Here is a 576716-nt window from a genome sequence, read left to right as displayed (position 1 = left end):
GTAGACCGTGAAGACGAACGAAGGACTCTAGCGAGCGAATGAATATGCAGGAAGATGTTTAAGGATCGTGACAGGATCGTTAAGCATTCGCAGCTCGTGTATGCATTGAATCTCTAGTTCGACGCGTCTATATATATATATATACTGGTACACACACTCGCACTTTGACGAGTTAGGATTTCACGTACTGATTCGGCTCCTCGTTCTGCTCTCCGTCTTACGTAATCGATTTGCGGAAGCGTCGATAAGTGAAGCGTTATCGTTACTGTCCACTCTCTCACTCTCTTTCCTTTAAAAGATAAAAGATCAAACATCTTGCCTTTCTCCACGATAATACCTTGAAAAGACTCTCAAGAGAGCAGCATTATATAAATTATAATCGAACGTTTCGGAAAACTCGTGAAAAGGACGTTTGAGGTGCTTTTAGCGAGCAAGTCTGAGCCACTGATTGGTGGAGAAGACGCGCGAGATATTCTGAATCGAGCGTAAACGAAGAGAAGGAGGGGGGATCCTCGATAACGTCTGGTCCATATCGAAAGTAAACAATTGGCCTAACAACGTTACACGTTCGACCGATGAAATATCTTTTTTCCTTTTCAAATGGATTTATTTGGAAAAAGTCACTGTGTGTTATAGCGCAGAAAAGAGACCCGTCCATTCGTGGTTTCACGGAATCCAAACTGCTCGATTATAATAGAATGCATAAAAATTTATGAATAAAGAGAAAAATCACTTGACGCAACGTTGAGCAATTATCGACTGAAAGCTCGCACGTAAAAGCTTTATCCGCGCTATATATATATATATATATTGGTTCTTTAGGTATTATCTTATGCACACACGTATACTCGTTTACTCTTGGAATCCACAATCTTGCTGCCTTTATACCTGCAAACTCGGCAAATATTCCTTGGCCAAGCAGACTTCCAATCCCGCAGCTTTCATTCTTTCTTAAAAACGCGTTCTTATGCATTGCATCGAAGTAAGCCGCCGATGATATTGGAAGAACTTTCTTTCCCTCGAGAGACACTTTAATATTATTGTATTAGGTACATCGAGAGACTAGAATCCACTTTCTCCTAAAAATCCAGGATTATCCAATTATATTCTGCACTGGTATTGAAAAAAGAGAGGATTATTTGGTCAGTAAAGTCAATCTGTTTTCGATGAATCGCACATTGGCTTTTTCTCATAGTCACGAATATACATTTCTTCTCAATTATACCGAGTAAAATAAAAAGTAGGGGGACTTTTAATAAAAACCAATTGAGCCCCTTTATTACGTTATACCGTGGTAATAACGATTGGATCGAAATGAGAGAGCGAGAGCGAGAGAGAGAGAGAGAGAGAGAGAGAGAGAGAGAGAGAGAGAGAGAGAGAGAGAGAGAGAGAGCTGAGTCTTCATTATCCTCGCAGAGCTTCCAAAGAAGACTTGATAAATTTTATTATAATAAAAGATCGCTTTCTCATAGGAAGAGGACCCTCTTGCCGCAAGACTTTATAACAAGCTTCTCATTATCGTGAAGGACCAAGAGCAAGGGGTATTATTATGACAGATATCACGATGGTGATGGATAAAGTGAGACTGGTATAACGCGTAAATTTGCCCTTTGACGGAAATGAGGGAAATCGGTAGATATCACACGAGAGCATTAGTGCTGCTATCATTATATCATCTGTTGCCGCAGTGAGACGTTTCAGCATTACCAACCATGCTATATACACAGCGTGCACCTATATAGATATAGATAGTTGAGTCCTTTGACGCAGAGCATCGGGGGTCACGCTATTTTTCCAAAGAACGAGTAATCCAAGAGATTACACCGATGTGAAAGAGACTGGCTTTTATATAACAGCTTTTCTATATAGCAAGGTATAGCGTAGGATGTAGTTTTGCAGCTAATAACATCCAATTCGGATATTCCAAGAGGCTGTATTTATCTCGATCCTTAAATCCTGTTTTCATCCATTGTATCGAGGCCAACTGGCCAGCTATTTCTCCTTTCAAAACACACCGGGATGAGAGGGTAAGCTCTCTCTTTGGAGTTTCTCGAGTACGTATGGTCCAGTAGGGTCGTGCGAGGAAAAGGGTCTTCAAATTCGCCCACTCGACGAGATTCTCTCTCGTGCAAAAACACACCTGCTGCCTTCTGCAATATCAACGACCAAAGTTAAAGTATCGACAGTGTTTGGAAGGAAAAAGTAGAGAGGTAGAGAGCAACCTTACCAACGCCACTGGTGATTACCGACAGTTGCTATATACTGGGGTGGTGCTAGTGGTTCCCCGAAGGTCATCGAGAGGACGAACAATTTTTCTCCTGCTCGTACAGTGCAGATTGGTAAATCTTATACTCGATCGCTGTGTCTTTTAGCACTCTTCTCATCGAATACAATTTATTCAGCAACCAAAAGATAATTATCATCTGTAACAGAGAGACAAAATAAATTCCTCTTCTTGCATATACGCGAGTCAGTTTATCGATCAGTACCCACGTACCTTGGGTACGTAGACTTCTGGTTTTTATTGCGAGATGGCCGCACCACGCAAGAACGCGCATCGCAAAAAACCTTATTTTGAGCATCTATGATGAACAACGGTACAATGTATACAATAGATACACAGGAAACGTTGAATTTCTCACATGAAAGCACCGAATTTCTTTCCATTAGCTGTCGTAACGTAAATATACTTGTTGGCTTTCGAGGGTTGAAATTATAAAAGGAAGGACAATAGCAGTGAACAACGATAAGAAAGATATTTGGGAAAAGAGAAAACGACGAGCACAGAGTTTTTGTTGATTTGTGTTTGCGTGTAGAAACTGGGCTGTGAGGAGTGCAATCTCGTTGCAACTGTGAAAGAGAGGATGGGAGGGGGTTGCCTTTATGGACATCTTGCCGAAATTGATTTATGTCCCTGACAGCTAACGTAGCCATTGTGTCGTCAGGCTGTTATTGTCCATTCAAACAAATTGACCACCGGCGACCGTCGTGCATTGTCGCTCCATTGAACAATCTCCGGAGAGAAAAGGAAGAAAAATGGCGAACGTGCTCGGCTGCGTCCAGATGTAGAAAAACTCGTCGATATAAATTCTCGCATGCTCCAATGAATATACGCTGCTGCTTGCGGACGCTCTTACGCTCTTCCACTCCAACTGTACCATGAGACTCAGTTTTTAGGATGATGAACAATCAAGATATACCTCGTTTGCCTGTAAATCACGACAAAATAACAGGAGGTTGTATTAATAATTCTAAATACAGCGATATTACCTCGAATCGAAGAGTTCTGCCGAAGAGCATTTTCCTTCTGAGAAGAAACATCCAGAGAACGCACTTACATTATTGTTACATCTCCATACACATGGAGGAAGAAGGATGTTGGGGATGAAGAGGCTAACGCTGGACGAAAAGCATAGAAACTCGTGGGTCCAAAAGTGTGGAAGAGACCAAGTTTGCGAATATTTCCGTGAGTCCTGAAGGAGTACTTGGGCCATCTTGCAAGGGATGCAGGAGGGTGCTTTTTCGATGTTGCTCTTTGGTCCTGTGCGATCGCATTCTCAGTCTATCGTGTTTTTTCTCGGCATAAAAATCGAGAGGGACCCACGAGAACGGCAAGAAAGAGGAAGAAAGTTCGGGAGGAGGTTCTTCGTTCTCCGGAGAAAGCGTGGCGTCGAAGGAGCTATCCTGCTCGCGCTGGCTTTCTTTGATGTCCTCGACGACGAGCTCTCACCCCTTGTTTCTTTTCTCGATTATTTTCTCCTCTGGCTTCACCTTCTCCCTCGGCAGCTCCACCTCTTTCTCTGCTACTGCAGGTTCTCCTCGCTTCCTCCTCTTCTTTTCCCTCCTAACACAGTATATATATATATATATATATATACATAGGAAGAATATCGAGGCGAGTACCACCCCCCCCCCTCTTTTTCTTGGCCAGCGTGGCACGGCCCGAGCTGCTGCTGAGGGCTGAGGCTGCTTTATAAGGCGACAAAAGAACATCGGAGTGCGCGGAGTCAAGATGGCGGGCAGGCAGATCCCGTGGTAGTAGACGACGGCGGGGCGCGGTGGTGGTAGGAAGAACGGCGCTACGACGACGATGGTGGTGTTGTTCTCCCTTTGGATAGAATCCACCCACCCCATTGTTGCCACGAGCAGGAGAGACAAAATGAACCCGATTGTTAGTCCGGGAGGCATTATAATGAACGGCCATTCAGCAAGAGACACCAAATGAGCCCCCGTGTCTTGTCTCGCGGCTTTGTTCGCGATACTTTTAATTCTCTAGTCTCTCCCCCACCCCCTCCTCCTCTCTTTCTCCCGCTGCAGCCTTTGTAAGTTTCTTTTTATATATATACACACATAATACATATATATAAAAGGAGAGCATAGGCCCCTCGACCAGCGTCATCGGAAACTCGTCGATGGTGTAAAGTTGAGGGAATCGAGGGTGTAGGTGTGTGCGAGGGGGAAAGCACCTTTTGGCATTAGCGCGGAGCGCACGAGGAGAAGGAAAATATTATTGCTCGATCTCGCGAGCGCTCGTCATGCATAAATGCATCGATGGCCTCCTCTGGCTCCGGTCGCTGTCACCTCGCGCTCCTCTGCTCTGCTCTGCTCCGCGTGCCTCGGTCTGCGCCGGCTGAACAAACAACGATATCCATATAATATAAAGTCACAAGCGTAAGGCTTATTACGGTTACCTCCAGAGCGCGGGCGTTCCGTTCCCGGACTTCTTCCCTTTTTCCTCTCCTAGTCTGGCTAGTCTCTCTCTCTCTCTCTCTCTCTCTCTCTCTCTCTCTCTCTCTCTCTCTCTCTCGTTTTTTTTGCATACACGGAAAAAAATGTTCAACCCCAGTGAACAATTTTTCCTTAGAATGGTGAACAAAATTCACTCATACAACGATGTAATGAATTATTCGTTTCATCAATGAATTTTCTTCACTGTTCCAACGAAAAATTGTTCACTAGTTGAAGCTTTTTTCTCAGTATAGAACGCCTGTTCTGGTTCGAACCTTGTTTCTCGATAAAGCGCGAAAAATTAGTCGACTCTCTTTAATTTCCGTATCGGAGGCGGGATCAACGAATTTTCTTTGGCCGTTCCGATAATTTCAATGCCTGACCTATAATGGATCGAAATAAGCTTCTGTTACGAGGGAGGTGTTTACACCAATATTATATACATATACATGCGCGGTATATATATATATATATATATATATATATATATATATATATATAGGAGTATACTATATAGCATCACACAACAGAGAGAGAGAGAGAGAGAGAGAAAAGCGAAGCTAATCGCGTAAAATCGAAGGGAAAGTGATCGATACCGATGTGGCGTAGCGACGTGGTCGATGCTCTTCCATTCTCTCTCTCTCTCTCTCTCTCTCTCTCTCTCTCTCTCTCTCACACCTCCCCTCGTTCCTCCGTAGTAATCCGAAGCAAGCGAAGAGAAAATAGAAGAAAGCTCTATGGTGCAGGAGTCACCTCAACAAATTGATATTGTTCCAACAATGGCTAATAAATTGTTTTCTAGCGAGTAGCCCCATTCAGCTTCCCTTAAAAGCTGTCGATCTATTCATAGAGCATCGCCTCTCCCCCTTTTCATGCTACGACAAAAGGAGATAAAGGACATTGATGCGCCTTGCAGCAAAATTCTCCTAACGTATATATATATATATATATATATGATACTTACGTGCGTTTGCAACGCGTGCGAAAAAAACTCAGCCAATACACTCGTATATATATGTGTATACAAACGTATGATTTTCCAGGCTCGCGCGACTGCGTAGTTTTAAAATAGTCGTGAGACGAGAGGGAATTAGCGGAGAAAAGGCCAATGAAGCGTTGCGTCCAAGTGAAAGCTCGAGTATTCCTTCGTTGGAGGATTTAACGCGATTGAAAGAGATGGGAATGCTATTGGTGAAAATGTGTAGTCATCTTGTTATATTGGCTGGGGCAGAGAGAGAGAGAGAGAGAGAGAGAGAGAGAAGCAATCAGCTTCGATCGAACTTGCCGGCTGACTCGCTCTCTTCGTACATGTATGCGTTTCCTTCTATACAGCGTGATTAATTCTATTTACCTGCTGCCGGTGCACCGTGGATACACCCGGTATAATTTATCAGTTTGTCGGGCCTCATTGTCACTTGTACAGTTCGCTGCTAATAGTCAACCATTCAAGAATCGAGGGAAGTCATCCATTCTTATTACGACCACCGTTGTCCGAGTCTCCGAGAGGCCCACTGTCTTCTGCGTCCCTTCTTCCTATATATATATATATATATATATATACATTAATAAGAGAGAGTGAGAGAGAGATTTCACAAGTGGTACCTCGAGCAATTATTCTAATATCGCTCTCTCATCTCCGGAACTCCTTCTAGCTTCTGGTATACATATATATATATATATAATACACGACTCTTCGGGCTCCGAGAGCCTCGGACGTGGCGAATGAGACCGGAAGTGAGCGGGAAAAGCAAAGAACGACCTCGGTACGGTGGCTGATAGGAAAGTAGGGTGTCCATACGGCTGATAATCGATCAGGTTAAGCAGCAGGCTGAGCCATGGGAAGATTCAACGATCCAAACAGATGGAAGCCCTTTGCCTTGTCTCCGGTAGTCATTAGCCCATTGTACACGGGTTACATCGCGTTATAGGCACTATACATATATAGTACACAGAAGACTGGAGCTGGATAGGCATCGATGTACATCGATCCGCAGCCAGAATCGATTTAACTCGTCGACTTCTGCCAAAGTAACATATCCGGCTGCACGGCTCACACAGCGATTCAACCAGCACGATATGCGTGATGCACGCTTCTCCTCGCCTTATATCATTCCTTCTCACAATCATTGCTCGTCCATTCGCATTCTATACCTTTCAATTTTGTCACTTTTAATTGTTTTTACAGCATTGATTTGGAAGAATAAAATGATATTTTTTCTGCATTTTCCAACGTTTTAAAGTTTGAATTTTTTAATTGTTTATGAGGATGATCCGAAGAAATCTCGTCTTTTATAGCATTCTTTCTCGTTAACGTTATACAAAGTTTGAAGTTTTTAATTGTTTATTGGTGCAACGAGAATGATCGGAAGAGAGCTTGAAACTCCTTTGACTTAATTGTCCTTGAAAATGGACATTTTCAAACGTATTTGGATTCTGTTAGGGTTTGCTCAAAGAGCCACTGTACCACTGTACAGCGACTACGCGTACGAATATTTCGCGTTTCGATACGGAGGAGTAAGAGTTGCTCGTGAAAAATGACGAAAACTCGCGGAGAGCGGACATTTGCGGATACACGTGGGGATAGTATAAGAGATTCCACAATATAGCTATTTCCGCGCTACTTATAATGGAATCCACTCACCCCCTCCCCCCTCCTCTCTTACTCCCGTTACATGCGCTATATAGGTGTACCGTCGTCACTGTAATATATCACCGCTCGTAACAAGGAGCCACAAGTTTCTACATACACAAATATAATGTATATATCAGTCTGGTAATTCTGGTGCTGGAGCAACCCCCGTCGCGGAATTCAATGCTTCGTCTCTGTCGTTGGAAAGCCGGTCATCGCCGGCTGAGAGGGGAGAGGGTGGTTGTAAAATTGTGAGAGAACGTGTATATATATGCGCAAAGGAGTGGAATAGAGGAAATACAATGGAAAGGAGAAAGAAGAGAAATCTGGCAGGAATATATCAAGAGGGAAAAGTTGGCACAAGAGGGCGGTACTCGACGAGTGCTCGTAGGATGAAGATAGATAGATTTATAGAGAGAGAGAGAGAGAGAGAGAGAGAGAGAAAGGTTATTATTTATACGAAGCATTATTATACGCAAAGAATATTGTCGAGGTAGTCGCGCATATATTAGCCACGCTACGCTACGCGACACGGGGTAGTTCGTACTGGCTTTTATTATCGCGACTACTTATTTGTTGACATAATATACACATTAGGAGAGGGGGAGGAGGGGGGGGGGATAGGAAATGGCTGCACGCGCCTGACGCGTCGCGTCTCGCTATTAGTGGTCGGGAAGTTCGGGGACGCCGAGCTTGGCAAAATCCTCCTCTCCTCCTGCTCCTGCCTGCCAGTCGTTCGGTCCTGCCGCCGGGAGAAAAGTAAAGGGGATATGATAGCTTTTAGACACGGTGGACGACTTTTCGCCAACTCATTCCTCTATCCCCCTCCCCCCTTCTACTCCACCCACGTGACTCGGTTCACTGCAGCAGTCACCATAAACGAATCACGCTAAACAGCCACTTTGGACACCGATCCGGAAACTTTTGCTTACACACACGCGTATAGAGATATAGCAGTATCATTATCTCTCCAGCTTTCACAAAACTTTCCGCGTTTGTCCTCTCAGAGTTTTATTCGCGTGCATCTACCCGTACAATCATATCCGGCCCTTCGAGAAATCGTTATTGGCCATCGAGTGCTATTTGCAAAAACCACGTCAGATATTCTTACTTACTTGCTTGGTTAGACTTTTTATCCTCTATATTGAATATGTGAAACGTGAAATTCACAAAGGACCAAGCGGGACGAACAAGTGGACGTTAAGTATGGCTTTGTGCAGGTTTCAGCCAAGTAAAAACCGACCGAGCAACCACCTCCTGACGTTTATAAATATCAAACTTGTGGGGAATATGTAGATATATATAGCTGCGCAAATGCAAAAGTTTTATTTTTCTCTACAAACTTTTAGTCACTCTTTGTACACATTGTTATGTGTGTTGTTTCTATTGTTCATTTGCCCGAGTGTAACATGTTACAAAGTGTGTTTGGATAGAAGAATAAAATTCTTTGACAATAACGCATTGCAATTATACAAATTTATAATGGGAACAGCATCTCGTAATTTGTGTAAAGCAATTACAAGTTTTTGTGTGGAAATGAAACTTTTTGATTTACAGCAGAGTCATAATTGGGATATTGTGCAATTTTTAAGAAAATATATTTTACAATACAAGAAATATACATTTTGACTGGTTTAATTGTTTTTTAACCATTATTGCCTTGGTTCTTTAAAATTCTTAGTCAAAGAAAAGTTTTCTGTCTGTAACTATATTTCTTTAGGATAAAGTAGCTAATTTTCTTCAAATTCAGTATGTTATAAAAATTAGTGTTGATTCTTAATAGAAAGAAGTATTAACTAATAATTATATTAATCAAGAAGTTTGTGATAATATTATGGATGAAATGTATATTCTTTTAGAAATTTCTCATAGTAATTAATGGATATATTGTTCATTTTTATTTACTCTGAAATAAAGGAAAAATAGTTGAAAGACAAAAGTCCTAAAAGAATTCAGTCTTACACATTGATAAAAAATTCCAATTTGTAATAATTATTCAACTGTCCTTATACAAGAGCTTGACAGCAATTTTCCAAATTAATAACTCACTTATTTCAGATCAACCAGACTTCTCTGCTACTTTAAACCACCTTGATTAAAAGAATATAAAGATTAACACTTACCTGTCACTGTGGAGCTTCCTTGAATTTGAAGTTGAATTCCTATGATACTCGCAAAGTGGTAAAATTATAACAATGCTATTTAGCATAGGCAAATGTTATTGATACAGATTTAGAAAGTTTTGCTTAAAATACATTCTCTCAAACAATATTATGTACCCTCCTTTCAAGATACATGCATACTATTTTATTTTTTTCTTCAACTAACATCAGAAAGATCTTTGGCTAAATTTTTACTTTGTCAGCTAAAATTAAAACATCAATGTTTCGCTGAATATATTAGGTTTACCAGAACATCTCTTTTCAATATTGTTATATGTTTTTCTAAGTTTCTTGAAAAATGTTCAAATATTTGTATCTGAACAACTTTAAACTCTTATAATCTATTCGTAATAAATGAGTTTATTTTACAGAATTCTTTTTCTTTTATTTTTATCTTTGATTTCTTCCATTTCATATTCATAAATTCTAACAAACTCTAACATTTAACGATCCTTATTAAGTATACATTGATAATAATTAAAAACTTATACCTCAATTCTGTGTAGTTTTTATAAAGGCAGATCTTTATGAATCATTAATAAACATTAAGTTGACCAGTGAGCTGCAGTTATAATGATGCCTGAATGATTTTGTCCCTTTCCAAAAGTTTCATTCAGTATTGACATGCCTGAAAAAGATAATGTTAATAGAATTTATATATGTGCATACATTTGTGCATAAATATTGATAAGCTTACTGCGAAAGATTTGTAGCTAAAAAAAAAGAGATCCTTTCAACCATCCTAGCTAATGATATTTCACAAAAAGTTTAGTGATATTACTGCTTGTTCATTTACAACTTTTACCAACAGAATTATTAACAAAAAAAAGAGAATATAAAGAACTTGACCAATATAAATAAAGTTTTCAACAAATTTGTTTCAAGATACTAATGAGATGAAAACACAGTTAGGAAAAATAACAGTAGCCAAAAAGAAAATAATTCCAAACTAGATGTCTCTTAAACGAAGTTCAAAACACTAAAATTAGTAAATCTTCTATTTAGTAAAAAAGTTTGAGAAATCTGAGAAGAGTAAAATTCAAAATAAATCAGGGCAATGGTCAAAATCGCATAAACTTTGAGTAAACTTCGCGAATATATTCGTTGACTGAAATACTTTCCCGATAATACAAGAAAAACTTACACCGAAAAACAAGCTACATCCTGTTGCATTCTGATACTATGAAAGCGGGGGGGATGCTTAAGGAATGCTTTCATTCATTAGGTGGATGAACCACCATTGCACGAATATTTTGCAAACGTAATACCGGTTATACAAAGCACTATTCGAGGGAAAAAACGATTACAATTATACCGTAGGCACCCTACGCCTCATAACTAAAAAACATTAAAGTATGCAGAATGTTTTATTAATACGTCATAGTCGGGTTAACTTTTTATTTAGTACGTCGATCACACAACCAGTTTGTTGAACAAACTTACTCAAAGTGACGAGAAACCGGAAGTGAAAGGTGGGGGATGGTAGGTGGCAGGGATAGAGAAATACTCAAATAAAAACAGATGTCGCGACTCGCGCGATATCGCCGAGTTGTTCGCGCTTTTGGTCAACCAGTAGGAAGGCAGAAAAATGGTAAAATTAATACCGAATTCTTACACTATTGAGAATTAAATTACGTAAATTAAATATATTGTAATTAATTTGTGATTTATAGTTTGTGACAGTAAACCTACATTTTTAAAATAAACTTTTGTTAACTACGTACTAGTAAAATGGTGTCGGAATGTGGGATATTAATTTAACAATTTTCCTTGCTTCCTATTGGCTGACAAAAAGGACGCGGTAAAAGCGCGCCAAAACCGCGATAAAACCGCGACACCTCGCCACCTACCACCTCCCACTACCCATTTTCGGCGTCATTTGGCTGGACCCTGTTGAACGGAGTGGAACTCTAATCAAAGTGTTAAATAAAATAAAAAGTTAAATCGGTTCAAGTTACTACGAAACGTTTTAAGCGCTTAGTATATCTTAATTGGAAGTCATCAGGTGCCTACGGTATAATTGTAATTGTTTTTTCCGTCGAATAGTCTTTTGTATAACCGGTATAAAGTTTGTAAAAATTTCGCGCCATAACGGTTAACCCACCCAACGAATGAATTAGCATTCCTTACGCGTCTTCCCTCCTTTCATGGTATTCAGAGTACAGCGGATTGTAGCCTATTTTTGCGATTCTTTTCAGTTTTTCGTGTTTTACCGAGAAAGTATTTCGATCAACGAATATTCGAGACATTGGTCCAACGTTTTCGCGGGACCGCGAAGGTAACTCTTAGTTCGGGAAAGAGAACGCGACCAGTTGATTTTGAATCGATAAAACCTCTGTTAGGTCGGTAGAGTGGATCGAGGTAATTGAATTGTACGTGAAAACCCTACGAGAGAACGAGTAACGGAAAAACTATAGTGCGCAATCTCTGTGATTGTAGTGTACGATCGTTTGGCGGACAATTTATAAAGAATCTTTTAGAGCCAGAATGAGAGGTATCTCTTTTGACCATTGCTCTTATTTTATTTTAATTTTGTTCTTTTTAGCTTTTTCAAACTTTTCTCGACAAATCGGAGATTTACTAATTTTTGTGTTTTGAACTTCTGTTAAGAAGCATTTTGTATTGAGTTGATAGTTTCTTTTTGGTTACAATTATTTTTATTAACTGTAAGCTTTCATTTCACATCTGTATCTTAAAACAAATTTCTTGAAAACTTTATTCGTATAAATTAAGTTTCTTACATTCTTTTTTCTTCGTCAGTAATTCTGATTGTAGAAGTTAAAAATGCAAAAGGAGTAATATCACTACATTTCTTGTGAAAGTTTATTAGCTAAACTTGTCGAAACGATTTCTTTGTTCTTTTTAGCTAATTCCTCTTTTGCAATAGGTGAATTAATATTATTGCTTGAGTATTTATCGAATATAGATTCTACAAATATTTTATCTTTTTATAGGCACATTGCAATGAAAGCTATATCAGTTACATAGATATGATTGCATATTTTTAATTGAAACTGAAAGATTTGGAAATGGACACAATAATTGAGAATAATTATAATTGTTGAGCTGCCATGTTATTTCAATACATGAGGATTTACTTTTTTAAAAAGAGGAGTTGACTTAAGGTAAATTTTTAATTAAAATCAATTTGTACATAAGGAGAGTCATTGAACGTTAGGCTTGCTAGAAGAGAGAAAATCAAAGATAAAAGTAAAATAGGAAGAGACCAAATCAAATAGGAAAATGAAACGAAAAGAATTTTTCTGAAATAAACATATTTATTCTAAAAAAGTGATAAAAATTTAAATTTTTTCAGTTATCAATAATTGAATATTTTTGCAGTAAATTATATAAAGATATGTAACAATATATAAAATAAATGTTCTGGGAGGCCTAACTGACCTAGCAAAATATTACTATGTTAACCTTAGCTAGAGCAAGCTTTATCAGAACGCTATAATCAACATATTGGAATATTTTTTATGAGTCCAATCCTAGAACAATTTCTATATCAGATTTCAATAATTCTTGAGGATAAATTATATTTTGTGGATTTTCTAGAATTAATGAGATCTTTATATTTAATTGAGAGCTGAATTCTTATTCATCCTTACAAACATAACAAACATTCTAGCACTAAATCCAGCATACTGTGCTATAGGTCATTTTAATATTATTTAATATAGGTTTTCAGTAAAGAAAGATAGGGATGATTTTTAGAAATTAAATGTGAGAAATTTTTCTTAAGAAAGTTATGTTTCATTTTTCTCATTGAATTTTAAAAATTTATCCAAAGATCTTTTGAATTGTTTTGTCTTCTAAGAAAAAAAATAATGCATACTTGTTATAAAAATAGGTTATATATTTCCTATATGAGAGAATGTATTTTAAATAAAAATTTGTAAATTTGTTTCTGTAATATTTATTTATGCCAAAGAACATTGTATGTAATGTTACAACAATGTATATCGTAGAAAATTTAATTTCAATTTCAAATGGACCCTGAAATGCCAATTAAGTGTTAAAGTTTATTTTCTTATAATTGCGATGGTCTTCAAAATGTTGAAGAAAAATCTTCAGCTTATTTATTATAAATTACTTGATTAATCTTCTAAGGTTTGGCAACCATTTTAGTAAACAAGAGTGAATAATGCTAACAAATTAGTAGCTAATTAATAATGAACTAGATTCTCTGATTTTGTTCAGGATTTGTCTTCCAACCTTTTTTTCTTGCTTCTGAATAAATGAAATTTTACAATATTTGCATATACTGTTATAAGAAATTTCTAAAAAATTGTTTATACTTTATTCATGGTTTTATCACACACTTTTCAGAACTTGTTACCTATTATAATTATCATCTTATCTTTTATACAAGTAATTCATTTGTTCTCTCATGAATGAACAGTTATTTTAATTACAGTGAATCCTGGGAAAGTAATTTATATTAATTTACAAGTTAAGGTGCTACGAGCAAGACATTTTTCTTTTAATAAGAATTTTAAGCAGTTTAGGCAGTGATAGTTAAAAAAATCAGTTAAACAAATTAAAATATATTTCTTAATTTATAAGATCAGCATTTAATTAAAATTTCATTTGTTTTAGAAACAAGAGGAGTATGAGGTTTATTAAAAATAGAACAATATTCTAATGAAGACTGCATTGTTCATAAAGTTTTATTATTTAACGCAAAAATTTGTAGTTATTTGGATAAACACATGATAAAATGCATTGCTTCCATTTAAGAATTTTTTCAATCATAATTAATTTTTTTGATAGTTTTATTCCTTTAGCTGAATACGCTTTGTAATGTATTTTACACTTTCACAAATTTATAATGAAAACAATCTGATGCCATAAACGTAAATTAATTACCAACACGTTTCTCTGTTGAATAAAACTTTAAGGTTTGCAATGTATATGTTTGGTAAAGGAGAATCGAATGTCTCTAGAACCTAAACGAATTTAATAATTTTTATAAAAGTTAAATGCTGGAACAACCAAGACATGTAAACATGTCTGCATTTAACATATTATTTTTACACATTCTTAAATATGATTTTATTATTAATATACACAAGCAACAAAATAATTAAAGCTATCACTTTCTCCCATATAACTTCCATAAATAACACGTTATCCATGGACTTTGTAGAAAAAAAGTGGCGTCCTTAATTATATATAGTCGCCACAGTTTATATCAACATTCATTTATATTATGTTAACACCGTGACTGTTATTATTTTAAACATCCACACGTTTCAAAATGTGTAATTGAAAAGAAAATATTGAGAAGAGACTCGTTAGACGTCAGAATCTATTCCTTTCCCCCACTGGTTTTGAAGCAAAAGATATAGTTTACCATTTGGTGTGAATAACGAGAATAAGAGTTGCAGGGGCCGCAGGACGGGAATCTTATCCTCCGAATCAATTTCACGAGCACACAACTGAAATTGACGATCCTTTAAGCATATTTAAAGAACGCGAGATTTCTCCTTCTACTCGACTCCTTTTTCGTCTACGTGTACGAGTGTCCCTCTACAATACATATACATATATTTATACCTATAGCATAGAAGACGTGAAAATGTAAGCGATCGGTGCTGGGCTCTCGGAGTCCAAAGTGCAAGAGTCGTGTACGGGTATAGTAAGCCTCTTTGTAGCGTTGTAAGAGGATAAAGGTATATTAGGGCTGATGCAAGAGGGATGAATGGTGGTCAGTGCGAGAAACAGCCGTTACGGAAAAGTGCGAGATGGGAAATTCGTCTGGCACGAACTTGCTAAATAATAATAAAATAATCGATGGACCTGTGCGTGCCCCACGACGCGATTTTAGCTTGGCTTTAAAAAAATGATAATGTTTTTAGATTTTTAGAGAAGCTCTGTATATGCATACATAACTGCTTCGTATATTATATTTGTAAAAGTATATAGGGCTGATACGAGAGAAACGAGTGGTGGTCAGTGCGAGATGGAAAGTTCATCTGCCACCGTCTCGGTAAATAATAATAAAATAATGGATGGACCCCCGTGCGCGCCCCACGACGAGACTTTAACCAAGCTTTAAAAAAATGATAATAGCTTTAGACCTTTGGCGAAGCTCCATAGGTATAATACGATAGCTGCTTCATATACTATATATTTGTAGAAGGTAGAACGAGTTGCGTGTGCGATGGTGCATAGGATTCTTGGGCTTAGAGGGGCTGCATTGGCTATAAATTTAGATCGTAAAGATGTCCGTAGTGTTGTTGAAAACGGGGTGAAAATGGGCCAAATCTGACTCGATCCGTTCCTCTCTGTTTTGTCCGTCGACCGATTTACGACTTTTGACCTGTGCCTCGGGCAATAATAATGCAAACGTACGTGTCTCTCATATGTATTACCTATATATGGGCTACCCTGCTCCTTCTTTCGATATTAAGATCTATTTCCGTTTATTCGACCTGCCTCTCCAGGAGCTTCCATAAATCGATGTAGAGCGTCCTTGGAAACAGTCTTGGAGTGCAAAGGGCGCCGAGAGAATCTGTATCGATAGCTCGATCAATATTTATTTAACAAAAAGGTTTCTTGGTGCTCTCGAAAAGTGTGACGAGGGGAGTTTGGGGGGGAGGGGGATGAAATATGAAAAGGGAAAAAATGGAAGGGCTGCATTTGTATGAATATGATGGACGATAAGGGGGGGAGGGGGGGGAGGGGGGAGGGGAAAAAGGACCCTGTGGAAACTAGTGCAGTTTAGTCGTTTTAAACTGGGAGACGGGACAGGGTAAGACTCGTTTTGATATATTTATTCGTCGTTTGCTTCGAGTACCATAAGTCGACTCTTGCGAAAAGTCTTAGAGTTATATACTATATATATGTAAACGGATGATTAATAAAATGGAGCGTCGATGCACGTACATCTCTCTCTCTCTCTCTCTCTCTCTCTCTCTCTCTCTCTCTCTCTCTCTCTCTCTCTCTCTCTCTCTCTCTCTCTCTCTCTCTCTCTCTCTCTCTCTCTCTCACGGGTTATTTCTCTTTTACAACGTGTACGTGCAAAACGATATACCATAAACGAGTAGAGTACTACAAAAATACACGCACACACATATACACAACCATATATATATACATATATACACCTGTGACAATAAGAGAGCCCGTTTGCAGAGTGCATTGACCTCCAAGTGACTCGCTGCCAATGTGAGCAGGTGAAGGATAGGAAAACAGAAAACGGATTGGTAGGAGATGGCTGATGCAGAGTACGAGAGAGAGAGAGAGAGAGAGAGAGAGAGAGAGAGAGGACGAACAAAGAGGTTAGGGGGTGGGAGGATAAAAAAGCAGGCAGTGGAAAAAGTTTTCCACGGATAAAGAGGTAGGAGTCGCGGGTCGGCACTTGTGTCAATTGCCGCGCTGTTAGTTTAACGTTTTCATTGTTCGTGAAAGGAGCGTGGGTCGAGTGCTATTTGCTTTCAGATGAGGACGGGCGCACTTCTAATTTCGGTGAACAGCGTCCCGTGTGTCCTACAGTCGCAAGCATCCCAATCTTCTCCTCCTTTTCCACTACTACTATAACTCTACCCACTTCACCACAATCACTTTTCTTTAGCATCGATTCCATTGTTTATCCCACCCCCCCCCCCCCCCCCCTCTCCATCAAACTGGCGCGCTCACGATAACGATAATACGAGCCGTTTGTACTTTTTCCAGAAAGAAAACAACTCGCGCTACATAGTTATGAAGCATACATATATATATGTATAGTAGAGTATAGCATATAAGAGAGGCGGAATCGCGTGTCTGAATCGCAAATGGTGCGAGGCAGGTCCGGGATATCGCGCGTGACTTTCGCTATTCAAATAAGTTTTCAATCAACTATATAGCGACTCTTACGCGGCGAAACACGTTTTCCTCCTCCTCCTCCTCCTCCTCCTTCCTCTTCTCCTCGTTTTTTCTTGCTTTCTGTACGTTCGACTAGAATTTGTGTTTTTCGTGCGTTTCGCGGAAGGAGGAGAGAGATGGATGTTGTGCTTGGCTCCGGATGGAAAGCAAAACACTGAAATTAATCACGGAGCGAGATACGAGCGTCGTGGGGTGATAGAGTGACCTATTGGAAAGTACACACACACACACAGACACGTATAATATTTAAGAGTACAGGAAAAATAACAGTATGATTCGCACCCCTGTTGAGACACAATGTGTGCTGTAGGAGAAAAATGAAAGCTACCGTTTGGAGCGTTTCGTCGAATCCTTGGGATTCCGGTGACAAGAGATACATATACGTATACTAATATAGACTATATATGGGTACACGGGTTCGTACGTAGAGGAGAGCGCTCTGGAGAAAAAGTACGCGCGTTACGCGTCTCCGTTTTCAACTTGTATTTGCCGTACGAGCCTGAACAAATACTGGCCTTGTCACATGCCACGCTACGCGTGTATGTATATATATATATGTATGTACGCTCGCGTCTCTCTCGGGGCTACATGCAAAATACAAACATTGATTTTATTATATCAATCGAATTAAAGAGCTCTCGCAGCAGTAAAACTCTCAACCCCCCCCCCTTCCTCTCGTCGTCTTAGATATTCCCCCTGACACACGTATAATATACATATATATCTTTTCTAAGAATGAAACTTCAGGTATATCCTTGAATTGCTAATACGACGCGTGCGTTTTACAATGATTCAATTGGTCTTTCTCTCTCTCTCTCTCTCTCTTTTCTATATATATACATAAGAACATTTCAATAATCCAGCGGCGCAGCGGATTAAGAGACTAATCCCCGAGTGCCAATTATGAGTTTAAAGGGTCCACCCCGAGCCAAGCGTTGTCAAATCGACGAACGAGCTGGAAATCGCGCAGTTACCTTGACGATACCTTATTCGAGAGGCATTAGGGGTGTATTCTCATGCAGAAAATACGGGAATAACGCGCAGTGAGCTTAATACGCTGTGTTTGCTGCAGTAACGAACGTCGACGATAATTATCTCACCTTACAAGCGGATGTAACGCCAATGGGTGTAGAAATCCTATTAATAATTATTATATATAGTATATTAATTACTGTACGGTCATGTGCTTCTATATATATATATATGCATATATACATGGTTGCAAGTATTATGGAAGGAAGTATAAAATTGAAGCGTAGGCTGAGCGATACTCTCCCTTCTACATATGTGTGTGTGTGTGTGTGTGTGTGTGTGTGTGTGTGTGTGTGGGGCAAATTGCAACATTGAGAAACGTATTGATGGTGCGATTGGTGGTCGATGGTACAGTGTACACGGTAACGGCGAATTAGTGCCCTCCCCTAAGCTCCAGAGTTTATATATATATATATATATATATATGATAAATGGCGGACAGTAGGCAGATAATGCCATTACGTCCCCGTTAACAGGCATAATATCGAGCGACAAGTAGGACGATGGCAGCGGCGAATGATAAATGTCGCCGTTGAAGTGGAACTCTGGTATAGGGGTAGAGAGAGAGAGAGAGAGAGAGAGAGTAAAGGGCGAGCGTGGAATCCGGGGTTAAGAGAATGGAGGGGAGAGAGCCCATTATCCAGCGTGAAAAAGAGACGAAAGGGAAACGGAAGATCGCTGAAGCATCCAAAGCCCGGAGATTTTCCTAGATTTTTCATTAATCTCAAAATACACCAAGTGGAATATATACCGTTTATTGCTAAAGTCGACGACGCTTTCTCAGGGGTTAGGGCTTACGTGTATGTGTGTGTATGTGTAGTAGCGTTGGTAAGGGGGGTGTGGCCGAGGAGAGAGAAAAATAAATAAATACGAGTCAGTGGAGCGAAGTAAATGCCACTAAACGAGGGAAACTGGGGTAAAACATACGTTTCCGCTTTTCTCCCATAATACATCATAAACGTGCGCGAAAACCAGTCCCATTGTGCGGGCCATTGTCAGCCGAATAACCAATGGTTTATACGCGCGATTCGCTGCTGAACGCCACGTCGACCGATGCACACGTGGGTCGAGTCGTCACTATCCACTCTGTTTTCGTTCTATGATTTATTTTTTTAACGTCTCCTACCACTCGACACACTCTTTTTTTTTTCCTTTTTTTTTCGAGGAAACGCGACGAGACTCGAGGTAAGAGACGGTTGAATGGGCTACTGAACGCCCTGACGAGCCTGTTATTGTGCTTTATTATGCTTATGCCGAAGGAGAACCAGGCAAAAATCAATGATCGGTTTATTCTCGCGTCCTTCGCCAATGTCAGCAATCGGAGGAGCATTCGAACTTCCTTAACGCGATTTTTACCATGTCTCTGCGATGAGCGTTTAGTTGGGAAATACTCGAAATTCTGGGGTTTGCAATTTTTTTTAGGGTGTCCTTCCGTCGTTCGTGTCGCGTGCAGAGAGAAATATGCGACTGTCACTGGGATAAGAATCGCGTTTTTTGTTATGTGTCCATCGCGATACGCGTTATATTCTCTATGGAAATTGACGCTGGATTCGCGATATTTGTAACGGTCGAAGACGGTTTTAATGAGGGGATGAAAAGATTATTTATATAAAAAAAACCTATTATTATATTTATTAAAAAAAAAATTGCGAATTATTCAACGGATTTTCTGATTGGATGTTGATGAGGAGGAAGAGGGGTGCGAGTTTCGTGAATATTTCTAATAATCGTTCGCATATGCATCAACGTACGGTTAGAGATTCGTATTACACGAATTAGTTATTCGAACGGGGAGTGACGGAGAGGGGTAGGAATAATTATCAATTAAAAGGGTATATATGATAGTGGAGAGAGAGAGAGAGAGAGAGAAAGAGATGCCATGGGACAGTTTTTGTTTGTCTTTTTCGAGGCGAGTCAGCGCGAGATCCAAGTCAGAACGGAGAAAAGACGGAGAACAATGGACGGAGCCAGGGACAGGCAACTAATTATAAATCCATTGTATCGCCCATTTTTTGTCCAACGTCCTTCCTGCCTCCTGGATACACGTCGGAGTCTGGTATTCTCGGCAGAGAGCGCGCGCGCGTACCGTGCTGCTGTAATGTTGCCTTTGTCTCGCATTGTGGCGACATTGTCGCGCGATAAAACGCCAAGACAAAGACCCCCATGCGAGCTCCTGTCTCGCATAACGGCCTATCTTTCTCGCCACCCCCCCCCCCCCCCCCTCTCCCCTTAGCGACGACGAGATCCACCACTGAATCTCCATCCCGGCGAATACATTGGCTGTGGCAGTAGCGAGTGACACAATGGGAGATAAATAGAAAGAAAATAAAGGACGTGGAGCAGTCAAGGTCGAATATTATATATATACACGTATAGAATATTTGGAAAGGAATTGCTTGAAGAAGAAGAAGAGTGGGGGAGAAGGAGGAACGTCGATGAACGCGTTTATATGATAGTTGTTTGACGCGTGTGATATAGCGTCGAGTGTCGGGGTGTTAAGGGTGTAGACGCGGAGTAATAGGAGGGGAAAGGGGGGGGGAGGCCTATGTTGGTATCAAACCGATAACGTAGTGTGTACGCTTGGTTTCAATGTGGCTCGACAATGTAGGCAACGTTTGGCCATTCATCGTTAGACAATGCCGCGAACATAATGTCATAATGGAGGGAGGTTTTCTCTCTCTCTCTCTCTCTCTCTCTGGTTAACAGGATCTCGACAGAGCAGGGGGAAAACGAGCCGCGCGCTAGCCCAGCGAGAATCGTGCTGTATACATATATATGTATATATAGATTGGCGAGTAAAAGCGAGCGCAGGAACTCGACGGGGCTAAGCGAGAATCGGAATGGTGGAAGGAAGTTTAACTTGCGTGGAATAATGGAAATGGCGGAGTATGGTCCGCGAGAGAGGCGAATGGGGGGGGGGGGAGTTTTATTAAGGCAAATCCATGATTAAAAAAACAGTCGTTCCGTGGAATAGGGGGAAGGAACGGGGTGGTGGTGGTCGCGCGGAGTCCACGACTCTGCTGATGCTATATATATATGTATATCGGTGGGGCGAGAGAAGGAGTGTGGATTCGACAACGACGAAGACTCGTTCATCCGGAGTGGTCGTTTCGAGGCACGAAAACGCACGGGACGCCTCGTTTCAGTGCTCGGATTATACCGATGCTTAATGTATTAAAGCATTAAACCACAACTATGATCGTTACGGTGCTTTCTCCCTAATTGCCATTTATACCGCTCGCACGCTTGGTCAATGAAATAAAATTACTCCCGTTGGATTTCTGTGTACGTACATATATATATATATATATATAGAGAGAGAGAGAGAGAGAGAGAGACAAGGGAGGATCTCGAAGATCGATTATAACGCGCGGAAGTTGTAGTTATCCTGCTGTCGCTCCTATTTAGCGTGTACGTGGCGCGAGTAAAAAGATGAAGAGGGGGAAGAGGAAGAGGGAAAAGAAGTAGTGCGCGCGTTTTGAATAGGAAATCAGAAGATTGCGTCTTGGATAAACCGCAAGGTTTTGAATGGCCATGTCTCGGTATAATAGTCGGTGTCAAGTTATAGATACCTATCAGAACGGAACCGATAAGAGGGGTGCCACTGAATGGCAGCCGATACTAATGATCAGCGCATGATTCGTCCAAGAAATCTGCAGCTATTATATCAAGCATAAAATGGGCCATGCTTCCAAAGAATATATAGTGGAACGAGGCAATATTCTCAAGTTTATGGGAGTGATTAATCGAGCCTCCGCTCTTCCCCCCCCCCCCCCCCCTGCTGTCCCGTTCCTCCGTCGTGCGCGGCAAATCGAATTGTCTATTAAAAACATCGGAGGAACGTTGCGAAAACGCGTATATACGTGGCGGATGAGACTTTGTACTACGGAGAGAAGGGATATTCGCCCTAGAGTGTTGGAGCAACGCGCTCTTTCCCCCATTAATTATTCACTCGGATAAATGTCTCGCTGTGCTGTATGCACGTACGTTAATTAATCCACCGGCGGAGGTTTTAACGCGGACCAATTAGAGCGTCCTTGAGGCGTCTCGCGGTGCGATCGGGATGACAAAATATTTCTGCAATTAGTAATTATCGACGATCTTGCCAGAGGGTGCGGTGTCGTAAATCTCGCGCGTGTGTGTAGATTCGTTAATTAGCGAGGGGAGGAGCGATTGGATCCTTGGAAGGTGTCGGAGTTGTTTATTGTCCGAAGAATCGTCGAGTTTTCTTTCCCATCGAAACTCGCGAGCATTCGCACAGTGTGTTCGCACATGTGTATATATATAGTGTATCGTATAAAAAGGTCGGAGAGGTCAAGTCGACGAACGGATCTCGTTAGGATTAGTGCATCCGAGCGGAGGGTGCTCTGTGTTGGTTGAGGAGTAGGAGGAGGAGGAGGGGGGGGGGGGGAGTAGGAGTTTGGTCGCGTTGACGTTGCACTCTGGGTTTTGAGAGAATAATGGAGGAACGAGACGTAACCTACGTAACCGACGCTGGGCCAACGGAGAAAAGGTAGAGATCTGGTGGAGTAAGAGGTGGAGGAGGGGGTGGATGCATGCGGAGAAAGAGGAGAATGAGATGGGGTGGGGTCGAAGCGGTGCGGGGAAATAATTTAAAAGCTGAATTGAATTTTTCGTCCTCGGAGTCTTTGGTTCGGGCATTGGGAGGCGGACAATGGCTCAATGGCGATATATCAAGGAAAGTCGACTCGCGGGAGAGGTTGCTATTGTATCGAGCTTTCCTCCTACCCCTCGCGCGCCACCCCCCTCCCCTTGTCGCCGCCGCCCGAGACTCAAACCCCAAACGCCTCCTTCATACGCATACGTTATATCGCATAAAACGTACATACAACGCGCTATAGTAAACATTGTGTATACATACGTATAGACTGGTGTGTACAGAGAACGCGCTAGCTGTTATATATATATATATATATATAGAGCGGAGAAGAAGAAGAGCGTTTTGCTGAAAAGTCGGTAGAGCACTAATCCCTTCTCCGATTCACATTATTCGCTTTATATATCCAGCATAGAGTAATTTATCGAGGGAAGCATCGGCTAATAGGCCAGCCATCCGGATAAATGGTCGAGGAGTACGCGTTTATGCTGGTGCACGTCGTCGGTGGCGATCGAACGTGGGAGTGGAGGGAAGATTAGCATATCGCCAGATAGCCCGATCGTCCATTGTCAGGATCCGGCGTAAGATTTGCATGAAATTCGCATTCGGCCACCAAACTATATCGCCCCAGATTTTGTTCTACGAAGACGGATGACCGTTTCCTTTTCTCTTTCCTTTGCTTTCCCGCGGCTCGGAACACACACACATACCCTCCTCCCCAAACGGAAGGCCCGCGCGCCTTCCTGCTCTCTTCTCGAAAGAAATTTTTGTCGGCGCCTCCAGGAACATCCTCTACAACTATATCTATATATATACATACATGAGGTAACGGAAATCTAATCTAAAAGATGAAGGGAAGAATGCTCGAGTATCATATATATATATATATATATATATATATATATATATATATAGCTATACGCGCAGCAGCAATTAAATCGTAACTTTCAATTAAAAGTATTATTTCTTTGCCTTTCTCCGTCATTCTCTCCTCTTTCAAATTAACGAAGAAAGTTTTCATGGAGCATTATCGCCGGAAGAATAGGAACGAAGGGATTGAACTCGAGGGGTGAAAGGGAAGAAGAAGGGGGATCGAAACGACAAGAGCATAATGTTCCATCCAATTCGAAACGAGTGTGTCTTCGTTCTCTCTCTCTCTCTCTCTCTCTCCCTCTCCCTTCTCTTTTCAATCGGACTTTCAGCGTTTCGGTCGAGCTTTCTCCCTCTTTCTCTCCTTCCCCCCCCCCCCCCTCTCACCCTCTCCGTTTACTCCACGAACGCGCCAGCGCGTACGTATATGTATACATATATATATATATATATATATATAGTGTACGGGCGAGAGATCCGGCCACGGAAAGGTACAAAGGGTGGAGACAATGGGAAGCACCGCCCTCGAGATACTAGAACAATGGAGGTCCAACAATGGGCAGCTACTGAAAATTTAACTCGACGTACAAAAGTGCCCATAGGGCCAACCGATTTTTGCTCCCTTATAATCCCTCTTTCTCTATATATATATATTACTGCCTGCACACTGCGTTCAAAAAACATCGCGTTGCATCGTTCGAAATCTCTTATCATATATATATATATATATATATATATAGCGTCCTCCGATACGAGTTATGGAAAAGGACGAGCAGTGACGAAATTGTCGCTTCGATATCGCGAGAGTGAAAGAGGAGGAAGAGAGGTAAAGGGGGGGGGGGGTGGCGCTCCCACTCTCCTCTTCTAGCCGATAAAAACTGTGCGGAGCTCTATAAAGAAGGGCCAGATCGATCGAAGCATGCAGCAGTAGTCGCACGCGCGCGACAGTCTTTTTTCTAGCCTCTCCCTTGCCACATCCCCTGCATTATTATTCCACCCTGTCGTCCTCCTGGCTCTCCGTATATTCATCGAGGTCAAGTGGTCGAGAGAAGAGAAAAGGGAGCGAAAGGGAAAAAAGTGCAAACGGCATGGATCCTCGCGCGCTTAATACAATTATTATACGCCGCGATTATACTTTGTACTGCGGAGCCGACGACGTTTGTAGAAAGGCGTAGGAGGGGGGGGGGGGGGGGACACGCGAAATCGATTTAAAGCAAATAATCGGATATACCGGGCTCTCCCTCTCTCTCTCTCTCCGAGGGGCGAGCGACTACCGCATCGACTGGTAGCGTTGCTGCTGTTTGAGAAGAGAGGGGGAGGTTGTAGAAGACGCGAAGGAGTAGGAGGAGGAGGAGCGTAGTCGCATAATTCAGATTCGACAAAGCGGCAGATTATGGAAATAGAGTCCCCAAGTTGGAGCCAGACTCCCTCTGTCCCCTTTATCCCACTTCACCTCTAGCAGCACACACACAGAAGCAGCAACCCCGTCCCTTTTCTTTCCCTCATCGCGAACCATCCTCCCGCGCGCGCGTCCACCTCCTCCATTCGCTCTTTCTTCGCTCCTCCTTCCAATTCGCTATCCCACTGTTTTCTCTCTCCTCTTCCTTTCCTCTCTCCTATTTTCTTCCGATTTTTTCCCTCTTTCGATCCCCCCCCCCTCCCCCTCTCTCCCACTCTACCTAACAGTCACACAGCCCTCTTCCCAGGTACCACCACCACCACCAGCACTCTCCTCCTTTCTCCACCACCTGTATCTCCAGCTCGCTCCAGCTCGCAATCGTTCGCGACGTTGCCATGCCGACCATTGTCATACCCCTCCCCCTCCGCCCCTACCTTCCTCCCAGCCCTCTTTCTGCTCCTCCTGCTACCACCTCCACACCTTCCACTATCCCCCTACCACCCTCTCTCTATACAAGGGTCCACCTATATACTCCATACATCTATATAATATGTCACATGTACTTGCATGCACTCTCTGTTACGAAGCGCACCTACCTCTCTCTCTCCCCCCCCCCTCTCTCTCTCTCTCTTTCGATATATGTATATCGCGTCGCAGCAAACCTTCCACCGAAAATTCACTCGCCCTTTTAATTCATTTCGCACAGCTATTATTATTATTATGTACGTGTACAGAGTCCACCACGGATGTAAATTCTTTTTAACTTTATATATATATGAGAGATATCAATTTTTGGCACACGAGACCTTTCCCGAGCATCTTTCCATTTGCATTCGGAAGGTTCTTGTACCAAAAATTCATATCGCTGCTATAGTTGCGAAAATAAATAGAATTTCATGTCCATGAATTGGACCGTTTTACCCGTTAAACCCTATATAGCTAAATGGTTTACGCATCAGGAACGTGATTTTTGTAATCGTGCAATCTTTGCTTTTTGGAACTTTCTAATTATAAGTCAAATGTAATTTAAATTAATTACCCAAGACGTTTAACATTATATAAACCGAGACTCGGTAGCCCAACTATTCTTTCAAAACAGTCTCGCAGCTCTTTTTCCGAAACAAAACAAGTACATGTGATTTTCTCCGGAACTCTATCGAAGAATTCCAAAGACTTTTTCCGATAGGATGAGAGCACAGAAGAAAAAGTGACTTTTTGCCCGAGCAAACGTAAAACTCCAAAACGAGCATCCGTTACTTTCGGAAAAGTACGACCCTGCGTGACGAAACACGCAAGAAGCCTCTTCAGGGTTAGAGACTGCATAGTATGGTGGAACGTAAACAGCGCGTGGCCAGCGAGAGAGCCAAGTACGGTGGAAAATACTCGCGGTTGATCGAGCCGAATCATCCGGATAGAGGAGGACTGTTATTCAGCAGCCAACTTTAAAGAGGGTAATCGAGACAGTGTTGTATACATATATATATATATAGGATGCAGCGAAGCGATTGCACGAAAGTTGGAAAGTGCGCTTAAAACCCGTGTGTGCAGCGCCGCTGCCATTGGCTCCTGGGTCACGCGCTTTAATGTATCGGTACATGTATATATATATATATATATATATATATATATATACAGAATAGAATAGAAGGTCCCGGGGACCCATCTATGAAATATTTATAATCATCAAAGGAGACCAGTTTCTTTTGGAAGAATACCCTCGGCTCCCGTAAGCGCGCGTATAGCTGATAAAAAGTTTAGCAATGAGAAAGTTGCCTGTGTAAAGCGCCGGCACAATCAAAGAAAGCATACGAAGGAGTAAACAGGACTCGTTAAAAGTTGAGAAATAAAGTTGGACTGGAAAGATAGCGATTCTCCGTATTGTGCCTTTATCACTGAAGAACCTGTCATTCCGGCGAATACTGTAATTTCTCCTTCTGAGCTGCGACGTCGATATTTCGCTCTCTTCCAAAGGCACGCCTTTGTAAATAAATGCCTGTATAATGAGATTTTAGTGGTGGGGGGGGGGGGAGGGGGGATGAGAGATAAGTATATGTATGTATAATAAGCATAATTACATGCATCCCCGAACGAGAAAAGGGATAGGATTCGCTGCGACTGGCTGGCACGTGCCAGTTTTCGGCAGTGGTGCTACTTCGATTCAGAAAATATGTAAATCTGTCGTTTATAAACTCGTACGTCAAGCTCCCCCCTCTCCTTTACACCCGACGGAAAAGGCGGAAGGAAACGTGCTCGATTCGTTTTATCTTCGTATATTGCAACAAAGTTACAATGTAAAGTATATATATAGCGTGCCATTGATCTTAATTAAATGGCTGAAGGATGTTGTTTCGTGGCATACTCGATGGTCGTAATAAAAGACACGTCGAATCGGGGGATGGTGCGCACCTTGCGGAGGGGGGGGGGGGGGGTCCTGAGGAACGCGAGGAGGAGGGAAGAGGGAATGCGGAGGGGGGCAGGGATAGAAAAGTCAAGTGAAGCGTAGATCGAATCTGCATACCAAAGGCATTTCTTTCGGTGGAGCAGCCACCCACGGTATACCCCGAGCCGATCGACAATCCTCTCTCCCCCTCTTTCTCTTTAGAAATGGCATTTCTTTTCTAGACGATAATCTTTAGCGACCAAGGCAAATTGGTAAAGTGGATCTTTATGATATCCAAAGTTGGCGCATTCTCGGAGTAAAATCCCAGCTGGGTTTATGAAGTTTGTAAATTGCTCTCTCTCTCTCTCTCTCTCTCTCTCTCTCTCTCGTGGTTGATGCTTTTCTTAGGCAAGCACCAGGACACTGCGCGACACGGCGAGGCAAGGCAAGGCACGGCACGGCACGGAACGGCAGCCTTATCGTCGTCGCTCCGCTTTCAATTTATTACCACTTGGCAAATAATTACCGACAAGAGTTACGACGCTACCAAACTCCCTCCGAATTTAACGGTGCGCATCTTATTGGGCACAAAACGTATTCAGCAGCGACGGAATTGTGAGAAAGAGAAAGGAGGCAACGATGGCGGATGAGAGGACGTCGACGACGAAGCTGCTGGCTGCTGCTCTGCGGTGGCGGAAAAGGGAAAGGAGGTAAAAGTGATTCAGGTGCGAGTTAATAAAAAGCCATTGGGGATGGTAGAGAGGCAGCCAAGTGGCCCGAAACCACTTCTCTCTCTCTCTATATATATATGTACTATAACCATAAAGATGTTATATCTTACCTTATTCTCCATTAAAAATTTTATACACATATATACAGGATATAAACAAGTATAGAAACCCGGACGATTAAACAGCATTTTCGAGAAACTCCGATTAATTGAAAAAGCAATTAAACGAGCGTTTCAAAAGACTCGCTATTTTCTATGCAATCTATATATACATATATACCTTGTACTTGAGAATTGAATTTTTCGAGGCGAATAATCCTTCGTCAAAGTATCTCTCGTACGTTATACGCAGTGTACTCGTGATCATTATCGTCGGTTAATTAAAATGCAGTAATTAACAATATACGAATTGGTCGTTGATCGACTCCAGGGGACCGCGGACGACGCGAACGGCTTTGCCGAGTGTTTTATGGATTTAAAAGTTGCGCGAAAGGGCGAAAAATGGAGCAACCGAAAGCACGTACGGTACACGCTCGCGACTCGTGTATACCGTATGTATATGTGTGGATGGTAGTACTAGGGGGAGGGGGGGGGGGGGGAGAATGCACAAATCCAGAGAGAAGAAATTCTCGTTGTGGTGGAAAAATGCGCATTGTACGGGTACACGCGCGGGGCTCCTCGTCTCTATCCTGGTAGCAACCGAGCGTGTCGCACCACTACAACTCGACTCTTGGAGAGGCTGAAATTCGGAATTTCCCTCGCAGAGAGCGCGACTACAAAGGAGAGGGTGGTCCTCTCTCCGCGCGCCGCTCGTGCCGACGCGACGTCTACCACCGCGAAATGCGGATATTTTCCGACGCATTCTGCATCGATATTTCCCTTGGAAAAGTGCAGCCATTCGAAATTGCTCGAAATCGGGCAATATCGAGCTGCGCCGAACAGAGCCGAGCCGCGCGCCCTGGACAAAACGGAGGCCACTTTTAATCCAGCCATTAATAAGCCGACGAAAAGAGATTAAAAGATACGAGTGAGATTTTCTACGCGTACGTTTTAAGCCGCGAGCACTGTTCGACTCGATGCTAATTTATCGATATAAAGCTAAATTATGGCGCGTCCCGTGGACACCGAGAACCCCGTTACCTCTCTCCGCTTCCAGGAATTCTCCGAATCTATCGCTCCAGACTCCCCGGACCATTTGTGTATGTATATATATATATATATATATGTATAAAAAGATGCGGAATGAAGCTCGAATCAATTTCGCTAAAAATTCCTTGATTTACTGCTCACCCGTAGAGCTTGTATATATATATATATATATATATATTGCAGGAATGCCCGCGAGGCGTTCTTCATGGTGGACGTAGCATCGAGCGACCCGCGAATAACAAAACTGATTTTCCAGGATTTTCGCGAACGCGACGCGCGCTTTGGTTTTTTCGCGAACGACAGTGAAACACGCGTGTTTATATATATAAAAAGGAACGTGATTGACGCGCGAGTCTTTCCTTTAATTTAGTGTCCGAGTGCACGCGGCCTCTTGCTATAAATATTCTTATTTATCCCGCGTGACGCACGGGGCCCGCGTCTGCGGAAATAAGCCGGTAATTTACGTCGAGGGGGCAGCCGGTGCCCCTGGTGGGAATTTTCGGCCGATTTATGAGATTCCGCGCGCGCAGTTGGTCCCTGCAAGATGCTCTTCAGGGTCTCGAGGGGGGAGGAAGTATACTCGCTTATCAAATTGTATCTCTCTAAATATGTGTGTGTATTAGGAAGATTTCGGAGTTTCTCGATTATAGGTGTGTGTTGCGCCTCCTATACGAAATGAAACGATCGTTTCCTCGTTGTTCGTCCTCTCGCGTACCCTCCGCAGCGTGACGCAATCGCTCGAGCGAGTGAGCGAGGCTGCGAAAGAGTATTCGACTCGATGCCCTGCACCGTCTTTCAGCTTTGAAGCTTCGACGCGCTCGGAGCTCGCGTAGAAATTGTTGTGTACCACCCCCGTTCTCCACTCTTATATATATGTAGCTTGGCAGTGGGGAACGCGCGGAATGAAAAAGCCGGCAAAATAAATTTGCCCCGACTGGGAGTGCAAAGGTGTCGACTCTGGCCATTCGACTTTAACCAAGCGAATCGAGAGATAGAAAGGGGGAGGGGGGAACCAGACCGTTCATGTATACGTATCGCTTTAATCCTGCCCGCGTCTCTCCGTGCTTCTCTCAATTTTCGAGTTGCAAATTAGGCAATTGTGACGCAACCTCGACTGCATCGACCGTGACTGAACGTGCGCGTCGCGGCCCTTTTCTAACGTCCGTCCCCGAGAACGTCAGTGTTATTGCAAAGTAACGCGAATGGAGGCAGAGAGAATCGAGCAGCAATTACATTTTTCAAACGTTTCGTCGTTCTTTCGCCGAAAATCCTCTAACGAGAGAGGAAGCCGAGCTGCTGCGCCTAGCTAAGCCACTGTGTCGTTGTATCTATATATGTATATAAATAGTAGCAAGGTAGCTTAAGCCGCATTTATATTGCTGCATAAATCCCAGTCCTGTCGCAGGTTACCACTATATGCTTTTGGGACTAGGGGGGTAACTATTTCAACAATTGCCGGCTAATTCGTCGACCTTGCGATCCCGAATGAAAGGATCGGGAGGCAGTCGAAGGACAAACTCCAGGTAAGAATTAATTCGAGCCTTAAAAAAAGAGGACGGAGGAAAAAAAAATACAAAAATAGCCATAACGACGATATTCGAGCGAAAAAGAGTCAGCATTAATCATCATTGCCATATCGCGAGAGGAATCTCCGGATGATGATGCGCGTGGATAATTGTCATTGAAAGAATATATCGTCGCGCATTGTGTTATTATTATCGTTACACTATTTTGGTATAGAAAAATAATTTTAGTCTATCTATATATATATGTGTGTGTATTTATACGTATGTGAGAGAGAGAGAGAGAGAGCGCGAGTTTGGAGAAAGAGCTACCTGCTTGCTTTTCCGCGGAGCTTTTGTCAATGAAACTCATTGTGTCGCGAAGAAATGTTCGCCGATGATTCCGTTTCGATCAATGACATATCGCCAGGGGAACGGGACCCTCCCCCCTTCCCTGCCCGACGATCGATCGAGTTCCTTTTTTTCTTATTCATCGCGTACGTCAATCCTGAATACTACCAGTGTATATCGAGGAGAGAGGGTGCAGGCTGTACAAGAGCCCCGAATCCAGAGAGTATTCTTCTCTCCCTTCTTCTCCTTCAGCTTCTTCTTCGGCTTTTTGTCAGGCCCCTTTCTGGAAAAGAGAAAAGAAACGGAGGGTTACCTCGATCCCTCTATAAACAATTCTCTATACTGTACCGAATGCCATGGGAGCGATTATTAGAAATATTTAGATACATCGAAGCTTCCACGTATTACATATATATATATATATACAAGATACTCCATCAGATATATAATCTCTCTCTCTCTCTCTCTCTATATATATATATATACATATATATATATAGGTATTCTCAAAAAGTCCGATATCATGGCTCGATAATTAAGAACCGAGTTTTCGCATAATTCAGGGGAAATGAGAAAACAGAGAGAGAGAGGCTCGCGTACGAAGGGTTGGCTGACTGTCGCGTTCATTAATCAGGAAGGGCCCTTTGCATCCGGCACTGCCATAGGAATATCGATTGGCTTCGAGTTTGCTGCAGCTCCACGCAGCTACTTACTTTGCCCAGAAGCACCTTCGCCGTCGACCAACTACCGAGCGTCGTCGCGCGCCACGGATTTTCAATGAACGTCATTAATACTCGTAAAATTGCTCACCGTACCATTATACACCTACGCTGTATACACGATGAATAACAAAGATATTATGCCAACACCAATAATATTCGCTAATCATGCTAAAACTTCAACGTGCTCTCTCTGCACACATAAATGTGTATTAATTGTTACGTTAGTGTTTTAACGCGTTCTCTCAAAAATCACTGCTACTCTCGTTCAGTGAATATCGGAGAATTATCGCGAATAATTACGATTAATTGATCTGTGTCTCGTACACCCCCCCCCCCCTCTCCCTTCTTTCGACCACGAAGCAATCGTGACTCGACGCTACGATTGTTCGATCGAGCTTCGCAGTTTCGCACTCCCAGGTAGACATTCCAGATCGGCCACTTTGCAACGGACTGCTACCAACGGGGTCCAGTATTCTTCATGAATTCTTATTCCTTCCCTTTGATATAAATTTCCTCCTTTCCCATGCAAAAATATTCCAATCGTATCTAAACCACGTCGCAACTCCTAAATTATTTGTTTAGAACAGAAATTTCGCGGATATTCCATTACAGCTTCCGCGAGTGCATTAATAATTAATCTATATATAGTAAAATGTATATAGACTACAGTGTATCACATGTAAATGGATGACGAGGCATCCAGCATTGTCGATGCGTCTTGATGGAGCGTTTGATAATGAGTCTCGGTGGGTGTCTACGCCGCAAGTTTCTCGTGTTATTCGGGCAGCGGTCAGTCGCACAATGCTACATATAAAAGTGTGAAATAAAAGGAGAGAGACGAGACGAATGGTTCCCACCGCGATACACCGAGCGAAAGAGGCAACGATCATCGCGCGTCTAATTTATTTTCGATCGAAACTAACCGATGCGTAACCGAGCCTTTGCACTCTTGCACGAGTCTCATTATTGAAAAGGAGAGCGGGCCACACGTGAGAAAATTGTCTCGCTTCGTTTCGATAAACGGTGATAATTGGAAGAAGTTGGCTCGCTTTGTGGATAAATCTGATAATAATTTATGTCCCGTTCTCTATAGAGTACCGAATCTCTCTCTCCACACCCACCCCCCCCCCCCCCTCCCCCTTCTTTTTAAAGGACCCAGTGATCTCGCGTCGTCTCGGCAAAGCTCGGATGGCATATTATATTGGGTCGATGGGGTATGGCCTGGCGTCGTTTGTCATCCGGCTCGCTCTCTTACAGGGCTATTCGTATTTCGAGCGCAAAAAGAGAAGGAAGAGCTCGCGACCAGCCATTGTCGTCCCGCACAAAGATGACAAAAGCGAACGTGTGAATCAGCAGTAATAGGGATAATGCAAAACTACGGGCTATATAGTCGGTGTACACATGCACAAACTCTTGCGAATACGTAAGAAAAGGGACACTGCCTCTGTATCGAAGCGTCGGATTATCGAAACGATTCAAGTTGAAGGTGAAGTGCAGGAAACATTAAATAATCATATATATATATATATATAGTCTGTTGACCGAGAGTTGGACAATTTTCCTCTCTATATATCTATTTAAGGTGCTCTCTGCGTTGTTATACACGTTTAACGATAAAGTTGTAATACGTGTGTATGTGTGTGTGTATGTGTGTAGGATGGAAGAAGGGACTGGCCGGGCGAATTGAATAAAATAAGAGAGCTCGGGGATATACATATAGAGGTGGGTGTGCGAGTATAAGCGCGTTATCTGGATGCCACAGATTGGGGTGTCCCGACGAGCGCATCGCGGCGGCGATCTGGCAGATACGTGTGTGTACAGTGGCTGCTGGCTTTTAACGAGATCTGCCTTCTACTTATAGCACACACCGCGCGCGGCTATTTCCAAACGAGACAAAAGTAGCGACCGGTGGACCGAGCGCGCGCCTTCCATAGGCCAAGTTTGCTTGCCACGTGCGATAAAACCTAACCCGACGAGGACCCTCCTATTCATTTTCACTCGTTCAACCCTGCTCCTCCATTCGCCATCGTCGGCTTCTCCCAGAAGACACCATTCGATAATTGCCATTTTCACTGCTCTAAGTACCAGCCTCTGCGCATTTTACTATATATATATATATATATATATATATATATACATCAGGTGCAAACAGTTTTCATTTACAAGGATATTTAACCCAGAAATAAAGCCACGACTACCAATGCACCAGTCCGAATATGGCCCATTCAATTTTAATTGCTTAATTAGTTAATGCTGCTGACTTTGATGATTCAATTAAGCCTGCCACGCCTACTCGAGCCTCGCGCAATGAAAATCTAAAGCACATTTGCAGAAATATGCAACAGTGCGTGCACTTGGTATTAATTATATTATTCAAAGCGTGGTAATTACTGCCTGTAGGGGGGGGGGAGCTTCAAAGTATTCCTCGTGAAATAAGAAGTGTAGGAGGAGGTGGGGGGGGGGGGGTGGGAGGGGGTTGAAGAGCGTAGAAGCGAGAGGAAGGGTACGAGCGAGCGAGAATTGAGATTGCGGAGCTAGACAGTAGCCCCGCGCGTTAATTAAGCGAGAGCGACGATTGAGAGAAGCGAAGCACCACGTACACACACACATACAAGAGGACAATATTTTTCCGTTGGGTGTGCTGTTTATTAGCGCACGCGTGCGAGCGAGTGCGGATAGCGATCTTTGCAAAGGGATACCGTAGTTAGAAACATTGGAGTAGTTTCCGCTGGCGTTGTTCGAAATTGGGCTCTCTCTCTCTCTATATATATGTGTGTGTGTGTGTGTGTGTGTGTGTGTGTGTGTGTGTGTGTGTGTGTACTCGGGAGCCGAGGAGCCGACTATAGTCACGTGCGTGCGCTGCGCAGCCAACCCTCTTCTCTTCCTCTCTTCGCCCGCACATTGCACAAGTGCGGAGTACTCGCTCTCGCGACACTTCACTCTCCCGAAACTCCCGAGTAATGCTGCTGTGCGAAGGTGGGAAGAGGGGAGGAGGAGCCAACTCGATGCTCCAGCCGATGAGTCAGCCAACGAGGAGTGAGCTCCGAGACGTTCCACCAGGATCACTCCTGGACGTAGAACCACATCAGGACTGGTGATGCCACTATTCTACCATTTTCTCAATTTTATATTATATTGGGGTTAACGCTGTTATCTCGAACGTGAAATTTCACAAAGACTCTTCGTGTCTTCTTTAGTGGGAACGCAAAGTTATTAAATATTGCAAGTATTTTTAATATATTGTTGCTTATTATAATACAGAAGCGAGGGCAGTAGACGAAGAAGGACTCAGGAGCTCGATCGATTCTTTTCGCAATTAAGTCATTGAACCGTGTAACTATATGCGATACGTGAAAATTGTTCTCCATTTTAATCTGAGAGTAACTCTGTTCTTATTTAATTTCTCCTCGAAATCGCGTTATTCTTCTTTCTCGTTGTAAATTTTGCATTTGCATTCCATGGAGCATAAAAAATGAAGAATCGCGAGATGTTCACGGTAGGTTTTCAAGGAGAAAAGGAGGCATCGACGCATGATTTCTGGATCGAAGCGACGGGGCAGCGAGAAGCGTTGGTTCACGGTATACGTACCAGGTGTATCGGCGTGAATAGACCACCGAGACTAATTTACATACTCGAAGAAAAAACCTCGTAGCCCTCTGCTCGCCAGAGAGTCCAGGCAATAAAACTACTCCGTGTTATCCATTGGCCCTATCTCCTCATCTTATCCAACCAAACGAATCCGATGCTTCTTCCTCCTCCTCTTCCCTAACTTCTCCTTCAACCAGTATAATCAACCGGAAGTACCTCGAGATTTCTCGATATCCTCAGAGACATCGAATAAAGAACACTGTTGGACGAATATAATTACCTATGAAAAATCGTATCGTTTGAATGTACGAACAATCCAATTGAATTGATAAGATTCTCGAGTGTTTGTATCATATATATACTAGAGACACGAGTACAGGAACGTTAGGCACTCGAAGTTTCGTTCCGTTGGCCACTTGGAAACTGCACAAAAGCGTAATTGACACTTTTTTGACACGCTTTGTAATTTGAGTCGCGAGGCACGTGTTCGGCCTCACTGCTAATACATTCCAGTGAATAGCGTGTGTGTGTGAGAGAGATAGAGAGTTGGAACGAGTGGCGCGATTGGTCCGTGCATTCGGCTCGTAAGCGTGCTGCAATAAGGTGGAGAGTGAGTGGGTGGTAAACGGAGCGATGCTGTGCGGCGTATACGGCAGCATAAGGCCCGTGTTTGCGCAGCACCCGTGCGGTTGCTGCCACGGCTAAGGATTGACTTGTATAAACAACCGAGACACCGATTGCAAACGCCGACATTGAGCACCTGTTCCACTCAAAATAATTACACCGCAAACACAGAACGCTACGGAATAACCCCTACCAAGATTAGACCCACCAGAAACTCGCATTTGCGTACACCGGCGCAGCCTTATCGGTCATTCACCCCGGACAGATTTGTCAGCATCGAAAATGCTGGAAGAAACGTTGCTGGAGTCTTGGTGGTGCGATGTCGAACGGAAGGGATGAGCTCGTGCGCTTGACAATTGCTCATAAGATTCTCGCGAAATTAACACTGGCAAATTATTCAATTAGTTGTACCAACGTTGAATTCCTCGTTAAAATGGCCAATAAGAGGAAATATACTATATATGGTTTATTTAATAATAATAATAAATCTCAGTTCGAAACTGTTATATATATATATATATATCAAGTTCTCTCTCGGTGCGAGGAAGAGAGCGTGGGTGGGAAATTAGTTTGGATGGCCATCGGTGGTATGCGGCCCAGGAGCAACTGGGAAGTTAGTGGGATATGGGTCAAACGCGGGACACGGGACACGGGGGCGTCGAGAGGCCATTCCAAAGTCAGCAGGTACTAATGAAGTTGTGCGAGGGTCTCGGGGAGAGTGCGGCTGTGAGGAAATGAGCGAGCGGCACTGCGGTTCGGAACGTACCCGAGAATAGAGAGCGAAGGATCATTTAGATTCCAGCTAAACGATCTGTCCAGACCTTCTCATCGCAGTGGCCAACAGAGACGTGGCTTTGCCTGGACAAAATTACTCGCTCGCTCGCTCGTTAATCGACCTTAAACGACTCGAATAGTCTCTGTAAATTAATTAAATTATAATCATGGCTATACGTTGATGACCCAATCCACTCGACTCTCGTTGTAACGATCCTGACTAAACTTTGTTAATTTTTTCAAGAAATTCTGTATTTTCTCTTCACGATCTACTTTTCCATTTCACGATATGTAAAAGCTATATATATAAATTAAGGATTCGACGAGTTTTCGACTCGAGTCGATCGCTTCTCTTCATACAACGAGCCTAACTAAAATATTCTCTCTCTCTCTCTCTCTCTCTATATATATATATATATATATATATATAGGAACGCCTCATTTTGCAACGTTGAAAAAACATGTTTTATCGATTATAGTGGGAAGATTCGAACGTGCAACGTGCGTCGGTCTATAATTTTGTCTTTGACGAGGCTCGATTGTACCTTATTAATGAATTGTTTGGCAGCTAGAGGTAGCAGGTTCTTTCATCGTTATCAAACGCCCCTCATTGTCCTTATGATTTGCACAAGCCGTGCAAGCTCATAGTCATGGCTCTCTCGACGCCATGGCACGCAAGAGCAGAGCAGCAGCAGGCCATAATGGCCCTTGACGGATGAGAAACAATGGCGCGCCTCTCCACTGGATAATGACGCTGAAAATTGTCAGTTTGTCGCGTCAAGGGCCGTACATAAGTCTGTAAATCACCATTCTCACGACTGCGCCACTTTATTATCGTCGAACGCGATGATGCCTTGCTCATTTTTTGTCCTTTTAAAGGACCCTTCTCTCCAGTCACTCTCCTCTCCGCGCGACAACACAATATAAGCCTCGTTGTGCTCTTTTAGTCACTCCCACTCTTTACGATCATTAAACAGTATTGCTTTGAAGCTAAATTGTAAATCCTCCGATAATGCGCGATTATAACCTTGGAGGAATCTCGTTATAATTGATTGCTTGGACGTTCCATCGTTGCTACGCGAAAAACCCAGTGATTTCGACATCTCTCGGTCTTTATAGCGGACGACAGGCGATGATTTAGCTGTGACAGCGAGAACGTAATTTGCCAAAGTAAATCTGGCGTTGTCCGGTCGCTTGGCAGGTCTAGTCGCTCGTTAGCTCGGTCGCTTCACCGCCTCTGAAACTCCAACGTCACGCGTGCGTTAATATATTACCGTGCGGTGTATCTCCAGCAGGTTCCTCTTCTCTTCATCTTCAAAACAAATAATAGCTTTGATTCGATTCTCCACTTATCATTATTCGCGTTTTATTCTCTCGAGCCTCCCTTCGTTTCGACCGAAATTGCACGAAGGGCGATTTTAGTCGAGGAACATTCATCTCTTTCTCGTTCGCGTGAAATGCGACTCGTTACCTATATATATATGTATGTATACGATTAAGGACGCGCGAGGAAACTTGCCTATCCCGGGGAATTTCAGTCGAGTCGCGTGAGTTGATCGATCGCGCTGTCCGTTTCTCCAGGAGTGTGTAACGCGTTCTGCACTATATATATATATATATATATATATATATATATATATAGTTGGAGGAGATGTTTACCAATGCGGGAAAAGAAAATCTATCCGGGGTAGCGCTCTCGCGTGGAGCCTTTGAAAGGTCGAGGTGCGAATCGATGAATAGGTCCGATCTCAAAGTGGTTCGAGCGATCGCATCTGTTGCTTTTACACTTTCGACAAAGGTCGTCATTTTCGTCATCTTCGTCGAGGGTGACGGGCGCGGACCTTACGGTTTTTCGGACGTTTCTCCTGTTTCCAATCGTTTCCTAACTGCAAATCCTCGTTCCACGATGTTGTTCCCTTCCCCCTCCCCACCAATCGCTCGGTTGTAAACCTTGAAGAGACTGAAATAAAAAACTACAAGATACATGGACTCGAATGTTGATAAAATTCAAACGTCTTTTGTTTTAATGTATAGGATAATACTTAACGTTTATTTTCCTTTTCTTTTACTTACAGTTTAGAATATTTATATATAGAATACTTCTGCTCCTCGTCATATAATACTCCAATAGTCGGTATATATATTTTTTAAATTTATCGTAACAATACAAATACAAAGAGATTACGCTTCGTACAACAACATCTCTCTATCTCTCTCTCTCTCTCTCTCTTCCCGAAACCAATTGGTACTTTCCTACAATTGGAAGCAACTGAAAAGAATGCGGGTCAATAATAAGAAAAAACAGTGTTTCTTGACGAATAAAAGTTTATGGATATAGCAGTATACACTAGGTAACGTGTAATTAAATTAAATTCCTCAGGAATATATTATTTTTCATTATACAGGGCTAAGATGTTCCAGCGAAGTAAAGAATTCGTAGAAATTTTCAAAGGTTCTCCAGAGAATTTTCCTCTATGGCGTTTTATCCAACAGATTCGCTCCTCCTTTCTCTCCTTTCGAGAAGCTCGCGAAGAGACGCGTGACGCAAGGTGACAGAGAGCTTACCAACCAAGTTTCGCCTCTGTTGCAAAAATGTGCGACGAACATCCTTAATGGACGTATCTATTTACAGTGATTATCGTCGCGCGCGCTTCGAACGATCACCGGAATCTACCGACACGCGTATCCCTCCCCCCCCCCCCCTTCTCCCTCAACATTGCTACAATCGACCCTGATGAATCCATCACCAAGATCGGAAAAACAAAGCAACGAGAAAAATATATTCAAAGCTTCCCAACGAAAATGATGGAGAATCGCTCGAAAGAATACAATAGCCTTGAAGAGGAAGCACCGAATTCAGCGCGAATTGATCAGAGAATCCGTAAATGCACGGCCACGCTCGTCGAAAAGTTTCTTCCCGCGCGACAAAACGTACCTCGATATACACTCGAGACCCCCAACGTTGGACATTTCCTTCTCCGCCATTGCTACACGGAAGAAAAATCTTACACTATTTACACGAAACATATTTACAAAGTTAAATAACTCCGGATGTATCGGATCTCGACGAGTGGTCGTTACTCCTCGGTATCGACGTGGCTCTTGCCCACTCCCACCACCGGTACCGATCCCACGCGAGACTATAAGCTGCTTCGTCAGGAATCCAACAGTTTTCCGCTACCATCCACACACACACACACACCCACACACACACACACACATGCGCACAAAGTCCTTGTTCCGGAACTCCCGAGGCCGGCTTAGTTTTGATGGAAAAATTACAAGATGGCGACGGTGCAGCGTTCTCCAGCTCCGAAAAACCCCAGCAGTGGCGAACGTTCGATTAGGAGGATCTTTGCTCCGCGATGATGTATCAAAGCTAGGCTCTGTCGGAGGGTCAGGGCATGACGGACAACGGACGTCGAAACGATTCATTTGATGGGGTCGGCGCGATTTGGTAAGCGGCGGCGCCGTACTGGCTGATCTGCGGGGCCAGGAGGCCGGCGCCGAAGAGGCCACCGGTAGCCTGCACGGCCCCCGGGTAGTAGGTGGAGAGGCTGGCGCCGGGACTCGCGGCCGAGGACGTCGAAGTGGAGCTGGCGCTGGAGGAGCCCTGCTCCGTCCTCTCCTGCTGTTTGTTTACGTCTGGCGAATCCGCGGCGGGCGACCTGGTGGCCCCCCCACCACCGCCTCCACCACCACTGCCCACCACGCTGCCTGGACTCGATTCCTCGTACAGTTTGTTCGGCTCGTAACTCGTTCTATTGTAGTCCGACATTACCGGTTTCTGGTCCATGTAGAACTTGGACTGCTCGAAATACGCCTTCGCCGAGTCCAAGTACGATCGGTCCAGATAGGACTTGGGGCTACTGTCCAGGTACTTCGGGTCCGAGTACATGCTCATGGCTAGAGTACTGGGCGGCATGTAGGCTGCTCGGTACTTGTCAGCCTCCATCGAGTACTTCATCGCGTCCATGGAACTCACCACCTGGAACACACGGAGAGAAATTGGATTGGTTGCTTTGTGTTATTCGAGTTGCGAGATCGCGCGCTTTTTTTTTTTCTTCTTTTAGTGGTTTTGCCGAAGTGTAAGATGGGGACCTTACCGGTTTGTTCTATCGTCAGGAGAGGCTCTTATACCGATGGAGGATATAAATTTCATTAGGAGAGTGTGACGCTGCCGAGGCCATTAAAGATTCCACGTTAAGCGTGAAAAAGAGATGAGTGGGAGAGGGCGCGCGCGCGCGCGCGTCTCTGTATGAGAGACAGAGAGAGAGAGAGAGAGCATATTCTCGATTCTATAATTCGTGAACGAGCTGACTCTGCGCGGGATCCTTTGTCGGATCGTTAAGCGGCTTTGTCCGAATGATTTACATCCCAGCAGTCTTAGGCCTTAGCCTCGCTCGTCTCTCTCCTACCGCTACGTCCAATTGATTACACCTCGGTTCCTTGCCTCGAAATCTCTCTCCTCTCTCCTCTCTCCTCTCTCCTCCTCCTCCTCCTCCTCCTCCTCCTCTTCGGAGCCACACTCGCGAATCCCACCCGTTAAGGATCGCTCGAGAGAGACTTGCATTCTCGCACCGTCGACTCTCAGGAATTTTACCCATTTTTATATTCGACCTTTGATATAATTTGCCAATATTCGCTCCTTATTACCACCGAGTGTCCAGAGAATTCCAAAGACAGTCGAGCTGATTTTTGTAAAAATAGGATATATTCTTTTCACACACACATATATATATATATAGATCTCTGTGTACATTGTCTTTGGATTTCTCTTTTCGCCACTCGAAGTACACACGTGGTACTAAAAGAATAGCTCTTTTGCCGATGGGAATGGGAGAGATTGGTGGGTTAGGGTATAGTACATTGTCCGTTTCGAACGAACCTCGTATGCGCAACGCTATATATATATATATATATATATCTTTCGAAGGTACGCGATAATTAAAAGTCTATGCGAGGGAGAATATATTGGGCTGGGGTGTTCAAGTTCACAGAAATCCGAACAGTGAAGAGTCAACTGCAGCAGCTTGTTCCACCCTGCGATTGATTCTTCGATGCAGAATTAAGTATATATATATATATATATAAACATCTGCTTCTGTCTGCTCGAAGAAATCAGCCGGAGTTTCATTGTTGCCCCAGCCAATGAAATCCAATCGTCCGAAGTATTCTAATCCAGGAAGCACGTTTTTATCATATATATAGATATAGAAGGTTTTTCGATAATAGATGCCAAAGCATCTCTCTCCCTCTCGTGGATGAGATCATTGCAGAGGCGATAAGGTGTGCAATTTGGTTCGCCCGGAGAAAGGAAAAACACACTTTGCTTCGACAATTTCGAGCGAAATTTCTGCATCCTGGGAGCTGGACGGTGAATGCCATGTGGGAGGTGGGTTCCTTTGGCGGATAATGGGGTTTTGTGCGTGCGTCGAAAACATTCTAGGGCGGGACAAATCGGGGTGGCTCTGTCACTCGTTCAATCGGCTTCGTTCGATAATTGAACTCAGCATTGTGTACCAGAGCAACATAGAGCAGGCACTAACCTACCGCGTCTCTCTCCCGTACGTTTCTGTGTTGGTGCACCAGCAGCCACGTTCTACCATCGTACATCAGCACTATATATTTATATATATATATATATATACAACCAAATATTTAACAAAGCTCTAAAATAGTGGGAGACGACCATTAAATGCTTCTCTTAAGATTCTATATATACTTGTGTCGACTTTGATAATTTGTACTTGTGAATAAATTAACGTAGCATTCATATATATATATATATATATATATATATATAGAGAGAGAGAGAGAGAGAGAGAGAGAGGGTTCTCTCTTCAACGTCGTTTAAAAGCGTGATTCCTCGAATAATGATTGGATAATAGTGTTAATTCCGCTTGTATACACATACCAATAGGTTTGTTTGGACATTTTTTTTTTCGTGGAGGGAACGAGGTTTCGAGGAGCGTTGTTTTGTTAGAGGGGGAGGGAGGATTTTTCTTACCTGCGCAGGTGCCGCTAGACCGGCCGACATCGCCGCCGCCGACTGCTGAGCCGCTGCGGCCGCTGCAGCAGCCATGCTAGCCGCGGACAGTGATCCGTAGGCCGCTGCCGGATTGTAGTAAGATCCCATACCAGCTTGACTCATGCTACCAGCCATTCCTGAAACAGCACACAGATATTTCTTTCTCCTTCGTATAAACCTTTTCTCGCACTAAATCAGCCAATAAGCTATTATGGCATACACAACGGACGGACAGAGGGTTGGGCTTAACTTAACGACGTCTCGAGAGACTCCTTCGTGCGGTAGTGCCGCGCGATGATCGATCAAAGAGATTTGCCTATTGTAGCGAATTTTCTTTTCAACCTAACAAATGCTGAAAAAGGCTTATCGATCGTGGACATGGAGAGAAGAGAATCGTCGTACGGACGTGTGTGGGAAGAACGAGCCAAGGAAATTCTGTGGACAGCGGGATATAAACACGTGTGTATATATATATATATATATAGATTGGACGGAAGGTGGGGGTAAAAAAGAAGACGATTGGCACCGAGTTTCTCGAGATTTATGATTCTTCTTGGTCAAAAGAGCGTCGTAAGCGATAATTGTATGGTTTTTCCTGGGAACAAATACAGGTCTATTTTTAATGTTTTTTTGTTTCTCTTCAGGAACTTGGTTATTCTTTGTACAGGAGACTAAGCGTCGAGAATTGACGAAATTGCACGCAGACGCGCGCAGTGTTTGTTGACTCGACGCAACGCGAATGCACTTTTAATTACGTGGCATCTGTCGATTTTAATCGATGCACGACTTATATCTATCGGGGAAAGGGAGAGAGAGAAGTAGTTTCTCTCCCTGCGCGGGAGATTACAGGAACAGATGTCGAAGTGAATTCGAGTCGCGTGTATGGCCGCGAACCCCTCGGTTTACACAGATTTGTTTGACATTCCGAATCCCCGCGCTCTCTTCTCATTGTTTTCGCAGCTCCTACCGGATTACGTAATTTTGAATATTTCTGCCACGTTTGCGCTACACGGAGCACGGACAGAGAGAAGGCCAGAGCGCGATTTTCATTGTATTTGGTATAAATGTACAGGGTCCGTCAGTCGAAACGCCCCGAAGCACAGATGCAAGAAGATGCGTATCTCTCTCTCTCTCTCTCTCTCTCCAACTGTTGGAAAATTGTGAAAATTTCGTTTCGAACCTTTTGAAACGCTGATATATAGCGCAACGTTTCGAAAAAGTGTCCTGCTGAAATTTTGCAAGTTTATCCTATGTCCTAAGCCACGCCCCTTTGCATCCGCGCTTTAGGCGTTTCGACCGTTGGACCCTGTATACCTTGCGAGGTTTGAGCGAAGAATAACGAGGTCGAAATATTCAAGGAAATGTTGAAATAATTGCCTGGGGCGCGGGAGGAATGGTCGGGTTGCTTCGCAAGCTGTTCGTTTGACGGTAAGGCAAGAATTCATTGGCAGTGTGCACGCGAGAGCATAAACATGTCGCTGCCTCATTTATTTATCGAATTGTCTTTTGGTTAGCCCGTGGCATTAAACACGGTATAACTCTGCTGCTGGCTCAACGAGGTCTGGTTACGCCCGAGGTCTTTTACCGGAAACACGTAAGTTCACGAGCTAATCGCATTTGGGAATGAAATTCATCATTGAGCACGAGACTTACGCTCGCCTTAAAAAAAAGACGCAGTCGCCTCGCAATATTTCAGCTCGCAACATGGGCAAGGTAAATCCGAGAGTCTTGCTTAATCTGCCTTGGAGCGTACATTTCTCACGTGCGTGTCTTCGTGAAATATACCGGGACTCTACGATCACCGTTTTATATACGTATATACATATATCTAGGTAATAAACTGTGCTTTGCAACATTTTTTCCAAAATACTTGTACTTTTACAGCGATTAATTAATTTATCGTCTTTCGCTTGCCGAAGTATCGAAACAACTGGAGCGAGACGAACGTTTATATATACTTAGTACGCTCGCTTCAGATTATTCGGCAAAATCCGTTTAACGATTTCCGGTTTGGTTTGCGAGCAGCGATCTTGCAAGATCCGGGGGCACCGGAATGTACAATGGATTCTGAAGTGGGGAAGGAGAGGGGGAGGGGGGGGGAGCACACGTTTCAGTTTTAAGCCGATAATTTATCCTTACCACCCACGCGCTGGTCCGATACGCGTGCCGCTACACCGTGCGTACTGCATGGCCGCGGACGAATAAAGAGCTATTCGGGATCCTATTTTCAAAACCACTGCGCACATGGGCGTGGCTACAGGAATATTTTATATATATATATATATATATTTATAGAGTTAGTTTATTGGGAACACCGTTTCTCGGCCATAAATTGCAGCCAAACGCCTAATTAATTAGTCGCTTGGATTCGTCGAGCAGAAGCGTCTATAACGCAAACCGAAACTACGTCTATCCCGGTGGAGGAGTATGGCAGCAGCCGGTGCACATTTTCCAGAGGAATTCTCGTCGAAACTCGAGTACGATTGGCACGAATATTTGGATTCAAACTGCAACGTCTCGAAAGCCACCGGAGCGATTTTAACGAGACTTTTAGAGATTTCAGAAAGAGGAACAAGACTGAAAATTTCGACCCTCGAGGTGCGGTCGTTTCTCTGTAAAACCCGCGTATATATATATATATACGTTCGGCGGAAGGCCGTGCACAGATGCGACGAACGCATCTTCGTTAAAATGCAACTCGAATTTTTAACGCAAGTGTTTCGACCGACTGTTTGTACAAGTGTGCATAACTACACTATTATCAAGCAACGCGGTGTCTGGATGCACAATAAAAAAGAAATAGACACGTAGCACCGTTTGTTTCGCTTCGACAAAGAGTTGGCTCGTCGCTGAATGACGGAAGGGAGGGGGGGAGGGGGGGGGGGGTAGTGGTGCTGGCGGTGTCGGTGGACGAAAGAAAATAGCGGAAAAGACAAATGGCAAAAGGCAGGAGAAGAAACTGACAAAAGGAGAGAGAAAAAAATCAACTGACCCGTTGAGTCTACAGCAGGACTCGCACACGTATATACAAATATATGCCATTGTACGTGCTCGTTTCAGACGAGGAGATAAGGATTGTTGAAAATACCATAAAATGGATGGTTTATCCGTCGCGATCCTTACCCGCTCTGAGCGCGTCCATTGGTACGCTAGGATACGGGATGCTGTAAGGATAGCCTTCCTTTCGCAAGGTTTTCGGTTTTCTTCTGGGTCTGTATTTGTAGTCCGGATGCTCCTTCATATGCAGGGCCCTCAGTCTCTTAGCCTCGTCGATGAACGGTCTTTTCGCGTCTTCCGTCAAAAGTTTCCATTCTGCTCCTGTAATAAGGCAGGAAAAATGACTAATTAGATTCGTGTTGCAGTGAAGAGCGTGTGTGCGATCGGGGGGGGGGGGTGTAAATTATAGAGAGAAATTAAGTTTGCGCTTCGTAACCTGTCGGAGCGTTGTCTGGCGCTGGTTACTGTTCGGGACTTTGTAAAGCAGCGTTAGGCACTTGGATAACGCGTCGCGTCGGATCAATGAGTATAAAAGGTATTGAGCGTCCTCTCTGTTTACTCGTTGAACGGCCGGGTGCGCCAGCGGTGCTGGTGCGCCGGCGGTGTTATAGTTGATTTATCGACAAGAGCCAGTGTCACGCATTGTTTCAATGGACATTGATCATTATTTCTCCCCTCCCCTCCCCTCTTTCTGTCCAAATCTTTTTTTCCGTCAACCAAATCATCCCCGAAATGCTGCGTTTTGGAAGAGTCTCTGGGCGTAGCGAAGATTTCTATCAATTTTGCTGAAGAAAAGCTTCGTGATTCCTGTAGTGAAGCAAGATTCCAATCTTGATGAAATTGTTTTGATAAACTTTGTTGATCGTTGCACGAAAATAGTTATCGTTCTCGTAAGTGCAGATGTATAATACTTGGTAAGGAGAATTGACTATAGTTTTTATATAAAGATAATTTACTTCCAAGAAAATACTCGGTTTGGATTGTTTACATCGATCAACATTTGTTCCATTTTGTCTCGGAGCCAAACGAGCCTCTGCAGTATTGTTAGAAGAGGCTCTTGAACCTTATTGGGAAATTTATAAAGTTTTCTCGAATCTACAGAATCCTTGCAATTAAACAAAACTACAAAATAAGACAATTTAACTCGAAAGATAAATAGAATCGATGCATATAAAACGAAAAAATACGAGAACATATCAATAAACTATTTTCTGTAAATTACAGCAACGTCACAAATGAAATAAAATTGCCCAAAGGTACAAGGCTGACACTAATAACACAACTCGTAATAATAGATTCCTCGAAAAAAAAAAAGAATGTGAAAATTGAGGAAGAAGGTTGACGGTACTCTGGAGCGATAATAAATACTTTTTTCACCTCTCCATTCTGTTTGGTGCTTTTGGCAAGCAGCTGGTACCGTACGTCGACCGATCTTAAAGCACAATGGCGCCTGCTTTTCAGTCCTTTCGTCCTTGGACAATGGCGTTTATTTAACATCGTTTAAAAGTACAAAGCCTGTTAATTAATGGACGAAGGCGGAGAGAGGTAGCGGCGCTCGGAAGAAGCAATGGGCTAGCGAGCTTGTGCTGCTCTACCAGCCATTTCAAAGAACTCGCTCGCTCGCTCGCTCGCCCGTTGCTGGTTACTGCGCGATATCGCAAGCTCGACACCTACAACTTTTCTTCATCTTCCTCTTCGTCATCTTATTTTCCATTTATTTGCCCTTATCCCGCCATTATTTCTATTTTCCTCCGAGATCGTCCACGAAAGAATAAAAGTGTAGCGAGTATATATATATATATATATATATATATATATAAGAGTGTGTGCGTGTGCCAAAATCATCGATCGCGGATCTTCCATCGAAATTTGCCATTTACCATTGTTACCGAAGGAGAGGGACTTTGTAGAGTTGGGAGGGTAAAAGCTACCGAGTCTCGTGTATACATATATATATATATATAAGAGAAAATAAAAGAGTGATACGAGAGAAAACTGAAGAAAGCTTTCGAGTCTCGCAGCACTTTACAATACGTCGGTATGGGGACGATCATTTTTAATCACGCATGTTAGAAAAAAGGGAAGGAGACCGAGTGAGGGGTTAGGAGAGGTAGTGCGCCTCTCTTTGCTACACACACACCAACACCGGAGCATTTTACACCCCACCGGGGCCCGGCCAACCCTTTGTCGCGATGAAACTATTGTTTCTCCTCTGCTATGATATCTCTCAGTGTTAGAATCATCCTCGATTGTTTTCCTTGACGAATCTTAAATACCACTGTCATCGCGCGATTCAGATTTTATTTCAGCGCGCGAATAAGGGGCAAACACGGTTCCACTCTTGCAGAATTTTCCTCGACCGTACCGTAGGTTTTCTCATTATCGGGAAACTCGCTGGCGAGGGAGTTAATTCGTGGAGAACGTTTTGATGGGTTTTCAGAGGAGAGTTGGAGATGGGGGTAGAAGGATAAAAGATCGGGAGGAAGGATTAAAGAGGCGAAGGCAGCGCGCGCGCGAGGTCTCTTTGGTCTTGGAAGGACGCGTTTCGGCTTTTCGTTCTTCTTTGGACGAGCGCGTGTCAGAGTCTCTTCTTTGCTCGCGCGAAAGAAGCTGGAAGAGAGCTGCTTTTGGCAAGCGGCAGAAATACTTCATCACGATGAAAGCTTTGCTCGCTGTCTTCTCTCTCTCTCTCTCTCACTCTACTCCTTCCGAGCCCTCGCTCATACGCACCACATATTTGCCCGTTAATCTCCTACCCCTTGGAAACCCCCTTCTTCTTTACTGCTTCGTTTCCACCCCCCTCCTCCTGCCCGTCGACTCTCTTCTTCTCCTACTGCTCCTCCTCACAGACCTCTTTGTAAACCACCTCTCTCACTCTACTCTTCTTTCACTCCTGTCTCACGCGACTATACGCGTTCCACGACAATTTCACAGAGTATTCGCGCATGCATTTTTACGAGAAGGGACAATGCGCGACCGAGGTATTTCAGATGATGGGCGAGAAAATACGAACAGAGCGCACTATTCTCCTGGAAAAAGGAGAAAGAAGAAAATTGCAAGAATCGATGCAAAAACTGTGGCTTCACCGGGACACTTTCCTCTCTCTCTCTCTCTCTCTCTTTCTCTCTGCTGTACACAACGTCAAATCCAAAGTGTTTTTGCCTTCTTTGCAGACTTTTTAAAGAGATTGCATTCAAAGCTTTTCTCTCGGGCAATGCAGCTTCTTACTGCGCGCACTATTTACTGCTTAGGGTTTCGTGTTTCACGCACACACCGGGATAATTGATTGGTTTCCGGAGGAGGAGGAAGGTGTGCAGCGGACGGAGAACGATGGTATCATCGCGATGACGTATGTGGTAGATGAAGAGTCTTGTACAGCAGAGGATAATTGTTTCGCGTCGAGACACTGTCCTCCGTCTCTCGAGGCAGAGGAGAAAAAAAAATATTGAATAAAAACATTCAAACCACGCGCGTGTGTTATTTTTATCCACGAGAGTCCGAAGATGGCACACCGCAACCTCTGGTGCGTTTCCCGCGTTGAAGGTCGTCGCGGAAGTACGGATAGGAGGAAAACAGAGGAAAAACAATCCCTGGCCCCGATCCTCGGCAATTTTCCTCTTGAAAATATTCAATGGAAATTCTCCACCGAATTATCACGATCCTCCAATCGCTCTTTCCTTCCACTCGTTCTCCAGGAAGCAAATGAAAGAACCGAACGGTGAAATATCGAAAGTTTGTCCTCGGGATGAAAAGTGGGAGCACTCTTTAAATATAATAAGAGTTCCTGTACACCGAACTCGATATAAAGCGTTGTTTTTCTTAACGATCCTTGTTCTATCGGAATTCGAAAGAATATATACTGTAGATAGAAATGAGTAAAGAATAATTGAAACTTACCGAGTCTCTTAGAGATTTCACTGTTGTGCATTTTTGGATTTTCCTGGGCAATCTTCCGTCGTTGCATTCGGGACCAAACCATGAAAGCGTTCATTGGTCGTTTGATATGGTCCACTTGCATCTTCTTGCCAGCGGAACCTAGAGGACTGCCGAGGCTAACCCCCATGGGACCAACCCCGGCGCTGCCCGGCGGCGACGTACCCGACATACCCTGCATGCCGCGCAAGGTCTCCGTAAAGGCGCCGTCGCACATGTTGCCGCCGGCTCTGTAATTAAGCGCACACTAACCAATTAGCCAAACTCGCTCTTACAATCGTATCCCGCGCTCAATGATACGCCCGAGTACCGTAATTCTATCACCTACCCGTGGCCCTAGGCTTCTTTAAGCGGAAACGGTAACAAGAGCTTTTACCAAACACATTATATATATATATATATATATATATATATATGTCCCGTGTGTGAGCAGACTGGAAATTGTTAAATTCCACGAGCAAATTAATCTTATCCTTTTCTCCCGTTCCGAGCCATATCATCCAATCCGAGAACACGTTTTGCACGAGAGAGTGAGAGAGAGAGAGGGGGAGAGTTGGGCTCTCAGCTACCATCCACCCTAAATGTCACCCCAGAGCCGAGGGTGCGTATAACGACTAACTTTCCACCCCACGCCACCTCTTAATATTTTCGCCTATTCTATCTTTACTCTCGAACTAACACAATTACCGCGCGGATCTCCTTGAGCATTCATTAAAAAAGGAACCTGTAGTGGTCGAGGGAGCAATGCGGGGTGGTAGTTACGATTTTGTAGGGTTAGAATCAGCCCCGCAAAGAAACCCACCCTCGAGTGTCATTCAGAGAGGATTAATAGATACGTCGTTGGTTTGCAGTGGATGTTAAAGAGAGAGAGAGAGAGAGAGAGAGAGAGAGAGTGGCATAACCACACACAGCATATAGTCGGCAAGAAGGGGAGGGGGGAGTCGAGAAGGATGCTCGTGGTTGGGGAAATCTCTCGACGGAGAGAAAATGCTGGAAGTAATGACTGTTGACAAGGAGGGTGGGATTAGGAAGTGCTAATTGATTGTTTGGATCTCGTAGCAATCTCTACACAGCCCCAATACCGTACACGATACGCATTCACGCACCCACCCATTAATCCGAATCTACCAGAATACTTCAATTACTATATAAGCTTCGATCGATCTCATAAATACGCTCCTCCTCCTCCTCCCAATTTCCAACAATTCACCACGAACCTCATAAAGTGACCGGCGGCCCGTTGGTGCAAATCCAGCTCAATTTTGTCAGTTTGATGGAGACTTTCGTCTCTCCGCCTGGTTATCGAGATAAAACGATTGGTAGCAATGATAAGAACTACGATGATGAGTCACTGCACTTGGAAAGGTCGTTGACAATATTCGGTCCGTTTAGTCCGGCACTTTCACAACGCGTAAGAAAACACCTGGGGATTCGTAATTTAGCTCGAACGTCGAGACGGGAAGGTGAAACGCGCGTTCCCTGAAGAGAGAACTCTGATCAACGACACACACACACAGCGATTTCTTCGTCCTTGGCAGAAAATGTTGTGGCAATGCGCGCGTAGAAACGAGAACGGATTGGAGGAGCACGGACTCTCTCGAAGAGAGTCGAGAGTCGAGCTACGAACCGAGCAGGCAGCAGCTCTCTAACTGTAGTAGAGGGAAACCAGAAAGATTCCCCTACCACCTTCCAGAACGTCGAGCTGTAACCCCCAGGCGCTCTCTCGGAGGTAGAGGGAAACTCGTCGAGTCTCCCGGTACCAATAGCCACGCATCGGGGGCGGTACCTTGGCTGCGATAGGGGGAACCTCTTCACTTCCGATTGGCCCAACTCGCTCGCTCGTCGATACCGAGGCTGGCCAAAAATTTTAACCTCTCTTCCTTCTGCGTGCCCGTCGCGTGCTTCCCCGATATCCCTCTGTATTTGCGCACAACACACACACACACACACACACACACACACACATACGTGCAACCATTCCCTTTTTCCTCATCATGCTGCAGCAACTCCTCCTTCTTCCGCCTCTTCTTCCATTTCCATCCATACAAATCCCAGATTCTGGTACACCAATGTTTCTGACACTTCCAAGCCTATTCCTTCGTCGAATTAATATAATTTCAAGGTGACCTTCCAGTCGAACGTCTTCGGCTCTTGTATCGCGATAATCTCTCGGGGATGTAACATCGGGCAGAGTTTCCGTCTATACATATATGTATATAAAAGTAGAAAAGAGTGTAGAGAGGGATGGGTGGAATCGCGAGTGTGAGAATAGAAGGAAGGCTCCGTACTCCCACTTTCCAGGAGCATCGTCACCATTACACCACCTGTACCAACAGTTACGGCCCAAAAGTAGTGGGGACGGGTATGGAGAAGGAGGGATGGGAGGGGGAGGGGGGATCAAGATGGTATTACCGAGTCGAATTCGAGCGAGCGTTGTCGAGGATGGAAATATATAAGAAAGCGACTTCCCTCGGACTCTATCCCTACCCCGTTGCTGGTCACAGTGGTCACTGGTCATCGCTTTACAAGCAACATCTTGCAGTCTCTTTCTCCATTCTCGCTCTTCTAGCATCAGTAGCATCTCTTCCTCATCTTTGTACCCTTCCCTGTATACCTTTAATACGACCCACCCACTAACCACGACGCAGTACATGCCTCCCGTCGGCGTCTTTGTACCTTCGACACATACGTGTTTTATGTATATATATATATATATATATATGTACACCAGCTAGGATCGTAGTGTGCACTGTACACGCTATAACTAATAGTTGCGAGAGTCGGTAGCACAGAGAGAGAGAGAGAGAGAGAGAGCATTGTAGTACTCGCGCTCTACAGGATCGCTGCGATGCAGCCTATTCTCCCTGTACAAAATGGTACAGACCGCCCCCTCCCACTTTTACTCCTCCCCCTACAGGGTCCAGCAACGTTTCGTGCTCTTGTCCACCTAGCATCACCTGTAACGCGATTCTTTTCATCCAGCACCTACGTAATTCCTGGAAATCGCTTCGCAGTGGATTTTGCTGTACTTGTACATTACAATAACTGTATATATGTTACATTGTGTAATATATAGTACACGCACCACTTGGGGACATAGAAATAATAATTAGTGAAATCTCTCTAGTGATTACCTACTCCGAGAGAGACTCTGGGGAATATTGATGGTAATGGCGTTAGGCAGTGGCACCAGTTACAAAAGAATGAAGAGCGCGTTAGTGTTTATGGAATACTCGAATCTATCCCCCTTTGACTCATCGATCGCCTCTTGTTTATTCCCCAGGGCCAATGAGGAGGGTGCATAGCAAAAAGGGACGAGATGCTCCATTCGATATATATATATATATATATATATATAGCACTATTATCAACGCGCGTAATTTTTACAATGATGCGTATAGTTGCTGCTCTTGTTTTTCCACCTTTATGTTTGAAATCGGACGAAAGTTTTTAATGAGCTCCATCGCTGCGTATTATAAATGGATAGAAGGTTGATATACTGCTGTTGTGTGTACACGGACGTGTAGTATGCATGTATATGTAATACGTGTAACGCGCGATGCGGTCTTACAGAATTATCCCTTTCTGCTCACGTATACTGTTACAACCGCTATATACACGCATACTACAAAGCATATGCACCGGGAACACGTGCTACGAGTCTCGTGTCAGTTGAAAGGCAGTGCTTCGACATTGTTACACGCGTCCTCTGTGTATGTGTGTGTGTGTGTGTGTGTGTATGAATATCTAATGCAGCAGTAGCCCATCGACAATTAAATTCGGTCAATATGTTTTGTTTCGAGGGCCGAGCGGTGCTGTATAGGGCTTCGTCCCGACGCATCCAAAGGGATAAAATCACCCTCTTACTACAGACACTCTCTCGTTATTCAATAACGCCCCAAGTGTAAATCTTTTTACTGCGTGTGTTTGTCGTATTGTATACATGCTGCGGATACATTATATATCACACAGGCATCGACATACAAATTCTTATTTCCTCGCTTACAATTATTTAATCCCAGTAAAAATTCGTGTAAAAAGTTGTTTTTACAAAAATTACGACCGTAGTTGTAGAAATTCAATTCTTTACTTTTTACAATAAAATTGCAATGTTATTTTAACAAAAATGATTTTACAGCGTTTCGGAATCTATCTTTTTCGCTAATAAATTCCTCAACGTCGATCACTTAAATTGAGACCAATTAAATGTTAATAATTTGTTTAAAAAAAGTTTATTATTTGCAAGATCAACCATCGAAGAGATCCATCGAAATTAAAATATTCTGTATAATCTGAAAAGCGTATACAAGCGATAAAACTATTCTGCAGGATAGACATTGACAGGTGGCAATATTAACTACCTGCCGCGACATCTTAATACACTAATGAATCCACCGGTTGAGTATTTTCTCAGTGATTCTCATCGTGGTTAGGATAGGCTACGGGTGCACCAGGAGATCTTCATAAATAATAATAGCTGGTACAGGCTTACAGAGAGAGAGAGAGAGAGAGAGAGAGAGAGAGAGAGAGAGAAAGGACTCTGTCAAGCAGCAGGAGCGATATATCATAGTTAGAGGAAAGGTAATTTTCCTAGAACGGCCAGGACAGCTCTCGCAGCGGGGTTTGCTTACGTGAAAAACCTCGTTAAGGAAAGCAAGAAGGTGGAGGCGGGTGCCCCCCTCGTGTTCTCGAGAAACCATTGTGCGGTCACGCGCGATGCAGGTACATTGACAATTCGCATTACGAGGTTTAAACAGGCCGAGCCTGCGGGACTGTGCAGCCAGCAGCAGCATCCAGTGCTGCTGGCTGCACAGGTAAAGAGGCTCGGTCCGAGTGGCGTTATATAGGTGGGGACAAGCGTGTCATTCCTCAGCATTGTTTAGCCTTGATTCCAATGGAAAGCAAGCTGTTTGTGCTGCTGATGGTCGAGAGACTGTTGGAACAATCGGCAGCCACCAGTCTCTGCAGCAGGTCAGCAACTGAAGAGTGGGGGAGGGGGAGGGGGGGGGGGGAGAAAACTAGCAGGTCTGAATTCGATTCGGTATGCACGGAGTTGTACGTTATTTTCTCATTCTGACCGAGAGAAAAGTTTCCACCGGTCAACCTGCCAAAACTAACCATCAAACTCAGCTATATATATATATATATATGTGTGTATAGGTGAAGGGCCGTTAGGGTTACGGTAAAAGGGCGTGCGCGCGATCGTCTGTTCCTCGATTTATCGTTGTATCTATATATATATATATATAGTATATACCCTTGTCTTGGTCGTTTTGGAGTTTTCCGGCAGACCGGCGACGAGCAGGTGTCGCGGCGAAATTCACAATGACCACAATAGCAACGTTCGACCATTGCTAAAACTTTACGATTCGAGAGAAAGGGGGGGGGGGAGGTCCTTGAAATTGTCCACGCTCAGCGGGCATTCCTCGATATTTCACTACCGCGCTTATGCGAAGCATATTCGTAACAGTCGAGGAGCAGCGTAAACCGATCGGGATAAGCCTAATCGAAGCAATGGTGTATAGCTTTATTTTTCGCTTTGGGACCACACTGGCATTCTTGTGGCGAACGCTCGTTGTACGGGAGGCTTCCGGAGGTTCGGCAAGCCGTAAGTAATTATTAATAAAGGAGCGACAAATCCTGCTAAGAACCAGCAAACTGTGCGGAGAGCCACGCTTCGAAGCACCAAAGCTCCGTCTAATATTCTTTTCCAAAAGAGCTTCCCACCAATTTTCTCCATGGATCATCATCTTACCGCTTGTTTACACGGGATTTTACACCTCTTCCCTCCCTGCGTCCCTCTCGTTTCGAACAATCTTCAGTATACAATATATCAACGCTTCAAATTGCACGAGAAACGTATTATTAAGCTAAGATACGGTTCTATTAGAATTGTTTCGAACGCAAAGAATCGAGTGACATTTATTCAAACCCTATAGAAATAAATTTGTTTATCTATATATATATAACGATTAGTGTGCAAAATTAATGAGGGAAAAAAGGACATGCAGAGTTTGACAGAAGGGGTCGAGTTAGATTCACTCGTTGTCAGTTGTAATATAAGAGACTCGGTCTCTCGCAGGACCCTCGTGAAGCGAGATGGATCATCCGCCACCTACTTACATCCGAATTTGCACCTACAATAGATCGATCGGTTGTCCGTGAGCGGGAACAAGGCCAATTGTGCAGGCTCACTGATCGTGCGCGCACCTTTCAGTAAAGAGCGTTTCAATCAAAGGAATCACCAGTCCGGAAAAAACTGTCGCTATTCAGGAACCTTCCTGCAATTAATTCTTTGCGGGGAATCCTCTTCAGGATGATCGTTGGACCGCGAGGCACTTATTGGTCATCATCATCGTGTTGGAGTGTAGAGCCGAGAGAGCGGCCTCTGTGTTGAAGGAGAAAATATGCAAACCAACCACGTGTATGCTATATATCTGTATGAAAAAAAACTATATATATAGAACGTTGTTGAGAGAAAAGAAGGAAATCAATTGGACTCTATTAGCCGTACCACGTCGATCCGAGTTGAGAAATCTCGCACTGTGGAAAATTGCTTTCATGAAAAGTATAATGGACTTATAAGGACTGTGCGTATTGACAGAACTGTTGGTTCGATACAATATTTTAGAAAGGATACGATAAGGGGGTGCGGTAGTGGAGGGAGTGGGTTGGGGGGGGGGGGAGGTTTTCTCGGAGTAGTTGAAGTTTCTTGAGAAAATTCGAGGGAGCAAAAGGCTCGGGGTTCGAAATGTTGCCTCGGTGGTATATATACTCGGGGGACGACCGACGACGGTGCAATACCAGCGTCGCGACGCCCCTACAATACAACGCGAGAAGTTGCCTGGTTGCCTGACTGGCTAGTCCTTGTAAGAGCAACATCTTCTCTTTTTATTTTCCAAGAGAGAGAGAGAGAGAGAGAGAGAGAGAGAGAGAGAGAGAGAGAGATGACGATGTGGTGGCACACGTCAGGGCTAATGTGCGCGAGAGTAGGAGGAAAAGCGAGGAAAATTTATCCGAGCGAATGTCGCTACGCCAGTTACAATTTATTTGCCTGAGCTAAAAGCTTGAGTAGACTTGGCAATATCGCAGTTCTCCCGTGGCCGATATTCTTACCGTTGTATTTTTATCCATCACTCTCAGCTTTTACCGCGAGAACTGGCTAAAAATTTTCTTTCACCGTGCAAGCACTCCTATATATATATATATATATATAAGGGATGAAAATTCGAGGAAGGAAATTTTCCGGAAAAAATTCGATTCTTTTTCTCGCGGAATTCCGCACGAGTGAACTTGCAAAATTATATCGCTCGTTACGCCTATGCTTCGTTGCTTAAATTAAAGAGAGATGAATGAGCTGCAGTTCCTACAAAGCTTCTGTATAATAATACAGGTGTATTCTCTCTTTTCGTTCCGTTCTGTTTTCAAAGAACAGACGCGTCGCGCCACACGCGTTAGCTCTATATATATATATATATATATATACAGTATAATACAAGTAAGAAAGAAATCCCCAAGCTAAGCCGAATCCTCCCTCCATTGGCTACCGGTCACGGTAAGACTCCCACGCCTAACCATTCTCTGTATATGTGTGTGCATGTGTGTGTATATCCGTTTTCAAACTAAGCTTGTATCTGGTGGGATCCTCTTATGCCATTATCGAATTTTTACTTACTTCCGTTGCTCATCCTTATTCTCAATTATTATACGGATGTTTTTAAACTCTATATATATATATATATATATATATATATATATTTAGAGAGAATTTTGCGATAGGACCAACTACGAGATGTCCTCATCCTCATCCTCAACCTCCAGCAAAACACACATCCAGCGAGATACATCAGGGAAGAAAACGGAAAGCCACAGAGTGGCGCGCGACAGCGGTGGCTCAAGAAGCTTCGAGCGTCATTTGGAGGCATACAATGGTCGGTGGCCCTCCGCTATCCGATTGTTTGCTACATTTTCCCACAATGGTGAGAGACGAGGGAGATCCTTCTGCAGAAAGGGGAGCTGGCCCGAATCGGTCGATCGCCAATTGACTGACGTTATCGCTCCATCTTCCAGATTAGGAAGATTGCTTGGAAAAGCAGGAGCTGCGAGGATATTCGACGTCTTGCCTTTATTCCTAGATCGAGAATATTGTCCATGGTAACTGGAACCATCGCGGGAAGAAAAGCGTGCAGCCGCCACTGCCAGACATTCCTTTCACGTAGCTACATTCAGTAATCCAAATGATAAAACACAGGAATCCTATTATTTTTCTCATTCTTTACTTTATTCATTTTTGCATAACACGATTCGTTTCGCGAATAGAACGATAAACACACGTTTATAGAACTTGCACGAACCTTCGCTCGATACACTGTAAATGGATAAAAAAGTACACTCGTCTTCAAAACTATATAGAAAGATATGAAAATTTTACACAAGAGCTTTCCCGATACGAGAATACCAGGAAGTTTCCAAAAGGTTCCGTATGCAAAAGCTCAACGTCTCTTTTGGTTTCGAAGAATCGCGTCTTCTCGCTTCCACCAGGTTCCGAGTAGCGTTTCAACCGACAGACGCTGTATACGGATTATCGAGAGAGTACAAGGTAGAACGAAATCCGTGGAAATAATTGGATAAGCGGTGTTTGCTCGATGGAGGCCGAATTGTCGCATGTAGCGAGTAAGCTACGTGCACGATATATATAGTAAAATGCGGCGTTCGGGAATGGCGGCGGTGTCGTTGTAAGAGAGTCGCGTGGTGCAGCGAGGAGAGGAACTAACAATGCTCGCAGGATCGGATTATCCAGCGTGTATGCTCGTGTCCCGTCCTGCTCGAGCGAGAGCGAGCTACTTTCAATCGTCGAGGGACGAGCTAGCTGCCGAACTAGCACGCTCGCTCGATTCCCAACAAAGACCAAGTTATTCTCTCGCAGATCTCTTATCTGGCCCGGCGATCCTGCTGAAAAGCGCGCACCGATCCGAGAAAAAGTCTTCTCCCCTTGGCTAGCTCTCCTCCACGTATACCCCACCTTGACAATTTCTTGCGGTGAACCTTCTATTCCTCTAAATCCAACTTCGTTTGCGTCATCTATCACGTGTACCTATATATATATATATATATATATATATATGTATATAGATATAGTGTGTTGATAGAGTGTCTTGAACTTACGTGGTAATTTTGCTTATCTTTGGTGCACAGTTAAACGAGTTGTAATTTTCATAACGTTTTGATTTACATGCAAGATTCTATCGAATGATACTTCAGGATACAGTTTGGAAAAGAATTCCTATACGAATTGATGGAAATTTTGAATAATTATTTTTTTTGAGAGCTTTTAAATGGTTTAAGTTTGTGTAAAAGATGAGTCGCTTTGTAGAGATGCATCGTTTGCATGGGATTTTATTTTTTAAATAATCTATTGCTTATGACTATGAACAGTGATTCATCTGATATAAATATGATGAATGTTTATTCTTCATCTTATATTGGATCATTAGTTTAGTTCAAACTATTGAAAAACTACACAGTGTTGTTTTCGGATAATTAATTATTTAAATTAAGTAGACCTTGCTGCCTCACCATAATCATAGTATCGAGTATAACAAGAAACATTACAAAACCATTCAAGTTTTTCAATCTTAAGAATGTACAACTGCAAGAACCCCTATTGGCTGCAATAATCGCAGTGCAGCATGTAAAAAGAGAGTGCAGCTGTACAGCGTCGCGAGTAAATGGTGGTAGATTCGAAAATGTAGCCTATATATAAGGAATAACACCTGCTCGCGTGGTTCTTATGGTGGTGCTGCATCAATCTGACGTAGTGCTTCCCTTGCCGCCTTTTCATTGTCCACGATACACGATTTTCTCGAGCTACCTGTTCTCGTCGCATCCTTCTCAGTGTCGAGTTACATCGAGCGTGCTGCCCCGGCCAGCGTGTGATCAACACCCTCGGAGTCGAGGATTCCTGCCTAATGGCCTGAAAATATCTACCCACGCATTCCACATTCCAAAGGCTAGACTGCTGGGCGCCCATTCAGTATCCACTTCCAGAAAGTCCAGCCCGGTCCGGCCCGGCCCTTCTTCCCTCCCCAGAGTTCATCCAGTCAAATCTATATATATATACATATAGAGAGACGTCACGTGTGATAATCCCTGAAAGGCAAAAACTCGTATCTCCTAGTCTCTTTGCCATAATATTTATATTTATCGGTTTCCCGTATCCTCGCACAGCTGCGATCGAACGAGTTGCAGATTATTGTGGAAGGAAGAAAAGAGAGTGGTGCAAACTCCTTTCATTGGCGCTCCAGACACCGAGAGTAGAGGATTTTATTTTTCTACAACACGGACCAACAATAAATTCGTCCTACTGTTAATAAATCCCATTTTGCTGGTGGAGAGCGAGGAAGAGAGGGAAATACCAATAGGAATACAAAAGAAGCTTGGATGAAGCAGGATATAGAGGGCGGGCGGTCCCTTTGTAGCTTTCATTGTAGGAAGCTAGCTTAAGCATTGTTACCTGCTGCTACTGCCATTGTCACTTCATCTCTAAACCGCCTTCCATTCCGCGCGTTCCTTTTCCTCATTCACCAAAATCTCTCGTACGATTCTTCCAATTCTCCAAAATATCCTCTAGTATTTGCTGTGTATATATATATATATATATATATATATATATATATATATATGTAGAATCTTGTCATAAAAGTACTCGCGCACTCGCAACGGTGTCGGTTTGTCATTAATATATACAAAACCGTTATAAATATTATGTACGAGAATCTCTCTCTCTCTCTCTCTCTCCCTCTGGAGATGTAATTTGCAGAAAACCCGTCCCGAATGAAAAGTGAGAAGAATATTATTATTTGGAAGTCGCAATAAGTTGCTAATCGAATGCAGCGAATTGGGGCGAGATTTGAAAGCAATATTACCGGGCCTATATATAGGAGTAAGAGATTGGCTGGATATCGGTGAACGAAGCGCGCGGTGTGTGTCGAGCCTTGTAAGGGACCATTAGAAATTATTCATGGGCAGATACCCACCGTTTCCTCAACAATCGCTACCTTTTTCTACAACTGCAGCACTGTAGAGCCGGCTGGAAACATCGATTCCAATTCGTGCACCCCCTTTGCCACACCCTCCCCCCGTGCAACCTTCGCGCGTCCTACCCTTTCTCTCCGATGAATGTCAATCGAATCGGGATTTGAGATTCCTGTCGCGGTTTTGCATAACACTGGACCAACCAGCCTTTATACGTCCTATAACGGAGCTAGCGAAATGGCACACGATGTATATGATATATCTTATTCGTTGCTCCGTGTACTGTATACACCTTGTCCTGGTCCGTGCAACATATAGGTATACTTGTGGAAGAGAATTTTTCAAGAATAACGATCTTTGACCTATCCAATAATCAACCAATTCACACTGCGTTGATTTTAAACATCGAACGATCGCAAAATCACGAGTTTCCCAAAGTTTTACTCGCGATTTTCTAAAATTCAAGGGGCGTGTATATCACGGACGTATAGAGTTATATATAAATATAGCTATTATATTTTCATATAGATGCACATGCATATGGTACGCAGCGTGTAACGTACCTTTTCCTCCGCAGGGAAGAATGTAACACACCCCGGCCCTTCGCATTAATATTCAAATTGATCAATGATAGATTTTCACTCTCGTTTTACGCGAGCTGGGCGTGATTCTCTGCGATTTATTAGACATTACCAAGTAACATTGCTGAATCTAGTCAGAGGGGCTTTGAGACCAGGTTTAGAATTAAATCTCTCCGAGCCGAATCTCGATAAATCATTATCGACTCCCGTACACACGATCGATGCGACAATGGAACCAACGTCCGATTATCGTAACTCGATCAGGTTCATATCCCGAAAGAAATTTTTCTTCTCCACGTATACGAACCTTGGAAAAAAAAGGGATTTAGAAAAGAGCGGGAAAACTAGCTTCGAAGCGAGTTTCGATACTTTTGTGGGCGGGGTCAAGAGGCAAACTGTCAAGGGAAGCTTGAGTTATTTAGGATGCATTTTCACAAATCGGTGCTTCATTCATTTCTCTCGAAGGATATGCTGATGGACGATCGGTGGAAAATCTTGGTAAAAATTGCGGGATAGACCATATTTCTATTGCTTCTCTTAAATGCGTATAAATTGCATAAGAATGTAATTAGAATTCTCCCAGATTCGCCATAAGAACGCTCGGTTGGAGCGTAGAAACTATTAGACTGCTTTTCCCCTATTAAACGGTTCATTCAGTCCGAAGCGTTCGTGCTTGCGTGAATGGGCGATCAGCTGCAAACCGAGGGTGTATCCTGTCGTCAATGATGGCCGTATCCTTCGGTCATCCAAAGTTTTTTCCCTCTTCCTCCTAATACTACATTTTACACCGAGCGAGCCAACGAGAGAGAGAGAGAGAGAGAGAGAGGCGAGGTTCTTTCTCTCAAAGTATATGGGATCCTTGGAGGCAGTGAATGGTGTCGGCATTGCACTCTTTCTTACCTCATTGTGCCGTTTCTCGTAACAAACCGCGCAACAATGTCACTGTCTTCCCCACCCACGCACACAATAGACGCATTTTTCAGGATTCGTCTTGGCACGGCAGAACGGACAGCAACAATGAGCCGGTATAATGCATCGAATAGCCGCTGAAAAATCCTCCTTCTTGCACGTAAAGTCTATAAAAACGAGATGGAGATAGAAATTGGTCGGAGTCTTTTCTCAGAGTTGGCAGCGACGATGCGCACTACAGGCCGCCTCTTTATGTGCGGAGGAGAAGGCACAAAGTCAAGTGCGAGGTTACGCCATTTTTCTCCTACTACTTTTATTACACTGGGCGAACCGTGGAATTTTACAGTTCTCTTCTTCGTCCTCTTTGTTTCGACCGTTTCTTCCTGCGAATCTCTTTTTTTTCGATCGGTACATATAACGACGTGTGTTGTATTGTATATATATATATATATATATATATATTTTATATCCTCTCGTCAGTTCCCATATCCTATCTCTCAGGCGTCTGTCTCTATCGAGGCGTATTCTCCTCAGGCATCAAAATTCATCAATGGATTTGCAGGACTAATGGTCCATGACACACTCGACACGAGCGTCAATGAAAATTGAAAAAGGGAGATTCATGCTGAATGGCGGGCAGCTTATTAAAGAATACGTCCCCTTGGGAGAGCGACCAGCTTCTCTCTCTCTCTCTCTCTCTCTCTCCGGTCCCTTCCACCAGGAGATGACCCAGCATACTTTACGATAGTTTCACACCAGTTGTCAATGTTCCTGTCACGAGCACCTTCGTAAATATTCATCCAACAAAGTCTTTAAATTGCCAATCGTTCCACTTGTCCCTTGTTTTCCCTCCAATATTCCTCGATGCTTCTATCAACATTCGAATCATTATTTTTCCTGCCTCTAATTTATCTTTCTTTTTTTACTCAAAAAAAAAAAAAAGACAAATAAATAATTACTTTGTGGAATAACGGTACATGTTATCATTATCATTATACCACACTCGCTATATCGCGCATTTTCCCAGAAAAATCATCGAGCCGTGAGATTCGTTCATTTTGCCACGCACAATGTTATATGCAATTGAGTTTTGTTCCGTTCGACAAACCTTTGTCGATTATTGTTACAGAGCTTCTAAAGATATATACTCTCTCTCTCTCTCTCTCTCTCTCTCTCTCTCTCTCTATATATATATATATATATATAGTATAAGAGTTTGGTAAAGGGGGGGGGGGATAAGCAGGAGCAAGATATAACGAGATTGTAGGATTTAAGTATCGGTGCAAACAGCATTTTAATTTAAATTCGTTCCGCTTCTCTCCTTTCGACTGGCCTTACATGCATCTCACTGGAAATTCTGGTCGTCCGTCTGTCAGGAGGAGCTTTTGTCAAATCAGCACAGTGATTTGTAAATAGACGAGCGACCACTGTGATAATTATCCGTTTTTCCGGCCGAGATCTGTTTGTCAGGCACTCGGCTCCGCAATGCAGCGCTCCCCTTCTTCCTGACGAAGAGTCGCTCCGCGTCGAGAGAGGGAGAGAATTTTATTCGTAGAGTCCGCTAACGAAATTCCTACTGCCACGATTGATTTAGTTATCCTGCGGAGGGTGCCGATATCCTTAAGACATTCTTCCACCAGATCTCCCTCCCACTCTTTGCACAATCTTCTTCTATGTTTTCTTCCGCGAAAAATAAACTATTGTGTACCTGTGTGTGTGTGTGTGTGTGTGCTATACCGCCCCCTCTTACGTAGTAAAAGCTTCACAATTTGCATTGGGGAGATTGATCGAAGTTGTGAACGCCAAGAACCGTAAGATATTCGCTGGTAAAAAAAGAAAACACAACAAACAAGCCAAGATCGTTGTGGAAGACGTAAATCGTCTAAACTCGACGTTTAATTTACTCTCGACGAGCAGTTCGATGCGATCGCGCTCGACACCGATTACAGAGATTGGTATTCACCCCTCGACAAGAGTGATTTGATCTCCGCCACCTCCTGTCGCTAACAATAGACGAATCTTCAATGCCGCCAGAGACATAATCTGCTTTAACTACGACGAAATCGGAAATTTCCCTTGGCAGGAGCAAGATTACTGATCCATCACAATCGAATCAACAAGACGTTTCTCTCAACCCTCTCTCACTTGTAAAATTTCTCCCTCTCTCTCTATATATATATACACACACAAGGCAAGGTATAGAACAATATTTTCTTTGGACAATTGTACATCGATGTGGACGGAAATGGATCGTTCCTTTAACAGGATCCTGTATCTCCCGATGTGAGTGACATTCGACAATATATATATACCCGTGTGAAATAGATTGCGAAATCTCGCAAGGTCCCAGGTGCTCGATCGATTATGCAAAAATAATATTTTCTAATAATTGTCGCTGAATGAGGTGGGATCCGTTACATTAATCTATCGACAGGCAGAAACGGGAGAGAGAAGAGCGGAGAATCGTATACCTGGTATATAGAGGAGAGGAATATAAGTGTGTCTGGAGAGAGCGAAGAGCTGTGCAAGGATTGCAGGATTTCAGGGAGAGGCAAAGGATCCTACAGTATATAGAATATAGTAGTGGTAGTAGTAGAAGAGGAAGAAGAAGAAGGAAAGACCCTTCGACGGGACAGGGGCAGACATTGTATGCCATAAACGCTCTTATTGTGATCCACGTGTGTTACAAATCTCTTTTCGTGCCCTTTCGTCAGGAATAACCCCTTTCCTTAATTAGCATTGTATGCAATTCCTATTGGCGAATCTCTATCCGCCTTATATTTCTTCGATCCTTCCCTCTCTCTCTCTCTCTCTCTCTCTCTCGGCTCATTCCTTTATCTATATTTATTTGACGTACAGGGGCACGATAGACTAGCGCACCTACATATATATACACACACACCAGAAGAAAGTACGCGTCACTCCGTGCAATACACGAGTTTAAAGAAAAAGGCAAAAAATTGTTTGCTCGCGAAAAAACTCGTAGCATTCCATTTTCAAAGTTAAAGTAATAATAATAATAATAATAAGGCGAAGAGGCGAGCAATCGCAAAGGACGTGGATGACGCGTGTCGATGGACGGACAGCTCGACAGAAAGAAATCCCCGTGTCGAGTCTGCTTAACTAGACGGACGTGTGGCATGAGAGCGAGTTGTATATATATAGGATTGCACGGATCGGTCTTGGCGCGAATCAAAGCCTTAGGCTTCACCCTGGGTGGTTTCTCTTGTTCATCCTATGATGTACATTAGCAGCTATCGTCCGAGATCCGTTCGAGCCTTCCCCCACCCCCTTTCCCCTCTTTACACTATCCTGACACATCTGACAAGCAAGAAAACTTTTGCCACTCTTTTATATATACCTTCTCCCCCCCCCCCCCCCTCCCAACAATTATCTTTCCCAGCTCCTCTCGTACACAATCAAACCTCCCAACCTCTCATCGACGTTACACATTCGAATAGGCAAATTTCTCCCCAAATCTCAAATATCCAGTCGTTACACTCTATTCGCATACGTATATATATACATAGAAAGGCGTAATAAGCGTTAAATCAGAGTTGATTTAGAAAAGCATAGCGTCGAACGGAGAATTCTTCATTGGCGTACAATATAATAATAAGACGAAGGATGAAAAGCGATGTTAACGTGACAGTCGGTGGTGCATGGCTCTGTATGCATCGTTAATCCGCGTGTTGGCCGCACATATAGCACCTGCGCGAGCCAATGAGGTTGCTGCTACGGTAAATGCGCGTGGCGATAAATCAAACGGCACCTCCTTTCTCGTGGATATACACACGGACGCAGCCGAGCAACCAAGGAGCGCTGTTATTTATGACTGTTCGTTAGCACGGCAACAGTTCGAATACGTATCGGGTCCGTGCGATGCGATGCGATGCGATGCGCGTTTCAGGATTCTGTGTGGCCTGTACTTGGAGAGAGGGAGAGAGAACGTCATCGATCCTGCCAGCGACCTTTCGACATTCAACCTTTTTCTTCTGCTGCCACGAGTCGAGCGACAGCAATGCTCCACTGGGATCCAACCCCCCCCCCCCCCCTTCCTTCTACCAGCCAGACTAATTAAAACTGCACAGACCCTCTCCTCTCAATTACAATAAAATTCTATCTCTCTATATATATGTGTGTGTGTGTGTTGATCCACGCAAAAGAGTAGGCTCTGTATATATTTGCATGGTCAAAAGTTGTAGAGATATTGTTGAAAAGCGTTAATAAGACGCGCGAAGCGAGTAAAAAGCGCGCGCGTGTGTGTGTGGGTGGATTCAATCGTGTTATTATATATATAGCTGGCATAAAAGAAAAAGCGACTCCGCTATCGCAGAATTCCCTTATCATTACCGCTTTAATCCTCACTCTCCGCCACTGATGAACGTTGTACGAATAACATTTAAGTTTTGTGTCGCTCTCTCAGACGCGGCCACAATATATATACACACGTATTATGGAGAGTATATCCGCAAGGTGTGGAAATTCCGTTTCTATATACGACACCGTAAAGCTCGAGCTTTTATGCGGAAATCCAATGCCTCGCGCTCGCTGCAGCGCCTCATCGCTATAATACTCGCGCTTTATTCGACAAACTCATAATTAGATCGCGCTATATCTCAATATCTTTACTATTCCACGCTAAACTTTCAATCCTTCCCCCTCCCCTCTCCCTCGTTCCGCACCCTTTTTTATCACCTTTCAATCCTTTAACGCGCGCGCGCGCGCTGCTTTTCTCATTAATATTTAACGCACCGCGATGCATTCGTATCTTCCATTCAACGCGCATTCAATACTCTGTCTCGATCGACAAAGAAACGGTATAAGAATTGTCCAAAATTTGCAATACTTATAACAGAGAGAAAGAGAGAGAAAGAAAGCTGATATTCCAAAGTGAGGGTTTGCAGTAAAAATAACTCTCTCCATTATCTCTCGTAGAAATAAACTCTATTGATCGGAATCTATTCTCTATTTCGGAAATATCGAGGATGACTGTGAGATTCGCTGGCTGAATCGACGCGTCACGAAGCACTCTATTATATATAAAGCAGCTCGTTTATCGTATCACTCGAGTTTATCAGCTTTGTGCAACGGTGAAACCTTGACGAGTCTATTTTTTCGAGGATAATTGTAAATGTTGTCGAGTGCAAGGTTCCCTATATATGTATATAAGAGAGGTTGTGGAGGGAAATTCGCAGAGAGGAAAAGATTGTAGAGGCCGGACACGACTGGGGGATGACTATTAATTTCTCATGATGCTCGTTGCTGGATGGTATGCATTAACGGTTGATTCGGACACGAGTGTGAGTATAGTCCAGGAAAAGATTGATAGGAGAGAGAGTTTTACCGGAATCGTAATGGATAGCTCGTGTCCGAATTCACCGTTGCTCTCTCTCTCTCTCTCTCTCTCTCTCGGTTCATTTTTGCACCACGTCTCCAGCACCACCCCCTCGTTCCATCCATGTAACCGATACCTTCTAATGGAATCCTCGATTGTGCTTCTTATCAATAGACTGCGTTCGAGTGGTGCGCCTCTCTTCCATATAATAGAGGGAAGTACCGCCGATCCATTATTGTCGCGGCGGGCACGAGAGCTTTCGGGTGAGATAACTTATTTTTTTTTCTCTCTTTCTTTGCCTCCCCCCTCCAACCACGCTAAATTCCGGGACGTCGGCGACAATGCGACGTGCGCAACGCGGAAAGAAAACCCTACGCTGCCGTCGCGAATCTTTCCAATTGCGAGGAAAACGGGTGAACCTCGGAGCCTCTGAAAAATCGCTGCTTTTCCCCATCTATACTATCTTTGTATATATATATATATATGTGTGTGTGTGTGTGTAGGAAAATGTGCAGGAGTAGAACGTAACAACGCGTTGATATTCGGCACATCGGATGAGTTACCTGAAAGATTCGATGAGAGTATCGAAGTAAGGTCCTCGGGAGCTTTTCGTTAATCTCGATACAGACGCTTTCGAAGAAAATTGGAAAAACTTTCACGAGGAAAGCTGTAAACCCTTTGGTACCTCGAAAATAAAATAATTTAGCGATGCACGAGTCTCTACGAGACAAAAAAACTCGCGTTCCTCAACTTTGTTACAATTTTCAGAAAATCTCAACTCGTTCCTTCGACCAAGCCTCGTATACAACATATACAGAGCAAGGCAGAATTAACCCGAAACAAAATTGACAATTTCTTTTGCTAGAAAATCAGCCTCGAATATAATCCAACCTATATATATAGCTCGTACGATAAATCGATCAGTTCACGAAAATTCTCACACTACCGTCGAATGAAAAAGCACCACGGAATCAAGACGTTATTCTGTGGGGAAAGGGTTTGATTTAGTTTCATCCCCTCGAGAGAGAGAGAAGGATTCTTTGGAGCCCTCTCGCCCTGATCTGGCAATAGTATCATCTCGTAACGGTCACTGCAGCAGGATCGACAGGTGAGAGAGACTCTCAACGCGAAAATTAACACGTCTCTCAACTGATATTTTCCGGATCCGTGTGAGAAACCGAACGATTTTTAACCCCTTTACGCGCTTTTACATCGATCGACCTCGTATATAATATACACGTGTAAGGGTTGCTGCTTTCTATACATATATATACACAAAATCAAACTCGAAGCGTAAAATCGGTCCACACGGAGAAAGTGGAAGTTTGGTCGAACGGCGCTAAATTATACGGTATTTATGTATATATAGGAAAATCGGTAGAGAGAGGAACGGAGATGGAAAAAGATCGAACGTGGCAACCGTATGGTGCGCGTTCATGGATCAGTGCCACCGGCCACGCACGGTAGATTAATGTTATTTCAATGGGGGTTGGGGTATCGCCATAACTGACCCCGATTTGCATTAGAATCGGGGTGAAATCGCTAAGGGGTAGATCGCAGCTAGCAATAGCTTTGGGAACGCGCCAAACCGTGCGCGCGTATTGTCAGAAATACGTCGAAAGCCGGCGTGACCGCGTCCGGTTATTCTTCGCCAGACTTTGCCGTCCTGCGCTTACTCAAACCCCCTCCCCCCCCCCCTTCCCTCTCCTCTCTCTTTCCTTGCTCGCTTGCCTGCTCCTCGCCCCTCCCCTTCCCTTGCAGAAAAAGATTTCTTGTCGCACGCCGCCAGAAATTACACCACTATATATATGTATACGCGTGCGTCGCGTCCTTCGCACAAAGTGTAATCGTTCGCAATCCGAACTTACGAAACACTCGTACATTATTATGTAGAAAATAAAAAAAGTGGAATATTCCCTCGATAAAATTGAATTTCTCGTGCAAAACTATACGAGTTTACTCTGTAAATTACCGTAGAGTTTTCACACGTTTCTCAGAGCGACGATAGGGAAGAACCGTACAGCAGCAGCGGCAATGAAGAGAAACGGTGGAGACGGTTGAGGCCACTCGAGGCGACTAATTGAATTTAGTCATAAAACTAAGAGCAAACGACCATAAACTTTCCTACAGACTGTTGCTGCTGCGTCGAGCTTGAAATTCAAAACGGTTCTTCTTCCTCGGATTTTTTTCTCGGTACAGAGCATCCTGGATTTTGTGAAAAAATTATGTAACGTTGCTAGGAGGCTCGTAAAGGGTAACTTGGCTACCCCCTTCATCGTGCTTGTAAATTTCTACAATATTTTTACAACGTCTTTTTATACGTATCAAATTATAAACGCAAAACCGGAAGTGTTTGAAAACAAGACACAAGCTCCGCAGAGCGTTTCGTTTCGAGTTTCCAATTCTTTCCAGCACAAACAAATTTTCTTGAAAAAGTGTCAGGGTGTAAAAACTTGGGCTTGTCTCTCTCATTGACAAGTGAGTCATAAAATGCGAGTTACGCATATGTGTGACGGAGAGTTTAACGCATGGTGTGCGGATCTCGCACAATGGCCGAGTATGGACACTATTATGGCCATTGTGCGGTGCAACAGCGAATGAATACGCGCACGATGCATCAAAGAGTTAAAACTCAATGGCAGACCACACAGGACCTGGAACAGAGAGAGGACGCACGGACACTCGTCGTCTGCTTAACGGTTAACGCGCATTATTATTATGATTATTAACATATTCCTTGCCCTTGTCACAGTACATATAGATACAACTCGCGTCGTTGGGCCAATCGCGCGAGTTTCTCTATTCGAAAAATAATTCCCGCCTGCCTTTGTTTCCTTATTTCTGTATCATCTTCCTGCACACGTCTATATATATATATATATATATATATATATCTACACCATCACATTTTGATTTTGAGGAAAACAATGGAGACTTCTTTTCTTCCCTCGGACGACCCCTCTATTGAAAGGACCATCTTGGTCACGGTTTAAACGATGACTCGTTGCATTTGGATGGAAGTTCCTGTTGCACGGAGGAGAGGGGCTGTTTGCATGAATGCAAGGTAGGCTTGTGGTTGTTGCGCAGCAGGAGGGAGGGACGCGTTCCGTTCCCGAACCTCCATCCGTACTTCCTATACCAGCGCTGGCACCAAACTGTCTGCCGATTCCGACGCTCGCGTATACACACACACGTGTGTGTAAAAGAACGAGCGGCCAGTGTGTGTGGGTTTGCTCGCTCGGACTTTCGGCTCGGCGCCCTGTGTGTGTCGTGCAGTAATCTGCGCTCTCACTCTCTCCCTCTTTTTTCCTCCTTATTCCCTCGATATGGTCTAGCTCTGTGACGCGATCGAATGAATCAAGCTATAACAACTACTTGTTTCCATCGGGAACCAGTCTTGCTCTCTTCCCTAACAATAATAAATATGTATGTTAAATATGTATTTATCGCAGGGCAAACTTTGCTCCTCGCTGATTTATGTACTGGTAAATATATTGTATGTGTACTGTGTACATGTGTATATAGGATTTCTTTAATTTGCACATTAGGAGGGACTGCGTGGAAAACAATGAGTAATATTTTTTGTCAATGGTGTTACGCTTGTATGTTTCTCCGGGAGAGAATACGGTGGTGGTGGTGGTTGGTCGATGCTGGCGGCTTAGTTGGATGTAAAAATAGAAAAGCCACCTCTCAGGAACCTGTCCAGCTGCATATTACTTTGGACATCGGAATGCACCGGGCCTGTGACCAGCCGACGCGACTTCTATTGGGAACGTACGTCTGTTTCACGCCCCCTCTTTTCTCTCTCTCTCTCTCTCTCTCGCCTATAGACTCACCAACACAGAGTCACGCCGCACACGAACGATCCTCGTGATCTCCCACTCGAAGCAGATTTAGGAGACTAGAAAATCTGACTGTACGAGATTAATATAATAGGTGGAGAAGAGACCCCAGGAAGCTGATACAGCCAGCTATATAGCTATTCTATATATATATATAGTATAATATTTATGCAGCATCCTCCAATAAATTTTATTTCCACTTTGAGCCTAAGAGGAGAACCCGTGATCCTTATATCTTTCTTAAGAGAGCAAAACCTTTCTTTATCACATTATCCAGCTGTGTACCAGGCGATTAATATCAATTCATTTATTCAAGCCATGAATACCAACAAATTTAAAATAAAACCACGCGGCGCGACTCTCCATCTGATAAGATCCTTTAAAACGGACAGATCGCCATTTAGTAGGTTTCCTGGCTAATCCTATTGTGCAGAGTCTTTTATGCAGGACGAGAGCATCGTTTTACTCCCCCCCCCCCCCCCATCCCCTTTTACATAACAACCACACGAACCATTCGATATCTAAAAACGCTCCAAAAGAGTTTAATCGAGTTAGAAAAGTCCCATAGGCTTCTGGGCGGAACCGCTCATAAACATCCACAAAGAGAAAAGAAAAAGATGGAAAAACGCATGATCCTTGGTAAATTTGTTGCGAACGATCGGAAATCGGCAGTGGCCGAAGCGAGGAGACCTTAATGGCTGATTCAGCAGGATCGTTTGTCCTCCATTATGGGTGCGAGCGATCAACAGTTTTCGGGTAGCATTGTGCAAAATTCTTCACGCCTGCCAATCGTCGCAGCAGTAACAGCAGCAGCAGCAACAGCAGAATAGCTTGTATAGAGATGGAGAGAGAGAGACCCTCGTGTAACGCACGATATGCATGCCTCTTTGCGTCAGCTATACACTGCAGCCTGTTAGATATAATCCCACGAGCCGTGGAAGAAAACAGAATTGCCATGGTGATGCACCGTCTGTGCATTCGAAAAGACGAGGGACGGAGGGGGGATGAACATTGAAAGCGTCCATTGGAGCGCGAGATATTGCATGTTTTGGAAACAGAATGTAGAAGGGTGCTCTCTCGGAGAAGTAACTTTCTGCCGAGCTTTGCCAACGTAGCTTTCTCTCCGCCGATGTAATATATATATATACAGTACAAGAAAGAAAATAGGAAGAAGGGTCTGGAGATGCTCGTGAGGAGAAGCAGCCGCAGTTCCGGCCAGATTACGCGTGAGCGAGGATACTCTACTTCTTGCCATCTGGTCATCTAGAATATATATATATATATATATAATATATACTAAAATTCACTGGAAGAAGAAGAAGAAAGCGCGTCTTGCTCTTATTTATCCAAATCCGTTATTCCTCTCGAGCGTCAATGAGCTACGCGTGCATACTGTAATCCCCCCCCCCTTCCTCCCCCTCCGCGCACAGCTATCGAGGTTATAAATAAACATGAAAGTCTCGCAACTGTTGCCAGAGTCTAATAGAGAAATATTTCCATAACAATTCTAGAAATTACAAGGGTATCCACAGAAGGGATTCTCACGGTGGTCAGGCACGCAAGACGATCCTATATTGTATATATATATATATATATATATATAGGTGATCGCTATGAGACGAGCAACAGACAGTGTTGTTTTTTCCTCCTTTTTTTCCTACATTTGATTTTTGAATGCGGTCGAGTGGACCAGTTTTACTCGCGTTAGCTCTATATATATATATATACAAGAGGATGTTGATGGTGTATGGCAGAAGAGTAGCGAGCGCAGTATAGGAGCCGGGACAATGTATCGGGTCACGAGGACGTTATCTGGCTTGGATCGTAGAAAGGGTTTCGCTTATATCGAACCCCTTATTTCCTTCCTTCCTTCCTTCCTTCTTGGTAACGAGCCGCAGCTATACTCTACCCCCCTTTCACTCCTTTTCCATTCCAATCAGTTTGAAAAGGAAGCGCGCGCGCGCGCAAGAGAAAGACTCTCTCCTCTCCTCTCCTCTCCTCTCCTTCGACAATTCTCTGCCCTCCTTACGGGTCCACAGACTACTGGTCCCCGGTCTAGCAAACCCCCAAACGGCTCTCGATTCACCAAAGTATCATGTATCGCCCGCAAAAAAAGTCGGAGTATTCATGGTATACCCACTATAAGTAAGTTTACATTGTTGCGCATATTGTTACTTCGACCGAGGATATCCTTCTGCTTCTCTTCTTCGTCTTCTTCTCCTTTAAAGCTGCTTTCGAGCGGCAGAAGTGGATCAACGTTATAGCATCCGCTATATATATGCCAGTTTATATGCTAACTATGCACGGTACAGCGGACGATGCGTGTGCTGCTTTGTGATAAATAATATTCTTCGAGAGAGAGAGAGAGAGAGAGAGAGAGAGAGAGAGAGAGAGAGAGAGAGAGATACGTGGCATTGACCGAGAGAAAGAGGGAGAGAGACAGGAGGATCTAGATAATAGCAAATAGCTTTGTTAGTAGTGGTCTCTCGGATCAATCGGTTGACAGCAGGTAGATCGGATCGAGAGATCGCAGCGAGATATCGTTCGATGTTAAATCGGATGATCCATTGTTCGATTTCTGCGTCTTTATTCTTTTTTGTTCGGAGGGAGGTGTCGCGCGCATGAGTGGCTCTCGCGAAACAAAAGAGACGAACAGATGACTGTAGTGTGTAATGAAAGGGGGGGGGGTTGAAGAGAGAAACAAAGGGACACGTAACATCCAGGTATTATCCGTGAGAGACGTCGCATAAATAGCTACGGAGTGAAACGACGCGATAACGTAGCTTCTATAGCCTCGTGAAAAAGTCATCGAATGATTTTTCAGAATTCTTCATTTAAATCGTCACTCGGTTTATATATATATATATATATATATATATTACTCGAGTTGTATTAGCGAATAGTAAACTGGTTTTTTGTTAGACCGGCTGCTGTGTTTGTTGTTGAACATTTGGGGGACGTCCCGCTGATAGGACGCGATAGGTACGAGGGAGCAGTTTCAATTGTATGTGTGTATGTGCGTGTGTTTGATTGTAAACACAGGGAAATGGTGTATTATAGCTTACGCGGTGACGATTGCCAAGAAACAAAATCAAGATGCGTTTCCTCCGACAATTTTTCTCTTCGATTTCTATGTACCAAAAAGAAATTAAAGAGAAAAATAGTTGGAGGGGGGGGGGGGGGAGAAAAACTGTTTGGGGAAAGTTGGAATCTTCTTGGTCCCAGTGTGTTTACATATTTATTATGTACACACAATTCCTATTGCTTTATTGGGCCCAATTGACTTTTGCTTTTGGACAATAAGTCGCGTCATTGCTGTGCCTAACGGACTTTAATACATCCATAAAGTACTCGAGGGAACCGTAAACCAAGGTAAACCTTCGGTATTGTAAATTTAACTACTTTGATTCGAAAGTAAAAATTTACCGATGGATTAGCTTCTACCGTTCTGTCATAAATCTTAATATTTGGCTATGTTTGACGTTCCGTTTGCATCTCGCAGTGCAGTATACCGCATACTCTCCACGCTCTCTCTCTCTCTCTCTCGGCTCTGCTGCTGCAGTAATGAAAAGTGTGAAAGAAATGGGCCACTCACCCTAAGCAAACGTACTTGTGGTTAATAGGATTTATTTCACGGTTCCTTATTGTTCCACCTTCTCTCTCTCTCTCTCTCTCTCTCTCTCTTCTGACATTTGTGGTTGAATAAGGAGGGAGGGGGGGGGGGGGGGGGATTGAGAGAGAATGCTTTCGCGATTGATTCTCGCGCTCGCCTTGTCTGACGTCCGAGCGAACAAACGAACGAGAGAACGAGAACGAACGTCCTTCACTTACCACGGTTTACACCCAAAGCTCCAGCGTCCTTGTCACCCCCTCATACTACTCAATTGGCTCGGAGCCCTAACCAACAATTTGCGGACCCTTCGAAAATTGCCCGACCGCGAATTGTCGGCCCACCGTCAATAAGAGAACGTATGCTTCGTGCTTCTACCCCCTTAACTTTATGGGGACACACATCTATACATATATATATATGTATAGATGTGCATGCGTTATTGTATGCGTCATACGCAGATACTTGTACCAAACTCCACTAGTGCCGCAAACTTGGTCGAAGCAACGAATTCAGCAACTACCTACTCCTGTAAACCCATTCACCAGACTCTCTCCGCCCATTGTGTTTGTAAGAATCATGTGAAAATAGTTTCTCATGAAAAATCAGCATCGATTCAAGCAGCTTTCTTGATCCGTGTGATTTTTTCACGCGATTCGAGCCTTTGCCTCGGCGCGAAAAAGGGTTGAACCCCTCGTGATCGATACGAAACCGTTAACCGACCAGCAGGATCGCGGAAAACGTATTTATATTGTTTCTGAGGGAACCAGAAGAGCAACCAGACGGTCTTCTTTAATTTGATTGCTTACCAGAAAATTTCTGGCAAAACTATAGTTGGAAAGGAATATTAGTTAACGAAGAATGTAATATTTTTTATACAACATTATAGCCACTATGTAGTATAATTTAATTGTTTATCGAAAAAAACCTCTGACGAAAGAAAATTATGAGAAAGGAATATTAGTTTTAAGAGAAATGTAATATTTTTTATGCAACATGAGAACCACTATGTTGTTTAATTGTTTACCAAAAAGCCTCTTATGAAAGAAAGTTTTGAGAAAGGAATATTAGTTAGGAGAGAATGTAATATTTTTTATAGAACACGGGAGCTACTATGCACGGCTTTGCAGTAGAATCGTTTCATTGATGGAAGCTAGTAAGGTGAAGAATGGGGGAGGGGAAGGTGGGGAGGGGCGAGGGAGAGTGTAAAGATCGCTGCGGGAAATTGGTGGGAAGAATGGTGCTTTAGGAATGAACGTGTTGGGGGTGGAGTCACTCACCGCGGGACGTCAGGAATTTTGAAGATGGCTTTCGTTGCGTTTCCTCTACGAGGAGAGCCGGCAATCGGTATGCTGTACTATAGAAGGATTCCTTAAGAGAAAGAGAGAGAGAGATATTCCACCGTGGGGGATAGAGCTTTCTGCCTCCTCGACCAGACAGACTGGCACCCGAACCAGCCTCATGCCTCTGGAATCTCGTAGTTCTCATAAATTTAACACGAATATTATTCCTCTAATTTTTACAAATATAATCCACCCATCCTTTATTCTCAAAACGGTTCTCAACCTCTTTCGCCCACTTAACAACAAAAAAACTGACGCAAAAATACCAATTCCCAGGAATGTCTGAAAAAGTTTGAAAATTCGACAAGAATATTTGTAATTTTTAAAAATTTTCATCCATACGTGCTTCGTAAATCCATCTCATCGATTGGAACGAGGCTTTTACGACAAAACTGTGTGTATATATATATATATGTATATAGGAACTCCCATGAGCACGTTTGGTGGAACAATGGAGGAAGAGTCGGTACGGTTCGCGGTTAGGTCGGGTCGGGTCGAGTCGAGTCAGATTGGGTTGTTGGCCGTTCTGTTGGTTCGTTGCTGGCTGTTGTAGACGCAGTGGTAGATGAGGAGGATGAGGAGGACAGCGGTCGAACTGGGTTGGTTGGCTCGGGCAGCGTCGATGCAGGATGCAGCATCAGCAGCAGGACTGCGCGAACCAACGTGGCGTGGCGGTACAACGCGTAATGTAATTATGGTATACGAAATGCGAGGAGGAAGGTAGAGGTAGTCAACGTCATAATAGGCAATTGTGCCGCGTAGAATGGTGTCACAATGGCGGATTTCATTGCCGTTAACAACCACTGTCCAAATACGTCCTGCAACCTGCTCTTTGACAATGAAAACCGTTTATCGACCAGCTATACATATTCCGTGCCGAGGGAGCCCCACGAAAAATATTGCTTTGCTCTGGAAATTTCTAGAGAGACATAAACTTTTCTTATATATATATATATATTTATTCAGGATATTTCGATGGAAAGGTAAATCGTACGGAACTGTTCGATGATGGCTGTAGCGAAGCATTCCAAGTGGCATTTGGCCCAAGGGCCAGTTTGGATTTTTCTATTATGGTCCGCTATTCGGAGAGACGAATTTTCTCTCGTAGAGACGCGTACGCTACTCCATTGTGGCTGGATTTTCTCTCAAGAGTATTTTTGCTTCTGGCTCGACGTAGTTACGTTTCCGGAACAGAGCTATTAGCTGTGTTATGGATTGTACTGTTCTTCTATGCTATATATATATATATATATATATATATATATATACATGAGTAGTTTAAAATTCATATATATATATACATATAGGAAAAGCATGAAAGGTATTCCCCACGTAGAAAAGAAAAGATTTAATGTCCTATACGTACTGGTTTAGTCGACAAAGACAGAGGGTGACACTTGGTCGAACAGACTAGTTTATGCGTGTATGAATAATCACGCGAACCCCACACTCTCTTTAGTCGTTTTATGGCTCCACGCTGTACACCGCGAGAATGATTTGTGCACTTGGCCAGATGTTAGTCCGGAAAAGCTTCTTCTTCGCCGTCACGGATTGGATTGCGTTATGTGTGTACACACTTAACAGAGCAATGATCTCTTTAAGTAAACCAGTTACAGCCCTACATATTATCTAATATCGCATTTCGCTCGCTGGCCCACCGTAAAAATTTGCGGACATCCATTCTTCCATATATATATATATATATATATATACAGCATTGTAGGTATTATGATTCCTCAATAGGCCGCTGCTTATAATTCATTTCTATTATGATTATTATTATTGTTAAAGAGAGGAAAAAGAAAGGCTTCTCGGAACACGGCTCTCGTGTGTGTATATATATATATATATATAGAGGTGCGGTTTGTTCCGGTAAATCAGATTTTTCTTTATTATTCCCCGCGAAAGAGAGTTAATCGCAACGGTTTATCGCTCTCGTTTTAATCAGCCGGCTCAAAAGAAGCGTAGGATCGATCGGACGTTATCGGGAATCGAGCGATCGAGACGAGGATAATTCGCACTGGCGAACAAAAAAGCTTTCGCGACTCGTAGCCTGGCATATAGGTGAGCGTAATTATATCCTTTGAATCGCCGCACAATGAGCCCGGGGAAGTCATTGAAAGTCGAGTACCGAAAGCTATGCGTTCTACGTGCACGTGTATAGTGCGAGGCGAGCCGAAGCAGCCAAAGCTGAACCGAGCCAAGAGTCGAGGTGTGCAAGCACGAGTCGTCTTTAATGCTCAATTAAATCAACGCTTTTCCTCAAATTTCACCTATCTCTTTTTTTTAAGTCTCCCTATTATATACTTTTTTTAATTATTAGATCTCTTTGCTGATCCTGTTATTAAAAATTAAAGAGATTTTTCATCGATGCATGTGTACGAGGCTAGCTGAACCGTGTCAAAATTCAAGGTGTACAAGCACGAGTCGTCTTAATATCCAATTAGTTCGATGCTTTTCTTCAAATTCTCCTTATCTGACTTTATAAATTCTCGTTAATAAAACCTTTTCTTAATTATTAAACTATCGTTATATATAGTAGAATTGCTGATTCTGTTATTAAAAATAAAAGAGATGTTTAGATCGATCAAAGTGGACGAGAGGTTCGGCTCTCGCACCGTATGCGCTCCGATTGTGCCAAAACGAAGGCGATAAATCGACCGACTCCGAGAACCTATTTTATAGCGCAAAATTGAATCGAGCATGCTGTGCACTCGAATCCATTTAGAGGCTTTGCGACAAAAAGGAGATTTGTATCAACGGCATTTCATTGTCCCACAAGTTTCATTCTTTTCCAGGTGCAATCGAGCTGGTCAGAGACTCTCTCGGTGTACTACAGATATATATATATATGTGTGTGTGTGTGTACAAGTACAACCCACTGAGCACTACGCGTACCTGTACCACACGTAGAATTCCGAGTCGATCTAGACGATTATAGGGAACGAGGGGGGGGGGGGGGTACTTTTTTGTCCTGGCAAATGCCTCTATTGTAATATCATTTAAATATCAAGCCTCCGTACCATTCGTTAATGACTCCTGCACGAGTCTCTTTTACCCTGTATACATATATATAGGATTGTTGAAGAGAGCTTGGTATCGTTGCGTTAAACCGCATATGTGTATTTGTGTACACGTCGCAAGTGCTTTACCTCGTGAATGAAGCAAAGAGGGATCCAAATGCTCGATTGATCGCATTGTCCATTATGCACATTCGACTCTCGTCGAGGAATCCACTTCGTATATATGTACGTTAAGAATCAACGTCTGAAAATTTATACTTTCAACGCTTTTTTTTTCCCCCATCCACCGTGCGCCGATGCTCGACACAGGGGAAAGCGACGATTAGCGTAAATTGAACTATGAAAGTGGGAAGAAAAGGGTAGAAGAAAAAAAAAGAGAAAAAACGGGCTGACAAAGGATTTCTCGTAAATAATAAGCTGTTTATAAGAAATTGCGCTTCTCGGAAGTCCTCTCCTCCTGGCTTTTCTTTTGGGCGCTTCGGAGCGAAAATTTACGAGCACCCCGAAGGACACACGCGCGCGAATTTGGCCAGGATAACGACGACGAGGAGGACGAATACGACGACAAAGATGACTGTGTTGGTTCTCGCTGGTCCGTCCCCGCTCGCGTCATATTAGCATTCCTCGAAGAGAGCAACAGTAACTATTGCCAGGCCGGTCTTACATTATGTGTATCCAATATTAACCGGACGACCGGCACAAAGCTATTGTCGGCTCGACCAATAGAGTCGAGGCGAGTCGAGGCGAGGTGAGGTGAGTCGAGTCGAGTCGAGTCGAGTTAACCACGGGGCCTGGTGCTGGCCTACGACTCGTGATTCATGCTACAACCACTCCATATTTATATATGTAAGTGTGTGTGTGTGACAACTCTAGTATTAAAAAACGTGCTCGCGAGAAAAGAGAAGTTTCCACTGGATTGGACGAAAATTCAAAATTACGATTAGATTGTGTGTATATATATATGGTGCCCGTATAATAGCTATCCTCTCTCTCTAAGAGAGATCTTTTAACTCTTAGTGTAACAATAAGATTATCTCTCCGATTGTACCTGCGTGCAGAGGCAAGAGTAATGGATCCATCTTCGTATACTATAACGCGGTTCGTGTATATGTATATATATGTATGTATGGCTACATCTATATATAGCATACTGGGCTAGCTGCTAGTCAGCTTGGCCAGACTGCTTGGCACCATCGAACAATAGAGGCCCCATGCCGACATTCATGGGCTCCCATAAAGACTCTCTCAGGGTCAAGTCAGATTCTTCGAGTTTCCCAGAACGTAGAGTAAGTCCGACCGGAGCAGAGATTCCTCCTTCGGGAACCTTGGATCTTACCTTCGAGGAAAAAATCACGCAAGAAAAGCCTCCATTTTTTTTTTTTTTGTCAATAATGCCCCGATGATGGTTCACGAGTAATTCGACGAGGTTCGAATTTTTGCAAAAAAGACAAGAAAACAGTGTAATGACTGTTGCGCGTTCGTAGGAAGAATGTAGCAGGAATGATCGAATCGAACGGACGAGGTGGGTCGAGGTCAAATACTTGATATTGTGCGAGCTTGGCTAGAGGTCGGAAAACAAGCGACTCTATCCTGTTGTCCATTAGTTACAATAGTCGAACGAGCATTGTACCATCATTGTTTCGTAGCGTCGCACACACTATTGAAAAACAATCTGATTTAACGCGAATGGTCTTCCTCGGAGCTGAGAGAGACACACCTGAAATTTTCTATTATTCGCCACGTGCTCTTCGATTCTCTCGACACTCTCTTTTCTTCTCCTCCTCCTCCTCTTCTTCTTCTTCTTTTTTCTGACCATTGTGTCGAAAAAAAGCTCTAACGCTACCGTTCAAGTATAGATTCAGAATTCGACTTTAGAAAGGGAATAAAGACGCTTGCTGTGCGAGCAATGTTTTTGTTATATCTGCAGACTCATTGGCCGCTCGTGAGAACTGTTTCGAAGCGGGCCACAGGGTACGTAAATTAAAGAGAGAGAGAGAGAGAGAGAGAGAGAAAGAAGGGAAAATACAGGGAAAAAAAAAGAAAGGCCTGTTTTTCTTTAGAACGAGGAGCGAGCAACCCTCGCGGACCATATTTTGTTTTCGGAATGATTTGCACAGTCATTTCCTGCCAATACTGTAAATTGCTTCGAATCACTATCGAAAGAAAAAGCAAACGCGCTGTATTTCTATTGGAACGGGACGGGGCGTCTTTGTCATCCTCGAAATATAATTATCCAGCAATATCTCGGCTGGACATGGAATTGATTCTTCCACAACAATTTCCACTACAATTATATATATATATATATATACAATTGAAAAGCGAGCGCATAGAGCAAAGTGGAAGAATTCTCGAGTTGCCGCGAGTCGCACAGTGGGATATATGAAATTAATAGAGCGAACAATAGGCACTTATTTTAAAGGGGCCCTACGCATGTTTTTTGATCGAATCAGTGCGCGCGTTGCTCTTTTGCTTCCCACGTGGTGAGATTTTACGGCCTTTTGAGCACGCGGATCATTTCCAAGAGCGCGCTTGGTACTCGGTAATCTGTGCAGTAGTGCAGGGCACAGCGCGACGCGAGAGTGCAGGATCCTTTGGAAACGCAACGAAATAATTGTCGGAGGAAGGAACGAGCTATATATATATGTAGTATATTACTCTCACGAGCACGGTGATCGAATCGCGGCGGGTGGTCAGGCGCGAGAGAGTCTGCTAAAAAAGAGGGGAGTGGAAATAAAAAAGAGCAACAAGGAATATTAGCCGCTTCACCGCCTACGGAATTGTTCCAATATTATGCGACTCGACAGGTGAGAGAGCTTCTCATTTCACTCGTTTCGCTCGTTTCAGTTACCCACTCGTCTCATTCAATGTATATAATTATAGCTGCTCCATTGTTCGCTGTATTATCTCATCGATGGAGCATTAATCATCTCTCTCTCTCTCTCTCTCTCTCTCTCTCGCGCGCGCGCGCATTGGAATAAGTGTCTAGGGTAATTCTGCCAATAGGACAATGAGCACATTAGTCCTGGAAGCACGAGAAGAGTCTCTCCTCTCGCGACTCTTCCGCGGCGCATTGAAAGCATCAACTGTCAATAACAGCGCGGGAGTCGTGAGTCCAACGTATTCTTTATTTTCGTACGGCTTATTAGCCAGGTCGCAAGGTTATATCCATCAAATCCCATCAGGCGCTATTGTTTCGCTCTTCGGCTTTACCTGCGAAGCTTCGTCTTCGTCGTCGTCGTCCTCCTCCTGCTCTCCGCCGAGTTAACCGTTCTTTTCAGAGAGCTGTCCATGCATATGTTTATGTACAGTCGTTGGAAAAAGTTTTCTCCCACTTTTCCTCCTTTTCTATAACAATTATCGAGTTATTCTTTTCGCACGTATCGTATAGGGTTCTTCAGGGTTTCGTTCGGTCCAGCGCGTCCCTCTCTTCGACTTCCAATCACGGTTCAATCGTGGAAGCTCTGGCTCCTTCTAGTATCTCGTCTGTGTGTAAGAGCGTCGTGCTTTGCAATGTCTCATTAACATACGAATCGAACGGTGCAGCTCGTGTTTACCGTGTGGCGAACACTGTACAGTCTATCGGATAATTTATCTCGTTGTATCTGTATAGAATTTTTCTGTACTCGTTCTCGTCGCTCGCTTTGGATTCGTAAGGTGGTACAGTGCGAGGAGAAAAATGGTGGGTTTGTCATCGGTGCGAAGGATCCTCCGTAATGCGTGTGCTATATATATATGCTCACGTGGAGGATAGATGTATTCCTCGTTACGTAGTTTCCGGCGTAGAATGGTGGCATGGACGGAAGGGTAAAAAAGACGGATGTTGAAAATCCAAGAAACGTAAGGTGTTAGTGAAATTTATTCGTCTACCCTGCTGAGAGCAATAAACTCGGGCATATAATTTATCGCGTGGGCACAAAGTCGATTGTAGTACGTCGATTCTTATTAAATCTGTCTGACTGTCGAAATAGGAGGCACGGGACTGAAGCATTATGCGATCGCAGGATAAGGCGCTTTGCCCGAGGGAGATTTCCATCTGTCGATCGGTTTCTACAAGTGGAACGTGCGAAAAATCGAGGAGCTCAGGAATGCTTTTAAAATGCTAAAACGATCGACCATCAGCCAGCCAACCCATCCCCCTCCCCTCATGCAAAATCTGACACGCCCCCGACTCTCTTCAAACACGATTATATCCTCGATATTATTTTCAAGGAAGCTGCGCGCGCTTTATTTTCGTAGCTGAGGAATCTTCTAATCTGCGGTTACAGTTTGGTCAACTTTAATATATATATATAGAACTCTGAAAAACCTAATCCTCGTTAATGTAGGGAATAAAAGCTGTCCCTTTCTCTTCGTCATCTCTCTTTCGTTTCGCTTGGAATAAAAATGAGGTAGTCCGTACATATATATATATATATATATATATATATATATAGTGTAGGGAGAAAAGTGAATTTTGTCGACAGCGAATAAAAGCTGGTTGTTCCTCCTTTCTAATCTCATCCTCGCTCCTTATTCGTTTCGGTTATAATTGAGGTAGCGGAGGAAGAAAGACACTGTGTGTCGGGCCACCGCGGAAGGGTTTCGGGAAGCATCGGCAGCATCAGCAGCAGCAGCATCGTACAGGTGGCACATGCATATTTCTATTGGGTAAGAGGTCCCTCTCGGTGTATCGTTGCGCTCTTTTCTTTTTCCCCTTGCCACGACAAAAGGACTGTTCTGTTCGGAGCGCGATACGCCCACCTCGTGTTAGATAGCATCTTTTCAGCGGCAAAACAGGGGCGAGCCACCCGGTGCGAAGCATCACGGCCATCATCCATTTCGCCTTGGATAAAAGTTTCATGGCGCATTTTGCGAGGGCCCGATCGTTTCGTTAAAACGTTTCTCAGGTGTCACGGTATAATGTCACGTGACAACACTGCTATCCCCCCCCCCCCTCTCGAGAACATTATTACACGCGAGAAGCACGCGTATTTTTTTCTTCTCGGAAGCGACGAAAACTTGTCATCCACTTCGCTAAACGAGCTGTTGTAATTAAAATCTGATAAATTAATCATTTTTTTATATATTATCCTCCGCGGTACAAAAACGCTCCTTATTTCCATTATTATTTTTTATATGCAAGATCACCGGGTATATACGTTAGATTGCGAGGTTGGAGAGTTTCCGGTGGGAGTGAATATCGGTTGGAAAATCGTATCGAGAGTCGGTGCGCTGTGCTGTTGGGCTTCTTGGTAGGTTGGCTCGCGGGGTATGTACAATGGGTACCAATCAACGAGACCCAAAGTGTCAGGTCGTCTCTAATTGTACTAGCATTACAATAGTGAAAATGACATGGGCGTGTTGCGCTTTGGTGCCCTTCGTGGTCGACGGTAGCGTCTAATGGGTTTTGTATTTCGTCGATTAACGTTTGCGGATGACATTCATAACATCCCCCCACCTTCCGTGGAGAACACCCTTAGGCCCTCGCCACCGGAATATTCATAGCTCGAACCCTTAACAGCGCCTGGCTCTACAGCTACAGGCTCTCTCTCTCTCTCTCTCTCTCTCTCTCTCTGAACCACGCTTTTCATGCAACCAGTATATATATATATATACGTCAGTGGAATTGGGAGAGATTCGCAGAGAAGGTTATAGGTGGTCCAATTTTTCTAGACACCCTGTAGACGAAAGGAGGCGAGGTGGAAAAAGGCGGAACGCTCGTTGTAAAACAGCCGATAACTGGTTCTCTCGGCCTTCCTCCCTGCCGTCTCTCTCGCACACATGTGGACAACCTCGCGTGCAACGGAGAAAGAGAGAGTGTTTTTTTCAATCATGTACTTTTCTCGGCGACCGATGCTACCTTTTTCGAGCAACACCGAGAAAGAAGGGTCTGAGAATGACAATGAGAATTGAGTTTCATAACCGGGCGAAAGCAAGCAAGCACGCAGCACGCGGGGACAATGGCACCGAAATTGCGTTACAACGAGGGTTCGGATTTATTATATCGCTGGCCCACGTGGGGTACATGCCGCTGTGCTGCTGCTCGCTGCGGCGGGACATGTGTTTCCTTACTTGTTGCGAGAGGGAATAATTACCCTCGGCGCGCGACGTCCTCTTCCTCGTCTTCGCCTCATGGTACATGCTATATATATATATATATATATATAAAGGTATAGAGAGAAAAAACGAGCATCGATAATGGTCCCATAACTTTGCTACTCTGACGTATACCTATATATAAATGTTGTCACGCCCCGAGACAAGAAAACTTACCGGCTTTCTCCATTCGTCAAGGCCCGCGAATTCTTTAGTCGAGATTCAACGATTTTTCGCCTTTTCTACAGAAACATTCCAGTTGCTAATGTGTTACCGATATACAACTGTTATATACAGTCTTTGGTAGTAAACTGCAGGATAGGGTAGGTACCGGGATGATTCCTGACGTCACTCGAGTTTAACGCGACTATTCGACCGAAATAAACTGCGAGATCGACCAATTAAGCTTCCAGGCGTCTCTCCTTTCGAAGAACCGCGGTGTACGGTATTGTGAGGAAGAAAGGAGGAAGGAAGGAAGGAGAAAAGTTGGCCTCGTTCAACGTCCTTTGAGGATGCCGCAACGAGATCCATCGACGCGTGTGCGAAGGATCATAGAGATTCAATGTGGTTGTCATTGCGAGTCTTCGATGGCTGTACAATGCTCGAGAACTAAAGTGCTCTTTGACAAAAGAGGACTTTGGTTTGGGGGTGAAGAGGGGGGGGGGGGGTTGTCGATGGCAAATCGTGAAACGGTCAATCTCGATGGAGGATGAAAGAGGACGATCTTACAGGATCGAGAGAGGGAAAGAGGAATTAAGGAAAAAGGAATTATTGTGATGATTGATATCTGATGAGGGGTGAACGAAAACAGGAGGGGGGTAGGTGGGGGTGATGGGGAACGGGACGGGACAGTGATTGCGGTGACGTAGTGAAAAGCGATCCTCCGGGGTGGGAAAGAGAGTCGCGCGCGGGACTGTGTACGTGTCCGTGTGTTAGGCATCTGCGGATCATCCGATGGCTCTGTGCTTACTCGGGGATCATCGAGGGCTTTAGGGTTACGAGAAGGGAAGCCGCCGAAGCAATGAATGACATAATTGAATTTCACGCGACGTTGCTCCTCCAGTCGGGATTCCGCCTCTGTATACAACACCTATATATATATATATATATATGTCCTCTGGCTGTTTATGTGCGTAGGGCTCTCACGAGTAGTCCTTCTTCTTCTTCTTCAGCTTCTTCCTACCCATAATATAATTTCTTGCCACCGTACCATGATCCCCGATCCAGATAAGCCTCCACAGTTTGCCGCATTTGACTTTTCGCCTTATTGTCCATTATTCTATTTGGTATATATAGCAACGATACCTTGGCTCATTTTCTAATTTCCAACATCTTCCAACGACTCTTCGCAACAGCGGCTTTCTAATTAGCTTGCAACAATATTTACGTCGTTTGAACCGGTAATTACACCGCTTCGCAGCCACGCCAAGTAGATTAATTAAATTCGTTAACGTTTCGTGGATCCGCGATAAATTCGGTGGCCTGATGGAACGGGCTCCACGCAGATTCTATATGTGTATATATATATATATATATAGATTGTTAGGAAATGTTGTGGGAATTGCGGCTGTAGTTCGGACATGGGTTTGCAAACAAGCGTCACTCACACTCGGGAGTACGGTATACTTAGTTGCGTGTAACGAACGATCTAGCTAGGTGGTTCAATGGTGTTTCGTATGTTCGCCCATTGACTGTAATAGCTGGCTGGGAGCCCCAATAGACGCCAGGAGTATTCATGGGATAGAGCCGTAAGCGCGCGCGCTCCATGAGCATTTAGCGCCTTCCCCATTGTGCACGTCTCTCTCTCTCTCTCTCTCTCTCTCTCTCTCCGCACTCCCGATGTCAGCTTCACTCTCCGCCAATCACGAACCGCACTCGTGTGTCCTGCTCCAATCGTTATATTCGCAAACTATTCATTTTTTTTGTTCACTATTATTATTTTCCAAATCAACACTCTGCAAGCATCAAGCATAAATCCACTAGGAATTAAGAATGCTGAAGAGGTATAATTGGTGGAATAGGAAGTTGGCTGTAAGATTGCACCTGGTGCAGCGTAGAATTTTCCTAGGTTCCTATACAATCGTGTACCTGCTGCTGTGACACGTTTGACAAAAGCGCGGAAAGCCCGAGCCATGGCGAGACAATAAGCTGGTGAATCGGTATAATCCTCGTGTGCGTGCGGATGGTGAAAGGGGATCGGCCGAGGACCGAAAATCTCTCGCGTTAAAAAGCACACCCGGTGCTATACACCGATCGAGGCTACAATGGCTGGTGCGTGGAAAACTGTCCATAACCGAGAAGCAAGCATCGCGGCCCGACGACAATGGACATTCGAAGAAGAAGAAATGTATGTTTGCCTCTCACAATGACGAACAAAGAAACGATCCAAGTGCCTACATGTTGCACCAAGCTAGTCCGAGGACAAATACCCGGATGTATGCCCGATGGATCTCACCCACAGCTTCCCCACACACACAGAAACACTTATTTCACGCAGAGTCGAGTTGGCGCAAAGATACAGGCCGAAATGTCCGTAATCCAGACTCTGGAGAATTGGGAAACTTGTCCGGAAATACAGCGAGAGACCCGTAGATCGAAGATTGCTGCTAAATGGCGTTGCGATCACGGGACGAGCCGATAGGCAGTCGTAAAATTCAATGAGTCTCCTCCGTACGGGGGAGGAAGCTAGAATCTTTAGTGCACTAAACGCCGAGATTACTTTCTCCGGGCTGTAAACAATATATTTCTCCCAACTTTCCAATCTCTCTCTCTCTCTCTCTCTCTCGCTCGCTCGTCCCTCGAAAATTTCACGTTTCGGCGGAGCATGGAGCAATAAAGTTGCTCGGATATATCGATGAATTTGTCGTTGCTGTAGAGTGCGTTATGGTACACGGATAATAAATATATCATTAACTTGTTGACTTTTTAGTATTTTCCTCTTTACGACAAGGTCCACTTCTCTCCCGTTAACCTTCCTTTTTTCGAGCCTTAGTTCGCACGAACCCACGTACACGGGAAAGAGCAATTAAGAGATAAAGAGCTTTCGCGATTTCTCGAAACAACCGCAGCGTTGCGCGGGGTCGAACAAGCTCCGAGATCCTGAAGATGGGAGTTGTAGTCGTGGGGAGGGGAAGGGGGTAAACTGCGGGCTTTGTGGCGTGAAATTGGCTGCGAATCTTAGCTCGGAGAGCTGGTTACAATAGGCGCCAGTGAGCGGAGGGAGTGATTCGTTCGCGGCGCACAACGTACGGAACACTTGGTCGGCAAACCCTATTAGGTGCACATGTACGCGGCCTGGCGCGAGCTTTTGCTTTTACACCACCTACTTCCTCTATGTACTAATGGCCCCTCTCGACTCCTAGTGGTAGAAAATGGTGTAATTAGTGCGCGGGTACCTCGCAATGATGACCGTGCTCCGCGCGTAAGCGCCGAGAGGTGCGAGGGTTGGCTAAATCGAGATATCGACAATGGAACTGGTTTCAAGAGTCAAGAGAGTGGGGGGGGGGGGGGGGGGAGAAATTAGCCTCTCGATAAACACGAGTTTTTACACGTTTCACTCGTTTACCAGCGATGAGGAAAGCAATATAATTGCTGAGGAATATCTACAATTTTACTAAATATAACGGTGCAATTAATTTTTCTTGTCGGTGCGACAGAGGAGAGCGGTGGTGGCTGCACGCGAGAACCTGCTTGCCGGTAACTGCGTGCACGTGCTAAAGGAGCACTAATTGTAAGCTTGTTAGAGGGAGAAAAGGAGAGAGAAGGGAACTTCTGTGCAAGCACACACAGACTATTCGCTTCGTGGCTCAGTACTTGCCTCTATCGTCACCACCTTTTCTCAATGCCAATTAACGCCGTGCGTCTCTCTGCGTTTTCTATGTACACCTGATATTATATATACATATATACTATTCCAAGCCTCCAACCATACCAGCCTCTTTTTCACGACGGAGAACAACGACGATAAATCACACATTAATCGAGATGGGATAATAAAGTTAGTTACGTACTCGGCGAGATAAAGATGTAATTTGATTAATTAAATTCGTTAAGGCTGCGCGTGAGTGATTCTCTTCTCTCTCTCTCTCTCTCTCTCTCGTGCTCGGTACCTGTAATAATGGTTCGTATATATTGTAGAGAGAGAGAGAGAGAGAGGGTGAAACGGAGCTATTTAAGGCAGTCGACGGTATTTTTGCTTTTTAGCACGTCGCTTTGTTCCCCGGCGAAAACGACGAATTATCTCGGTGCGTCGAGCAACGCCATCATCCACCGCATCACACCCATTAGCCATGCACGTGTGTACGCTTGCACGATTCCTCGCAAACGCAGGAATGCTTCGCTATTCACGATAAGGCTCGCTCTCAAACACCAGACGAACAAGCTGAAATCTCCTCTTTTTGGTAATTGGCGTAAAACCCTTTGAAATTCTTCAGCCACTCTCGCCACGCGCGTAATTCGCGCCAAGTCTTGCGTATATACATAGCTAACTATTTTTTTTTTCTTTTTCGTTCGCACTCTTCGCGAGTTTATTTCGAAAAATTTGGAGAATCCTCTCAAGTGCGCGAGTTTGCCGGACGGAACCTCGCGCGTGTCCGCTTCTTCGATGATCGTGAACAATGAGTTGTGGCTGCCGACACACATACACACGCATAAATACACAGAGATATAATCTTAGACGCCCGCAGTGAGAGACGATTGGAGGATGGACAGGAAAAGGATCCGAGGGGATCACTCGAACGCGTTCTCCTAATAGAAGAAGAAGAAGGACAGTGCGATGCTGAAGAAGGGAGCAACCTGGCCTGACCAAGGCAGCCTCTTTTGCCACACACCTGGCGGATCGTGGACGGAAAGAGTGGGGGTAGAGAGAGTAAGAGAGAGAGAGAGAGAGAGAGAGAGAGAGAGAGAGAGAGAGAGAGAGAGAGAGATTCTTCCAAGACAGGCCATTATTATTTCGCGACAATAGCTGAAAAACATGGCTTTGCACAAGCTCGCGCGTTCTCCTTATTTCTCGAGCGCCTTTAGTGCCAAGGATAATGTCCCCTTTATCCCTGCGCGCTTCTAGGACCAGCTCAATCATTGTACTCGGACACTTTGCTGCGCGGAGACTCAAAGTTTTTCCCTGAAGACGCGCGCGAGATCTCCTCTTGAAAATGCCTCGTCGATCCTTTCTCACCGCGCGATGCTCCTTCACAGTTTTTCCTTCAGAGAGATCGGACAAAGGCGTCCTTTTATTTCAAGCGGACGACGACTAATATTTGCACGAAAATTCAAGCTATAATATCCATTTTTCTCATATTCCTTACATTTCGATCAAATTATCTCGAGAAATTTGCAAGACGCGCGTACCTGTACTGTATATATATATATATATTGTGCAGACTATACACCGTATATACCGCTCCCGTGTACCTACACAACCCTTTTCAAGATCTAGTCGTATATTATCCCGAGAGCTACGGAGCTACCATTGTTCAAGTTTTCCTATTACTACGAATAATTTAACTACACGTATACACAAAGACTATATTAAGATAATAAATGCTACGGAACAATTGAAAGATATTGCCTGGAGTATTTCCTAGGCAACGTCCGAGACAGAGTGGCTGCTGACTTCTCGGAAATATTTGCCTTTTCAGCATTGTGACCGGTCGAGGGCAATTTGTTGTAGTATTCTCTCCACAGGTGGATTAGCTTAACTGCCATTTATGACTCGACGGCTCCAGTCGTGTCTGTTTGGGCCTCTCGCCGCGCTATGGACTTCTTTTTCTCTCTTTGGCTAAATAAGTGAAACTGTTAAAAAAAAAAAAACCAAACAAAAAAAACTGAAAAAAAAGAAAGAAAAAAAACATAGTCTTCCCGTCCGACGCTGTATATCGCTGGTAACTTGTTACCGTACAGTCGTTGGTCGTATTCGCGTTGCGTATATATATGCTTCGCGATGAAACGCGGTGGAGAGAGAAGGGTAAAGGGGGAGAGGAGGGGGGGGGGGGTTGCTATAGCAGGAATCGATTCTCGTATAAATACGGTACATATCTGTACATATATATATATATATATATATACATGTATTATAACTATACACAGCGTGCACGTCTGGTTCGCGCGCCAGCTAATAGTGGCGCGTGAGCCCTCGCGTGGTAACACAGTTCCTCCCTCCCCCCCCCCCCCCTCCTCTCCTTCCTCGGCAGACAAATGCGGAAATTTTTACTATTCCACGTACGCCGGTGTACAAGCCGGACAATAAATACAAATTCCCGAGAGAAAAGAACGCGACCAGCCGCGCGCTCCGTCGACGTCAGTATTGACGAAACAAACGGATGCCACTGGCACCCTTTTACCAAAGCTTCCAAGCTTCCACGCTGTACGCGCGTATACATGTATCGTTGAAAATGGGAGCGGAGGGTGAACCGATAATGGCGAACAAAGCGACCAGCCGCGAATGTGTCGCCAACGTCGTTACGCCCGCCGTTATTCCCGCTCTCCACCGAGGCTTCCGCGTATAAAGACAAACTTTTTTGCCCAATGCACTTTTCTAATAAATCAGATTCACGATACGCTTATATATACCTCTAGTGCGCATATATATATATATATAGAGAGAGAGAGAGAGAGAGAGGGAGAGAGTACAGGAGAAAAACCAATGCGCAGCGTCTCCAATGGTGAATGTTGCACGAGAGAACTGCATTTTTACATGCTCGCGCGCGCCTTCTTCCGCTTACTGGACGTTCTCCAAAATGCCTCCGTGGAGGGGAGGGGGGAGAGCGTACAGGCTGGTCAGAGGGAGATGTTTGGTGCAACGACAAAAGCTCGCAGGGGCCTTCGATCGACCAGTCATCTGGGTAACAATGCTACTGACAATGGGCAGCGGGCCAGCAGTGTTTCATTAAAACATGCATTGAATTCGGGAGAGCCGACGAATTGGCTGAAACCGAGAGAGGCCAACAACTCTAGAAGCCCACCACCCACCTGCTAGCCCGCCTGTGTGTGTGCGAGCCTACAGCATCAGCAGCACCATCGGCAGCACCCTTGAATAGCCATCGGGTCGCTACTCTGCCTCCCCAGGACGACGACGGCTCGTGTCTGATTGAAATGTCCAAAAGTCAGTTTGCCTCGACTCGGTTCAGTCCGGTACACTCCACTTCGGCCTCCCCCCTCTCTCTCTCTCTCTCTATATATATATATATGTATAGCGTCTGTACGTGTGCAGGACCCCCAACAGTCCGTGTGTACGCCAGGCTACCGGGATAAATTGGAATTGTCATGTGAGGGAGAGCGAGGCGAATCAAAAGAAAAACAACTTGTATAGGATTGAGTTTAATTGTGACCCCTCCCCCACCCACCCCTCACTGGCTACCACCGACGCTCCGAGTTGGCAAAAGCCAGCGAAATGAACGGAACGATCCCGTGGTACTTGGAGAAAAGAGAATGAGCTATAAAAACGGCGGAGATAGGACGGGAAAGGCCCGTATAGAGTTTAGGAAAGCACCACTCTTCATCGGGATCCGCTCTACCGATAAACTGCTAATTAGAAATCCCTTGTTTCGTCCACTCTTCTCATGCAGACTCGACCATTCAAACTATCTCTCTCTCTCTCTCTGTCTCTCTATATATACGTGTACTTGGTCCGAAACTTTGCGGTGCTTATATTTGCGAGCGATAAGAACGATCTGTCATTGTAATTATATATATATATATATATATATATGTATATGTATATGTAGAATCGATATTGGGGATTGTGAGATTCGCCGGGATAACCTTGGTACAGAACAATCGTCAAACCGTGCATCGAAAATTTTGCAGCACAAGAGAGGATTTATACAGAGGGCGACTTTATTTTCGTACGTACTACTTGTCGCGAAGACTGGATCCCTGAGAGGTCCAATATTGGCCAATAAACAACGTCTGCCACTTTCCGACATCGCGCACGTTCCTTTCTCCTTCGAACTCGCGTAAACACGCGTGTCCTCTCTCGGTCGCTCTCAATCTCTTCCGATGACAATCGTCCTCTCGACCGCTGGCGCAATTTTCTTCTCAATTTTGTTGTGTACGTCGTCTTCGGGAACGACAATCGCCAATAAGCCGCCCGGCTCAGATCCAATTTAAACCGTTAATTACCACGGAACCCCGTGCTCTCTCTCTCTCCCACCATCTCTACCAGGAATCTCCTCCCCCATTCTTCTTATTCGACAATGAAAGCACACACACACACACACACATATCGGATCGTCAACAAGCCCCATCTCCCTTTCCCCCTGCGCATTGTTGTACTTTGTACGTGTGCGTTTTGCTATCTCAACACTGCAACATCCTCATTCTCCGCTTACTCTATATTTCCAATTTAAAATCCTATCTCTTAATTTCCTACGTGTCACTGGTACGTCTGGGGATTTTTATGGAAACGTTCGTATCTCTCTTTCACTGTTCCTATGTGGGAGAGATGCGCGGTGGTATCGCACACCACCAGCCGATCCTATCAATAATTTTCGGCCTTTTTTACCATTTTTTAGCTGCAGCCAGCGTCACGAGGGAAATTGCACGGGTTGGTCATTCGTCGATTGATTCTACAGGAAGGGGTGGGAGGGGGTAGAGAGAGAGAGAGAGTGAGAGAGAGAGGGGTTGGGGGGGGGGGGGTGTTTGAATTTAAGACAGTCCCTTCGTTCCTCGACCCTCGATCGAGGTGAGACGAGCCCGCGCGTGGTCATCGACCCGTCGGACGATTTACAGAAATACACAATAATTACGGGGTGAATGCGTTAAAGAGATGAACTTAGCGTCGATGGTATAATATATATCTATACACATATATATGTATATAGATATATTAATAGCCTAATAGGAGCGCGCATTGGTCGGTTCTGATGGTAATATCGACACCAGGCAGCAACAAAACAATCGCGGATTAATGCTATTGTTCGCACGCGTATATCTGCTCGAAATGTACGCGGGGATGTACAAGTGTAGATGCCGCTGCTGGTAGAGTGTACACGGCACACGCTAGTGATGTGATGCATCGACAATAGTGGTGGGTCTGCCCAGCGACCCAACGAGCTATTACCGTCCGAACAAGCATGCAGTTTGTCCTGCATTGTCGCATCTCTCGATATAGTGAGAATAACGCTCAAGCCCTATTCTCGTGTATTTGCAGTGTGGCATTCGCCAGATTTTCGTCCAGACCCCCCTCCACCCCTCCTAAACCTATATAGATACCAACGGAATACCACCTTCTTCCGGTAATTATGCTACTCTCGCTGTTGCATCTACACGTCGAATATATCGAAATGGTAAAAACTACGATTACACACACATGTAGTATGTACATGTATTGTAGAAAAAACTGCTTAACACAGAGGAATCAATATTTTCTCTATTGAATTACGTAAATCCTTATTGTGGGAACTCGATGACGGTTCAGATTCGGATTAAAATGTATAATGGAGAGAGAGAGAGAGAGAGAGAGAGAGAGAGAGAGAGAGAGAGAGAGTTATCGGTAGAGGATCGGTATAAGAGAGTAAGAGGGAAAAGGAGAAGAATATCGTGTAATGCGGGAGAAAGAGCGAGTGTATAGGGTGTGTAGGTAGGACGGATTTAGCACGAGCGATGCATCTGCCTGTAATCTGTAGTGAGACCGCTCGTTGTTTCGTTGATCCCTGCATTGTGACGTCGCTTGTATACCGCATTGTTCCGGCCTCGGAAGGCTATTGTTGGTAGATTGTGTACACCTACCAACGTTCTATGGACCTAACGCGGTGAGGCACGGGTCGTTCGCTGGACTCGCATCTACTATAATTCTATATCATACGTGTGTTCCATATATATAGTATGTGTATAACCTTACAGGCAGAATCCCCCCCCCCCCTGTTACAACCTCTTCCGCATCTCTCCTCTCTTTTCTCTCTCTCTCTCTATATATATATATATATATATATATATATATATAGGCCACCACCGAGCAACAAACACTTGCACACTCTTCCCCCCCCCCCCCTTCCTTTTCTTTCCCATTTATCCGACGCTTCCACTTTTTGCTACTGGGATTTAAAAACGCGACCCAAGGAGGAACGCGATTTCTCCTCGACTCGGAGAGCAACAGCGCAGAGTGGATCAGTCTGGAAAGTATTTAGTGGCTCCTAATCGTGGCTGAATCCACACAATGATCCGGGGACACATCCTCCGCTGGCACATGGCCCCATTCTGTGAACGCACGATATAACACGTCTATTCATTTATATCGCTGCTAGTTGCACCCTGACCAAATAAGACAGCGCACAGTCGAGGCTCAATCGTTTGGAAACGATTATGTGTCTCGCCCTATAGGTATAACCGTATAGGGGAGCAACAAAATTATCTTTGCCCAACGAAACTGCAATCTTTCCCTTTTTATTCCGAAAGAAACAGGTGATAAAAGTTCTTGCCTAATTTATTCATTCCGTCCGCTCGAAAGGGTCCACCCCCCGCACAACTCGACCGTTTCAAACGCTTATATACGCGTGTATATGTATATATGCACGCGTGTGTTTAACCTTGCATCATCCGTGCATAAACAAAATGGGCCGTAAAACCTCGAGAGGCGCTAATCCGCGTAGAATGCGCGCCGCCACACATGCACCGCCCGCCAGGTTACTGTCAAAGCTTCTACGTGTGTGTGTGTGTGTGTGCGTATGTGTGTAGAGGCCAGCAGCGGGTGGACGACGCGACGCAACGCTCCTCGCAGTCCGCGGGAACACCAGCTGATTCATGCAGCCGTATTTCAACTCTTTTAAATACAAACCCTGCTATCTTCAAGAAAGAGAGAGGGAGAGAGAGAGAGAGAATTTTGTAGACGATTTGCCAAGATTATACACAATTATACACCGTTCTCCCTTTAATCGTTGAATAATTCAGGATCACTCTCTCGAATATCCCTTGGACGTTCCCTAAAACTTCAATACTATATATATATATATATATACATACCATATAAGAATAACAATTTCCACGTTAATTCAAGCGTGACTCTCCGCGGTTATTGAAAAACAAGCAGACATTCGAAGCTTCGTCAAGCGTGCCACCTTAAAAAGGATTCACGCTCGTGTTAGCTTTGCATTCACATCTCTGAAACTGGTTTCACGTACGACAGGTGCATAATTTCCATTTAATACCCATAATTAGCAGACGCCATAAGTTAACATCAGTAATCAGGGCTTACCCTAGAGGATCAAGAATGATATAGTGTACATTAGTCCACCAAACGCGACGCTGCCTCGATATTTGCAATTTATAATCTACGAGACAACGGGTGAAATTTATTCGTTCGGTGCCCTTCTCGTCGCTCTCTCTCTCTCTCTCTCTCTCTCTCTCTCTCTCTCTCTCTCTCTCTCTCGCACGATATTCCGCGTACACCTATATACATACGTGTCTCTTTGTATATATATATATATATATGCTTGTTGGGTCTAACGTAAGACGGGTCCCTTTTAATCATCTTGCTAAGGGACGAGACTCGAAAACTCTAATGTAATTTACACCAGAGTGTAAGATTCGTCACTTACTAATGGTGACAGCGTAGTTTCATGATTCTTTCATCTATACCGTATATCTATATCTATATATATATGCTGTACTACGATACACACGTGCGTAGCCCAAGTACGAGAGTTGTTGTTGAATGTAGAATTCCAGATGCTGTCCCATTCCGGAGTGGAGCGAGAAATTTCCTTCGCGAGTGTTTTGTCAGTTGTAAAAAAAGCTTTGGATCACTCGAGAGAAAAGTTTGATTAGTTTGGATTTCATTTTTTAATATTGCGTAGATGCTTTCCATTGGCCAATGGGAACGCACGAGACTCAGTCGGATGTACGATAAGGTTGTACGCGAAGCAGCACGACGGTCGTTAGTAGCCCAGTGGTCTACGCGCGCACACTGGCAACCTGAGTAAATAGGAAAATATACGACGAAAGCACTGAGCGATGTGTTTGTAAATGATAATGACCATTAGAGCGTTGCCAGCGAGCTATGACAGAACCCTGTCATACGCGATGATTCTTCCACTTAGCGGTCGGTGGACGCGAAGAGCTCCCGTCTTTTATTTATATTTATACACACCTTGTATGTGTGTGTTCGAAGGACGCGAAATTTTCGTTTAATTTCCATTTTTTCTCCCATTGACAAATGTCAAATATTTTTGAATTCCAATTCTTTATACGCAATTTGTTTTTTTCGCTAATGGAGAACCGAAGCCTGTGGTTAATTTTTCTGCAGAGATTAATGGAAGTTACTATATATATATATATATATATATATATAAATAGTTTTTTCAGTGGATCTTTGCATTCGGTGGAAAATTAGGGAATACTTAAATTTTTGCTTGGTTTTTGAAGAAGCAAAGGGCCTCGTAGTATAATAGAAAAGTAAATATGGTATCTTTCTCTGGAGAGTCGTAGAATTTCTTTTTACAAGCTATACATATATATATATATTCATGGGCAGTGGTAGTTCATCTGGCGAACAGTCGAACGGATAATCAACAAATACAGTATCCCATACATGCATGCTTCTCTGAATGGAACAACGTAAAAGAATTTTGATGACGCATGACGGTCACACCTTTACCCACACACCTCCTCTCCTACATTATCATTATTATTATACACATACAGTAACGCTCGCTCATTTGTTTCAACCATTCTTGTACACTCATGCGTATAATAGAATTCATTTTGACGAATAGCGGGACAAAAAGACGACAAACACGTTTTATACGAAACAATCAGCGAGAAAACACTAGTGATTTTTCACAAACGCTGGAAAATAGCTTTCTTCCCTCTTTATGTTTATATCGTTATATTGTTCGAACCACGCGAGAGGAGCACGGTATAACCCACGTGTTACTAACGGTGCACACAAATCTCCGTTTTTTCAATCGAAGAGCGCGCTGGAGCAGCGGGCTAAGCGGTGGCTCGCAGAGAGGAAAAAACTGCGAGGAATAACAACACCCTTTCGTCTTGAAAATGCGTGTCATAAAACTGAACCGGAGGTAAAAGTTGGAAATATTGTCCGTGACCTTGGGGTCGAAGCTCCTTGCGTTTCCGGAACGTTATACTGAGATAGTATAGTCAGATAGAGGGTGAGAGCGAGAGAGAGAGAGAGGAAGCCGAGAGTAAAAGCGAAAGCGAAGTGTGCTACGAACGGTGTTTATACTCGCGCGTCTGCTCTCTCGTTCGGTAAATTTTCCGACCGAACGCATTCCCAGGTTAAACAATGGATAGCCACGTCGTATAACGACCCTCAAAGTCAGGAGATTATTGGTAGAAAGCCATAGGACGACCATAGAGATACGGGTGTTTCGAAAAGCTCTCGATAATAAATAAAAGAGGTAGGCTCGCCAGTGGAAGGTAAACAAGTATGCTACCTGACTGACTCTTTGCTTCTATATATATATATATATATATATGTAGGAACACTAGTGTATTCTCTAGAAGTGGATCCTCCTAGATCCTATATACATATATCGATAAAACAGAATGTAGCCATAGGCTTCCTTCTGTCTCTCTATACAGATTCATAATTATTTCTCAATGAGATTTCAAACGAGCTGGCCGAAGCTTCATTTTGGAAGGATAATACTTTCTTCAGGATTAAAGACACCCATATTGTTTGGATTGCTAACAGTCGACTAACGAGAGGCACGAGAGGGAAAAGCGTGCAATAGCCCTAGGCCTCGCGTTGACCATTTCAGAGAAGAAATGACCAATAAACTAGGCTTTCTTCTAATAAGTCAAACAGCCATAAATATACCATGTATATGTATATATGTGTGTATATGTATATATATACGTACACCGGAGCATTATATTAACGGTCGCATCACTGTATAGTGTCCTCTATTATCGAATAAATCTTTATGGATGGCCAGTTGACTTTTTCCCTCTAATCTTTTGCAATTCAATTATTATCCATCAGGTTTATGTGCGTGTGTATATATACTTACATCGAGAGTCTCCATGAAACCTGTGTGTGTGTGTGTGTGTGTGTGTGTGTGTGCAGCTTGCACACTTTCCTTCGAATGCTCAGGATTGATGAAATTAGCAAAGGAAACAATGCTGGGAATGCGTTCGCCAGTTGGACGAGTTTTGCTTTGGACAATTAACTGCACTGTCCAGAGAGACACGGGTCTTTTGCTGTATTATTATCGTCGCATAATTACTCCAACACATTTCTCCACCCTAGCGCCATTAATTCCACCGAAAAAGAAGAAAAAAGCGAATTTGCAAGTGTGTGTGTGTGAGTCGTGGCCCATCCAAAAGTTCAGAGTGTCAAGAGTACACCGTGTACACACACACACATATATATATATATGTATAAATCACGCGAGGCGAATGCTTCGCGACGACAAATAAAGACACGTAGCGTTAAGCACCTTAATGATCGTAGCGTGTATACGAAACAACGCCGGAGTAATTCTAATAAGTAACGGCGTGTAACAGAGTTATTATTCATCCGGCTCTTGTCTATTGACCCTCCCAAGTGTGTCTCTAATAAAATACCATTAACCGCATCATCAATCATCGCCCCACAATCGGAGACAAAACATACGCTTCTCCGCTTCCCTCTCTCTCTCACTCTCTCTCTCTCTCTCTTATTCGATATATATATATATATATATATAAATGCTACAGTATCCTTCTTCCGTCACCATTCACCAGCACCCCGAGCCTTCTGCTCCATTCCAACAGCAAATACACACATACACAACCTGCGAGACTCTGGCATTCAAACATCATCCCCGAGAAGCAATAAGCATTCGTTGCGCATCCTACGTAATTTTGTCTATTAAATACTTTTGAGAATACTCTTTATGCGTCTGGAAAAATTCTAAATTATAGTTTTATCAAATTTATATTGATTTTAACCGTTGGCATGTACATAGCAACCACCGAGTCTCTAGCAGTTTGCTCATACTTTCAATTCTTACGTTACGTCGCGTTACGTTATATTAGGTACGTTACTCTTTCAAACGAAAACATTTTCCCGCTGAATTTTTCCCAACTCTCGACGACGACGACGACGACGACGAAGACGACGAGGACGACGCCGCCAGCTGCTGAATAAATATACGGTTTAGCCTGTCAACAGTGGCATGCTGCACAAAAGGTACAGGGTGCTACACTACTCACTCATACACTTTTATGACGCAAGATATATGCACGTGCTACTATACGAGCAAATACTATCGCGTGCAGCTAAGAGCAGAACCACCCGCGTTTTACCTGCACAGGATTTTACAATTTCGACTCTTCTTCTTTCACCCGAACGTTAACGAGTTAAACTTTTTCTTTGGTAGAGTGTAAACCGATGTATCGATGGATTTACATCGGGGAGATATTTGTGGAACTTTGTTTTTTTTATTATTAGAAAATCTTGGCTTATTGTTTTATGAATGTCTATAGTAATATCGTGTATATATATATATATATATATATATATATATATAGATGTATATCAGCTGTATAGCACGGAACTCTATATCCCTTTATCCTACACTGTGATCCACTTGACGGAAAAAGGTCCCTAGCGTTTTCATGCAAGAGGGTTAAAGGTCAATGCCTGGCTGCACTCGACATCGCGAAATATAAGAACTAGGTATAATGGCGTTTTAAAGAGAGGGAGAGAAAGAAAAGCGGGCAAACGACACGGTGCACAGTACACACGAGCTCTCACTAGACTTGCGGTCATATTATATCAAAGCCTGCTGCAATGCAGACTCGAGACGATATTTGCCTTTTTGTTTTTACCTTTTCTTTCTTCGTCACGGAGAACCTACGGTTCTTCAAATTGTCTTTAATAACGCGTCAGTCCCACGACGAATCATCAATTTTCTACCTTCGATGCTTTCATTCTTTTTTCCTTATTTGTACGCTTGATAGAAAATTGGAATCAATAATTTTTTAATCGCTTTGTTCATGTATATATATGGCATTAAATGCGTCGTACTTATACATTGCAGAGGGACGTAGCTATATAAGTATAGAAATTGCGAGGCCCTTGTCGCGCGTATTCAGCGCAAAACAGATCTCTCTGAAAAGGATCTCGACGCTGCTGCTCGGCGACCATTAAAAGGTTTACATTCGCCAAGTTTTTCTCTTCGGAGGGTCAAGGGATAGCGCGCTTTCTGAAAGTGAAAAGGCGCGAATGTCCACAGAGTGCCTTTCTACCGGCTTCTCTCCGCGCACACCTTTCTCTTTTCCTTCCCTCCTCTACTTTTTTTTATGCGTCGCTTCACAAACCACTAGCAACGCCACCCCCGACTGCGAACTTCAGTCGCGCTCCGCACCCTTGGATTCCTCGACCAGTGCTCTTCCCTCTCCGACAATTAAACATATATTTATATGTGTGTGTTTTTTCTTTGAGCGCGAGAACGGAGAAAAAATTGACCCGATTACTCTTATCCGTTACACGTGTATGTGTAAATAAATTAAAGAGGCCCGAGGATGTAGTTATGTATAAAAATAATTATTATATATGTATATGGTATAGAGAGAAGGAGGGGGTGGGGGTGTTAAATGCGAAAGACTTGTTTTTCACCGATGAGAAAAGGCAAGAGCCTATTAAAAGCCACCTCGTGAAATTTCACTCTCGTACAAGCCTTCGATTCGACGTCTTATTCCAACGACTGAGAGAACAATCGTTCAATACCGAGGCGACCTATCGCTTGATAAATGCGAACCCTTTATACTCGAGACCAGACCAACCTAAGTGGATTTCTTAATTATTTAGCCTTCTTCCTTCAAACAACTTCTTTGTCGAGTTTGGCCGCTGCGACTCTCAAACTGCTTGGAAACTTCCTGCAAAAGTTACCTCTTCCATTATATTATATTTGCATTGTACTGAAAAAAAGAAAAAAACGTGAAAACAGATTTCTTGCCTATTAGCTATATGGTGTTTCAATTAATAAAATTAAGGTGGAACTCGTTCGTTCCTTCGTTCGAAGTATATAAATTGCGGAGAGGAAGCTGTGAATATTGCGTTCCCTATTACTATTTTCTGGCCACAGCAGTCAATACCAATTTCAACTGTTTCCCCTTTTACAGGGGTGCTGTGCTGTGCTGTGTGCATCAAAGGTACAGCAGTACTCGAAAGGATTCTGCATGCATATACATGGCGAAGTATTCGCACAGACCGACTCCCTGCGTCTACACTCTCTCGTATTCGACTCGATTGAAATTAATTTCATTCGCCAATTAAGTAAATACTGGAGGAACGATTTCATCGTCGCTTTAGCAATAAACCTGCTGCTTCGGAAAATTCTCTCCTTCCCCAGCTTACTTAATTTCCTCCATTCTTTCACATCAACTCTCACTCCATTTTCTCTCTCCTCTCAGAGTGGGGATTGGCTTTTGAAAAAAATGCTCTCGACGCGTCACGCGAGCCGCCTAGTTACACGGCTGCTGGGCACACGTAACCCTTACTTTTATTCGTAACAATATATCGTAATAGGAATAATGCACGGTCAAGTGAGTCATTTCGCTCTTTCGAATGCTTGGGAATATTAAACTCGAGAGTGTTCAAGATGAAGCGAGCGAATGGTACGCGAAACAGCAAGCTCTTTTCAGTCCTATGCTATATATACTCTGTAGTATATTCTGTCCAAGTCAAGATGTACGTGATTTTGTTGAACAGAGTTCATTGTATCATTCGATAGGAGTTCTGTTACCAAAGTGGATGCTATTGTGTTACCAATTGAATCGAGAGTACGCCGCAGTTCTCTATGGAGGGCTATAGCATATATTCCTATATATGTACACACTCTTTGCAAGCTGTTTGCAATGAGATTTGTAAGAAAATTCGTGCACCGGAATTATTCGTATATAGCAAAAAAGATGTTTAAGTTGTGTGTGATTATAAAAAAAATAACAGCCAATAAATACTATGAAGCAAGTTTTTGGCCACGAGGAAGAGGATGGTGGATAAATCGAGAGAATTGCTGCACCCCACGACGAAAAGAGCCCAACAGAGCCAGCGGGGTTTCTTCTCAGGGTGAAAAGAGTAAAAAGGGCCTGGCGCGAATACAATTGGCTTCTAAACAGAGGGTAGTTATAGCGAAACGCAATGGCCGCAGGAGAGAGAGAGAGAGAGAGAGGGAGGAGGGGGGGATACACCAGTGTATGTATGGGTGCCCCATAAAAGCAAAGGGTGGTCACCTTCGACGCGGTTTAGTTTGAGACTTTTCAATTCATTGGCGAACGAATGCAAAGAGCGAAAGGGAGTAGGTTCAGCGTCTGTCCTTCTCTCTCTCTCTCTCTCTCTCTCTCTCTCTCTCTCTCTCTCTCTAGTGGTGTATGCACATAGGTGTGTACGTATATATGCTCTATTACTGCCTAGGAATGACGTTTGACGAGAATCTGACGTTTCCGTTCTTCTCTTTTCTATTCTTCCCTTGCCTTACCCCCTCCTCCCCCCCCCCTCTGCTTCTTTATTCTCTCCCCCACCTCACTCTCCTTCTCCCATGGCAACATCCAAGTTCGCTTACTTGTTTCTTCGTTCCCCTTCTTCGTCGAATGCTCATTCTATAGCTCGCAGCAGCCTAGCTGATCCGCTCAAGAACGGCTTCGCTCTCCGAGCTTCTCGTATGACTTGGAAATTCGAACGTTCGGAATATCCTGTGGATATCAATGAAAGGACTGTACTTTGATTGTCTCGCAGCTGTGTCGGATAATCAGCCTCGATCCTGCAATATTTATCGTTGCGTGGAACATTCTTCAGGGTCTCACGAGAGACGAGTCGTGTTTTCGTGTAAGAAGGAGAATGCAAAATTAATAATAAAATATAAAAATATTTTGTGTCGAGCTGGATGGGTAAGAGTCGTGATGCAGACCTCATACGATACGAACAGATAATAACAATTTATTTATAACAAACACAATGTACAGGAATCCTTAAAGTTTACACAATAGGTCATAGGTAGGGTAATGTTACGTAAGTCGTACATACCTATTATATTGGTTATGGAATATGTTGGGCAGCTGCAAAATCGAAAGGTTCACCGTGACATTGTGGCCACGAAATGTTTTATGCAATATTCTACATTTCTTGCTTGATTTGCTATTCTCCTGTAAATTTCTCTCAACTCTCCCTTATAATTTCTTCTACAAAACTTTTATTTTTCATTCGGTGGATATACGACTCTCGCAACTTTACCTCATTTAAGAAATGCCCTGTTAATTGCGTTTCCGCATATACTATCATTACTATATCAGAAGACACCTGACATATCAACGCAAATACATTGAGCACAATGTAGGAGGAATACTATGGATTTATGCGATTAAAATTAAACAAGTAGGTATTTACCTCTCTCCGTAAATCTCGAAGCTAATAAATTATGCGCACTTCTCTCAGTATACATATTTATACTAACAAAGTAGTGCCGTGATTAATTGATTTTACGCGTATCTATAGAAATGTCATGGTACGCGCGTATTTAACTACGCGAATGCACATAATTTACAATTGCTCCTTACGCTCATAAGATCGCTCATTTTCTCAAAAAGGACCAATGGTACAGGACGATGATTTCTCGTGTAGCACACACCTGTATAGTACACCTAATTACAACGTAACGAAATCACAGTTAACGCATGCTGCCTTATCTCTCTTTGGCTCATCTTACAACGACGAAAAAACAAGTGTGTCGGACTGTGTCGAAGGCGCGAACGAAGGAGAAACGCCTTAAAAATATCTTAATGAAACATTCATCTCTAATAATTGTGTTGCGAGTAGAAAAACGTACGATATATTAATATAATAAGTACGGTACAAGAGGGCCAAGCGCTTTATCTACGGATAACGCTTATCCTACAAGATGTTCTCTAATAATATTACACATTATATACAATCTTACAGGCTTGATCAAACGGATAATTCATCATCGCGAAAACCCGTCTATAAATTAAACTCTCCACTCTTTCTTTCGTTTTCTCCCGCCTTTTTTTTCAACAAAGATACAACACCAACAAAGATGCAAAATTAACGAGAAATAAGAACCATGTCGACCCGAATAAATAAGCCAAGAGTATATATATATACCGAATAGAATACTTGCGGAAGAAAAAAAGAGCAAGCCGGACTCTCTTAGCAGGGGAAAAATAGATTAGAAGGAATCGAGTGCTACGATAAGACTGTAATTGCTCTATACTTGCGCTGCAGCGGCCAGCCGCGAGCTCGGAGCTTCCGTTAGCCGAAAACGTTCGGTGCTAGCGTGATCGATTACCGGCAGAGGTCAAAGGTTCCCGCCTAAATGAGCACCGAGACTGGCCTCCGGAGCTGCTCGAGATCGAGGGTCGACGTCGAGCTGGTCGGCGTGGAAACTTGTCGATGAGAAGAGGAGGACAGGTGGGTCGAGCCGGGACTACTGCTGGGGCTGCTGGTGGTGGTGACGCCACTTCCGGAACCGTTGCTCGAGGCGGCGGCGGCCGAGAAGATGAGCGGCGTGTGCGGTGCGGCCGCGTGGTGGCCGGGGTTGAAGAGTGGTCCGAGGTGCGAGGAGTGGTAGGGCTTGGCCGCGGCCGCGGCCACCGCGGCCGCTTGCGTCGCTGCGGGGCTCGAGTAGAAGCCCGAGTAGAAGCTGCTGACCACCGCAGCCGCGGACGCGGCGGCGTTGTTGTTGGCGGCGTCGGCTGCGGCCGCCGCGGCCACTGCTGCGGCCGCGGCGGAACTCGAGCTGTTCACGTTGCCGCCCGGGACACTAGCACCACCGGCACCACCGACACAAGCACCGTTACTTCCGGTACCACTGCCACCACCCGCCGCTACCAATTTGCTCAGGTGAACCGCGTCGAAGGCGGAGCCGAAGTACGGTGGCAGCGGTGGATAGTCCAACGGATGAGGATGAGAGTGCGGATGCGTGTGAGGGTGATGATGATGATGATGGTGATGGGACACGGGTGCGGCGGGAGCGGCAAAGTACGGCGGCAGCGGGAAACTCGGGAAGCCTCCGGGACTCATCGACCCAGCTTTACCGGAGACCACGGACACCGCCGCTACCTTCGGCTTCCTCCTCGGACGGTACTTGTAGTCCGGATGCTCCTTCATGTGCACGGCTCGCAGCCTCTTAGCCTCGTCGATGAAGGGCCTCTTCGCCGAGTCGGACAGCAACTTCCACTCTGCGCCCAAACGCTTCGAGATCTCCGAGTTGTGCATCTTCGGGTTGTCGCCCGCGATCTTCTTCCGCTGAATCCTCGACCACACCATGAAGGCGTTCATGGGTCTCTTGATGTGCTGCTCCTGAGAGTGAGCCACCTGCTGTTGGACACTCGAACTCATATCTTGAGTCACGTGGTGGCCCACCGTGTGCAGGTCCATACCGGTGAGGAATCCGTATCCCGGATGCTGTTGGCTCATCATTTTCCGGAACTCGTTCTTTCCTCTTGCGTCTTAAGGAAATCCAGTGGTTGGGGGTGTACGCGCACGTTCACGCTTCTCGTGGCATAATAACGTGGTCACTTTTGAGAGGAAAACGCTGAAGTAGCAAGGAGCGAAATGTCAAAATAAGCTTATCTCTCGGTTTCGCGGGTTTGCAACGTTGCAGGAACGTTCTCGAATGAAGCACCGGCGTTGACTGAGTGCGGGAGCGTTCGTACGGTGGTCCGGCACGAGTACGGAACGAACTAGGAACGACCGGGGACCGGTTTGCAGCTTGTACTTGCCTCTACTGTAGCGCACCGTTTGGCCTGGCCGTGCGTGACCCTTCTTCGGGTTTAACCTGGAAGAGGCGGGGTCTAGCGAGGCTCCAGCAGCCGCGCCCATCAGCCGTCCCCGTCCCTATCATTCGTCGGAGCCAACTTTCCTCCGCACAATATCCCCTCCAGGTTCGATCCACCAGCCGAAGAGGGCCACCGCGAAACCGTGCCTGCTTGCAATTATTATTATCGATTACCTCGATACGATAAAGTACAAATAGCGTTATAGGTATATAGACTCCCATTATATGGCCAGACTGCGGCGTACTTTGCGCGCACCACCGCGCGATTTTTCTCTCCTTTCTAATTAGTTACGCTTCTCTTGCTTCTTTCTCGCAACCTCCGCTCTCTCCTCGCTGAATCGCGAAGACTGCGCTTTGCACTTTCCACTCTTCTAATCCTCAATTCCACAATGGACCCAGAGACAAGAGCCGGAGAACTCTATATAGCGTCCTCTGGGAAATACCAGCAAAGTGGCTCAGGATCATACGCTGCGTTTTCTACAAGTTTATTTTTCTTTTCAACCATCGGGGATCGTATAGTTGTCTATATAATTACTCGTAATAGAAACTCCTGTGCAAGAAGAATAGTTATAGCAAAATTTAAAATAAATAAAAAATATAGTCTTAGTCATCTACAATAACCACGAATGAAGCAGAATAATTTTTTATTTTGAAAATATTTATCTCGAAGCTGGCTTCTCACGTTAGAACGCAAACTCGAGAGGCCAGCTACAGGATGAGCCACTGTACAGCCAGTTCGTAGATCATCCTGCGCAGAACGTGCGCGCGCAGGTTAGCTCGCAGTGGCATCTTTCGGTCTAAGTGGCTTCACTGGCGCGTCTTACGAAATTCTTTTCCATCATTCTCCCATTATTATTATCATCATTATTGTAAGAAGATTAGCAAAGATTTCAATATAGAAGATTCGTGTCGACGTCGTGGCATGGATGAAGAGGGAGGGGGGGGGGGGGTGGGAGGAGGCACAACGTATGCAATCGGGTGCAAATTGGCATTGAAAAATCTCTCCAAGTCAATTAAAACTCTGCGTACAAAGGATTGGACGAGACAAAATACCAATTATCCCGCGTGTGCTCTGTATCGTTGGGCCTTCCTTTCACGTTCCTCTTGCGCCTTTCTGTCCGTTCGGGCGAGTACGGCGAGCCAGGGGGGTTGGAAGGGGCAAGAACTCAATTCCATTAGGCATTGAAGTGAGTAAAACGAGCCGGCTCAATGCGTTGGATGGGCATCCATATACTATATATAGATATATTTGCATTCGCTTATCTACCTAATAAAGCTTCCACTTCTACCCTCCCCCCTCACCACATTTACACCTACCCTCACTTTATATCGTACGCTCCTCATTCTACACTCTACTTTCCCTAGTCGTTGTACGCGAGACAATCCCCTGGGACGCGACAATGCTTATCCCACCTATGAATGCAGCAATGCTTCCTATAGGTAATTTAAGTATAGCTCTCCTTGCACCGACCTATCACAAAAACCCATTGTCTCTCTAATGGCCTCGCAATCTTAATTCAACGTACTTTCCTTCCACTTACCGAGTAAATTATATCCCAGATATTAAATAATCGTATTTTTAAAATAATTTTCAGTACACCTCTCGCTCCATCGAATCGTCAAGAATATCTCCACTGTGTCTCTCTGTACAAAGGTCTCTAAACGTCCATTCAACATTTTCCACTCGTCGAATAAATAATATCAGAGATATATATCGTGTAATTATATTTCTATAATAATTTATTATTGGAGCAGATTCGCGTAGAGAGACGAGAAGGCGCGAGTGTTCGCTCGAGTCGAAATACTCGATTACGCGGTTCGTTCTAGCGTAAGGCAAATGGCAGAAGCGACAAACTCGGTTAATTAGCGATCGGAGATCTCGTATCATCGTCGCGTGGCGCTGCGTCGAGCGTGTGATTTCCTCGCGCGCGGAATTAGTATTAATACAATACGCCATGTATACATATATATGCATGCATATATACAGTCTGCTTGAGAATTGATTCAGCAAAGATTGTGGCAGTATGCTCTCGGATAATTATAGGTAATCGTCGAGCTAGACGCATCGGAGGAAGAGAGAGAGAGAGATGCACAGTAAGCTCGACAACCTCACTCTACCTCTCTCGCACGCTCGAACGCGTTGCGTAATTAGCGATTGCCCCCTGCCACTGCGATTTTCAAAGTGGGCGCCTGGCAAGAAAGCGCTTGCTTTGCCGGAATCGAGCAAAGCTTTCTCCGAGTCTACCTCGCTACAAATGCCACTTCATTTTATTCGTCAGGGTTATCGAATCCGTATTTGTACAGCTCGCCAGCGACTAATTGGGATTGCAATTTATAACCAGTTGCATTGGTTACGCGTAGTATCGATAATATGTACACAGCTATATGTATATTATTAAAGAGAGAAAGAAGGCGAGAAATCACATTGGTCGAGTTGAAGCAGACGTTGGCTTTGAACAATTTCAAAGTGCTGAAATAAGTTTTTAGAAGCATCCTACGAGGAATATACGCGTATAAGGGGTTTGGGAGTTTGAAAAAGTGGCGGGGTTGCGCCTGGTGATACACCGTATCTCGCGGGAATATGTATTGCGAGGTCCTGAATTTACGTTGAAACGCGTGCTTCGCGGTGTGTGTGCGTCACGGTATTCGCCTCGTCGACATTAAGATAATTACTTTCGAGCGGGACGTGCAGGCGTTCATTGTTGTCGTTACCGAGACAGAATGGTATTATGTATTGTTTGGAAGAAAGTGAGGGAGTATATAGTGGTTGTTGTAGGCAGGCACGAGCTCACTCCTACACATACATACTTTAAACAACCGGTGGATGGGTTAGGTGTAGCATTATGTTAACGGAGCTTTGCCATTCATTCGGATAGACTATGCGTGTTGTATGTGTATTAGTGGGTGCGCAAAATCCGTGTCCCCCCTCCCACCCTCTCCCTCCCTTGTTACGTCCTATACCCTTACTCCGCAATGCCGCCACCCAGAGACGCCGAACGTCCCAACGAAGAAACATCCACAGGCCTTCTTTATCCCTTCGCAATGCCATTAATGTAATTATTTCCATCGAATGTTTCAACGCCTCCAAACATTTCCTCTCTCTCTCTCTCTCGACTCTCCTTCCCTCGATTCCAACGTTTCCCACCCATTCGCAACCGCATCGATTATCAGATTGTCGATTCTCAAGCTCCGAGCTATATTCGCATCGTTCAATTTTTTCACCGAAACAACTTCACTCGAGCAACGAAAATTCCTCCCCGTACACAGAACAGACCTCGTCGCGCTTTAAATCCTCGGTAATTCATCAAAATTAATTAGTCTCCTATTCGAAGCCATGTCTGCGATGAACACAGTCATTCAAGAGGATGGATTTGGCGTGGTGGCGAGCATCGATCAAAAGTCTAACAATGGAAATAAATACGAGATAGTTAAAAGGTTTTCGCTCGCGTTCGTTATCGCTACTATTCGAATTTTTAATGGAATTATCATTATCATTAAGGTTCACATTGACAAACAAGAATCGAGCGTCCGTGCGTTTAATATCCTACGGAGCCAGGATACAGTCCATCAGAGTTCCGAACAAGAATGGGATTATCGGTGACGTTCTACTTGGTTATGACGACATGAAAGGTAAAACTTGCCTTGCTGGTGTGTAAGAAAGGGAATTATAGATGATTAATACAATCAGGTTATTCGAAGAATAGGTATGTCGGAGGTATCATAGGACGAGTGGCTAATGAGATTACAAATGGGGCTATGATAGTCAACAGTCGCGTATACAAGCTCAGTCTCAACGACAAAAATGGCTTGCATCATTGGAACGGAGGATTCGTGGCTTTCGACAACGTCAATTGGGACTCTTACGTTCTGGACAAACAAGTCGTAGGCACATTTTACTTGATATTTCGTCAATTGCGCTGTTAACGAGGGTGAACCATGAGCTTTTTGTCACACGAGTGCAGGTGATGTCGCACCTCAGCTACAATGGCAACGAAGGTTATCCTGGTTTTATGTTAACTCAAGTGAAGTACAGTTGGACCGACGACAATGAGTTGCACATCAATATTTGTGCCACGTCCACGAAATCAACGCCAGTCAACATTAGCAATTATTGCTTGTTCAATCTTGCCGGCCACGTACGACGAACGCTTCGAGTGTGTTAGAGAGTATTATCCATTTATCATCTTATTATCAATTTAGGGAATGGGCTCCAAAGAGTTGAAGAGACACGTGGTAACCGTTAATTCGGATAGATGGATACATAGAAGCTGCATAAACAACATCTCCATCGAGTCTATTCGTCCAGTGGAGAGCACAGTTTTCGATCTGCGCTCGCCAACGCAGTTCCATAAAAAACGTCTTGCTCAAGTACCAAAGGGTGGATACGATCACATCTTCTGTATTTCTAGTCCCAATCGATGGTGCTATCGATTTCACGCTAGGTAAATTCGGTAGATTATAAACAGCTTCAGGATAAACTCTTGCAACCTTGTATATGTCTACATATATATATATATATACTTGCAGAATTTTACATCCGGATACAGGCAGATTTCTAGAAATTTACTCCAATCATCCTGCACTACAGATTTATACGTGCAATGATCCACCAGGCAATCTCGATGACGATCAGGAGACAGAAGTTTTTGGTAAAAATGGTGTGCGTTACGGTAGGCATAGCGCGTTTCTGTTGTCTCCACAAAATTATCCAAATGCTGTAAACATTGAACATTTTCCACCTTGCATTCTGCATCCAGGACAGGTTTATATACACGATATAACTTACAAATTTGGCTTGATTTGAATCATTTTATTATACATATCTTTGTATATATATTTATATATATATATATATATATGTATATAGAGTCTCGATTAGTCTCTCTTAATCAATCATTTGAAAATAATTATTCTACCACTTTTGAGAATTTTTCATTCATATTACAGTGAATCTCATAAATACGAGTATATACCATAGAATATCCGCTCATGTAGCTTAATTTATAGCACATTAATTTGCATCAGCATAATACACTACTTTGTACATTGCTAATCGATTATTTCTACCAATTAACGATAATATTGCTAAGCTTTATTGGCAGTTAGTTGTTTTTTTTTTTTGTCTTTTCTTTCTTGGCAGTAAAAAAGCATTATTGGAGCAATGTTTTTACATTTTCGACGCAGTAGCGAGTAATTTGTTACTTTATGGAATGTCGTTTAGGAATTTTAACAAATTTCCTGTATATATATATGTATATATATATATTAATTATAACATTGTAAAGAATATTGTGGAAAGAAGAACGAGCAGTATCGAATATATAGCATATGGTATCATGATACCGCCGGATATAAATGAACACAGAGAAGTGTGAATGAACACAGAGTGTATAAGATAATACTTTAACGCGCTTCTCTTTCAATAAATGTAATAGGTTGCTAATACATCGATAGTGATAATTAACTAGAAGGGACTATACATCGTTTATTCGTCGACTATGAGGTGTACCCTAAAGGTAAGAGGCTTTTGCCACGATTCGTTCAATTCGCTCGTACCATTCTCCTTGGAACGTCCATGAATCACTATGTCAAACTCGCCTGGTTCTTTGAGTCGACTTCGGAAATGCAGAGCCCAGATGCCTTGATCGTTCACAATCTCAAAGTGATTCTTATGTCTGTCGTCTTCAGCAATGCTGTAGACTATGTCTTCCTCCTGATAATGTTAAAAATGGTCACAAGATGGATTTGAAACAGTGCATATGTATATAATTATAAATTTTATCATGAGATTAAGGAACCAACCTTCACAGCTGGTTGCAATTTTAGTATTCTCGTACGATATTTGGTCTGTCGAAGACTTATCTTAAGAACGTATCGCTGTCCATGATGATGCCTCGTTGCTCCAATACTCGTCTCTCGTCTATTCCTACCTTTACCATTTAGCTAAACGAACAAGAAACATTTATAATAATTAAGTAACAGCTTCCCAATTGTGCTGTGGAAATTCTTACCTTGCAAGAGAAACAACCTTCGGACGATATAGTCTTATCGTCAGCTGGTGGAATGTGATATGGATCAGGATTAATGACGTACGTTGGAACATTGCCAATTTCTTCACCATAATTAGCTTGAGATATGGGATTTATCGTGGATAGACAGTGACCCTGGTGCAATCATTTTTTATACTTTCAAAAATCATTCATAATAATCACAGTATATTGCTACAAACCACTCGATGACTAACCTGACCAATTCTTTGATATCCAGTGGGACATCCGCAAACAAAACCACTCAAACCGTTCGGCGTACATCCAAAGGAGCAGGGACTACCCATACATCCACCGCTCACCTAAAACCCAATCAAAACTCATTCTCCGAAGGTTACGATCAAAATGATTCTTTTGCTTCCAGCCATACCAATACTTTGCTAAAATACCTGAACGCAGATTTGCAAGTTGTTGTCGTACTGGTACCCATCAGGACAGCCACATTTATAGCTACCAATCGTATTTATGCAAGTGGTATCACCGCAAGGGGATGCATTGCACTCGTTCTCATCGATGCATTGATTATAGTAGAGATGTTGCACGAATCCTTCCGGACATCCGCAACGATAATTTCCCATAAAGTTCTGCAATTAATTATTTCACTCATCAGCCATAATATTCTCATCATGTCTCTCGTACTCCTCTATACACCACTCGTACCTGACAACCATGCTCGCAATTACTATCATCCGCACACTCGTTGTGGTCCGTGCAAAATCTTCCGGAAGAGTCGACCTTGAAACCTCTCGGACATATGCACCTAAAACTGCCCAATGTATTGATGCACGTGCCAGGTTTCGGACAAACACCATGCTGCTCGCATTCGTTTATATCTGTGCAGGGGATTTCATCGTTCATACTCGTACAGAGTTACACACACAAGTTATCTCGTACAATAAATAATAATAAACTGGACAAGAATTTACCATGACACGCATCTCCATCTTGCTTGTAACCCTCCTCGCATCCACACGTGTAGCTTCCTTGGGTATTGATGCAATTTTGTTGACACAAGTTATTCCCTGTTGCACACTCGTCCAAGTCCCGACAGCTTACACCGTCCGGATTCAAGATAAATCCAACGGGACACGAGCAAATGAAACCTCCTTCTGTATTCTGGCAGTTGTACTTGCATGGCTTTGTACTTAACTCGCACTCGTTTATGTCTAAAGGATCACGCGTCTCATTGTTAGAGATACGATCAAAAATAATAATAACTCGAGTCACAGGACTCACCTATGCAATGTATGCCAGTTTCATCCACTTTGTAACCCTTGTTGCAAATACACCGATAGGAACCAAGAGTATTAACGCAGATACCATTTTTGCACAAGTCTGGTATAGTTTTGCACTCGTCGATATCTGTAAGATGACATAGCACATTGATGAAATAAAATGAAGAGATGGAGCTAATTCAAGCTTACTACGCCATACTCTGTAGAATTTCAACGACACTCGCCTTGTCCATCAACGGAGAATCCTTTATCCAAGCAAAGATCCTTGTAATTGTCAGAGTCCCTCGAAGGACATAGTTCGCAATGTGGACCCCAAGCTGAACCCATTGTACAGCAGCAATCGACTTTCGTAACCGTTCTTAATTCCGAGGTTCTAGCTGTACATCTGCCTCCTATCGTATGCAGGAAGCAGTAGCCCACTCTTCGATCTGCAAATTTCTCGTTTTAGCACACACAGATTAAAGAAAAACAAACAAACAAACAAACAAATAAATAAATCTAATTCCTCACCAATGCACGATTTCCCATCAGGACTCTGTTCAAAACCATCGTAACAGATGCACTTGTAACTTCCTTCCAAGTTGTAGCAGCGACCATGTTGGCAAAGTCCAGAATTCGTAGCACATTCGTTAATGTCCTTGCATTCGTCCGCAGTACCAATTTGCTGGTACCCTGGTGGGCATATGCACATGAAGGTACCGATCAGATTTTTACACTGAAATTTGCAATTATTCGCCGGAGTTGTGCACTCGTCCACGTCGATGCAGTGACGACCATCGGGAGCCAAGGTGTACCCATAGGGACATATGCATCTGAACGAACCAGGAGCATTGTGACATCTGAAAGCACACTGGTTGCCCAGCTCCAAACACTCGTTCACATCCTCGCAGATTTGATTTATACCCGGTGTGTATCCCTCGTTGCAGGAACATTCGAATCCTCCGTCAATGTTGGTGCACGTACCGTTTCCACAAATGTTTTGCGTCGTTGAACATTCGTTGTGATCCACGCATCGTCTCCCAGTGTCATCCAGTACGTAACCGGATGGACACTCGCATCTGAAGGAGCCGTCGGTGTTCACGCATTCCCCGCCGGAACACGCATTTTTCATAAATAAACACTCGTTCAGATCCACTCCGTGGTCGTCTCGTCCTGGTCCTTCGGGACACAGCTTCTCAAATTCCTCTGTCAACAAATTTGGATCGATCGTTCCTTTTCTATACATTATATATCAGACTAGAATTATATTTTTAACGTTTTACTAAATTTTTAATTCGTTTCTTCTCTTTAACGTCTTCAGGATCCGCATCATGGTTCTTCGAGTATTACATATATATTACAGTAGCAGCGTCTAGTAGGTTTTTTAACATTATTCGCTGTCGTGAAACTATTGTCTCTCAAAAGACGGAAAGATTTAATCATTACAATTGACATGAAATCAATTTGACCTACCATCATTCTGATCAGGACATTGCTCGCAATATCTGCCCCAAGCTTTGCCCATAGTGCAACAGCAATGTTTCTTCGTCATTCCGGTTTGCCGAGGTAGTTGGCATTGTCCCCGTCTGAAATCATCGTAACACTGCTCCTCCCGAACATCGATGCATCTCATTGAATTTGGCTTGTCGCTCAGTTGAAAGCCAACGGGACACTCGCAGATTACACCCCCTTCCGTGTTTATGCACCGGCCGTTCTCGCAGATTCCATGAGTCTCCACGCATTCGTCGATATCTACCAAGCCCCTCGATTAGTATATCGCTATACATATGTATATATATTTCCCCTCACCAAAACTTGCTTCGTTCATATTATAATTCAATAATCATCCAATGATTTCACGTACCAACGCATCTGCGTTTATTGTGATCCAGCTGATACCCCGGAGGACAATTGCATATGTAAGAACCCATCAAATTCTGGCATTTTCCTGGCGAAGGGCACAAGCCTGGTACCTGGCAATCAAGAAAATAATGCTCCATTAGAATAATCGATCATTGTCAGGAACCAATAGGCGATGATTCGTTACAGCGATTCACGTACTTCCCGGCATTCGTCGATATCCCTACAATGTTGACCATCCTGCGCCAGCACGTAGCCTTCCGCACACTCGCAAATAAAGGCACCAATGCTGTTTCGACACCTCCCATTGCGACAAAGGAAAGGCATTATTCGGCATTCATCGATATCTGTACCGCAATGATTCCAATTATATAATTATTCTGTTCTGGCGAGAGTGTTACGATAATGGCCGCAATACTATTGTTACACTCGCACAATATATATATATATATATATATACATTCAGCGTCATGGAATGCATTACCTTGACAATCATTGTTGGGACTGAGCTTGAAACCATCGTAACACTGGCATTTGTAAGATCCAAGAGTATTGATGCATGTACCATTGTTGCAAATATTTGGATTACGTTGACATTCATCGATATCCACACAGTTGTCCCGATCGCGCGTAAGAACGAACCCTGAATGGCAGACGCATTGAAAAGCACCTTGCAAATTGTTACAAGCGCCGTTGCTGCAGATTCCGGAACGCTCGTAACATTCGTCAATGTCCGTGCAATCTCGCCGACTGATGCCCAGCCTGTATCCAGCTGGACAAACGCACTCGAAGTACCCCTGATGATTCACGCACCGAGCATTCCCATCGCAAGGATTTGGCACCTATTCGGAGAACGGAGAGATATTGTAATTTACTTTTAACCTAGTCAGCTGTGGCAATATTGTGTACAAGCATCCGGAAAATATTGCTTCGTACTTGCAAGCACTCGTTCTCATCGATGCACTGATGAGAATCTTCGTCGTAAACGAAACCCTGGTCGCATTGGCACTCGAAGCTTCCCGGGGTATTGATGCAACGTCCGTGAGTGCACATCGTTGGCATCAGAGCGCACTCGTCGATCTCTTCGCTGTGATTCGTGATGGGGTTCATGATTTGACCTGGTACCAGACCGCACAGTATCTCGTGATCCCCTGAAAATAAATTATACGTAGGATTGTACCGAGTGTGTCTTTTAGCAATTTAATTCATAGATTTATATGGTAAATTGAACTCGTTCGTTGTGGCAACTCACGCGTTCGTTCACCAGGACACTTTTCGCAAGGGTTGCCCCAAGCAGCTCCCATCGAACAGCAACATAACATTTTTGTCTGTGGATTAACCATGGGAGCGAAGCATTTACCGGACTCGTAGCTCAAATAACAGGACTCCTTCCTCATGTCGACGCATTCCTCTGTCAGAGTCAAAGTACAATGGCATTTGAGTTTAATAATTAAATTAACGCTTTAATGATCAAAACATAAAGGTATATGAATTATATTAGAAAAGTAAAGAGACGTTTACTAACTTCCACCTGGCATAGCCATGTATCCTTCGGGACATTCGCAGTGGTACTTTCCTTGATCATTGATGCATTGGCCAACACCGCATATGGTTGGATGTAGGGCACACTCGTTTATATCTGAAATTATTATTCATTTTTAAATCGTTCCTGGATAATTGCTACATATGTACAAGTGGACTTAAATTTCTTGTTTTCCCACCGATACAACTGGTCTTCGTATCATCCAAGAGAAAACCCTCGTTACAGGAACACATGAAGCTCCCAAATGTGTTAGTGCAGTGTCCATTTTGGCAGATGTTCTCGTGCTCCTCGCATTCGTTTATATCCTCGAGGACCACCGTGACCTTGTTAGGCCTGTATCCTGATCCTCCTGGACAGAGCACCTCGAACTCTTTCGTGCCAGGCTTGGGACATTCCTCGCAATTATTGCCCCAGGCTGTCCCAATACTGCAGCAGCAGGTTGCCTTCGTTACCAACGTTGCCACATCGAAAATACATTGTGGCCTACCGCTTCCACCTTGCTCGTAACCGGTAAAGCAATACGACTCGCGTCTATCTATACGTACACATGGATCAATATAAATCTTCGTTACACATGCTATACCTATGTCAATTATATGATATTTAAAAGAAAATCTATGTAGATCTAAAGAGTTTACTGTATATAACACATATAAGGATATATTTTGCATACCGATGCACGCATTTCCAGCCTCGACCAATTCGTAATTAGGAGGACAGTTGCAGATGTATTTGCCCTGTGTATTTACACAGGTCCCATATTGACAAGATTGTGGACTCTCGCACTCGTCTATGTCCGTGCAGTTACCCCCTGAACCGTCCAGCTTGTAGCCATCGTTGCACTCGCAGCGGAACATTCCGAAGATATTTTCGCAACGTCCAAAAACGCACAAATTGTTGAACATGTCGCACTCGTTTATATCCACGCAAGCTTGCTCGTTATTCTCGTCCGGATGCATAAATCCCATCTCGCATTCGCAACGGAAGGATCCAGGATAATTCAGACAATGACCATTCTCGCAAAGCGTATTATCCTCGGCACACTCGTCCATGTCCTTGCAGCTGTAACCGTCTCCTCTGAAACCTGCGTCACAGACGCACTATCACGTGCATTTTACGAGTTAGAGCTTGCCAAGTTGAGTTACATATGTGTTTAGGGTGTACGTTATAGTTAAACTGACTTGGGACATAGATGCAAGCAAATATGTATCTCGGTAACTATCAGAGTTATCAAAATTTGAATACGAACCCTTTGCACGTAAACGGTAAGATGTTTCGAAAATTTTCTATATGCAAATATTTATATTCCTTATGTTTAAGAGATACGCGCGTGTTTTGCATCATACACTTTTGGACCTTTCGTTCGTGCGTCTGGGAACGTGTACATGTGATTCAGAGCGAATAAGACTTTATCGATACTCACCTTGAAGGAGCCCTCGGTGTTTATGCATTGGGCATTAGAGTCGCAGCCACCATTATTGGTCAAGCACTCGTTTACGTCCCTGCATTCGATTCCATTGCCAACGAAACCATCGTGGCAGGTACATTCGTAGGATCCTTGAGTGTTGTGACATTCGGCAAACTCGCTGCAGGAATATGCATTCAACAAGCACTCGTCGTCGTCGGTGCAGCTTGGACCCACCTCGGGTTTCACCGAATAGCCCTCCTCGCAGCGACAATTGAACGAACCAATAGTATTGTAGCACTCCCCGTAACCGCAGATTCTTGGTTGGTTCGCACACTCATCCACGTCTGTTTTGTGTTTGTTTGCGCGTTTTTTGGTGTTTTCTTTTCTTTTGTCAATTTTCATAATTACAAGGAAAATCGTTGGTCAAGACTCACCGACACAGGAAGCACCGTCCTTCGCAGGATACAGACCGTCCGTGCAGCTGCAGATGTAACCACCTTCGGTGTTCGAGCATTTCCCACCGTTGCAGATCCTTGGATTTTCTTTGCACTCGTCGACGTCGACGCAGGATCGACCGTCGAGACCAAGAGCGAAGCCAACCCTGAAGGGAAACGGAGGAACAACGTTGGAGGAGGAGGAGAATAAGATTATTTATATTAAAAACTGATCCATCGAACCACGATGAAGAATATCAGATGCGAACCTGCAAGTGCAAGAAAAGCTACCAGGCGTATTCAAGCAAATATCCTCGCAGCCTCCGTTCTTCGAGTCGCACTCGTTGACGTCCTCGCAATGGGACTTGTGACCCGTTTGTTGGTACCCATCGTCACAGATGCACTGATAAGTGCCCATCATGTTCTCGCATACGCCATTCGAGCAAATGCCACTGGTACGAGAACACTCGTCAATGTCCTTGCAAGATTGCTTATCCGGACCCAGTTCATGGCCAGGTGGACAGACGCATTTGAACCCACCTTCCGTATTTACGCAAGTTCCACCGAGACAGAGACCAGGCGTTTCCTCGCACTCGTTTATATCTGAAGAATAAATGAGAAATCTGGTAAAACAACATCGGACACACGTGGAGATCGAGATCGAGTAAAGAACAAGTTTTATGCTATATACTGAACAAAGAGTTAAAATTATTGAAAATTATGTAAATCCAGTACTGCGACACCAACCCATGCAAATCTTCATGATCTCGCTGCTCCTGTAACCAGCGTGACAATCGCATTGGAAATTCCCTGGGGTATTCCTGCAGGTTCCGTTACCACAAACACCGTGCATAATTTCACACTCGTCGATATCTGTGAACACGAGGAACCAGGAAGATCCAGATCATTAGAATTACCACCTTTTTGCTAATAACTTAAATTTACAAGATTTACACTGGACTATCGACTAGTCGAAGCTCACCATTGCACTTGATACCATGCTCGTCCAGCGCGAATCCCTGGTTACATCTGCAACTGTAACTACCCAGAGTGTTCTTACAGCGTCCATTGAGACACATTCCGGGAAACTCGAGGCACTCGTTGATGTCCTGACGCTCGGTGAATCCACCGCCTCTTGGACACAATTCGTTGTGCGCCGGTGTTCCTTTCTTCGGACAAGCCTCGCAAATCTCCGTTCCCCAAGCACGTCCCACGGCGCAGCAGCAGAGGCTCTTGGAGAACTGACCTTCGATCGGGGTGAAACACTGGCCATGACGATACTCCATGAAGCAAGCTTCTTGTCTCGTATCGATACACGTGGTGTCTGTAATTGTTCAACAACGACACTCTGATGGGTTATAAAAAACAAGGGTAAATCATGATGAGGAGGATGATGATGATTCTTACGCGTCGGGTCTAGAGTTAGTCCTGGTGGACACTCGCATCTGTAGGATCCCTCTGTGTTGACGCAGGTCCCTCCACCCTTGCATATTCCATTGTTCAGCTCGCACTCGTTCACATCGACGCAGGTCTTCCCGTCTATTTTGGCGTATCCTTTGGAACACTCGCACAAGGAACGATCGCAGGCCTCGCAAGGACTGCCCCATGCGAGACCAACCGAGCAGCAACATTCCGATCTCAAGGCCGTTCTTGCTAAACTGTTCTCGCATCTTCCTTCCACCATTTTGGTCCAGCACGAACCTTTCCTGTTGTCTGCAAAGTTTCAGGGACGAAGAACCATGAAGTGACATAATCTCCCGAGAAGAAATATTCAATATATACGACAATGTTATACTACCCAGGCATATGTGACCGGTATTATCGAGTATGTATCCTGGAGTACATTCGCATTCGTACGATCCAGGTGTGTTGATGCAGATTCCATTGAAACAGACGTCAGGACCAAGTTCGTCACACTCATCGATGTCCTCGCACATCTGATCCACGCTGTTGAATCTGGTGCCCGTTGGACAGATGCACTGTGGATTTTCAATCAGGTTTATGGTTCCTGTTACGTATATATACATCTGGACAATGCTATATATATATATCCTTACCTGAAAACTACCAGGAGTATTACGACATTGACCACCACTGCAGAGCGATTCCTCCAGTTCGCACTCGTTTATGTCGGAGCAGAGTTTACCAGTGGCATCCACTTGGTAACCATTGTCACATATACATCGATAAGTACCCATGAGATTCTCGCAACCACCGTTTACGCAGATATTAGGATTTTGAGCGCATTCGTTGATGTCTGCGAATAGGAAGACGGTAAATAAGATCTCTCTGTGCTGATCTATGACTGAACAATTGTGCATCGAATCAAGCGATATACCCACCATCACCATTGTACGTCATTCCCGCACCATGCGGACAGAGAGCCTCGAATTCCGAGGTTCCTGGCAGTGGACACGCCTGGCACGTGCTACCCCATCCAAGTGGCTGACCAAGAATCACCGTACAACAACAACAACTCGATTTCGTCACAGCGGTCGACGTTGGATTCGAGCACTGGCCATCTTTGTAACGCGAATAGCAAAGATCTCGCCTCGTATCCAAACAGGATCTCCCGTCCGGACCTAAATTGAACCCCGAGTTGCACTCGCATCTGAAGCTTCCCACTGTGTTCACGCAACGTCCATTTTGGCACGGTCCACTCAGACACTCGTCGATATCTGTAATTCGCCAGCTGGTTTGTTAATTAACTGCCATGATCAATGTTCATGGATTCTAAGATACACGAATAGTCGAGAATCATTACCGATGCAGTGACTCTGATCAGGGCCCAGACGAAAGCCCGAGTCGCACACGCATTTGAACGATCCTTCCATATTTATGCATTTTCCATTGCTGCACATCCCATTGGTCGAGCACTCGTCCATGTCGACGCAGAAAGTGTTGTCTCTGGATGCTGTGAAGCCCGTCTGACAAATACAGTGGTAGGAACCTGCTGTATTTTCGCAGCGACCGTTCAAACAGATTCGTGGATTTTCTTTGCACTCGTTCACGTCTGATGATGAGATAAGCACAAATGCATATGTGTGTATTTATTTCATTATTGAGCACGTGCTCTTTTCTCTAACTACATCGTATTAAAAACTTGTTTTATATACCAACCGATACAAATATTTTTCGCTCCTGACAAAACGTATCCGTCGTTGCATTTGCATCTGAAGGAGCCATTCATGTTGATGCAATGTCCATTCGCGCACATTCCTGTGTCTTGACACTCGTCGTGATCTGTGATTCATATTTTAGTGTTGTATTTATATATTTGGTGGCATGCAAGTGTCTTATGGACAGAGAGGTAACTAGATGTCGAAGGAGAGAGTAAGTATAATAATAATAATGTACCAGTGCAATATCTGCCCTCGCCAGAGACAACGAAACCAGGTGGGCACTGACATACAAAACTTCCCTGTAAATTTTGACAAGTGCCACCCTGACAATAGTCCAACTGGCACTCGTCTACATCCACGCAGCGACCTCCCTTCCTCGCGAAGCCTGCGTCGCACTCGCACTCGTATCCTTCCTTGGTGTCGATGCACTTGCCGTTGCCGCAAATGTCCGGTCGGAGGACGCACTCGTTCACCTCGGTGAATGGCTCCAATTGTGCCGAGCATAATCGATTGTAATCGTCTGTGTAATGGGGTATAATTGTACAAGATAATCGTATACCGCAAGAATTATTTTAATTACAGCTGTAAGAAATTTCTGTAAAATTACGTCGAATCGCAGAACAACCAAATAGTTGCAAAATTAATATTGTTAATTTAATTACTAGAATTTATTATAATTATACTTATATAGTGAGAATACCAACCGCTACCAGGATGAGGACATATGTAACAGTGGTCACCCCAACCTCGACCCATATTTTTGCCACAGCAACAATCCTTTTTGCTCAATCTCATGGCCAGGCGATTTTTACACTGGCCACTCCTATTCACCGCTGTATAACACAGTCCTTGCCTACCATCTGCACATACAAGCAATTCGTCATATAGTTACACTCTGAGAAAACCAACGTCTCTCATCGATAAAGATTTCAACTGTAAATTACCGATGCAATATTTCCGATCCTGACTCTGAATAAATCCAGGATCACACACGCAGTAATATCCACCGTTGGTGTTGATGCACCGACCATCCGAGCAAATGCTACCATCCTCCTGACACTCGTCCCTGTCCTTGCATTCGTTGGTCTCGGGATCCCTCGCCTGGCCCTCGGGACACTCGCAGGTGAACGAGCCCGGAGTGTTCAAGCATTTTCCACCCTCGCAGAGACCCGGTATAGCCTCGCACTCGTTTATATCTGAACACGCAAGACGAACGTTTGTCCTTTTCTCAAAAAATTCCAAAGCTCCCATATTATTCTCATGCACAATGTCCCTTACCAACGCATTGACCTTGATTGGTCTTCAGGTAACCCAGTTCGCAGTCCATCCTGGCCGGACATCTTTCGCAAGGATGACCCCAACCCTTGCCCACAGTGGCGCAACACAATTGACGAGTGCACACCACTCCCTGCAAATTTGCCAAGCATTGGCCGTTCTTCACCTTCGTGTAACACGGTCCCGTCCTGTAATCCGTCTCGCAGCGCCTTCCGGTGTACCCGTAAATGCAGGCACAACGATCCGGACCGATGCATCTTCCTTGGTTCAAGCAAGCCTCTCTGCAGACGGCTATCAAAAATTTACATCGTACCGATACTCTTTCTTACTGCAATAATTCTCTATGATCTATATTAAAAATACTCATCGGAATTGCGTATACCACAACTGCTCGAAGCATCTTAAACTTACGCTCGTTGCAAAATTCTCCGCTGTATCCATTTCGACACTGACATCTTCCATCAACGCAATTACCATTGATGCAATGCACCCTGCATCTGCCGGACTCTCCTCGATCCGTCGTCACACTGCTACTCGACTCGTGCGTGGTTGCTTAACACATTTTGTTTTTACATTATTACATTGATCAGCTGCAATGACAGCTCGATCCAAGCTGATCGTAAGGCTATCTTCTTTATTACTGTAGGAAGATTGTCTTTACCTCTGCTTTGATTGTTGCTGGAGGAGAGACTACACACCGATGCAACGGTACCACCATCGCACAGACAGATATTCGGTCTCACGCATCTTCCCGGACTGCACCGTCTGGTGCAGATTGCTAGCGAGGAACAACCGAGTTTTATCGTTAGAATCCTTCTCTTTGATTTAGGAATATGTTACAGCGTTGTTTATAATACTGCGCGTTCTTCGTGTACGGAGAGGGATACTCACGAATCACGCATAATCCTGTCTCAGGCTTCTTCGACCATCCTGGGCAACAGTAACTCTTGTACCTCGATCTACAGACGTTTGGCCTATAAAGAAAACGGGATGAATTCATAGGGGAACATCGTCATACGGAAGTCTGTAAATCACTCGTATTTTTCTCCTCGCCCTCTCCTTCGATCGTATATACTCTACGAGTCAATATACGGGTCTGTATTGATAGTAGTTTATAAGCGTAGAGCGGTGGCTAAATAGTTAGAAGAGGAAGATAAAGAAGAAACGGGGAAAAAAACAAATGAGAAAAGTGGAGTGCCACCTCGGGACAAGGCGGCCATTCACATCTTGCGTCTCGTAATTAACGTCAGCTGCTATATAGGCAGACTCTATCTAATTGTATTTAACAAGTAGGTACTCTTCCATTTACGCGCCTTGGCGCCGTTGCTACCGAAACCAATATGCTTATTATGGATTTGTCCTTTTCCTTTCTTCCCTCTGATCAACCATTTCCGTATGGTATATATATATATATATATATGTGTACTGTATGGAAGGAAGAAAACGCGTATGCCGAGAATTTTTGTACTCACGCGAGTCTAAACTATCCGCTTGTTTATATAGTCGTGCACTGAAATAATAAACGTGCGTGCGTTATCCGCAAGTGAATTATATGCGCGTGCTATATACAGCGCTATAGTATATTGCAGTGAGATAATATTTACATGATGATAAAGTACAACGTACTGTGTAAGGGCTGGCGGATAGACAGATAGAGAGGGGAGGGGGGAGGGGGGATGATTAAGATATCTTGTGCAAATGATGTGACATTAACCGCTTCTCGAAAGCACGTACTACAATTTTGTAGGAGTAACGCGATTATTGCAGCACGAGATTGCGACAATAATTCTGTATAATTTTGATGAATTAATATTAAGTATTGCATAAGAAGAAATGTGCAAAATTAAGTGGCTTCGGCTCACCTAGCATCCTCTATTGTACTACATCATCGTGCCTATGGCAAGCAATTGGCAGATATTAGCTAAAGTGACTTAGTTGATTAAGAAGAGAGTCGTTAGAATTAAGTTGATCAAAAAGCGCAGAGTGCACCAACCACGCTTAATATATAGCTCGCGCGCAAACGACTTAACGAATAGATGAGATATGTAATAAAACAAAGAAAACGTGCTGCTATTCTTCTTTATACTATTTCAGAAGCTTGCGAAGAACATTGAGGTCAGGCTTAATTAACGAGTCGAAGCCTCCATTACTTCAACTACGATAATAATGTTTCGGCAGCATTGTCTATTAATGCAGCCTATATTCCCACTCATTTTATATTACTGATTTAATATATATATATATATATATACTGACACAAATTTAAGAATACGCTACGATTTCGTTTACATTTTTATTAATTGCGAAATCGACTGAAAAAATTGGACAGATGGAATCTATTTCAGGAATGATAGCCTCATTAATTGCACGATTATTCACGGTTAGTCGTGTTTCAATTGGCTCAAAGTACGTGCTTGAAAGCGCAATTCATGCGGAAGGACGTGTGCAAGGATTTTTCCAAAGAGCCCACGACAGTCCTCTCGCTCGCAATCGACCGTTCATCCTCTAGCTCGGAAGAGCGATAATTTTAGCTTAGAGTGTACAGGAAGTGCTGTTGCTGTCGAAGAAACGAGGATTTTTGTCAGTATCGAAGGCCGTTTGAAACTTACCGACGCGAGAAACCAAATGCGATAAGAAAAATTAATTATAGACCGATTAATTGCGTTTGTTTTGATCGGAATCTTTGCGGGCTGATATTGTCGTTCGGTCGATACCACGCCAAAAGTATTCCCTGGTGCAATAATGCTGTTAATTAATTTATATAATAATATCTTTATAACACGAGTGCTTCCCCAGAGCGATCCACGAAGCGAGTAATCGAGGCATGCAACTATAATTGCTCGGCCGAGTTATATATATATATATACATATATATATATTTGGTAATAATTCCATGAGTCTGCGGCGTTGATGTAGGCTTAAGGTCATTGAAAATTGGATAAACCGAAACGATAAGCTGATCTTAATATTTAATGGTTGGCTATTCGTAAATTGCGACAAAAGCTTTTAACCCTGAGATGAGCACATCGTTAACAGTTAAATGCGCGTTCTTCGTCCGAAAGAAAAATAGAGTTGACTGTAATTCATGAATGGAGATAAGTTAATCGATAAGGGACCCTTCTCACTGCGGCCAAACGATCTGTAGTACGATTGATAGAGCAAAATTTAATGGTCCCCATTATATAGTTATATTTATAAGTACATACTGTGATAACCCAATTAGACTGTATTTATCACGTGTTTAACACACGAGAGAAGGAGCCTTTGCGTAAGGAGTGGGTTAATAAATTTCGGAAGAGCTTTTATTGTGTCGATTAGTGAGAAATAAGTGTGCATTAAGAAAAAAGAAAAATGTAAGGAGAAGCTCGCGTGCACGAAAGTAGTAGACGTGTCCACGCAGTACCGAAAGGAGAATGATTGATGCGAATACTTACCCGAGTGGCGAGACTGATTGTACAGCATTGTCGATATCTGGGGAAGGGCTGTCGGTGTATCGCTGTCCAGATGCCCAACTTTCCTGGACAGTAAGAACCGTCAAAAGGAAGCATGTTGCCAGTAAAAGCAACCCTTCTTGGCGAGCTCGCATCTTCTATCCTCCAAAAATCAGCTTTAGCTTCGATCTCTCTTCTTTATTTCTCCCGTTTTTCCTTTTCTTAATAATCTTGACAAATTTAATTACTATTATAATTGACAGTCGCTTTCTCGCTCTTAAACATTCTCGCGTTCACTTTGGAATCATACGGGCTGCCCATTCATTGATAACGACCAAGTGTGACAAACGTTAATCTCTCTCACACTCTGCTATACTTTGGAATTTTTTGTTTCTACCCCCGCACACCCTCACCGTGTTCCTTTTTCTCGATCTATCGGAAATCAGTAGGAGTCATTATTTGGATAAGTCGAAGGGGGGATCTATCTTTAAGCGTGAACCTGTTCCGGAAGTGGTAAATTAGTACGTCACGACAATGCAAAGTAATATTTGCACTGTTTCCGGAATAAGAAGAAATCTAACGGCTTTTATCTTTCAAAAAGACAAAACTAAAGCGGAAACTTTTCGCGGTAAAGGAATTAGCCGCAGCTGTTTGTACTTTTAACTCTTTGGAACATCAGTTTCTTTGAATGAAAATATAATGGAGCAGTGATACACAAAAGCAGATTTTACGGTATCGCGTACCCGTGTACTGTGTTCGCCGATCAAATTACTCACAGATTTATCTTTCTCTCCCTCTCACACACACGCGCGCGTACACATACACACACACTCACACACATAAACGCAGTCTCTCGTTTTTAGGTTTTCTCGTTAAAAATGTATAAGCGTAATGAGTGTGAGTCGGCGGAGGTGCCCCGAAAAGATGCGGGAGCGGAACTCGGCGTGAGCGAGACTAGGGACTGAAGAAAGACTGAAAATTGAGAGGAGAGGAAGATTGGAGAAGACGAACAAAACGGGGATTTGCCGGGAGAGGAAGACTCATCTGGAGAGTCCTTCTTTGCCTCTCTTTCTTTCTTTCTATCCTGTATTCTTTTTCCTCGTGTACATCCCACTCCATACCGAGTAAGACGACGGTCCCACCCCTTCTACTTTACTGTCAACACCACGCATGTGTCAGCACGCACGCATTCACGCCCTCACCAACTTACGCATTCACGCACACTAGAGACAACTTTCAGTTTGCCCGCTCTATAAAATCTTCTATAATCTTATAAAAATATCATTGACAAAAATCTGTGTCATCCTCCGGTGCATTTCATTCCAGTTTCCTTCGCAACGTTCAATTTTCAATAATAATGTTAGAATGTGCATGCAGACACAAGTACACGACGATTAGGTACTTTTGTCTCATTCATAATAAATAATTAATTTTACACGATACAAGTAATCGTACATGCTTGTCACACTCGAGGCATATCTTTCTCTCGCTCTATTTTTCCTAACATTACGTAATTTCGTATTGTCGGTGAAAGATCGGTAACCCCTGACATTCCGTGCTGAAGAAATCTCTCGTATGCGGACCAGAATGCAATAGAGCAAGCAGAAAAGGCTGCTTCTTTTAAAGAGTCAGCGAATTATTTTCTTTAACAAGACGCAAGGCGCATACGTGGTGCAAAGTGTCAGGAAGAATTTGCTAAAGAATCTACTCATGTTTTATGGCCTTGACACCAAACGACTGACGGGCAGACGAAAAGTCGGGCCAACTAGCAAAGGCTAATAAAAGCATCCTAATCGGGAATAGGCGATAAACATTATCGATTGGAGTGTCGTGCCTAGAAATGTGATTGATGAGAAATTCAGGAACGGGACTATCTTTTTACAAAAATCGAGTACAATTTCAAATTAAATGGGTTAAAAATTAATTTATTTTTCTTCTTTTCTTACCTATGCTATATTGATTTATTAATACTCTTTAAAATAGGGTATAACTACACTCTCCTAAAAAATACGATGGAATGTAGTGTTTAAGTAAATCAGATGAAACATAATAAAAAAAAAATGCGTACGTAGTGATATTGTACGACATGTGTTACGCAAATAAAAATAAATTCTTGACGTTCGATAATAACAAATTATTATAATTGTCAAAAATATTAATCTAAATTAGTTATACTCTTACTTTTACCATTGTAACTGTACTTTAGGTAGAAAAAATCGATTGTCGCTCGAATAAAGATTTACAATTAATTATTAGTTTAAAACAAGCAAGAGGAATAAAATTATGAACGTGCTACTGCTTCTATTACTTATGATTCCGGTTTTGGTATATATATATAAATATATAAATATTTCATTAGAAACTAAACAAAGAGTAGCTATTCGCAAGTTGCCGCATTCATTCACCTTAAATTAGATTGAACAGTTTTTTAATGTATAAATACAAGATTTCAGTACCCATTGCTCCATTTTAAAATAATTCTTACAGATTACAAGATCAGTACTATTTGGCACGGCTGTCATAATTATAATTTTCAATGTACAATTTCAATAGAGAATGTAGCATTACTCTTATTCTGTCGCAAGTAAAAGCTCCTCTTGCCAGTTGTTTATATCTAGATAGATGTAAATTATATACATACTAATGAAAAATACAAAAGAGATAAAAAAAGTTGACAGAAAAATATACGCCAAATGCTGCTTCCACCATTCCAGTAGACTTTATCTTTATATTTGCTGAATGCTATTGTAATAGGTCTCCAATTGTACGAAATGCTCCTTCCTTTGTATTCAAATAACGGATACTTCGACGTTGGCAGTGACCTATGGCTTTAAAATTCATGATTTCTTTTTTTAATAAAAGCATATGAATATGTTTCATAATCAGAAAAATAAAAATTGATTAAATAAAAGATATATAGACAAATCTTTATCGGCTTTAGATTTACCAGTCAGATTCTTTAAGAAGAAGCAAATAAGGACGTTTGGACGGTATCATTTTATCTGGTAATCAGAAAGCGCTCTATAGCAGCGAATGCTTCGATGCCGATGCGTTTGCTTCAGCGGAGCAAATAAAATATATAAGCACAGTAAAGTTAACTTATAAATATATAGCTAATTGATTAGCGTGAAATTAAAAGTATTTCTTAAAATGTTAGCCGCATACCTATCATGGACTTATAAATGTTATAAACTTTTTACTTATATTATCATAAAATCTCGCGCTCATTCGTTCATCATTAAGAAATGAAACTATTCATAACTAATAAGTCTTTCCAGGTCCTGAAGCACGCTGATCCTCCATCCGTCCTGCTTGGAGTTTCTGAATTAAAGCAAAGAGATCTTCTTCGGGTACTGTTGCTCCGGACTGCGTTGTACCTGTTGTCGATCTTTGGTGGCTATCCTCTTCCGTGTCTTGTATCACTACAGCAGCAGGGAGAGGACTGCGCTGATCTTCTAAACGTGAGCTCTGTCAAGTATCGTTTAAGGTTGAGAGCATATCAATTTATAGAGAAAATACAGATAATATATATTGGTACATTTTTTACCTGACATTTTACCAGCATCTCTATAAAAGAATCTTCGGGATCCTGAATTACAGAAGCTCTACTTATGGCCTCATTATTGTTCTTATTCATGTTCAAACCAGGTAAAAATGGTAATGTTACACGCTGCTCGTCCATTCTTTGACTTTGCATACCGGCTATCAATTCCAACAGATCATCCCCTTCTCTACATTAATTAATTAGAAACAGAGGAAAATTATTTTTATATAAATGTACCCATCGGACAAAAGCTTTTTCATTCATTTTCATACTTTTCTTTCTCCACTGGCATCGTCGCTGATTTCATTTTGATAGGCTTTGTGTTCAGTGCACAACGCTGATCATCCATTCTACCAGATTGGAATCGAGACAACAGATCAAAGAAATTATCTTCTTCTTTTTGAGATGCGTGGAAACCAGGTTTATTCGACATTGGTTGAGCAGTGATTTCTTTCTGCTTACTTTCCGGTGTAAGCTATAGAAAGTTTTTTTTTTCGTTATTATACATTTATTATTGATAAAAGCGACATATGCCTTAACTAACCTTAATAAGATCCAAATTATGCATGCTAGAACGACGAACGCGGTATCTACCAGGGGAGGGTGTATTGATATTCGAAGCCAACTTAGGGTAGGTTTGAATTTGGTTCTCCTTATTATTATCCTGCTGTCCCTTTTCTAGTCCTAAAATTTTTTCCAAGTCATCAATATTCATTTGTGCCGTAGCTTGACCCATTTGATCCTCCAATTCCTTAGAGATAGTTAGATGTAAATTTGCGTAATGCAAAGCTTTCTCATGGTTTCCCATAGCGGTATGAGCATTTCCAAGGGACCAACAAGCACGACCTTCTCCTACACGGTCTTTAAGCTGTTGAGCTATGCTTAAGTGCCAAAGATGATATTTTATAGCGGCCGGATAATCCCGTAATAACGTGTATGTATTCCCCAATGAATAACAAGCTTGTGCTTCCACTTCCCTGTCTCCTAGCTCTTGAGCCAAAATTAATGTTCTCCTGTAATTGAATGACCATCGGTAAGATGCAATTAAATATCAGTATAAAAGAAAACACAATTATACTAACTTATAATGCTGAGCAGCTTTTTCAAACTCCCCAAGGAATATATGCGAATTCCCTAAATTACTGTTTGCTCTCCTCTCGGCTGCTTTATCTCCGAATTCTCTTGCAATTTTTAGCCTTTCGTTATGATAATAAATTGCTTGTTGGAAGTCTCCCAATAAGTAAAATGTATTACCCAGGTTACCGCACGCTCTACCCTGTGCAGCAGAATCTTCCAATTCTCGCATTAACTCCAAATTTTCTCTATTAATAAATTATTTGATCATTTTTAATATTACTGCACCCTACAGTTTCAATAAAAGAGCGACAATATATAGTTCATACTGATAATAGCGAACAGCTAGCTGCAAACATTGTCGGACGTCTTCGGAAAATTCTTCCGGATCGTGATGATTCGTGCGCCCTGGCTGTTTGCCTTTTGCGTGGTAAACATTTCCTAAATTATAAAGGGCTCTGCCTTCACTCAACTATGAAAATTTTTTAATTAATGCAAAAACAAGATAAACATCATATTATGATACTAATAATAAAATATCTAGGGCACCTTATCACCAATTTCCCTGGAAATCTCCAGATGCCTCTTGCAGCATATCATAGCCTCATCAAATTTTCCCATAACCTTTAATGTGTTACCTAGATTTCCACTTGATTTTGCTTCCCCTAGCTTATCTCCCATGTTTCTAGCTAATGTCAGATCTAGCTTATGATACTGCATTGCTTTAACATAGTCTCCAAGATAAAAATAAGCATTTCCCAGTTGACTGTAAATGGCACTTAGAATTCTAAGATCATCTGTTCCAGCTTGAATTGCAGCTTGAAAAAATGCCACACCAGATTTGCAATCTCCTGCTTTACACAATCTCTCACCTTCAAGTGCTAATTCAAGGCACATATTCCACCTTTCATTATTCTAGAAGATAAACATTTTTACATATCATATATATATATATATATATTTTATTATTATTATAAAATAAAAAGTGAAATGATTATTATATTGATCATATCAAATAAAACCTTATAATTAACAAATGATAATGAACCATTTATTGCTTACTTGTCCTTCATGTGTTGATTTTTCCGAATGCCCAGCAAACGACATTTTGCCGAAAATGATTAAAAATATTTCTTTTCACCAAAGGAATTACTAAATTCTTTAAAGTAGCTTTCATATACTATACCAATAAAATGAGTCACGAGCTAACATAAAATTACATTGCAATTTGAAGGCTGTATACTATTTACAGAAATTATGCCTTAGATTAAACTTATTCATTTCGATAGTAAACGTTTTATATAAAACTCTCAAAACATACAAAACTAAAAATGTATATAGTAGCACTTAGTAGCTTGTGTATTTGATTTGAAGAGTGGGTTTGTTCTTTTTTGCTGCACTAATGCAATAATTTAGAGTGAGAAAACATATACCACACTTGTCTTATTTGAACTATTATTGCACTTCCACTATACATTAATTAAGACTTTTTGCTTTCACTTATATGTATTTATATAAATATACAATTGTCTTGAAAATTATGTTTATATTATAAAGCTTTTCTCATGGCTGCTTACGGCCATGCTTATGGGAGCTATGGATTATGGAGCAATGTGAAGCCAGATCCGCTGTTGCACGCAAAAGTCAGCGCCAACTGGTGGCCAATTCAGTACTGATTTATAAAGGAAAACATTGAAAAAATATTTCAAAGAAATTTATATTTAATGTGTCTATTGCAAAATTAAAATTATATTAATTCTATTTTATCAACACTTAAGTTATATCTTCTTTTCTCCGATGTTTTCCTTTCTAAGCGACCACTTTTGGTACTGGCCAAGTGCTCGACGCGTCATAGTGACCAATGTGACAGCCTGAAGAGGGAAAAACATAATTAAAGTCAGACGCTGGTGAACAGCGCAATATAAGCTGCATAGGCTTTTGCTTTTGGGCAACTGGGCTGGGCGTGTAAACTGGAGGGACTTCACACTGACTCATGCCGCGTTTCATCGTATACGTTTGTGATATCAGCATTCTACCCGACTCGACCGTCGAGAACGTTGAAGACTACTATTTCGACTTCCTAAACGCTATATGCTTGCGTTCCGATCGATAGGGACTTCGCGGAGGTGTCAAGAGTGCATATCTAGCACACTGACACCAGAGTGACCTTACCAAATTTAAAGCATGGGCGTTTTCCATTTTCAAACTCAGATCGACAGATGTTAACAAAAGTCGATGAATTGGTATATTGCATGCAACACAAACTATATATTCTAATAGGAAAACGCCCCATATCATTTTAGAGTTTATATCGAAAGACAGAAAAATAGTAGATAAAGAGAGTAAAGTAGAAGAGTTCCTTTATGTACTGTCGATACTGATGTGCTATAAGATATGTGACATAAAATATAGACTTTTATGTAGTAAGGTGGGAGTATGAGAAATTGAACCTTTCAGTGTAGATCAATTAACCGAAACTCTGGCATGCAGCGATTCTGCTCCCGAAAACTAATGATCCATGCGTTTTAATCCCGATAACATATTTCCATTTCTTATTTCTAATCTTAGGGAAGCACGGGTCACGGGAGCAAAATCGATGCAAGTTAATTTACGTTTTTTGCACTCTGATCACTGATGGGGCGCCATTAATGGCGGTGTGATCGTGTATATACTATATATACTTTATTGATTTTTTGAGATGTAACGGAAAGAGGTGTGGTTAGTTTGTAAGATGTACTTTTCTCGTACGATTAATTCTATCACTTTGTGTGAAAAGGGAAAATGAAGAAGAAATGACGGCGTTGGAAAAAAAAATTGGAGATAACGACACGCAAACGGACATAGATGTGAGCAAGCGACCAGATTTGTACTGTTTTGAAGTATACATTGGTATACATAGTTAGGTTATGTCTATTTGGATGTTTTCATGGATATTCATGTCTGGTCCTCGTGACAGTGGAAGTAGTGGAACTGGAAGCTTCACTAACTAGCTCAATGAAATATTCAACTAGTTAGATGTAGCTGGTTTTTAATATCATTTACCTGAAGTAACTGTAGCAATTAAAGCACAGAATTATCAAAATCTGTCATCTCTCAGCCAAAAGTAGTACATATAACAATAATAAATGTAATTGTTTACATTTAAATGGTATTATTGTATTCTGTGCAATGAGTAGTTGGACAGAAAGAATGCATCGTCGTGCTGCTACTTTGGGTAATGTGGTTACCAGTTGCGGTCATCCATCTTCTGTACCACCATATCCAAGACGTTTGGAAAAGTTAGTGTCCTCACTATTGTTATTAATTATTTTCCAATTGCATAAATAATTTTAAAGCTATAAGCATTATCTACATTTGTTTTACAGAGTCAAGTTTGGAGTACCATTGGATGAAGTATGTAAAAATGATATTCCAGGTCCATTACTGGTAAATATTAATTAAAAATAAATTTTAATTAATGCTATGATATATTCTTATATCAATTTATTGCATTATTTGTTAGGTTCTGATATTAAAATTGAACAAAGAAGCTCCCTTAAGGAAAGATGTTTTTCGTGCACCAGGCCACCAGGGTAACATGAAAAAACTAATTCATTTTCTTCAGACTGGTCGATTAGTCAATATGGACAATTTTAGTGTTTACACTATAGCCAGTGTTCTAAAAAAATTTTTACGTAAAATTCCTGGTGGTGTTTTTGGCAGAGAAGGGGAGCAGCAATTGTTTACTGTTATTCAACTTGACAGTATTGAATTGCAGAGAGACCAGATTCACAAGTATAAAAGACTTCAAAATATTAAACATGAATTTTATTGTCACTTAGTCTACAGATAAGTTGTTTACAGATTGATTACTTCTCTACCAATGCACACACAGCGTTTACTGGTATTGTTATTTGGAACATTTAGAGTTGTAGCAGTAAATAGCGAAAGAGCTAGAACTGGAATGTCTAGTGAAGCATTAGGAGTGTCTGTTGCTCCTTCATTTTTCCAAAGTTGCGTTAGTGATGGGAAAACAGCTAAAATGGAAGATGTACTCAGATTCAAGGTAAGCACACCATCGAAAAGCTGATAAAAATATCATTAAAAATGTAAAAGTGCAAAACAAATGACAACTCATGTACTTAGCTTAATGCTTATTAAAAGTTTCATGTCATTTTCATAAAAAATAATTAGTAATATAAATTATATATCACATCAGCATGTATCATACCGCATTCTTTTTAATATTGCTATTATCAGCTACTATCATTTAATCATATTTTCTCATATCGTTTGGCTACGTACCATCAGGCGGAGGTCTCAGTAAGTTGCTTTAATTAATAGTTATTTAACATACTTAAATGCATTGCTTTTACTCTATAATCATATGTTCAAATATTTCATGTCTCATTAAAATTATAATAATTTTATTCATATTGAGTTTGTAATTGCAGTCTTAAGAGGTTTTTTTCTTTTTATATTTTATTTTTCTCAATTAACTTTAAAGGCTGGTACTTGATACTTCAAATTGTATCAAGTAATACATATACTATTGTTTAATTTCACAATGCCAAGAGCTTTACATTCCATTGCAGTACTGTGATTATGATTGTGAACATAGAAGTATCATGGCACAATAGGCTTGTATAATGGTTGAAATGAGTCATGTGTCAATTGATACTTGCTTGTAGAAATTCCACAGTGAATTGAATTCAATATTACATAAATATCATGTTTAAACAAATGTCACTATAAATTTTTAAGCCTTAAAAAAATATATATTTATAAAAAAGTATTATTTATTTATTAAACATTTATTTTGTTACTTTGTTTATTTAATGTATCATTTATTTTGCATAATGCATTGTTATACATATGTATAAACTATAGAAAATTTCATAAAGTACCATTTTACTTTTTCAGAAATAATTTAAATTTTTCTACTTGATATAATTCATTTTATTCTTTATCTGTAGGTTGCCACGCGTGTTATGAAATTTATGATTGATAATTTTGGAGTGTCAAATTTATTTGGGAGGGCAAATTATGAATTCTATGCTCGTATTACGGGAAGAATACTGAAAGTTGAGGAAGATTGGATATTTAGTTTTCGCTATCCCCCAGACACACTTGTATCAAGTAGGTTTGAGAAATAATGACCAATTTTTCTAACATGCACAATTCGTGGAATAAAGTATTATTATCTTAAAAGTCAGAGGTACATAATAATTTAAAAAATTTAATATTTTTTTTGAATATCAGGGCAATTATCACTAGAAGCTGAGAAGACCTGGTTACAATATGAGTGTGAAAGATGGGGATTGAAGTTCAATTTAGAATGTAAGTAAGAAATGTGCGTGTGTGTGTGCGTGTGGCATTGATCCTTATGTATCAAACATTACGTGTGATTAATTATTTTATAGCTATATCTCATCAAGAGGAGTCACAGTCGACGCCTGCTTTAATTAATGTCCCTGAGTCACTTGAGCTTACTTCATCATTAGGAATGATACCTGAAAATACGTTACTGGAAAGTTACACTCGACTTTCTGTTAGCCTTGAAGAAAACGGCTTATTTCAGGTTGATTTACATAATTAAATATTTGACGATTCCTTTTCACGATCTCTAAAATTAATTAGTTATCACCGGTATTTTTTTATTGTTGCAGGCATCAAGCCGATCGTCTAGTAATGGCAGTCATCACTCACGCCATGCAGGAATGACATTAGACGAGCTTAGAGCCGTAAACCGATATGCGGAAAGTACCAAAAGTCTCAGCTATCTACCACAGGTAGGCATATGATAAAAATGAATTTTTTTTTCTATTAATACGATTTCTATTCTTCCGCTTTATATGAGTTCAATAACACTTTTTTTTATATACACCTGCTAGTTACATATTCAACAATGCACAATCTGTTTAGATTGCACTAGTTTATTTCAATACACAGCTTGGTGTATTAGAATATCGATATTGTCCTTTTCATTGTTTTTTTTTGTTTCATAAGAAGTATGATAATGATGAATATTGAGCTTTGTCACAAAGGAGGAAGTTGGTATTCGTTAATGTTTCTGTACCTGTTACTTTTATAAGACTTATTATTTGACACTTATTTATGCAATTAGCTGGTTTTTTCAAAGACAAAACGATTGTAATCTAATTACAAAGCGATATTCTGATAAAAAGTAAAATTCTCCTATGAGAGCATGAAAGCGTAAATTTTTTCAGATATCGAGGAAGCATTTGTCTTGAACAAGTGTTTAAAATGCATGAATGCTGTTGCATCTAGAGTCCATTCTCTTTTCCTCATATCAGAACTTCTTCAAATATAGTATTGACGATCGTATTTATTATTTTTAAGGAAGAACATGTTTGTATCTGCAAATTATTTATTACAATTTCAAATGGCCAAATAACAATTTTTTTCTTGTGAAAAACTTACATGGCACTTTATGCTTCGTTAAGAGAAAACATAATTAAGCAACACTCTCACTTTGGCAATTGAAATAACACAATATATGAATAATGAGCGTTCATCAATAATTATTTAATAATTTTAAAGTTAGAGATTTATCATTTTTGTTATGCTTCAATATAGATGATGCACAATATGCATTGTTGGTATGAGTTTCAGAGATTATTGACTGAATTTATGCTTTAGATTAGAATTACCTATGGAATTTATAATTATTTTTATCATGTATTCATAGAGAATTAAATGGCAGTATTCTTTGTATCCCCTCTAATTATTATATACAGGATGTAGTAGGAACCCTAGGCTACTTGTTAGAGCATTGTAGGATTCGTGATTTCAAACAATTTTTAATAATAAACGTAAGGTTCAAAATGGAAAATTAGAAATATAAAATGTACAATGTGTACTACCAAAGGCGTACTAAATCATGAACGTAATAATGCCTCTATTCCCATAACTCTAGTAGATATCAATTTTGTTCATAGGGCTTTTAAAATTGCTCTTTGTTCATATTCTGACAGATCTTTGCCAAAAAATTGATATCATTTATAATTTCGGAGATAAATAAGTTTTTACGCTCATATCTTTGATTCATCTTGAGTGAATCAAATTTAAATTCAACACACACAATCTAAAATATCAAGGTTACTAATTGTTTTATATAGAGTACCACACAGGATATATAAAAATCTCGCAAATGTTTACAAATTTCAAAAATTTTAATTGTACGTATCCAACTGCATGTTTGTTATGAAAAGTTGTTTAAAGTGACACACCCTAATATCCTTAAAAATTATACCTAGGGTCTCTGTTACGCGTTGTGTATAATATCACGTCCAAACATGTTTTTAAGTAATATAAGCAGTGATAATTACGTGAAACATACATTGACTCTAGAAAAGACCGCAAATAGTAGACCAATTAATTAAAGTTATACCAGATTAGTCTGCTTCTAGGCCTTGGTCTACTGTAACTGCGGACCCCTCTATTGTCAGTTTTGTTTTCTTATTTTCCTTTTAACACTGTAACGATCTTTAATTTAAAGTATATAGTCATTTCTATTTTTTACATAAATTATCCTCTTGAATTTTAAAGCCAGGTATTGATAATTATGTAAAATACATTAATGTTTTCATATATTTCGCAAGTTTTTACAGTGATACGTATACTTATTTATTTCCATTTAATTGTGCTTATTATAATGTAACAGCTTCTAATATATACTAAAGTCTAAACTGTTTCTCGTATTAATAGTAGGCAGAAAACTGAAAAATTTCGATTGATTACTTTTCAATTACATATGTATATGTGACAAGATTGTTTTCCGTCTACGCTTGCATTTGCTTCGCAATAAATATTGACGTGAGTGCCATAAAAATATCATGCTTGTGTAAAGAAATAATTAATGTTGATTTTCACATGCTTTTACTCGTGTGTCGTTATTCCACAGTTAAACAAGAAAAAAAAACGTGAAAATATTGTGTTCAATGCGATATTCTGTTCTCTTTTCTGTAAATAATTCAATCTCTATTGGGGATTTTTCTGTTTAAGATATTATACTTGTACAAATTTTATCTGTAAAAATACAATTTTTAATAAAAGAACTACTCGAGTTTCAATCTAAAGACCAAATTGCTAATAATAAGCAATGAATAAAACCACACGGAACTAACAACAATTAACGGCAAACACAAAATAATGGCTGATATCTTTTCACTGATTCACTTGTCCTCCACTTTTAATTAGAGTGGATAGTATTGCAAGAATTTATTTTATTCACGGTATGTATTATCGCATAAATCTTTCTCGCTATGTATTTTGGCTTGCTAATTCTGCATGTGACATAAGATTATACACATTTGTTATACGCCTAAATAAAATTAAAATAGTATAATGATGATTAATACGGGGAATGTTGTTATTGGTGTAATACGACATTAATCGTAATAATTTGATCAGGTACACGAAAGACAGACTGCGAGAATGCGGACCAGGTCTGAATGGTTTTTAACGCCTGTTGGTGAAAGATTTGCGATGACCGACAGTGATCCTACAGCGATGCACATACTACGCGGTTCGAACAGGTCATCATCAGGAAATATCGGTAAGATGAAAATTCTTGTAAATACAAATTTATTTTCTATGATTTAATACAATAAAAATAATGTTACGAAGATTTACTTATCCTAGCGGCTGGATTGAGTGCAAGTGCGGAATCTGTAAAGCGGCCGAGTCTTCGAAGGAATTCTTCAAGGGAGAAGTCGCGACTGCATCGAAGCTCTTCGCGGAGGAACAAGGAAAATGGAGCGAAAGGAAGGTCCACGGAAGCTTGCAAGTCTCGCTCTCTGGAAACAATGAAAGCTAAGACTGTTAGGGTTACCGTAGACCAGCCAGCTGAAAAAATGTTGAAAAGTAGTCATGAGGTAATCGACGAGAACGATGGCAAGGATCTCCTGGCCGTGCACGGTACGGATGTTCAGATAGGACCACAAGATTGTACCGAAATGGATGTTCAAACGTTTCATGTTACGCTAACGTACAAGCCAAGAATATAAGTATACAGAGGACAGATAAAGAGTATGTTACATATAACAAAAATCGAAAATTGAACAGAATTCGTACTAAAAAAGTATTTCAATTATCGTGCATGTATCTCGTGTTACATGTATACGAACTTATTTATATCAATATTTAAAGATTGAATAGTATTAAAGATTCATAGGAGTATTTAAATAATAATTTATAAATGCTCTAAAATTTCTATGAAACTTTGTGTATATATATGCAGTTTTTCTTCACTTTTAAGACGTTTATATAATTTTATGTTTTTTCATCTTTTAATATACACAACACTACATTATTTCTAAATATTAATATATACAAGGCAATATATCAATTTTTGACGTACTAAGTATATATACAAGATGAAGTGTAAAAATTTAAGACAATTAAGTAATCTTTTTCTACTTTCCAACTGGTTCAACTTAAAATAATACTGGAAGAAAGGAAGACATTTTCGTATTTTTATTCCTTCCATTTGCATTTAGATATCCTTAGAATAATATTTAAATATGCAAAGTATTAATTTTCTGAAATCCTTGGATATCTTAAAAATTGCTACGTTGTTTTAAAATCATATAATTAGAAAAAAAGAAATCATTTTTACCATCCACGAACAAATTTATACTTTAGTCTTATCACGTTGCATAGAAATTAAATTGATTTTTAAGTGTATTAAACATTGTGTGTATTTCTGGAAAATAAGAACATGACAATTTTTATAGCAAACATATTATAAACTTTTGCATTTCACATGTATATTCCATATTCTTATTATTTTATACTATTATACTTTTGCATCTACTGCATCATTCCAAATGCATTTATAATTTTTCTATGTACTGTTCTTATTCTTGTTTCAATTAATTATTTATTTAATGTGATTGTTAATAATAAAGCATATTAATGATTTAGTTCATAATCTACCTTATTTTTTTCTTTCATAGGCATGATATCATATTTATGGCATATTGTTCAATTATTGTCCTCAGAAATAATTACATTTGATAAACTGTTTCTGTATAAACCATATCAGTATATAAGCGACATTTTAACTGTACAAGTTAAAAAGTAAGTATTCTCAAAAAAATACGTGACTATCGATAACTAAATAAAGATACGTATACCATGACTAATAAAGAACTGTCTCATATACAGGATGTCTTTCCTTCGATGCTCACCAAAAATTAATTAAATATCAGTGCGTATACTATTCATTATCATATAGACTCATCTAAAATACGATAACATTATGGCAACCTAGTTCATATTCCTCCTGATCGATGTTATGTAAGAGAAATATATGAACACCATTCCTGTGATTTTAGATACGTAGTAAAACGACACCTGTATATTAAATACATATGTCATATATTAAAAATAAAAAGTGTTAAATGCTATTTTGCTTTATATGATGGTTTTATGCGTGAAAACGTTACATAGGATTTTAGTAAAGTATATTTTTCATCTCTTTCAGAGAAAAACCTAGAACACAATAAACTAGCTTCTACCATCCTTGGCTTAAAAGACTACCATAATTTGCAACAGAAACACGTTAAATTGAATAGAAAGGAATGTTTTTGAATAATAAATCAAATTACTAATTATATTATTGAATAGAGACAAAAACAAAAGTAAATGCAGTAGCGCAAATTTATAATTTACCGCGCTTCGCATCTCAATCTCAATATCGGTGTGCGCAAGCGCTCTAAACGATCAGGAGTGGGGGAAGTGCAATGGTCGCTCTCTGCTCTCTTCCCCCTCCATCTGTCTGAATACGTTCTAATTACTTTACGAGCAGCTTCCGCGCCGGTTATGATAAAAGGGTATTTTAATTTTTACTGAGCATGCTACTGGGCCAGGCCTTATTAGGCCACAATATACAACTAAAATTTAAATTTAAGTTTACTTGAAAGCCGATAAGATGTATTGCGTATGTACGACGTAGGTTATGGATTTCACCGCTCTATACTTCAACTTCAGTTTAAATTGCCGCTTGTTTATACTCCGACAGTCCAACCTTGTTTACCCTAGTCAACGCTGCTGTGCGTATAATTTGGACAATTTTATATGAGCACTAATGAAAACAGCGCCAAGTGTGCTTCGTGAACGCATCTAAAGTTAGTCATCGAGTCATTCGCGTGTAATAATAAATATATAAAAGTTTACTTGGCGACAGGAAAAGTAATTGCAATAGCCCGATGCTTCTACAAATAGAGCCTACTTCGAGTTGTGTTATTTCTAACTTTATCATTTAAATCTAGACTATATAACATTCGGGCTAAAACATTGTCCAATTATATAAATCGATATAAAAAAAGGGTTATTTCTCTCTTTAATTAAGAAAAAACTATTATTTAATCATTACATTGAAGAAACTAGATTGTTTCGTCAAAATTAACTCATGAATGATGCAAATTATTTGTTCAATTTACAACAAAAAAAGTAAAATAATGTGTTCAAGCCGTTGGCTGTTTGAAAGTCTGGTAAAACGAAAGCATTACGTTTGACCAATGGAGTCTCGCGTATTGCAATAGCTCTGGCAGCCAATGAAATCGTTGCTCAAATCGAACTGTCGAACTTGAACGCTCCGCGGCGCTAGTATCACGTGAGAGTTTGCAGTGTCCGTATCGTGAGTTTGCTTGAAACAGTTGAAACGAAACGCGTCAGTCAGTTCACTGACGACGTCCTGTCGGAGGTGATAACGGAAAATTATACTGAAACAGAAATTATGGATACTTCCCGTTCAACGTTAAACTAATAAAGTGCAATAGTGCAAATTACATGAACATTTGTTGGGATTGCGTAGTGAAAATGTGGACTGGTTGAAGGTTTTTCAGTTTTCGTGTGTCCAGCGTCCGAGTAAGCCTATCATCTTTTTAAGTGGTCACTGGAATATAATTTCTAGCTTTTTCACACCAGTTCATCTGTCACTTGGAGCTTTCAGTGATTATCCATATGTGCCGGAAGGTAAGTTTCGAATATTTTTCTTAATAATGGTAGAAAGAATGTTGAGAGGTTATAAATCTGTGAGGAAAGTGTTATCACCTGCCATCATGGTACTAACTAACACATCATAGGATAGTTCAGCTTTCTTGATTCGCTTGAAAAAAATTCTCTTTCGTCCCTTGTAGCTAAATATTCTCTCTAATTTCAACAATTCTATTTAGATAAGCATCTTTTCCGGTAGTTATTTAATAGAATCTCGGGCAAACCTGTGGACAAAATTTCAGTAAAATCGATAACAAATTTTTACAGAAAATTGCACGCTAATTTTCGCTTCTTTTGTTCAAACTATTAATCCCAGCTTTCGTTTTTTGAGCATAATTTTTTATGAATAGAGCTCATATTAGATATTGAGTGTAACAGTTATTTAAGGGAGAGGCTCCAAATCTGTGAGAAGGGTATAGAGTGCCATCATGAAATGTTTTAGCTGTTAGTTCATTCGATATAATATTCACCTTTGTTCTTTAGAGATTTATATTAATAAGTTTCAATGTGCTTTATACTATTTGATAAAATTTATTATTTAGGCGGTTATAAATGATATCTACTGTTCACGCAGTAGATTGTAGAACTAATATGATGGAAAATATTATTGGGAAATGAGTTAAATTTTTTCTTTTATAGAAGCCTCAACATTTTTTACCTATTTTAATTAATCTTTTATTTGGAGTATTTAAACATTTATTAAGTATTACGCAAACTTTTTATCAATATAAAATCATAATGAATATCGATAATAATGCATAAAAATCTTGTATCAAACGTAAATTTTGGTTCTTTTTACGATGCTTTGTTTTAGTTGCAGCCGACCTAAGTTTTTTTTCTTTAATGTTTTTATTTGAGAGTTTGTAGGTTATGTCAGATGTTGTATTTTGCATAAGCAGAGTGTAACTCTGTGTTCTTTTTTTCTTCAAGGACTACTTTCCATAGAATTCGATAGAAAAAAAGATAAGAAATAGTAAACCGTCCTTAAATTAATAGTGGCTACCTGAATTTAAACACATTGCGTAAGAATAATTTTTTTTTTTTAAGAAATTGAATTGATGAAATCGGGATATCTAGAATTCCTTTTTATTTAAAAAATAAATATGCTTAATAAATATATAGCATTTATCTTTTTCACTCATTCATTTTCGTTTAAATTAAATGTAGTTTCAGCGTTTTTATGTTATCTCGTCGATTATTAATTGGTTTTTTTATATCATATATCGTATGATGTAAATGATTTAAAAAGCTTCGTACAAACACAAATCCAGTAATTGCAGTATTTCCCAAATATTATTGAAACCAAGAAATTAGAGTTAAATAGAATCGTAGGATAAAATGAAGCAATGTTTGCTTAGAATTATTTTCATAGAGTTTACCACGCTGAATTAGAGCAGAGTTATTCGGTGTTTTATTTTGCAACGCTTGGGCGGAATTATTAAAAATAGGGGCCCTTGCAGAACTAGAAATACCAGTCTAATTGCAGGCATTTCCTAGCACGTTGCACCGGTGGGGACCCTCCCTCTCAATGCCTCCCCCCTCCCCTGCCTTTCTCTATCTATCTCTCTCTAACCTACTTTATGACCTGAAACCAAACTCCAGGAAGCGCGACTTAATTTTCCTTCGTTTTTCCATAAAATCAACTAGTATTTTTCCAAAATTATACGTCTTTTTCTCTTATTTGATAAAGACAATTTAATAACATAAACACTCCAATTGACTGATAATATTAAAACAATTTTGAAGTTTTTCTGTTTCTCAAGAAATCTTTTTTCGTGAGTAAAATTGGATCGAATGATTAATGTATGTAAAGCGAGTTAAGAGATAGACATAAATTGTTTTTTTTTTTTATTCTTATAGAATAAGCATTGAAATTATTTTGCTGGTATACAGGGCTTACAGACAAGAAGGGAGTTTTGAGAGTGACCAGTGGAGTAATTGACGTGGAATAGGAGGAGCAGGGGGAGCGATGTCTCGGAAAATTTGTTCTCCACTCTCCCTGGCGTGGCCTGAGACCTCCATCCACTTTTTTCGTCGCACCGGTATCGAAGATTTGCAGAGAGATCGCAGCTAAAGCCAGAGACAAGGAAAAGAGGAAGAAGAAGAGCAGCTCGAAAGCTGACCGATCGCCAAATTCAAAGCGATTATAGCAAAAAAATTTATATTTTTTTATACACTCGAGAAGGGGTGGGGGGTGATGCGTGATAAGTGTGGGGGGAGGGGGGAGAAAGCTGGATGAAACGGAGCTTTGACCCTTTACGTTTAAAAGTGATCGATATATCGACCGGAAATAAAGTTAGTGACTTTCCAGACGACCTTCGTTATAGATACAGTCAAATTTCGGGAAAAAGAAGGAGTCTATCTCGATTGAAAATTGGTCCTCCTTAAAGGGTCAAGTAGGAGGGCAGAGGGGGTAATCGAAGCTCCGTTGGTCGATCGAGAAGAGTCGAGCGATAGGGCAAGGTCAAAGGTGACACGGTACGTGAGAAATATCAAGAGAGAGAGAGAGAGCGTATAAGGAAAATTGTACAGGGAATCCCCCTGCAATTGTTTGGAAGACTGCACTTTACGGAAAGTCTCTCTTTCCAAACGCTAAATCAGCCAAACTCTTCAAGGTCGGAGAACGCTGATTATTCTGAATCGCGTAGTGACACACTCGTCGTGGATCAAACTAGGTAAACGGAACGTTATACGGGTAACTTCCGGTTGACGAAGGTCGTCTCGGGACCGGTAGTTGGGCCGGTGGAACTATGTGAGTGATCCAAAGGGGATAGGGGGCCAGAATTAAAGGAATTGTGCGAGTGATCCAAGGGCTACCGGAAGTAGAGCTACCACCGGCGTTATTGGACAGTTGTTGGATCAATGCGAGAACCTTTGAACTTGGGCTAGAGAAACCTGCCCGGCGTAGAAATAGAAGCGACTCGGAAGGACACACACTCGTGAAGAACGGGGATGTTGGAGCATACGCCGAGTTATTCAGGTTGCTAATTAAATATATTTCTTCAACATTTTCCTCTCCTTCTTTTTTTTATTCTCTGTACACACAGTTGTTACGGGAATAACAATTACTACATTCAATTTGTACCTTTCACTCTGAAGTTAATCATTGGAATACTTCATTATTTTTCTCATGTGTATACGTACAGTTACTGGAAATTTATTTTGTTTATAATAATTGTGCGACTGTGTGTGTTGATAGAAATTAATATCCATGCTACAATTTTTGTATTATTCTATAGCAACATACCTTCTTTGTAAAATATTATTGCTCGAATATGTAAAGAGAGAAGCGAAAACAAGTGTTTTATATAAATATGTTGGGCATGTTTTATTCAAATGTAATTTTTGTATTTGTATAAATTACTAATTTTACTTTTTCGATTGCAGGGGATTCTCTCGTGAAGCTGGCCTGGCTGTGAGATGCCCTTCATAATGAAGAAGAAGAAGTACGAATTCTCCGTTGAGGTCGACCTTGAGGAGCTCACCGCTGTTCCCTTCGTCAACGCAGTCCTCTTCGCCAAGCTGAGGCTACTCGACGTACGACGACCTGGACTCACCCACAGATCAACCCGGTGAGTCTTCAGGTTTTTTTTTCCTCAACCCTTAAATGCACGACGCGAATAAAACTCGCGTAGAAACTTGTTCATTTTGCAAATATTTATTTTCTCTGTTAATTTTATCTCATCATAAGTAATTGGAGAATGATTTTATCGAATTATATTATATTTTTTGCCTTTTATCGAGAGTAAACAATAAAAATTAATAATAATCGTGCATTTAAGTACTAAGGAAGTAATAATTTGTATTAAATATTGTTTTAAATTGTCAAAAGACTTCTTAATTGATTTTTTATATTCCATCGGCTTATGTATGTCACAAATTTTTTCTTTCTAAACTTATGTTCGTAATTAAATTCTTAATTAGTTTTTAACGAATAGATCCCCCTTAAAGTCCATAGGGACCTTGTTTTGTTATGAAGTAGTATTTTTTAATCGCCCAAAGAAATTAACGAAGTTGTTTTTGATGTGCTGATACCATCGATATACGAAGCAAATGATTTTTTAATATGTTTATCGTTTACTATCGAAATACGTAAATAAGTCGACTCAAATGAGAAACATTCGTCAATAAGGTGAATTGGTTGAATAAGTTTTGGCCTATCACCAAACTCGTTACGTAATTTCAATTTGACCGTGAACATGAAATTTATATGATATTTGTAAGGAAAAGAGATTTCCGGATTTATACTTATTTTTAGATGGAGTGATATAAATAAGTTTTGATAAATCGCATCCCTTAATTTTACACTCACGCGCGTTTCCGTTTACCAGAGAGTTGATAGCAGTTTGGAGACTGGCTTTTGGCACTTTGACAATATATTCCTTGCGCTATAACGGTGCAGAGCATCATTGAAAGCCGCGGTGCCAATAATTTTCTGCTCTTTGAAGCCAAATATGCGTGGCATGCAAAGAGTAGCTTGCGTATCTCTCAAATTTACACCGAGCAAGTTTTCAGAATCGACTAATTGGCCAAATTAAAACTTTATTCGATGTTGCGAACATTTATTAATCACTGTCTAGCCTCGTAATGATTCTGCGGAAGCAACTGGAGAAACTAGATTAACCTCTGTTGCTTTTTGATTAAAATTGGATCAAGAATGCGTAATCAAAGTGTTTAGACTTTTTCTGAATACGAGAGAAGGAAGTTGAAAAATCGAAAATTGGAGTTGATTTTTGGTGCAGCAGAATGAATCGGTTTCTAAAATTGTTTCTCGTTCCATCGAGCGTACATATATATATGTGAGTGTGTGTGTGTGTATAATTGGTGTCGTGGCTGTGGGATGCCATTGGCCATTCGCCAGCTTGGACGTAGAGGATTCGAAAAATTCTTCGTCCATAATCGGACCACCGCCGTGCAAATTCGACCTTTGACGAATTCTCTTTTCACTGGAATGTTCCTAGCGTCACTAAATTTCCCTCTTGAAACATTGCATTCCTCGCCGTTTCTGTGGCAAATTCTAACCACTATTCATTGATACGAATGTGAAAGAAGAATCCCATCAAGTGCTTTATCCTATTCTTAAAGACAAGGTTTAAAAGGATGAAGAATGAAGGAAAAAGAGAGTTCATTGAGGGTAAGCGATGTTGATATGAAAGTTGAAGAAAGAGCTAATTTGTGATGGGCGATAAAAGAGAGAGAGAGAGAGAGAGAGAGAGAGAGAGAGAGAGAGAGAGAGAGAGAGAGAGAGAGAGAGAGAGAGAGAGAGAGAGAGTTTAATAATCGGATGAATATAAAACTCTGGGAGAAATGTTATTAAAAGTGTGTTACAAAATGATAGTTTATATTCAACTGGACGGTGCATGATATTGCACGAGAGCCGCTGAGAAGAATCAATGGGAAGGGGATCTCGTCGCGTCTGCCAGTTTTGCTCCACTTTTCCCTCCAACTGTGAAGGTCCTTTCTTCAAGGCCGCTAAAACTGTATGTATAACTCGCTACGGTATAAGCTTCCACCCCCCCAATACACGACTGACTCTCGGAATCCTCGAAGAATCCCAATAGAAACTTAAATGTCTTTCGTCGACTCGATTTGCTTCCCGTGCACGAAAATTTTCTGCCTGTAAACTTGCTCTCTCAATCGATATCGTAGCTCAAGTTTATGTACATGGTCTTGATACGTACAATCGTTCGAAGCGCTATGACTAAATAGGAATAAAACTGTAACACGTTGTTTAATGTTCTCCGAGAGTAAAATTTTCTTATGTAAATAAATATTTTTATAAACACTTGCAGCGTGATACGTAACTATATAACCTCGATGAATATTAACTGGACATTGGTGAGTTTGATGGATTAATTGGAATTTTATTCCAGTTATTTTTATATTGTTTCGATGATGTTTATTATTTATTAAAACTCTACGCACGTGTTTATAATAATATTTATGACAATTGAGCAATTTTTCTTTCTCAACGCGTTAATAAGAGAAAAGGAAGAGATATCGGTGTTTCTTTTCGCGCGACGGTTGTCTTTTTGTCGATGACGTTTGTTAAAAAGTGGCAAGTCTGCATATCGCGATGGACCAGGTCGATAATGGATTTCTATCAGGGGCTACCACTTCGCTTCGTTTCACGTGTGTCGCGCGACGCCAGTCGGACGATTATCCGCGGAAGGTCACGGTTCAAGGCCATGCAGCCAAATGCAAGAAAATTATCTGCATCCGATAACCTCGTTCCCAATGGACCTCTTCAATACACATCCCCCTTCCCCTATATTAGTATTACTTACCTCGCTCATTATCATCTTTGATTAATTATGATAGAGAAAATGGTAACATGAGAATCTCGTAGTAACAGAAGTATTCTCTCTCTCTCTCTCTCTCTCTCTCTCTCGAATTGATTTCTCAAAGAAACTAAATATTATTACAATGGAATCAGATTTCTAAATGCGATAATAACGCAGCTGTCGAGAGAGAGAGAGAGAGAGAGAGAGAGAGAGAGAGAGAGAGAGAGAGAATCTTGTCATACAGCCTTTTGATTTCTCGACTCGATCAGAGTGGATCGTTGGTCGAGACCACGTTCTATTGCCATTGTTGACGCGTTTAAATTCGGTGAAACCCCCACCCTCCCCTCTATCGTCACGTGCTTTTGTTTTGAAAAAGAGGATTGATCGAAAAGTAAGACCGATGTTTCTTAATCGAATAAAAAGTTTCGCGATTGTTATTTATTTATGTTGGGGGGATCCAATAATGGACAATGTCCTGTCAAGTGGTGTCCCTGTCGAGAAGTGGTAGAGGATTTGTGACACCACTTTATGCGTGATGATGAGGAAACGTCCGATTACAACGTTCTGCCGTATACATCGAGCAACATTGCTCGTACCACGTGTCGTGTCTCTCTCTCTTATTGCACGAGTGCACCAGTGTATGACACGATACGTCTGTCCCACTATTTAGTATGCAATTAATCGCAGTGTATTCTGAAAAAGCGAACGAAAGAGAGAAAACAAAACGATTTTAGTCGTATGTTTTATTAACGAACATAATACGTAATGTAAGTAGAGAGTTAACAGTAGTGTTATCCGTGCTGTTGGCTATGCGAGCATTTTATCTTTGGACGTTAGCTATTACGTGTCTGATGCACATGTGTGTCTGTCTCTCTGCAGGTTTATGGACGCTGGATTATGTCAGGTTATGCAAACACGTGTTTCGCTATACGATAGGAATTAACAATTATTCCCAAGAGCGAGTATCCCAAACACAATGAATAAACTAATTCAGGATTAATTTCAACGATATTTCCATAAGTTTTACTAATTCTCATGCTTTTCCAGTTATTCGCAAAAATCATACAACAACTAATCAAACCTTGCAAAATATCTTCAACTTTTTTTACCACGGAAATAATGTCGTTTTAACGTTTCACTGATAAGAATTCTTTTATTTTTATAATCGCTTTATATCTTCAGCTTTTGCTGTTAAATGTTTCTTACTTATTGTTTTTCCGCATTCTTTGTTCGCGTAAACGTAATTTCGAGATGTGAGAATATTTTGCAATTAACTCTGTGTATATCATTTTGAGTATCCAAGTTAAGATTTCGAGGAAGGTTTTTCACGATGTTATTGTGCTTCGGTGAAGTTTGTTGATATTACGAAGAGCGATGAAAAAAAAAAGAGAGAAAAATAAAAATGGCTGGTCGTTATTGAGAGTCGAACGTGAATCATTGTAACAAAGAGGAACGGTTAAATGGAGAAAAATATGAAAGGTTTCTACGATGTGGCGCGGCATAGAGAAATAACAAGGCAACAAACTTTTCAGTCGAGTGTTCCGTCATGGATGAATGGAGATTCAGGTCGAGTCCCGTTGTGGGCTTTTCGTGAACGCATCATTCGTAATTGTAAAATTAACGCAATTCATTGAAATTTCACTCGACGATCCGTCGAATTATTTTTTCGAAATATCGCGCAGTAATTCTGCGAAGCTACCACTCGTTGCTCGAATGACCTTTTCAGACGTAAACGTACGCGTATATAAACCCATTAGCGCGTTTAGTGTTAAGTATGCAAACTACAAAGAATTGTTTTCAATCGCTTAATTCGTAATTTTATATATTTCGAATATGAGACGCGCATATAAAAGTTACGAGAGAAGAATACTTTTTTAATTTGGAACTTTTGCAGAGAATAATTGCAAAAATTGAATAGAGTCGGGAGTAGCGGGAAAATTTCCCTATTATTTTATCGAAAGAGAAAAATTTGCAACCAAATGATGTTTTCGTTTGTAAAGTTGGATTTTTAATGGACGCGCGGCTATTGCGTCATCGCCTGTATTATAACGTTGGAGAGATGATGAAAGAATGCGGAAGGGTTGTGTTTGGTTTTTATTACTGGTGCGACATAGTTGACGAAGAAGGAGGAGGGGGGGGGGGGGTGTGTGTGTGTGTGTGCATAGAAGGGCTATTCAGAATTAAATTTGGTCGGAGCTCCGGTAATAATCTTAGCAATTTCGAATTTCGTCCAGCTCGATAAAATTTAATGCAGTAACAATCGATTACAGTGCAGTTTCTCTATCCGAGTCAAGCAAGTTGGCAAACTCCTCGTAATCCTTACATTTTCTTCAAGGTTAATCCATCCATCGTACTGATAGAAAAATCCTATACTGCTAATCCAACGAATCACGCGAAACGAAACCCTGGACTGCTGACAATACCGAAACAAATGCAAATGCAAAGTCTGAGAATTTTTGTCATATTCCTTGGTAATCCGTTGGATGAATATAAAATGTACCATTTGCAAATTTATACGTGTATATACATTGGGCTAATAACATGCTATTAAAAGTGTTTTAAATTATTCGCTCGGGATTACGTAAGCAGCAGCCTCACCGACTTTGAACTTGCACCATCGTCTTGCAGCAGCCTAGCCTTCCATACAGTTAGTTACATACTCTCAACAGAGCGGCATTACTTTCACTCTGACACGCTCTCCGCGCGTTTCTTTCATATGCTGAATTCCGAGCTATCTATTTAAGCACACCCCTCGGAATTAAAATGAATAAACGAATTAAGAATCGTGCCTTTCAGTAAATCTTAAAAAAGCGTGTACAGCTCGACCTCTGGCGAATTCTATGCACGATAAAAATTTATTCAATTCTGGTAGACTGAGAATTTTAGATATTTCGGGTAATCGCGAGACAAAATTTCCTGTACGGTTTCTCGTTCTGTGACCTTTAATTAAAAAGTTATTAAGGATTAAGCGTGGTTTATTTCGAAGCTTTTTATTGGTAGATCTATCTCTCGTGACCTCCCATTGGTCAAGCACCGCTAAACACGTCGATCAATGGACAAATGTTCAATTTTTTGAATAAATTCTTGATCGAGGGATTTTTATATTGTTAAAAATTTTATAATAGTTTGCTTGTTTCTTAGTTGTTTTCTATAGAATTGGCGGAAAATCTTGTAAGTTTTCACCTGGACAATAGTTTATCTGCCATTGTGTATGTTACCAAAGCTTGAATTATATTCCAGGAATTGATTGGGAATCGCGGAACAGTTTTAAGTATTCCGAACCAAGTTTGGTCTTGCTTTAGAGTTGATTCGGGGAAATTCTCAGTAGAGAAAATTCGGGGAAACGCGAGAGAAGCGTCGTTAGCCTAGATTTTCCGCTTCCAATTCGGTTTCCACGCCCACGTGATTGCAACGGGGCGAGAAGGAGCCTCGTCGTGGCTCGTGTGTCAACACTCGCGAAGAATTTCATTCATCAATTTTGCACAATAACGTCCAATTCGTGGAACTGTCATTTTTGTCCGAGCTATAGAAACAAAAGAATGCTCGCAAAACGATTAAACTTGTCATAGATTTCGTTGTACGAGCGAGTTCGGATAAACGAGATATCGAATTATTTTTGGAAAAACTCGCACGCTACGTTTAAACACTCCTGACGAAAGCAGCTAAATTTTCTTATTTTGCGAATGAAAACTTTTTCCTCGAAGCAGTTGAGTTGGTTTGAAAAAGCCCGGCTAATTAAAAGACCATTTCGGAGAATCTTCAAAAACCGTGGATTCGTTTAAGAATTTAAGAAAAGCTCCTCCTGGTTTTCCACGATGAATGCAGAGAGAGAGAGAGCGTCGTTAATTATTTTACCCCGCGAGTAGAAAAATATTGTTTTTGGTAGTTTTCTCGCGTGCGCGTGTAATTTGGAAAATTGATCGAAATTATTGATCGGCGAGTGGGTCATTGCAGTAGGGACTGTCAGTAATCGGATGATGTAGGCGGATGTGAGGCGTTCGGAGCGTGAAATCTGCATGTGGGGATCCATATCGAATTATATCCAGCCAATCAGACTGAAATTATCTCAGTTGGCTGGTTGTCCGTGCGTGATTCAACTTTTCGAGTGGTGCGATGCGATGGGGGATTAAACGCCAGGATACCGGGAGAAGCGCGATAAACCATCATCACACATACGGACGGAAACCTAAGGGAGGCGAGAAACTTTATCGTTTTCCAACAATCGAGCTTACTAATAGCTTTCTCCTCCTTTCTCTCTCCCTATTCTCTGCTCCTCGCCCTCGCCTACGCACCGGAAGAACGATAAAACCGGGCAAAATCTCTGCTCAATTCGGAACTCCAATTCATTTCGTCGTATACAGGGCGAGACACTTGATAACGGATCGTGTAGAGCAGGAAGCAGTAAATATAGAAAAATCTCGTCAACTGTGTAAGGGATATAAATTGTTTTTAAGGTCTTTTACGCAAGAAGTTGTATCTCTTAGCGCGTGACGAAGGTAAATAAACTTTTACCTTGTAACTTTAGCGATATACTTGATGCAACACTAACCGCAGCATAGTGTCGTAGATGTAAGAAAATTTTAATCTCGTTGTCTATATGAGAGATATGAATTTCTTTGTGCAAAACCTTCTCAAAGCTCCTCTCTATCCGTATTCGAAAAGACTTCACCAAGAAGCTTCGTATCTCTTAGAAATACGAAGATGAAACACTTTTTACGTTCGCGTTTTGGAATGAAATATTGAGTGAGACACCCTGTATATCGATATATGTTTAAGCCGTGTATTTATCCGACAAGGTTTCGCTTACTCGGTGCATCCTCCCTAAGGCTTTCCGAATATTCATGAAGCTTTCCTCTGCACGGATACACCTTGGATGACGCGGCCAAAAACTGATCCAAATCCGCTTTTATTATTCGTTGCCCCCCTCTCAATAGTCTATCCACGTAATATCTAAATTAACGAAGGACATCGCGCAAACAGGACCTTCCCCGAGATTCCATCGTTCGAACGACGTTCGATAACCATCGCAGAAATCCCCTGAAAGCTCGTTGTTCTCCGCATGCTGAAAATCCGTGTTTTAAGGGGATCTCGGAGCTCTGCGAAGAATGCTCCGTCGGTAAGGTAGATTCTCGTCTTGAGAATTTTTAACAATTCGTTATAACGTTTTACGATTGAATGAAAATTTAGTCAATGATCCGTCTAGTTGGTTCTAAATTTCATATTGATCCCGGTGCGCAGACCAGTGGGAAATACACCGCGTGTCTCGAGGGATAATGAGAATTACCCTTCAATTATAGCTCGGTCGGTAATTTCACTGGAATATCTCAAAGTATCTCGACCTTCCCGCTTTAAATTGTTATAGTCTATTAACGCTTCGCATCGATTCATTATTATTCCACAATTTTATATTATTCGGTCGGTTAAACCGATTAAGGATACTGGCCCCATTAACGTTTTCACCCAACAACGCGATCCTCTTAATACTATTTGTCGCTCGGAACGGTTACGTCGGCTTACCATTGAAACGAGAATTTATGTTAGGGGTACGCGAAAATTTTTCTTTTCAACTAACGGAGAACTGCCGAGCAAATTACACATAGAAAGTGTATCACACGGAATTTTTATCCGAGAAAGAAACGATTCGATTCGATGAAACGTTTATCCTATCAGTAGCCAATTAAATTGTATATTTGGTTCTAATATGTATATATATATATATATATATATATATATATATTTATATAGCTCATTGAATAGCGAACTTAGTATTTAATCGACGAAAGAAATTTAACAGATTGAATGAAATTCCATCGATATCGAGTAAATATTGTTTATTTCTCGTTATTCCAATTGTCTCCTCGCTGGGACACGCTCAGTGTTCTATATATGATTTACGATACAGTTAGGCGAGTTTTCGTGTATTTCTGGTAGTTAAGAAATACAGGGGCTTTGTATCGATCGGTCAAAAGCTTTCTGGGCGGCACACTAACGAGCATCGTCGTGTCCAATATGAATCATCGAGATGACTAGGCGCAGATAAAAGACTGCCGCGAAGAATTGGCAAAGGAACAGAGTCCCAAATCGGAGCATTCATGAAAAAGAGCAGCGGATTTTCAGCATCGATTCGACGACCTTGGACCCGAGGTCTCGTCTCGAATCTCGACCTTGAAGCGCATCGGCCAACGTGAAATTTCCACGGAGAACGCGTCCTCCCGTCATCGAAGAAGAGTCGCCGGGACGAAACCAATCGCGGTAATGGTCCCTGACCTCTGACCCCTAAATATTCACCATCTCCAATTTATCATGCGAGCCAAACCAACCACTCGTCGTTCGACCGACCGTCCTTCTCCTTTCCGCGATTGCTAATTTAAATTAAATGCAATTTTTAACGCGCCAGGAATACTCTCTTCTTTTCTCGTACACTCCAGCAAATTTTATATTATTTTCCAGCCTATAAACCATTATTCCTGATATCGTTAAATTAATTTTATTAATATTACGAATAATTTATCATTTATCGAGCCATGCGTAAAATATCGATGATTTTAGTTTATCGACGTTACGAATTTTCTCAGTGTACAGTCATGTATACTCCGCTAGATTAAACTTTCCCAATTCAATTTGCACCCAAATTTGATAAAAACTATACGAGATATTAGTCAATAGGTGTCGAAGCTTTGAATCGAATTCACCATTCGTAAGTTGTTTACCAAACGTTCGAACGAGCTTTTCGTTTTCTTGGAAATATCTTGACGAGCGTGTGTATCGTGCTCGTGCTATAAATACGTCCGTGACCGTAAGGCTTTATTCGTTCGGGGTGGAAACTGAATTTCATAGAATTCCCCAAGCACTATATAACTAAGCCGAAGCTAACCTTAATTCGTTTACCAGTCCATATGAAGAGCCTACTCTTCTCTGGATTACTCCGTTTCTTCGCTATATTACAAAAATAATCAAGAATTTCTTTTCTTTTCTATACATATATATATATATATATATATATGTACTTGCAAGAAACAATTGCACGGATTTCAATCGTATCGACATAATACGCGCGCGCGGTTCGTTCTTCTTTTTCCAAAATAATCTTGTATCGAGCCACTTATCAAAAGGGTAAATATCTTCGTACAGAGAAAAATTATACACTATTTTTCAGTCCCTTAACAGTTATTCGTAATTGTCAATAAACTAAATTTATTGACATTACGAATAATTCTTAATAGGCTGATAAATAATATAAGATTTCTCTCGGTGCAGGTGTAGAAAATTCCGTTTAAATATATTTAGATCATCCTAACACGAGAGGTGTGAGACGAAGATTGCGGAGATAACGTTAAGAGGATCGTGTATAGAGTAATCGAGACATGAAGTTTCGACGAGTTATTTTATCGGACGAGGATGTTAAGAGCGGAAGAAAAAAATAAACTCTAGTTTTCAATGGAATTTATGTTTTTTTATCATAATATGCAAAAACGGATGTAGTGCTGCTGCAATTTTTTTGCACCATAGTTGCGCGTGGTAGAAGAGGGTGGAATTTTTGCACGTGTGTACGTGTGAGTGTACATGTCACTGTTTAAAGATAAGTGGCTGCTGACTGGCAGAAGACTGAATTGTCTTAAGAATGTACGCGTGTGCGTGAGTATATAGTGATCGATAAGTGCCTTTTGGCTCGGCCACTTAGACAATGTACCACGCACACATTCACGCACGTTGCAATTACACGCACGGGTCATTGTCATCTATAGTATTAAAGAGAAACAACCAGTATATACGTACTCGGCCAGCCACTTTCACCAATATTCACACTACCCCCCCCCCCCCCCCCCCCCGTAACACACGATTAAATTATTAAAAAACAATAATTCTTTTTTCTTCCCATTTCTTACATTGTTTATATAAATTTTATTATACCCGTTGATCCATTTTTTCTTTCGGTATATTATAAAATTATTCTCTTCTCGATCGAATCTTCGACAGTAAAATGGCTTTTATTACTTTTTCTTCTCGCTTCTTGCTCGCACAACAGAATTGATGCAATATTTCAAATAGGCGGAGCACTCCAGAGGATTTACAAGATTCTCTGAAAATTCCGGTAAACAATACACGTTTCCACAGTTGAAGTTTCTTAGCTTTTACGACGAAAAACACTCGCTTCCCTTACGAGCCAGATGGTTTTAAAGCTTTTCTTACACTCCCCCACCTTATTTATTTAACCTTTACATGAATTTTCACCCACGCTTGGTTTGTACGATTCAATGATTCGAGTATCCACGTGGATTCCAAGAAAATTGTCTCTTATCGCAATTTATCGAAATCGATCGATTCGTCGTGGATGTGGAAGAAAAAAACTCGAAGGTTGAAGCTAACTGGAGATTCTCAAAACGGACAGAGAAAATAAACAATCGTTTTAGCGTGTAATATTAGGAGCGATATAGTGTAGCGTGGAGTTTACTCTCTTCGGTCTTTGGCCCCGTTTCTCCAACGGTATAGGAAAGAGCGAAGCTTTTGAAGTTACCGTCTTTAAAAATACACGGGAACTAGTAGGAGAAAAGTTGCAACCGTTCCGTTCTTTATTTCCTCGACGAAATATAAATTTTCCACTCTCTCGCAGCACGCATCAGGGCTCCGCGCACGAGCGATTTTTCTTCTTAAACTCGATTCGATTCAAAGTAGGTCGACGACGCTCTCTTAATTGGTTTAGAGTCGCTTCTGCCACAATGCTAGCGCGATTTATACTCGCAAATGCATAACTGTCGCAGATTACAAAGGGAGAAACCGAAGATGATAAGGCAACTTGGCATTCCTCGCTGATGTCAGCCGAATCGTTGCGCGCCTTCTGCCTTAGAAAAAGGCAAACGCTCGATTTTCTCTCTACGAATTCTCCTTCCTTTCATCCGCTATAAATTAAACTACATTTTTTTTTGTCTTCTCTTCGTTATATTTGTATAAAGCGTTTGGTGGAGGTACAAGGGCGCGGATCCGAAAGATCTGGATAGTGGGGGGAATTTTGTAAAGATATAATAGAGGCAATTTAAAAGCGAGCAGCCTGCAGTATATATTCGACGAGCTGGTATGCTATATATATATTTGACAGCAACGTATATACGAGGAAATTGGAAAAATCTGATCCGTCGCGTATCACTGGCGCAAAATCGATAATTGACTGGCGTTTTAGCTGATGAGAGGAGTGGAGAGAGTCAGAGGTGCAACAAGTGTACGCGACCAATTGTCAATTTTCCAGCGGGCCGACGCGACGTTCGACCGCAGTGAAAAATCCAATGGGAAATTTCGTGATAAAACGGTACGTCGATCCATTCGTGCGACAGCAATTGTTCGGAATCTCCTGTACGTCGAGTACCGAAAATTGCTGCTCGCTCTCCCAAAGAAATTGCTTTTTTTCTCATCCCCCCCCCCCCTCCTCTCTCCACATAAACCTTCTCCAAAAACATTCTCTTTAGTGGTAAATAAACTTGGAGCCAGTTCTCTCCTACCGACTTCTTTTCTACCTGAAATAATCCTCGCTCGAACGAAATTTACTCGAAAAATATTATCATTCGCGAAACTCTTTTCGAAAGATTTCCCAAAGAAACTTTAAAATCTGCGATAAAAAATAAATAGCGATAAGTGATTGCTACAGTAGTGTGTGTGTTTGTGTGTGTGATAATAAATTGGAGAAAGACGAGAATGTGCTTTGTCCCGTTGCAACACTTGTTATCACAGAGGAATAGAAGAAACGATAGTCGAATAGGCTAACAGTGTTTAATTGGAGTATCGTGTTCCGATGAAAGAAATAACGCGCTATAAGCGGATAGACAATGAGACTCTTTGTATCGATTCTTCTAAATCCTTCTCGACTAACCCTATACCGCAGATACTTCCGCTTATTCCGAGTCACGAAAATTTATCTAGCATCTCTACTCTGTTGTATCCAGAAACTTGGCCTAAAATTAACTCCTGTTTGTCTCGAACACGTGGCCTGGCCTCGTTCGATACTGAGAAAGATTAAATTTTTTTTTTTTTCTTAACGATACATAACGAACGAGGAATAAATCAATCAGAGCTTCCAGTGTTTCTCGACTGATTATAAGTCGCAGTTGAGGAACCCCTTCCTCCTTTCTTTACGTCTTATTTGCTCAGAATAATCACATTTGCAATTGATAACAACGATTCTAAGCTGCCTTGCACGTGGCTTGTGAAATGGGGTTGACAGCTGATACTTTTGTTTACTTTCCTAAGTCAAATTTAAATTTGATCGATACTTTAATTTGTTCTTTAATTTCAACGCTGTTTGTGATTCGAGATTTAAGATTTTTTTACGTTATGTTAATAAGAATAATTTTGAAGCAATCAAGAGATGGTCAATTGGGCTTTTGACGGAGGAGAATCCGATCGAATCTATTTGGAAGGATATGGTTTCCGCATTTGCATTCATTAATAATAACGGGAGTTTATCGGATGAACAGGATGCGTGTTTACGAGACAGTTCTCGATAGTTCTGTGGGCTTAATTGGCCTAGTTGGAGTATCGTGCATCAGCATAGAGTAGAGCAGTGCTGCTTGTTCGACCAGGCTCTCTTCTTTAAACACAACCGGAGAGTTGCGTTGTTTGTCCCTTTTTACGCTCCCTGAAACTCGATGTCAAACCTCCCCCCTTTATGTTTGTTTACCACGTGATTTGCTAATAAATTATTTTATAAACTCAATCTCATTACTCCCTGATCGTGCATCCTCTGTCAAGAATTCAGATTTTTTTATCCATTATTGCAACGACGAGCCCTTTCGGACAGGATTGTTTAAATCTATAGAACATCAAAATGTAAGGTATATTTTTTATTTGATTACAATGTTTACGTACTCTATAATTCCAGTGACGTAATAGGACTCGTGAATAAAGAAAGATAACAAGTATAATGGATTATGAGAGTCGGTATGGTAATTTCGAGCATACAGGCAATGACCGAAAGGGTTGGTTGACCCTTCAAAGCGAGTAAGATTAACAATTGATTTTGTAAATGTTGAAAGGGAGATTTTTGCGCGTGGGTCGGTCAGTGGAAGAATGACAAGGTTGGGGCTCAGCTTGGCAATGTCTGGCTAGGTATGTGGAAAACGAGATAAATTTTTAATCCAGCCTTTGACAACGCTTAGAAAAGCCGGAGCTTTGCGCAATACTCGAACGCGTCCATATAGTTAATTCAGGAGATGGCGCGTGGATGTGGGTCATCGTGAGCCCTGGCGCTTCCAAGAAACCAAAGCGGAAGCGGTCTCGCCTTTTTACGTCGCTCCAACGTCCTGCAAAATTCACGCGAGCCGATAAAACACCTTCGGTCCTTCAGGATTTGCCTCTGCTCTAACGTAAGCACGCGCGCCCGTTATTGGTCTCAAAACCACCGTTTCCTGCCTATTTTCTCCATTTCCCTCTTTCCTCCGAGTGAAAGTAGTTAGGTAAACTATATATATACGTAGGGAATAACGCGAGAAAATTATTATCACTCTTATCGAAATGCTCCGAGTGTGCATACAACTGGTAGAATTCTACATTTTGCATGGATATAATTTTAAAATAAACCTTGGGTCGAATTAAGAATTATTGTACAGGGTTCGTCGGGTAATTTGTATCGAGAGGTGGAGATTCTTTTGAAAGCTTGTGGTGGGGGTTAAGCACGTGATTGGTCATGGAGACAAAAAAAGAGAGAAACAGTACTAGAATTGACGACAGAAAAGCAACGTGACTACAAGAGAAACTCCGCCTCTTGAAACGAATTATCCGACGAACCCTGTATAATATTACATTGGACGCGTTCGAAGAAGTTGGCGGTGAATCGATTGAAATTTGATATATGTTCGTGCTCGGTTCGTTCGTAATAAAATGTTTACCCCGGATTCATTTTCAAATTTGGTTCTTTGTATAATATATATTTATAACTCGATTGTAATTTGTGCTAATGAAATACCTACGTCATAAAATTTTTAAGTTTCCTCTTCGCGAGTTAACGATGAAATTCTATGCTTAATTGCGATGATCGGCTACCGCAGAACAATAGAGTATTGATTCGAAATAAGACTATATATAATAATAGTGTGGTGTTTCTACGAATCAAAAGAGGGGGGGGGGGGGGGGGGGGTGATGAGTTTTGCGATAACGACACTACACGCGTAACAATGAAAAGAATTCTATGCTAAATCAATAAATCCGTATGAGTTTCATCCATATCTCTGTATTGATGAAAATTTCATTTTTATTCCAGTCAGTTTTGTTGAGATTACACTTCGCCAGGAAAGTTATGGGATATTATTTATTTCCATCTATCAATTCTTGGTCAGTTGATCTCTCTCATCGTCCCTCTCCCCCCATCCTCTTTTCCTCTAACCACTCCATCTTCGTCAAAATTCAACCAGAAAGTATAACGTATTTCGTACGACGAATAATTTTAATCCGTTGTGTTATCAAATGCTCCCAATTCTTTTTCCCTCCCCCCCCCCCCCCCCCACTCTCATTCTCCAAACTTCTCAATCAAAATTCATACGAAAAAGTATGGATTCCGTGGAAAAGTCATTTCTGTTGTGAAGAAATTTAATAGGAAATCCATATAAAGTTGGAAATACGAGAAATATCCAATGAGTTTCATCGAAATTTCGTTCTTCCTCAACTTTTTTATTTCATTTTCCAAGGTCGGTTAGTTTGTAATTATTCGGGAAAAGTTTATAATTAAAACCATGTGTTCTCTCTCCGATAATAATTTTCATAAAAAGCTCGTATTGTCGAGGCCTGAAAAACAAATGTGAGTGGCTCCTTTTATCGTTTGAACTTTCGACTCGGAGGAAAACAATAAGATTATATGGAAAAACGTAATTTATTAATTTATCAATTAACGAGTCGATTATTCTGGTTCTTAGCGCGCATATTGACGAAGGAAAGCTTTGATTGTCGAAGCACGCGTTTTCAAGGAAATATTTACTGTATTTTGCGTGGTGATGAGGTAAACTCATTGATAAAAACATAGCGTTAAAAGGTGGAGGGGGGGGGGGGATAGTAATTATTACGTGGAACGACCTTTGGCGATTGTTGTGCAAAACACCTGAGTAGAACGAAGGGTCTCTATGTATATATATGCAAAAGGGTAAGTTGTAAAATGCCACCTGTTTTTACTATAGTCGATCTGGTTACAAGGTGAAACACTGTTAATCTTACCTTGCACACACCAATAATCCACCACCGCACAATTCTGCACTCTTGCTCCAGTTTCTTCCTCTCCCCCTACACCTTGAAAAACACTGCATGGCTGCCAGATAAAAACCTCTCTCCCGCACTTGATAAAATATAAAACGCTGTAAACAAGTGTTGTGTGGCGAACACAATACTCCGATACACGTTCGATGATGCCCTTATTATTGCTCTCTTACACGGTATATAATTAGAGGCTTTTGAAAAGGTTGAAGGGGAAACTGTGAAAGACAAATTTAATTCATCGCGGAGACTCCTATGGGAAAGTGGTGAGTACATTTTCATTAAACACCATGTTAGGACGTTGCTGCGATGCTTCGATTTGTAACCTTGAAGAGGCTTTGCACTGAAAGGCGATACGCGAGTTGAGCTCCGAAAAAGGACAAATGGCACGTGTAATCGCAATTGCGCGCTGCGAGGAAAAACTTTGCGAAGGGAATCCCTCTATAGTGTCACTGTGTATGTGGATGGACGAATGGAAAAAAGAGTGAGCCTGTTGTAAGCTGTGTGTGTTCGAGAAACTCGACCGAACGAAAAGAACCGAGTAAAGTTGGCTATTCCTCGTGTTCCATTCAAGCTTTTATCTCTTTCCTGACATTCCGTGCTTAATTTCTGTAAAATTACAACGACAGTCGTGGGCAATTTTGTTACCCATGACTGTCAGTGTAAATTTACGCTTTTAATTTAGTAATAATTTCGCGATAATAACTATTAAATTGCTCTTTTGGAGAAGTCTATGTAAATTTACAAGGACAGTAATGGGGGCAACTTTGTTACCCGTAATTTTCATTGTAATTTTACACAATTTTTTTTTCACTATGCCTTTATATTAAATCTCGTAAAAATAATATCCTTCGTATTTCTCGTTACTCAAACCCCAGTGGTAATTCGTATACTTTGCGTGGGTTCTATGATAAGAATTTTCGCAAGTTTTTTTGATGATCCAAGAACGTTTCATGTATCCATCCGAAACCGAGAAGTTTTATCTATAGAAAAAAGCTCTCGAGTCTCGTGGGAAGACATAATAATAGCTATAGCGATCGTGCGAACCGAAATGGTAACAACGTCTCACAGAACAATCAATTGTTGTTGTATCAATAATGTAAATGTGTTAATTGGGGTGCTTTTTAAACGATCCTAATTACGGAGAGAAAGGGAGAGAGAGAGGCCCGCTTTGTATGAAGATCACTCATCGAAAAAGGTCTCTGCGCGCGCGGCGTCAAGGCCTTCCATAGAAAATTTCTTCTCCTTTGTAAATCAATTTCTTTCCATCGCATCTTTCATTTTTCTTATTTGCTAATAGTTTTACAGATATTTACGAATATGATAAGTACCTCGCGCGACGAACACATTGATAAACTTCCGTAAACTTCATTCTAGAATCAAACCGTCTTATCTGTGTTTAAGCACATGCACTCTCAGCAAATACTCCACTCGAACTGGTCTGCTCTTTAAGTTTGTTAAATATAAGGGCTCTGTAATTAAATCTTTCGTGTAAACATTTTATCCTCATTTCCCAATCGTATTTTTATCTATTCTATTTTATTACAAATATTGCCCGATAGTTTCCCCAGGTATTTACACTTATAAAATAAGACCAGTTTTACGCAAGCCGAACCTTTCCGAACTTCATTCTAATATCAGGTTGTCTTATCTTTTTTTAAGCTCTGTCAGCACACACTTGACTCATAAAGTCTGTATTATATACTATTTGAATAGAAATCACTCTTTTCACGATTACAAGTACTCATCGGTCTACAACAATCTACCTTTGTATATATAAAAACTTCAATATTTGGACAATCACCTTGTATGCCCCCTCTCCCCCCTCCATACAGCTCAATAAGAATTAACGAGTGAGAAAAAGTGAATATTGTTAAAGAAGAGGACACGAGCTGCTCCTAATATTTATCTTGCTATTTCAATTACATAGATACTCTTAGACTCATCCTTTAAACGCGATATCAGTGAGAAAGAAGAAAAAGTTGTAAATTTTGTAATCAATAGAAAGGTTTATTTTCAATACGTCAGATACTTAATTATAAAACACGAGATATTACTTGTTTTTACAATTGTGCAACATTCGTTATCAGGCAATTTATTATCGTCAATTAGCGTACCTCCAGGTTAGTTGACTTTTATTTTTTCAAGGGTAAGAAGGAGCTTAATAATGTGTTGGGACGAGGATATATTGCACGGTTACTATACACATTGACACGTATTGGTTAATTGACAACTTATTATTAGCATGGACGTTTAACACGTGCACACTCGGTTTGTCTATAATGTGGCGGAAGTTGGACTTTATCCACACTTTTATTAGATCATTCCTAATAGCTCGCAGCTTGTATCATAACTCATAAACCGACTTGTAACACTCTGACAAAATTATAGGGCCAAATTCCGTTTCGATTCAATCCATAATTTTTAATTAATCCGCGATGAGTTTTTGGTTCAATAAATTTCTTCTCGATCATTCTCCGCATTCGATAATTGAGAGATTTTTTATTAAACACAAGTTTTAGCCAAACAATTATATATAATAGCGTGTCTTTCCTCCTTAATCCAGAAATTAACTTTATCATGCAAGAGAAAAGTATCTTATTGTCATGCGATTTAACAAATGTCGATTATGACATATATTCTCCTACGGTGAATTATAATTAAATTAATTAGCCTCTTACTCTGAATTTTTTCTCTGGCCCAAGTGGCCCGGTCAAGTTCAGTCTTTCCTGCTTGACTCGCGATGAGGGACGAAATGAAAAATAAAATAGAGATATTTCGTCACTACTCTCCTCTGTACGTAAAACTCTCAACGACTCGAAATTGCGTGAGCGAGAGAGGTGCATGCCTAACGAGATTCCGAGACCAAACGAAATTTCATTTTCGCCTAGAATTGGTTAGAACTTGACGAGAAGTTTAGTCGCGAGCAGGTCGTCCAAATACCTTTGTCGTTTTGAGATCTCCCCCCCCCCCCCCATACTCTTTTTAATACATACAAATCGCGAGAGCAAAAATTCTCTGCTTAACATTATTTCTTTCGTCGGTTCCATTTTATCACTTTTTTCTCATTGTTGTAATTAAAGCCTGACACGAGCTGGTATTTTTCTCAACGATAATAATTACCACTCGACTCGCCAGTTTCATCAATTAATAACCCTCGGAGTTGAATGATTTTATTGCATTTTGATTGGATTTATAAATGAGTGAATTCGTTGGCCTATGACGTAAGAAAGAAGGAAATTAAAAATTTTGATTGCTTCGTTTCGAATGGCAACCGAATCTGTCGTATACAATGTTCGTGTCTGTGTGTGTGTATGTGCGAATCGGCTGTAAAGATAGAGCGATCTAAAAATAGACGAGTGTGTGAGATTCTGGGCAGCTGATAGAAAACAAACGGTGGTCGAGAGAACGATAAAAATTTGCCTGGCATTATTAGGAGGCACGAAAATAATTGCTGTTTTCACACCCACACTCGTACGCAACACTCTCACCTCGTAAAAAGTTTCTCACCCTTGCTTCATTTTTTTTTCTTCCCAGTCAAAGGTACTTTTTCTATTTCTATTTAAAAAAATCGAGCAACTTCGTTGGCCAAGTGTGGAGAAATTTTAATCGAGGCTTGACTAAAAGAAAAAGCGTGTATTACTCTTATTAACGCTTTAATTACATATAGGATGCAGACTTTCGTTTACCCACGAGCAGCAGCAGCACTTTTTCTCTTTCGATCCAGAAATAAGCAAGGAATATCGTTGGAGAGTTCCTCAGCTAAATCAAGAAAATCATTGAAAATACCAGCACACTGAAATTTCGTTACTGAAAATCTCGGAAATATATTATAAATCGAATCGAATACGGCGTTAGCGTGGACGTTACGGATGAATTGCAGTGTCCTGACTGTCTTTTGCCTGCAGGATAAATCAATTTGTGACAAGAGTTTTCAGCGTCCTTGCGCTTTCGTTAAAAACTTGCAAGTTTTCGTCACGCGATGCTACTGCAAGAAACAAACGCGTAAGCAAAGAGAGAGAGAGAGAGAGAGAGAGAGAGAGAAGTTTCGCGTGTGTTTTCTCTCTCTCCCTCTCTCTCTCTCTCTCTCCTTCGTTACACAAACTTGGCCGTTTCTTCTTCCACCTGACAGACTGTAAAACGTAAATGCAAATTCAGTTCGTCCTTAAACTTACCTGAAACTCACCTTAAACTTGCCATCCCCGACGTGTACACCCTTGGAAAGTCTCGTTATTTGCTCTTTGCCGTATTTTTATAAATTTTCGTTTCTCTATCCTCGTGTTCTTATGCAAACCGGAAACAAAGTTTCGAGGCCAGTTTCCTCTTGGCGCGAAACTGCCTATTAAAAAACTAAGCGCGTGCTTCTCTCTCTCCACAATAAAAATACAATTATCAAAGGTGGAAAAAGCGGGGAAAAATGTTAGTCATCGAAAAACCACGGTAATTTTTGTTTCCTTCGATCGAGCGTTAAAGAAGAGCTAAACAATGTTCTTAGGACGAGCGACAACGCTCTATTAAATTTTCTCGATTTGCAACGACGATTGGACAGACGAGACGAAATAAATTATACAGCATGTTTTATTTCAAGTACACAAAGCATAAAAAATAAGTGTATACGCGTGGGGAGAACTAGAACAGGTTCTATTACAGAAATCTAGTCGAACACTGATCAAAAATGGTTATGAGATGAGGGGGGGGGGGTGTGTGGAGAGATAATTTTAACGGCTGTTTTATTTAAAGTCAGTGTGGGATGGGACCTACATATATAGATAAATAGAACAAGTTCAATTGCAGACATATATCATCGTCGAGATTGAGAATTCGCGAAGCGTTAGAATCTAATTTGCAGCATTCCTTCGATGAGCGAGTCAGAAGTTTCATTGCTCGGTCTTTATAAGCTTGTGTTTACTGGGGCTGCACGCGTCGATACAAAGTGTGTGTGCGTGCGTGTGGGTGAATCGATTATGCAAAATGACATAATGATGTCAGACGCGGAGGCTGTCGCTACTGCATAGTTCACGGCCAGCGGCCTTCCTCCGAGTGTTCCATTAATTTTAAATCTTATATTCACCCCCCCCCCCCCCTTCACCCTCCCCCATTGAATTCTTTCTTCACTCGTACCCCCCTGATCCAATCCCCGAGTGAACCTCGTCTGCGATCGTTCGTCAAACGTGACGTCACGATACACCACTACATCATTGACCCTCTGCAGTTCACGCACCAACGCACCCAATACCACCTTAAAACAATCAAGATCAACATTTTTTCTAACGATATTTCACTTTACTCATCGAACTAAGAATTGTTTAACGTGAAAGTAAATTTTCTTATTGGGTCTATATTGCTCTGGATATACACAGAATTTCACAAACGCCTTTCTTGGGTTTTCCTTCATTTTTCTTCTATCGTACCGAAAAAAGTGAGCGTGGGAAAGGCTTGAAAGTTAAAAGAATCGTGTTTGGAAAAATGTACGTGTGTGCTTGCGTATTTGCGAAAAGATGGAAAAAGCGTTGAGCGAGGGAATATTTTCTAATTCTGATTTTCGAGAAGGCCGACCCCGAGAGTCGTCGAACCGCGTTTGTCCGGTAAACAAAATTGGTCGAGGGTGCGCGTGAGACTGCAGCGTTTGATCTGTGACGTCATGCTTTGCAACATAGTCGTGACGTAAAGTCGGGTATTTTTAGTTTGGATCGGGTATGACGAACACGCGAGAATATCAAAGGGGAGAGAAGTATTAGAGAGCTTCTCCGTGGTGTGCGTTAGAGTCGCGTGCTTCAGTATGGGAGAAGCGTCCATGTGCGAGATCTTCAAGGAAAATTACAAAGTTAGGCATTTTCCAATACTCTTCTGGCCTCCAAAAGAACAATTTAATAGTTACTATTGCGGAATTATTGTTCAATTAAAAATGTAAATTTACAAAACGAAATTCATGGATAACAAAATTGCCCACGACTGTCGTTCTAATTTTACACAAATTTTTTACTATGTCTACTGACTTAACTGATGAGAAAAACAATTCTCTCTGTTCGAAGATAAATTTCGCTTCGTTTCCAATAGTGCCAATGAAATATTTGCTGGAGTAAATATATCAGTAAAAATGAATTGAATCATTCCTTTTAATTTAATTAACTGCTACTAGATTATAACTGAGATAAAAAAATCTCTCTATTCAGAGATGAACCTTGCTTCGTTTCAAATAGTGCTATCTAAATATTTGATAGTAAATACATCGGTAACAAGTTTAATCAAATTATTCTTTTTAATTGAATGAACCGTTTATTAAAATTAAGCACGAGGGTGTAATTGGCGCTACTCAAAGCGACGTTTGTTATGCTCCAATCGAACGATTTTTCTCATCGATGTACGATATTGGAAATTGTACGTCCGATCATCGCTGGCCGCTACTGAGGAAAATACGGATGAGCCTCATCGATGACGTCACAGGATTTTCTTCATAAAGCAGTTTTAAGGCAAGCGTGATGCGCATCTTCGCATACGCGAGACTCAAGATCGATAAATAACGTGACAAGATGCGGGAAAATTTAACGATCGCGCATCGATGACTCGACTCGATTCGCTAATCGAGACGAATCCAGCGATTATTCACGCTTTTCGCAACAAACACCGTACCTCGTCACTCCGTTTGGCCTGTTGCTGATTTGCAACCGAATGTGCCAAACGACAAAATTCAGTGGACGTTTATTCGGTGACCTTGAAAGGCAGCCGATGGAGGGGTTTCCTCGCTAATTTAACCGAAGAAACAGAGAATAATCAATTTTCAGTGTTTTAAAGTAAACACTAAAATCTTTTTATTCGTCGTCCACACTTTGTTGCAATTATTCGTTTGAATGTTGCAAAAAAAGCTTTTTATGCAAAAGTTATTAAATTAATTTTTTGCATCGCGCGTTGTAAGAAAATGAATTTAACAAAAGTATTTTTATATCATCACACCGTAATGGAGAATAATATTTGTCCGTCTGTGTTGGGACTAACGAATGTTTTTGCATAAATATGATAATTAAACGCACAGCAGTAACGAACTATTTATACCAAGGTAAAAGTTTCAATTTTTTTATCAATGAACATTAAAAACCTTTAGAAAAAGCGTAGTTTATTCTAAGTGGTCGAGCACTAAACGTGCTTTTTTCTACGCTTGAAAAGAAAAAAATTATTCGACTCAAATAAATCTTGCATAGAATATTCGCGAATAAATATTTTACTTGATTTTAATAAATATTAATCGAATAGAAGTTTTATTTAAACAAATTCAATTTGATTCGATTAAAATAATATTTATTAAAACTAAGCAAAATATTTATTCGTCAATATTCAATACAGGATTTATTCGAATGAAATAATGTCTTTTCTCAGTGTAGAGCAGAGCGAGGCTCTTTAACGGTAAAATGGATAAAAGTATCGAAACGTATGCATGGGCGGAGTTGGAGCGTGCAGCCAGTCGACTCTCCGTTTTCATTCGTTGCAAAACTGTAAATGACACAGAATCCAGAGAGGCAGCAGCTGCTGCAGCCTTGGAACAGCCTTGCCCACGGCTACCGAGACTCTCTCGCGCTCTGTGCCGTCGAGGGCGCTGCTCAAAGTCCAATTGCGAGGACACGTGAACTTTGCACCGAAACTTTAACTTTCTTCCCAAAGATATTCCCTATAATTATATATATATATATATATATATATATATATATATATATAGAGCTTCCACGTTTCTCGTACTTTTATACTGTAAAAGGCACTGCTCAAACTCGAGTTGCCAGGACACGCGGACTTTGCACTAAAAGTTGCACACTTTCCTCCCATAAATACTCCTCATAATTATAAATATATATATATATATCTTCCACGTTTTTTCTTCGCTAAATTCTCCCTCTTTGCACTGAATCGTCAGACGCAATTTAAATTTGTTCGATTAAACATTTTCAAGGTGCAGCGGTGCATTTTAATTTCAAAGCAAAATTTACCGGTTCAACGAGGTATTTTTAGAAGAACAGCTTTTAACCGGAATAGAGACTGAATAGGCTCGGCGAAAATTAAATTGCACTTTAGATAAAGAGTTTTGTTTAGAAATCTCTCGGAACGCTTATATATTAGAGCGTGCGATCGAATTGTTTTCCGATAAAAAAATAAGAAAGTCGAGTTGCAGATAAGCCCATTCTCAACGAGCGTAACGCGTTATCCAACCATCGATGATTCATATTGAATGCTGAAGATGACGTTTGATCCTCGGAAGCTTCTCTCTAATTAAACAATCTAATAATTATTCCTGCGAAATTCTTTTCCAGTAAAACTGCGCTAAGAAAAAAATCTTTGGTCGAAAAATAAATGTTTCTTCGAATACAGTGGCAATTTAATTATTTAGCTACTTGGTTTTCATAATTAAATAATTGCCTGGCTCAAACAAAAATCACTCAAAGTATACAGCAGATTTTAATTCACTCGATGAAATTTTATTGATGACGAGTCAATATTTACCCAGGGTACAATTCGGAAAAAGGTTTCTCGTAATCAGAACATTTTTTTTTCTCCTCAGTTTCTAATAAACATATTAGTTTCAACTTGCAATTGTTCAAACTCGTCCATTCAAATCGTGCGAGTTTTAATCATCATAAATTTCCAAGTCACGATCTTCCTTCGGTTACTCAATAATTTCCATGAAATCCACTGTGATGCGTGATATATATATATATATATATATATATACTCGCGAAGAAATACTATTTTCGTCAATGTATACGTATATTTACCACCAAAGTTCCATTATCGATTTAGTCGAACGTCGTATGGGAATTGAAAATAGTAGAAAAGTACGTTAGAGCGATAAGCCACAGACCCACGCAGATATTAAAGTCTCTTTCACACGCAAACTATAATTTCTCTCATTTTTCAACGCCAATCTGATCGAAAAAGGTCACTTTGAAAAACTCTAAATGACTATGGACGGTAATAAGTCTGTGAGACGAAGGGAGGAATTCATAAAAAAAAAAATAAATAAATAAATAGAAAAATATTTTGCGAGATTTCGTAGTTTGCGAAAAAAGAAGAAAATTGTGTGAGAAACGCGTGATGACGTTTGGATGGGTTCTAGCTTGCTCTATAAAAGCGTTTATATATATGTGTGTGCAACGTGCATTAGTTTTGTCGGATCGCGAGGCAACGCAATTGGATCAATTGCAGCGAATCGAGCAAAGCAGCAGAGTTTTCTCTCTCCTGGATTATGCAGGCTATTTTGAAACGATGAAGCACCTACCTAAGCGTAGCAAAAATTGATGTTCCTGTCAGGCGATAAAAGCGCGCGGGCGCGCACCGGTGAACGAGTTGGGAGTGAAGGAGGAGGAGGAAAACATTGGCGCGAATGTGGGACGCAAAAAAATCAAACGAACGAATGAATGAAATTGGAGCTGTCGATTCTCGTCGGAAGAACCCTGGTTCGCCGAGTGACGAGTCGAACCAATGAACGATCCTGCACTTAACAGCCTATTTATTTCTAATGGACAAGAATTAATTTATAGCACGAGCTGAGAAACGATTACGATTATCGCCAGTGTTCCATGATTCTTATTATATAATATACATATATAGACAATTTCTGAACAGATTTATTCAAAAAATATGCAGCGAGAAGCAAATTGCATTAACAACAACGTTTATCCGAATAATTTCTAATATCACGCGATGTACTCGATGTTTTGCTAAAAGACTGGCTCGTTGAGAATTCAAGTTGATCGATATCGAGCAAATGTTTCATTGGCACTGCTCCAAAGAAAGAGTTAATTGAATTTTTTGTCAGCGTGCAGAAATAGAGGGTTACGCGCGGTTTTGGTATCGAGGGGTTGGGAGGGGAGAGGTGGAATTAGAGCCAGCTGGAATTTTGCAGGCACGAACAGCGACCCGTTATAAGACAAGTTTCTTTGGTCATTCATGGATGTACGATCAACACCGAGTTGCAAGGCTCACAGAGAGAGAGAGAGAGAGGGGGGGGGGGGGGGGATTCGATCCAGCAAAACTCCTCTTATTCCGTAATCCCCCGGCTCTCCGCTTCATCACGTTTAATACCCTGACGAATTCTTTCATCTTGGAAGCCTCACCGCCACGCCACGCCACGCCACGCCACGCTACTCGACCTCCTCCTTCCTTCCTTCCTTCCTTCCTCTCCTGATATAACATTCGTACTCGTCGAGCAACGTGAATTTTCAAAACGAATATTCCTTGGTTCGTTAAATAAATGTTCATCCTATGCTCGTTCAACTTCAATTTCTTCAAGTCCCACTCCGATGCTTATCTCGTGCTATTTTTTACTCGTTATTCAATATTACTGAATCATAAATTTTATTCATATGATTTGCGAAGTTCCATCGTAATGGCTCGGTAATATTTTGATTTTTCTTTAAATTCATCCACTCGGATATTTAATACGCTGCTTAATCTCGCACGGATCATAAGAAGCTGAAATACAGAGAAGGATTTGCAAATTGAGAATTATTGTAAAATCTAAGTGGGTATTCTTATCAACCTCATCTCGTGCGCACGAATTCTTATCTAAAAACGATATAATTGGATACCTTGGAACGAGCTCTCGTAACCTACTATCGCGATATTTCCTACTTATTTCAAGTATACTCTCTCTTTCTCTCTCTCTCTCCTTAGTGACAATTTCATAATCCCAGCATTATCGTCGCTCGTATATCAATCAACTATTACAATAATAAAACAAGATGATTTTCTTCCACGATATTTGCCCGATTAATCATTTTTATCGTTAGAATTTCACTCCAAGTTGGAATTTTTAGCCATTTTTATCAATAAATTCTTGCAAAGGTCGGTGACTCATTGTCTTTTGCTTTTTCAAGGGAAGAGGTGCAGAATCACACGGTCAGATGGAACGCAAAATTCGAGTTTGAATGCAAGATGAGCGCGAACGCTTCTACCGGTGTGCTGAATCCATGCATCTTGAGGATATCCGTGAGAAAGGTGAGTAGTAGCTTTGCACAGTCTGCCTAGGGATTTTCCTTTCCGCACTTTCCTTTGTCTCACTTTACCCCTTTCGCTACTCTCGAGAACTCTCGCTAACACACATTTGCAATTTACCATAACGAACAATGGAGATTGATTCTCGCCAGCTTCTACGAGAATCTTTTCTTCCATAGAGAATAATAATCTTCTTATTATAATTAACACTGGAATATTTGGTTTTTAGGAATTGAAGGGAGGCAGGTCCACCCAGAAATTAGGCTTCACCGACTTGAACCTCGCCGAATTCGCCGGAGCTGGTCTCTGTCGAAGAAGGTGTCTCTTGGAGGGTTATGGAGCCAGTCATCGTCAAGACAATTCCATGCTATGCGTGGCTATCAAAATGAATATGCTGTCCGGTGATATTCTCTTTAAAGTGTAAGTTAATTGTTTCCTTGCCAAGACGCTCTTTAATCGTATAACCATGGGACAAATAACACTTTCTAAATCGTCACGATTCTTGCAGACCTTCGCCATCGTTGAAACAGACGCAGTTGGCGGTCCCTGGCGCCCCGGGTGTACCCGGGACAACAGCCGACGAAGTTCCAGGCTCCGAGAGAAGTAATCGAGAGGATTACGTCTCTAGTGGGTCCCTAGCTGGTAGCATAGCAAGTGCCAGTAGTGGTTTTGGTAGTCTTCCTAAGAAGAGGCCAGCTCTTTTCTCCTCGGGTATAATCATAAATATTCCAACATCTATAGTCCACTGTTAAACCTAGCGATCAAATTTTCTACTCGAGTCTTTGACCTTGATTTACTCATTATAGTATTTTTTTGGAAACTTCAGCAGTTCATGAAAGTATTTTAAATTTTAGAACTTATAAGCGGAACGGAGTCCTACGACCCAATCACATTCAATGAGGTCGTTCCCTCAGCCTTGCCTACGGAGGTGCTGATAGAAGCGCACACAGAATCCGGTCATTCCCGAAACAGCAGCAATACCAGCCAACTCAGCAAAGGCTCCGGCTATGGTTCCTTAAACTCCCATAGTCAGCACAGTAGACAAAGCAGTAGTGGTGATAGTGGCCACATTAGGTGAGATTTTGCGAAATTCCTAAGAAGGAAGCCACGGTTAGTTTGTTAAGAATAGTAAAGGTTAAAGGGACGCGTGAAAAAAAAACCTAGTCGCTTTTGTCGTGCCAAAGATTTCATTGTACACTGTTTTTTTTTAACGATTTTATGTTTTTCAATCCAGATCCGGTCCAGGCAAAGGTGTTCTTATTCTTAATTTTTTTTTGTTTATTTCGTTAATTATGTATCGTTTTCTTTATTAATTTATTTTAAGAATTATTTTGTACACTCATTTTCACGCTTTGTTTCCTCATTTAGAATTCTATTCCAATTTCAACTATTTTAATGTAATTTTTCTCAAATCGTCAATTCAGTCCCGCGCTCATTGTTCAATTAAAGGATTGTACGGATGCATCTAGCACTTGGCTAAAGAGGAAAAAAATTAATTTACTTCTTCAACGAATTCCGGGCTATTTAACTCACTAACGAACACTTGTAAAGCCGCGAACGTTCTCGTGCTTGTGCACTGTTAATTAACTCAAACAGCAGTCAACTCCATCAAACTGTTCTGTTAAAGTAAAAATCATGTGTCGTTCGATTTCGGTTATATATAGGCAAAGAAATACTAAAATTAATCGGTATACAGTTCTAACACACGGGATAAGGAAAAATTTACAAGTAACATTGTAGCAAAGTGCAAAATGTCATTAACTCGATTCGAACACGTGGTAGTTGCATCGATGTTGGATAACAATATCTCAATGTGTAACACTTGCCAATGACGGATATCTATAGTTAGATCAATAGTAAACTATAATTTGTCTATTTCTATCTCTTACCATTTATTTTGGTTTCTCTGTAATTCTCTTTACTCCAATGTTTTTTTTTTGTTTTTCCTTTATTCAAGTTTTTCGTTAATTTCCAAATCTTTGAGTTATATGATTTTGCATGCTGAACATTTGTGTTGTAATCTTTATAGGTCACCTTCCTGGCCGGTATGGGCTCCACGTATTCCGAACTCCTCTCAGAATTCCCAAAACCAAGAATCTGGCAAGCACGAGGCTAGTCGTAGCCCAGTTTCACCACCCTCGACGTCCTTGATGCTCCTTAATCCACGCAATCGGTTGTATCCAACGTCGAGTCCGTTGTCCTCGCGCGTTAGAAAAGCGACGACGCGGTTGGATTCCCAGGAAACTGGCCCGAGAGCCTCTGGAATGGTCGAGGAGTCCCGGCTGAAGTCGTACGAGGCAGCGGAGGCCGAGAACGGTCTTCCGACCAATCACCAGTCGGGCCTCCTCTGCTGCTCGGATACACGCAAGGTCAGAAATTCCGAGGTTACGGAGAGTCCGGGCATCTTCAAGGTGCCTGGACCTCAGGACGTGCCCAAGTACTCCAAGAGTAGCTTCAAGAGGGACCTTTGCGAGGGCAGAAATGGAAATTCCGAAGGAACGGCGCTTATTAGCGATAGAAATGGCCAGAATGGCACTGCTACCACGCGTTCCGCATTGATCCAGGGTTTGGCAACCGTAGCGGCGGTAACCAAGCCCAGGATCGGCCATCCTGGCTGGCGAGGCATTTCCAAGACCTGCGATTGTATCGAAAAGGACAAAACCAGCCCTGTGCTGAGATTGGCAGATCAGGCCAGGGCAGTTTCCTCTCCCGATCCCCTCCATAGGCCCGATAACCCTAGAGCTTCGCTACGTTCCGCCACAACGACTCAGACCTTCAGGTAGGTCTCAATTTTCATCATCTCTCATCGCTTCTTCAAAGACTCTCAGGTTTGTTTTCTCTCGCTGCTCTTTAGTGCAATTGGTTGCATCGAGAAAACCCATGCGCTTTTCTCTATTCAACTTATTGCGCTATTCGAATACTGCAGAGATATTAAACAAATCTCTCCCTCTTCTTCTTTTCTTCTTACACATTTTCACTCATCTTTCTCTCTAATCGAAAATTTCTCCGTGAATCGTGCCGGATTATATCGCGTTTCCTTCATTCTTGAGACGATTCCACTCGATAATTTCTCTCCACTCATCCACGGTGCTCCACCGATTAGCTCCAGTTTAATAATCTAATTATTATTCATATATAGAGACCAGAATATTCCAGGGAGAACGGGTATTTAAGTTTTAATAAATATCAGGGCTATCTAGCTTTTCAGATGGCTCTTTCAAGATTTGGTTATTGTCCCTAATATTTTTTAACGATCAAATTCTTTGGTAGTTGGCTTTCAGGCAGGGTAAATTGATTTACCTCGGTGTTATGCGAGTTCAACCAAAGAGTGCGGCATTTTTGCAAAATGATAATGGAAAATTCGAGCTTTTCACTCGTTGAAAACCCCCTTGGCATCAAAATGTTTGATCAAAGGAGAACCGATTAGCGATACTCGACTAAAACTGAAATACTACCGTCGTGTATAGAGACTTCGCAAGGTCAAGGCTAATTAGAAATTACGTTGAGAAGGTCAAGTATAATGATGGGATTAGCGCAACTATCGTCTAGAATGAGATTAACGTTGAAATTGTATCAGCAGACCTTTATATTTTTCTCTAAAATTTATAGAAATTGATTTGGACGACTATCCTTTGAAATGACCTTACTGTAGGGTTCTCGACAAAAACAATTTTTCAAATATTCATACCCTTTTCAGATTCATCGAGAATAGGAAGCCTTGCCTTATCTCCTTCCAACTATATGTTAATTGTAGTTTTCTTGTGTTTGTTATTTTTATGGTTCTTCAGTGTGAGAAATGTTACGGCAAAGGTAGAAAAATAGCCATTAGTGTCTATAATTTAATGAGGAAATTATAGTCCTCCCTGCCTCCCTCTTTTTTTTTACTAAAAATGCTGTGCTATAATGCTTTTGTGACAGCATGTGTATTGCGCAATGCTAACTAATATATATTTAATAAAAATTAGTAAAGAATTTCAAAAGATTAAGACGAGATGATATTTCAGTAAAGCGGGGGAATCGATGAAAGGGTAGTGATACTAAACTAAAAAGATATTTAATGGAGAATTATAAATTTTTTGTTGTGAAAATATAAGTTTTATTAGGAAAAATTATAAGGGATTGATTGATAAATATTGATAGAAATGGGAAAGGCTTTGCTTTCACTTTTGGATTGGCTTTTTTTGTAAATCCTTACAGGGGTATTGGCGGAGGGCACCGGAAGCTGCTTGACGGGGCGGGGGGAAAGCTTGCTACGGTCGCCACCAGTCCAGCTGACTCCGAAGAGTCTTCCTTAGGGGTTGTGGAAGTTGCTCCACCCAGCTCTCAGCGCCGAAACAGCATAACCCCACCGTCAGTCCATGCTTATCTCTATATTAAAAATGTCACTTGCTTCTTTACTTTCAATTTTGTGCTTACCAGTAGCAACCATCGCTTTAACATTTTACGTTTGATTTTAATCTACACACAATTCTTTCATTTCATTCAATTTTTTCACAATGCAACAAGTTAGCCTTCGTATATGAAAATCAATGATACGATTCTCAAAACTTCCTCCTTATTTCATTTTATTACAATAATTATGGCATTGGCAATCTTAATTATCGGTTTGTCATATGAATTTTCAGTTCTCCCAGCAGTAATACAATATATTGTATTATTTCTCACATGCCAAGCAATCCCTACACAAGCATGAAAACCACAAATTTGTATAAAACCATTATTTGTTGTCAAAAGCTAATTTTTAATTTATTCTATTGAATCGTCTCGAAAGAAGCCGTCGCACGACTCACAATTTTCGTTGTTATTCTTCTATGGTCTTTAGGTTTATATTAACACAATTTATTTCTCATATCTTACGTCTTTTTACTGTTTACTAAAGTTGGCTTTAATTCTCATATTTATCCAAAGTTCGAAGAATAATGGTAAAAAGAGAACAATTTCGTTAATGTAATAAAATTTACGAATATTTTAGCTCAAAAATGAGTTTCATTTCGTTTAAATTAATTAAATTGTTGCGCGTCTTATTTCTTTAATTGCCATCATTCTTCGTTGAAATTATGAGCTGAAAAAAGTAAATGAATATAAGAGCAAACGATTATAGTAATCTACCTTTCACAGAAATCCTTCCGGGGGCTCTGGTCTTAGTGAAACGGGCTCTCTGGACCGTGCTAAGGCAGCACTGGAAAGAAGAAAAAAGGCTGAAGACGGTACAGGAAATCCTACTCTCTGCAGGGTCGAAGGCACAAGACCAAATGCTGACTCCTTGATCGAAGAGTTATTGAAGGCCACAGATCTTGAACACGCTGTTTTAGACCCATCTGAAGGTATTTAATTAAACTAATCATTTCACTGATTCGTAATAAAAAGGTACCTCCAAGGAGAAGCGATTCTCTGTTCTCGTCATAAAAAAAATCTCCATTCAGTCGTGCAATCCTTATTTCATAACTGATTTTTTTATTTTTTTAGCTACTGGCCTGCAATTGTTTATCGCAAAAGATGGTACAGCTGCGTTGGGCAGCCAAGAGGTGAAGAGTCAAATGCCCTCGGGAGTCTTCAAACAGGTGGTCATGGAGGAGAATAATAGGTAACAGGAAATGCTGACCTCGAGGCGACAGTACCACAGACAAGCGAACGCAGCTTTCTCGTTGCCCTTGGTGCCGGAGCTCGTCTATGAGGTCTACGAGCCTCGGTAGCCACGAGGGGGAAAACTATCACCAGGAATCATCTACAAGATAACCCCCTAAATCTAAGGAATACGTAGTATAGCTCGTTCTTCGTAAGGTCACATACTTTACTCTTCCTGTAACTGTGAAGTCTTCTGATGTCATCACCCTTCAACACGCGAATACCCCCTTAAGCAGTGCCCTCGCTTAGTCGATATTTTCCATCAGCGTGGTCAGCTAGCATTTTACGTACAGCAATCATCATATCTAAAAAGGCTGATCGACTGTGTCGATCGAAAATATCGAATCGGTAAGGATACAGCTTTATTATGATCTAGTGGAACAAGATTGATCAATATTTCAAACAAGTAAGGATGATCAGATCATAACCATAACTGCTACATATTTGAGAATGTTTTTAAGACGCTACATGAATATTTGAAGTTCTACACAATTAATTTGTTTGATTCTATTGCTCCCACAGTAAAATTGAAAATTAGTTGTGAAACTTGTGAGCAAGTGAAAAAGAACAATCGTTTTTTTTCTCTCTTGCTTCAAAATATAACAGTGGCCGATAACTAGAACTTCTTACATTCATGTATTCGACTTCTGATAAGACGACAGCTAGTAAATTATTTAGCCTAGCGACTAATTGATACCTACCGGGGTTTGCGGTAATAAATATTAGGTGACAAAAGTAGAATAATAAGTTTGCGAATGAAGAATTGACAATTTAGCGTTAAGGTATTTGAGAAATGAGGTTGACGAGAATGAAAAATTTGCGTTAGTGAAACTGACGCGTTATGGAAACAATAACTTAAAGAAATATATCTATATTTTCTTCCTCGAAGCTGTGGGGCACAAGGATTCGCGTGCTTCGACTACAACATTATAACATGCATAATTTAACTGAGGGTTTGATAAAATTAACTATGTGTTGTAACGAGAGAAAGCGGCTACTATAAATTTTGACCTTTTTTTTTGAGAAGACGACGAAACTTAACTTTTCTTTAAAATACTTTTAAACAATGCGGTAAATTTTTTCATATCTGATAAGTTGGTCAGTGAAGCAAAATAAACTGTTATTGAAGCCTGGCTGATGAAATTAGTGAAATTTTGAAAAGGATTTTTTTCCTCTTTGTATTCAAATTTTCACAATGTAGTGATTTACTACTAATTTTTTTTCAATACGAGCAGAGAAATAACTTAAAATGTAGATATCGCGCCAAATATACTCTTATACACGATGGTTGGTTAAAGATAGCATGGCTTATCTTGTAACGTGGAAAAGTAAATTTAAACCTTGGTATTAGCAGTAATTGATTAATAGCAATTATAAATTCTGTGTTGAAATTTCGTCTCGCATCTTCTCAAAAAGTGTCATCGGTTATATTGAAAGGAAAACCGACAAAATTCATTAGGAACTTTGTTTATACGTACATATATATCCATATATATATATATGTATATATACACATAAATAAAATAGTAATTGTTATGTAGATAAGCCGCCTGGTGTTGTATACATACATTCTCTCCGTATTTGAATTACATGTATTTGCTAATGTATGTGAAAACGATGATAATGGTGTGAGCGGGTAGTACGTTGTTTTGTGATTATGTGTAAATAGGATTAAAACTACAGAGATATAAGCAGTGTAAGCTGTGCCAGACATTTTTCGGTGGCGAACAACTTCCGGAATTTGGAATTTCTTAAGGACTGATTCACCCTGAGACTTCCTATGAGCCACTAACAAATTACAAGGAAAACAGATCAAGAATTAATGTCAGTAATTATTTTTTCCTATTAAGCTTTCGTACCGATCTATCGCGCTAATGTGAAGTATTATTTTCAATTCGACTGCAATATCTTAATTTCTATTAGATTGTTTGTCTTGACAATGCTGGCGCGGATCGGGTACGCCTTTTAAATTATTGACAGTATTTCCAAAAAGTTTTGAGCCTCCGCAAAAAGTGGCCGCAAAAATCAAGAGATTATCATGATTGGCAAAAGTTAGGTCCATCGGTATTTTTTAATGAGATGATAATTTTATTTATACGTCACAAGGACGCACAATCGCGATAATCTCGATTTGCAGGTCATTTGATATATTATCGAGGGGCTCTCGGCTGACCACTTTCCATAAAGAAATTCCTTATTTTCTATAAAAGTATTTTTAGTTCCCCAACTCAAGTCTAAGTCATCGAGAACGTTAACGAAGAAATGAGATCGTTCGTAGGGTTAATTTTTGATTGGTAGGAATGGGGAAGTTTTATTATTTTTGTTTAGTAATCAACAATGGGCGTAAGAATTGAATTGATATAGTTTTAAGCAATACGATCTACTTTCGTTTACTAACGTTTTTCAAACGGTCAACGATCTTTCGTTCATTTGGCGCTTGACAGATATTAATGTTGTGATATTTTACAATAACGCGAACGATGTAACAGTAATAACTCGTTATTACTTGTATTATTCATTTGTATTATATATTATAGTACTTTTATTTTTTTTCCAAATGACGACCGAGACTGTACGCTCTCGGCTTCGTAGACTTACAGGAAGTTTTTTCCATTTGTAATTTACAATTGTTCACCCTTCGTCTTATCCTTATTTTATGAATTGGATGCGAAACTTCCACTTGCTGATAATAACATTTTAAAAATCAGTCTTCTTTGCATTTTCATTGAATCCTGTCCAAACAATATTGTTTAGACTTTAAGTAGCTTAAGAAAGAGTACATATTAAGAAATTCATTTGTTTTCATAATTCCATCCCAATTCATTAATTAAATAATTTATTTAAAGAAAATTTTTATTCTTTAAGTCAAATCCGTCACGTTGTTACGTTGAGATCTATATCTTCGTATTTACTTCCTGCCTCTAGCTAATTATTTATAAATGAAAGCGATATTTCTGTTTTTAGACCAGACAGTATAATAGCGTTTTAGTGATTTATGTAAATGGATTTTTTGTAAAGAATTGTCAGCGGCGTCAAACCTGTGGAGCACACAAAAATATCTAAGCATACAGTAACACACTCTTTGAGGATAGAAATACCGCCATCGATCGAATTTGAAGATGGTAATGATGATAGGTATTTCTCTGTTTGCCACGGCCCTTACACGGGACTTGCAACGGTATATAACTATAGTCTGATGAATGTGTAGTAACGAGAAATATGGGAAGAGTAACGCGCAATATTACTACTCTGTGGACTCGATAACGAAACGGTGCAGATATTTTGTAAGAACCGGGAAGCGGAAGCCCTTACTTTCTCCGTCTGTCCCACCCTGGCAGATCCCTACCCAGTGATGTAAGACATCCGTTCGGGAGATACCAATACACGGCGCAATGCAACATTACACATTATTATAGGCGCGCTTTCACGATGGGATTTGCCGTTCTTACGTACGATGACAACAAACGCGACTTGCTCCCTTAAAAGTATTGGCCGAACGAGTTTTCGGTGAAAGGCACGCATTTCGCTTCGACAAACCGATCAAAATGCGAGTTCCCGCCGAATGATCTTTGCGGAACGGCAAATCTTATACGTTTAACGCTCTACGCAATGCACCATCAGAGAAGAAACCAGTGGGCCTACTTCTCTATAAGATCTTGGAATAGAATTGCATCGATAAGAAGTCATGAATAAATCTGTCATTTTTTGCTTTTCTATTCGTGCATATTTCAAATACAAGGCGAACTCTTTAAAAAATGTTTATAATATTTCATTGTGCAACTTTCAAATTTGGTGAATAATTAGACATTTTCTAGTCCGGACGTACTGTAGGAAAATTCTAAAAATGTTGTGTTTAATATGCGTCTATTCTTTTTCAAATGTATTGTATGCGTTCAATAGGACAATCAATAACGAGGGAAACGAGGGATTAGGATCATGCGTTAGAGGGTTGAAGCGATTTGTACTAGGACAGGGACACTTAATGCGACATAGCGTTGTGCAATTCAGTCAGATCGATATGGACTCTTGGAAACTATTACTCGGATAAAGAAGATTTTATATAGCGTCTCGGAATGAAAGCGAAATCTCATAAATCTCCTGATTCCGGAGTTTCTACGAAATTCAATCAACTTTTCACGTTTGCTCATCCGTATTACTCTCTTCGTCTCTAGTGCATACTTTGTAGCAATTTTCTTATCGAGAAAACTGAACTATTCCATTTTTATTTCAAAAACGTGTTAGATTTCGTACGATTTGGAGCCACATTAGGAGTATTCAGACTTATGCAAGTAGTCATAAATTGATTTTGCCCCGAGCAATGAATTAGAATAGAAAAAGGTGCAATGTTCTTGTGAAATTTACCGCCGGTATATTCCTTGCATTTGCTGTAATTAAGTATTGCGTGTGCAATACCTACCGTTTGTGAATAATCCAACCAATTTTTATACCGCCACTTCTCGATTGAGCTTTTATCTCGGATCGATTTTTTTACTGTCCTTACAGAAGATTAGTCAAGTGCTAATTACTGTTAAGCGGAAAATGCGTGATTAGAAAAATCTAGTAACTGTCGGTCTTGGGCCTTGGAAAGCTTTGAATTGCTAAATACGTATTTCTCAATAATAATTGGAGTCAATGTACGTAATAAAGTTGTGCCAACGAACCGAATAATCCTGTGAACGGTAATTGTGATTTTCGGTTAGAGGAGGAAAGAGGAGAGAAAGAGCGGAAACTTATGAAAGAAATGGTGAAAACTCGTTGCGTAAGGAATGCGTAAACGGGATTGGGAGTGCGAGAAGAAGTTTAACGCGTAACGTGCCGGGTTACTTTTGTGTGTATCCCGAATGCACTTTGACCTACGACGTAACAACGTTTAAGATCGTTACAAGCATACTCTCGAACGCTTCCCATTTTTTTGTCGTAACAGATATGTAAAACGCGTAAATTATATTTATTTACCTTTCTCACCTGATCTATCGAATTGACAAAATTGAAGATATTCTTTACATTGTTTCGACACTTTTTTGAATCGAAAATTCAGTGTAAACGTACTGTCTTGTTTAATTCTTTCACTTTAAGGACAGTCAAGCTCCAGCTTGACTGAACGTAAATTACACTGAAAATTTGCAGTAATGAAGCTAGGTCGAGTGTATTAAAGAATACACAACAGATCGGTAGAGAAAGAGTAAATATGAAGCCAGGAGAATGAAAATTATATATTGTTAGTTTTATCGTGCTCTTAAGCCGGTAATGATTGGCATTACAAGATTGTCGGATAATTTATCACATTCACATTAATTAATACCTACAACGTTCTCCAATGAGAGCTAAATTTCCTGCACGAACTGTCCATAACGTGGCAAAGCGGTCAAAGTAAAAACTCGTTTCCGTCGTGCATTAGTAAAGCCATTAAAAAGTACAAACAGACGGTTTGTCAATACTCGTCATTGTCAATTTATAAAATCGTTATCACGTTATTTCATTCTGCAATAATTGTTATAAAAGTCTTTAGTCACTCTTTTCCAATACATTAAGGGGAGAACGCTGTAAATAATAATTATTAGTCTAGTATATAATCCGGAATCGGTTTAAATCTGTTAGTTTTACATGCTGCGTATTTTTCTATTTTGTTTTCTTAAGTAAGACCGTAAAGTTAGTGTTGCAAGAACTTGGTCTACATACCAATTTTAATCGAACGAGTTTTTTCTTCCAACTCTTATAGACTTCAGGAAGTTTTTTTTTCTGGTCCGTTTATAATTTGGTTATCGACACAATTTGGAAATGCAGCTTTATTTCAATGGTAAAGCGAGTATTATGGTGGGGGATTAATGGAAATTTACGATCATAATTGCAAGAGGGGAATAATTAATCGAGGCTACCGGAGCATTACGCAAACGAATCCGCGGTAGGGGATGTTGAACGGGATGAGGGGTGGTGGGGGTGTGGACGAGGGCGTTTGATTCTGCAAGAATCATCCGATCAAGATTCGATCTCCGCTACACTCACTCGGCCGATCAGTCTAGTTCGTGACGGAAACCACTGAACAACGTTACATCGCGCTTGCTCACAGATTTCACATCGCTCAAACCTAAAACAGTTCCAAAATTATAATATCATCATTTTTGTATTAAAATCATTTAACTTCTATTCTTAATACCTATGGAAATCTTCATAACTTCTCACTGCAAAATAGATTGGCTCTCCATTCTAAGCGCGCTTGCTAAAATTACAATCGAATTCTTCAATTCTGTTTTGTTCTCCAAAAACTTCCACTCTACCTTGGCTTCGTTGCTCGAATCGTCCAGTTCTTTAATGATGAATCGCATTGAGTACAATTTTCAATTTTCCTGTAATTCTAGTTGAAACGTAAATTCTATGTACCTCGACCAATCACGTTTGTACAACGTTTTTGAATCTTGGTCGAAGGGCGTTCCTCATCGTGCATATTACTATATATAGCAGTCCTCTTCTTGCAACTTGACAGAAGTCAAGCGTACCTCGCTGTGTGCACAACGCTCTTCTCTCTCCCTCTCTCGTGGTCAGAGTGAACAAGTTTCTCCGCGGGTGCGACGAATTTATTTTTAACACAACGATGGTTTATTCGTCAATATTTTATCGATCGGTTTACGGGATTCGATAACCGCTTCAGTGACGCGAGCTTGCGAACAATGGGAGGCGAGTGGTGAACACAAATGTTGAGTAATTAGGGAGGGAGAAGTTATTAATTATTTGATAGGAAGTTTACAGGAGAACGCAGAACAAGATTTAGTGTTTTTTGTCATCCTTGAATTTGAAGATGCCGGAAGTGGGGAGGGTTTGGGTGGGTTTGGCGTTAGTTAGTGTCTTTCTCACGATGGCCATGGGTGGTATCGAAAGAGAAGTTATGAAACGAACGCTACCGGCTTACACATTGAGTCTAGCTGCAGATCTACTCAACGATGGAGAGTGTCGCCGCGAACTCGACGACTTCCGGGACGCCGTAGACCGCCGCCTGCTGTGGGCCCTGAGGAGTCAGTGAGATTACTGTCTATTTCTTATAACAATACAGTTTATTCGAAAAATGTCCTTTCATAAATGACATAATAACGGTCCCTGGCTTGTAAATTCCCTGCCTCTCTTTCTATCTCGATTTTTTTCCTCTACTTCCAAATTCCCTGACAAAAAATGCGAGCACCCGTATCCAAGTTTTGCAATTAATAATGCGTTCAGCGTCGTGTCTGCTGCTCCTGATAGTAAACAAAAGAATTTCGTTTCGGACTACATATAGCATCTATTTTTTAAAGCATAAATATACAAGTGCACGCGAGTCAGTTGAGTAGCAAGGATTTTTGTTTACTTTAATTGCTCAGTGGGAATTACGCAAGTTGTATTCCGCATAAGTTGATTATGCGCTTTTCGATTGTGTCAGGTGCGTGATTTTTCGTCGGAGCACCCGGGACCGACTTTCTTCGCGTTACACAAGAAACTAGTTTCAAGTCCGTGGGGAAGCGAGATGGAAAATGCTTCTCGATTCATCGCCTTCTCCATTCCATTCTTTATCCACGCCCCACAATTTACGTGCCTAATTAAATCGTGCAACTTTTCCATTAACCTCATGACCAACAAAGAATCATATTTTTCCCTCGCTGCATTATTTCGTTACGTTTAATTACTTTAGTCCTCGTAGCTCGCAGAGTATAGCAACTTTTTTTTTTTTTTAATTTTTCCATTCAAATCTATCAAAGTGCTGGACGCCAGTGGTGAGCCAAAATCAGGATTCATTTATGGGAATAATTATTGGCTGGGTAGTCGTCATCAGTGCTTCGATACTACCAATCGATTCCCATTGGAGCTTACCGATCGTGAAACCCTCAATAATACGAAATATCGCGATCCTAACGAAGAATTTCCACCGTTCCAATTGAATTATTTTGTCGCTCATTTCCGACACAATAGCACTTTGCAGTACCACGTCAGATTGTCCAACGAAGTAAGCTATTATCTTATAATATTTTTTTCCAATAATCGTATATTATGTCCTTGATATCATTGGCAGGATCTGATCACCCTGGGATTATGCTTGCCAGCGTCCTGCAAGAGTGTGGATCTGGGCTTAATTTTAAATAAAATCTTTGAGAATAGATCATTGTTAATTAACGAACTCTACTCGGCGGATTTTCAATTAATCCAAGTGAGAGATTTGGTAGACGATCATCAATGGCTCATTGATGGAAAACTCATCTTCGTGATGTAAGTGATAAAGTAGTCCCATTGTACTTCATTTGGAAATATCTCAAGCTTTTTTACGGAATAGCCATAAAAATGACATAAATCTATTTTTTTTTCTCAATTACAGATGCCTTTTATCCTTTAGTCTGACATTAATGCTCGTGGGAACAATTTACGATGTCTGCGTTTGTCAAAGATCGATAAAAATAAAAAAATCCATTCTTATATGCGATAATAACAATTCTACATTCAATGGCGAGTGTTCTTCAAACTTAACACACGCGCAAGAGCGATCCCAATCGACTCAATTACGACTAACACCGATTTCAAATTTTTAGAATCGAAAGGCGTTAATGAAGTCGGAGACGTGGTTATATTAAAATCAAGACGCGAATCTTTGTTGGGCAGAATAATATTATGCTTTTCTGTTCACACGAACACCAGAACAATATTTGCGACAAAATTGGGCGAGGATTCAATACCAGCGATCCATGGACTGAGATTTTTAGGAATGGTGTGGATCATTATGATCCATACGATTTTTTATATGGGGGATTATGCTGGTGAGTTATTGATTTTAGTGTAACGACTTTATACGGACACAAAAGGGCCTTGTTTTACCTCAGTTTTTCATAACAATAAAATACAAATGTCTATTATTGTTTAAATACTTTCAAATTTAAAGCAAAACTTATATTTTTTGATTCATTTATCTGTTTATTTGTACTCTTATATTCTTACTATAAAAACAATATACTCTTTTCCCTTTTGCTCATCTTACTACTAATTTTTTATTTTCATAAAGATACAATTTTTATTATAAAAATCATCGTTCGGTACGACGGTTTCTACGCACAAAATATTCATAACTGGAGAAAGCTAATTTATCAGTGACATGTGTTTGTGTGCGTTTTATTAAGATAACAAACCGTGGTCTTGGAGAGTCGCGGAAGGTTTTGCGGTCCAAGTGATCAGCAACTCAACATTGGCGGTGGACACGTTTTTCTTTCTCAGCGGTTTTCTAGTCGCCTATCTTTATTATTCCGGCAAAAAAGACAAGGAAGAAAAAAAACCAATTAAAATTTTACCAAAAATTAACGAATTCTTGGGTGCTGTGTTCAGAAGGTTTATGAGGTAAAAATTTCACTAAATCAATTGTAAAATAATGTAAATGTTACCGTAGGTACCAAGTTAATATTTCTTTCAGTTTTATTTTAGCGAATAATGCCGGTGATGTCAAATCTATTCTTGATCTGTAGACTAAAATACAATAAATTGCATGTTATAAAGTGTCCTAGATGTAAATATAAATTATATATATATATATATATATTCTTTTTTTGTTTAATTTCGTGGTCCATCTCTTCAGGCTCACTCCAGCTTACATGATGATGGTGGGAATTGTGGAATTAAATTCAGGATGGTATAACAAAACCTCACAATTTTATTCGACTGAAAAGCCCCATGATACTTGCGCCAAGTACTGGTGGAGGAACCTGTTATACATTAATAATTTATTTGGCAGAAAAGATATGGTACTTTTTCATTTTAAAATTCATTACCTCCTATGAAGAATGTTCTGCCAAACCTTCTCATTTATTATTTGATACATTTTATTTACAGTGCATGTCTTGGAGCTGGTATCTAGCAAACGACATGCAATTTTTCATAATTAGCACTTTTCTACTAATTTTATCATCTATGTAAGTTCAAGTATCGCACGATATAAATTGGTTGGATAAATAACGTAATACATTGATCGCTTTGTTCCTTTAGATACTTCTATACCGCCGTTGCCATATTATTTTCTTTGTTACTAGGATCCATAATAATTACCGGCTATTTGTCATATATCAATGATTATGTTCCAACGTGAGTAAACAATCAGTAGTTAAGAAGTTCATATTAATTATAGATATAAATCAGCTGAAGCTATTAATCAGCCAGTAGATCGTATTAATAATAACGAAACGACTAATCTTGTTGCAGAATGGACGAGCAATATCATTTCCTGGATGTTTTGTACGATCCACCATGGACGAGAATAGGTCCATATATTATAGGAATAATAACAGCTTATATTCTCTTACAATTAAAATATAAGCTAATACTCCGAAAAGTAAAAAACAACGTTCTATTGTAAAAATAATTATATTAAACTAAAAATCTGACTTTAAAATATAATTATTTTCAGAGAATGGTAGTTCTTTTTTGGTTCCTAGGCAGTTTGTGCAATATTTTGGTACTTTTTGGTTTGTGCGAGAGGCACATTTCTGTTCTTGCCTCAGCAATTTATGTCGCATTAAGTAGAACAATTTGGGGCGTTGGACTGGCATGGCTACTTATTGCATGCTGCACAAAACATGGAGGTAAATTGTAAATTTAATTATAATAAGATATGCTTACAATAAATGAAACGTTTTTACCTTGTAATATTTCAGGTCTGATTAATACAGTTCTATCGTTCAGAGGCTGGGTACCACTTAGCAGATTAACCTACTGTGCTTATTTGCTAAATCCTTTTATAATAAATTCAATTTATTTGCATAGCGAATCTGCTGTCCATGTAGACTTCCTTCCAAACGTAAGCTCAATCATTTTTTAATCTAGTTTTAGAAGTAAATTAAAATATTTCAAAAATATCTTGTTTCGTTTTTTAGGGAACGATGTTCTTGGGCAATTTTGCAGTGAGCTATTTCTGTGCTTACGCACTCAGCTTGATGATGGAGACCCCATACATACTTTTAATGAGAATGTTCATTAATTCTCGCATTAGAAAAAAATGAAAAATAGATTTTAATGAAGTGATAAATTGTACTGGTGGTTCCATGCAAACCGAGATTTATTTACGAAAAAATACTAGCAATATATACTAATGTTAATATACATATAACAATCCATTTTTTGTTCTCAATAATTTGTCGTTGACAATCTAGATTCAAGGTATAGTTGTTAAACTAATATTTTCAAACTTACGAATTATAATTAAGTTTATTGTTATAATTTGTACTATTTATCAAAAATAATATTAGCGATAGCAACATACGAAAGGCCAGGCATGCTAATGTTAAAATAGGTTTAGAAAACTGAGAAGTTTAATGTATCTTCTAAAATCATCGGTGAAATACGCGTAAGAGTTGTAAATACTAGTTGTAAATTTGTTATTGTTCCTTTTATCAACAAACATTTGTACACATTGTAAAGCAAGTTCAGTCAAAAAGTGTAATGCAACAAATAATTAAGCATAGGATTTATTAAAAAATCTATAGGCTATGATTAGACAGTAAAAAAGTTCTTGTCTTGCTATGAGTGAACAGGGGAATGTATTCTAGGAGGGGCAGTCGAAGTGAGAGATCGATTTGCCCTCGTAGCCTGTTCACGCCGACCTTCCTCCAATTGTTTCTCAAGCTGATCTTTTAAGACTAGAAGCTCCCTCGTTCTCTGATAAACAGGATCCTGCGCAATAAAAATTAATAGTCTGTGACAACAATGAATTGTCAATGTTAATGGACAAGAATCCTATGTACCTGCTGTCGCATTCTTGGGTTCCATCTACAATAAAGATTCTTCCACAATTTGATATATCGCATACTGGCAACTGGCATCAGTACAAACTGATATTGTGGACCCGCCCAGTAAAGTGGATTTTGATACAGAGATAGTTGGCTGTTTATAAACGACCAAAGAGAAACAGTTCTTTGTTTAACTTGCTCTTGGGCTCTTTCGCGTTCGCTGTAATAGTTGGTATAAAATTATCATCGAATGTAATTGCCAATTCGAAATATTTTTACCTGCTAAAGAGAAACGTTCCAAATCTGCAGGAATATAGATGATCCAATATTGTGATTAGAAAATGCTCGTTAAATTGAAATGCATTGGGAAACTGGCGACTGATTTGCCAAACGCAGTCCATGAATTGAAGGAAAACCGGAGATCTATCTGCATCACTGTGATGCTCGTCACCGTGGCCAACTCTCTAAAAAATAACAGATATAAATAAATTGCAAATATTGACAATGCTTATATCATTACAAAAATTAATTTATATTTGCCTGTTGAAACTTGTGACCGAAGCTGAGCCACTCTTTCTCTATAAGAACTTCAAATCCTTTGATAGTTCGGTAGTAAGGATCTAACATTAACATAGCAAGGGCTGTAAGCTAAAATTAAAGTAAAATTTTAAGATCCTTATACTTTTATAAACTTACTCATTAAAAATAATCATTGTATAGGATTTCAACGTACCTGCGCTGTCCTGTCCCAACCATCTGAACAATGAACGAGTACAGAGGTTTTATGATTTTCTACTTTATCTACAATCCTAACTGCACCGGCCAAAATACATTTGATATGTTTCAACCATACAGTAGATTCGATGCCTGATAACCACCTAGCTTCATCAATCGTGGGAAAACATAATTCTAAAACAAGTAAAGATCGTTGAATCGAAACTCGGTGAAAGTAGTAAATACGCTGGCTATAAAATTATAATATTCCGAGTTGGCATATCGAATTGTCAGAGAAAAGAGCGTTACCTTTTAATTTTCTCAAACTTTCTCTCATAACATGAATGTTATGGATATCTAGAAAGACAAGTTCGGCATTTTGATAAGCGTCCTCGCTTTCGTAACCACCGCCCTTTGCTTTATTCGCGATTGCGTTGGGCATTGGTCTTGCATCCATAATAAAGAGTTTATGGCTTTGTGCGTTCGCGTCCATAATTAGCTGTACGTAACGTTCATCCTCACGACTTCGTTTTCCACCAACGCCAACTTGTGGTTGCGCGCAGCGTGTTATGGTCGCCTGACTCTCCGGATGGATCCAGGATAGAACCGGAAGTCTCCCTTTACTTCTAAAAGCTGCCGAAGCTTGGACATCTTCGTCGGTTGCTGCTGCGGGGATCGCCCACACTGCTGGATAACTATCGCATAGTGAATACGAATCATTGATCTTTGATATTTTCCACATATCGTTATTCACTCCCTGGAGATAAAAAATATGAAGTCGCTGATTCTTAACGATTGTTTATCTGATTATTGTGCGAAAGATTAATCTATAATTTCTTACCATTCTTTTCAATTCAGCTATTGGTTCATAAACTGTCCATCCATTTTCAGGAAATATTTCAGAATATTCAAAAGCAAATAATGGTAATTTGTGAGATAATGGAAATGAATACTGCTGTAGTTTTTCAAACACATCTCTTCTGGAATGATTTTCTTGTTTATGGGCAAATCTGAGATTCCTCATGTCTTTGCAGAATACCTCTATTCCATAAGAGTTCTCTCCTCTACTAGACGCACTACCTACTTTCTCTATTCTACTAACAACACCTAATGGTACATCCACTACATATGGAGTCTCCCTTTCTGTACTTCGAAAGTAAAGCTTATAGTTTGTAACAGTTAGTACTCCTCTGGCTGGCCCTGAGTATGGACAGAGATAAGTCACCTCATGATTGACACCTTGAACTCTTTCTCCATTGATAAGCGGTGGCCCAGTATCACCACTAGGTAAATTCTTTAAAAAATATAGAAATCATTTATTACAAAGAGACAAATATAATAATGTTCATTGATCATAGTACAAAAAATAAAAGAAAAGGTAGCTAAAAGAATATTTGCTTGATGGATCACGGAAGCTTTAACAAAATTTGTGTGAAAAGAATAACGGTAAGCAAGATTTAAACAAAATTGAACCAAAATTATTTTTTACTAAAATTATTTGTAAACTTCCTTTTACTTGAGTACTATTCTCTTTTTTAGTTTCCAGAGCAGATACTATATTATTATCTGTAGATGTAGAACTTGAAGAAAAACTTTTTGAATTTGATGTTTTTTCCCAACATTCCTATGAATAGTGTTTTATGTAAATTATTAATTGAGACTGCTGTTTGATCTATAAGTATAATTTTAACATTAATGTAATAATTTTTAACATAAAATCAATACCGATTCATGTCCCATTTTTGAATTAAGTGAACTGCTTTTACTGTCTGAGTTGAGAGAGTCAGAACTTGCATTCTTTGAATTATTTTGCTCAATATTAAGAAGTTCAGAGCTCCCCCTTTTTTCCATACTGACACTGAATAATATCACCTCATATGCCTACTTTGTCATCCTTTAAAGATTCTTGATAGAAAGATTATTCACTTCTTGTCCACAGTCTGGAATAATCTACAATTCAAATAATTATAAGCATTTTAGGTTATCTTTCAAAACCTATAATGTAACTTTCTTAAATTTAAAGAAATGAAACGTCGCATCAACGTTATTTAAAACGCGTTAAATAAGATGCTATAAATTTTATACTATTATAAATCATATGACCTTATTTAAAGATGATAATAATGAGTAAAGTGACAATAATAAAAGAAATTAAAGACTGATCTGATACCAGCGGCGAATTCATTAACGCAGTGCCACGCCCAAATCAATTAAAACCCGTGACATTAATAAAAAAACTCGTCATGACATCATTACTTTATTTTATTATTGTTTTGAAAAAAGAATCACCAACCTCAAGAGTAAGGCATTATTTTGAAAAATCAGCAATTCAAAAATCCTGTTAATGAAACTTGTGTTTGACAGCAGAAGCCATCTTCGAATACTTTCGTTCTCACTACCATCTATTGGCCGAGTTCGGAATCCTTTTAACGCTACTGATAGTGTTCTCATCGCTGATTGGCCAGTCAATCAACAATTGTCATTCCTCTAATGCTCTTGCTTCGATCAGTTTAGCTGACCTATCAGGCCAGCTTTCTCCTTTAATTTCTTCGTCAGTGATTGACCAGCCAATTAGCGTTGTATTTCCGCCACTGCTTTTGCTGCGGATTGGCTAACCAATCAGAACTTTATTCCATTCGTGTTCTTGTCGATGATTAGTCAGTAAATCAGCGACATGAGTGATAAGCGCTCATTGGTCACTGCCAAAAAAGCCAGTGTTGATTGGTGAGATTGCGCTTTGTCTATCTCAAGACGTATCCGCCGTAACGTAATGTTGGTTGAGCATGCGCCACGCTCTTAGAAAACCCACTCTTATAGCCGCTTTTTTATCCTCACTGAAAAGTAGGACGTTTGGTAAAATACAAATATTTTACCTTAGGTCTTGATGGAATTCGCTCTAATTCTAAAAGCTTGAGGTGACAGGAATTAGTAACGTGCATGGGAAATGTAAGAACTATGTTTTGAGTAAAAATTATCATCTCCTTTTATCATAAATTATCTTTCTTGTTATAAATATTATTATCGTTGCGTAAATATTCCACCTCCGATTGGTAAATATTTGTATGGCTTGACACGACTGCGACCTTTTACAGAATGAAAGAAAATCTTCTCTTTCGGTACAATGTTTTCAGTTTCCAAATATACGTCAAAGCAAGCTCGTAAACGCTGCAATTGGGCGGATAGCGTTGGAGGTTTTGTCCACATTACGTTTACTTCTCTTTCGATGTCCCTTAATATGTCAACAGATACTGGACCCATATGGTTTATGCTTATATTAAAGACTGGTGTTACTTTCGGATAATCAGGCTTAATTGCTATTCGAGCAATTAATTCACCTATTAACAACGTAACATTAATATTTAATGATATAAGCACTAATACTAGACATCACTATAAGTGACAGAAAAACTTACAGCTTCCTCTTCGAAGTAATGCTTCATAAAATATATCTACAGGAGAAACTGAGCACTGCCGAGAATGATCTAATGCATCAGGATAATTAGCGTAGCTACTGTATGAAATAGTAGAGAATTTGTATAGAGTGGTAGAAATTTTTTGTGGAATTGGATCATAAGAGCTTTCGAATGATGGTAAATTTCCTGACTCTAATTGTCTCACTTCCGTACACAACTCTAAACGAGCTTTAACCCGTCTTTTTATTCTTCTTAGTACATCTTCAACACTTTCATGTGCTAACTGTTGATTTGTAACCTGCAAAAAATTTTTTATCACTTTCTATTATTATCACACATCAAATCTATCTTAAAAATACCTTTTGTTCTTGAAGGTCAGATGCTGTAAACTGAAGGCCAGCCATTCTTTGTGCCCATTTATAAGGAGTTCCCAATCCAAGTGAAGCAAATGATCCTAAATTATACTTTTGCAATTGATATTGATTTGCAGGGTTTGGACTATCTACACCCAAATCTCGTGGATATAATTCATGAAGTACTGATTCTGATATTAGCATATCTCTGTAATGCAAATTTAACTATCATTATGGAAAATCAACCAGTATTACAGTTTCTATATATAATTTATTACCCAACACTGAGACCTGCATTTTCTATTTCAAGTTTTGACTCTACTGTTATAACTTTTAAGTAAGACAAATAAAAAAATTGTAGTGTCATAACTGTTTTGTCTGAAAATTTTTTAAATGTTATCAATAAGATCGATTTGTTACATAATTAATTATTAAAATAAGATTTTCATTCTCTTACCATTTAATTTAAGTACAATTTTTACACTTAGTGGGTAACAGTGTAACAATTTAGATTTTTTCTCCTCTTGTCTAGCTTCCCTTGACATTCTATGGTGTCTTTTCTTATGTACATGTGTTTCCTCCACAATAGCTTCTACTTGATTTTCTGCATCAGAATCAGATTCTTGCACGCCATCTTGTGTATTAGTACGTTTTGCCTCTTCTTCATCTCCCTCTACTTTTACTATTAATGTAGAATCTATAATAACAAATTATATTTCAATTCTATACTGTACTAGTTAAATAATTTATAATGACTGTACTACCATAAGCATCTCTATATGCAATAGCCTTTGCATAAAGGACATATAATGGTGAGCATAAAAGTGCTGCCTTTTGGTGTTCCTGTCGAATCTTATCCAATGGAGTACCTAAACTATCTTGCAATGGTTTGCTCGCCTTAAATAATGGTAAATATTTTTCTTAATGTATTATAGATTGTAAATAAACAAGAAAACTAATATTAATACACTAACACTAAACATCTTCAAATTACCTCTAAAATTACATGTAACTGTGGTGCTAAATTATCCAAACGAACTTGCTTAGTATCTATGCTAGTAGCTACTGCTTTTTTACTTTCTGTTAACTCATAGCACAATGCAGCCAGTTGCTTTCTTTGAGTTAATTCCCATTCTAATCTGGCTAATCTTAATTGATGAGGATTAATTTTGGTTATTTCCTACAAGAAGATATATATATATATATATATACACATATGATTTAAGGTTAAAATAAAAAGAAATGTTTGCAGAGAAAAAAAAACTTCTCACTGGACGTGATATAGTCTCAGGGGCCTCCTTATAAAATTCATCTTCAGTTACTAATTCTATTAATTCATCTTTGGATCTGTAACCAAAAGTAGTTTTGTTTAATAGAAAACTAGAAACTATTCAGAAACTAGTATGTATACTAATATAAAGCTAAGCTTACTTAAATTGAAGACATTTTACAACCTCCTTCTTCAAATGCATCACTTCGTACAACAAATTCTGCAAATGTAAATGATTGCTATCAACACTACTCTTAGAAGCTGCTAAAGAATCTCTAGCAAATTTTGTGCGAAATTTTTCCATCCTATTCAATTTTTTTAATTCAATAAATGCTAGTGAGGTTTTAATGTGTAGTTCCCGCAAGTTTTCTTTAGCCTATGATAAAACAATATTTATCATTTTATAATTACATAAGAGAACATTTGAAATGAGCATATTTACTGTTCATACATTTGGATCTTTACTGGTTTTCAATTTCGCTATTGTTTGCATTGCTTTGCGTATATCATCACATTTTGTTAGAAACAAAACTGAGTCACTTTCTGGTGATCTTGCCAAAGCTTCCTCTTCCTCATGGTTAATGATAATCTATATCAAATGATTTATGTTAGAAACTATTATTATTATAAGGGTTTAATAAAAAAAACTAATATTTAAGTAATAAATAAATACAAAAAGATATTCATACCTTGTACATATTATACGGGGAGATTGCTCATGAAAAAATAGAAAAACTAAGAGAGAAAGCTGGCCGCCATCTTGGATCGTGTTCCGCTATTGACTGTAAATATTGAAAACTTATAGTTTGTGCGTCATTTAAATATAGATTTTTAATACTCGCAGTAAATAATAGAACGCGACCTTAAACCGTCTGTTTTTATATTTATTTATTTTCTTCATAAATTTCTTTAAGTACTTTTGTTTTATTTACTTCCTTTCGTTCCTTGCAAATGTGACAGTAAGTTCTTTATTTATTCAATAAAAATACATGAGTAATGTTTTTCAAAATTTGAATCATCTTGTATTTGTCATCAAATGTGTTTTACTGGAGAAGTTAGAAACAGAAGCATGATAAACAGAGAGTTTTACAGTTTAAAAGTTTTTCTGATTACATTTTATTTCTCCTTATACCATTGTAAATCAGAAGAGATCAAGCCTAGCGTAAAGCTTAATGTGGATGGTAATGGTCTACATAGGTAAGAGGTTAGATTTCAGAGAATCAATAGAGTGGTCTGGAGAAATTTATATAAAATTCTGTCTTTTCTAGAACCCTATTTTATAGTATAGATACTGGACATTTTTTCAAAAATGATTGTGATATAGCTTTATATCTAGAATTATCATCTGCTTTATATGTAAATCCAGATGAATTGGCTGATTTACACAGGCATAGAATAGTGTGTAATTAAACTCATATTACAATGGGTTTCATATAAAACAAAATTATTATTAACTTTTAATCTTGCAGATCACTGCTTGCTCTACTGGAGAAACAGATGTTGAATTATTTATGGAGAAAGCAAAGTCACAGAATGTTACTGTTTGTTCTAAATTGATAGGTACTCATATAATTTTAAGGCTACCAGTTCATCAAAGATATCAATATACAAAAGAAGATGGAGGATATATAGATATAAAATTAGATAAACCTAAATTATTATTGAGTTGTACAGAACGAGTCAAGGAATACAGAGTTTCTACAGTAAATTTGTGCTCACCATGTGTAGATTTAGGACTAAAATGGAGAGAAGTCCCATTTACAATGGTAACTCATATTTTGGGAGGAAATACATGTAGATAAAAAAAAAGTTGATTCTTCTTTGTAGTTTTAAATAATAGCATTACAATTCCATTATTTATTTCGCGCATGCAGCATCGTCATTTCTTGACGGATTTGCATTTATGTGGACTTTTTGGAAACGTATGAACATTATCTAGTAAAGTACGTTGGGGGATTTTGCGATTTAATTGTCGTTTCTCAATAATGTTAATATATTTATTTAAACAAAAATTTTTTTTCATTTTTTGTTAATTTTCCTAACTTAACTTAGTAGATAAGCTTCTGGCATTTCCAAAAACATGTAATAACTTTACAATCCGTCAACAAATAACGACGCTGCATGCGAAATAGTTTTTGCTTTGTAATGTCGGTATACGGATTCCCGTTAATGTTTGGATAAAAGTAGAAAAGTTTTTAGTGCACAAAAAAATCATAAAAATTCACTTATTTTTGTCCATCTTCGTGTATTTCCTCCTCTAAGCAATAAGTCAAATTTACATGGAGTACTGGCTGATCTTATTGTACAAATTTTTATTTCATTACATTTAAACAGGAAGGAGATAAATATATCTGGTCAGTACCTGTGGGAAATTCGTCTCTACTAAAACCAGTTACTTATATTACATTAGCTATAACTGTACTCTCTACAGCTTACATTCTAAGGGCTTTATGGACATTTGCCTTAAATGCATATAAAAAAGATGACTGATCAAGGCACAATTAAACAAATGTCTATCTCAGTGTTAATAAGTTAAAAATATAAATATTTTTTTACAATGGTAACTAACATAAATGCAACCTTCTACTACATGCAATATCGAAATTTACAACATTCATTTTTACAATAATAAAAATCTATTTTTATAGCGCATAGCGTTCTTAATTGTAAAAAAGACATGTATTCTAGTCTATATATAGCTCCTCATTGCTTCGTTATCCAATAAATATTCAGTATTATGTTAATCATTGGCACGTGCAAACACACACACACGCACGCATACGCACACACATTTTCACTGTTATATTTTGTGAAAAAAGACTAAATTCATGCACTCAATTTGTCCGCAGTTTAAAACTAGTATTTGATAGAACGTATGGCAAACTATACAAATTATTCATTTCGTCATTAAATTGTCATGGTATTTTGTCCTCGTCATTTTTCTCGATCTTCTCGGATTTCTCAGGAGTACTTACTGATACTTCTGAGATTTGATACATTAAGTCATTTCTGGTTTCCTTTACGGGATCGTTCCACTTCTGTATGTCGCTGGAGCCAAAGAGTATGAATGCCAAGTTTCCTAAGAAGTAAACTCCAGCTGATAGGAAGAATATCGTCCTCCATTGCGTAGCATCAGCCTGTGTAACAAAGGTACAGCTTATATATACTAACTCTAGCTTTATGCTAAGTAAGTACTGGTTGGATAAATTTGAAAGGAATTTCTTGAAAAAATGGTGTTTTGTAATATAATTTTAAGAGGAAAAATTTATTGTATTTGTTAAAACTTACCGGATCCTTAACGATAACGCTAGAAATAAGTGGGGTGATGATACTGCAAATGTTTGCAGCAGTATTTGTAATGCCCATCAAGTGTCCAGCAAAGTTTGGACTGAGATCTATGTGAGTCAAATTGTGGCCGCAGTAAATGGCAATATTTGTACCAACGGCGATGACGAGAATGGCCACAGCTATTGTTTTTTGATCGCGGTTCACATAACCGAGGCCAATTAATGCAAGAGCTGGAATCCATTGACCGATGGTGTTGCACATTTTCCTTGAGAATCCTGTAGACATGACTTTTCGCCTAATTAACAAATCTGTGATGATACTGAAGGGGAAACTCAAGACCCATGCTACGAAGTATGGTAGAGACGTTATTTTTCCATTCTAAGAACAAAAACAGAAATATTTTTGCAATTGAATTATTCTGTTCACATCAAGTCTTTCCTAGCAAATTTAATCTAATTCACCCATTGATATATTTATTTTATTGTAAATCAAGGAAACAAATATTCTTACGTCGCTTATTTCGTATTTTAAAACGTCGGCCATGTAGGAAGGAGTTTTTGTTAAAAGCATCCAAAATCCCCAATTTTGAGCGCATTGAGTAATTAACAGAGCCCAGACTGGTACAGATTTCAGCATTGGAATCCATGGCGTTGGTAATTGCTGTGAAAAGATTATCATCGAATCAGGTTTGATTATTTTTCTTACTCATCATGAATAAGTTACATAATTAAGCACGTGCTAATTGCTTAGTGTTATTTTCATTCTTCTCTGCTCATTCAATTTTATGGAAAATGAGCGAAGACGAAGGAAAATATTTTAGCAAATTTCATTTGAAAAATGGTACTCCTTTATTACAGAATATCAATCTTACCTCTTTAGTTTCAGTGACGCCCAAGCTAGTCTCGATGTATTCTTTCTCTATGAGTGATATATTTGGATGGTCGGAAGGTGATTCCTTACCAAAGAAAAATGCAATTATACCGATAACAGCGGTAATACCGCCCCAAAAATAAAAGCAGCTTGGCCAGCCTAAACTGGATGCCGAAAGCAATCCCGAGCTTAGCAAACTTATTACATTTCCTATCCATCCTCCGGAATACACGAAAGTTGCTAAAAAAAAACATTCCACTTACAGAAATTATATCTATTCTGTTTTATGAGGTAACTGTTGACGCAAACGATTAAAAATACAAAATAAGATTTAAGCCGTTTCTTTATCATTTCTGATTTTTCGATAATCTTAAAAAATATATTTATTTGCTGCATTATAGGATGGTGGTATTAATTTTTAGCATTGTGGCTCTTCGATCCAGATGTTACTGCATTTATCAAGAATATGTATAAGCCGAATTTATTGTAGAACGGTAAGAATTAAAATCAACAAGACTGCTCATTCACAAGAGAAAAAGAAAAAGATAAAGTTGCTTACCCAAAGTTCCTCTTTCATCAGTGGGAGCCCACTTTGACAGCAAGATGTGTAGCGTTGGAAGGATAGTTCCTTGACATAAACCAGCAATTACACGTGATGCGCAAACTGCTGTGTAACCACCGTACTTGGCTGCCATTGGAACTGACAAAGTGGCTACACCACAAACGAACAAACAAATGGAGAGCATTTTCTGAGCACCCACCGATGCAGCTATCATACTTCCTGGTATTTGAGTACAAATGTAGCCCCAGAAGAACGAGCTGAGTATTACGTTCTTCTGATCATTGTTCCAGTGGAATTCCTGTGGAAGAGATTTCAATATTCAGCAATACAGATAATTGATTAAATATAATTAATATAGAAATGCTATCACACCGCATAATCTCAAAGTATAAAAGTTGTAGTCTATTCGTATCACGCAATGGTATAGAACTATGACAATACTTGATCGTAGCAATAATGAAAAATCAAAGAATAATCTATTGTACTGTTCTCTTGACCCGAATGCATCGTGTTACAGCAATGAAGCGTCCGAAAATGGTAAAGGAAGCTAGGAAACTGTTACGAAAAAGGATATACGGCGGAATTATTTATAAGAGAGCGAACTGTAGGAATTAATTAAGAAAGAGGAATAAATGGATATATAAATAATGTTATTTTCGTTATAATAATACATTCATGGAAGTTGTAGGGAAGAGACTGAAGAAAGGGGGAGTATAGGATACAATTTGAGAACGTATCGAAGTAGAAAAGTATAATACTGATATATCGAGATGACAATAAATAATTTATTAAGTTGCAAATACCTCGAAATTGGGGTTAGCTATCGACGCGTGGGTCATCGCCTCCAAGGTCACGGACATTGTGACCCTCACGGCGTAACAGGAGAGGAAGCCCAGGGTCATGATGAAAACTTGGACGTGTCTGCATCCGATCAGGGCTGCAACAAATGGAAAAAGAATTGCAACGTCAGACGTCTCAATGTCCTTCCTCGTTCTGTACTATGTTAGTGGGCCTCGTGTCAAAGTCATTGTTTTCCAATGACCCCCTGCAATTCTCCTCTTTATATTCCTGCGGTATACTATACATGTACCTATTTCCAAGTGTGTAAAATACACGCGCGTCGACGAGTGGGTGTGTGTGTGTGTGTGTGTGCGCGCGCGCAAGAGAGGAGCGATTAATGTTAATCAAAGCTATTATGTCACCGAGAGAGACAGTGATATTTCATAGGAATGCTGCATTTTAAAATCACGTCGGACCTTTAAAGCGAATCCGACTGGATATGAAACGATCTTGCGAATGTAATTATAAGTTCATTACTTTAAGGCTTTTTTCACACTGCGACTGTATTTTATATATTATATATATATGCTACATAAATAGTGGCTCTATTAAAAGAACATTTTTTTTTCTCATTGATCGATTTATGGCTGTATATGAAAAGTAACGAGCTACGTTATTCAAAGTTGACTGTAACACACGCAGTTTACATTTGCAACATGCGATAGAGATGAGGAAAAAAGTCTGTAGACCAAATGTGCTGATTAATAGTCCGTACGCGAAAATTCGTCAAGTTTTATGTTGGGCATTGACAATATTTGTCCATCTGAAACATGCATTGATTTCAAATGAATCTCCTATCAATATTGTTGTCACGTTCATTTTTAATTAACGATAGTTTTGGCTGATTTGCAGGAAGACCAACTAGAATTTGTAATATCGTTAAATCTGTCAAGTATGGTATACGTACCTTAGGTAGGTATCATTTATGCATATATAAAAGCATAGGGAATATTGTAAACAATGAAGCATGTTAGTAAAATAGACGAGAATGTAAATTATTATTAAAAGAAATTGAGTTATCTAATAGTTACTGTTGAGCTGTTACGAGTTAATTAACGCGCCAGTGATTGCGTACCGCAACGCATTATTTAGTTTATTGTCAGGAAAAAAACCAGGATGGACAATATAATGGAAGTGGTAATAACAAAGCAATCGTTCCTGAAACCGTTCAATTGTAAAATCAAAAGGAGCACTATAAAATGGCAAATGGTAATTGTGAGATAGATTCTCAGTTGTAAAAATTTCAATAATTGGATTTTGGAAGCGCGCTATACATATGTTGCTGTAAATTAGTATTGTATAATAGAGAAGCGTTTAGAAAAAGGATGAAAAATTGGCCGTAACTCGTTGAAGGTGCCGGATTAAAGATTCCTCGAGAAAAATGTTTTCTTACGTAAGATGCACTCTGAGATTTTCTCGGATTGAAAACGTTTTCGCACTGTCAATCATTTAGTGATAATCTTGAGAGGAGAAGGCAGCTACGTGAGAGGGAGCGGGGGTTCACCACAACGTGGTTTAGTCTTTACGTAAATGTTAACACCGAACAACAATACACATGTGTAGCACAATATACGCTACTATGTATAATTTATATATAGTACAGACGAGATACCAAACGAAACGTGAAAAATATTTGTAAGTCATGTGACATTCGTCGTTTAATCTTTCTCTCAGACACGCGATAAATATACGGATTTTGATTGTTTCTTAGCTTTAATCTCAGCTTCCACTCGAGATTCTTTCCTTACCGCGGAAAATAGAGGAGATCGAATCTCGCATCTCCGCCATTGAACGAAGCAACAAATCTAAGCATATATATATATATATATATATATATGGCGTCTATTCTACTTCGTAGCCCTTCATTTCTACGAAACTCGGAAATTTTCGAGCCTTATCAATCGAATAGCAGTTATCGTTTGGTATCATCTGTCAATTTTTCACAGTCGCGATCAAAGATTTCGAAGTTAATACCGAAATAAGTAGGGGAGAGAATTTATGAGGAGTGGGCGATGATCTTAACTATTACATAAAAGAAGAATTTCAAGTTTAATTTGGAGCAGAGGAAAATTGTTGAAAATAAAATGATTAAGCACGGGAAGGTCACGCTGGCATAGTTGCAGGATCGCGCGCGCGATAAATCGAGAGATAGCTGCTGAATTTGAGTGTGCAAAGTTTACTAATTGTTCGATGATCGTTCGAGGAATGATGATTTAGTGGCGCCGCGTGTGGAATCCGTGCACGTGCGTGGAATGTCGCGCGAGATCGATAAGATTTGAGAAAAATCCGGTGAGTTTGTTAGCTCGTTTGTCGCCTTGCCCCCCTTACCCTTCCCCCCTACCCCCTTCTCCTGATAGACGAGTCTCTTTCCCGCGAGAGCACATGGCACGAACGCCGCGATCTATCGATCAGGAAAATCTGATGGGGAATGCGGACGAGACAACGCGACGAGCCACCGATTCGCTCGTTTCACTTCTCTAGGACGCGAAATCCGAGAAATCGGATTGGCATTGATGTTTATACTCGTCCGCGTCACGCTTGAAAATTCAAAGAGAGATTCGTCACGTATGTGTACGTGCGCGCTTCTAGCTACGTGTACGGAGGAGGAATCACAGCCCCGACAGAGAAGCCACTTCCTCCACTGTCCAAATCACATTGGAAATCGTCGGACTCGACAACCTTGCCCGATCGATCGTTCGCTGCATTTTCTTTGTAGAAGCCTCTCGGCGGAGCCTTTCTCTCAACTTTGGAAACTCTTTGCGAAAGAATTAAAAAAAAAAAAAAAACAGAAAAAAATAGTACGATAAGGGAAACGAGACTCGTCAAAGATCGAGCTGTATCTCGTGATTTATCAATACACTTCATAGTTTTAAGGGTCTAGATTGATCGAGGACTCCAGATTCGACCAAAACAGTAATCGGATGACAATGAACGAATAGATCAATCGTAGTTTTTTAACTGTGTGTATACATTGCACATACACGACAGTTTAATCGTAGATACGCGATTGTTGATCGATGCTATCAGACCTCGATTGCGCGATAAATATTCTGAGTCTCTCTTTGTGTAATGTTATAGTTTAATTTCATTTAATTAATTATGAAAAATGGCGATTAATATAGCAATTAATGGGAATTATTCTTGCATGCAATGAAATGTTCCTTCTCGATAACACGCTGATAATCGCTCATCTATTTATGGACCGACTATCGTTCTATTAATATAATTAAATAATTTTTCATCACTCTAGTTATTAGATTATGGTTTACTTGGTCATAGCTTCCGCAAATTCAGAAAACTTTCCACTATTTTAATCGATGAAAGAATTAATGCGAACACTCGGATCTTACACGACGCAATTCATACAAAATCGTATTTAAAATTAGATGTAGGTCTTGTGTGGTATTATATACCTTGTATAGTACAATAGTATAAATCACGCATTATCCTCAATGATTATCAATCGTAATCACCACTGTGAAAAATCTATATCAATATTTGAGAGGATAAGATTGCGAAGAGAAATCAATTAACACGCGCGACTAATAAAGATAAAATTAGGGTAATTAAAATTTCTAATTGGGAAATATTAATTCTAGTTAGGCTATAATTGGTGAAATGCGTAGAATGGAATTTAATGGTGTGAAAGATTGTGAATAAAGATGATAAAAGCGAGTCTGGTACTATCATCGTAAAAATTTAAATAATCGTATTGATTGTTGTAATCTGTATCTGTATATACGTGTGTGTGTCAAAAGTTTAAACTTTCATTGAACAATTCCATTTTTATTCCGTAAATTTATTATACGCGTCACTACAATAAAATAAAAACCTCATCGCGCTACATGCAGGCAGGTATAATAATCATTATGACGACCGAGGAGCTAATCGATTAGAAAAAACTCTGAACTACACAATAATATAAATATTGCATGGTAAAAAATATATAATTTCAAGTGTCAATATTATTATATCGCGCAAAATTTAATCACGTATCGATCACGATGTACAGATTCGTAAAAAGTCTAAGCATCGAGGTGAGCGATTAATTGACAAACAATAATTGATTGCGTTGACGCAGGCGTGAAGTTCGCGTGGACTTACGGACAGTCTCCGAGCATTCCTTCGTTAACAATAATACGAGGAAACTTTCATAAAAAATTGACTGGATTCCATGAAATTTTTAACAACAATTAAATTCTGCTTTATATATATGTGTATATATATATATATATATATATACACACGGACAATTTTTCAAATTCACAAATAAAAAACTTGTTTAGTAAAAAGCAATGAATCGAGTAGTCCGGCAAATCTCACCAAGTTTTACTGAATTAAATTTTATAAGTTTTAAACAATCAGATTCAATCGGTTTGCTTTGATACACAAAGTCACGTGACGAATAAAACAACACTGGCACTAATTGTTTGCAACGATATCACTAAAAAAAAAGTGTATTCACGTTAAAACTTGTTGAAATGGATCAATTTAAAAGTACGTTATTTCCCTCTTTCTGTTAAAATAAATAAATAATCAAATTGAAAATGTTTTTAAATAATGATATTTTAATAAGGAAGAAAATTTACAACTGACCTTTTGGTTTTCTACGCGGCATCCTCATCATCTCCGATCGGGAGATCCTCTTGACTCTCGTGGCAGCTGACATTTTGAAAGTTTGACAAAGTGGTAGGACAGGAGCGAGTTCGATGCAGAAAAGACTGCGATTCATCGATCGGCTCGTGTGGCTTTATAGTTGATCGCCGAAAACAGATTCTCCCCTCCTCGTTACCGGCAACCCCAGTCAGGCCATCCAGCAACCAGCCAGCTACGGCCTACGAGAGCCAGCCAGCCAATTCTACTCGTCCCACTTCATTCCACTCCATACACACGATGAGCGTACTCGCGACTTCTTTACAATGCCCAATACCTTGGTTAAAATCCTCCTCCCACACCTGCAATTGCGTCTGTCTAGCATAGTCGTTTCACGTCCACCTCTCTGCTATCGTGTGTAGCGAGTAACCTTCGATTCTCTGTGTATCCACCAAACGCTTACTCCTGCGGCCCCAATTTTTCATTTAACAAATCCTGTGTAGTGCAGTCTTTCCTCGGTCACTTATTCCGTCACTGATTCTATTCTCTAACAAATATCTATATCTACTATTATTATATATATATTTTTCCGCATCTAGCATGCTACGCGATGCTTGTCTGAATTTAATCTAACGAGGGGGATCACTGCCAATCCAATTAAAAAGCAGGAAATTTTCAATGTTTATCTGATCGTTCCACGCGTTACCTGCGGTTTAACGAACGTCCGCGTTCCCTGCATTTCGGAAAAAGTGACAGCATAAACACAGCACTTGTGATGCTATTAAGAAAAAAAAAATTACCGTCAAGCTCATCCAAGTAAATATCATCGTATAATTTTCATTTTATGTCATCGTCTCTTCTATATATACAATAGCTATGATTATAACATTATTTAACTCTATGCTATAATACATGAAGCCAAACTAGACAAATATATTAATGGACTAACTATATAAAAGCTCTGCCATTACATTCGTGATTTTCTAGTAAGGAATGTGTGTTTGCATCATCTTATAAAATATATATAGATAATTAAAAGTACAGATATGGAATTTCGACACGAGTTTTTATTCTCTTCCCTTCCATATCGCTTTATAAAGTGTCGGTGTGTATTTTGAAGCAACTATTTTTTATATCGCCTTGTGTCTACGTGCGCTACTTACTCATTGCCAATTATAAGCACGTGCTTCTGCACATACTTAGAAAAAGTTACATGCACACACATGTGTAAATATTATCCTCATCATTTATACCGTCGTAGGACACATTTATTAAATCTCTCATTTTTCAGGAGAACTACTAAATATAATTAATACTGTTTTTATCCTTCGCTTATATCGACCTTGAGACACATATCTCGAAAAATCACACCATTTTTGGGACACGAGAGACTGTATTCGTTTTACGAAGAAAAACCAGAAAAAATGAGCGTTTATTATTACATGATTGATGAATTATGCACTGTTGAATATTGTCACCTTCTTTTATAAACTCTTCGTTAAGTGCATCTTTGTTCGCAGCTTGTGCATTCCTCTCCGCGTATGTGTAGCTGTCTTTATACAATATAATCTATATTTGCAAAAATGTCCGTCACGTACGTTAAGGTAAATATTAGAATATCGCATTATTCAGACTTTTTTTTAATTCGAGATCGCACAAATATCCCAGAGGTCATTACAGTGTCTTACTGGAATAATTTTCTGGAGAGTCGAGAGAGAGAGATTAAATCGAATAGTTTAAAGGGGGATTAATAGTTATAGCATTGATTTAAGTGACAATGATGTATTTTACGAATATCGTATAATTCCAATTGATTTTTCCAAGATCGATACGAATAATTTGAATGACGCGCTGAAATCGTAAGAAATATTTGAGCGATAAGCGATTGATGGTGACCCAGCATTCTCCTACTCGTAATTCGTTTCTCCTTGTTATCCTACGACTGATTAAATTATTATCCTGTATTCTGATAATGCAACCGACAACAGTCTACCGAGAGAAAACAAAAGTGACCGGCATTTCGATAATCTCACGCTGGCAAATGATTTCTTTGCCCCACAAAGATAAAGATTTCCGTATAACAAGATCTTTGAATAGATTGAATTCGTTTTTGCTTTGATTCACTTTACTCGTCTTCAAGTGTATTAAATGCTAATCGATAACGATAAAGTGATGGGACAATCCGATATATCTATATGATACTTACTCAAGATTGAATAGCAACAAAAGTATCCTTCATCCCATTGACAGGTGGGAAACTTCCAAGGAAATTCACTATTTTTGTGTAAGTTTATAGACCACGTACATATTTACTCCCATCATAAATATATTAATATTTTAAGCAATGCTAATCAATAATAAAAAGAAATGAGAAATCGATATATATTTATATTAAAATATATATACGTAGTATATGAATTTACTGAAAATTGATTGAGATTTCAAAAATACTTTGTTTGTCGATAAAACCACAATTGTTTCTGCAAAACGTCTGAGAATTGCTAAACTATTAAAATCTGGATATATGTTTGGTATTATCTAGTAATTAATCTATATAGAAAGGCCATCGACTTAACATTTTATCATTTTGTTGATCCAAGTCTATGCGCAGAATAACTATTTAATCATGGCTTTTTGTTTATATAAAGCGTGAATTTCCTTATGACGCAAGCAAATACTCTTTATTAAACTAAAACATGATTCTTGGATGATTCTCTGTTAATTTTACACTAACCTTTTCTATCGAAGTCGATACAATTATCCACGATTTAGCCTCTGCAAGATTTATCGTACTACTTAAAAATAATTTAATCTATTTTGAAATAACAATAGTCTTGGAAAAATAAACTAAAAAATATTTATATTATACTTTAACAAAAGTATGAAAATATTATAAAATAAATAAAACTTATATTATTATAATATTGGTAAACGTTAAATTACAAACTAATGACTATAACATTTAATAACAATTTGCAAAGCTTTAAACATTGCAAGTTTTGGTTCTTGAAGACATTTTTACGGAAGTAACCGTTTCATTGTATATGTAACTATATACAACGAAAACAATAACTACTGTACATACTTACACATAAGTAATTCATCAGTCTGATAGTACACTAAGCTAAAAGGAAATGTCGTTACAATCTTTTACATCTTTTCGTTTGTTCGATGATTTTTAACCTTAGGATCGTTCCATGATTGAACAACTGCCTGACCAAATATGAGAAAGACTAGATTCGCCGTGAAATAAATTCCCGCTGATAAAAAGAATACTGTTGACCATTGCGAGGCATCGGTCTAAAAATAAAGAAAATTCAAGTGTAACAGAGATCGACTTTAGATCGTAGAATTTAATGATCTTACCTCTTTGGTGATGATTTTACTAACTAGAAGTGGTTCAGCGACAGCAACGATCGACGCTAAGCAATTTGTTATGGACATCATAGTACCGGAGAAATTGGGACTCAGATCGATGTGATTAATTTGGAAACCGCATAGTGCACCAGCGTTCAGGGCAACGGCTACTACCAAAATGGCCACTGCAATCGTGTCCTTAACCCCGGGCTCTAAGCCAAGCACTAACAAAGCAACGGCTGGTCCCCAAAAAGCCATAGTGTTGCAAATTTTTCTCACTATCGATCTGCTTATACCCTTCCTCAACGCAAAGTCGGCTAACCAGCTGAGGGGAAAACTGAGAATCCACATAACCAGATAGGGCAAGGCTGACATTGTTCCATTCTATCAAAATATTAAACAATTTTTTTCTCTAGGTCATAATAATAATTATTACTATATTCTTACTCGATAAATTCAATAAAAAATTTTATGAAACGAACCTTTTGTATGTTGTAGCCAAGTATAGCGTTCATGAAATTTGGCATTCCCGTCAAAAGCATCCAGTAACCCCAATTCTGACCGCAATGGGTTATTATAATCGCCCACATGGGTACTGACGTTAGAATACTCTTCCATGGAACCTTTAGTTTCTGTTATATAAATAAAAAATAATCATGAAGCATTATTCTTGATGAATTAAATTTAATTAGTAATTTTGTTCGAATATTATTAATTGTAGATATTCTCTATAAGAATCGATAATTATATCATTTCACGTATCTAATATGAGTTGATGAAATGAAAACTTATGCTACACGTGTGCCCAACTTCAATTGAAAATATTCGTTTTCTTCATATTTTAGGAATTTAGACATTCTGGCTACGTGACAAAATTACAAAACTAGTTTTACTAGTATACATTTACTATTACTATTCAAACGAGCATTTCATAAAATGAATTTAATCCTTGAAAATCTCTCTAAATAATACACTGGACGAAAGAATATTCCTTTTTTATTCTTAATTACCTATCTTTGTTTATTAAACATTTTACTGAAATAATATTCAAAAATTAAGATTTAACGAGTAAATAAGTAAAGATTTGCTGAAACTTCTTGGACAAATCGTGATATACTGGTTCGTTATATTTTATTCATTCGGTTATTCGTGATGAAATTACCAAAGCAGCATTACTTGAGTGTATTTATTACTTGCAGGATTTATACTGCTAGTATATACACACAAATGCTTGATAAAATTGCTGAAATTCATATGCTCGGCTGAAAGAGGTATTTACAAGGTATTCAGGCTAGATAGAAATTTTTGAATTATCTGGCGAGCTCGAGAATGGACAAGTCGAGTAAATTCGTGCGATACATCTTATTTATTGGTAAATTAAAACAAAAAAATTGAAAAACGCGCTAGGTAATAATAAAAACGTTACACTACGCGACGTTTAACAAGATATTGGACAGAATAATAAAGCGAGACAACTCTTGAATTATCGAGTAACTGGAAATTTACGAGGAGCGAAATGCGATAGATATGTGAAAAATTTATTCTAGTATTTACACGTGATAATTGATTTAAAATAGTAAAAAAAAAATCAAATTCTCATTGATCGTAGGATCCTCGATGTCTGATAGAGCCCTGTACACGAGCAAATATACAATAAGTCTTTTCCCACGGTATAGCAATTAATCAGTTTTATTACGCAAAAACAATTGTACAGGAATGCAATGTTCGACGAGTACGTTGAAGTATTCATGAAATATCTCGATGGCTCTGCACTTCCTTTCTGCATGGCAAAGTATTTTGCCCCGTGGATAAATTTGAAACTCGTATATATATATATATATATATATATACAAACCGAGTAGAGCAACAATTTTCACATGTAACTGCAATTTGCAATTGTTATGTGGATTACGTGAATTACACTTGGGTTATTGGAATCCGGGGACACGGGGAGAAAGGCTAAAATTAAGTGGAAAATCCTGATAAAACCATTGAGACTCGCTATGATAAGCGCGTTAATCATAATTTAATGATAATTTGAATTGCGATGCTCGACCGCGCTAAGAATAAGTTGATGCTCGGGAAACAATGATAATGACAGAAAATTAACGTATCCTATGAATTCCTTCGGTAGAAACCTCATAAATAATTTCATGAAAATTCCAAGTACGATCTGGAACGCTCAACATATAATCGTCAGCACTAAATCAGCGGTAAATCCCCGGAATTTTTATTATTAATAATGTGAAATACAGGAAATGTTCTAAAAATTAATGTATGCATATAAATAATGAAGAGGCAAAGTTTAGATATTTATTCTTCTAACACGTGCAATACGCATGGATGATTTTTAGATCTATGAATTTCGCGTAATAACCACTGAGAGTTAAAATCTGGTGTTTTCTGGATTTTTTAACCGGCTCCGTTCAATTGTTTAATAGCCTGTAGGGTATGTTGCGTAATAATGCAGTAAGTTGAATTTACCGCAGCATTGATTATCTCTCGAGAATGACGTAGTTGAGAAAATTGTTTAAAAATTTGTATTTGAAAGCACTCGTATGTGTTATGATTTATATACCTCTGTGCTGATTTCTTGAATTTCTTGATCAATCATGAGACTTTGCACGATGTATGATTTTTCCTCGATGGAAATACTGCGATGTTCCGAAGGTGAATCAGCTCCGAAGATAAAGAAGAGGATTGACCAAATTATCGCTAATCCGCCAAATATGTAAAATACGAATGGCCATCCCAAACTTGAGGCAGCTACCCATCCAGAAACAGGAAGGGCAAAAACCGTTCCGAATTGTGCTCCAGCATAGGCGAATGTTCCTGTCTCGAAGCGAAATGAATTTCCCATTATTGTTTAAACTTACTAAACAAGTATACGTATATGTATAGATAAGTATAATGTGTGTGTGTGTGTGTTTGAGTATATTCCGCAGCTTTAAACCGGGAACACGAGTTGAGTGAAAACTTGTGGAAGGGGAGGGGGGTTGAAATGGTAATCAGAATAATATTATATAACGATGCTCAACAGACCTAATCGTGCTCGCTCGTTGGGTGGTACCCATTTTGACAAGAGAGTGTGGATGCAGGGTAAAAGACAGCTTTGCGACAGGCCCATTCCCACTCTGCACGCGCAGACTGCAATGACGTCACCGTAATGTGCAGCAGCCTGCATCAAGAGATTGAAAACTCCGCAGATGAGAACTCCAGACGCGAGCAACTTTTGGCCGCTCCAGACGTTCGCCAGGTATCCACTTGGCAACTGCATCACGGTGTAGCCCCAAAAGAACGAACTTAGGATCGTTGCCTTCTCATCCGCGTCCCACCCATAGTCCTTGCAATGCAACAATAATTCGGCCAATCTTAACGCGAATATCAAAACTCTTCGCAAATTCACATATTAGTTTTATAACGATATCATGACGTTGCTTTAATTCCGATATCAAAAATTATCTTTATTGTATTCAGATTTCCTGACAAGTCTAAATAAATTTAGATACGTTAAGCCGCGAATTATATATAAGATACGGTCTGAGAGCTACCAATTCCTTTTTAGCCGACGACATATTTACATTTGTGGTATATGCATATATTGAGACAAAGCGAAAAAATTTCCCTGCATACAAACGTAGGACGTGCTTTTTACAGTTGCTATTAGCGAAGGTTAATCGATTAAAACGGTTAATGCAAATAAAAGATTTTAAGCAAGTTTTTCTTGCAGATAATAAATTCGTTTAAAACGATAAATTATTGTATCGCGTCGCAAAGTTTCTTCTGCAAAAATAGTAAAGAAATAATAATCTGATTATTATAAATTATTCAATTTACCGGAAACAAGTGGTAAAAGATAATAAAAAAGTTATTGTATACAACGGTAGATATACCCTACTTGTGCAATTACAGGAAAACTGACATTTCTCGAGCTCATTTTTTACCTTGACACAACTCTGTCACTTTTATAATACGACATTTGCTCTACAATTAAATCTCTTGTAAAGATAATAGTGGTTGCATCAATTAATTTAATTTAAACAAGAAATAAAATTTTCCGTCTCAATGATACAACTTACTCGGTGTAAGAATGTTTTATAACTATGACCTAATGGAATGTGATGATCGACGAGGATACGCGTATTACGCAGAAGTATACGTGCAAGTTCATTAGCTTTAATAAAAAACAGTGTTTTTTTTTTATTGATTACCTGGTAGAATTTCCGCAACTAACAATTCTTGAAGATCAATAAACTATATACAATCACTCAACCTGTCCTGGTGATTTAATTAAAAAAAGGTCATTACATATTTTTACGCTTGACAAATTAAATAGATTTTGACCACTACCACTCTTAATTTCTGTCTTTTTCATGATTTTACCGTTAACAACGTATTGCATTTAACCGTTTTAAAACTATTTTATAAACTTCGTCGATTTTTCTGTAATATAAGGGTTTCTCCAACTGTAGTGTTTTAATTACAGCAATATTTATCTCACTGAATCAAAAGAAAATGATTAATTTATGATAATAAAGTTTAATAAACTACTGTCGCTAGATTCGCATTTAATACCTCAAAATCGGGATTTGCCGTAGAGGAATTGGCCATAGCGACGATAGCAACGAACATATTCACCCGCATTGAATAACCAATGGTCATCCCCAAGAATAGGAGAAACGCCTGTAGATGCCTGATGCCCATTCTGCCTAAAACCAAGAAGCTCTTATTATAATCATCCTACACCATTTCTCAATCAAATAAACGTAAAAGAGTATCTGTTGTCTTTCAATAACGTAAGTGAATCGAGATAAACCTTGAAAATGATTTAACAGTCGAAGGATCGGAGCAAATAAATTAAAAAAATAATTAATTGTTCAGTTACAGTTTACATCGTTGCAACTGTTTTGAGAAAACAATTCTCGCACTTCTAATGGACCGTTTACATAATTGAACACTTCCGTTGTGATTTTACAACATTCCGCAATTTACAAACAATTGCGCTCTGCCAAACGATAAGAGAACTATTAGCTAATGCTCTGCACAGCGGAGATATCAAGCCGTTGATCTTCATAGTATGGAATTTTTCGTTTGTAATTTAAATGCCGATTATTATTTGATCTGGAATATACGCGTATGGAAAATTTAATATTGGTCAATGTTTAGTAAAAGATAACTAGTTGCTCAATCATCATCTCGTCTCGATGATTTCTTAAAAATGTCCAGATAAATGTTATAATTGAAGAAATATTATACCAACACAAATCGCTTATAAAGCTTTTGGCAGACGCGTAAAATTTGACAAACTATTGTTGTTATAGACTAATATTTTATTTAATTGTGAAGGAATATATAATATTTCAGAGTGTTACCAAGTGTTGTGACACGGTTAATGTTGAAGAGATCAGTATGTACGACTGTAATATAATTCAATGTCAGCTTCTTAATAAATTTCCATTAATGAAGTAATAAATACATGTATTGGAACATCAGTATTACATTACTTCGTGTAATTACACCGGTAATGCGTAATTACGGAAGTATGCGGTCTTGTTGTAACAAAGGAAATTCGAAAGGTATGGACGAAAGGAAGACAGAAGAGATGGCTGTAAAAGGGGATATAAAAAGAGAAAGAGAAAGGGAAATTAGAAGAAAACAAGAAAAAGTGAGATAAAGAGCAACGATGATATAATGATGGATGAAGGAATAACAGTAAAATGAAGGAAAAAGAAGAGAAAAAAACATAGAATAAATATTCGAAAGATTATGCTAAATTTACGATTAATTAAATATATCCAAGCGAAATAATTTTGGAGATATATGATAGACCGTTCAAAAGCTTAAAAAGTAATTTTGTTATTCTTATAAGTGTGCAATAAACATGGGGAAATTTAAAAAAATTTAATGTAAGATAAGAAAAGAGGGAAGTAGGAAAATCCAGGAAACCTATAAAGAAACAATAAATACTATAGATATAAAGTAAAAAGAGTGGGGACTGTGCTGTAGCATGGAAACTTGTGCGATTACGGTTTTTTTTAACAATTCCTGACAAGGGAAACGCTTGTATGGATAGATAAGGATTATTGCATTTGATAAAATCTTATTGAACAGCAAAAGAAGCAACAAAACATTTCGATGAAGTTTCTCGCAAATCATAACGCGTTGGGAAAGGGATGAATTATATATAGTTGAAACAAAGTTTAAACGCTTATGCTTTGCTTATCTTTAATACAAAGTAGTTTTAGTTGTAAAATTAATTTTATCTCCTGATTACCATTTCAGATAATCACGGACCCATTACCAAAGGTTTTAACGCTTTATTTTTACCACACTGTAAGTTTTCGTACTCCAACATTTTTCAACGAAACTTTATACTAACTGCATTATGTTATTATTATTATTATTATTATCACCATCAGCAATCATTTATTGCGTTAAAAGAGTTATCGCTTACGTTGGTATTCTAATAGAATAGAAGATTATCAATAACGATAAATAAATTCTTGATAATTGATGAAAACAAAAAATACTTCGCCTTAGAAGTATTATTATTGTAATTATAAGGAAATATTTTAATTTCAAAACTTTAATTCCTGCGCAGCTTCAATTTGTACTTCAAAAGTGTTAGATAATAATGACATTTTTATTTAAATCGCAAACAGAATAGTGTTTTTTCACGAATTTTTATTGCTTATTCTGAAAGACACAGCACAATGGTCTAAACAACATTGAGAAAATGTGAGAAAATATCTTTTGTGACATCTTTATGACGTTTTCGAAACGTAGTGGAAGTTTATTTAAGATGGAATATAATATATTTTTAGTTTTATGTTATACGATACTTCATTATGAATCTGAAATGTATATAGCATACCTTTGTCATGAAGATTAATAACACTTTGTGAGAATTAACGTAAAGATAAAAATTTTTAAGAAAAATTAACCACAGAAACGACGTGAGGTATTTAATTAACTCTTGTGTGAAGTCCTTCTGAGCGTGTCCTTCAAACGTATTTTAATATTTACGAAAAGGTAGATACCTCGAATTTTCTAATTAAAAAAATATATAGTTCGTGTAATATGGCAGACGTTGACGTAGTTCAGTAGTTAATTAGCTGATAAATGCACTGAATTTGTGTCCTGACCATACTGAATGAGCTATATTGCTATTTCAGTGTAAAATACTATAAAGAGAAATTTACGTTTGACGCATTGTTATTGACTTTCTTTCGGGAATTGAAGAGTCAGACCACTGATACCTTTCAATTTTAGCAGTGTTATCAGCAAAAGAAAAACAAAAATAAGAAGAGCAAAAAATTGTATGTTTTTTGCGCAAAGCTCTTTTGGTCCGATAGTAACTAAATTCTCCTGAAATTTGTATGTGAACACTCTATGTATACGTGTATTATGTGTGCACCTGAGGCATTTGATGAAACGTCAACGTTAGCTCCATCGTCGATAATTTCGGGCTCACTAGCAGTCATCTTTGGTTACCGCGGTCCACTATTAACAACATAATCAGACTTTCCGCGATACTTATATCAGCTGCCCCACTGATTTCCAAATGGCTCCTACTCCATTTTTCCCCTGTGTCACTTATACATACGTATATCCTGTCCAACAATCGGTTTAATACTCTAAATTATTTCGTCGTTCTCCAAAGGTTCGCTAGCTTGGCTCTCCTCTTTTATTATTTTTATTCACATGCCATTTTTCTGTTTAGATTAAATCCGATTATTATGATTTATTTATTCCACAAAAATATGTCAATATAAAATATTAGTTTGAGATAACTTATTCATTAAAGGCACTGCTACTTTTCAGAATGTGTATACATAAAGCAATTATATTTGAGTAAATTATTTTTTAACGTATATTAATCTAATTCATCAAATATATAAAAACTAGAGGAAATACATCTTCGTATGGTAAATTATGTACATTTTAATGATATTCCTAATTATAAAAGTTAATTAAATTCGCATTTTTACAAATTAGGAGATATTGAAAAACAGACTTGGAATAAGTTGAAGTTAAACATATAAACTTACAATTTCACGGGGAATTTAAGTCTTATATTTATTTATTTCATAATTTATAGTCTTACTAATAAAACTAGGTCTTTCGTTTTTTCCTTGCAGGCTGTTTCTTCGACTCAGATCCTGTGTCGTCTTCACTTACTGATCTTCTGTGATCAGTGTTAGACTTTTGTGGAGTTTGACAGCACGTCAAATCAGATAAACTGAAAATGATAATGACTAAAATACAATGGCAAGTCATTGGCATTCGCTAAATTATCTGTAGATATTTAAATTATAAAACTATTTAAGAGATTTTAAATGGATTGTTCCCTACTGTTTCTCAGTATATTGAGAATATTTCTGTAAATAACTTACTTGAGACTATTATTTTGGTGATTATTTATAGGCGTTGCAGGATTTTCTATTTGCGCAGGACACGTTGACTGTATGTGCAATTGATTTTCCTTTTGCATATTTGGAACTTGGGTGGATGACTTATTGATAAATTGTGAATTATAAGGATTTTTAGAAATAAGCTGAACCGGCGGAAGAATTCTATTATTTTCGTAATACTTGCCAAGATTAACTGTGATACTTTTCGTGGAGTTATAAGTTTTGTAAATTCCCACGAGATAATCGGCTAGCTCAAACATATTGGAACGTAAAGATATTACAATAAACTGTGCATTCTTTGTTCTCTCTTTAATGTAATTAGCAACGATGGATACATTTTTGAAGTCCAAAGCTGCATCGATTTCATCCATAAAGTAAAGAGGAGTTGGTTTATAATGATGAAGAGCAAAAACGAGTGCCAATGAGCTGAGCGTCTTTTCACCTCCACTGAGATTACTGATGTTTTTCCAAGATTTCTTTGGCGGTCTCACACTGAAAACGATACCTTCGCTGAAAGGATCTAGCGAGTCCACTAATTCCAGTTCAGCATCGCCACCCAGCGTTATCATTTGATACATCTCCTTCAATTTGCCTGTAATAGTCATGAAGCCTGTCAAAAACTCCTGCATTCTGCGTCTTCGCGCGGACTCATAAATATCTCTCAGTTTATTACGTTCGGCGGATATCTCTTCGAGATCCGCTACGCGCTGCAAATATAATTGATCTTTTTGCTGATAGTCAGCAATTATTTGCATATTTGGGATATCGGATGGCAGTTTTTCCTTCGCTCGTTGTAAAGATGCCGCAACTGTTTCCCTGTTCAAAGCGGCCACTTCTTCATCCGTTAATTCCTTTAATGGCTCCAAAGTTTCTCCTGGTATATCATGGAGTTTTAAATTCGCTATTCTTTTCGTATAATCGGGAATTCTACGTTCAAGCTCTTTTATTTTCTTATTCATCTCACTGACTTTTTGATCAAGATCAATTTTCACTGCCTTCATTTTACTTTCGCGCGCCTGAAGAGCATTGATCTCCTCTTTTAAATTGGCAGTCAACTCATCTCTTTCTTCAAGAGCTTCATTTAAATCCGTTATTTCATTTATAATATTTTTAGCCTCTTCTTCTAAAACTTTTTTTTCTTCTTGAATCTTGCGGATTCTTTGTTCGCAATTTACAACATCGTCTTTAAGATTAATAATTTGCTGCTCGGTTTTTGTGAAATTTCTCTGGGCCGTTTTAATAGCTACTTGAAGTCTGCAAATTTCTGCTTTGGTTTTTTCTATAGATTTGTCTAAACTACCTATTTTCTTTTGTTGTTCTTTCACTCGATTACCAGAGATATCATCTATTTGTTTATTGAGACGCTGTACCTCCACTTCCACAGTTTTTGATTTATCTTGTACGATCTCAAAGTGTTTCCTTGCCTTCTCCACCGATTGTGTCAGCTGCTTTACCTTCTTTGGATCGGAAACTGTTTCTGCTGCTCTTTTTTCCTGTATTTTAAGCTGCTTTTGTAATTGTGGCTCTTGTTCTCTTAGTGCTCGAACTTCTATACGGTATTTCTCCCTATCAACAGTCATGTCTTTTAAAGCATTAGACAAAGTTTGAATCTGATCCTTCAAGGGATGCTGTCTTGCCTTCAGCCTATTGCATTCTTCGAATACCTCTTCCAATTCTACCTGTAGCTTTTCAACATCAGAAGTTGATGGCTCATTACGTACCACTTTCTGTCCCATCCGTCCTCTTAAAACTGTTCTACCGCCTCCGCTCATCGTTCCTGATAACTCAATTAGTTCGCCTTTCAGGGAAACTACTCTGAATCGTCTAGGTCCATAAGCAATTCGTGTGCCCTGATCTAAATCATTTGCAACTAAAGTGTCGTGCAGGCCGAAATAGAAAGCCGGTAATACGTTTTCGTCCTCCACCTTAATGAGATCAAATAATCTTGGTACATTCTCGGGAGTTTTTATTTTTTGTCTACATTGTGGCCAGAATCGTTGCTGCTTCTCCAATGGTATAAAGGTAGCACGTCCTATATCATGATTCCGTAAAAATTGGATGCACGCCTGTGCCGTATTTACAGAATCCACCACTATGTTATCCAATGCTCCGCACGCTGTTGATATTGCAACATCGTACTTTGCATCAATTGCACCTAGGTCACCCTAAAAATTTACCAATGTTAATCATGCGTTATTACAGTTTAATAAAGTAATAATTACCAATCTCCCATAGATTCCAGGAAGTGTTCCATTTCTTTTTTGTTCCATTAGACTGTCCAAAATTCTGTTTCTCGAATGACTCGCTTGCATGGCTGCTCGGTTCTCTTCAACCACCATTCTCATACTTCTAAGCTTCTCAGTCATTTGAATTTCACGAGATTGAACATCCTTCAACTCATTCTCAGCCTCCTTCAAACTTTTCTCAGTTAATGGTATTTTGTTTTTAAATTCCGAAAGTTGCTTTTCTCTTTGCTGTAACGTTTCAGCTGTTTTCTGCAAAGTCTCTCTGATCTCTTCAAATTTACGTTTTTCTACTCCCTCCTCTGATATATACAATTGTAGTTCGGATTCAGCAATATCAAGAGCTCCCTTTGCTTCGTCAACATCCTTCCTAAGTAATATAAGCTTTTTCTCCAATGTAGCTCGCTCTTGAAGCAAAGGCTCTGTCTTTTCACGCAATCCACTCATTAAATCGTTCAATGCCTCTTCTTCTTTCTCCTTCTTGCCTGTGAGTAATTTTACCATTCTCTCGCACTCTTCGATTTCCTTACTATTTTTTTCAGGAACTCTCTGTAATTCTTCGAGCTTACTTTTCTCCTAAAAAATTTCAATCGCAAATATTAATATTTGATCATGTGCTCAGATCCTAACAAACTGAAATTACTGACGTAAAACTTACACTTTTAACCGAGGCAATATTATTTTTTCTACGCTTATTGGTCTCTACCAATTCTGCATGAAGAGATTCGTCTGTTTTTCTTATATTATCAAACTTCGCCGTAGCTTCGTCCTTTTGAGTTTGTAGTTTATCCCATTTTTTTGACTTTTCCTTTATCATTATATCTTTCTCGTGTTTTTCATCCTTAATTTTCGTCATTTCTTCCAACAAATCTGATAAATCTTTATCCAGATCGATCTTCTTTCCTTCTTGCTCTTCAAGACTTTTCACTGTACCTAGCCTAGACATAAATTAATTAATATAAGCTTTTTTATTGTAGAAGTAGCCTTAAGAAAGAGATATTATTACCTCTCGCAATGAAGAGACTGATGATTGAGTTTTATAATTACATTTTCCATTTTCAAATATTGTACTGCATCTTGCATTGGCTCTTTCAATGCTTCCTTTTCTTGAGCCACAACTCTAAGTCTATTTAATTTCTCTATTCTACGCTCTGTTAGTGCTTCCACCTTTTCAAATAATTTTTCCAAGGGTTCCTTATATCGAACAGTACCAATTATATCTTCTAAAAATTCTAACATCCCTACATCATGTTCCGTTTGTCCTTTCGGCTTCATCATAGCTATTTGTTCTACTTCTCCCTGAATATTAAATAAAATTAAGATTTTATCAATGTTATAGCTACTTTAAATTGTCAGACTTTTTATATTGTGCTTACCTGCAAAATTAGAAATCTATTGTGATCTAAGTCAACCCCATGAGATCTTAAGAGTTTTGCAATTTCTTTAAATTGTACTTTTTTATTATTCAGTTCATAATATGAGGTGTTATCTTTAAATGCTGTTCTGGATATAATAAATTCACTATTTGGGACAACTTCATAATTTGCCCCAGGCTAATACAAGAAAAAAAATTTATGTAAATGTATGCCAATAAAACTAGTAACAAATAAATTTTGTTATTTTTACTTACCTTGTCAATTATTCTTTGGAAATGTACAGATACAGTACAGCTGTTAATATTAGGATGTTCACTAGAGTTATGAATTAAAACAGAAATTTTCTTCGATCTAATTTTACTTGCTCGATATCCAAACACAAATAGCATTGAGTCAATAACATTACTTTTTCCACTTCCATTTGGTCCAACAATTGAAGAGAAACACTAAAGGTTAAAAGCAATATAAAAAGAGAATTATCAAGAGGCATAGAAAAAGAAAATATACAATATGTATTAATGTCAGTAACCATACTTTGTGGAAAGGTCCAATAATTTGTTTACCAGCATAGCTTTTAAAGTTTTCATTAATAATTTTTGCAATCATCAATCTTGGCCCAGTTTTATCAAATTCAGAAACTAGTTTTGGTGGAGGAGGTATATAGATCTTTTCATCAATTCTTATTCCCCCTTCCTCATCGCTATCCACACCCAGCTCTTCATCCATATCTTCGTCAGAAGCATCATTACCAGGCTGGCTATTTACAGGCATCTTAAATACAGAAATATGATTTTAAAAATATTATTATCTGATAAGCAGAGGCTGGAACATAAACGATTCTAACTAATCATTGATTAACATTATGCAGCATAAATCACACTATACAATTGATGCAGTTAACCTAACAAATAGGTAATAAAAATGAGTACTGTCAAATGCAAATATTTATGTGTAGAAACAAGAAGTCTAATACAGAGATATATTAAATGATATTCTTTATGTAATAAACAAACATGTTTAATTCAATCTATATCACAAATGTAATAATAATGTATTGTTTTAAAAATTTATACAATCATTAACCTTAAATATTCGGTTGTAAAAAGTGAAAAAAACTTACCTTTCTTTATCAAAAAAATGACAGTACTAAATAATTGTGCACTAACATAATTTTTTTAAATTTAATCCAAATTATAGTTTAAACGATTTAACATACCGCCAACATTGTGTTTTTGGCGGGTAACAAACTAACAAGGAATAGAGCAACCAAATGGAGTGAAAGACCGTCTAAAGACGCGCCAAGATGACGCCTTGAAATTCAAATTTCTATAGTAAATTAACGGTTAAAGCAGTCTTCCTGTGAATAGTAATAAATTTATAAACTATCAATTATTATAATCAAAAAACACACGCCGAATATTTTCTCTAATAATATAAAAAATTCTAGGTTAAATTAAAATTATACAAATCAATAATAGAATTTATCGTTTTTTATAATATGTGCAGTGGAGGGAGAAGCATAGGTAACAGAAATGGGGATTTATATTTCCAGTTTCCCAAAATTTTTAGTAACTTATTCCTATGTATAGAAACAGATGATTTTTTATATTTAAAATAAGGAAATTTAAATAATAAATAGAATAATATCTACTTAAGTTGATATCAATTGTCGGAGTAGTTACGATTCTTAACAAAAGATTATCATATGACTCCGTGGCGCAACGGTAGCGCGTCTGACTCCAGATCAGAAGGTTGCGTGTTCAAATCACGTCGGGGTCAAGTTTGTTTTTACTTTTTTTTTTTTCAGCAAAATACTCTTTTGTGCAATGATTAATTGATAAAAAAGAAATTATAAACATAAATATCACATTTATCAGTAAATGACGAATAAATAAATAAGGATAATTTTCAGAATAAATAAAATTTTTTAACGTGTAGAAATTATCGAAAATTAAATTATTATCGTTGATTTTTAAGAAAAAAAAAATGTTTTTCGGATGAAATTATGTGAAAAGAATAATCCTATTGATTGGATAAATCTGTTAAATTAGTTAGAGCGAGGGTAAAGCGATGGCAATAGTGGGTCGGTCGGTTCTCGAGATGAGACGTGGTATTTGGTGGCTGGCGTCGACTTTGGCTGCGATTTTGGCGTCGTTGCCACGGTACTTCTCTTCTTCAACAACGAAAAACACGAGTAATGCAATACTGCTAGTAGTTTCTCCTGCTCTCTAACTGCCAAATGCATCCACATTGATCTTGAAAAATCTCTTCCTGTAGCGTTTGAAAATAAAAATATTCCTAAATAGTAAAAATCATTTGCTCGTATCAAGATTTTACTAATCGTATTTCAAACGAAGAAAATGCCTGAGTTATTTAAGTCGTAATTATATATTTAAAACAATCCAGCAATGATTTTACTATTATACAGATTAAAACGAAAGAAAAATGAAAATGTAAAAATGAAGATTGGATGTTAATTGAAAAGCGATGAGTGTAGGGTATTTTGAGGGTGGGGGGGGGGGGGGGGGAGTCGATGGTGGTGGTGCAAAGTTGAAGGCAGCCTTGGAGTTGGCCTTTAAATACCGCAGGGCAAAGGAAATGGGTCAACTTTTCGGCGAGTGTGTTTATCCGATCCCGGGCTTCGGTATTTTCAGTGAGCGAAAAGAGGGAAGTAGAAGTAGAGGTAGAAGTATAAAAGCTGGAGAGTACCCAGTGGAAGAGAATAGAAGCAGTGGGGCTGTAGCGGAAGAAGAGGATGGTAAAGAGAAGGAGAGTACGTTGCTTATTACGTTGTCATGCGTAATTCTGCGAGGGAGCCAAATCCGAACCGATGAAGATGACTCAAGCCCGAAAGCTTCGTTCACTCAGTTTCGCTCCGTTCCGTCGACGTTGGCCCGGTTTAAGTATCTCCGTCCGTTCCCGAAATAATCTTAGATTCGGTCTCTCCTACTCTTACTCTCTACCTTCTCTCCATCGTCCAATAATATGCGTTTCCTTTATTTTTCTTCTTTTTCTTCTTCTCACTTTCATTTGCAACTTGTCTCTTATTCTTCTATATACTATCGTTTCTCGTACAGTTCTATGAATCTCTTTCAATTAATATACAAAAATATATATATGTATATATATTAATCGCTACATCATTTCTCTGAATCGAGCTTCCTCTCGACTCTCAGCTACGGCTGCAGTCTCAATGAAAATTTGTTAAGATATGAAAATCAATATAGTTTGTAAGGCCAATGACAGACTCCGTATTTTTGACCAGTGATAAAGATTTTTTTGCGACTACCTTCTACGTCAGTAATCATTGACTTTTACCATGTTTATTACCGGCTTCAACGAAAATAGAAGGAAGATCCGTTGGAAACCACCACGCTTGACTCGTAATATTTTACATAATTGTATGAATAATACGTTATTATTTAGGAAAAGAAACGAATAACGACTTCTATCTTTAACTGACGATCAACATTCTTGGCAAACGTGTACCAGAATTCCATTATATTTTATTAAAAATAATATCTTCAACGCTTTGTGCGCGTCGAGATTAATTATTATTATACTCTTATGACAATTGTCATTATCTATATCGAGTCAAGATTTTCCTGTAATTTTTCAGCCAAGAGTCTTTATTACTTATAGATATCTTTTGAGTGCTCTTTAATATATGTTGAACGGTGGCACCTGCCAGGTGCGCAGCACTAGTTGTATAGCACTGTGGTACGCTTTAGAATTTGGAATACGCCGGAAATTATAGCAGCCGTAAAAGCCGGAAGTGATGTATCATTTCCATAATTTTACCACAAACTTTCCATTTAATCGTCGCAAATAAAATTCTAAGCGCTTGATTAATGCCATGCGTTCCTGAGAATTATATCAATTAATAAATCTACTGTTGGCTAATTTTCCGAGACCTAAATTTTATGTTTATTTGTTGTACGAGTATGATTATTTTTTAATAAAGTTTTTAATATTTATATCAAGAAATGTTAATATCAATTCTTTAAATATACTTCCTACAAATGAAACTGTATATACAAAAAGACTAAATCGTTTTTAAACTCGGTATCTTCGCAGCTTAGGCAGCAACTGATAAATTGTGTTTGGATCTACTATATGATACGGGGAAAGGGGTGAAAGTTTGCTGATTGAGTCGTATCGTTGATACATTTTCAGCAATTGAATGGATAATAGCGAAAGATGCTTACAGCCAGTATATACGAGTGATGCAATATTAATCGAAGTGCACACGATCGGTGCCAAAACGCTCATATATAACTGAACGATCGTATTCGGTGGGAACGGTGGAGATTTGACAAGCGAGAAAGCCGGAAGTGATTAATCTTTTCCGCAACGTCTACTGGAGAAGTGGTCCCCTTTAATCAGTATTTAGCAAGTGTGCGTGTACACCTGCTTCATTCCATCCTTTTTCCTCCCCAAGGATGTGGATTTTATCGTGCAGCAAATATAGCATATTTGGCAAATCTCGAATGAAAGCTTCGATACGCGAATGGATAAGCCTGCTCGCGCGCGCGATTATAGGCTTCATAGACACATGTCCCAGCGGCCTCGCAATAAACATTCCTTATGGCATCCACCCTCGTCACAATCTTAATTTACCAACAAGTTGCGCAACCGATCTATTTTCGCCTATTCTCGATGTCGCCTCTGTGTATCCGTCTAGTGCCATTTCTGATTTACAGAAATTGATTAGAGTCGCGTTAACAGCTCGATCAATCCATTTCCGGAGCCTACCATATGAATTATACTTTGTCGAACAGTTAAATGATAGTTTTCTTGTTTTTGAACAAACGGATTATCAATAATACACTATATATACTAGTCGTTTGAAAATTATTTGCGATTATTTTTATTCGATTAATGCATGCAATAATCTTGATCGAGCGAGATACATGGAATTGGCTTGATATCGATTGAAATGCTGCAGGGTCGCTCCTTTATTTTGATTGATAAAATTGGAGTAAGCCATTTGCGCGTGTCTTGTTGTGATCTTTGGTATGACCTATTATCGGCGCCACCATGCTCCCGATGCGACGTACGCCTTGCAATTGCACATGCTCAAAGGGAGCACGATGTTTTCCAGGAACCACATCTGTTTTGGTGACAGCACAGAATTCGCAAGCCCCAAGCTCTTGGATTATTTTAGATCACACATGGTTCAAATTGCTGACAAGCCGTGAGACTCTATTAAATCTCATTCCTTACTGCACCTCTCTATTGTATGCATATACTCATCGATATATTTGCGACGTTCAAACGCAAACGCGAGAGCTCCGCGTCTAATCACGACCTGGTAAAAATCATCTAAATCTTTGTGAGATTTCAGACGTTTCTTGATTAGGAAAAAAAAACTATCGAACATTGCGTCAGGTTTTGAAATGGAAAAGTTTATTTCTGTTTATCGCATGGAATAATCGAGAGTCTCTCTTCTCGAACGAGACTCAGACCGAAATGATTCTTCGGACCATAATTAGTTTGATAATGTATATCTCTCGGGTTGCACTCCTGTATCTTATTAGTAGTATACATATACGTTTAATTTACTTGATTAGTAATCGGTTGATTGCTATATCCGTCAATATTTAACGCAAGGCTTACGTTTAGGACTGAAAATAAAATCAAATCGAGCCAAGATTGATGATGAAGCGAAATTCTTCGGCATCTTATTTTTGTTTTTATTTTATTATTATTGCAAAAACTCTTGATGCATATTTTAATATAAGAGTCGACCCATTTGCATGTAGATAATTTCCTTAAAATTTTTCAGTAGTTTTTGTTACTTAACAATTATCGTGGTTTAAACAGATTGTCTATGTGGTTAAGCGAGTTTACGCATATTTGCGTGCTTAATCGGATTTCGTGGCAAATGGAGAAGACGCGTGTTCGAAGGGACGCAAATTTCGGTATCGAGTTATTAATAGACGTTCGAAAGGGGCTTCAATTCCTGCCTGGCTGTTGCTTTGAACGATGTGGCATGTTGACGCATGGGAATGCACTGCTAGCTTAAACTCATGGTAATCTTACAGTCGATTCACTATAAACCAAAAATCACCCATTCTCCTACTTCCTTATTTTACAGAATAAATCGAATGTATAAAATAAATTTAAAACGAGATAAATATCAGGACCAACTAGTTATATCGAACAATTGATTGATCTTTGCGAATTTCTCCACTAGATAGATGAATTCTGAATTTTCAAATTTTCAAGCGAAACGTTTGGTTCTCGACGAGGCGTTGAAAAACTGGAAAATGTCCAATTGCCTCGAGACACTGCAATGACCGTGTCGGGGCTGCTTCGCTCTCGGTCGTTAGATCTCCGTTGATCTACGAAGATCTAACAGAGATCACTGCTACCGTACTACAGAATTTCTCAGACCTTTGGAATTTCACGGACGTGCGCCCGCCTCCAGGAAATTTGGCCAGAAAATTCGTTTTGTATAAACGCGTGAAAAGCTCGTTTGTGGATGTACAACGGAAAGAGTATAGAGTAAAAAGCTTACGTAATTGAAATCGAGGTCAATGGACACGTTATTGCCAGGTATTCAATGAAATTATTCCTTTTAATGTAAATTATTATTATTAAGATGGATTGGGACAATGACGAAGGACGTGCAAAAAGCGAAATTTATTTTTCGTCTTTTCACCAATCTCCATTGAGATAGGTGTGCGTATTTATCGAGACGATGACGTCATAAAGTTTTCCTTAAAGTCGGCGGATAAATATTATTGAACCGCACTGAGATATTCCACGGGGCTGGCATGACGTGTCAGTTCATCCTCCAGAGTCATTGCGTCTGACTATAAACGATACGTGACTACTACATTCTTTTATTTTCTCTCCTTTGATTCCACCGTTGATACGCTTCATGTAACTGACGTGCTTGGTTCATACTCCAGAATCGTCCTGTTTCATTATAAATGTTGCTCATCTAGCACACTAGGAAATTCCTATTTCCAGTGCAGAGAATGCCACGTTCATAAAAATATATCTTGAATAATAAGCACTGAAATGAATCTAAAAGAATATCTTTAAGTAATAAAATTATACGGACAAATTTTTGTGTATCTAATCTCAACAAAATTATCCTAGAACTTTAAACGAAACCAAATCCTAAAAAAATCCATTTTCGAATACTTGAAATAGAAATCCCCCCTTGAACGCAACAGGGTATTATCGAATTCAGAATCCATCAAAATGTCAGTGTCAAGAAAAAAACAAACAAAAGAAAAACGGTTTTCTGACAATAAGTGTAACGTATGATTGCAGCCAGTAGAAGATTCAAGGTCACACTTTAAAAAAGTAGTAAGGTATAAGATGGAGATAAAATTCATAAGGGGTGAATATCAAGGTAAAATCAGACGTGAGCCTGATATGGTATCTGGCACGAGTTTCAAGGTCGCTGATTATTCGCCCGCTTCGACCTTGAGGTAGTTGAGAATAACCCGGTGCGTCGGTCGATTTTCGGTGATCCCAAATTGGACAGAAGGGAAGGGAATCTCCATAAGTCGTTATATGGACGACGGGGATTAATTAGGTTGATAGGCTGAGCTGGCCAGGAGATGGAGATTGCTTTGGCCACGTGCGTCCCTTCCACGTGGATGCCAGAGGAAGCGGAGAAGACGCTTCGACAGCGACGCCATCTTGATTTCTAACATCCCTCGAGTGTTCGAGTTGGAAAGGGGGGTGCAGATTGCTAAGAGAGAGAGAGAGAGAGAGAGAGAGAGAGAGAGAGAGAGAGAGAAAGAAGCAGCATTAATAAGGAAAAGAGGGTGGTAATAATGTCTCGTTCTAGACTTCCTGTTGCATGATGCTTCCGTTTCCATCCGCGACTGAGCAAAAGCTCCATGGCTGATTCTCCTCTCTCTCTCTCTCTCTCTCTCTCTCTTCGAATATGACGACATTGGCGTCCCTTTCGCTCTTTCGACGTCGTTCCTCGTCTCGCTTCTATTTTCATCCTGCTCTAGTACTGGCGGTGGAAGGAAGACGGAGACCCGGCTGCTTCGGCTTCGGCGCTTTTCGCCAGCCACCCCTTGTCACACTTTCGGTATCATCTCCACCTAAAAAGGTAGATTGGCCCACGAAGTAACGCGCGATACCATTGGCCATCGCCAACGTCCAATCCGGGAGCTCGTTACATTCTAGGATCACGTTGCACGCGCTTATATTGGGAGCCCCTGCTTGTTTCCCCGACAGAACGGCTCTCTAACGTAAGTGCACCACGTCGGTGGTCGATTATTATTTCGCGCGAAGTAAACGACGTGATTTTTTTTTGCTCTCTTTATCTCTCTTCCTCTTTCTCTCCTCATTCTTGCATATCTAATTCTGTCTCATATTTGTAATTTTCCTGCAAATTTTCTCTTCATTTCATCAAACACACCCTTCTCTCTCAAAAACATACACACACACGCACACGCAGGAGAAATTCGGTGATATAGAAGGATAGAAATCTAGAGAAAGAAATCTTTTTGGTGAAGTATACATATTAAATATATATATATATATATATATATATATGTATGTATGTATGTATTATATATACTGCACGCATTTTTACGTATAAGGCGGAATTAAGAGGATGGAAGGATTTCTCTCGGAAGTTACGATAAAGTTCTGAAATTTCGTGTCTGGCCGCATTTTTGGTGCTGCCTATAAGTGACTCTACGAGAGATTCTTGGGACTCTTCCTGGCTCGGTGGACTTATTAGGCAAAGGTTCAAGTGCGGCCAGCCAGATTGGAACCCTCGCGACGTTTCCGGGACTAGAACAGTGACACATGATGCGTATATGAAGTATACTTATTAGAATATTTTTTTATTTTTAAAGAACGAGCAAGAGGGGTCTCCCCGCTGTTATTGTGAAATCGCGTAAAACGTGCCTGGATGCGAGTAAAAGATTCCCAAAACCGGAAATAACCGATCCATTTTGTGTGCGACGATTCATTCGGCTTTCACGTGATATAAAATGATATTATACATATGAAAAAAGAAATATAATTATCTGTGTGTGTACGAGTCTCTTGGTGAACGGACTGCGGGCACAGTGAATCTGCTTTCATTTTCTTTGCCATTTCTATATATCTATTTTCTATCACTTTTCCTCTTGGAACAAACTCTCCCTCTTTCTAGCACTTCCGTCCGGACAAATCTCACACTTCCGGTCTCCTCGAATATCGTGCTTCGAGCAGTGGAATTTCGTGAACCAATTGCGACCATTACGTGCAAACAGTTCCTTGCTGGCCTTCGATATTTTATTTTCTCCAGCAACTCGTGTTCTCCTGTATTACAACTTCTGTTCTTCTCGTTGAAATTTTCTTTTCTCCCATTGGATACAATCGGTTCTCAATGCTTAATCCTTTCGAAACCGTAGTCCGCAACACAAAACTATTCTTGTTCCGTAGTTACTTTTGGTTTAGGTATCTTGTTACAAGCATTTAACGTTTCGATATAAGACCATCTATTTTTAATCGGTGCTTACTGGCCAATAAAGGTGAAAGCGAATGGAAATTTTCTTACGCCAAAGCTGTCTCTTATATATTCCTTATTTTCATACGAATATTTTTCATTTTTTTGCCGAAATTTTATCAATTTTGCAAAAGCAATTAATTACTTTGTTCTATCTTTGGATATATATGACATTGTTGAAGGGAAGAAAAGTTGAAAAAACTATGTTTATATTGGATATATAGTTTTTGAGTTGGAGATTGCGGATAGTCTTGAGAGGTCGAGAAGGATGGAATTGGAAATGTTTGAAGCGGAGGAGCGTAATGTGGGACGCCATGTTTGTATGAATGAAACGTGATACGTCGCTCATTCGGGATAAATAAGTTCCGTGTCGTTGCGATATTTTTGATCGACGATCGAAGGATGTAGCTCGGTCGACCTTAAAAGAATATTGTTGAAACTAGAAATAGGCCGCGAGCAAAAATATCGCATTGTAAAATGGTATCTTGAAATAGCAGCAAGAGCATTGGGATATTAGGTAACATTCGGTCAAACGGACCAGCACAAAACTGGTATTATATGAATCGCGCGCCTTCGAAATATTTCTGGAAAATTCATAGGAACTCTATGGTACTCGAGATTAAACATATTTCGCGTTAAAATTACAATATTGCTATATTATAAAGAAACACTCGCGTGTATTGGTACGTAAATCTGAAAAAGTTGCGGAAATAAGAAGGAAAATGGAAAATTGACGATTAACGAGTTTTCTGGGGTTTCGAGAGGTTCGATCAAATCGGGGATAGAGCGGTGTATGGTTTGCTAAAATTAAACGTCGTTTAGAGAGGGAAGGGGCTATGTGCTAGTCTCTCTCTCTCTCTCTCTCTTTCTCTCTTTCTCTCTCGAATGTTAAAAAAGACCTGTGCGCGTGTGAGCAGGAGAGAGACAGAGAGAAAGAAAGAGATGGATGTTTTGAAGTTTGAAGAAGTAGGAAGGGAGAGACGAAGAATGAGAAGGGGAGAAAGAAGAAGAAGAAGGATAGTGGATGAATAAGAAAGGGAATCGATGATGTTTCAGGGCCGCCCAGATCGTGCCGCCAGAAGTAGTCCGTCCGCCGCCGAACTCTGCGAAGAACGATAAGAAAAGCGAGAGAAACGGAAGTGTGCAGAGCCCGTATACTCTCCTGTGAAGAGTGCAAGAATACTGAGAGAAACGAGCAGACGACAAGGATCAGGAGGCAGTAGAAAAAGTGTGCGAAGGATCAGACGAGTAGCCGAGGAGTTTTTTCATTGAACGAGTTTAAGAAAAACTTGAGCGAAGATGCCGAAGGTGGTGAAAGAAACGGAGGAGCCCGATCCAACCCCATACCTCTTCGTCTCCCTTGAGCAGAAGAGAATCGACCAGACGAAACCCTACGATGCCAAAAAGGCTTGCTGGGTACCAGACGAGAAGGAGGGCTACCTCCTTGGAGAGATCAAGGCCACCAAGGGCGATGTCGTCACCGTCGGATTACCTGGCGGCGAGGTGAGCAAAAATTATCCATTTCTTTTTCTTGCTTTTATCATTATAGATACTCCTTGTATCATCGGAAAGCTTCGATTTTCCTTGGCTATCGACGCGATTTTCCTTACGAATCTTTAATACATAGACCATTTCAATTCTTCTTTTCCACTCGGAAAACTTTCAAGAGACTCGAGAAAATTCGATAAGCCGGCCAACTAGAACTATTAATAGAGACTAATTTACGTTAAACTTTAGGCTCACACCCTTGGCAAAACAATCTTTCGTTTTACTTTCAAGCTCCAATTATGTAATAACGTTTGCTTCTAACGTTCTTTTACTATTGCTCGTCTTATGTAATAATTATTATTATTATGAATGGATGTACGCTTGGAAACACGATCGCGCGTTTTACGCAAATAGACGATGGAAAATATCGAGGATATCTTTACGATGATTTCTAACTATTTTTTTGAGATTGTTTATAACATTATCGTTGAATCTATTGATTTTCGTCGATGGCCAATGAATGTTCGAAGTATTATATATCTTTGTAACAATTTTCATCCCCCCCTTCTCTCTCTCTCTCTCTCTCTCTTGAAATATAGGACATTGTTGAGTATATAATTATGAAAAAACGGGAGCGAGCTTGCACGGAAGCATCCAATAGGAGCTTTCTATATATATAGAAAAAGAAGAAGAAGAAGAAGAAGAAGAAGACAAGAGCTTCAGGGGTCTCGCCGTATCTGGCTGCTCCGATTCTATTTTTGGAGAACAGAAAAGCACTCGCGGTAGATATTATGGCCTTCTGTCATCGAGCCTGCCAAGATTCCGTGCAATTTTTCATCTTTCCTGTGCAAACTTACAATTATCCAATCTCACCACTCTTGTCAAAAGCTTATAATTCCATTGGGTTTGAATCGAGCGGGTAACTGTAAAGTGTTCTGACAAACTTTGTAAAATTCAAAACAATTCGATGTATATAAGTCGAGTGGAAAGTAGTAAAACTGTTCGGAAAAATAGGAAAAACTTGAAAGAGACTTAGTATTAACAATGTAGAAAATATCGCGTATTGTAAAAATTAAAATAAAGGAAAAGTTTTTCAAGGGTTACGGATCGAGTTACGCGTCTGGGTATAAAGCGATGAGGATGAGTTTTTTGCAGAGGGTTAATGGAGATATTGAGAGCGAGGAGTGAGAAAAGGCAAATGAAATGAAATAAGAGAAAATGGTGAGAAGAATGACTAGGCGGAGGTGTCTGGATTTTTGTGAGATTTCGGTGTCGCTGAGCTATTTTGGTTTCGGAGGTCCAAATTCCGGGCCACAGCGTGCACATCGAGCGCAGTTGACGGTTGCTTACATAATGGTTCAGCAAACTTTGCTCTCTCTCTCTCTCTTTCTCTTCCTCATCTCTTTCTTCGTCCGTATCCTCATCCTCATCTCGTTCTTGGTCCGCCTGTACAGGCGACGCCTAAACGCTATTGTTAGCATCACCGGCGACTGCGATAATAATAAATTCAAACGCCACTTCTCTAAACACGGGTCAACGTATTTTTAGTAAATCTCTTCCAGAGTGAGAGAGAGAGAGAGACTAAGAGAGAAGGATATAGGCATAAATACCACATAAGATAAGCTTACGCAATCGTTATGGGAGATAACTTTTTGTGCACCTGTTGAGCCTGTACATCCGTGTTAGGACAGATGTTGGTGCCCATAAAAGACAGCGAATCTCCATGCTAATTTAGGTACCGCATAACCACCTTACTGTCATCATAGCTAGATTGCAAATATTGAAAAGAGCATCGCTTTATTTTTATTTAGCATCAATAATCAATTCTTCTTTTTTTCTTTCTGTATACCAATCATTCTTAGTAGTTTCATTCAACAATTTTTGTAATTTTAAAAAATCGCAAATACCACGCGACAATACACGAGTATTGAAAGCCGTGCATGTTTGCGTCGAATCAGCGATTTTCTCATTGTTTAATTTCGATTAAAAATTCATCCATCGATATTTTCACCGAAGCAACGCGATATCACTCTCAATGAAATTAAAGACGTTTCTTCTCGATTTGAAAGAGAAATTAATGAGATATTTTGGAGATTGAGAGTGATCTCGCGTAGGATGGCCTGGTAGATGCGTAGACATCGTTGATTGGAAAAGTGAAAATTTATAAGAAAGAAAGAAAGAAAAATAGGAAAATGACTGCCCTCGCAGACGAAACAGTTCCGCAAGGACCAGCTAGCTCAAGTGAATCCGCCGAAATTCGAGAAGAGCGAGGACATGGCGGACCTGACCTTCCTCAACGAGGCGTCCGTATTGCACAACTTGAAACAACGTTACTACAGCAAATTGATCTACGTAAGTTTCGTTTCTTTGCTTTCATTATTAACGGAGTCGTTTTTTCTCTGGCTCCGGCCATTGTAGAGCAAAGACTTCAAGAAGGACCAGCTGCAACAGGTGAACCCACCCAAGTACGAGAAAGCCGAGGACATGTCGAACTTGACCTACCTCAACGACGCTTCCGTCCTCCACAACTTGAAGCAACGTTACTACCACAAGCTCATCTACGTAAGACCTGGGAATCACCCTGAGACCCCATCAACGCTCTAGAGTGTCCCCCACTTGTGACTACCATCAACAAATCCACAGTTTTCTTTTCTTTTTTCGTTTATTTCTCAAAGCATGTTGCTAAAAAGCACAAAGACGTGCCAGCGACATCCCCCTGATCCTTTTTTCTCAATGCACATGCATCGACAGTATAATTCGAGCATTTTATTCCTCTCATCGAGAAACGTACGTTTCTTTTTTCAAGGGATGTTAACAAAAAGCACAAAGACGTGCCAGAAACAACCCTTCATCCAATTTCAATTGAGCCAAGATTGTTTGTCCATCTGACAAAAGCCAGAAAATGTCGAAAAATCCTCCAAAACGGATTCGATATTCTGGTTGAGTTTTTGTATTTTATCTTGATTATATATTTTTCAATAGTAACACCTTGGCAAAAGAATCAGCAATGCGCCATTTAACGTTGCATATTTACATTTTTTGCTTTATTTGTCCTTTTGCAAAATTTTGGCATTGCTAAAGTTCCCGACGGTCCTAATTTAGTTTTTTTCTTATCCTTCGAGAAGTCTCAATGTTAATTGAGATAATCTTGAGTTGTAACAGTTCTTATTTGTCGCTATTTTATTATCGACGCGATATTTCGTACTTGTGCCACAATTATCCCCGTTACTCCTGCCCCAAAATGGTCAAAAGAAACAGCAGCCCAAACCGGGAAAGGAAGCCAAACGGAAGCTCTCGTTTTGAGACACGAAGGAACTTCCGGAGGAGCTCAACGCTACCGAATGCCTGCATCGATATTTATTCTTTGTTGTGTTTATTTCTGTATTTATTTATCTCCTGGATAGAAAATTAAACCCAACTCAATATTCCTGTCAAATGATTATAAATCATAGTTGCTGTTTATTTAAAACATAATTTCTAAAAAATTCCATTTAATTTTCTATCAATGAGGTATTTTTATGTTCAGTACGTTTTCCTTCCTTCGATCGTTTTGGAAATGACAAATGTTTAAGATAAAATTACTGAAAGAAAATAAGATACATAATAGGAGAATATATGAAAATGACCATTAGATCGAAGTATGGAAATCGTTGCGATTGTTTTCTGGCATGTTTGAAATATTGTAATTCCTGAGAAAGGAATCGCACGTTGCCGAAAGAAAAAGAATTGGTTCCCGCAGACCGGCCGAGCCTTATTGTGCACGAGAATTTCTTATTTTCACGCTCCTCGCTGCCAGAGACCTCTCTACTCGGCAAATGTTTCAATCTCTTTATATTGCTTTACAGACCTACTCCGGCCTTTTCTGCGTGGCCATTAACCCTTACAAGAGGTACCCCGTATATACAACACGTTGCGCCAAATTATACCGTGGTAAGAGGCGTAGCGAAGTGCCACCCCACATTTTCGCCATCTCTGACGGTGCCTACGTAAACATGCTTACGAGTAAGTGCAGACTTTGAGTTCACAAATTTAATCTACGGAAAAAGATGATTGGAAGACCATTTACCAACGAGGATTCTTCTTTGATTCACAGACAGCGAAAATCAGTCTATGTTAATTACTGGTGAATCTGGTGCCGGAAAGACTGAGAACACGAAGAAGGTAATTGCTTACTTTGCCACCGTCGGTGCCTCGACGAAAAAAGCCGAGGACGCTTCGGCGCAGAAGAAGGGTTCCCTTGAAGATCAGGTCGTACAAACTAACCCTGTCCTGGAAGCCTTTGGTAACGCCAAGACCGTCCGTAACGATAACTCGTCGCGTTTCGTAAGTCTCTTATTCTTCTTCTTGTATAATTCCTTTTCCTTGCAGAATCACAGCATTATCCTCATTCACTCTCAATAATCGTTCTCTTTAGGGTAAATTCATCCGTATCCACTTTGGCCCCTCTGGAAAATTAGCTGGTGCTGACATTGAGACTTGTATGTATTTATCATATATTTATATATATACATTAGGGTGGCCATTAAAAAAGAAAATGTTTTCCGGTGCTTTTATTTTATTAAGAATTATGAAAAAATAGGAATCGAATTTTTTTAGATTTTTTTGAAGCCGTTAAATGGTGCCGATATCGTTTTTAAAGTTAAAAATCCGATGTTCTTCCACTTTTTCGAGGTTAGATGTAAACCAAAATTCCAATAAGCTTTTAATTTGTCAAAAATTATGAAGAAAAGAGATCCTCGAATTTTTAAGAATTTTTTAAAATCGTTAAATTGTGCTAATATCGATTTTAAAATTAAATATTTAGATTTATTGCAAACGATTTAACGAAATTATAAATTAATATTGTGCTTTGAAAAGTCCTTTAGTTAAATTACAAGAAAATGTAATAAAAAAAAACATTAATCCAGCATAATATTAATTTATAATTTTGTTAAATCGTTTTCAATAAATCTAAATTTTTAATTTTAAAAACGATATCGGCACCATTTAACGGCTTCAAAAAAATCTAAAAAACTTTGATTCCTATTTTTTTATCATTCTTAACAAAATAAAAGCACCGGGAAAAATTTTCTTTTTTTATGGCCACCCTAATATACATACATCGAAGAAACATGATCTTATTGACAGTCGGTAATGTCTGGAACAGATCTACTGGAGAAAGCCCGTGTCATTTCTCAGCAAACTCTTGAACGTTCTTACCACATCTTCTACCAGATGATGTCCGGCTCCGTTCCTGGTCTTAAGGGTAAGCTCATCGTTGATCAGTGAAAAAAAAAAGAGTGGAAGCAAAATTAGTCCTGACATACAGCTACCCCCCACGTTATACTCGAACATTCGACCCCTAATGAATATTACTCCCTCCCCCATGCACAATTCAATATTACCTCGAATCTTTCAAACTCGAGAAATAATATTTAGTTTAGAGACAGTGATATAAGCTTGCTCGATATTCATATCTAATAATCGTCTGAGAATTGCAAAAGGTTCGACATTTATCGTTGCTGAGATTTTTGTTCGGAGGGGAAGGTGGGAGGTATGAAGGAACTGTGAGAATGGGGTGAGGGATTAACGAGATCCCGATGCACAAAGATTGCCAAGGATGAGGTTTAGGATGGGGGTTGATCAATTGGGTGGTGACCCAGGAGCATAGTGAGTTTTGACAGGGATATAGGTTATTTGGGCTGAACCCCATTGGAGGAATTCCGTATGGGATAGCCGATCGACTCTATAATTAATTTCAACGGTTTATACTTGAGCTGATCGTTCCATGCAGACATGTGCCTTCTGTCGAACAACGTCAACGACTACTACTTCGTCTCTCAAGGCAAGACTACAATCCCGAACGTCGACGATGGCGAGGAGTGTCAGCTAACCGACGTAAGGACCTGACGATCAAGATGTCGCAGGGCTCGCCAAATCAATACTGCCTCTTGCAAATCCCCACTGTTGTACTTACCGTCCTCTGACATGAGTTTTTCTTTGTAATTTTTGCCAAAACCTTGTTTTTATGAATAACCGCGAGATTTTCATCTTGCAACTCTAGCAGACCAATCCCATCAACTTCTCTTGAGAGGGAACGTTCGACAAACGTGGGTGTTCTCGCGTCTTGTCTCCTCTTTTGCCTTCGCGCTAATCTTTACAGTCGCGCTTTATCAATTCCAAATTAACTTTACCTCGAGGGTGTACGATATATGTATGTATATACTGCCAGATTCCTTGGACTAACGTCAATGGCAGGAATGTCGTAACGTGTTTTTCTCATCCATTAAGTGTAAGATACGAGCTTTTCGCGAGAGAGTATTTTAAACGACAGCTTATTAGAGAGGAACGTATGTTTACGTTCGATGATGAATAATTTGCACTGACGCAAGTACGAACGCCCACGGTTGTCTATACGATAGTAGTCTTGGTAGAGTAGTGTGTAGAACCCTGAAAAGGAAAAATATGTTCACCAGGATGCTGTTAGCTGTACATATTTTGATACACTTAGGTACTCTAAGAAGGACTCCACGAGCCAGCGGTATATTGGAAGACCATACCGTACATTACACAGATTGGCTTATCCTCAATTATTCGTAGTTAGACGAAATCTCATTTCTCAATTGCCCACCGATCGCTACGTATATATATATATATATATATATATATATATATAACTGTACAGAATTTTTATGAAGATTCTAGAGTCTGCAATGATTAATTTGACCACAATATGGGATGTCGTTGGCAATTGATAGATAGATTTGCAAAACAGCCACCCTTAGAACACACCGAGTGTACGTAGTTAAAATCGACGACAAGTTTGAACCTGTCGTTGATGGCTTGGTCCCCCGTTTGACCCCACGATGCCCGATGATGGATTGAGTCCTGTAGAAAGAGTTAGCCCGGAAGCACGAAGGAAAGCCACCAGGAAACATGGCCCATCATTCGTGGTTTCTTTAACACCCGCATGTCTTCTTTGGCAATCGTAGAGATGTTGCTGCTGTCCAACAACATCCACGACTACTACTTTGTGTCGCAAGGCAAGACCACAATACCCGGCCTCGATGACGGCGAGGAACTTTTGATTACCGATGTAAGTGCATGCCTCCAATTAGTAGGTTTTCCAGCATCGGACGTCAGCGATCGACTTTTTCAAATAAATTAACAGCAAACACGTTACTTACCACCAGCCTTATTAACGAATGATCTCTGCACACTGCAAACAAACTCGATTAATTATCAACGAAACGCGCGAATTAATTTCAATAAGCTTGCGAATTATTGGCTAAAATGAACGTTCGATGCTACCTGCTTATACACACATGGCATGATCTCTATTATGAAAGAGTATCACGTTGTGTCTATACTCCGTATCTCTCTCTCCCTCTCTTCTAAATAATGATTTTTCCAAGAAGAACCGCCTCGCATTTTGTGCCTTTTGTATTTTACAGTATGTGTGTCAATGTTCTTTCGCTATCTTTTCTGTCTCTATCTCTTTCTTATCTGTCTCTCTTTAGTATACACCTCATCAGCCTTTATCTCCAGCTCTTCTCTAAGCTATTTCTAATCTTTTCAGCTCTGCAGTCAAAACTCTATATTCTGCGTCATCGTAATTAACCACTTTTACACATTCTTTCAGCGAACTATTGGATACTGTTGGAAGTCTCTCTCTTTCACTTTCTCTCTCACTCTCTCTCTCTCTCTCTCTCTCTCTCTTTCTCTCTATGTATATATACACTTCCGGTTTCCAACCCTATCTTTTTCATCATCATCTAGATCATCATCTACTTTTCTTCTTCTTCAATTACTATCACTACTGCTATTATACTTTTACTATACTTGTTTCTTCTTGCTCTTCTTTATCTTTCTCTCTTTCTTCTCTATTCTTTCTGTATCTCTACTTCTCCATAGCAATCTTTCTTTCAGCAATTACCATTGCAAATAATTCGCTTTATATCTTCGTTAAACCTGACTTAGAGAACTTTGTCTCTTTTTCAAAATATTCATTTGTCAAATATTTACAAGGTTCTCTTTGCGTTAGAGTTTCGATCGGCGCAATCATTTTCGACATCAAGTCATTTTTTCAAATTAGAAATGCTCGAATGGAGCGTCAAAGGTGTTCAATGGTCGAAAGAGATTGCGTTACGATGCTTGTTTGAAACGTATCGTATTGTAAAAAGGTAGAAAGATAAGGTCGGATAATAAAACTAATACAGAAACGACCCTGCTGGGGAACCGGATCGCCGACTACAGGTTCATTAACCAGGGTAAGACAAGAATTCCGGGAGTCAACGATGGCCTCGAGTTCGACAAGACGGACGTAAGTCCATCCACCAGGGTGTTCCTCGATCTCTTCAAGATTCCCACCGCCCCGCGCTCATCCTTCAAAATCTACGAGACTCCCAGTCGAATTTTCGAACAACCCTCTGAATGATAACGAGGCTATAGGTAATATTATTTCTTAGCGAAAGTATCATCAAAAAAACTATTGTTTATCGAAGGATGACGACTGGGTGGTAGGAAAGTTGGAACGGGGTTTAAGCACCCCCTCGCCCCCCGCCTGCGAAAGCTTCCCGCAGCCGCAATCGGGGGGCGGGGATGTTTGGGGGACATTGTTGACGAAGATTTCGACGAGATGGTAACTCGAAAGATTTTTACGAGAAAGGGATCGAATTATAAAGCAGATCGACTTCGAATAATAATGAACATCCCCCAGGATACCCGCTCCCCGATCAGCTCCACTCACACACAGTCAGCCATTTTTTTCCACCATGCCTGCTTGTGCCAGTACACGCACACGCGCAACCCAACTCCCCGATATGGCGTCCATTTATCGCTCCCTTTATTTTATAAAGAATCTCAACATTTTCTATATGTAGTACAGCTTCGTATAGCAATACTCGAATGCTTATATTATCGAGCTTGATCATACGATTTTTTTTCTAGTAGATATATGTTTACTTGAATGTATTATTTTTTCTTCTCAAACACTTATCGATATAGTTTTGTTGTTTTGAATAACGCGACTCTTGTACGTATTAAGATCGATGATACAAGATCGAGGCACGATTGCAAGAATGGTACGAAGGGTATGGAAGAGAAAAAAGCGGTGAGCGCTGAAGAAAGTATAAGGAACGATAATTGAAAAGTTTTATCTTCTTCGAAATGCTTCGCAGAAATGTGTTTCTTGTCCAACAACATTTACGACTATTACAACGTCTCTCAAGGAAAAATCACGATCCCGAACGTTGACGATGGCGAGGAGTGTCAACTAACCGACGTAAGTTTCCTTGTTCGGAGCAAGGACTCTCGTGATATCCCCCCGATATACCCCTCTGTTTAGATTTACCGCCAATTGGAGATTTTGTAGATTTTTGAAACCCAGTATATAAATTTGCACAAATTTTTGTTTCTATACCTTTGTTATCGATGAAGCCTCGTCGATCACCCCTCCTCTTTTTTCAACGTATCAGACATTGAATTTTCAAAATAGTGCGGAGTGAAACGTTAATAGCGATAAAACTAGATGACGCAAAATTTAAATCTTGGTCTACGCGTGCAAAATTGAAAAGTTAGAGTTAAAAAGATTTAATTGACATATCGAAGCATCTGTCATCGTAATTGATTTATTGCTATTGGATTACGATCACTCGTGCCTTGTACCATGTAAATAACGATATATTCATGAAGATTGATAAAATTGACAAGAATTTCTATTCCACAGTTTTAAAATCCCATTGTAGTTTGTACCCAGCACGAGATAAGAATCAACATAGTTGTGGTACAAGTGCCTCGTGACAATTGAATTAGAATATTTGTCAGGGGTGATTTGATTCTTATTTTGTAGAAAATTTACATCTGGCCTACCAAGTAGTTAGCACCCAGTAGTTTGAAAGACCTTGTTCCTCCATTCCAGTAGTAAAATTGAGATTGAAGGTCCCAAATGAAGCCAGTAGTTAAAGAGTATGATTTGAAGGGCATGACAGCTCGATTTTGTAGCTGTTTGAACTATACGCATATGCGATGATTGGCTCCTCGGGGCATAACCGGAAGTGACGTTTCGGTTACCTCTGGAGAGACTGTTTTCCAAGAGAGACTTGCATCGGGGAAAGAAAAAGACAAGGATTTGGTACTCCTCCGTTCTCCGTTTCTAGCCTCGACGAGAAGAAGACGGTGCGCGTCTCACGTAGGAAGGAACCAAAAGAGATAAAAAAAAGGGAACTCGACCTTTCCGAAAAATCTCTTCTTCCAACTTCTTCTCATTTTATTTCTACCTACGTCACACACGTATATCTTGCATTATATATAGACTTCTTTTTATTGACCAATTGTTCCCGCGTTTTTCCCCTTTCTCTCTTTCATTTTCTATCTCGCGCCAGTGCTTCCGAAGCTCGCGTAACATCACCACTGCTTCTCGCTTTTAGCTTCTAGCTTCTCAATTTTAGCTTCTCTCTATCTATCTATCTGTCTCTGTTTGTCCATCTCTCTCTCTCTCTCTCTCTCTCTCACTCTCTCTCACTCTCTATTTATCCATCCACACGTGTTATCTCCTATTCACTATCAAAGTGCAAAATAAACTACAGTGAAATGGAAAAGAGTTTCATCGATTTCTCTCGATGACAAGAGAAAATTTTGCACTCTGAACCCTTAATTATTTATGCTTAACTGTATATCGTCCTTGTGTGCTTCCTGTAAAGAAATGTTGCCGCCAATTCTTGCAAGCAATACCGCCAAAAATATGAAAAATCAAGATCGCGTCAGAAATTAGACTTTTGTCCTGCGTAGTGCCAAGGTTGTGGAGGGTATATTTATTAAATACGATGGAGCGCAGGGAAAAGGTGAAATTTCTGGTGCGAGAAAAGTTTGAGAAGATTAGGGTTTAACGAGTTTTGTCCCAATATAGCAAGCCTTCGACGTCTTGGGATTCACTCAGGAGGAGAAGAACGACATTTACAAGATTACTGCGTCTGTCATGCACATGGGTGGCATGAAGTTCAAGCAAAGGGGTCGTGAGGAACAGGCTGAAGCCGACGGAATGGAGGTTACAAAACAAATTTCTATATTTTACAATAGTTATATTGCCACCAGAGATTCGTCATAATCAACGTTATAAACATCCTTGTGATTTTTAGGAAGGTGAGCGTGTCGCGAAACTGCTGGGTTGCGACTGTCAGGACCTTTACAAGAACTTGTTGAAACCAAGGATCAAGGTCGGTAACGAGTTCGTGACCCAGGGTCGTAACAAGGATCAGGTAGCCTACTCCGTAGGTGCCATGTCGAAAGCCATGTTCGACAGGCTCTTCAAGTGGCTCGTGAAGAAATGTAACGAAACTCTAGACACCAAACAGAAGAGACAACACTTCATTGGTGTACTGGATATTGCTGGTTTCGAAATTTTCGACGTAAGTTCTACAACATTCATTTTTCACCCCCCACCCTTAATATTCTTTCTTCTTCAGTGTCGACTATTTCTATGCATTTCCATATCTCAAAGTATTTCGTATACATCTTTAAAAATATTTCGTAAATCGTAGAAATGGTCGACGATGATTATAAGGTTATCATTTGGAGAACATGAACGTACAAAACAAATGGCACGTTGAGTCAAAGATATTTTTGTAGATCAATTTCAATATTTATAGTACGAGCTATAATATTCTTAGCTTAGATCCTTGATACTTCGTGCCAAGATACACAAGTTTATCCTTCATTTTAGAAAAATTTACCGAGTCACTTTACGCATACACTGTAGAGTAAATACCATACTACAACTCGTAAATGAACATTGAAAATTTACAACACAAACTGATATAAGTCTCCCGGTCAGACAAGTTCCCGTTATGCTTCATACGTCCAGCACAAAGAATAGATATAAGTGAATGAATCAAAACAGAAAATTGAGGTTCGTTAAGATAATATTTATGGATAGCTCAATGTAAATATCCTTTCGGCCCTTAGTACAATGGTTTCGAGCAGCTCTGCATCAACTTCACCAACGAGAAGTTGCAACAATTCTTCAACCACCACATGTTTGTCCTCGAGCAAGAGGAATATAAGAAAGAGGGAATTGTTTGGCAGTTCATTGATTTTGGAATGGACTTGCTAGCTTGTATCGAACTTATCGAAAAGGTAGCCTCGAGTTCGAGGATATCAAAACTTTCCAATTTTTTTCAATTCGATTTTTCACCATTTTCGTGCCTTTGGAACGTATTTTCTGTCCAGTCACTTATTCAAAATTCCAACCTGTTTACGTATTTCATTCAGTGTCATGAGAGAGTGAATGCAAAGAATGAAACAATTATTTTCTCTGAGAAATGTCAATAACTCTTGCATTTTTATTTACTTCGTTTCAAGTTATTAAATCCCTGTCTTGTTTAACGAAAGTTAAAAGAAAGTGTGTTTCATGTACAAATTCTTGAAAAATACTTATCCCATTCTGTGATGTAACAAAAATCTTCTGAAATATTTCCTTCGACCCAGCATTCACAAACATATATTGTAGTCGTACTTGCACGGTTACACCCAATTTTCCATTTTCTCATTGTATGATAATCAATATTTTTTTTCTAAAATCTTTCGAAATTCTCAGAATGCATAGTGGATTGTTCCAAGACAGGCATGTGTCGTATTCGACAATAACGATTGTCGTCGTTTGTTCCGAAAAGCATGCGGTGTTACCCCAAAGTCATCTGTCGAGCAGTCGGTGATAAAAATCTTGATCAGGTAATGAACATTTTTAATGGCTGGTCGTTTATATAGGAATACAGCGCCATCGAGTAGAAGGAGTAAAAAACAGTGGACGTAAAGTAGTTAAAAGTATATTAACCAGTTGTAAAATAACTGAATTCCCATAACCGCCCATTAGAACAGGGTGGTAGATTATATCATATGTGTACCATACATAAATCTTCATAAGGTTTGTTTTCTTATATGTGACCCTGGTAAAATTAATTTGTGATTGTTGAAAGTAGACTAATAAGCGTTGAACAACAGTACTGAATCTTAAAAATCTTTCTGATGATATGGAAAAAGTTGTTCGACGTAGTACATATATCCCCCCTCCCCCCTTAAATCTCATGTAAAGTATTTACATCTGTAGAGAGTAGACCCTTTTTCCATCGACAAACGGTGCCTACTGCTTCACCGAGTCGAATGTAATTATCATTATCCAGTAGTTATCAGTTGGTTACCCAAAAATTTAATGACATTGGCCACTAGACGATAATCCTAAACTATTAAAATATAAAAAAAAAAAAAAATCTAATAGAATTTGTAATTGAAAGAATTGACAGAGTTTGCTTTTAATCTAGGGGCCACTGACATTTCATAGTGAGCTTTAAATAAGACATCCCAGTAGAATAACGTTGATAAGACCCGTAAAACTCGGAGAAAAAAACATAAAACTGAAGCAATTTCCGAGTTGTGGTTGAATGATCAGTGAAAGAGGAGAGATACGAGAAGAAACGAGGAAAGAAATAAAAATATAAAAGGTCAATTCTACCGGAAAACGCTTGGTTTTCCGATTATTATTTTGCCATTGATTTTGTTACAATCTTAATATGTCCCAGAGGAAAATATTTCAAAGATTATGCTTTATCAATTGCATTAAAAATATTTGCAATCATTCTAACCACAAATAAAAGAAAACTTGTGCTAGTAAATATATTCGTATTAATTTTTTTTTTTTCGAAGATTGTTGCATACGTTTCACTGTGTCGTGGCTTTGTGCAATTCTCGAAGCAAAATCTTTGGAATTTTAACTTGCATGATACATTAAGAACGTAAAAAAGACAAAGGCAAAAAAATAAAACGAGAGAAACGAAAAGAAGCTGGTATATTCACTGGTAACTGGCATGGCTTTCTTGCTCGAACAGTTCAACAGTTTCGAGCAGCTCTGCATCAATTTCACCAACGAGAAGCTTCAGCAGTTCTTCAATCATCACATGTTCGTCCTCGAACAGGAAGAATATACGAAGGAAGGCATAGAATGGGCCTTCATTGACTTTGGCATGGACCTACTCGCTTGTATCGAACTGATCGAGAAGGTACAACCACGCGATCCATCGATCCTTCCATACGATCGATGAACAAACCCCACTCGAGCTGAGATTACCGGTAATCCGCACGTTGTTCAGTTTCTTTGCCCTGGATAGCTTCTCATTGCTGATTATTGGGTTGTCAGGAGAAATTTTTCGCTCCTCCAATTTGAATCATTTGAAAAGTTCATAGGAAGTTTCCAGACAACCCAATACAATGACGATCTATCTTGCTGGTATCTTCGGATTAAAAACTGATTTTCGCCCAGTTATCTCAAACGAGAATCGAAATCAGTTGGTCTTGAAGGCAAAGCGTTATTCGAGGCGTAAAAACTTTGGAATGACTGCGGATGACCGATCACCTGACTGAGATAATCTCGCGCTCCCAGTGGTGGTCAACCGTGATTTGACTTCACGACATTCATTTGCTGATTGACAGCCAACAATTAACGCTTCGATAATCCTATCGTGATCGTCCACTGTTTTATCTGTGCTCGTCAAACGTCCGTTTATTTTGTTCTCTGTGTGTTACTACTCCTATGTTTTTTCTTCCACTTTAATTTTTTCCACAGCAGCGTAAAGACTCAACTGAATATCCCCCCCCCCCCCCTCATAAAACATTATTTTCAGCGTCGATGAGTTCCACTTGGCAGAGATTTTGTCGCTTAGGCTATGAAAGTCACTGCGGATTCTTCGCTTGCAGCTACCCCACGTTCTGTGTTTACTCGAATTTCTTCCGCCTATCCCATCACTATATACACGTAAGTGTCAGCATCCAACATTAACTTGTTCGGTGCCATTGATCCTTATTACAGTTCTGACACTCGGTGACAAGTGTATTCCAGTTAAATTTATCCCTTTTGCCACCCTTGCCAAGTATCTCGTGCCAGACTCGTAATTAGTTAGTCATCGTTACGCGTTAAAGGAATACGAAAAAAATACACATACTTAAAAAAAAATAAGAGACTCCTTCAGACAATCATAACAATTATAAGAAAAAGCCTGCTATAAAGACACAAGGGCCATTAAACTCGTCTCACGATTTCCGTAAATGGCAGACGTTGGATCATTAATAATGACGCACTTTTTCTTCCCCCAATGAATTTTCATTTGACACTCGTCCCACTTGGCAACCCCCTATGGCACGAAATTCGTTAAATAACGAACAAAAAACAAACAAAACTCGTGCACGAGCAGTACAACGGATTTGAGCAACTCTGCATCAACTTCACCAATGAGAAGCTTCAACAATTCTTCAATCATCACATGTTCGTACTCGAGCAAGAGGAGTACAAGAAGGAGGGAATTGATTGGGCCTTCATTGACTTCGGAATGGACCTGCTAGCTTGTATCGAACTTATTGAGAAGGTATTTCCCCCCTTTTCCTTCCGAAAGAAAATGAGACGTTCCAGCGGTGAGAATCCGCAACGATTTCCAATCAAAACTCAATTGACGAATGGACCAATATATATATATATATATATATATATATATATGCATATACCATGTATAAATATATACGATAAGTTGTAGTAGATGGAACTTTGGAGCGAATACTGATAACGAGAGGGAATAATGGAGAGAAAGAAGGATCAGGACCTTCTCGTCCAGTTAGATTGTGATAGATTGAAGCTTTTTCGTGCTTTTAAACCCTGCAGCTTTGCCATTTACTGTCTGCAAGCAAAATGGCCCAATCACTGTGAAAGAAGCTGAAAGTCTTGCCGATTGTTACTTTACTCCTATTGTTTTCGATCTTCATCCATTTTCGTCTCTCAGGAATCAAGGTACCAGGACACCCGTGTGCCTCTTTCATCATCTTTTGTCTATCTCCCAGCCTCTATTTGTTCTCTCTATCTTTCGCACAACTTTTTCCCCTCTCCAATTCATGATCTTACCACAAGTCACTTTTCACCCCTCGTAATTACAAAATACGAATCGTTCGATCGTCCTCAAGAACACGGAACGATCATTGGGAAATGGTTGGAAAAATTGTATAGTAAAAGATATTGGCGAATATTACGAATATAAAAAAAAAAACAAGAAAATTTTTATTTAAGTTTACAAGAACTTGTAACAACCATTTATCAAAATTTTGTAAACTTTAGCCCTTTCCAAACCTGATTTGAATAGAACTGTACATTTGGTACGATCGATATGAAAAACTAGACGCGAATGTACCAAATACTCCAATTAACACACTGTCAAATATATTAATTTATTTTAAAACGGCACAAAAGAGTGTCTTCACCCTCCTGTAAATCATTATCCATGACATCGTGCTTTCTCAAAACCAATAAAAAACATTTCATCCTTCCCTCTCACGGAGAGAAAGAGCAATGAAATATTTTAGAATTATTTTTAACCACATTTTTCGTTATTCATTAATTTGCTTGAACATTATTGAACGAGCCTCGATGTCATTGACGTGATTTATCGAACCCTTGAAAAAAATTGCACATCTCTGTTATGAGCCTTACCCTATGAAAGAACCCTGTATGTGTATCCACCGTTGGCCTTGAACCTTGATAAAGGGTGAAGGGACAAAAAAAGCAGCATTAATGACAGCTGTTTCTGCCTCTTTTCTGTTCCTCGCTTTTCCTACCGTGCGGCTCTTCGGTACGAGCAGTTCAACAGCTTTGAGCAGCTCTGCATCAACTTCACCAATGAGAAGCTTCAACAATTCTTCAATCACCACATGTTCATCCTCGAGCAAGAGGAGTACAAACGCGAGGGCATTGAATGGACTTTCATTGACTTCGGAATGGACTTGCAGCAGACCATTGACCTGATCGAGAAGGTACTTTCGAGAACTCTCGAAGGCTTGGTCACATCGGAAGTGGCCAAGCTCGTATCCTGCCGCTGTACTCTAGCTGGGATAGGGAAGAATATTCCAAGGAGGAGCCCGTTGAGATAAAACGAAAATGCTACGAGAGATGAAAAGCTTGCGAATGTCTGCTGAAAAGATGGATAATAACGCTGAGAAATTTCACGAGAAGACAGCATGCCGATTGCACACGAAACGTCTTCTGTTCTTACCTGTTTATTCCTTCTTGTTTTTTTTTTCTATCTACTTTACTAATTTTTTTCTCGCACATTTACCCAAGCCTACTCTTACGTCTATCTCATCTCTATTGTTTTCACTCTTTACACCATTTGTCCATTTTTTGCTATCGACTCGTTAAACAAAGCAATCCTGGCTTGAGAGCCGATGTAAAAAAAATTGGCAAACTGGAGGATCATCGACGACGAGAAACCGAACGTGACACGGAGCTCCTTTTTGCATCTTTAAGTGTTTTTTCTTTGTTTTTTCTCTCCTTTATGTTTGTTTGTGCGTGTGCTTCCACTCGGAACTTTGTACCACTTCCACAACTGGCAGTACAACGGTTTCGAGCAGCTCTGCATCAACTTCACCAACGAAAAACTGCAGCAGTACTTCAATCACTTCATGTTCGTCCTCGAACAAGAAGAATACGAACGAGAAGGCATTACGTGGACCTTTATCGATTTTGGTATGGATTTGCAAGCAACGATCTCGTTGATCGAGAAGGTAACCACGCACTTCTCACTCTGGAACACTTGATCTACCTGAGATTCTTCTAGTAACTTCTGGCAAATCATGTGTGTTCGTAAAATCAATCTAATAAAAATTCGGTAATTATGCGGAGTACATGCATTGGCGATAATTTTTCTTGATTAACCGTATAATTTGCCAGATTGAGGAGGTCTCAGCTTTCAGATCGTTCTAGGGAGTTTTGCCATGAAGTAGCCGACAGAATCTTGCTTGCACGCTTGCCAGGTTTTTGTGTGAAGCTTTCTGTGTCATGTTTGAATGTTGTTTATTCAGGTGAAATATTATCGATCAAGTACTAGTAATATTGATAATATTCATGAAGTAATGACTAAGAGTAGCGTAATCTTCACTCATCATCATCCAGTATTGGTTGACTTCATTCTATTAGTTCTGGTAGTTAAGAATTTCAATAATAATCAGTTGATGATTAATGGTACCAATCTATTTTAACGTCATGAACGTAGAAAAATTTGTTTAACAGTAAATTTTCCATCATTCGTAATTCCAATGAGAAAAGCTCTGTAATTTTATTGAGAAGTAAAAATTAATAATCGCTTAGTTGATTAGATTAAATCCAGTATAAGTGAAAAATAAAAGCAGTAAAGCTCGCAGTAAACGCTACTCTTGGATTGAAAAGAGAAAAGAAATATGAGAGAAATTATTTTGACTTGACACAAATCTCTGTTTTTTCCCCTATCACAGCCCATGGGTATCCTATCCATTCTTGAAGAAGAATCTATGTTCCCTAAAGCTACGGACAAGACCTTTGAGGAAAAATTGAACAACAACCATCTTGGAAAGAGTCCTAACTTCTTGAAGCCCAAACCACCAAAACCAGGCCAGCAAGCAGCTCACTTTGCCATTGGCCATTATGCAGGAAACGTTAGTAGTCTCGTGTTTCTATTTAAATTTTAAAGAACGAAACAAAACTTGAAGGTTTAATTAGTAGATTAATAATTATAATTATTCGTATTATAAGCAATATGGAAAAATCTTGAAAAATTCAGGTACCTTACAACATCACTGGCTGGTTGGAAAAGAACAAGGACCCGTTGAACGACACCGTGGTTGACCAATTTAAGAAATCGACGAACAAACTGTTAATCGAGATCTTCGCTGACCATCCAGGCCAATCCGGTGGTGGTGGCGGTGATGCCGGTGGCAAGGGTGGACGTGGTAAGAAGGGAGGTGGTTTCTCCACTGTGTCCTCGTCCTACAAGGAACAGTTGAACAACTTGATGACCACTCTGAGGGCCACCCAACCTCACTTCGTACGTTGTATCATCCCCAACGAATTGAAACAGGCTGGTGTCATCGACTCTCATCTTGTAATGCACCAGCTCACTTGTAACGGTGTACTTGAAGGCATCCGTATCTGTCGTAAAGGTTTCCCCAACAGAATGGTCTACCCTGACTTCAAACTACGGTAAGCAACTTCCCCAAACTCAACCTTCAAAATTCTCTTCGACGAGTATCGACAAATTCTATTATTGTTTCTCCATGGTATAATATCAATGTAGATAACTGGCTTCTAATTAAGCCTCTTAGATATTTGTTTACTTTAAGTTTAGTCAAGTCCCAGGAAATATCTGATTATACATACGAACTCGTATTTATCATTACAGTTTTTTTTTATTTTAATTTAGACTATTAGGGTTAGTTTAGGCAGCTGAATATATACGAGGGTTTACAGCGACATTTGATGATAAATTGATTTATTATGGGCGTGCAGTTACATGATCTTAGCCCCAGCCGCTATGCAAGCAGAAACTGATCCAAAGAAGTCTGCTGCGAGATGTTTCGAAGAGATTGGTCTAGACCCTGACAGCTACAGGATCGGTCATACTAAGGCTAGTTCAAGCCCCTACCCTCTAAACATCACACCTCATACGTGTTACAATTTTCGTCAATTTGGTTCGAAAAAATATTGCTTGCATTCAACCTCCTTAAAATCTTTCATGACAAATGGTCATTATTTCTGACAAAACCTCGTATTGCATCTTCACTCGTTGTTATTGGAAACAATCGATGCTCCCCGTATTTAAAATTTCCCCACTTAGTGTATCTCAATTAGAGAACGAGTTGTTTCTTTGACCTAGTCGACCCTGTTAATTAGATAGCTGTGTTCACAGAACCGTAGAAAAAACATGTCTCCCACTCAGTCTGTTTGCTAAAAATACTTGCCTATACGATTTTAAAATTAGCCCCTGATTGGTAGACAAGTCCCATTATTGCTGATCGTCGTGTAGCCCATTCTGCCTTCCATCTTCATCCCATTCAATCTAAAAATCGTGTGACCCTAAGTTTGTCCAATTAGTAGATTTTGTTATACACCCTTTTGAGCAGACATATTCATGAGTATGTAGCACATTTACACAGAAACATGAATGACAGTAGGAGAATAAACCAGCCCGAATTACAAGTAATAAATTAGCTCAAAACGCAACCTTTGTGAACCTGTAATTTTAATTAGTCCATTTGTTTGCGTGACTCTGAAGAATTTCATTAATAGGATATCTACAAATAAAATGGAGAGACAGCCGTAGGATAATAAAGCAGCCCAAGTTAGGAGAATGAAATTTTGCCCCGAATGCATTATTTGTTGAAACCTGTACTAATTAGTTGTCGACTTGTTTTGCGTGACCCCGAAATTCTAGGTACAAGATTCTAGCACCGCAGATAGTCGATCAGCTTGGAGGAGACCCGAAGAAATCTGCTGCTGCCATTTTAGAGGCCACTGGTCTCGATGCCGACCAATACCGTCTTGGACACACCAAGGCACGTCCTCTCTGACCCTTTGCACCTCGATAGTCATTCTCCATTAATGACTTTTTTGCTAACCATCTACTCGAAAATAGCATCTGTCAATTTTCAATTATTTAATAACCAAATTTTTTCATTCGTACAGTAGTATCATCAGTTATTCTCAAATACACTGTTGACAGATCCTATTTTATACCGAGTAATGTACAAAGCTGGCAGCGTTTGTTTAATCAGCAAATCATCGGCGCTTTTCACAATTACGTTGTGATCCTGTACAATAAGTAAACAATTTTTATCGATGCTTTACGTTTCTGACGAGAATCCTATACAATTTTTCAAATAAGTATTACAAGCATTACTGTGATTATTAATATTTTCGTAAAGAACTTAATTTTGTTTTAAAAGAATATTATAATTCTCGGTATCTATCATGGTAGTTAAAGCTACGAAATTAAAAGTAATGTAGTGACATTTATTTGAAATCTCGTCAGAAATGTATTTTTTGTGTTACCCCATGTGCTCCCTGTAGGTGAAAGGACGACAAGGCGATCCAACCTGTTTTTTTTTTGTATAAAACTAAGAACCATACAAACACTGTACCCTAATTATTATTCTTGCAAAGCAGTAGCGAGAACCATTATTTAATAGTATGCGTTACCCCTATAACCGAGTATTTTCTGGTTATATGTATATATCCACCCCTGTATATGTAACAACATAGATCCCAAGACTCTCGTTTAAAAAGCAATGAGAAGTACATACAGTCCTCTAACCTTGTGTGGTAATTTTTGTTTGTTTTGCTGAAAATCTGTCCCATCACGAACACACTTGACACGACCACCATCACGGCAATCCAGATACAAAATTCTGTGTGCCAATGTCATCAAAGAGCCTTGCGAACCGAAAAAGGCCACCCAACTCATCCTTGATGCCATCAACCTGGAACCTGACCAATACCGTCTAGGTCACAGCAAGGTATCTCATGCGCGACATTGATATCTTCCACACTTCTCAAAACTTCACAAACAACAATATCCTACTGCAAAAGTATCACCTACCAAGAAAATACTCACCTTTCTGCTTTCTTTCCCTTTGAATAATTAATAATACCATTTTGCCAGCCTTTACTTGCTTTTATATTGTTTTACAATAGCTCTCTTACTAAAAATTCGAATCCTTAATTTCTTTGTACAAAACCAACACTACATGTCATTCGTTAGAAATGCTATGCTGTGTAAAATAAGGCAATCAATCTCACGACTAACATGTAAATAGGTTCACCGATCCTTCATCTAATTGGTCTGTTGAAAAACATCAAGTTGCATGCTATGCAATCATTCAATCTTGCGTTGCAAGAAGTACTTCCTACTCTTATTCTACTTCGATCATCTTGTCTGGCAATACTGAACAAAATTGTAATATAATTACCTCGATATTAAGACGGTAAAGAATTTCTTTCAAAGAAATTTTATGAATTCTGTTTGTGGGTAGGATGATCGAAGGCATTTTGGCTTCAATTCGAAAGAACACGACTGATGGGTGTTTTTTCTCGCTGTTTCCCTTGATCCTGGAAAACTATAGGTGTTCTTCCGTGCTGGAGTGTTGGGTCAGATGGAGGAGTATCGTGATGAACGTCTCAGCAAGATTGTATCATGGATGCAGGCTTACATCAGAGGTTACCTGTCTCGTAAAGACTACAAGAAATTGCAAGAGCAACGTTTGGCTCTGGTGGTCGTACAGAGGAATCTGAGAAGGTATCTCCAACTCCGCACCTGGCCATGGTGGAAACTTTGGCAAAAGGTCAAGCCTCTTCTCAATGTCACCCGTATCGAGGACGAGCTTGCCGTAAGTTCACAAAATTAAATTACACTCTCAACCTACTTTACATACAATGTAGCCCCATTGCTACTTAAAATATTTTGTCACTATTGCTCAGAGTTTTTCCCCACTATTCTAGTAAAACTCACTCGTGACCATTGGACGTTCTCGATCACCACTTAAAAATTTTTGCTATAAAAGAAAAAATCCCTTTTTCCTCACTTCTGCCTATAAATAGCTTATTCGTCAGCGTAAACAATCGACCCGGGAGTTCTCGGGCAATGCTGCTATAAGTTTCGGTCTGCAAAATATACACTCATGGAGGAGCCTCAATTTCCAAATGATTCATGAGATCTTAACACCCGCTGGAATTCGCAATTTGGACCACTCGTTTCTTGTTCCAGTTTTCTTTTAAGATCTCTGGACCATCCAAGTACTTGTTTATTAACAGTTTTTTTTTTCTTTTAATATTTACAATATAGCTGTTATTTTTTCTCATGTATAGGAATAGTAAAACATGGGGGTCATTAGAATTTAGTAGCCTGTTTTTGGGAGCGATATCGAGGTAGATTACCAAGAAAAAGTTAGAGATCTATTTCGGTGACTAGTCGGCCTATAATTAAATCGGTCCTACGAGACGTTTCTTTCACCCACGACTCTGAATCAGGCCGCATCATTTCTTTTACAAATCTCACTCGACGAAAAGATAATTTGAGAACGTGTTAAATTATTTTAAAGAAAGAATCATCCAGTCTTAGAGAATCCGAGAAAAGACGATAAAATTTTTAGTCATAGACTCTTCCTATAATAGAATGGAGAAGAACAAGTATTTTTTGAGTTTATAGAACGATAAGGAGATAATGGAAAGGAATTAAGTAAAGTGGGGGTGGGGGTCCAATTTGGCGATCTGGAAGGTACATTGGCAGGGCCCTTCTGGAAGTTTTCGGTTTCTAATTTGGTTCGACGCGAGTGAAAGAGGGGGGATAGGCTAAATCGGCATCGCATCGGTTTCTCCCCCTCAGCACGAGAGATTCTGGCCACTCTGCTTGTATCCGAGATCGGTTATAAATATTTTTATAGGGAGGCGCCACTGTAGTGGGGACGCCCACGGAAAGATGGCCCCCCTCGACCAACCTCGGATTGGATTCTGCCTAGAAAACTTCACTCACGAATAAACCTGCTTCCAGTTTGATACGCGACCTCGCCCCAACCCCCGCCGCGAGCTTTACACCAACACTCCGACGACTCCTCCCTTTCGCGCGCACCATTACCATCTCGCGAGTTCCCGACCGAGCTCCCCAAACCTCGCGATACCCGAACGCAAAACCACCGCGACTCTAATCGCTCCTATCTCTATTAAATTGCCTTTCATCGGAGAAACCCTGCAACCACGAACGGGAGAAAACGGTGCTGCATTCCAATCGACCATTTTTCTTCTCCCTCATCCTCATCCCCTTTTCGTTATTATACTAGTTTAATCGAATTCGCGAGCAATCATGAGTGATCCAGTGGTATTGGAGAACGAGAATACCAACGTGAATCTGGCTGATTTAAACGGAGAATCGCAATTGCAGGCGCTTGAAGAGAAAGCGAGAAAGGCACAGGAGAACTTCGAGAGGGAGGAGAAGCTCAGGAAGGAGTTGGAGGAGCAAAATGCCAAGCTCCTCACCGAAAGGAACACCTTGCAGAAACAATTGGACGGCGAGAAGGGATCTCTATCCGAATACCAGGAGAAATCTTTGAAATTGGCCGCCCAAAAAGCTGACCTCGAGTCTCAGCTTCAAGTAAGTCTATGTTTTTCTTTTCACTCTCTAATCTTTCTTCTTTGTTTCAATCTCAGCTTTTACGAACGCACTCCATTTCGAAACAAAGAGTTTCATGGATACTCGTGAATTTAAAATCTATTGATGATCTTGACAGCGTGGCGGAGAATACCTTTGTAATATTTTCCATTCCACGCTATATATATATATATATGTCATCAATGGATTTTAAGAGAAATTACGTCGCTACTTTTGCATAAAAAAATCTGGATTGTGATTAACGAAGGGTTGGGAAAGGCTCCAAGTAGAGGCAGTCCGTTAATGGTCAGACGGAGCTTAATAAGTATACTTAAAGCGTGTCAAGTATACGTTAAGCGAGTGGCTTGTCAGCGAAACTTTGTGATGTAAGTTATACGTGACGGTTAGTTAATAAACGAGCCTCGCTATAAATAAAATCGATTCGAGATTAGCCAAGTTGTCCAAAATATTAAAATTTTAGTAAAAATGATTTATGTAGGAACATTGGTAATTCGCGAAATGTCGATTTTAATTGTTTTGGAAATCTTTACGAATAATCTGAATAATCATGACTGTACATAAAAATAGAGAGATATATTTCTATTAACGTTATATATTTTCTACACCATAAAGCCTTCTGTTCTTTTTAAATTCTTTTTATTCCTTTTTTTTAAGTTAAAAAAATCTATGAAAATTTTAAAAAGTAACGATCTAGAATCCTATAGCAGGGTTTCGTAATATGAAATTATTTAAAAATAGCTATTGTGAGAATTTACGTGAATTCCATCTTCTGCAAACAGTTGAAGAGAGGTTATGAAAATAAAAGTGAGTATCAAAGAAAGTTTGGGATAGTAGAAAAAATAGTTGCTAGTTGAGAGAGTGTAGGATGTAGGGAAGGATAAAATGAAAAGAAAAGAGAGGAAGAGTGCGAGAAATAAGAGTGTGATTGGTGGTAGGTTGTGCGCTATTTTTCTTCAGGTTGGATCATCCGGTTACATCGGTGCTTATTCGGTCATTTCTACTTTCTGCATTCTAAAATTACGTTGAGCGCAAACTCCAAGAAGAATGTTGCTCGCCCACGAGCGTTGAAAATTCCAAAGAAAATTAACGTGACAAGCCTGGAAAAATGACAGATTAATTTCTTCTTATTTTCTCCTTCTACCCACCCTCTTCTCTCTTTCTCTCTATACCCAGATTAAAAGAAGCCAGCTTTGTCACCCAAATCATCCTCTCCCCTTTTGAAAAAAATAGAAAACACGCGTGATTCCAGTCTCGAAAAGTGTCTCTCCAGTTTCTCTGGTCTATTTTTAACGAGCGCTTTTAAACGCCCACCCAAATCTCATATTTTCCACTTCTCTTCCTCTCGTCGTGTCGAGAGTAGTTCTTAACGAAATCTTAGATCCGATGACTCATTACTTACGTTACGTGCTAAATCGTGTAAAATTGTAAATTCTCCAATTATACTTTTCCAAATCTATAAACGTTCAACGTTGATAAAATTTCGTATCTCTGGCGTCTATTCAATCTGCAGTTTATCATTAAAAGTAATATTGAACAAGGATAAACTTGAAAATGTGATAAATGTTACGTAGCTTCTCTCAAAAGGTGTGTTTGTTTGTAACATTGTAGCTATATCATTTATAATTTTAACAAATAAATTTAAGCAAAAATTACAGCTATGGTATATATACGGAGCAGTTGAAACTGCAATGTTTCAAGACTTTAGATTCTTCTCAATTAAACCCTTTAAATTTGTCAGATTACAGTTTGTATATCATCTCGAAATTTTGCATCAACAGTTTGTTCCATCTTGAACTTTTGGATAGAGCCACGTCATTATAGATCATTTTTGGTTTTTAATATCCTAAGTATTTTACTTGTCATCGGGTCATTCAGCTTGTCATCGTACTACTTGATTTTATTTTCGTCCCATGAGACTTAGACCAGCCTGTTTATATCGTCTTTCTCCTAACTCACTTTCACTTAATATTATTTTAATTCCCTACAGAATATTTTTATTTATAAATATTCCTTCCCCGCTAGAGACCAGAAAGCTTGAAACTAGTAGAAATTTATCAAATAATATTTGGTTTCGTTGATGAAACGCGTTGAAAGTTAGCAGCTATTAGTTCTTGGAAGATTGGAGGAGAATTCTTGAACGATTTCGCTTATCTACCATCGAGCAGCGATTATGCAAGGGAGATTTAGTTTGCAGGATCTATTAAAAGATGTCTTGTACGATCGAGATGATTTTCGGAAGCGCTAGCTTGCTCGTGCACACCGCCATTTACGGCAAGACAGTCTCAAGGGATGAAAGAGGAGATTGTGCGAGAGGATGAGTGAAGCTACAGAAAGAGAAAATAAAAATGGGATAATGCAAGTGTACTGAAGAAGTAGGGGTGTAAAATGTCGAGAAATAGGTGATAAGCTAGCACCCAAAGTTACTGCTTCGGACGAATTTAGCTCATGGATTCCAGGTTATTAAGAGTAGGCGTGGCCAACTGGAGGAGGCAAGAAACTAAGGAGGTAACAGGTGTAGGGTGTATTTATACGTTGCAAGAAACGCTGTGCGTCATGGTCGTACAGTCCCTACTTGGCCCAACTTATCGTCTCCGTCACGCTTATCATTGCTCTTTTACGAAATTCCTGGCCAAGCTTTCTGTCATTCTTAAATGTCCAGTCAGCTGTTCGAGCCCTCCCCCATTCACCCTGGTTTACTTAATTCACACTTTCGTCATCCTCAGCATCCTTCCTGCTTCTTGGATCTTTCATCATTTTTGGCTCTTTAATAAAATTCAGAGTCGATACTTTTTTGTTATTCTTAAAATAATGTGTATCGCCCACATCTCTGATAGTTATTTATTTGATTTTAGTCGTTTAGATTACCTACTACTACTCCCCCCGCCCTATCCTACGACTCTTACGCTACTTCCGGAAGTTGTCCTCGCAGCATGACGAATGGCAAGATTCCACGTGTCACCTGGATAGCAGCGTGCCAAAAACTTCTTCTTTCTCGTGCTCCTAATATTAGACCTTGGTCAGCTCACTCCGTGCCTAATTAATTAGATCTTAGAATTATGAAAGGCATCGAGAGAGGCTCCATATTTATAAATGGTAATCGAAATTATTGCAAAATTTCACACGATAACCGGTAATGGCGGATTTTATTAATAGGTTATAAAACTGATAGCACTGCCCTTAACACCAGCTAAACCGCAGTTTGCCAAAACCTCTGAATTTCTTCTGTTCCTAATATTAGATGTCTGATGCATTGGTCGATTAATTAAATCGAACAATTATCGGAGCGACCAAGATTCTCGGTATTGAGAAAATGAGATAATTTATTACGAAATCAGGCATCTCTGATCTTTTCTATTATTGACTGACCTATAATTAATGACTTCCACCGAGTGACCAAAATCCTATTAATAGTGCTCATTCATATTGAACTCCCTATTAGACATTCCTGAGCGGTGTATTTTTTTCTGCTTTAATAATTAGGTTGCTCGGATTGTTACAAAAGAGCAGCCTAAAAAAACAGAGTTTCATAAGAGCAATAATTATTTAACGTGTTACTTCATTTGATAATCAGATTTATAATTAGCTGCAACTGTCAAATTATAGTTATGCTATAAGCTCATCACGCAACTTCAATTAGATAACACGTTATTGCGAACATAATAAAGTGTTTGCGTTCTGACGTAATTTTAATAAACAGAGCGCGAGAGTCACTCGACTCATTATCGCGACGTAAAAGCTGAGAAATTTTATTAAGGATATTCTATAGTATATATAATTACTAATGAATTTCTCGATGACTCTTGTAGGACATCAGCGACAGGTTCAAGGAGGAAGAGGATGCCAGGAACAATTTGTTCCAGAACAAGAAGAAATTGGAACAGGAGGTCGCTGGATTGAAGAAGGATGTCGAGGATCTCGAGTTGAACTTGCAGAAGGCCGAGCAAGACAAAGCTACGAAGGATCATCAAATCCGCAATTTGAACGACGAGATAGCTCACCAGGATGAGCTGATCAACAAGCTCAATAAGGAGAAGAAGAACCAGGGTGAGGTCAACCAGAAGACCGCCGAAGAGCTCCAGGCTGCCGAAGACAAGGTCAATCACCTCAACAAGGTCAAGATCAAGCTCGAACAGACCCTCGATGAACTCGAGGACTCTCTCGAGCGTGAGAAGAAATCACGGTTGGTCCAAGCTCCCTTTGTCTTATTTCTATCTTAACTTCATCTTTATTTCACTTTTTGTGGCAACACTCTACTCGTTTCTCGTATATTACAAATATACCTAAACTACCGTTCATTCTGTATCTTGCCTATATAATTATCGGTTCTCCACAACCAAGTGCAATAAAGATTTAGTCTATAGGGAAAAATATACTCGGCATCCCACTGACGCGTCGTTTACTTTTACTAAACTCCACCGAGTCCGATGATCAATTTTATCTTTCATATTGTTATTAAATTTATGTAGAGCTGACGTTGAGAAGGCCAAGAGGAAGGTCGAGGGTGACCTTAAACTTACCCAGGAAGCCGTTGCCGACCTCGAAAGGAACAAGAAGGAATTGGAACAGACCATTCAACGCAAAGACAAGGAACTCGCATCTCTCACTGCCAAACTCGAGGACGAACAGTCCCTCGTTGGAAAACTACAGAAACAGATCAAGGAACTCCAGGCCCGTATCGAGGAACTCGAGGAAGAAGTTAGTACCAGTTTTTGCCTTTCGTTTGCCAGCATGGAAATCTGTTTAATTATGTCAAAGCTTTCAACTTGCTTAGTTCTATAAATGCGATTGAGACAATACTCATAAGTTGTTGTTTTTTGATCGTTAGATCGAAGCAGAGCGTGGTGGACGCGCCAAGGCTGAAAAACAACGATCAGACCTGGCGAGAGAGTTGGAAGAGTTGGGCGAACGCCTTGAGGAAGCTGGTGGTGCCACTTCTGCTCAGATCGAGCTGAACAAGAAGAGGGAGGCCGAGCTCAGCAAGCTCCGCAGAGATCTCGAGGAAGCCAACATCCAACACGAAGCTTCCCTCGCCAGCCTTCGCAAGAAGCACAATGACGCCGTTGCTGAAATGGGCGAACAAATCGACACCCTCAACAAACTCAAGGCTAGGTAAGGAGTCCACCTGAAAACCCCTTAATTCCTATACAATCTCTTACAGAAGAATATATTCTATACACTGCAAGATTCATCACTATAATCTATCTATGCGAATCTGAGAATTTTCTTTCCCAAAGAGGAAACTAAAGTAATTTTAATTGTAAAGGGATAGAAATAAAATTTGATATTTTCGATAGAGCCGAAAAAGGCCGTCACGACATCCATGCCGAGCTGAACAATTCTCGCGCCACTACTGACCAAGTTTCTCGGGAGAAGGTAGATTTTTATTAGACAAGATTATCAAGAGCCCCTGGATGTCTGTCTTCCGATAATAATTTTCCATCCCTATTGTGTACCACATATATCGCACGAGATAGTCCGGTTAAAATTTGTTGTTTTTTTTTCTTTTTGTTCAAACCCAAAAGAATGTGTAATAATGTGAAGTCGTGACAGATAATGATTTAGAAGTGTTGGATCGGTCGTGTAATTAACCTTTCTTAAAGTGGTAAAGAGTAATTAATAATTTGACCATCTTACGAATCCTATTAATTTCCCGTATCGATTGTTGTCCCGTTAAACAGGGCTGAGAAGGAGAAGGTTCAGTACTTCAGTGAGTTGAACGACCTTCGTGGATCCGTCGATCACTTGAGCAACGAGAAGGTAAGCTGCAATCTCCCTTGATCCTGAAACAACCTGACAAAGAAGAAAGCAAAAACTAATGCAATTAACAGCTTACGCAGGTCAACCTAGCAGCTGATAATGTTTGGAGAACCAAAGGAGCTAGTATGAAAAATTTCTGAAAAAGTTTACAGCAAACACACTCCAATCTAGTATCTATCATATACAAACGTATAAATATAGCGGATGAACGGTTAATAAAGTGATGATAAGAGGAATCGAGAAAGCGAAAAGCCTGCTGACGTATAAACTGTTTTTTTTTCAACACTGACACGACTAAACTAATATACTTTACTTATGCCGTTTTTGAAATTTCTTATCGTAAATATGTAAACAGTAACATAAAGAGAATTGGAGTTGGTTTGCTTGAAATTTTTCCGGCATCTTTTCACTATACCCTGCGAATGGAAAATCTACTTCTGTCTGTTATTCCTTGATATTAGCTATAGTGTTGAGTGACCGTTTCCAGGATTATTAATTATTATTATCCCAGCTTGCCAAGCTTGCTTTTCGTTATCAAATCCATATAATGCTTGAAATGAATGTTGAGCATGTTTGCATTCCCGGACGTATCGAGGTTATTGGAAGATGAGACTCACGTTAATACTCGTTAATATAGGCTGCCCAAGAAAAGATCGTGAAGCAGTTGCAGCACCAATTGAACGAGACTCAGGGTAAACTGGAAGAAGTTAACCGTACATTGAACGACTTTGACGCTGCCAAGAAGAAGTTATCGATCGAGAACAGCGACTTGCTGCGTCAATTGGAGGAGGCCGAGTCTCAGGTGAGCCAATTGTCGAAGATCAAGATCTCGCTGACGACACAGCTGGAGGACACGAAGAGATTGGCCGACGAGGAGGGTAGAGAACGCGCTACTCTGCTCGGCAAGTTCCGTAACCTGGAGCACGACCTGGACAACATCCGGGAACAATTGGAGGAGGAAGCCGAGGGTAAAGCTGACCTTCAGAGGCAGTTGAGCAAGGCTAACGCCGAGGCCCAATTGTGGCGTACGAAATACGAATCGGAGGGTGTTGCGAGGGCCGAGGAGCTCGAGGAAGCCAAGAGGAAGCTGCAGGCTCGTTTGGCCGAGGCAGAAGAGACCATCGAATCCCTCAACCAGAAGGTCATTGCCCTCGAGAAGACCAAACAGAGACTGGCCACCGAAGTGGAGGACCTCCAGATCGAGGTGGACCGTGCCACTGCCATTGCCAACGCTGCCGAGAAGAAACAGAAGGCCTTCGACAAGATCATCGGCGAATGGAAACTCAAGGTCGATGACCTTGCCGCCGAGCTTGACGCCAGCCAAAAGGAATGCCGCAATTACAGCACCGAGCTCTTCAGGCTCAGAGGTAACGCAAAACGATTGTTTACTTCACTACAGGCTGTCCCAATTTATGCCTCTTCCCAAATAAATTATTTATTTATCTCAACAGTAAAAAATTAGGGTACAATATACACAATTCAGGCTGACCTTCGTATTTTCTTCAGCACGTTTCTCAAAATCAAATCAACGATATCATTATACATACCCCTCGATATAAAAAAGACTTTTATTCTAACCACTTTTATATACATGATCATAATTGTTGAGATATTTGAATAGAAAATTTGTAAGGGGACATCCTGTATTATTTTTATTAATTGCACTAATTGACAACTACATTTAAAATTGGTCTATTTCAGGGGCGTACGAGGAGAGCCAGGAACAGTTGGAGGCCGTACGTCGGGAGAACAAGAACCTCGCCGACGAGGTCAAGGACCTTTTGGATCAGATCGGCGAAGGTGGTCGAAACATTCACGAGATCGAGAAGGCCAGGAAACGATTGGAGGCCGAAAAGGACGAGCTTCAAGCTGCCCTCGAGGAGGCTGAGGCTGCTCTCGAACAGGAGGAGAACAAGGTGCTCCGTAGCCAACTGGAACTCAGCCAGGTCAGGCAGGAGATCGACCGTCGTATCCAGGAGAAGGAGGAGGAATTCGAAAACACCAGGAAGAATCACCAACGTGCCCTCGACTCCATGCAAGCTTCCCTCGAGGCAGAAGCTAAGGTCGGTCTCGTAGCAACTATTGACAATAAATTCAAGATATACATTTTTTTTTTATCGATTGAAGAAGAATTAAGCAATAATGACGTACTTCTTTTGGAATTCAGGGTAAAGCTGAGGCGCTGCGCATGAAGAAGAAGTTGGAAGCCGACATAAACGAATTGGAGATCGCATTGGATCACGCAAACAAGGCGAACGCAGAGGCACAGAAGAACATCAAGAGATACCAGCAACAACTGAAGGACGTCCAGACCGCCCTGGAAGAGGAGCAACGGGCACGCGACGAGGCCAGGGAACTCCTTGGAATCTCGGAGCGTCGTGCCAACGCGCTCCAGAACGAACTCGAAGAGAGCCGAACTCTCCTGGAACAGGCAGACCGTGCTCGCAGACAGGCCGAACAGGAGCTCGCGGATTGTCACGAACAACTCAACGAACTTGGAGCTCAGAACGCTTCGCTATCCGCTGCCAAGAGGAAACTCGAAGCGGAACTCCAGACCCTCCACGTTAGTATACACATTCATATACAATTTATCTTAGACTGAAAAACATAATCAATTTTTTCATTGAAGTATAACATTATTTTTAATAGTAAATATTTAACTTACATTGAAACTGATTTTATTCAATTTCTGTTTAATTCGATGAGTTATTTATGAGAACGATAGGATTTTGTTTTTCATTGCATGCAGGCTGTATTAAAAGACTTGTTCGAGACGGTAACCCTGAATAGAAGGGTCTATTCCGAGGAGAAAACTCTTGTAGAATTTTTTTAACATTAATAATACTTAACGAGCTGTATAAGAATTTATACAGAATTTTGATATAATTGTATTTTCGCATAACTCGGTAAATATTAGCAATATTAAAAAATGATATATTTTCCCCTCGGAATAGGATCATCTGTTTAGGGTTTCCTGCTTGATCGTGATTTTTGAGAAACTCGGTATCAATCTGAATCTTTGAAACTCATCATTCAATGTTTTTTCTTTGATGCAAAAATTTAGTCCGACCTGGACGAATTGCTGAACGAGGCAAAGAACTCCGAGGAGAAGGCCAAGAAGGCTATGGTAGACGCAGCCCGATTGGCGGACGAGCTGAGAGCCGAACAGGATCACGCTCAGACCCAGGAGAAATTGCGCAAGGCTTTGGAGACCCAGATCAAGGAGCTCCAGGTTCGTCTGGACGAGGCCGAGGCAAACGCACTCAAGGGTGGCAAGAAGGCCATTCAAAAATTGGAGCAACGCGTTCGCGAATTGGAGAACGAACTCGATGGGGAACAAAGGAGACACGCCGATGCGCAGAAGAACCTCCGCAAATCCGAGCGTCGCATCAAGGAGCTCAGCTTCCAGGTTAACATTTTTCTCAAATTCATATTACTTATATATGAGATCATTTGAAGTATATATATTGTTTATATACACCATTTTTTTCCCCTCAACTTTCACAGGCGGACGAGGACCGTAAGAACCATGAGCGTATGCAAGACTTGGTCGACAAGCTCCAGCAGAAGATCAAGACGTACAAGAGGCAGATAGAGGAAGCCGAAGAGATCGCTGCCTTGAATCTTGCCAAGTTCCGCAAGGCCCAGCAAGAACTGGAGGAAGCCGAGGAGAGGGCAGACCTCGCCGAACAAGCCATCACCAAGTTCCGCACCAAGGGACGCGGAGGAAGTGCTGCGCGTGGACTCAGCCCAGCGGTAAGTTCCTGTTCTTATAATTTTCCTGTTAAATCTACATTTTTCAATTTTTCAATCTCTCGAACTTTTTAAAAGGCTGACGCACCAAGTCGTTGATCCTGCACAGTTTTTAAAAGTATTATTTAGCCTCTTTTCTCTTTCCTTTTTTCTTTGACAATAAAAATGACGACTCTGTGAAAAGTTTTTATATAGGCATATCGATATACTTTTGATTTTGCTGTATAGTGCTTTTTAAAGGTTTTTATATCTATGAAGATTTTACTTTTACTCCCAAGTCGAGAAAAGTTTAGACGAGTTTTTATTCGGATTTCATAAAAGAAAATGTGATTCTATGTGCCCATGTAGCCTCAGCAGAAGGCTCGCAAGGCGCCTTCCGCGATGGAGTAAAATCACAGCGCGCTGGTCCATGTAAGTTGGTGCAATCTACAGCACTAGTGTCTGAAAATTTACGTGTCTACATTATACCATACGTGTTTCTATTTGTATTATATCTCACACAAACTGTCAATCGATATCAACTCGTACTTTCCATCACTAGACCCATTGTAATTTTATCTTCATATATACACACACGCACACGTTGTATGTTGAACTTTTTTTTTATTACTGTCCAGTAGAATAGACATCATCCTGTGGGTTTTCTGTGTACAATGCCTCTTAATCTAGCATAGGTGTGAAGAGTTTAGGTCACCTAGTTTTGTGAAAAATAATAGTGTAATGATTAACTACAACAGCTCATTCGACGAATAAGCTTCGCCAATGTGACACAAATAATTTCCCCGTGAAAACGTCTGTGACCTCTAATCTGGAATTAAAAATATCATTATTGAGGTGTCATGGCCCTCTGAAAGTTTGGTATATAATTTATTTATGTATGAACGAATGAAGATTGTAATTACGAAGAAGAAAAAAGACACAGAGAGCGTGTCGATCTTGTCTAACGCGTGTTCACATTTTTGCTCCCTTCGTGTCTTTCGGACCAAGTGGAATCTTGGTCTTCCAACGGAGAGGCAAATTTCAATTTTGCAATTTAACAAAGTAAAAACAAATGAGATATTTCGTAGTAATTCGAGAGACAACGCGAGGAATCGAACTATTGTTCGATACAAATATTAGACTCTCTAAGGAGAAATTGATTTTGCCATCTCCGGAGTATTGCTATCGACACACGTCTACATCGGAAGAATGAGAAATGATTGATGTTTGTAATTGTTTACAGCCACACCGGCCTGCGATAAAACCCCAGTTCGATGGTTCCGCATTCCCGCCACGCTTCGACCTGCAGCCCGATGGTGAACTATTGTAAGCTAGCCGTGCCAGGCATAACAAACGCGAGAAGATCACATCCACAGCAAAAAGCATAAAACCAGCCTAAAATCATCCTATCAACGAGGATCAACGGAGGATTTGAGCAAATTCATTCGCAGAAGTAAACGAGCATATACTCTCTATGCCAAAAAACAAAATAAAAAGGAAAAATATGATAAACATACACACACGGAATTATATTTTACACAAACGCGGCATCGTCATCAATTATTATTATTATTATTATTATTACCTTAATTAATATTATTATTACTATTACTATTATTATTATTATTATTATAATTATTATTATAATTACCCGTGAGAAAAAAGAAGCAAGGAAAAATTGTTTATCGTCATTTTAGGCACCGAGGCATCCTCATACAAACACGCTCATGAATGAAAAACACATCCATGCACACTTATATATATATATACACACATATATATATAAAAAAATATATTTAATTAAATAAATAAAGAAATCAATAAATCAATCAAACGAGTATAAAGTTATTAAATTTCATGAACCTCGTGAGATCGTTAAATCGAGGAGTGGAAATTCATGTGTATGTCCATTGAATTTTACGACGTTTTTATATAAAAAAAAACTTGTTTTTATTTCAAGAAATAAGATGCGGCTTTCATGATACGTTCTTTTTCGGTTCAGTGCGCAGCAATTGCTTAAACTGGCCCTTGCAGTGCTCCCATTGGCTGAATTTTTCGACGCTTATGTTAAATTCCTTACAAGTTTGATAAAGAGCTGGCAAACAGAGTGGCAGATAACAGTGGTCGACTGTAGGTAATAAATGATGCAGAACGTGAGAACCAAAATTCGTTAATACCAAAAAGTCATTATCGTCTACAACTGAGCGACCTCGCACCGCGTCCATTTCCAGCAGACCCCAATCTAAATTATCTCTGTAATGACAAAAGAGATTTAAGTATATTGCTCGATAAATAATTTGCATGGAAAATTGGTCATTTGACCCGAATATGATATGTTTAACGGAACATTATAATTAATTATCAATAAAAATAATGACAGTCCTGAGGTAAATTATTGTAATTCCTGAAATGCTGCATTCCCGACAGAATTTATTACACAGAGCGCTTCTTTGACACTAGGTTAACTGTTATCGGGTTATGCAGAAAATGTCAAAAGATGGAATTTTTATAAATAAATCTATCCTCTAAAATTGACGCGAACCATCTTAATTCAGCATTCTCCATAGATTCGAAAAATGAGAATACGTCATTGAAATGCGTGAAGCGTACCGAATAAAAATGCTTTGCATCCTGCACATTGTATAAAATATTAGTTAACAAAAATTTTGTGTTTGACATTCTGTAGAACCTCTTGAAATATGACCTGGCGTTACCGAAACATTTTATTGTCGATTCTACGTACCTATAAATATCCCCATCGTGGAAAATATCCGGATGATGATGAGCCGCGTTGAGTCCTATTAAAGAAAAAACAAAACTGCTGATAAGAATAATGACTAGCCAAGTTTTAAGCGCAGTTACGACACTTGGAGCCACCAGGCTCATAGTTATCGGCAAGAAAAATGGTACAATATCCCGAAACTCCAAGTATCCATATTCGTAATAAGCTGAGTAGTATCTGCAATTTAAAGATTTATTAATAATAAATTATTAGAAGAGCACTTAGAGCAGATAATTATATAACTGTGATAGAAAGATTATAATACAAATAGGAATTATTAATAATACGCCACAATAAATATAATAACCTTTTGATGCCTTGCTCCAAAGTAAGAAAATTCCAAATAATGGGACTGTAAAGCTGGCTAAGAATTCTCATAAATTTGGATTTTCTCTCTTTTGATGGGTACCACGTCACGAATGGCTCAAATGAACGGATTTCGTGATCCCATATGGTATTAGGATACATATGATGGCTCATAACGTGAGAGATACGCCATTCTTTTGACGACATTAAAATTAAATCGAAATAGTACATTCTAAAACTATCTCTAGAGTGAAAATAGTTGTGTGCTATAATCGCTGTCCATGTTAAGCATACACCTGCAAAAATCCACCTTACACTGATCTATATACACAGTATTATCAAAAAATGTGACAACTATTTTAAATGAATTTACATATTTAATTCAATAATGTTTACGCTTTGCATATATCTAAATAAAGCGATTCCTTAGAGTGTGAACCATATGCGCAACGAGTTAATTAATATGACACTAATTAGTGCATCTACGAGAATACCTGCGATAAGCACAGCGATCCAGGATTGCGTGGCTGAAGCTAATAAAGCGAAAGCGAAAGTAGTCGTGGCTAAAAAATCTGCAATGAAATCGGATTTGGCCGAGGAGTGATGAAAATCGACATCTTTCAAGGCATCCAGAGCTCTTTTCTTGAAGGTCGAGTAAAACCCGTCCGGTTCGAAGGTGAAGGCTACCGACCTTGCAGTTTTCGCATCACGCACGTAAAACTTGGGCAATAACTTTTCAGCTTTATTGGTCAAGTGATGAGACTGGAAATTCGATCCAATATTTTCTACTCCAATTCATTTCTTTAACTATATATAGTAAATTGTAATTTTTGATGGATTATAATATTAGTGCAATTTTTAAGTAGTTTATTTTCACAATAGTTTAAAAATTAGATTGTAGAAATAATTAATGGGAGTTTATTACAATATAATGGAAATACCTCAAACATTTCAGTAATATCCGTTCCACGAGTGAGACGAATCCATTCCTCGCCTCCTGGATGGTTTCTAGCAAAATCTTGCAAATCGTAGAGTCCATTTCTAATCCTCCATAGACCCTCGGCACCATCCTGTTTTCTACGACCGTTTAAGAATCCTGTACAAGTCTTCACACTCTCGTCAACTATTGGTGAATCTGACAGACCAGGTATAGTACTCGTAAGTTGAACCATTTTACAGAATGTTTATCGTTCACTCAGTTGCTGCCAAACTGTAGGAAGAAACTTGTCAGTCTGCTTATCACAACAAACCAGTTTCAATCAGGAGTAAGAGTCACAAATACGTGCACACAACTAGGTTTCTCTTCCTCTATACTCACTCATACTAATTCATCCTCCGATAATATAAATAATCTAAATATTCTGGACTATTGCATATTTATACATGCATAAAAAAAGAAAACAATAAGTTTGTGCAATTAGAGACAAATGAATCGAGAACACCTATATTGTATTTTAATTTCAGTTGCACTTCCTTTATAAGCTACTCGCAAGTTTTTTAACCATCGAGTTCTAACTAATTACAATTTCAAATGTCGGAATTGTGAATAATACTATACTGTAGAGAGAGTCCAGTCTTAACACTTTGTACTAGTAATACGTTAATTGTAATATTTTAATAAGTACTTACTATATAGGATCTATAGAAATAAATATACACACAGCACTAATATTAAAAGTGCTTAGACAATACTATATATAGAATCATTGAAGTGACTGAAACATTATATTGTCGAATCAGTGAATTTCACAAATCATTGACTGCAAAACTGAAATAAACAATAATAACAGCAGTGGGAGCAGCAGTGGCTAACGAGAGACTGATGAAGCAAAACGATTGCTTTCTCTTATATATATGTATTCGTAAAGGAAAGAGCTCGAGTTGTCTCAGCTTACCCTTTGACCCACAATGATAACCCTATTACGTTCAACCAATTTTTATTCTCACATTGCAAAATAATGATATGCTATTAACCGACGACAGTCGGAAAGTAATTCCTTTTTTTGTATGCACATAAGGAATACCTTGTATTAAACATAAAAAAGAAACTTATTTCAATACATTCCTACATCTACCAAAAGATTTATCAGACTTCATTTAAATTTTCATTCAAATTAAAGTGGATAATAATTGTTTAAACGTTTATAAATATCTTAATGACCTGTAGAATTAATTTGCAGAATATAAAGTAGAAGAAGCTTAATATCAATAAAAATTTAGTTTCTAACTCAACACATTTCTATATATTGAATACAAAATGGTGGTACAAAGTATTTTATTTCCACTTTCACAATTTTCAAACAGATATCTTCAGTATTTTATATGAATACGCAAAACACCCAATTAATCTGAGACATTTAAACATACACGCAAACACTATACAATATATTTATTAAGTTTGACATTAAAAATATTAATACTAAACAAACATAATATACTCTTTAATATTCAATACAATATCGTAAAATCATACAGTTTAATAACATTTAAGCAGGTAACAAGTGCTAGAAGCAAGGTACTAAGTATGTTCCAATAAATTAAATCTTTCTTTACCTCTCTCTTTCTCTCTCTTGTGGAAGAAAAAACAATTAATAAACATAACTTCTTCACTAATCACGTGACTCTATATACCTTTTAGTTTCAAGCTTTACTTTATATTTGATATGGCGTTTTCACGTTTCGGTCATTCTTTTAAGAAAATATAATTGATTTACATTAAAGAAGTTAATATTAAAATGGATAGTGCAATTAAACTGAAGAATGATGTATGAATTGGTGACCCTGACTTTTTATCGTAATTGCTGTTCGTGTGTGGCGGCATGGAATTTCTTCGGTCGTCGAATCTTGTTGATGTTGAAACCATAGAACAAACTGTTCCCTTAATAGCTTCTTGTACTGATCCTGTCAATATCCTGAAGTTAAAATCATTCGGATCCAATTGGGAGTACATAAATGCTGGGAGTCTATCCGATAACACCCAAACGTTACCATTCTGGTCCACCTAGAAAGAACATTTTTATTCATAAACCATACAGATATTACTTTGAAATTATTGCTATTATGTTATTAGCAATGAACACACACAACGAACTTTAAAGGAGGCAGTAGTATACGTATATCTTACTAGGTTTTGTAACAAATTGAATAGACACACAAGTACGAATTTAGCAATCATTCAGTTGTTTCTCAAGATAATGAAAGAATGAAAGGCTTGACGAGGAATTATGAAAAATTGCAGTGATTACCTTTAAATCGTTAGGAAACACCATAGTGACATTGTCCATATAAACGATTCCCTGTTGCGGAATACTATATTTGTTTCTACTATTCCAGCAGGCAATTGTGTTCATATTGGTCAATGCATAGAATAGAATTCCTGTCTTTGGGTCTAAAAAGCTGACGCTGCTTTGTTGATTTGGGCCTCGAGATCCAAGAGGAATAAATTCGTGGAAGCTCTCTGTGTAAAAATTGCCATTCAACAAAATTGTTTATTTTTTCAATACGTAGAACAATAAATCAAATAAAGAAATAGCTATTGCTTGAGCTACAAAAATAACCCGATATTTGCAGAATCGTCGTGTAATATTAGCTAATACAATGATTATAAGTCAAGCTAATTTGCATATAATGACATCATTTACCCGGTGTATTGATGCGTTCCGGATCTCGTAGAAGCTTAGTGCTAACCGCAAATTCCATTGTGCTGGACAGTGGATGGAAATACAGAGTGCTGTACCCATCATCCGTTGGTTTCAAGGCCATTCCAAAAATGCCATCTGTCCATTGGAAAGCGATCCCGTTAACATTAAACTCTCCACCCTAAATTGTAAACAAAAAATGAATAAGATGATTGATTAATTCTATACAATAAAGGATCAAAACCAACATATATAAAAAGAGTTTTTAAATTTAGAATGACAAAATAGTAAAAAAAAAAAATTATTTATACCTGTGGATCGGGATGGAAAAAGTGATGTTTCACTAGCCATGACTTGTTTTGTCTCCAAGAATAAACGACGAGTCCTGGACCTCCAAGGTCACCAAGGTACCCATACGTATCGTCACAAGAACGATCCTCGACGGCTATATTAGCGAAAAGAGAGTCAGGTGTTCTTTGATCGTTTGGAATAACGAACTTTCTTAGCAATCTATCATTGCTCAGATCGTAAATCAGCAGAGCAGGTGGTGCTTGTTGTTCTGGGCTTCCAAGGATATCTGCTAGACCTGTGTCAAGGACCCACAGCCTACCACATTTGTCCGCGCGAACTCGAAAAGTCGACACCACTTCCGGTACTCTGGATGCACTGTATTCATGAGCCTCCCACGATGGAAAAGGTCTCAAAGCTGGTGACTGACGACTATCTACGAATTTATAGGAACATTCATAACTCTCCTCTCTCTCTCTCTCTCTTTTGTTTTTTTCTTTATTCTTCTAATTTATAACTTCACTATAACTGTTCACGTTTACAAGAACACGAAACAAAAGATTTACAAAAAAAGAATGTGCAAAAATTATAATAAAATGATGGAGATAATTGATAACAAAGTTTATTACTCGTATACATGACCGAGCTTTTAAATATCTTTGTTTCATAAACAGGTGTATCTCTTAATTGAAGCATCGTTAATACAATCTACTATTGAATTCATGACAGGAATGACTGTTTATAAATGCGATTTACTCATTAACGTTTCCATTACTAAAAGTTCTACAGGTTTTATTGCAAGTTACATAAAGGGAAATTTCAATATCGTTATATACAGAACCTATTCTAACTGTAGTACTACGAATAGCTATACGACGATAGTTGAGTAAATTCATAAAAGATGATTCAAATCGAGACGATGATCTAAGATTTACTGGGACTAATTTTGCCATTCTTGCAAATAATTATTTCTTCCAATCTTTCATCTAAAATTCTTATAGATTCTTCTAACAAGATTTATCTTGGCAAATAATCATCGATGTAAAAATGTGGAATCCTACATGCTTTGTGTGGCAGCTTTAAGTGGAGTCAAGAAGTGTATGTATTTATGTAATAATCATAGTGTACTCACCATTAATATAGATATAATTAATGCTTGCTGCAACACCTTGTCGCCATCTTGGCACAGTTATGAAGATTCTGTTTCCAGAAACTTCAAGGCCAAGAGGCAAGTTGTCTTCCTGCTTGTAACCGGGGAACATTTTTCTCGTCTCGTTGTTGGGCCACTCATAATCGATCTGTTTCCATTGATAGGCAACTCGCAGGTTTCCAGCCGATTCCACATTACCAAAGTAGAGCTGGCTACACGCCAATAACAGGAAAATCCTTATCATATCTCTCATTTTTTGTTCACTTCGAGAAAAATTTCTCCTTTCTCTCGTGTCGTCTTCTAGGCTGACCTTGAAAAATACCCCACGGATCAATAAAGCACTATGCGTGACTAAACACCCGATTAATTCCTGTTATTACGCAATTTCCTACATCACTCGCAGGATGGGACAGTGTGAAATTTGTAAAAGCGGTCGCGAAAAATTCTATTAACTCTTACATGCAATAGTCTACATCGCTGCTTCTCTTTCTATCCTATTTTTCCCATTATCATCAGCATACAGCTGGAATGACTCTTAGAATTCTGCCCTACTGCATCATCTTGCATTTATTTTTGTCTTGATAAGAAAAGCTTAATGAAGCGTTGTAACACTTGATTTCACAAGTAATTTTGCCAACATAACGAAGAATAGCGGAGGAAGAAATTAAACGACATTTTTTCGACTTTTCGATTGACACTGTAATGAAACGAAAGTAGAATTTCGACGTTTATGTAAGCATTAAAGATTACGCGAGGCAACACGCATGTGTCTCTTATTACTAGAGAAAGTAAATTCAGCTATTGGATTGCATAGCTGAGAGACAAACTCGTTCAAAATGGACAGTTTGACTACGTTTCGTAGAATAATATAAATTCGCGAAAATTCAATATCGTGGTAAAAAAACATAGACCTCAGAATATTAATACAAACTTTGCTTAATGTTTGTTTGACTCTACCAGTTTCAGATACTTTAACATTTTTTTCACTTAATTCACGCGTGAATTTTATTATACTGATTTCACGACGAAGAGTGCAACATTTTTGCGGAGAAGACGATAGATTTACATTTTTCCCGCACTTGTGCTCTACGCGATAAGTTCAAATTAGGAAAGTCGCCTAACTGGATTTCATACTATCAATGTCCTCCTAGTGGAACTATAGAACTTATTTTCCGTTCCTCATTCTGCAAGTGTTTTGTGCCATCGAGTTTTCACTTGCAATTAAACTGTCCAGTTTACGCGATTAAATTGTTTTCAAATAGCTTTTACTTTCAAACAAAACGCAGCAGCAGACCAAACGCTGAACAAAAACTCGCCGCGAATAACGCTCATAAACGTGTCCTTTCGGTCATTTCGCGCTGACGTAACGGGTTCACGGAGGAACGGTACTTCATTCAGCAACCGTGAAAATTGGGAAGAATTTCAAAGTTGCTTGCGTGATACGGACAATTGTTTCAAATTGCAATTTTTTTTCGTTAGACCTGTGTATAAAGTGGACGCTTTGACAGAAATATGTTAATAAGCAATTTTCTTGAAAATGATACTGTATATATATATATATTTTTTTTCTCTCTCGTCGTTATTTGAAAATTTTCTCAAATCAAAGTGGGATATAAAGCAGCGGAAAAGAGTTATTATTAAAATATTTCAGCATATCGTACATAAATTATAGTCGATAAAAATTCAATTTAATAGACTGGAAAAATAGTATACTGTAAATTCCAAAGTTGTTATATTCACGATGAATCGTTCATTATTGTAAAGTTAAATTAAACTGAAGAAAAATGGAGCTGACACGAGGATTAAATAATTAAAAGTTGTTCTCGCACATTTATACGGAATAATTTTAAATTCGGAGAAGGTAGAACGCGCGTCCTTTTTTATTTCTATTATTAGCCGCGAATAAAGGAAACTTTATAAAGATACATTTTCCGACATGGTTGATTATCTTTTGATTCCGCCACTTCCGCCCATTTGAACACTGCTCCAGCAATATGTTACACGAGTGTTGATAAGTTGAAGGAAAAAATAAATTCGTAAGGAAACATTTTATTTTTAATGTAACATTATAAATGAAATTAACCCCGCGGCAGCTCCTTCCACGTAACCCATTTCTCATCGATTAAATCTAAAGATGCGCCAGACGTTTTTCACATAGTAGCACCATTGTGCTAAGAGAGAAAAGAGGAACTGTTACTTATTTCAACTGATTTGTTTTATCCCTCCTAATTACCTATGTGCTAATTGCATGTTAACCGAATTCTATCTGATAAAACGCTTGATTTTAGTAATATGTATATTGAAATGATGAACTATCGTGTAACATGTTATCAACAATTATTCATAAAAGGTTTCGTGAAACTTCAACCAAGGCTACTTTCGACAAAATTTAATTATAATATTTCAAGCAACTAGTTTTGATGACTATAATATTATTAGGACTATTATAATACATTATTTAATTTAATATTTCAAGCACTGTTACAACACGCTTCAGTAAGCATAAAATTACCAAAACTAGCTTTCTACTTTTTGTCACGTATAATTTAATGTTTCAAATGGCGTAAAAGTTAACCATTATTAACGAAGATAATCTTGACCGATAATGCTGGTCGTAAAAGTCCACTCATTTAAGAGCATTAACCTTTTGCTGTAGAAGCAAACTATATTTAGAGGAAAAAGTTAGACAATTGGTACACGTGGGGGATTATCCAGTTAAATGTAATTGTTACAGCTATAATTAAAAGACAGCGATAACACGGCATGAGAATTAGCAAGAAATATAGTTAAAGAAAGATCTTGGACGATTCCCACGGACGACGAGGTGTGTACTAAAAAATCACGAAGACTATTGTAATCAAGAAATCTAAACAAATAATAATATCTGACCAATTTTCTAATATCGATTACTTAATTATAAACGAATTACGTACACAACGAGTACATCTAAATCTTTCGTAAATTCACTAAACAATGAGTATTGCAAAATTTGGTGAACGAGAAAAAAGCAACAAGAAAGAGAAATCTCTTGACATTTGTTACTTTAGAGATGTGGTAGTGGTGTTATTTTTACACGGATGATTAAAGTTCATGAAAATTGAACCGTTCACCTTTACTCCCAATTTATCACGACTGAATTATTTTATATTATGCTGGATATAAGACGTTATGTACAACAAATTTATACACTTTTCAACACATTTTATAAACTAATAACATACCTTTTATTATAAATTGCACCGAACTAGTTTAAAACTTTTAGAAAATTAGAAACTATCGTGCAATTTCATGAATATTTTTCAAATCGCACAGAAAGCTCACTGATATCACCAATCTCGAAGGAGGAGCACGAGATTTTTCTATTGAATAAAAAAGCGATTGATCAATTTGCAGGAATTATTGAAAGAAAAAATATAAGAGAACTAATTAATAAATGCTGTTGAATGCCGAATCAAAGATTGATACTGCAGAACGCGAGCCTCGGGAATGTTTTGATTATTTGAGCAATAATTGTAGTTCTCGTAGCAAGTATGGCGAGAGGAAATGGTGAAAGGTGTTCGCGCTCCGGGCACGCGCGACGGACTGAGAGGATCCTTCGAACTTTTAATCGAGCGCAAACTGTGGCGGGCAGAAAGTTGAGGGAGGAAGACGGTAAAGGGGGGCTTCGCACATGTTGCTAGATTGATGGCGCTCGGTACCATGGGCGAACTCTCGCTATGGTATTGGATAGCCCGAAGAGGTGTCTAAGAGTAACGAGGATGGAAGGAATTCCAACGAAATTCTGTCAGGCTTTCGATAGCCTCGAATCATTTGGATATAACGACCTAGATCAAACAATTTACACCGAGATACTCTCATACTCGAAGAGGTGTCCAAGAACATCCAAGTTTAACGAGTTTCTTGGATGTACCTTGGTAACGTTCAAGGTCAAGTGGCCTGCACCACCGATTCGCTCGCTCCACCGGTTAAACGCAGCGATCCGTCGATCTCTCATTAATCCCAGCAATTGCTGTCCTACATCGACCAGCCTTCTATCATTTTCGCTAATCTCAATTTTTTCTGCAGCCACCCCTCCCCCCTTTTCTGCCACTTCCTATAATCCACGTACTCCTTAGCGATAACCCCACGTCGAAACTTTCATACCTGAAAGTGCTCGACTTTTTATCAACATTTTCTCTTACCAGACACTATACTATTACATTAGTATAATAAAAATGTATAACAGAGCCGCCACCATTACAAAATCATTCAACCATGATATTCACTTTTCGGAAGTTCCTACCACATTTATAGCCTAATTTCATTTGTGATATCTCTCACCGAAACCTCCTATTTGCACCATGAATTTTTCAGCAAAATTGGAAAGGTTCGTCTCAGTAATTTTTAATGTCTTTCATCCGGTTTATACTTGCTACGTTTCTATATGACTATTTTCGTTCTCTATATGTATATGTTATCATGGTAAAGATAAGTCAAGTGGAGATTAATAAGTGTCGAATGTTTTAATTTACCTTAAGTAAAAGCGAAGGTCCTTCTTGCGTTGGACATAAAAAATAACGATGATACAGATATCAGCTATATGGGCTTTTATAATGAAACTAGGTGATTTGACCGATACGAAAGTCCTATCGTTATGATCGTCCTGAAAAGGATGAAATGTCGAAAGAAGCATTTTACATAATTAACATTTATCGCCTCTCTCTTGAAAGAAAAAAGAAATTTGCATGAAAAACGCCAAGTTTGCAATAAGCAATCATTGTCCATAGAGGAATTAGCATATTTGTAAATAAGCTATTGCTTACGACTGTTCCCACGATAAAATAGTTACTTTTTCTTTAAAATAAACTTTTCATCTATAAAGTAGACGAAATTTGCAGTCGTCAAAGCAATTTGGAAAAAATCGCTTCCGAATTGCTTATTAATTTCGTGATTCGCGCGACAAAGTGCGGGGATTTCTGTTATGATTTTTTCTCCGGACTTCATTTGGTCATCGTGAGTCATCGGCTTCCGGAAGAGTGACATCATTTTCCGAATAATTATGACCGTTCGCGTGGAAATTTGATCCTTCATTGCGAAAGTAGCACTTCCAACTTGTCAAGTGTATTCTAATATTAGTGCTTTGACATTTAGCTAATGAATCGAAAGTATACTATTGGGATAAAAGAAAGCCCGACGCCACTAGCCATACCGAAATTGCGAGCAAAGTTTTAATTATAGCGAATAACGCCAAGGTACCTATGTCGGACATCTGAAACGTCAAATTACAGTCCAACCAAATTTTTTGATGGAGCTGTAAGGTACAAAGAGTTTAATATAGGAAGTAACGTGAGTAGATTACTCTCTGCAGAAGCACGATCAATTATATAATATTGATTAGCATTCACGACAATGGGTATTGTGGTGTACCGTGGATATTCGATGGATTTTGTGGGTGCAGCTATGAAGGAAATGCATCGTTCTTATTGCACTTCTCTAGCCTTTACTATTATGCAATATATCACTGGAGAATGCTAATCACAATTATTCCTACGGTGAATCTTTAAAGCTTTGCTTTTCTTCCTTTTAAATACAACATTCCCATGGATTCTCTTAATAGATTCTCTTATGTCACTGATGTATTTTGTGCGCTGGTAAACAAATTATTAGTTATATATAGTAACCAATCATTATTTATAAATATATATATACTTATATGCTTCTAATATAAAGTTAAATTAATAACAGTGCCGAGCTATTTGTCGATGTACTGTAGTGATAATTTATTTAACTCTAATTATTCTTTCCCATGATTTCAACGCGTTACAATTACTGATAACAGACGAATTAGAATTTATTTAGCGAAACACTGGTTCTCTATTTATATATCATACCAGGATCTCTTTAATTTAATGTTAATTATTCACCACACGTGCCGTGTATTGCCATCGTGCAAATCCGACTTATAAATATATACAGATAATCTTAACTCTTGGCAATTAATTTTAAACATATAACTTAATTATAGAAACATAGCAGAAATAATTTAGATTTTTTACGAACATCAGTGACTTTTCTCATCATATAATAATAGTTAATCGATCGCAGAGTGAAAGGTTTATTTCCGGTATAGCTACAGGCAAACATATTTCTGCCGAGTTAATTATCCTTCTGTTATAATAGTTGAAAGAAATTTAATAACAAACATGCATGTATCTGATACATTGATATATGTAAAAAATAAATACAAAAATTGATCCTGATCTGTATATTTGAAGAAGAAGAAAAGGAGGAAATTTCGAGAGCAATAATTGAATATTATCCGTTGGAAAGAGGAACTGTGAACAGACAGAAAGGAGTGGAGCGAAGGAGGGGGTATATTTTTTCAGCCTTTTCAATCACGCAATATCTCCGGGAGAATTCTAAACCGCACGTTGAGTCAAGCCAGGCTAGGCGAAGCTAAAGCGGCCAGGTTAGAGCCACGCTGGTTGGGTATTACATGTTTTCGAGGTCGATTGGACAGCCCTGACTCGCCGAGAGTGCATTATGCCGCGTGCTTTCACTTTCGTGATCGCCAGAGTGGCGCAGCAAAACGCAGCGATACTTCAAAGGGAACCCAACGGTTCACCGGCAAAAATTTCCTTTCCTCACCCAGGAAAATCTCATCCGCCAACAATCTCGAGCAATATTATATCATATATCATTTCTCCCATACCATTCGTGTTACTTAGATCCCCCCAACGACTCCGGCTCAAACTCGTTTCTACCTCACTCTCCCCGAGATTGAATATTCATTCTCTCTGAAATTACGTTAAACCTTTTACTACTGCTCTTCCTAGCTTATCCCCACCCTTTTATATTAATTAAGTTTAACTTGCCATTTACAACAATGCATGTTTGGTGGAAATAGTGTCAAATGTAAATAAAGACACCACTTTAAAAACGATAAACGGAGCGAGAATGGCTCGACCGAAGTAATAATTCTAAATTTCAACAAGAATATCCTGAAGCACCTGCAGCCATCAAATAATACCTCGTCAATTAAGCAACGACGAAGCTTAATGGAGCAATAAGTGTTCCACGAACTGTTTCATTAACCTTGTCCAGCGGAATTTCATATTCATCAATAAAATATTTCACGTGTAGGAAGTGGAAATTGTAGTTAGGGCACACACAATTTCAACGATCATAGTCCTAATAACAATTAAAGCTTAATTATAATTTCAACGAGCAAACGTACGACGTTCAAGATTTTTATAAATTATTAAGTGTAATTATGGGTGAAAGAAATGGTGAAGACTTTAATAAGTAATTAGAGTTATTTGATAAAAGAGTTTTATAAATGGTAAAAAGAGTACAGTAATAGTTAGCGAGTATATAAGTGAAGAGTGTGCTGGTGGAAACGAAAGGACATCTGTGATTTTACTGAATTCCAAAGAGAAGGATGAGAAGAAGAAAAAGAGATTGTTTGTTATTGGAATGTAGTAGGTGAAAATAAACCGTGGATTCACCTTACCGTTCACCTGCAGTAACCCTGTGATCGATCGGTTGCCCCGATCACCTGAAGCCACGAATAGTCACAACCGCTTTACGCTCCTTTTCAAGATTTATCCTCTTGTCCTAACTCAGCCAAGTCTTCCAATTAAATTCAACAGCTAAGCGAAGGAATTACCTTCAGTCAATTTTTTCCTACTTTCATTAAAATAGGTCGCGTATTTATACTGAATCAATCTTACCATTTCAAGTTTACAAGCTCTGATTCGACCAAATTAGCTCCCAAGCAATCTCATTGAGTACAATCCAAAGTTTGATTGTCATGTTTCTCCAAGTTTCACAAAATTATTAAAAGATTTTATAAATATATTTCGTCGCAATTTTAATTTGATCATTATTTGTGCAATTTATTATTAATATTATAATATTAGTGTGGTTTTACAGTATGATCTTTGGATAAAATTTAAATATAAAGTGGCGAAAAATGTATGTATGTACAGCCAAAGCATTCATTTTAATTTGATGAAGTTTTGTCGAGCTGGCAGAAAAATTAGCGAGGGAATATTATTACTTAACGAGCTGAATTACAAGACACCAAGCAATTGTATTATTCGTAGACTTCTCTCTCTCTCTCTCTCTCTCTCTCTCTCTCTCTCCCCCCCCCCTCTCTCCCTCTCTCTTCCTCGCTTCTGTTAATACATCACATAAACACAGCAAAAACACGATAACTCCTAGCAAATACACATTTGTTATAATTGTCAAGTAGATGATTATAGTTTCAATTGTTTTATCCCCTCCGCTCTAACCAGAAATTACCAATGAAAACGTTTCTTTCCTATTCGGAAAAAAACGAGGTTTCTCTCTACTCAACTTCGCCTGCGATATTGTACCGATTTTTTTTATTACAAGGCTGAGTAAACTATTAACCGGTGACACACATGTAACTGTACGTTATTATCGTCACTGTTCCCAGTACTAAATTTAACGGAATAGGTGAAATTTTAAATTACATCGTTTCGTAACGCGGCACAAATACATTTCACTCTCTTCAATTAAACGCGATCTTCTTTTAGATCTACAATTGTTCAAAGTAATTTTAATGTCGGGAAGAATATTTTATTGCTCGTTAAAGTCAGCGGTATAAAATTTTTTTTGAAGTTAAACGAATTACTGCTTCAATTGTTTCCGAGTACTTGTAATAACAATAAATTAGGATAAATATAATAATACGAAATTTATGAGGTATATTTTTCTATCAAAAACAGGGTTCAAGTTATGTCAATCAGTTTAACTACTTTTTAAAAGTTCTTCCATGTACACCCGTGTATTTTTGTGCATTTTGTTGGACAATAATGCTATGTTATTTTCCAGAGTTCACTGACATGCTTCACAGAAATTCGTTGTCCTCGTTTCTTTAACAAATCGATACGTATCTCATTTTCTAATAATATCTAGAGCAGGAATAAATCATATATAAAGGATTAAATCATAATTTATCGAGCACTCTAAAAGCTACAGTGCAGAATCAAGCATTACGTTAAATTAATTATTTATTAAGTTTAGTGTTTTTGCTCATTTAGATGTCATAGCTGTTAAAAATCTATCATACTTACAATGAGTTTCTTCGTGTACAATTTGTTTCGTTAGCGTGCTATAATTTATGGAGCTGGGAAACAGTTTACGAATGGACACGAAGGTGTTTTATAGAACACTTGCGACCAATACCAATGTCAAGCACAGTGTCGAATTGATTAATGGTCGAGTAAAAATATTTCAACCAGTAAACTACTCGAATTTGACGAGCAAAAAAATTCTTCGGAAGCTTTGATCTAATTTTTTCAATAAACAGGACCTTCTTTCAACCACCATTGAAAGGAAATTTAAAGTGCATCCTTTATAACGATGACCTCGTTCATAGAAACTTGCAATTCACTGTAAACTGCAGTCGATTGTCCGTAGCTCCCTCATTAGAAATGCTAATGAATTCGAAATACAAATAGTTATCAACTGCAATGCAGTGAGCCCAAGTGTTAACAGTTGCATCGAGGGAATGAGTAAGTTGTGACATTGATAAATTTAATACTTTCAAGCAGCCTCAAGGAGGAATCCTGTAGTTTAACCTCACTGCTTTGTCACTGCAAGAGTATCATGTGTAGTAAGTCTCAAGCGTTGACACTGATCAATTCATTACTTTCGATAAAATATTTATTTACAAGCAAAAAGAATTGTTCGTAGGACGATAAAACTAGAAATAAAATTCTTTCACTGAGACATCGGTAACATGCCTGTAGCTCAGTGACAGATATTGCTAGTTTTAATAATCATTATAGTCGACCCAAAATTTCTTTTTGCCCAACATCGATTTCGTCAAATTGCAATTTGTCTAAATGGAAATGAAGGGTGAAATCAATCGAATGACCAAATACAAGAGACCCCACGATCGAAATCATCGTGTCCTTACGTTGATATATTTATTTAATTTGTAGATTGAATAATAACCACGGCTAATAGTGGCATTAAAATGATTAGACTGTGTATCGGAGTAACTTTTACTTTTAAAGTATAGCAACTTTGAAAATAGGCTTCAAAGATTACACGAAATTACCGGTGGATGATCTCGATCGCAGAGAGACTTTTACAAGACTTAATCAAAACAAATTATCTTTATTGACCAAATCAGTCGAGATTACACATGCGTGTTGCCTTCTATAGTGTCTTTTTTCTCCGTAGTTGGCTGAAAACAATATTGCTGTGGAGGGATTGGGTGAATATGCTTATACACGGTAGGTTCATAGAGAGACAAATATTAACATATCGCGTTCTACTAGCATTGTAAAGATCACTGACTAATAAATAAAGAATAAATATTTTTAGAGAGAGTTAACAATATATTAAGTTAGCGAATAGATAGGTGACATATTGTCATTATTAACCAATGGGAAACTGACAATTTAAGGGATATAAGAAAAGGATCCATCAAGCTGCTTAAATTAGAATTTCTTGAAGCAAAAGGGAAAATAGCAGAAAAGAGAGCTAAACGTGATTAACTCGAGAGAAATGGGAAAAGTCGAAGGATATTCCGGTCAAGAAACAAGGAAAGCCTCTTATAGCCATCGAGTTATTTCTGTTAATAAAGAGAGTAGTTGGCTTATCGTTCAGAGTAGTACAATGCAGAAAATTAGATTGAAAAATCGTGTGAGAAGAAAAGAAGGAATTCTAACGGACAATTATCTGCCTCTGTATCGAACCAAACCGTGTCATAGATATATTTACATATAAATATGAGTAGATTAGGATGACAAAGAGCAAACCATATTACCGGCTCTTTCGAGCAAAGCGACCCCCGTCGAGCGAATCGTGCATCCGCTATCACCAAGTATGAAAATATTATTAGTGTAAAAGGACGGGGAAATATGAAGGGATCCTTGCGCAACGTAAGATACGTATGTATCGAGATATACACACATAGCCAGCTAAGCATTCTACGAACAATCGAATTGTCAAACTGAGAGACAAGTGTATATTCAGTTTTTCTTTCTCTTTCCTTTTTTACTTTTATCATTTAACATTCCTTCAATTTCATTATTCGCTTATGCCTTTGATTCAGATAATGCAAAGAAAAATCAGTAACACTAGGAAAAGAAAGGATGTGTAAAATATTAAATTAGTTTGTCAATTTCACCATAAATATTTTAAAGTAATAATATGCATACCGTTTAAATAAGCTATTGTAAAATAAATTTAACATCTACGTGCTCTTAATTCTTTACAGCCAATCTTTCGAATAGCAAAATATTTACAATTAAAAATTTTATTTTATACTAATATACTATGTAATAATTGAATTGTTTTAGTTGTGTTTCTTTTAAGAATATCATTTACCTTTTCTCTCGTTTCGACGCTCCGATTCAATCCGTTTCGAGTCGGTTAATACATTTTATCCGCAACTGATTACCGTTTACGATTAATATTGTTTCTCGGTCCAGCCACGCGTCCATTGAGCCGAGACACAAATTATTCCAATAACCATCTTACCTTTACAAAATAATAACAATAATAAAATAAAAAAAAGAAACAAATAATAACGGTTGCTTGGAAAATACATGTACTCTGATAATTATCTGATCTTTCTGGAATTAGATTATCAATTTTTTCCTCGGACGGCTTTATACAACAAAATGCTAAAATTAAACTCGATTGAAGAAAAGGTAAAAGAGTCAATATATGCGCAAACGTACGATAAAAAATGTAGACAAATTCGTTCGAGCAAAAGAGCACGGAAGAGTATTGGTGAGTAATGTTGTTTGATCGGTATCTTTAAAGCACGTACTCAAGCACAGATTTCATTATTTGATTTACGCGAGCATTTGGTAAAAGAAAGATTTTGATTCGTCTTGACATTTTAATGAAAAATACAATGAACTCGGCTGAAGCGATGACATAAGCTTATTACCGATCGTTGCATAAGACCATCCAATTACAGATTAATTCAATCTGGGAACAAGATGGATATCTCGACTCTAGGACGGTAGGTCCAAACAATCGCCTGCCTTGAGGCAAGGGACCCTTAAGGTCCAACAGCGATGAGAGCTGTGATTGGTTGAAACAATATGTGGCTATCGCCCGCCATTCTGGGACGTTACACAATTTTATAATATCAATTCTTACAAAACAATAGCGTAAAATCCGTCGTGTTTAAGAGCACGCGTATACAGCCGATAAAATGGGACATCCCAGAAGAGCAGGCTACGCCCAATTTTTCGAGCTTTCCACAGAACGTCTTTATTCGAAACAGTCGATAATATGACACTCAATAAATAACAGAACTTCTACATGTCCAATTCTGTCATCAGATTGTCTTGCCGAATCTGGAGCTACCGAAATGTCATTAGTAAAACAAATTAAAGTGAATTTCCCAAAAATACAATTATTCTCAAAGACATATCACATGGTGAAATACTACTTGTCTATCATCTATTGTATACTATCATTAAGTATATATATTTATAGTATATATGTAGAAACAACGAGAGACAAAGAGTAGGAGAGAAGGTTTAAAATTAGAAAAAAGAGTAACGGATATAGAACGGAGCGGAAGCTGATTCGGAAAGACAATCCCTGAAAATAAAGTATAATAATAATAACGATGCGTAGTTTTAGGTACGTACACGTTTGGTATCGCACGGTATGCTGTTTCATTTTTGTCGGAGTATAAGTTGGAAGTCGAATGAAAGAAGAAACAAACAGGGTGCCTACTGAGGCGAATTTTTTGTATGGGTGGTTCCTGTCGGCACCCCCATTTTACACACACACACACACACACACCATTCCCCTCTCCCACCTTTCCCATCTTGCCCATTGCATTTTCACTTTTCTATCTCTTTGTTCTGTTCTGTTCTGTTTACTTCTAGTGATTATCAGTATTCAACGTATTTACAAATTTTGCTTGGAGCTCTTCCTGCACCATCTTCGCCACACTTTCGCTATATTTCGTGTCGACTTCGTTTCTGAAAGCATGAAATTATAAAAAGATCGTGCTTTGTTGTTAGAATATTTTTCTCCCTTCCCACGGATGAAACGTCGAGTCACAGCGGTCCACAATGGAATGAATGGCTATCGCGTAACAATTAAAAAACTGTATCAATTGCCATTCATGGCATTCTAGACCGAGCGCCTATGATTCAGATATTAATTTAGTTGTTGTGTTGCAGCAAGCAGAAAATATACGTTGATAACACATCTAAATTATATTATTATTTTCTATCAACTTAAATTTAGAGTTGTAATTTCTATCAATAGACACCCTGAATTATAGTCAAGTGAATTAAAAGAAGAGAAATAGATAGACAGACTGATAAAGAAGAGGATAATTTAGGATAAGGCTAGAGAGAAACTAGAAGTATGTAGAGTAAAGAGAGGGGGGGGGGGGGAATTGTTTGCTGGTTGGGCAGGATTAAAATTACCTTGTCCAATTGTGGAGTTTGCAGAATCTAAGCCTTTCTTTTATCTAAGCCCCTTGAAATCATTCACAAGGTCAGAGTGTGCTAAGAGAGAAGCGATTAATACGATTATAATGTGATATGGTACGTAAACAACGGATTCCTCCACGATCGGAAAATATCAGGTGATTAGGAAAAAGCGAGGAAAACGGCGTGAGTCGAGTGTAGAGAGAACGGGTGACCGTCACTATGAGCACCCTCCGTACTTACCACTCACTCATGTGTCGCCAACGTGTTCCCCTTGCAAAGGAAGGGACTTTCTTGGTCGAGTCGATTCTATTATAGACCAAACCAATCAATTATTATGTATCAGTGACTTTCATCTACCTTTTAACTTATCAATTGCATATCGTAAAATCTTTCTCAATTTAATTCATAATAATCGCTAAACTTCTCCATTATCCAGAGATTCACTGTAGCAATAAATCAACTCGACCTAATTTTTTAACAAAATAAAATGTTCGACAAACTAACCTGAGGCAGCATTACCTTCACACTGCGGCTAGAAATTCCAACATTTTTATCACTACGTTCAATACGCAATTATTGAAATCAATGTGTATTAATATTTTACAGAATATTTAAAGTGTTGCAATATAATAAATAGTGTCAGCAAATACATCAATGATATCTAAGGCTCATTTAGAATCTGATAAATGAAACAAAAGATCTGTCAACGATGTCATTTGAGTCTACTCGATGTAATAAGAGTAATAAGTGCCTTGGCTACGTTAATCATAAACATTGGAGTGGCATACATTGTTTGATAAAAAATAATCCTATCTAGCTGCAGCGTGAAGCGCTACCTATTTACACGATCGGGTCTCTCCAAGAGAACACTGGTACAGAGGCTACGAGTAGACGAGTGGAAACGATCCTCTTTAGCCACAATTCTTATCCAATCTTATCACGATCTTTTGCGTCCAAGCAGAATAACATTGGCTTTTCAGATGACTTTTCCAAATGAAAGCTTAAGAGAATCATTCTTTGCTATTATTGCACTTATCAAACTATGCTTGGCAATTTTTCACCATTGTAATTTCATCGCTAGCCATTATAATTCTAATCGAGTGTTAATAAGAAGCGATCAAACTCGAGATACGCGTGTAAGATTTGTAGTACCAGGAATACTTGTAAGGTCTAAAGTACCCGAGCATTATTTAAAAATTACTTATTTTAATTCTTCAAAGCCATTTGATGGATCGTTTCCACTGCATCCGGCAGCGCTCTCGGGCAGGGTGTGCCGTGTTTTGTAGCAATAGAATAAAAAAAACAAAGATTTTGCTAACTTCGTGTAAACTTTGTGGGAGAGGATGCATCAAGTGCAGGCGCGGCCGAGATCGACGAAGTATGTCCACGCGATTTTGGGTAATTAGCGTGTGGTGGCTCTTCATCGAGTAGTTGATGGTCCGTACCCTAATGAGATTTAGGGGCGGGCCCAAAGCACAAAGTGCAACGGCGGATTGGGCCCGTCCATGGGAGGCGATCATCTAAATCGAGGATGCATCATTGGAGCCAGCATTGGAGCACCGGGGAATCCCATTGGAGCTGCGAATGCCGGATGCATAGCACCTGGTGGCAACGCTCCTATCATACCTGCAAAACATAAACACTCATTAGCATAATCCACGCAATATCGACTTTCAATAGCTGATACCAGCACAATGTTCAAGTTTCTGCCTCATCACATATATATTATATAAATCAGCCTTCAAATATACTTACATTCACTGTGCATTATATGATTATGTTATTACGATTTACAATATTATTCAATTTTCTCTCTTTAAACTTTAATACTTAATTTTCTACATGTAATTGTCTCTTTTACACGTGTTGCATTCTCCAGATGAAACGCTGATTGCGACGTGAAATTGAAATTACTTTTTTTTTTACAGTATTTTAATTATTTAAACTGTAGCTGCGAATTACACACATTGTTAAAATAATCTACTATTATGATTTAACGTAGATATAGTTTAGACGCATTTAGGTTTCTTTAAATAATAAAAAAAAAGTTGACTGACAACCGTTATAGAATTTATTCCAGACAATGTAAATTCAGCGACATGAATGATGTTTGATTTAAGAGAATATATAAAAGATTTAAACATTTGCTCGGCAAGTTCCGCTTTTCAAGAAAATCCGATACTAACTAGATTGCTGTATTTAAGATTTAATTGGAGCTCTTCTATGCTCAACTAATCTCTATTCTGAGCCAGTTAAAATTATTTTATCATAGCATATTGATATTAAGGACACGGTAAAATTTAATTAGCTTCTAAAGGCGCAACAATGTTATCTGATGCGAGAAATGTTGAAACACGGCTGATATTAGGGCTACTTCGATATTCCTAGTCTTATTCAATAGCAGATCACCTAAAATCTACCTATTAAAATCGTTAATACGAATGATCAAACTATAAGGAATTCAGCTGAGCATGCACAGTGCGGCATATGCAGTACAAGTCACAACAAACTGACAAAGGTGCTACCACACAAAACCTCACACCATACAAAAACTCCGAAAAACTGATTCTTCAAAGGGTATAATCGACTGCCAGCCGACTTTTGTACATTAATCAATGAATTCTTAGCTCAAAGTTCAACCACTAACTCTTGAATTGAAGAAATCAAAGCAAACCTGACGCATTGCCACAATCTATTGTTAAAAAGCGTGTAATCAAATAAATTTATCACTAATTATTTCTTTACTCTTATCTGGCGTATGATTCGAGCTGAATTTTAGTTACGATTGGCCGAACTGCTAATGAAACAAACTGAAAAGGACATTAAAACGTAAAGACGAGTAGAGCGAATAGGTTTGAAAACGACCCTATTTACTCACATCACGTTTAATTTATTTTCGTTTCAGTTTTTTCTTTTTTTTTCATTCAAATAATTTATATTTAACGAAGTAACGTGACATATCATTTACATACTGTCAGTTTGTAATCAACTACGACACAGAAACTATGTTATGGTGTGAGGAAAAGGATACTTTACGTTCGCTCTTGTTGCAATATTAGTCTTAGTTTTAAAAAAAGACTATACCAATGTAAAAGTACAAGATTATTGTTACACATAGTCCCTTCCCTCTTTTATATACATATAAAATTTCTCGTTAACTGTGCAAACAGCATTTTCTAAGCCATCTGCGATCAAATCAAATAGCTACAGATAGATATTCATAATCAAACTTTAAAGAATATAACATTATTCGTTTCGTTTAGAAACATTGGTTGTTTTAAAGTTTGATAGTGAATACCAACGTCTGGTTAAAATAAGTAAAAATGTAAAAAAGTTCTTTAGCTTACAGTGAGAAAGAAGGAAGGAACACAGCTGATATTGAAATAATTAATGCATATCAGTATTTTAGAACAACTTCGAACGCTTGACAGTACCGTGCCCAAAGAAGCGATTTCTTCACTACTGTATTACAACACCAGGAAGTCAAGCTATATTGGATAATATGTGAGAAACAAGATGATAACACGATTGGTGAGATAATGGCAAAGTGAATTATAATAAGAGTTTGCTTAAATTGATACATCGCAAATAGAGATTAACAGAACGTAAGGAAAAACAATAAAAAGTAAAAGTCAAAAAGCGGCCGAGCGGCCTAAAGTAAGATAGTCCGGCAATGTCTCTTCAAATTTAGTACAACAACAGACAGAATCAAGAAAAAAATATATATATATATATGTATATCGATAAGACGAAAAGAACGAGATAAAAGCAAAGAGAAGAAAAAAGAATCCGTATTGTTATCTATGGAAAGAATTAACAAGCAGTTTAAGTGTAGTCGCGAAGTCAGAATATAAATGCAAGAATCTAGAGGTATAATCGAGTTCCTGATACCGGATATAGTTTATAGTACAGAGAAGGGGGTAGCATTTCACGTCCAAAAAGTCGTGATGTGTCCAAAATCAAAGTGTAGCTGTCCGCCGTCGGAGAAATCAGAACAGATGCGATTTTGTTGGCCGCTCGACCCACCTGCCCAGTAATAATCATATAAATATACAAAAATAGTTATAAGTTTAATTATATGGCAGTGATGTGGCAATAATAATAATAATAAATAACAATAACTGTAATAATAATAATGGTAATAATAATATTAATGTAAATTAATTAATCAATAATTATAAATAGATAATACATATGTTTATAGTATGTATATATATATTTATTTATATATATATATATATATGTATAGAGAGAGAGGCCTGCTGGCGCACATGCTATTTGCTAAAGACCAACCTTGTTGCACTTGTATAAAAGACATTTGATTTTAGAGAAACCAGACTGCGATCAAGGAGTGACTGGGCGCCCTGCAAACGCACCGTTAAAACTTAAACGTACGAGACACCTTGTGATCGGTTCTGATGTTATGATGGATCCTGATTGCTAATCAAGTTAAAACATTTTTCCCCTTCGTCTCTTTTTTATTCTCCCTTAACACGCAAGTATGTCTTGCATACTCCACTACTTTATCTCCCCCTCCTTTCTTCCAACCCCCATTCAAAAGCATTAATGTCTACCTTGCAAATCTCATTCATTCTGTGTTATCATAGATTCCTAGCCAATGCTTAATAAAAAAAAATTAATTTTGTGAAAATGCGCACGCGTGCGCGTGTTTAAAAAGGGTTTCAGGGAGTTGGACGAGGAACTGATAAAGACTAAATGATACAAATGACGAATAGGCGAAGAATAGTGCAGAAAATCACGTATCGTGTTACCAATGGAATTGATTTCTTTTTAATCTTTTTGTGTTTCTTGAGGTAGCTTATAATTCAGCTAAACTTTGGCGCAATATTTCTTCAATTTCCATTAGAAATACGAAATAATAACTGATTCTGACAATACATATAGTAACAAATCGAGTACTCTTATGAGGATAAAAATAAGATTTGAAAAAACAAATATATCAAGTAATTAGGTGTATTTAAATAACTACATTGTATGATATATAACTCTATGCTTATTCTTCCCAATGGATAGCGAGCTAATTAATGATAATTGGTATGGGGGATAAAGTTAATCAAATATTGAAATTAGAGGCTTAAGTTTTAGGGAAAATAAATTGGAATTGGCTATGATTTGATTAAATTGGTTTAGTGGACTTACCTGGAGGAAGGCCCATGGGGGGCGGACGCATCATGTTACCTCCATGAATGAGAGCTGGTGCAGCCAATGTCATCGTAGGTCGCATTAAAGGAGCCATTAGAGCGACCGAGCTGACAGGCATTGCAGCTGATGCAGGTACCATCACGGCTTGCGCCGGTCTAGGAAATCGTTGCTGTTGCTGGAGAACGCTCAAAGCCGCCTGCTGTCTTTGCTGTTGATCTTGAAATGCTGCTACATTTGCTGCTGCTTGTTGCTGTTGCTGCAATGCAGCTGCTTGCTGATTTGCTTCTGCCTGACCTGACCGAGATTCCTCTGTCTGCCTACGCTGGTACTTTGGTAATCTCGCTCGAATCTCTTCCTATATATATAAAAAATCACACTAAATCCATTCATTGCTTCGGGCTTCTTATTTAATACTACTTAACTTCTGGTAATTTATATTAAAAGTTTCATTACAGTATTTAAATAAATTAACCACATGCTTACTAAGCTGAGATCTTCTGGAGGATGTATAATTTTACTAGTTGCTCCAGTTGTTGCGATAAGATTAACTTTTTGGTCACTACCCAGATTAGTATTACCCGCAGCACTATTATCTGCTCCACTATAAGCAGGGAATGTTGGTTTTACTGGTCCAATAGAACCACCAGCAATCGACGTTATTGGCTTAAAATCTGCTCCCAAGGGAGTAGAAGCTGCAGTTGATGATATTGAACTAGAAACAGATATAGCACTAGGGAACAATGGCCTCGTTGGTGGCATCGAAGTACTTGACACAGGAGGCTGCAATCCTGGTGGCATACCTGGCATTCCAGGCATCATACTATATAAAATAGAAATTATTATTTAATGCATTATATATGTTATACATCTTCTTCTTTACTTACATTATTAAGAATATTTAACATTCATAGAATACAAAATATTTATATCACTTACCCAGGTCCCATGAAAGGAGGTCCTACTGGACCCATATGTCCCATCATAGGATGCATAGGCGGTGGAAATTGACTCATTGGTGGCATACCAGGATGAGTTGCCATTCCTGGCATCACGTTTGGCAACATATTCGAGCCAGCTGGTATTGCTCCAGGAGCAGAACCTAATAAACCCTCTGGTTTTGCCTTTTTTTGTACTGGCTCATCTTCGCCAGAGCTTGGTGACCCAGGTCTACCACCGTTTCTTTGCCTTTCATGCTCCTTAGCATCGTTTGGTGGAATACCTTCCATTCCATATATTTCTATTTCAATATTACTACGGTTAGGTAATGAATTTGGTACTTTATCTATCGCCTCCTTATGTACCTTTAAAAAACAATATTTACATACAAAGCAGTTAAGAGGAGATTATGCAAATTAACTCATTAATGTACCTGCATGCAATGTATGCTCAGCCCTGGCCCTGTATATAATTTTTTATGACAAATATGACACTTAAAATGCTTAGCTTTTTGATGCTGAATAAGAATTTTTTCATCTTCAAATTCTCGGTTGCAATACCTAAGAAACTTATGTTAAGGAAATTTCTTATGTCCTTCAGTTTCAGACTATATTACTTAACTTATCACTAGTTAAACAAGAGCTGATATATAAAATCGTATAGCTTCTATGGATATAACATATGTTAAAAAGCTTTTTATTATTTTTTTCATTCTTTTATAAATTACAGGTTAATCCATGTGGTTAATTAAAACAAAATAAGAAAAGCTGACCTTTAATAAAACATTATTTATGCAGATAAATCTTGTTCTCCATTTAATTCGAAATACAAGTCGTCAACATTAACGGTATCGATCCCCTAAAGAATGCTAACCCCCTTAACTGCAGCAAACGATTTCTCAAAGATTTATAAAATAGGTCAACAAAAAATACAAAAAAGATACTTATGTCGCCCTAATTTTTTAAAACTCCGATTTTTCAAGAGAACAAAATCATTTTTAGATTTATTTCGATAACCATTGTATATTGTGAGTGATTCAGTCTAAAAATATAGTTACGTAAAAAATAATTCTGTCATTAGTTTTTCGTAAAGGATACCAGCACCAGGGTCTCGACTGCTTCTTCTTCTTACGTCCCATTATTCACGAAATATTTGATAAAAAACTAACTAAAATACAAATATGTCGATTAATATGATGTACGATTTCTGTAGCGCAGTAGCAGAGGTAGTAGCGGTAGTAGCCAGAAATGCCAGAATCCTCTTTGGTATCTAGCCAGCCAGCCAGCAGTGCAGTCTCACACATGCACGTAACTCTACTCCAACGCACAAGCACACAACACACATATAAAAACTGATATTGCAAATGGCCGAGCTACCTCTTCCGTTTATACCGGAAACTATTAAAAGAGATTCGAAGCGGCTCTTTTCTCGGACTTTAAACATTAAAACATTTATTCAATTAAACAAATTAATGCTTAAAAATATTTATTCTCTTTTTATCGCAATTAAATTAAATATATGTATAACAAACATATAGTCACATCATTTGTTAAAAACTCCGCATTAATTTCTACTAAAATTACTTATTCGTTAAATATATTTTTATTATTAACAAAAAGCGTGTCTTAACATTTCTTATCACTAGAATTAGTGTATTGATTATAAATCTATTTCTTCAAAAAAATAACTAAAAAAGGTTTAAGGTATTAAGCACCAAATCAATTGTAACTAATGTAATTTAACAATGAAGGCGCTGAAAACATGATTAAAAATATGATGAAGTGCGATTATTAATACATAATGCAAGTCAATACTTATATTAATTAAAAATACAGAGTTTCTTGACATTAAATAAAATTTTATCCTAATATACTTTTGGCTGTATTTCATTTGATGTTTCAAAAGCTTCAAGTGTAAAATATGTACTACATAACTTACTTATAAGAAGCATTGCAAACATTAAATGGACTAAGTCTAAAGGCACTTTGTATCATTCACAATCTCTGCTAGCATACATTTATCTTGCATCGCAGCATCTACTTCTTCTTGATCCCATTGTAAATTGATTTTTTTGAGGCGAGGTTCTTTCTTACCAAATAATTTCACAGCTCCGCGAGTTTCTATCAACGAGCATAAGTTAACAAATTCGGAAATATCAACTGCATGTATATTACGCTTTTGACATACCTTCTTATAAACTTCATGTAACTGAAAAGTAATACAATTAATCTAGTTTATTAGTTATATGAAAGTTTATACAATAATTAATATAACATATACCTTGCCAATGGTGACATCCTTATTTCTACCTTTATTAAGTATTAATAACAATGAACATAGTAACAACTTTTGTTGTAAAGGAAAAGTACCCTCTTCATCAACAAAATGTTGAACTCCACCATATACAGTGTTCAGCACAGACAGAACTTCCTTAAGATCAACTGACTTTTCAGGTACCACAGATTTTTTAGGACTTCCTACAATTTGTAAATCCAATTATTTACAAGTATTTCAAATAAAATATTTCAGTTTGATATAATTTTTCTTTACCATTATTACTAGATGGTTGTAGAATCTGTGATGTCTTTTGCAGTTCCACAACTTCTACAACTCTCCTACTAATATCCAAAACAGTTCTGATATCACCAGAAATAGCAGCAACTTTGCTTGCTAACATCTGTATGGCATTTCGAGTAAAAATGTCAGCTGCATTTGCTTCATTCAGTCTTTCAGAAATAATATTTATTATTTGTTGTTTAGTATAAGGTGCAAAATGCATTAACTTTGGCTTCAAATCACACCTTCCTTGAAGTCGGGGTAACATTCTGTCAGTTAAATCTAAAGCATTTGCAATGCCAATTAAAATCAATTTAGAATTTTTAAGTGATGGCCACTCAAATATTGAATATAACACCACCTGTTTTTTACTATCTAATTCATCAATTTCATCTAAAATTAATAGAAGCATTTTATGCCTTGAGACTAAATATTTTTCTACTGCTGCTTTTGCAGTTTTTTCTGTTACTTTTGTAGTTTCTTCTGTTACTTTTATATTTAATTCTTGTATAATTTTTCCATAAATTGTACTAGCTGATTTCATAGTGGTACAGTTTATATAAACTGTATTAATTTTTTTTTTAAATTCTGGCAATTGCATGACTTTAGACAATAATGCAGTTTTACCAGTACCAGGAGGACCTGACACATAAAGAGATCCAGATCTATTATTCTTTAAGTGTTCTCCAATAAACTCTTTTAATTCGTTTAATTCTGTTTCTCTACCAGGTAAATTTGTTGGAACAGAACTGTGTAATGCTTTACGAGCATTACAGTATCTGTTATTAGGAAATAGACACCTTGGTGTTAACTTTTCTTCCTTGTCATCAGAAGAATCTAAGTTCAACTTATTTATTAATGTTGATGGAGTAACTGGGGTTGAAGGTAATACCAATGTTTGACTTTTCTTTAGTTTTGGAGGTGTTGAGTCATGGCCTATTGATACAAAAACAAAACATATATATTGCAATAAACTGAATTATATTATTAACAGTTAAAATAGTAACTTTATTTAATAGGTGTACCTCCTGAATCACTATGTTTCCTTTGTCTACTTATACTAGATTTGTTGCTCTTCAATGTCCTCTCAGATGATAATGAATTGTTACATGCTTTCCAGAGGTTTTCAGTATCAGAATCTGACTCTGACTCACTGCTGCTTAAAGTCATAAGTTTTTTAACCGTTGGTACATATTTATGTGGAGTAAGTTTTTTAGCAGTTGCATGGGTAAAATCCTCTGTTTTAATATCTTCCTTTTTTGAATAAAAAGAACACTTCTTTCTTATATTAAACGGAATTGTCGTTTGGACACTTGTCATTTTGCAATGTGGATATCTACAAACAAAACCAAGCTGTTAAAAGTTAATAATTTTAATTATAAATGGACTATTAATAATTTCAATAGAATCTCACCGTTTTAAAGATATAAATTCCGCTCTTATAAAAAATATTTCACAACTGACGACTGACGAGGCTACAAATTACGACTGAGGCAGCTGGCAAGCGGTTTAGGCCAGTTTAGTTAGGCTGGCCTCTATTCTTTGGTTATCATTTTTCGCGGGAATCTACTACGGGAAACAATTTAGGTTGCATTCCGTTTGTCAGCACGATCAGCACCGTCGTCAGCACTATCGAAAGGTGTATGTGGCGCCATCGTGCGATAGAAATTTGAAACCTGTCTGTGCAGCTTCATATGTGCCAGGCAGCGTTTGCCAAATGTAGTACAATTTGCTTGAAGCGTAGTACGTAGTATCCTGAGGATACAACAGAATACAACATTACAGTTTCTATTCGCTATGGAGGGACGTTCAAACATTTATAACGTTACACTGGATCACACCGTTTACACTTTCCTATGATATATGCGTATAATTAGGATGTGGCTTCGATGTCTTCATCAAAACTTTTAAACCCTTGCTTTTTCCCTCCTACTTCAACCTCTTTTGGCATGTTGATATCAACTTTAAATTATAAGTAAATTATATATACAAAAGTTCCTCTAAGGTTTTATCCTTACAATAAAATTTAAATATTACTAAAATTGTTCTATTTTACTTAACAATAACACACTATTAAGCACACAAGCCTTTTATTGACCGATTTATTACACAATACAATTTACAGAGAGCCTAGCGTAAATAATGTAATCACAAGAATAAATACAAGTTACAGAATCGACGTATAGTTTAATAGGTAACTGAAAAAAGTCTATCAATTTAAAATAAGTAATAGAGAACTTGCTTACTAGATGAAATGAAATATTAGATATAACGCGATTCATTATAATACAGAAATGTCTACTTGAACAAATTTGCTTATTCGCAAGATGATAAAATGGAAGAAAATAGTTTTCACATTCTATCTTAATACATCTATAAAAAGCTATCACTTTTTATAATAACGAAGAGACGATCAATACTCGCTATACGCGCAATAAGTATAACAATTAAAAAACTATATCCACATTAGAAATCAACAACTTAAATTTATAACAGTGAAAACGTGCAAGCTCCCTACTACGTATGATTACATATTTATTGAGTTAGATTCAATAATTTCTCCTGTTTCTGGAATGTACTCCTCGAGCAAATTTCAACGCCTGACAAAATGCTTATATTTTATATTAGATGTTGTCTTTATATGTGTACGTGTCGAGGTAAGTCCAAATGTTCCAACCAAGCAATACATATCCAATGAATTTTGATGAACGCGTAGACCAAAATTGTGCAAATTTCTGCAAAGTCTTTCTTAGTCTGATGAAATTGTGAGGTAGACACGAAAAGCTACTGCTTATAGGGCTTTGCGAATATTTAGACTTACCTGCAGCAGCTCATAAGCAATTTTATTCATTACGCCGCTTCTTTCACACAAAAACACATACATACATTCCTTTTCTTCATCATCTTCCATCCATTATTCGCCTTTGTTATCCTCCAACCATCGTTTCGTATCAGTCTCACGTGTCGCGATTCACCCTAATATACTTTCTTAACAATTCTATGAATTTATTTACGCATTTCGCATCTTAACTATAGCAATGGTTATTAAATACTCCTCTTATATAACATTGTGTGTATTCTTTAATAATTTCACGCATATATTTACCATCTCACCCGTTACCGCGACGCTGTCGATAAAGCTTTTTCAAACATCTATACAAGTTGTTTCTTACTATATAAATCCCATAATTGGGAATATATATATATATATCCTTCATGAAGTTGAAAACGAGGAGGCATCGGTAGGTATAAACGAAATTAATGTAGAAAAAATAATGACAACTGATCGCGCGAAGCATCGAATTTACTTATTCACTGATATCTACAAACGTACGTGCGCACGTACGCGTCGTACGCTTCCAAAAAGTCCTATATATGCATTCTGTATAACATTTCGCAATCATTCCAGCTGAATGCATCAGCAGCAAAACCAAAAGTTCTCCTATATATTCAAGCTTTTCAATCTAAATTGCATTGGATGATAAATTAACATGATTTTTCATCCGAAAACATTAATATTTTTAATAAATCGCATTTGTAAATTATCCGTCAGCGGATAAATAAAAAACTAAAATCTAAAAATCTATCTTCAACGAATGTGAAAAATATACTTTGCAATTTGAGTCAGCAAAGAACGACACGATCGTCGAATCGTAAATTGGAATTAATACTACTGTTAAAAACATATACAAGTATTAATATAAATATATTTATATCCTAGGATTACGTACGGTGCCTTGCAAAAATGGCCTGAGAAATACAGTCCACTTATATAAGTTTCGTGAATACTTCAAATTATTTTGCACCTTTTTTCAGCTGTTAGCAGCCAGATTTTACACCCCTACCCCCAGTGCAAACTAAAGTTTTGACGGACAATTAAAAGAATTATCCCATTTATATATCAATAAAATCCCTTTTAGATGCCAAAATAACAATAGGAGAGCTTACGGCTGAGATCTGATTAAAATTTTCGGCAATGTTGAAACGCTGACTCAGATTCTTCCGTGGCTCATTAGTATAATCAAATGTTCCTCTATTTTAGCTGTTCTTTCCTACGCTTTCGGTGTGTATTTATGTTAATTTTCCGTATAAGCGGACACCATGAAAATTTCTGAGATTGTAGAAATTACAGCTAAAATTAAGAAACATAATGTAAGATGAAAATACAGTAAAATCGATATATATACAATAGAATTAACAATCGAAGGCCAAAGTGAATATACAATTTCTCGTCTCGAATAGCACATCAAACAAGAAATTAGAGGTACGCTCTTCCCGCTTATCCCTTTTCTCTTCGATCATAGGTGACATCGATTAGATGACATATTGCAAGGAAAAAGAGCCACGAGAGATTTTCATTCGATTCGGAAAACCATAAAAATCTTATGTGTAATTCGCAGATATTCCTATATGGAACCCTCGTGGTTATAAACTATAATAGATCACTAAAATTGTATTGGGTTTACCACGTGTTACGCGACTTTAATTACCATCGTAATTGCCTTTATTCTAACGTGACACGTAAATATTTCAAATTAAACATTTCCTCTCATATCCCTTACATTGTATAGCAAACAATAAATAATTCTGCAATAGTGTTACATCCTTGCTTGAGCCGCGCATGTGTAAATCTAACACTTTCTCTCTCATTCTCTCAAAATCGTTCACTCATTTTCCTCTCTTCTGTCCTTCTACCTCAAAATCCATTCGATGAGGCTCACACGTACACAGAAATACGCACCACACCCACTTGCTTATTCGTGTAGGAATGATAAGATTAGGCGCAAATTCGTTCCTCCGTCTCAGCAACAATCATCATCTCAAGATGAATGTCATTGAAAAGATATCTTTTTCGGTGTAGCCTCGTCAACGTTATTTTGTTTCATTGAAACGTACGGGAGAGGCGCGTGGCACCATGCATTTTGGACAGTGGACGCGCAGCGAACACCGTCAGGATCTTTGACAAGACAAAGGAACGCTTTTAGATATTTCCCCTTCTGCGTCAACGACGAAAAGATCATTGCTGGATTGTGTTAATATGCGCAGTATATTGATTCGTCGATTCAAAGCGGCTTGGATGAGCGATATTATCGAGTCGGTCGTTCAAAAACCACCGAAAATAGAAAGCGATAAGAGTCCTCCTCTAATTCGAGGGCCGATTGAGACCAACGTAACACTCTATTTGATGTATGCGCGACGGCACTCGTTACTTCGGTCAGAGCATCGATCACTCACTTGGTTTGACCCATTTGTTGACTCTCGTTACCGGGAACTACACCAGCTGGTGAACCGGAAATCGCTGTCTGATTAACGGGCCCCTTCCGTCCAAGTTTCGATCTAACAATTTTCAGATTTAAGAGCAACGTTAATACTTTGGTACCTCTTACTTTATTAATTTTCGTTAATTTACCTGATTTGTCCGGCAAGCAATGGATTTATAGCGTAAAGCCAATCGTAAACTTCTTTGTCTTCTAAAGTTTGTAACAAGTAACCACGGTGCTTCGTGACGACGCTATAAAAAAAACAGTATACATAATTAACGTCGCTTATTTGTGAACAAAAATACTCTAATTTCAATCATTCTTACCTAAATGTGTTTGGTACTTTAACCATGGCTAGCTGATCCTCCGAGTATTCAACCTGGGCAGTAGCCAAGTTTATCAGTGCCCTTTCGACCGGATCCTTTTCCTCTCGGAAAATTAAGACATATGGTCGCCGTACGGCCTAGCATTTGAAAGATATTTAATTGTAGATTGAATTGAATTGATAAATTGAGGGAGATAAAGTATATTGTTTCTCTTATAATTACCACCCATCGTTTTTTCCAGCCATTCGTCTTGTGTTCCAAAACATTCAAATATCCTTTTCTCGCAATAACAGGGCTAATACGAATCTCTTCCACTTCAGGTACATAAAGTACCAAATTTTCTTTCGACGGTGAGCTAGATCCATATGGAGCCGGTACGGAGTACGCTTGGCTAGCTGACTCACTAGTCAAAAGACTCTCTTGAAGTTCTTGTAATCTAGCCCTTTCCGGTGATGTCAATCTAAAATTGACGAAATCAATTTTATTTTGCAAATCAATTTTTTTTCCACTATTATTTTTCATGAAATATGATATATACTCTTGCGAAGAGGATGATACTACTGATGACATCATTGAATTGGACATGTCAGTCATTGTGTCTTCTCCTGGGGATACGTCTGACAATAAAATTGGTTCTTTACTGGGAATTCGTCCTTGTATAAGCTTTATATATTTTGTTGTCAACTCCTTTTCTCGTTCGGTCATTTCCCATGGTTCATAAATGTCCTTGCTTACTGAATGCTTGAGTTTTACAGGACTGGCGTGTGGTTCATTGGTTGCCTTTGCTACCATATTGCATACCTCCTACAAGTAAATTAATATTAATCGATTAATTTAATTTCTTTATAAAAATCAATCAATTAACCCATCGAGATTATTTAATATGAAAAACATAAATTATTTACCTTCTCACTCTTGGTAAAGTCGTGCCATGGCTTATTGCAAAGTAGGACTTTATCGATTCCTAGTTTCTCTCTCAACAATAAAGTATGCCTCACTCTTTCTACTTCCTCAAGTCTGGTCAATTTCTCTAACTCCCATTGGTGATCGAAAATCAAGCTATCCCCACGTGGCCTCCAGCCATGAAGATTCTCCTCTCCCCTCACGTAAGTTGAGCTTGTATCTAGAACACGTCGCTGACGCCTTTGTACACCTAAAATTTCACGTAGCTTATCAAGTATGCAAAAAGAGGCGGTTCACCTTCTTAAGGGAATTATACGTATAATTAAAAGCTTTGTTAAACAATAATGTTTATGATGAGCATCGCAAAGGGAGAGGATAGTGAAGGAGGATCGTACTGATTTTCAGATCACACTGATATAAAACTTAGTTTGGATAGGAAGGACAGGATCTATTCTAAAGGGGTATTCAGGACAAACCTGGGCTACCTGCTTCCGAAGCACGACGTAGAACTAGTTCGTAGACGCCGCTAAGTCTATTTGCCTCCTGATTGCGATAAGTTCCACTGAATAAGTGCTTCAATGAGCGAGGTCCAACTCTGGCATCTCTTCCATAAATTATCATGCTCAAATCCTTGGTTATGATTGCTGGTCTTCCACAGTTTTCAAGCTGTAAAATTTTAAACAAACGTGATTTACAAAGTCCTTTGTGTTTAATAGTATGTGTAGCTCTACATACAGACAGAGTGAATTACCTCGAGATAAGCCGAGATTGTCATGAATATTTGTTCTCCGTAGGACGTCACTCTATTGAGCAAAGGCGAATTGTGCAGTGAGCTATCCCAAGCAGCTTCGAATCTGAACATACATCTGTCGTCTCCAGGTACTTCGAGATACTCGCCAGGGAAGAGTCCCAACGACAGCACCGAAGAGTCATTGTCCTCCTCTTCCGGTTCCGGTGTATTACGAATTCGTCCAACTACCAGCTCACGTACGTCTTTCCAACGCAGCTCTGAGGCTGCTTCGTGAACAATGGTAACCCGAATTCGTCTCTGAATTCCCTGATGGAGGAGGAAAAGCCCTCGGCAAGGCAGATCGTCACTGTGATCAACCACCGATGGCACGTACTCGCCATTTGGTGCCAATTCGCAGATTTCAAACCAAACTAACACGTCATATTTTGCATGTACGTGAGACGTGCTCGGTGATGGCAAAACACTGCCGAATTTCGGTGACCTTACTGGTTGGCTAATCGGAATCGACGGCGGAAGCATCCTTTTGGGAGGCTGACGAACACTGCTAAGAATTTTTATTTCCATGAGAAACGAGTGGAATTAAAGTTAAATCAAGTTTCAAAAATAATACAAGTGACCTGTGTACGATTCTTGAATCAACAAATCTACTTACTATTCCAATTTGGCATCCTTGTGTAAGGGATGCTGCTGATAGTGACCAAACACTTCGAATACTATAGGCTGCGTCTTTAGATATTCCAAGAATGATTTTGTAACTGTGACTGTGATCTACCAGAAGAAAAACAGACTTAATCGAGTGATCAGATTTTCTAGGGGAAAATTAGCGTTGGATAATAATCTTACATTTTGCACGTGATAGAATCCTGGAGGATTTCCTTTTCCAGTGTTTTTAACTGGTTCCGTGGAGAAAGCTTCGTCGTGTCTGTGCAAGAAGCTGCAAATATTTGGCAATTAGTAAAAATGATTTGTGAAAGATTAAAGGGAAAGGTATGAGGGAGGGTTTATATAAAATAAATAGTTACTTGAATTGGCAGAAAATGTCCGCATATTCGGTGGATATACCAATAGCTTCCAGTACAGTCACTCTAAGAGTAAATTCGACTCCCGGCTGTAAATGATCTGGTAATTCCTCTTCCTTCATGTCGCTTGAAACTGAACTATCTCCTCGTCCACTGTCAGCATCACAAATATCCTCTTCCTCTTTAATATCTTTCATCTCGTTGTGACCCTCGACTACTCGCTCCTCGTGCATAATCTGTCGACTCTTTTCAATGGTATGCGTGTGTCGTTTTGCATGTCGATGACCTCCGAAAAGGTCATCATCGAAACTAATACGTGCAGACTGCCTCACCCCACTCGAATACTCGTTATTTTCCTCGCCTTGTAGGAAATTCGAAAAATTATAATTAAATTCACATTATTTATAAGATTAGAAAACAAATAAAATAAAGTAAACTAAGACAGGAAATTCGATACATACCGACTACTGCTTGAACGGCGACTCTCAAGTAGCCTTTCACGTCTCCCTTTTCGTTGACTATCGCTACTTTGTGGCACAACGGTACCGGGTACATCAAATTGCTCAGATACACGAAAGCCCTGAAGCACGTGTAAGTATTTGCATGCTAAATTCATTCTATTTTAGGACGCTTAATTTTCTTTGGCCAAGTCTTACGAACCTGCCAACCATCCGGAACCACGGGAATCGATCGTAGAATGGATCGCCTCCGGTGATTGTCTCAATGTTGTAATCCGGGGAAGTTGGAGAAAGCTCCGCCTCGTTGTGGTACATCTCACGCATCAACTCCAGCCTTTGCCTATTGGGGGAAAAAAAAACAATCGGCTTACAAATCATCCCTCTAATTTTCTCATCTGCATCCAAAATTCCTAATTCTGCAGATACTCCCGTTACAGTAATTAATAAAAAATATTACAAAACGCATAGATAAAAATGTGTATATAACAAAGTCACGATATTATAATTGGATGTTTTCGCGTAAATTCCTATAATTGAATATTTCCTCAGATTTAAAATACGTAAGAAATTACTAATTGGTGATAGGATCCTGTATAGAAGAATTTTGGAGCGTGCACGAAAGCAAAGAAAGACACATCTCACAGGCTGAGCCATTCCGATGTAATTCCACTGAAATTTCGCTGACAAACCAACGATTTCGTGTCTCCAAAAGAACGCGAGGTCGTACCGTTGATTCGCTATGCAAACTTTGCAACAAATGCTCATATGGATCAATTTATCCCATGGTGCATAGGGAACGTGCAAAAAAATTAACTGGTCTTTAAAACTTATTATTGCAAAACTGAACACAGGGACAAATAAAGCTATAATGAGAACAATATATGCTTCGTTCGATTTTGCAATAATCCTCATTTATTTACAAGCCAGTTTAGGGTAAAGATTCTCGTTCATGCTGATTCCTGACTCTCATGCGCACTCCTCTAGAATTTCTTTTTTCTTTCTTTCTCTTCTGCATTTTTCTTTTCTAGGCTCGCAATATCTTTCTCTTTTTATATAATACAAGCGTCTCCCTGCAAAATCATCAGTGAGATTGAATAAAGTTTCGCAAGAGTCTGAATCAATCACCGCAGCATATGCACTGAATTTTCAATAGAATTTGCAAAGCTGAAAGTTTCTGTACACAAAATGCACGCGTTACAGTAGCCAATTCGCCATCTGTTCCTTGGCTAATGATGATTAAGTGGAAAGTGGCGTATGACAGGCTGACTTTTTTCACGAGAAATGAGAAAGCTAGGATTGGGTGTGTTTCGGTGATATTATTAATTGAAAGGCCGTAAGTGTTTTCGCTAAGCCTGTGCGTGCAGCAAAATGGATGAACGAGCTAGCGACAGTAAGAAAAGCCTCACGATCGCGTTCGAGCACCAACCTCGAAGGCAAAAGATTTGCGAATGTCAACTTCGGATTAGAGGGGACCATAAAGCATTGGAAAATATCCTCTTTGGCCTCCGGAGTGCTGGGGCTCGAGTCCTCGTTGTACACGTGTCGCATCAGCTCCAAGCGCTGTCTACAAGTTAACATTTGCTCATTACTCAATTTCATTTAAAAAAAGTGCACTCTCCTTTCTCTTATTTGCACCTAAAAACTGTTGCAACTATAGTGACAACCTAAATTCCTATCAATTTCTATCTTATGGGATTTACAAATAAACAAAAAGTAGTTCGTGTCAGTGTTTAGTCAGACTTTGTCAGAATTTTTACAAATTTCTGTGAATTCCTTTTCAACGTGGATTTCTTCCTATTTGCTAAGTTGAAACACTGAGCAGTGTACATTTTGATCAATATAAATCCATGACTTAAAATTGCTGAAGCTGCCAACATATGAATAAAATTAAATATCAGTGTAAAATTGATAAAATTCTTCAATGCTGATTGTGGTAGCTGAGAATTTATTATGCATTCGCTTAAAATTCATTATGAGCTGTGCAGTTAAATAGCTGGTTAAACGAAGCTGAATCTGTCTACTTGACAGAAATACATATATTCAGGGAGTTATAGTGGATTGACTCTTATATATTGAGCTTTCGCTTTGTTTCTCAGCTTTAGGTTTAAGAAGCCTTTTCAGTTCTTAAGCAATTGATCAATTTATGGAACTGTAAATGTTATCAAACTGTATCGATATGAAAATCTTGATTCGATAGAACAAACCTTAGTTTATCCAGAGTCCAGTAGTGAGTAGCACCATTTTTAGTGTCCTGTACTTCAACAGCCACAATTGTACGTGGAAATGGTCGATCATCGTCATCTTCTTCATCGGTTGGTGGCAATAGATCAGGGGGTAATGGTGAATACAAAGTGTCCGTGAGCAAAGTAAATTGAAATTGTACCTGAAAAGCGAATATCGTATGCTTTAACTTTAGAATTCTAATCAATACAAGTGGATGAAAATATGAAGATGGTTCAATGCCTCTCGCCTCTGTATTGATCGAAGCTATACTATATTCTTTATTTTACTTTTAGCCCCGTTATTTCCACTGAAAGAAAAAGATAGAAGCGTATCTTAAAATGTCGTTATTTCAGGAACTAGAGCTAATATTTATTGACTTAAAGAGAATAAATTTTCTCAAAAAGATGTATAATTGGATTTTTTGCAATCTTTCCTCTCCTGAAACCCAGCTAAAAATCTTAAAAAAAAAAGAATATGCTTTGAAGTTGATGGATGAAGAACTTAACGAATGAAAGATTCTGTAAATGGATGAGTTTTTCCAAAAATTGGGAAGAAGTCCCAATCGTACCTTCTTCTTGAGTTCAACGGAAATAGCATTAGCTTCCTTGAGAAATATTGCATTGCCCCAAAGATCATCTCGCAAGCTGGTGAACTGATGATACTTCCATTTACGGAAGGCCCAAGTGGCCAACTGGAACTCTCTTTCGGTCCAGTTGCTCTCTGCGTCAAACAAGGGGTTGACTGAAATGCAAGCCATCACAAGGCAAAACAGTCAGAGGAGCCAAGCGTTTTGGTGAATACCGGTGAAATTATTATATGAGCACACACAAACACATACATACATACACGCACGCACACAACCACTGCCAACTGATATTACTTAATAAGTAAGCATTAATGACTCAAATGTGTCTTCAAAAAGAACTTGGCGACAATCAGTAGATGAATATGAAATCAAAGCTCGATACAGTTTCACTCGTGCAATAGGAAAAGGAATGCGTGTAAAGTTTAATTTTGGCAGATTAGTTTACCAAACCAAAATGTCAATGTTCAAATTAGCTAAATGTTTATCAGTGAATTAACGAGTGAATTTTTAACACTCTTGTTAATTTTCATAAGCATTCATATCAGTTGGGACAAATTTTTATGTTAGATAAGAAGTAAAAGAGAAGGTAATGGCTCACCAAAAATATCTTCTTCGATATTATTGAAGTCTTCAGGAGTGTAGCTGCTGTACATTGACATAGTCATGCTTTGTTCTTCCACTTGTTTCTGTAAGGCATCTATCCGGGCTTCGTAATTCTTCAGGAAAGAAAGAGAATGAAATATAAATATTAATAAATATAACTTATATTAAAGAATCCACTAAAGCAATAATTGGTACCTTTCGCTGTTCCTCGAACAACTGATCAGCCTCCTCCTTCTCTTTTCGGAATTGTTCCTCTAGCACCATGAGCCGCTTCTCCATTTCTAATTTCAGGTCGATGCCTTGCTTTTCCAGTAATTCAATTTGTGCAAAATTCCAGTCTACGATCTCGACATTTCCAGGAGCCTCAGTGGGAGAGCTCTTTTCCCTTCTTTCACGTACTATAATTAAAAATTAAATATGCTTTTCAGCGTCTGAAGAAGAAACAGCATTCCAAAGTACAAATAACAATTCTTCTCTACCTTGATCCGGATGATTAAATCTGAATACATGGTTCCTTCCCAGAATAACACGTGATCCTGTCTTGAGAACTATAGGCTCGCTGATTTCTCTGCCGTTAACGTAGATCAAGGCACCTTTCTTTGGTATGAGAGTAATGATACCCTCGTGGTTTCCGAAAACGCAATGCTCGCTAAGAATGTGAGGTCCGCAAAGCTGAATGTCCTGTGGGATATTAGCTTCGGCACTCCCAATTCGCGTAAATCCATCCTTGATGTAATAGATGAGACATTCCGACATGAGAGGGTCTTCGTTCAAATTCACCAGATGGGGTGTTTTCTTAGGTGAAAATACACCAACGGTTACGCCATCCTCTTTCACAGCGACACCCATCTCAGCGAAGACTGCTTCGCGTTGCAAACGAATCGATTCTGTTCGCTTTAACTTTTCTTCCCATGTCTCGTTCAGCTCTAGAAATAAAATAACAAATGTTACACACTGTAAACTTCAATTTTTCGCAAACAGTCATATTGAGGACTAAGAGTATTGCTGCAACATACTCGCGTCGAAGGAGGGATTTAATTCTGTTGGAGGTACCTCACCTGCTATAAGTTTTTCGGATGCTTGCAATTGGTCCACGGCTTCCTCAGCTATCGTAGATGTGGCATGGGAGGTGAGTCTTGAACGAGATTCCTTTGTGTCTTCTTCTCGCTTGTTTGATCTGACTATTGTCAAGTCGTCTCCTGGACAAGAGAATCAAAGGAAAAAACCTTTAAAATCTTCCCTTCAAACACCATGCATAACTACATTTGATATTTCAAGATCAGCATCGCTCGATCCGGAACACCAAAAGCCATAATCAATGTGCCTGATTCCATCCTTCACCGTTTCTCAGCATCCCGAAAAACAACATTACTCAGATTTTAAAATAGCAGCCAACAATAAGCGATAGTTACAAAAAGTCTGGGTTCTTTAATTTTCTAGTACCATACTGAAGCCTCGACTATTACTTTCAACTTAATTCTGAAATTTTTATGGTAAGCTGAGCATCGAATCACTTGATAATGAATATTTATGACGCGCTTATTGAATTTATTTGTTAAATTTAGACAACGTTAGACAACATTAGCTTGCAGACGAAAATTTCTCAAAGCTTGAAAAAAGAAAATAAATAAAACAGGTAGAGAAATTGAGATAGAGGTAGGAAATTGAACGAATAATTAGGTTTTCATAAATCCGACTATTGGGATGAAATTCTGGCGAGAAAAGCAGCTACGTGCTTTGGCTACAGTCGGAGAGGAGTTTAGAGACGTGGAGAACATTATTATAGGAGAGAGAGGGAGAAAGAAACTGGAACATGCATATGCACAGTTTCTGTCATTTGTGCATACGCGTGAACAGAAATGAAGCGAAAGAAGGGGGCAGTCCGCGAAGCAACATATGGATACATGTCTGGAGATCGACAAATACATGGATTTCGGGTAATACGTAAGTGGCGTTTATTTGATGCGCTTGGCCATGGAAAGCAGAATCAACGAAAGGCGATATGCGAAACGTGAAAGTTGACTGGCTCAAAATTCATTTTTGTCAAATTGCGTTGTTACTTACTATCCTTCTTTTCATAAATGATTTTACCATCTGGCCCTACAACGATTGCAAGTGGGACAAAAAAAAATAATATGTAAATGATTTGCCTACAGCGCATTATTAGCTGTACATTAAAATTTCATAATAGCTTGATGCAACTGCGAATTCAATTTTCGATCTGGATAAGTATTAGCGAAAACCGAGAATGTTCGCCGGAGACTCTTTAGCGTAAATATATTTATAGTACGCACAGACGCGTAAAAACTCTTAAGATGTAAATGGTTGGTTTAGAAAAGAACGATGGAGAGGATTAACCCACACCGACCTTCGTGGAAATCGATTCCTTCTTGCTTCAAAAGCTCCCGCAGTTTCTGTATTTCTTCTTTGAGTTCTCTGATGAGCTTGGCATTGGCGTCTTCGTTGACAACCGCCTTGCAGACTATTTGCTTAGCTCTGTCAGCGTATCTGTAATAGAAATATTTAAGGAGTCATATTCCATTCTATCTTTATCTATCTTCCTAAGAAAAAGCTTCCATTTACCTCAGCGTCGAAAGAGTCTCGTCGTAATTGATGTCTGCTGGACTGACGGCAGCAATCATAGCGGTTTTTGAATTTCCTCCTAAATTTTCACGCAGCAACCATGTCAGTACAGAATCTCTATATGGAATGAAATCAGCCTTTTTCTTCTTTTTCGTTGCCTGAGAATAAAAACAGGTATCAGAAACTACACGCAAGTTTAAATCTAGATTTAAGCAGGGATCTATAAGAGAATGAAATAACTTACTGCCTAAATATCCATAGGAAACGAATAATCAAGGGAGAAGATCATATATTAATATTGAAAAACGTTTTGAAAGAATTTTTGGAGAAGGGAGATTTATATATTGAACTTACAATTTCTGCCAGGGCACTAATGACCTTCCCAAGGGTCGTAAGGCTCTTGTTAATATTGGCACCTTCTTTCAGCCGCGTGCCCTTTGCCCCGGTAGAGTCAGCACGCTCTGAACCAGCAAGATCCACCAAAGAGATCTTGCTGACTTTCTCCGTGGCCAATCCCGTTGCAGAGTCTTGTCTCTGTTGCGTAAAGAAAATGGTAAAAACGGCATGCGACCTGCTAGATGTCTCATTCATATTTGTGGCTGCCACAGTCCTGGAAGAAAGATTGTTAAGAATTGTTAAATAATAAGGATGGCAAAATTAAGGGGATCTTTAAAACTAGAATACTTATTTATTCAGAATGCAAGGATTTTTATTTAGCTCACCTAGCCTTATTGCCTTCATCGATTAAATTGTGAATGTCCTCGTAGGACATTACTGCCAGCTTGGAAAGATCCTCGACGTAAGGGCCTAGCAAAGGATGCTCTCTTACGCGGAGATTCCCCTTATTCTTCGGATTTAGGAGATCTCGTACTCTCTCGCAATAAATCTCCATGTAACTGACCTCGACCGAATATTTCAGATCTTCATTCGAGGTTTTGCTGATTTTCCGAAAAAGATCCTTGCATATCTGTGGAATTATACCCTCTTGACCCTCCTCTTGTTTTCCCATCATGGTATACGATTTTCCAGCACCAGTCTGTCCGTAAGCGAATATACACACATTGTATCCTGAAAAACGATTAATTTATACATGTATAAGTGCCATTCAATAAAAAAATATGGGAAAATTTAGATTATAATTTTAATAAGAAATCAGAACCTTCAAAGGCATGTTCCAGCATTTCCTCTCCAATATCTTTGTACACCATGATTTGGGTTGAGTAATTATCGTCGTTTGGCTATAAAGAAGATTAACGTCGATGAATTAAGAGTCGATATGGCAAATAATTTCGTACAAGTTACTTACATCCATGGAAAAATATGAGTAATCATAGTTAAAGCTTTTGATAGCATCTTTGGTACCGGGAGGTGCTTTAGGATTCACGATGGCTAAAATAGAGAAGCAAAGAGATTGAAGATTCTTTCTATAGAATTAAGAATTTTAAATAAAATTCGATACGTCGATTGAATACTTACAGGTAGTGCTACCAGTCATTTCTATGATGCATTGTGCTTCGCGAATAATTTCACGGTTGTTAAAGGGCCGTACCCTTACAGCGACCTTGACCGACGACATGATTCTGGTTTCTTGAAAAAGATGACCGTACAAGCTCAGACAAGGATTACAGTACCGGTATTAAGGCACCGTTCTTATAATTCCTCACCGATCTTACTCGGTTAGATCTGAAAAGAGAGAAAGAAATTTGCTGTTTTATTTATATATTCATAGGATATTTATCAGAGAGCCTAGTCACATTATCGTTGAAACGTGATCTGACGGCAACAGCTGGATGTAAGAACTTTACATCTTCACTGAAGTTTGTATGAAATTCCTTAACTGACGTGACGTGTCAAGTAAATTTCTATTGAAACTATTTAACTACTGCATATACTATATTGCTTTTTTATTCACCATGGCAAAAATTACATATTCCTCTAAAATATACTATAATTGTAACTGAAATTTAAAGTCCTTAATCGGTATAGCTTAGATATATGTATAAACTGTCTTTTGCAGGACGAAGAAAATTTAATAGTGATAAATGATAAAAATGTTAATAAAGTGCTGGCAAATATACAAGAATTTTCGGGATGAATAATAGAAATATGTAAATGTTAAATTTTAATATAAGGGGGTTGAATGAATAGGGTGGAAAAAAGAGTCCTTGTTTCCAAGAAATAAAAATTCCTACACGAGACGTGGAGAACACATTTGTATCGAGGGAATCGATAATCTTCGCTCGGAGTTACATACTCGAAGGCGCAAATACTATATAGCGAGTGTCAAAGCTACCTACGGTGAGTGAGCATCTAAGCGTTTAAACGAATTGTAAAAAAAGGGGAGACGGCCAAGGTTACGGTGAGGTAAATCACTCGTGATTTAAGAAAAATCAACCAAGCAGAATAAACTCACGAGTGATAAGCGGTCGATTGCAAAATGGCCAATAACGGCAGTAGGGCCGTCGCGTCGCAAGAATCGATTTTACAAAACCTGGAAGTCGAGTGAAGTCTAATTAAGATCAAGCACTCTCAATGCCTTATTCTCTAAACTATCTTAATTACGTGGTTAAATTATTAACAAACAATGTCTGAACTTGGAAATAACTTCGAACGCTTTTTAATCGTTTAATCATTTTTTTAATAAACCAATCAAAACTTTCGCCGTGTCTCATTAGACTCGTGAGGAATCATTTTAAGAGTAAAATTATTTTAGAAAGAATGTAGCTAGACGCTGCTGGTGGATGACCAGTGCGCACTCGGCGCCTGCGTGTTAAACAAATGCAATTTCACAATAAAGTACATTTATCGAGCAACAAATATTATTCTTGTATAAGCAGTCAATCATGCTTTTCCGACTTTTAACAAAACAAAGAGAGAAGTTTCTAGTCGGTAGAAATGAAAGAAAAAAAAGTCAAGAGACCTTCGTAGAAAAGAGTATTCGTTTTTCTAATTATGGTCTGGAGAATTGCAACGTAACACTTACACAAAATTGAGTGGCTTGAATATTTGTTATACAATTAAGAAATATTTTTCAAAACTCAATAGAAATACATAACATTTTTCTAGCCATTCCTGAAAGGCTATTGGATTAAGTAGGACAACAACTTATTATTCTATACGTGAAAGGCGCATCTACACCGATATTCCTAGTTAAAAGGCCTTACGAGTTTCAGGTAAAACGAGAGCATCATCAAAGAACATTAAATAAACCTGCAATGACGTCACTTTAATTATACATGCGTGCAAAACGGTGCTCGTTAGCAAATTACCGAACGAGACCGAAGACTTGTAATCAGTTTCATTAATCTTTCAAAGTTCGCTATCGATTTTACTCTCTTCGCAATAGAACTTTTTGATACCTATATATATATATATATGCTTCACCGGGTTTAAACGCGCAAGTACTTTAATGACGAGAATTTGTAAGAGTATCCGAATGATTCATCTCACTCACCCTTATCCTTTACGCCTACAAAAATCTTAATGGGTACGTTGGGTGCCATTCACCATCGAGTGTTCGCAATTCCAATTAAATCATACCACAAAATAGAGTAGCGAAGATTAGTTGAATCACAGGGACACCAAAGAACAATCGAGCGTACATATATATTAGAAATCACGAGGAATGAGTCGAATGAAATTTCACATTAATTAAAGAGAGATAAAAATAGAGAAAAGGAGGAATTGAATAAAGAAACATGATGGCAGACGTAAGGTCTGTTTTGATCAGTACTCTCATATTGAGTTTCGAGTTTTGCGTCTGCGCCCGTTTCAGAGCTTTCAGGCCTGAAGAGCGCAACCGTGGACCAATCGGCTTTTGACTTCTCCGTTCAGTGGCGCTCCCGTTAGAATCCGCGCTTCGGCTTTCCCAAGAAGAAAATCAATAGGAACGAACTACACCTGACGTCACCTTGCACCGACGATTGACCGACGACGTGACGCGCGGGCGGCGTCGCTCAACTTCTTACCTTAATTCTAAAAACAACTATAAAAGCCCTCTTTTCCACTTTATTATATTTCCAGAAATTTAATCGCAGTACATTCTTTAATTTTTTATAATAATTTGTAAATCTCAACTCAAAGTAAACTAGCTCTAGGCTTTATTACAAAAATTGTTATTCTATAAAAGGAACTATTATTGGTTCTTCTCTATTTATTCGTGGAGAGATCGATAAGCACCGGCAAAGATCCCTGTTCAAAGCTCAATCCTTCTAAGATAAGGTTTTTAAGTGGAAACTGTAATAATATGATTGGAGCACTGGCCTATACACATTTATAACACTTAGCATCGATCGAATCTTTATTAAATGAATTTTAAGGGAACCCTCGACATTGCGAAAAAGAGGACTATTCCGTTTCAACGTTTTCTTACGCCTAGATATCCAATTGTCGAATGAATGAAAACCTTTGATATTTAAAAATCTATTTCTCTATATATTTCTTCGCACTGTGCAAGCTCTAGCTTGCTTTTCCTAGCGTCAATCGATAAGCTTACCCAACAAGGGATGGCTACAAGCTGCATATGATCTCAACGAAACTCTAGATACAGATTTCAAGACTTAATAAAGAAAAAAATTTAGATCGTAAGCCTGATTCAAAGTGGCAGATTTTAATCACTGATGGATTCGTGTCAATGGCACTTAAGGAGTAACGCTTTAACGTTCTTAAGAAAAAGAAAATGTAGAGCTTGTACAGTTGAGATGAATCAGCTGACATTACTGGAAACTGCTAATGTTCGACCTGAACGTGGTGTAATTTATTAAAATAAAAAACTCTGAATAAAAATGACACTGATACGGCGAAAGAGAGCTTACTAAATATCATAGAATATTCATGGCTGATCGATAGGATTGAATGAAAGATTATTGGAGAATGAAGAAACTCGAATAACGCACGTTAAATCTTTAAAGTTCATACCAACCAATTTGCAATCGACACAGTTCTACTCCTTGTTTTTACGAGTTTAACGAGACTCGTAGGAACTACAACAGAGGTTTCTTGAGATTTCTAACAGATCACCTGGTTTAAACGAGCACACTTTAACGAAGAATTTCCTCTCACATTTTGTACAACTGACAGAGTTTGACAGATGCGGGATGATGGCGTATGTGGGGAGAGCATTTCATGGCTGAGCAGAAAGTCGAGGGAAAGGGGCGTTATTACACTCGAGAAGGGGACAGCGTACTTTAAGGAGTCGCGAGCGTTAAAATCGAATGACTCGAGACTCACCAGAAACGCAAAACTGAGGTGGAGGAAACAACCGAGGTCGTCCAACCATACTAGTCCTGTTTCTGCAGCGTTCCTCCTGGGATAGTAGTGCGCGATGCATAAACGTCGCGACGTTACTCGACTAGGCCAGGCGGCCGATCGATTATAAAAGCCACGAGTAAGCTGCTAGTTTTCCCTTTTCCTCCCTCTTACAGAGTACCAACCAAGCGGCATTGGATGCTCGCCAAACAACCTACGCCACTCTATTATATAGCCAACCTTCCAGAACCTCTCGTTCTCGAATCTTGTTGCATTATACTGTTGGAACCATTCCGTGTACATGCGCCCTTCACACTACCTATATACCACAGCTCATAAATACGCATTACAATAATAAATCTTCCGTATCGATCTCTACCTTTTCCCTTGCCTCCCTCAGAAATCCAAAACCTTCCTCACTATTCCTTCGTTAAAGCATCGTTTCTCGAAGAGTATTAAGAATGGACAATATAGCATGGATATTTTCATGTTTCTTTTTTTTTTTCTTTAATTATCCATTTCTTCATACCATACACAATGTAAGAAGAGAACGATATTCTTATAAAATCACAGTGGCCAGAAGGCTTTGGAGGCAAAATTATATTTCGCCTATTGCAGTGTACATATTACGACTCGATTATAATAATGATCTAAGTAATTTTTCTCCCGAACTCGCTTTACAAGAGATATGCCTTAAGAATTATAGGGTTTAGCAGCTGCCAGCCGCTTCCTTGTAGCGGCAATTCACGTCGTTCCAGTTGACAATGTCAAAGATTGCTTTGACGTAATCCGGCCGAACGTTTTTGTACTGTAGATAGTACGCGTGCTCCCACACGTCAATTCCAAATATGGGAATGAGACCTGTGGTGGCTTGCAGAGGATCCTGATTAGCGCAAGTTGTAATTTTCAAGTTTTTGGACTTGGTGCAATAGCCGAGCCAACCCCAGCCCGATCCCTGGATTGCCACAGTGCTTTCCGACAATCTCTTCTTCATCTCTTCGAGGCTTCCGAAGTCTTTTTCGATTTGATTCACCAAAGCGGCTGCGTGAAAAAAATAAAAGCGTGAGATAGTATTTTTTATATTTTATTTGATAAGAATTTGCGCGATGCTTCGCTGCTGTGTTTTTGAACTCACCATCTGGTTTGCCTCCATTGGGGGAAAGATTTTGCCAAAAGATTGAATGGTTCAAGTGGCCTCCGCCGTTAAATTTGATAGCCGGTGCAAGAGCGATCTGGGAGTTCACGTCTCCCTTCGCCACGGCTTCCTTCAATTTCTCTTCGGCAACGTTTAAATTATTCACATATGTAGCGTGATGTTTGCTATGATGAAGCTGCATTATTTCTGCGCAAATGATTGGTTCCAGGGCCTTATAGTCGTAGGGCAGTTCTGGAAGCGTGTGCTTTGACCTTGTAAATGCATCCTTGCTGTGAAATACAGAAGAGACTTTCGGTCATCCGCATCATCTTGCTTTTATTTTTTTTCTATCACGCTTAGTCCTAATGAACGCCTCAATTAGCGAGTTCAGGATTTTTCTAACGAAGCATAACTATATCTACTTACACAATAACAATTTAGTACATGAGTCTTATTTTTTATTTAGGTTATAATTATACTTAATATTTCATTTTACTTATTGTACGAAGTAGTATAGCGTCCCGGCTAAGGTATATGTTTTTCTATAGGTATTTAGGTACTAGCTGTTTTTAGGTACATACTATCGTGTCTTATGGTTGTTAAGCATGAAATGCATAATTCTCGAAATTTCTCTCACAGCTAATTCGCCGGATTTGATCGAGAAAAAGAAAATAAATAATTCTCTTAATGCACGTATCGAAAGAATTTTGTAGGGGATCTTTGATTGTTAATTAAATCAATTTAAAATGTGCGTCAATCAACATCGGTGAATCGCTCGGAATATATTTTACAGATGCATGGTTTCTTATGATAAAAGAAAGAAAAAGAATTATGGTGTTAGTAACACAAAAAACGATATCGTATTCTAAAATAATGTAGCAAATAATGTTATGATTTTGTGTAAAAGAAAGGTTAAGGGTTATGTAATTAATATAGGCAAATAGCGTGAATTGACAATTAAGCTAGGATAATAATTACTAATTAATACTCACATAGAGCTCTGTACAAACAGCCTACGTAGAGCAAGCATAATTAAATTTTCCTTTGGGATAGCTTTGATAGAAATGTATATTATCTTGAAGTTGGATACTCTCTTTTGTACACTTTTGTAGCTCGGCTCACTAGACTAATTGGTAAGGCATAAAATACGTCGTGAAACCAAACGCTGTCTTACTTATTTTGTTCAATGTTTCAGGGCCACAGCAAAGAGAAATAGAGATAAGCTGAGCAGCTGAAACCTATGTTTAAAACTCTGCTCCGTTTCCACTTTCTACAATTAAAACAGTTATTTGAGGCTTTGAGGTTAGGTCTTAGGACACTTTGGACTTTAACTTTATTGCTATGCCATCTGTTGATCAACCTTGGCATACTATTACCCGTTTTACCTTATTTTACTCTTTCGGTATTTATATACAGAATTTATCGTGGTCAGTTTTATCGACGAGGACTTTAGCGCTTTCTTATCGACTGAGCGGCAACTTCAAATAGCCGCCGAAGCTTTCTTCAATCTTGGTACGTTAAATACCGACATTACCGGCATGCATTACCGACAATTTCTGCGGATTAATTTTCTTGACCTGAAGTTAGCGTTTTTCTGCGAAAATGTCTTTCTGCGATTTGGTCTACGACCATAAATCCTAGATAAAATTCGTCTTATCTCTACTAGACCCAAACTAAACTCCTAAAGGTCTAGACCTAGACTTCGATTCTATGTAGTATAGGTCTACGTAAACACACAGAGCTATGATTTAAACACGCTACGTTGACATCCTGAAAATAAAAATAACTTCCAGAACATACCCGAACAAACCTTTTCTCTAATTATTGCATGATTATAAGTGCTGAGATTTGCCAATAATTATTTTTATGTATAATTGTTAATTGTTAACATATTAATTTGATAACATAATAGATAAAAGAGGTAGCAAGTAAACATCAATTTATGTTGTATACTATGCAGCAAGTAAAATCTTATCTCTACAAATATTTTTGGAACACTGATCATCTTGCTCCGTAAACTCCATATATATCTGTATACTTGTATCGGTAGTGGTATACCGTAAATGCACAAACACATGCGAGGTTTAAGGTAGTACTTATTGTAGAATATAAGGAAGTACTACTACTTTGAGTAATACTCCATAACGATCCAGGTTGATACGTTAAACAATATTCAGCATAGTTGAACTTAATTTGTTACCTTTGAGATCATTGTAGAGATTGTAGACATTACAGTAGTGGATTATTAGAGTTCGAGCGCATCGTTTGAAAAGCAAAAAAGATCGTATTAAAGGAAGAAAAGAATTTACGGAAAACTGAAATAAGGTGGGATTGTTGTATAAGGTGAAAAGGAATACGTATACGTGGTGAGATTGGTGAGAGAGGGAAGCAGCAGTAGACAGACAGTACACAGGGTACACCACAGCAGCACCTAGTATCAGCGCAGGGCGGAAGTGAGGACTCATTGCAAATGGCAGATCTTTAGAGCTGCTTAAGTTGTTTTTAGTTTCTTCAGCCTGAAATAAGATTCATTGAAGTTATTTGATCCTTGTAGTTTGAGAAGGTATTTCCTATCGGGATAGTACTGTGGATAAGTGAAATAATCGTGCACATAATGGCAAAATTGGTGAACGTTTGGCGGGACGATGACCCGGTCGATTTGACGCAAAGGCAATTACCGTTGATCATTGATGAAAATTTGACGGTCAGTAAAATTTTTTATTTTCATCCTACTCGACGTATCTGTAGTTTCCTTCTCATACGAAGCTCCTTTTATTACTTACATAATACCTTATTACAACTATCCCTAACTTAACCTAAACACTTGAAAGGTATATACTCCAAAAATATATTTGGCTTATACAGAGTTGATTGACATTCCTACCTGCCTATGAATCATTATATACCGTTCCTAGAATAGTAATGGAAACTCCTTCCTGTTTATTACTGTATAAAATTAATATATACTCAAAGTGTAGCAAATCATAGTTTACTTGTTAAATTAAAAATAATTGTTGATACTCAAATGTTTCATATTCATGATACTCAAAATCACTTTTCTCATTAATTCTTTACTCTGTGCAGATGATTATGGATATAAATAACTTAGGTGCTATCTGTGATAATCCATTGATACGTGGTAAACAGCTGGATGAATTCAGTAAAAAGTTGGATATGCTATCTAAGGAAGAATTAAAAGCATCTTTTGAAGTTAGTAGCAAAGATATGCTAGCTATTTTAGGCCAAGCAGTTCCTTGTGTTGGTTGTAGAAAAAGGTAACTATCCTGTACTCACTAAAATATCTAGCACTAAATGTTTATTAGATAAATAATTATATTCTTTTGTTGCAGCGTTGAAAGATTATTTAATGACTTAATGAAATCTGGTCATCCAGCAATTGACCCATTAGTAATTACCCCCAATGGCATGCTATCTATAAGAGATGATATTTTAGAATCACCGCAATTGTTATGTACCATACTACATGGACACAGGTACAAAGTACTCCTATATACAATGTTTTTAAAAAATTTCATAACTGTTCATTTCTCATAGTGCTAGATTGAACAGTCTAGTTGAGAGACAACCACGTAATAAAAAGTCAAGAAGATGTGCATTACATTCTTTGGAAACACAACGTATGAGGTTACCTCCAAATGCTTGGAGAGAAATCTGGGATTGTATGGAGCTTCCTTGTAGACAAGAACTCGCATTGATTGAAATAGACACTCTTGATGTTACTTTAGATACATATTTACGTAAACATCGGTTTGTAAATTAATTTTCATAAGCAAACAGTTGGCTCAAGGAAGATGTTAATGTATTTCTTATAATTTAGATTTTGTGGCGAATGTCGTACAAAAGTGGTGTTAGCGTTCTCCCTTTTAACAACGGATTCCGAGGCAATAAAGGAGAAAGGTTACGTACCCGCTTTGTATTCAGGAATAAAGCGCTGTATACCAGATCGACACGTACATTTACCAACCAGTACAGAATACATAGGAACTCTCATTGGAAGGGCACAACCAGAAGTTATGGGAAGGTATAAATATTATTAATTTTATTAAACTTCTCAAGTTCCTACTTATCCCATACCTTACTTACAGAATGTTTTGCATAAGTCACTTCCGTTATCCTCTTCCTTCCTTGTCTAAATTGGTAACTTTTTTTTTATTAATACCATTCCATTCATGGGGAGAAAGTTTTATAAAGTAAAAATAAATTTCAGGGAGCGCCATGCAAAAACATTAGAAATAGCACAAGAAGAAGTTCTTACCTGCTTAGGAATATGCATAACTGAACGATTGCATCGCGTTCATTTACGATTGAGGGAGGAAGAAACTGTTTGCAAAATATTGGCTGCAGTTGCGATAGATGCATTATATAGAAATTTTCAAGTATTTGCGATACATTGATTATTGTTCAATTGATTAATTAAGGCTCTCTATCATATTATCCTAATCTATTTAGATGGCTGTTGAAGTGAAACAAGGGATTTCCCAATTGGAGCTGCTTTATGAAGAATTGACTAGAGAAGAAATCGTAAAACAGCAAAGACGGGAAAAACTGAGGCTGAAACGTAAGAAAAAGAAGGAGCGACGTTATGAGAATGAGGAGAAGGAAAATGCATGCAACGTATGTAAATTGTTTTCACTCTAGCAATTAGCCCCCTATAAGTTTATAAATTGTTCTATAATAAATTAATTATAAATATAATAATTTATTATACATTTATAAATTTATAAAAGCAAAAAAACGCATTCCCTTTTAATAGGGTTTGTATGAGGATACTTATGATCAAAGTAAATAAAGAGTACAATAGATCTAATTATCAGTCGATTCTAGTGTACTGATGAAACTGAGATTGGGAACCTTGGAATAAATTGCGTATGCGCTGAATCGCAGTCTTCAAATCCTAACATTGATCGGCAGAAGGTAAGTAGTCTAATCGTTTTACAATAAATATGCCTATTTATCACTAAACTGTCACAATGCTTATATAAATCTTACCAGTTACAAGTATTAGACCCTAAGAATAAGGGACCACCAAACTGTAAATGCGCTGATTGCTTAAAAAAATCAATAAATTCAAGTAAGATCCAGTCACAAACACAGTCAAAAACCAAAAATAACCAAAAATCAGCTAAGAAAACATTATGTGAAAAAGATGAAGGGAAGCACTCTAGTAAAAATGAAAAAAGGAGTAAACCTTTCTCTGAGGATGAATTGGATGCCTTAGAATCCAGTCACGTGAGTGTAAAAATATTCCCTCGGTAATCGTTTTTTAATTGAAAAGTTTTTAATACTGATACTAACTCAAATAGGAATCATTGGACAAAATTAATGATGCACATTGGCATAGTTGTGAAGAATGTAAAGATCCTGTAACAGAGGAATTGGTAGATGCTTGGATAGGCGAACCGCGGAAACAGCTGTCTATGTGGATAGAAATGAAGAAACGATTTGAGTTGTCTGTATCTGAAAGGAAAAATAGATCTTCTAGTGAACAATCTTCTCAAGATTGTGGTTACTCATCAGAGCATAATATCAGCAGTTCTTCTATTCCTAGTACCCCTGAGGGGTCGGAGGTAGCTTGTAGTGATGGATGTTGCAATCATGAAGGGGATTGTCATGATGTTAGAACAGCGGATAAACTTGTTCATTCCAATTCTAGTATATCTTTATTTAGAGAACGCGGAGGTGGGCCAACGTTAACGCAAATGCTGGAGGTTGGTGTAGCAAATACTCTGTCGCTTCTAAATATTTACAATACTTCTTACCATTTGACTAAATTTTATTAATTTTCAGGATTCGTATGTATCTGATGATGAGGGAAAAGAAAGCTATATTCCAGCTGAAGATGTATTGGAGTTTAAATCTAGAATGTGTCAGGTTTTGGAGGAAAGAGAGGAGCTCCGACAAACGCTTAAAAAACGTTTCGCAATGTTGTGTAGTCATCATAGACCTTTTATCATTCCTCATTAGGTGTTTCTACTAGATAAAATTATATAGTTTGATTTAACTTTCTTTTTTATATTTTGGTTTACTGCCAGTAGAAAGACACGAGTTTAATAGATGTATTTTTGAAATAAGGCATTATTAAGAAAAACTAATTTTCTGCATGACTGTCGTGCCGAATGTGTACAGAATGCAAAGGTTTGATAGCAAATTGTAACAGATAAATTCGCAAGAAAATGTGTAATGACTATAAATTATTGTTTTTAGTACGATTGAATTGGATTAAATAAATATGAATTAAAACTGCGATTTAGGTTAAAAAGAAAGTCAAATATTGAATGACATTTACAAAATAAAGTTAATCATCAAGGATGCTGTTTGTTAATGGTACCTCTCTTGCTTGAATAAATCACAATTGTATTTTAAGATTATATTAAATTGAAAATGTTAAATTTCCAAAAATTTTAATACTGTAAGATAACTATGAATATTCGTAAGGCCGCTAAAAACAATTAAATCTTTTTGTACACAAGGTAGTACATTCCTACATGTATTTTATTAATTCTATCGCATATCTTTACAACAAAATATTTCTACATATTTGCATCACTATAACGTGATTTGTCTGTTAACATAATCTATTTAAACTCATATAATCTTTAAAAATGTTACAGCAATGATAATATACAAGTATATAAAGAAAAATAACCTATACAAGTTTTTATGTACATTAAAGTAGGTTCATCTCTTGATTATGCATTATTCAACATTGTGTTTCAATTGTTATTATTCAATGTACTGAGCGAAGCACAAGCATGAATTGGTGCCTCCAAAGCCAAATGCATTTTTTAGTGCAACGCGATAAGGTGAATTCCATTCTCTTTTAACGTTGGGTACAAAAGTCAAAGATGTCTCAATGTCTATATTATGTAAATTAATTGTTGGTGGAATTATACCTTCTTTTATTGCTAGAGCTGTAAAGGCAGCCTCAAGATTTCCGGCAGCACCCAATAAATGACCATGAGCACCCTTTGTACTTGAGACTGTTACATTTTTGCTATGAGATCCCATAAAAGACTCTATGGCTTTTAACTCTATGGCATCACCAAGGGGGGTGGATGTTGCATGCGCATTGACATAAGTGACATATGAACTATCGATTCCAGCATCTTTTATAGTTCTATCCATTGCTAGTAATGCGCCCGTACCGTCCTCGCTCGGTGCTGTTAGATGTGCCGCATCGCCAGACATACCGTATCCTAAGACCTCTGCATAAATAGGAGCATTTCTCTCTAATGCATGATTAAGTTCTTCTAAAACTAATATTGCTGCACCTTCACCCATAACAAATCCATCCCTATCTTTGTCAAAAGGACGAGATGCTTCTTGTGGATGATCATTTCTAGAAGTACTCAGTGCTCGAAGTCTACAAAATGCTGCAACTGCCAAGGGACTAATACATGCCTCTGCACCGCCACATACCATTACACTAGTCTCTCCACCTCGGATAAATCGAAATGCATCACCTAGGGAGCAATAAGTTCAATTGGAAAAATTCTAATATTTTAAGAGTAGAGAAGCTTACCAATAGCATGAGCTCCTGTTGCACAAGCGGTAGATACCGAATGATTAGGTCCTCTAAAACCATACTTAATACTAATTTGTCCAGCAGCCATGTTTGTAAGTATTCTTGGTATAAAGTATGGGTTTACTTTGTTATATCCCTTTTTTAGGTCCTCATAGGTTTTGTAGACATCAACTAAGTCGATCATTCCCATACCTACAGCTACTCCAGTATCTCGTTTATCCTCTTCTTTTTCTGGCTTCCATTTTGCATCGGTCAGAGCTTCTTCGGATGCTAATAATGCATAAGCAGTAGCCATGCACATAGTGCGTAAATCTCTTTTGGAAAAATGTTTATCTACATGTAATTCGTTTGACCCCTCTCCTCTAGGTACCAATGCAGCTAAAGAGAGATCATTATTTTACATATCAGTGCATTGTAGATTTACAAAAATCATATTGAATGTTCTTACCAATTTGGCATGGTAGATTAGAGTATTCAGAATCTGTAAGTTTGAGTATTCCACATTTTGAGTTGATGAGAGCTTCCCAAGCATTCTGAACTCCAACACCAAGAGGACTTACAATTCCAATTCCTGTGATTACCACGCGTCTTTTACATCTTGCAGCTGTAGTTAAAGTTCTAGTAATAACAAAAAGAGGTGTTAACATGATGAGTTTATATTTATAAATTTATAATACAGTTCCCTATAATTATAGGTTATATTTATCAGGATAAAAACTCGCTGTAAACAATTCTTAAATACACATTGTTCGAAGAAAAGGAAGATATTTATATCTTAGAAGTAAAGTTCGATTATAATGGTCTGACATTGATAATTATCATGTTCGGATTTTAAAATTATCTTTGCGGCACTATCATATCATACAACGTGTCACGTGTTGACGATGAATGAACCGGATCCGGATGGACCTATACTAACCTGACGCCTGTTTAGCCAGTTAAAGCTATGATAAAAAAGTTCAAGCTCGCGATCGTGTATTTGAAAAATGTTAGATCTTTTATAGCGTAAATTGCATAAATAAAGGAATATGAAAATAAGGTAACTAGGTAGGGACTCCATTTTGATGAAAATAAAAAAAATCATACTTTTCGATTCCTATTAAATCGTAATCTTTTATTTTGTTCATTTATAAAATAAAACAATATACAAATGTTGCGATTAAAATTGTTATATAAAATAATAGATCGGAGGCATATGAAAGAGAGCACAAGTCGAATTATGTAAAAATAATTTATAAAACATTTATAATATTATAATAGGATAAATATGTAATTGAGTAGTTATTATAGAAATTGATCGATGCAAATGTTCGGAGAGTTCTCTTAACTTTTCCCATGCACAGATAACACTATTGCAATATATATATAGTGATATAAAAAACACAAAGGGTAGATTGACATACAAAATCATTTATTCGTATAAAAGGACACTTTATACTAGCACGTAGTGAGACAAACCTAGAGTCTAGTTTACAGTGCGTCCGATATTCGGAATCACCAAATTATCTTTCTTGCACGTTCGTTTTTGCATTTATCACATATTATAATGCGCTCGGCAAACGATATAACAAATTATACTGAGGATAACAAGAGATTGTATTATTGGTTTACTTATGAAAATCAAGTATAAAGAATATCCATATAATTCATTGAAATATGAGTATATCCGTGTACTGAACGTTGTATATCAATAATTGCACAACCTGACAAACTTTTGCTCATTTCACTTCGAAAAAAGTCCATGCATCATCGAGATCGTGTCTATAGCTTCTTATTACGTGAATAAAAGAGCATTGGTTTTTCTCAGATTTTAATTATAATTTGCTCTTTATTAGTTTAATGTAAATTGCATTAAAAAGGAAAAAAAAACATTGAAACGCGTAAAAATTGGGCAAGTCGGGCAATGTCGGGTATAGTCATGGTGAAAAATGTCTTTGTCACGAAAATCGCTGAAATAGCGAATATAAACCGTCATTTCTCACACTCTGACCAGTGTATGTTTTTTTTTAATTATAATTACATGCAAACCTATGTATATTCGTAGCAATCCTGTATCTTATTTTACAACTTACATTTGTAGTACTTTTATTATACTATATATATATATATATATATATATATATATATATTTTTTTTTTACCATATCTATATCGTAACACTCGATATTCATTACTTTCAGTACATTATCTTTATGAGTGCAGGGAATATCAAGATAAATACTAGGCTGAACTAATCGCTAAGAAGATTGGCTTGGGAAGATCTGACTTGGCTTTCAATAGTACTGATAATAATTTATAGGTCACGCGTTGCCATCAGCATCATAACTTTCGGCAAGCTATTGACGAATCGTGAAATTCGACTTGTTGAATAATCGACTATACGGGCGAAGAAAGTACGAATAAGAAGGAAAAAAAAATGGAGCAAAAATAAAGACACAGGTAAAAGAGAGAAATTCTTACTAAAAATATATCTCGAACGTAGACTAGTTTTATTCGCGAAGAGTATTAGGATTATTGGAAGAACAGAAAATGTGACAGAGTTTTTCTTTTTCTTTCTTTTTTCATTTTATATAAATAAAACGTTTTGATCACCGGTCCAGCTTGGTTGATAGTTATGCTACTGACATCATTTTCATTCACTTAATCGGCTACGTTGGCCTAATGAGCTTACCGGACGTTCGAAGGGATAGGAGCTTTTCAGGATTTGTTCCAGAAGGACCTTGAGCATGACCAAAATATAGAATATCTTTAATGACCCTGTTAGCCGCCCATCGCTCGAACGATCCGGATTTTAAAATTAATTCGTCCATTCAGTCGCTCTGCTACGTGAACATTTAAATAACTTTAAAATCATTCCAAATCACTGTGGAATATTTATTGGATAAAAACGCAAGGGTAATTTAGCTGTATGGCCACTACAGGTATATCACTCGATGTCGTCGACGCGACGGTAGATGCAGTTTCTTTTATTCTTTCTTTCAGCAGGCCAATCGGAGATGGGAATCATTCGTGGAAATTGCTCGATCGATCGATATGCGTTTTAAGCGACTGATGGTGGGAAGACAGGCCTCTAACTCGTCGTAATTGATTTTATCCAAGGAATATAAATACTATAGCGCATTATCTCATGCGTGGCGTTTCATTGGCTGCTGAGCCAATTGGCGGTTGTCGAATTCTCAAACGGATTCTCGCGCGACACTCTTGTTACCTCTGAACACATCCGATTGAGAATGGGACAGCCGTTGGTATACAAAATTACTCATCCCTCGTTCCAAAGTCTCAAAGCGTGACGTTAGCTCAGTTCTCTCTTCTCCCTCCCATATATAAACGAAAGGCAAAAACGAGCCTGGATTTGATCCGCTCGTGGCAGACTGAAAACTTGTATATAATCTCGCATCCTAATCAGGCCAGGCGTTCGAATGAGGAACAGTATTTACATGACCTTGATCGTGATCTCGCGCGACACTTTGAGGCTGAAGAACGCAGGGTGGTAGCTCCTCTGCTTCTTGATTAATAGAACAATAATAATAATATTAATAATAATAATAATTATACTTTCGTACAAATGTAGAGAACAGCGTTATCGTTAAGTATTATCATTAGGAGGGTACAGTGTATATAAAGAATCGTATAAATGTATAATGACGTCAGCTCGCCGGAGAAGCAAATTCTCGATCGGTCCTCCGCGCGAGCCGCTATTTGAGCTTTTAGATGCGCGTACCTTTCGTCTTCCTTTCATTACATTTCTCCTTTACTTTAATTAACAGTTTTCCCCCCTTCACACGCACACGCACACGCACACGTGCGCACCGGACTATACGCTCGCAAGCTTTGGAGCAAACGTTTGCACAATTCCCTTCCATTTATCGATCAATGACACTTAACTATCATCGGACCTCGAGATCCCTTTGTCAATCAAGGGACGCCATTTAACAATTATTCGCAATTATTTGCTTCGGCCAGAGACTTCCTGCTTCCGACGTTCTAGCAATTAATGAAAAACAAGTTTAGTGTGTGTATGTGTGGGTGTGTATCAAAGTGTCAATCTCAGCTACTACATCGTGTTACAGAGTGAACCACTCGAGGACAGGTCGATTGCATTCAAATGCGCGTGACTGCTAGCAAGCGTAATGATTCCATGAAGATTTTGATGATCGCTGAGTGGCATTCGGCCCACAGCCAACCGATCGTTCTCCATCTCATCCTGAAGAAGCACGTCTATTGCACTTTGGAAAGATTTCCCAGTGATTTTTCGGTAATTACAGATAAAAATTGCACAATGTAATCATTGATGATTCGGAGATGAATCTTGGCTGTGGTCGAGTGCACGTTACATCGCGTTGCTGTATCGTGAAACGAAAGAAGTGCCGCTGGGATCAGCACTGACGAAGGCACAGTCATAAGTCTCGTACGTTTTTATCAGTTATTTCTTTCTTGTATTTTTTTTTTTTTTGGTTTTTACGTTTTTTCATCTCTTTTATGGATTGTTTCTCGCGCGGTCGATGATGGAAAACGAGAAACTTCCGGTTTCTTCACGCCAGTTTCTCGTTCTCCAGGCCAACATATACCATTTTTCATGCACGTGGACATAGTTTGGCACCGGAAATGCGCATTATTGTGTGTGTATATATATAAACATATATACGTAAGTACTCATATGTTGCTGCTTCACTGGTTCAGCGAATCGCTACAAGCACTTTTGCTTCCTGCCTTGCTCTTTTTTTATATATAACATAATAATTAATAATTAATCTAATATATAAATGTTTAGGTTTTGGCCATTCAGTTCGTATTTCGCCGGAGCACACTACTGTCCGTTTTCGGCGAAGTTACGCTAAAGTTTAGAATAATTTCCGTTCACTTTTATACAACACTGCTGTTTTCTTTTGCTGCCGTTTCCGGGGAAGGCCCGTCGCCGGGATTCGAGGCTCATCTCCTCCTCTTGGCCGTGGCAGCTGCGATCATTTGCCTCAGCATTGGCTCGGGGGTGCAAACTTGTGGATCGCATTTCATGTTACCGTCACCTCCGCAACTGAAGAAAAAAGCAAGGGTTTTATTTCTCGTTTTATCGTTATTTTTAGACTAACAGATTTTTTTCTAAGTACAAAGACGCGCAAAACTTACGTGCACTGAAGACAGGGACCGGACGCAGACCTGATGATCTCTCCGACGCGATAGGTTCGACCTCGAATTTGACATCCACTCCTTCTAGCCGCACCCTTGTAAGCGTGGCTGAGGAAGTGGGGTGGCAGTGTAGTGGTAGTAGTGGTGGTCGTAGTAGTTAGATTGAGAGACGTGGCCATAGACACGTGGCATTCGTATCTGGGGCAGCAGAAGCCACTGATAGGTTCCTCATGGCAGCCTGGAATGGGGGGTGGACAGCTCTGTTGCAAACAGATGATGTCGCTTCTGAAGCAGAAGCAGAAATCGCAAGGATCGTCTCTTGGTATTTGCTGAGCAGACACGTAGACTTTGCCGGCATAGCGGCACGTGCCAGGACCATAAATGGCTTGGTCGTCCTCGTCGTAATCGTCGTCGTGGTCGAGGTAGCTTCCAGCGTCAACCGGGAAGTGAGGATTCTCCGGTGTCAAAGTCTGGTCTGTTTGGTCAGGATACTCTTGACCTTGAGGTGGAACGTGTTCTTCTGGATAGGAAGGAGCCTCGGTACTTGGCTCGGCTGTACGGTTCAAAGGTTTCACGTCTTCTCCAGATCCTATCGTAAGTTGACCCTCAACGGTCTCTTCTTCCGACGGGGATACTGGAAGTCCAGCTTCTGTCTGAGGCTTAGCTTCCTCGATAGGTGTTTCGGATTCAGCAGGAGCGCCTTCGGACGATTCTGATGATATCTTCGTCACGATTTCGGGACTCTCCGTTTGTTCTTCTTCGGGCTTACTGCTTGGTGGAGCCACTTCCGGTACCATTGGTTCTTCCGGTATCTTCTCTTCAGGCACCGTTGCTTCCGTTGATACCTTTTCTGCCGTTTCTTCAGCAATCGTTGTTGGTTTTGCAGAAGCCTCGGTTTCTTCAGGTTCATCCACAGGCAGCACTGGTATCGGAGCTGGCGCTTCTTCTTCTTCCTCGATTTCCGGTTTGGTAGCTTCTTCGATTGGTGGTCCCTCCGTCTGTAATTTTGTTATTACTTGAGGTATTTCAGATTCTGGAGCAGGAGTCTCTGAAACAGTTGGTTCCGGTGAACTGGTAGCCGATGGTTCTTCTTCGACGGTGACTAGAGGTGTGCTGACTTCCGGAACTGTATCCTCTGGAATTTCAGTTGACGGGTCGGCTGGTTTTTCTGGAGCTGGGACTCCCGATGGCTTCTCTTCAGCTTCTGCTGAAGGTGTTAATGTTGAGGCCTCTGATACTTTCGGAATGACCTCGGTTGTTTCCTCGCTTGGTACCGCTGGTTTCATTTCCTCTGGCACCGTTTCCTTCTCAATAGGCTTTGGAGTTTCAACTTCACCCTCAACGCTTGGTACCGTTGCTTGTGGTTTCTCCTCCTCTTTCTCCTCCTCCTTTGGCGGTTCTTCTGACGGAATAGCCGGTTCCTTTTCTGGAATAGCTTCCTCTCCCTCGGGAAGCTTCTCCGTTACTGGTAATTTGTCTTCCTCTTCGGGTTTGCTCGTACTAGCTTCTTCTCCTTCAGGTAAACTTGTCGAGGCAGCTTCGGTCGTTGGACTTATCTTCACTAATGGGGTTTCTGATTCTGGCTCGGATGGTTTGGCAGATGTAATTTCAACTTCAGCTTCTGTGCCATGTTCGCTCGATGGTGCTTCCGTTCCAGACGCTGGAGTCACCTGCTCTTCCTGTTCTTGAGTCACTGGAGCTTCAGTTTCCCTTGGTGCTTCGGGTACTGGAGCTCCGGTCTCTCCTTCAACTGGCTTTTCAGGTTCTATCGGCAATTCGTTCTCGGCGCTCACATCTGGTTTGGCTTCGGTACTAATTTCAGGCTCTGCTTCGGTACTTATCTCAGGTGTCACCTCTGTATCGACCTTTGGAGCTTCTGATACCGCTGGTTTATCAACTTCGGGTGCCTCGCTGATCTCGTGAGGAGATACAGCTTCCGGTTCTTTCTCAGTAATCTCATTCGTTGGCTCATCCTCTGATTTGGTCGTTGATTCAGCTTCAGGTCCAACAGTTTCCATTTCCGTAATGCTTGGTTTTGGTGTATCCTGTTCCATTGGCTCAGAACTGCCGCTTACGCCAGAAGTTGTAGATTCCTCTGCTGTTTCTTTATGTGGTTCAGTTGATTTCATTGGCTCCCCGCCAACTGTCGTTTGTTCTTCGATCGCCGGCTCTATTGGCTCAACCGGAACTTGAACAGTCTGAGCCTCTACAGGTACTTCTGGTTCAGCCTTAACAACAACGCTTGGCTCGGATGGTCCATCGCTCGATGTTGCTGGTTGTTCCATTGGTTTCTCGGTTGGTCCAGGCTGAGCTGTTTCAACTACAACTGGAATGATAGCTTCAGGTGGTGACACTCCCGGTTCTTCAGAAGTAGAAGAGGTAATGGATTCTGGAGCTGCTTCGCTGGTTGGTCCTGCAGGCTCCTCAGGTTTGCTTTCTACCTCTTGTGGTGCAACTATCTCCTCTTCTGGAATCGACGAGACTGTTTGACTTTCCTTTGGTGGAGTTTCGGGCTCCGACGGTCCACTCTCTTCTGATTCAGGTGATTTCTTTTCAGGTTCCTCGGATACCATGGGAGCTTCCGGAATAGCATTGGATTCCGTCGGTTCTTCCGCTTTTACCGTAGATTCTGTGGAAACTTCCGGTTGCTCAGCCTTTTCTGGTTCTTCCGTTTGCAATTCAGGTTTTTCAGGAGCCCCTTCCTCTGGAGATTCTTCCGTTGGTTGTTCAGGTTCCGGAATTTCCTCGGGTTTGGCAGGTATGGACTCTGTTGATGGTTGAAGGTCACTTGGAGCTGCAGGCGAGCTTGAAGTTTCTACTTCCGTTGAAGTTTCAGATACTTCTGTGGTTGCAGGCTTCTGTTCTACGGTTGCAAGACTTTCTTCGGCAGATTTTTCAGTCGATCCAGTTTCAACTGCAGGCGGTGCACCTGCTGCTGTTGTAGATTCACTTTCTTCACCTCCTATTCTGTCACTGATATCAGTAACGTGCTGTTCTTCAGGAACTGATTCTGTGCTCGATGGCTCCGTCGCGATTTTTTCGGTGGAGCTTGATACAACTGCTGACTGATCAGATTCAGTGGGGAGAACTTCAGGTATGGTTGCTGCTTCTTCTGGAGCGCTAGCCTTGGTTACCGTGGTAACCGTAGATTCTTCTTCGGCTGCCGGAGCCTTCACTGTTACTTGCTCCTCTGGCATATGTTCAGGCACCTCCGGCGTTGGTTCAGCGGGTGCTTCAGTCTTTTCTGGTTCAGCCTCGGAAACACTTACTTCCGGTTTCTTCTCGGCCAAAGTTCCCTCCGTTGGTGTTTCAGCTGTCGATGGCTCTGTACTCTCAGTTTCGTATTTCGGAGTATGCTGATCCACCATCTGGTTATCCGCTTCCAGTTCCACGGAAGGTGTTGAGTCACAAGTGTACATAGGGCAACAAGAGTCCCTGCCAGTATGAACTGGCATGCAATTAGCCATGTGCATTGGTGGTGGCGGACACTGAACAAGGTCGCATTGTACGATACTACTAACACAATGGCAGCTCAATTGGCAAGGATTCGATGGTGGAATTGCAGAATTGTTGTTATAAGACTGTCCATCGACCAGGCAGTTGCCTTCGCCTGGAATTCCAGCAGCTTCTTGTTCACCAGCAGTCGTCACTTCCATTTCTTTCTCCGTTTCCACGGTAATTCCTTCAGGAACATGCGATGGGGTGGCCTCGCTTGGTTCTTCGGTAGATGCTTCAGTGATTTCTTTCAAGACTTCAGGAGTTGGTGTTCCTTGCTCAGCTGGTTCTACCGTTGGCTGTTGCTCTTGACCTTTAGGTGTAGTAGGCTCACTTGGAGCTTCGGTTGGCTGTGGCTCGACAGCTGCCTCCGGAGGAACTTCTTCCGTTGGTTCTTCTAATGGCTTCTCTTCTTCGGCTGGAGAGGATGGCTGTTCTTGGACCGATGGGCTTACTGGAGATTGCTCCGTTGATGTCTCCTCTGCAGAAGTTGTTGATTGTTCGGATGGACTTGTAGACGTTGTTACTTCCTTTTCTTTCTCTTCGGATTCAGAAATTTCAGGGCTAATTTCAGGCTGTATCGTACCCTCGGTGCTTGGTGCACTTTCCATTTCACTTATTTTTGTGGTTTCACTTGGAAGACCTTCAGTGGAGGATTGTGGAGCTTCTGGACTAGGTACGGGAGATTCTTCAGGAACAATGGGTTTCTCCGCTGAAACTTCCGTGGATGATGGGGTCGTTTCCTGTTCCCCTTCAGTGACTGAACTTTCTGGCTGTTTCTCTTCAGTAGCAGCATAAGTTCCTGGTTTATCCGTAGATTGTACCCGAGTTACCAATTCTTCAGTTACTTGTTCTTCGGGAATCGACGAAATACTAGCTTCCTCCACTGGTCCCTCCGTTTCAGAACCTTCCGCTGGTTTCTCTTCCTCTGAGATTTCAGGCATTTCAGATGGTTTTTCTGTTGGCCCCTTAACTTCCTCCCCTTCTGTTGGCTGTGTTTCACCAATTGGTCCTTCAGTTACTTCAGCCTTAATTACTGGCTCTTCGGGTTGTTTCTCCGCTTCCGGCGTAGTTTCAGGCGATTCTTCTGGGATTGGTACCGCGGCCTCAGAAGATTCTTCAGGACTACTAGGAACTTCAGTTTGCTGTTCCTCCGAAGATTTAGTTACTGACTCTTCAGTTGGTATTATTTCAGGAACAGATTCTTCTTCTTCAGGTTCCTTTTCAGGAGCAGCCGTTTCGGACTCCTCCTGTTCAGGTTTCGAAGTAATTTCTTCAGGTAACGTCACTTCTTCTTCAGGTTTCACAGATGGGGCCTCCGGTGTAGATTCGCTAGTGGGAGTAATTTCAGTTGCTGCTTCTTCAACAGTAGACTCGGTAGGTCGTGATGTACCCTCTGTAATCGTATGTGGCGTTTCAGACTCTTCAGCACCGGCTACTTTGGTAACTGGTTCGGTTGATTCCGTGGAGGATCCTTCTGGTAATGCCTGCTTCGTAGGCTCCTGACTCAACTCCGTTGTAGGTTTAATCGCCTGTTCCGTCACTTCATCCGAAGATTCCTCTGACGATGTTTTCTCTTCCTCGCTGGATTCATCCTTCATTACCGTAACGCGGTCATCTGTAGCTGTTTCCTCCGACGAAGCCTCTCCAGACTGCTCGAGCTCCAGGGTTTTGCTTGGAAGTTCCGTAGCCTGCTCCGTCGACGAGGTTTCCGTAATTAGCGGTGTGACGTGCTCTTCTGTCGAACTTGGCAATTCGCTTGGCTCTTTTTCAGCTTCTGTTACAGCAGCCTCTTGAGATTCCGTCGTGACTGGAGTTTCCGAAGTCTGTGCAGATTGGGTGGCTTCAGTTACCGAACTGCTCTCAGTGGTGACTTCCTCGATCGTGGGACTCTCGCTGATTTCTTTTTCCGTTTGTTCAGAGGGTTCTGGTGTCGAAGGTTGATGAGTGGTTGGTTGTACCGGTGCCTCTGTCATTAAACTATCAGGCACGTGTTCTTTCTTAGCGTCTACATAACCTTCCGTTACTCGAACTTCTTCTTCAGTAACAGCATCTTTGTCTTCAGCCTTTTGCTCTGGTACCCTGTCCGAAATAGGAATTCCGGTCGATCCTGGTTTCGGAAGCTCTGATTCTGCAGCGACCGTTGATTCCTCTTCATCAGGCATAGCCGCTTCTGTACTCGGGTGTTCCGGAAGTGGAGGTAATTCGTTGCTTTCAGTCGATGGTTTCTCTTCCTCAGCGGCCTTCTCTGTGCTAGTCTCTGGCTTCTCCTCCATTATTTCTTTTTCGGTACTGACAACTTCCGGTGTACTTTCGGAGGTAGTTTCTTGAATAGCAGGTGCCTCCGTCGAGGTCTTCTCTTCCGTTTCCGGTTCAGTCGCTTGGGTAGTCAAGGTCGTCTCGGTTGGAGTTAATTTCTCACTGTCCTCAGGTGTTTCCTCCTGGATCATCGGTGCTTCCGTTAGCTTTTCCATTTCTTCCTCCATAGGACCAGTACTTGGCTCAGTGACCTTCTGCGGCTCTTCGGCTTCCGGCTTTCCTTCTTCCAGTGGTTTTTCATCAAGTTCTGGCTTCTCCGTCGTATCCTGTTCGCGTCTCGCAGATTCCGTGGACGATACTTCCGGAAGACCAGCTTCTGTCGGTTCTTCTGCTGCGACAGTCTCTTTCTCGTCAGCTTCCGGCTCCGATACGGTGGTCTGTTCAACAGGGCCTTCTGCTCCGACGGACGTTGTTTCCACGTTCACCTCGTGTTCTATTGGTATCGCGTTGTCCGCACCCGGGAAGCTTTCCTCGGTTGCTCGAGTCGGAGCCTGAGTCTCAGCCTCTTCTTCGGCTGGACCGGAAATTGGCTGCTCAGTAGCTTCCTCTGGCTTCGGCGAGGTAATTGAATCTTCATCTGTTTATAAAAATTGCAAAATAAAATGAGATTGGCTGCTGGTTTCTAGTTGAAAATTGTGCCGATTAAGAATCGATCTCTCTTACCGCACTGATAAGTGGTCGGACAGCATTCTCCCTCGGGAGGTGGCAGGGCTGTGCAGTTTTTCCCGTGGGTCTCCATAGGAGTTCCGCATTCCTGAACGGCGCAAGCGATCTCGCCGTGGAAGCAGTAGCAGTGTCGACAGGGTTCGGTCGAATAGATCAGCTCTCCGGGCTCGTAGATCCTGTCGTTGTGGTAACATTGGGACGAGGCTGAACCAGGAGCCAAAGTTGTGGTCATTATTAATCCAGGAGTGCTGGGTCCAAGAGTCGTACTGGATTCCTCGTCGTATTCTGCAGAATTTTAGTGAAATATTCAGTGATATAAACACGAAGAAAATTAAAATTCGAAGTAGAAGAATATATACTAGAGAAAAGAGTATATATGCAATGCGATAATTCGAGACTTACCGCAATCGTATTTGACAGGACAACAGATACCAGGTTGGTAAAGTGGTTTGCATCCAGCGACACGCAAGGTGCACTCTTGCATAACGCAGGTGGTCCTGTTCCTGATGCAATAGCAGAGTTCGCATGGGTTCTTGGGATCCGTTGGCAATTGGGCGCCATCGGCGTAAAATCGATCGTGCACGTTGCATCCATAGCTGTCGCGGAAGCCAAGTTCCGTGGATCCTGAGCTAGGGGCTGACGTGGTGGACGTGAGTAGTTGCACTGGAACTTCTGGGCAGGTGATTACTGGACAACATTGGTCTGGTCGTTTCTCCACGGTACAATCCTGGCCAATGGCCTTCGTGAACGGACACACCCTGAGGTAGCACATCAGCATCCGATTGTGACACGTGCAGTTCAGACATGGCTCGTTCGTTATAATCCTATCACCTTCCTCGTAGTGCTGATAGTTGTAATAGCATCCGGCCGCAGCTGTCACGGGATAATGCAATTAGTCTTAGGTGATTCTCGCGCAATCTTAGATTTACAATGTTCTTTCATCCACGCAATTTACTGCCATTGCAATCGTCCTGATCAACACTGATACTTATATATATGTGTATATATATATATATACCGGATAATGAATAATGCTTGACACTTTGTGGTTTGCTCGTATTTTATAGCTCTGTGTCGAATTTATTGCTTAGAAATGTTAAATAGAAGCGAACAATATACAGTCAGACTGGTTGATTGTTAATTACGAAAGTTCTAGAGAGAGAGAGAGAGAGAGAGAGAGAGAGAGAGAGAGAGAGAGAGAGAGAGAGAGAGAGAGAGAGGAGCCTTTTTCTTTTTACTGCGTTAACCTTTACATACCTCCATCGTACTCCGCAACTTGCGTGGTTCCCTCCTCTTGCTCGTATACTGGCGCTGCAACAAAAGGACTGTGTTAAAATCTTATTAGCATAGCCAATATTCGCCGAGTGCCCTTTACCATCGTGGACACAGTTTGGAAATGCATTATGTCGGACAGTAGCAAATAATTCAATTGTCTACTCCACTCTGCCTAATAAGGGACGCTCGAAACCATCAGCTCTACTATATATAGTAAACCGTGGGCTTCCGGATCGATGAATAATACGGCTGTCAATGAAAGCGTCGATTTTACTACTTAAACTTTCCTTAATTTAATTTTTTCTTAATTACTCCCCCTCGTAAACAGTTAATCGTATAGTTCTATATACACGTGTGTATTCTGAAACTAATGGAACTTGGAAATACGTTCCAGAATTCAACAACAGATTCGTACCGTAGGAGTTAGGCTCGGATGGATGGCGAGGGGTGGATCAGGCGAACCACAAATGGAGGGAGTCGAAGAATATTCGTCGATTGGCATTCCGCGGTATAGTCTTGGATCTCACACGCAGACAGTTTCCAGCGAATTGAATTGTATCTGGAACCGCAGTTTCAATGAAGAAATACGAGAAAAAGCACAGTCTGTTATCGGTTTCTCTGAATAATAATCGAATCGTGTCGAAAATTGTTTTGCTATTCTCCTACATTTCTAATAATATTATTATTATTATGAGTATGATAAAAAGCGCAGTGACGAGCTTTTATACGTAGGACACAGATGACGTTAGTGCGAGACGTTAGAAATAAATTGGATTTTCGCTGAATGAGCAGACACGGGCAGATGCGTAAAAAGAACTGCTGGAAAGAGCAGTCGATCAGTTTTTATTGGTCACAGACCTGCAGAGTGTCCTTATCCACGGTGCCGACGAGGCAGCAATGGTCATCGAGAAATTACCGATGGCGATCTAACGGAATCTCTTTGCCTGCCAGTGTGAAGAAAAAGAATACGATCTTGTAATAACGGCGAAACGTCCCTATTAGAATAATATACGAAATTTCTGCGCCCATTTAAATTTTTCGAGTCACTTGTACGAATAATCGAACTTTTGTGTGGAATTTAGAATGGTTCTTCGTTCGATTCCTGTATCGTTTCGCGAATTTAACGATAGAAAAAAGTGAGAGGAATATAAGATTCGAGTAGACGTATATCTCTTTAACTATTATAGTTTTTAAAATTTTCTATAATACTATTTTAAATTTAAATAACGAGACACGTTTCGAAAAAGTTTTATAGGAAAGTTTTGAATATCTTTTAAGTTACGAGGATATACGTCTACTTGGATCTATATACTCTGGAGCATTTTAGCTGATGGGTCCTGTATTGCATATATATATATATATATATGATACGTGGCGTCTTTGAGCAGAAATGGCGCGTTACGAAATCGTCCCTGACTGGCGTCCTTGTCCCGTAGGAAAGTTCATTACCATCATCCGGGTGAGCGCACGCTTGGTTGAACACCTGGCTGGAGCTGCGAGCAGTGGATGGAGGAACGGACTGGGAATATCGCGTGCGCGAAATTCTGCCCTTACACCAACTTCTCTTCCTCAAGGTCGCTCATAATCTCTGTCTTGTTTTAAATCGATTACAAGCGAAGCCTATCATCGTTCATTATTTAACAGCATATATACCATAATTAACATTTATTAATAATATGAACATGCAAACGACTGTTTCAAAAGTGGCGTTATCTACTGATTCGAGGAAGATATATTCTTTCAAAGAGTCTATACACGCGTTCTATATACAATGCGGTGAGGTCAGTGGCTTATCGCGTGCACGAAATTCTGCACTGTGCACCAGTGTTCAAGGTCACTCGTGCGGTTTCTCGGCTGCTGCCTCGAACGAATCGGTTTACGTTTACGGTCTCCCCACACTCTTTTCTTCCACTTGTTCTTCTTCTTCAAACTACCACTACCACATCTTCGTATTTTTCCTCTGCCGCCGCCGACGTGCGTGACGGTGAGACGGGGTCGGTCATTACCTGCTCTCTCGGCATTATCTCGATACTCTCGAGATTTTCGGTCGACGAAACAACCGAGATTGCTCGAAAATACATGCAAAATCTCTCACGTAAGGAAAAGTAATAATGCCTAAGACACTATATATTTCGTTACCATTCGCCATTTGTACGAAGCACGATGATCCAGGGTAATTACAGACCCTGAAGAATATAATCTTGGGACGTGCCTGATCAGAGCCCTTTCAAAGCCTCGTAAGAAATCGCTATAGTCGGCACAATATTGGAACGGTCGCGTGTGAGGTGAGAGTGACAAGCGTGAATTTAGCTGAAATTCGATAAAAGTTGGCAAAGACTGGACGTAATTAATTAGAATGATTTTTACAAGGACCAAGTGAATAATTAAAGCGTCGAGCTGTATAGCGTGTCTGTGGTAGAGATCTGTGACGGATGAAATGAAACTGATCGCGCGAGAGAAGTTTGCCGAGCTTTGAGGTACCAAGTACGATTAATACGATTACTTAATCCATGTCACGCTGACGTAGCACCCACGGTCCAAGACGCGTTATTCCGTTATGTCCCTTTCGCGCGGGATGACCGAGAATGACCTTTCCACCTCGATAGAGAACAAAAATGCCCGTGATAAAAAAGATCTGCAAGAGTTTGATGATTCGCTCGATATTTCCATAGGGGATTTGTCATGAAAGATGAATTAGGTAAAAGATGAGGAGTGGGAGCCAGAGAAATAACGAGTATAAATCCGTGACGAGTGAGAAAGCGCTCTATCACGTTGCAGGCACACAGTGGCGAGAACACAGGCTGAATAAGAAAGTCAAGCATCATCCAGATTCCGGGTAAGTGACGTGCAGGGAGTTTGGAGTATTTGATGATGCCGTAAGATAACGACACTTTGTCAGCATTAAGCATAAATATGGAACGACTCGTGGGGGTCAGGTGGTTGCTACGGGGGTCCTCTCCGTAAATGGTAGCTTGCTATAAAAAGAAGAATAAGAATGAGGAGGAGAGTCGTGGTCGCGGTCAGTGACATCTTCGAGGGTCCAGTTGGTCTCTTCGCTCAACATTTTCTACAGGTTTGACCAGAATTCACGTAGCTTCGGATGGATCGCAGCCCTGGAACCGCTATGCTCGAGTGTCACTTTTTCCACACTTGTCTCAGGTCGCGAATACCTTCCATCAAGCTCCTATGCAGTACATCATATTCCAATCATCATCATAGATCCAGCAAATCTTCCATCAGCAAAATATTTCATCAATAACGAAATCTTATTTCAATTCGAGAAAAATTCCTATTTCGTAGGTTGTGTTTATAATTGAAGGAAACTAAGCTCTTTGGTAATTCTCGTAGGTTAAAATAAGAATTGTTAAGGTGTGGGAAAACTTGAGCAATAATTTATCGACTTTGCATGAATGTGTGTGTGTGCGAGGAGATTGTAGGAGGCATTGTAGTGATGTCAGTGTTGTCGAGAGGCATTAGCCAAATGGAATGACAGCGGTATACTATACGGTCGGTACAAGTTTCCGTGGAAATCGATAGGATCGGTTAAACTCGTGCTTCGCACGGATACGCCAGCGATAGGGAGGTGGTGTGCACCGTTATGCTAGCCTGTTTGCGCACACACACACACACACACACACAAACACATACACGTGGCATTTTTCCAAGCAGATATTGTGCAGCTTGGACGATCGAAGATTTCGAGGCGTGAAAATCGATCAGTCTCGATCGACTCGCCGCCAGGCCCTCTGCGATTGGCTATGACGTACAGTCCTATATCCGCGGTAAATCGAGCGTGACGGGTTGGCTTCTTAAACGCGTGCGCGGGCAGCACGCATGCAAGAAGCGTCGAAAACCGAGAGAAAAATTGTTGAAAAATTGTAGCTTGCGGGACGATCGAGCGAGAGTCTCTCGATCCTTGATAATCTCGTGTCTGTACATATATATATATATATATATATATATATATAGACCATAGGCTGTGCGCAGAGAACCTTTCGTAGCTCGAAGCAACGGTGTTAATTAAAAGGAGAAATATGAGATGGCAGACGAGAGCGCGTGCTTATTCATGGGAAAACATCTAGCTCGGACCTTTCGAGTCAGAGGTGAACTTTCTCATGTGTAAGAAACGGGCCAGGATGCTGCTCGCGGACAAAGAAAAGTTCGATGTCCTGGCGAGAAGACTCGAGTCATTCAAAATCCGAAACCCCCCCCCAGAGAATTCCTTTCTCAATTTAATTTCGTTGCGGAGTCGACCCATTGAATCCCCGAAGGCTCGCGACAATATCCAACTTTTTCTATAGAGTCTCCCTAAAAGAATGACTGGCCGAAAAACTCTTTTGCCCTCTAATTATCTCTTGTGGACGTCTCTAGCGGTGTTAAATAATATTGTTGCTGCAAGAATACAAATTTCAAAAGCGAACGAAAAAATGCAAAATGAGCTTTGGAGAGGACTCTTCGCTGGTCAGATACATCCGATTAATGTACAGTGGGAGAAACGAGTAAAGATATAATGAGAGAATTGTAAAAAGAAAAAAACAATTGATTGAGCAAATAAGTCGAATCCATTGTTGCAACGCGTTCTCAAAGGTCAAGAGCACTTTCACTGTTTGGAGCGGCTGCGTGACGCAGCTACCGAGGCCAAGTTCACGGGCACCTTTAACGGCAGTGCCACTCCAGCCTCTATACATATTATAATCCTACTTGAACGGGATTAACACCTGTTATGTATGTATCTTCTTCTGCCAAGTAGAAATCGTCCAAATTTTACAAGCACCGAGATTTAATGCAAATAAACGGTAAGAGATGTGCGTGTGGGTGTGGATTAAATTATCCATCGATATCTCGTGAATCATCGTCGAGTTGGATACTATATCGTGTTGCAAAATAAAATAGTAATATTGCTGCTTACCCGAAAGAGCGTTCTGCGACACTAGCAGAAAAGCTAAGCATAGGATTAAGCCGGCTCGTTGGAACCCGGTGCTCATCGCCGGCATGGCGGCACTTTCACTCCGTCCCTGTAATCAGAAATCAATTTTCGTTACACTTTAGGAAGAAAAAGCACAGTGTTGTGAAATTAGAAAAATAAAAGCACGCAAATGCGTCAGAAACGAGAATATATATATGTTAAAGCATAGAAAAAGAGTCTGCTTTGGGACGAAAGGTCGAATCAAGTGATACATCCAGACTATAAGTTGGCATTGCACGAAGCGGAACTATATTATCATATCTGAAGGATAATCTGCACGCGGAAAGCGTGCATTGGCAACGAAGCAATGCGCGCATTGCAGGGGTTAATGATCGATGCTGAATTAGCCAAGGTCTGGATGGGTTTAAAGGCGTGTGAATAGGGCCACGCATTCTTGTTAGATATCTAGCAATTTTTCTGCAAGAAATATCCAAGAAAAATGAATGGTTTTTATCTGCGCGATCCTTGCCCCCCCCCCCCTCCCCACCCTTCCCTCCTCTTTCCTTCACGGTATAATAGGAAGATAAATTCAAAACTCGATTGTTAGATGTACGTACACGGTATAACGTTTCCGGGATATAAGCACGCGTATTGAGCTATTCGTTTGGATGAACGAGAGAGACGGTTTACGCGGCTGGGCACTGGCAGCTTTTTCCCCTTGTTACATTGTAAGCTTCGTATATACACATACGGAGAGTGTTTGCAGCAGGCAATGTCGCATTTTACAGATGGACGCGAAACTCGTAAAGCTATCTTATACGGCGGATAGCAAATTAGATTCAAGCCGAATCACTTAACCGGAACGGCCGGCAGATTACGAGCTGGTCGAACGCAAAGTACCCGTCAGTTCTGCCACCAACTCGCATTATACAGGTGTACGCCGCTCGTAAACAGGATAGAGATAGTCCAACAACGGGGTATAGCGAATACCTGCCTTGCCCATAATTATTTTCCCTGCAATGTTTCATTCCTCCTACAGGGATCAGCCTGCGTATAACACTGGAATGCCAAACATGTATAACGACTGACGACAGTTGAAAGATTATTTACAAGAAATTATTATTAATAACTGTTTTCCTCTAGTATAATTATTGAAATACCAATTTTCAATGCTCTTCGCTAGAATCAACGATACAACTGTGAAATGTCAAATGTGTAAAGCTAAGTTTGAAGGTTTATTTAAAAAGAAATGATTAAAAGCAAAATTTTCAATAATTTCGCAAATAATGTAAGAAATTCAGTGATATTAATACTGTTCCAGGTGCAAGGTTGTTGGGTCGTTGCGCCGGAGTCTCTTTGGAATAACAGCAGCGGAAGTACGTGCATAAGTCGAGGAATAGGAAAATAGGAGTTTTTCACGATCTTTCTCAGGTCTGGACTTTTAGTCGTCGGACCGCGACTAATTTCATTGGTGTTCCTTTGGGAGCACAAGTACCAGAGGTTCCCCTTTGCTTCGCTATATGTACCAACGATTCCGAGACACAAGCAAGTCACTCGATCCGCACCAGTGAATAGCCGGTGTGCTCACTTTACGTTTTCAACAATAAATACATACTATATACAGTGTTCCGCTTTTGCGATGAGCAGACACGCGAATCCAATAGAAATATCTTGAATTATTATAGAAAGGGAGAGGGTTGATTTTTCTCCTGGATTTTGACGAGATTCAAGGATTCCTTGGCAAAGTTCGCGTCCACGCGGTTCACGTAGTATATACATATACATACATTCATAGGTACATATATACATATATAGTTAGAGGGACGAGTGTTTCCCAGTTGAAGGTAATCATATTCCGCGTTCCACGGTAATGGCGAAGGAACACAGCCCTGGGGGCTATAACGGATCCCTCTCTTTCTCTGCTTACACCTTTCAGTGTGTAAACTCCACTCGTAAGCTCCCACATTCTATAGCAATTATTATATATAGTATATTCACCGATGCAACGTCCTCGCTTTGCTTCTTTCCCTCTCGCTCCTCTTATCGCACTCTTCTTTCAATTACCTCAATTCCCATACGCGTCCTAGCGTGACGTCATCGAAGAATAAACCCTTTCTCTCTCTACATTTTTCTCCTCTTTTGTTTCTCACCTGCGTATACGCTCTGCACTCCCCGGTGTGTATTAATTAGAGTCCAGTGTAGTGGTTTAAATGCAATTAGACTTATCCTCGGAAAATTCTGAAGCCTGGGAATCATTGGTTTGCTCTTCGAGTCTGTATATATATATATATATATAATACATTATAGATGAGAAGAGGGGGGAGGAAGGGTATGAAGTCAAGTGTCGAAGCGTGAAGTGTAAAACGAGACACGGGAGTTGGTAATAGAAACGACAGGAAGTGCGAAAGACAAATAAGCTCGCGTTAACATCACAACGGTAGCAGACTCGATTATACATATATATATATACACGTATATAGAGGAGAGTCGAACAAATGTGAAGTAGATTTTCATCTTATCACGATTTTCCCTTGCTTCGAGTTTGCTACGCGTTTCGTCAATCGTCTCGTAGGTGCATCCGAGATATACGCATGCAAGATTAGCTCCAGGGGCTTATCCGTTATGGTTTACCTGTACGTGTTATAATAACCGTTACGCAATCGACGAGTATTATAATGCTGCGCTACTGACCAATCGAGATTATACGTTACGTGGATTCCGGTTAAATGAAAACTGTTAAATAATTTAATCGTTCTTTCATTATAGCATCACAGGTAGATTAAATAATTACTGCTTATAGCCAGAGGCTCTATCGATTCTCAACAGGTAAAATTACAGTGTTACGAGGAAGAACGGGTTGGGACTGAATTTCCTAAATTCCAAGGTCACCGTTTCAAGAGGAAGGAAGGAAGGAAGACAAATAGAGAGAGAGAGAGAGAGAGAGAGAGAGAGTGTGTCACGTGATATTATTGAGGCTGAAGAAGGGTTACTTCCGGCAGGGAGGAAGCTTATTGGAAAGGGAGAGATGAGCCCAAACGACGAATGTGAGTAACGGGCCCATCCGTTTGCTCGTAAAAGGCGATCTGATTACTGGGTCCGCTGACGTAACGCTTCATCTTCTTCGTACGCTACGCTCGAATCGACGACTAAAACCCCGATAATTGACAGTGCGAGCTCAGAACTATCTCTCAGAACGACTAAGCTTGGCCCCCTTCGTGGTACCACAGGATGTTTCTCTACGGTTAGTATTATGTATATATAGTACATATACTAGTTCGCATTGTTCCCTTCCGGGATCGCGCGCCGATCATTTATTCTTCTTCTTCTTCTTCTTCGAGTTTTTTGTGCAGCATTCACTTGCTCCCATTCGTCCCTTTTTGTTGCCTAATTACCAATAATATTTATTAATCGCTCAAAGCTATTATATATTCAGGCCCTGAAAGCTTCATCGCAATGTCAGATTACGTTCGTGTCGAAGCTGGACTCTTAAAGGACTTTATGCACAAATTGGCGAACGTTAGGCTGGCAGCATTAACCATGAGAAGGATCATCAAAAGATGTGACCCTGAGAACTCTTCCACGGTTAATTATGACAATTAGTTGGAAAGACGCACGCGATGTCCACCAGCCAGTGTGAAAATCACACTCGGTTTTTCCTCTCTGTAATAATACATATATATACTTGGCGCGCTTTGTTTCTCTCCTCTCACGTACCCTTTTACTCGCCATATTCAAACAGTCCCGTGTCCAATGGATTAGGCTTCTATATAGCTGCAGCATACCAACTAACAAGGATCTGAGAAAATTTCTTTTATTGGGCGAACGATCGACTGGAGAGCTGGATAATTGCGTATGTTTAATTTCACCCGTAAATCTACCTAATTGATTTACCAGCAAAATATGTTGGATACGCGTAACGAGTTTAAATGCAGCATTAAAAGCTGTTCTTGAATTTTATCTACAAGTACATCACAATAGAAACGAGGTAATTCTCTCGTTGGAGTAACAAGTCGACTTATACACTTTAGCACTGGCATTAAATATAATAAATAGAATTTATACTTTAATCCTGTTAATTCCATAAACGCTGGAATAGCTTTAAATGAGATATACTTGATAAAATTGCAGAATCAGTGGAAGAATGGTGAAAGGACGTAATTATTCGTTTGAGAAACGTATCCCGGACACACAAAGTGGGATCGATTATTTAAGACCTTGGTGTATTCGCACGAGCAACAGGTCATCGCGCCTACTCAATTTTTAGAGCTATACCTGACGTCCCGACCTAGTATTACGACGAAGGTCAGAGAAAACACCCTCGAGTAGTGATTTGGCACGTACACACTCGTTTAAAACTAGTTTGCATAACTCGGCTGATTTTTCATGTTGCAGTTGCGCTTGCCAATTGAAAGCTAAGGATATGGCACGAAAGAGGCCCTGTATAATAGGATGGATCGATTTGGTGGCGTGCATATAGGGTCGTTTGCTCGCCTCGGATGGATGTGAGAAAGCTGCGAGATTCCGCAGGTCCTGCCAAGAGCGATCGAAAGGTCCCTGGCTGGATAACTCGGCAGCAGGTAATAACGCGTATTACCGTAGATCCTGCCATTTTTTCTATCCTGTAATATCTCCACGGCGAAGATCCTATCGTTTCTGTGAATGGCTATCTTTACTAAGAACCATGTATAAGCTTCTAGACAAAGCAACGTAGCTTGAATTGCTAGCACGAACAATGTAGAAAATCTTTTATTTATTCGATAAAAGAGTTCTTTACAATTTTTATGACAATTCAAAAGTTATTTTGAAGATTGAATTTGTAGAGCTTCTTAGAGAGCGCGACGAAACTCTCTTGTTCTAGGAAAAACGATGCGAGAGTGGATACGATTTTGTAAACAAGCTTCTACAATGGCAGCCGGTGTGTTTATTGAAATCACGTTCTCGTTTAGTCGAGCGTTTAGGCATCGAGCTGTGTAGTAGCGGCTGATTCGTTTCTTATGTAATAAATAACAAGGAACTCAGTCGTGAATATCAAATGCACTTGACGAAATGCTTAGAGTGTGCCGGTTCTAATGGACGCGCGAGTGCACGTTGGAACACGTGCGCTGCGTTGCTTCTGTGTCTCTACGTGTGTATGGGTGAGCAGAGTATTTGTACATTATTGCGAGTGACAGGTAAAAGCGTGTGTATGTATGTACATACATAATGAGCTGTAATGATTCACTGCATTACCAAGCACGACTCGGCCCCGCCACTCGAGACACATCTTCAACCACACTTACACACGTATGCAGAGATGCGAGGAGCAACAACAAATCCGGCAACAACGCAGCGATACCCCGTTAAATCCTTTTGGCTCAGATGTTATAATAGATAAACCGATAAAATAGAATAGATTGTGCAGAAATAAATAAGCATCTCTCTTTTATTTATTAGTTCTCTTTTTCTCATCAATTTAATCTTCTATTATTCATTTCTCCCTTTTCGCGCTAAAAGCTCTCCCTTTATTACTGCGCTAATCAAATACATTTTTAATATGTTAGGAATGATATTGTTTATTGGTTTATTCTGTGAATTGTACAAAAGAAATTCTTTATTCTTGTTAGCAGAGTAGTGTTTTGTGTACGAAAAATGTTGTGTTTCTTTGGTTCGTCCTGAAAGTACCTACTTTTTATGTATTTACTTGACTACGTTGGTAAGCGAGAGGGCGCGAAAGTGGGTGGTGGGGGTCATTCCATTGGGAGATGTCGCCGAGTGCGGCCAACGCTGAGATTTTCCCTCCAGAAGTTTTGTGGACTTGGCTATCTGGTTTTCGTTGATCCTCTCCGCTAATAGTTGCGAAAGTTTCTTTTTAATTAGTGCTATTCAGTTATCGGAAAGTTTTTTGTTAAAAGTTCGCGGAAATCCAAGTTTTTTCGGGAATTAGTGAGACGTTCCAAGTGCAAGCGTCGGATTGCTTCGGTCGGTTAACTCGAATTTGAAATAAGCCGGTTGTTTCACGAGCGAATACGTCAATGGGAAGTGTAGTTTTATCGCGATTATTGGTTGATCCTAGTTTATAATAGTTTAGTTGAAATATGTGCGAAAGTAAGTGAGAGTATAATTTAAAACAGCAACGGTTAAATTTTTGAAATTTCCAATATGGCGTCAGGCAATACCGGGAACTGGTGGGATGATGAAACAAGTAAGTGAATTTGATTATTTTGTTTTATTTGTTAAACATATCGTTAAGAAAAGCAAGTCAAATCCAGCCAAGTAAATTTGATTGAATATAGTTAATGCTAAAATGAAATATATTTCAAGTGTTACAAATCTAACTAAAAAATGGAATCATGTTTTAAAATAGAATTCTCAAGGAATTTTATTGAAAGATAGTAAAACGGTTAGCATTATTTCTTTAGTACAAAACTTATTACTTTACGGGTCCAGATTACATTAGGAATATTTAAGAAATTTGTCAATTATTATTTTTTAAGACGTACTAAACAGTTTCATTATTAATATCACTCTATGTATAGTTGAAATAAAAAAAGAAAATTTAATGCTAAATTTGTTGAAAAGAAAGAGAAATGAATCCAAAAGATATATTATATTGATAAGAGTTGATTGAATTTTCAATTATTAATTAATATTAAAGAGATAAAAGAAGTTATTAGATATGTTTACTGGTCAATGATATAAAGCTACTTTTCTTGTTTAATGCATTTTACTCCCTCTATTAAGCCATGCTTGTGTTATATTATTCTAGTTGTACAAATAAACTCAATTTTTATTTCAGTAGCTATTTCTTTATTCACTCTTGATTTTTTAATTATTCATAATAATGTTCTATTGAAAATTGAAATACACAATGAAAACCCTCTATAATGTCTTTTCTGGAATGAAAATAAATGTCCCAGTGTATCCCCTACAGTAGTGCTAGCTTTGCAACAGCCAGTCTCGATGCTAAACTTAACCAAGCACTATATTAATTTACTCGAATATTTTCTGTCTTTATATTAAATACTTTCATTATTAAATTTACGCAACTAATGTAAAATTATATTTCTATATTTTTAATTTTACTTTCCTTGAGTACATAGTAAAATAGCAAAAGTGAGACCATATTGCATTTTTGATTTGTGTTGTCTACGCGTACATCTTAGTGCGCCAAAAAAGGCTTACCCTGTATCACACTAGTCAAATCAAGATTGAATATATTATAGATATTTTTATAGATATATTCGCCCCTCACAAGGTTAAGTTTATTTAATATTAGTTATTCTAATTTAGAATAAGAGACATTTCATAAATTTGCATTCTTTTTGTAGATTAAAAAATATAAGTGCTTTTTATGCATTCTCATTTGACTAGGTTGGTTGGTGGGGTGTCGTGGCGGTTCGCGGGAGGGCGCGAAAGTGGGTGGTGGGAGCCATTACGATCGGCGGAGTCGTTGAGTGCGGGAACGGGGTAATTTTTACTAGATCAGTTTTTTGGACTTTTTTTTATTTGATTTTCGTTGATTCTTTCCGCTAATGGTCGCAAATGTTTCCTTTTACTTAGTGCTGTTGAGTGATCGTAAAGTTTGTTAACAAGTGTTCACGGAATTCGAAAATTTCTCGGAAAATAATTCGACGCTTCAAGTACAGGCAGCGGGCAGCCTCGGTCGGTTAGTTCGAATTTGAAATAAGCGGTTACTTCGCGTGTGAATACTTGAATAGGAATCGAGTGTAGTTTCGTCGTGATTATCGATGGATGCTAGTGTGTTTAAAAGTTTAATTGAAACGTACGCGAAAATAGTGAAAATCTATTTGGAGACAGTAACGACTAAATTTGTATAATATCCATCATGGTGTCAGGTAATCTACTTATTTTTCATTCTAGTTTTTTTGAGTATATAGCAAAATCTATTTATTTTGACAATGTGTAGTTTTATTGAGAATGTAGCAAAGTAGAAAAATTAAGATGAAGATTACATTTTTTACACTTGTGTCGTTTACCTGCCTGTCTGCGCGCCAAAAAATATTCTCCCTTGTATCACGCTAGTCAAATCGACATTAAATGTATTATGGATAATTTTATCTAGGTAAAACCGCCTGAATGTCATTTTCATTTAATATTACTTTTTTTAATTTAGCTAAAGGATTTTTCTCATGAACAATATTGTATCTCTTTTTTTTTTTTAGAGTAAAGAATATATGTGCTTTTTATGTGTTCTCATTTGACTAGGTTGGTTGGGGTGGGAGGTGTCATGGCGGTTCGCGGGAGGGCGCGAAACTGGGTGGTGGGCGCCATTACGATCGGCGGAGTCGTTGAGTGCGGGAACGCGGTGATTTTTACTAGAACAGTTTTTTGGACTTTTTTTGTTTGATTTTCGTTGATTCTCTCCGCTAATAGTCGCGAAAGTTTCCTTTTACTTAGAGCTGTCGAGAGATCGTAAAGTTTTCTGACAAGTGTTCGCATAAATCGAAAATTTTTCCGTAAATATTTCGATGCTACAAGTACAGGCAGCGGGCTGCCTCGACCGGTTAGTTCGAATTTGAGATAAGTGATTATTGCGGGGAATATATTAATGAAAATTAAGCTTAGTTTCGCCGTGATTATCGATGGATACCAGTATGTATTAAAGTTTAATTGAAATATACGGGGAAATGGTGAAAATCTATTTGGAGATCAGTAACGATTAAATTTTTGAAAAATCCAATATGGCGTCAGGCAATACCGCGAAATGGTGGGGTGATGAGACAAGTGAGTGATTTTGATTATCGTTTTGTTTGTTAATTATATAGTCAAGTTAAGTAACTGAGTAGCAGCAAATTCATGTTTACATAGATACAGTAAATGCCGGAGTGAATGAAGTTCCAAGTACTGCAAGTCTAAGCAAGTAGGGTGTCACAGATGTTTCAAAATAGAGTTAGTAAGAAAAGTTACGGAAAGAGAAATACAATTGTTGACATTATTTACTCGGAGTTGGAATAATTATATTACGAGTTGAGTTTACATTATAAATATTTTACAAATTTGTTAATTATTTTAATCTTTCTTTTTTAATAATCTTTACCTGATTTATTAATTAACGAAATAATTTTATTGAAAATAGCAACAAATAAAAATAACTTATTGCTACATTTTGAGGAAAAAAGAAATACAATAAGCAGAATATATGCCCTATGGATAATAATTATTTTTTTTAAAGTTATGAGATTATAAGAAATATCTGTACTGGTTAATGGTATAAGGCTTTTCTCCCTGTTTAATTAATATTATTGCATTATCCTATTCACATTAAAAGTTGATCTTTTATTTATTGTTTTTCCTTCTTCATTCGCACTGAATATTTTCTTTATTGTTAACACACTATCTTATTAAAAAGTGAAATGAAGAAAGAAAAATTTGATGCTTTTTTCTATAGAATAAGAATAGTTTTCCGGAGTTATCCTTTAACAGCTGAGTGTCAGCTATGCGGCTGGGGATCGCGCTGCTAGAATTAACCTCAGGAATATCAGATATTTTATTTACTTTTACCCTTTTACATTTTACATTCAGATTTAATATATTTCTTTCAATATTTACACAAAAAATTTCAATTATTACTAGAAATTTTTACCTTCTAAAAGATTAAAATATAAAATAAGATTATTGCAAAATTCTAGAAAAAAAGCAATTTACCCAGTACGTGTACTCTACCCAGTTTATAATTGCCCCTTCCCCTCAACATAATTCGATATTTTTATAATGCGAAATTTAAACAAATAATCCCAATATTTTATACAAAAATTCCAATTTCTATTCTGAAAATAAACATTAAGTAGACACAATAAGACTGATAAAAAATACTAAAAATAGAAAAGAGCCATTATCCGATACATTGTGAATATAATAATAGCGTTTCACACTGTATTCAATCCTAATGTTTTGGTATGACCAAATTTACACCGGTAAGTGTGTTTAACAAGCAGCCGCCAGCAACACACACACACACACACACACACGAGGAGGTTCGGAAGACACCATAAAAGTTTGAAAAGCTTGTTGTTTGTGGAGGCACAAGCACAAGGTAGGTGGATATTCTTTTTCACGGTGATCTTTAGCACGTAGGCCTCCAGGATTGCGACAATCTGACGACCGAGGCACCGAGCTGCCGAGTTTCCGGTGAAATGAAGCTCGCGCGCGGAGACGAGGAGCGACGCGTGTAAACACGAGGGAGGAGACGGCCGGAATGCAACACAACCACTTGTTCGCGCCGGATAATTCTTAAGTGGCTGTGTGTGTGTTTTCTTCGGTATGTCGTACTATCTCTGCCCCGTGTCTTTTATGCGCTCTTCACCCAGCGTTAAGCCTCTTTACAACTACATTATGCTTATTTTCTATAAATGTAAATGCTATAATAGAAAAATTATAGCAACACAAAACTATAGCTTAGTTTATATATAAGTATATAGAGAGAGCCGAAGTTGATACATAACATTTTTCCAACTGTAAGAAATATGAGTTTTTTTTTTTAGAAAATTTCCCTAAATCCAAATTTATACAAAAGGATTTTTGTACGGTTATAGGGAAACAATTGGTATCTATTGTAATGGTTAAGGAAACAAATGGTATCTATTGTAATGGTTAAGGAAACAAAGATATTTTGCGTCTGTGTTCTACAATACAAAGATGTCTTATAACGCGAAAGTTTCTTAATATTTTGATAAAATCTTTGAGCAAGATGTGGACAAAATTGTTTTCTATATAAGCTTCAATTAGCACTTGCATGCTATAGGTAGTATGTTATTAGAAATTTACTATATTCTATATTGAGATTTTCCATTTTGACAGTGGATCGTCGTGTACCGAGAAATTGAAAGTTTAGTTTGATAAAGTTTTCGAAGCACACACGCTTGGTTTATTATACAAATTGCATAGTTGAGATTCACTCAGGTAGAAGATTGTAGTCGAGGTTAATGATATTCGGGAGTCCCCCCCCCCCCCGTCTCAGTTATTATAATACAGTTTAGATCGATCTGGGATGATGGCTGGCTCGTTTGGCGAATAACGTTGAGAAGGTGGGAGTATCGGATCTGGTATAATAATAAGAGGAAGGCAATGCGATGTTTGTAATTAAAAGACGGTAGACTGTAATCTTGAGGCCGTTAAAGACCATCAATTACGGCAAGAACCTTCCTAACACGGACAGCATCTCTAAGCGAATCTTCGCTCGGAGCTGCATAATTTGGAACGAGCAGCTCGATAATCGACGCCTGCGATAATGCCTCTACGGATCATTGGCTTCTCGGAATCGGCCCTCGTTGAACCATCGCCATCCTTCAGATTCTTCCTCGCTAATATTTCAATAGGAAATAATCAAATCCTTTGTCCAGACTATCGCGGTAATGGAGAAACAGAATGATAACAGTAATAAAACGGTTGTAATAGTTTTCTCGGTAGATGTAAAGAATAAATAGAAAAAACGTGGAAGTGTAAAAACCTGTTTGATGCGAAATCTCTAACGAATATAAGAAAAGGGTGGAAAGATTTCTTTTAGCGTCGCGTCGATGAGAAATAACGAAGATGCAGGCTCGCGTAATAATGGTGCATTGCATATAAATTCTGCTTGGTTATAAAAAGCTTGAAAAAATTTGACGAACGTGAAACGATCGTTCATAATTGAATTTTTATTATCGATCCAAAATAATCGTGCATTTTCATGTAAGATACGAAGTAAAATCAATCTTTCAACTATATCGCTTAAAAAAGGTCGTATCGAATCTCGAGTAATTTAAAGCTTATCCGAAGATTTGCTTTTCGGACGAAACTTTGCAAGAGAGCGCGGTTTATTATTCTGTTAAGAATTACGGTCGGTATGAAATATTACCAGCTCTCCGCAGTATTTTATCATAGGTATATAGTATAGGTATTATTATACGGAAGTGGTGGTCGGTAGCCTGCAGAGTCCGCCCGTTAGTTTGGCCGGCTTAAACGAGCATGACTCGATCGGTAAAGAGCACAAGTTCTCGGTTGATTTTAAAGCACGCGGGGCGCGACGAGGAACAGCGAAGAATAATTAGCAACTCGCGAGTGAGAAATCGTCTGAAGTGTGCCACGTGCGAGTTTTGCCATGTGATCGAGACTGCAGCAAAATATAATCCGAACGAGACCGAAATTAATATTAAAACTGTGCTTTGTAGAGAGAGAGAGAGAGAGAGAGACTGTTAATTCCTTTCCTTATCCGAGCTATTAAGAGCTAGTTCGCCCGCTATCTCCGTGTCAGTTATTCAAGCGGCCTGGCGTAATATTCTCGCTTCTACACACGGACCAGAATCTCCGGAAATCGTCCGTTATAGGCAGAGTGTCGGTGATTAATTATTATGCAAACTAGCGGTACAGCTTTGCGGCATCTCCTGTGTACCTTACATAAACACATTTCTCATGTAATCTAATCGGGAGTACTCTCCGTGAATTTTTATAATTACCTCCTAATAGGCCGGTATAAAATTATTGTCGAGAGATGACGTCAGAGTAGAATATCGAGGAACGGTTAAGAAGTTTCCGGTGTGGGCTTGAAATTGGGAAGAAGAAATAGTTTGGAGAAAATCCTGGTGCTCGTTGTACTGCATTTTATCTTGGAATCTCGCTCGATTCTTTCGTTAACCAGAGAGATCGAACCGTGGACGCATAGTTCTCGTTGCTCCTTTCCACTCGCTAAACTCGTTTGAACCATTGGAAATAAGGAGGAAGAGAGAAAGAGGAAGATCTCGGGAAACAACGACGAAATTTTCGATGAAATAATAATAGTAAGGACAAAAAGAGAGGAAACTCGACGGGATAAAATTATACTTGCAGGAAGTGGGGGGGATGGATTTCCTAAAACCTGCGGACTCGTTTGTTTACAAAGAGAGAGAGAGAGAGAGAGAGAGAGAGAGAGAGAGGAAACTCTGTGGGAGACGTAGCTGGATCGGTTGTGTTTACAGTGCGTTTACACGGAAACTCTGAAAGAGCGAGTTTACTTTGTGATCGCGGCACCCTTGTGGCCATCGAAAACTCGCAATGTGGATACCTTCGCTTTTAGAGGAGAGAATCGGTCAGGACAAACAGGACTCGTCTCTCAACGCGCATAGAAAGATCTATATATATATTTATATACATACATAAAAGAAGTTGAGTTTTTCCAGCTCGCGACGAACGATAATTCTTCGTTGTGGTTGAGTTTCCTTTTTGCGTGGTGGAGTGGGGTTTGTTTTTGTTTTTTTCCTATAATTTCTCGAACGGAGCAAATACGTCGATCAGAGTTGGCTCCCATGAGTGCGGAGAGGGTCTTTGGGACTTCCTGGTGGTACCGGACCAGTTTCCAACTGAGGAGTTGGTCGAGGGTTTGATAACTCGCGGACAAGAAGGTAGGCAGGCACCTCGCGGGGAGATTCCGTAATGCCTCGGTTAAGGTCAAAGCAGGTGCGTCGAGGCCTACTAGGGATGCGAACTGCACCGTTTCTCCCCCCCCCCCCCCCAACCCCACCCCCCTTCCCTCGCTCTATTGATCCAGTCATTAGGGTTCCTTCACCTCGACCTTACGAAGAATCGTCGAAGGTGACTATAACTGCTGCTACTACTATACTACTACCACAACACTGTTCGTTATAAGCTACCGGGACTCGTGCTCCAGCTGCGACTGCGCTTCCAGGGAAACACGTGCTACTGACACTGCTACGATTCTCTCTTATCTCGTATTCCTCGATCATCTCGTCGCGTCGTTCTTTCTTTTATTTATTGCTATAACTAATGTCAACTCGAATATATGAAATTGTGTCGGTCGAATTATAGAATCTCGTGTATAGCTCTATTCGTTATATATAGATGTGTATTATATCTGAAAATTACAATTTCAAGAGTTGGATACATGTGTATGCATTCTAAGAGATGGATAGTTTGTCCCCGCGATTAAACGTTTGGGTTAATTCGCAGCCTTGGGATAAATAAGTAAAAGTGGCGCTCTCGCGAGCGCTAAGATAATTAGGTAGACGAGCATCACTCGTTATATGGTAATTGCGAGGTCGAGCCAACAGCAGCGGCAACACATCCTTCCATTCTATTAATTGTAAATTATTATTTATACTTGTACCGAACCGTCGAGCAATGGTTACAAGTGTAATTACGATCTCGCTTAAGCAGAAGAAATATAGTATGTGGAAAATTACGTGGTAGCGTGATGAAAAAAGGAGGGGAGGAGAGATTTCAGCGTATAGTAGATTGATCGGAAGAATAATAAATAGGCGCGCATTGGTATTTGTTTACGATGTTGAAATAGTCGAAGATCCGGTTCCGGATGAATTTCGTTTTGTAAAAATTGTGTCGTGCAGAAGAGTAGTAGAAGAAGAAGAAGAAGAAGAGTGGTTGCGGTGGTCGCGCGCATTGCATGGACCAGGTGTGTAAAGGCTGCTATACACACACACACACATATATATACAGGGAGTCCCGGAGCAGTCGAGGGTGGGTGCGGAATGGTCCCCGGAGTGCAGCGATGGAGGGCGGGCCGCACGGGGGAGGTCGTGCACGCCCCTGGCGAACCGGATGTAGCAGAGAGCCACCCAGAGTAGCCAGCAGCTCAGCCTAGTGTCTTACCCCGTGTAAACGCGAGATAGCATCTTCTCTCTTCGGCTTCTTCTCTTTCCCTGCAGTGCAGGTTCGCGCCAAGACCTGTCGACGCCACGGTGCACGTGTCCTTGGGACCATGATAATCGCGAACACCCACGACAACGACAGTCGTTAGCTCTTAAACCATGAAGAGAGATCGTGCATGCCTATTCTCATCTTGTTATTCGCCCCCTCTCTCTCTCTCTCTCTCTCTCTCTCTCTCTCTCTCGAGAGAGAGAGAGAGAGAGAGAGAGAGAGAGATCCCAACATCGGACTCTCCGTGCCCTCAGGATTCTCCGCAACTGATATATACCTGTACACACACGCCTCTTTCGTCTCTCTTTCCTATCATTTGCTCGATTATCCCTTTCATCGAATAATACCGCTGCGCGTCCACTTTAACAGAGAATAAACCTCCCGTACTTTCTAATACTCGCTTTCCTTCGGCTACTGCAAATGTGTATTATGCGTGTGTGTGTGTGTGTACCAAAAAAACGATCAATCGTGCAAAGAGGAGTTTTTGTTAAAAGTCAAGAGAGAACGCTCAGTTTTTACGAGTTTCCAGGCTTGAATTTCGTCGAGTGAGATATTTCGGAACGGTGAGGGATAGGGGGTGGGGGGTGATAGATATATCGCATGTTGATAGCAACAAAGAGTAAAGTTGCAGCGCGCACGTTTTCCTATATACCGTATTATTACGAGACTCGGGGAATGGTCTTGACCGAGGTGAATACACACAGCAGCCTACGTCATCGTATAACGTTTCGTCCTCCCTCCTCGTGCCACAATTCACTCGCTCGCGATGACTTTTGCTCGAATCTCGAGTTTCCCGCGCAAAAGGAGTGCCGCGGGCCACTCGAATCGAGCGCGGAGTGCCGCTACGATGAAAAGAGTTTATTAATCGCTTCGTATCGATTAATTGGAGGCTGCATGGACGCTGCTAATGGCGCGTAGTCCGCACGTACAGAGAAGAGGAAGAGGGGGTCCAAGGGTCGTTTGATAAAAAACGTTTGCGTATAGCTCTCGCCATTATATCCACACAGTTTCTCTCTCTCTCTCTCTCTCTCAACACTCACTTGAACACGCATCGGGAGTCGGCGTAGAATCGTGGCGAGAATTTCGCACGCCTAGCGATGATGAAGAAGCGTCCTGGCGGAAGATTAATGGAACATTAGGTGGTCTATAAACCGGCGGATGCATCGCGTTTTACTCTGGAGCGGAGTGCGTAATCTTTTATAGGATTGCTCGGTGAGAATGTCTGGACGGCGCAGCGTTGGCTGTTACAAAGCGTTGGATCAGTTTCTTGCGAGGCGGGATTTTCCGGGTGGATTTTTCAGGGCTGGAAAATGAGTTTTGTCGAGAGGCGCGCGCATGCACCGAGAGCGTCGCCGGCAGATAAGACGTAAATGCGCGCGAGGTGTGATAATAAGGATGAGAGGCGTGCGCGCGGCATGGTTCACACTCGACGGGGATCATTCGTCATCGGGTAAGGGGATGATCGGGCAGCCACGAAACCACCGGCTTGCCGCGCGTCGATTGCCGAGTAGAGGGAAAAAAATGCACGAGATGGCCGGTCGCTTAACGAGCGCGCGCGCAACGGCTCTCTCGCGATCGTTAATCCTCTCCTCTTCCTCCTATGTAGGTATATATATATATATACGCAAAACTTGCTCGAGCATGAAGAATGAACTCTGCTGCCGGTGCTCTCCTCCGCCTGTTGCTCCAGCGATACTACATATATATGTAGAGTGTGCACGTATCCAGCCAATAAAGAACTGTATATATAGACCGTTTCGCGTTGGGAATTTTTTCAAAAAATCTGCGTAATTGTAAAGAGGAAGATTTTTGTAGAGTTGAGTGGTGGTTGAGAGTATATATATATATATATATATATATATATATATATAGATCGATCGAAAGCACGAAGAGCGAGCAGTCGCGGATGGTTAATTGGCGGGGAATTTAGTTGGCGTCGGGCGGAAATCTCTGTGATCCTCGGACTGTGCGGCGCGGCGCGCAGACTGGATCCGCTTTATTCTATTGCTTGTGTCGTAAATATAAAGAGGTTTTCATGCTTGGCCGAGTGTAATTTATCGAGGGCCGCGCGCGAGCGCGCGCTCGTACCGCTCGGACGGAGAGGAGAGACTGTATCTTGACCGACCGGAAACGTGATCGGATGCTGCTGACCAATCAAGGCACCTTGTTAATCGAGATTCTCTCTTCCTCTTTTTCTATTCTATCGCCTCGTAACGCACGCGCGCGCGCGGTTTACCAATAACGATTTAATTAAATTATCGCGAGTTTTTGCGCCGGGAACTGGCGGCGCATAATTCGAGCGCGCGCGGTGCCACCTTTTATATCTGTGTATGTATATATATATATACGGTTAAGCCATTTTCGCGTGGCTCGCGCGCCGCGCTGCAGAGGCGCTTATCATCGTATTACGCGCGATCGAGCATTCGATTAATTATGCAAGAGGCTATAGCTTCTTTTTGCCCGCGACTCCCAAACAGGAACTTCGCATCAAGATACCACTTGGCTATTTTTACGTGCAACTCTGCGCGCCTAGAGAATCCCTTCCGTTTAATTGCATTTGCCAGTCACGACTCGTATTCACTTATCGATGATGTTTTAATTGTGATTTAGAGTCTTGGTAAAGAAACGAGATATACTGGATCGGTGATATGTACAAGCCTGTGTACACGAGTGCCATGCATTTGCTCGAGAGAGAGAGAGAGAGAGAGAGAGAGAGAGTACGGCGTGTCGAACCGGAAGTGGAGGCCAGCGATTGGATAGAAAATATATATAGCAAAGAAAAGGTAGGATCGTAATAATATAATAGTACGTGCTACGCGTACATAAATGTTACTGAAGGATATCGAACGAGAGTGGGATTCGCTCGATTATTGGAGATTTTTGCATGGGAAAGTTGTGCGGGGTATTAATGTAGAGTCTGCGCCTGTGTTTGATATCTAATTGCACATATATATATAGGATTGTTTAGAGACGGAGGAGAAATGATGGATCGATCGATCGAACTGACGGAAAGTACGGAAACAGAATTGGTTCCTAGGCTATCTTTATACTTTCTAACCCCCCCCCCCCCCCCCGTATTGTTGATAGAAAAGCCAATGATCTCATTAAATGAAGCTCCTCGCGGGCAAATAATTTTCATCCTGAGCAAGCACACGTAACGAAGAAGGATCAATTGGCTCGTGTACGAAAGAATAGAATGGAAAACGTGATAAAGGAGCGTATAAGCGCTGTGGGAGGGGGGAGATTTGAGGAATAATTCTTTAAAAATGTAGGAAGACGGATAAATAAAGTGTAATGGCAGATTCGAATTGGATTGATTTTTTGCTCGTCTCGTCCGAGTAATGTTTCTCGTGTGTTAATTATTGAATCGTATCGATGAAAAGTGTATATATATATATTGGTTGCGTGTAACATATACAGCAATTTAGTAATCATTTACACCGATGCATGGTTGTTTACGTTTCATCGCGAATCACCTAGTTATACGATCCCGGTGCTTCCGTCAAGCTCCATTTGGTTCGGTCGCGCGAGGAATTCCGCGCGTTTCTCGCTCGACTTTTGTCACGTTGCTTCGCCACGACGCAGATTCGTATATGAAATAACATATTATAATCGTCTATCGCCAGCGTTATTGTTGTTTTCGTTCCAAGCGTATCGGCAATTTAAATCCGGCAACTTCCGCCAACTTCCATTTCGCTCGGTATCACATGCGCGCGTCATCCAAATTGTGATTTCTCACGAGTTGACTTTGATGGAGCGCGTCTCGAGTCGAATCGATTTAATCGCGCGGTGGCGTATTGTGGAAAGATCTGTGTATATATATATATATATATATATATATATATATATATATATACATAGAGGAGGTATAGTTTAGAGTTTAAAAGAGGGAGGGGGGTGCGGTAGAGGTAGCAGAGCCGCAGCAGAGCCGGCGTGGCTCAAACGCGACCACTATTACTTGCTTATAAGGGATACTCGTTAGCTGAAAAGGATGACCGTCGACCTCGAGGCAGACCACGAGAGCTGCACACATCGGCATGGTTGAACTTGTACACTTGGTATACACACAGAGAGTTCTCCTTAATTCGCTGTATAATGTTACGTGCGATTGTACTTAATTCTAAGGCCTGTTCTTACGGTACTTGCTTTCCCAGAAGCCGCGAAGAGAGCGCTGTGTGCACCGCTCCATCCTCTTTTTCCTCTTTTTCCTACCTATACTATAACTGTCTCCTTTTCTACACTCGTGGATACTCCAGCACCGCGCGGGACTCTGTTGCCCTCCCGTTCTCCACTGCTCATCCTCTCTCTTTCTTTATATTATATATATTCCCCGTGGCGCGCGGACTCTGCTGCAACGATCGATTATCAGGCGGGAAAGAGATTTTCTCGGGAGGAGGCCCATTGAGCGCTGTGGGATAGCGCGATAAATAAATCGATCGATCGATACAAAGGATCGAGGCGAGGAACGGTCTAGATTTTGGCGCGTTGAAACGGTGTCACGCGACGTGTGATGGAATGCACGAAATAGCGGAGCTAGGATCGTTCGTTGAGTGAGCGACCGATGAACTGTCGACGTTAAGAGAGTTATATATATATATATATATGTACATAGCTTTGCGTAATTATGCGAGCGTAACTGGGCCAATGGCAGCAGCGCTATTGGTCGCTGAAACACTGGCCCGTTTTCTATACACATGTAGTACGTGATACACGTATCGTGTGCCGGGGTTTTACGCGCGTCGTGTTGATATGTGGTATAAAGCCCCCCGCCTCCTACGGAAGAATAAAGAAAGAATTTTCAGAGACCGGCTGACCGAATTTCACCGGCCGTAAAAATGAGTCGAAGCTCGACAAGTTGGAGTCAAGGTCGCGTTCGCGGTTCCACGCTCGAGATCCCTTCGGCTCCGCATGGCTCTTCGCGAATGGAACGGAACGGTCACGAGAGCCAATTAAGCACCGGTAAATGGACCATTACTACTCATAAATTCGCTAAATACCGTAAAGCCGAAGTTCAGTAGGAAGTTATGCGCCTATGTAGGTTGTGAGAAACTTGTTTGATAAAGTACACACATGTATATACATGCACTTCTCTTTAACACAGTTAGCAGCAAAGCCAAAGAGATTCAAGTACGGGGATGCTAGATACGCGCGTTACGTATGTTGCATAAATTAATTACCTAGATTGCGGATAACGATAGTGATTTTAGACCTCACGACTCTCCCTCTCTCTCTCTCTCTCTCTCTCTCTCTCTCTCTCCGAAGCAAGCTTATCAATGATTTTGGTAGCAGTGTTTCGTGCCACTATAGCGAACGTTCAAGGTTTGGTTAGATTTTTAAGGCTACCGGGTCGTTCCCACGTCTATTCAGGGAGTTTTCGTTGATTTTCCAGATTCGGGACCACGCGATTTAGCAGGGAAATAAATGTAGAAACTCTGTAGGCTTTTCCACGCTCTTCTATTTTTTTTGTCTCATTTTGTTTCGCCTAAAAATCGCTGGTGAGCTTTGGTGCTCGATACGTGCGAGGAGTCGCAAGGGGCAGACGCGCGCGCGCGCGCGCGCGTTCGCATTGAAATTCACCCGATTTCCCCGTCGAAGTAGCGTGTAGGTAGTCGATTTTAATGGAGCACACGACGGGGACCGAGCGAGGCCGTTGATAAACCGCATTCGACGTCCAGCCACGGAAAAGGCGCGCGCGTTACGCTATAGGAATACAAAATCGTTTGGTTTGCTCGATCTCCTCCCCCTCCCCTTCCGCGCTTATCCAGGAAAAAGGAGGAAACTGTGGGTGGAATCGCTGGTCCGAAACACGAGGCTCTCTCGCGCCATTCAATTTCAGCTTCTCCATTTGCCTGATTTTCAAGCGATATGCGGCGTATCTCTTGTTTTGCTCCAGATTCGCGCCGCTTCCCGCTCCTCTCCTTCTCGTTCTCGTTCCTCGCGCAGCGATATTCCATCTGGAATTCTATTTTCTCGTTGTGCTCTAGCCATTCCACAGTTGCTCGCTTCTCCTCTCTCCCCCTATAATCTTGCTTATGCAATTTCCTTCTTCAATTATCTCCTCTTGGCTTCTGTTTTCTAATCTCGTTGCTTAATTCCACCAATCAGACCTGACCCTCTGCCATTTCTATCGTTAACGTGCTCCCCGAACTGCCACACTCGATCTTCGTTCCCGCTCTTCTTTTCTTTGTTCTTTTTGCGAACCCACCGATCGTTTACTTTCGATTCTCCTTCGTTTCGCAGGATACTCGAAAATTCATCGTGGACTCTGTTCCGTTTCGCAGCAGCCACCGGTACAAACTAGCTTCTCTCTCTCTCTCTCTCTCTCTCTCTCTCTCTCTCTCTCTCTCTCTCTCTCTCTCTCTTTAGAGTCTCGGCTCCTGCGCGGAATAAAAAGTAAAAATGGGTAGCTTGCGTTCTTGGTGAAACTGGATTCGAGAGAATCGCACACATACGCGGAACAAGCAGGATCTTACAGTCTCATCGCTCTCCATAGCGAATTTCATTATAACTGTTTCGTGAAAAAATCCTGTGAGTCATATCGAGGACTCGCGAATAGACCCCCACTTTTGTCGTTGATAACAAAGTTTCTCCGTCGATGATCAATGATGCAATCAATCCTCTCCGTGCGTTTCTTCGATTTTGCTCTTTTGCGATTTCACCGTGTATATTTATATGTATATGTATATATATATATATATATATAGCAGAATCGTGGATCGTCGTAGAGAGTTCCGCAAGATTCTCTCGTGGAGTATAATGGAAAGGCCGCGCGCGTGGGCCAGTCTCGGAATCATTGAAATATCCCATCGAGACGATTTTCAGTGGAAGAAATACGCGCATTGCGCAAAATGACGAAAGAATCGGCGTTTTGTCGTGGATGCGTAACTGTCTGATGATCGCGCGCGTGTATATCAGCGTGGATCGAGGGAAAGGCCCGAAATGACGGCGTGGGTGTCGAGAGAGTCCTGCTCGGGCAAACGGATCAATGGAGAACGTTGGAGGAATGATGAAATTGATTTCCAATCGTCTCAAAATTCCGCCGTGCTTTGCCCCACGGTATAATAAGCGCTTTCGAGGGTCATCGGCCCGGATGAAAGAAATTTTTACAAGGATAAACGCCTGTGTACCAGCTTCATTCGTATTCAGCAGTAACGCGACGCCAGCGTATCCAAATTCTGCGATAATCGACTCGGAAGAAGAATTCGTGCCAACCTCCGATATATATATATATATATATATATATATAGAGAGAGAGAGAGAGAGAGAGAGAGGGATGAGGGGAAAACGGATGGATCCCGTGATGGACAACGACTCGCGTAGCAGGACGCCGTCTTCTCGGACTATCGCGTCATTCTCAAAGCGGCCATTCCCCATTCAAAGTGTCTGCTCAACCGTCCTACATATCGATATCCCCGTCAATTTCCCTTCAAACAAGAAACAAGCAAAGAAAACTGACCGTGCAATCCTCATGGAGGATGGATGAAACTCTTCGACTCTACCAAATTGTCAAATATCTCGTCAAGATTTACCATACAATTGATCCGATCGGACGATTTCTCCACTTTTAACCTTCTTTTCGAATTTATTATACGCAAGTAAAAGAGTAACATATATATATATATATATATACAAGAGCGCGGCACATTGGCAAGTATTATTCTTTTCTTCTCTCCTGAATCGCATTTCCCGCTTGACGATATACCACCTGCGCGCGATGTCTTATTGTTTTACATGCCGCATTGTATGCATAAACAATCGTCACGTGACTCTTTCCGAATTATCATGGACATTTCAGCAGAGATAACGTCTCGAAAAACCTTCAACTTCTTTTTCTCCTATACCCTAATAACTCTGGCGACGAATATATCCTTCGCGTGACAATATTTATCCGGCTCGAGTCTCCTCTCAACTATATATATACATAAATCAGTCAACGGAGATTCGCAAGGATCTCCGTCCGCTTCAACGAGAAACGTGGAGATTTTCACTTTTAACTCTCGATCGTGGTTCGCGTACGCTTGTTTCTCGATCGTCCGTTAAATTCTTAGGGGAGATTTGGCGTTTTTCCTCGGACTGGCCGAGATTCCCTCGGGAGAATATATATATATATATATATATATACAGATGGGTTGGAATCGGCGTATCGGGAGGAAAGATCGGTTTTCTACGTATTCCTTCCTCGACCGAAATATTCAATGTAGAACAGAGCGCGCGCGCGCGAGCGAGCGAGCGAGCGAGCGAGGAACACACGACGCGTGAGGTATCTCGCGCGCTTTACCGTTTTACGCGTGCGTGTACGAGTGAGTGAATGAGTTGGTGCGTGATTTAAACGCTCGCTCAAGCGAGAACTTGTCCGAGCGCGCGCGGCTTTACACAAGTGTTTTGCTGGAATGTACGTATATAGCCGAGGAGGAGAAGGATGAGGAACGCGTTGGGACAGCACAATCTCCGTCTCTCTCCTCATCTCTAATCGTCATCCTGTGGCTCTCCTAATACACACCACCCTCCGCACTTTGATAAAGTTAATCCGATATAGAACCGATGATCGGTGTCAATTCTGGTGAATTCGGCTTTTAAACAACAACGCGTCATGCGGGGATGTGAGAAATTTTCATGCAAACATATATATATACATATGTGTGTAGAGATGGACTGTGGGTGCAGCAAGGAATTAGTTTGGGCGAAATAGGCCGAGTGCAGCGTTTGGATAACGGAGGAAGCATGTCGTACCAATAAGTTGTGCGACATAGCGCGCGAGGTTAACTTTCGAAAAACGTGCAAGCAGAATTTCGATGAGACGCGCGTGTAAGAGAAATGCAGGAGGAGGACGGGGTGGGAGGAAAGCTTTTCTACGGGAAAATTCGGCGTGAAGGATTTTCCGGTAATCCCACCGATGCCCGCGCGGTTCTCTTTTCAAACTCTCTGGAGACCCATGCATCGGATTAAGGAAAGCGTCGTGGAAGCTTTTCGGTAAATTCGAGGTTAAAGACCGACACGCTAGCACGCGTCCTGCTTAGCGTACACACCCAAGAATGCGCGCGTGCGTGCGGCTGTCGTTCGGAATTACACCGGTGTGTTTTCCTAGTAGTCGAAAGGATCGCAGCTGTGAGTTAAGCAAAAGAGTTACAACATTCGTACATATATATATATATAGCACTGCTATTGGACCATCGTTTGGCAAAAATTGTTCTCACAATCACGCGAATACGCGTGACCACGAACGCAGCAGGCAGCGATACGTTCATTGGTCTTGTTGCTTCCACTCGATTGCTCCATTTTATTTTCGTCGCCGTGACTAACGAGCGTTCGTCGAGAGCAAAAGGCGGTCTCGCTAATTAGCCGTTGGTAATTAGTAAGTAATTAGTCTGGCGAAGGGCGGACGGTCACTGGCTTCCCTTGGTCGCTCTGATTATTCGGCAAATAGGCAATGGCTCGATATTTATGCTCGGTGTGATTTTACCCAAAGAGAGAGAATTGGTACCGCGATACTCTCTCGTGTGTCCCGTTGAACTTTGCGCGCGGATGGCCAATAGCGCGGCGCCGTAGCCCTGAAGCAGCAGGAACAGCAGCGGCAATCTACGATGCACATTTATCCTCGTGGAAGAGGCAGCTTGGCTAATTAGCGTTTTGTAATTAGTAATTAGAGGCGTGCACACAGGATGGGTTGCGAGGGGGAGGGAAATATACATGCAAATAGTCGGCTGCCGAGGAGCGAGAGATGTTGGCGTTCCCAGAGAGTGTGCGCGCGCGAGCGCGGGGCCACGGTTACTCTTCCATCGCACTTGTATATATATATATATATATATATATATATATATATATATTGGTTGTCTCTCTCACACGGATGAAACTCTATACTGTGTAGCAACGCGCGGCAAGTCGGAGTCGTCGTTCTCTCCTTTGCCTGAGATGTGCTCCTAACGGATCGGCTAACTACGGACGATTAGTCTCCTCGACGTTCCAATGCGAGCATCGTGCACCTAATGAAAATCTGCTGCTGATTTATCGGACCGATTTATCGCTGCTAATGCGACACATTTCATATCTCGTCATTCCTAACGATTTCAGTGTTTATAACGGCTCCATGCGATAGTCGCGATTCTCCAATTTTCGGGAGTATCGATCACGAGTCGCGAGAGTAAGAGAGAGAAGGAGAGAGAGAGAGAGAGAGAGAGAGAGAGAGAGAGAGAGAGAGAGAGAGAGAGAATGTGTTGGATCTTTTGGAGGAGCACGGTTGACGACGTTTGCTATGCCGACGCGAGACGAGCGATGGGCACAAAAGCCACTCTCTCTCTCTCTCTCTTCCTGCGGGTTAACCCATGGATTCTCTTAGTTTACATTTTCGTTTCTGTTAGCGTGTCGCCAGCGAAGGCGATCTATTATTCCGCTCTGTGGAATTTCCATGAGTCATTGTGCTTGTTTCGGATCGCACTAGATAGCGGAGAGTCTCTTTTAAATTCATAGTATGAGGAAAATATCCAGCCTGTCCCATCGACAAAATTGGTCCACTTTCCAAGAAGGCATTCCCCGATCGACTTAACGGTCTATGCCAATTTTCCACGTCCGCTAAAACCTACCATTTTTCCTCCTCTTCAATGCCAACTTTCTTACAGAAACGATTCATCTCTTCTTCTTCATCATCTTCTTCTTTATGATTTCTAATTTCGTTTCAACGACCAGAAGAATCGTACCGTATATAGCTGTATATCGTTATTCGCGATTGATCGGCGAGAAATTGATCGTTTGCGCGCTGCAGCACGTATATATGTATATATATATATATATATATATGTGTGTATATAGAATCTTCCGGAAATGGACATTGGCCAAAGATCCAGGGAATCCAGCAGCCTGGAAGAAGGCCTCCTTGGTATTCACCCACCAGCATGTTTGTCTCGGTATTCAGACACTGTCTCTTAATTGTACGAGGTGTTCGTACATGCTCGGCTGTCTATCCTTCGCGACTATGCAAGTCGACACGCATACCTATTGTACGCTGCTTTGAATTATTTAGACCTCGCTCCTCTCAATCCTCTCGTCATGCCCATTCCAGTGTAAACCATGCTCGCGTGGGAATAAATGAAACTTGCATTGAAAACTCGCGTTCAATTTTCACCGATAATCCTCCACCTTCTCTCTATGACGAACTATATAGCTCGACTCCTGGTCGGAACGTTTCGGAGCCCAGAAAAATTAACGGGAAAATCTCTCTCTCTCTCTCTCTCTCTATATATATATATATATATGTATAAACATTTATATATCGATTGTCCAAAATAAAGCTCAATCTTTTTATACCGAAAGAGGGTCGATTTATATACGAGCGTTGGATTTTAGAATTTACACGCAGGATCGTTCGAAGCCGTGGATCACGCATAAGGTATAGGTCTATCCGGAGGATCTATCCTGATCGATCGATCGATCGCTCGACACATTCCGCAATTTTACACCAGAATTGAGACATTCTAACACAAGAACAAGTTCTAACACTGGCCGAGAGGGTAGAAAATCTCCCATGCAAGCAAAATGAGAAACCATGCCCCTGATAATTCTCTCAATCGTTATTTATTATCGTGATCGATAATGAAGAATATTAGCAACATTACTCTCTCTTCCCTCCAACGATCACAATTTCAACGCAGCAGAATCACTGATCCCGATGGCGTAATATGTCACTGGTTATCACCAAAATAAATTCGTACATATAGGTATACATATATATTTATCAATATATACGTGGAATGAGAGATGGGAGAGTAGATTAACACTTGTGAGTCCTGTGGGGGTAGAGGTTTTGATAATGTAAAGTGCACTTTCTCTCTCTCTCTCTCTCTCTGTGTTTTCTCGAGGAGAAGAAACGAATGTCACTTAGGGGGAGCACTTACCTATTGAGGACGCGTTCGGTCGTCTATAAGGTTGAATCCGCGGATCCTGCCGGAGTGTCTTCGGGCACGTAAAAGAAAACTCTGTTCACCGTACGGAAAATGTTTGTAACGTATCAAAAATTTTCCGGTGTATCACTGTGTCCGATGCCGTGGTTTCCTTATCGATCCTTCTTTATCGCATTTCTCGTCTCCCCTGCACGGAACGTAGTGTGTCGTTAGGCGTTTTTTCGGAGAGCGTGTGCGACGAGCGAGGGATCGCGAGTCTCTCTCTCTCTCCGGTGTGTGTGTGTGTGTCCCCTAAAATCTCACGCGACCGCGCCACGAACGAACAGAAGTGAACTACTCGTGCGCCGCCGGTTCACGGTACCTTAAATACCTTGCAGCCGCGCCGCCGCTGGTACTCGACGCCGCCGCCACCGCCGCCGCCGCCGCCGACGACGGCAGCGGCGGTGGCGGTGGTGGTGGTGGCGGCGCCCCCCCCCCCCCCCACCTCACCACCCCTCTACCTCGCTTTACCACGTAGTAGCCAACCCCACGCCTCACCCGGATCGGCGGGGGAGGGAGAGAGAGAGAGAGAGAGAGAGAGAGAAGCGCGCCGCACCGATCTCCGCGCCCGCCGGCTACGCGAGAAACCATCTCCCTCCCCCCTCCCCCTCCCTCTCCAACCTTATCCTTCTTCTTGCCCATCCTCCTCCTCCTCTTCGTCTCCTAGCTTATTCTCCCCTTCCCCGTACAATTCCTCCTCGTCTCTCTTCTCCATCCACCCAATTTCTTCTCCTCCGACAATACTTTTTCTTGGTGAATTTTATCACTCTCCCATTCGTCTCCGGTGGTCCACCGCGTCCGATTCTCCATACACTCGATCTTGTTCCTCCTTGGAGCGCCAGGTAGAAAATTCTCCCCCCTCGCTCCGCCAAAATCTATATACCTGCGAGAATCATTGGATCGGATCTTTGCGGAAATTGCATGGCCAGAATCGCGTTGACGTCAGAGTATCAAAATTTAGAGGAGGAGGACAAATCCCGCCGGTCGACGCTGATCGAGGAGAGTGAACGAGCGGAGCGAGCGCTGCCAGCGTGCCAGGACTAAAACCTCCTGACGATGCTGTGGAGGGGGGAGAAGAGGATTTAGCGCAGGCGCAGATGCGCAAATGCTCGGCTATCACGCTCGTTCCGCCGCATTCGCGTTCCGCACGGTCTTCCGAACGTATCTCTCTCTCTCTTTCTTTCTTTCTTTCTTTCTTCCTCATTCTTTTGCAACGTGAAAATTGCCAAAAATGCGCTCCTCGGGATCCGAGTACACTAATCTCCTTTAAACAATCTGTATACCGTTATCATATGTATTTAGTCCTTCGACGTATCTTCGTCGTTTGGTAATATTGTTGCAGTATTATCGTACTCCCGTTTCAAAAGAAAACTGGTATTAATTTTATATTTTCTATTCGACGACGAAACGAGATGGCACTCCACGTAACAATATAGCACAGCGTTAGAACCAAACTGGTATTGGTCATCGTTCTATGATATTCGAGTAAAACTAATAGAGGGAATGGGGAGGGAGTCGTTATCTTTGAAAATCTGTCGACTGACGTCACGCGCGATCAATGAGCGAACGTCAGATGTGCTTAACAAGAAGAAAGTCGAGGCGTCTGAAAAAATGAGCGAGCAACACGAGTGTCCTGCTGCTTGAGTCTTATTGGCACTTCTCGGACTCGACGAGGATTGGTCAGTGGCATTGGAAATTCAATCTGCTGAGTCACGAGCGATCGGTGGACTCTGCGAAGAAAGAGGAAGAAATGAGAATCATATATACGCGTACATACACGAACAGATGTATCCGACGTTACATTATCAATCTGCTTCCAGTCGCGATCCTCCGGAAGGATCCTTCGCGAAGAAACGGACAATCGCTGGATGGAATAATATTAAGGATTATATAGACGAAAATACGGCACATCAGGTCGAAGCCGAAGAAGACGACGAGAATGCTGCATAGTCGAGCAAATTATCAACATCTGTTTTTGGCTGATCCTCCGGAAGAGATCCTACCTGAAGAAAGGGACAATTGCGGGATGGGCTGATGCGAAGGACTGCGCTAAAATACGGCACATGAGGTTGGAGCCGAAGAAGATGACTGGAGGATCGCATGCTCGGACAAATTTTTAGCCGGCCAATCTTTGCTTCCGGAAACGTCTCCCGACCGAGGCTTCCTGGAATCGTTGCGGCAAAAACCCCGGCGCACCACCTACGTCATCCTCCGGCTTGTTCTTCTTCTTCTTTTTCCTCGTCCCTTTTCCTGCCGGCAACCCTCGAATACGACTCAGCCCTGGCATCCGATCTCTTAAAAGGCGCGATATACGTACGACTCTGCCGTGTGGGACTCTCGGAAATTTACTTTTACTCGGACCCACGAGCAATTTATACGAGGGTGCCAGAATATCTCTCAAAGATTTATTAGCTCTGCGCTATGGATTTGGGCTATATTATTAGAATGCGTAAAATCTCTCTCTGCGTTTGCTATGATTATATATATATATATATATGTATATATATAATGAATCATCGTACCAGGACCATTAGCGAAAAAAATCCCTTTGCTATTCCGTCGAGTCAATGGTAATAGTGTATCCGCAGCGATTTTCGCAGTATTCGCAATTTTGTTGATGATTCAATTTCGATCGACAAGGGGATTCTTGCTGCAAGCGGATAGCCTAGCGGTTTATCTTCTATTTGATTAACTGTTGGAATTGTAGCTACCGCGCTTTTCTAAGATTTCTCGAGATTCCTACCAAACTCATCGACCTCGAGTGCAACGTTTTTCTCGGGCAACTGCGTCTCTCTCTCTCTCTCTCTCTCTCTCTCTCTCTCGTAGGAATTAAGACACGCTTGCTCGGTATCTCGAGGAATAAGCTGTTTAACGCGAGAAAAAAATTGGTAAAATGGGCAAGGCGTATTCACCTTGGATCTCCTCGGGAACTACGGAGCACAATTTACTTAGCAACTCGGGTCGTCGGGTAAGATTTCGGTGTTGAGCCAACGTCGAGGCAGCGAGCGTATACGCAACCTTCTCTTCCCTCCGCCTTTCACAAACGGTGCCATTGACACTGACATAATAGCGCCAAACCGCGCAGCGACTACTAGTAATCATGATGTAGCAGTGAAATTCCTCGCTAATGCTTTTTACATAACTTTGCGTACATTAAATAACCTCGCGAAACAATTGATGAAGAGCTTTCGGTTCGCTGCACACACCGCACACTCATGTGCATATGTACATAGAAAAAAGGTAAAATCCGTTACAAGGATTAGCGTTTAAAAGTATATTAATTGCAATACCAAGTATAACGTTATAGTCCCGAAAATGTCAATTTATAGGATGAATCGAGTCAAACATTGCACAAATATAGTAAATACGTAGAAGCATCGATCGTGATAAATTCAGTGGGTCGTAAAATTGCGGAAAAGTTGAGATCTCGGTAGGAAATAAATGTTTGTCGGTGGCGTAGGTATAACGATGTAATGGTACCTTCCAGTTTTGAAGAACGGTGCCATTGACAATGACATAATATCGCGGGAGCACCGGGAGAGACTGTGGGGAGTCAGTCACGACGTACGCCAAGTGAAATTGCCACGGGTTATGCCTCTTGCATAACTATATATATATATATATATATACCTACGCTTGTGGAAAAGGCGCGCGCGCGCGAGGTGAGAGGACTGTGAGAGGACTGAGAGGCTCGATGGAGCTCCGTGCGCGCGCGAGAGAGAGAGAAAATCATCGGCCGCTTGGTTTCAGAAAGACCAAGAGCAAGACCAAGGGAATGCTCTCCACGGCAGACGGTGAACTTGACCTGAATCTCCGACAGGGAGCAAGAACCAGAGAGTCTTTTTCGGAAAGAGATCAAATATTGCGATTGGCTATAAATTTAACAGGAGAATAATAAATTATTGCGTTTGGTTCTTCGTTCTCTGGCTCGATCGCTGAATTTGAGGACACCACCATATGATGCACGCCTTGTAGAGAGAGAGAGAGAGAGAGAGAGACTCTAGAAAATTCGCCCACTCGTTGCTGACGGAACGTAAGAGGAAGAAAGGTGACGCAAGAGAAAGTGATATAAGAGAGGAAGAAAGAAAGCAGCAAGCCGTGAAGCAGTGAACTTGACCTGAATCTCGAGCAAGGCGAGAAAGAATGATCGCGAGCTGTTGTGTTGTTGCGGAAGGGAGAAAGCTGAGGATGAAAGAATGGAAGAGCGAGAGCTGGACGAGGAAGAGAGTACTTTCGATTTCGTGCTCTTCTAATAATCTCACCTTACACACTTGCGGCGCTACACCAATCCCGAAGAACCACACCCAACGCTTATATTTACTCAATCTTCGACTCGCTCTTTGATTATTCAAGGTCATCGAGACTTTGAGGAAAGATCTTCCGCGGATCAACGAAATCTCTTACTCGTCCCTGTTACAGTATCGCATATGTACAATGTATATGTGTATACGCAGGAATATACTTGTGGAAAAATTGAAGAATCGATTCTTGCCTCGTCAAATTAATGATTAATTTTAATTTATCGAAACTCTCGATGAACCGGTACAATTTTTGTTCGTGTTAGTATAATTGTGCAGAGAGAGAGAGAGAGAGAGAGAGAGAGAAAGAGAGAAAATTAGACGAGGCCTCCTGTGCGTATATATAATCAAATACCATTACGAGGCCACCCTGAAAGAGTTTAACTGTAAAACAGCATCTCGTTGGTACTTTAATCGACATTTTCGACCGAGAACGAAGGTTGGTTAATTGTTAAAAGTGTGACGCGAGTCTTAATAATAATGGAGGGACGAGTGTGGTGTGTGTGTGTGTGTGTGTGTTTCGGTCCCTTCCGGGAGTGCGCGCGGATCTTCAAGTTTCCCTAGAGGCGAGTTCTCGAGATATCACTCTCTCGAGCATTTCTACGAGCCTGGGTTTTCTATTTCATTCTCATGACGTAAGTTTATCGCTACCCATCCGTTGGCTCAAAGTCCGTGCTCTCTCTCTCTCTCTCTTGCGAGGCTTTTGTTCCTAACGGTTTCCCCGTTGTTTTTCAAGAAATTCATAGGAAAGTTATAGCTCGTTCGTGTCTCGTTTTTCCTCGCCAATTAATTAGTTTCCCCTACCTGACTCTCCTCCTTATTTATATCGAGTCATCTCCGAATGAAGCTTTCCGATCGCAGGACTACAAACACACACGGACGAAGCTATATTACACATGCACACAGTCGTGTTAGCTAGGAGCAAATTTTTCTTCATCACCGCGAGAAGCCACATATCGATTATCGTTTCGACTGAAATGTATAAATATATATACCAGGAAGCGAGCAAAGAGAAAAATCGGATCGTCTACATATATATATATATATATATATATATAGATAGGTAAGATATTGTCGTGATTGATCACTGCGGTTTATGATCGTTATTACAGTATAAACACACATATACACACACGTGTAGCGAGATAGAGACACGGATGATTTTGCTAGTTTTTTGGCGGGACAAATTGAAGGATATACGTATATATATAGGAGATGATAGTTTGTGCTTCGCGCTGCATATATTCCCGGTTAAATATATATCCGAGGCAGGATGATATATATGGCCCATTACGAAAGACGATAAATCGAGAACGGTAGATTCCACGCGTGAGACAATACCGGTCTCCGAGGGGAGACTAGATCGACGAACGTCCTTGCGATATACCAGGTACATTGAACTTGAACGATTCATTCCCCGTCGCTGCCACATCATCGCTACAGTTATATTCCCTCTCTGTCTGCAGGCGTTATTCCAAATCGACTTTCCACCCTCTTTACAATACACAAACCTATATATCGAACGACGAACCAATAAGATCCAAGGATGATGCAATCGCGCGAAACTCTCGATCGACTCGACGAAATTTCATCTCTCATTATGGAATTTTCGTATAAATAACGTTGGTTTATTTTTGGCGTTCGCGCGCGCGTTATTCTTCTTAATAAACGTAGAGTTTTGGAAGGGTTTGTATATATTACTCGGTCGCGGGAAATGTAGCCTGGTATCCGTATATATATAGGTAGAGAAGCGAAGGCGCAAAAGGGACGCTGGCAATGGAGGATTTAACTGTAACACGTCCCGTGGCAAATATGGCGGTGGCAAATGGAGATATTATACGGACCTCCCGCGCTACTCTCGCCACGGAAACGACCTATCCTGCACTGTGTACGGCGTGTAAAACGCGCGAGATATGCCAAACCGGAAGTGCACGCTATTCCTCGCCGGGCCTCGCATAGCGAATTCGCCGCTATTCCTCGCTTCCAGCCTCGTAAAGCTCGCATTTTACGCTCCTCTGTCCTTTTCTCTCTCTCTCTCTCTCTCTCTCTCTCTTCTCGAATCTCTTCCACATCACCCGACAACGGACAACAATATATATATATACTTACTAGAGCTCGCTGCAACTCTTACCCCTAGACACAGTCCCGAGAATATTGCGCACGATCAATTTGTATTTGCAGAAATTTATCGGTGATCCAGGGTGGCAAAGTGATTCGGTTTTGATGGAAGAAGGAACGCGAGGGAAACATGACGGATATGTTATTTGTCGACGCGCTCAAGTAGCACAGACTTCCTAAACGCTTTTCCACGGAAGAGGGTAAATTCTGCGAGATAGTTCTCGCAGGGGGAACGAAGGAAATCAATAGCGTTGCTAGGCTGGCCGAACAGTATGGGACACGTTGATGCTTTTAAAGGCAGGCCAAGCATTATTCGGGGAGTAGTACCAGACCCACTCTGCTTTCTACACACGCACGCACACAATCATCAGCTAACATTTCCAAAAATCACCCTGCTCTTCTACAAATTGGAATAAAGCTATACGATAAATTAATTTATATACACATTGATAGTTGCTTTTTATACTTCTTCAAGTATTTTCTCATTTCTAACTGTACATGACGCACCGATATCGAGTGGGCTTCTATATATATATATGTATATAGACGTCATGAGAGGGTATACTCGAGTGGGTATCAAGGGGATATATATGAGTTTTTCGAGTTTGAACGACGCGCAGACCAACCGTACAGGCGTAATAACAACAAGTGCGCGAGTGCATCGGAGCATTTCGAGTAAGAGTCCGTGGATCGATTACGCGGGGATTGGACGGAATGACTGGTATATATAGACGCGCGAGGGAAATTTCACAGAGTCAAAATACGAATTGCTTGTTCATTGGTCCACAAAGAGCTTTGGCAGTGGTGGTGCGTGGTGTCCTGTCTTGGAACGTTGCACGGTGCAACGCGCGCGCGGTGCTGGGCAACCCCTCGAGTCGCGTTCTTTGGTATGAATGCACCCAGTATGGTGCTGCACGCGTCTCTTACATTATATCAAACACCCCCCCCCCCCCCTCCCTCTGTCTTCTACCTCATGCACCCAAATGGATACGGCATACATTCTGCCGTCTCTTTCACAGCCATTATTAACGAAGACAGCAATAGCTGCGCGGGAGATTAATGAGAATCCCTCTTTCTCAATGCGTCCAATCAGCTGGTCAGCTATATATATATATATATATGATGAAACGAAATGAACTTTGTCGATCGAACAGTTGGCCCTTGTACAAATTAAGGTTCTCCTCGAGGGCTCCGTATATACATAATGGGGAAAAATGTGTAATTTCCTATCGGATCGATGTACGGTCGCAATCGTGCCTGGGAATTTAGCGACGAGCGTTGGAAAAATGACGCGGGCGATTGAGTTGTCAGGATCTCGTAGATGGCGAATAGATAAATCCGCGGTGGATGGAGGATGCACGAGGAGCGAGTAACGGAGAGAGAGAGAGAGAGATGAGAAAGGATCGACGACGACGACGTTCCTTTGTATCCGGAGGACGAATGGCATTCCAGCTTTCATCGCTTTCGAGAGAGCTCTCTCGGAGAGGGAGAGAGAGAGAGAGAGCAGCCTTGAACTCGCGAGTCGTAAATTATTGGTAAAGCGATCGTTATCGTTATCCTAAATAGATCGCCTTTGAAAATTAGGTGTATTTACGTGGCATGCACGGCAGCAGCATTCCGTTTGACTGGGCTTCCCCCCCCCCCCCTTCTGCTGCTGCTCTTGCATCTTCTCGCTGGGCATAACTATTTCATTTGGACGTTTACGAGGAAATTACGTGGGGTAACGCCCGACTCCCGGTAATTTCCAGTCATTTTATAGTACCGCCGTAAAAGCCTGGCAAGACCGGTGGTGGTGACCACTGATCGCTGACTATTTCATGATTTATCGAGCCACGCCGTTGCTTGGAAGCACCACCAACGGATAATCGCTCTTATCCCTATTGATTGGACCAAAAATTAACTCGTTTCTCGCGCTTCCTCGAATCTGCACTACCTCCTTTGCATTTCTACGTTTTGGTATGTACATATATCGTAATTGCTTCCTTTGTCTTTTGGTATATTCAATTAGGATAGAGCAAATAACACGTATATATACGCGAGAGGAAAATGGAGGTTTAATTTCCTGGACAAAATGTATATAAATTAGCTGGTTCGTATAATAACGCTTGAAAAGCAGAAATGTTTGACCGTTTGAACGATGGAATATAGAGTGGGGGAAAGGGGAGGGGGGAGAACTGAATTTTAAAATGCTGCTTTTCTCATTGTTACCACCGTGGCGAGTACGCGTAGCGCGTTTGTGTGTGTTAGAAATGAAACGCGAAGCGTTAGGGTGCGCGAAGACAAGAGGGCTGCAAGAAATTGGGCAACGAGGCTGTACATATATAGTATATATAGTATACATAGGAAGATGTCGAAAAAGCACTTGGCGTCAAAGAGAAGACTCCCCTATACACGCCACTCTGCTTCCTCTCTCGTAATCAACTTGGTCCTTCCCCATCTCTCTCTCTCTCTCTCTCTCTCACTCTCTCTTACCCTCTCAAAGATCAATCAGTTTCTCCATAGAAACGAACGATTGCGTATTAAACGTTTTTCATTGAATTCCAAACCCCCGAGAAAGCTCCGTATAATTCAAAAGCCCTATGGGCTTTATCGAGTCGAACAATTGCGTTTGTATATATATAAATGTGGTTCGATTAAATTTTTATCGATCGAGATTGGCGCAAATCTATGTCGTATACACAGAGCTATATATATATAGGGAGAGAGAGAGAGAGAGAGAGAGAGAGAGAGAGAGAGAGAGAGAGAGAGAGAGAGAGAGAGAAGGAACAAGGCAGGTGTGCAGCCGATAAGATGGAAGAGAATTCGTGTAACGTACAGGGGAAGGTAAGCTCGGCTGACGTGGAGAGGGCGAAAAAGGAAGGAGGAACTAACGAATCAATTAGCGAAGATCCTCTCACCGCCCACGAAGACGCGTATCACCAACTCTCCGGAGCTCCTCGTTAAGTTTCTCAGAGGTTCTAGCCCTGGCAGAAGCGACCGGGGCCAGTCGGTTGGTCGCAGATAAGAGGAATGGTGCTGCAGCTGAAGGAGGAGGTGGAGGGTAAGGGGGGGGGGGGAGGAGGAGAGTCACCTGACGATTATGGCATGGCCTTCGTCCCGGAAATTCGATATCTCGATCGACACGCAACTCGGAGCTGGGATTTTCACTCCCGGAAGAAGATCATCTCCAGCCGCGTCGCTGAGTAATCGAGCCGCGCGTATATATATACGTACAGCCGCGCTGGTATAAGCCAATGTTGAAGAGGGAGAGGAGGGAGGGGGGTGGGGTTGGTAGCCTGGGAAGCCGCGCACGGCTTAATTTTAAGAGCCTCAGCCGCCATTGCATTTTTTCCTGCTCGATCCATTCGCAATCAGCAGCAGCAGCATGAGCAGCGAAGAGTTGACTAATCGCGTTGCTGTTTCCTTCCTGTTGTTGTTGCTGCTGCTGCTGCTGCTTCGTCAGAATTAGCGCGGCTGCCAATTATAATGGAAATGTAACGGTACCAGCAAAGATCGATTTCCTTCATGTATCATACAGCTTCGGATTTCTCGTAAATATATATGTAGACTAGTACCACGAAGACTTTCCTCAAGAATGGCGATCCGACAGATTCAATCGAAAGTCAATAAACCTTGATGAAACTCGACGAGACAAAAAGGTTGATTTATTAATTGTTAACAAACTTTTTCCGTCTAGTTGTCCGTAGAAAACTTATCGTTTTCTCTCTCTCTCTCTCTCTCGTGCACATAGATCGATGGAGATAAAAAGGAACGGATCATTATGCATTCTGCCGAGTCACTTTTCCGTCAAGAGAGTCGATAGTATAGAACCGAGAAGAAAAACGTGTTGGGATGCATCGTTTTACCAAATCCCGTTTCGACAAAGGTACATCTCATCTCGTAGATGTATATGTATTAATCTTCTCCTATACGTACGTACAGTGACAGTTTCGATCGTTTGTTCTCCCGCGTGTCCTCCGTTACAGCGACCGGTAATTTTCGAGCCGCGCGATGACAGGATCGATTTGTGCTTGATAAGACCGTTTAGTTGGTATATCGAATGATAGAATGGCGCTGGAACCGATGACGGATCCTAAATACCGAACATTCCTAACGTCCTACCCCCTCTCTGCCTCTAAATTATGGGGAAACAGTGCTTTGAATTTGTCCATATGTATAATATTCAGCAAGAATCAACATTGCGAATATCCAGAGGAGACGCTAGATCGAAAAGAAGAGAAAGATGGCAAATTTCAGTGACAATGAGGAACCATAGTCCTACATAGATATATCGGAAGAGACGAAGTCCAGTCCCTGAGAATAAAGCAGTAATTGAGGAATCCGTTAGAGTTCCTCCCGTCCAAATAAGTCTCGATACGACATTCCCCTGTAAATATAACGCCGCGCCACAGACCAGTAAACCGGTAGAAAAAAGAAAAATAGATGCTAATAAGTGTAGAGCTGTATAATCTGTTTAATATATTGCAATGGTATAGCTGGAATATCAATTACCGGTAGCTCCATACTCGACGGAACGCGATAATACGTGCTTACCGGTGCGCAAGTGCAAACTACAATTTTACAATAAAAATAATTTGCAAGTTAATAACCGTTAAACTGGCAAATTTCGCTGAACAATTATACCGCGGTGCAACTCGGTGTGGTTATGTACGCTTGGCTGAATAGGAACAATTTGCTGCGAAAGTATATATATAGGAGAGTAGCTTATATTTCGCGTTCGATGCGTGCCACTTCAGTGTCTATATATATATATATATATATATATATAGTTAGGTTTTGGAGCAAACAATTGCGCGATCGCGAGCGGGACAATCCAATTATCGCCGCGACGCCATCGGAAATGGGCCCTGTGGAAACAGGTAGCGAGACGCGCGCCAATATAATGGTATATAAATATTTGCTTTGGCAATATATATCGATAAGCGCGTTGAATATTTTGCAGCGGGGAGATTCGAGTCGGGGAGAGAAAAACGGGACGAGGAGGTGTGTATCCTGCGTTCCTTAATTCGATATTTCCTTTGGCGAGGAAGCAGCTCGTTCTAGCAAATAGGATATTCCCAGCCGAGATTTTCCCTCTATCGATCTAGAGAATTCATGAACCTCGCACACGGTACCAGCGACCGTAACGTCATTACGAGAAACACGAACCTCTCGAGAAAATTATCGGAAATTTTTCCGGGTTCGCCAAACCGACACGTGTCCCCCCCCCCCCCCCCCCCCCTCGCTCTCTCTCTATAAACCATTGTAGCCTATTTATCCAGAGACTTCCCCTTTATTTTTTAACAACCCGATGTTGAAATTGTATTATTCATCGATACATGGCTGGAAAAGTTTTCACGTGCAATAGAAATATGGTCTTGCGTTGTTCTCGTTAGAATTGTGATAGCTGAAAATCGTACAGGTGGATGCTTCGTGCACGAATGGAAAAAGAGGATCGAGATTGAGTCCCGTTGCTCGAAAACTTTGAACGTCCAAGCGCGCGCGCGCGAGTCTCTTTATTACGGAATCCTTCGGAAGATGTTGGCAATGTCACCGCGTGATTTCTACGAAGGAAATATTCGAAATCTATGAAAAGTGATCAACCTGGTTGGTGGATCTCTTACATAAAAATTAATCCTTTATCGCGACAAATTCTACCGTTTCGTGAATATCGGCCTAATCCTCCGAGGAATCGACGTTTAATCCTCCTGCTTGCTTAAGACAGAGTGCAGTGAGTTTGTGCAATGATCATATTAATTACATTAATCACGTTGATCCAGTCGGATAAAGATCGCTTGTAACTCCTGGAGATTATTCAAAGCTGCTATATATATATATATCTGTCTCTGGAGAACGCATAACATTAGAAATTCTACAAGGATTACACGTGGAAAGTAAAATCATCGTCCGTCCCATGGAAGAAAGTTGTGACGTTTCAATCGTTAATCGTATTAGATATTTAGGATTTGGCAAAATATCACGAGTGTCGGTTGATCGAGACTAAGGTTGCTGCGAGAAAAGTGAATAGAATTTATACAAGCGGTGTGTGTGTGTGTGTGTGTGTGTGTGTGTATGGATGCATGGGAATAACAATTTGTGGAGCTCATTGTCGAGCTAATAGGGATCCAATTATTATTAATATCGAACGAAAATCGAGGATATTATCATCTTGGCAGATGGACCATTAGAGTATAAAGGCAAAAGCATCGATGTTTGATAGTTAACTTGGGAAAAGGGGGGTGGGCCCGTGTACCAAGAAAGAGAGAGAGAGAGAGAGAGAGAGAGAGGATTCTCCTGTTCCCGGAGGGACATCAGGGAGTAATCACGTCTTCAGGTATTCATTACCATCACGAGCACGAGTCTCGATCGCGGTAAGTTAAAGTAATCGCAACAATAACAGCCTTGTTAGGCCGCCTTCTACCTCGTTACCGCGGCTCTCCACGTAGCCATACTACTTCTGGGTTACAGTAATGCGCGTGCACCATTGCCCGGTAACTCGTGTAACAAAGTGTAATGGCCGCGTTGTTCGATTTCTCTCGGAAGAGCGTCCATCTTCCTCTCGCGTTTAAGCCACTTGGCCGGCTAATGACCGACCTAAGAACACTACACGTATGCCACAAGGTGTTGTTGCGAAATCCCCTCGCACCTTCGACATTGCGCGCGCGATGCGCTGCCTGCCATTTCGGAGAAACGCGATTATTCCTTTGCTCGCTCGTTACATCGATGCCAATTTGATTCGTTTATTTATCGATTGTGCGATGAGAGGGGAGAATCAGGGTCCTCCTCGATCTCCCAAGATCCACGCGAGACTATAGGAATCTAAGGGAGTCGCTGCGATTTAACATATTTATTCGGTGCGTTTGTTATTTCGTCGAGATTCGAATCTCGAGAGGGAAGAAACGAGAGGCTTGGTTGTTTCATCAAAGCTTACACGAATAGGAAAATATCTTTTAAAGGGGAGAGATAGTTGGAGAGGACGGTCACGCCTTTTGGCGCCAGTCGATCGCCACGGAGGATTATTATTCATCGTGCGGCTTGTTGTACACTAACAGGGCCTCGTATATATATATAGTAGTATAGATGGACGATAAGGCGCGCGGTGCAACAATTAGCTTTGAATTATTCGAGCGTTTCGCGCGGGCTATACTCTCGTTCGTTGCGTGCCTGCCCATCCACGCAGTAACCAACTCCCCCCCCCCCCCCCCCCCCCCACGGTTTTCCTTCTTTCCTAAAAGATTCCGCGTGTCTATAAGCTGCTCGAGCCTATACATATATATATATACGCCGTCACCCATTCCGCACCCTCCATCCATTATGTACTGCAGTTTATGCAATCAGTCGGTTCGGTATCTCTCGAGTCCAACTGCTCCGTTTGTACTCAATTTACAATTGGTCACTCCGGAGAATAGCGCGAGCTTTGACGCAAAACCTCGAACGATGCTAAAAATAGAAACGAGTTGCTTCATCGCGTAGTCGGGATCCAGCGATCGAGGCTCGATCGCCGATTGTTCCTTCGGGACGCAGTCCTCTGCCTGCCTGCCACGTCTCTCCAGCCGATAATATCGAGCTTCCTGCTTCTTTCGATCAAATCAGCCGTGTAATGCGAGAGGGAATGTTTGTCTTGCTAGGATATACATTATGGATATCTTGGAATGAAGTTTTATCGATAAGCGAACGGCCGGATGGTGAGTAATTTCGCTCTCTAGGAAATAACTGAATAATTTCGTTCGGATGAAAAATTTCTCGTGCAATTTTAATCGTCGTGTCGCTGCGTGCTGACATCTCCATTTCTTTCATTGCATTTTTATTTATATATATATATAATGGATCGTTGGAGAAAATCAGCGTGAAAATTCACAAGCCGAGTTTTTTCTTTCTTGGGACCAACCACGCGTCGTAGTCTGTATATATATATATATATATATATATATATAGCTACGGGACAAAGTTCATCTTTAGAGGGGGTGACACTGCAGGGAGGAGTTCGGCACGAATTCGATTACGATTCGATTTGCTTTGCGACGAATTCGGCACAGTGTCTCTTGGTTCTAGTACTCGCACGCGCCATTTTCCTCGCGAATGCCATTCGATTCGATAGCTGAAGAGAGAAGGTGGAGGGGGGGGGGGGGTGAGGCATTCTTTCCCGAAAATCAATACTGGCACAGCCCTAGGCTCCTTTTGTATCGCGAGATCCACTCTTCTCATTTTCCACAATAATATATATATATATATATATATATGTACTCGTGTTACTGTACTCGCTCCACGAACACAAAATTGTCCGGCTTAACGAACGAATGAAATTTGCCATTGATCGATTTTTCGTTGGAAAATGTGAAAATTGCGTTTTTTGAAGAGACTATATGTGTGTGTGTGTGTGTGTGTGTGTGTGTGTGTATACGGGTAATGTAGGATGATGGTGCGTAACACGTGCGCGTGGTTCGGCGGGCAAGGTGATGAATCGGATTAACGGGGAAGGGAAGCAACCGCGGTGGGCTAATCGTTTCCGGAAATCTATCGCGTAGACCGCAATGAGCATTACGAGAGGTTTGCGGTAGCGCGAATGGTCATGCGTATTATTATTGTCCGGCCCCTTGTGCGGTTACCAGAAGTCCCTGGCATCTGCTCGCTCGCTCGCTCGCTTCTGCGTCGCATTCTCTAGCTCACTTTCGTTCCGTCCATCACGCACCAGAAGGAGAAACCTGCTGCAGCTTTCTTACGGCCGCGTGTATACGTGCCAAATGCCATTCATCGGGAGTACAACAATAACCATCCCTCCTCGATCACCACGTGAGATTTACAGGATATGAGAGCCGAACGAGATTTTTTTACCGCTTGATATCTTTATTTCTTCTCTCGGTATACTCTGTTATATAATATATTCTTTTTTTCAACGAGATTAAAGGATCCATAGATTTAATTTTGCTAAAACTCGACATTTGTACCGAGAAAATCTTTCGACCAATGAACAATTTTTCTCGGTGTAAAGGAATTAATTGCGTCGTGTGTGTGTACATCAGTGGGTATATAACGATGGATGCACTCGGTTAATTTTAGTGCCAGAGATTTTCAGTCACGCGTCGTTTTTCCACCGAAAAGAATCTATATAGCTGTAGGAGTGGAGGTTGGCGCCGCGGGAAATTGGACCGAGGTTTATATAAAATTTGCCGCGTAACGAAGAATGGCGCGATTGTTCGCGCTCCTCGGCAATAATCTCGATCCGAAGTCGAGATGCACCGTTGGTGAAGGGAAATGACGCAATAATATGTGTCTCGCGTATTTTCGTCACGGTCTGCCGATTCTTAGGCGCCAGCGTCGCGACTCGGCACGAAAGACGCTGCGGATTAGCGCAAGCGCGATAATAACGAGAGAGAATCGCCCGTGCCGAAAGAAGATTGCCTTAAAAACTCGAGATTCTCAAGTTTATTTCGTTGGATGCACCTGCCTGGCCAAGAGAGAGAGAAAGATGGCCGAAAGAAATTGAACGGGAGAGTGCACGAAGAATCCGGGGAGCATGACGCGAGCTCGATCAACCTTGACCAGGATTAGAAGGGCGTTTTCTATATCGACTGTTGCGTAGCATTCTTTTTATTCGCTGGCCAAGAAAATTGGACGAACGGGCCGGGTGGGTTTCGGTACCGCACCAACTCGTGCTCTGGATGTAACGTTAACGGTGCTCGAGATCCTGTAGAGTCGGGATTAACGAAAAAAAGTATGCGTCTTACCGTGGCCACATCGGTCATCACGCAAAACCTCCGAGCTTGGACAGAAAAACTAGCTACCAATTGCCTCACGTAACGCTGCTCTCTCTCTCTCTCTCTCTCTCTCGCTCGATCCTCCAAGATAACGCGGGCTCCATAAGTGCCCAATAGCTGGCACCCCCCTCCCAAAGCAAAACGGATTTCCCCATAAAAACAGCTCGGATGGAACTCCGGATGCTGATGGACTTACGAAATTTTTACCTCTACTTCGTCCATTTTTTTCCTGCACCGGGAAATGGGAAGTTTAACGGGTTCTCGAATGACGAAACGCAAAGGTGACTCGCGTTAGAATTTCAATCGGTGTGAAGGAACAGATCGACTGTTACGGAAATAAATGCTTGTGCTTGTTTGACGAGATGCGTGCAGGTGTCGGTGGATCTGCCATAACGAAAACTTATATATGTATACGTTATAGCAAAGAAACGTGTGTTAACGATGGTCGAGTTTCGAGTCGAAGGACCATTATCCGTGTAAGATATTCTATTATGGCAAAGTAGTTTGCGCATTTATCGAACGAGCAAGTTGTATAATTGTTGTGCCGCGCTATTAAAATATTGGAAGTGATTCGAGCAGTAGAGCGGATCTCTGCATCGTTCGAGGGACTCGCGCTAAGAGGAAACAAACAAAACGAGCCATGTACCGGAATATTACGACACTCGATCCCTATTTTATCATGAATACTCAACTTTTAATCATACGAATAACAATATTAAATGGACCAAATTTTAAAGAAAAGCTACAAAACAGCTGATTATATTTATTTAAATTTTGCATGCACGGCGTACATATAGTATATTAGTACGAACGAAATTTGTTCGGTGAAGAGAAAAAAGTAGGAAATGGAAGAGATTGTGGCGGCGCGATTAAAAGTCCGTTGACCGTTTGGGTGTTGCAGGGAAGAAGGCATAAGGTTGGTCCTTGTAGTGGGCAGTGTATAACACACACATATATATATATATATATACAGTGGATTCTGGTGGAGAATTGCACACGAGTGGGAAGCATCGGTGGTAAGTTTGTTCCCGGGCCAGTGGAAACTGCGATTTTATTATAATGCGGCTCGACCGGGCGAGTCTGCGCGAGTGACCGGATCCCGAAGGCTGGCCAAAAGGCAGGCAGGCGAGGTCCTTGCCTCTTTAATGGCGATTCATCGACTCGCTGACTCTCTCGGCTCTCGGACATTCTGCAACGTAACTGCATTACGAAATTTCGGGACCCTCGACAAGCACGCGCGCGCGCTTGTCTCGTACCTGCGATGACGCCGCCTGCAATATTACGTGGGCGTCAGATTATATCCATGCATAAACTGGTATTCCTTCCTAAATTACACTGGCCGCTTCCTGCCACATTCTCCCTGCTTTTTCCTTTTGCACCAAGTATTCCGATTAAGCCGATCCTTTTACGGACTTCCTTATCGATAAATTTCCTCCGAGAATCTCTCACGAGCCTCGCCGGGAGAGATTATTCCTCAACGTTACAATTAATTCTTATCTCTCTCTCCCCTCCGTTTTCCTCGCTAATCTTCGCTCTTGGACAATTTTCTTGACAGGGTTTCGCGTGTGTGACGTGAGATCGGTGCGAACGGGTGTTTTTTTTTTTTTTCGAAGGGAAGAGATATATTGGATCGCTGAGTAGGAGGAGGAGGAGGAGGAGTAGGGGGGGGGGGAGTAAATAGCCGAGCGCGAAGTTTGCCGGGACGAGTGAAGTTTGTATCTTATGAACAGCCGCATGGCCTCTATGTATTTATGCTTACACGAGTGAATTTGCATACGCGAGATGCGAGCTTATGGCTGGGCCTTGCGCGGGCCGCCGAGAGCGATCCTTTGGTTAATACCAGAAGCGAGGAACGCGCGCGCGTTGTGCTTATATCGTTCCGTTTTATACATTCCTGCCGAGAGACGAGGAGCAATCGCATCCGTTAGGATAATAATTACTAAATAGACATAATGACATTCCGCTCGTGCCGACTTTCGCTGACAATGGATCCTCGCGACAGAGCATTAACGGTCTCTGAATTCTTTCCAAGACATCGCATGAAAGGTTTTTCGTGCTACCGTCTCTCCGCCGCCGTGCCATGTTCAATTATCTCTCAACTCCATTCCCTATATATATATGTGTGTGTGTGTTTGTATTCCTTTCATTAGAAATCGTCGTGAGAAATTTAACCGATCGCGCCACACTTATGTGTATATATATACTTGGCATGCAAACCCCCTTAATGTTGGAAAGAAAATTTAACAGCTGGGATTATTCATTTTGTACTATATAATACTATAGTGTGTTCATCTCGAAAGCGAAAGGATTAGCCGAACGAGAAATTCAATCAAGCCTCGAATTTGTCAATTTTCTTAATTACTTATCTGTCTATGGACTATTCTGCGATTACAGTAATTACGAGATACATTATTATTATACGTTGGTGTTTATATACTGAGTTCTTGGATGAAATTCCATCTTTTGCTAATTCGTCGATTTATTCTGCAAGATATATATATATATATATGTATGGACAAAGTCTCTGGTTTCGTAGGGTAGCGCTGGGAGGCTGCGATTGGTCCTCAGATAAAAACAATGACACAACGTTTAAAAAGGAGCCTTTCGCGGCTGATTAACTACTCGACGGGAAAATCGCACAGAAGTAATTTAATATCTCGCCTTATTGCGATAAGTCGGGGAATTTTCTCGAGATCGTTATCGAAGCATCTGGCAAAATTACAGCGCAATAAAGTTAACATTAGGACTGTTTGGACAGCAGTACTAAGCACGTGTCAAAAGTCACGTGAGGAGACATTAGCACATTTACAATGTGTATTCCATTGCTCAACTATAACAGCTCATCAAACTTTTTTCTCTATATACAGTGCTTCTGAAAGATTGAAACTTGGAACGAGCAATTTCTCAAATTTAATGCAGCATCGGTCCTTAGACGCATTGCTCGATTTACAACGTCGTAAAACTTACGACGCTCCGATTCGCGTTGTATAAACATTGAGAAGACACTTGACCCAATTTCAAGTACAAGAAGAAGAAGCAGAGGCGAGAGGAAATGATGGAAAATCGGAATCGTTAGGAGAGTAAGAGGAGGAGCATTTTATTAATTCCCGTAAAACGCTGAATGAAGTTGCTTAACGGGCAGATAACAATGGCTCGGATGCGTGGAGTACAAGAAGCGAGAGAAGAATATGACATTACTGCTAATGGTTGCGAATGCTGGGGGGATAAGTTGGTAGGGTGAAAGGTGAAGTAAGAGAAAAAAGGGGGGGGGGAGGGACGTAAAAGATCGACGAGGAAATTAATCGGCTGCGTTTTGCCAGTTCTTGGACGTGACGTAGGCAACGACCCCCACCCTCCCCCCTCCAATCCTCTTCCTTTTCATCCTCGGAATATGCTTAACGAGTATGGATGTCGGAGGTGTTAACACGCGAGCGCGCAATGCTAACAATGGCCTAACTGTAACCGCCACGAACTTTTCCACGCTTCTCATTGTTTTCTTCCAGCAACACTTACTTTTATCGCTAGGCACACACACGACGACGAGGGGTCTCCCAACTTTTTTCTTCGTCGCCTCCCATCCCTCCCCCCCCCCTCTCCCTTTATTTATATCCCGTTCGTTTCTCCTCTTCTAGCATCTCGCTCGCCCGTAACCGATGCACAAACTCCGTCCTTCTTCCTCTTCGATTTCTTTATCCCCCCCCCCTCACTCCTGGTTTCCAGCAGCTCCACCTTGCCGCGTGATTTTCCAGCAGTCAAATTGGCCAAGAAAATTCTGCGTGTCACGCTCTTCAAAGCTCCGCTAATGGCGCTACGAAATCGGACAAAACTGTTAATGAGAGAGCGCGCCGGTAGAAAAGTGACTGTTCTCGCTTCTGAAAGTCTCGCGCTGGATGAACCAACAACCCGGACGGACAGGGAACATCCGTTAAATTTATCGCGTTTACATCGGACGTATTGAAACTAATTAACATCTGTGTCGAATGAAACGAGCTCCAATAAGACGGCGAGTTCTTTCCAACGGTCGATTTTTCTGCTTCTCTCCGAGACTCGTCCGTATATATATATAATGTTGCTGACGAGAGAGAGAGAGAGAGAGAGTGGTGTGGTCGCGCTTGGTGAAAATGCGAGAAAAAGGAAAAACATATATATAGTATTGACTAGTAAGAAGGGAGGGGTAGAGGTATTACCGATCGGAAAAGTTTTCTTAATGAGAGAAAGAACGATTTGCGAGAGTATTTTTTGTACTGCTCGTTGTGTGTGGATTTCTTTGAGCGGAGGTCGCGTCGAGCGTTTCGCAGTTATTTGCACACAATAAGCGCGCGTCGGGCAGGAGGCTCGGGCCAGATAGACGCATCGATAGCTGGACGAATCGTTGCTGGGGAAGAGGGGTGTTATTTCGCGATTTAATCGCTCGGCCAGCGAGGATGGGAAAGTATTGTTCGGAGAAATCTGCGGGAATTGGTTGTGCGCGCGAGCCGCCAGGCAGATAAGGATTGATCGGTCGCGCGGCGACTACTGGATATATGTATATATATGTGTGTGTGTGTGCGAGCAACAATCTTCGGCTGAATCCAGTATCTAACGCTCCGAGGAATGCGTGTTTCGCGCTGCTTGCCGCGGCAATTCAGTTTCTCCGAGCTTTTAGATAATGCTCTCTCTCTCTCTTTCTCTCTCTCTTGGATCCCTCGATCGTTATTATTGTCAGATCCCATGGATCGTTCTCTCCTTTGCTCGTCGTCTCGGATTCCACGAATATCACAGTCCGTGTGCACTCGATTCCCATTTCTCTTATCTCCGGATATAGCACGCGTATGTAATTGCAGCTGGTTTCTTGTGCCCTTGAAACGATGATACGAGAGAGAGAGAGAGAGAGAGAGAGAGAGAGAGAGAGAGAGAGAGAGAGAGGAGAGAGAGAGAGAGAGAGTTGGTGGATTGGAAGAAGGCAGCGAGGCGAGGGTGCGAATCAGCGCTGCGCCGATAAATAGGCAAATAAGCGAAGAAAGAGCCGAGAATCGTCGGGGAGTAAGAATAGCAATTATCATTGGATGGCGAGCGTGCGTGGAATCTTTCGGTTGATCCAAGAGTGGATGATGATAGGAAGGGCGAGCAGCGAAGCGGAGGCTGGGAGTGTCGTTTCCTCCCTTGCGTAATTCGTATTTGGCGAAGATTGGCCTGATTGCTGCTCTCGCCAAGGAGCTCCTCTCGTACCTTGGAGATCGGACCTTCACGGTTCGGCGAATTCACTTCCGGATGATGCGGGCAAAACCGAGGAAATCTCTCGAGTCTCTAGGAGGAGGACAAAAGGAGGATGAGCAGTCGAAAAAGAAAGAGAAGCTCGGTGGATGAGGAGAAGAGGTATAATCAGGGACGGAGGAGCGAGGAGAGGAGACTCGATAAATGGATGCTGAGGAGGGAAAGGAAGGGCCGTAGTACGGTATAGTAGTAGAGCGCGCATTAGCCGATGCTGAAAGAAAGTGAACGAGCGAGGAAGAAGCAGGAGGAGAAGCGGATAGAGGCAGCAGTGGTGTACGAGCTAGTACTAGAAGAAGAAGAAGAAGAAGAAGAAGGTCGTCAGGCTTATAATGGGAAAGGAAGATGAAGAAAAGAGGATAGGAAGCAAGAGCGGCGTAAGAAAATGAAGAAATGGAAGAAATTGGAAGGTAGAAGCTGCCGAGGCAGGTAGAGCAAGCTGGCTGCGAGGCTTTCTTGACATAGTCTTTGATTTGCAGTGACACGATATAAATAGGTAGCAGCTAGATGGTCAAAGGAGAGCGAGGGAGGGGATACGGGCGCGGTGCGCCGGTGCATCCAGAGCTCTCTCAACTTTTCTCCGCGCGTTGAGGTTTTTGCTTTTCGCTCTTCCACTCTCTCTCTCTCTCTCTCTCTCTCTCTCTCTCTCTCTCGCTGGGCGTTCGCAAAGGGTTCTTGCTCGCGATTCGCCTCCCTCCATCACCCGGCCGAGCTAACCTGTTATTTCAGGATTGCGAATCGTCCGGAGTTTTTGCCAGAGTCCCAGCTCACGGCACTATAAATATCAAAGCCCTTTTGCCAAGGGCTGCTCTCTCCCCCTTATTCTCTCTTACTCGGTGTCTTGGCGTACTCTGGAACATACGTCTCTCACTGGCAATGTCCTGTCCCAGGGGCTCTCCACCACCCTCTTCTCCCCCCCCCCCCACCCTTCCTCCCTCTGCCTCCTACTACATCTTCTTCGACTCTTTCCTCCACCACTTTTCCGAGGATCTACCGTCCATCCAGATGCCCATTCTTTTGCCCATTCTCGAATATTCCAACTCCGTTTCCACTCCAACTTCTTTCAATCGCTCGCGATTGTTTGGAAATAAATTAGACTGGAGGTAGGTATAATAGATCTCGAGGTCAAGCCACCAGAATCATTGGTATTCGAGCAACGTAGAATATGCGCGAGCAGCTTTAATTCCGAACGAAATTCACCGAGTTCTCCTTCAGGATGGACCAGAAACTTCTCGCCCTGAGAGAGTAGGTATACGTCTCGTGCATCCGTGATCGGTTGACAGAATCACGACGTTTCAGCTGGCAAACACAATTTCCCTCTCCTCTCTCTCTCTCTCTCTCTCTCTCTCTCTCTCTCTCTCTCTCTCTCTCTCTCTATTTCTCCCTTGATATATATAGTATATCGATTTTCTTAAAGTAGAAAAGTTGATCCGGTCGTAAAATATTCAGGAATATGCCCGATGGACTTTCGCTGTGAATTTTATTATTTATACGAAGACTGTGAAAAATGTTCGTAAAAACCTCAAGAGCGAGAGAGCGCTCGAATGAGAAAACTTGCTTCTCGATAGATAAAAGTCTGATAGAATTTTGGAGAGCTGCGATATATATAACCTGATACAAGGGGAACCTCGCGAGCGAGTTTAGATTGGGAGTTTGGTCGAGGTGAGGTTAGGTAAGGCCGGAGACTGTACAATATAAGAAAGAAGCGAGATGTCGAAGAATCGCGCCGAGGATTGGGAGAGGACGAGTCCAGGCTGATTCTATCCCACATAGAATAGCTATAGAGTGGTGAGTTCCTTCGAGCAAGGATCGATTAACCGTTAGCTCGCATCCCGGTTACGCTGCATCCGGTCGGCACGTGGGTCAAGCCGAGATTAATCAGGTCTCTTTGTCTTGGTGAACAGCTCCCCGTCGAGATAACATCGCCGATACGTCGATGGGAAAACCGCTGCCGATTCTCCTACTCGGCTGATTTTATCCGCCACTCGTGACGATGCTTTCGTTCGCCCAATGCTCGCCGCCGCCGCACTTGCATGTATCGGTGGTTCGTCCTTACCGAGCTTTGCCTGCCTCCCGAGATCAGTTCTTGTATATATATATATATAGGATCCACGTAAACATTTCTACCACGGCATAAAACACACTTGGATGGATAAAGACAGGACCTCTACCGAATTTCTCTCATACTGCACAATCACCACAATATAATTATAATAATAAGAGTCAAATAGAAGCAATAAAAATTTATGCACTCTCGACACTTTACTGGATAATGGAAAGATTAACGCTTTACATCGAACGCAATCGAGTCACCGGTTAATTAATTAACAGTTCCAAGTACCGGGCAAGTATAATTATAATAGTTTGGTTCTCATAGAGAGCAGCCGGGATTTCGGTTAAGGTCGTTTAGGCAAAATTTCAGTTAGTCATACGAAAAGCACGCCGCTCCAATGATCCAGATCTATTTACCTAGTTTCGTGAAAAACTCGTGGCCGGTTGCTGGCGGGGGAGAGGAAGGGGGAGTGTTTCAATGGGACCAGCCGAGGTTTGCCTCGTATGTACTGGCTGGGTACGCATGTTGTGGGAGAAGGAGAGAGGAGGGGGGGGGGGGGGGGGAGGGGGTCGATAAGAGGCAAGCAAAGCAAAACGGTCGTTTACCGGGCGGCACGCGCTGCTATACACCCGTATATATATATATATATATATAAGCCCGTGTAAGACGGCGGCATGAGAAAAAGAGAGCGCTAAACCGGTGAGAGCCCCCTATCTAACTGGTACATCGCTACCAAACGGTCACCGTTGGCCAGATTCCCTCGCGCGGTCACATGTGCCAAAGACCCTGCGCGCGCGCACGCGACCTACGCCATTGCACCGCGTGTCACCCGCACTTCCGCTTCGTCCTACGAGACCGCACGGTCAAGGTCGGACCTATCCTTAAGCGCTCCCTACTCGTGGTACATCCTGAAGAACGCACTTTTCCCCCCCCTCTCTCTCTCTCTCTCTCTCCCACGCGTAACGTACGCTTTCAGACGGTATTAAATAATACGATAGCGATTCAAACGTTTTACACCGCGATACGTCGTAGTTTTTTTTTTCTACGTCTGCAAGGCAAATTTCGGGTCGACCACACTCTGGTGGTGATAAACGGGCCGAGGAATTTTTCACGAACCGTTGACAGTGGCGCACAGAGACGCGCGTCACGACGCATCTTGCGAGAATTAAATGGTCCGAGTGAAACGAGACTGTTGGCGACTAGCCGTGACGAGCGGATTATTCGTCGCGTTAAGCGACGACCAAGTTTAGCGTCTCTCTCTCTCTCTCTCTCTCTCTCTCTCTCTACACGTTTTTCCCAGCCCGCCCACTCAACTCTCGTAACTCGATTCTCTTTGGCGCGCAAACTCGAGCCTCTCGTCGAGTTATCACGACCCTCCGGAGGATTCGGATCTCGAGTGATTTTGTACTTTCGCGTTGCTCAAAGGAACGATTGATAATGAGAGAAGACGGTCGGGTAAGTGTATTGGTCGTGTCTCGAAGAGTCGTGCGAACAATGCGAAAATACGAGATAAAGGACTTTTTTCCTGAACAGCCACGTAATTCGGCTTTGTTGTAGCAATTGCGTAAATGTATACTAATTATATGCATGTTATTACACACGATGCTCCTCTAACATCGAAGGATAACTTCCGTTTCATTTGAGCGAGTTTAATGGAGAAAATGCTAATTGAATTTTCAGCGGGACACTAGTGCGCGACGGAAACTTTTTTAATTATCCCCATCATGGGCGCAGACGTGTAAAAAGAGGAAGGAAAGCTCGTGCGGGGATAAAGTCGTATAGCATTAGCGAGAAAACAGCACTGGCGTGATTGCAATATCGAAGGACATTATGCAGAGACGAGTCGCAGCTGAGAAAAAAAAAAGGTACCGCCCACTAATTGTACGCCTTTCGCGGCGGGAAAGTTCCTTATTCAGACTCGTTAATGCCTCGTTGGTCCTTTATATCCTCTTGGAAATAATCAAATGCCTGGTGTTTTTAATTAATCGCGTCGGTTAATTGGCATAGGCGTAATTTTTCAAAGGAACGATCGTTTCGCGGCTTTCGACTGTCGATCGAAGCCTATTCGCGGCCAATCGGAGAAGCATATAGAGGTTTATATATGTTCTTCAAATTTGCGCGATACTTCTATATAATAGTTGAATTCACATTCGTACGTGTAGTCTCATCTGGCGCTATAGGCAGTTTGAAAAAACGGTAAACAGCGGAACCGTTGAGGGAACGACGTTAAATTATCAAATTCTCAGGACCTACCACCTAATAATTAGATAATTACGCCGATTACCTCTGGAAATGGATGCCCTTCCGTCGCGGCGTGCTCGCTTTCTCACGAGAAGAACACAATGCGCGAATGATCAAGGTTCTCTCGAAGCGTTTCGCTAGCACAGAGAGGGAGAGAGAGAACAGAGTCTACAAACAAGTAGAAAAGGCCAAGAAGAGTGCAAAGAAATTCTCTAATCCACTCGATATATTATTTAAGCATCCCTCGTTTAATCGTCCATGTAAAATTATCGAACCAAGTATTGGATCAACGTAATCGATAGGATGACGAAAGGAGAAGAGTTGAGAAGGTAAAACCCAATGACGTCACACTATTAATATTTCGGGCAGAGTAGGTCACGAACGTCGATGACTACTCGCGCGAACACTCTCAAAAGTATATAACTTGAAACGAGAATCGAAGGAATTTCATTAAATTCCCCCGGCCCTTTGGGGCCTCGCGTTAATCGAGTTTGCGCTCTAATCGAATGATTATTTAACCGTACAACGAGAAAGACACTAATTGTTTTTTGAGCGGAAAACCCGACAGGATTTTCGCATGGTTGGAGCGCGTTGGTTCGACGAGGGGATTAATGTTTGACTTTTTCAACGAATCGTTGAGCCAACGGCGATTCTCATGTGGAGGAATCCTTCGTTATCGTCCTGGCCGCAGGACACGGCGTTTAAATTCGGAAATTACGTATCCGCACCTCGCACAAGACCCCTATCGATCTCTTTAGGGGGCGTGCATATATAAATAAGCCGAAGGATGTGCCAAGGATTAACCACTAAATCGACGGAGAGAGAGAGAGAGAGAGAGAGAGAGAGAGAGAGAGAGAGTATCCTGAAATTATATTCCACACGGCATACGTTGTAACGAGGAATCTTTATTTTAACATAATAAATGTAAAAATCTCTCCCCCCCCCCCTCTTCCCCCTTATATATATAATTCCATCGGGAAATCCATTAATTAGGATTTATCGATTCGGACTTGTAATCGCATTATCCGTGAGTTTTTATCGACTGGCCTACAAACGAAGACCGCGCGTGTGTACTGAATATTGCAATTTTCCACGTTTCCCAGTTTAGCTGGAAGCAGCCGTGTCATTTCTTTACCGTTGCGGCTGTATGCGAAACGTGATGACTCATTCCATCGGATAATTATCGAGTGACAGCTTACGATAATTTAATAACTTAAGGCGGTTGGCACCAAATCGACAAAAGCATTTTTATCGGTCAAAGAAAACCTGCGAAAAATCTAGCCATATATATATATATATATAGCCGAGGGGATTATTCTTCCAGCAGATTATCATCGAGGCAAATCAAATAGATAAATATAATTAGTATGATTATACCCAGTGGAGTATAAAATTTTCAATCCATTTATTATCCTATCCACGTTTTATGCACTCGAAAAATGGAGAGATTTTTCTTCTTATTCCTTTCGTACAAAATTGAAGCTTCGCATCTGCTTTCGCGTCCGATTGTAACTACAGAGTTTCAGGAGGAATTTCGGGAAGAAGAGATGCTTCGTAGCCGACCCATGATTATGAGAAATTTGTTGCTCGTCGAGATTCTCACGTGGCGTGATTGGTTAAACGGTCTCTGCATGATTTGCAGGTAATTGTCTCGAAGCTTTGGAGGACGCTGAAAAGAGAGAAGAGACGACTAAATGTAAGTAGGGGGGAGAGAAGAAAAGAGTCGATTAACGTAGTGGACTTTGAACGTGGCATGCATTAAAAAGACACAGTGTGTCGCCATTTCCGGGAATACGTGGTCGCGAATGATTTAAGGGGTAATTTCGCTAATAGTCCGCCCGAGTCCGACATATGTCCGTCAGTCGAGTCGATCGACTGTCGAGAATCCTCTCGTCCTTTGCATCTTCCTTCCTTTTTCTCTGTTGCACATCTGCCGCGCAACTCTCTCGTCTCCTCGCGCGCGTAATCCTCTCTTTTCGCAGATTCTTCCATCTTGCGCATATGTTATGCACGTATACGCTTCGTTATTCCCCGCAACGTTTCATCCTGCGGCGACCTCCTGCACTTTTTCTCCGCTCTTTTTCGCGCTGCTTCGTTATTATAACTATATATATTTATGTGTGTGTGTGTATCTCGTGTGGAAGTCGTGGAGAGTTTCCTCCGCGCTCCACTATCATCAAGATTCCTTCCCATTTGGTTTCTCGCTCCTTTCGCTTTCCGACAGCGGCGCGCGCGCGCTTCTCCAGCATTTCTCAGACTTTTTCCTTTCTCCTATCCGGAATAAATGCACTTTTCATCCGTCGCGCGTCTGACGCGCTCCTTTTCCCGGCAAAGGCCTCATCCCCGAGCCAAACGCCTCGCCCCGCGTCAATATTCACGAAGGATTTTAGTCGAGGAGCGTGAAATCCGCCAGATGAAAGCCGTCTTGCAAAAATGCAATAAACTCTAAGCTAATTCTCGGGATGAAAGGAGAAGCCCGAGATCCCACCCCACTCACTCTCCATGAGAGGAGGGAGGGGGGGGGGGGGGGTGGGGAGGCTCTTCCTTTTAGTCAATCCGCCGAAACTCGACCAACCACTGCGTAAATCCCGCGTCTCGAGCAGCTTTTGCTCCCTCTCGCGCGTTCCATTTTTTCCCCTAATCCCACTCTCCCCATTTTTTATATACACATCTTCAAGATAATCCGATAGAGCCTGAGAGACGTTCCAATTATCATGAATATTAGATGGATCTTTTGATATCTTTCCTCCACGCGGCGTTAATGATTGATAAACATTCCGTTAAATCCTCCCGACTCGTTCCTTCGACTAGAATTTGTATCAAAGAACCGCATTATACATAACACAAATTGAATAAAATTGTCTCCGCGATGATCTTGTTCTCGCGCAAATCTCTCCTTTTCCTGAGAGAAATTTTCTTAACCAGCTGATGATATAATTATAATTCTTAAGTGTGGCACACGTGTCTATAGAAATTTCTAATGCATATAAAATTTCAATTTTCATTTCGTAAAAGTCGTTGTACTCCAACTTTGCATCTATAGCCCATCCACTCCCTCTTATCGCTTATATAAACAGGTAGGTGGAATACTTTTGTGCGAAGCAAGACTACTTTGGGTAGATTATTACCAACATTATTAAAAGAATGATTTATGGGGAAATATCAGGGTTCGAGCGCAACGATAAAATCATCGAGAAATAAAAGATAAAGGTGCGAATCAACTGGCATCATCGCCGATCGAGAGCCCTCCCCCCTCCTCTCTCGACCGAACCGTGACATCATCCAAGCGTGTCAAGCGCAGAACCGACGGTCCCGCGAGATGATTGTTCGTGATAATGGACCACCGCACGTGACGTCATTGGCCGTCATCACCGAGCGAGCGCGCGCGCGTCTCGTTCGTCTCCTCGTCGCTTTTGTCTTTCTCCTCCAACGAAATCCCGAAGCGCGGGCCTTGAAGGCGAAAAACTTGGCACCGTACGTGCATGCACCTGACTCACCTTTATTCCAGAAACTTCGTAATGTCTGCACCGAAAGAATGCAGTTTTTGCCTGGAACTCTGACCGATCGCTCATCCTCCACAGAACGTCGGCTGCCGCGTCGAATCGGTCCGGTCCGTTGGACGGATGGCTGCGTATGAGTTTTGCCAATAATATATATATATATATATATATATATATATATATATGTATATTTGGCTGCGGGTTGCGATGAAAATAATAGCCTCGGGAGAAACTAGTCTCGTTGATTGGACAGTCGTCAGCGGTATCTGTATACATATATATACACCTAACAAAGTCTCGCCACGTGATTTCGGGATCAACATCGATAATCGTTGGACCTTTCGAAGGACCGTCGCGAGGCGCTTTTTCGCCTCTGACACCACTCGTTATTTTAGCATCGAGCGCATCAGCGACCGGAATCCTTACTATCATGGATAGACGAGCGTCGATTGGCACGCGAGAATTCGTTACGTCATTGATACGCGATGCATCATTTAACAGCGCTCAGCATTTTTTATCTTTTTTTACACTGGTCGTCCAGAACAATAAAATTCCTCGGAGCCACGCATAGCCACGCGTTGAAACGGTAGAAATGCCAAGATTATTCTTTCCATTAATAATGCGCGCCTCGCACTTTTCTCGTCTGCAGTCAAAGACACGTTTAGCTTTAAAGGTCCTTGTACCGAATGTGTGTTGGTAGGCGCGCGCGTTCGCGGAGGAGAACGTCAACAAACGCGGGTGATAACATCGCGGCGAACGTGGTGCTTAAAAAATCAATATCTCATGGACGAATCGTACTGCTCCGATTCGTCTTTGCGATTGATATTGGTTGCACAGCTTTGTTTAGGGGGGGGGGGGGGCTCGTTTTCAATATTACAGGGTTTCATAATTCGGCTGGTTATATTTTCACCGTAGCTATAGTACGGGGTCGTTATCTCTCTCTCTCTCTCTCTCTTTCTCTCTCGAATAGAATGACGCGTCCCTTTATTACACCGAGAAAGTCCAGTTTCTTCTCTGGTCATTCGCAATAACAATAAAGAGAAATAATTGCGCGATAAATCCAAAGGAGGTGCGAATGTTTGGCCGGTGACAGAGGAGTAACTTATCGGCTAATTAAATCGCTAATTTGCGAAAAATATATAACATCTTAATTTATTCTCGAGGACTCTAGATGGTGAAAAGATAGAAAATAGAAGAAAGAGGGGGGAGCGGAAGATTCGGAGAGGAAAAGTGGTGGTTGGCGTTAGTCTGGAGTCGGTAGCCTTGACATTGGCTGAGAGGCGGCGAACACAATGCGTCCCGGGTGTCTTTTCCCCGAGGAAGAGGATCCGTCGAGGTGGAGCGGCCGAGGGGAACAAAGCGAAAGGGACGACATCCGGTCCCGCCGTGGCGCGACGCGACGCGACGCGAGCGACCGCGTGTCGTTCAACTCCGGTTATCTCACAGGAAAGCAACCGACCGGCCATCTCTCTACTACCGTACGGCATATACGCCGCGCGTACATAGGTGTGTGCCTCGCCTAATGGCACTCGCGACTAATTGGCAACTTTGCTTGCTGAACGGATGAAAAATCCTCGCACTTGTGCAACGGGACAAAGACTGGATATAAATGAGGATCGCCGCGGCAGGGAGAGAAAAGCAGAGGAGCCGAAGAAGAGGATCCGACTGCGAAGCCCGCTCTTCCATCTCCGCACGATACTTTTATAATTCCTGCAAACCCAGACATCGACACGTTCGCCCTAGGCAACAGCAACGCGCAAACACCACGAAACAACGCTAGGCGTTGATTGTTGACATTGCAGGATTAATCGACGACCCTTGCGATTACCTATTTTACAAAACTGGAACGATACGTGAAAGGCGAGATTCAGATTTCCATGGAAGAGAGAAGCGAATGAAGAATTGAACGCTCGGTCGATCGTAATTAATGAAATTCCATAAAGGAGCGTGATTAATCGCCTGGCGGAGTGGCAGCAGCTTTGGAGACTCCAACTCACGCGATATATAGGGATGGATAGAGCGAGTGTCCGAGCGCGCGCGGCTGATTTGCCTTAGCGAGCAACGCACAATCGTAAATCAGCGATAAGCCAAACAAGCTTCGGGCATGAAACAATCGGGCCATGCAACCGACAACAATCGTACACCTGCAGGAATTTTTCAGCTTGGTGTAGAGTGTGAGAGAGAGAGAGAAAACGTTCGGTTTTCCCGCGAGGTGTTCGCCTAGGTTTGATAGCTAGTCGATTGCCGGCTTAAAGCCGTGTATACCCCTTATCGATCAGATGTATCTGGCCACTCGAAGGATCATCTCGCGCGAGCTCCTAGAAACATCGCCAGCCAACGGTCGACCTACCATACCGATATCTCCCGCACTGCAAGTACTCGTGTACAGAGGTGAGAGGAGAGGCACCTTGGAGAACGCGTACCAGTTAGTTCCGTCCGTTTCCGAACGCTGCAACGAGCGTCATTCGCCGATGAATCACGCGATGATAGCACGACCCTTGAATGTCCTACGCGTATACTGCGAGAGGATGCGCTGTATACGCCACGTTGATCCAGAGTCGCTATACCCTTGTTCAGAATGCTCGATCAAAGAATATAGGCACGAGATATAAGAAGAAGGGAAGAATATATATATATATATATATATATATATACCCTGAAGACGGTCATTATCAGTCCCCTCGACTCTTTCGATCGAATTATATTCTTGCACGAGTGTATCGCGCGTGTTCCGAAGCAACTCACCGCAGGAATAACCGTACAGAAAGGCCGGTTGGAACCAACTGTTGCTGGCAAGACGCGCGAAATTTCCAGGAAACGAAAAAGAGAGTACGAAGTTGAAGATGATGATGAAGTAGAAGTGGAGGTGAAACAAGAAGAAGACGAAGAAGATGATCCACCATAAATAAGATGGGAGCTTGGGGCAAGGACGTTGCGCTCGCCCAAGAAGGATGATCCTCCGAGATCTCTCGAGAAGCCAGCCAGCCAGCCAGCCAGCCAGCCAGCCAGCCTTCTCCAACAACTTCCAGACAACATTGACGCGTGCTAATTGGTGTCTTCGGCCGAGCCCAGGGATAATAAAGGCCATTTTACAGCTGAATTTCAAGCAATAAAGTTTCACTATGATATATATATATATATATATAGATGGATGCTGGCCGCTTACATTTGTCTCGCAGGAGGAAATTTGTTGGAGCAACGGATCAATCTCGGATGAAGATCCGTTGGATCCTCGTTCGATCCATGCGTCCCTTGGATGTAGCAGAGATATAGTCCCTTTGTTGGCCGTCGCGATTGTCGCTCGCGACGTCGTCCGTGCTAATAAGATTACAGCCGAGTCATGCTTCTGATCATTGCGTCGAATCGCTTAGTAATGTAACGTCTCGCGCCTGCATTTATTACAAGGCTCATCTCGCTTTCAGCAACGACACTGTCTTCATTAAGTCCCGTGATTATGTCGGACTCGAGATTGATCCACACTTCCGACTGTCCGATGCGTGCGAGCGTGTGTAAAGCGTGCGAATGATGCTTTTTAAGAGGCTCTCTCCCGTGTATGTATATACGTATATACATATGTATATATATATATATAGATCCCGCGCGCAGCAAGGCAACGTGTCAAATTTCAGCGTCTGTCTACGGTCGATCGAAGCGTGTAACGCGCAGCAACGGCCAAATAAACGTCTATGAGGGAACGCTCTCTCTCTCTCTCTCTCTCTCTCTCTCGATTCATGAAGGAATATATATCTCATTTATTATCGTTTGGCTCTGTCGGCATTCTCAGCTCCTAAGTAAGGGGGGGGGGGGAGGAGGGCAACAACGATGATGAAGAATGCCGACGATATTCAGGGAAGAATCATATAACGCGAAACAGACGGCGGACTTTCCTTTTTCGGCAAAATAACAACCGCTCGACGATTTGCGCTAGTTTAACGATCGCCCTGCCAATGTCGGCTTCCTTTTTAAGGATCTCTCAGCTCATCCTATCACCCCCTCCCCCTCCACCAGCTCCTCTCTATATAACCAAGCAGCTCGTGGAATCGCGATTCTGGAAATTCATCCTATTCTCTTCTCCGCCGCTCGACTCGCATCTTGCATAGAATCGACCTTGCACCTTCACTTTTTCCTCGCGACAATGCTGCAAGATTTACACGTTATTCCGTATCGATTTCAATCTCTTGCCCATCATTGCCATTGCCTCTGACACAATAAAGCTTTTCGATAAAACACCTTTACGGAGTATCGCTTTCCTCTTTGTTCTTTGACATTGGATCTAATCAATAATGGTTACTCTCTCATAAAATACGCTTGGCTGCCATGCGGATCGTAATTGTCCTATTATATGTATACATGTATATATATATATATATATATATATATATATAGTTGTGTACTTTATTGTACAGCGAGAGCATCTTAAAGCCGATACGATGCAGCGATAAGTTTCAGTTTCAATAATCTAAAACCAGAAATGCAATCTTTCACTTTCCACGAATCGCTCGGATTTTCTCCTCTTGTTTTCCGTGGAAAATGACGCCGAGTCGAGATTGTCGCGCCGCGCGTTTTATGGCGCGAGGAACAATTATAAATCGTGCTGCGTAATTGCGCCAATAAGTGTCGGAAGGATCTTTAGGAATCTGAGTCCTTGCGCGTCTGAGGTATACATGTACACTGATCCACTTATTGCCCCTTTGACGAACGCGACCTTCGGCCGGTTATGACGGTCGAACGAGCCCAATCAGTCTCGTCTCGACCAAAGACGTTTGTTGCCACTCGAAGATTGCGTAATGTTCGCCGATCAGACAGATATAGATCGCAAAAAAAAAAACGCGTGTATCCTCTCGGTAATATTTAGAGTCGTATTCTCCACTATTGGTATGCGTCCAGCGATATTACACTCGAATGAAGAGAGCTACTGCATTCTCGAGACACTATATATAATATATATATATATATAATGAAAGAGCCGTGAAGGTGATTGAGAGGCTCGAATGGTTATATTGGCCGGTTGCTTTGCACTTTTCGCGTTGGAACAGCGCGATGCTTCGAGGAAACATCTCGAGTTGACGCAGTAAAATCAATGGGTTTTGTCGTGGAATAGAGAGAGTGGCAGCACAGCGCGAGAGTTACCGAGAATCGATTAGTGGAAGCATCCGCGAGTAAAATCGGAAACAAGCGATGTCTGGGAAAGGTACGTCGAGGAGCGTCGCGCTCCGCCAATAAATATCGATTCTTAACGATTTTGCCTCGCGCCAAAATAATCTTTTCGAGCGGCGTCGCGATCCGGTGGGAGCTGCAGCTTCGGCGCCGCGGCCAATGCCGGAAGCGCTAAATTATTCCCAGATGCACGGCATCTCCTCCTCTCGCGGTATCTTCATAAAACACTCCTTTCTACGTCAGCCTCCACCGTAATTATCGCCTCGTACACGGTGCAATACGCTCTTCGTGTCTCTGATACTCTGCGATGCTCGACTCGGTAAAGTGTACGTCATATACATATATATATAAAGTGTGGAAATTGTGTGCGTGCTCCTATTTGCTCTCGTTGTAAATAGGCTCGTGAAAAATAAAAGAGAGAGAGAGAGAGAGAGGGAGAGAGGATTTTTTCCTTCCTCTCTCGACGAGGATGAAGAACTGTTAAGATGAGATTTGTCGTTTAATGGCGGAGAGATAGAAGGAAGTCGAGGGGGAAAAAGCGAGGCTGGCCGCGGAAGGTTCGAGCTCGTCAAGGTGTCCGGACTGTGAAAGGCTTGCGCGAGTCAGTTGAGCGAACCTGATGGACACGTTCCGGTCGTTTGTGCGAGAAGACATCGGCGGTGAAACGATTACGTATATAGTAGCTCAGCATCTCGCTCGTAAAAGCACCAGCGTCGAGCTTCTAACCTTCGCTTCGTGTCTCTAACTATGCTACCATTACGCTCTAACCAGTCCTTGCCAATGACTTTGTTCTTCTACATAGATGTATATATAAATATATATATATATATATATATATATACATGCTGCTTGCGTATCTGGGGAAAAATTTGCTCCGGCGAAAAAAGATGAGAGTTTCTTCTTCGATCATGCACGAGTGCTATTTTTTTATCACAAAGTGTGTAGCTGCGACAAGGATGGTGACGTCACTGTACCGCCGGTCACGAGAATGAAGGATATGCGGTTAACCATCGGCAAGGATGATCTGGGAATGATATCCTGGCCAAAATATGAAATTGAATAGACTCGCGAGCGAGGCGGCGGTGGCGGCAGGTACACGCGCTCGACCAAAGAGGCGAGAGAACAGTCGATGTATCCGAGGCGGGCGAGCAGCGAGGCGGCGGCGTAGCTCACTCGAACAATTTAGAGTCATTAACCCAAGCCCGGCTGGAACCGAGAGTAAGGAAGACCATATAATCCTTTGAAAAGGACTACCATTACTGTAATCGCCATTCTTCTTCGTGGCCGAGTACACTGGTTAAGAAGAAGAAGAAGAAGAAGAAGGAGGAGGAGGAGGAGGAAGAAGAAGAGGAAGAAGAAGAACACGAAGAAGAGAAGAAGCAGAAAAGACTGCATCGAGGAGGTAGTTGACCTTCTCCACCGTCTCCGTGCGACTTTTTGCACACGCCTCCCGCGACACGTGACACCTCCGGCGCCTTTCGATTTCCTTTCCTCTCTTTTAAACTTCTTTCCAGCCCGAAGAAACGGCCTCTTTCCCACATCTTCGAGGAAAACCCCTCAACAGTCCTCCGCACGCCGAGGGACCATTTCTTTCTCTCGAGGTCGATGACCTTTCTCTCTCTCTATCCATCTATCCTTCATCGTTGCCTCGCTCGCTCGACTACCTTGCGTCTCAATTACTCACTCCTATATAGTCTAGCTCTTTCCAACTTTTAATATATCGATGAAACGTATATATACAAGAACAGCGCGGCGGCACCGCGCGTCCATCCAGTGAAACTTGCCGCGTTCCCCGGACCCCGAAGGATCCTTCTGGCCTTCGTCGTGTATATACATATACGCCATATAACTCGTACCGAGCTTTTTCTATAAAACGATTAACCTAGAAATGAAGCTCCATCCTGAAGTCAACGATGCATATCAATCCTAATGATGTAACTATGCTAAGAAAGCGATAATCGATCTTCCTAATGCTGCTTTCTTGCGCCAACCTTTTAAAACTGTTTACGAAGGAGAAAAAGAAACAGTTGGACACGGTGAGTAGAGTCGCTGCGCGCGCGCGCGCGCGCGTGTATGTTTATACACTGGAGACTATTGGATTGTGCAGGAATTAATGTGCATCGGCTTGGCAACCATGGGAAATAATCGTTTAATTTGGCGTTTGGGGGGGGGGGGGATACGTGTACGAGTTCTCGGAGAGGATCCGATAGATAAAAGGATGGGATTTTTTTCCACTCGAGTATAGATATATCTGGACAAAGTAAATTGGTTTAACGGTACGTACGTGACGTAGTTGATCTTTGTTTACTGTAGCGCCACTCTATCAATATTCACTAAACACCAGGGCGTCAACCTTTCGGCTCTACGCGTATATATAGTCATTCTTTATTTTCTCTCCTCCCGTAAAAAAATGATCGTTGCAAAAGGTATATATATATATATATATATATAGAGAGAGAGAGAGAGGCGATATTCGATTGATAATTCACAAGCTGTGTGTGCGGTCCTTTATTTAATTTTAAATGAAATTTTATCGGGACCCCGCGCGCCCTGCATCGATGCATCCATTGCAGCTCCTCCAAGATGTACCGATAAATTACCATTGGATAAATGACTTGTACGCTGTCATTGATAAAGCATTAAAGGTCAATCTCTGCAAGGATATGACTGAATTCTAATAAATGAATCATTTTGTTGGAAAGCAGATGCGATCATTCATACGCGATTGGTCAATGTTTTATCGTCCATATAACCAAGGATGTATATACTCTGTTCGTGCTTCTTCATTTTTTTTATACATTCACTCGAGAAAAAGTAACGAACGAACGAGGAAAGATGGCAATTTGGTCCTTTGGAGCTGGCTCTTTGCGCGCTTTATTTAACGAAATAACGATCGGTGTCGCCTTACGGACTTTGACGGACTGGTCGCGTCGGGGGTCTCTCTCTCTCTCTCTCTCTCTCTCTCTCTCTCGTAAAGCCTGGCAATCCTGGCATAGCGGCGCGACACACCAAGTCGAGTCAAGGTCTGACTAAGTCACGACGAGCCACCCATATCGAGAGGGGGAGGGGTTCTCCTCCCATTGCCGCTAATTTAGTTTACTCTTCCGCGAAATCAAATTGGACCCCCGACCATCGTCTCTCTCGCTTTGATTCATCCGCTCTGCGATTGAAATTTTCCACGCTACTTTTTGACAGTGATAAAACTACATGTAAGATGGGTAAACTCTAGCTCATCGATCAGTATCGTGTAGTTTCATATGTATTTCACTGGCTATTTAATGGAAGTTGCGAGGTATTTTATAGAATTTCGGCGAACGGGAGTCTTACTTACCACTCCTCGCATCGTTCTGCTCGATGTATTCGCTTCTCCCGTTAGAATAAGGCGCTCCGCTCCCCCGAAATCACACCGTTTCCCCCAAAAACCGCTGCTATCTTAGCCTCATTATCGTAAGATTCGCATGAAACAGTCGTTCGCCGCTTTTTCCCTTCCCGACCATTTTTTCGGCAAGTTATATATAGGTTTTTACGAGCGAGCAGAGATCAACGTTAAAGCGGCTATTTGCATTCTTCGCCAGGTTTTTTTTATTCGCCATCGGGCAAGGAAAATTAGTCGCGTGCATACGGGGTCTGGCCGGGCCCGAAGCTTTGCGAGCCAATGCCGAAAGCATGGCATCTCGTTTTCATGCAATGATCGCGCGAGAAAACGAGCTCCGCGGAGCACCGAAGCCAGCAACCTCTTTCGTGCACCACGTCCTTTAACCATATTCATTCTGCGTGCGTAATTCAACGGAATCGCCTATTACAGATGAGAGAGAGAGAGAGAGAGACACTGAATATACTGAAATTCTCAATGTTATAATATAAACCACGAGGAGGAAGAAAATGTTTGAAAGACGAGACTATTCGGAGTGATCGAAGGAATGCAGGAAGTTGAGAGAGAGAGAGAGAGAGAGAGAGAGAGAGAGAGAGACTCTGGTCCGAACTCAGAGTGAAACTTTCCAGATCGGTAAATTCCTTTAAACGCGCTCCTTGAGGACAATGAGATTCATCGCATCGCACCTGCAAGCTCGTAAAGCAAGCTGCATGGCGTGAAAATAAAAACAGAAGAACCTTGAAAGATTCATAGCTCGCCGTTGCTTATTTATATTTAGCATGCTGTATACAGGGTGTGTTTGGCGAAAAAATCGTCCATCGTGCCAGGCCGTACGTGTGGATTTTACGGTTTAGGAAAGTGGCGTACGAGCGACGAGTCGATAAATAAACTATTACATGTATGCTATACGACGAAATTTCGTCCCACGAGATTTCCGGAAAATTTACCAATCGTGGAACTTTGGGAAAATTACCAAAGAATCGATCGCTTTTCGTTGGATAACGCATGCAAATGTATAATTCAATTGCAAAAGGCAGCTTAAAACTATATACAGCACAGAAAGAAATACATATAGGAGTTATAGTATCCATGATTCGCGAAACACCCTGTATAACCTCGTTCGTGCCATGTTGACTGCACAGCAAATATCGGTTCTTGTCGTAAAGTAAACGAACGCAATACCTGTCGCTCTATTTTACCCTCGGCGAGTGATTCCACGCATAACTGGCTCAAGTGTTAAAACGCCTACGCGAAACTGCTTCTCGCTTCGTCCCTTTCAATTAGCGTCTTTGCGAAAACTTTCTTCCGGTTTCTATTACATACATCACACCGCTTGTTATATATTCTTCGTCCAAAGGCTGACCACTGAAAATCCTATAATACTATATTTTACATATATATATATATATATATAGTTTGGTAGGTGTAATCGAAGCGTAACGGTATAGAATAAGAGAGCATCGCGCACCTATAGGACCAAATGGGGTAGAGGCAAGTTTATCGGGTAGCGATGCGCATTGGGACTTAATTGGTAACGCAGCGTATAATGGAGATAGGTTTGGTGGAGTTGGAACGGGGAACGCAGTGCTGCTTCTGCTGCTGCTGTTGGTCGAAGAGTCGGGAGGACCGCACAGACTGCGGAGTGGATCGTCGAGTGGAACAGAGCGGAAGGCAGAGAGAGAGAGAGAGAGAGAGAGAGACGAACGAGTCGCAGGATGGATAGACGTACGGACACTCAACGATATACGGCTATGCTCGTCCAAGAATGCCGACCTCAGCCTCTAACTACACGTTGGTCGATGCGTGTTTCACCAGGATCCGAGAAATCCAATAGTCATTCCCGAAGAGACTCTAATACGCGATCGTTAAAGCACCGTCGGTGGAAGCCTCGAGAGAAATGGACCAGTAAAATTCTACGCGATTTGTTATTTGGATATGTATATAGGTATGAAAGCTCGAGAGAGATGGGAAGAATTTAGGCTGATGAGGTGGGGGGGGGGGGGGGGCGAGTAAAGAGAATCGGTTTGCACAAAAGCAATTGTAATTCGAGAAACGAATCGGAGATCGCGACTGGCGGAAAGTAGGCGCCTTCTGATTTCTGGCCAGTCGCCAGGAAGCTCGATCCACTCTCACAGTACGGAGCGTCCGGACTTCCAGGAGGCGAGCAGCGAAGCCAAGCAAATACGGGGTATCAATCTGGAGAAATAGTCGTCTGGCACGCTGAAGAGCCTCGTGCATCTGTTTGGTCACCGATCCACGGCTACTCGCGTCGGTCACGTTTTGAAAAGTATGCGGCCTTTGTATCCAGGAAGGTATATGGCTACGTTCGGACTGCAAACAACTCTCTCTCTCTCTCTCTCTCTCTCTCTCGGAACGATCGGGGCCTCAGCCAACTTTCGACGCATCTTCTTTTCCCCGGCACAGACGCTCGTTCTAGGAAAGCTTCGCGAAGCACCTCCAACTTGTTCTCGCCGTTCCTTATAATTCCCTCGGGATTTATCCCTGGGGTTTGACGAATCTTTCGTCAAAGAGTTTGTCCTTTGCGCTGGTGGAGGATCGTTTAAATTCATCTCGCGTATAATATTATATTCACATAGAGAGGGAGAGAGAGAGAGAGGGAAGAACCGTAAACGCCTCGAGTCGATTGAAAAATGTCCATCTATGTAGAGTGTAACTCGAGATGAGCCGTAAATTCATCGATATCGGATAGAATGTGACGCTGCGGTCGTAAAAAGTACAGGATGAAGTATTATATAGCGTGTGCATAGTGGCAGGAATAGGAATTATTGGGTGTAGGTCGAACTCGGAGTCGTCTGTTTGTAAAATAGTGCTATAAAATGAGATTTGCTCGCGCCAGTCGTAAAAGGTGGTGGCCGGCGAGCCGCGTGCCGCAAGTCGCAACGGGAAATGCATTCTGCGCGACATATATGCAGCTAGTGCCGGAGAGGAAGGTTGATTGAGTTCATGGTAGGGGGGAGGTGGAAGAGAGGTCGATCGGTCGTGGTTCCTGCTGCGATAACGAAATAACCCGAACGACCGAAGACACGGAAAGTCGTTAACCCTGCTGCTGCCTGCGTGCTCGACCAACGGTAAGGAAGCTACTCGAATCTCAGCGCGCGCGCGCCTGCTGCTGTGCTCGATCCCTTCGAGAACCTTCCTATATATATATGCAATTGAGTGTCATCCGACGCCGAATGATGATCGAATGTGCGCAAACACGCATGTCTCTCTCACACACACGGTTGCCTGATGAACGCGTCGCTCGCGCGACCTACTACAACCATCATCCGCGCCCATTTAATGTCTATATTCGGAATCTCATCTTATATCGATTATACACACACACTCACACGAACATGCAGGTTGACTAGCCAGCGATGATTCCTTCGAACCCGATCGACCCTTCTCGGTACGTTGCGATGCATTTTATTAATCAGCGAGATGCTGCTGCGCGATCGCAGCCACTCGGATTATTTATGACGATTGCGTCAAGTTTTTTGCACGCGCGAGTAAAAGTCCTATTAGATAAGACACTGATTACAGATTAGCTATAGCGAGCTGACTATTAAGACTGATTGCAACTATATATATATATATATATATATATATACGACGATTCTCGATGACTCACGGAAACGCGTATTCCGGATCCGGTTCTCCATCTTTTCGAGTTGATCCGTTCGCGTTCAAGATGGCGCGTCTTTTCCATTTAATCCTCGTCCTTGATCGCCTTGATCTCTATTCAATTTTCAATCAAATCCTTTCTTTTTTTTTTAACCGATCGTCTATATATATATATATATATATAGAGCGTGAACTGTCCACTTTCCCTGTTGAAGGATTCGAGCTAGCTGCACTTGTCTCTGGGAAAATGAGGTCTAATCTCTACTATTATAGTTTATACACCGTCTTTACTCCGTCCTCCGTACTGAAACGATGCTTATAAAGCAATTAGCACTCGGCGAACCCTGAAGAACGATGATCCCCGCAGGAACATCTCGGTAGTCCTTATTCTCTCTTGATACTTTCTACAAGGTCATTCGCTAAGCGGACTTCTTGGAAGTAACGACTGTAACGAGGATATCCGTTTGAGGCACTATTCTTATTTGACCGCCGAGTTCTCCTCGTTGCGGCAAGCTTGCACGACGACGGTATACCGACGAAATTGTTCCAAAGTTTACTCAAAGGAAAAAAATACCTCTATCATATTATACATATACTTCCGTTAGAACGTTGAACCCAAGTAGTTCCGGAAACAATGGAAATTTCGCATGAAAATCACGGTAGAACGAGGAGGAGACAATGGAGGGATTTAAATCTATTTGAAGAATGCGTTATATTTTACTATTATTATGACTGACTGATAGGTTGATACCTGTATATCGAGAGAAGCCTCTATATATATATATATATATATGCTCGGCTTCCAAGATTCATCCGCACAGCAATAATATATTGTTACGCGGCAAAATCCGACGCGTCTAGCGATTGGTTGCCGCGTAGAGCAAAATTCGTAATATCTACACTAAGGAGTTTCTGAGGGACGATTAAAATCCAAGTCTTTCAGACGACGACTACTCTAAATTAATATCCTAACTAGATCCACCAAAATCCGTGATTGTTGGGCGCCAGGTCCGCTTGGACCAGTATCGATATCGCAAGAACGGAAGATTCCAATTTATACGTCCTCCCAAGATTTCTCCAACTGCTAGGCTAGCTCGGTCCCGGTCTGGATAAGGAGAGGGGCAGGGTTAGGATAGACTTTTAAGGTTATATCATTCAGGATACGATACATACTGTCTTGGCGACACAAAAGAACACACTAGAAAAGTATAGTGCAACCAAAGGCCTTTATTCTTCGGTAGGAGAGGGAATAAGGACACCACTTTCAATAATAATATATAAAAAAAAATCATACAATAGGTCGGTAAAATATTCCCACTCGGACCCATATATTGGGCCTTACAGCCACTCTCCCGTATCGGAAAGAGGATATTACAATCAATAAGTCATTAGACAAGAAAATAAGGTTCGGAATTATCGGGCATTACCGCCTATAGGAATATTTCCACTTTAATGCTCGGAGAACAGCCCCGAAAACCTAGCCGAATACAGCTAAGGAGCCAATACTTAGATCGTTAAATTACCGCCAATGAATTCCTCAGAGCCTATATAAATCGGAACTACGTCCTCTCGTCGGATGATTCGAGTCCCTACCGTTATCGTCAAAACTGCTATATGCCCTAGATTTTTACTCAAACTACTTAACTCACACGTTCCATAGACGGAGAAAATAACCCCAACATATGAGTGAATCGGGGAGGAGAGTATGGTATCTATAGACACTCAATCTGGGATTCACCAACTCCCAATTCTAGAATTATCTATGCCGAGCCGGCACCAGGTCGGCCTCGACGCGCGACTCCGCCAAACGTTACTTCGCTATTCCTAAAACGCGGAAGTCCCCGTTTCACTCACTCTACGCTAAATTTTTCCCCCAACAAAATCCCTGATTTCGGTAGATGACTCTCCTCATACGATATCGGGACGAAAAGGCATGAAATTGCATGAATAAACTACTAGCTGGGAGTGGACTATAGGAACAGAGTTTAAGACGCGTAATCTGGCATGGTCGACTCGAGTGGAGGGCACTCACCGCCTGCTGTCCTTCTTAATTTCTCGATCTCGTTCTCCCTCTGGCTTCTTCTTCTCCCTTTTTCGAACTTCGTCCCGGCTCCCAAGCAGGCTATGTATTTCAGGAAGGGCGGTATAGCACTAGCGAAGCGCTCGTAGTCGATGTAATGTAACTCAGGTCTTGGAGGCTCCAGGTCCACAGCAGAAGTGCCGCACTAAGGCGAACATTCTCGGAATCCTCGATCATCCCCACTTCCTCCACATTGATTTCGGGAATCGAGCGGATCGCCGAAAAATCACGATGATTAACGATGTCGGTTATTGTTGTCTGTAGATTGTTCCTTTCCCTGCTTCGTCGCGGGGAAGAAGTGTCGTCCTAAACGACTCTCAATATTTTCATATTAGTCAGGACGATAGTGATGGATAAGACTCAACGTTGTTAGTGAACTAATATTGTGTTAGTTGCACTAAAACATGAGTGAGCGATATCGTAAGTCTCGCCCCTCCCGATGCCGTCTTTAATTCATCACATGGCTCTACCGTTCCCGTAAAGTTTCAGGCGTATCATATCCTTGGAGCACCTCTGCCAACCTGGTAGGTGGTCACGAAGACGGTAGAAAATCCCAGTCGAATCCCAGTGCTCTAGTATAGGTGCAGTTTGTCCTTGGCGGAGGGTCAATTCCGTGGTGCTTATCGGCGAAGGGCGGTAGTCGAGGCCCTCCCCCAGGTCGACACGGACAGGGAACAGGTTACAATATAGGGGACTATCGTGCCCGAGATAACGAAAACGGGGCCCAAAGTATCCAATGACAACAAGAATGAATAGACCGTCATCGGCATTAACAGAGACCTAGATTAATTATCGTTATTTCTAACCTTTGTTCATTGGCGGGATCCTGCTGTGACCCTGGAGTCTCCTCTGCCCTTGAGCTATGGAATCATATTCTAGCATGCCTTAAGGAAAGCCAGAAATGCAAAAGTTGTAGCACATTATAATAATCGGGTTAAACAAGGAGACCAGACTTAGTAGTGCCAGAGAAAAGAAAGAAAAACACTATCAATCCTTTTGTGACGCCACCAAGCCGCGCGGAATGGGCCACGTCACAATATATATACCTATATATATATAAAGAGACAAGCTGGCGAAGCAACGTGGCACGAATGCTGGCGATACTTTCTATCGCGATCGAAGTATCAATTTCATCGACGCGGACGGATCCATCCGGGAGAGCTGCTAGATGACCTGGGATAGAGCAATGATGATGATGATGATGATGATGATGATGATGGTGGTGGTGGGGGAGCGGGTTTCAGCCGCAATAGCGCCGTTCGCGTCCCCCGAGGCCGCGCGCAGCCAAGATGCCACACGAAGCTGCACTCTTTGAGCTTTATAATTGCCTGCACAAAATCCACCGAGACAACTTCTAAAAATAACCGAGTCATCGTAAAAACACGATAAAGGCATTCCCTCGAGTCTACTCGCTTTATAGAGATCTTCCCTAGAGCTGCTGGGGAAACTTGCTTTTTTCACCACACTATTTACGTTTCGCGTCAGGAAATTCAACGTTTTACCTCGAAAAGTTCATTAGCGGTACGCGACTGCGCGTCCAACGAACTTTTCCACTCGAATTAAGGATTTAAGGGTGTAGAGTATATATATATATATATATATATATATATATATAGGTATACCGAAAATAAAATCCTAAAAGCGCAATTATATTACAGAGGTATATGAATCGATATAGAGAAGCAAAGAAGGATCATTTCGTCTCTCGCGAAGATTCAATCTGATCCGGCTGCTGAATGAAACGGTGAATCCTCGCGATGGAGGAGCAGAGAGACGACCTTGAGCTACCTTTTGTAGTCTCGCATAAGGCCCATGCCGAGAAAAAGCCAGTGCGAAAGGTTTGCCCGAGCTCTTTGGCCATCGACCAAGACAGGCGTAACGAAGGTGCGAAAATGTATCGGAGAGCTGGACGGCGAGGGCCGACTCTCTCTCTCTCTCTCTCTCTCTCGCGCGCGAGAGAGAGAGAGAGAGAGAGAGAGGAGCATGAAGAAGAACCTGAAGAAGGAGAAGGGGAGTGATGTAGAGAAATGGAAGAATGCTGAAGGGAAACAAGTTGACCAACAACAAACGTGGATGCATGATGTATCGGAAGCGTAAAGAGGAGAGATGGGAGGAACGAGTACGGAGAAATAAATAAAGAACGATCGGATAGAAAAGGACACGTTAAATATAGCCGAGATGATAGTCGAGGAGCTGAAGAAGTGGAAAGAAGAAGAAGAAGCATTTGACGTTTTGCACTAGTCATATCATGGTGTAATTGCGTTACCGTTCATTAATCATTTTATTTATGCTCCGCGCAGTTTCATGGGCAGCGTGTAATGATGCCAATCGGAATCTCAGCCTGTTACGTCACTCTCTCTCTCTCTCTCTCTCTCTCTCTCTCTCTCTCTCTCTCTCTCGCGAGGCTTATCTTCCCTCGACATAAAAAACAATCGCTCTATGAAAAAATCCTTCCTAATAAGAAATGACGTCGACCACAAGCCGAAAAGATTAACCTGCCCGATGCGACGTACCTGCCTTGTAATAGCTATATGTATACGTATATACACACGCGTACATACCAAATGTTCAACGTTAAATTATTATGAAATTGTTTGACGCGCGACACGAGGAGTACAAGTAAATTAAAACTACCTGATCTCGTTATAAGCCAACCGAGTGAATAATGTAACCGAATGATCCGGTTTAATGGCTCCAATAATTAATTAGATACTTACATGGCTACTCTACAAGGTAATTCAGCATGTAACACGAAGCTCCTTAGCGATCGGACATGATTTTTACTTACCAACATAATTCAATCTTCCTTTTCTCTCCCGATAAATGCATATAATGTATAGTGCGTGTATATAGGGAGTCCTCGGGATTTCGACGTCGATCATCGACGTTGCTGTGTAACAGCTGATTGTTTAATTTAAAGGCGCTCGCGGCCTCTCCCGCGATCGGGATGCCTCTGTAATAGCGCCTAAGTAGATTTCCCTCGCTTTCCAAATATATATTATTATGCTATATATACCTCCTTTATAATAACAAAATAATCATTCGACCGATACTCGTCGCGTAACCAAACGCGCCAGGTCGTCCGCTATGATCGTTCCACCTTAATTCTTTCTCTCCAAAGCGAAAAATAAAGCTTTTGCAGCGACGTTTATTTTTTCGCGCGACGTTTTCTCATTATTACAACCGAAATAGACACTCGGGGGTCGATGCTATGAAAAGTTTGCCTCCTACCGGAAATCCTCTCTCGTTGTTTTCGCAGTATCTTTCAATGAAAAAACATGAAATGCTTAATAAAACCAGTCCTCGATATGATTTTTAGATGGGATATAGTCGTTTGAGAATAAAGGGAGTATTTACCGGTATATAGGGAGGAGGAAAAACGGCGACTGGAAGCAGAGACTGCGGGTGAGAGAGAGAGAGAGAGAGAGGGAGGAACGAGCTATGATGAAAAAGCCGAAGTGGTCATGGTTCGATAAGCGGGAATTGCATTCTGTACTGCAGGAGGAGGGACAGTTTGCACTTAGCTAGGCTAAATATAGTAGAGCCAGTTTTTGAAACTGCTCCGCTATTATCCTGACCAAAGCAGCATTAGTTATTGCTTATCGATTCTCTCGATTGATTCTTCTTACGGCCATTGTTTCGATGCGCTAATTAAACTCACCTTTACACGCATTGACAAATTCGTGGGAATATCGATCTCTGTATATAGAAAATTTGATCAAGATCGATATAGTATAGTCGTGGAAACGCGAATAACTCGCAACGACCAATATCTATTAATGTGTGTGTGTATAAATATAGACATATTGAATTCGCGGATAATAACGAGTTTCTTCCATCCGCTTATTCATTCAGCAGTTATAATAAGATTTGCAGTGGATAGCCACGGTATTCAACTGTCGCAACAATTTGTTACTGGAAGTTCAGGCAGGGTACAAATCGATTCTCGCTCGATTAAGCGCGTGTAAAGCGAGATTTTTCGCAAGGCGATTGTCAAAGTGGGACAAGATGAAACGACAGATATCATTTTATAATCCAAACAGCGATACTCCGAATAACTGCATGGAAAATTAAACCGATCTTGTTCCTCGCGATCGTTATTTTATACATGCGCACTTTTCGAGTGAGACGACGATGAATTTTCCAAGGGAATTCAAGGCGCGAATTTTCCTTGACATCGTATCGAAATCGAGATTAATAAGATCGTACAATATTGGACATATATAACTGGAGGAGGCATAGCTAGTGTGTTATTAGGGAGAATTTAAGCGATTGACTTTTACGAGCTCGACGGCGGGTAATCCGCGGAATTAGTCTGGCGCGTTGAGAACTCTTCGATATTCGTGCGAAGAGCTTGCCTCGAAATCCCCGGGGGCGACTCGATTTCACCTGATTCTCCCTTGATTACGTATATGAAATTGCCGCAGCCGTTGCAAAATGGACCAATCAGGATTGTCAGGAAGAACGCGAAACACCCTTCTCTCGCACTCGTATAGTCTTCTCACGTATCACCAAATCGTTTCCCGCTTTTTTCACCTCGCTTATTTCTCACTCTTCCTCCTCGCGATTAACTTTTTTTCTCTAATGCCCTCTTCTTGCAATGCCTATTCGAAAAAAATCCACCCCCCCCCCCATATCTGGTCACCCTCGTCGACGTTTACAGCAATATTTTAATTTTTCCCTAACGCAAGCGTGTTCCTCCAATCATATATATATATATATATGTGTGTGTATGTGTGTGTGAGCGTAGCTCCGTTAAATGTACGAGATTTCAGCGAAATCGGACCAATTATGATTGTGAGAAATAGCCCGAAACGTATCCTCGTCACGTAGTAGCAATTTGCTTGCTGTGCTTTTTTATTTCTTTCTTTCTCTCGATCTCCTCTCTCTCTCTCTCTCGCTCTGACGCGCGTAGACATAGAAATAAGCCAATAACAGCGAAGCGAACCTTAATGGCGGGACGATTTTCCAGTTATCTTTCTGCGACGCGTGGGCAAGACGGAACCCGCTCGTTAAGTATGAAATAAAGTCGAAAGATGGCGAGAAGGGGACAAGAAAATATTCCTGTAGCTTCGGTACCACGTGGTACGCGGACACTGAAATTAAAATCTATTAACTCTGATAAATAATATTCATTAATACGTCAGCTTCCTTCCATGTGATAGACGGCAATCTTTAACCGAGATGCCATTTCCAAAAAATACAAAAGAATAAAAAAGCCGAAAGAATTTCTCTGACGCGTAATTGATACCGAGAGAAATTGGCGATAAAATGAGCTTCGACTTAATAAAAGTGTAAAAGTGAAGAATGTCTCGTGCGTGCGTGCTATTCTTAGTTACTTGATTATACGCGATGGAACAGGTTTTTGTTTATTTTAAGAGTTCTCTTTTCACTTTTCCGAATTCCAGAATCAATCATCATCCCCTCTCTATAATTCAGCGTCGCGGTGGTGCTTTCGTGCAATGAAACTTATATATATATATATATGTATATAGGTACCTTAATTCTATATGCAGCCATAGGCTAGCAGCAGCAACGTTTTTCATGATTGATATTTATACCGTAGGATTTTCGGTATTTCAGGAGTTTTTTCCCCATCGGGAGGATTGATTAAATTTTCCAGATATACCACGCGTAAATGTGTTGAACTATATCACACACTTGGAATCTCTCTCTCTCTCTCTCTCTCTCTCTCTCTCTCTCTCTCTCTCTCAACGCTATAAGAGTTATACCATTTGATGACTTGGCTGATCCGACCGTTAAAACGGCTTCTTAGGACTTATCACAGCCGGTTTCTAAGCGCCCGAATCCAAATGCGCTTCTCTTTTTATTCCACAACAGTGCATAATCATTATCGGACACGCCAGTCTAACCAGTTCAGATAACATCTTTCCCATGCTAAATATACTCTAGCCCCAGCTAAATCCGTCTCGACTACGAGGAAGAATTAATCAGCTTCCCGACCAAATCTGCCTTTGTTGTCTCTGAATCCTGAAACCTTTGCAATTCTCACCCGAGATGCTTTTAACTTTGCTACATATATATATATAGCTTTATTTCTTCCCAAGATAATTAACACTAGGATAGAGACACAGAATTGGTCGAAAAGTATAATACTATAGCTCAATGCAGCAATAGTATAAAGGAACGATCTCACGCTATTTATTTATGAGAGAACCTTAATTATACAAGATACCAATTTATCAAAATTTGTCTATTCATATATAGAAACCTTCGTGGACGCGAGAAAAAATATTATCAGACGTATATATACGGTTATATGAGATCCAGACTTCTCGTGTTACAACAGCTTACCAAGTCTAATATACGCGAGTACCTACCTTATTTTGTAAAACTCCATTTTTTTTATATCTCAAATGTATTCAAAAAATATCATACAATCGAATCATAATTATTGCCAGAAGAATCATCCAAAAGTCTACTTTGATTCAAAGACTGTATCAAAATATAGTATAAAAATGATACAAATAATAGAATATTGGACAGTAAAAAAACTAAAGATTAAAAAGAAATTCTCCCCTCTATCGCGTGTATACGTGAACGAGCTTGATAATCAGAAGCCATTATCCTCGAGATCCGCTAATTGCGCAAAATCAACGATGATAAGATTCGGAGGAAAGAGACTCGCGTGTGAATTTCCACGAATAAAAAATACCGCTGATACACATATACACGTGCACGAATAAGCAATCGATCGCTCGAGATTTCATCGGAATCGATCGTTTGCGCGATAAAGCGTCGTGGTTGGCCGAGCGTCAAATTCCATCAGCGTCACTCGATGTCACCTGTTATCACCACAGCGAGCTATAAATCGTCGGAGGAGGGAATTTCGCAAAGGGACGGGACGTTTTGGCGAAAAGCTCGATCGCTGCAAGATAGAGAGGAGGGGGGAGTCTGAAATATCGATCCAATAGCGCAGGGTTTCTATTTGAGAGTTGCGCGCCATTTCCTGACCAATATATAGATCCTGCCGGAGAGTGCACGGATCGAGAGACTTACCGGCATTGTACGCGCGGGGCGTGCATATCGCGATACGGTTATCATTCATCGATGGCCACGAGGAGGAGAGACTCGTTGCTGCAGGTATTAGCTATATATATATATATATATATATACCGCATAGAGAAGTAGAAATAGCCATAGGTAGGAAGACCGAGAGAGGATCGAGCCCGCAATTGGAATGAAGCTTTGCTCGCGCGGCTGCCGTGTTTATACCTGCCGCTCTCGGTCCCCCGCGGCCGATCCTATCGAAACCGTAGTGAGTAGTAGTACCTGCTGATATTTTACTGTCAACCCATGCTTCCTAACCGTTATCCCAGCATCGGGGATTGCCTTCTGACACTGCTTACCCCAGAATCGACGCAACATTCTCGTCTATCGTATGGTCCCACTGCAATAATTACGATAGTTTTTCATGAAATTCCACAAATAAGTTGTACACACTGCGTAATACACAATATTATGATGTAATTCAACGTCAATCGATGTTTACAAAAGTAAATTTGCTGTAAATTTCAATTTTTGATTTTTTAATAGACAGTTGACACTTTTAAGAGGAATTTTAATTTTTAAGGAAGAATTCCCAAGGTTCGTGTATCAATTATATCGGAAGGAGGAAGCTGGTTACGGAGGAATATTGATAAATATATATAGATAAGCGCGAGTATGATCGAAGTGGAGTGCAAATCGCGTTTGGCGAAATGCTGCTCGTTCGTCCGGATATAAATGGCTGGACGCGCCGGCTCGATTGGGATAATTTTGCCGTAACTGCTCCCTCTCTCTCTCTCGCACTGAGACACGATCGAATTTTTTCGCCAGGATTTACGAGCTTGCCGCAATAAAGTTTAATTAACCGAAAGCTCGTACTTTACGGCTCCGCTGATAATAGAGCTCGTTCGTTACGAGGTACTTGTGCCCTCTTCCGGTCTTCTCGGATTTTTCTCTCTTATTTTCCTCTTTTTCACGCGGAGCGGCTGAGCACCTTGCGCGCGCCTTATCCGTTTGCCAATTGGGACGCTTCTGCTGCTGCTGCAGCCGCTGCATATCGGCCCAACGGACGCGTTTGCCAATCGAACCAACAGTCAATGTCCCTCTTCGCGTATGTCGGGCTCGTTGGAAAAACGTTTCTCTATATATCTGTATATATATAGAGTTTTGTTTTTGTTTTTCACGAAATGTCTGCTATGCCCACATCGTTCGCATTCGTACAAATCGATAATTATCGAGTTTTTACGATTTACCATTCTATCGGTGTTGGAAGGTGCGCTCGCGTTCACCGATTCCAGAGCAATAATTGATTTGATGGTAGGTTTCACCGCGAATGATTTCTGGCGGCGGGGATTAAGTCATTTGCGCAATTAGCGTCTTCGGCGATCGTAAAACGGTCACTGTGCTTCATCGGGCAGTCGTTACGATCGTCGCTCGCACCAGCACCAGCATCAGCATCGCGCGTAGCACTTCTTGCCGGTGGCGTCGCTCCAGAGTTCCTCGACACTTTAACGAGCTCCTCCTCCTCCTTCTCTTCCCTTATTGCTATACCGAAGAACAATGAACGAATAACGTAACCCGATAAATAACCTCCCTGTCGTCTTCCTAAAACTCTCCATCATTCCCTCCGGTAAACATATTTTTCCCGAATAAACTGAAAGTCACGCAATTTTCATATTACAAGGTGCGTTAAAACGAAAACTCGAGATCGACGCGTTGAAATAGAACAATATATTTTTCCCTTCAATTATTACGCTACCGTAGAATATAACCACCAACCGATAAGAGAAATCTCGCTGTATTTAGTTTTGCCAAAATTTTCTACAATTATCGTCGCGTGATTTCGATTGTTCTAAGAATTACGCAATTGTCCGATCGTCATTTATTAAAAGAGATAAATATCGATTAAAAATTTGAGTAAGAAGGATCGCGATTATTAAGATTAATAGCGAGGCTTGAAATTATGCGAGTTTGAGAGTATATAGGAATGTGACGGTCGCAATATATATCGACTAGAGGGATTTTCATTTGCGGCGATCGGGACGCAATATTTGAGAAAGCATGTGGGCCATGGCCTCGTGTTCCGGCGGCGCGATGTTTGCGTCAAACACAGGCTGGCTCGAGGAGCCGGCCGATATTATCTCGTTTAACCTGCGTGCCTCGACTCGAGTCTCCTTCATCGTCGTTCATCCAGCAAATTCTCCGCTAAACTCGCGCTTAAAAAAGCTGCACACCGATAAATGACGCGTCCCTAAATTAATCCCCGAGACAATTTTTCATCCTAATTATATAAACGCTAATTGAAACGTCCATCGTCCGTGCGCCGATTTACGGGGAGAAACGCGCGGCGCGCGAGTTGGCACATTTTTCACTTGCGAAAATCGCCTTTAATCCCGACACGTAAATCCTAGGGAAAAGTATCGGGGATCAGTTGGGATCGGGCCATTTCTCACTTGGGCTTAAATTCCCGTGAAATCCTACAGGCTCAACGACTATTTCGATCAGTGAATAGCTCGGGCGAATATAATCCAGCTTGATCGATTGGAAAATCATCGATGCCAATTGATTGGAAAGTGCGCGCGCGCGCGAATCCTCGCTTTAGGCGAAACGCGAGGTTTTATACGAGAGAATGGAACGTCCAGTGTACGCGTGTGTGTGTCGCATGGTCCTCGTAGATTTTTCTCCGAACTGCTTGACACGCGGATGTATAGGGATTATTGAGGGGATCGACGTGGATGCGAACTATATACTTTGTGTGACGTAATCCCAATTGGAATCGCATGCGATACTACGACGAGTACGCATGTATATACTATAGATGCATCCGCATTAAGACGAAGAGTTTGAAATTATGGGAAAACGCGCTCGCATTTATGCGATAAATCAATTTCCATGAAAACTCCTCGATCCTCCCACTTTAATTTCTCATCTCAAATTTATCGTTTCATCGATCAATTCCCTGCTCCATTTCTATATAATATATTCTCGCAATTTGTAGAATCTTCAAATTAATTCAAGGAGATCGTTTACGTGTGTGTGTGTGTGTGCGAAGATAATTAATTTCTCATAGTCGCATTGTAATTTCTCCCTGTGATTCGTGTGACTGGTGAGTCTTGTAGGAGGTTAAGGTATACGCGATAACGATTCCAATGACTCGTAATCGTTATGGGAGGACAACGGAGACGGCCGTTATCTTTACGATTGGATCTTCTCGACGGGCCCGAGTGGAAGGTGGCCGGATCGCTCGAGATAACAGATAACGGAATCGAGATTCGAAGCGTGCCAAAGCAGCCTTATCGTGAACCCCGGAAGAGAGAGAGAGAGGGAGGGGGGGGGGGGTGGGGGAGACTTTCCATGAATCCGAGAACTCTGTCTTCTCTCACTCTTGAAAAGAGTTTGCCGTTTCGAGCGCGCGCGCGAATCCTCCACGCGAAGGGAAATAAACACCTTGGCGAGGATAGAGACTCGGAACGACGATATTAACAACTGATAATTCTCTTGCAAAAATCAACCGGACAAATTCCAACTTGCGCCATTCTTTATACCCAAATCTCAACAATTTCGCAATTGTATATACATATATATATATAATAGGCGAGTTTAACGGTACCAAAAAGCGATTTTGAAGTACGATAAATCAACGCGTGAACATACGAATTTGTATATTTATTCCCGCAACTTGTGCTCGCTTCTTCGAAATTTCATTAAGCATCTCGCCTTCCTATCTGCGTAATGGCGTTAATAATTAAGCAACCGGACTTTGGGGTTCACGGTACCTCGAAACTTTAACGAGTATATATATATATATATATACCTAGCAGGCGACTCGCGTCACGACGAGAGACGGTTCTTCCCGAAGGTTATTTAAAGTGTTTCGCGAGAAATAATTCGCGGATGAAGGATCGTGGAGAGTCTGGTCCGTGTGATAGATGCCTGCGTATACACATGTATACATATATATATATATATATGTATGTATATATAGATACAGATAGAGAGAGAGAAACGCAGCAGGGATAGATCGACCAGTGTCGAGCCGGAGAAGTGCAAATTCGATTCACAGATGTTTAGAAGGAATACAAGCGAGACGCGCTCGCGTGTATGTGTGCATGTACGTGTCTGCAGGAATAACGGGTATCTGGTATGGAGCAGTGACAACCTCGGAGGCCGATCGGGGTCAAGAGTCACGTGTCGTGGGAGGAAGGGGAAAGAGGAGTGGTGGACGAACTAGGACGAAAATGGGACAGCAGCGAGCTGGCTCTAACCGCGTAAGCCAGCCAACCGGCATTTTGCGGATAATCGCTGCACCGTGAGAATAGCCGGGAGACACACGACGGCGAGGTCCTGCGGACCGACTATCTGGTGAAGGGGGGAGTGGAGGGGAAAGGGAGGCGCATTGGGAATCACCGAGAGTGATACAGGATCGAGGAATGTACTGCCAAACACTCGCCACGACGATTCGTCCTTTAACCGTCATCACCCGAATCGTCCTCTTCGCCCTCGGGAGTCGAAGGAACCGATAAAATAGCCCGAGGAACCATTTTGGCTATAACCGCGAGAAACGAAACTTGCCTGCAATTGCCACTGGCAAGCGCAATCTCGACGAGACTCCTCGAGGCTCGATGTACAGGGTGTGTACCGCTCGCGTTTTTATCCTGCCGAGAAAGGAACATTGATTTTTTAGCGGCAATAATGGCGATTTTCACCGAGCGGTAAAGGAAACAATTATGAAGGATCGGTAGATCGGATTATAGTGTATGTACAATACGCGTCTCCGATGTGTATCGATATTCTATAATAATTGCTCATTCGAGGATCTTGTTATTTATATAGTATAGCGCAATTTAATAGTTTGGTGTGCAAGACTCGCGGCGAATAATTGATATATTGGCAATACGCGGCTTCTAGGCGTTTAGAATTGAAAAGGGAGAGGTAATTAGACTCGAGTATATTGTATTTTCATGATTTTCCGTGGATTAGCAAGTAGCACGAGATCTCTGGAGAGTGCGTATGTGGCAACGAAGCGTGAATTCTTCATCTACGCGTTAGTGTATACATATAGATAGGTTGTGAGAGAAGAGCTGGTAAATTGCCACAGCGTTCGCGTGTTCGAGAGAGAGAGAGAGAGAGAGAGAAAGAGGCGTGGGGCGGGGGGGGGGGGGGGGTTATCCACCAATTACAAAGTGTTACGGTCACTAAATCGTTCGGAGCATTCCCTTTCCCTTTGTCTTTAAACCACCTGACTTCTTTCCTTCCAAACGATCTCGGGATTCCTTGCTAATTGTGCCTCACCATCCGGAATGCTTATTGTTTTGGTCGAGCGAGGAAAATCGGTAAGTCACATTGAATTTTTTCCTCATTTTTCCCATTGGTCGAATCGCTTCGAGTGGGAATGAATTCGTCCATCGAGTGGAATAAAATGTAAAATAGTTTCTTTCGGTGGTCGGGAGAGTTTGTGCCCGTAAAAGAAGCAGCGCGAGGCAAATTAAAGTAAAGTCTATAATAGCAAAGGACTTAGAGTCTTGTGTGTGTGAGTGTGTGTGCGCGCTTGCTTGCTTGCGAGAGAAGAGTTTCTTGCGCGGCGAGAGGAAGAAATGGTGTATCGCGAGCTTTGAGATGCGGACGTAATACGTATGGGCACGGTTAAGGTGGCGAAAAAGCATTGAAGATGTGGAAAAAGGGTAATCGGCAGTTCCGTTGGCTCCCGCGCAACACACAGGAAGAAGAAGCGAACATTCGACACATTCTTCGATCTGGAATCTCGCGGCTGGCGAGCGTCGGCGATAAATCTCGGGGACGACGTTATGGTGCAGATTCCGAGGCCTTCTTCTTGCTCTTCTTCCAGTGTCGGTACTTAGGCTTCGTAGTAATTGCCTTGCGGATACTTGTCGTGGGAGTGGGAGAAGAGTATAGCGAGGAGGAATAAGGGGGTGGGTAAGGGTAGGGGGGGGGGAAGCTGAAGGGCCAAGGCCAAACGAAATCAAGCCTGCGCGGAGGGGGGGGGGAGGAGTGGAAAGAAGTCTAAGTAAAAATAGATGAAGAAGGAGTAGAAGAAGAAGAAGAAGAGGAAGAAGCGGACACTCGTTGCTTCGTGAACGGAATGAATCTTCATCCGCTTCCCTTTGTTGTTCGGTTGCTCGCGCGATTCCGCAGACTTATATACCGAAGAAGAAGAAGAAGAAAACGTAAAGTCTCGCTCGCGCAGAGCGCGCAGGGAAGAATCTCTCGGAAGCTACTCATTGTTCCCCTTCGCGATTTACACTCTTGCGCCTGATTGACGTTTATCCCGATCCCGCAGTCTCTCTCCTCGCTCTACGCTGCCCAGCTGAATTTCAATGCACGCCAAACGAATTTACGCTTTCCGCGAAGAGACCTTCGATTTTATTACGCTCAATTGCGCAAAAGCCAGACGCACCGCGCTCCTGCCCCCTCCTCCCCCCTCCTCATTCTCTATACACCGCACCACCACCGGACCCGTACAGCGCGCGCGGTGTGCGATAAGAAACTTTGGATGGGCCACTCTCGCAAAAAATCATCCACATCCTCCGATCCCTTAGAGATTCAGAAATCGTTTCATCTCTCTCTCTCTCTCTCTCTCTCTCTCTCTCGCGCGCGCGCGCTCCAGTGCGAGTTTGTTTTCATCGCTCTGTGCGCTCTTTCAAGTAATATATATATATATATATATATATTTATATATATATATACAAATAAAAGACAAAGAGCGATCCTCGAGAGACGCGGTAAAACGTTGCTGGAAGCTGGAGGAAAAAGTAGCGAGGAATATTCAGCTTTTCGATCGGTAAATCATTGCCTTAACGCGTTGTATATATATATATATATGCATATAGCGTTGGTCAGATGCAGAGGCAGGGGGAGAGTCTCTCTGCTAATACGTAGTATAAATGCTGGCTGGCGAGCATTAAAATGACTCGTGCTGGGGTCAGAAACGGCGGAAGTTGACCTTGAGAGTTTTCAACATATGCGAAAGAAACAGTGCCAATAAAGGATGAACGGCGCACGCCAGTAAATTCCACGATGCTGGAGAAACGCTCGTTCGACTCTGACGAGTGGGATTTTCAACCTTCCTACCGGCTCGCGCGTTCTTCTTTGCCATTGAGAGGAGGCCAGATCCCCGATAAAATAAGCGACCGATCTATAACCCTACCTCAACACTAAACACTTCCATATAGCCAACCGTTTTCTCTCCATTCCGCATCGCAGCTACCATCTCCGAACTTTCCGCGTCACCTGCGCCCTCCAATAGCAGCTTCTAACGAGCTTCCTCGTCGATTGTCTTCCTGCAGAGCGCAGGAGGAGCCTTCGGGTCGCCACAGTTTTTCGAAAATTCTCCTCGGGATTCGCCTTTGCGTCGCGGCTGAAATGGAGCCTCGCGATTCGCATACGCGAATGCAGATTTTACTGCCGAGGACCTGCACGATCGACTATCGTTAATGCGTTTCTCACTTGAGTGACCGTCGCGGTGACTTTCCGCAATGCGGATGCCATTGTGCCTCTGTTGTTACCTTCAACCTTGAGGTGCATTCCGAGTCAACGACTTTCCCAAGTTCCCGTCGTTTTCGCACCGTTATAATCCCACTTTTGTCCATCTTGCAGAAAATATGCATCTTCTCCGGTGTATCGAGAGAGGGAGAGGGGGGGGGGGGCGATTATTTATAGTGAATCTCTTTCGAGCGTGCACTATTATACAGCCTATATATACGTTGACCAACCACGTTTCTTTCCCGCGCGTCTCCTCCGCACTATAAAAATCTTTATACCAGCTTTTAATTACGATTGCCATAAAATATTTTTGCAATGCTCCTCCAAAGTCACCGATCTATTATATTACCCTCTTTATATCTCGCTAATGATCCTTTCGGTCGTTTCATTGTTCCTCCTTGTTTTTTAGACGCGTGGCTTGATTACGAAAGATTATAAATATGAAGAATGCGTAATGGCTTCATTTCGCGTCTGCATGACACGAAAAATCATTAAGGGAATCGTGGCTGCACGATTAGGAGATTCTATTCGTTATTCGCGTACACGGAGAGATATTTTTTTCAACCGTGTATATATACATATATATAAACATGTCTTGTGCAGAATTTGCCCAGAGGGGAATTTTTTCGGGATAAGCTGGGAGGAGGAGGAGGGGGGGGGGGGGGGTGAGTCGATTCTTGCAACGCCGGGGAGGCCTTTGGTCAAGTCGAAAAATTCCTCGGCAAATTGAATCTCCGTGCTCCGACCGAGGCACGTTTTTTGTGTACTCGCGAGATGATACCCCCCTAGGCGCCATGCGAACGGAGATGATCAACCACGAAGCGTCGGTTTAGAAAAGCCAAGGTAAAACTCGCGTCGTGCTCGCTTATGTACTTTGCTCCACGGATTTCCACGTCCGCGAACGGCTAAACTTTATTCGCGCATTTATTTCCGAAAAATGGACATTTTCAAAGGACCGCGGAAAACTTGCAATAACGTCGGACAATAATTGCGGCAAACGAGTGTGCATAATTTTGAAGCCGTTGAAAGGAGTAACGGACTCGTGCGCCGCGAGGAGAGAACTTATTTGGCGGAGAAAAAAGCTTATACATATATAGTTTATTATTAACAGTTTGCAGTGCAGACGTTATACTCGGCCGAAACGAACAGCTGATTAATGCGAAATGGCAAGAAACGGTCGTCCGAAGCTTAACATCGTTAATTTTCATTCTTCAAAGACACGTTTTATAGATTTAGAGGGTCACGAGACTAATGTAATCGTGGCGCAACACAAACACTTTAAATATTACAAGGATTCCATACCGCCAAAGCAAGGTGAACGCGGATATACCACTTGACCTCGACACTTTCTTCCCCGTTTGTTTGCTCGGTTCCCAGCCATAAGTACCACCATCGCGCATCACCGTGTTCATTATTAAATAGCCTTTCCTACTTCCCAACGATCAAACAAATATTAATCGTCATAATTATCATCCGTGTACACACGATGATCGATCGATCGATGATTTCATTTCAACGCGATTCAGGGGGGATCCATCCTTTTCCTCCAGTGGCCCTACGTTTATCTTCCCATTAAGTATATATATATATATATATATATAGTTACACTTCGTATACAGAAGGGATCCAATAAGCATCTGTTAATATTTCAAGGGAATCGCGCGATAAAATGTGCCAAGTTGCGCGGCATTTCGATCGAGCTTGATCGTGGCAGGAAAATTGCCGAAGGTAGTACCAGTAGTGTCTCTCCCAATATTGCCGAGGATCAAACGAATAATCGTCGTAATTACGTGTAATAATCGATCGATGATTTCACTTTGCTGCGATTCAAAAGAGATTTATCGTTTCTCGAGTGTCCGTCGCAGCTTAAAACTATTTTATAAGGATAAACAATGAGCAAATTTCGAGAGTGGGGGGAGCACGCGATCGAATGCAAGAGAATCAGCCGTGCGTGGCAATAATCGGAAGGAGTGAAAATAATCCGGTGGCTGCGCGGGGGCGAGCGAGTCGGTTTATGGCGAAGCAAGGTTGGTTGCGCCGATGCTAGTCAGTCGCAGAGTAGGTAACTGCGTTGGATCGCCGAGAGACAACCGAGAGAGGCAAATGGGTAAACGCGTGCGGTACACGTGTACGCGCTCGCGGTATCGTCCACACGTCAGACTCGTGTACTTAGCCGGCGATTAATTGGTCACGTATATATAAACGCGGAGGAATATAGCAGCAGCGCGAGGAATGAGAGACACCGCGTGCACAGCTGCAGCTATATAGTATATATATATATATATATATATATATATATATATATATATATACGTAGTATATAACATAGTAGAAGGCGAGAATGGCATTCGTTCATGTGGTATAATTCTTCGAATCCACTTCCAGCCTCTTTCGAGAACAAACACGGGAATAATCTTTAGGAGCCGCGTGAACGATGAAAACTGCGTAAAATGCAAAGTTATGGCTCCTTTTACAAAGACGAGGTAGAGTAACTCTCGTAGAAACACCGAATGTTTACTCGTTTCGTGTATTGAGTATCGATAACCCAATCCGAAGAACGTTGAATTGGATGGTCGATTTCTCTAATTGAATTAATAGTTCGAGGTTTTTTGTTCGGTTGGTTGCGTTTGAACGCTGCTGTTTTCACGGCGTAACGAATGGCTCGTTCATCGGTGACGTTATCGCTGCGCGTGAAAAAGTCACTCGACTATCGAGTGTAATGATCCGCAGAGGTCGTGGAGAGGACAAAGCTCGAATATGACGTTTCTGGATCGATCCACGCGTCGGAGATATAAATCTCACCCATCTGCGATAATAATGCGAAGGGAAATGAGTATATGGTTGGTATAGGGCGAAACTGTCGGTGGAACGATGATAAATAAAGAAAGAACGCGTCCTCCCCTGGTTTCTCGACTGAAGGTGCACGTCGTAGGTCCGCGCAGCGCTCCGTTCAACGATCCAATCTCCGGCGTCGTGTTTGCATGCGGAGTCATATTTAAAGCCGCCGACGACATTTCAGAGACGCGCACAACGAGGAAAAAAGTGCCATTTTCCACGTGGACGAATCGGACAAAATGCACATGCACGTGCATAGTTGTTTCTTGTGGTTGCCGCTAGCGGTACTTGGCGTAAAAGTATCGTGGATTTCCCGGCATTTTCAGGGACTCGCGCGGCAAAGGGCCGCTCGTATCGTGGCTTGCCGAGAAAATCTGACAATGGATCGACGCGCGCGAGTCTTTAAACGGAAAACCGACGCGGACACCGGGCGTAAATCACACAACGAAATCTATAAAGAGGCGAAAAAGCCTTATAACCGTTAAATAAAGTCCCGGAAAGTACGAAAGCGTGTTCGTCTAACGCTACTCTAATAGCTATTTATTCTCTGCTCCCCCCTCCTTTTCTATACGCTTCCTTCAACACACACTCTCCTCTTTTATATACATAAACAATTCACTCGAACAATATGTAATTACAGTCACCGCGTTGAGAGAGCTCGGCTTGTCGCGTTGGGGACAATTTTATTATCATTATTATTCTTACAATGGGGCGATGAGGTATTTAATTAAGATCGAAGATAAGAGGAGAGGATCATAGCCGCGTGCGCTCGCGCGCGCGGCGAGGCTTTCGAATGGCGTAGCGTAGTGGGAAATGTTGCCGCGCGATTAATAAACGTTTCCTTGGCGACAGGAATAATTGGCATTGTTACACATATCTTATTATAGCTGACCGAGTGATTAATAGTCGAGTATGCGGAGATAGCGGTGCTCTTCTGGCTAATCGTTTGGATTACGGCCAAGTGGCGCCTCCTAGAACACTTTGCTACCCCCCCCCCCCCCCCTCCTCCCTCTATGCTTAAACCCGCGGGTTATTAATGCGACGCTTCCTAGAAAGATGAAACTCCTCGATAGTGGACGCCCAGTGAGTTAGCGGCACAGCTTCTTCTTCCACCTCAAAACTCCAACGGAGAATAAGCGTATATCCTCTCCTGTACGAACGAATCTCGTCTCTCGTTCGTAACAAAAGCAATAAAATTCTCTACGATTCAATTAATCGCAGCTTGCCCTGTGTAACTAAAGACCAATTGAAACGAATTCCAATGTCGAAGAGCCGCGAAGACCGATTTTCCCGCCATTCTCCTCCGGAGGCTCGACAAAATTTCACTTTGCCTTTCATCCTCCGATATAACAGAGAGATTTCACCGATCGATTTTCCAGTCACGACTGTTCGGTGCGATACTGCAGCCACTGGCGAGATAGAAATAAGCGCAACAGTGTCCTTGTAACGAGACTCCTGCGGGTGACAGTACGTTTCTGCAGGTTCCTATTCGGTTCATCCAGCTCGCTTCTCCTATCCTTCCTGCTCCCCCTCGATACAGATACAATTTGCGAGAAATCAACCGAGTCTACAGTGTTTTTTCGCGTTGGTGCGACCACTGGAACGATCGATCGAGCAATAACGCACAATTACAGAACAATTAATCTTATCCGAAGGATTCGGCCATTATATTGGCCTATACTTGGACGATCTTTCCTGCTTCGAAGAATTTTCTACCGAACGGCATTGCACGCGCGCTCTCCTTGACCCGCTCAAGGAGAGAATCGGCAATTTCCAGAAATAGCCGAGTCGATCGATAAAGTTTCTTCATTTTTCTCTCTCGCATTTTTTCCTCTCCTTTCCTTCCACTCTTTTTCACGCGTCCTTTACCAAAAACAGTTTCTAGCACACACACGCTGCCCACTGGCCGATACGTACACGTGGATCGGTAATATACAGTCCCGAGTGATTTAAAGGACAATAACAGCTTGACAAATCGCGTGTTTCATTGCTGAACGCGCGCGCGCTTCGTTCTTACAATGAAGAATGAGAGGATGGCGCAATCGCGTCTTTCCGTTCAATTAGCGGGGATTATGCGCGATTAAACAGCAGCGATTATGCCTGCCAACAAACCATTCGTCCTTGCAAGGATAAAACACGTAGGAGCGTGTCGCGGTACGTACGGCAGCTTGGAAAAATTCATTTTCTCCCTACAAACGTGTAAACACACACGTACACACTCTTAAGAATCCGCGTACAAGCGCGTCGTGTTATTGGAGGATCAAAAAACCACTCGACTTTCTAACGTTAAAAATGAATTTCGCAATGCAGCAATGATATAAGAGGGTTTTATCAAAATCCTCTCGTGTGGTTCGTGTGTAACGACGCGCGCTCCGGCCTCCCCACGTATTTTAGAGCCTCGTGAGTTTTTATTAAGCCCCGTGTGCCGCCGTGTGATTAATCACTCATCGAGAAGAAGCAGCAGCAACCTTTGCGCGAGAGAGGCGAGAAGCGCGTTTCGCGCGCAATTTCGCTTTCCAAGTCGAAATAATTACGGGCGCGATTAGGCTCCGCGGTAATCACCGTTGCAAGGGATCGAGAATCATGCATGACGCGCGCGCCGGCTGCCTTCGATTGATATATCGTGCTGCGAATGCGGAGGAACAACACGTATATAGCATGGAGAGCAAAAAGCAATCGATTCGCTGCTCGTCTCCTCTTTTCTTTATATATACATACATATATATATATATATATATAGAGGCTTGAACCTGATCGTGGACGAATTTAGAAAAAATCCTCCTCCTTGCATTCCCCCAAGGTCGATCCTCCCCGATGATGATCCAAGGACGCACTGCTCTCGATTATCGATCGCGCTATATATCCCTCGCGTTTATCCCACTGACGAAAAAAGGCAAACTTATATATATGTATGCCACTCGGTGTCAAACGTGTTTTTCCGGATGAAGCATTATTATTGGTTTGTTGTACCACGGTTTAATATGAATTAATGGAGGAGCTAAGGGGACTCGAGTTTATTAAGATAATCTAATACTATAGAGCGTCAAGTTGAATTTATCGAGTGGAATTTATCAAGGTGTGCACGTACGAGGAGGAGCATGATAAAGATGAACGGATTAATATCAAGAGAAATACCTATATACATATATATATATATATATACAGTATTGTATGTATAATAATAAATACAACGAGAGAGAGAGAGCAGAGGCTCTTGCTGCAGAGCGGTCGTGCGTGCTCGTGTGTGCAGCCGGAGCTTTGAGAAACGAGAGAATTATTCCGCTCTTACACCGATTCGTTGAAACAAGCGATCGGTCGGACGAATAAAAATGCCAGTCGAAGACGTGGCTGAACTTTGCATCGAACGATTCATTACGATCGTTAAATTTCATGTTTATCAAACTGACACTGCAGCAGTCTTCCTCCCCGGGGTATTTACGCGCGCGAGAGCCAACGCGATTTAGCAAAACTTCTATGTTTAGACATTGCAGCATATCCGTTAATAGCACTACAATCGTTTGTCCTTGCAAGGACGCGAATCCTGTTGAAGCGGCGCGTTGCGGCAATCGAAGCTGCGCGGGCGCCACTCGGCGTAGCGCGAACCGCGGCTCGTCCAACGGATAAAACCAAATGTCCAATTAACATTAAGAGAATAATCCTCGCTTTTCCAATCGCGTCACTCTTCGGAGCCCGTAGTCTCGATCGTTGAGCAAAATTGCGCGGCGACGACCGATATATCGCGCGGAGCGATCGAGAAAATTCAATCTCTCTCTCTCTTACCTACTACATAGCGCGTTTGAAGAGCAAAAAACAGAAGCAGGATTGACAAATTGCTGAAAATTGTTGATAATTTGATAAATGTAGCCGCGAGGTGATGAAATTTCGCTTTATTCGGCGCGAGCAAAGAGAAATAGTTGCGCAATCGCGGAAGAGAGGTGCACGCACCTCGCGCGCCGCGTCCCGCTAATTGATTCTCCGACGCGAGGGGATAAATGAAGTTTAATTAAAGCGGCGGACGTTTGTTTGGCTTTGTTGTCGATGCAGGACCGATGAATGGTGAGAAAAAAACGATCAAGAGGCCCGAAATGTCGAGGAGTCAATTAAATTTGGCAAATGAGCTTTAATTTCCCTTGGCGAGGCCAACTATTACAGTCTAATGGCCGGGAGTGCCATTGTTGGTAACTAATAACGAGCCACCATCATCGCGCGCTCGCGCTTCTCGATCCTCGTACATGTACGTATTACGCGCGTGTACACGATCGCTCGGGGAAAATAATAAAAATTAATAATACCTTCTCTCTCTCTTACGCGGCATTTCATAGGAATAGCGATAGCACCTATATATACACATAGACACCTGTGGGGTGGCCTCAGGTCATGGCGGCTGACGTCACTCGCGTCAAGACGACCTCTCGAGAACCTATATAGCTGACGAAGAAGAGGAAGAACGACAAGTGGAACAACTGGAAGAAGAATTGGAAGAGTAGGAAGCCTTGAGGTGTCCGGTTCTCTCGATCGAGAGACCAGAATCGAACGTCCATCGGTATTTCTGCCGGATAAACACATCTCTCGACACTCGATCGCCGAATCGTTCGTTTAAATCTTCTCTCGCGCCGGGGCCCAAACGCCTGTGTACGACCTTCACCCATAACTATATATACATATACACGTCGATTGAATAATTTCAATGTATCGCGTCGGAGAAAGCTCATCGCGATAAAAACACCTTATTAGCGCGCGCGACGTTCGATCGAACAGCCATAGGACGCAGTTTTTGCGAAATCTCATCCTCGACTCGACCCCCCCCCCCCCTCTCCCACTACTCCAAAGGAGCAATAACGTTATATCGCAACTCGTATATTTTTTTTTTTCTTTGTCCCATCCGCACCCTTTCGATCTCTCGCTAAATCTCGAAAATCTCGCGGTAATAATCCTGTGGATCTCGCAACCTTCTAATTCCTTCAGAATTCCGTAGCTCTCACCCAGTGTCACATACTATATTTCTTTTCGTCTGGACGTCGTTCATCATTAGAGTTTTTTTGCCAGTTTCCCTGTATCTTCGACGAGGACTCGCGAAACCTATGAGGTTGGATCATCGAAATTAATCAATGATTTTGTTTGCTCTTTTTCCTCTCTCTCTCTCTCTCTCTCTCTCTCTCTCTCTCTCTGAAATCTTATAATAACTGTGACTGGATTATGCAACGTGTCTCGTAATATTTCGTCAATGGAAACCAGTTTTTCCAGTATGATCGATCGCTTTCGCGCTAATTTTTTCTTTTCAAATCTAAATCAGAGTTTTGCCCCACTCGAGTTTATTGCGCGAATGATAAGTTTGTTGTGGATTGGGGAATCGTTGGAATAAACCTGGCTAATTTTCCGGGATTCTCGAGCGCGAGTGGTGAATATTTATCACTGTTTGGAGTTTCGTACGGTTGGAAAGAAAAGAATTCCGTCAATTAGATTCGGAGGAGAGATTCGGTCTCTCTCTCTCTCTCTCTCTCTCTCTCATTGGAAGAGTTGGAGGCGTGCAGGCTACGTTTTATGGGAAATCGAACGGCAGGGCCGGATGCCAGCTTGGCAAAGCGCGTCCCCTCATAAAATACGAAGAATTTTCCCATAATATCGTCCTCCCATGGCGGCACATCAGCGCTTTATATGGACTCTGACGCAAATGGAATTCTGCTGCAAGAATCGTCGATAAATCTCGCGGGATAAACGAGTTGCATCGCTGGGAGTGTTTACGCGTTTGGGCGTTTGGATAATAACGGTACATGGAGTAGTATCGTCTCTCGAACCGCGCGATATTGCGTCGGTGTAATTGCGTCAGCTCTGCTCCCTTATTATTACTTGTATATCTTTCTTTGCATGTACACGTGTATATATATATATATATATATATATATATATTACATAAAAAGTAATCAAACTAGAATCTCGCAGCGTTGAATTACCTATTGGAGACGGAGTTATTAAATTGGACTAGAGGAAAATTAAATTTATCCGCGCGCGACTACATATATATATATATATATATATATATATAGATATAGAATTAATTGAATCGCGAGGTTCCATCGTCGTGAAATTGAATATTTCAGTTAAACGAGCTATCCTCGGAAGCTTCGTCAATGAGCTCTAACAGTGCAAGATTAAATTTCACGAAGCACTTCTGAGATACACGAGGAGTAATGGTAAGAGAAGAAGAACGAGAAGAAGAAGAAGACGAAGAAGAAGGGAAAGAATCACTGAGCAATTCTACAGGGACAAATCGATTCTATGACCGTAGAGGTTTCAAGATTTATCGTTCCTTCTCCCCCTCTAGTTGTTGTCTGGTGCAGCAGACCAGAAGTCTTTTTTCTCCTCCCCTCCCTTGGCACTGCTCGAACCGATACTTCTTGCCTCGATCTCTCCTAACGCGAAGGACGAAAAGGAGAATCAACGTGGATGGGTGGTTGAGAAGCCGGAGAACGCGGAGGTAAGGAGAATAGAAGCAGAGATTTATTGGGTACAAGGTGAAGAAAATCCCGAGGGCCAATAAGACAATACACAATAAAATTTCATTCCTATACCGGAGGACCTTGCTTCGTTCGTAGCTCCTCGTTTTATATATGGTTCACGAGTACACGCAGGGAAACGAGCAAATAAAAACTATGGTATTGAGATTAGTTGGGTAAGGAAGGGGGTCGGGGGAGGGGAGGGGAGAGGAGAGGGTGGTTTTGATTCGGAAGAAATAAGATAAAGGATTGTTGGGGAGGGGGGGGGGGGGGGAAGAGAGCAGAGCTTGGTGTACACTGCAGCTGGCGCAACACAGCGTGGGCGACTCGTCCTCCCTTATAGGATTCTCGAAGCGCGCGCACCGGCTAATTCATGGCGTATAAATGCGGCATCTAACTAACTAGCCGACACTGGAGGCTGGCTTGGCCGGCACCGTCGCTGCAACCGCCGACGCCATCCACCTTGCTCCCATCTCATCCCTCTTACGGCTTGTTTGCGGTGTCACCAACGCCGTGCCATTCCACGAACAAACTACGCCATTCGTCCCTACCACTAATCGTTTCGTTAGTGCTCCCATGTTGAATCTTGCTGAAAGCAACTAATTCCACCGATACATTCCGCGACACGCGCATCATTTTCGCCATTCTCATCATCGACTATGCATATCGAGAGGAGAGACTTGCGCACGTTACTTTTCTCTCTCATTGATTTTCATTTGTTATACTCGATCGAGAAATATCTCCACTCGGCATAGACGTACCTCGGGCTTATCGAGATTATTATAATGCGTGCCTGTATGCGGATATTCTATGCAATATATATATATATATATGTACAAGAGTGAATAGAGAGAGAGAGAGAGAGAGAGAGAGAGAGAGAGAGAGAGAGAGAGAGGGCGAGTGTCACATAAACTTGTCACGCGTTCCTAGCGAAAGATTTAAAACGGGAGTTTGCGAGTCCTTTCTTAGGAGCAGGCTTTATAATTATTATGATAGCAGTAAGTGCGGGCGGGCACCAGTCGTGATCTGGCTCTATCGTGGGATCTTGACCCCTGGTGTCCCACTTATCACGTCCCAGTGTGTCCGTCCGGCAAAACTCTGACTAACGGTCCACCTGGATTTTACATCATTTTCGTCACACATTTAACACTCTTAGCACCCCATAAAACAAGTCCTCGTCGAACATTCCTTACGAAAACCCTATCCTCCCCCCCCCCCCCCCTCCTCCCCTTTTTCGTTGCGTTAACTCTGTGCCATCCCATGCATCATTGATTATAAGCTGATTTATCTTACGCCAAATATTTTTCAAATTCCTTCGAGCAACGCTATACCTCTAGAGCACGCACATACACACACACTGTGCACCAGTATAATTTTATATCGAGTTCATCTTATTGCTCCTTAACGCGAATCTTTTTGATAAAACGCGTTGGGGAAGGATTCATTACGGGTCGGCGCGCTGGATTTACTCGATTCGCCGTCGATCTTCTCCAGTTTCACTATTAACAGGCTCTTCGGGATCGAGTGGGCGACTCGTGAACTTGACAACGATGACAAATCACTCGAGCGATCCCCACCGGTTGATCACGCCACAGCCTCTGGACGGATCGTGAAGAAAATTATTGCAAAGCTCTGATTTAACGCATGCACGCAGCTCGCCCACGCCATGGAACGCGATAACCTACCATCAATGACTGGACCCGCTCGATATATATCTCATTCTCCAGCGGACCTTCGTTTCGCATCGCCAACACAACACACCTTTATACTTTTTTTCGCATTCTTCCAATCGCCGGATTCTTCGGATTCGCGCCACCCTCTCTCCCTGCAAATTTATATAAACGCGCATTATAGCCAGGATTCCAGCAATATATTTATATATATATATAGGAAAACATCGAGGGGAAAATTAAAAATGCAAAGTGTCAATTTTGCAAAGCATCCGAATAGTTGCCGCGTATTTATAGGTTTTTGCGCGCGCGCGCGTCACGGGGACCTGTTTGATGTTGGCTCGCGCATCAAGGGACTCTCCGTGAAATCTTGATTATCCATCTCGAGGAGGGAAATTCTTCGGAAGGACCACGTCAGCAGGTTGAAGTTCAAAGTCGTGGAACGCGCGGAGGGTTACCGGTAGTGTATGTGTGTGTGCGTGCGTGTATTGGATCGAAGCTTCGTGCAGAGGCTCCCCTGCGTCATGCAGAAATTAAACTCGAAGGAGGAGGGGGAGAAGCAAGGAATATGTTAATTAAGTATTAATTATGCGTGCAATAATTAGCTGTGTTCAGCGAGCGGCATTATTATTTGTAATTCGTTTGGCTTCTAATTAGGCGGCTGGCTAATAATTTCTTGGTCGTGGTCGGCAGTGGTCGGCATCGGTCGGCAGTGGTCGAGGCCCGTTTGTCCCGGTTAAGCGAGCTTCTTGGAGCGCGCGCGCTCACCTTTCACCCCGTACCGTTAAAGGATCTCAAAGATGCACTGGCGCGCCATTCCAGGCGACAACTCGCACATTGAGAGCCCGATGAAAACATCTTTGTACCTCCCGTCAAATACAATCTCTCAGCATTGTAATCAAAAGCCATTAATATCCCGCTCTGACAGAACCGGACGTTTTACCCGGATAAAATCCATGTAAAACTACCGCGCTTCGCGATAAATCCACCCAAAGGTGAAAGACAAAATTTCACCATTGTAATCCCTGGCTATTAATATCTCGTCAAGACTCGCGGGGCCCCGCGTGCTACCTCTATATATATATATATATATATATATATATATATATATATACGTCCAATAATGCTCGTACTGTTTTGGTCCGAGATAAATTCGTGTATCGATGCTATTTTGTTTCGTCCATGGCTCGACTCGTAAAATTCATCGATAAGAAGCGTGTAATAGAAATGTTGCTATGGACGATGATTAATTCGCAGCGCCGCCGTTCTTTTCTCTCTCTCTCTCTCTATATATATATATATATATATATATATATATATATGTATATACTTGTACGTGCGTGCAAGAGCACCTCCCAGTTTTATTGCTTCTTTCATTACCCAATAGCCACTTGCCGCTTCCGCTCTTCAAAGTTAATCATGCCAGCAGTTTGTTATTGCTTCTTCTGCATGCATCTTCCAGCTTCCTCCTTTGCAGCAGCTTTTACGCCTCGCCTTTGCATCTTTCCTTAAGCCGATAATTACGCACAACTATTCCCACCTCTCCTCCACCAGCCTTGCTTTAATAATCTCCATGAAAAAATGCATGAAATTTATATTTCGCCTCGATCCGACGTATTAGCAGCAGACGAGAGAGAGAGCGCGTTAAAAGCACAATTTTCGCGTTAAGCTCTTTAATTGGAAAGCTGCCGTAAATCGAACACCTGTATGGACGTGTGTGTGTGTGTGTGTGTGTGTGACGTTTTCATCGGGACGACGGACACTCGCAGCAGCGGCAGGGTGAAGGATAACGGGGCGGGGATGAAATACGACGGTGGCGATGTAGGAAATCGTGCGGTGTGCTCGCCATAGGAATATTTATAGCGAGATCCGTGCGCGCACACCGTAACACTGAGCTAAGCGCGTCTATCTTAATCGAGAGCGCGCGCGATATGGTCCGTACGTAGAACACACACACAAGTGCGTGCCATGCACGTATATAGACGCGTCATACGCTCGTGTTCTTCATATTTTTCACCGGTCGATACGGGGGAGACCGAGCCTGGCTCCGTTTTAAATGCACGCGTTGTTCCTTTCGTGCGCCTATACACACACACACATATATATAGGTGTGTGTGTGTGTGTGTGTGTGTAGTCAAGCGAGAGGAGTAGACGAGGAGAGACGGAGAGAGAAGGAGTTAGAAGCGGCTGGGAAGCGCCGAAGGCGATACCGGTTACTGCTTACACCTTACACACCAACTGTTTCAGTCTTTCGCGCATCCCATCCCATATCCCGTCCCGTCTTTTACCATCCTTCAAACTGACCGAACCATATAACAACCAACGAGCGCAAGCCTATACTCTATATATAATACTCGATTCGTCCCTTTGATGGTCACGTGGAAAAATTAATCGATCCCGTAAATTATCGCTAATTATTCAAAAATTCCAATAGGTCCACACCCCCCCCCCCCCCCTCCCCTACCCTTATTATTCGATCCTTATTTCGTTCTTCATATTTATATGCATGCCCTCTTCGTTATTCGGCCAATCAATTCCCAGCAATTTTCACCATTCCCTCCCGATTCCTGTAACTTTCCTTCGATGCAACACGGATAAAACTATGCACGATGATCCTGCAATATTTCAGCTACGATCTTATCAGAGTCCCAAGCGTATAAATTCGAAACTGATGAATCAGCCGAGTTTTTTCTCCATCTTTCAAGACAGCTGTAAAAACGATGAGTAACCTTTTGTGCAAACATTTTTTTGCTAGCGCCAATGAAAATGGACGCTGTCAACCGTGGCTTAAATAATGGTCCAGCCGTAATTAACATAATGCAGCTGTGTAGTAGCGGAAAGCGAGGAGATGGTACAGTGTTATAAATGGTACAAATGAATAACTGCCGAAAAAATTATGGACGACTGCTGCAGTCTTAATTGAGTTGGACGAATGGCAAATGAGGCCCAAATTGATAGCTAGGGAATATATTTCAGAAGATATATATATATATATATATATATACGTAGCGCCAGTTAAACGAGGTAGTAATTTTTCTCTTTCTCTGTGTAGAAATCCAATCTCTTAACTTCACCCATAAGCGCGATATCGCGAATTTTGCATCAATTTCCATTCGAAGGAATCGCAAGTTTTTGTTGCACAATTTTCGTCTCTCTCGACTCTGGGACCCATTATCCTCTAGAGGGAGCTTCCGAACAATCAACTGACGATATGATAGATTTATTATTCGATAGGGATACTAGAAATCGTGATGGAAGCAAAAATTGCCACTATATATAAACGATATATTTGTTTATCGAATTCAACGCTTGATTACTGCAGGACAATATTGATGAGAGATTATCAAATTTACGTCTAAATATATTCGTCCCGTTTGTATACACATCATTTCATCTACATTCTATTCTCCATTCGAACGAGCTTCATAACTCTCGCGACGCCAAGACGAAAAAACGCGATGGCTCGCTCGCTTAGACGTTTTTCGCAAAAACTACCCTGGTTTCCTTATCAATTGAATATATAATTACACGAGTAATGCAATTAACACCTCGTTTTCCCGTACGCGAACAGAGTAGCGGAATAAAGTAAGATCGAAGAAAATATAGGATCAGGCCAGATTCTTACCGTACGATATTTGTAGAAATAAAATTTCGTCGGTTCAACGTGTTTCTAGCGGAAATGCGTATCACGATTATTTATATGCTCCGCAGGTTCGCCTTAAGTGAATTTACCGTAAGGGAGAACAACCGGCTGTATATATAGTAGTGCGCAATAATAATGGCAAAGAGATCAATGAGAAAATAAGAGAGTTATTCGCTCATACAATTGGCTATATATATAACAGCGAAACTCGTTCATTGATACAATTCTTGGCCAGTGAAATTATGTGGAAACTGCATGAGTACATGCATGTATATATATATATGTGTGTGTATAGCGCCAGTGTAAAAGTTTATCCGATATTTTTCTTTATTCGATTATTGTGAAAAGTCTTATTAGTTATATTGTTTTGATAGGAGGCATTTCTATCGCGTGATTCGATCGGAGAATCAACGCGAGAGAGGCTGCGATTTCAATCGGAGAGTTTTTCTTCGGATCGCGAGCCATTCTCACTTTCAGGATTAGCTCGGCAATGAACTCGTTGCGATCGTTCGCTCATAGGAAGAACGACGGGAACGATTTGAAATTCAAATGACGACTAATTGCATTTTCCGGCCTTCGGTTGCGTAAGTCCGCTAAAAGCAAACGCCCTCGTGCAAATTCAACAAACTCAGTTTCGGCAAACACATTTGTGCCTCTCTCTCTCTCTCTCTCTCTCTCTCTCTCTCTCTCTCTCTCTCTCTCTCTCTCGCTCTCGCTCTCGCTCTCGCTCTCTCCAGGTACGGCACCGGTGCGCGGCGCGTTTCACTCCCATTCCCTCATAATTTATGCATAATCTTTCTCTATATAAATTGTACAATATATTTTACACGCCATCGTTACATCATTACGCATTTCTCCACATACGCACGGTATTTACTCAGAAACCAGCGAAATAACGATCCACGCCAAAATTAACAAGAAAAAAATACTTTCCATATATGACGAAATCATTATTTATATAAATAAATTGCCTCTTGCACGTATTTCGAATATTCAACGAGGGTACGTAATAATATGTTTCCCGGCAAATTTCCATGTTATTAATTAACAATCGCAACGAGCTTTATTCCAACTGTTAAATGATTCGGTCGAATCTCTGATTCAGAGTGTTATTCGTATAAGAATACTGTACAATAATGAGATTTTCCTTTGCACCGCGCGTGCACAAGCTTATGGATTAACTTCGGAATATTCGTATTTACGGCGTGGGATTATATATAGTAAGGTTGCGCTTTATCAATCTATAATCGTTATCGGAATTACCAAATCAGTCGTAATTGAATTTTTCGTCACAATAATAAGTGAGAAGCAAGAGAGCGTAAATCACGATTCTTTGGAGCTTTAACAATTTTAAATAAACATTGTCCACGAAGCTTGGGCAAATATTAACGTTAATATTGCAAATGCGTGTGGAGTTTACAGCTAGAATCAATATTTGTCGAATTCGCGTCAAGCTATAGCTAAGCAACGCTCGTAAATAATTTAGCGACTATAAACATAATCTCATGCAGGTTTTATATGTACACATCTTCGGTACACTCGGGAGGAAAATTTTTTTTCTCACTCAAATACATGTTTCTTTCCGATGGAGCAGTTGATTAAAAACTTACTCGATATATATTGATGTAACTCATTTTTATCTTATCCGATATATGCGATCGGTTATTTATCATTAAATAACTCATTCGCCTGCATATTTAATTGGCACGCTTATGTTCCATCCAAGATTTACCATTAGAGTTTAACATTTTTTTCTTCGCGGTGTACATATATATATATATATATATATAGACCCGTAGTACACACATTTTACATTGAACTTTGAATAATTTATCTAATTCCTCGATTCATTTATTCTCGTTATTCAGTTAACGAAAATAGTTTCGCGTAATGTCGAGCCATTAGATACGTACGTCTCGGCAGGATTTACGATTACGAGAAACCCTGGTAGACCGCAAATCATAGATTTCGCTAGTTAATCGATTAAGTTCCGTTTATACAGGAATGAGCGAGCTTTACGGTTTCAACGGAATTCCTGCGCAATTTTCTATTCAGCCACTCGTCAATGGAACACGTGCCAGCAGCCGCATTTGCTTTCCTACTGGTTTTGCCTTGGCATCCCGCGACCTTTGCCAAAATTAATGATGATTCTTATGATTTTTTATTAACAAATCCCTGCAAATTTCGCTCGATACAATATTAATCTCGGAGTACGCTTGATTAGAGAGTGAGAAAAAACTCCCCTCGCAAAAATAGTTTCTCTTTTTACATCTTTTGAATGCAGTGGATGTAGAATAAAAAGTCTTTAGCGAATAAGCGAGCGGTTCTTCTGCAGGTGGATAAAAAAAGACGGTGCAGAGTTTCGTAAGACACCGTGAAAAATTGACGATTTTATCGAGAAACGATCGATGATTTAAGACTGATCTGGCAAGATTGGTTTCTCTCTCTCTCTCTTTCTCACTGTGTATTCTACTGAATTTACGTAATCGCGTTGCAACTTTTATTTTCAATGGCTCTCGTAACGAAAGGTTCGCGAGAATTGGCTGGTTGGTTGCACGCAGTGATCCTCCGCACGATCCATCTCCCGGTTCCTACAATCGGATAATTAATCGTCGACTCATCGCTCTGACTCAGCCAATTCGGTTTTAATACAGGCGTCCAGCAACTTCCCATTTGCATGTGGAACGTTCATTGAGATTCTCGTGCCATCCACCTGTCGCCGTACAAGAATTCCCTAATTCTTCTTCAGCCTTCGACTCTCTCTCTCTCTCTCTCTCTCTCTCTCTCTCTCTCTCTCGCAAAAATATCAATTTACGCGAGTACGGACAGACGACGGACACTTTACAGCCGGGAATCGTGAAAAATTAATTTTTATCTATCGTACTTCATTGAAACTGTTTAATTAGACATTGCAATTTTAACGAGTAATTGGAGAAAATTTTATTGGCAAAAATAAACATTTGGCTTTTATATTGGAAACTTCGCGTCGTCTGGTCACTCGAAGCTTTCGCGGGGCACGGCGATACATTGTACAGGCCGTATAGTGAATATGTCACTCAACTTTAGCTCGTTATTTGTTGCACGTGGAGAATAATCTAATTGCGCGGATACGTTTAGTTGCGGCTGGCATTATCAGACACGCTTGACAGGCCGGCTTCTTCAAAATGAAATATTTCCCTGAAATATAGACGCTCGCTTCGAGCTTTACGTTTAGTTTTATTTAAACATTCATAGAAGCGCGTAATAACAATCGCATTAGAACGGATACAACATAATTATCACGAGGGACGTACGCGTCATAAACGAGTGGGAAAATTATTACGCGAATTTGCCGCGATTGCATCTCCCATTTGCTTACTTAACTTTGCCTGCTTCATCGATAATTTCATTTTTCAATTATCGATCGTTTACGCGTCTAACCACGGCAAAATTGCAATAATTATCTACCTTGATTACACCGACCCTCCCCACTCTCCGATCGTTTTATATATTTTTTTACGCAATTATTCCTGTGCCAGAGAGCGAACAGTTTCTCCATTGTAATTGAAAATTCAATCATAGCGTGTCGATTACTCATTTATTTCTGCCGGAGCATCCAAACGTTCGGTTTACGTATACGCGAGATTGATTGTACACGGCAAATAGCAATCGGGAGTAAAGTTTAGATTCGTGCGTAAATTTTTCGGTAGAGGAATGTGCATGCGTTCACACAACGGATGTCGAACCGTTATAATACCTACGGAATGGAATTGTTGATTTCGGGCAGGAAGGAGGCGTTGGTCTCGTCGTCGTTTACCTTATTTCCGCCGTGATGCGCAATCCCCCACCCCCCCCCCCCTCCTCTTCCTCCTCATCATTCACATCCTATATATATTGTCTTTGGAATCAGACTTAATCAAGAGAGGGCTTAATAAATGTTTTAACGGTATACAAAGAAGCAACTCTTTCGACCGTTGTTCGATCCCACGAGCATTTGCATTTTTTGCCAGGTTCATGGACTTTATGCTAATTCATCTTTCCTCAAGATGAAAATCCCCCCTCTTTATTTAATGCAGACGCACGAACAGCTGATTCTCAGCTGCCAACTTCCTCGGAAATTTCCTCCCATGAAACAATGGACTGCTCCGTAACAACCGTTCGGATCTCCCCGCAGTTACTTTCAATCTTTCAAACTCGAATCGTTTCTCGCTTTATCCAATATCCTCTCTCGCACGCTCCCCCCCCCCCCCCCCCTTAAAATTCGCTCGATCGCGCGCAGCCAACAATGGCCCATCAATCCATGCTAAATTTCTTCTCAACTATAATCAAGTGAATTAATTTCTATTACAGGATTGTCCTCGCGAGTTAGCGAACGAATTACTGCAGCCAATCGAATACGTTATCGCTAATTTTAGGGATGTATGCCACGTGTGCACGCGCACCTTACCAGCTTTCTAATATAACGCGATTCGACTGCTGAATTTATTAGATTTTTTCTTCGCTGTGCTTATATATATATCCCCATGCACTCGTTTATTATTATTATTATTATTATTATTATTGAATTGACGGGGGAAATTGGTTTTGGTTGAAATATATGTATAGATGGAGTCCCCGCGTGCGCCAGAGAGCGTATCCCACTAAATTTATTGGCTCGCGTTAATAATATCGATTGACAGATTTAATTGCAGCGTGAAATTTGACGTCAAATTGAAATTAATTAAGGCGTAACTGATGATGCGACATTTTTTGACGGAATTAATAGTATTTACGAGCGTATTATATTTCGCGTCTGCGGGGCATCGTAATAAATTCGTGAGCTGCCATAGAAATCTCGGGATTCAAGCAGCACACGACGTATCTTTAAAATACAAGAAGAGATAAAATAAGGGAATAGTGTGGCCGGTGAAGACTAAAAATTCTGGCGATGATTTATGCATCGGCGCACTCGTATTTATGGCGCCTCAAGATTTATAGTTAACGGTGCGATAATAAGTGAATACCTTTTGTAAAATGAGAAATACGAGAAATACCGTTGAAAAAAAGTCTAGCTTCTCAACGCGCGAGTTATACGAGAATATTAAGAGTATATTATACTAGGGTTAATTTTACGAGCGCTACTCTTGTTACAAATTGCTCGGGGAAAAAGAGAAGAGAGCAAAGTTTTCAAATGAAAGACAAGTGTGATTTCGATTAATATTTTCTAGCTTATTATGCAAAGTGTAATTCAACGTGGGTGTAGCGTAGCAGCTTGGTAATGCCTGTAATGGGGTAAGGGGGGGGGGGGGAGTCGAGTACAACCCCGTCATTACACGAAGGAGGCGTAGCAACTTTGAGCGTTCAACGATTATTCCTCGTCCGGCCAGTCTCCTCCCCACCCCTCTTTCTCTCTCTTTCTCTGGTTTCAATCCTGCCGAAATAACTCGTTCACGTGCAGGTATCGGAATCCGCACCACGTCTTACAAACTTTTTCTCCTTTCCAGAGGATCGCCGAGAAAAAACGTCAACTAAATGGTAAAAAAAAATATATATATAGATATATAAAGATCAATAGGATGTAACGTTCGGAAAGGTCAGGTGTAGATGCTTCGCGTTTGGCTTTGCCTCGTTTCATTCACAATGAACGATTTACCGGTGCTAATCGAATTCTCGCTAGACGCAAGCGATTTAAATCGCGATTCATCGGCAATCGGGCAGTAGTTTTGGGTCGATGAACCTTCGAGACGGAGGAAATAACGAAGGGAAGGGGGGGGGGATAATATATACAAGTGCGAGAGAGAGAGAGAGAGAGAGAGAGAGAGAGAGAGATTGGAAGCAATTAAACATCGAAGAGACACAGAAGCGTATATATATGGAAGAAATAGTTTGGCCAAGTGCGAAAGAGAGTAAGAAGAATAGTTTGTGTGCTGCGAGAGAAGAACCAATCAGATGGGGTCATCATCCTGCCGAGGCTCCCCGGAGTCGACGAATAAATCTCTTCTGGCCGATTATACAGTTAACCCATTTGGAGGCTAATGGCCATTATGATGAAAGCTTACACAACAATATGCGCCTATTCCTCCACCCATAAAAATCGTCTTTGCCAAAAATCCTTTTGTTTTTACACCTGCAGGAGAAAAATAGCGCGCGGGAGTCATCAACTCCGTTAATTGCTCGGAGCCATGGCCGGCCTGCCTGGGACGATCCGAGCTCCGAGAATTAAACGACGATTAAAGGCAAAAAGCCGGACGTTCATGGCGCAAATGCAAATGAGCCTGGCATTCGTAAAAACTTGGGCCTCGAGCCGTGCGAAAATGAGCAAATGATCGAATTAACCGTGAGTTCCCTCTCCGGAATATATGCTGCCAAGTGGAAAAAAGGAGACGATACACGCGTGTAAGCAAACGAATTGTTGTAGGATCGATGAGAGTCTAATGTTATACAGCGAAGCTCGTTTCAAAGATGAAGAAATTAAGTGCTACATACATATATATATATGATAGCTGAGGAACAATAATGCAAAACGCACGATATATCCCGAGTGACGGGTCATTGCCAATTATATCAACGACTTTATGACTTTATTTGCGCGTAGATGGGGCAAAAAGGGCTCCGATATAAGATTCGGCCAAGAAGATGGAGTATCCCACGGTGAGTCGGCAAGTTTTCGTGCTCGCCACCGCGTCGGACGCCCTTAAGGTACGTTCTCGAGGTCATCGAAGGTCAAGCACACTCGACTCGAGCTGCAATTTCGGTAATTTCGCGCGCGTCTCTTCGTGTTACGGAACTCCCCCTGCTGAAACGGCCCCTACACGCTTTTTAAAGAGAATCTACGGCTTTTGCGCGCGAATCTTCGCTTTTCACGCGAAAATTCAATAAAGGAATTTCAGTTTGCTTCGGGAGAAACTATATATCCAAGCCCAGAGTTTATGTAGGGTCGAGTTGGAACGTCGACAAATGGCTTCTTCGAGGTGATCTCCTGTAAGGTGCGACTGAATTACGAGGAAGATTTGTTGGAATATGGAAGAAAGGAATTAAACTGCGAGGTGCGATATATATAGAACTGTGCTGGTGAACACTATATATATATATATATATATATATATATTCAAGAGGAAGAAATTTCGTCGAGTCGGGTCTCGCAGGACTCTCATGTGGACGAGAGGAGTGGGATGAGAAGGGATTTCGATCTACTCTTGCAGGGTTTTCCTTTCGCTCTCTACTGAAAATATGCAAACCATCCAGCTCCTGCTGGAATTTATCGTCCTGCTCCTCGACTTTGACCCCGTGCGATTTCACTCAAGTTTCATCCCCGCACGAGGTCCCTTTAATGGGCCACGAACTCTCCTATCGTGGACCATCCTGGATCATTCTTTTCTCCTGCCTATGCCTTCCCTCCCCCCTCCCTCCTCCTTCCCCTCTCTAAGGGCCTGCACGATAACTACTCCGCTGCACAATCTCCACTGTCATTCCTTCCCGATCTATCGACATTAATTTCGATCTTTCGGCAAAATCTTTTTTCGAGGAAAGTCAAGAATTTCCCTTATTGACACGTTTCCCCATTTCTCCTTTCCACTGTACAGCCTTTTCACACACACACATGCGCGCGAGCGCGCGCGCCTGTATCGCTGCTGAGAACAACACTGGCTACGTGCTATTTACATTACATCAGGATAACATTAGCATATAAGAGTATAGTAGTCGATGGAATATTTAGGCGGTTCTCTAGCAAATTCCGCGAGGATTTCTCGAAAACTAGCGGGATTATCAGTGGTTTCGCGATGATGTTACATAGAAGCATGGACGTTTGTATTCCAGTCACGAGTTGACCGAAGAATTTCGATAATTCGATGAAGACGTGTCGACGCTCGTGATCGCTGAACGAATTCTTATCGGAACGAGGTGAGCGGTGTCGCGAACCAACACCTCGGCCACCTTCTTTAATTCCCTCTCTTTTTTTTTTTTTTTTATTCCTAAACTTCTCATCAGATTTACGCACCGTTGCTGTAAATAAATTGTACCGTCTATATACGCATGCAGTGTCCCCTTTGGAATTACAACGCAGCGAATAATTTCTATACCGAAAGAAATTTTAATCACCGGAAAAACCCAAGGCTCGACGAATCCGAAAAGAATTTCGTAAACTCGAGGGGGACTCCCGTAAGTTTGCAATTAGCATCGATCAGTTTCTTTCGCGCTTCCGAAAGCGAGACACCGAGTATACTTTCGCTGCTAACTGTAAAAGATGCTCGGCAGGATGAAACGCTAAAAGTGAGTTTGAACGTTTAAACTCGCAATTAGATGACTAATGAAAAAGCTGGAGACCGAGTGAAACCAAGGAAAGCATGGTATTCGCTGGAGAGGGGGGAGAGAGGGAGGGACAGCGCGGAATCTTATTGGAGGATCGGTGTTCGCTGCGTTGAAGGATTTCGAGGTGGAAACGATAAGTGCAACTTACCGTTAAGTTGGTGGCAATTATTAGGATTTTATGTGCCAAAGAAGAGGCATATACATATATGTATATATATATATATATATATCTTCAAGAACGAGAAGGTACGATAATGGTAGAAGAATAAGAGATTGGGAGGTGCGAAGCTTATTGGTAAAAGTTACAATACGCGCGCGAGAGAGAGAGAGAGAGAGAGGATTATATCGAATATCAAGAATGGACGAGAGATGCAAGTGGATATTGGCCTTTGCCGGAGAGTGCCGAATGGCGGAGGAGCGTGAAAATAAGGGGGATATATCGTGTAGAGTGTGGCCCTATAGACGAGAGTGTGGAAGGAACGGAGTTTACCGTTTGCGCGGAGAACGGCTGGATCTGTCCTGTCCTAGCCTGGCCTGGCCTGGCCTGGCCTGGCCTGTCCTGTCCTGTCCTGTCCTCCTTCCATCCGGCAACTCTCCAACGAGCGCGGTCTTAAGGTTACAAACGCACTGACCCATGCGTGTCACCGTTATTCCTACTGATTTTTCTCCCGCAAAATCCTCGCGCAGAACCATTGGGCGTAACTGGCGTTATCCGTACGTGCTCACCGCTCTCTCAACCTGAAAATGCAACTCTCTTTCCCTCCAACGCGCGCTGCACATGTTCCTCTCTCATTGTGGTTTACTGTCGAAACCGAACACTGTGCGTACACACGTATATCTGTTATAAGTGTGAGAAAGAAAAAACACTATCGTCCCAAGTTTTAAAGTTGCTTCGAACGGAGGATTGTCGAGTAACTGCCAATATCTGCAAATACGGTATATATACTAATACGCGGATTTGTGATTTATCGCGCTTGGCGAGTCTCGATTAGTTTCTGTGGTGAATGGGAAAGACGTTGAAAATGGCTTTTGGTAAAAGTCATGTATATAGCGATGTTTTCTCGATGTAAGCGACGTCATTATCCTATGTGGTACATGGGAAGAACCTCGAAGATTCCAGCGAGCTACCAGCCAGCTGCATTTGCATGATCGACTGGCTCGCTTCCTCGATAAACGGCCGCTCTAAACGACCCCTTCTTGTCGCACGCCCACCATCGCATATACAATTGGTCACGGTTTGACCTTCTTTCGCAGGTACACACCACAAACCTCATCCTCCTCGCTTTCTTTATCAACTCATTAATTTATATGGCCTATAGTCGTCGTCCCAAGGCAGTATCGCCTAATCGATCCCATTTTTCATCCAGTAATTTCGCTCTGTAAAAAAAGCAAAGAGGGAAAAAGCGATGAAACAATTTCAACGAGTACTTATATATATATATATATATATATCTGTTATGTACAATAACGATACGATTGGAAAATGTGCTTCGTCGGCGAGGAATAAAAAATGGTTGAATAATTGAATAAACAAGGCACGGTAAGTGAATTTTATCGTTTTGCTGTTTATATATACATAAGGAATTAATGTATGGAATAAATTAGAGGAGGAGGGTGTGGGTCGTCCAAGTTTCCTAGCCCGAAGGTTTTCTGCAGTTTAGAGTCGAGCATAACCCGAGAGTGACCTTTCGGTATGGAGGCAGGCGCGAGGAGTCCGGTTGACCCATTTAGCACAAGGAAGTAGCAGCGACGGCCACCGATCGGGCAGGTCCACGCAGGAACATCTTCCACTTCTTTTCCGTCTCTGTCTCTTTCTCTGTCCTCGGTGCGCTCTTCTCGCATCGCGGTTGAAATCCCGTTAACTACCCACCGCGGTGGATACCTTCTCTCTCTCTCTCTCTCTCTCTCTCTCGATCGGCCTACCAAACGTCTAATAGGATTCATAAAAGGACCGAAAAGTCGTTAGGCATAATGGAGCCCCCGCGAACCTATGCATAATATATTATTACGCGCGTCCTATATATTCGCGCAATCCTTCGTCCGATTGAGCAAGGTCAGCGGAGAAGCTCTTTAAATCTGACAAGGTCACCGCCAGGAGGATTACATCGCGCCGGAGAACGTATACGTACAGCCCTTTCGACGCGCGCCTCTGCTCCGAAAACTCGTTAGAGCTAGCCCATAAACTATCCAATAATCTTTCGACTCATCCGCTAGAAGCCATGCGGTACAGGTTGCCGCAAATAACTCGTACAGCTGACAAGGTCATGGTCCACTTCTCAAAGTATATAGCACCCCCTCGCCCCTACCTCTCTCAAACCACAGAAACAAAACTATAAAGACGGTGATCGACGTTAGGGTCCGTAGCTGAGATTTCCGGAGGAAAACTCTTTGTATGATAAAGGATGGTATCGCGGCTCGAGGATTAATCTGTAAACGAGTGAAATACGACAGGGTCTCTGGGTCGAGAGGACCCTCCTCTTCTCACAGAGCGGAGGAAACACGGTGCGCGTCCGTATGGAAAAGGCATTGGTAGCCGATGCGAGGCTCGCGCGGTTCCGCATCATGGGAGGAGCCGCGCGATCCGAGCGAGGTCAAGCCGCGGATGCCCTATGAAACTCTGCTAAAGTAATCGGACAGGGTCGAGCAATGATTGGCTCGATCGCGCGCGGTAGCCATCAGTCACAGAAATTGTGGCTTTCCTGGAGAAAAGTGCGGCTCTCGTCCATGCGCGAGTTACTGGGTCGCGCTGCAGTGGATCTCTCGAGCTGACCCCCGTTATCCTTACAGGCTTCTTCCTTCCAATAAGTTGTCTTAATAATAACAATAGTCGGAGGAATCTCGCGAGAGGAAGGATTCGAATTGGGCGTACGCAGCGGCTCACTCGGTGGTGCACGGGTACGTGCGTGGACATTGAGATTCCGCCAGTGGTGTCGACGCGTCGCTAATTCCTGGAGTCGAAAATGAAATTGCAGTCTCGCGCGAGGTTTCCCATGAGTTTCTGACGGGCGATTACGAACGATTACCGTGTCTATGGCTGGCTATGAGCGCGCGACACTCGCTCAGCAGGCGCTCGGCGATCGATCACGTAAGCTGGGAGTTTCGCGTCCCGCATACCAACCGGCATTATTTATTTATATTGGCCAGGTGGTCAATTCGTTCACACGTGATGGAATTGCTCGGCGAGCTGCGAATGCCTGAATGAATCAAGCCAGCCAGTGCCTTGCCTGCGTAGCCCCTTTCTCTTCTTCTTCTTTTTTTGCTTCATCCTCCTCCATCTCCCGTACACACACACACACACACACACACGCGCGCGCGCGCAGTGTATATACGGTCCGTGCATGCGTCTTCGAGAGGAAGGATCCTTTTGGCTCTCTCTTCGATCGAGATTCCGCCCCTGAATCCGCGTCAGCTACCGCTTTATCGCATCCTCCGATCGCCCTCTTATCCAAACCTATCGACAGTTTAACGCCATTCAGCCATCATCCAGTGGTAATTGAAACGACTGACCCAGAGAAAGACAGCCGCGGCGCGCGTGCGACTTTCCTCTTCCTGTACTCGGCCTGCACGCGGTTGGCCGCCGCCGTGCCTTTGCTGCCCGCGAGTCGCGAGAGCGGCCATGCAGCGCTCTCCCCGAGAACCGCGCGAGCTTCTCCCTCTTATATTTTCCTTCTCTTCCGCCAGTTCGAACCTCCACTGGATCAGCCGGACACCTACCTCGCGCGCTCTTTCGCACCGCGCGTAACACTCGAACCGTGTAGATTTCTGCAAGCTTCTATCTTCCCATCGCCTTAAATCAACCTTATCTCCAGCGATCGAGACGCCTTCGCGCTCTTCGGACAACACTCGAACGCACTCGGAACAAATTAATGCAGGATCGCTGCTCCGTAAGTGGAAAAACCCGCGTGGAACAAGACCCATCGGTTTTTCACCCATCTCCGTAGATTTTTCCGCTCGACCGTGGAGCCTCCGTCGTCGCCATTGCAATTTCCGCTGGAAAATCTTTCATGAATAATTCGTCCCTCGCAATTTAATTTACTCCAGTGAATCAGCGAATAACAACGCGCTGACGGACGAGCGTCGCATTACTCGGGGCAAAAAACACTTTTCGACCTGCTAAAACGTCCCATCGATTTTTACCTCGAGTCAACGAGCGTTGAAATCGAGGCGACGCGATCGATCGTCTCTTGTTCGACGGGGATACCGGATGCGCGCGCGCGCAACGGTTCGAATCGTCAATTTCACGGGATATTTTTCCAAGGAAACGGCCAATTGCGTATAACGATATGGGAATATAGAAACTGGTGGAAAAGTTTAGCAGAAGCGCTTCGAGTTCTTCGTTGCTTTGCCTATATATATATATATATATATATATGTATATGCGTCTCAGCCGTACGGATCGAGGGAGGATCTTGGAGATAAAGCTTCGTGGCTAGTTTTCGAGTCGTTGGCAAAACAATTACTTTTAGATTCGAGTTGGAATAGATCGTATAGACTACTACGTAGCAGAGGTATACATATATATATATATATATATATATATATAGGAGAGGAGCTAGAGAGAGAGAGAGGCAGGCGCGACAGGGATTCCCCGGCCTTTAGCGATCACAGAGGCTTGATTCACTGGAGCATTGTCTCAACGCGATACGCATACAATGGCTCAAAGCGATCCGAATCTAATCTATGACTTATGGTTGCCATGCTTGCCACTTGAATGAACAATGTACCGCGCGCGCGCTTCAAACTTTTTACCGATCGTCCCGCACCGTCTCCTGGTGCACCGCGCCAACTATTCCGCCGCGACCAATCAACCCCCCCTCTACCCCTCTTTAGCTTACCTTTGACCCCAAGAAACTTGTCATTTATTCCAACCAAGGATCTAGCTACTTCCGTCTTTTCTAGCGTTTCCGCTACACGTGCATGATTTCATTCCACTTATGGATTATACACCGGTACAGGCTTCTTCGTCGTCTTCTTCTTCTTCTTCTTCTTCCTTCCTCTCCTCCTCTTCATCTTCCTTTCCCTTTCGCAAATATTCCCGCACCTTTAACACCTGTAGCCGAGTCTCTCGCTTTTGCTCGGAACCCAAGCGGGCTGTATCATCCTGAGCGTCCATCACCTCTTCTTCGCCAGCAACCACCGAAGATTCCAAGCTTCGACTATCACTTTCAGTATTTGAATAAGAGACGCGTTTAGGTATTATAAGCTAAAAGAGAGTGGGACCTGGCTTTGCCGCGTAACACTATCGGTACCGGCCAACAAAACGAGAGATGTATCGCTTTTTCACATTACCGGAGAGTCGGGCCAGGAATCGGATTAATCATACGGTCAGCTGTTTCATGCGCGGGGAAAGTGAAACGAGAAATATATGATAATGCGTATTAGCAAAGTTGGAGATGGGATCTGCTAGAAGGAGGAGGAGGAGGTGGGGGAAGAGAATAAAATAGAGGAAGAAAGAGGAGAAGGTTGGATGACTTCCTACGTAGATAGGAATCTCCATGGACGAGAATCCTCTCGAAACGACTCGAGGTCGCGAGTCCCATAGCCGCCATTATGCGATTCCTTGAATTCATCTGGAAATTTATCGATGTCCTGCTCGTCTTTCAAGCTGGAAACAGGAGAGATCGGCGGCTGTGGCTGCGGCGGCAATGCTGGCCGGCTGCTGCCTCTCCAGCCTCGTACAACCCCCGTCGCGGATGCTTTTATCACGACACTGCGCGTTAGACTTCCCTCTTCTTCCTCTCCTTCTCTCCTCTCCTCCTCAGCTCTTCTACTCCACCTTTCACCACGCGAAAAATACATGGCCACTCGTCGTGCCCCTTCTCATCGCAATTAGCCGCTCCCGACAAATATTAAGCGGTGCCAACCTGCGCGCTCTTTGCCGCGAATAAAACCGAGCAAACGAATCGAGCAAATTTCTTTCGAGGATGCTTCGTCAACAGGAATTTATATACCCGATGTCCGGCTAATGCGAGTTTTGCGAGAATTTCGAGTCTTATAAATGGTGGTGGTAGCAGTGGGTTGAGAGTTTGCTTGGCTACTTGGAAAGCTTCGGTATTAACGGGACGGGAGGAGGAGAAAGGGGGGGGGGGATACAAGGGGACGATTACCACATTCGCCTTGCGCGCCTCTTCTTCCATTTCGTAACCCTGTGACGAAGCTCGTGTGCTCCGAAGAATACGCAAACGAGCCTCGAGTATCCACAGCAGCGCGTGTGCCTCCTCTTATTCTCTTCTTTTTCTCTTCGTGGTACAGCAATTTGTATGGTTTCCATTGCTATCTCTCTCTCTCTCTCTCTCTCTCTCTCTCTCTCTCTCTCTCTTTTACCCGTTTCACCAAGCATTATCGAAGAAACAATTGCGGAAGATGGACTGGGCTTATTTATAAGTAAGATAATTCGACTCGTGACTTCCGAGCAAATAATCTCAAAACTCGGAAGGTTCGATTGAGAATGTAGGAGAAAAGTGTACGGGAGTAGTAAGGAAGCTATAGGAAATGCGTGGGTATCAGTGTAAATATTGAAAGTAATATACAATGAATCGCAAAGTCAGTCGACTGGTTAAGAAGCGACACGTTTCATGGATAATCATTGCGTGGGCCGAGTAATTTCCAATTGTCCCGAGTGATCGTGAAACTCGAGTACCTATCAGACTTTATCGCCGAGCCGACCAATCCTTCCAAACGATTCTCTCATACCAGAATCCTCCAACTTTCCCTCGCGTTAATAAAACGCGAATCGACGTGATTCATCAGGATTCTTTTTCCATTTCTACTCGATTGGATTTTCAAGGAATAAAGACAATTATATCGAATATCGTTTACATCTTTACCGTTTTGAGCCACGTGTGATTGATAGTGTTACAAGAGGAAGTACAAGTATAATGGATCTAAATTATGACTGCAGCTGTGTGGTCCAAGCTTGATCTCCGGCCGCGGAAGGCAGCTGGCTGGCTCTAAGGCTGTGACGTATATATGTACGTATGGCAGAAGACCTAGGAAACGACCAGAGAGACGAGGAAGGTGATGCAATTAAACAAGCGAGGAATCTTCTTCAAGAAGTATATAACGAAGAAACATAGAGGTCAAAGTTTACAGTAGCCCGTAAGAAGAAGCACGGTATAAGAATAAAAAAAAAAGCACTCTGTGCATCCGGTGCGGTTAATCCGCCAAATTTTCACCACCCCCTAGCATCGTTCTACTCCACCACACAGAATTCGTTGTATCCATTGTCCAAGCGTTTAGCAGGAAATTTGCGAAATCCTAGAATCGTCGAGATCGGAGTGATAAATTCTTGAATTGCGGGAGGGAATGAGAGAGGGGTCTGGCGAGTTAATTAGATTTTTTCCAAGGGAAAAAATGGTCTGGATAAAGATTTGAGGGTATATATAGAGGGGGGAGGGGGGGAGGATGCGTGTCTGGTTCGAATTAATACCGAGAAGAGGAGAGGAGCGGAGGAGCTTACTGGCTGAGATGCGCCGCGTAGGAGATTCAATATGTCTTTTTTCATCGGTGGCTGCAGAGGGCATTTATTCGTTTCCCTCGGCGCTTCTTCGTATCGCTTCATCCGGTTTAATCTACAGTCGTGTTATAGTACCTTTTCTCAAGCGAGTCTCTCCCTCTCTGGCGCGGCGGCACGTGTGTTCCCTCATGCGAGTCAGTATTCGGCGAGGATCCTAACCTTCCCGAAGCAACAGCCAGAGCATGTTAGATTTTAGATTCGAGCCGAGCAGAGCCGCGCGCTTTCTTCCCCCCCCCCCCCCTCAGTCTCTTGCTTACGATCCTTTATGCAACCATCAGCCGACCGAGTCTCGCCTGCCCGTCTTTTTATGCCCTTCTCACCCACCCTGCCAGCTCTATTATGCTCTTCTTCTTCTTCTTCGCTAACTCGATACTCTTTTCTTACCGGAAACCACAACAAGCGTGATATATTATTCCCTTCACGAGATTCGTGCTAATCGTATCAATATTTTTCTCAGCTACATCGAGGTTGAGTGCTAGATACACATATATATTAATATTGTAACGCGATTCAGACAGCGTTGTTATCGCGCCAAGGTTTCAACTTTCTTTCGCCCCAAAACAGACGTCTCGGTGTAAAGTTGAAGAGCTATACCGCGTCGGTCGCTCGCGGCAAGGTTTATATATATATATATATGTGTGTGTGTGGAGAGAGAGAGAACGGTATACACGGCTTACAACCACCGATTCCTCGAGTACATCCCCGACTTTTCCTCCTCGGATTGTAAAATGATAAGTACCGCGAGAGTTTTGTGGTAGTCACCGCGAGATAACATAAATTCACGCCTTATCTGATCGTCATAGAGGGTGCTTTGTGATTTGTGGTCTGGCGAATCAGGTGACCTGCATACCGAGATTACGTTCTTACCATCTTTTCTTATCTGCGTCGCAATCCTCCTCCTCCTCCTCCTCCTCCCCCCCCCCCCCACCCTCTTAATCGATCGATCAATCGATCGATCCAGAAGAACGGACTCTAGACTAATCCCTCTATCGATCTACTTCGCACAGCCGTGCTAGAGAGCAGTAGGATTTCCGGTCGAGTCGAGCTAGCAACAGTGGCCTGGCCGTCGAGGCTATTTTTAACCAGCCAACCTTGAACTTGCTGCCGTTGGTGATGGTGGTGGTGTGCTGCTGGTTTGCTGGCCTGATCCGATCACCAATAAAGGGACTTATCTAATTCTGAGAAAGAGGCGATCGGCTCCCTCGACTGAAAGTACCCACGCTGTATTCCCACCGGTGTACACCACGAATGTGCGCGCACTCCCCCCTCTTTCTCTCCCACCGGCGCGATTCTCCCGTGCGAGCCCTACGTGGCGCGGAGACAACGGAAAGGAGAGATAAAGACGGTCCCAATGGGCAGGCGAAACATTTAGTTGGAATATGGTACCTTTACAACCTTCCTGGATATATCTTCGTTCAAGCTGCACGGCAGCCCACAACCATTTCGTGATGCACAAGTCGGTCCAACCATCAGCCTTATTTGATAAATCTCGCATTTTACACGAAAACGCTCGACGCTCCTCTACATTCATCCACGAATTTCCTACAAAACCCACAAACGCCTCTTTTCTTCTTCGTCATTGTACCGCGTGAGACTGTTTGGCTCGAAGATACAAAACTGTAGAGTTATCCTGAAAGAAACGTGGGTATAGGGTGTAGAGAAGAACAACTCAGAGACCATTTTAATCATTAACGTCCGTTTTTATTGGATAATCAAAATGGTAACACTATAATTATAGCGACATTTTCTTCACAATTGTATTAAACGATTAATCTAAAACTTTTGTCACTTCTTCATCATCGGTATATCGTCGTCTTCTCGTTACGTCGGTAAAATTCATTTTTCTCAAGACGAAATTACAAATGAATCATCAACTTTTTTTTTTTTACTTTTCATCTTATTTATATATATATATATACATATATATATATATATTTATTTGTTCATTTAGTCATTCATTTATTTATCTATTCATAGAGATATTACGAGCATTTCGAATAAGATCGGTGACAAGTATATACTATAATTATTTTTGTATGCGTCGTAACAGAATTTCTCAATTAATCAAGGAAAGTGTCTGGAGGAAAAGCGAAGAACGATGCTCGATTCGGGATGTCGAATGTGTGGATATTTTCATCGGCAGACCTTGTAAAATATCACCAGTTTCTTTGTCTTTTTTCTCTTATTCATTTACTATATATAAATAGTACATCCCGAATCTGGCCTCTTCTCTTCGGTTCAACCGCCGAGCTTCCGTTGTCATCGATTGAGAAATTTTATTAGAAAATCATTAACGCGTTACAGTTTATTTATATGTATAGGTACACTTACGGTGTAGAATTGAGTCCCGGGAGTTCCGGGCTTTTTTTTCACAATCTAAAAATTAACAACGTCGACAGGACACGGAAACTGTCGTCGATCTCTAACTACGTCATTATTTATCTAGTCTCAGGCTTATCGTATTTTCTTGTTTACACGATCCACAAAGAGCCAACCTTAGGAGACATTTTTTATCCTTATAGAATGCCCATTATTGTAAAAAAACCAAGAATTCGCTCAATTTTCCAGTATATAATCGTCGGCTGTGTATAAATTTGACAAACTTTCGCTCTCGATAAAAATTCTATCGATTCGAGTAAGGGGGTTTACTGGACGCTTGGCCGAGAGTCTAATACATATATATATCGGTATTTATTATAAGGGAGGAAAAGAAAAAGTAAAACTTTCATCGAGCAATCACAAGTACACGCCTACTATTGCACTATAAAAAAAGCTATTGTAGAAAAATGCAAAGAGTGATTAGTAAATATACGTATTGCAAAGTGGGACACGTTTTCGAGACCTCTCGGTCTCCTTATATCATCGCAGTTACTTAATAATGCTGGTATTTATTTCTAAGTGTGATTGCCACCAGAACGAATCCATCTTTTTCCCTGGTCTCTCTCTCTCTCTCTCTCTCTCTCTCTCGAGTCCCCCAAAGTTGCATCCACGCGAATCTCGCAGCTTCAGCGCTCTTTCACAGGCGAATACTTTCTCTCTTATAGCTAACGACATATATATTTAAAAGTAGGTGAAAACAATGATAGTGTGTAGACAGTCAGGGCCTCGAGTGGACGCAGCTCTTTCCATCGATCTTCTTTCTTACATTTTTACGCCCCCTTCTCTCTACGCTTGTATGAAAAATTGAGCTAAAACGGTCGATAGAATTTGTGGCAGTGGATAGAAGAGAGACTAAATTAAAGCACGCGATATATTCCAAACAATACTTTTGATTTAATAGATAGTGCATACGAGAAGCTGCCTCTGTTTTTCCATGCAAATAGAGATTCAACCTTTCACTTAAAAAAAAAAAAAGAAAATAAAAAAGAGTTTAAACCATTATTGCAAATTGGCGCAACGAGACACCTTTCCCCTTTCTCCTATCCAACACACCGCTTCCTCTATCGAGCTTTAAAGCTCTAGAGCTTTGCGCTGCCTCCCATCTCTCGATAAATCGCTAAAAACTTGTCGATTAACTAGAAATTGTTAAAAAAAAGCGCACTGCTTGTGTGCGCGCACTATATATCGCTCATTCCTTTAAATTCGTTTGTTTATTGGTTTCTCCTTTGAGCACACACCAGGCTTTCTCACGAACGCTTCAATTGTTTCTCCAACTTGTCTCGATGATTGAACATTCTCGCACAATGGATGAATTTCTCGCGAGAAAAAATCAAACTACAAGCTATTAAATCAATTAGCAAAATAGGTATTTATTATTATTATAATTTTTTTTTAACGATTTTCTCCGTGACGAATGATTCCTACCGCGTGTAGAAGAGTGAAAGCTAGCTAATTATTTATTAAGTACGACGCTACAAATGGATAAGAGAAAAGTCGATGAGATTGATGAAAATAAGGAGGCACGACAGATGGAAAAGTTAAAAAGTTCGAATGATTATTCCCTTGGCGATGAAACTTTTGATTCGCCCAATGACAACGTTATATTGTTGTGGAATGTTCTCAAGCTGATCGTACCACCACAAGCTTATCTCTAACAAACCTTCCGTCGATACACATGAATTTTCCTAAGGTATACATAATAGCAACAACACAGCGATCTCTGCGCCCTAAGGAATCGAAGCTTATACAAATAACGGATGCGCGTTTCACTCGACCTCGTATCCCAACAAAATCACTGACGACTTGGCGCAAAACTCTCGAACATTTCCCCGATTATCAAGCAAATATCATATAACATCCATCAATGCTTCTACTCGTAATAATCATCTAAATTTCTCAACCTACCAACTATAGAAACACGCAACTTTTTACTCTAATTTTATTAACGTCGTCTGAAATTTATTTCCTTCATTTAGACATACTGATTTAATTACAGCAATATCGACGTTTGTATATATATACATATCACTATACGCTTAACGTTAAATCAGACTAAGTATAGAAATAATGAAATCGGTGGAAACGTTCACTGTTTTTGAGGCAAATCGACAGCTTATCAATAGCAGTAACGTAGTATTAAACCGTTGTGGAGCTTTGGGCCTCAACGTCTCAAGCTTAGCCAACGATAAAACATTCCTTAGAACGGTACGATTGTTTAAACGCGTCCATGTACGCCGCCGCCGCGACACATGGACACACTGCGATACACACACGCGGGGCTCTCATTGAAATCTACTTGTGAAAACGCAATCGTTACACTCTCCATTCTTATCACAAAGACTACGGATTATTCCCTAATAAAATGCTTCGTGTGATATACAAATTATTACAGTTTTAAGTACAAATTTCATGTCCACGATTAAAACAGTTAATCTTAATCCTACTAATCACAAAATTATTTCCCATTGATTTTCATAGCCAATGTACGTATCGTACGCATAGGTTTACAAATGTTTTTTACGTGTATTAAATTCCCTAGAACAATTCTCTCAATAGGATCAACCGGATTTGCGCACATGTGTTTTTATTCTTACTATATTCGCAGTATTTACAGTTTCTTGATAGTATTTATCGTGAATAGGAATTTTGTGGAGTAACGTGAATTTCTGACAGAATTTAAACGATTTCTTTTAGGAATATATCCTTAAATGAAGCAGCGAGGTACCAGAATCCTTTGACCAAGCAAAGATACATGCAAGATATGGAAAGAAACCTGTAGAGAACGTACAGAGGCGTCGAGCAAATTATATTGCCGCCCGAGGACCGTTATCCCGCGTATATCTGCTTCTTCTTCTTCTTCTTCACGCCTTACGTAAGTCGGGAATTAAAGAAAAGGTGTCTGCTGCTTTCAGCCCAAACCGCTATTGAATCCGGTCTTACACGTAGTCCGTACAGTAATCGAAAATGATTCCTCTCTACGCACGGTCTTCTGTCTCACCTTACACACCGATCAGTTATATATATATATATATATATATATATATATATATAATAGACACGAGCGCGAAAAATTCTCTCGCAAGATTTCCGCGGTAATAATTGCGAGAACGGAAGAAGATAAATTCTTCAGCATCGAAGAAACTTCTCCTTTAATTTTGTTCAGGTGTTCGGAGAGGCGAGTGATTTGTATAGGCGAGTTTAGAGCGGTTCGAGTGGAAAGATTTTAGCCGACTGTATACAGGGCCGTGAATAGAGAGCAAGAGAGATTTTGCGAGGCAATTGCGTGTGCGAGAGGGGCGCTGGTAGGCAACGGGACGAAACGTCGAATTCGTTCCAATATGTCACTGCATGCCTCGTTCGCGTACGGTATTCCATATTCTTTGACCATCTCGCGTGTGAAAATGACGACGTTCGACTCTGTGGCTGCTCGCGGACGTGTTTAGCGCAGAAACAAAAGGTGAAATGAATAGAAGCTATGCGTGTGGAAAGAGAAGAGGCCGGTATAGGGAACGAATCGGACAAACCGAGGCAAACGTTCATTCACCGATACTCGCTCCTTCGACATTCCTATTTCCGACGTTTTCCAATTAAATCATAGAAATATCGATCGAATTACACTTTCTTACGTACGTGGTGCATGGTTATATACGTAGAAGGGGCGCGCGCGACAAATCCAGTCACGATGAATGACCTCTGCGGATAAAAATCAGCCTATGAATGTAATATAACTTGTGTAAAAACTTTATGCAATTATCCTTTTATCTTCTCTCCATGAAATACTACTTTATTCCTTTGTCAGTTTTCCCTCTGTGTTCCCTTCTTTCCTCAGTTTTTCTCGTTTCGCTTATCTGTCGCCGGATTTACCAAACTCGTTTATTCGGGCAAGATTTGTGTATTTGAGAATGAGAAGCAATAACAGCAAGAATATTCGTATCGTAGAATAATTCTGCGCACGCATAATTGTTTTTAAATAGAACAACGATCGAGATACACATTTGGCTCGTTTCATTCTCCTGATTGTTAAAGTCAATTTTTTCTAAAAAAAACTGTTACCTCCATTCTTGTGTGTATAAGATAAATTTATTAAACAATATAATAAGGGTTTCTCAAATACTGATAAAACGCACAATAGAAATAAAATAGTATAAAAATAACAGATTTGAAAATAAAATAGTAATCAGCATAGAAGCGTACAACAGTGTAGAAGTCTCATAGATTCGTGAGAAATGTTGTAAAAGAATCATAAAATGAATGCAGTAGCTAGATCATACATTGTACAAAGCAATGGAGCAAAAAAGTATCGCGATTCTTCATTTTACAAAATATAAAATGTGGTATGTCTGTTGAAATAAATACTGAGAGAACAAAAAATATATATAAAAGATCTAAATAAAAGGTATATCTTAATCCTTCGTCAAAATATTGATGCAAACATATCCGAGATACAAATAAATCGAGTCAAAAAATATCATGCGCAGGCCGTGATCGGCAACAACGTCTTACGGTATAATCGGGAGGTATAGGGACTGATACGATCGTCTCCTCCGACCCGCCAAAACGAGAAAGACTGGCTGATTAATTTTGCAAGAAAGCCGCCCCAGCATAGAATGCCCATCGTGCTCGAGCCTTTCGAAGAATAACGAAACTCTTTATGGAGCAACACGCACGCTCACACACCCTACTAATTTACACAGCATCTCCCTCGAGAAACGTACGGCGTCCTTACTGCTACTCATTGCATCTCCCCCCCCCCCCTCCCCCCCTCTTTCTCCCCATAGCTCTTTGAATTAGAAAAATACCTAAGCGAGAGCACGGGCTCGCGCGGAATTCTCGAACTTACTCTGTTAACGATTCGTTTTCGTGCGTGAAATTGCACGAAGGCGAATGATGTTGGGACTCCGTCGCCGCGGCGGAGCCAGTTTGTCGATAGGTCTTAGTCGCTGGTCGTGTGGCGCAGTAAATCCTGGACGTTGAGGATTTTCTCGCGCGAAAAATCCGTCTCATCCGAGGCCGGACCACTGCATGAAGTCTGGAACCTCGCGAACCGGCACGTCCCTCGCCAATGCCTTCACCCTCAAATTCCGGTCCTCCGTCAGTAAGACTACGTCCCTCCGTAGACGTCTCGGTTGACCTTCTTCTGGTTAAAAAGTGCGAGAAAGAGAGTGTTGAGGATTTCGATTAAAATCAGACGATGACATTCGTCTATGGGGGGGGGGGGGGGGAAGTGTTGGAGAAGAATCGGTGGCAAAATTAAGGGGTTTTCGTTCTTACCGGCTGAGGCGGACTCTTTGCTGCTGGGTCTGCAGAGACTCAGGCAAGTGGCCAGGATCCTGTCGTCGTTCTTCGTCAAGCCGTCCTGTGAGAGAGAGAGAGAGAAAAAAAAGACACGACCGGTTTATTATTATTCCGATTAGAATTTTCCGTGGAAAATACGAGTCATAGGAATTCTAAGCAATGAACGTGCGGTGGGATTTATCGCGGCTTCGACAGATGGAGGTTTTCTCATAGAATTTACTAGTTCCATTGGTGTACTGAACATATTACAGCTGAGATAAGTGCTGGAAAGAGTGCCGATATACCCCGAGAAGAATTTATCGGCGGGGGTTCTGGGATACTCGACTCCTTATCATAGAATTTGCGCTTGAACGAGCACCAACCGATCTTGCTTAGTTTTTCTCGCGATCCTCGACACTCTTTCCTCTTCTTCTTCCACTAGCCTCCTCCTAGGCTCGGGCGTCCCGTTTTCACGGTTAACGTCATTTTTCATCGATATTCGTGCTTGGATGCTTATATTGTATTCTTTAGGAGCAATCTTCCCTACGAACCTTGTCTCCGTTCTCCTCGACGGTGAACGTGCTGGATGTCAGGATGGTTCCTCTGGTGGTCAAGCACCGGATCGCTGGATTTCGACTCCTGGCAAAGATTAGTCCATTCTTGGCACTCTCGGCTACCTTGGCCACGTGTTCCGGATCCAAACTAGCCCGTGACATGGGAGGACAGTCCCTGGAATCTGCTCCCTTGGCCAAACCCTCCAACTCGTTCAGGACTGTGCAATGAAAACGTGTTTGAAATCGTTAATTGATCGTTGCAAAATTACACGTGGCTCGCCGCTTGTCTCTTAAATTTAAGAAGCTCCATATTTGCGCTTTTTGCTATAAAAAGTTTTATCGAATTTTTACCACCTAAATGAAGAGTAATTTGCTGGAAAACGTTTTATATGCGTGTATAAAATATAAGGAGCTAAAGAGCCATAATAAATTCTGAGAAAGCACAGTGGTCGTGATTTCACTGCCTTGAAAGGATCGTTATTGGTTTTATGCGTCGAAATACTACCCCCTTCCCCTTAATGCTGCTCAAAGGTATCATAACTTAATTGGTATTCGAGAGCTATTGTTAGGGAAACAGGGCACATTATAACGGTTCTTTCAAATACTGTTAACCATTTTCGGCCGTTTTCGGAGGGTTGGAAAATTTCAATGTGACTTAAGGAGAAAGAGGTAGAAGGGGGAGAGGGGCAATTTAGTCGAGGGATATAGAATACTTTTGGAGAACCTCCGTTAGTCCGTAGAAGAGCACAGTCGTGAAGGGACGACTCGATGTCGAGTCCCGGTAGAAAATTGAAATAAACGTGAAAATATTTTCTTTGCTGTCAGTATAGATAGAGATTAACCATCTTAACACGAGATGTATCTTCCGATATTAATCTCTTACTACCTACTGATACAAAGAGTCGTATCGCAAAGCTCGTGCACCACACCAAAAGGATTTAACGGTGAATGTATTCACATAAAAAAGTGTCCACGACACATGGATATTTTGCGAAAATCGAGGCCCATTTCAAACGAGGAGATGAACTTTCTGAAAAGTTCTCACTGCGGATTCGTGGGAAGGTTTCCACTGGTTTGTTGCCAAATTAAGAAGATGGAATCGTCGGTGGTTCGGGTGGACGAGGACGAGGAAAGCATCGTCGAGCCACCAGACGTCTCGGATCATCCGAATTTAGCTCTGTTGGATCACGAGGAGTGCGGACAAATGACGGTACCAAAGATCATGGGCGGCAATAGAGCTGGTCTCTTCGAATATCCTTGGATGGCCTTGATCGCTTACGATATTAAGAAACGAGGGAACCAGTTCAAATGCGGTGGAACGATCATCAACAGAAGGTACATCCTTACCGCCGCCCATTGCGTCACTGGGCTACCAGAGAACATGTCGGTGGCTGGGGTGCGAATCGGGGACCACAATTTGGGCACCGAGTGCGACTGCGACGTGGACATGAACAACGAGATAGTCGTTTGTGCCGAAAAGTATCAGGATTATAGGATCGAGAACGTCCATTTTCATCCAGAGTACACCACATCCACGATACACAACGACATAGCTCTGATTCGATTGGACAGGAATGCCAACCTTACTGTGAAAAATGCAAAACCCATTTGCTTGCCAATTGGTACCGGCTCGGCTATCCCGGGGAAGAGGATGACGGTAACCGGCTGGGGATCTACGGAAGAGGGTCCTCGAAGTCAGTACTTGTTACACGTATCAATGTTACCGTTGGAGAACAAAGAGTGCAGGCAAATTTATCAAAATGTCACTCTGATCTGGCAGAAGCAAATGTGCGTCGGAGGCGAAGCTGGAAAGGACTCGTGTCTTGGCGACAGCGGGGGCCCTCTTCAAGCGCCAGGAATTTATTACAATAAACGTTATAAATATATGCAATATGGGATTGTGAGCTTTGGGCCAGGAAGTTGTGGCAAGGAGGGATTTCCTGGTGTTTACACCAGGGTCGTTTACTATTTGGACTGGATTCTGGATACTATTAGACCGTAGAAGTATTCTCCTTAGAGACTTTTCTAATATATGTATAGTATATATTGTGTACATATATATGTGCAACGTTTTATAGGTCTTGTTCGATTAAATCTACACCGTAATACGGAAGAGTCTTATTGATTTATTATTACTCGAGTGTGGGAATCGCAACACGATACGCGTCAAGACTCACGCTTCTCTTATAATCGCCACGTCTCTCGGATATTCCATTTAATCCTCACCATTCATTTCCCTTTTATGTCGTGTCTCTCGAATAAACTCGTTTATTTCAATCGAGATCGGGTATATGTGTATTCCCCGAGGAAGCAGTACCAATTCTCAGCTACGCACGACCAGTCGGAGATTCAATTATTATAATTTTTTTGGAAAATCGTTTGTTAGTCGCTAGTGAAAGAAATTGACGGAAAGACAGCAACGCTGCGTAAATTTGAAGACGAAAGCTCGCGGGTCATCGGAAAGGTTGCTATGGTATAAATCTCGCGTGATGAACGTAAGACGTCCGAGGGAGAACGATAAAGGAAACAAGTTGGTCTTGGGATGAAACTAACACCGAGTAGGAAGCGCGCAAGGTGAAAAATGGTACGCGTGTTTGCGTGGCGGAAGTGAGCAGCGTAAAAAATGGCTTTGCTCGCCAACAAAACGTAGGGATACTTCATCCGCAGTGGGGATTTAACCAACTTCTATGAGGTTTCGGACGAAATCCTGCGATGATAAATGTTTGCTGGAAAAGGGAGTTTAGAGGGTTAAGGGTGATCGGAATTCTCCAATCTCTCACTCACACTGGCTTAGTTCTTCGCGTCAAAGCGAGAGGAAACGAAAGAAGAGCCTCCGACAGAGCTACTCCAATCTATATATATATATATATATATATATATATGCAATTAAACGGGCAGACTTTTTACACGAAATGTCGAAAATTCAATTATCGTCGGAAATTCGTGTCCTTATAGGAGGATTCGGTGGGATGGCATTCCGACGACGAGTAAATAATCCATTGGGCATAAACGTCGCGTCATATTTATTACCGAGTATCGCGGTATTTTTCGCGCATACAACCGATTATGTATATATATACTTTTATTGAAATTTCCATCTGGAGGCTCGCCGTAAAGAAAAAAAGGTCTCGTCGGAGGAGCGCGTTTAACGAGATAGGAGCAATAAAGCTCGACGAGGGAAGAAAAGAGACGGAAAGAATAAGAGTTTCACGGCGGAATGTTGATGGAAAGAAGGTCCGAGCGAGGAGGTAATGCAAAAATACGTGGAAGAAGAAGAGTGTCGGGGCGAAACAGCAACAAGTGGATGGTTGCAAAAGTGAAATTAAGGACTCGAGTGGACTCTCTCGGGATATCGAGGGAAATTATCCGAGTGGCGATGGTCGTGATGATGCGGATCGATCTCGGGGCCAGCGGAGCCTCGAATAGTCGAGTCCTTGTCAGCGCGAATGGCCAACTTCTCACGGCATAAACCGGGCATAATCGCGATGACCCAATGAGTCTAGCCATAGAACCGACCAAACCGCGGCGTATCTATTATCCGTTGATTCATTGGCCATCAACGCGCTCTTTAGAAACTATAATCTTCCTCGCGGAGAGAATCTTGTTACTTTCAGGCGAATCAGTTGCTGGAAATAAAATTATTCACGTTTGGCGCGCGCGAGAGTTGGCCTGCAGTGCTCGCTGATTAAAAGGTTTAAGGAGACTCTTGCGGCGGCGGCGGCGGCGGCGGCGGCGGCGGCGGAGATGGGCTGGCGATACCGTTGCTTCAGCAGTCGTTAGATTCGAAGGTGGAAACGATGCGGGAGGTGCGAGAGCGCGCCTCTCTCGAGCCTCGCTCGTTATTTATCGCCGATTATTTTGCCTTCTTTTCGCGCAAGCTATTATTTTCGGACTGCCCCTCGCCGGAATAATCCATGAGCCTTGGTTGAAAAATGTGCCTCGAGGTCAAAGGTCGCGACGGATAGCCAAATGCCCGCGCGGACCCTCGAATATCGAGTTGCGTGGAGGAAGAGGGCAATAAGGCGAACGGGACGATGATGAGGTATGGAAGAGAGCGGTGTGCGTGCTGGAAAACCGGAAGAGAGAAAGGAAAACTCTATACTTACCAACTAGTGGTATCATCAGTGTGTAGACTGGTTGTACACCTGCTACGGCCTTGGTGATAGTCTGCAGCTGTGGCAAGTAGTCGATGAAACAATTGGTATCCGGTACCAGTTGTCTTGGTTTCACCTCCATCTCCACCGAAATGGACGATTTTTGCAGAATTGCCTGCAATCACACGGAAATATCCAATTAAATATATCGGTGAAGAACTTGCACGTTTAAGACAATTTCTTTCGATCCACGAGGAAGGGGTGGAAAATTCGGGGGTGTTTCTCCAAACGATTGGTTACTTTTCCATTGTGTCGAGAGGTCAATGGAAAGCAGAAGAGGAAGAAATAAACGCGAGGAATTCTGTGCGAAGCTAATTGCTCGTGGGAGTAACAGACGCGGAATGCTAAAGCGTCGTCGGTGGGTCGCCCGAGCTCTGTCTACTCGCATGTGCAAATGTCACGCACGTGCTGTCGCCCTCCAAGAGTTTTCATTCCTCTCGTTCTCCGCTACGCATCACCACGCTCCAAACATTTTACTCTCCATTCCCATTCTAAATAGCCCTATACCACTACTGCTCTATGCGTCAACTGTGCAAAGCGAGCCTCCAATTACCACTCTCCTTGCACTTCCCTGCATAATCAACCTTCCTTCGAGATAATCGTATTTTCTCGAAATTGCAAAATACACTCGTCGCCGACCCTACTACGCGTGTTCCCGATGGAATAAATAATCCCTATGGAAAGAAGAATCCAATTTGCACGTTCTCAATTATACCATCTCCCTCCATCTCGCGCACGCGTGTCACACAGACTAATGGAGCATTCACGCGCCCACGCATCGACTTATGAATGAACAGCAACGGACACACCTGCTTCGACATTCTGCTGACACAAGTGTACTCGCGAGCATATACTCGCCAAGGTGTCCGCTCCTCGCGGTTTCGCTGGTCTCCCTCTGCTGTAATACCAGGGATTAATTACTTTGTCAAAAAAATTGCCTTATTCCCACCCCCTAATAACGCGATGTAGCAAGAACAAAATTACGGATCGTTGCTACGCGTGGATCGATTGAAATTTCGCAAGGACCGTTCTTGTTGCGCAATTGAATTGGTTGAGAATTCGCCCAAGTAGCGTACGCGTATAACACGTAGGCGGGATATTTTTCAAATTGTCCCCGGCTCGCAGCTAATAATAGACGTCTCGCGAACAGCTTCGGCTCATCGGTACATGGTTTCAGAGTCCTGTACATATTGACAGTGCTATTATTACTCGGAAGGCAAGTGCATAAGCGTCGAGTTACTCTCATTTGAGCTATTTGCGAATTCCTAAAGGCTGTAGCGTGTACCGTTGCCACCTTCCTTCGTTTCTTCGTTTTCTCTCTCTCTCTCTCTCTCCCCCCTCCACTCACGCCTTTCCCACCTAACCTAACCCACGAAACCAACTCTTCTCACCGTGTAGCCTCTTTCTTTCCTCCCCGTGAGAACTCGCCAAGAATCACGCACGGTCGCTAGCCACAATAACGTCCGCGCATATTAAACCATCGCCACTCGCCAAATTGCATCGCGATTCCTTCGATGCTTTCCACACACATACACACATATATAGACTGCGTTAAAGCTTTTCTCTACACTTTGAAAACTCTCCACGCAATTTTTATGATTAATGTTGGGCTTATATGAGAAAACTCGTGCTATTTCCGTCAACGTTCGTAAATAATGAGACCCGGGATAAAAGGATTTCAGGGTGGTAGAGCAGGTTGCAGGTTATCTCTAAATAATAAATCACCGACCGGAAAAGCATATATGCAACTGATACGCCGGTGTCTGCTCGATTTTACACTCGTAGTCCCGACCTGTCAGCCGACGCCACTTTTCTCTCTCTCTCTTCGTAATGAATATGAATATATCGCGCGCTCTGCCAGTGTGGTCCGGATGTTCATGAGTGTAGTACGTTCGAACTTGTTCAAGAGAGAGAGAGAACTAGTAGTAATCTGCATCTGTTTGCGACGAGCGATATTTAGAGGTGGAGGGAGGGGGGAGGGGAGTGATGAGGGAGAATTAATGAGAGTGCACCTGCAGCCAAGCTAAAGGAAAGCAGTTGACGAATGCCAATCAGGTTGGTGGCGCCAGTCCGAGCAAAGCTGTTCCTGCCTGCCTACCTGTGCTCGCGCTTGTTGTTGGGAATGACCGCAGTGAAATCAAAACGATAACGATTATCCTAGAAAAAACAACGCACGCACCAAACCATATTTCCAATCAGCGCGCGAAGCAACATCCACCAAATCTGATTTATACCAGTCGGAGAACAATAATGACACCAGCTGACTCCTTCGGATCACATGGTGCACCGAAAAGAAAACACCGTTGTGAGAGCCAGACGGTTTATAGAATAAAGAAAACGGAGGATCGACGTGTTTAATTTTCGTCCGTGGCGTGAGCGTAGATAAAAGCGGTTCCTATACCGGGAGGAGCCGGTAAATCATAATTTTATGTTGGCAAATGGCACTGGGAGGCAGCGATAGGTCATCTCGGGAGGAGGATGATGGCAGGGCGGTGTGTATCGTTCGTTATAATGACATCAATAGACCGGGACGGGACGGGACGGGCCAGGCATTTCCAGGAGAAGAGACACCAAGGATGCTCCATAAATCATGGAGTTTACGGAGCTCGAACTACTCGAATGTGAAGCTGGCAGAACGATAACCGTTTGGACTTATTAACGAGTCCGGCTGCAACACGAAATGTAAGGGGGTAGGGGGAGGGATGAGCCAGAGTAGGTGGCAAAGAGATCTCTCGACTAACCAAGACACTGCGTTGATGTAGATTAAAATAATAGCGTTCAGGAAGCCAGCGCGCAGCAAGGGATACCTTGGAATTAATGGAGTCTTCTTCTTCGGGTAATGGACCGAGCGCGCAGTCTGCTCCACAAAGCTCCGTTTCTTCTATATATATATATATATATATATATATATATATTTACCGAAGCATTCGTACAGCCATGCAGAGTCTACGCGCGAGATAACGTCGATTGTCTCGCGTTCGTTTAATAAGACGGAAGAAAGAAGCTTTTCAACTAAATCCTATCTCTGGACAATCGCTGTGGCTGTCAAAGAGGTTTTTAAGGTCGTCGAGAGAGAAGTTGCAAAAATTACCGAAGGGTAGATATACTCACCAAATTGAAGTAGCGTTTTTGAATTTCGTAACTATGAAAGTTGTATAGAGATTGGAGGAAGATTATTGGAGAGCAAATAAGTGTATTGGTATATATATATATATATATATGTATAGAGTTTATGGTGGCTCGCTGGTTGGTAGTATATGCCCTTGCAAGGTGGTTCGGTACTCGGTCCGTAAGGATTCAGTCGGGAGCTGGCAATGCTGGCGATGCCAGCGATGCTGGCAATGCTGGCATTGGTCCAGCTGGCAAGTTGGAGTCGAAAGGGCCAGGTGCTCCACGGCTTGTCGTCGCTACCCATGTGGGAGTATTTTATGGTCCATGGAGGAGAGGACCAATCTGATTTGTGCGAGCTCCATTACACGCGGCGAATCGTTGTAGCGTAACTGTTGCATTTATGAATGCATTTACCCTTAATATATCGTCTGTGCAACCTGGCTCGCTAATTCCAACGAGGTGGAGCTAGCAATAAAATCAGGATGAACTTACGAGCAAGCACACCCTTCCTTCTTCTTCCATGTCCACCTTGGATATGCTCGATCGTCTCCTCCCCCCTGCTCTCTCTTTCTTGCACACACACACACACACACACACACAAAGCTCGCATTATTTCATTCCATCTTCTACTTCTTCAATGACTCGCCCACTGGAAGCACGAAAATTCTTTCCACCCATGAGTTTTTTCGTTCGACGATATTACACCTCTTGGGCTGCTGGCTGCGCGTGCAGGAGGTGTACCTCTATCTTGCCTTTGAAATTTGATTTATCTCCCTGTACGAGGGACAACCAACACGCTTGAATTACGGTATTAAGATTAATCTCGCGCTCCTCCTCGAGTACTCTCTAGATTTTCACTGGTAGCAATCTTGCTAATTAAATGGTGTAAGTCGATGAATGAAGGCCTCCCTCATTCTCTCTTCTTCCTTTTCTCTAATAGATATATACATTCGTAGTCGAACACGCGAGTATCTCGGGGCGAACCGATACCATCGGACTTTATAGAATATTATATCGTACATACACACGAGTGATATTTATAATTGCAGAAGAGAAACTTTTCTGTTTGAGTCATATCTCTCTCTCTCTCTCTCTCTCTCTCTAGTTGTTGAGCAGCTCGTAGACAAAAGGGATCGCGCGCGAAGGTTTCCGGTAGGGCTGAGGGGAAGAATAATAACTCGCATCGCAGTTAAATGAAGATTCATTGAAAAAGTCCCCGTGTCTATAAGGATCGTCCCTCAGCGCGAATCCGTTATTCCTGCGCGACACTCGGCAGCCTCCGAGTGCAGAAGAGAGCACTTTGCTCCGCAAGAAGCCAAGCATCGACATTGTCACGCGCTCATCTTCCACCCTTTTGCCTGTCTCTCGTGCGAGTTCCCCTATAGCCATCAGACACCCAACAACCACCGCGCCGCTCGAAGAAGACATCGTCCCAATGTTGTTTGCACCGTCCGTCAATGACCGAGCCAATGGAGAGCCGAAAAAGAGGAAGAGAGGCTGAGGCTCGCTTGCCCCGCTCGAGATCCGCCGAGAGAGAATTACGCGAGCTTCGTTGCAAAATTGAGTCGCCGAGTAAAGTTTGCTCTACCCTGTGCGCGTGCGAGACTGCCGAGAAAGAGTACGTCGGGAAGGAGAGTGTCCGCGATTGCGGATAAAAAGTACGCGAGGAGAGAAGAATTTCGAGGTGTAAAGGGCTCTGTTTGAAATTCTAAAAATATCTTTGAATTCGGTGAACCGGCAATTGCAGCAAGGGAGGAAAATTGTTAAAGAAAATAGAGGTTTAAACTGTGGACACTCGCTACAGTCATGTTTCTCGGGATTCTGACCCGAGAGGACTCTATGTACTTTGCGAAGTTCCTGCGTCTTACTTGAAGTTTCTCGTCTCAAGATCAACACGAGACTGCGGGCTATGCTGATTTATTTCAAATAAATGACAAATACCTTGTTTTCCTTCAACAATCGTACTCCTCGTTATTCGAATCTCCCGGATCCTTATTATTCCTTTCGGAGGATTAAAGAGAACTTCTGTGAAAGCTTTTATTATTACGATTGTACAGATAATTGTTTATAGCTGTAGTGGAGAGGGAAAGATTTGTAAGAATATAAGCATTGCTTCTCTCCCGAATGAGAACCGTGCGGAGCAAGAGTATATGTGCCTCACGAGACGTGATATTTCTGTTAAAAACAATAGAATCACGTAAGAATAGAGAGATTATTTTCGTGTCAAGGGTTTTTATAAGGGCATAGAGATTTGCCGAAGGAGAGAGAGAGAGAGAGAGAGAAGAAAAAGCGAGGCATCTCTCTCTTCTATGGAAATGGAGCCTCCTCCTCCTCTCTTATCCCAGGGGTCACGCGCGGGAGCGGGAAAAATCTTGAAATCTGTCAGGAGCAGCAGAGCATCAGTGGTTGCCATTTCGTTCTTCTCCAACAGGGATATCCCACTCTCGCTTCGCCCACTCATCCAGCGGATATGAAAGCGGCCTTTTCCAACATTGCAATTCAATTTCTGACTTTGTCACGCTCCGATGCTTCAATTTCGGTATAAGCTTTCCGGCTGCTTCGTCAAATTCTGCCCGGGTCCTTCAATAATATGCGAGTAACGATCTTCCTCGGGCCCTACATTTAAACGTTAAACGAGGTGAGAACGCTGCCTTTCGACAAAATCTACAAAAAAAAAATAACGTTTCAATATAACCATAGTAATAAGTACTTTAATTTAAAGGCTAAATCACAAGCTTGCGTGTAAAAGTAGTGTAAACAAGGGAGGAAGAAAAAATTGCAGTTCCTTCGGTCGATAGATCACAGTGGTCTGACTGTGAGGGAACGTTTCTACTTGCAGTTGATTTCCGTGGAAAGAGGCTCGTTAAAAAAGCTTGTAAACAGTCGAGGGAGAGAAGAAGGTAGTAGCGGTGGTGGTAGTATCCCCGTGGATGTGAAATCACGTTTTCCCCCAGCGTGTTGGGGCTCTCTCGGGTTCACCGAGAGGTTGTCTCTCTATCGGAAGCGTTTCAGGGTCCCTGCTTCAACAGAGAGAGAGAGAGAGAGAGAGAGTGTATGTGTGTGTGTATAGTTGGGAGATTCTCTCTCTCGCATGAGGCAGCAGAAGAGGAGGACCGGCTGCTGCTGCAGTTACACGACACGGGCGTCGTGTTCAAACTTTTATGCTCGAAATATTACGAGGTCTTCGTTCCCGTGGGACTGGCGCTGCTTCACCCTCGCATCATCTGCAGGGCTGAGATAACGCGCGCACCCCCTGCTCCGTAAGGGGATCGAGCGCACAGCATCCACCACGAGGACATTGCCTCTCCATTGTCCACGTTCGACCTCGATAATGGCCAACCAGCTCTGGCCCGCCCGGCGCGCGCCCCCCCTCTTCTCTTACACTCCACAAAAATCTCTCATTTCCACGATATTAACAGACTCCGACTCCACGCCACGACCTTCCCTCGAGTGTCGTACGTGAAAACACCATCATCCCCCCTCGCCCTCCTTTCACGAATATCAGACTAATCCACCGGACCCAAACTCCAAATTATACGTTAATCAGTCTATTCTTATTTATTATATAAAGAGTCTTTTGTACATTAATCAGACGCCTCCTGGTTTCTTCATAAATCATTACGAGCGAACGAAAGCGACTGGTGGATCTAGCACGGTACAGAAGGCGAGTCTCTGGGGGGTCGTGAACGAAATTTCGTTGACAGTTGCAAGGAAATTGCCTGATAATGTAAACCAGCTGCGGGGCAATGCTGGGGTAGATGGAAAATAATGGGATCGAGTGTGTGTGTGTGTGTGTGTGCACGCGGAATGGTAGAAACGCATGGATCATTAATTACATTTATTTTCCATCCTTCCAGCCAGCAGGATGTTGCTGCTGCTTCGACCGAAAAATGTAGCATCGCTCATTATCACTGGGAGATAAAAATCGGTACGAGTTCTCGCGTTGAAAGTACGATAAGGCACTGTGAAATTACCGCGAGGTATTTAATTGCAATGGCTAGAGACGAGGAGGAGAGGAGAGAGAGAGAGAGAGGTTGGATGGAGGAGTAGTCACGCGACGGCGCAATCGTGCAAAATATCATTAAGCTCGTCGATAGGGAAGTGTTATAGGAAGCCTCCGTACTAATTGATATTAAATTGCAAGCTTGCATTAACAAGCCGAAGGGAAGATCGAGGGAAGACAGTCATGATCGCCGATGTAAACTGGTTCCACGGAAATCCTTTCCGAGGACGAGTTAATCATGATTGCATCTAGTCCTACAAGCGCCAGTTATCTTCGCGATCTTCCAAATGTCTCGTAACGATTAATTTTAACGAGTTCCGAACGGGGTAGCATTGGAATTTCAATTCTACGCCTCGTGTCTCGGCCTCTTTCGCCACGGATGCCTCCTCCGACAAGCCTCGAGCAAAAAGGAGCGACGTTTCATTAAAACAAACTGCGACCCGAACCCTTCCCATTTTCCAAAAATAAATAAAACAAAACCACCGCCTGTTTTCTTCTCTAAAATAGAACCGGTGCTCGCCTTTTGGATTCGCTCCGAGCATAGACTTTGGGCCCAGGATCATCTCGACTAGGGTCTTCGAAACGAGTGCGTCGCGTGGCGAGAAACGTTGCATGTTCGTCGAGTGAGAATAGCGGCGAATTAGCTGGACAATGCAAACAGTGGAACGAACTGGGATCTACCATAATAGTAATAACGATAATAGCGAAGCTGCGGAGGAGAGTATTGTGATTCGGCGTCACGGTAAACACCGAGATCAACGATATGGTAATTGGTCCATGTAGCGACGTTAATTAATTCTCTCATTGAACGGATTCCACCGCACACAGGATCCAGCACTCGAAGGATCTACTTGAATTAATTGAACTATCCCGTGCCACCATACGCATCCATAATGAATTCGCCAAATCAAAAACACAATTATTATTAAGCAGTTTAATCGAACAAGGACCGTGCGCGAATTCCGATGTCGAAGATTCATTGCAAGTGCAGGATGTAAAAGTTATTTTAAGAAATCATCCTGAAAGAACAAAGACACTCGATCAGTAATGTTTTACTTTGCGATTCTTCAGAATCGATGGAAGGCTTCGGAAGGATAATCGTGCCAGAAAAAAATTCAGTAGGAATGAATTCCTATCGTAGTCCGGTTCATGTTTGAATTGCGTAATATTCCCTTATAAACATGACCGTTAGTAGACATTTTCCAGGAGGTCTATAAAAAAATAAGGTTTACGTGTGCAAGGTGTTTAGCCAGTAGACGCAGTCCAGCTTAAACATACGGGCCACAGAAGATGGCAAAAATATACAAGTAACGCATTAGTTTCGGAAATGGGAAATACTTATCGTGGTCCAAGTTGGGTATTTTGTTTTGGTCCTGCGGCAGAGGCCCTCGAGGTCTCTCCGCGTTAAGCTGTAACCGGCGATGCTAAGCTAACAAAAGGTAATAAGTTTAGAGTAATTAGCTGCTCGGGTTTCACCTCCATCGTCAGGCACATCCCTGAATTCCTCTGGCTATCCCTGGCGTGCCAGGATCTCCTTCGTCATCCACGCCGCGTCCTTCTACGGACAGACTTGGCGCACCATCGCAACCCGTAAAAGATAATTGCCCCCTTCGCTTTAATTATGCTGCTTAAAACCAGCTCGTCCGAGACACAAATATCGCGCGCGGACGAAACGTGAAAAAAAAAGAAGGAAGAAAAAACGTGAATAATCCTTTACGCTCAACTTTCGGAAGGAAGAAAATACTCCCCGACCAAAATAAGATCCATTTTGTGATTTACGAAAGTACAAAACAGAATGAAGATTTAATCGTCGAGTGGCTAATATTTCAAAGAATTAATGGAATTACGCAGATTGGAGGCAATAATGGTATGGGAACCTGGAGATTTCTGAAGCTAGAACATCTAAATGGCGTGCAAACAGAATGATGGGAAATAATGGTGCGAGGACAAGTGGGTGGCTCTCTTTATTTTAACTGTTATTTACAATTAGCGAGTTTCAGTTCATTCACCTAGGATTTACACGCGTAGTCTTGGGCCAGGCCAGTGTGCTGCCTTCGAATGTTCTGTCATTCCAAAAGCAGCGACTAATACCCACCGTTCAATTAGCGACCGTCTCGCAATGACTCTTGTCCACTCGGAGATATAAAAATGTGCGAGGAAATTATCGGCAAGATTGTTTATATTGATACGCATAATAATATCTGTGTGTTTCCTCGCAAACAAGTGAATTTATTGCCCACTCGTATATAACCAATAATATTTTGCTGGATAATCAACTTTGAGAAAGAAAAAAGGACTAAAAAACAAAGAAACGAAAGTTGCGAGTGGGTAATAAATTTTGAGAGGCCGATTGTAAAAAGGATGAAAATTCAGGAGAGCGTCTCGTATCTTTGCGGCTCCTCCCTTTTTCTGATCCGACGACCCACCCTGCGCAGCCTTCCCTAACTACTTGCTCGGAGGCTCCCCAGGGATGGCAATCTACTGCCTTGCGACGCCGGAGGAAGCATAAAAAGCCTCGAAGAAAGCTACGTAAAATTTATACTCCTAGAATTGGCATAAGCTCCCAAAGTATTAAAACAGTAAAAAGAAAGTAGTTTTATATCTTCGAGATTAAAACGAATAAATATCTCTTCAAATAATTTCGTCGCGTCTCGGTCGATAAATTAAAGTGACACCATAATATGGTCGATCTAAAAATAGCGAGCAATTGTGCCTCGGTTATGATTATGTACACTCAAATGTGTGTAATAGAGGAAAAGAGTTTGCGTACGAGAACTCGAAGAAAATGATAAATTTTCAAACGAAAATCACCTCTCCAACGTGCAAGAGATATCCTTCGGCACGATATTTCTTCGCAAAATTCTCCTCCGAACGCCCTGATAATTATACTTGATTATCAGGAATCACAAGGAAGAAGCAATCGCGAAGCGTAGGACGCGTGTATTCTTCGTGCTTGCGTGGAGTCGAGCTTTAATTAAATTCGAACAAACATCGAAACGCTTTCTTAATTATGACTCGCGCAAAATACACGAGGACCAATTATGCGAGCGCCAATGGGGACCGTCAGTCCGGAAAATGAAGGTCTACCAAAGCATTCTCTTAATTATGGCACACGCGACAGTGGGGACCAATTTATGAATCGCTAAAGTTTCACGTAGCCAATAAATAAATTTATTTATTCTCAGCCGAGTGCAGTATGCACGAGAGAGCAATTCGAACGCGAAGATGAAGATAAACCAATGGTTTCTCCAGACTTCTAAATCCTACAGTGTCCGATTTATTCGTCGAACGACGAATAAATTGTGAAATCGAATTGCGAGAAGCGTGACATTACTCGAAGAAATACACACACACATATATATATATATATATATATATACGTCTAACATCGAATCGTGCCGATCGCGCATTAACATCATTCTAACGTCTCTATACATCAACGACAGTGTCATCGGAGAATTAATCTTTTATAGAATGTAGTATATTAAAGTGTTATGAATTTTCCACACTAAGTGGCTGCCAACTATCCTTGTACGATTTCCATAATAACATTTCTGCAATCACTCCATTGCATTATCCCCTCATTCATTATATCCTCCGATTGATTTATGCTCGCCTTGGAAAAAGCAGCAATGTCTTCGTAAACGGAAGTGATTTTATCATCGTCGATAAACCTTATTTTGATAATTTAACTAGTTAACTGTTTTTGACGAGCCGTATACTTGTCTCGTAGAGATAGCAATAATTTATATCGCGAGGAGTATATTTATCATCGTGCACGGAGAGACCATCTCTCCATTCGACGTTAGCTCAAATCTTTTTAATTTCATTATTATTCATTTGTGTACGGCAAATTTCAACCATGTGACTCTGTGTGCAAAGGAGAACTAAATATTTCCGAATTACAGGTTTTGATCGACGAGAACTCTCGATCTCGACTCTTCACCGCGAAGTGGCTTTAATCGTCGCGATAAAACTTTGAATAGAGAGGCGAGGCCTGCGAACGGCGTGTTAAAAGGTCGTTGCAGCCCCGCTCTTATCCGTTCTCCATGCAACGACCTTGGCGCTGGCTTAGGTAGCTCTCTTCTAGAAAGAAGGAAATACGCTCGTGCGCGAAACCCCTAGCTGTTGCTCCAGCCTTCTACGAGATCAGAATTTTATTCAGGACGCATCCAACCAACGTATTTCTTCCTCGTGATTTTATGGATTTAAGCTGCGGAATTATGCTAGCCTTGATTTACGACAGCCCGATAGAAAATTCGTAGCTTTTACGACGTGGATCGTCCTTCCTCCTGTACGATAAGAATTGAAAATACTTTTTGCCTTATGAATCATTTCTTTCGGGTCCAAGAGTTCCTAGTATCTATGAAATTAACGATTTAACTGTCATTATACTGTCAATTTTCTTTACTCCACTGGAAATTATTGTCAAAGTACGCAAAGTTACGCTCACTGTTATCGACGTTCGAAATTGAATTACGATCCAGGATTGAAACCTCGCGACAGGGTAAAGAGCGGGAGGAAATTATAAGATTGAACAGAAGAAAGAAGTAAATTATTTCACTTGGCATAAAAAAGAGCAATTTAATCTTTTCATCGAAACGTCCCTCGTAGGATTATTCGCTACCGTTATTTCGATTCTTGAAATTGCAGAAGCAATTCGTCTTCTCGTTTTCCCTCGAATAAAGGGGCAGGGAGAATGAGAGAATTGCGGCTGGTCAACTTCGTCGTTCGACCGCAACAGGGAACCCGTTCAACGTTGCAGTTACATGAAAAAATATCGTAACAGTAATGGAAATAGTCATCGCGATGATAAACACTAGGGTGTATTTTCCAGCAAACGATAATCCTTTTACAAAATTATAGATTAAACTCCCAATCGTTGATTGGTCGAGAGAAAATCCAACGACAGTGTACACCAACACCAGACGTATTCCTTTTAATCGACAGGCTCGAAATTCCATCGAGGATGTGCGTGAAGTATCAATAAGAACAACAAACACGCCTCTCCACCCGTTTTATCGTGATCTGTTTACAAACGATTAATTAGCCTTGCCGGGATTAATACGTATTAGTTGTTTGACGCGAGTCCACGGTGTATCGCAGAGATTTATCGGGACGATTGGGCAATACTCTGGTGATAATGGGAACGATAAAGGTTTGCGGAGAGAGAGAGAGAGAGAGAGAGAGAGAGAGAGAGAGAGAGAAGCTGTGTCGCGCGCGAGGCAGAAGATCTGGGTCCAGATTGGGAGTTCCTTCAGCTGTCATCGGACTTTTTCGTAACGAGGTTCGTCGACCAAGCGTAACGTGCGTGCTGCTGCCGCGTGGAAAAAAAAGGATCTATCGGACCAAGTGATGGATAATGTAGACAGGAATTTAATTAGCAAGAGTTACGAGTATATATATAGACGAAATTCAACGGTGCGTTACTGAACGAGTGGCAGTTTGGATAATGGGGCGAAAGAGCCTCTCCTCTGTCTCTCTCTCTCTTTTCGAGAAACGTAATGATCGCTCGCCGCTGATGCTGGCAGCATCGTTCATTGCCACGAAAACTTTTTCTTCGTCTGCCGTCAGCCAACTCGCCATCTTCTTCTCCTCTTTTTTCTTCCGCCGCCTCTCTTTTTTTTTTGCCTTTAAACAACGGTGAAAATACGATTTTAATCGGCTCGAAAGGTCCGTGGCATCCACTGCAGTCGTCTGGTGGTGGTCGGCGCAAAATGCGAATTTGATTATTCCAGGCGTAAAAAAATCCGGGCAAAAAGCGTCCCGGAGACTACAACATTTTCGAGAAGCTAGCTCTTCTACATCTTCGCCTTCGGACATATCGTCTCTCACGATGTTTTCCCGACTGATTCTATAATTATACGGCTGAAATTTTCTTTCGATGGAAAAAAGCCCCCCTGCTTTTACACCAGTCGTTGTTTTATCGTACTTTTCTCTCTCCCCCCCCCCTTCTCGCTGCAAATAAAGGAATTACTCCGCTAATTAAATATTTCCGGAGCAAGGTAGCCACGGTGTTACAGAGCGTCGCGGTGATTTACGTAGAGAAACAGGAATGGAATTGAAAAGAGAGGCGTGGAAGGTGTATATAACGGCAGCAGCCGCGTATATAATACTGCGTTCGAGAAATGATATGTTCATCCAGCGAATTATTAACGGGTTTGCATCGGGGTTACCACTACGTTTCGTAGCTGAAAAGGATGACCGTGTGAAATATTCAAAACTCTCTCTCTCTCTCTCTCTCTCTGTTCTGCCCCCGCAACCGAGTTTCGCCGGTATCCGAAGCATCTACGCACTGCGTTACGCGGAACCGCTTTTTGCCTTACTTTTTTCAAGCGCAACAATTAAATTCACATTTCGCGGCCGAATTTCATCGAGCGAAATCCATCAGAGAGACTGCTAAATGAGATCGAGCGTCCCGATCGAAAGGTCGTTCAACCGAGCACTATGACGAAGTAGCTATAGAGAGGAAAGAATTTTTGCCATGTGTACTTGTTTCCATTTAAACTGGAATTAGGCTAATTTCACGATTATGTCGCAAACGCGACGACTCGTTGTATTTTTCTTCTTACGTATATACAACGTACATAGGACGCACGTTGGAACGTAGGTGGTCGCGAAGGTTAATTCTTTCGCGGTCAAGGACTCCGATGGAAATATTCCGGCGAGGCTAATAGGGATCGCAGGAAGCGAGGATTCGCTCTGGCCTTATTTCGCGAATAGTTCCTCCATCCTGGTCGTGTTACAATTACCATTTGGCCAGACTGAACGGGACCGGAGTCTGGCCGAGACTCGCGGAATACGTGATTTCGACCCTTACTGCGTTTTGACCCCCCGTTACGGTCGCCAGGGGTTACCGGGGCTCCGAGGGAAATTAAAAAGCGACAGTCCGCCAGCAAAATCTCGAAAAGCCGGTTCCGCGTAATTATGGATTTTCGGACGTGCTAAAATTTTAGCCCGGTGTGCTCGTTTAATTAATTATATCTTGTCCTCGCTATACTTTCGTCGCTCCAAATAGAGTGTAACTTGGTCTCGTTCGTCGCGATGCTCCAATTATCGGAATATAGTATATAGTAATCCTGAAAGATGGAATTAATTGATAAAAAAGAAATTCTAACGAGCTGTTTTTTTAAAAACCTTGAGAAGGTTACGTTTCCGTCTCTTATTTTCCTGATCTTCAATCAGGCGGAAGTTTTAGCGGATCTGGGGAAAAAAGATGTACGGGAAGAAAAGGGGAAGAAGCAGAATGTCAGGAGAAAAAGTGTCCTAGTAAAAATGTCGTAGGATAAAAGTTTAATCGGTTCGGTAAAGAAAGTATAGAGGCGCCGCGACGGTGCAAGGGATAAGAAAAATATTTATTTCGGGACGAAACGCGCACCCTTCGTTTATCCTCGCAGGAAAGTTTATGCGCACAGTCGGAAATTTCAACTCCGGTACTCCTTCACTCCGATAAACCTGACGAAAGAATTTATTTCAAGGATAGAAGCCATTAGAGAAATTTATTCGATCAAATTACCAAACTAAATTAAACGCTTCGCTTCGTTCGTTAAACAGTTCTTCGAGCTACATTACTTTTAATTAACTTTGCCAAAGTGTTGAATTAAAGCTGACGATAAAGTCTTTGAACCGGATACGCGAATAGAATTAATTAAGTCTGATTGGTCCTGCGGGACAACGTTAAACTATTTGTTGCTTGAATAACAAATGGAATTGTTGATACGAGAGCGGATACTAGACGGCGAGCGTGTACTATATAGGCACGGATTATGGGGAAAAGAGAGTCGAGTGGTGGTTGCGGCCATAAATAGAAGCGCGCTGCGGGTCCGAAGGGGGTAATAAGTCAAATTGGTGGTGGAGGACGGAGCGTAGGGGTGAGGGAAAGTTTAGGTGAAAAACGAAGGAGAGAAAAAATGGAGAAGAATCTTGTCGAGCATCTTTGCAGGGCTGTAATCCGCTGATTTAGTTCGGTTTAGGGCGCAAAACTCGTTTCGTACTTTGTCGGTGCTGCCGAAGAAGCGAAATAAAACGACGCCGAGGCAAAACTGGAAATGCAAAGTGAGAAAAAAAAGGTGAGGAATGGTAGAAAGGCGTGTTGGGTGATATTTGTTAGGACGGGACCGAGGTGGGGAATGAATTGTTCATCGGTCATATCCAACTGACGCTTCTATTTATAGCAACCAGCCCCGAGACTCTAAATTAGGATACGCTGTTGCTGTTGCTGCTGCTGCTACTATGGATATCGGAAGGCCAAGCACCTTCTCCCTCTATTCCACAACACGTAAAATCTTTAAACGCTAAAATCCCACAGTCCCTCGTCTTCATTTATCATTATATATTTATTCACTGCAAAAGCCTCTCTCTACCACGTACAATCTACTCCTTTTCTTTATACCATTATCAAAATTAATGATTTTCCATTTGAGTTAAAGACGAAGTTGCAGGGTTAACGGAATAATTATCGATCGATCGACTCGTAAATTAGTTATCGCAGGGTAATTAAGGCAAGTTTTCGGTCAATCACGTTTGGATGGAGCGTGCAACAAGTAGAGGCAAGAATTTGACGTTATAGTCCTGTGGCGAGAAGAAGCGCGTGCGAAAAATGTGTCGACCGGGGGGGGGGGGGGGGGGGCTAGTGGAGTTACTAACGACGACGACGAGAGCCGGCAAAACGATTTCATCGATTCCCCGCCGAAGCGGTAAATCTTGAAGACTCGAAGCGAGATAAGAATAGGTAGCACATAGCGCGAGCCTAGAGACGTTCCTGAAACTGGCTGCTTTACGATCTGGCCGTGGCAACCATGTGAGAATTGAGTCTGGCGATGCAACCATGCGATATCGCCGTTCGCTGAACTTCACCGCTTTTGTCCTACGTTATCTCCGTGTCTAGCAAAGCTACGCGACGATTTCAAGCTGAATCTTCGCACGAGGAATCCTCACCATGGATCAAACGTGCCGATTCTCCCGCGAAATTGCTGCTATAATCTCTCGCATTTCGATTCTCCCGGCCACTCTCACACACACACACACACACACACAATATATTTGCCCCGTTTCGCAAACTACTGCAGCCTTCAGCTAGCTCCAGTCAAGCCTCGGATTTATCGCTCCGGAGCTATACCTTTAGCTCTATTTTCTTGCAAAACAATCATTACTCGTGTTTTTAGCGTTTCTTAATGATAAAAATGATCGATCGGCTCGTATCGATAAAAACAAACGCACGCTCTTACCTGCACTCGTTGCCGATGACGATCTTGTTTCCTCTGCCGTCTCTCCAACTCTTCTTTTCTCTCCAGAAGCGACTTTATGTCGCCCGGTGTCTTCTTATCGTCAGGTACATTGCAGAAAGATAATCTCTTCGAGGTACAAATCGAATCGTCCTCGTCCTCGCTGTAACTCTCCACCAACAGCTCCGAATCGCTCTGAGAAATTTCGATCGAGAGAAAGGTAGAAATTAGCAGTGTGGAATGTGTTTTTCGAAGCCGAAGGTGGATGCGTAATGACCGAGGGAGATGGAGCAACTTTGTCGTCGCAGATCGACGAAGGAATGACGAGTTTGTGGCACGTATGATCGAGAAGGAAAAAAAATAAACAAAAAAATAAGAAAAGATACTTACAGTTTTATCGCTTACCTGTTCAGGCGGCGAATTTGGCGAGCTAGTGCTGGATGCTTCGACCACTGAAACGTATTCGCTAACACCAGTCTCGCTCTTCTGTAATTTTAATACCGGCGTCTCGAGGCCGCAGAGGAACACTTGTCCAAAGAAGAGAATCTTATTTATCCTTAGACAAGCTTGCGCCAACTCCTAAATTGCACATTATAAAATCCATTAGCGATCTATCGCGGATCTCTCTTTCCGCGCGTCGAACCTTTAATCGATAAGATTTCAATTACCATATCGTCAGTTTTCTCTATGTAACAAGGATCCTGAGGATTTGACATCAAGGGCGTGAATCCAGCCAAGTTGGTATCTTCGGGAAGCTTGACAAGCTCGAGGTCTGAAAGATAAAAAAGAGCTTGTAAATCAGCACTGCGCTGCAAAATATAACAAGCTTCTTAAGGCAATAATAGTACTTTGCAATGAATATTTTATAACCATAAGGAATATCGTGATAGACACTGGACTATGAGGAACGCAGCTTTTATAGCGCGTAATAGCCAATATACAATACTACTCCGCCTAGGAAGAAGACTCGTAAAACGAGAGAGAGAAAATCACAGATTTATGGACATTACATCAACCTTATCATAATTTTATTTTGCATAATACTCGTTGATGGCATAGGCAAGGCACAATGTAAAAAATTTACAGACCATTTCGCGTCAAAACGATACGATACTAGAAGAAAAGGGTCCCTAACGGAATATAAATCAACGTTCCACGAGTGGAACACACAAGTCTACAGGATTCGTATAAAGAATCCTTCGAAAATTTTGTTCACGTTTTTAATGGCAGGGCTTGGAGGGGTTGTATCATGCAAATCCTCCGAGGATAAACATTCGCCGATGCTCCGCAGGCGTTCTTCTTAATTTCGCTAGAAGAAGAAGAGAAAAAAACAACGGACCGCTCGTAAGAATGACCAGCTTCCATAATTTACTGGCAAAACTCGTGTCTCCCGTTTAAAAGAAAATCAATAAAATGGTCTTATGCCTTCTCTATTCTCGATAAATCATTCGTTATTAAAATTAATAAAAGAAATACATTTTTTGCCAGTATCCTCGCATAGTTGTAGAAATGGCAAAAATACTTTTCTATACAAAATTGTAAATCGCGCGTATGCCGGAGTTAAAGCACGCAGGAAAAGCAGCAGTAATACACGGAGGAACATTGATAGTTGGAAAATTGCTGTGAGACACACGAGATGTTCCATACGTGTCCTTTAGCTATGGAAATAATTCATTTCGTCAGGCCATATCCTTAAATGCGTAATTAGTCTGCGAAATTTATGGTTAAAGTCAGGACCGTTAAGTCGATAATGCGAATCTCGAAGCCTTTTCCGGCTATTAGTCGCAAAATGGCAATGCTTAGCTTTGGCAAGCCGATCATCTCCGGCTGAAGGCCAAGGAAGAGAGAGAGAGAGAGAGAGAGAGAGAGAGAGAGAGAGAGAGAAGAAGGAGATGAAAAAGTGACCGATCTTCACAATAACATTCCAGTGTTCGGGCACGTTCGACTTGGTCCACCCAGCTGCCCAACTCCTTCTCTCTATCCTTTGTTCAATTTATTCATTGTGCCCGAGGTGTGTAAGAGCGAATAAAAAAGAGGAAGAAAAGGAGGAAGACGAGATGAAGAAGAAGAAGGGGCTGAGACTGTGACTGGCCGAGGTTGCTTGCTTTCTTGGCTGTCTGGCTGACTGGCACGCCTGGATGTGAATGTGAGTAAGACGCAAGAAGTTGCGAAGCCAACAAATTGGTATTACGGCACACGTTTGCTTGCCTCGCCTCGCCTCGCCTCGCCTCGCCTCGCCTCACCACACCACACCACACCACACCATTACCTTTACCTTTACCGTTACTGTCTCTCCCCCGGCTCTTTTCCCAAATCGTATCACGACCAAGAGACTCCTCAGCGGCGGCTCCCTTCTTCTTCTCCCGGTCGGTCAGACCCACCGAGCCTGCACGCTTTATCATTTCGCGTGGGTGTCTCACCGATTGCAACCTCCAGCACAATTATTCTCAGATACCGTGATATATCTCACCAACCTCCTCCAACTTGCCAACGCTTACAATTACTATTTCATCCTCCGTCCATTCATCCTTCTCACAATTCTTCCAATTTCAAATTTCTCCCTTGCATTCGCCTCAAAAATCAACGTATCTCTTTGACTTTTTTTTTCATCGCAAAGTACCATTGGAAAATGTCCAACAGTTATTGCGGATAATAAATAAAGCTTGATAGATTATCGTAAGGTTTTTTCTTCGTCGAGCGCAGGAAACCGTTTGTTTGGGTCACACGGGAGAATTGTCTCGGGTCATTACGCTACGTGAGCGCGTCTAACTTGCATAAACAAAGTGTTCCACGATCAAGGACGCTCGGTCAAAGTAGAGCACTTGTTACCAGACGCGAAAGATCCGTTGGAGGACCTACTTTTTATCATGCGCCAGCTCACCCTGAATTTTTATTCATGTGAGAAACAAACGTTTAGTGATACAATTAATGCCATTTTTTTCTCTCTTTCCTCTAACTTATTCGCTCTATCTCTGTCTCTGTCGTTTTTCTATATATATCTCTTTACGACTCTATCTATCTCTCATTGTTTTTTCATCTCCCCCCCCCTCCCTCTCTCTCTTCTACCCCTTTTCTTGTGCTCACGATTACTGTGATTATCCAATCCATTGTGAAGATCGCTGTGACGTTCCAGGCTTATACACGCCAAGATAGATCACCCTGAGATTTGCGCGCGACGTCAATGCTATATCCAAGTCCTTTAAGATTATCGCGATTACTAATCGATAGATTGCCTTGTTGAAAGAGAGAGGAGAGAGAGAGAGAGAGAGAGAGAGAAACGCATCATTTGTAGGAAGATAGAAAAACCGATAAGAAATGTAAAGCGCCAGCAGGAGAAAGAAAATTCTACAGAGAATATAAATGAAGGGATAGAAAAATATAATTTAGTATAACTGCAGCAAGATACGATTTTGCGATTAATGTAATAATGCAGCTTTTATTCCCTACAAATTCCTTCACTGAAAAAAATTTTTCAGTCAATATAATCTCTCCTTTTAACTGTTCAAAAAATTAATCAATACAATAAACAATTTATTCGTATAACGAATACTTCATTTTTTAATAAACATACTCGTTATAATCAATAAATTATTGTTCGTTGCATCGTTTAATTTCGTTCATCGTTATAACGAAAAATTGTAGGTTAGCTAAAAAAATGTTCAAAGTTTTTTAAATCAAAACCAAAATTCTTGTCTGATAATAGTTTGCAATCCACGTAAATCAGGGAACAATGATAACGCATGAATGACTTAAATACTCTAGCGCCGAATTATTATTGATTTTTTGCATTATAATGTGCGTTGGCAACAATTAAAATAGAAGATAAATAGCTTTTTTCTCTGTGTGTATACTGCTTGTTACCATGCACGTTAACAGCTTCAAGCTTTTTGCCCATCAAAAAATGTAAACACAGCCCGCGCGACCAGCCATTGTTTGGTACGTTTGGAATTTAGTAGCGTTGACCTTTCGGTCAGTCGGCTCAAGAGCTTTGTCGCGAGCGGGTCGCGGTGTTGCAAGACTTTGGATATTTGGCTCCCCCACCACCCCCGCCTCACCCAGTCCTTTACGAGCCGTTGAGCGCTTAAGGGGAAAGGGGGGGGGGGGTGAGGCCAAATATCCGCTATTTTACGATACTTCCGGTTACGCGTGCACGTGGCAACGCAGTTTTAGCAAAATCGTTTCGCGTCGGGGGTTGTCCATTGTTGCGATTGCACGCATAGTTTTGTTTGCGCGTAGAGACAAAATTGGAACGTTGGAATAAAAGTTTTCCCCTTGGACTCGCTGCGAGAATAAGCAGCGAAAAGGTTTGATTTTTTCTCGAGCGACGAATTAGCTGGAAGTTTGTTCACCGCTCGTCTTTCAAGGTTGTAATAAGAGATGATTTTTCAGGTTGGCGAGGAGCAGTTGGACGACCTAGCACCCTAGAGCACTTACCATCCTCCCGGCCTTCGGCATCTTTCGCCTGGATGACCGACGTCTTGGAGTAATCCAGTTTCTCCAGCAGATTCACCATCGTGGCTAATCTACTCCAAGCATCTCCGGACGGCCTGCAATAAAAGGAACGACGAGTTAGCTGCAGCCTGCGTACGGTGAGTAAACAAGCAAGTTTTTTATCATTGCATGGAAAACCGTCGATGTGCGCATCAGCCCAAAGATTTCGCCATAAAACAGAAATCTGCCAATTTCACGATTCTTCCGCGAATAGTAGTTACCAGCGGCTCGAGAAAAAATGAACAATGCTATCGATGGACGAGTATGGCAATTATTGGTAGTTAAAATGATTTGGTCATCCGTGATAAAGAAATAGATAAAACTCATTGAATTCCTAGAGGCGCGCGTACGCGCTCGCGTTGGGACAAAGATTTTCCGGAGGTTGGATCGATCGTCTTATTGCGCCGAGAGTATATAGCTGCTTTAAACTCGTGTAATATTAATGTTTAATGCCAACTAGGATAGGAGTTGCCCCGGATGTACACGGGGGAAGCGTATTGCTAGTTAAAATGACTTAATCATCCGTGATAAAGAAATAGATAAAACTTGAATTTCCAGAGAGAGAGAGAGAGAGAGAGAGAGAGAGAGAGAGAGAGAAGAGAGCCGTACGCGCTCGCGTTGGGGCAAAGATTTCGCGGATGTTGGATCGATCGTCTTATTGCGCCGGGAGTATATATAGCTGCTTTAAACTCGTGTAATATTAATGTATAATGCTAACTAGGATAGGAGTTCCCCCGGATATGCACGGGAGTTGCTGGCAATTGCGCAAAACTTTAAATGCTCGTAGTTATCGGATAGAAAAAATCCTTGGGACTCGTTTAATGGCCAGCAGATTGCATCAGGCCTTTATTCTACTCTGTTCTCTTTCTCTCGTACACGAGAAAACAATCGTTCCACGCGAGTAATGTTTATTAATCGAGACTAGGTAAAATATTTCACTGCGAGTATTCCATGCAAGCAATGTTAAATTCTAGTGAAATAATTTTGTTTATCCCCGCGTACGTACGAGTAATGTTGCTTGCAGCTGACACGCCTTATTTTTCGATCCGCCTGTCGTCGTGGAATTAATAATAATTTTCATCGTCCGTTTAAGTTTGAAAGTAACGACTAACCGTGCTAAGATAGAAAAAAGGAGAAGCTTTGGTTAAGCTGTACCGAGAGAGTGTCATTGCCAGGCTCTCCGCCAAACGGTTGACCTTGAGTAATTGATGATAGAGAGGAGAAATAATCGTACAAACTAGTGAAAATTAATAGTGGAGCAGTCGAGGCATAATTCAAAACAGGCAAAGTGTCAAGTAAAATTAATAGTGGCGCGCAGCTGGAACGGAACCGAATACCGCGTAAAGTTGGCAGATTCGCGTTCGCTCGCGGATCTTGGCGATTCTAGATCCACAAATCTCTCGCTCTACCCAGGCAGATTAATCTGTTTGACAAAAGCAATGCAGTCGCGAGGGGTCCTCCCATTGCTTGTTAGAGAGAAGTTACGTGTGCATGCACGCATGCGATAAATATATTACATACTTTTGAATGCGCAAATGAGAGCCTCGCAATGGGGCCAGAAAATGTCGCTTTTTTCTTATTAGCTTGAGAGCATAAGGTAAGTGGTCCAGCTGGGACCTCCGTGACTGCGGATAGATGAACTCCTAGGATAAAGAAGAGAACGACCGTGACCCAGGACTTGCCCGAGCACCGCACTTTTTATCCAGCAAACTCTTTAAGGTAAACGATACTCGCATTCCGATTCTACCCTAATTGAGGCCTTAATAAAATCTATATTCTGCGATTACTTATCGCGAGAACGCTACCACGAAACTCTTTGTATATTAACTGTCGTTGAAGCCACGAGAGAAAAAACCTTGCCGGTATTTTCTCTGTGAGAGAGACAAACGTTATTTTATTATTTTTCAACGAGTGGGGGGACTTTGATATCAAGCGTGACGATAACGCAGTTTTACAGCTGCGATTTGCATTCGAGTAGAACGTTGATCGGTCGTTGCAGCAACCAAGCACCCGCGCTAAACTCCTCGGAAACGGGAAGGTCGCGTGACCTTGACGCGTCAATGATCTCTCGTTGGCCGCGCTTCTGCCACTCCTCGCAAGGTCGATTATCGCAAGGACCATTACGTTAAGGCGTTAAGTACATCGAATTACAATTGTACACTGCGATACCCACGAAGACACAGCGGGACCGATTATACATTGCGAATTGGCATCCTTCGAGGATCTACCCATATACGCGCTTGAAAGACCGATCCTAAACTATGTATAACGTTGGTAAATAAAATGTTAAAAAACAGAACGTGGAGAAATTGAAACTAGTTAAATATCGAGAAAAAGGATGGGGGGGGGGGGGGGTGGGGAGGTGAGTATTTTTCTCGCGCGTTCCCTGGTCGCAGCGTGATCTATTGGCGAAAGCAAGCATCTCGTGGTTACCGACCGGGTTCTTCGGTTCCAAAAGCCGTATTCTGGAAGCAAAATTCAAGTGGAAGGAAGAGAACCGTTCCGATTATGATAGCAACGAGTGCGGGATATGGGAAACTGCGCGTTTTCCTATATTTCCCTCGAGATCCACAGGCTATAACCGACGTGTCTGACTTTACAGGGATTATTATAATTATTATTCCCATAGGAATTAATGAGAAAAGTTTTAATTAATCGATATATATATATATATATATATATATATAATAGGGAGCCGCAGAGCGGTAATCCTGACATAATATAAAATGAGGAAGTGAATATAGGCGTGGATAATGACTGAATGTTAATCCTGCGTGCCGACACAAGCTCGCGTTGCAGGGATAGATCCCTCGCATATCTGACGTAATTGCTCAGATTGGATAAAGAGCGCTTACCCGACACGATAATCAGTACAGGATGGTGGTGGGTTCCATACAGAGCTGTGGCAGAGCATCCAATCGCACCAAATCTGCAATGGAAAAGAGTACGACGCATTTTTAGGAGAATATTTTTAACGAAAAAAAGAATGACGTGGAAGGAGGTGGTTGTATCAGAGTTTTCATCGACTCTTATCCAGTCGAGAAAGACGCTCGATAGGTTTACCTTAATTGCCGGTAGTAAAACTTGCAGATCCTCGCCAACGATCAGCCTCGGATGCTCACCGTTGTCCAGTTGCGACTCTAACAAGGATACTCCGCGTTCCAATATCAAGTTAAACATTTGCAGGGAAACCACCAGTGCTCTCTCTTGAACCTCGGATCTGTAACCTTGTTCCAACTGTGCATCTGGAAAAATGAAAATGATCGTTTGAGGAAAATCTATCCGAATGAGTACTGTACATTTATATAATCAGTTTGGAAAGGCGTTTGGTCAAGTTTTGCTTTTCAGACGTAGTATAAAAAGAGATTAGCGCAGGCTTGTTCCAATTTCTCGTTCAGCTTGATAGAATTTTTGAAATTAGTTCCGGTAGTTGTATAGGGGAATGAGGTAATGTAAGATGAAGGCCGGTAGCGATCACGTTTTGTCGATGATTCTTCGTTGTGGCGAGGCAATCTATCCATTACTGGGCAGCATCTTTTCAGGACTATTATTATGCGTCGTGTAGAAACACCATTAGCCGCGCACCATGGATGAGAGTACACAGTCTCGTTGGACACTAATAGTCAAGGTCAGGCTTCATCCTTCCGCTATACGCAACAACTAATAGTTGCTTCCAGACATTAAACAAATTATGCAGCAGCAACAACAACAAATTCCACAGAGCTCGAATTAACAAACTCCAGTAATTTATGGAACAGTTAGCTCATTACACCCCGCGGTGCTCTCAGCCATAATTTCTATGCTAGACCGTGAAGCTTTGTTCAATAAAACCAAATTATATTGTATAGAATTTTTTTAATAATAATACACATATGTACCTATATAGAATCTCGCGCGTACAGAGAGGTCCGCGGTAGAAAATAAATAAAGTTGCGTGAAAGAGAGGACTATTCGTTAGTATCGCGAGAGCTTTCAGACGGGAAAATAAGGAACGAGATTGATGTAAGGAAATGTGGTTTTCTCAGCGATGCATCGCTATCGAATACCTGCCATATAATGGCCTACGCTGGAAAATCAAATTTTCCTTATGAGATCTGGCAAATATGGAAGACGAGCCATAATCCTAAGGCAGAAGTATCTCCATTCTGTATAGTACCGTGTTACACGAATGCAACAACACATAAGACCACTGTACAACATGATCTAACATGAATAATACATTCCAGCGGCGGCATATGAGACCACCGCGTGATAGAATATTTAAGGCAAAAATCCTAGCTACTGTATAGAGTAGGAGCTTTAAAATTGCACATTCCAACATCGAGCAGCTAGGGAATACTTTGCCATAGAATATTCAAGGTAAAGCCTTAGCGAACTTTGGAGTGGTCCGTCTGTGGTAAATTCCAACATTGACCAGCATTATTTTCGATGAAACCTTTTGATAGGATGGTAGAATAGAGGAAGATATCTATATATATATATGTATAACCCGGTAGATTCTTCAAATTGCACGTTGCAGAAATATCTCTGATGGAATATTAAATGCAGAATCATAGAAAACTTTTTAAATTGCTCCGGGTGTTTGGAGTAAAAAACTCTGCTATAGCTGTGGTGTATACTCGCTAGATATGGAGGGTGTAGAATGAAAGATCGATCGATTCATTCAGGTATTCCAAGCTGCGAGATAAGCTTAGTCGGGAATACCGAATATTTCTCTACGCGAACTCGCGTTGAAAGTCACTTCTCAGCCGCGGCCGAGATGTTTAGATATAGCCTGGACAACGCGCACGGTGCTATACGTGGAAGATATTTTCAGTAATCGACGTTAATAAGCTCCAAAAGTATCGTGTGTAGCTTCATAAATAAATTGTTTTGTTTCGCAATTTCGAATTTTCGAGTCACGTGTGTTCTACGTGTGTTTATACATATATATTTGTAGAATCTTCTTCAGGGTTTCAGTTATACTCGTTGTCAATAGGGTTTTAAAAACGGTAAATTTTGTTGTTGACTGGTTGTAATGAGAATTCGGGGAGGGGGAGGGGGGTGGGTGGGAAAATGAAGTAGAAAAGCAGAGAGTTATTTAGGAAGGCATTGAGAGAGAGAGAGAGAGAGAGAGAGAGAGAGAGACGCGGAAGCAAAGTTTACGCGAAGGGACGCGAAGCCTCTTCATTATCTCGTATATCCATCGTCGGTAATCGGCGTAGACGGCAGTACGGCACACTGTTGTCGGCTTTAAAAGGGGGCGACATAGCGCGCGGTCCCTTTCATCCCGAGGATACCGTTTAGCCACCAGCTAGTGTAAATACTGAAGATACACCCTACAGGCAAATCTCTCCCAATCTAATAGATATCCTCCTCGCGTCTTCATTATACCAAACAGCAGCGGCGACTAATTACTTGCGCCGATCCCTCGAGACTCGAGCCGCTGAAAAACACCCTTTACTCACTTGTACATACACTCTCCGGAGAACAAATATTTTATTTCAATAAATTTTGCTGTGAACAATTTCATTGAGATGTGTACTTGGGTTTAATAAATAACCAATGGAATTAAATCAAGTATAGTTGATTTAATTTCACAGAAAGATAAGGAAGCTTATCAAAATCACTCTATTAATAATATTAAGTAAACATTCATTTAGATGATGTATATATTCACAGTAATATTTATTTGAATGAAAAATAGAATTTTTTTTCTGCTGTATTATGAAAATAATTTTCTCAAATCAGATTTAGTATTTTTTAAATTCTTTGAATTAGAATTAAATTATCCTTGTGCCTTAGTTATATACTATAGAAAACAGCGGCTAATTAATTGGCAATTGTACAAGAATTGAAATGCATCTTTGTGTATTTTTAACTTGATAATGGTCTTGGAAATTCTCTCGTAAGATTATAAGTATTACAGGAGTTGGAATTAAATTCGTCTTCAATATTAGCCTCATGGTGGGATGTATTCGTGTAATAATTAAATATTAAGAAAAATTAAGAGGCGCTGTATTAAAGGGTATTAGAGAAACAAATTGATGATTTAGATTGTGTATATCTTGGGAAAGAATTCCGATAGAGTCTGGTAGTTTAATTTATCGCGGACGTGGATAAAAATTAGCGTTTAACCGTGAGGTCATCCTCAGTGCCCGTGTGGTCTTCTTCTTCTTCTTATTCTTCTGCTTCATAATCCTCCTCTCGGAGGGTTGTTAGTGTAAAGGATAATTAGTTAGTGAAGATTTATAGAGAAATCTCGACTAATCGCTAAAGCCATCATTAGTTAAAATTACGACAGGATGTTTCTACCCCTTTTTTCGAATCACCATTCCCCATACGTTTGTTTTCTTATCAATTCCCTGCTAAAGGGCTCTAAAAATTTAATCAATATTCCGCGTTCCCCTTGAAAAAGCCTCGTGTAATACCATCATCGTGCAATATTCCCTTTTAAATTAATCGAAGCTGGAAAAAAATCGAGCTGTGCGTGGATCATTAATCATAAAGGTTGCAAGATGTATCTAAGCGTTTTTCTCGCTGAGGGATTTAGCGTCGTTTGGCTAGCCTTAGAAACGGAAAATTTATCTGACAATTAGAGGAAAGCGAGTGCATGGGATATGGCGGGACAGTCAGATTTATCGCGAAGTAAATTGCGTGCTCTTATGAAAAAGTGTACAGTCCGAGAAAGTGAAATGGAAATTTCGTTAATAGGCGTTGCGCGTTGCAGAGATTGAAAGTCTCGGTGGATATGATTAATGTAGGGAGGATGTCCTTGGGACTTTGCGAGGAGTAATTTGGGCTTTTTGCGAAAATGTTACGCCGCTGAAAATATTGTCTCGCTGGCGCTCGCTGGTGCTGATGCTGACGCTGCTTGGTCGACGACGGACGAACGCGAGACCTTTACTTCCGGTTTCATCCCGAGTCCCATACATCAATAACGCAATTTTACCTTGCTCGTAAATTGACGAATTTTCGGCTAGCCAGTTTCACGGTTGATTCAATTATATCGAAGCATGATTCGTGGTTTCTCCCGAGCGTGCGCGATAAATTTATAGTGACTCTTTGGTTGAGCTGGGGCCAGGAGGGGGGATAAGAAAGAAGGACAAGAGGGTAAAAAGGATAAGAGTAGAGATCGCGCGGGGAACACGGGTGGGGAAAAAGTGATGAACAAAGTGTTAGCGATCGAGCCCTGTCATTAAACCGTCTTCCTCCACCCAGAGCCAACCCATAAAATATCTTTTTCCATTAAATACGAGTTCGGGACGCATGAAAACTGGAAGCACCGACGGAATCTGGAAAGAGCACAGGACAAAACAGCCTGTAATTTGCCGTGAAACATATTTCCGTCGTTGGCCATAAATTTAAATTTATTATTCGTCATTCTTTGCCGCGCTTGGCGATGATAATATACATCGAGAGATTAAATTACGTGGATCAGACCGATATATTTCTTGCTCGCTGGGTTGTATCGCGATGATGTAGTGGTGAAGGAACGAGGGGGTGGGGGTGTACTGCAAGTACACACACACACACATACTGAGAGCCTATACCGAATACCATGACGAAGTTGCTGAAGTGGCAGCGTTAAGCATGCACGTGCATCTATGCAGGTGTGAAGCACACTTTAAGGATGCAATTTAAAGGATTTATGATTTAACGCACGTCCCTCAGAGCTACGCGTCCACCTTCCAGTGGCTACCGTGTACATACATACTCTGTTCTAATACACTCGGTGTATAATCCTTGACGAGCAAATCTCGCACCGCGTAAGATAATATTTTGTCAAAATTGAGGAGTCGATGAGAGGACGATAGAGAGAGAGAGAGAGAGAGAGAGAAGTTTGAGGAATCGAGAAACCTTGGGAGATAAAAAGGCAAGCAGTTTGAAGAAACGATGAGGATTATGAACGAGTTGGCGAGCGAAAGATGTAGAATTATATTGAAATTATTATACGAAAGCGAGTAATCAGAAATAAGGCTTTTCTTAATAAATGACATTTCCGTTGCATATAATGATAGGTCTAATTAGGAATCGTTGGTGTAATTACACTATCGCATGGCGCGTTATCTCTCGTATTGCAACGTGACTGGATACAGAGTTTAAGTTATATATTCCAGTGTGGCGGTCGTGGAATCCAGCCTGGAGTTAAAAGTTGGCGCGGTGGAACGTAGTCCTGGCGCCAGGCGTCGAGTCGCCATTACTCGTTGTGTGAACGGACCATAAGGTGCCTCTCCGCGCACGACAGGTATGCGTCGCGGCCACGGCCTTCGCTATTTTTTACCCCATCGATGATCGGCTAAACCGGGGAACGGCAGTAGAGTGGGGGGGGGGGGGGGGGGGGGTAAAGCAATAAAGCCGACGAAAACCGTAAAAAGTCCCGCGAATAATCGACGAAAACAGTGAAATATGAAAGATGAAAAGTAATAAGGAGCAAGGTTGCGAAAAAACAAAAAAACAGAGGGAAAAACAAGAAATTATCGCGAGAATTAATTCCAAATGCGATAATTTGGATTGTGTTGGAGATTTTATCTTTATCGGCTTGTCTATTAGCGCCATTAAATTTTATCGACGATAAAATCCGATGTAATGAAGGAGATTCTAGCCGGATTGAAAAAGGACGGTGAGATGAGAGGGTTGGAGGGAGGGGGGGGAGAAGTAACGTGGAAGCATTGCTATAGTAGAAGAAGGGGGTGGGGGGGGGGGGGGGGGGGGAGAAAACGAAGGGAAGAAGGGTGGTTGTTGTCGCGCATATACGAAGCTAAGCTACCGGGAACTGGTTTATCGCTCTCGCATAACTAAGCTCGAAGAAAGATCGGGGTGCGAGGACGATTTAATAAAATGGCGCCAGGATTGCCGGCCAACGACTATCCGATTACGATACGCTCGGCTGCAATGAGATAAATTCAACGAGGAACGATAACACCACGTCGACGATCCTAAAGAAATTGTCACGCAGACAAATAGCATTTCTCTCGATGGAAACGCTCATCGCTCCTCTCCACCTTGCTATGAATATTTCAAGGACCTACCGACTTATCCTCGCCAACACTGGAACCCCAAGAACGTTTATAAACTATAATTAATAAAAGAAAAAAGAAAAGAAAGGCTTCACCTATGAAAGTTGATCCAATAGCCACAGATAATTCACGACGACCGAGAGAAATGTTCGATTCACTTGCATTAATCGAGTTATGAAGAGATTATCACGAGGAAATAAAAGAAAGAGTGGAAAATGCGAAGACAGGAAGTATAAAGAAGAAGAAGAAGAAGATCATAACCAATATAACATTTACTTGGCATGAGTCATAAAGTTACAGCAGTGACTTTGTACTGATTCAGAAACCTGTTGCTGCTTGTATGCAATGACGAAGTGGAAGCATCGATGCACTCGGTATATACTTGTGAATCTGTTCATTCGTAGAAGATATCAAGAAAAGGCAGGAGGAGACGGAGCGAAGCGAGTAAAAACGGAGAGAAGGAAGAGGGAGCGGTAAGAAAAGGAACAAGTTGGAGGAGAAGAAGAGGAAGAAGAAGAAGAAAAGGAGCAATAACATTTATTTGTCTTCAAATGAGTCACGAAGCTGGAGCATCGAGCAGGAGCGAGCGTGGAGGATGTTGGTTGGTCGTTGGTAGTGGTAGGAGAGAGAAGCGATGGTAGGTAGTAGTGGTGCAAATGATGGTAGCTAATAGCGATGATGGAACACCTCCTGCTCCTGCTCTCGAGCTCAACGTACGACCTTGGGGAGGCCTTGCCAGGTCGCCGACATGATTCCGCCCTCTTCGGAGATTCTCGCTGCGCTCTCGTTGGATTAGAAGGGAGTAAATATTCTTTAGGAGAGAGTGCAGAAATTTTATCCGATAAAGAATCGCCACCTCTCCTATCTTTATCATTCTTCTCTCGTACATCCTTCCTCAACTTATCTCTAATTATCTATAAATCCCCCCTCTCCCTCACCCCATCTCTCTCTCTCTCTCTCTCTCTCTCTCTCTCTCTCTCTCTTTCTGGCTAAGCGAGAGAATCCTCCTATAAACTTCGTTAAACGCAAATACGTAATCCGTTGGCAGATCCACCGGTGCAACCACTCTTAACGAGCTGTGTGAATTATTGCTTCGCCTCGACTTTACATCGCTCCTTCCTGAAAAGCGAACCACGTCCTTGCTAGGCTTTTTCCTCATTTTTATCGACGTACCCGTGAATCGACATTCCCTATAAATTAGACGCTAACTTCTTGTGAATAGTCGGGCAAATGAGCGGAGACACCAAATCTCATAGCTTCCATAAGTCTGTAAATTTGAGACGCGTATAATTCGCAAACTCCTCTCACTCTCTCTCTCTCACTCTCCCTTTCATCGATCGCGTAAAATTTATCCTGTCTGCAATGTCGGATTTAATTACAATATCGCGTATAAGTTAACGATAGAGTAAAAGTTTATTAAATTCGAGTAAATTTCTAAGATTTCTCCCATGATAGCAATTTTAGTTCTGTGTTTTATATATATATATATATATATATATGTTTTTTGTATTTTCATCCTCAATTTACTCGCTGTTTTTCTATCCTCTCCATCTTTGCCCCCTCCCCCCATAATTCTTTCACGATATCACCTTATTCTAACCCTTCTCGTATTCCTCCTGTTTCTTCCTCTTTGATGCGCGATGCAAGTGGCCAGAAGCTTCCTATAATCATCATCGGAATGATTCTTCGATATATAATGACGATCATGGATATTACCACGCTCCACTAATGGGCTAGGCTCATTCTTGAAGCAGTTCGCCTGCGAGTTTCACCCAGACACACAGATATCACGCTTGTCGGGATAATTCAGAGCTCAATGAAACTTGTTAAAGCTATTCTCACGCGGCAACAAAAAATTCATCGAAGCAATAAAATTGCAACTGGCTAATCGTTGTGGAGTTTTACGAGTATCGAAAAACTCGTATTATTTATTAACGTTGTAAAGGAGGAATTTTTATCTAAATTGGCGATATTAGGGAGTGACGTAGGCGGGTACCAGGCTATGCGATGCAATTGTAGAAAGGGTGGATAGGAGAGAAGGTGGGAGGTAGGAGGGGTGGCCTTGGAGTAACGCCAGTTAGGAGGACGAAGACGAAGATTGGCCTGGAGCAAACGCAGCCAAGTCAGCGGGTAATAACCCATCCGGTAACTCGGAGGCACTCGCTCGGTCCGTCGTTCACCGATATAAAGAGGGCGAAAGAAAGGAAAGATTTCTAAAGCCATCCAAGCCACTGAGGCGATAACAAGCGATAAATCATCGAAACGATTCAGGAACCAAAACGAGATAATCCCACATCAATCTGCTTCTTATTGTCAGTCAAATCAATAGAGGAAATGGAGAAAAAAGGGGATATCCCTGAAGAAGAAAGGGAGGAGGAAACGGTAGCAACGCTGGGTTTTCCTGAAAGACCTCTACAGATTCGAGGGATTCAATTCTTGGGGCTTTCTGCACGAAGAGAGTCTCCGATGGAGTCACAGGAGAATAGAAATAAGGAGCTAGACGTGACCACCTTAAACTATCTCACGCACGGCATCTGCGATATTTGTTGTGCTCTCTGAGCAATCGTGACTGGCCGACGAACGACGAAAGAGTGAAGAGGGACGGTCCCTTAAAGGACCATAAGGTCCTCTCGGATAAAGCGCGACTCATTGGGGAAATTGAAAAATAAATATCGTCGGAGAATGAGATTTTTCAAGGGTTATTGTCGATCGATAAATCGATATAGACGGTTTTCGGTAGCACAGTGTAGGAAGGGGGCAGAAGTGTTGTAAGGTTATTAACTCGCGTGCTAGAGAGGGTTTACATAGATGGAATGCGTCATTAATGCCTGGGCCGTGGCTGCACGGCAGATCAAGTCCTTATGGCACAGGTATTCATAGTTATTATCTGCGTCTTCGCAGGAAGTTATATTTTAACGGTCGTAAAGCTTCGCAGCAAAGGCTGTTTGCCCGAAGCTATATATGAGCACTCATGTAAATACAAAGCAAAACTCGACTCGGACTCGGCAAGACGACACCACGACGCGTGTTCTCTCCTCCATTTTCCAATTATCCATGCACCGATATCGATAAATTTGCCAGACGCGATTAATCGACATAATTAATTTCTCGTTAATTCTTTATTCTCCTTTCAATCGATATGGGTTGATTTTTCGCAAGACTTTAATCTTGCTTCGGTTCACGATTGATCCGACTATAATCGTGCGACGCGTAATTCACAAATAATCCGCACTCGATCTTTACACGCGTATCCTGATAATAGTGCCTAAACGCGTGTTCGCGTCCTTTGGTCGAGGAACTCGTCGACCGGTGCACAAGGCTTCGAATCTCAAAGTTACACTCCGCCCTCTCCCCATATGTGCACTGCGGGAAGTTGAGATTCGTCGGGCAAGTATAGTTTCTGCTTTGCCATATATCATCCTATAGCACGCAAAGCTAAAAGATGATATATGGCAAAGGCAGAAACTATATATACTTGGTCGACGAATCAACTCCCCGCGGTGTGCCTGCCTTCGGCACGGGCTTATAAACACTTTGCAAAACCGCATCCTCGTCGTACACGCAGCGCCGATCCAACACAATGCGAAAGTACTCGTCCATTCATCTCAAACGCTCCTAAGAAAACTTGTGACGAGTTTCAAACGGTAACTCGATTCATTTCATAACATTCAAAACACGCCAAAGAAAGCTTTACAGGTTTCAACCTGCAGTAGCTCGGAACCATTCACTTCGTAACATATTGTTACGTTGCCAGGAAACCTCCGATGAATCCTAAATGCTACTTACATTCATTTTACTCCGAGACGAAAAACAACTAATAAGCTTTCTTTTAATTTAATTTCTTATCATTTAAATAAACGTCATTACGATATTACGATTTATTACACGATACGCTTGTCGAAGATTTGTTTCCTTTTATCTGCGTAAGTAAAAGTAAGAAAATTGTCATTCACATACAGATACACGAATATAAAAATTACTCGATTTAAATAAATTTTGCTTGGAATATATTCATAATAAGTTAATTTACTAGGTCTTGGCAAATGTTACTTGATTCAGTCGCAGTTTAATAAATTGATTGAACGCAATACGAAATGTTAAAATTAAGTAAAGCGTTCTGTTGTTTGTTAATGCCAAGCAAAATTTATTTGAATTAATTTTTGTATCCGAACAGGAGTAAGGGTAATTGTTTTACTGAAAAAATGATAGCGGAAGGGACCGAGTTGAAACGAACGCGATAAATCTTTAACGCTCAAAGCTTTATGGATTCTTGCCAGGGTCTCGTCTGATAGCTCTGCCTAGGCAGAATTTGCACCTCGCCTCGTTCGCCTCGCTCGCCCCAAGCTTTTCCTCTCTCGACTTTTCACTCCACTCTCGCGCACACCTATAATTACAAGGCCAAACGAGCGCGACAAGTTTGCTAAAGATGATCCATAAACTTCTGAAAAGCAAACGTAGCGCGACAAATCTTTGTCCCCGATGGAAATTTATCATACAAGACTTCCAAGAAGATATATCCATTGCTTCGAGATCGAGCAAGCCTGCCCCATCGACGGAAAAATGCGAGCCTCGTAAAAACGGAAAACAGATGCTCTTAAGACTTTTCAAGAAGCTTAACCCGTCCATTTATGTCTCCCTTAATGACTGATGTAATTCAGATCTGGACGGGCGAGCTAGGATCGAGAAAAATTGCTAATTTCTTTGGGCAATCAGACGGAAGATAATGGTTTTCCGGAAGAAGACTAGCACACGGTAGCAAGAAAAACAATACTGCAAGGGATCGAAGAGAATCAGAAATTTAAAGTGAGCAAACGGTGTGTAAGATTGGTGCTTTTTTCCCCCCGTGGTGTTTGCGAATGTTCGTAGTTGGAGAGTTGGGGTGAACGAGGAAGAAGAGAGAGACAGAGAAGGATGAGAAGAAGGAGGAGTCTCGGGGGGGGGGGGGGGGGGATAAGAATAAAAAGGGTAGGGCTAAAATGGCGAAGGCGTAATAACGGGAAAACTCTGACGCGAAGTGTCGGTAAACAGGATGAAGAACCGCGGAAGAGGAATCTTGCGAGGTGAATTAAAATGGTACAATATGCGTGGTGACCCCTGCGATGAATTCCCGGCAAAAAGCGAGACGCGTAACGACGCTGACATTGGTCGATTTCCGCGAGCTTAAAAGGCCACGAGGGAGCGAGAGACTTATTTCAGCTTCTTCTCATCGTTGGAGAAAGTGAGCTGAAAAAGCGCCAGTGGCGCGGAGAGAAAGAGGAAACTATTAATGCTGGGTGAGATAAATAGGAGGGGGGGGGGGGGGGGGGAGAACGCGCAATGACACGCGTGCCTCGAGTCTAATGAGAAACGAGTTAAGAAATGCTCGATCGCTGCCCTAGGTCCGTCCTAACAGTACTCTCTCTCTCTCTACTGTATAGTGAAACATCCTTTTTTTCTTTACTTACCTCCCCCTCCCTCACTCTTCTCTCTGATAAATGCCTCTACTTTTTTGATAAACTTATTATCCCGCAACTGTAAAGAAAAAAACGAGAGAAAAAATTGGCAAGTATATAGCAGTACACTTTACTCGCTCGGAGAGTTCTCACTAGTGGCTCTCTCTCCCCCACGTTATTCCGATCCGAGAGAGTCAGCAGGAAATGTTTGGTCTGCCCCTTTCACGCACAATTTCAGAAAATAGCGTCTTGTGTGTTTACCCTGATGGGATAACGGCACCTAGCGCGCTCTTCCAAAGCAAATCCTGGCGAGTATCGAATTAACAAACGCCTTGATTGTCTCGGTAGGATCTTGCCAGTTTTTCTTAATCATTGCTAATACAATTTTCACGGCAATTCTCTGGTACATAGAAGAGCTAGGCCGATTGGACGAGGCTGAAATGGAAATTCCGCGCTGGACCATTTGAAACAGCCTTCCGGGTTACCGCGTGGGATTCCCCGGGTATAACTCGCGATGGGAATGATGCGATTGGTCGGGAACGACCTCTCCGTGCAGAGATTCGCGCGCGATCCGCCCGTGTCACGACCGATAACTCTCTCGACGATGACGAGTCTCGATCGCTTGTTCGAGATAAAAATTAATATTTACCTTGTGGTAATCCATCGATGCGTAAATTATAATCCCGCGAGATTTGCTATTTTTCTGCCGAGACGGCGAGATAAGCTGCATTGATTTTCGAGAGGTATCATTGAAGGCAGTTGGCATAATCTCGCGTGCTTCATTAGAAACCGGAAATGAGCTTAAGGGCTAAGTAAGTTTAATCTGCTGTTAATAAGCACGTAGGCAGCGGTCATTTGCGTCCATCAGGATTTCAATTTCAAACACGTCGTTCCTCCTTGTTTCTCTTCGTTCGAGCGTCAAATCGAGACTCGCCAATATTCATTGCAATATTAAAATGTATATCGGGCTGTATAGTTGTAAACTCGTTTACGGGAATCACGAGAATCCTAGATCGATTTGCATATATTCTTGCCGGGGACGTCTCGTCTACGGATTTTTCTGTGAATTCGATGAATACTCGTGGATGGTAATTATTATATATATATATATATATATATAGTAAAACGAGATACACGTAATGTTTTCGCGTAGAGTGGTTAATTTAGCGAGATCCGTAACAAAGGAAATAGAGATACGAGTGTTTTGAGGCGCGAGTTTCCGAGCATCGTGCATGTATACAGGCATGAAAGTACAGCAACCCCGGGTGTAGCGTGGTGGAAGCGACGGCGCTGCTTCTGCTGTTCGTTCACCCGACCTTCGCAAGGTCACGGGGCAGGAAGAAAAATGGCGCGCGAGGTTTCTTCAAGTGGGGATATAAGGGGGGAGGGGATAGAGCGGAAGGTGCCACCACGGCGAGTCGTCTAATCAACGCTCCAAGAGCTGCATGGCCCTCTTGTGTGAGAAAGCACCACACGTTCATCATCCGCAAGAAGAGGAACACTGTCAGAGGGTAACCAAAACTGTGCAACGATGAAACCCAATTTTTCACGCGGCGGCCATAAGGATCTCGAAGAACCAGAGACTATAAGTACTACGAATCGATACAGAAAATTAATTTTATAATTTAAGGTTATATTCGTTGAAAAATTAAATGATTGCGAGCATTTGGGTGGAATACCATTATCCATCGGTTGTAAGCCGTATACCTCGTGATTCACGATCGAAAACCTTTTTCGACGCGAGGTATACACAGGGCGAGGAAGAAGCTCGATTGGAGCTTGGAAGACACGGCGGAGATTACAGCAGGTCCGGATAAACCCGTTCTCCAGTCCAGAAGGAAGAAGAGACCACACCACGCCACAGCACGCCACGCCACGCCACGCTACACAATACGACGTTCCTCGTTCTCTCGCTCTCTCAATTTATTTGCATGCGTTGCAGCAACAAGCCGAGGTTAAAAATAACATCATCTTTACTATTTATAGCGATTCTACTACGCATGCTATTTTCGTCTTATCGATAATCCAATGTAATCGAGCAGGGAGCATCCACATGCCTATCTCCTACCCTTTTATCTCTTTGCCCGTTTACCAGCCTACTTACACTCGCATCTCGACTCTCTCACTCCCGTCTTGGTTGGCACGCTTTCCACGAACGGTTGCGTGGAATGCCTCGCGAAGGGAACCAGAAAAATCCTTAAGGACTCTCGTAAACGATATTAATATCATCGCTCTACGCCCATATCCCAGCTTCCTAGAATAGACGAGGAACAAAAAACCAACCGTTCTCCCATTCATTCCCGACTCGATCCTCCTTTTTCTACTGCTCTTGATGCTTTTTTATTCTTCACTCGCGTTATTTTATACCATCCCAACTTCTTCCACTCGTTGTATAATTGATCATTCTAATAAATAACGAGCCACGTATCGTTGGAGTTTAATTAGAAATTTAACAAGATTCTTTTGTATAATGTTTTTCGTAGAAACGATTAGGAAAAGCGTGTGTATTGCGTGTACGCGTGAGGTGGGAAAATACGAGAGATTGCGAGATTCGGGGCTATACCATTCTGTGTGTAGTAGCCGAGAGCGTGGTGTGATATTTCTGGAGGGAGTGTGTAAGGAACATAGTCGCGCATACGCGTAAGAAGCAGGAAATCAAGATGAAAATAAAATCACCGGGGGGTAGGGGGAAGAAGCAAAGAAAAAAAGAGTCTGTGGAGTCGCGAGGAACGATCGAGATTAAGTATGGGATTGGCCGAAACTTGTTTTCTCCAATGGCATCCAGGTGAAACTTGTGGCCATCCCTACCCTGAGAGAGGCAAGCGTGTCACACGATCCCGAGTTAAAAATAACAGCATACCATGTATTTATAGCGACGACGAAGGGGAGCAAGGCAAAAAAGACGAGAAATATGGAAAGTGCAGCAGGGATAAGTATTATTACGAAAGGAGAGATAGCGATAATAAAAAGATTGTGGGCCAGGGGGGTGCAAAGGAGGGGAGTGGGAGAGGGTAGGGGTTAATGACCGGGAAGTAACAGGGAGAATGTGGAGGGGGAGGGGGAGTATAACGGGAGAGAATAAAAATGCAAGCTGTGGCTTTGCAGGAAAACAAGATTGAAGAAGGACCGAAGGTGCGCAGAGGCAGGCAGCAGGGTAGTTGGAGGTAGGTAGCGAGTAGCGCGTATTAGCTTGGTCGTAGAAGGGTGAGGAAAGGGAGGGAAAGTGGGTACATTGCGCTCGAAGCAAGTGGCCTTGACGCGAATCGACCGGAGAGGGCAAGGACGACTGCCCCAGGGATTCTTCTTCTTCTTCTTCTTCTTCCCATCTCATCTTTTTCTCCCCTTCCTCCTTCTCTTCTCTTTCTCCTTTTATTCCTCCACCTTTCTCCAACGCGCGGCTGCAAAACCGCGCCCCATATATAACTTTTGTCACTCTTGCAGATACCTATAGCTTTTCACTGTCTCTCTCTCTCTCCCTCTCTCTCTCTCTCTCTCTCGTGCACACACCTGTTCTATTCGTACCACGAACAATTCATTCTCCCACTCCACGAGTAACCTTCCTTGAAAATCCCACCCCATTACTCCCCTCGATCAATGCTCAATCGCGTAACAATAAGCGTAACTTATCTCGAGTCTCTCCGAGTCGTAGATTTTTGCAGGAAAAATGCTAATTGGGTTATCGAGAAATTTGTTGGTAGCACGAATCGCAAACATAATCGAGCGAGCAACGTATAATAGATTGACTCGGGTATATCGAGTGGACAAAGCTTGTCGTCCTTCCCCGGTACAATTACTCTCCACTCTCTCGTCGTGGTTGCATCAGATGACACGCGCGTTCCGCGAAAGGGCTGATTTATATGTATCTACAAATGAAGCCGACGAGGTCTATCGAAGAAACATGGAAGCTTCGCCAACGGCTCTCCACTCGCTTTTCGTCCCGTCCGATCCAACCGCTACACTCCCGCCCGAGAGAGGTTTCTTCTTCTCTCCTCTATGCCATTCTCTCCGCGAAGAACAACCAGATCTCGTATTCGTTGGAATAATTCATGACAGTCGCGAGAATCGTTTATCGACGCGGGATGCTCGATCGGAAATCGATTCACGTACCGATAGCAGTACTAGCATCGCAACTTTTCCTACGGGGGTGGTGGTAACTTCCTTCGAGGGCACGCGGAATTGAGAAACTTTCGCTCCAATCCCACGTTCAATTTTTTTACCTGTAAATCTTTCACGTTTTCCTACCTTTTTTCATTCTATATATATATATATATATATATACATGTGCAGAGTTCGTGAGGTGAAATGTCCCAAAACACGGATGAAAGAAGACGGCTATCTCTCCCCAAACATTAGAGCTATCGAGAAGCAAATAATTAAAAGTTGGGAAGAGGTTCTATTAAAAACTTGAATATCTCCTGTGTAATGCATATACGGAGATACGCGTCTTCTAGCACCTGTGCTCTTGTGCTCTGGGGCGATTTAACAGGCGGACCCTGTACATGTATGTATGCACATAGTCGCGTATCGTAAAATGGGAAGTTGACGGTTGAAACAGCTGCGTGCAAAGGGAAACGTCGATGAACCGGTGAACGCAACCCTCTGTTTACCAGGGAGGCGCGAATTACCACGTCTCTACTGTGTCAATATACATGCGCGGATATTTTGACGGCGGCAAACCTCTTTCGCTTCCAGCTTCATGCCACTTTCGCACGTTGCACTGTCCATTTACTCCTTATAAACCTTACAATACACACCGTTGCTACAGAATTTTTAGACCGACCAATCCTAGTACTTCCTCGTATTTATCCCTATTCCCTATAACTCTAAAAATAAAATATTATCGAGCGCTGGCCCTGCTTATTTTTCTCACGTCATTTCCGATTATATGTTTGCCGATGTTTCTTTGCTAAAAATTGGGAAAATTAAAGAAATAATCGCGCAATCTAAATTGTACAGAGAACTTGGTGTAATCTGTGCCTCGAAATGCTAAATGGCCAAGCCATTTAGCATCGAGTATGTTTATTATGCAATAAGGTAAGAGACTAATGATGCTGATAATGGTGCATTAAAACCGGTATGTGAACAAGATTTAATAAGAAAAAGTGCGAAAGCACATACGCGATGAGCTTAATGAAGAAAATTGCATTAATCACTCTCGAGTCAAATCCTTCATGAATAATTTAACGCTTGATTAAAGAAATGATTTGAATAAAGCTAATTTAATGGGTGTACCCGAGATGCTATAGATAATAAATGATTTCAGATCACAGAGCATTATATTCCTTTTTAGGGGTGATAACGTTATATATTTATCATTCGTAGGAGGCTTTGTGTCGAGGGTGGCTATAGGAATGGCTCGAAATAAGCCTTACACTGCATATATAGATAGAACTGTGTCTCGATTGAGATAAATCAAATATATGTATATATATATATATATATATATATATATATATATATATGTAGAAAAGGAGAGTGAAATTTTCTTGGTTAAAATTGGCATATACAGGAGAGGGGGCGGGCAGGGGCTGGCAAAATTTATTTACAAGCTCGAGCGAATAAAATTTCGCACGTTGAATAACTGACTTGCCGGTGGAGGGAGATAGTGTACCGATGTGGTGCGGAACCTGCGTACATGCTATTGCCAGGATATATAGATGGCGAGTAAAATCGAGTAATTTGTATATAAATAAAATGGCAGGTGTAAGGTACGAGCTATAGTAATCTTTCGGGTGATTTTTCTAAATTCGTATGGATGTTCCAGTAATCCAAAGGCGGCCGACGGCATTGAGGGGGTCGCGGAGGTCACTCTATACCAAAGTGTATAAAATTGTTGCACTTTCATGGTCGTACGTCCAATCTTATGATCCGTGATGGATATTACAAGCAAGTTGCGCCTTGGTGCCGGCAGGGCAAGCCTCTCTTTCCTCCAACCGCATTAAAATAATTTAATTTAATACCTGGCAATTCCGCTTATTGCCATTGCAGCATCAATTTTAATAATAGACCTCTCAGTAAGATCCTCCCGACACACTCTGGTCGAACCGGGCACCGCGGGTTCTCTTCTTGGCACACACCAACCTGCCGCCCGCCTGCCTGCCTGCCTTTCCTTCGCCTCTCCGTCCGCGCTCGCAGAAACTCATCAGTAAAGCGAGAAATAGTTACTCAAACAGTTACTACCACTATCCAATCCATGTGCAACATAAATTACGACCAGCTGATATGCGATATTTTCCAGCCTGGAATTTAAACACTAGCGATATATATTTCTCGACAAATCATCTCGAATTACTAAGTAACCCTCTTTAAATTATGCACTTGCAATAAACACTCTAATTAATCGTCCTCCGGCTTCGCTAAAATCCATCCATCGAGTACCCATCTCCTTGGAAATACAACGACCGTTTTCAAATAAATTTCACTCCGATTCTCCTCTTTTCAAAATTAACCCGCCTAAACAAAGAAATTGTTCGTGCCTGTTATAATATGTCCCGCATGAAAATAATTCGCTCTAGAATTACCACAGGTGGACTAAAAATTATTCCGCTCTTCTTCTCTCTCGTTGTATCGAGTTTCGTCAAAAATCTTAGGGTATACAGCTGATAAAGCTAACGTTTTTATCGAGGACACACGTATAGATTGATCTGAGTTTCTCGAAAAACAATTATTAACGTTGTCAGGAGTAGGGAAATGAGTGTTCTCCAATTATAGCTAGTTGGCTGTACCTCTATTCGTTTTCCGGCCTTATGACTGCAGCAACACCCGAAACCCGCGTATATCCATTAAGTCAGAGGGTATCGCTAATGCACTATATTATCCGCATCGTAAGCAACCCTTCGGGCAACCCACTAATTTTATCCTTCCTCCACACTTATTCGCGCGTTAGTCACATCGCACAGTCTAAACTCCTCCCCCATTAAATCATACCAAATTATACTATGAAATTTCAGTTCACCAGTTGCTTCAGCCCCTCCCCTCCCCCACTCCTACTTGCTTTCCCACAATGTCCCCTTTTCTATTCCAGAAAAATGTTTAAAAAAAATTCCTAATTTATTTTCCCACGTTATTTAATCCCCTTAAACTTTTTTCCATCTGAATTTTCCCGCCTTCGTAGAGTGCTCTACATGTACAGAGTACACGCTTGCATAAATTTACTCCAGCACCAGTATTATTACGTGTATCCAACGAATACTCATCCGTTCATCCCCCTTGCCTCCCTCCACCCTCCGAACACGTTCATTTGGACTATTTTCATTCGTCCTTGGCCGGAAGCACGCAATAAACGCGCACACCCCCACGCTCGACCCGAGTTACTCTCCCGCAGGCCAACTCTCTCGCGGACAGATGGTAGCAGGATCGCGTTACAGAAATTGCCAATTACCTATAACATGCAATTTCTCTCTCCCCCCCCCCCCCTCCCCTCTTCCCTCTCTCTCTGCTATCGTATTAATCTATGAGCCACCCCCACTTTCAACCCTTCCTCATTCCTTCGTATATACCGATTAGCAATTTGAATACTATTTCCAGAAAAAGCAAACAAAACTTGCAAGATGAAAATTGGCACCTGCACAGTAGAAGTCTGCCGGCTTCGCTGAATTTTCCAATCGTTCGTATTACCGTCCACGTGGCTATGTAATGTACGAGATTTTATGGGCTCAGCGACTTTGCAAGGTACCCGCTGCTGCTTTTACACGTGAGGTTAAATAAATAGTGTCCGGTTTTATTCCCAACGATTAGGATTATATCGATAATTAACTGGTTCGACCGACTGATAATAAGCAGGATATAGGCACGACGCATGCTCGGAAAGCAAATTACAAACCATAAAATCAATATATATATATGTATATACGATGGAAGTAAATGCTCGCATTAGTCATATAGCGGAGTCGTAGTAGGGTGAGGGGGTTTAAACAATTTACTCAGTCCTACTATACGTAATAACGAACGTTCGTTTCTGCGACAACGTAGAATTAGCAAGATGCAATATAAACTCGTTGAAGAAACATTTTTAATCCGTATCTTCCAGAAATTTTGTCTTACCCAGTTGTGTCGGTGGAGATCGCGAATAACCGTACAGTACCACTACTCCAGCCTCTAAATTAACCTTGGCACAAGAAAAATCCTAAAAAACTGGAATCATCATTTTTCTTTTCTCCTTCAATCCACGTCCATGGATTTTTTCGTAAAAAACAATTATAATTCCTACGAGTGATAATTTAGACCTCGCCGTTGACACTACTGTGATACTTTTGTCATCCTTCGAATTCTCTCCGGCATTCTCGTCGAGCCTGCTCCCCGATTTGACGCTACACCGCGCGTTACGTCTCGTTTACTCAGGTATGCGTCAATTTCTTTCGCGATTAAAAGGAGAAAAGAACAAATCTCGGCAAAAGGGGAAAATCTTTCATGCCCGGACACATGCCATGGTAGAAAAAAGGGATATTTCAAATCGCGCAGGAAGAAGCTCGTGACAACACAAAAAAAGTTTAATAAGAGGATCCTTCAATTTTTGGCAGTTTTGCATACTACCTCTTTCAATTATTTCCATCGAAAGTTTCCTTCAACTTTTAAACTTTCGTTTTTTATTTATTATGTTACATCTCGTGCACCAAATAATTTCTGCAAAATTCCAACGATCCTGGGCAAGTTTGCAACAGACGTCTCTCTCCTTGCAATTTTACAAAAAAAATTTTACAGTGTAGGATTAAAGCTAGCCATAATATAATTACAAGCCGCGACGTGGATGCGGCAACGTGGAAAAAGATCTGTCGACTTTTATTATTAATAGGCACATAAAAAATAAAGTTTGATACACGCGAAACGTATACTACAAGCGAACTCTCGTCATGAAGGTATGTAACTGGTTTCATGGGGAACATAGAGTCCCTCATCTATCTCTGGAGACGTGCGTTACGAGAACACGAGTGGCCAGCGGTTCTCAAAGTGACGATGAGCCGTAGGTTGCGCGAGTCGCGTGCGGTCATTGCGAATACTCGCCGGTCAACTATATACATACATATATATATATATATATAGGAACGCCTGGAATGCAAGTGGTAAAATGACGAATGTCACTATATTAAGTCACCGTAAGAGGAGTCCTGTAACACGCCGTGCCTTTCCATCGTGAGATGGCGAGATTGTCCCGAATTGTACGGTTACCACGAGACACCTTATCGCTCACTCCTATATTCAGCCTTATCAATTCGATTAGGAGAAACCAGTGTTCTCCCACATTTTCCTTCTTATCAACAGCGTCTCGATGCAGCACACAGTCACCAATTTAACCGTCTCGCGGAGCTTTTCATTAATTCCCTTACTACGCACACATATATATACCTACGTTCTCTCCTCGAACGAAGAGGGCTTAATAATTCGCGTACTCCCGCGGGCAGATGGTGCCCGATCGGGATTCCAGTTTTTGCGAGGTGAGATTATGCGTGGAACGGAACTATTCACTATCTCGTTGTTGTTGTTTTTCTCGCTCGGTGGATGCGTAACTGACGCGTTTCATTGAGAGCGAGAAAGAGAGAAAGAGAGATGGGGGGGGGGGGGGGAGGGGGGAGAAGACTCGCGTGATTCGCCCCCTTAAGCACCGGCGATATCGCGTTGGACGATGAATTTCTTTTTCTACTTATTCTATATTTCTTTTCTCCCTTTTTTTGTTGCTTCCCCAAGCAAACTGGACGATTCCGAGAAGATGCCAGCCTTGCCAAGGCCACTGAAAAAGTGCCTCCGGTTTCTTTCGCGGATTCTTTTCGCCAACGGGAGATGAGAGAGAGAAAGAGAGAGAGGAGGGAAGGAAGGAAGAGGGTGGTTGGGAGGGGTGGGGTACTAAATCTCTCCCGATACGAGATCTCGTGTCCCTGGCAACTGGCAAGCAGTGATGGGACGCCGGTCGATGTAGTTTTTGCCATTCCGCTTCCTGTATAGTATAATACCACGAAGATCGGACACACTAATTAACCAAGCGCTTGTGGCCCTTTGCTCACAAAGAAGCTCTTCTCCTGTAATTTCTCTCCTTCTCTCTCTCTCTCTCTCTCTCTTCGGCACCTTTCATATTCTCCTTCTGTAACAGTCCCAGCAATATCCACGAATAGTAACTTTCATTACAGAAGCTGCAAGCCGTAAACTCTCCAGCGCTATAAATACAGCAACGCAAAGTGCGTAGCTTGATTGTTCAGTAATTTTCAACAATTATGACGTCGGCTGTAATTTAACGAATCGCGTCGTAGACATTCGCGATCTAGAATATATTCATCCAAGTTTACCGTTTGTATAATAAAGATTTTGACAGTGATCAAACTAATCGAGATTGCGCGAAAATTTATCATTAAAATTATGATTCCAACATAGTCTTTGTTAATTATTGGGAGGGGGGGGGGGGGGCTGTGCAGGGGAAGAGAGAGGCCGGATCGGCGGCGAAGCGGTGACGCCAGAGTTTGTCGTATCCGCGGTCGCATCGTAGCTCAGAGGCTCCGGAAGATGTTATCCGTTCGAGTGTCAGGGAGGTCACCGTAGCTTTTTGCACGTAACATTAGGGAATTTCGAAAGAGTCGCCGCCGTTTCTGAACTCGCAACACTTTGCGCGCGCCGGTCATTAACACCTCGAGCGAGACTTTAAACGAATCTGATTGGAGACTCGAGAACTCGTAAAGAAAGAATTTCAAGTTGCGATCTTTCAACGGATAGCACCACTCTCACCGCTATTACAAATAAAATTATATTCACGTGTTTGCCATAGAATAACATTTGACTTGTAAAATCAACGGATACTCGCGCAAATCTGTTATTTCCAATATCGACAGACAGCACACTCGTAACGTACATTATTTAATCATCGAAAATTGAGGGTGAAAAGTCAACGATCCTCCGTCTGTCTACCTGAACCGAGATAAGTGGGGTTAACAAATCTTTCAGAATTCTCGGAAGGTACTCTTAAAAGTATATGATCCTACTCTTTCGGTAGCTCTTGGAAATTGTGCATCTCGCACGAACAGCATCCCGCAGGATCAAACCTCGAATCTTCCCCATTTTACATATATCAGTCCCGTTTCTTCCACCTATAAAACTTGATCCATTCGAATACGTTGCTCCACCTTGCGCCGCGTGATTCGGCTGTTCCGGGATCGACGCGGCTGCTGGAAGGCTCCGCGACGAGAGGTCATCGAACCCTGGCAAAATGTACGAAAGGACCGCGGAACGGCGACGCCTCGGGAGAGAGAAAGAGGGAGGAATAAAAATTGAGGAGAATTCGCGAAGATAAGGTTGGCGAATGGGGAACCTTGAGGTAATAATTCCCATATTTTAGGGCGCCAATTTGCAAGCGCCTCTCCTCAATTCATTTTTCGCATTGCTTGCTGCTGCCCCACGGCAAATTTCCTCTTTACGGATTTCCTCGGAGAAAAATTCTCCAATAACCGCTGATTGTGTCCTGTTCCGCATTGATAATTTTTATTACGATTCTTATAATGCCCACTTGAGATAATCCCAAGCAATTCTCAGTTCCTGGGATTTTCACCACCTAGGTCGAATCGTAAAATATGCTTCCTTTTGCGAGCTGGGAAAAAGCGATAAAAAAAGAAACGTGCGAAACTTTCCTTGGAGAATTAATTTATCGAAATATCGCCTAAAAGGTTGAAACGATTTTTCCGATAGCTATAGTCTCATTAAATGTGGCAAAGTGGTATGGTGAGCTCGCGATTGTGGTGGGAGATAAAGGGGGGGGGGGGGGCGTGGGGTACCAAGATGATCGAAGATTATAGACATTAGGGACATTAGCCGCAGCGTTATGCGATTGCCTGGCTCGCGGGCCTGAGGTAAAATCCCCCCTCCCCCGCACACACCCAAAGGCATATCTCCTCCCTGTTCCTGCCACATCAGAGGAATCCCCTTACGCTTTGATTGATGCGTACCTTCCGAGACGCGCCTAAGTGATTCGAAATGCGTAATTTGCCAATTTGCGTGTATACCCACTTATGTCGCAGTGATTTTTCGCGAATCAAAGTGTCCATTGCTCGTCCTCCTACAGCAGCTCCTCAACCTACCACTCTACTTACTCTTCCTTCTTCCTCATCCGCAAATTATTCTGCGTGTTTTTCAATCAACGTCCATCCTCGCACGTATATCCGCCTACGGAATATTCCCAGAACATACATTCCCACTGCAGCGAACCAAAACATATATATCGCTCACCGACTCATCTAACGGCACGATTCTCACAAATATTTCAATTTTAGTTAAAAACTCTGTAAAAGCCCTTTTTCGTGTATTCTACTGACAAATAAAATTGTCGTCGAATCATAATTCATGTAATTTTCGCTCAGCGACCATTACCCCAATCTCTTTTTATAGTACAATCGTGCACGCTGGGGATTGAGAGAGAAGTATTGATCGGTAGCGTTAAAAAAACCAGACCCATCTTACATATTATTACGTCACGAGTCACTGTTACAAAAGCTCTTACCATAAATTTATGCAATATCATTTATTTGTTTAATCCAACTCATTTATATGTAAAATTAATAATTTCTGAATTTGTTGAAATTTCAAGATTCCTAAAATCTTTATCGTTGCTCCATTATTGCAGCCAGCGAGCGATATACGTCTCTTTCGCTTTTCCCTCTCAAAGAGAAGAAAAAATGTCATTGATCAACGCGAATAAAGGATAGTGGTGGAAAACTATATAGAAGGAGTTTAGCAAGGATTCGCGTGAGAAATAACGAGGAAATTATTTGTCTCGGTCTATATCTTATTATCGAGTATATTCTCCGATATCCGGTACAGTTATTATATAGGCGTAATTAGAGGAAGGAGGAGGATGAACGATCCTTTCACGAGTTTTCTTGGATTATTCGTGCGTCTAGACGATTAAATAATTTTTGTCTGGATCTCCACCTGACCTCGACTGCTTACGAGAGAAATAAAACTTGTATAAGCTCTCTGTGGGCATGTACAATTCGTTACAAAGTGCAGTGCACTGCCACGTGATAGATGAGAAATCAAAAGTTGAGCTCGCATCGTGCTTGTAGCGCCTGAATCAAAGATCAAAGTAAAAATGTTGATACACACAGCGTTATTGGTGAATCGATATTAAAGAGATAAATTTGTGCCGAGAGAACGGTTAAAGCGCATCTGTCATCTAGCCGAAGGATTTATTCGTTTGAAATTTGACTGCTTGGTTTTGTCATTAAAAGAATCAATCACTTTTCGCGAGCTATCAATATCGAGGATCGCGCGTAGTGGTGGACAGGAATCGGTATGCGAGTTTACAGGAGGGAAGAAAAGAGAGAAAGCGAATGGTAAGAGAGCGAAGCGAGAGGGCTGATGCACAAAGAGAGAAGCTAGCAGGCTATTTATAGGAAGCAGGTTGTATGGCTTATACAATACGATGTACATCCCAGTCGGGCTCAGGCGCCAGCAGGATTATCGATTGAAAAAATTCTCGTCCTGTCGTTCGTTCCTTTAAAATGCCAATACTATCAGATTACAAAGATATCGAGCGCATAATTCAACCGATCGAGGGGAGAGTCCCCTTTTTGTCAGGCTATCAGCGAATTAATTATGAAATTTGCGACAGAAAAATGACAAGTAGACTGTGTGCACGCTCGAGAGACAAGAGGGAAATTTGAGAGCTAAAAGAAAATCTTATTTATTGACAGAAGCTTTGGCAAGTTTTTCACCTCCTCCCCCCTTTCCATCGACGCGAAGGTCGTTTACCTTCTTCGCTCGACACGAAGAGAGAGAGAGAGAGAGAGAGAGAGGAAAGAAAAAAAAACATCCTCCAACGTGGATTATCTCGTATGTACAGCTAGTAATATCTATGCTGCTATACAACACCCCCCTTTAATAATAACTCGAGCACTTTCAGAATAATGTTTCGTTCGCTACGTTAATTTTCAACCTGTTACTCCGATGAAATTTATTAATTTCCGATGTAACGAGAGAAGAATCGATCGATTTCACGTATCGATGGGTCTTGCGATAAAGTATAATAAAATGTTGGGGGCTCGGACAAGAAAGTGATACGAGACGAGAGTATCGTGAATTAACAGCTTCAATCATAACGGGAAGGGAGAGAGCGGGAGAAGAGGAGTACGAGAGGGAGGGGGTGCATCTGGACAACAGAGCAAACCGCAGGATGCGCCATGGTGGTTTAAGGATAATGGAGCCTGAACTTGGCATCGACCAACATCAACCACAGACGGTGTCGACACAGGCGCATAAACTCAATGGACCATTACCAGCAATGTTTACGATTTCAATTACTGCTCGTCTGATTGGCGATCCTCCACCGTGAAAGAGAGGGAGGGAGGGCACCCGGTTAATAAAGCTTATCATCGATCCCTTTTCATTAATAACGTGCCTCCGGTTGAAGGAGCGCCAGGATATTCAAGCCTGCAATTGGCTGTGCTTTGCTCTTGTGTGCGGACACAACTTCTCAGAGAAGTTTGGCAAACGTTCGGTTAAAAGGCCGCATTGACGAATAGTCCAACTCCTCGGTAAACCGTTCGTTAATGGAGGAAAATGAAAAAAATGTGACTGGTTCGTTAAAGACAGCAGGATTAACTGGATGACCACGCAGGTATCTCGCCGCTGCTGCTGGCATCCAAAGGAATCCAGAAAAGTACTAATGATGCAGCCCAAGGTTATTGCACTTTATCGTTCGGTGTTATTGCTGCTCCGGTCACTTTAATGAAAGCTTCGTTATCTACCACGACTGGGTTTCGTGGTCGGTAAATAAAGTTGCTAATTTTAATTGATCGTTGCGATAATGCCTCCGAGTCCTGATAACACCTTGGCGGTATCGGATTATCGGATACCGAGATCGTTCCCGAACAATTTAGCAGCAAACGACTGGGCTTTGGAGAAATAAATGGATAGAGGGAGGGGGGGGGAGTTGTACAGTCATTTAGTACACTTAAACGTGGCCGGTGTAATCTCTCTTTAGCATATCACGTGGGATGAGACCAACCGCGAAAACCTATACATGAGGAGGAAGCTGCGAGAGATTAACGCACGTGTAAAATTGCGTCTTCTTGCCAGGTGTATAGAGCTGCCCACACGTCATGGGAACGTGTCATTGGGGGTCGAGGTACTAAAGCTATACGCGATCACGCGACAATTCCCATATCTTTCTAGCAAAAACCAACGCGTTATTATGACTCTCTAGAATCTCTCAAGGCCAATTTCTAAAGGGGGGGGGGAAGTATGTAACTTTTGCAAAGTGCAAGAGGATAAGAAGTTTTATTGGACGTTGACTCAGCGTTGAATGAGCCTGAAAGGGTTGGCCCGAGAGATTAATAAACATACAGGGCTATTCGAGCAGGCTCATATATATATATATATATATGTATATATGTCCGTAAGATACTTGGGAAGCCACGCCGGTAGGCATTTTGCGGTGACTCGGAATTATACTTTGGTCTTGGCGAATCTTTACTCGCAGGGTCTCCCTCTCGTGTAGAAATTAACGATAATTATATAGAGAAGCGGGCACACGACACGCAGATGCAAAATTACCGATTATTCCTTCGTTTCTGTCCTCGCGGAAAGCTTGGATGGTTCAGCCGCTGCTGTGGAAAACCTGATTTTTCGTATAAAAGCTAGCAGAGAGCTCGCGGTTAAATGACACGAAATTGCAGGAAACCGAAGGTAATTCGAGACGGTGAAATAATTTCGCTGTGACAACTGAAGCAGCGGGGAATAACGAAATAACTCTATAAAACTCGAGTTAGAAATTGCGCAACCGTCGCATGAACGTCCAGCTGCATGGCTGCTGGTTATTTATATAAAGCATCTTCGCTTCTGTAATCATCACTCGTTAAATGTACTTTTAGCAAATTGCGTGAACGATATCAATCTTTCGCTGGTTATCTCTCTGTTTCTTGCAGCTTTCAGTCGTTTCTCGATATATCTCTATCGGTATTAGCGAGTACCCGTCTTAATGAAGCCACCTCGAATAATTAAAGTGGATATTCCTCGGTACTTTTTTTCCTCTCAAGCTCCAAAGAAAATTTCTCGAACAAAAAGAAAAATCGAGCCTAGATGAAATTTTACGATCACTGCTTACCTTTCAACTGCGTTGTCTCGATCGCAAACATGTTTAAAGCGAGAAGCTGAAGCAAACGTGTTCCCGGAAGTGGAAGGGGCGAATGTTGCAACAAAGCTCTGAATTCTTTAAGCATTTGAACACTAGCCTCTTGGAATGTCTCCATTCTGTAACAAAAAGTTTTAGTCTTTTTATATAGAAATTACACTACTCTCTTATAATTATTATACGTGGTAGATAATTTAGGACGCGCTGTGCGATATGTTCAAATTTTCCTCAACGATACGATCGTATGACACTGTACAGATACGATCCTGGAAAGGCCCGAATGAATAAATCAGGCTATCAGAGTCGAGACACAATCCTTCCCCAGTATAGGATTTGCATATTTAAATAGTAACGTCTGGATAAGGACATCGACCTATAATGGCTTTCAGAAGTAGAATCATCTATTAATAAACAATTTCATACCGCGCGCGCTTGACGTACGTACTAGGGGCCGCGTTGCGAAGCAGCAAACAGAAATTTCTGAAACGAAAAACAGAAATCTTTTAAAACCGAGCACGTCCAGAGTTAATTAAAATACTCCCGTCCATGTAATAACGATAAATTTGATAATCCATGTTTGACCTTGTTATCGCGGACCGATCTTCAGGATCTAAACTTTTCACTCGACGAATGCTCTTTGCATCCGTAAATCGCTCGCCAACTTAGCCATAGCGTGTCTGCAAACGAGCAAACAAATCACCGGAGCGCCCCAGCACGTCTAAGCACGTTAAACATTAGCAAACTAGTTCCCGAGACAAATCCAAGAAGATCCTTGTGATAAATACGAAATAATCTAGCATCCATGCTTTATATTCCCAATTACCGTTCGAACATACGTGTCTCTCGCATCACAATCCAGACCTCTAATTATATATAGTACATTCCTTAATTAAATGAAATTATATGGAGATCATCTTGGCTAGAGTGAGGCATTCATTTGGTACGTTACGAACGCGTTTAATACCAGCAGATTATTGATTAGAAGGGGCAAGTAGAACCGGGACATGTACGAACGCTTCCGGCTGAGAGAGAGGTGGCTTGACTAATAAAATTGAGGGGAGGAAGAGAGAGACGCAGAGAGGCCTTTATAATTATCCGAGTACTTTGTTGACAAGAGAGATACTAGAATTCAAAGATGAGTGGGTGCATATAAAATTGCCAAGAGAGTAAGTAAATAAGCGAGTAAAAGGGACGGAGAACGAACGTGTGCAGATAAGGGTATCATGGGAGATCTGGCGGAAACATTGAAATCGGTGAGGCTGCGAAGATAGAGTCGGGAGGAGGAGGAGGAGGAGGAAGGCGTCAAGGCTAATAGCACTTCGGCGGAATCGAATGATAAAGGAGAACGAAGGTGCCCCTTGGGTCTCTCTGCCCAGCAGAGAAGAAACGGTGCTGTGAGCTCTATCTTTCCCACAGCCTCCTTCCCTCTTTAATCTTCCACCTCCGGCACCCTTCCCTTTTCCTCCACCTCGTCCCGTCTATGTAGCAGAGCCTACTGCCTGCCAGGCTTCACAGAGTGGGACCACGAGTGATCAGCCGAACCTTGAAAAACCGTTGCTGGAGCAGCAAATCTTGGACAATCTTTTTCTTGAAACGTATTTCGAACGATGAAACCATGAACATGAGGGGAATGATTGAAGATCGGGCCAATAAGCTTTAGGTATATTGGTGGCAATTCAACGTTGGTTCAGTGTTTGGCAGTTTGGAAAACCCTCTGCACGAGGGGTCTTCTGGTTTTCTTCTTCTTCTTCCTCCTCATCCGTGCAACGTCCATGGACACACAGTGGCAAATTCATAGTACGTAACGTCTCACTCGGTTTCCCCCTTCGCAACCTGGGGAATTCGTGACGTAAGTATCGTTTCTCTGTCCCTCTCTCTCGTTTACGGTCCTCTTCGACCGTTGGTTAGAAAAAGAGGAGGAAATAGCACGGGAGTGCAGTGCTCGTGCCACATAGTGCATAGCACGAGAGCGACCACCATCGTGTCGCCTCGTCGACCTTTGCGCGATTGGTCGCGCGACGTGTCGACGTACCGTTAACCATCATGCGCAGCCACTCTATTCGTTCCTTAAGAATAAACTTGCCGCCTCTTTGTCCAAATTCTGTGGTTTCCAATTATTCCAAAAATCACCAGAGAATCTCACACGCTCCTATTTCACCGACGCTCGTCAGCTTCTTTGAATTCGTCCTTGTCTATTCGTAGCATTATTTCGTGCCTCCCCCTTTTAATCCCTCCCCTCGAGCCACTACTTCTCTTCGTGTTTAAAGAAGCCAATAAACTGTCATCGTACAAGCGCAAACGTTGATGCGCATCGATGAAATATGCCTGATTGTAGAGTCGCGGGTGAAGCATGTTAATCCGAAAGAGGAATTCTCCTTCTCGATAGTGTGTCGCAGCAGCCGGTGGAGCTATGATGAGAATCATGCTAATGATTTGCCTAAGCGTGTTTAACTCAAATCAAGCGACTGTAACATTGTTTAACTGGTGCTTATCCTGCATCATCTCGGTATAATGTAGGTGAGTCATTGAGAGTTTCCGTCACGAATATTTTTCAATCTTTACGCGAAGGAAGATGCATATATAAGGATAAATATTCGATCGATATAGGTGGTAGAGGAGGTAGAGGGTGGGAGGTACATTAGTTCCGAAGATGAAATATGTTGCAGACGAGTCGAGCTATGTAGAGTTTAAGGAAGCAATTTAGTGGGTCAAGCTGCGAGCTTTGCAATTCCGCCGATTTAACACGTACAGCTGGTATATCTCATAGGAATAACACAACTATTGAAATCAGACACCTTTGGCAGAGGCAGAGGCGCGCGAGGATCAAGGTGCATTCAGGCTGCATCGCTTCCTCGCGTTTCGTCGTTCGAGAAAAGACCGTTACCCACCGACTGGCCTTTGCCAAATGATGAACAAGTCACGTTACCATCATCGTATATCAATCCAATGATTTAGAAAGACGTCCCGAACACACGTAACCCAGCTTAATGCCTACTGACAAAGTCTCGCAGCGAAATGCACGAGTATCTCATTGCGAGATTCGTAGTACTCGATCCTAAACCCCTTGCCCCCACCCCTCCCCCCGTCTACTACTAAAAATACCGAAACCATCGGACCTACCACAATGGCAAGCAATATGATAGCGCGTCTTGTAGGAGAATTAATTAACGATCCTCCGAGTCCTGTTATTCGATGATGGAAAGATTATGGGATAATACAATGATCGTTGCCAAGATAATTGATTGAACAGACCTGACGCGTCGTGGTGTAAGGGGAACCCCTGAATAGGAAAGTGCAAAAAAGCATTGACCATGACTACTCGACAAGGTCTGCAGACGATAAGACAGTCGCACGGGTAAATCTGTTTGAGTGCATCGGTGAAGCTTGCTGACAAATCACGAGTCTTGTTATTTCTGCACATTTTTTCTATTGTTGAAGCGATTAGTATTGGGCGGTGGATGCTCGGTAAATTTGACAGAAGCATTGACTCTGACTACTTGAAAAAGTTTGCTGGCCGGGGAAGGCGGCTGGAGTAGTCGATGCGGGGAAAGTTTGAAGGGAAATTGAAACAATTGCGATTGGTGGTCTAGGAGGAAGATTTGAAAAGGTTCGCGAAAGCTATAATAGCTACGCGCGCGGGTAAGGTATGGTAATAAAGGTGAATATTACAGAGGCTGCACCACCGCGCGACTGGAATTATGAACGGTGTGAGCAAGTTGCTGCGCGCTGTTTTCTTCCGATTCTCACATCTCCCGAGGTCCCAGGGCTCGCGTGTTATACCCTATACGCTTCCCTTTCCGATCGTAAACACGCATTGGTATTATTAACACTTGGACGGATAGGTGTATTTTTACTTGGCAACCTTAGCACACGCGCACATCCCACACCTTTTTCCACTGCCATCTTTATTTCGCGCCTACTGTGCACATTCACCGAGAAACTTGCATATTCATGAAATATTCGCAAGTGCGCCAATAAATGTCTAGTCCCCGAGAGGTACTTATCGTCGGACTATCGCTCCGATACTACTCTTCGCGTTATTATTATGGAAAAGGAAATTCACACAGGTTTTTCCCACCTCATCTCGAGGCTTTTGGAGCGATATTCAATAATTTCATTGGAAAATGATATTTGACTAATCCGTGTTAATCTCATTTTGGCTCGATATTTTTCTCGGGGGCATGCAGGATACATGTTGAAGGAATTCTCCCCTTTCATCATAGTTCCGGTTCAAGCTAATGTGTAATGCCAACTTTATGGTACTTTGATGTACACTAAAAAACGCCATTATAAGGAAGATTAAATTTTACGCTGTTTTGATATACACTAAAAACACCGTTGTGTCAAACGATTAGGAAGACGTTAAATTTCAACCTGGACCAAATACTCGAGACAGTCGGTCCAGCGCTTTTATCACCCGAGCAATACTTTTCATATTTCACGAGCGTTTCACGTCGATCCAACAAAAACACACGTCCTATTCCCTCTCTTCTGTTCCACACTCATTTTCCACTCATCAACCTACAATCTTGACTTTACGAACTTGCCTCCTTATCTGCATCTCATAGCAACCTTAAAACTCTTTTATGCAATCTCGAAAAGACCTCTCTTCCTCCCACCTTCTACATATATCAACATGCAAAGCAAAACATTTAAGTCCACTTTATATCATTTTGACGTCCTTTTAATTAAATAACATCATTTTTTAATTTAGCAGTGGTTCTTTATAGTGTTCCGATTCAATGTATCCATCTCGAATACACCGAACAAATTTTACTCTATTCGAGTAAATCTTGCATTGAATAGTCCTAATGAAAGAATTTACTTATCTTTGATAAATAGCTGATTGAATTTAATAACAATTATTTGAAAAGCATCAAAAACTTAATACATTCAAATTAAAATCTATGAATATCAAGCAAATGATTTCAATGGGACCATTCAAGGAAAGATTTATTTGAGTGAAATAATTATTTCCTCGGTGTATACGCGTTGAATCAAACTCGTCCTCGAAATAGACCAAGTATATATTGAGCAGATTTCTATCTGCAGATTAAATTATAATGGGAGGCGTTATTGAAAGCAGATTCTTTACTGGTACTCGGAGGTAATTTGCATAACGTTCGCGCAGCATCTTAGCGAGGTGCCCCGAAGCTTTTAGGAGGGGCTTTGACCGGAAAAAGGTGAATTGCACTTTAGGGACATAACGGCATTAGCCTGTCGACCCCCCTGGGCACCATGTCACGCTTTGCGTATATAGGGTGTATCGAATTAAACAATGCGACACAACTATTGCTATACAATTAGTATATACACATATATATATATAACTATAAATTGAAACTTTAATAATTGGCAAACTACGAGAAACGAAAATAGTCCAATTAGTCTGGACGAAGGAGAATGTGGGAGTAAATGGGGAAGAAAATACAGACTCGATGTTAGTGGTACCATGTCTATGTATATCGCGAGGGAAATGGTTATGGCGATCGGCCCACGCAATCCGTGGGTCATGGACCATGATCTATGGGACACAGGGAATGCCCCGTTATGCGCTAAAGTGCAAACTTGTTAGTCACAGAGCTGCAGGTCGACCACTCGATTGGCTCGCAAGAACCAGAATATCCATTCGATTGCTCTGAAATACTTTTTATAAAACACCTTACCTCTTTACCATATGTTATCAGGGCTAACAAGTAAAATTCTTTATTGATGCACAAAACTGGATACAGAAACTACGAGGTCTGCTTTGTGTCTTATATATAAAATAGGTACATATATAGTTTCCAAGTTTGTTCGTATCAGGAACATCTCATCCATTCATTCATCCAAACTGAGAGGCTAAAGCAACACTGACACGGTAAATAGTCACGTCTACGATCAGTATAGATTTATTCAATTGGAGCGCATCGATCTTTGGGTAGTGATAAATCGTGCGCTGGCCTGCCCAGATGCAGGATCGCCCTGTGCTCCGAGGTGGAAAAAAATTGAGGGGGGAGAAAGGCGGAAAAGAGGGAACCACCTCGCAACACGTTAAGATCGTACTGGTATAGCCAAGAACCAGGGTCAGCATGGCAAAGCTACCGCGCAGTACCCCACACGAAGATATCTCTCACAGCTGAGGTAAATAACTTATCCTAGATCGATTCTATAGAAATAATCCTTGCAACAATAGCCCTGAATTATCAATCTTAGTTATTGCGAAAGGCGAAACTCTGAATTCTAATAGTTTAAAAAAATATATAAACAAAAACCTTTGTCACTATATGCTGCAGCTCTGATTCGTTTGAAATTTAAGTGTTATTTACGAAAAATGGTTCTTGCGAAATTAAAAGGGGAAAGTGTTATATCAGGGTGTGGGGATCATCAGACATTGTCTATGTTTGGTTATAGTTATACTTGTGGAACGAAGAGAGAGGGACCACCGTGGATAAACACGATGGACAATCGACAGCCGTTCGAATGGGGAGCGGCCCTTGCTCCCCTACGTGCCTCCTCCTTCGAAGCCGGGGACAATGTTTTCTAATCGTCCTCAATAATATACACGTTGGCTCGCCGGTTGTGCAGACGAGACTCGCGGACCGCATTTCTCGTCACGTAATGCAATAAAGAAACCTTTAGCACAATCGTGTTTCGCTTTATGGATCTGAGCCGCGATGGTTGGCGCGCGAACACGAGCCTCGCACAGTTACATTGCTCAAAGATATATTACCATGGCACATTTAATGTACTTGTAAGGAAGGTTAGATAAATGCACCAGAGGATGGGCTCGAGGAACAGATGCCCCTAGATACTCTGCCCTTTAAGAGTTAATGCGTAATTAATTGAGAGATCTTGATAACATTTTAACAACGATACGAATATAATAACACATAGATATATGCGAATGACGCGATAAAAACAGCAACGCGCGTGATTAGTACATGCTCTTTAAGATTCGAATGCATTAAATAAATGCGATGGTTGTTGTAAAAGTTTGGATAATCTCCGAGTGATGCGTTAAACCTCGACGTTGAGCCATCGATCATTTCGAGCGGCGCGCTTATATCTAGACTCATAAATAATTTCCCGATAAAAAGGAGCATCGTTGGCTATACGTATAGTATAAGCAATCGTAGCTGGGTTACTGCAAATTCTACCGATAAAACTGGATAAGGGTGCAAAGAGCAGACGCTATTACCAATAAAATGGTCGTTATTAATGAAGAGTGGCTCGGCGCGATCAAGATATCTTCTAAATTCATCGAACGCTTAGCTTAATGGGATGTTAATAGCGCACTTTCCTTCGAGATCGACTGCTGCTGCAACGACGCACCGTGCAAATTGACGCGGATAATCCACGAATTATTCTAATTGGAAATACCTCGACTCTAATAAAATCCTACCAAACTCCTATATAAATAACTTTTCTCTTTGCCCAGAAGAACAAATTTACAAGATTTTTCCCCCTCCTCCTTACCAATTTTACCTTCGCTTTTTCCATATCATCGTTAATTTACATTTTCATGAATAAACTTTCTTTTTCTCCTTTATTTATATCTATAATACACCTCTGTATATATAGAAGGTTGATCGGCGCACACTGGTAAATGCTTGTAATTTTCTTGGCACAAAGATTCTTAAATTGAATAGAATGGTGCAATTTTGAGGCTCGGATTTAACGAGTAGTTAGATAATTATTGCGATATCGTAATTTAAGGGTAGTAGATAGATAGACTATAAGGAGGGTATAGGCTGCACTCTATATTAGCGAAGAGATGACGATTGATAATTGGTGGAATGGGCTATCGTGGATCGTACACGAATGCAATGCGAGAGAGCAATGTGATTCCGTGGCAGCTTGTTGATCGCTGCGACACAGCATACCGTATAATTAACCGTCTGAACTTTTAGTCCCGAGGGCGATCGTTCGGTGGACGCGCCTCTGATGTGCTCGGAATTCCTAAGGAGCAACAACTAAAGATATCCTTAACGATCGTTACCGAGCGTTATGAATGATCTCTTCATTGGCAGTCATAAATCAGAATTAAAAATGCGACCTCGCGGTACAGCGCGGTTCTCAATCGATACAAAGTACGTACGCTCCCTGCGAGATTAAAGGAGAAATTCCAGCTCGATACGCAGAGTACTTCTCGATGGAGAGATCCCGCTTGGACGGATGATGCATGGCGGGACAAAGGATTATGATGGCAACTGAAATAAAACAAAATTCCAAACTGTTTTCAACCGTCGGCTGCATGCGCGAGTACGCAGTGATTTTTCTTCAGTTTTCATGCCATGACAGGGATTTTTCAATTAAGCCAAGACAAATATTGCCTCTGAGAGAGCTGCCTTGCGAACATCCATTATGGATTCGACGAGAGAGAAGGAGCAGAACTATCAAAATGCGCATCCTATTTCGCAAGATCGAAAATAGCCTTCAATTGCCAGAGGGGAACACCCCCCTCCCACCCCTCCTCCCGCCATTCATCCTCTTTATACTCGGAGCAAAAGAGCCAGAATGAAACGCAACGCTGCCAAATCTATATAAGCGCCTCCTCTATGCGTTTAGAAAGAAACTCGGGCAAATTTTATCACAATCTCTACGGAATGAATGAATAAATGAAGAGTGCCAAAAATACTGCATCGTTACCGGAGGAAGAACATTTTATTTTACTCACGCTGAAATATCCATCTCGCACAGGTATATTTATTCGTTTTACGGTGCTTTCTTGACAAAATCGCGAGTACACCTTGATGTCATTGGAATTGTGTGTGTGGTAGACCATTCGTTAGATCATTTACGTCCCGCGTCACGCTAATTGACCGTCATCCGTGAGTTTCAAGAGAGTGGGAGAAGGGTGCTTGCGACTCTGCGGTATATAAAGATGAACGGGAAAAATAACGCAAAGCGTAATTGTCCTATAGAGTCGCTAAATAGTCTCTCATGGGAAATATATAGAAGGCTAATTTGTGGCAAAGCAACGGACGAAGGTACCCTACCATGGAGAGAGTGTATGGGGAAGCAGTGGATGGCATTCGGATACAATGGCGTATAAATCACACCGCTTATGACGGATAAGGGGAAAGCGATAAGAAGAAGCGTCAGCAACGAGCTTGAGGTGCTCGCTGGTCGCAAGGACGAGCAAACAAGATTGAGCCAATAAGATAAACGACGACACAAAAGATGATAAACAACCGATAAAATTGAGTGTCAATGTCGTGCAGCGAAGCAGGTAGCATTCGTGCCGAGTGGAGGGGATAAAGCAATATCGAGGAACGAATACATTAAGCAAATAGCATTTGGCCGATCCAGCCGAGAAACGAACATAAAACAGTGTCCGAGAACGGCTACACCAAACCTATACCACGTTTAATCAATGAAAGAACAAGAGAATAATATTATCGAACACCAAGAAGGTTGCACCTTCGACCAACGAAGAAGCGACTATAAACTATATATATATATATATATATATATGTATATAGAGAGGAGCGAGTACAGCGAGCAGCTACCTTTTTAACCAAGAAAAACGAGCAACGAAACGAAATTCGGCATATAAAGCAGGAGTGCGATATTAGCGATCGAACAGATTTCGCACCGAAAAGTGTCGATTCTACAAGATTGACGAGGATAATCGTTCAAGGTTTGGCTTCCGTGATCGAAGGTGTCTGTTTGCTCTATGAGAGAGTTAGAGGAGGGGGGTGCAGGTGATCGATCTTGCGTGAAACAAGTATACAGGGTAGAGATGGATAGGAAGAGATAAGAAGGGAGAAAGAGGGAGAGAGAGAATTCATCGAAAAGGGATATAGGATAACATTGCATCGTGATTACTACTGTGTATAGCATATCGAAGCTTGAGCGGCAGGAGGAGGAATTCCGATGGTCTTGACACGATGCACGTATGCATGGTGGACGGTGCGGAGTCGCTGAAGATGGTCGGGTTCTGGTCCGAGGCTGCGGTGTCCGTGGATGTCCTTGAAGCGGGCGGGGTCGTCACTCGAGAGCCGCAGGTAAACGACCATCAGAGAAACCCATGTGTGTTACCAGTTGAGAAGAGAGCCTCTCGCGTACCTTACACTCGTACTGCTTGATTCTTCTACGTCCATGTGCCTCTCTCTCTCTCTCTCTCTCTCTCTCTCTCTCTCTCTCTCTCTCTCTCTCTCTCTCTCTCTCTCTCTCTCTCTCTCTCTCTCGGTCCTTCCGTTAAATGCACGCATCACTCTCCTCTTCCCTCGTCATCCATGTGATCGCCCAACACAACACTTTTGCCCCTTCATCCACTCTTACGAAATCCCTCTCTCTTATCAAGCGACATTCTTCGGTGTTTAATTATAGCAAATTTCCATGGTAAAATTAGCCTTAACGGTGCCTGGGAGATGAGCGATAAACAGCCAATATACTGCGCTTCCACTCTGGAAATCCCTCCCCGTTATACAATTTTATCACTCGAGCGCCAATGGACGGCCGTAATTAATTGAAACTATACCGAATTGCTACATTTTCGTTTATATAGCTTTGATATTTAACCGAGGATAGTGCGAGTATAGTGCCGGAAATTATCTCACGCATTTGTGATAATTCCGCTCGGATAATTCGTGTTTACCATTGATAAATGGGATGCGTTTTGAGCAATGACGTATCAATCGAAGTAGAAGCGGGTAATTGTTAGTGATAAACTGGGCGTATTTTGAATAATGATGGATCAATCGTAAAGTTTATAATTATGACTGATGAACTGGGCGTATTTCACGTTCGCAAGTTGCGATGGGCGTCCGTGAGTCGATTAATCCTCGCTCTTGTGCTAATCGTCTTCTTTCGTTTTCTCTCCCATTCCTTTTTTTCCAACGGTCCCCTTTCTTCGGACACGTCGATTATCGATGCTCCACGGTTATTAAACTATTATTGAGCCGGCATAACACGACGCTCCTCGCCGATCGAACGATAGCGAATTATTTTTCCATGCCGAGATTATCACCACGAAGACACCTGTATTTATTCATACGACTTTATTATCCAAGCTTAATAAGGTCCTGCGTCTTCGAGCGAGAGTGATCCTTCATTATTATCCTTGGGAATAAAGCTGCAATAATAGCTTGATAAATCGACCGCTATCGACAGGATCATTATAAATCAATTCTTGACCGATCGTTGCTCTTCTTTTAGTGCACGGTTAATTGTCGTTCGACAAATTGGAGTATTCAACAGCGACAAAGGGACGATTTATTCGGTCAATCGTTCGTCTTTACTTGGATAAGTAAGATGGAGTTTAAGAGGAGAATCGTGCGGCAGAGGGGGCGAGCGGATCGAGGTGTGTTTTCGATATTGAACACGAATAGGCGTTCGGGGCGAGGCTTATTTTGGTACAAGATCGCAGAGGAGAGTAGGGAGCAAGGTCATTACAGCGGAGACATCAAGTAGACCGGGTCGGCTGGTTGTTGTTGTTGTTGTTGGATGAGCAAAGAGGCGATGAAGCGAGACAGTGGCTGCTGGTGGCGCCACGCAATTGTCAATTAAGATTTTTACCGCCATAGGAGAAAACACGAGAGGCCGGCTAGCTAGCACGTACGTGCCAGAGCCCTCGAAGCCCAACGGGGTTCCATGCGAACACCGACTAAGGCCGAACGGAGAACAAAAGCAAAAGGAGCCAGAGCGGAGAACGCAGGAGGCCCCGGCCGGGAAAACGGATCGAAGGGACTCGCACGGAGAGATGCGAGTGCTCAGATACATTTCATTATGATTATTTGTGCAATGCGCTACTAATCGTGGCCGACCTTTCACCCATCAGCCCTTGGGAACCCTCCAAGTCGATCACCTTTTTCACCCTACCCGGCGTAATCGACCGTTTAAAACTGTATATACATAAGATTTCTCTGCTCGAGTTGTGTGCTCCGTCGTCCGGCGAAAATACGATTGAAATAGAAATAAATGATAATAGGGCTTCCAGTGTTCGTAGTGAAATTTTCAAAGCCGTGTTTACCGTGGCCAAATACAAATATCGGCCAGTCGGGCAAAGAATTTGCCGCGGGTTAGCCAGAGCGCCAGTCCGATGCTGAATATACATTCTGCTCATTTCTTTCCCCCTATACAGAAACGCTTAAACCGCAGCGAAAAGTTATTGCCGTTGAACACAGCCTGCCAGCTACCGCCGATCCGCACCTCGCGGCATAAACATCGTAACGCCAGGACGGCCCTGAGCAACACAAAGTGTTTCTGCGCCTCTTCATCGGTGACGCCGCCGACGCCCCGGATACGAGTCGTCCGCAACCGACTATTCTTCCACCATAAATTTCTCAACGAGGAATTAATCGCTACCGAGCCAATCTAGAACCTCCGCCAACCTTCGGCCGCAAAGAATTCATCCACTCGTGGGTGAGTTTTAACCTTGAATCCTTAACTGCGTATAATAACTTCATAAAATGTGCTATGGAACAACTCTTACCGGGGTAGGATCAGGCTCGCGAATGAGATATAAGTCTTGATGAAAAATCGGTACTCTATATTACTCGATATATCGTGTCTCTGTAATTATGAAAGAAACTGGACAAATGATTTATTACAACTTTATTGACTGCAATATTTTGCCTTGACAATGATTCTAGAAATAATGGGTGAAGTGGTAAAAGAAACATTCGTACGATATGGTTTTTGATATACTGAGGATTCGTGAAACCTCGTTTATTATTTTACGATTTTTATTCGTTGTAGGGCCATTCCACGTCAAAACAGACAGATTTCGGAGTACAACACCGATTTTTTTTTTAAAAATATGTGTTAATATATAAGAAAATACAAGACTTTTGGCGCTAGTTTGAGTCAAAAATCTTTTTTCGTTTCGGAGATACGAGCTGTCAAAGTTTGCAGTTTTACTGTTTTTGGTAAAAACACGTAATCTTTGAAAATTTATATCTCCTAAACGAATAAAGATAGAAGACTCTGGCTGGAACGAGTGTACTCAGAAAGAATCATACTTTATTAGAAAAATATAAAAAAAGACAGTTTGTTTTAATTGGTTAAAACTATTAACAATTAAAATAAACATTTGAATTAACAAATGTGTTGTCATGCTCTGACAATTATAAAAAAATATCAGGAATGTTCCTTGGAATGTCCTCTACAAAGAAAAAAATTAAAACGCGTATACTCTCTTGGTGTTCATAGTGAAAAAAAATATTTTATCACGACGCGCTCGGCCAGAAGCGTCGTTCGAGCAGCGTAAACCGGTGAAGCGCATGCGTAACTGAGAGCGACTAGTCTCTACATGTCGGAATCCATCAATCTATGAATAATGCGAGCTAATAACATGTTTTAATTGTTTGTTTATGTTTTTATAAATATTATAAATTAACAATATATTTATTATTATTCTGCTTTATAAGCAGTCGTTATTTATTTACAAAATAATTAGCAATAAGACATTTGAACATGGCATTGAATATACAAATTATATACTAATTTATATTTACATATTTTATTAAATTATGGCAGAAGAAAATATTATGAATATGAAATTTCTGTACTGAAAATATTTAACAAACTTTAACAATTGTATAATTATCTGATTGAGGAAAAGCTTTAGTTTGTAATTGTGTCTTTGAATCTATCGTTAAAAATGCACGATAATTTCTAGTTCCTTTAACTATTTTTACTTTTCAAAAAAATCTCGTTTAAATTATTTTAATGCTTATTAAAACACTTCGTACGAGATTTTTTGAAAAGTGAAAATAGTTAAAGGAACTTGAAATTATCGTGCATTTTTAACGATAGATTCAAAGACACAATTACAAACTAAAGCTTTTCCTCAATCAGATAATTATACAAATGTTAAAGTTTGTTAAATATTTTCAGTACAGAAATTTCATATTCCTAATATTTTCTTCTGCCATAATTTAATAAAATATGTAAATATAAATTAGTATATAATTTGTATATTCAATGCCATGTTCAAATGTCTTATTGCTAATTATTTTGTAAATAAATAACGACTGCTTATAAAGCAGAATAATAATAAATATATTGTTAATTTATAATATTTATAAAAACATAAACAAACAATTAAAACATGTTATTAGCTCGCATTATTCATAGATTGATGGATTCCGACATGTAGAGACTAGTCGCGCTCAGTTACGCATGCGCTTCACCGGTTTACGCCGCTCGAACGACGCTTCTGTCCGAGCGCGTCGTGATAAAATATTTTTTTTCACTATGAACACCAAGAGAGTATACGCGTTTTAATTTTTTTCTTTGTAGAGGACATTCCAAGGAACATTCCTGATATTTTTTTATAATTGTCAGAGCATGACAACACATTTGTTAATTCAAATGTTTATTTTAATTGTTAATAGTTTTAACCAATTAAAACAAACTGTCTTTTTTTATATTTTTCTAATAAAGTATGATTCTTTCTGAGTACACTCGTTCCAGCCAGAGTCTTCTATCTTTATTCGTTTAGGAGATATAAATTTTCAAAGATTACGTGTTTTTACCAAAAACAGTAAAACTGCAAACTTTGACAGCTCGTATCTCCGAAACGAAAAAAGATTTTTGACTCAAACTAGCGCCAAAAGTCTTGTATTTTCTTATATATTAACACATATTTTTAAAAAAAAAATCGGTGTTGTACTCCGAAATCTGTCTGTTTTGACGTGGAATGGCCCTGTAATATCTTGTACTAACAATGATTCGATCGTTACGAGAAGGAAAGAGTCAAAAAACAATCTATATATATATATATATATATATGTTTATAACAATAAAAATTAAGAAAATTCGGTAAAAAAAATTAGGAAAGGATGCGTTCCCCTCTTTTCCTGGTAGTATCCTTAGCCATTAACAATTGTTCAGTGTACATTTAATGAAAAATGATTGATTATAATTTTATTGCGCGTAATATTTTGCATTGGCAATTATTCGGTCGTTACGACATCGATGTACTATGCAGGACGTTAAAAAAAGTAAGATTAAAAAGATTCGGTTTAATACTGGGAAAGGAGGAAGCTCTTCGAGGTATCCTTAGCTACATACAATTATTTAAGGAGGGTGGGTCGAGTTCCGATGAATCTAGCAGGTTTAAGTATATCCTTTGTCACGACAACGAGCGTATGCGACAGTTCCCGGGAAGGTAAGCGCGATAATGCTCGGGCTCACGGTGCGTTGAACCCAGTCGCACAGGAAGAGCTCAAACGTCATGAACGAACAAAAGCAAACTTGCCGCGCGCGTTCATTCATTAAACTTGATATACGCGAGATCTTAGTAGGTACAAGCCATTTGCTTATGACACAATCGCTTGGGATGCAAATAAACACCTAATATGCTCAATGTATTATTCATAATTCAGCTCATTTCATTATGTTAATGCTCGCGATAACTGTATATTTCAGCTTTAAAGGCCTGTAATGGGACTACAGAAGCTATTATTCGGTGTATATATCACAGTCAATTAATAAGTCACTAAATACATGAAATGTTACGCTTACCTAATCAGGTTTGAAGTTTTCGCTTTTCGTCATTCAAGTTTTTAGAGCTATCATATACGTTGACGCGTAATAAAAGTTTGCGTAAGAGATTCATTGCGCGAGGGTCGCACATTGCGAGGTTTAGCAAAGTTTTGGTTCATACCACCAGTAGAGACGTAAATTTTCAGTTACGACCCAATAGGGTATAGTGGAAACTTTACAGCGCAATATATAGTTACCCTCTAAAATTCAACATTACGAAGATACACAGGAAACCGTAGAGGGTTTCTCGTAAATTATTGATTAAGGAAATATGTATCTGTTTGTCCTTTCTTCGTTTTCTTTATAATGGAAAATAGAGATCAGACTTACCCGATCTTTGTTATCAGCTTTCCATGAACATGAAGGTAAGATGTTACGAAACGCTTATTGACCTGTGGAAAATGAAAGGAAATTTTATACAAATCAAGCACAATCCTTTTTTAATTGAAATGTCGATTAATTGGGGAATAAAATTATTCTCACCTCTACGCTTGTTAATCGCGCTAAATCCTCTAAATCACTTTCAGCCAATCTGGTTTCGCTAGTCGTAGCCTGAGTAGTGGTGCGCCTGACTCTTCTACCGCCGGGATGAATCCAAATTTCTCTCCTCAATCCACCACTAATGTTGTTCGCTCCTTCTTTCTCCTTCATCCTAGCTCTCTCCTTCCATTCTCTCTCTTCCTTGCGTTTACGCTCGGTTGATTCGTACTAGATGGGAGAACAAAATAATTATACTTAAATCTCCTTTCCTAGAGTAAGTAAACTTAGTATTAAACTGAGTAAACTCTACTTTTGAATTATCGGGTTTAGTGGAATTACACATATGATAGACAAGCATTATATTACGCGTGTACAGTAATACGTGATTCTTCATGCTTGCCTAAACGAAAAGTCAGATGTACAATTTCATTCATAATGACACTATCAATAACAGCTAGGGAATGTACGTGCCAATGTGCATGTATTAAGCAGCGTTTGAAAATCAATATCATCGTGTATTCCATCAGTTTGTTGCATCAGAGCGTACGAAGCGATAAATATGCTTGTATCACATCGAAAAAATAAGAAACATCAGACCAAAAGATACAATTCTGGTGAGTTATTTCAATTAATTTTTAACTTGATAATTAAAAGTTCTAATATAAAATGGGACAGGCGTCAGCAGCTATAAATGTACATATGAAAAGAAAAGATCTATCGATATCCTTACAAGCGCGCATTACTACGTACCAGTATAAAAAGTTTAATTAAGCCTTTGCACTTTAAAAATGATATCTAAGCGATTCACACCAAGTATCAAATTTTACTTACGTAATGCAGATACTGGCAGCAAAATAAAATACAAAATTATTAACGTTAGTGTCATTAAGAAAATTAGTCGATTGAATCGTAGCGTTAACTTACCTTTTTCCTATTTTCTTCAAGCAGAACAATTAACCTTTCTTTAGCAGAATGAAGTGGATTTGATGCCATGAGAGAACGCATATAGTAATATACCGCATCTAATTTTCGTCTCTAAACAAAACAAAAATTAAATAAGAAAAATAAGCCCAAAGTGATTATTATTAATCAAAATATGCATTTTTACACATGAGATACGTACAGCATAATAGGCTAATAAAGCAAGTTGATTGTATGGTCGACCATTTTTGGGATTAATTTGCTGTGCTTTCAAGTACCACCTAAAAATATATAATTATTATTGTAACTCGCGCGCGTGCACCTCACAGCTTTGATCTTGTTGCACTCAACAATGTACTCACTGTCTAGATTTTCCATAATTCGTAGTTTCATTAGCCTGCTCCTTATATCTGGCCAAATCTCCCAAGAACAAGCATATCTTTTGTGCACTAACCAAGGCTAAGCCCAAAATACCAAGACCTTTTGGTGGAGTTAACGATACGAGAAACATATCTAATTTGAAATCATATGTATTTTCAAGAGTGGTCAACAAGCCTTCCAAATACGTTGTGCCCTCGTCAATGATATTCAACATAATTTTTTTATAAGGTTCGCGACTTTCAGCGTTTTCTTTAGGCATTGCCTCCCTTAATCTCTCGATCATATTATAAAATAATATTTTCCAAAAGTGTTGCTCGACGTTCTCGGCTTGACAGAATTTAATATCAGTCTCTAATAAAGTCTTTAAAGTCTCTTGTAGGAATTGTCTTATGTATATCACTCGTTCCCAGTTTGACGTAAATCTGCCTGAATTTAGTAGCCATTGTAGCTCCGTATCAGCCCTTTCAATATCGAATAAAAGATACGGGTTTTTTGCAGATCGAAAACTATAATGCAAAAAGTAGTTACGTTATGAAATATATGAGACTGCAATCATTAATTATAACAGTAATTTTTATGCAACGATTGAAACTACTCACCTTTCCGAATAGGGATCATACCACGGTGGTTTCATATTGCCAAATTGATCTGTTACTGGGGGCAAACCATCCAACGGTGGGTCTTGAAAATTGTGATGCGATGCACTAACTGTTGGGCGCGATGGAAATATAGGAGCTCCTGGGAGCTGCGTTGTTGAATCATTTTCCCTAAAACACACAATTGTTAATATATAAATATAATTTCAAAGTATTCACCGCAATGAATAATAATTACCTTTGAGACACAGCTCTACTACCAGGTGAAGTAATAACAATTGGCTTATTAGGATTATTCGGATCAAATAATGTTCGTGGTTGCTGTGTACTTTGTTCTCTAGGAGCTGGTTGATTAGAAGGCGGTGATTGGCTATTATCGGGTAAAACAAGAACACCTGGTGGTTGAGCATTTTTAAGTCCAGTAGGAGATGGTTGACGAGTCGTGTTAATGTTCAATAATGGAGGAATAGCTGGCTGTACTGAAACTTTAGGGGTTTGCCTTCCTTCGTCTGAATCGCAAATCGACATTTTTCTACCCGTTCTCCAATTTTCTTCTATTAATCGATCCGATGGTCTAAACATAAAGTATTTTATTTTTTTCTTCATCCATCTCTTCTTGTTTTAAATAATTATTCTTAATTACACGTAGATTATCGATAGATATGTATTTCACCTGTGTCTGTGATGATTGTCGAAAGCACGATTGCTACTGCGAAAATTTCTATCTTTGCTTGATTCTCGACTACGTTGATTACGCGATCTTCTATCGTTTCTTCTGCTACCACCACCTCCACTCTTCTGATTGTTATAATTATTATTTTCTCTGTTCTGTTGATTATTCTGTCTTTCACGGCTGTTTACCCTCTTGTCTCGGCTTGTACTTCTAAAATGGAAATATTCTAAATCTTATAATACCGATAGAAAAAATTAATAAAACAAACAAAGTTACCTGTCTCCTCCGCCCTTCCTATCACGATGTCTTTTCTTGCTAGAACGTTTACTGGTTTCACTTGCAGTGTGATTTCCAGGTGCATTTACACTCTCACGCAAACTTAGAGCTGATGAGCTGCGACTGGCGTGTTCTGCTTCTAACTTTTCTGTTAGTTCGACTTCTTCGCTCCAATCCTACATATTTGTAATAGATATTAATTGTAGAGCTTGAAACAATCAATTTTATTCTCTTTTTAACAATGTATAGACTTACAAAAGCCTTATCCGTAAGTGTGTTCGTTATGGAATTAAAAGGCTCGTTCTTGGGCTGGGTGGTGCTCAAGCTTTGATCTGTATTACTGCTCTCGCGAACATAATCACGTTCATTTGATTTACTATCTACTCGTTGTCTGTCAAATATAAGAATTTTATATAAATTGTGCAAAGGATGATATAAATTTTCCAACAGAAAAATAAAAATTAACTTTAATGCGACAAGTAAAATTGGTTACTTGCTTCAAAGCAAATAGGAAAAAGTAATGTCGAACATACGCATGATAAGTACGATGTGAAGTTAGAGGGGGCGATACACCTCTACGTTGATTATCGGGTGACACTTGACGACGTCTGTGCGAGGTATTTATAGAAATTGTTGGGCACATGGATGGTGATGGGGGTTTTATACTGTCAGCTCTGCTTAAACTTTCCATGCTAGTATACATTGTACTATTGCTTCCACGACGATCGTAAGACCTTAAATTGTTTAGAAGACAATTAAGATTTCAAAAGTATATGAAAATAATTAAATTTTTTAGCGAAATAAGAGCAGATCCATACCGATTTATACACTCTTGACTCGGAGTGTGAGATCGAGAACTAGGGGCTGAACACTGGTCAGGTGTAATGGGTCTAACAATACTGGGTAGATTGTCCTCTTCCGGCCTATATCTACCTCTGCCTCTACTTCTCGTTGGAACAGTATTAGACCAGCTAGGTTGTGGTGGCAGTGGACCAGATGGAGGTAAATTTTGCATTGTTTGAGAGTGCTGTATTGCTGGCGGATATTTATAAATGGATGCGCCCTGGAAAGTTTAACATCAAGTTTATTGATAGATTCTTAATAAAATTAAACTAAAAACGAGGGAACAATGATGCTTACTTGGAATGTTACAGTAGTGCCATTCCAAGATTCTTCTAGTGATGGTGGCGGTGTAATGCCATTATCCAAAAGATGTTTTCTTTGAAGCCGTGGTGGTAACGATTCTAATTTTGAACTTTGAAGAAAACCATCTCGCATTCCTCTTTTACCTGAAGGAGGCTTGCCTTGATACTTCTCTGCGTGACTTAAGGGCTCTACACTACGCGTATCACGAGTGCGAGAAGGTTCTTTCACATTGCTTGGAACAGAATTGAGGGGTTCGGAGCCCTGAAACAATTAATGCACATAAATAGTAGAATTTAGCTCATATCTTAAACTTTTTATTTGCACTCTATACGCTTTACTAAATTACCTGCCGCAACTCTCGTAAATTGTCCTTTCTATTTCCATTATTCCTAGAACCTACTGGTGAATCTGACCTCCAGCGTTCCTCATTTTCATTACCATGCCGATTTCGACGATTGCCCGAATATCTTTTACCTTGATCATCTCTATTTCTACTACTGCCCTCCCTATCACGGCTTCCTTGTCTGCTAGAACGACTGCGATAATTGTCATTTCTTTGCTTGCTGCTGGAATGACTATCACGATCAATGCTAATTTCTCTATTACGTTCTCCTTCCCACCCACTGCGTAATCTTGAATAAAATAAACAATGTAATGACTGTAATACTTTCTCAAATTAAATTAGCTAAGAATTCTTTACCTATTAGATACATCTTGCTCAGCCATTGCTTCTTTCACTTTCTTCGGTACATACAACTGTTGCTCTGGTTTTTTGTTCTTCTTTCTCGGATCATTGCCCATGTGCAAATTCTTAGAGGTTTGCATATCTTCACTGTTACTATCATTTTTGTAATTTATTTGTGTATCGTATAGTTTGTCTGAAATATCATCGATTTCAGACAACAAGGAGCAATTTTGAGATCTACCAATACTTGGCTGCTTTAAACGATGTTGCACAGAATTAGGTCTAGGCTTCTCCGTCAAGTTATTTTCAAGATCATAATCCTCTGTCGTTCTTCCTGACTTCCTTAAAGGACCACTACCAGGTCTATATAAAGCTTGTGGTGGAGCTCTACTCCCTCCACCTCGTAAACCCATTAGCCTGTCTTTATCCAGCTTAGGATCTGTAGAATTATCTGCAAATTATGATAAAAAAACATTATCACCCACATGGCTTCTCTTTGCATTCTGGAAATAATAAATTAAAATATCTCATTGTATTTATATTAAATTGAACAGTTTAAAAGCAATCTGCGAAAGAGCATATCTTAAACTTTCATATACATCCATATATGCAATCTGTTAACAAATGGTGCATAAACACACACACACACACACACATATAATTATATATAAATAATAAAATAACCACTCTTCACCAAACAAATAGCTGATTTCAAAACTTTTACAAAAAGTTTATAGATTACGCAAAGTTGGAAAAATTTGTGTAATTTCGACACTGGGTTGATTGTTGACGTTCTTGACAATTCGTTTTATAAAATGGGATAGAAAAAACATATTTTACTAGCAACTATGGTACTTATTCTTAATTCTACAGCTAGATTATTTACAAGATTCGTCTGAATGAGCGATTCACCGGTTGCAATTGAAAATTTTACTAAATCCAAACAGAAAGATCGTCTTGATTGTATTTAAGGTTAGCTTGTTTGGATGAGGTTAACTTGCTCTATTCAAGTAATTAAGGAAGAAGCAATTTTTTCTGCACCTAAGAGACACTTTAACCAAAGTAACTCGTGAAATGTAAAGTGTTGCAGCTGAAAAAACTTTAATTAACATCGCTTCTTTCATTATACCTTGCGAAATTCCTCCCCACTTTCTGCGTCCTTTGTCACGGTTCGCCATATTAAAATACAATCAGACAACAAATTTGTGTAGGGTCAATGGAGAGTGTGTTCAATGTGGGAAATTGTATCGTTCTCTTCGTGCTATAATGGGTGTATTCAGCCCAGACCTGCATATTTTTTGTTGAGAAAGTACCAGCCTTGGCAGTTCAGGCAATACAGTTCATGTCACGGAAACTGTACTAAACTGTAGGAAATTAATTTATCGACCTTCTGGCTGACTTCAATCAGTAAATTCTCTGCTAAAGTTCCTATTCTATTTATTTACTCTAAACAGACCGATTCAATTTCCCGCGATATCTGGAACTTGGAAGTTAATTCGTAATTGAAATCGGTTAAGCTCATTCTGTATACTAAGCGTCATAAATGGGTCGCGTTCCGAGTCACGCATATGCGCGCAGTAAGAACTTAAATTCTATAATAAATGTGACATAAACTGTACATTCTATGCGCTTCATGCATAATTTGGAATGCACCCATGGATACCCCGCTCACACACACACACACACGAGTCATCTCTCACCAATGATGCCCAAGTCCTGGGGTCTGCCATTTTAAACTATACATATACTACGCTGTATAGTAAGTAGCTTTGCTATAGGAATGGATTGTCAATTATAAATCGGTTATGACCGTCGTAAGAGTACAATGTGGTTACTGCTAATTTTGCAATGTATTGATGTTCTTTCCTTACACTGCGGGAAATTGATTTGAATGTAGTTTGTCTATCATCGCTCTATTTTTTAACGCACAAAAATTATATTCTACATTATAGATAATCTACATACGAATAAATTTTCCGTAGTATTGTGTGGAGTTAGCATTGCCGATGTCCTATTTATATATTACGGTCATATGAAGAATTGAAGAAATCTTCGTTACTAATCTAATCAATAATTTATTTATAAACTTTACTCGTGGTTCGTCATTGGTTAGTTATGTAGAAAATAAATAATACAACTCTATTATGTATAAAAATTTATTTATTATCAACAATTTACATATCACAAGCGGCGTAAAAAAACACTGTAATGGAAACTTAGTTTCACAAAATCAAATATTCATTTATAGTTTTTAATTTTTTCTTCCACCTGATTTTCGCTGATATTTTATAATACGCTTTCACATGAAACTTTCAATTGTTATTCAGTCCTTCATTAAAAACATTAATGCAATAAATTACGTAAAATTTGGTTAATTTAAACGTATATAACAAGGCCGTTTCTGTTTAATGTCTATTAAATATATGTATATTACTTCTCCATAGTTCTCAGTGGCTTCTCCTTTGTCGTTGGTATAAAACTCTGCGATCTTCTAATTCTTTCTACGACCCTCCAAGGTCTGGTTACGACCATTTCTCTTTCCAATAAGATTTCTGCTTCCTCTGCACGTTTTGCTTTCGCTCTGGCTATACGAAGCTCGGCATCCAACCTTTGTCTCTCTGCTTCCAATTCTCCCAGTCGCAACTCTGCCTCTAAACAAATATCTTACGCTTTAAACAAAATTCTTGTTCTTACACACTTATCATATACTCATAGTTATTAAATATTTATATTACCATGCAATTGCCGTTCATTTTCTTCTTGTTTACGCTCAAACTCTAAACGCTTCAGTTTCTCGGACTGCAATAATACTTCTTGCTGTTCTTGGATCCTTTCTAAGTGCTCTCGCTTTTCCCATTCCTCGCGTAACACTCTCGCTTGCAGGCTTCGTACTGGTAATTGAAAAATAAAAATAGAATTATAATAAGAAAATATTGCATGTTTCAATCGAAGGAACTAAAGAACTACCTATTTCTTCGTCCCGTAATGCTTGTTTTTCTTCCTGCAACAAAATTTCTAGTTTCTGTTTTACGTCTTCCAATTCTTGTACTTTGGCACATTCTTCTTTTGACAACACTTCTAATCTTCTGGCTTCAAGCTCGGCTGCTATTCTTGCTTTCCTCTCCTGTTTTAGCTCCAATCTGGTTTCTTCTTTTTCTTGCTTCATTGCCTTTGTCAAATTAAAATTGTTTTTAATTATTCTATCGAGACTAAGTAAAATAGACCGAAATTAGTTTATTTTTTATAACGCGTCGACTAACTTGGCGTAAAGACCTCCTTTCGTCAGCTAACATTCTTTGATACGAGACTTTTTCGCCGGAATTTCGAATAGCGATTTGCAACGCTGCCAACCATTGCTGTCTTCCTTTGTGATCTTCCGCTACTAATTCTATGCATCTATGTTCTGATGTGCTCAAAACAAATCTTCTGTCAGGCTTGTTACTGCAGCTATTCGACGACGTATCCGCCCAGCAATTTGCATTTAGCGTTATTACGCCAGATGGTTCCTTTTGTTGGGAATCTTTGTAATACGCTAACTCTCCGGGCCTCAGTACGAACCAAAAGAAACGTAAAGTTGGCAAAAGGAATCCTTTCTTCATTAAATAGCCCTATTTAAAATTCCATCCTTTATTAGCCTAGTAGCGTGCCCACAGTTTTAATTGAAAAAACCAAATTCCACATTACTTTTTTGATAACATCTTCTATGTATATTTGGTAAAGATCGTCGACTGCCTCTGCCAGTGCCATACTGTCCAGTGCTCCCCCTCCACTGTATTTGGATTCCAGAACCGCCAGAAATGTAGAAAATCTTTTTACAAGTAAATTTTTATATTAATTCATACAATAATTTACACCAGTGTAAACCCCGCAACCAATCCAAATATTTATAAATACCTAAACGTTCCAATCGCCATTGATAATCCTGCAAAATCTGTCGCGTCCCACTGCAGTCCCAGTGACGTTACTAAGTGAGAAGCTACCTGCGCCACTTCCTCGCTATGCATTGTTACCTGTAAAACCATCATTAAAAAATATGAGAAATAATGTATGCTTAAAAAACTATCGAAGATACCGTTAATTTTAAATGTTTCTTGTACGAACCAAGTAAGAGGGATCCGTAGAATCCATATCGATCTCGGCTAATAAACAAAATACTCTAAATAACTGATAAACGCCAAGATCTGCGAACACCGAATGTGACCGCTGCAAATAGTTTTTCTTACACACCAGCCAACAGATCTCATCAATACCCTCCTGCAAGGCTCTGTAGCTTTTTATTGACATTGCGTCGGTGATGGATGAGAAAACCTTCGAGTTTAACATGACAACAAAAAACCGTATAATAGTTTAAAAAGTAATAATAATTAAAAAATTACAGAAGTGGAAATATAAGAAAAGGTGACCGATCCAACTCATGAGTTTTACGCTAATAAAAATTTGAGTAAAGTTTAAAATATTATGAGTATCTTTTATTTCATTATTATAGCAGTGCGATATGGAAGAATTTTCTTTTTTGTATATAATCGTATCTATATAAATGTAACTTTTAGTTGCTGGTTTTTAAATGGTTGGTCACCTTGAATGAGAACATAATTGTACATTACTTCTTTTTGCAAGTAAAACATGTAGTGCTCGAATGTAAGGGAATGAGTACTTCTAAAATGTTCGAGCCCCTTTTCAACTCCGTATAAATCCATTATCGTTCCTATATTAGCTGTTAAAACCTATGAATAATATAAAAGTAGTTTAAGTATGAATCACAGACTGCTTTGTAAAAGTTATTCTTAGCCACGCCCGATATTATATTTATATAATAAAAACATAGCTCACCTTTAATTTTGATTTAGGAACGACATCAACCTGATTTCCGTGCAAAGCGTAAAAAGCATGCCAAATGCTATTTGTTAAATTTTTCAACAAATGTGCCATTGTGTTCGATGATAGATGCAGAGAGTTATAGCTGATATAAACACAGAAATCAGCAACAGGTGTCGAAACGCTTCAAACAAATTATTCTTATCGTTATCCCATGTTCGTATTGTAGGGCGAATAAGGTTGAATCACCAGGAACTAAAATAGTGTGTTGTTACAAAATGAAACAGCTTTTTTCCTCTTCTTTGGTACTGTACGTATATTTTATCAAAACGATGGGCTTAGATGAATACAATAAACCATATATCATTTTACCCAAGTAAGTTTTCTGCGCAGACTCAGTTAGTCATAGGGAAGGGGGGACTGCTCATGGTGATCTTCTCTCTTGGCGTTCTTTTCGTGACGTCAGAACTGCCTCGTATACATTACTCACAAGCACGGTCCGTGCTTGCGGCTAGAATAGTGCGACCTTACCGCTACGGTTTCTGAACACGACGGATAACCAGCCAATCAGTGACAAATACGGCGGCGCTCACAATCCTTAGCGCTCTCTAATGTAGACCAGGCATTAATTCTCAGAACACAGTCATTGATCAGCCAATCAGAGACTAGAAATACATTACTTTATTCCTAATCTCGTTTCCACCTAGCGGCAAATTAGATAACTATAATTTAAAAGTACGAATGTTAATTCATTCATTTCTAATCTATTATAGGTTCTCCTAATTTTATAAATTTGTATGAGTTACTCATCAGATATTTAAAAAATTAACATGATTTTTAAAGTTCTCTTAATTTCTACATTTTTCAATCATATTCTCTTTTCAACGGTTTTTAAATTAGAAATAAGTGTGAAAGAGGGGAAAAATAAGAACACAATTGAATTTCGATATATCTTTATTTTTTTTCCCTTCGCCTTGTTTTTTACAAGTAACTTGAGATCTAAAAATAACCATATAACTATATAAGTAAACTCCCTGATTCCACATATTGTGTTCACTGCTCGAAATTGCTTTTCCTCAGCAAAAACCTAGATGTGCTAAAACTCCTAATAAAATCGGTGAATGTCACCATTAATAATTTCTTACTGAAGTACTTTTGGTTTTACTGACATCCATATAACAAAGTCACATGGAAGTCTGTAATAAGCCCTCTCACCACGTCAAGGTAGTACTCATTCGAGAGGGTAATTCTGGAACAGCTAACACTTTGAAAAATGCTTAAAACATTTGCTTTTATCTATATTCCAACATTAAATAAAATTATTGAAGATGTTGAAATTACTATGAAACGCGTCATGTAACACAGGAACTACATACGCCTAGCATTTTCAGCCAAATTCGAAATAAAATTTCAGTAAAGCTAGTCAATTCGTTCAAAAAACAATATCTATTTAAAGGCTATTATCGGATATGGTGGAATTTTCCTAAAGAAAAATATTAAGTTTTTAACAATGATTATTCCAACGGTAATAAAGGTGAAGATGTAGCCAAAATTAAATCAAAAGGCTCAAACATTTATTATGCTATAAATTTTTCATATAATATATTATACTAAAGGTTTCAAATTTGTATTTCTTATATTGAAATGAAATACGTATTGTACTGCACAGTATGCTAAAAAACAGAAGTCTAGCAGACTAGATTTAACAACCTAAAATTTCAACAAATAATTTGAAAATATTTTCGTTATTCTATCATTTAAATCATTTACCGTCCGGGTAATGGTATTTCAGGAGCATGTTACCTAGGGCATGTGTTTCATTGGTTGCTACAAGTATACATAAGAAACTTCCTGATGCACGGTCGGTACTCTATTCCTCAATATTTTACCATTTTCTGTTTTAACAGTAACCGTTATATACACAGTTTTTAAAAATTATTTTGTAACATTTATAATTTTAAATATGTCTGAAATTTTTGCAACATTTTCTCTTGTGTATTCAACATTATCAATTTTATAAACACTGAATTAAACTGCAGCTAATACTCATTCAGCGTTAAAAGATTGAAAATATTTAAAGAATTATGCAAATGTTAAAGAAAATTATGTTTTCTTTTATAAATTACAGTAAGGTTAAAATTAGAATTACTTATTACTTTCTGACAAATTGTTTATACCATATGTATAATAAGGTAGAAAAGCACGGAATATTTAGTCTTGACTTTCTCAGAGCTGAATACATTTTTGAAACAATGTGCAGTGTTAAAAAACAAACAATGAAATACATAGATATTGCCAGTATGTATTTGTAAATCTTTAGTAGGGCAGTGAGAATGAAAAAATATATGGTGCTTGAGAGAGAAACCAGCAATACAAAAACCTGAGCCGTTAAATAAAAATTTATCAGTTTAATTAGTAAAGTCGCAAACGGTCTGAGTGGAAAATAAAGTTTCTCTCGAAATCTCTCAGATAGAAAAACGAGGATGATTCTTGAGCTGAGAATACGTGCTGTGCGTGCGTTTATATGTTTACAGAAATTGTTACGAGGCATCGTCGTTTGAAGTAGTCACCCTCCGCACTGCCCTTATTTATGCCAAAGTGACCGTTCTCGGTCACGACAGACGCGTCAAGGTACTTAAGGGCAGGTAAATATACCCTAAATCACGGAGAGGAGGGAGGTGGGCATAGATCTCACTGCTGCGCTTAAAACGACACTCCGGTTCGTGTGCCACTATTGTCAGCATCGTCATTCTACGCTACTGCCCTGTCTGATGCCTCCGTCTTGCTACCTTTAAAAATCATCCCTTATCCTCTCATCTCCCACCAAGTCGCCCCCTTTTAAGCTAGATTTTCCACAAGGACACAAATTCGAAATAAATACCTCTACCTGATCTTAAAATGAACAGCTCCATTTTACAATATTACAATCAGTTTTTCCTCGAGTCAAACAATACTACCCACCTCGTTTTTATAAATTATAAAGTTTAATAATAATGATATTTTTGTATCATATTATAACCATACGTTCTTTAGTTTACTGTATCCTTGAGTTTTACGTTACTACTTTAAAAAAAAAACAATATAATACAAATTTTTCGTAGAAATCAATAGCCTCGTCCGATGGGACGACAAAAATATAAGGATTGCATTGAGCGATTCTCTATTTAGTAGCCGGCAACAAATAAAAGCAATATCCATCGATAAAGCCATATGCCTCATATAAACATTATTAACAACAGACCTGATTAAGAAGCGGCAGTTTTATTATATTTACCGAACATGTCATCTCGGGCAAAGTGAGAGTTGCACATGTATACCCAGGAGAAATAGGCGGAGCTTGGACGATAAACACGTCGAAGAAGCGTCGGAGAACCAACCGTAACCTTATAAATTACAATTAAAATTTCTACGTATTAAATTTTATATAATTTTATTTGTTAATGTCAAATTCCATTATCATTTACTACGTACGGTAAATAGCAATTACTGTTATGATATTTAACTTTTATAGGGCGTAATTTATTTTGTTCCGTGCAAAATAGGTTTTATTAATTCTTTCGAATTTCCGAAAAACATAGAGAGGTAAATGAAAAAATTTATTAACTTTGATAGTGAAAATCTTGAACCGCATATTGTTTTGTACGTGTACATATACCAATCGCTAGGTAGAGTGAAAGCTTTTTGAGCAGAGGAGGAAGAGCAAGTAGTGGTGGATTGTGTAGATTGAGAGGAGGTCGACATCGTATGTGTGGGCTTGGGAGTATATGCGCAGACCGTTAAACGAGAAGGGGATGGTCTCGGTGCTGGAGGCCAGCCAGGGGTAGAAGCCATTACCAGCACAAAGCTACCACCAGATTGCCGTCGGGGTTTGCGTTACCTCGCCTTCCCTCTCCTTCTCGCTCTCTTTTGCTCTCTCCCATACACATACACGCTCTCTCTCCCTCCCTCTCTGCAGTACGAGGTCTCGTTCTCTCTCTCCTCTATCTCAAACGTTTACCCTCGCTTACCAACCAATCCACGATTGTCATCTTTCTCTCCTTCTCCGTTGCTTCGTTCGTATTCATGATTCAAATTCAATTGTCTTTTATCTGTCGTCCTAGCGGCCCCGAGTCGCTGATGATGGAATCGCCGAGATCAGAAAATTTGTCCCCTCACTGCTCTTCTTGTTTCACCCCTCCTCCTTTGCCATACACGCTTAAATTCTATCAAGATACCTGTACAATTTTCTCTGTTCATATTCTAACACAAATTTGCTATATACACAACTTTCTTAATATTTATAAGTGGAAAACTCTATTAGGATTATTGTAAAAACACAACATTAAATGTACAGTAGAGTAAAATATGATTAAGCATAATAAACGAAATTTTAAGGGAGCAGTGGTGCAACTGAGTAACCTTCGAGAAAAATAGGTGGCACGCGTATAAGGGGAGAAAAACTGTTAGGGCGAGAGAAATGGCTTCGCAAGGACTTGCACGCGCTTCTTCGGTCGGAAGTAGCTTCGACCCTGAGAGTTCAGGACACGAAGTCGCGTGGCGTTGACGAATCTTTTTAGTGCCGTCATAATAATGGTCCGTCGTTCTGTCGTCCTTCCTCGATCCACCATCCTACGGACCTAAACCCTACCGAGAAGAATCCGCTACCGTGACTAAACTTGTTGTAATACGCGAATCTCAAGAAGCCAGTGTCGCTACCAATCATTAAATATTAACGCATAAATACATTTGCTTTATTATTACAACAGAAATTAAAATATTGACCATTCTAACGCGCTAATAACAAATTAGCTCTCTACGCTCATTTTCGATTCATTTGTACGCAACATAGCGGTAAATGATGAAAAAATGTATTAAAAATAATGATTAAAATAATTACTTAGTGAAAAATGAAATACGATGATTCCTAATATCGACAGTTTACGTGTAATGCAGAGCAAGTCAGAGCTCTGCGAACTTCCGGACGTGAAAGCTCAGGGACACTGTCGCGTGGCTTTGACGAATCTGTTTAGTGCAGCCATAATGTCGGTCCTTGGCCGTCCTTCTATCGGTAATTTTACAGATTCCATTGAACTGGACCTTTGGAGTCGTTGAAGAAGCTACCGTTCGGACAGTTGTTAGTCTTCATCTTCAATACAATTGAAACAGATTTATCAATATTTAAAAAAATCCCAACCTACTACTATTTAAAAGACAAAATTAAGAAATGGGAAAAATGACACATTTTTATCAATGTCTTTCCAAATTTTTTGCCATACAGTAGTCGAGCGAGTGCATTTGGAGGGAAAGAAGTTTTGACTGTGAAAACCCAGGGACACTGTCGCGTGGCTTTGACGAATCTGTTTACTGCCGCCATAATATTGGTCCTTCGTTTTCCTTACATCAGTAATTTTACAGTATCCTGTCCAACGGACCTTCGGGAAGCTAGAAACAGCCACCGAGAAACCGGCTAACAGTTTTTATTAGTTGCTGCATCCGACGAATCTTTTTCGAGGCAAATCTTGCTATCAGTAAAAATCAGGATTTGCAGCATTTCAACAAATAAATCTGACGAAAGGAATTCGTAGCATTTAAGAATGAATGACGAAATTTCGAAGTACGCGAAAAAAACATGTATTGTGTGAAAGACAGTGAGTTTAAGGTATCGCATGAACGGTAGGAGAGGAGTGAGGTTGAAGGTAAGAAAACGAAGAGTTGCGAGAAACGGCCTTGAGGTCACGCGCCTCGAGAGTGGAGGGAAATGTTTTATGGGGTCCCATAATGGAGGCCGCAATATCCAACGCGTTTCTTCCTGCTCTTGTGCCAGGCATTTCGTCTCTTCTAATCTTTCTATTTCTCACTCACTCCCTCTCTCACATTTTTCTTTAGCTCCATCTGCCTCAAGGCTTGCCTCTCTTCTTCCAGCGGCGCGCGACCACCTAGACTTTCCCGAGTTACTCTCATTGCACCCTGTGACTGCTGCTTCAACATTGGCGGTGTTGCAGCCTTCTACTTCTCCCGACTAAACACCGACGAGTCCCGTAATTGCCACCCAAAGGTACAAGAACGGCCACGGTAAGGGGGATCCCTCCTGGCAAGAAATCCTCGCAAACTTTCATATTTACGAGGCAATTGTTAGACCGTTTACGATGCTACAATTCCTGTTTGCGAGATTACTTATTTTCATTAAAACGACTGTCGACGGGTGGTTACTACCTAAGCTACGTAGCATCTCAAGGTCATCAGGTTCCCCAAAAACTTCCTTCGTGAACCGGAGTCTCGCGCTTTTAATCCTTTCAATCTTTCTTCCTATTTCTCAGCAATAATAATAAAAGGTCAATATCGTGCGATAAAGCACTGCACCATATATGCTCTTTGACTAATCGTTAAGAAATTATGATATAGTTATTTTGATAAAACTTAAGGTTGAGTGTTTTTCTTTTCTCTAATAGTTGTTTGATCAATGTACAGATTTGTGTACCTTTCATTTATTTTTCATTCAATTATTTCGGAATAGTATTGTGAAGACCTCTGTTTAGACGATTCGTCTCATTGAAACATTGGAAAGCACGTTTGGAAGAATTATTAGGTAGAAGGAGGCTGAAGGTTAGGTCCCATAAGCGTGCCAGTTAGAAAAGGCCTCGCATTTTTCCTTCCTTGTAAGCCTAACGAGAGCCAGTGAACTAATACATACTGTGTACATATTGCAACCACGTTTCACCATACGACTTTTGACACCAGGTGATTTACTGTTATATGTTTCGCCAAAAGGGTTTAATGTAGATCTTCGTACACACACACAACTTCATTTACTGCTTTCTATTTAACGATATTTCTGCAAACGGAGGAGAGTATTCTCTACAGTTATATTATTAAACAGAACTCGACGAATGCATTGATTTATATTGCCAACTTTCTACCGTATAACGATAATCTATAATTATTCCTCTATCTTGTAAGTCAATTGAAAAATCATTATACGTTAATGTATTCAAAATAAGTATCTAAGCTCTTCTTATTAGTTATCATCAAAGATATTATATCTTATAAAAAGATTTAAGGTCTATCAAGTAGTGAAAGCTTTAATTACTGGATCTTTTATCGAAGAAAAAGTGTACATTAAAATTTTGTAAAAATCTACGTTTATCTTGAAGAGCAAAGAATAATGTCTAGCATTGACAAAAAATATGATACGGTGGACATAACTACCGTAAAACGTGGGACTGTTACTTTTTTCAGTGGCTCTTTGTTCCGGACGACTCGACGATGTGTTAGTTGTTTAGAGAAGAGAAAACGAGAAGAAGCGAGTTATACGCGTGAAAGAGAAAAAGGGATGGGACGAGAGAAAGGCGAGACCAAACATGTACGTGGTAAACTTCTACGACATCCCCTGGACGATTTGTGATCTGGTTTTCGAATGGGCTATGTTGCTGACGCTGCTGTCGAGTGACACGAAGCAGAGCCGCAAATTCCTGACCACAACCACCCACGCATAAACCTTTTAACGCGAGACGTCAATAACCGCTCGAGCTGCCCCATGATCATCCACGAACGAGAGCTTACTTCAACCTCGCCGATAATATATAATGAGGAAAGAAATATAATACATATTTAGGTTTCTTGCTATTAATTATTTAATACAACTTAACCTAGGAAAGCCTAAAGTCTTTGCAGGTGATTTCGTATTTAATTTGCCGTCGTATCTTGCTTAAATATTTGAACGACAATATCGATAGGTAACGATACGTATTGCAGTATTTATCTATAACGTAGGTATTAGGTGAATATTTCGTAACTTCATTACTGACAGTGAATAAGGAACAAGGAAACGCGACGTTCGGGGTATTATCGGTTTCTGACAAATAGCTGATGGCTATATAGCAGCAGTGAGTGTCGATTACGGATCCTCTATCTAGAAAGTAAACCAACTGCGATGCTCGGTCTTTACTCGGCTTTTCGGTGCTAGCTGTGTGCCAGCGTCGTCTTTTCCAAGAATCAGACTTTCCGCAATAGCCAGTAAGTACACAGGTAGATCAAAGCGCCGAGCAATTCAGCCCGAGTACCCGGCGTGCTTTGCACAGCGATAAGATTCTTTTTCGATACACGCGGCACCGGCTTCTCAAGCGTCCGTCTCGCAGTTTCTCTTCTCCAAACGTTTCACGTTTTATCTCAAATTTTTTCCGATTTTCAAATCCTTAACGATTTTTAGTCATCTTGTGCAGTAGATGGGAAATCGACAGAACCGCCATCAATCGTATAAATTTATATTGGAGAGAGACTATAAATAGAGCTTTACATATAATACCCTTAGTCGAAAAAATTGAAATACCACTACGAATATTTTAATTTTTCCTAAATGGAGTTGTCTTTGAAAGCCGACTAATTAAATGTAATAATGACCGACGCGACAGTATGTTAGAATATTTTAATGGAGGAAAATACTTATGCAATGAATTTTTAATGGATTATCGTAAATGAAGACACGTGCAAACATATTTAGATAGCTGAGTAATTTAGAGGCAAATAACAATTAATCTTTAACAGCCGAAACGCTCCACTACGAAAACACGATACAATCGTAAACTAAATAAATATATTGCATTTATATATCTATAAATAAACCAATTTAGATGTATAAAATTTTCACCTAATTTTACAATGTCTTATGTATCAGTATTAAAAAAAATTTTAGGCCGTTAAACATTAAATGTGCACTGAGAAATGGCAGTAATTTGATTTAAGTAACTCTTTCATTAAATAATTGTAAATAAAAATCTACTTGATATTACTGAAATATAATTAAATAGATTAAGATTAATTTAACTCAACAAAAATAGGTATCGAATGGAAGCATTTACTTATTAAAACCAAGTAAATATTTATTTACGACTAGTCAAATAAAGATTTACTTGAATCAAAGAATTTTTTCTCAGTGTAATGAAGAAACAAAAGATGATCTCTACTATTAACAATACAAATAAGTATAATCTTTATCAATTTACAAACTCGATCAAATTCCAGTAGCCCAATCTGTACGTATACAATTAAAAAAAAAAATCGATTGGCGGAATGGAATAAAAAAGAAGATTTACCGTTCGACCATGGATAAGTTCACGATAATTCCAGTAGTCGAGAGCTGAGCAGTGACCAGCTGATCAACATCGGGAGATAAGGCGGTAGTGATGGATGTCGATGAATCATTTGATAAAGGATAAGCAATTCAATTTAAAGCGGGCGTGGCTGAAATAGCAGCTAGATCTGTTATAAAGTAGACCGGTTATCGTGAATCGATAGTAGAAATAACGGCAGCCCCTAAATATACTATTAGCACAGTTCCCTTTGATATCGTGCTGGAGCAATGATAAATCTGATTCGACCGGAGTCACGCTTTCGACTAACGAAAACAAACAATCTTAATTGGATCCCAGTAAGAAAGAAAGAGCAGTGCCGATTGATTTATAAGGCTGATGCATCGAATAGCTTTTGCTTCAGCTAAACTATATTATTTGCACGGAGAGGAGAAACAATCTAGCGTATTCAATACGAGAATACGACAAAGTAAAAGCTCGTTGTATAAACCTATCGTTAATCCTAAAAGAATGCCCTAAAGTTCATGAATATTTTTATGTATTCAGAAATGACTTTTTCTTTCGAGACATGGCATATAGGAATACAAGGGAAAAGTATCAGGTTGAACAGTAGTCCAATCCTGTGGAGAGGTGGATTTGGCAGATGTCATGTTTTTTCGGGAGATAGCGTGAAAAGTTTCATCGCAGGCATCTGTATACGCGTGCTTTGCGGGCTTTTCGAGGTGGCCACACAAGAATAAAGGTCGAAGGCGAGCGTGGCATATGACACCCTCCGATGCGAGAGAACGGCATCGGTGGGCGTCTGTTCCTTCGTTGAGACTAAGCAGACGATATCGGCTGTAAATGTTTTCAAAGAGGCAAGAGATGCACACTGATAAACGTAAAACCAATACATGCTGCCGAAGAGTTACTCACAATCGCTCCTATCTACACCTTCCGTGTCTATGGCACGAAACTCCTAATATCATTTTAAGCCGCCTTCTCCTCTTATATTTATAATATAAATATTTTTACTTTCATAAGCTATATATATGTATATGTCGCGAAAGTATTGAAAGCACTCATAAAAAAGCTATCAGTGAGATATATCGAAATAATATATGCAAACCAAATGAACACTTTCCCACGATCGTATAAAAATATTTATGGATACTCTCATTACGATTTATTATCTTCAACTTTTAAATTATCAATTATTAATGCACACGATATTTAAATAGAGTCTCTGTTAAACAAATACCTTTGTGGTAATATGTGTGTGAAGAAATGAAAATTGTTTTACTTACTGCAGTCTTTGTGATAAATTATTTTTTTACGAAGTGCATCAATCAGTTTTTGTAAAATTGTTAAATTTGAGAGTCAACTATGTTACGGCGAAATAATATATAAGAGATGTTTCAATATCTCTTAATAAAGAATAAGATTGCGCTGACATTTAACAATGAATTAACGTTGTGAACGTTTACCGACTCTTGGAATGGGTTTTAATCCGGACTTATATTTATGAAATATTAGGCTACAATGAAATTTCAGGTACCCAAAGGATTTATAAAGACGAGACGTACCGTTTCCGCACGGTAGCTGATGGTCTTGAATAGCTATTTTGGAAGGAGTAGCAGTTTGAAGGAAATCAGTTGACCTAAAGTAGGATCGGCCAAGGGGTCAAACTGTTCCCGCCCATTATACTTGCATGCAAGTTAGCAAAATTTTATAATCTTCACCGTGAAGACCTTCCTGAGGAAGATAGTATATCATCCTCGTTGCACCTAAACAGTCTCGTGAATTCAGGCCTTTCTGTGTCGTAAAGCTTAATAACGCCAATAAAGGCCAAGTTGGCTGACCTAATTTTTCTTGCCCAGGTATACTGTACAAAGGGGCAGCTCATCCACGCGAGCTCCTCGAGACATTCATTATTCGTAGCAAAAACCCAGTGTCAAGCTTGCAATAATTACTTGGTCTCGATAGAGAATGATTTCTACATTCGAAAACTAAACAATGAAGAATAATGCAAACAAATGAGTTGTATTTACTTCTGAAAATTATCAATACGACACGCAAAGCTCTGAAATCAGCTAGTCACCAATGATGACTAATATTTCGCATTGAACCGTTCATAATTTGGAAGTCTTTCAGAGCTCTGTTTGCTCAACGTCTCATGCTATGCTTCAATTCGTAAAACCCTATCGACACTCGTTTTTATCAATCATCTAATTGATAAGATATGTATTGTTCAGAAAAAAAAAGAATTACGAAATCCTGAGAAGCATGCAAGTCTGTAATATGGGTACGCGTTAGAAATTAAAATAATATAATGAATAGATGGAAGAAAGTTTGAGATACATATCTTTGATTATTCGATGAGAAAAGAAAAGGAAGGTGAACGAGTGGAGATAAGAATTTTGGTGTAGGGATGAAAAATGTTGGTGTGTATCGAGTGGATGAGGCAACCCTTATTTTGAGTGGAAGAAGGTGAGTCGAGGCGCTAAAGCAATATTTGTAGGTTGGTAGTTGACCTAGAGAGACCCCGGAGAGGTGCTAGGTCGGACGGGTTTTTACTCCGTAATCCACAAACAATGGTTTATGCGTTTATGTTTATTATTTTTACGACTCTGCAGTAGCGGTACGAATTCCCTGCCGTACCAAACGACAATTTTAATACTGGTCCTCGTCGTCTTGTTCCTCGAGACGCGCGTGCTAGCTCCAAACACGGCAAAATGAATTTTATGTCAGCTTCCTTGCTTTCACTCCATTTTCACCGCTTAGTACCGAAAAATATTTTCCCGTTTAGCTTTTAATTGGCCAGAACCAATTTTAAGAAAATGCCCGGTCTAAAAATACCTCTAAAATTTACTACGTGCAAGTCCTATTTAACAGAAGAGTCTTACCCAAAATTCGTTCATTCATTTTTACCTCCGACTCATCTTAACTACCGTTACTCGACAAATTAAGATGTCGATAGATGGATGATCGTAGCCTCGCAAATTTTCCGATGATTTGAGTAATTTTTCGTGTAAAGGAGGTCACGTACACAGCGAGGAAAGAAAGGAATTTTTTTCTTGGAATCGAGGAAGCTTTTGTAGGAGGATTAATATAAAAACCCGACCTAGAGACCCGTAAGCTTTATTATGCATTTAGGTTCCCTTTTTTAGTATATTGTTTTTTTCACTTTCTTTCCCGTTAAGGTCGCCAATAAAAGCATAAAATGTTTTGTGACGCTATCACTTGGCAAGGATTACTAGCGGCAGAGGAGACTCGTGCTCGTCGCGCGAATCTTCATTAATGACTCGCTTCCGGTTGGCCGGTCAAAAGTTAAAAGTCTTGCCTTCAAGGTCCAGAGACACTGTAGAGTAGGGAGAGGTGACTAGAGGATTTCCGGAGTGAGCCTACACAAATTTGATTTTGCACGACGAAGAACGATTTTCACGGAAAGCAGACGTTAAGACAATATCCAATATTTTACGAGTAAACATTCACCAAACGTTTGGACTTTGATCGGGTATTCCCCATTCGAGTGAACCACGCAAAACTTTTCTTCTCAAAAGCCAATAGGACCGACTTTGCCTGCCCAAAAATTGTAATTAAACCTTTTCTTACAGCTCTCTAGAAAAATATAAGTTAAACGCGATAATTAAAATAATTTTTACTTTCAGTTACAATGAAAAAATATAGCTGCACTTTGTATAATAAAAAGGTAATTCGAACTTATTTAATCCTAAAGTTAAGCTTGAAAAATACTAAAATTTCGTATATAACGGATGCTTCAGTTTCCTTTTCAAACCTAGTGGTGGTCAATTGAGAATTCTTGGAAAACAAGGAGCCTCTTTATAGCTTAATGCTAGTGTGGCCCAAATAAATTTGGAGAAGTTGACAAATGGAAAGTTGAGTTTGTTAGCTGTCGTGAAATGTTTCTTTTCGTGATTACGTCGTAATTCGAGAACAGGGATTTTAACAGCTGTACTTGGGTGCTCGGGAAATTATGCGAGCCCTGCGCGGGTCCAAGCCCTTGAAAAGAGTGGAAAGCGTGTAAAAAAAATCCACTTGAAAAACTGCGACGGACCGTATTGTGGTGACAAAAACATACGCTATCACTAAAGAATATTTTTAATAATCTTTTATAGCAATACTGATTAGGTTTATTCAATTGCAAATTCGTACGTGTTGCATCCACGCAATAATAAGTATATATATACTACACAAGATCGTCGCTTGAAACACTCCGAGCACAGAATGAAAAAGACGAGTATCCTCGTAATTATAAGAGATATTCAATGTTTCCATTCGAACGTCTCAAAGTCCCTACTATTTGCATTCAGAAAGGTCGTTTGCGAATATTTGATATCTCTCAAGGTCACGGAGATACACGTCTCTCTCTATCTATGCTCGGAGCATTTATGTGACAAACTTCGTACAAGCGATTCATCGTATTCTATATGAAATTTTGAATGATTTGTAGCATCAAGCATTAAAGTGTACTTTTTCTGCATTTTAGGTACGAGTTTTATTTGAAGAAATGGAGAACGAGAAATATCGAGGAATTTCCAGAAAGAGAGAAGAGTAACTATTAAGAAAGGGCGCTAGAAAATGTTATTCGGTAAGTGTGTGCGAAGTGGCTGGCTTATACTTGGGTTTGGTGCACTCGAATGAGAGTCAAGAGGCAAAAGAGAGCGAGCCGTCCCTCTCGTTTATATCAGCCAGGATAAACTTTTCACGTTGCCGTGAGGATGGTGATTAGTTTGAAAAGTTATTTGACAAACAGGCTGTCATCCCATGGCGCTGGCACCGCGGCACTTCACAAGTGACCCCCGTACTCTAGCAGAGAGCATTTACGGACGAGGCGAAAAAGAATGCAATTACGTCGGTTTGTGAGAGAGGTGAAAAACAGGCGTTCGCACTCAAGCAGGAGTCAAGCTGTCTGACGTTCGCTAAATTTTGTTTCAGACATTCAACGCATTTTTGAAAACTCCTAGCAAATTTTAAGGCAGTTGAAGGATGCCTAGAAAATCTTATTAGGAAAGCTCTCGTAAAAATTTCCACGAAAAATTTAGTTTTTATTTCTAAAAAAATAAGTATGGATTGATAGGAAATAAAATCTAGCGAGTACCATTAATTAATATATCTGTTATCCGTTAATATTTATGGATATATGTACAACTGAGCAAAAGCTGCAATGAAAGCTTTTGATTTTCATGCTGTGTATACGTTATCTTTTGACGGAGGTTTGCGAGAGAAGAAATTGAGAATTTTAATAATGTTTTGATGGGAAGGATAGTTTTAGGTTGCTGGGTGTGTTACCTCGTGCTTGTATCGGTGAGGTTGGTGAAGTGAGCGGAGAGGAGTGAGAAGGGCGGAGAGAGGGAATACGTACAAAGATGTTTCTGAGGGGATGAACAGAACACACAGAGGGATGAACGGGTGGAGGGGGGTGTGTCTGCCTGATGGAGCTCGAAAGTAGATTAACCGCCCCTGCCTGGGGCCCGTGATCTCGTCGCAACCTCATCTCAACGTCCATTATGTTTGTCTTTGTATGCTAAACATTTTGTGGAATTATACGAGAACCATCCAAAGCGTTTTCCATTTCCTTCTTTCGCTTCAACTTTTTATCTTTTAACCCTTCTCCTCTTTATTCCCATTCAAGAGCTATATATCTATAGTACAAACCAGTGACACCAAATAAAATTAACGAGAAACGCTAGTCATCGAAAAGCTCGTATCTAGAAAATGTCTCGACTTCTTTTTTACCCTTTGTGCTAGAGATATAGCATCTAAACAGTCTGTATATAGAAGCGTATTAGTTGTAATATTTCCATATTGTAAATTGTTAAATAACACGAGTATATAAGTTTGGTGCGTTTGCATTATCGAAGAATGTGTGATCGGTCGGTCAAACGTGGACTGTGCAATGTTTGTACCAAGAAATATTATAAGTTATTTGTTGGTACAGTCATGAATCGGTTTATTCTCGTGAATGGCGGCGCGTTTGTTGGTCGGTGTCGTGCTGTCTGCAGCGTTGTAAATCGATAAGCCTACTTTAACCGTGCGTTCTTATCAATAGCGACAGGGACATACCGAAAGAGATATCGTCGGATGTATACTACTTGTCGACCTCTTTCTTCGCCGTTCGAAATACGTGATAAAGAGCAAGTATACCGCTAGAAGCCATATTTATATCGATTAAAATCATCGTCACTCATCTCCACTCTTATTTCCTACAGTAATAATGAAATTGGAGTGTAGAAACTCCCCTGTGAAAATTGCATATCGTTATTATAAATAAATCAACGTCCCATGCGAGTAACTCGAATTAGAATACAGTAAATCTCGCGTAGTAACAGGTTGATGACATTGGATTGGAGCTCGTTGGCGCCTGTAGGATAATTTCGCGTATTCCTAAGTAAATATAGGGAGGAGTGGAAAATTCGCGAGAGTCCCGGGAAGCTGATAAGCAGCGCCTCGGGCGCTGTGGAACTCCGAGGTGAGGAGACGAGAAGCAGCAGGAGCGCGTTGTAGCTACGAATGAAAATAGGGGGAGGGAGGATGAGGGCGCTAGGAAACGAGAGAGAGAGAGAGAGAGAGAGAGAGAAAGATGTATATACTATACATATATAGAAAAGAGAGAGAGAGAGAAGGCGCGGGTGTCTTTAGGAGAGTGGATCACGCGGATGCTGCTGGGACGTCGCGACGCCCCGAGGGGCAACCCGGCACGGAAGCTCCGCCCCTGTGGAAGTCAGCGCCAACCGGCAGTCCAAATCGAAGACAGGAGTCCCAAGGTAGGAGGAGCCACCGTTAAAGCTACGGACAGTACGTGCCAGGCTGCTGCCAGCTAGAGTCCAGACTTTCCGTTACTTTGCCAGTTGCTGCCTCTGTCCGCAGTTAGCTCCGTCGACACACGCGGCTCTTCGCTCTCTCATCAGTTTCCCGTCGACCGACACTCCAAGCGGCCGTCCGTTTCATCGTCTTCCTTTTTTCAACTGACCTTCCCCGACACCCCGTAACCCCCCCCCCCCCGGACTCACCTATAGCGACATCTGTCCCAAACGCGATCGATCCAGCTCACCGACTCTCTTCCCACTCGACCATTTGCCTTACTTCACCCGCAGGCGTGAGCGATGTGGTTCCTTAACCCCAGCAACGTCAGTAGCGTCACCAGCATCAGCAACGCCGTCCAGTGACCAGTTCGTCAATAACAATAATAATAATAGGACTGGTGCTCGCTCGCTCTCTCTCTCTCACTCTCGTTCTTTCTCTCTCTCTCGCTCTCTCCCTTCTAACCCGAAGCGCAGTGCTGTGCTAGCGTTTGTGAAAATCGACGTTGCTTGTGTTATTAAATTTGCGAGGAAACTCGTATGTGTGGGTGGACTGACTCCGGTCATTCGGGGAAAGCAGGAAGTTTCGTTGGGAATTGTCGAGAGGGGGTGACAGTACGCGAGAGTTGGTGCGAAATGGAGAAAAAAATGGAGCCACTGACACCACCACACACGCCACCCTCCGCCGAGAGGGATTTGCGATTTAACCCCTACGGTACGGCTCATTCGGCGCTGTCATCGCGATGGATCAGAAGAAGCCAACAGGGCCAATCCGGGAGGTTTCCGGTTCAACAACAGCAACAAACGCAGCAGCAACAACTGCAATCGCCACCTCAGCACCACGTTCAACTTGCACCACACCACTCGACGTTTTTCGATACTTGGCTGAGGGGTGCTGCGCTTCTGGCTGTCAGGGGTTGTTGCCCCGAGAATCTTCCCCACACCTTCCATCCCAATCCTCCTTTGCATACGGTACTTCCGCTTCCGCCACCAGCCAGTTTTATGGCCAGAAGATTACCAGGTCAGAGGCCCAAAAAGCAATTCATCTGTAAATTCTGCCATCGGCAATTTACGAAAAGCTACAATTTGCTTATTCACGAGAGGACCCACACAGACGAAAGACCTTATTCTTGTGACATTTGTGGTAAAGCCTTCAGGCGGCAGGATCATTTACGAGATCACAGGTAAACATTTTGATAGACGTACGTAAATAATAGATAATGCAATAGGACGGTTGACGAGAATCAAAATTACATTGCCACTGTCCTCGATTGTCATTCGTAATTCGATTGGTAGCACTGTTTTGAGGTATCGTGTACTGCTCATACCTGAACGAAAGATTAGAGTACAAAAGCGCACAATGAAGCAGAGGCGTTGCCAGTGTTAGGAAAATGATCGCGTCTCGGAGGTAAACTGGCTTCTAATTTACCGCATTGTTCGCAGGTATATTCACAGTAAGGAAAAACCCTTCAAGTGCGGCGAGTGTGGCAAAGGATTTTGTCAGAGTAGGACACTGGCAGTCCACAAAGTTCTGCACATGGAGGAGTCGCCACACAAGTGCCCGGTTTGCAGTAAAAGCTTCAACCAACGCAGCAACCTCAAGTCTCACCTCCTGACGCACGCAGAGGTCCCGCAGGACCTCAGGATCGAGGCTACTATGTCCCATGAACAAACGGACCCAACGACCAACATAGTTCAGCAAATAAGCGACGGAATGAACAGTCTTCTACCTCTTCAAAAGCCGACCGCCAAAAAATCCAAACCTGGTTTTACTATAGAGGAGATTATGAGGAGGCGTTAAAGAATCGAAAACTGAGAAAAGGGAAGCTAGTTTCTCGTCACGCTCATCGTTTTCTCTTGCTATGATCGCGCTAAAGACAACTTAATATTTATACCGATCTTACTTGATTAAGCGTGAAACGGCGAGTGTTGAATATACGTTTACGTTGTAAATAGAAAACTTAAGTTATTTCGACTTTTGGGTCATTCCACTTCGAGCATTGTGTTATATGTACCTGTACATTACTAGATAGTTTGATAATTTTATATTAATACGCAGTATATATAAAATACAAGCACAGACACACACACATATAGAAAAAATGTAAATATATTGTAAAAAGGCTTTAAAGCATCGCCTAATCGAACTACAGTTCTGCGAATAAGATAATTATATCGTTTCATACAAATTATGACGTTGTTACACCTGCGAGTTCATTACTCTTAAACATCAGCATTTTACGGTCTATATATCCATAGAGACCGAGAACAATAATACGCACTTGTGTTACGAATCCTGAAAAAAGTCTCATTTTGATTCCGTTGGTTGTTGGGATGTAGCACGATGAGCTTTTTTGGGGAGGTATCGTTAAGTAGCGATTTTTATCGGGGTTAAGTGTGTCGGAGATGGATGTTTCGCGGGATACCGGTGCTCATGGGACCTTTCGATAAGAGTTACGACGATTCCTCTTTTCGGGAGAGGCAGAGGCGTAAAGTAATTGGTTAGCCTGTGAAAGACAAGAATCTTCTCGGCGAGAGGGTCTGCGCATCCGGTTCGCAGCGTGCGCGCGTGTGTATCTAGGCGTTAATCGAATTTCCTCGTGAATCTCTCTGTTTCAACGAAAATTAGGAATTCTCCATCAGATAAGGCAAAAGGGACACCTTAGCCAACCCCGAGAGATGGCTGATGTCTCCAGTGACCTGTAAATCTCTTCCTTTTAGTCTCAACTTCTCTCTCTCTCTTACTCTTTCTCTCTGTTTTTCTTATTTTCATCTCTGTCTTCCTTCCAGAATAGATCTAGTTAGTCCATGGACCACCCACGTCTCTCAACATATAATGCTACGCGTACTTAATGTCCCATTCTTGGGATCCATGGTCGCGTATTTCTATCTCGTTACAAGCGCTGGCGCAGGACGAAAAAAAGTACAATCTTTTGAATAAACTCTCCCTTTTCTTTTGCCTTCACTCCTTCTGTTATTTCCATTTCCCCTTACTTCACAACGAGACTGTAGATCCTGTTTCTGTTACCATTAACTTTAAGATCGATGTGTAAATATAAATATACAAATACATGTAGAATATAATATATATAAATAAGATTAAGATAGTACGTCGCTTTAGCTGTGTGGAGTCAACTTGTAGTCGTCTCTCTGTAGACCCACTCGATGTCAACTATTATAAAAGTGCGAGTGGCGATTGTCCCGCTCGCGGAGCCTTGTAATCCATACCAAAAATCTTTAACGACCCAGAAATAATCCGCGGAATAATTGAAACGGGCATCACCTAGTCGTATATATGTCACTTTATTGTTATCCCACGCTAAATAGACTTTCGTCAAAATCATAATTGCTTTCTCTTTATCACCTTCCTTTCACAAATTACAAATAAGTTTTAACTTGGGTAATACCTTGCTCTGATATAAATAATTTTTCTATATGTTTAGAGTATCAGACTTGGAATTATTTAATTTTACCCAATAACAATTACTTCTCTTAATTAATATCTGTAAACTGATATTATTGATAACGATTACGATAAGCATGCGATAAATATAGAAGCAATCTCAACCGATTCTTATTTGACGGAACGATTGTTATTTTTTTTTCCTAACAAAAGCTGCAAAATTAAATTGTAACTAGAGTTTCCTTATCGAGAATTGTAAAATTAGCTCGAGTAGCGTAAAATCGTTTCGTTGCTTACTAGTGCTTCCAGAAGATAAGCTGGTGATGGCGTGATTTTAAATAACGCTCTTCAGTTTTAGGTGTTATAAGTAGTACGAGAGATACGATAAAAGGTGAAGGATGGACTCGAATAATTCAAGGTGGTCCAGGGCTAAACGTGTTTCTCCTTTCCATACTACTTTGTCCCGGGCTTGGTTCACGAGACTCTCTCGATCGAGTCGTATATTTGCAGGAAGGTTAGATCTGTACACATAGCGGGGAATCGACAAGATCACCAAACTCGCTGGGCACTGATGTTTAACTTTCATTAGTTCTTTCCCCTGTCCTAGACAGTAAAACCGTGATGAAAAACTCGACAAACAACATCAAACCTTGAGTTCCTTCATTGCCCAACAAACGAGCGCCATTTTCGCGTCTGCGTAAAATCGTCGTTGGCTCACCCTCTCTTGTAATTCTATTTTTTTTTTGTACTCGGCTTGTGTGAAAATAATCGACGGCCTATATGAATTTTATTCCTCAAAATATTCTTCCCAAGCAAAAGAGATTACAAAGTTATTAATCGGAGAAAAAACTTGACATTTCCTTGAATTAACCAAAAGATCGCACATTGCATTAGACTTTTGACAAATGTTAGAGAGTGAGAGAGATGAGGTTGCAGTTGAGAAATTCGTGCACTGATTTCCATCGTAGGAAGAAAGAGAATTGGCTCGGGTACAATTGTTGGTACGAGAGATGCTCCTATCGACTCTTTTATTGCGACAGGTTTTACGGTCGCATTCTCGATCATTTTGCGCAATTTGGAGATCAAGAATTTATTGCTGTGTAACTATCGCGAAATGCGGAAAATAATTATAAGGTTTGAAAATTGTCGATAAGATTGTAGCGAGTGGGAGGATACTGGAGAGAGTAAGAGAAGAAGAGTGGAAGAAGAGAGAGAGAGAGAGAGGGATGGAGAAGGGGTAAGGGGTTGTTGCAGGTAGCCAAAAACAAGGAGGAAACGGATGGGAGAGAAGGACGATCGAGTGATGGGACCGAAAGGATGGGAACGGCAGATCCTTCTGTTTTACCGTTTAGCGAATTGCGCGGGATCGATTTAATTACAATAATCGTAACCTTCAAGTTCCAGGTATTTTGCAACGGTCCCGACGACTTGTCTCAGCCGGGATATTCACCTTTCTTCTTCTACCTGCCTCCGCGCGAACACACTTTGTATATAAATGTTTTCGAAGCCCGAAATTTCCCATACACGTTCGAACGCACACAAAGGATACAGGACCATGTTTCGTTTTTTGCACGGATCAGATTTTTAATTTCTCCCGGCTCCAGATCTATCATTTCGTCTATATAGAATTATATTCTCCCGTTTGTTATCAATCATTTTAGTTATAATTAAGGTTCTTGACAAATGCATTTTTTGTGTTCTGCGAAACGAGGGTCGAGAGAATAATTGGTTTCCCTCACCTCGCTTCTATAAACCACGAGTGTGATAGTGCAAAATGAGAGAAAAAATCACTTGTTTAAATAATACTGGTATATACCTACGTGTGATGTATCGTAATAAAGTAAAACGGATTATTTTATGAGGGAAAATGGCTAGATGCGACTCGTTAGTAAATTCAAAATCTTACGTTTGGAATAAAATAGCGCGCGCGTTCGTGGCAGATGGCGAGTAAATAACACCGTCGTATGATTCAAGCGCGTTTAATAGGAAGATCGGGAGATAGGAGAAAGCGATACGTATCAAATCTCGTTCAGGAGTATCTGAGAGAGGATCGCGAAACGGCCAATGGCACGACGAAAATCCGAAGGAATTACGTTGCCTCGTTGATATTCAACGTTTTTATCGAGCAACATCGCACTGATAATTTCTAAATCAAAACCAGGGTCGATAAAATGAAAAGTGTTGCCAATAGTAAAGCGAGAGATGAAATTGAAGGGGGGAAAGTTTTTTGTTTGGAAGGAAAAACAGGTGAGTAATTGGCGCTAATGACTCTCGGTGGCGGTTGATGAGATCTTATAATTCCGGTCAACGGTACGACGGACGGGGAACAGGAATGAAAAGTCATAAAAGTTGCGGAAATTTTACGAGCTCCCACGAAAGAGCGAAGCGACTGGTAGCGAGTCGTTTTGTCATAACTGGTGCGCTTGGATAATGAAAGGATATTAGTCGGAGAATGCGAGGTAGAGCAACGAAAATTGCGGAAGGTAAAGCGGCGAGGATGCCCGGTCCTTCGGGTTATCAGGCGAGGTAAAGATTGCTGAGAGGGGAAAAATTGAAGCAAAAAGTTTCTGGGTATAGTTGGGTCGGGGAGGAGAATTGGGAGAAGTGGCGAGGGGTGGGTTTGAAATTTGTACGGTTTCGAAGTAGCGATTTTATTGCGTTCTCTCGCGGTTGTCGGAGCCAGCGGCGAACTGGAATGTCCATGGGGCCGCTGGTCCCACCCTTGGGCCCCTAAAACGTTAACCACAGATTACACGTGGATTAGATCGTTCGGTTAGGTGAGGCCCCGAGCTGGAGAAAGACTGCCAGAGTCCCCTCGCAAACCGCCCCCCGTCGCTGCCCCGAGAAACTCTACCCTCTTATTAGGGCGTGAACCTTATCTAAGGGGTCACCGGGCTCGGTGACCTCCAGGGTCTCACAGGGACCTCGAATTCCAGGAGTCACCCTGACCTCCACACACACCCCCGACTCACTGCTGCCATGGCGCCACCGTTTTGCCAAAACTACCCTCCTGCTTCTTCTCATTCCTCCATTCCTCCTTCCATTGCTGCATCACCGACAAATTCTGTCCTATGCCATCTAAGTGCTTCTTTTATTTCTTCCACTCATCCTTCACTTTCACCTACATTGCAATTTTCGTGGAGATAAATCTCTTCTACTCCCTCTAATTATAATCCTAAAATTGCGCGAGCAAAGATTGACAGGTGAGCGCATGGACTTTGCCACTTGGAGATTCCAAATTCCTCCAGCGATTCTTTACCTTCAATTACTGTATACAATTGCCAATGACCATTGTCACAGAACCTTGCAAACCCATTATTCAAGAACTTCCTGATGCTCTGGAAATATTAGTAGGTTTCCTGACCCATTAAAACTCCAAGAAGGGTCAAAGCATATTGTTCAACTATCACACCGATTATAATAATCTTATCAGTCAGGGTTTACCTAGATGTTATATCATTCCAAACGCAGGTTTTACAGCCCTACTCAAAATATACTGTATACAGTAGCTTCCTATGTTATTATTCCGTCAAAGACTACTCGATAGATAAATAGGTAGTATTATATATCTAGGTACAATAATCGAATCAAAAACATCCTTCATATATAAACCTATTGCCAGTGAAGAGATCACTCGTGACAGACATGTCAAAACATTTTGACACGCCCGTCATATAAGTGGGTTTTCCGTTCGATCCAGAAAATTAGGCGAATCGCTCTATTTCATGGTCCGATCTTGGGTGCCTTAATTTTTTGATAGTAAGAAGGTGTAATTCCCGAGCAATCTGGTCAAAAGTTGGAAGCAGAGAAAGCCGAGTGTAAATTTTAGTTTCCCACCCACTTCCATGTACGAAGCTGGTGTTTCGGTGTACCATCGTATGTCCAGGAAAGGCGCTGAGGGCCGGAGGCTCTTGCCCTGTGGTTAGGGCGGTGCGCCCATTTTTTTTACGCTCAACGATTAGGTAAACCGTCTGCCCGTCTCTCGCACGATGTGCCCACAGTGTAGAAATACTTCCTAAGCCTGCTATTAGTTAGTAGTATAGTTTAAAGTCGAACCGGTGCGCGGCGAATCTACCAGTTGGACCTACCCTTTTAAACGTTGCTAATTCGCGACTAACTTGCTTGCAGTCGAATCACCTTAGAATTCTACCAAAAAAAAACAAATGAAAAATCAAAGTCATTTTCGCTACAACTCCCACCGTGCTAATTTCTCATTTTTTTCATTAAAAAGTCATAAATCTTAAACTTAATTCTCGTCGAGTAAACTGAAAGATTATTGTGGCTAGTTAGTTCAATCGGTACACGTAACGACCTGGTTTATCGACGGAGTAGTTGACCGACGTAGTTTTAAAGGGACTCTTCGCAATTGCCAATGTCATTCAAACATGCAAACGTAGGCTTCCTCGGTTAACTTGAAATTGCCTAACCTTCCTGACTGACCAATTCGTTTGAGCCCTCAGGAAGGAATTCCTACTGACTCCTTTGCTGTGACTATGCGTTCAAACTTGATCCACCAGCCGCTGCCATCTGGCGCTTCGAGTCGCAACGAGCTCTTTCACGCTTCGGATTTATCATCGCTATTAAGGATATTCTCTTCAGTTAACTCCAAAAAGCTTCGCCGGTAATCCTTCGTCGTTACAGTTTTTAAACCATTAAATTGCACTCTTAAATATTTATTTCATATTGAACAAAATTAATTATATAGTTTTCACTAATGCGATACTAAATCAGTTTTGCTTGTCTAGTTCTCAAATTGTTCTGATTGATTGCTTACGTATTTTATTGAAAGATAATTGCTGTATATCCTGCAGCAGGACTATAGAACCGGTACTCGAACCAGAGAAAATTACATTTTATAGCTGAAGATATACATGCATTAAGCATATATATATCACGCGTTTTTATTAGTATAAAGTATATTTATCATCGGAAACATCTCCAGTCTATTTTTATCTTCGCATTAACGCATTTTTACTATAACCTTACGTTCCACGCTCTTATCACGAATATCAGAATATTTCGCTCGTCTTTAATTATCTTACAAAGTAGCTGATTTGACTTTTGACGCCACCTACTAGCAAGATTTGGAACTAAAATTTATAAAATATAAGTCACGTTTTTTTGCATAAGAAACACATTGCTAATTCTGCTAGTTACGAATGTTACTGAATTTGTTTGCGAGACATTTTCTGTTGGGTTTACCGTACAAAAATATTCACGAGTCCAGTGCATTTTGGAATTGGAGAGGTTCGATAAATGCGTATCTTTCACTGGTCGGAGTTTGGTACCCGCGGATTACTGGCTCATAATTCACCAGTGTTCGAGACAGTGATTGTCAGTTAGGCTGGGTTTATTCGTTTGGCCGCGCTCGGACTGGTAATGGATCATTACCGTCGAGCAATAATCAATTTCGAAGTGCCGGTGTGGCGGTACTCACGGTCCACCGAGGTTTGTTCGAGTGCGTCAGGATGGGAGAAGAGAGAGAGAGAGAGAGATAGCGAATCAGCGAAAGAGAGAAAGATGGGGTGAGCTGGCACGGGTCGCTGCTTCGTAACGGTAATTACACTACAGACCGCGTGTCCCTCGCAACACAATCGAGATTCTCCACGGACAAAGGCACCGCGAAACATTCTTCCCAATCATTCGTAGCTCATCCCTCTCTTCTACATACTATTCTCTTGCGAGATATCAGATTCGCTAAAAAAAACTACTATTTTGAAAGAGACGCGATTTTGAATTACAAAGCAGTGTAGAATAGAACCTTGAGTGAAGTAGTATATTATATTTTGTGTGAAATACGCAAAGCGAGTGGTAAGAAAATTGACTGGGATTGGGCGGAGATAAGAGAATTGGATCAATTGCGTTGTGAGTCAAAGCAACATGGTGTACGAGTAGATTTTAGAGGAGACTAATGAGTCGTGAAAAAAAAATCAGAAAAACGTTCCAAAAGATTCAAATGCAAACTAACATGTGGTAGAAAAATCCGAGTATTATAATAAAACGTTTATTAAAACATATAAATCGGTTGGATTGGGTAGAGATACAAAATTAGACTGATAAGAGAATTGGATCAATGGTATCGCGTGTCAAAGGAATTTGAGGTACGAGGAGGGTATAGAGATTCTCGTTGGAAGGTCGGCTGATGAGTTGTGAAAGAAAAGAAGGATAATTGTCGAGAAGGTTGGGTCGTTACGAGAAGGGAATCGCCGCGCGGTGAGTTGAATGATTCCCCTTCCCACGAGACCGGAATGCCTCGAAGGCACGCGCTTGCTGCCCACAGGGGTTCGCCTCTCGTCCTTCCGTAATCTTTTTTACTTTTTTCCCCTTCCTTTTTCCTACCGCGGAAAGGAACACCGTTTTCTCGCGCCATAATTCATTGCCGACGCCAAGGTATGAAACAACCTGCCGAGCATGCGAACATTCATGCTCGCACCACGGTACACATTCGGTAATGGAAGCTGCTCATTCCGCGATTTAACTCTTTCCCCAACATTCCGCCTCTTACAGATCTTATCAACGCGCGCTACCAATTAGACGTACATATATGCAAAAGCAAGACATTCATTAAGGACACGTATTAACGACCCTCTCGACCCTCCCTACTCTTGCCAAAAAACTTGCAGTAATTTTCGCCAAAGCCATACGAGGGTTCCAGAGGCCCGTGCAATTTTACAAGAGCGTACCGAGCCAAGCCAATTAGCCGATGGTATTCCAATTTATTATCCTGGCACGATGATTCGTGAAAGATCTCAAGTGCGAGGGTTTAGCCAAAGGTCAGAAATGTGGTTCGGGGGGTTGAAGAGAAGAACCCAGGAAAAGAGATGATAGATAACGAGAGAGCAGGGAGTGCAAGAAATTTGGAGTACAGTTTTGGGGTAAGAGAGGTGAATATGAGTGATTCGATAGTGTAGGGAAGAAAAACGAGGGTGATACAATATTGAGGGGGGGAGTAAAGAAAAGGAAGGAGGAGGTGGGGTAGAAGGTGAGGAGGCGGAAGGGTTAGCGAGGCGCGTGGGTCCACGCGCGTTCCCACGGTTTCGAGGCATATCGCACCAGCCCTCTGTGTTCCACCTCACCTCCGTAGCATCCCCTCTTCGAAGGATTCTCTTGGCCAAAGCAGCTCGGCGAATCTCGGATATACATACTTCGAATGGCGCGTTATATCGCTTACACTACTACACCGTGCACGGACGGACTCGTTTCGCTACGCTTAGCGCGCACGCGCGTCTCTCCCCTTCCTCCCTCTCTTAGAAACGTTAACTCAATATACCTACGTACACTTACGACGCGTGTATTCTATACTCCCCCCCCCCCCTCCCTGCCTTTGCAAGTGTACGTAAATACGTGTGCTTGTACCTACGCTGAATCCTCCTGTTACCTGCCCTCCCCCTCCTCCCTCTCATGCTCTACCGGCTCGCTGACCTCTGACCTCCCATTACCAGACGGCCCGTTCCAGCCGACTCCACCCCTCCCCCTCCCCCTTCTAGCCTCTTTCACGAGCGATCACATCCAAACACCCCTTTCGACCCGAGACCATCATCCCCTTTCGGTATATTCCGCATATACTTATCAGTTCTGCCGAAAATTCCACGGACTTTATAATGGCGTTGTTTCGTGGCTCGCGTTAATTTGCAATTCTACATTTGGCGAGGGATATAATGAGATTGCACGATTGTAACGACAGGATGGAAGAGATATGTTTGGAGTGGCGTGAACGTTATTCGCTGCATTTTACATGTCGGTGGCATAAATTTATGTGTTGACCGTGGCGAGGTAGGCTTAATCCAGCACTGTCCGGCGATAGGGCTCGCGCCCTCGGGCTACTTCCACGTCTCCTCTGTCATAATAAGTCTCTCTCCTTCTTTACCCTTGTCTACATTCTTGCCTCGCGTATCTTTGCGTTTTCTCACTGTCTCGTTCCTCTCTCTCTCTCTCTCTCTCTCTTTCTCTACTCCACCCCCCCCCCCCCCTTCCCTCCTGCTCTTTCTTTCTCACTACCTTCGCCAAAGCTACAAAGAAAAGCGCACGCTGATATCGATCCTCGAGTAGATGCTGACGGGCGGTATGCCAGCCATCTCTATAACACACACAGCCAGCTATATCCAGACACCAACCATAGTTCTCGAAGAATCCGATCATTCGACTTTATATGATAAGGCAATCACTATCTAATTTATCGTATCGTTAACCACTTGTTTACAACACGAACGCGCACAGATTTCCCTGCGTGTACCACAATCAATTCTTCATCTTTAACGATCGATCCTTGCGCAGGTTTTAGGTTTCACGAAACGCCATCTCCATCTTAAGGATAGAACCAAATATTTACTCATTTTAATTGGCGTGCTTTCTTTCGGTATATTTATACACGCGCCATTATTTATCACCGTAAAACTGGAAAGGAGTTTTTGGAGTTCCGAGAGATGAAAATATAGGAGGAGCGCACCCCTCCACCCGCAGGTTCCGTGTGAACGAAATTCTTCCGCTTTTTTGGCCAGAACGCATCATTAGGTCCTTCCAGGAGCGAAAGAGGCAAACAGAAGAAAAATCGGGGCAGTTACCGGCGCAA

At 41.1% G+C, this 576716-nt stretch overlaps 28 protein-coding genes, 4 long non-coding RNA genes and 1 other non-coding gene across 74 annotated transcripts; 13 read left to right on the top strand and 20 right to left on the bottom strand.

Moving 5' to 3' along the window:
* Window positions 1-9948: 9948 nt before the first annotated feature.
* LOC136776939 (uncharacterized) lies at window positions 9949-10912 on the bottom strand. The gene is made up of 3 exons (XR_010823187.1): window positions 10664-10912; window positions 10217-10265; window positions 9949-10147 (listed from the first exon to the last, which is right to left on the bottom strand). It is a non-coding gene; the product is annotated as an uncharacterized lncRNA (long non-coding RNA).
* Window positions 10913-39849: 28937 nt separating this feature from the next.
* On the bottom strand, window positions 39850-51710 carry LOC136776745 (transcription factor Sox-19b-like). The gene is made up of 5 exons (XM_066732556.1): window positions 51315-51710; window positions 50062-50327; window positions 46291-46485; window positions 43147-43304; window positions 39850-41124 (listed from the first exon to the last, which is right to left on the bottom strand). The coding sequence occupies exons 1-5, from the start codon at window positions 51317-51319 to the stop codon at window positions 40534-40536; spliced, it is 1215 nt and encodes a 404-aa protein (XP_066588653.1). The 5' UTR covers window positions 51320-51710; the 3' UTR covers window positions 39850-40533.
* Window positions 51711-104772: 53062 nt separating this feature from the next.
* On the bottom strand, window positions 104773-107531 carry LOC136776738 (transcription factor SOX-21-like). The gene is made up of 2 exons (XM_066732546.1): window positions 106607-107531; window positions 104773-106525 (listed from the first exon to the last, which is right to left on the bottom strand). The coding sequence occupies exons 1-2, from the start codon at window positions 107232-107234 to the stop codon at window positions 106125-106127; spliced, it is 1029 nt and encodes a 342-aa protein (XP_066588643.1). The 5' UTR covers window positions 107235-107531; the 3' UTR covers window positions 104773-106124.
* Window positions 107532-111348: 3817 nt separating this feature from the next.
* LOC136776954 (galactose mutarotase-like) lies at window positions 111349-112038 on the top strand. The gene is made up of 3 exons (XM_066732903.1): window positions 111349-111474; window positions 111555-111728; window positions 111793-112038. Exons 1-3 carry the CDS (start codon window positions 111349-111351, stop codon window positions 112036-112038), a joined length of 546 nt encoding a protein of 181 aa, XP_066589000.1.
* Window positions 112039-112392: 354 nt separating this feature from the next.
* On the bottom strand, window positions 112393-128836 carry LOC136776863 (fibrillin-2-like). Of its 3 annotated transcripts, none has more exons than XM_066732753.1 (39): window positions 128584-128836; window positions 127930-128425; window positions 125387-125469; window positions 125157-125273; window positions 124907-125047; window positions 124499-124786; window positions 124165-124416; window positions 123925-124080; window positions 123456-123740; window positions 123219-123341; window positions 122863-123111; window positions 122441-122776; window positions 122156-122355; window positions 121897-122077; window positions 121506-121811; window positions 121081-121422; window positions 120846-120971; window positions 120368-120701; window positions 120099-120265; window positions 119680-120008; window positions 118930-119356; window positions 118435-118791; window positions 118239-118352; window positions 117966-118124; window positions 117650-117864; window positions 117198-117555; window positions 116915-117060; window positions 116718-116826; window positions 116327-116605; window positions 115385-116059; window positions 115099-115302; window positions 114876-115001; window positions 114566-114805; window positions 114300-114472; window positions 114029-114223; window positions 113837-113941; window positions 113604-113756; window positions 113395-113535; window positions 112393-113305 (listed from the first exon to the last, which is right to left on the bottom strand). In XM_066732753.1, the coding sequence occupies exons 2-39, from the start codon at window positions 128079-128081 to the stop codon at window positions 113078-113080; spliced, it is 8571 nt and encodes a 2856-aa protein (XP_066588850.1). In that variant the 5' UTR covers window positions 128082-128425; window positions 128584-128836; the 3' UTR covers window positions 112393-113077. The 3 variants fall into 3 exon arrangements, with proteins under 3 accessions (XP_066588850.1, XP_066588851.1, XP_066588848.1); XM_066732754.1 differs by having other exon boundaries at window positions 127930-128358; window positions 128703-128772; XM_066732751.1 differs by having other exon boundaries at window positions 127930-128836.
* A 1008-nt stretch (window positions 128837-129844) lies between these two features.
* Window positions 129845-134168, bottom strand: pins (G-protein-signaling modulator pins). The gene is made up of 8 exons (XM_066732561.1): window positions 133607-134168; window positions 133094-133459; window positions 132874-133016; window positions 132553-132792; window positions 132015-132483; window positions 131743-131945; window positions 131474-131657; window positions 129845-131394 (listed from the first exon to the last, which is right to left on the bottom strand). Exons 1-8 carry the CDS (start codon window positions 133649-133651, stop codon window positions 131188-131190), a joined length of 1857 nt encoding a protein of 618 aa, XP_066588658.1. The 5' UTR covers window positions 133652-134168; the 3' UTR covers window positions 129845-131187.
* Window positions 134169-135026: 858 nt separating this feature from the next.
* LOC136776751 (unconventional myosin-IXAb-like) lies at window positions 135027-142491 on the top strand. 5 transcript variants are annotated; one of them, XM_066732564.1, is made up of 11 exons: window positions 135027-135208; window positions 135321-135822; window positions 135910-135970; window positions 136047-136318; window positions 136388-136589; window positions 137500-137662; window positions 137786-137863; window positions 137947-138104; window positions 138193-138315; window positions 140960-141104; window positions 141176-142491. In XM_066732564.1, exons 2-11 carry the CDS (start codon window positions 135713-135715, stop codon window positions 141553-141555), a joined length of 1692 nt encoding a protein of 563 aa, XP_066588661.1. In that variant the 5' UTR covers window positions 135027-135208; window positions 135321-135712; the 3' UTR covers window positions 141556-142491. The 5 variants fall into 5 exon arrangements, with proteins under 5 accessions (XP_066588661.1, XP_066588662.1, XP_066588659.1 ...); XM_066732565.1 differs by having other exon boundaries at window positions 135029-135390; window positions 135501-135822; XM_066732563.1 differs by having other exon boundaries at window positions 135189-135257.
* A 4299-nt stretch (window positions 142492-146790) lies between these two features.
* LOC136776891 (early estrogen-induced gene 1 protein) lies at window positions 146791-183367 on the top strand. 3 transcript variants are annotated; one of them, XM_066732806.1, is made up of 10 exons: window positions 146791-147530; window positions 147938-148087; window positions 174886-175038; window positions 175265-175455; window positions 175544-175746; window positions 175890-176109; window positions 177065-177814; window positions 179233-179385; window positions 180154-180359; window positions 180502-183367. In XM_066732806.1, exons 2-10 carry the CDS (start codon window positions 147971-147973, stop codon window positions 180621-180623), a joined length of 2115 nt encoding a protein of 704 aa, XP_066588903.1. In that variant the 5' UTR covers window positions 146791-147530; window positions 147938-147970; the 3' UTR covers window positions 180624-183367. The 3 variants fall into 3 exon arrangements, with proteins under 3 accessions (XP_066588903.1, XP_066588902.1, XP_066588904.1); XM_066732805.1 differs by having other exon boundaries at window positions 147938-148122; window positions 174918-175038; XM_066732807.1 differs by lacking the exon at window positions 179233-179385 and having other exon boundaries at window positions 147938-148122; window positions 174918-175038.
* Window positions 183368-187497: 4130 nt separating this feature from the next.
* On the top strand, window positions 187498-191665 carry LOC136777226 (nose resistant to fluoxetine protein 6-like). The gene is given in 13 exon segments (XM_066733392.1): window positions 187498-187667; window positions 188382-188626; window positions 188693-188886; window positions 188993-189120; window positions 189204-189428; window positions 189786-189999; window positions 190235-190400; window positions 190489-190568; window positions 190642-190737; window positions 190855-190984; window positions 191060-191234; window positions 191307-191454; window positions 191456-191665. Coding segments are annotated over 13 exon segments (2154 nt in total). The 5' UTR covers window positions 187498-187510; the 3' UTR covers window positions 191652-191665.
* A 22-nt stretch (window positions 191666-191687) lies between these two features.
* On the bottom strand, window positions 191688-195505 carry mtm (myotubularin). 2 transcript variants are annotated; one of them, XM_066732820.1, is made up of 10 exons: window positions 195385-195505; window positions 194817-195041; window positions 194608-194715; window positions 193933-194385; window positions 193401-193848; window positions 193111-193286; window positions 192918-193025; window positions 192657-192841; window positions 192393-192597; window positions 191688-192321 (listed from the first exon to the last, which is right to left on the bottom strand). In XM_066732820.1, the coding sequence occupies exons 2-10, from the start codon at window positions 194940-194942 to the stop codon at window positions 192169-192171; spliced, it is 1962 nt and encodes a 653-aa protein (XP_066588917.1). In that variant the 5' UTR covers window positions 194943-195041; window positions 195385-195505; the 3' UTR covers window positions 191688-192168. The 2 variants fall into 2 exon arrangements, with proteins under 2 accessions (XP_066588917.1, XP_066588918.1); XM_066732821.1 differs by lacking the exon at window positions 194608-194715.
* Window positions 195506-196056: 551 nt separating this feature from the next.
* thoc5 (THO complex 5) lies at window positions 196057-198897 on the bottom strand. The gene is made up of 11 exons (XM_066732554.1): window positions 198817-198897; window positions 198579-198716; window positions 198289-198503; window positions 198129-198204; window positions 197852-198037; window positions 197622-197754; window positions 197315-197554; window positions 197136-197235; window positions 196864-197065; window positions 196505-196802; window positions 196057-196426 (listed from the first exon to the last, which is right to left on the bottom strand). Exons 1-11 carry the CDS (start codon window positions 198823-198825, stop codon window positions 196110-196112), a joined length of 1914 nt encoding a protein of 637 aa, XP_066588651.1. The 5' UTR covers window positions 198826-198897; the 3' UTR covers window positions 196057-196109.
* Window positions 198898-198985: 88 nt separating this feature from the next.
* On the top strand, window positions 198986-200631 carry PIG-X (Phosphatidylinositol glycan anchor biosynthesis class X). The gene is made up of 4 exons (XM_066732842.1): window positions 198986-199324; window positions 199396-199525; window positions 199597-199893; window positions 200462-200631. Exons 1-4 carry the CDS (start codon window positions 199164-199166, stop codon window positions 200615-200617), a joined length of 744 nt encoding a protein of 247 aa, XP_066588939.1. The 5' UTR covers window positions 198986-199163; the 3' UTR covers window positions 200618-200631.
* Window positions 200632-201034: 403 nt separating this feature from the next.
* LOC136776911 (putative inorganic phosphate cotransporter) lies at window positions 201035-208735 on the bottom strand. Its single transcript, XM_066732840.1, has 7 exons — window positions 208284-208735; window positions 203651-203784; window positions 202845-203145; window positions 202287-202525; window positions 201926-202075; window positions 201416-201793; window positions 201035-201264 (listed from the first exon to the last, which is right to left on the bottom strand). The coding sequence occupies exons 1-7, from the start codon at window positions 208417-208419 to the stop codon at window positions 201043-201045; spliced, it is 1560 nt and encodes a 519-aa protein (XP_066588937.1). The 5' UTR covers window positions 208420-208735; the 3' UTR covers window positions 201035-201042.
* Window positions 202437-203001, top strand: LOC136776913 (uncharacterized). Its single transcript, XR_010823176.1, has 3 exons — window positions 202437-202576; window positions 202687-202779; window positions 202866-203001. It is a non-coding gene; the product is annotated as an uncharacterized lncRNA (long non-coding RNA).
* A 2388-nt stretch (window positions 208736-211123) lies between the features above and the next one.
* LOC136776791 (putative inorganic phosphate cotransporter) lies at window positions 211124-219136 on the bottom strand. Of its 5 annotated transcripts, none has more exons than XM_066732640.1 (7): window positions 219055-219136; window positions 216213-216346; window positions 214680-214980; window positions 214216-214469; window positions 212120-212269; window positions 211647-212021; window positions 211124-211580 (listed from the first exon to the last, which is right to left on the bottom strand). In XM_066732640.1, exons 1-7 carry the CDS (start codon window positions 219119-219121, stop codon window positions 211431-211433), a joined length of 1431 nt encoding a protein of 476 aa, XP_066588737.1. In that variant the 5' UTR covers window positions 219122-219136; the 3' UTR covers window positions 211124-211430. The 5 variants fall into 5 exon arrangements, with proteins under 5 accessions (XP_066588737.1, XP_066588740.1, XP_066588738.1 ...); XM_066732643.1 differs by having other exon boundaries at window positions 216213-216342; window positions 219055-219134; XM_066732641.1 differs by lacking the exon at window positions 219055-219136 and adding an exon at window positions 217912-217982.
* Window positions 219137-219326: 190 nt separating this feature from the next.
* Window positions 219327-224940, bottom strand: glu (structural maintenance of chromosomes 4-like protein gluon). The gene is made up of 9 exons (XM_066732639.1): window positions 224791-224940; window positions 224205-224441; window positions 223925-224116; window positions 223671-223847; window positions 223301-223593; window positions 222953-223232; window positions 222274-222870; window positions 220034-222216; window positions 219327-219879 (listed from the first exon to the last, which is right to left on the bottom strand). Exons 2-9 carry the CDS (start codon window positions 224439-224441, stop codon window positions 219753-219755), a joined length of 4086 nt encoding a protein of 1361 aa, XP_066588736.1. The 5' UTR covers window positions 224791-224940; the 3' UTR covers window positions 219327-219752.
* A 437-nt stretch (window positions 224941-225377) lies between these two features.
* TRNAW-CCA (transfer RNA tryptophan (anticodon CCA)) lies at window positions 225378-225449 on the top strand. Its single transcript has one exon. It is a non-coding gene; the product is annotated as a tRNA-Trp (tRNA).
* An 8761-nt stretch (window positions 225450-234210) lies between these two features.
* On the top strand, window positions 234211-269619 carry Mhc (myosin heavy chain). 11 transcript variants are annotated; one of them, XM_066732505.1, is made up of 26 exons: window positions 234211-234657; window positions 237061-237204; window positions 238488-238644; window positions 238736-238965; window positions 239057-239120; window positions 239789-239887; window positions 240416-240519; window positions 245528-245665; window positions 245757-246026; window positions 249858-250028; window positions 252934-253113; window positions 253239-253657; window positions 254889-255009; window positions 256576-256839; window positions 258387-258596; window positions 262421-262794; window positions 263081-263309; window positions 263440-263723; window positions 264293-264371; window positions 265009-265738; window positions 266073-266434; window positions 266539-266934; window positions 267436-267780; window positions 267879-268127; window positions 268473-268535; window positions 269347-269619. In XM_066732505.1, exons 1-25 carry the CDS (start codon window positions 234454-234456, stop codon window positions 268512-268514), a joined length of 5865 nt encoding a protein of 1954 aa, XP_066588602.1. In that variant the 5' UTR covers window positions 234211-234453; the 3' UTR covers window positions 268515-268535; window positions 269347-269619. The 11 variants fall into 11 exon arrangements, with proteins under 11 accessions (XP_066588602.1, XP_066588595.1, XP_066588597.1 ...); XM_066732498.1 differs by lacking the exons at window positions 240416-240519; window positions 268473-268535 and adding an exon at window positions 241614-241717; XM_066732500.1 differs by lacking the exons at window positions 240416-240519; window positions 249858-250028; window positions 268473-268535 and adding exons at window positions 241614-241717; window positions 248499-248669.
* Window positions 269620-269774: 155 nt separating this feature from the next.
* LOC136776722 (cytochrome b5-related protein-like) lies at window positions 269775-273176 on the bottom strand. Its single transcript, XM_066732506.1, has 6 exons — window positions 272821-273176; window positions 272133-272401; window positions 271686-271953; window positions 271193-271487; window positions 270847-271062; window positions 269775-270356 (listed from the first exon to the last, which is right to left on the bottom strand). Exons 2-6 carry the CDS (start codon window positions 272361-272363, stop codon window positions 270080-270082), a joined length of 1287 nt encoding a protein of 428 aa, XP_066588603.1. The 5' UTR covers window positions 272364-272401; window positions 272821-273176; the 3' UTR covers window positions 269775-270079.
* Window positions 273177-273455: 279 nt separating this feature from the next.
* Window positions 273456-280384, bottom strand: LOC136776663 (protein yellow-like). Of its 3 annotated transcripts, XM_066732377.1 has the most exons (7): window positions 279733-280383; window positions 279489-279626; window positions 276250-276577; window positions 275141-275553; window positions 274833-275010; window positions 274437-274648; window positions 273456-274192 (listed from the first exon to the last, which is right to left on the bottom strand). In XM_066732377.1, exons 3-7 carry the CDS (start codon window positions 276518-276520, stop codon window positions 273902-273904), a joined length of 1365 nt encoding a protein of 454 aa, XP_066588474.1. In that variant the 5' UTR covers window positions 276521-276577; window positions 279489-279626; window positions 279733-280383; the 3' UTR covers window positions 273456-273901. The 3 variants fall into 3 exon arrangements, with proteins under 3 accessions (XP_066588474.1, XP_066588475.1, XP_066588473.1); XM_066732378.1 differs by having other exon boundaries at window positions 276250-276572; window positions 279489-280384; XM_066732376.1 differs by having other exon boundaries at window positions 279489-280383.
* A 5997-nt stretch (window positions 280385-286381) lies between these two features.
* On the bottom strand, window positions 286382-297097 carry LOC136776664 (BUB3-interacting and GLEBS motif-containing protein ZNF207-like). Of its 4 annotated transcripts, none has more exons than XR_010823118.1 (7): window positions 296903-297097; window positions 296239-296365; window positions 295806-296170; window positions 295353-295689; window positions 294867-295224; window positions 294000-294070; window positions 291194-291332 (listed from the first exon to the last, which is right to left on the bottom strand). XR_010823118.1 is itself a non-coding variant. In XM_066732381.1 (7 exons), exons 1-6 carry the CDS (start codon window positions 296941-296943, stop codon window positions 293635-293637), a joined length of 1326 nt encoding a protein of 441 aa, XP_066588478.1. In that variant the 5' UTR covers window positions 296944-297097; the 3' UTR covers window positions 291197-291332; window positions 293598-293634. The 4 variants fall into 4 exon arrangements, 2 of the variants coding, with proteins under 2 accessions (XP_066588477.1, XP_066588478.1); XM_066732381.1 differs by lacking the exon at window positions 294000-294070 and adding an exon at window positions 293598-293732 and having other exon boundaries at window positions 291197-291332; XR_010823119.1 differs by lacking the exon at window positions 291194-291332 and adding an exon at window positions 293678-293732.
* A 344-nt stretch (window positions 297098-297441) lies between these two features.
* Cdc6 (Cell division cycle 6) lies at window positions 297442-299905 on the bottom strand. Of its 2 annotated transcripts, XM_066732559.1 has the most exons (6): window positions 299776-299905; window positions 299387-299697; window positions 298356-299297; window positions 298086-298282; window positions 297993-298013; window positions 297770-297925 (listed from the first exon to the last, which is right to left on the bottom strand). In XM_066732559.1, the coding sequence occupies exons 2-6, from the start codon at window positions 299679-299681 to the stop codon at window positions 297908-297910; spliced, it is 1473 nt and encodes a 490-aa protein (XP_066588656.1). In that variant the 5' UTR covers window positions 299682-299697; window positions 299776-299905; the 3' UTR covers window positions 297770-297907. The 2 variants fall into 2 exon arrangements, with proteins under 2 accessions (XP_066588655.1, XP_066588656.1); XM_066732558.1 differs by having other exon boundaries at window positions 297442-298013.
* A 537-nt stretch (window positions 299906-300442) lies between these two features.
* Window positions 300443-316667, bottom strand: unc-104 (kinesin family member unc-104). Of its 8 annotated transcripts, none has more exons than XM_066733024.1 (29): window positions 316529-316667; window positions 314551-314757; window positions 314381-314463; window positions 314234-314312; window positions 313797-314142; window positions 313429-313684; window positions 313075-313232; window positions 312860-312999; window positions 312556-312591; window positions 311550-311690; window positions 310971-311417; window positions 310687-310889; window positions 310487-310604; window positions 309871-310043; window positions 309284-309462; window positions 308506-308643; window positions 307282-307419; window positions 307083-307201; window positions 306625-306982; window positions 306446-306536; window positions 306255-306370; window positions 305603-306146; window positions 305328-305517; window positions 304854-305101; window positions 304487-304752; window positions 304171-304408; window positions 303949-304085; window positions 303772-303873; window positions 300443-303698 (listed from the first exon to the last, which is right to left on the bottom strand). In XM_066733024.1, the coding sequence occupies exons 2-29, from the start codon at window positions 314648-314650 to the stop codon at window positions 303593-303595; spliced, it is 5250 nt and encodes a 1749-aa protein (XP_066589121.1). In that variant the 5' UTR covers window positions 314651-314757; window positions 316529-316667; the 3' UTR covers window positions 300443-303592. The 8 variants fall into 8 exon arrangements, with proteins under 8 accessions (XP_066589121.1, XP_066589122.1, XP_066589123.1 ...); XM_066733025.1 differs by having other exon boundaries at window positions 304171-304390; XM_066733026.1 differs by having other exon boundaries at window positions 309871-310022.
* Sod2 (superoxide dismutase 2) lies at window positions 314955-320779 on the bottom strand. The gene is made up of 3 exons (XM_066733042.1): window positions 320449-320779; window positions 319457-319746; window positions 314955-319362 (listed from the first exon to the last, which is right to left on the bottom strand). The coding sequence occupies exons 1-3, from the start codon at window positions 320484-320486 to the stop codon at window positions 319031-319033; spliced, it is 660 nt and encodes a 219-aa protein (XP_066589139.1). The 5' UTR covers window positions 320487-320779; the 3' UTR covers window positions 314955-319030.
* A 776-nt stretch (window positions 320780-321555) lies between these two features.
* Window positions 321556-325784, top strand: LOC136777024 (gametogenetin-binding protein 2-like). Of its 3 annotated transcripts, XM_066733037.1 has the most exons (12): window positions 321557-321909; window positions 322011-322160; window positions 322541-322731; window positions 322807-322950; window positions 323012-323224; window positions 323295-323498; window positions 323685-323853; window positions 323927-324091; window positions 324302-324391; window positions 324470-324706; window positions 324781-325185; window positions 325265-325784. In XM_066733037.1, the coding sequence occupies exons 2-12, from the start codon at window positions 322071-322073 to the stop codon at window positions 325439-325441; spliced, it is 2085 nt and encodes a 694-aa protein (XP_066589134.1). In that variant the 5' UTR covers window positions 321557-321909; window positions 322011-322070; the 3' UTR covers window positions 325442-325784. The 3 variants fall into 3 exon arrangements, with proteins under 3 accessions (XP_066589135.1, XP_066589134.1, XP_066589132.1); XM_066733038.1 differs by having other exon boundaries at window positions 321556-322160; window positions 323018-323224; XM_066733035.1 differs by having other exon boundaries at window positions 321557-322160.
* A 141-nt stretch (window positions 325785-325925) lies between these two features.
* LOC136777026 (3-oxoacyl-[acyl-carrier-protein] synthase, mitochondrial) lies at window positions 325926-327878 on the bottom strand. Its single transcript, XM_066733040.1, has 3 exons — window positions 327451-327878; window positions 327000-327380; window positions 325926-326940 (listed from the first exon to the last, which is right to left on the bottom strand). Exons 1-3 carry the CDS (start codon window positions 327647-327649, stop codon window positions 326201-326203), a joined length of 1320 nt encoding a protein of 439 aa, XP_066589137.1. The 5' UTR covers window positions 327650-327878; the 3' UTR covers window positions 325926-326200.
* A 3562-nt stretch (window positions 327879-331440) lies between these two features.
* Window positions 331441-371585, bottom strand: tnc (tenectin). Its single transcript, XM_066733021.1, has 7 exons — window positions 371294-371585; window positions 344790-344895; window positions 339863-339916; window positions 339008-339478; window positions 338603-338890; window positions 332126-338516; window positions 331441-332033 (listed from the first exon to the last, which is right to left on the bottom strand). Exons 2-7 carry the CDS (start codon window positions 344872-344874, stop codon window positions 331931-331933), a joined length of 7392 nt encoding a protein of 2463 aa, XP_066589118.1. The 5' UTR covers window positions 344875-344895; window positions 371294-371585; the 3' UTR covers window positions 331441-331930.
* LOC136776972 (uncharacterized) lies at window positions 349193-350211 on the top strand. Its single transcript, XR_010823198.1, has 2 exons — window positions 349193-349363; window positions 349645-350211. It is a non-coding gene; the product is annotated as an uncharacterized lncRNA (long non-coding RNA).
* On the top strand, window positions 350544-562893 carry LOC136777029 (uncharacterized). Its single transcript, XR_010823208.1, has 3 exons — window positions 350544-350967; window positions 492789-492988; window positions 562431-562893. It is a non-coding gene; the product is annotated as an uncharacterized lncRNA (long non-coding RNA).
* On the bottom strand, window positions 466854-545242 carry LOC136777022 (telomerase-binding protein EST1A-like). Of its 4 annotated transcripts, XM_066733034.1 has the most exons (28): window positions 545191-545242; window positions 544077-544512; window positions 543723-544008; window positions 543371-543637; window positions 543049-543293; window positions 542764-542964; window positions 542486-542621; window positions 542231-542406; window positions 541955-542164; window positions 541520-541855; window positions 541285-541452; window positions 540667-541191; window positions 540507-540585; window positions 540308-540418; window positions 540215-540226; window positions 539387-539611; window positions 539234-539295; window positions 523397-523542; window positions 495954-496135; window positions 495746-495819; window positions 492834-492946; window positions 489068-489171; window positions 488805-488978; window positions 488403-488594; window positions 472014-472176; window positions 467905-468125; window positions 467351-467435; window positions 466854-467216 (listed from the first exon to the last, which is right to left on the bottom strand). In XM_066733034.1, exons 1-28 carry the CDS (start codon window positions 545237-545239, stop codon window positions 467080-467082), a joined length of 5115 nt encoding a protein of 1704 aa, XP_066589131.1. In that variant the 5' UTR covers window positions 545240-545242; the 3' UTR covers window positions 466854-467079. The 4 variants fall into 4 exon arrangements, with proteins under 4 accessions (XP_066589131.1, XP_066589130.1, XP_066589128.1 ...); XM_066733033.1 differs by lacking the exon at window positions 540215-540226 and having other exon boundaries at window positions 488790-488978; XM_066733031.1 differs by lacking the exon at window positions 540215-540226 and having other exon boundaries at window positions 466854-467213; window positions 488790-488978; window positions 545191-545239.
* Window positions 468764-469909, top strand: LOC136777237 (CLIP domain-containing serine protease B4-like). Its single transcript, XM_066733404.1, has one exon. It carries the CDS (start codon window positions 468764-468766, stop codon window positions 469907-469909), a length of 1146 nt encoding a protein of 381 aa, XP_066589501.1.
* LOC136776758 (differentially expressed in FDCP 6 homolog) lies at window positions 546226-549261 on the bottom strand. Its single transcript, XM_066732576.1, has 9 exons — window positions 548892-549261; window positions 548666-548785; window positions 548163-548369; window positions 547956-548071; window positions 547746-547869; window positions 547322-547669; window positions 547029-547230; window positions 546797-546952; window positions 546226-546712 (listed from the first exon to the last, which is right to left on the bottom strand). Exons 1-9 carry the CDS (start codon window positions 548988-548990, stop codon window positions 546492-546494), a joined length of 1593 nt encoding a protein of 530 aa, XP_066588673.1. The 5' UTR covers window positions 548991-549261; the 3' UTR covers window positions 546226-546491.
* Window positions 562894-564617: 1724 nt separating the features above from the next.
* Window positions 564618-568054, top strand: LOC136777027 (protein odd-skipped-like). Its single transcript, XM_066733041.1, has 2 exons — window positions 564618-565928; window positions 566188-568054. The coding sequence occupies exons 1-2, from the start codon at window positions 565285-565287 to the stop codon at window positions 566543-566545; spliced, it is 1002 nt and encodes a 333-aa protein (XP_066589138.1). The 5' UTR covers window positions 564618-565284; the 3' UTR covers window positions 566546-568054.
* The last annotated feature ends 8662 nt before the right edge of the window (window positions 568055-576716 follow it).

This window comes from Prorops nasuta, unplaced genomic scaffold (genome assembly GCF_024137725.1).
Source record: "Prorops nasuta isolate Cenicafe-Biocafe unplaced genomic scaffold, Cenicafe_Pnas_1.2 PNAS00010, whole genome shotgun sequence".
Taxonomy (NCBI): Eukaryota; Metazoa; Arthropoda; class Insecta; order Hymenoptera; family Bethylidae; genus Prorops; species Prorops nasuta.
The sequence above is the reverse complement of the archived record's forward strand: the minus strand, read 5'-3'. Positions and strand labels throughout refer to the sequence as shown.

Excerpts from the sequence above, each read along its gene's own strand:
- PIG-X (XM_066732842.1), top strand. The coding sequence starts at position 199,164 with ATGTGTTTTACTGGAGAAGTTAGAAACAGAAGCATGATAAACAGAGAG. Across the intron at positions 199,325-199,395 it reads GATGGTAATGGTCTACATAG|AACCCTATTTTATAGTATAG; the intron begins GTAAGAGGTTAG and ends TGTCTTTTCTAG. Across the intron at positions 199,526-199,596 it reads ATTTACACAGGCATAGAATA|ATCACTGCTTGCTCTACTGG; the intron begins GTGTGTAATTAA and ends TTAATCTTGCAG.
- Cdc6 (XM_066732558.1), bottom strand. The coding sequence starts at position 299,681 with ATGACAAGTGTCCAAACGACAATTCCGTTTAATATAAGAAAGAAGTGT. Across the intron at positions 299,298-299,386 it reads GAAACATAGTGATTCAGGAG|GCCATGACTCAACACCTCCA; the intron begins GTACACCTATTA and ends TTGTATCAATAG. Across the intron at positions 298,014-298,085 it reads AGGATGTCACCATTGGCAAG|TTACATGAAGTTTATAAGAA; the intron begins GTATATGTTATA and ends ATTACTTTTCAG.
- Sod2 (XM_066733042.1), bottom strand. The coding sequence starts at position 320,486 with ATGCTTGCTCTACGTAGGCTGTTTGTACAGAGCTCTAT. Across the intron at positions 319,747-320,448 it reads CTGTTTGTACAGAGCTCTAT|CAAGGATGCATTTACAAGGT; the intron begins GTGAGTATTAAT and ends TGTATTTCACAG. Across the intron at positions 319,363-319,456 it reads CAATGGAGGCAAACCAGATG|CCGCTTTGGTGAATCAAATC; the intron begins GTGAGTTCAAAA and ends TTTTTCACGCAG.
- LOC136777026 (XM_066733040.1), bottom strand. The coding sequence starts at position 327,649 with ATGTTAACACCTCTTTTTGTTATTACTAGAACTTTAACTACAGCTGCA. Across the intron at positions 327,381-327,450 it reads TAATCTACCATGCCAAATTG|CTGCATTGGTACCTAGAGGA; the intron begins GTAAGAACATTC and ends ATCTCTCTTTAG. Across the intron at positions 326,941-326,999 it reads AACAGGAGCTCATGCTATTG|GTGATGCATTTCGATTTATC; the intron begins GTAAGCTTCTCT and ends ATTGCTCCCTAG.
- LOC136776751 (XM_066732564.1), top strand. The coding sequence starts at position 135,713 with ATGAGTAGTTGGACAGAAAGAATGCATCGTCGTGCTGCTACTTTGGGT. Across the intron at positions 138,316-140,959 it reads GTCTCAGCTATCTACCACAG|GTACACGAAAGACAGACTGC; the intron begins GTAGGCATATGA and ends TAATTTGATCAG. Across the intron at positions 141,105-141,175 it reads GTCATCATCAGGAAATATCG|ATTTACTTATCCTAGCGGCT; the intron begins GTAAGATGAAAA and ends AATGTTACGAAG.
- LOC136777027 (XM_066733041.1), top strand. The coding sequence starts at position 565,285 with ATGTGTGGGTGGACTGACTCCGGTCATTCGGGGAAAGCAGGAAGTTTC. Across the intron at positions 565,929-566,187 it reads GATCATTTACGAGATCACAG|GTATATTCACAGTAAGGAAA; the intron begins GTAAACATTTTG and ends CATTGTTCGCAG.
- LOC136776745 (XM_066732556.1), bottom strand. Across the intron at positions 46,486-50,061 it reads TGAAATCTCTAAGAGACTCG|GAGCAGAATGGAAACTTTTG; the intron begins GTAAGTTTCAAT and ends GCCTTATTACAG. Across the intron at positions 43,305-46,290 it reads AATGGACGCGCTCAGAGCGG|GAATGGCTGGTAGCATGAGT; the intron begins GTAAGGATCGCG and ends GTGCTGTTTCAG.
- LOC136776954 (XM_066732903.1), top strand. The coding sequence starts at position 111,349 with ATGATAGTCAACAGTCGCGTATACAAGCTCAGTCTCAACGACAAAAAT. Across the intron at positions 111,475-111,554 it reads ACGTTCTGGACAAACAAGTC|GTGATGTCGCACCTCAGCTA; the intron begins GTAGGCACATTT and ends ACACGAGTGCAG. Across the intron at positions 111,729-111,792 it reads TGTTCAATCTTGCCGGCCAC|GGAATGGGCTCCAAAGAGTT; the intron begins GTACGACGAACG and ends TTATCAATTTAG.
- LOC136776791 (XM_066732640.1), bottom strand. The coding sequence starts at position 219,121 with ATGACTGCTAGTGAGCCCGAAATTATCGACGATGGAGCTAACGTTGAC. Across the intron at positions 214,470-214,679 it reads CAACGAGCGAGCACGATTAG|GAACATTCGCCTATGCTGGA; the intron begins GTCTGTTGAGCA and ends GCTTCGAGACAG. Across the intron at positions 211,581-211,646 it reads GTAAAATCATCACCAAAGAG|ACCGATGCCTCGCAATGGTC; the intron begins GTAAGATCATTA and ends CTTTATTTTTAG.
- Mhc (XM_066732498.1), top strand. The coding sequence starts at position 234,454 with ATGCCGAAGGTGGTGAAAGAAACGGAGGAGCCCGATCCAACCCCATAC. Across the intron at positions 241,718-245,527 it reads AGGAACTTTTGATTACCGAT|CAAGCCTTCGACGTCTTGGG; the intron begins GTAAGTGCATGC and ends GTCCCAATATAG. Across the intron at positions 255,010-256,575 it reads ACCGTCTTGGACACACCAAG|GTGTTCTTCCGTGCTGGAGT; the intron begins GCACGTCCTCTC and ends GGAAAACTATAG.
- LOC136776738 (XM_066732546.1), bottom strand. The coding sequence starts at position 107,234 with ATGATGAGCCAACAGCATCCGGGATACGGATTCCTCACCGGTATGGAC. Across the intron at positions 106,526-106,606 it reads CAGTGGTACCGGAAGTAACG|TGGCCGCGGCGGCCGCAGCC; the intron begins GTGCTTGTGTCG and ends CGGCCGCAGCAG.
- LOC136776863 (XM_066732751.1), bottom strand. The coding sequence starts at position 128,081 with ATGCGAGCTCGCCAAGAAGGGTTGCTTTTACTGGCAACATGCTTCCTT. Across the intron at positions 118,353-118,434 it reads TACGAAGACCAGTTGTATCG|ATATAAACGAGTGTGCCCTA; the intron begins GTGGGAAAACAA and ends TAATAATTTCAG. Across the intron at positions 114,473-114,565 it reads AGATGGAGATGCGTGTCATG|ATATAAACGAATGCGAGCAG; the intron begins GTAAATTCTTGT and ends TCCCCTGCACAG.
- LOC136776722 (XM_066732506.1), bottom strand. The coding sequence starts at position 272,363 with ATGGTTCAACTTACGAGTACTATACCTGGTCTGTCAGATTCACCAATA. Across the intron at positions 271,954-272,132 it reads ATATTACTGAAATGTTTGAG|TCTCATCACTTGACCAATAA; the intron begins GTATTTCCATTA and ends TCGAATTTCCAG. Across the intron at positions 271,063-271,192 it reads TTGGAGCAAGGCATCAAAAG|ATACTACTCAGCTTATTACG; the intron begins GTTATTATATTT and ends TTTAAATTGCAG.
- pins (XM_066732561.1), bottom strand. The coding sequence starts at position 133,651 with ATGTCGTTTGCTGGGCATTCGGAAAAATCAACACATGAAGGACAA. Across the intron at positions 131,946-132,014 it reads ATAATTTGGATCTTATTAAG|CTTACACCGGAAAGTAAGCA; the intron begins GTTAGTTAAGGC and ends AACTTTCTATAG. Across the intron at positions 131,658-131,742 it reads ATGCCAGTGGAGAAAGAAAA|AGAAGGGGATGATCTGTTGG; the intron begins GTATGAAAATGA and ends TAATTAATGTAG.
- LOC136776664 (XM_066732380.1), bottom strand. The coding sequence starts at position 296,943 with ATGGGACGTAAGAAGAAGAAGCAGTCGAGACCCTGGTGCTG. Across the intron at positions 296,171-296,238 it reads TGAGCATACATTGCATGCAG|GTACATAAGGAGGCGATAGA; the intron begins GTACATTAATGA and ends TGTTTTTTAAAG. Across the intron at positions 291,333-294,866 it reads CCCCATGGGCCTTCCTCCAG|GTATGATAGGAGCGTTGCCA; the intron begins GTAAGTCCACTA and ends TATGTTTTGCAG.
- LOC136776663 (XM_066732378.1), bottom strand. The coding sequence starts at position 276,520 with ATGAGAGATATGATAAGGATTTTCCTGTTATTGGCGTGTAGCCAGCTC. Across the intron at positions 274,649-274,832 it reads GGAACGCATCAATACACCGG|AGAGCTTCCACGAATTTATT; the intron begins GTAAATGATGTC and ends ATTTTTACACAG. Across the intron at positions 274,193-274,436 it reads TGTTTCCTAACGATTTAAAG|GTGGACCAGAATGGTAACGT; the intron begins GTAATCACTGCA and ends TGTTCTTTCTAG.
- LOC136776911 (XM_066732840.1), bottom strand. The coding sequence starts at position 208,419 with ATGAATCGCAGTCTTTTCTGCATCGAACTCGCTCCTGTCCTACCACTT. Across the intron at positions 203,785-208,283 it reads GCCGCGTAGAAAACCAAAAG|CCCTGATCGGATGCAGACAC; the intron begins GTCAGTTGTAAA and ends CATTTGTTGCAG. Across the intron at positions 203,146-203,650 it reads TAGCTAACCCCAATTTCGAG|GAATTCCACTGGAACAATGA; the intron begins GTATTTGCAACT and ends TCTCTTCCACAG.
- LOC136777022 (XM_066733033.1), bottom strand. The coding sequence starts at position 545,239 with ATGGCGAACCGTGACAAAGGACGCAGAAAGTGGGGAGGAATTTCGCAA. Across the intron at positions 489,172-492,833 it reads TGCCGAAGGCCGGGAGGATG|ACCTCGAGCTTGTCAAGCTT; the intron begins GTAAGTGCTCTA and ends TTTATCTTTCAG. Across the intron at positions 467,217-467,350 it reads CAAAGAGTCCGCCTCAGCCG|AAGAAGGTCAACCGAGACGT; the intron begins GTAAGAACGAAA and ends CTTTTTAACCAG.
- LOC136776891 (XM_066732805.1), top strand. The coding sequence starts at position 147,971 with ATGCCCTTCATAATGAAGAAGAAGAAGTACGAATTCTCCGTTGAGGTC. Across the intron at positions 175,456-175,543 it reads GGTGATATTCTCTTTAAAGT|ACCTTCGCCATCGTTGAAAC; the intron begins GTAAGTTAATTG and ends CGATTCTTGCAG. Across the intron at positions 175,747-175,889 it reads GCCAGCTCTTTTCTCCTCGG|AACTTATAAGCGGAACGGAG; the intron begins GTATAATCATAA and ends TTTAAATTTTAG.
- thoc5 (XM_066732554.1), bottom strand. Across the intron at positions 197,755-197,851 it reads AGTTACATGTAATTTTAGAG|GCGAGCAAACCATTGCAAGA; the intron begins GTAATTTGAAGA and ends CCATTATTTAAG. Across the intron at positions 197,236-197,314 it reads AATTGTACTTAAATTAAATG|ACAAAACAGTTATGACACTA; the intron begins GTAAGAGAATGA and ends AAAAATTTTCAG.
- LOC136777237 (XM_066733404.1), top strand. The coding sequence starts at position 468,764 with ATGTATCTTCCGATATTAATCTCTTACTACCTACTGATACAAAGAGTC.
- glu (XM_066732639.1), bottom strand. The coding sequence starts at position 224,441 with ATGCCTGTAAATAGCCAGCCTGGTAATGATGCTTCTGACGAAGATATG. Across the intron at positions 224,117-224,204 it reads TTATTGGACCTTTCCACAAA|TGTTTCTCTTCAATTGTTGG; the intron begins GTATGGTTACTG and ends TTTAACCTTTAG. Across the intron at positions 223,233-223,300 it reads CAGTCTCTTCATTGCGAGAG|GCTAGGTACAGTGAAAAGTC; the intron begins GTAATAATATCT and ends ATTTATGTCTAG.
- tnc (XM_066733021.1), bottom strand. The coding sequence starts at position 344,874 with ATGCCGGCGATGAGCACCGGGTTCCAACGAGCCGGCTTAATCCTATGC. Across the intron at positions 338,517-338,602 it reads TCCGACCACTTATCAGTGCG|ATGAAGATTCAATTACCTCG; the intron begins GTAAGAGAGATC and ends TTTTATAAACAG. Across the intron at positions 332,034-332,125 it reads GGTCCCTGTCTTCAGTGCAC|TTGCGGAGGTGACGGTAACA; the intron begins GTAAGTTTTGCG and ends TTTTTTCTTCAG.
- LOC136776758 (XM_066732576.1), bottom strand. The coding sequence starts at position 548,990 with ATGGCACATTTGTTGAAAAATTTAACAAATAGCATTTGGCATGCTTTT. Across the intron at positions 548,370-548,665 it reads TGTTTTACTTGCAAAAAGAA|GTTTTCTCATCCATCACCGA; the intron begins GTAATGTACAAT and ends TTAAACTCGAAG. Across the intron at positions 548,072-548,162 it reads CTACGGATCCCTCTTACTTG|GTAACAATGCATAGCGAGGA; the intron begins GTTCGTACAAGA and ends ATGGTTTTACAG.
- unc-104 (XM_066733023.1), bottom strand. The coding sequence starts at position 314,650 with ATGTCGTCGGTCAAGGTCGCTGTAAGGGTACGGCCCTTTAACAACCGT. Across the intron at positions 313,685-313,796 it reads GATGAAGGCAATAAGGCTAG|GACTGTGGCAGCCACAAATA; the intron begins GTGAGCTAAATA and ends TCTTTCTTCCAG. Across the intron at positions 313,233-313,428 it reads TTAGTGCCCTGGCAGAAATT|GCAACGAAAAAGAAGAAAAA; the intron begins GTAAGTTCAATA and ends TTTTATTCTCAG.
- mtm (XM_066732820.1), bottom strand. The coding sequence starts at position 194,942 with ATGGAAAAAAGGGGGAGCTCTGAACTTCTTAATATTGAGCAAAATAAT. Across the intron at positions 194,716-194,816 it reads CAAAAATGGGACATGAATCG|GAATGTTGGGAAAAAACATC; the intron begins GTATTGATTTTA and ends CACTATTCATAG. Across the intron at positions 192,322-192,392 it reads ACCCAAGAATGCGACAGCAG|GATCCTGTTTATCAGAGAAC; the intron begins GTACATAGGATT and ends TTTATTGCGCAG.
- LOC136777024 (XM_066733037.1), top strand. The coding sequence starts at position 322,071 with ATGGCAAAATTGGTGAACGTTTGGCGGGACGATGACCCGGTCGATTTG. Across the intron at positions 323,854-323,926 it reads CATTATATAGAAATTTTCAA|ATGGCTGTTGAAGTGAAACA; the intron begins GTATTTGCGATA and ends TAATCTATTTAG. Across the intron at positions 324,707-324,780 it reads ATGCCTTAGAATCCAGTCAC|GAATCATTGGACAAAATTAA; the intron begins GTGAGTGTAAAA and ends TAACTCAAATAG.